Source organism: Periplaneta americana, chromosome 5 (genome assembly GCF_040183065.1).
Source record: "Periplaneta americana isolate PAMFEO1 chromosome 5, P.americana_PAMFEO1_priV1, whole genome shotgun sequence".
Taxonomy (NCBI): Eukaryota; Metazoa; Arthropoda; class Insecta; order Blattodea; family Blattidae; genus Periplaneta; species Periplaneta americana.
The window spans coordinates 164,167,415-164,744,130 of NC_091121.1; the positions used below are offsets into that span (position 1 = coordinate 164,167,415).

Genomic DNA, 576,716 nt, shown 5'->3' on the forward strand with positions numbered 1-576,716 from the left:
TTTACTTAACTTTCAGCTGAATATTTGTCCACTAAACTTCACTGAAAATGATGTTCATGCACAAAACTTAAATTCACACTAACAATAACTGAAACAAACACTCAGTATCCGGTGTGTCCACCTCTGGCCATAATTACAGCCGCCATTCTCTCAGGCATGGTTTCGATTAAGGTTATGATGTCTCTCTGGTCGATATTGTCCCATTCTTCTTTGAGTGCCGCCCGCAAATCACCTAAGGTCTCCGGAACAGGATTACGATCTCGGATACGTCTACCCAACCTAGCCCAGAGATGTTCTATAGGGTTTAGGTCTGGACTCCGAGCTGGCCAGTTGAGACGAACAATCTCCAGTGCATCAAGATACTGTGATACGCAGCGCGCTGCATGTGGAAGAGCATTGTCATGCATGAATATGAAATCATCTCCAATAAATGGAGCAAAGGGCACGACGTGATCGACGAGAATCTCGTTGATGTAGCGGTGAGCGTTGAGACTACCATTCTCGACAATCACCAATTCCGTTCGGGCCTCCATGGAGATGCTGCCCCACACCATCACGGAACCTCTACCGAATGGCGTCCTTGCAGACAATGTGAACTCTGCGTACTGCTCTCCAGATCATCTCCAGACTCTTCTTCTACCATCTGGGGATTTCAGGGAGAACCTGGACTCATTAGAGAACAGCACACTGCTCCACTGCTGCATAGTCCATTGGGCCTGCTGACGAGCGAACTGAAGACGGTCGGCTCGGTGCTGTCTGGTCAGATCTGGTCCCGTAGCAGTTGTCGAGATAGAAGATTTTATTCTCCAAGGCGTCGTCGAACAGTCCCCTCGCTCATATTAACACCCCGCACATGTTGTAGTCGATTCCGAGCTTCAACTGCTGTGGTATGGCGGTTTCTTAGAACCTGGCTGACGAGAAATCGGTCATCTCGGGCTGGTCTTCCTTTTTCTGCCAGATCCAGGTGTTCTGGAGTAACTCTGTGTTTCCCGGAATTGTTTCACAGCCACTTGCACTGTGGTGTTGGTGTGCCTATGGTAGCAGCGGGGTAACGGAGGCTGCGTCTGTCATCAATGAGAGCGACAGCTCTGGCAACGTCTTGGGGTGAGAGAGGCATTGTCTGAACTAAACGTACTGACGAAATGCCAGACAAACCATTTTCGACAGTTATTGATTTTCAGAAAGGAAAGGAAGCAATAAAGCAATAAAAACTCTTCAATTTTCTATGATGACCTACCCCACATGTTCACCACAGAAACACACTCTTTCGTTGTTTGGCGATAAACCGAAAATGAATTGGTGTGAAAGGCGTGAATTTACATGCCAAAAGTTCATAAAAGTGTACTTTTTAAATTTAGTACGATAACAGTTATGTTATTTCTGAGATTACTTCGTAATTTACATTTAAACTTGACTTTTAGTATTTTTTTCAAGTGATCGTTTTTTTTGGCGGTCAGTGTATTTAATAATTTTATTTTGATTTTTATATTTATTTTGAGAGAGATAGGTACTTTATTGCTTGGACATAATATTCAGATATATATATATATATATATATATATATATATATAGAGAGAGAGAGAGAGAGAGAGAGAGATTTTATTTCATTTTATTTAGTTTTAGTTAATCATTATATTTCATTTCGATTATTTATATTGATTTAATTATTTACTTATTTATTTTATTTTAATTTCAATTTATTTTTATTTACATATTTTATTTTGATTTATTTTTTTATTTTAATTTATTTTGATTTGATTTATTTTAATTTAATTTTGACATATTTTGAATTGATTTATTTTAATTTTATTTTGATTTGATTTGATTTATTTTTATTTTCTTTGATTTGGATTTATTTCTATTTATTTCAATTTGATTTATTTTATTTTTATTTTGTTTTGATTTGATTTTTTTTAATTCTATTTTGACTTATTTTTATTTTATTTTGATTTGATTTATTTTGATTAAATTTATTTTTATTTTATTTTTATTGACTTTTATTTATTTTTATTTTGATTGATTTTGATTTATTAATTTATTTTATATTGATTTAATTATTTACTTATTTATTTTTTTACTTTATTTCGATTTATTTTGTTTTATTTTGATTTATATATTTTGATTTGATTTATTTCTATTTTTCTATTTATTTTGATTCATTTTTATTTTATTTTGATTTGATTTAATTTTATTTTATTATGATTTATTTTGATCTCTTTATTTTATTTTAATTTTATTAATTTTTTTATTTTGATTAATTGTGATTTGATTGATTTTTCTTTTATTTTGATTTGATTTATTTTTATTTATTTTTATTAGATTTATTTTTTTTTTATTTTATTGTGATTTACGTATATTTTATTTTGATATATTTTGATTTGATTTGATTTATTTTTATTTGTTTTTATTTTATCTTGATGTATTTTAAGATTTTATTTGCTTTTATTTTATTTTGATTTAGGTTCACTTTTTATTGAATTCTATTCTATTTTGATTTTTTATTTGTATTTTATTGATTTCTCATTCACTTTTATTTTATTTAAATTTTTCATTTATTATATTTTAATTTATTTCGATTTTTTATTTGTTTTTTATTTATTTTGATATTTTATTTATTTTTTATTTTGATTTTTTATTTATTTTTTTATTTTGATTTTTTATTTCATTTTAATTTATTTTGTTTTTTATTTATTTTTGTTTTATTTTGATTTGATTTATTTTTATTTATTTATTTCTTTATTTATTTATTTGCTTATATATATATATATATATTATATTTATTTATAGAGAGAGAGAGAGAGAGGGAGGGAGAGCGAGAGGGGCAGGGAGGTGGAGGGGGAGAGGGAGATGGAGAGAGAGAGGGGGAGGGGGAGAGAGAGATTTTTTATTTCTATTGATTTAATTATTTACTTATATATTTTATTTTAATTTCGATTTATTTTGATTTACATATTTTATTTATTTATATTGATTTAATTATTTACTTATTTATTTTATTTTAATTTCGATTTATTTTGGTTTATTTTCGTGTATTTTGCTTTGATTTATTTTTGTTTTATTTTGATTTGATTTATTTTTATTTCTATTTGATTCATTTTAATTGTATTTTGATTTATTTTCATTTTTATTTTGATTTGATTTATTTTTATTTTGTTTTGATTTGATTTATTTTTATTTATTTCGATTTGATTCGGTTTTATTTATTTTTATTCTATTTTGATTTGATTTGTTTTTATTATTATATTTTGATTTATTAATTTATTTTGTATTGATTTAATTATTTACCTATTCATTTTTTAATTTTATTTCGATTCATTTTAATTTATTTCATTTTGATTTATTTCGATTTATTTGTTTTATTTTGATTTGATTTATTTTTATTTTTTTTGTATATTTCGATTCATTTTTATTTTATTTTGATTTGATTTCTTTTTATTATATTCTGTTTATTTTTATTTTGATTTGATTTATTTTTTTTATTTTGATTTATTGGGATTTGATTTATTTTTATTTTATTTTTGTTTTCTTATTTTATTGTGATTTATTTATTATATTTTATTTTTGTTTCTATTTTATTTTTATATATTTTGATTTTTTATTTGTTTATATTATATTTTGATTTAGATTGACTTTTTATTTATTTTTATTCTATTTTGATTTATTTTATTTTGATTTTTTATTTATTTTTATATCATTTGTATTTTATTGATTTCTCTTTTATTTTTATTTTATTTTGATTTTTTGTTTCTTATTTTGGTTTTTTATTTATCTTAATTTTTTATATATTTTTATTTTATTTTATGTTGAATTTTTATTTATTTGTATTTTATTTTGATGTTTTATTTATTTTTATTTTATTTCGATTTTTTATTTATTTTGATTTTTTATTTATTTTTATTTTATCATGATTTGATTTATTTTTATTTATTTATTTATTTATTTACTTACTTGCTTACTTACTTTACTACTGAACATCTGTCGTCTAGCTACCAATATAATGATTGTACATTTGATGTTGTCCATTATTCCTGAAGTGAAATATTATAGGCTATAGGAAAGAAACGGAAAATTGGTAATTTTGACATAATTCACACATCACTCAGAAGATGAATGAAACATTGCTATTTTTTAAATCATTGTCATATTTCGTAAAATTGTGTTATTATAATTTTACTAGTTGAATAGTAACTGCTTAAAATAATGGAATGAAATTAAGCACTATAAAAACCTGCCAGATTTCTCGCTGTCGGCTGACAATAGTAGCCCTATATTTTCCGGCTTTAAAAATTTTAAATTTACCAGGATCAGCCTGAAATCTACTGAGTTGGCTACACTGAATGTATTGTTAAAATCGAGTGCTCATAGTTCGCGGGCGTAATTGTTCGCAGTTTTGTCGCTAATGGCATAAGCACAGCAGCGAGAGAGAGGGGGGGAGAGAGAGGGAGATGGGGGAGGGAGAGGGAGAGAGACGAAGAGAAAACGACGAGAATATGACGATGAGACGACTACGAGACGAAGATACGACGATGAGATGAAGAAGAGACGAGGCGACGGCGAAGATGACGAGAAACAGACAACGAAGAGACATCGACAATGAACAGACCATGACGACGAAGTGACGATCAGAAGACGTCGTGAGAAGATGACGAAGAGACTACATTGAGACGATGAAGAAATAGGGTGACCAGACGTCCTCTTTTATCAGGACATGTTCTCCTTTCTAGGCCTTTGTCTGGGGTCCGGGCGGATTTTAAATGAATCAATAAATGTCCTCCTTTTCGTAACTTGTATGCCTGATATTTTGAAATTATCTGATTTGACGCCTTTTTCAAGTAACTTGGCTGTAAGTGGCAGCACTCTTTGCCAACGTTCATAAGTTCATAATAACCCTCTTTGCTCCTCCTTGTTATGATCGTTGCTCACAGGTACATAGTAAATCGAGAGATCGAGGTGCGAATCTAAATAATCATTTTCTGTCCTCAATAATAATTATAGTTCCCTTGACTTTCATATGTAGCTAACTCTAAAATTATTATTGTTTTCATAATAATTTGTAATAGATATTAACGTACTTTTAAGTATGATATAAGCCCAAATCTAAGTACATATTTTCTATCCTCTTTTTCGAACAAAGTCCTCCTTTTTGAAGCTCTGTATACTCTTTTTTTATCGATGTGAATCTGATGACCCTGAAGCTGAAAGTTTGAATGGTTTGCATTAAATTTATATTACTACGATGAAAAGAAAAGTGCAAGTAATTTATAATAAGCCTGATAGAGATTTTGCCTGTCTCTGGTACTGACGGTAGTTGTGAGTGGAATAAAATGGCACCAAAACGGATATCCGTCGCATGGAAATTCTTTCATTTAGTTGAAGATAATAATAAAGTCGTACGCTGTAAACTTTGTGGGCCATCTAAGGCTGATGGAACTTCGAATTTGTTAGACCATTTGAAGCGACCGCACAATCGAGAACTTGATGAAAGTGCCGACAAAAACAATTACGTAAAACATTTGATACGACTTATTTTTAAATTGTTTTAGTGCTAGACCCTATTGTTCCCAAAGGTCCACAGTATAGAAAAAGTCTTGAAATTTCTCTAAAAAGTAATTTTCGAGGCAATATAAAACATATGGAATATTTAAAAGACAACTTGAGTTACATTTTACCGAGTTTCAGAATTAAACTAAAGAAACGTGTAGTAATAATATAATTACAATTATCCTTAAGTTGATACCCACTTATATTTTTTATTACAAGGAGAAGAGTGGCTCGTTTTAGAAGAGGCAGTTCAAATATTGACACCCTTTAACACAATAATCACAATCCTGTCCGGTGAAGTATCTGAATAAATTATGTTGGACAGTAAACTTTAACCCATTGATATCACACTTTTCTTTTGTTCTATTCTGAATCTCCCTTAATATATTTTGCGTTAAACTAAACCAATTAGAATAATAATTGACAAAAACTGTTTGTGAATAAATGAGTGTTTCCAGGAGAACTACAGTATAAATGTTTACATTAGCTACTGAAAAACTTTACTTCTGCGTTAGTTTTGCAGTTAGATTTCATTTTCATTTTGTTGGTAGTTTTAACCGATAAGCAAAAATACAATAGGTTTGTAATGAATGGGGCCGTCTATTGCTTATCTTACAATGTAGTATTAATATGTTACATTTTATTGATGAACGTTTTCGGCATTTTTATGCCATCTTCAGATCTTAAAAGTTATCTTTATACATGCTTAATATTATGCCACAATGGTTAAATGAAATACATAACTAACAAACAGCAAAATCATAATTACACTATTTTTAAGGCGAACTTGTGATTACTGGGTCCACAATCAGCTGTTGATTGTACAATGTCACTTCATAATATGTTACAACACAAAACACTAGTTGAATGGAACAGATTAAAACAGATCTATAAGACATTAACATTAAACATTAGCAGATAAACACTTCATAAAATTCAAAGACGAATATCGTTATCGTCATTCACTTTGTTTACATGTTCTGATAAAACAAATATGGTGAATTGTGTTGCAAAGTTTTCTGGCGTTAACAATCAAATTGGAGTACAATGATGTTAATATTGGGTATCAGCTTGCTATGGACATATGTTAACAGTTACTACATTGTCAGATAAGCAATAGAGGCCCCATTCATTACAAACCTATTGTTAGATTTAATGTTATTAATATGATCAGTGACATAAAACTAGTACCCCTTTCCACATATACTATGAATTTCAAAACTAGACAAAAAAATCTTTCAGCAACGTAGCACTTTAAGCAAAACAATAAAAAAAAAGAACTGAAGAAAGAGAGAGAGAGAGAGAGATAAACATGAAAGAGAAAGCAAACAACAACAAATTACAACTTATTTTAAAAGATACGCGGACATCAACGGACTCGAATCACTACCTGATCCGATTAAAGGAATGCTCAGCGGAAAGTGTATGTCTGCGCCACAGCACATATACAACCTGCGAGGCATCAATCGGAGGTAACCGGAGGTCTCCGAATGAAAGCTCGCAAACAACCGCTCCGGAGAAAAACCTAATCATAAGCAGCACTACCCAAAATTGAAGATATGTGGTAATTTCTTATAGAGCAATTAAATATGAGACAGATCTCACAACTTTGCAAATATGATTGATACAGAGTGACACATTTCTTTCATTAATTGTTTCAAAACGAATTGTGCTAGCGACAACTTATTATACCTAAAATGTAGAGGAATTTTGGGAGATTATTTACCTCTATAGCAAATGTTGTCCGGCGTTGTCAAATCCGGAGATCTCGGTGGCCACAGGTTCCTGGAAATTATTCGGTCGTCACATAACCGGACAAATGGAACCATGCTTCATCTGTGAACCATGTGATGGACAATATGGCAGGATTTTGCACAATGAACGTCTGAAACCAACGACAATAATTCAATCTTTTATCCTTATCTGGTTCCTGTAGCTGATGAACAACCGTAACCCTATATGGCTTTAGGCTCTCTGACACATTGAGTAGGTGTACCCTGTCTCCTGCGACAAATGTCTTACTGATTTTTTGGGTGACTGCTCCAGTCGTGCTCTTACGTCAACAACAACCGTGGGAAGCCTAGATGAACGATGCTTGCCCTTTTCACTCACCAGAGATCCAGTTGTTTCCAATTTGTTTACCAGTCCCAGTATTGTGTTTCTTTTGGGAGGATTACGAACACCAAATTCTCCCTGGTATGCCCTTTGAGTAGCTGTAATTGAATTCGTAATCCAGCATTGCTTCACAAGGAAGAGTCGTTGATTTAATGTGTACTGCATTTTCACGTTGACACAAAATGTCGAAAACAGCTGCCAACGATAGGAATAAAACATAAACATCTGCGCATCTAGTGACAAGGAATCGAAAGTCTAGAACATTCTGCTTAATTTGGTGCTAAAATTGGGTCACTGAATGAATTTCCAACGGAATAATTAAAGAAAGAAATGTGTCAGTTCTATATAAATCACTCTGTATAACATGGATGGATTAGAAGGATAGGAAGAAAAAAGTCTTATGATAGACAAGTCAACGGTCAGATTTAGTTTATTCTTGTTACTATTATTATTATTGTCAATAATAATAATAATATGAAGTATACAGTTCAAGAAATAGTTATGCAAGTAAATGACATTTGTTATATTATGAAACATTCTGCTATGTTCATCACACATTCTTCAGTTCTTGGACTTCTGGGGGAGAAATTGTATTTGAAGATGTCACTTGAACTTACTTAATAATTTGTATTTTAAGCAAAATACTGCACTAGAAGAAAAAATTAAAACTGGCAAAATTTTAAATCTGCCATTAGAAAATTTCTTTTACATCTAATCTTGGAAAGCTTTGGATATACACAAAGATGAATGCAAGCCACTCGAATCACAGCCTACATTGGACAGGAGAATAAAGTAAATTGTATCTCGTTATGTTGATGGAATCTTACATATTAAAACTAACATGGAAAGGCCATACAATTTGGCTAACTGCTGTTTTCTCACAATTTCCTACGTATGGATACATCTGAACATGCCAACACCCACGCAATCTGTACAACACTGTGTAAGATGTAGTCAGTTTCATACCTTCATAGGCCATTCTCGTACCTTTATCAATGCTTTCATCACTCCAAAGTGTTAAAAGGAATAAAGATCACATTTCTCAATGTAGGCCTACTAACTTCGATATATTTAAATGTGACATGGAATTAATGAGATTTTTCGTTGTTTTTCAAGACAATGTTGTACCATGGATTACCAATGTTACACATTACTTAAGACTATATAAAGGTTACTATAATCCTTTCGCTGTAAGAAAAATCCTAACCTAAACAATAGCATGTGACTGAAGTGTGGCTTCATTGGCCACTGTTTGGCGCCATAGATTCTCAGTACATGATCCCGCCTACTGTTTTACACTCTGTTTCATGTTAAACATTTTCCGTTACTCGTCAAGTAGGCCTAACTTCACTACTATGCATTTGTTTGCTTAGGAAACATTTACTTTATAATTACCGTAATTAAAACTCACATAACTTATTATATACATTTAAGACTATTTGTTTTACTCCGCTTTTGAGAGGTTTTCCACTCTTATGTTTAATAACAACACACACCGAGGATGCAGAAGCCATACTTCAGTACCACGTGCTTATGTGAACAACTACGAGCTCAAGTGACGCCAGCTTGTCACAAGAACAGACTACCTCGGTATTACTGTTGGTATTCATCCGCGTTCATAGTACATAACAAAATATAAAAATAGCTTTTCTTTTACATATTGTTTTACATATGAGTGAAGTTATATGTTTCATCGTATTTAACAACTAGAATTTAATTTTTTATTTTCAAATAATACAAGATGATAGTTTCCAAATATGGACTATATTTTCCTGCGTCGTGTGAGTGTTTCGACTGTGAGCCAATCACGAGTATAACAGCCACGTGCTTGTGTTTACAGTAGGATTTTTCTTACGGCGAAAAGAGTATATTATGTACCTTATTTCACTAAGGATTTTCAGAAAAGGCGAAAAACGAAATGAAATTGATTGCGGACCATTGCCTTATGAACACGAAAAAAACTGTTAACCATGAAGACGATTGTCCACATTATCTGGGCAGCTGTTCATGAAAATAACATTATTGTAAATTCTGAAGTTGGAATTCCACATTTGCCTTTAGTGCTCCAAGACTTTCGACTTATACAAACGGATGCTCGTAAACTGTTGGAAGTTTAACTTACAGCTTTTGTGATCTGAAAGAGAAGCCTTTTCTTATTAAGAATCCGAAAATAGCAAAAATGGACATCTGCCCTTAGTCAAATAAGGTACGGTATTATATCACAAAACATGTAATAATGACTTTTTAAGTGAACAAAATAAATTCCAAAAACCAGAACATTTTCAGGAAAAAAAGAAGGAGAAAATCTCTTTTATATTGTTTTCAGAACTAATTCAAAATATTTTTCTTAAATTATACAATAAAAATTCCACAAACTATTACATTCAAGTTCATTTTGTCTCTTTCTCTGCAATATATGTTTTTCACTCAGTATGTAGGCAATGACTTTAACACTGTTTATTTAAGTACTGCAGTCAAATAGGACAAAATTTACTCTTCGTAAGAATACTGTACACTGTGAATATAATAGAAGTAATCTCAAGACAATAAAAAAATCTAATTTCGTGTAACAAAATGATAAATAAATATAATAAATTTTAACCAGTTGGATTATTGATAAAGGGCTTCTGTAATTAAAAGTAACACCATCTAATAATACTTCAAAATGCCAATCAAAATGTAACACAGTATCTAACTCATGATTATAAAATGTGTCTCACTTTGTACATTTAATGTGCATGTATCTTTTTAAACGTGTGGCTTGTATTTTTAAACTGAATCTTGGTGAACAAGTAAAACTGATAACGTGTTCCAATTAAAATGACACATTTATGCAACATTCATTGATAATATTAACAATATGCATTTCAAACTCATCAATTACTGAAATTATTACAATTTTAACTTCTAATACATTTATTTTCGCTTCCAAATACTGTATTTTGAAACTTGAGGTTCTCTTTATGTAAGAAAAAAAAAACCATGTTACATAAGAAAATGCAATATAACAATTCGTAACAAACAAACATTAAAGAAGAACTTACTGTTCACCAAACAAGACAGAATAATACAACAAAAACTTGAGGCACAGTAAGATTCCAAATACAATATTAATGTTTACTGTGATAAATGTCATGTTAAGGAAATCCAATAAACGTCACAATTATTTACTCTTTAACGAAGTTTAAGAAAAAACATGTTTCTCTCATTAAGCCTAAAATTTTACAAATATTTAAAAGAGGTGGCTACATAATGCACAGATGCCCCCCCCCCACCTCCTACGAAAAAAAAAAAATACTAAGCCAATTATATGAACTTCTGTAATATTTGTCTTTACATAATTATGTACATATTTTACTGCCATATCATTTTGTATAACTCTGTAAATCCATTTAATGTCATATTTTTCTATTTGTAAATTACACGTATAATTTTTATGAATAAAGACTATTCATTCAAGATATACACTTTTAATAATTCCTCTGCTAGTTTAACGCTATAGAGAATATAGAATTCTACATGCTGAGATGAAATGCACAGCTTATCTTTTGCAATAACAGAAACGCTGGAAGAATGTGTAACATACATAACACCAGAAATATTCACCATCTTGTAGTTTCAAAATTAAAGAAAAATTTACAAAGTTGCAAAGTCATTTTAAATGAACAGTAAATCATAATCATTTTATAATGATCTTCTTACAACAATCTTCATAAAGCAATGAAAGTTGCAAGATATATTGCACATAAAGTCAGTTTACATTATTGACTGTATAATGGAAACTCAGGGAATGCTGGAGTTAGATGTAAGATATTAGGAGCTTTCTTTCCAATTCATTTAATTTTGGAAACCTAACATCATAAAAAAAAAAAGGACGTAACAGAATTTGATTATGCATGAACTATATTAAAAAAATGGTTGCATGTGTTGTTGAAAGTATATTCTGTAAGTACTCTTATGAAAAATATTATCAAAGGGAAATATCAATGAAAGTATAACATTATTATGAAGTATATTGATACAATAGACGAGAAAAACTTCATGTGGAAATTTTACGTAAGAAAACAAGAATTAATGTTAGTGAATAAGTTAATCTTCTATTATGTTATTATTTTAAATCATTTTATTTTTAATACTGATTATTCGTATTAAGTCTTTCATCATTTTTTCCACACATGCACTGTTTATAACGTTATTTTTACCTTAATTTTTCAAGAAGCAAGCCTATTACAGTAACAGTGAGGATACCACTTCTACGCAGAACTCAAGAACTTCTAACAGAGACGTCAAAAGGGAAGAAATGACAGAACGATCCAAAGCATCATGGACTGAAATTGTAACAATCTACAGGGTCTAAGAATGAATGTATGATGATGGTGATTTACTTTCTCGTGTCTTTTTAATACTTATGTCTTACATTAGTTCCACCCTACTTGAAAACTTGAAAAGCAACTTTATGTAAAAATTTACTTCAAAATCAAACTAAAGAAAATTTTTAGACTATGTAAACATGGTACAGTGGATATATCACAGCTCTTTAGTGATAGCAATAAGATGGCATGTTCAGACATATGAAAACCTAAACCACAGAAACTAAAAGTTATCTAACCTGAAAACAATACTTTAGTTCAAGCAATGATGCAAATGGTCACAGATTTTAATAAGATTTTTAATACGACCACAGCCATCACTGTAGCAATACTCCTTCCTTTCTGGCGGAACCAAGTATAATTATCATACTAACAGCTAGTTTGTTAACAGTTCAACATAAAGCTCCAATCTTATAATAGTAACACTCCTTCCTTCTCTCATTATACTAAATACAACAGTTAATTAACATTGATTGGACTGTTATTTCTAAATCCTGACACATGAAGATTGTGCTTGTGAAATATTAACAAGGCTTAGAAAGATAAACCAAGATCTCTGCATAAGGAATAAAGAAGACAAGGAATTTAAAGTTTTAACAAAGCTTTCCAACAATCTCATGTTTTGCACATAATACTCCCTCTTACAAAATCAATTTAAGTTCAAAGTCTCTGTTGGCTAGCAACCACTTTTCCACCTTTAAAAAATTCTCTCAAAATTTGCTACGAAGATTTCAGAGCCATCCATCTTAGAATGAAAGCATGGCACGATTTTCTTTTTTGTGGCAGTCATGTTCACAAAAATGCACGAGGAAGCATAAAGTTAAGACCTCTTTAACAAAAGATGTTTGGTTCTGAAATCATCATGTTCTCATTGGTGCAAGAATTGTCATTGTCAGTCTATGGTATCATTTTGCTTTTAATATAATTTTATTACATTATTATATACGAGTTGTTTTGAGGTCCATGAATCTACCTGCGAGCAGACATCAACGCGCTTCGCACTGATCGATAAATCACACAGCACGTTGTGGTGGCTTCCTTCAACACAGTGACATGATGCCAATAGAAAGGCAAACTTGAGAGATGGGAGTTAGTCTTCAGTTGCAATAGATACTGGAATTGATGTGGTAAATGTTGGTGTTTCAAGTTCCTCATGTTTCTTCATCTTCATTCCCTGTAACAGACACAACATTTTTAATGCTCATACCAGGGGCGGTTATTCAGTTCACCTATTTATGTGTAAAACGCAGCGGCAGATTTTCAGGGGAGGCAAGGGAGGCCGTGCCTCCCCTAATATTTTACCAGAACACAATATGGCAGTAATAATTGCAGCTGAATTAAGATCACAGACAAGTTACAGCAAATGACAAAAATTTTTCCTTTTATATTAATTGGATACTTTAAAGTAGAAAGGTGCAAAGTGCCAAAATCATAGAAAACGAAATTATTATGCAGAAAAGTGCAATGTGCCTAGGAGGATGATGTATGAAAGATGCTACATCCACTTGTATTTCTTAAGCGAGATATTTAGATGTTACGTTGCCAGCACCGTGCAGTTTCAGATGGCAAGCGCCCTCTTGAGCTGCATCATAGAATGCAATGGATCTTCAACAGTTTGTGCCCAAACTTACACACAGTGAAATGTTTTACAGATGTCAGCTTTCACGTTATAACTTTGGAGTTTGTGCATGTGATACAATGCAGTCTTATATGTGTATGTGAGATGAAAGCATCGCAAGTAGAGGTGCCGATGAGATTGCCTCATGTGTACTAAATCTGATGAATATGGACATAACAAACAAGAAGAATCTGATAACTGTGCAGCTGAAAACAAAAATCGTATAATGGTTTTCGTGTGTCTCTTTTTAGTTGCCATTGGTTTATTTGAGCACATAGAACAACGTTTCCTTCTCAGCGGCTACAGTTTCTTGCAATGCGATTCTGATTTCGCTTTGATTGAAAAACGACAGAAAGCGACAAAAGCCTTCATTCCTAGTGACCTGCTTAAAATCGTACAAGATTCTAAAGTTGTAAAACCATTTCAAACTGTTTCAATGCTAGAGTCATATTTTCTTAATATGCAAGATGTTGCTGATCAACTAATTTCCATCAAGAACTTGAATATTTCTAAGGCATGTTGCATTCAGTATGATGTTAGTAAAGCAGGTAGTGTTTCTGTGAAATAGTCCCATGATAATGAAGCAGTGCATACCATTAAAGTGCTTAAAAAGGAAAAAGGAAAAAAAAAAAAAAAAGGAAAAAAAAAACCATGAAAGATGTGCAGTCAGCATTGTTTCAAGTTAAAGCATAAAATAGGGAAATTACTAAAGAAAAGAAGGGGGATCTACTAGCAATGACTCCCTATCTTCCAAATGAGGAGCATAAGGAGTTCTACAGGCAGATCTGTGAATAAAAATTGCTCCAGAATAGGAAAAATAGGTATTGGACTTTGCACCATTCTACTGCAACTGTAGGCCTACCCGTTACTTAACCCTTTTCACAATCTGTGTTATATAATTAAATATGGAGAAATAATGTATTTACATACCACTATTATTAATGAGTAAACACTGTACTATTGCTGTTTTCTATCAGTAAAAAAAACATGACACAAATATGTGTACAATTATTCTTATAACTACATTTTTTTATCTTATCTCCAATGTTTCATTTTGGCACTTTGCATCCTTCTACTTTAAAGTATCCAATTTTACTATTCACTGCGACTGAGAAGTAAGTTACGTAAAGTCGACCACATTCAGTTGGTGATGCCTGCTCACTATACTGTAGCATCGATTGTAGATAGTACAAATAATTCGTACTGAAAAATAACAGATAGCGCTGTAACCTGTACGGTCGACATCTAGCGGCCTGCAGTGTCTATGCGAGAGCGGGAGAGAGGAGTCGGGTACATGACGCTACTCCCCTGTAACCATGACAACAACAGTTCAACCAATAAGATAGTTGGTTAGAAGAGTATTTAAACTTGACTAGAACGCGCAAGGGGAGCCGATTTGGAGACTTCCTACCCACCGCTGACAACACTGTACTGCTTATAGTCACAGCTGGTTTCGGCTGTATTGGGAAGTTCTCTCTCTTTCTCTCTTCGTAGTTTTAGACAACTGAGTCATGTGTTGTTAGTTTTCTTTCCCTGCGTAAAAGTTTTCATTTATTTCTCTTGTTTGCGGGTGTTCTTTTTATTTTATTCTTTTGTGTTACGAGATGTATTTACTTATACAGTATTTTAAATATATCGAGAGTTTAGAAACAAATGCAGATTTGTCTCTAGCTTTTCTAGTAGCAGCTATTCAGTATGTTGTGACCTATTTGATCGGTTTGCGAAGAAAGAGGAACGTCCAGTTAATTTGCTGTAAAATTATACTATGTAATAATAATGAGCAAGACCCGGATTCTTAGGTTCGAATCAATTTTGTTGCTCTCTTGTTACTCTCGAAATATTGCTTTCCTTGTTCGTTTTATGTAGCAAAGAGTAACATTCTTAAATTCAATATGACCTAAAAAGACCTAATTCGTAGGTTAGGACTTAGAGTGTCCTAAAGAGAGGCAATCTTTACCAAGCCGTTGTAATAATATTAAGAGTATGTTGTTTATTTTTATTTTTTCCTGTAAAATCATATAACTTCCTAACATAAGATTTAAAATCCTGAAACATAAATTGGAAAACCTAATTTTAATTTCTTAAAATCTATAAATTTTGCACTTGGTAATGAGGTACGTCACAGACCTTATATTTTTATATTCTCATCATTCACGTCTTGGCCTCCTCAACTTTCAAACCCACCGTCCGCTACTGGTAAAACGCAATTTTATCTCATATTAATAATTGATTCTAGTTATTACCGATACCGTATTTCTAAAATAAAAGAAGTTTTTTTCTGTCGTTCTGAACAGTGTTTAGTTGAATAAATAGTACCTGTAACCGTCCGCTGACTAGAATAATGTCAACAGTTATGAGTGCCAAGCGGTGTCTATCAGAACTTACAATACTGTAGAGGTGAAATTATTTGGGTTCCCATTCTCATACAGCACTTGGTTTCTATGGTAACGTGACGTCACGCACTAAAGAAAGATTGTATGAGTAAAGTGCGTTTCTGAGTCTTTCAGTTATGGAGAACTGTCAGACTTGTAGGTGGAGTAACCAGTTTGCAGATCTAACAGTACTAATAATAGAGAAGGGTTGAGGATGGTCTCCAAGGCCGGGGGCTATTGTTCAAGGGCTGTGAAATTTTACAGTATGTACTACCCGACTGGAGAATAGTATTCTCATTCTCTGTGTCTTAGCATCCACCCCTGCAGTGGTAAATTATCTGGCTCTATCCTATTTTATTAGGAATACACCACACATACATTAACAAAGTTTAAAAGTTGTTTTCCACGGCATGTATGATTTCTTCTCATGAGCTCACCAGTTTTGTTCGAGCTCTTGTATTTGAAAGTTTAACGCACGCGTTAATGTACACATGTAGTTTAATACTGTGTACGTATATATTAACTTATTTACAGTCTTACTAATAAACCGTGTATAGTTTTTATACGAGACTTATCCAGAGTTGAGACAGAAAACGTTACTAATAAACCGTGAATAAGCTATGGGCGTATAAACAGGCTGTAACTATACAATGGGAATTGCTTTGCAGTAGTTATATACACGAAACCCCTTGTTTAAGCGTTATGTATATAGCGAAAAAATGGCCGCCCCTCTAACAGCTGTTTGTATCGACTGTCATTTTATGATGATGGTTACCTTGTAACCACAGAAGAACAAACCAAAGATCATAGAATTATTAGAATAATATTGCTGTAGCTTGTACTCTTTGACCAAAATGTAGTGTGGTAATCGATTAGAGCCAGTTGTACTATCGATATTTAACACGCCACACTAGAGCGCTCTACCGGATGCAGTAGAGAACCTCAGATATTCTATTACCTTTCGTAACGAAGTAATGACGAAACTATGACGTAGTTGTGTAACAGTTATACTGTTATACACGACGTATGTAGTGATTATTAGTAAGGAATTTACACACGACTTATAAATGAGCTACTCATTGTATAAGTGTAAGACAGTTAAACGTCTGTATATAGAGTTTTTATTAGTAAGACCGTTAATGTATTTAGAGTATATTAATGATAAGTGTATATTGTGTATTAATCCTACATCTAAGTATATATTATATGTTTAATCACTATAGCTATTATACAAATACGAGTACTTAGGTAGCAGTACATAGAAAATGTTGATAAATGAATGCGAAATATTTATCCCGAAAATGACACAGTTTGTAATTTATTAGAAAATGTCGTTTTGTAGACTTAAATATGAGGATAAAAAGATTATTTAAATTCTTGACGATTTACAGTTCCATTTGTTCTTTGTTTTAAGAACTGCTAAGAAAATAGAGAAATTGTATAAAATAACTTTAAAAATTCTTCCGATGAAAGAAGCTTATCTGTTTGAAAATATTGAAAATTTCACTCGAAATGCTACATCACAGGAGTGACTCAGACATTTTATGAAGACATCATCGACAGTTTGCTGCTTTAAAATATAAGAGGACTCACTTGGTATGCAAGAAATTGGGTGAGTCCTGAAATAAATTAGTTCCTGTTTGCATGTGTTCTAGAACTATTAAAATTGTATGTAGTTTACGAATACCAGGCCTACTCATTATATTGGTAAAACTGTTCATGCACTTGTTTATGTGAACAGCACTTCACCTATTTTCTTGATGGCTAGCTGCTACTGGCTTATACCTAATTTCAAGGGATTTGACTGAATGGTATTCAAAGAAGGCAATTCTAGGAGTTTGTGTAAAACGCAATTATTTAAAAAGTTTAGCAGAATCTTTAAGTTATTTATCTTTATTAAACCTCTATTCCGCCAACATTCTCGATGCCATATCTCTACCGTATGTGCACTGAGAACAAATCTAATAAGTGCTGCGAATAGAATTCCTCGAAATCTATCTGCAGTATAAAGGACAACCCTCTGCCACCAGGCATATCGACGGTAGAGGCTGGCAAAGTTTAAAAAAAAATGTTCATTTCGACTCTCCAAAACATACTTTTCTCTACACAAGGAGAACTAAGGTGCTCAGAACCCGCCCTTCTCATTGTAGCATCACCGCATGTTTACTAATAACCACCAATAAAATCGAGCATATCTATCTAAACTTATTTTTTGCCTACCAAAAATGTTCAGGTCTCCAATCTCTGGAATTAATGACGATATCGAGGAACGGGATGCAGTTTTCTATTCCCCATTGGCCTACTTCGGACAAGACAGCATCAAAATGGGAATCGCGAACACAAGCTCACTTTAGAAAAAAAAAAAAAAACCAATGACTATTCCGAAAACAGTCTAGCCGCCAGACCTCCGCAGTACTTGTAGAGAGAACAAAGCTGATAAGTGCAATGAATAGACCTCCTCGAACTCTATCTGCAGCATAAAGGGCAATTCTCTATCCCCAGGCATATGGAAGGTAGAGGCCGGCAGAGTTTAAAAAAATGGTCATTTTGGACTTACAAAACAGAATTTTCCCTACACAAGGAGAACGAACTGGCTCAGAGGCCCGCCCTTTTAACTGTAGCATCCCCGCATCCTCACTAATAATCACCGCTAAAATCCGGCAAATCCGTCGCACTTTTTTCTAGCCCTATTTTTTGGGAACCTAAAATATTGCAGTCTCTAATTCCGGAAATAATGGCCATACCGAGGAACGGGATGCGGCCCTGTATTCCCCCTTGACTTACTTCTTACACGATAGCATCAAAATGGGAATTGCGTACACTAACCGATTTTCGAGATAAAAAGAGGAAGGGTTTAAACCACTACTCCACCGACATTCTTGCAGTACGTGTAGTGAGAAGAAAGCCGACGAGTGCGTTGAATACAGCTTCTCGAACTCTATCTTTGGTGAAAAGGACAACTGTCTATCCCCAGGCATATGGAAGGCAGAGGCCGGCAAAGTTTAAAAAAATGGTCATTTTGGCCTTACAAAACAGAATTTTCTCTACATGAGGACAACGAAGCGGCTCAAAGGTCCGCCCTTTTAACTATAGCATCCCAGCATCTTCACTAATAATCACCGCTAAAATCCGGCAAATCCGTCGCACTTTTTTCCAGACTTATTTTTGGGCACCTAAAATATTGCAGTCTCTAATTCCGGAAATAATGGCCATGACGAGGAACGGGATGCGGCCCTGTATTCCCCCTTGACTTACTTCTTACACAATAACATCAAAATGGGAATTGCGAACACTAACTGCTTTTCGAGAAAAAAAAGGGAAAGGGTTAAACCACTACTCTGCCTATATTCTTGCCGCCATAATTCAGCAGTACGTGTAGTGAGAAGAAAGCCGATGAGTGCGTTCAATAGAGCTCCTCGAACTCTACCTTTGGTGTAAAGGACAACTCTCTATCCCTGAGCGTTTGGACGGGAGAGGCCGGCAAAATAAAAATAAAAATAAAAAAAAAAAGGGCATTTTGACCTTCCACAACTTATGTTTCTCTACACAAGGAGAACGAAGCGGTTCAGAGGCCCGCCCTTTTAACTGTAGCATCACTAATAATCACCGCTAAAATCCGGCAAATCCGTCGCACTTCTTTCTAGCATTATTTTTTAGGAACCTGAAATATTGCAGTTTCTAATTCCAGAAATAATGCCATACCGAGGAACGGGATGCGGTCCTGTATTCCCGCTTGACTTACTGCTTAGAAGATAGCATCAAAATGGGAATCGCGAACACTCATTTTCCAGAAAATCTGCCGACATTCTTGCCGCCATAACTTCGCAGTACGTATAGTGAGAAGAAAGCCGATGAGTGCGTTGAATAGAGCTCCTCGAACTCTATCTTTGGTGTGAAGGAAAACTCTCTATCCCCGTGCGTTTGGACGGGAGAGGCCGGGAAAGTTTAAAAAAATGGGCATTTTGACCTTCCAAAACAGAAGTTCTCTACACTAGGAGAACGAAGCAGCCCTGTATTCCCCCTTGACTTACTTCTTACACGATAGCATAAAAATGGGAATCGCGAACACTAACTGATTTTCGAGAAAAAAAAAAAAGGGGGAAGGGTTTAAACCACTACTCCCCCGACATTCTTGCCGCCATAACTCAGCAGTACGTGTAGTGAGAAGAAAGCCGATGAGTGCGTTGAATACAGCTTCTCGAACTCTATCTTTGATTTAAAGGACAACTCTGTATCCCCATGCGATTGGACGGGAGAGTAGGCAAAATTTGAAAAAAATGGGCATTTTGACCTTCCAAAATAGAAGTTTCTCTACACAAGGAGAACGAAGCGGCTCAGAGGTCCGCCCTTTTAACTGTAGCATTCCCGCATCTTCACTAATAATCACCGCTAAAATCCGGCAAATCAGACGCACTTTCTTCTAGCCTTATTTTTTGGGTAGACTACCTAAAATATTGCAGTCTCTAATTCCGGAAATAATGGCCATATCGAGGGACGGGATGTGGCCCTGCATTCCCCCTTGACTTGCTTCTTACACGATAGCATCAAAATGGCATTCGCGAACACTAACTGATTTTCGAGAAAAAAAGGGGAAGGGTTTTAAAACACTACTCTGCCGACATTCTTGCCGCCATAACTCAGCAGTACGTGTACTGAGAAGAAAGCCGATGATTGTGTTGAATAGAGCTCTTCGAACTCCATCTTTGATGTAAAGGACAACTCTATATCCCCGTGCGTTTGGACGCGAGAGGCCGGAAAAATTAAAAAAAAAAAAATGGGCATTTTGACCTTCCAAAACAGAAGTCTCTCTACACAAGGAGAACGAAGCGGTTCAGAGGCCCGGCCTTTTAACTGTAGCATCCCCGCATCTTTACCAATAATCACCGCTAAAATAAGGCAAATCCGTCGCACTTTTTTCTAGCCTTATTTTTTGGGTATCTAAAATATTCCAGTCTCTAATTCCGGAAATAATGGCCATACCGACGAACGGGATGCGGCCCTGTATTCCCGCTTGACTTCTTACACGATAGCATCAAAATGGGAATCGCGAACACTAACTGATTTTCGAGAAAAAAGAGGGGAAGGGTTTAAACCACTACTCTGCCGACATCCTTGCCGCTATAACTCCGCAGTACGTGTAGTGAAAAGAAACCCGATGAGTGTGTTGAATAGAGCTCCTCCAACTCTATCTTTGGTGTAAAGGACACCTCTCTATCCCCGTGCGTTTGGACGGGACAGGCCGGCTAAATTAAAAAAAAAATGAGCATTTTGACCTTCCAAAACAGAAGTTTCTCTACACAAGGAGAACGAGGCGGCTCAGAGGCTCGCCCTTCTAAATGTAGCATCCCCGCATCTTCACTAATGATCACCGCTAAAATCCGGCAAATCCGTCGCACTTTTTTCTAACCTTATTTTTTGGGTACCTAAAATATTGGAGTCTCTAATTCCGGAAATAATGGCCTGCGAGGAACAGGATGCGGCCCTGTATTCCCCCTTGACTTACATCCTACACGATAGCATCAAAATTGGAATCGCGAACACTAACTGATTTTCGAGAAAAAAAAAAGGCCAGTACTCTGCTGACAGTCTTGCCGCCATAACTCAGCAGTACGTGTAGTGAGAAGAAAGCCAATGGGTGCGTTGAATACAGCTCATCGAACTCTATCTTTGGTGTAAAGAACAACTCTCTATCCCCGTGCGTTTGGACGCGAGAGGCTGGCATATTTTCAAAAAATGGGCATTTTGACCTTCCAAAATAGGAGTTTTTCTACACAAGGAGAACGAAGCGGCTCAGAGGTCCGCCCTTTTAACCGTAGCATCCCCGCATCTTCACTAATAAACACCGCTAAAATCCGGCAAATCCGTCGCACTTTTTTCTAGCCTTATTTTTTGGGTACCTAAAATATTGCAGGATCTAATTCCGGAAATAATGGCCATACCGAGGAACGGGATGCGGCCCTGTATTCCTGCTTGACTTACTTCTTACACAATAGCATCAAAATGGGAATAGCGAACACTAACTGATTTTAGAGAAAAAAAGGGGAAACCACTACTCTGCCGACATTCTTGCCGCCATAACTCAGCAGTACGTGTAGTGAGCAGAAAGTCAATGAGTGCGTTGAATAGAGCTCCTCGAACTCTACCTTTGGTGTAAAGGACAACTCTCTATCCCTGAGCGTTTGGACGGGAGAGGCCGGCAAAATAAAAAAAAAAAAAAAAAAAAAAAAGGGCATTTTGACCTTCCACAACTTATGTTTCTCTACACAAGGAGAACGAAGCGGTTCAGAGGCCCGCCCTTTTAACTGTAGCATCACTAATAATCACCGCTAAAATCCGGCAAATCCGTCGCACTTCTTTCTAGCATTATTTTTTAGGAACCTGAAATATTGCAGTTTCTAATTCCAGAAATAATGCCATACCGAGGAACGGGATGCGGTCCTGTATTCCCGCTTGACTTACTGCTTAGAAGATAGCATCAAAATGGGAATCGCGAACACTCATTTTCCAGAAAATCTGCCGACATTCTTGCCGCCATAACTTCGCAGTACGTATAGTGAGAAGAAAGCCGATGAGTGCGTTGAATAGAGCTCCTCGAACTCTATCTTTGGTGTGAAGGAAAACTCTCTATCCCCGTGCGTTTGGACGGGAGAGGCCGGGAAAGTTTAAAAAAATGGGCATTTTGACCTTCCAAAACAGAAGTTCTCTACACTAGGAGAACGAAGCAGCCCTGTATTCCCCCTTGACTTACTTCTTACACGATAGCATAAAAATGGGAATCGCGAACACTAACTGATTTTCGAGGAAAAAAAAAAGGGGGAAGGGTTTAAACCACTACTCCCCCGACATTCTTGCCGCCATAACTCAGCAGTACGTGTAGTGAGAAGAAAGCGATGAGTGCGTTGAATACAGCTTCTCGAACTCTATCTTTGATTTAAAGGACAACTCTGTATCCCCATGCGATTGGACGGGAGAGTAGGCAAAATTTGAAAAAAATGGGCATTTTGACCTTCCAAAATAGAAGTTTCTCTACACAAGGAGAACGAAGCGGCTCAGAGGTCCGCCCTTTTAACTGTAGCATTCCCGCATCTTCACTAATAATCACCGCTAAAATCCGGCAAATCAGACGCACTTTCTTCTAGCCTTATTTTTTGGGTAGACTACCTAAAATATTGCAGTCTCTAATTCCGGAAATAATGGCCATATCGAGGGACGGGATGTGGCCCTGCATTCCCCCTTGACTTGCTTCTTACACGATAGCATCAAAATGGCATTCGCGAACACTAACTGATTTTCGAGAAAAAAAGGGGAAGGGTTTTAAAACACTACTCTGCCGACATTCTTGCCGCCATAACTCAGCAGTACGTGTACTGAGAAGAAAGCCGATGATTGTGTTGAATAGAGCTCTTCGAACTCCATCTTTGATGTAAAGGACAACTCTATATCCCCGTGCGTTTGGACGCGAGAGGCCGGAAAAATTAAAAAAAAAAAATGGGCATTTTGACCTTCCAAAACAGAAGTCTCTCTACACAAGGAGAACGAAGCGGTTCAGAGGCCCGCCCTTTTAACTGTAGCATCCCCGCATCTTTACCAATAATCACCGCTAAAATAAGGCAAATCCGTCGCACTTTTTTCTAGCCTTATTTTTTGGGTATCTAAAATATTCCAGTCTCTAATTCCGGAAATAATGGCCATACCGACGAACGGGATGCGGCCCTGTATTCCCGCTTGACTTCTTACACGATAGCATCAAAATGGGAATCGCGAACACTAACTGATTTTCGAGAAAAAAGAGGGGAAGGGTTTAAACCACTACTCTGCCGACATCCTTGCCGCTATAACTCCGCAGTACGTGTAGTGAAAAGAAACCCGATGAGTGTGTTGAATAGAGCTCCTCCAACTCTATCTTTGGTGTAAAGGACACCTCTCTATCCCCGTGCGTTTGGACGGGACAGGCCGGCTAAATTAAAAAAAAAATGAGCATTTTGACCTTCCAAAACAGAAGTTTCTCTACACAAGGAGAACGAGGCGGCTCAGAGGCTCGCCCTTCTAAATGTAGCATCCCCGCATCTTCACTAATGATCACCGCTAAAATCCGGCAAATCCATCGCACTTTTTTCTAACCTTATTTTTTGGGTACCTAAAATATTGGAGTCTCTAATTCCGGAAATAATGGCCTGCGAGGAACAGGATGCGGCCCTGTATTCCCCCTTGACTTACATCCTACACGATAGCATCAAAATTGGAATCGCGAACACTAACTGATTTTCGAGAAAAAAAAAAGGCCAGTACTCTGCTGACAGTCTTGCCGCCATAACTCAGCAGTACGTGTAGTGAGAAGAAAGCCAATGGGTGCGTTGAATACAGCTCATCGAACTCTATCTTTGGTGTAAAGAACAACTCTCTATCCCCGTGCGTTTGGACGCGAGAGGCTGGCATATTTTCAAAAAATGGGCATTTTGACCTTCCAAAATAGGAGTTTTTCTACACAAGGAGAACGAAGCGGCTCAGAGGTCCGCCCTTTTAACCGTAGCATCCCCGCATCTTCACTAATAAACACCGCTAAAATCCGGCAAATCCGTCGCACTTTTTTCTAGCCTTATTTTTTGGGTACCTAAAATATTGCAGGATCTAATTCCGGAAATAATGGCCATACCGAGGAACGGGATGCGGCCCTGTATTCCTGCTTGACTTACTTCTTACACAATAGCATCAAAATGGGAATAGCGAACACTAACTGATTTTAGAGAAAAAAAGGGGAAACCACTACTCTGCCGACATTCTTGCCGCCATAACTCAGCAGTACGTGTAGTGAGCAGAAAGTCAATGAGTGCGTTGAATAGAGCTCCTCGAACTCTACCTTTGGTGTAAAGGACAACTCTCTATCCCTGAGCGTTTGGACGGGAGAGGCCGGCAAAATAAAAAAAAAAAAAAAAAAAGGGCATTTTGACCTTCCACAACTTATGTTTCTCTACACAAGGAGAACGAAGCGGTTCAGAGGCCCGCCCTTTTAACTGTAGCATCACTAATAATCACCGCTAAAATCCGGCAAATCCGTCGCACTTCTTTCTAGCATTATTTTTTAGGAACCTGAAATATTGCAGTTTCTAATTCCAGAAATAATGCCATACCGAGGAACGGGATGCGGTCCTGTATTCCCGCTTGACTTACTGCTTAGAAGATAGCATCAAAATGGGAATCGCGAACACTCATTTTCCAGAAAATCTGCCGACATTCTTGCCGCCATAACTTCGCAGTACGTATAGTGAGAAGAAAGCCGATGAGTGCGTTGAATAGAGCTCCTCGAACTCTATCTTTGGTGTGAAGGAAAACTCTCTATCCCCGTGCGTTTGGACGGGAGAGGCCGGGAAAGTTTAAAAAAATGGGCATTTTGACCTTCCAAAACAGAAGTTCTCTACACTAGGAGAACGAAGCAGCCCTGTATTCCCCCTTGACTTACTTCTTACACGATAGCATAAAAATGGGAATCGCGAACACTAACTGATTTTCGAGGAAAAAAAAAAGGGGGAAGGGTTTAAACCACTACTCCCCCGACATTCTTGCCGCCATAACTCAGCAGTACGTGTAGTGAGAAGAAAGCGATGAGTGCGTTGAATACAGCTTCTCGAACTCTATCTTTGATTTAAAGGACAACTCTGTATCCCCATGCGATTGGACGGGAGAGTAGGCAAAATTTGAAAAAAATGGGCATTTTGACCTTCCAAAATAGAAGTTTCTCTACACAAGGAGAACGAAGCGGCTCAGAGGTCCGCCCTTTTAACTGTAGCATTCCCGCATCTTCACTAATAATCACCGCTAAAATCCGGCAAATCAGACGCACTTTCTTCTAGCCTTATTTTTTGGGTAGACTACCTAAAATATTGCAGTCTCTAATTCCGGAAATAATGGCCATATCGAGGGACGGGATGTGGCCCTGCATTCCCCCTTGACTTGCTTCTTACACGATAGCATCAAAATGGCATTCGCGAACACTAACTGATTTTCGAGAAAAAAAGGGGAAGGGTTTTAAAACACTACTCTGCCGACATTCTTGCCGCCATAACTCAGCAGTACGTGTACTGAGAAGAAAGCCGATGATTGTGTTGAATAGAGCTCTTCGAACTCCATCTTTGATGTAAAGGACAACTCTATATCCCCGTGCGTTTGGACGCGAGAGGCCGGAAAAATTAAAAAAAAAAAAAATGGGCATTTTGACCTTCCAAAACAGAAGTCTCTCTACACAAGGAGAACGAAGCGGTTCAGAGGCCCGCCCTTTTAACTGTAGCATCCCCGCATCTTTACCAATAATCACCGCTAAAATAAGGCAAATCCGTCGCACTTTTTTCTAGCCTTATTTTTTGGGTATCTAAAATATTCCAGTCTCTAATTCCGGAAATAATGGCCATACCGACGAACGGGATGCGGCCCTGTATTCCCGCTTGACTTCTTACACGATAGCATCAAAATGGGAATCGCGAACACTAACTGATTTTCGAGAAAAAAGAGGGGAAGGGTTTAAACCACTACTCTGCCGACATCCTTGCCGCTATAACTCCGCAGTACGTGTAGTGAAAAGAAACCCGATGAGTGTGTTGAATAGAGCTCCTCCAACTCTATCTTTGGTGTAAAGGACACCTCTCTATCCCCGTGCGTTTGGACGGGACAGGCCGGCTAAATTAAAAAAAAAATGAGCATTTTGACCTTCCAAAACAGAAGTTTCTCTACACAAGGAGAACGAGGCGGCTCAGAGGCTCGCCCTTCTAAATGTAGCATCCCCGCATCTTCACTAATGATCACCGCTAAAATCCGGCAAATCCGTCGCACTTTTTTCTAACCTTATTTTTTGGGTACCTAAAATATTGGAGTCTCTAATTCCGGAAATAATGGCCTGCGAGGAACAGGATGCGGCCCTGTATTCCCCCTTGACTTACATCCTACACGATAGCATCAAAATTGGAATCGCGAACACTAACTGATTTTCGAGAAAAAAAAAAGGCCAGTACTCTGCTGACAGTCTTGCCGCCATAACTCAGCAGTACGTGTAGTGAGAAGAAAGCCAATGGGTGCGTTGAATACAGCTCATCGAACTCTATCTTTGGTGTAAAGAACAACTCTCTATCCCCGTGCGTTTGGACGCGAGAGGCTGGCATATTTTCAAAAAATGGGCATTTTGACCTTCCAAAATAGGAGTTTTTCTACACAAGGAGAACGAAGCGGCTCAGAGGTCCGCCCTTTTAACCGTAGCATCCCCGCATCTTCACTAATAAACACCGCTAAAATCCGGCAAATCCGTCGCACTTTTTTCTAGCCTTATTTTTTGGGTACCTAAAATATTGCAGGATCTAATTCCGGAAATAATGGCCATACCGAGGAACGGGATGCGGCCCTGTATTCCTGCTTGACTTACTTCTTACACAATAGCATCAAAATGGGAATAGCGAACACTAACTGATTTTAGAGAAAAAAAGGGGAAACCACTACTCTGCCGACATTCTTGCCGCCATAACTCAGCAGTACGTGTAGTGAGCAGAAAGTCAATGAGTGCGTTGAATAGAGCTCCTCGAACTCTATCTTTGGTGTAAAGGACAACTCTCTATCCCCGTGCGTTTGGACGCGAGAGGCCGGCAAAATTAAAAAAAATGGGCATTTAGACCTTCCAAAACAGAAGTTTCTCTGCACAAGGAGAACAAAGCGGCTCATGCGGTCCTGTATTCCCCCTTGACTTACTTCTTATACGATAGTGTCAAAATGGGAATCCCAAACATAAGCTGGTTTTCAAGAAAAAAATGGGATGGGTTTAAACCACTATTCCGCCAAAATTCTAGCCACCATAACTCGTAGTACGTGTAGTGAGAACAGAGCTGAAAAGTGCAATGAATAGAGCTCCTCGAACTGTATCTGCAGCATATAGGGCAACTCTCTGTCCTCAGGCATATGGGCAGTAGAGGCCAGCAAAGTTTCATAAAATGGTCATTTTGGCCTTCCAAAACAGAATTTTCTCTACACAAGAAGAACCAAGCGGCTCGGAGACCCGCCCTTTTAACTGTAGCATCCCTGCATGTTCACTAATAATCACAACTAAAATCCAGCAAATCCGTCGCACTTTTTTCAGTGTTATTTTCTTGGTACCATAAGTTAGGGTTAATTCCGATATAGTATTATAATACCGATTACTTTGCTTTTTCTTTAAAAGATTGTAGCTCTTGTTGTATTATATCGTGAGGTATGTCGGAGAAAACTTTTTTTACGAAGCTCATAATGCGGCTGATATGAACCACCTTCGTGAAGGTTTGCAGCTGTATTAATTAAGCTTCATTTTCCTTTGATGATGCCAAGTCGTTTTCTGCTTGATATAATATCCTTGTGTAACTTCAGTTCTACTGCTTCACTGGAAGGTTTTGTGACGTAGGTGAGAGTTAAAATGTGTTGTATAATTAGTTACTCATATTATTCGTAAGTTGGATAATAATTAGACCATACCTACTTGAAATTAAAACACTTAATATAGGAAATGGAAAAGTTCAAGGGTAACACCAATCATGGGTGCACCTATACAAAAAAAAATCGGGACCATCACGGAGATGTGGTAGATACAATCCAGTTCACTTGGATAATCCTGTCTATTATGCAATATTACTCCTGCTCTTCCAGCCAAGTTAAACGACACAATAATCCCTTTTGCTTCCTGTGTTAAAAACCTTGGAGTCTACTTTGATACGCATTTAAACTGGAATAACCATGTAAACCATATTACCAAAAAAAAATACTTTCCATACTAAATTCCTTAAACAGCATTCGAAAATTTCTTCCGCTATCACTCAAGAAAATACTAGTGGAAACACTAGTAATGCCCCACTTCGATTACTGTGATTTTCTACTGACTGACCTCAATGTCAATCAGTCACAAAAATTACAACGTGTTCATAATTCTTGTGTTCGCTTTGTCTGCGATGTCCGTCGCGCTGACCACATTACCCCATCCTTCCAAACTCTAAACTAGCTACGGATCAACGAACGTAGAAATTTTCATTCTCTTGTTCTCCTTTTCCAAGTCCTTCACACTTCTACACCTACCTACCTTGCCTCCCGTTTCAGTTACCTGTCATCATATCATAATCTCTTTACATGCACGCAGAATAGCCGCATACTAGCCATACCAACACATAAGACATCATCGTATTCATCATCATACACAATCTCGCTCTCGCGCTTGTGGAATACCCTACCCAGTGACATCAGAGACTGTCGGAATTTAGTAGCGTTCAAAAGCAAGCTTATTAAGGATTTTCTTACTGCGTAGAGTAGGTTTAATTCGTACTTAATCAATAAAAGAAATGCTTCTCTCTTCTTAGCTTTTACAATAAACTGTCTAGCTTTTATTAATCAGTTAATCTTTTAGTACTTTGATTTTTATTGTCTCTGTAAATTTAATATTAATTGTATTCTTAATATTGTAGTTGTAATCCCCTGGTAGAGGGGAAGAGAAGGTCTGATGGCCTTAGCTCTACCAGGTTAAATAAACAAATAAATAAATCTATACTAATAATAAATCTGTAGCCGAAATTTTTCTAGCAATTTTCGATTTTCCAAAAATAATTGGTCCTAACATATATAATTAACCACCCTGAAACCGAAAATCGCTTTTTTGAAATTTTTGTTTGTATGTCTGTCTGTCTGTATGTTTGTTACCTTTTCACGCAATAATGGCTGAACGGATTTCCACGAAAATTTGAATATGAATTAAGTTCGTTGTAACTTAGATTTTAGGCTATATGGCATTCAAAATACATTATTTAAAAGGGGGGTTATAAGGGGGCCTGAATTAAATAAATCGAAATATCTCGCTTATTATTTATTTTTGTGAAAAATGTTACATAACAAAAGTTTCTTTAAACATAATTTGCGATAAGTTTTATTCCCTGAAAAATTTTGATAGGACTGTTATTTAATGAGATAAATGAGTTTTAAAATTAAAATAACTGCCATCTAAGGCCGTGTGATGAATTAAAAAACAAATGACTTCGTCTATAAGGGGCCTTCGACAGCAACAATCGAAAGCTATGAAAGATAGCCTACAGAGAATGTTTCTGTGTTTGTACGAAGTAATATCGGAAGCTAAATTAACTGATTTGTATAATTAATTATTATTTCACCATTGGAAAGTGTAGTTTCTCTAGATGGACATAATGCTATAATGTTATTACAGTAACTTCTGATATAATATAATATAATATAATATAATATAATATGTAGGCCTAATATTATATAATATAATTTAAGTTATTTGAAGGGTTCACAATCATAGTGGGCCAAGCGCCATTTACTGAATACATAGAAAACAAGGGTTAAAATTAAGTTATTACCATAATTCAATGGAAACCTATAACAAGTAAAATAAAATATACACATTAAATCTAAATGATGTCAATCTTCATTAAACTATGGTTGCATGTAATAAAAATTAAGAAACAGGTTAAAGGAATTGTCATTGCACCAAATGAGTGTCTCTGGACCAATATGATCGCATTTTAATTATTTGGATGCAATTTAAATTAAGTGACATATTAAACGATTTATCCTTCTATCAAACACGAATGTTCCCTGGATCAAACGTCCTATTTTAATTATGTAATTACTTTATATTTATTTTTAACGGGTGCAGCGGAGCGCACGGGTACGGCTAGTAATAAATAAAGATGATAATGCCAGCAAAATGAGTCCATGATCCAGTACCGAAAGTTACCCAGCATTTGATCTCAATGGGTTGAGGGAAAACCCCGGAAAAAACCTCAACCAGGTAACTTGTCGCAACCAGGATTTGAACCCGAGTTTGCTTGTTTCACAGTGAGGCATGCTAACCATTACTCCACAGTGGTGAATCCTGAAATTATTACGAAAAGAACGAACTTTCCCAGTATGTGTGAGAATTAATAAGATTTCACTATATATTAATTACAAACAACACACAGGACTGATACTGATTAGTATTGTTAGTGGGTGGAGTACTGACCCCCACCTGCTGCAGCTTGTAATGGTTGATGATGTCTTGGTCAGCTGGGCAGCTCTGGGTAAAGGCATCCAGTTGATACATGTGGTACATGTAACGCCAAAGGTGCTGCAGTTCCACAGGGATATCAAAGTCTAGGAAGTATTTTCCTGTTCAAAAAACAAAAACAAACAATATATTTCTCTTTAAAAACAAATTAACAAATATACATTACTAAAAAGTTCAATGGATTTCAAGATTCCTTCTTTTTGTGATAACTCGACATAAATATATAATTAAAAATATTATATGCAAAAGAAAACTAACTTCAAGTATCTGTAAATTAGCATCATTACCATCACATCATCATTACAATCACTGGGAGGGGGAATTAGGTGAGTCAGCTTAAGATTTATTTAGTCTTACACTTTCCAATGAACTGTTTTCAGAACATGGAAGGAGTGATTGTAGGAGGAAGAAGAATAAGTGCATAAGATTTACTGATAATATGGCGTTGTTAGCAGAAGAGGAGACGATAGTAAGGAATATGCTACTGGAGATAAATGACAGCTGTGAGCAGTATGGGATGAAGATAAATGCAAATAAGACGAAGACCATGGTCGTAGGAAGAAATATAAAGAAAGTAAACTTGAGAATTCTAAATGAGGCACTAGAGTAAGTGGACAGCTTCAAATACTTGGGGTGTCCTGTAAGCAGTAACATGAGCTGCTGCCAGGAAGTCAAAAGGAGGACAGCAATTGCCAAGGAATCAATCAATCTTCTTAATGTATTCAGCTGTTTGCCTACAACATAAAGTCCACTATAGTCCATTGTAGTCTATTCAGTTGTTGTTTTTCAAGAGAAATGAGCGGTATTTTGATCAGTGTTCATTACAGATGCCTGTTGCTAGTAGCCAGAGTTGGGGTGTAGTCAATATATACTGCAGGGCTGTGTCTTCTGCAACTGGTACTGATGATTTTAATTTACTTGTTTTGTGGTTTATGGATGGACAGTATAGAAGAATGTGTTCCAGATCTTCATCATGATTATTACACCACAGACAAGTAGGATTATCAGAAATGTGAAATCGGTGTAGGTACAATTGAGTGACAATGTGACCTGTTCTGGCTCTTGTTAAAAATGTTTGAACATGTCTGGGCAAGTTTTTGTACATTTCCAGGTCATTTGGTTTCTTTTGTACAGACTGTAAAATTTTTCCTTTGTCAGAAGAGAGTCAATTGTTGATCCATAGGTTTGTAAAATGAGACTTTACTGAAGCAAAAGCACTGGATAGAGATATCACTTGAAGAGGTGTTGGTTGCAAATATGTTGCCTGTTTTGCAGTATTATCGACTGTCTCGTTTCCAGGTATACCACAATGACTAGGTATCCATTGAAATGTTATTTCCTTTTGGAGTTCTTTTAGTTTACATAGTTGTTTCTGAATTGGAATAATTCTATGTGCATATTGATAATGATTAGGGCAAGGCAATTAATGATTTTGCATTTTTTTCTTATGAAGGTTTAAACATTGCTAGCATATATGGAAATGTATGACATTAAAAACCGGGTTAAATAAAAGCAATTCGTTAGGGCATTTTTTTGCATTTTCTTAACTTTTCTACGGATATGTCATTTTTTAGCAATTTTTAGGTCATTTTGAGCATTTTTTACACTTTTCAGGAAGGCTGTGACATTATTTGTATTTGATTTGAGATTTTTATTATAATTCAGTATTTTCCTTGCCAATACAATTTCTTGGAATTAAGTAGATGTTTGCTAGCTTCTACCCCTATTTTTCAAGGTATGTGCATAATGAATTTGCCCACTTCTAGGAATTTTATTCAAATTCTTAGAGCGTATGCTAGCTTGTACCCCTATTTTTCAAGGCATAATGAACTTGCCCACTTCTAGGAATTTACCCACACTCCCACAGAGATTCTTTTCTCCAGGTAAACTGGCATTGTTATGCTGTTAATTGAGGTGGTCAGTTGTTTCTAGTCTTCTGTGTGACATTAGTGGAACAGCTACAAATAGTGGATAAAGTGGTGAATGATTTGAGCCGTGCATGTGGTAAACTGGGCGATGCAGTGTCAATGAAAATGAAAAACTGTCTAAGCAAGAACAGGGGGTACACAACATTGTGTTCAATTGGCAGAGCTTTGTCTGGTGAAAATTTTTCTCTTTCTGACTGAGTTAAATCCAGGAGATATTGCTTGCTTTCAATTTGCTCCAATTGTTTCCGTTGAAGTAGAGAGAAGCTTTTCCATTTATAAGTCGGTACTAGCAGACAATAGACAATCATTTTTGTTTGAAAATCTCCGCCAAGTTTTGATTGTTAACTGCAATTCAAAATTGTTGTAAAAGTGCACTTGAAATGAATTTTCTGCAATATAAGGTACTGTAACATGTATTTTTTTTAATTTTATGTAGTTCAGTAATCAAGTGAGTACTTAACGTAATTAAAAGTATTTTCATTGGCAATGCTTTACTTTTTATTGGTCATTTTTTTGTTTTTTTTAGGTCATTTTTTGTATTTTTTAGGTCATAAATGCATTTTTTATTTTGCATTTTTTACCAATTTATAGGTCATTAAATGCCTTGCCCTAATAATGATATTAATATTGATATTGATGTTTATTTGTCAATCAACTTTACAATTCACAGTTATGGTGGACCTTCACCTATGTGCATATAGGTTTGGTACATATTTAATTATATTAAATACAGCCCCCTTGGAGTCGGTAAGTATGCAAATAGATTTTTCAGAAATTTGAGTATATATTTATCTTACCTGTAGATGATGGAGCAGCCTTTCTCTCTAAACTTTATGATTAGGAACCGGATTTATATGTAATTACATATTATACTGCTTTCAACTTTCAACCTAACTGCATATAAATAAGAAATCTTTGCAAATCTTGTAATTATCATTAATATATTAAAATTTGATACTACATATTTTTACATATTTACCCCACATTACATATTATGGCTTGGTATTACATAAATATACATATTTAGGGGTTTTATTCATTTTTACTTCTCTAAAAGGAAAAAAAAAAAAACTTCTGCTGGGAAAGTTTACAATTTGAAATACACTGATTTAAAAAGCCTTTATACCTACCCAAGAAAGGATATATTTCGGGACGAAACATAATGTCCTTAGTTCCAGAAAGTAATAGAGGCACTCACCCTATACCGCCCACTGTAAATATGAGTGAACAAAATGGCAACCTTTCTCATACAACTACCTTATATTGTAAAAATCACACAGAAAGTAGCGTTGGCTTCTTGCGGTGGAGTGGGACGAAGACGACATGATTTGTCTCGAACTATAATGGTTCTGCACACGTCTTAACAAGATATTCCCATGCAATTTGCAACCTTTCCCACCCTCTTCCTAATCCTTCCAGGGAAAACCCGTGTCAAGTCTGACATGAGCTACAATAAAATAGCCGACTTTTGAAAAGAAGCTGGAGTAAAGGAACAAACTGGAAAGATGTTGAAAGATTAAAATAAATAGCTTTCAGGTTATTGCTTGACCTCTTTACTTTAAATTCAGTAGACCTATACGGAAATGGGATTTTCCGAGCAATTAGAAAGTATGGTTCTCGGCTGGAATAATCCTACCCTTCTGAATGAGACAGGAATGTCACTTTTCAAACAACAATGCCTATAGTTTGAGGTTTTAGTAGGTACTGTTTCTTATAGGAAGCAGCTAAAATGCATGTGTCCCACATCTCCTCTTAATTTTTCCTAATCCAGTAAAGCTAAACAGTGTTTGCAGTACTGTTGTGTCATTCATTTCACTCAGTTCTCTAGTTTTAGTACTTACAGTATAAAGCGCAAGAGAGTTTATCTATTGCTTTTAACGAAATAAAATGGCCCCTGTATCTTCAACCCTAACGACAAAAATAAAATCCTGGATTGTGATGGATGAAGCTTTCACTACAGATGGAAAAATAGTAATGTGTCAAGTGTGCAGTAAAAAAGTCGGGTGCTCTATGAAATCACAACTGGACAGTTTTACCTATCTTATACCTGCCAGATATTGATATTAAATATTTTGATGATTTTACATATTTTGGTACATATTCAGCTTATTTTTCTTACATAAATAAGTACATATTTCACACCATGATAGTACATAAAAATCCGGTCCCTATTTATGACTGATAGAGATGATATTCTTTACCTCTCGATCAGTAACACTTCTATTTTTCCCCGTCTTCTTACACTTGAACTCAAACTCTCTTAAAATACTCTTTAAACTAGTGCCCCACCAAATCAATGATGGGCGGTTTCACGTAGAATGGGTAATAAACCTCGAAATTGTAGGAGAAATGTTGTGCAAAAGATAGAATTCGTGAATTGTTCGTCACATCACGCATATCATAGTCATCACTCATCAATATCAGTAATGGTCTTTTGCCATCGACATTTCTTTTCTGATGCACTCATTGATGTTCCTTCAGCTCCATGTTATTTTTGTTCAGGCAAATTCCTCTTCACCGTTGTTAGAGACCTTGTTTGCCTCTGCTACTCTCTGCATCTTATTTTTTACTACTATGCTTATTTCCTCATAAAATTGTATACATTTGCGAACGACCTCTCTTGATCATCCTCTTTTAGTAGGTTTACTATATTTTAGTTTAAAAAGTATTGGTGGCATCTCGCCTACAGATCAATTTCTGAATAATTTCAAGGGAAAAATTGTTCCGGGGCCAGGCATCGAACCCAGGACCGTTGGTTTAACGTACCAATGCTCTACCAACTGAGCTACCCAGGAACTCTACCCGACACCGATCCAATTTTTCCCTCTATATCCACAGACCTCAAAGTGGGCTGACAACCATCAAGCAACCAACTTCGAGTGCACACTAACTCCGTGTGACTTAAATTGTGGTTTTCTGTAAACGAACAGTGACGTGTAGTATGCAAATCAAGATTTTCAGGTATAACTCCCTGCAAAGTTGATTTGAATAATTTCGAGGGAAAAATTGTTCCGGGGCCGGGTAGCTCAGTTGGTAGAGCGTTGGTACGTTAAACCAAAGGTCCCAGGTTCGATGCCCAGCCCTGGAACAATTATTCCCTAGAAATTATTCAAATCAACTTTGCAGGGAGTTATACCTGAAAATCTTGATTTGCAGATCAATTTCTTCTCAGCAACTGAGCATACTTTCCTTTAGTGTCGTTGCTCCTCTCCCATCTACCTCAGCCCATTGCTTGACCCACCCCTGCAGAGGACCAACATCATAAAGGCTCGCTTGCTAACTTTCTCTTTCCTCACAAGTGTCAAAAAGGTCTGCGACACTTATAAGCAGTTATTAGTGCACTACAGAAAATGCATGCATCTTCATAGTGTATCCAGCCATTTGCTGACAACACGTGTTTCACTATGAATTTCCTCCTCTTACAAATGATGGGTAAAAAGCACGATGCTGGTTGTGTATTTCAGCAGCCACATTCCAAAGATGAGGTGTATTCGATATGTACTGGAGAGAATTGTCCAAGGTTACAGGGATTGCAGATTTTAGATTAGTTCTATGGATGTTTGTGACAGGGCAGTTTAAGAGGATATGATCCAAATCTTCTTCGTTATTGTTGCACCAGCAACAACCACTAGAGTCAACAAGATTAAAGCGGTGAAGATATTTCTGAGTGATAATATGGCCTGTCCTGGCTCTTGCTAAAAACGTTTGTATGTGTCTGGGAATGTTGCAGAACATTTGTAAATCATTAGTTTCTTTTGAATGTTTTAAAGTACTTTGCCTTTATCAGAAGAAAGCCATAATTCGACCCATAAATTTGTTAAATGAGAATTAACTGCAGAATATGCGTTGGTTAAAGAAGTTGTTTGCATAGGTTTGGGCCCCAAAGATGTTGCCTGTTAAGCAATATCTACAATCTCATTTCCAGTAATGCCGCCATGACTAGGTATCCGTTGGAATACTATTTATTTTTGAAGATTTAGTTTATTTAATATTTTCTGCACAGAGATTGTAATTTGTGCGTAGGAAGTTGGAGTATATTTCATGATATTTAGAATAGCTCCCATCGAGTCACTGAAAATGCATACAAGTACAGTAGAACTTGGTTATAACGACATCCAAGGGACCTTAAACATTATGTTGTTATAAACGAGTGTCGTAGTAACCGAGATTAACATTTTCAATCTAGTTTGGTGGAAAATGAAAAATAAACTTAATTAGACTTATTTTAGATTTATGTATTGACTTTTAAGCCTACAATGAACAAAAATAAAATACACGTAGGTCTAGAATTATAAATACAATATTCTGTATTAAAACAGTTTGTTCAGTACTCACCAAACTACTTTACTTAGAAGTGAAGTAATCAGTCATTTTACTCTGTTGTCTTCTACTTGCCCAATACACACTTTCTAGGGCTAAATTACGTTCTATGTTCATAATTTCAGTTGCAATTTCACTGCCCCCTTCCCTAGCTTCATAGAACATGTTCATAATTCTAATGACTTCTAAAGTGTCACTTACTTATTTTAGTGGGTATACTGCGTTAAAATTCGTGCACTTAGTGAAAACTTCCTGTCGAAACTGATCTAATACCGCATGAATTCGGACAGGTTACAATGGGGTGGGGAATCCGTCTGCATTCCAGAGGTCTATGACAGAAGGAGACAGTAAAGAATTTGTCAGATTTCAACAAAATATTTCTTAAAATACTTTGGTTCTTAGAAAATCTTATTTCAAACTGAGGTTGAAAATGACGTTATATGCGAGGTAGACGCATAGGCGTTTGTCGTATTAAGCAAGGTAGGAAAGCATGTCTTATGGGGAATTAGTTGGGACTACAAAATATTTGACGTTATAGGCGAGGTGTCGCACAAAACGAGGTCACTATAACCAAGTTCTACTGTATATCAGATAAGGAAGAGACATGTAAATGAGCTGCCTCTATGGCCAGTAGTTCTGTTTCGAGACTAGAGGGAGATGAACATGATATATAATATCTCTCATTATAGAATAAACACGCACCTTCATCTCAAACAGCAGAAATAACTAAAATGCTCTCTCAATTATTATCACTCAATAAAAGAATTGTATTCCAATGGATACCATCCCACTGTGGAATCCTGGGAAACGAGAATGCGGATGCTTTAGCAAAGAAGGGCAGCACTGCTACTTACAGACCTGTTACTAAATCTACGTATTACTCTGTGAAGAGATGTATTAAATCTACATACTTAGACTTCAACAAACAAAATTTGATAACACATTCTCAAGGGAAAAAATGGAACTCTCTGCATCAAAATCCACAGTTAATTCCCGATTTACCACGAAAATCGTCTGTAGCTGCATTTAGATTGGCAACAGGCCATGATTGTTTGGCCAAACACCTGCATAGAATTGGAATATATCAGTCCCCTAACTGCCCATTGTGCAACTCAAACCAAGAAATGGATTCGGAACACCTCAAAATCTGTGCTTCAGTGGCTAGTCATGATAATATCTTTGAAAAATATTGGAGTGCAAGAGGTCAAATGACTTTATTGTCAAATGTCTGGCATTAGAAAACAACAACATATCTCTCAATATATTTTGGGATAAAATACCCTGCGCTGGAAAGTCCATCATCAGGGTTCCGTGACCCATCAGTATAGATATGAAGAAAATTTTCATATTTGTTACAGATTAGTTCCGTGGCACTAGTTTTTAAAACATGTTGTTGTTGTTGTTGTTGTTTTCTAATGCCAGGCGTTTGACAGAAAGTCATAGATTTTAAAACATGTGGTGCATCATTCTTAGTATAATCACCAGCGATATTAATAAAACATTTTGGCCTTTTCCACATCCATGGTGGAGTTTCATTGACAACTAAAGTTTGTTCCAGTGTTAAACAAGTTACATTTAAAGGAACATCTTCCATTTGTCTATTATAAAACTTGCTGAAGTTGTGATCCATTATTTGAAAAAACATCTTGACAAAGACTGAAGCTTAAGTTGATAGTACAGATAGTACGGAAAATAGTACCCATGGATTATTTGGAACAGTTCTGCTCCCTTTAGTTCGGATAAATGGAGTTCTATTGTAATAATTTGAAGACAACCTGTGAATGTCGTTGACACAAATATATTTACTTGTAACAATAAAAGGAAACATTTGCCAAGGGCAATTATGAAATGGGAAGTAGACAACAGAAGAAAAGACAGATCACTGAACATAAAAATTATGAAAGATGGGGTGCAATATAATATACAAAACCTTGGAATCCAGGAAAGTGACAATGCAGAAAGAGAACTCTGGAGAAGCAAAATACAGCAGAAAATTTTCTTTCCTAATTAATTATATTTTTTAATATTTTGTAATGTATTTTTCAACTGACGGAAACATTAGCATTGAGAAAACTCCTAATAAATAACAAAATATTTGAGATTCTTCGGTGCAGCTGAGTCCACCTTGCTGATCGCTGTCATCATCATCACTGCCAACATCATAATTGAGAACATTATTGACCTACAAAGGGGAAGGAACTACCCACCTTATTCCATTCTCCTGGCTTAGTTGCCTCATGAGTGATGCCTAATCGGTGTCACTTCTGAGATTCAAACCTTTCTTCGAACAGTTGACTAAACAATAACAACTGACCTATGTTAATTTAAGATCATTACAGTTCATGAATCACGTAATCACAGAATACAGTACTGGTATAAAAAATTTAACAGATTTCTCCTATTCTGAAATTAAGTAAATGACAGGACAGGAAAGAACTAAGAACTCTGTTATCTCAGTCACCTCAAATAGATGACAATATTGAGCTGGGCTCATTACCTCACAATAGTCTTAAGTGAATATAGAATAATTCACCATTTTCTCCCTCTCTTAAGGAGGAGGAGAAGTGTTCTGATACATATACTGAACAGAGTTCCTTAATAATAGTACAATTGGTAATGATGGTGACAATATAGAAGCAACAGAAATTCTCACCAATAATGCAATTAATTAAAAATAACAAGTGAGTCGCCTAGAATAAAACCACACTTTATCCAAAAATCTGATTTGTCAGAAAATACGAAAAACTAGTGCAGTGACTCCAAATGGTGATTTCACTACTAAAGTTAAGGCAAATAAATTCTAGTGGACTCCAAACGAGCAGTTTATCACATTCCTTGCAAAATTCTGCACTGAAACATATTTTAATCCCAGGTTTCATAATTTAAAGAAAGTGTAGTTTGATTCTAGATGACTCAAGCATTATTTTAAAATTAATATGCATCTGATGTTTCCAAGTAACATACTGCAATAATTTGAGTATAAGTAATTGCGTATATAGAAATATTTCATCCTAAGGTGTTGAATTGTATTTCGTAATAATATTGCATGTTGAAAAATGGAAAGTTAAATCTTACCTCCTTTGACATTCTATATCATAAATACTTGATTTCACCAGCAATCTATTTTTAAAGGCATTGTGTTATACAAGTGTAAATACTGTGTGACACAGAAGTCAGTTGACAAATGGGAAGCATTACTAAATGTAAAATTGAAATAAGTATTGTACAAAGTAACATAACGGCATATTATTATTATTATTATTATTATTATTATTAAATATCCGTTCAAAAGAACCCTAATTTACCAAGCGGTATGCTAGGGTTTTAGTTTGGTTATACGTTATACTATGTATATATACTACTTATTTTATTCACACAGATAATGGTGAAAAATTATATCTACAGTATTTTAAATATAAAGTTTAACAAATCTATAAATTGTCTGTAGCAGCACGGTTTTTTAATCACTTCACATAGTGGAGTCCTGTACTCAGTGTTACAGTCCAGGAGATAGATGTGTCTTTAGTTGAAACCACTTAACTTCAATAATGGGACAGTCAAACAGAAGGTGTTTCACACCATGAAGGTCTTCGCGGCAGGAACAAGTAGATTTGATGTCTTCTGGAATGTTGAATATGTAGAAGTAATTTCCAAATTTCCCATGTCCAGAAAGAAACTGCGTTGTTACGAAAGTAGGTTTGAAATGATGACTTTTGAGTCGGAAATAGATTTTTGGGAAATAGGTGTCTCTTGTTAGTGATCCGGTTGTGCTTGTCGTTCATCTATTATTCCAGTTTTGATGAGTCTGTTGTCTTATTTGTTTCTTGATATATGATATTGGTTGTAAAGTGAAGGTCGGAGTTTCTCTGCTGGAGGCTGCTGCTTTCGCTAGCTCATCAGCTCTTTCATTTCCTCTTACACCATTGTGTCCACGGACCCAAGTGAGGCATATGTGCTGTGCGTACTTTTGAAGTAATTTCCTTGCCTCTATCGCTAATAGGTGACGGTTGTACTTGTCAGCGATGCAGTGAAGGGCAGCTGGGGAGTCACTAAATATGCGCGCTTTGCTTTCGTTCTTAATGCACCATTTCATAGCTTCATCAATTGCTAGAAGTTCTGCCCGAAAAACTGTGCAATAAGGAGACAGTTTTATCTTGGTGCAAAATATTTCATTATCACTGTGATAAGCAACAAATGCGCAGCCTACTTGTTCTTCCAGTTGTTTACTTTTGTGTCGTGATCCATCTGTATACATGTGGTAGTCGTGTGTTGAGGAACAGGTGAGGAGGAGTTGTCCTTTGATGGAATGCGTGGGTGGCCCACTGCTATGTGATCCGCTAACTGTTCAATATTGTGGTTGTTGAATGCTGTAGTGGACTTTTTTTCGATTTTTCTTTAAGTCAGATAATTGAGCTCTGTAGATTCCAGTAAGATTTAATCATAATGGCAGGTTACCTCCAAGATGTCTGTAATCTGAGTGACCTTTTTCCATTTGTACCACTAGAATTCTCCATCTTTCATCCCAAATCCACTAATAACAGGCAGCATTCAATAGATGTGATGTGAAGAGGACGTCCAGCCCTAAAAGGTCAGTGCACTATATGGCTCGAGAAAGTGGTATCGGTATTCTGTTTGCAGAATACTGAAATCTGTAAGTTTTTACCACTACAAATTACAGCATTTACACACAATGCAAGAAGAGGATCAACTCAACAGGCAAACACATTGCACAACTGGATCACGCAATGTTTACCTACTGATCAATCCTTTCTTCAGCATGCTCTGTTCAGTGACAGACGCTTATTCTTTCTGGACAGGCATGCTCATACACAAAATGCACGATACTGGTACAAAGGAAACCCAAGATGGATGCGTGAAGCTAACAACCATGGTGCTCCAAAACTTATGATGTGGGGTGGAATACAGTAAAACCCCGATAAGATGCTGTTCAAGGGACCGGGTGTAAAATGTGTATTAACCGGAACCGCGTATTACGCGGGTATACTAATTTTGACTTATATACAGTATCTATTAGCATTTTTTTTATTGAAATACATGACTCATGAAAGGTAATACAGTATTACTCCATTATGTAATTTCTGTACTGTACATCAAAGACATTTACAATATGTACTGTACTTAATTTTTTCGGAAAAAAAACCATTCATAGTTGCTTGCCGTGTGCGTGTTCTCAAAGTCCTCATGTTTATCACACTTCAGTTTCTGCGATTACATCCTCCCGACGTCGCAGCTGTAGTGATAGAGTCGCGATTTTTTATTATGGTTCTTAATGTCGATGATGCGATTCCTAATGCATCAGAGAGTTGTTTCTGAGTAAGAGTACTGTTCTCATCATACTTTCGTAAGATTTCCAATTTCTCCGACATAGAAAGGGCTTTTTGTTTAACACTCACTGAAATCACATTCACAGACACTTCAATACACAAAAGGACAACAAACTGCCCAGCAAAAATTTCCAGAATTTATTTCGGCCGAGTGAGGAATGCTGTTTGAGAGAGAGGTTAGCAAGAGGGTGAGGTATTGTAACTGTATGTAGGCTTTAACCACGCAGATGAGTCGAATAAGAGAGCATAACAAGAGGGTGGAGTATACTAAGGCATGAAGCATGAAGGTTTAAATGCGCAGGTAAAGGGTCGAATACCAATACTTTTCAGGTTAATGGCACCAGTGAGTTCAATGACCAAGATGTTTCATTGCTGTTACAGTACATTGCTGAAAATTACATGTAAAATATTCCACAAAAACAGCGTATTATGCAGGACTTGAGCGCAACAAACGGGGTATTTTATAAAGGCATTATATATGAAATGTGCAGGGACCGGACAAAAAAAAGCGTATTACACAGGATAGCGTAATAAGCAGGCGCGTCTTATCGAGGTTTTACTGTATTAAGTGATATGGTTGTGGGACCATATTTTTTTGGCAGAAAAGTAAACCAACAAAGCACTATAATGGAGTTCCTGTATGATCTTCCACTGAACAAATGGATAAGAATATGGTTTCAACAAGATGGGGCCACAGTCCATTATGTTCTAAGGTGGGGCCACAGTACATTATGTTCTGACAGTTTGCCAGAAATAAAATAAGACCAACTGGTGTGCACTGGGTTGAACGAGATGGTCACCACACCTCACACTTCTTGATTTCTTTCTATGGGGATTTGTGAAACAGCACGTTTTTCAGACAGAGCCTACAACTATAAATGACTTGAAACAAAGGATCACTCATGTTATACAACACATCTCACCTGCAACACCTTTAAGCATGACAGAAGAATTTCAGGATCGAGTGAGGCACTGTCTTCAAGTAAATGGAGCACATTTGAAAAATTTGTGCTAGTGAACATAATGTATACAATTATATTTCCAATTACAGTAACATTCCAGATTTGTCAACTGACTTCTGTGTCATACAGAATTCCTGACAATGAACTATAGAAATGCTGCAGTAAGGTATTATGGATTAATATGATCACCTGCCACTCTGATATGCTGGAGGCGTGGCATCAACTCGCAGTCAAAGCAACACATGGTATCTCCTGTAAGGAAGCGTGTGCCCTTTCGTCCCAAATGTTCGTTGATCTTGCGCAAATGCGACATCAGACTGTTAGTTTTGCTATCATCTTTCTTCAACAGCATAAGTTTCAGTTTCTGTAAAGCAAAAAACACACTCTAAGATATAGTGAACAACGGGGAAATAATTATTAAATTAATGGCTCAAGGAAATTAAATGAGGTTACAAATACTTATTTTAAAATCAATAAGTGTTAAGATTATCTCTTATGCTGGTTTTGTTTCGAAATGTGAATATCTGACTTCGTGCATTACAATATCTCCTCCATCGATCTAGTTGGCTCAGACAGTAACATTTGAAACCTACAGGTTGAAGGTTCAAACCCCACGGATGGCCAATCTGAATGGGGTTTTTCATTAGTTTCCCTCAGATAAAAAGGCAAATGCTGGATTGGAAATTTACATACCATGATTCATCACATCTCAATCACTAAAATATCATAAGCATTAATCAAAATCTAAAATCAGTTACACGAACACAAACCATCTACAAGAGAGTCCTGATTATCCAGACTATTCTTTCTCAATAGCAATGGCCCGCTCATGGAATTCGCTGCCTCTGGAAATCAGGGGTAGTCTTAGTCCTCAGTTGTTTAAAATTAGGTTTAGAAATATTTTAAATGCAAAGAATTAGTTTTTTAGGTATAATTTTAATTTATTATTATTATTACTATTATTATTTTACACAGTCATTACTTTATTTTTCCATTAACACTTATGTCTAGGTAATTGTCATTGTCTCAATGTAACACGTGCTGTGCTGATCATACTAATTCTACTATTCCTTTAGTTGTAAGGTTATATTCATATGTATTAATTTTTTTTAAGTTAATACTGTATACTAGAATGTATTTTCCTGTTTGTGATTATGTATTCAGTCTCTTTTTTATTATATATTTTTTATTATTGTTATTTTAAAGTTAATACTGATTATGTATATGTATTCAATCTCTCTTTTTTACTTAATTATGTTTATTATTATTTTTAAGTTAATATTTGTATACCGGTATGTATTTTTCTGTATGTGATTTGATCCTGGTTGAGTGGAAGAGAAGGCCTGATGGCCTTAACTCTGCCAGGGAAAATAAAACTATTATTATTATATAGGCCGAGGGCAATCAGGATAAGAAAAAATCCAGATAAAATGGAGAGTGAGAACTCTACAATCCTGTAATATTAAAGGGACAAAGATCGGACTCAGTAATGTAGAAAGACGTTACTCACATGTAAATAATAAACAAACATTCATAATACAATACAGTATGTAACTGGCTTCAACAACTTTGTTACTGTTCAGTACTGTATATAAGTACACTACTGTAATTAAAAAAAAAAAGCAATCCGGGTAATATGGAAGGCCGGATAATCGAAGTACAGATAATCAGGACTCTACTGTATAACACACGACAACAGAAACAGGAACTAGTAATGGGGTGTGACTTTCAGATTCATGATTTTGTCGCTGTAACAGATTTGTCACTGGTTCTGACTGTGATTATAGTTCCAAAATCACTCATTACTGATTTCTATAAAAGCTCAAATAATCGAATGTTATGGAATAGGACAGGACACATCACTTGTCACCAGTTAAAAGTGATGGTTTGGGTCTCAAAACGAAGATTTGTGCGTGGTACATTACTGGATGCATCAAGCCTTTTGATTGCAATATTCGGATTCATTCCGGTTTTGTTCCAAAATGTATTCTCCTTGCACAGAAAAGTAATTATAATCCTTAATTTTTTTTAAATGACCACAAATTGAAGACTTGAACCTAACAAGCTGGGACTTGCAGCAAAAATCAATCAATCAATCTTCTTAATGTATCCGGCTGTTTGCTGACAACATAAAGTTCACTATAGTCCACTGTAGTCTATTCAGTTGTTGTTTTTCACGAGAAATGAGGAGTATTTTGATTGGTGTTCATTATAGATGCCTGTTTCTAGTAGCCAGAGGTGGGGTGTAGTCAATATATACTGCAGGGCTGTGTCTTCTGCAACTGGTACTGATGATTTTAATTTACTTGTTTTGTGGTTTATGGATGGACAGTATAGAAGAATGTGTTCCAGATCTTTATCATGATTATTACACCACAGACAAGTAGGATTATCAGAAATGTGAAATCGGTGTAGGTACAATTGAGTGACAATGTGACCTGTTCTGGTTCTTGTTAAAAATGTTTGAACATGTCTGGGCAAGTTTTTGTACATTTCCAGGTCATTTGGTTTCTTTTGTACAGACTGTAAAATTTTCCTTTGTCAGAAGAGAGGCAATTGGTGATCCATAGGTTTGTAAAATGAGACTTTACTGAAGCAAAAGCATTGGATAGAGATGTCACTTGAAGAGATCTTGGTTGCAAATATGTTGCCTGTTTTGCAATATTATCGACTTTCTCGTTTCCAGGCATACCACAATGACTAGGTATCCATTAAAATGTTATTTCTTTTGGAGTTCTTTTAGTTTACTTAGTTGTTTCTGAATTGGAATAATTCTATGTGCATATAGGTTTGGTACATTAAATATAGCCCCCTTGGAGTCGTTAAGTGTGCAAATAGATTTTTCAGAAATTTGAGTAACACACTGAAGACCAACATCAATAGCTAGCAATTCAGTGTCAAGACTGGAGGAGGATGAACATGGTATGAAATAACTTTCTTGATATTTTGGAATGTAATACCCTGCTCCTGATGTCCCATTATTAGGATTTAGAGATTCATCTTTATAAATTGCATAAATAAATCCATCTTGCAGCAACAAGAAACTTCTACATTATGACTGCTGATATAACCGTTTGAAAGTGATATGTATTGCCTGCCATCATCTTTAATGAACGACTCTGTGAATGTCAAGACATTGCAACACTCTCAATTGCCAAGAATCATCCAAACACAAAAATCACACTGTGACAAAATCACTATTATCTATCACGGCGATTTTTCCGGAGCTGTGATGGAAAATGCTGTCACACCCCACCTCTAACAGGAACTCAACAGTAGCAATGGCCTTTTGATATACCTGAAGATCCTACTCACGTTATGACAACAGATGTTAAAGTGTGTGTAAATAAACTTAACAAAACAAGAATATTTTCTCAATTACCTGTTACCTACTTCAACCCTCAAAGATTGATGATGATGATGATGATGATGTTGATGATGATGATATTAGGCAAAATAATTTAATAATCATTGAGCTTCAAAACTGTGAAATGCATTGCGGGTCTCTGCAAATTACCATTTCTCACTTTTAGTTCTGCTCTAATTTCTAGTGAGTACCAATCTTGCTATCCTGAAAAATAAAACTGTACTGCATTGTAGAGAATAGTGAAATGTGGAGTAAAATAATACAATGAACAGTAATTAAAATATAAACATTACTCTCAATTAAGAACGTGGGTTGAAGAAATTTGAAAAAATTTTTCCCGCTTCTGTTTTGCAAAATACTGCATTTGTAAATCGTTCTCAATTCTTCTTCAACAAACCATCAGCTTTCTTTTTATCAGTCTCGATTTGTTTTATTGCATTAACTTCATATTTCACACTTAAAACTTTTCTCTATTTTACACCTTGCTCCATTTTACTGTATGTAATACCTGCTTGCAAACTGAATGTCCGATGTTACAGTCTGTACTGGATTACAGAATGGTACACAATTTGTCCCGCTATTGCTTGTAAAGGGGTGCTGACACAACAGAAGGAAGAGTTTGGTCTACTTTACAATTTCTTTTCTTAGAATTCCAACTCTTCGTCCGTAAAATTTTTGTGTCACAGGAAATAAAAATAGTATATGTCACTAATGACATTACTAGCTACATGCAAATTCCTTCAACTGTCTCTGTTTAATATATGAGGAACATTATTTCTAAAGAATTTACACTATTACTAGATGTCACTATAAACGAGTTGGTTATCTAATAAATTATGTTTTCCACAATTCTTTACAACTCTTAATATTCTACTTCTTTTATTTTTCCAATCAACTTTTATCTAGCAGTTTCGTGCTGTAGTGTACTCTGTAAGTTTAAAAGTTACTAGAATGTGTATCTGTTGTCTGTCTCTCAAAGGCAGAGATTTGGTTATTAATATACATAAATATTTCCTCGCACAACCTCTTTGTCTTTCTTAGGCCCGGTGTCTTCAACCTTTGTTAAAATGCACCTAACATAGTGTTAATTAACTGGTAGTTAAAAGTATGAATTGCTGTTAAAAATATTGCGTTTTTTTCAACTTTACATTTCACATTTTAACATTCTGTTTGTTAACTCTCTGTTAGGACCAGAGATTCTAGAGTTTAACCATAACCTATAACCAAGTATAGGCTCACTTCTGTTTTCTGAACCCTGACAATTGCGATTCTCACTTGTTTCCGTTGTTTGATTCAGAGAGGATAGATGTCTTTCTATTCTCTCAGGTTTGATTTCTGCTTCTTTCCTCGTTTGTATCACAATAGTGTGGAGCAGCGTATTGGTATTGCTGTTATGAAATGGAAAACACTGGAACAAAAAGAAATCGTGGGACTAATTTCTCTTTGTTCGAAAGAAACCTTCTGCTGGACATTATTTCGAAGTATAAACCAATTAATGAGAATAAACAAATAAACGGATCTACGAGTATGCTGAAAGTGAAAAGTGAGACTTGGCAGAAAATAGCCTATACCTTTGTATGAACTTCTGGTCTGTCAAATCACAGAAATCATCCCCTCTGTTTATGTATTCATGGATATCATTTTCTAAATAATCCAGATATGTAAGTTCAGCATCAAACGCATCAGCCATATTGGATACTTCTATGCTAACAGAGAGTTAAATGATTTAACTGCATGAAATTGGGCAGTTAAATTAACATAGGTTTTAACAGCCTGTTGCTACTAACAGTAGTTGAAGAAATGCTTCAACTGTTAAGTTTACAGTTAAAATGGAATAACACACTGTTATAATTTAACAAAGGTTGAAGAAACCGGGCCTTAGCTAAATACTTTCTTATCTGAAACAAATGTATCTTAAATGTTCAGTTATTAGTTTACTAATAAATTATGTTCTCTACAATTCTTAATATTCTATTTATTTTATTTTTCCAACCAACTTTTATCTAGCAGTGTAGTATATTTTGCTGTTACTGGTGAATTTATGGCGATAATACATTTTCTTTACCTACTTCTCAATTCTGACTCTTAACTAGTCTCTGTAGATTACAAGGGACCTTATTACAACTTACGCTGTACAGGTTCTCAACAAGAGTGGCGACTTCCTTATCTTGAACGAAAAGATTGTGACCACCTGGAACATTCTTCATTATGTGCCGTTCAATCTTCTCATTTTCCAGCACTGCAAGTCCATTGTCAATGAGAATAGGTGGAGGTGTTGCTTCAAAGTTGGTCCTGAAACACAAATTTTAGAAGAAGTAATTGACAGTTATATGAAAGTTCACAAAATCTTAAATTAATAGATATTAAACAAGAATCAGTAAATGTTCATAGAACCTGTTCAAAGCACCCTTAAAATTATTTTCGATGGCATCACTAAGAATTTTCTCATCCACCTTTCTTTCTATTATTCATTTTTCTAATATAAAATGATTTTATTCATTAGAATCAAATAACAAGGCATAACATAAATAACATTTATGCTCGACCATGCCGAAATGTAGTAATTATACACCTCGTAGCAGACCTTTAATGCATGACATTAAAGTACACCTACTCATTAAAGGTCAGGTCTTTCGGCCAATGACTCAGGTTACAAATGTCCAGCCAATGACAGGTCAGCTTTCTACCGTTATAAAACCGCAAGTATCGATTATTCTCGGATATGCAATCGAAAGAGAATTAGCGAAAAGTCACGGAGGCTGGAAATCCAATACTGTCGCAGAAGGTTATGTTCTGTTACTATAATAATTAGTGTTAATTGTAAATAATATTCAAATAAATTCAATTTGTCATCTCGTTTTCCAATGTCTAATTTTATTGCAATGTTATCTCTGTAGGTTCTTATGGCCTAGCAAGGTCAATGTGGATATCTGTTCCTCGGAAAAAATCAATACTTCCGCGTCTGCGCACATCTCACAACATACGGGACATTGCTCCAGGTCAGATACAATAAAATTAATAATAAGTTAGAAATATGGTCGAGCATAAAAAGTCGTATGAAACTCGCCTATAATGGTAATTAAGAAGCTCGTATGAAAATTATGAAACGAGCGCTAACGCTCGTTTCATAAATATCCATACTCACTTCTTAATTACCTTCATTATAGGCTCGTTGAATAATGTACTATTTTCACACAATTATTTGAAGTTGCATTTACCATATTAAGTACTACAACTAGAAAATAAGCAATAAGCAATGAACAATTTCAAACAATTCATCATCATCATCATCATCAGCAGCAGCAGCAGCAGCAGCAGCATCATCATCATCATGGATTAAGCCTTATAAGGCTCATTCCGGTCTCATTTTTTTAAACACTGTTGAGCCCATCTTGTTTTCGGTCTACCAACTTTTCTTCTACCTGTTCGGTTATAGTTCATCATCAGTTTTGGTATGCGGTCTGCTTCCATTCTTTGTATATGTTGTTTTCAATCGTTTCTAAATTGTTTTATTCTGTCTATTAATTTAAAAATGCTTAGTTCCCCCCTTATATCTTCACTTCTTTTCCTATCCAGTAAGGTGTAACCTACAACAGATCTCAGAAATTTCATCTCTGCTGCTTCTATTCTTTCTTCTTTTTTAGTCAGGATCCAAAATTCAGACCCATAAAGCAACATTGGCACTGCCATTACCTTATAAAATTTAATTTTCGTTTCTTTTCTAATACTTTTTAGGGATCTATTAATGACACCGCATACATAGCTGAATTTATTAATCTTAATTTGAATATCTTCATTCTTCATATAAGAAATGTTGCACCCAAGCCAATTGAAACAATTTATCTATTCAATAATTATACCTTCCAAGACAATTTTGGCTCTTAATGTATCTGCTCCTCTAAATGCTATAACTTTTGTTTTGGTAATTGAAATATTTAAGCTAAAACGTTTACTTATATTATTTAATTGGAATAGAGCCCTCTGTGCCCCGTTTTCAGACCTGGATATTAAAACTTGGTCGTCCGCAAAGAGAAATGTATCTAAGAATATATTTAACTTTAATGCACAAAATCGCCTATAGGCCTACTCTATACACATGAGATGGTACCGGCATCACGAATTGAACTTATGTCTCCAGGATACCAGTCAAGACATGTTATGTTAATTCTATGGCATAAAACAACTCTACACGTTCATTCTGGAAAATACTACTGGAGAAAATAAAATGGCTTTATATTTGTTACCTTAATGACAATCGAATGGACTTAGAAATAAGCCTATCTAATACCTACCTCAAAAGAACATAATATTATATTGCTAAATACAGTATAGCGTTTTGGATGTGAAAAGATCAAGAGTATTCCTACGAAAGTATAAGAACGCACAGAATTCAATTATACGAGTAGCATTATATCTATAATTGTTGCTAGGCAACGAAGAACCATTATACATATTTCATTACTTAATGAAAAGGCTACACTAACATCAACAAACAATAAGGGACAAAACATTGAAGTACTTGGCCTGTATCAAAGGATCTGAAATTCTGTGAACAAACTGTAGAATTAGCATTTTTTCTCTTCCCATCACACAGAGTTCTGTAAAATAATAATAATAATAATAATAATAATAATAATAATAATAATAATAATAATAATAATAATATCACCAACAACAATAAAGCATATCATGTAAAAATTACACTATTTTCATTTGAATTTTCAGCCTTTCAAGAAGATCATGACAAAGTACATGAATATCTTGGGAAAAAAAAAAAAAAAAAAGAAATGTTGTAGTTTTGATTTTAAGTTCATTTTATTATTCGTGTTTATGAAGGGGGGGGGGCTGAATGGTTAATTGAAAAAATCGGATAATCTGTACCATAAAAATGTTCCGTAAATTTAATGAATAATATTTACACTTTGGTAAATTCCTGTATGGCCTTCTATTTAACATGCTAGGTAGTGGATCAAAGTTCACAAATTTAAGTCTCATTGTCAACGATTGCGTTTTTAAGGGGCAAGGAAACTCCTTGTAATGGCTGCCTGTGGATAGATATGAATAGTAGAGGTCTCGTGTTGCAGATTTACATACTTTACACACTCTAAACTCATATCCTGTAGCGACATGAGCCACAGTTCCTCTTTCCCCAAACCACTTAATTATTTACAATTTTTTTCCCCAATACTTAGCCCAAGAAGATTTCTTTTGACACCCATAGAAGCCTTTTATATAGAAGTTATACAGTACGGCAATTCGATCAGTAGACCATACTGTGTAAGGGTAAAGGCTTGTAATAACACTCTAGAAAAAATAATATATACAATGTACAGTAGGCTACTTCTTATATTTCTGTAGTAAAAAAAGTGAGAGAAAGACAGACGGATAGCCTAATCCACCAATCGGTTAATAGGGTGACGGATAATCTGAGTTCTACTGTAATTAAGATTCATTCATTCATTCATAGTGCTCTGTCCAAGAGCTGGTCTTTCACTGCAAACCTAGCATTCTCCAGTCTTTTCTATTTTCTGCCTTCCTCTTAGTCTTCACATAATATGATCCATATATCTTCTTCTGTCCCGAACTCTTCTCCCATTCACCATTCCTTCCAGTGCTTCCTTCAGTAGGCAGTTTCTTCTCAGCCAGTGAGCCAGCTAATTTCTCTTTCTCTTCCTGATCAGTTTCAGCATTATTGTTTCTTCACGCACTCTTTCCAATACAGCTTTGTTTCTTATTCTGTCTGTCCATTTCACATGCTCCATTCTTCTTCATATCCAAATTTCAAATGCTTCTAGTCGCTTCTCTTCACTTCGCCTTAATGTTCATGCTTCTGCCCCATATAATGCTACAATCCAAACAAAGAACTTCATTAGTCTCTTCCTTAGTTCTTTTTTCAGATGCCCGCATAAGATGCTCCTTTTTCTATTAAAAGCTTCCTTTGCCATTGCTATTCCCCTTTTGACTTTCTGGCAGCAGCTCATATTATTGCTTATAGTACACCCCAAGTATCTGAAGCTGTCCAAATGCTCTACTGCCTCATTTAGAATTCACAAGTTCAGCTTCTTTACTTTTCTTCCTATCACCATGATCTTCGTCTTGTTTGTATTTATCTTCATCCCATACTGCTCACAGCTGTCATTTATCTTCAGTAGCATATCAGTTAATATCATCTCCTCTTCTGCTAACAACCCCATATTATCATGCATGTTACATATTATCCTATAAATAGGGGTAATCTTGGCCATAAACAACAAATATCAACCCTATTTGTAACTTAAAATAATAAATATTTAACAAACGAAGAAAAAAATATTAACTTTAAAAATATGTGCAGTGCATATGATACTTTTTTTTTTGTCTAATTTATTCCAGTTTATAATATTGAAAACAGTTCATTTCAGAGGAAATGGCGAGGAAGTACGCCATGCAATATATTACCCTATACGGTCTTGCAAGGAGCATCTGCGAACCTCTGGAAAAAGACCTAAGGAAGAGATTAGTGAAGTGCTTTGTTTGGAGTGTGGCATTGTATGGAGCAGAGACACAGACATAACGGCGAAGTGAAGAGAAGCGAATAGAAGTATTTTAAATATAGATATGGAGAAGAATGAAACATGTCAAGTGAACAGACAATAATAAATGAAGTTGTGTTGGAAAGAGTGGGTGAAGAAAGAATGATGCTGAAACTGATAAGGAAGAGGAAAGGGAATTGGTTAGGTCACTGGTTAAGAAGAAATTGCCTACTGAAGAACGCACTGGAAGGAATGGTGAACGAGAGAAGAGTTCGGAGCAGAAGAAGATATCAGATGACAGACGATGTTAAGATAAGGTGAAGTTTTATTAATGTACTGCCAGCATAGGAAATTAAAAACAAACACTGAAAATATCTTAGTTTTGTAGTGTGGAGTAGTAGAAACTCGATTTGATCACTGGGAGAGCTGTGGTCCCACCCAACCAGTCTTAGATTCCTTACTTGTATAGGAAAATCGTCGTACTTGAAGGAAGAAGGCGTTGTGACGTTATTTGAGGTGGAGTGGGAGAATGATTGCAGTGTCGCCAACTGTGGTAACCATTCATATTATCTTATATACCTAACAAAACCTAACCTAACCTAACTTGCTACACACCTATTGTAACATTCCTAACGTTTAGCACACCTGTTGTAACATTCCTCACAGTTTCATTTCGTTTGCCGATATTGGCATCCCTGCTACGCCTATAGCCTGCCGTCTGCTGGAACTCAAGAGTCATCTAGTGGAAGTGAAGTGAAACTGCGACTCTGTTAATTACGTTTCCGAAGTTGTTTCTGTGTTATCTGCAAGAATTATTGTGTCACTGTAGTGATAATTGCATTTATATTGTACAATAAAAATTGAAATGTGTCGTGGCTGAGATAAAAGTGTTCTAAATTGATTTCCAGCGCCACAATCCCAGTGATAAACGTGTGAATATTCGTTAAGAGTCCGTTGGAAGTGGCAGTAGAGTAATAAAACTTGACCTAAGATAATATATGGATCATATGCGGAGACAAAGAAGAAGTCAGAAAATAGGAGGGACTGCAGAAAGCTGGGTTTGCAGTAAAAGACCTGCCCTTGGGCAGAACATTATGAATGAAAGAATGAAGGTCTTGCCTAAAAACTCTTGACCCCCTTGTGAAGCAGAAATTGTAAGGACGCCTCTGGAAACAATATAATATATTCATAGCAATCTAACAATGCTATCTCCAAGAGGAAGCTAATAGCGCAATTTCATATTCAGCTTGTAGAACTGTAATCAGGTTCTTTTATCTAGCTTACTTTGTTCACTTCACTTTGAAGAGACTGTTTCAAAATCCACTTACCTGAAATCAGGAGGTGGCTTTTGCATGTCGACTGTTGTCACTTTGAGGCTGATGGTTTTAAGTTCAGCCAGCAGGTACAAATCCATGAAGTATTCCTGGCAGAATAAACATGCTCCTTTTCTACGTCCATCGATTGTGGAAGCCTGAAACAAAACAATGAAAATCTGTTAATGACCAATCCAATATAAATAGCATCAACAATTTAAGGGGAGAGGATGGTATTTTTTTTTTTGTGAAAAAATGAGTAAATTTTCAAAAAAAAAAAATACTCTTTGATATGTGTGGAATGCATTGCATAACATTTCGTCAGTATTTGTGCCCTTATCGGATGTTGAGACGCCATTTTTAAACTTCCTGCACTATGGATTTTTAAATCACTCGCCCCCCTTTTATCGGTTTACGGTAACTTCATTTTTTTGCTACATTGCCAGACAAAGATGGATATAATTTCTGAACTATTAAAGATACATGCATGAAATTTAGAACACATATTCTTTAGACTATTAGGAAACTTTTCTCTGTAACAGAATTTTGTTAATTCATTTCATTTTAAAACTATGTCCGTTTTATGCAAGAAAGGAATTCAGAAAAGTGTTATTAAAGATGGATATAATTTCTGAACTATTAAAGATACATACATGAAATTTAGAACACATATTCTTTAGACTATTAGGAAACTTTTCTCTGTAACAGAATTTTGTTAATTCATTTCATTTTAAAACTACGTCCGTTTGTTTGCAAGAAAGGAATTCAGAAAAGTGTTATTACATTTTAATTGTTTATTTTACAAACGTAGGGACTATTATCAAAATTATGTTACAGACAGTTTGTAGAGCATGCTTTTGCAAGTACATTGCAAAAAACGGGATGAATCTACCTTTAAAATGGTTTAGATATATCGGTTTTAGTACACTACTGCATTGGGTATATTTTTTTCATATCTGGACCCCCAAATATATATATATATATATATATATATATATATATATATATATATATATATATATATATATATTTTTTTTTTTTTTTTTTTTTTTTTCAAAATATTTATTTTTGGTTGAGTTGCTACAGGTATGAGCTCTCTATATACAAAAAATTAATATTTTACACTAAATAGGAAAATGTTTTAAAAAATACCGTCCTCTCCCCTTAAATTAACATGTATTATTTCATGCATTGTTTCAAACAAAACTTCGCTCTTCCATCTCCTCCACGAATTACTCACTAACTTCCGTAGAAATATGTATGGGGGAAAAAAAACACACACACATGTACAAGTGTGATATCACATGAAAATAAACTTGGAATATCATATTCTAAGAAAGGAAAGGTGAGAAACCAAGAACTTCTTGAAGCCGGAACGGTCCAACAAGGCCCAACAATGATGATGAAGGAGAGGAGGGGGAAAGATGGGAACAATTTTCTTTGTTTTCCTCCTTCCTCTTAGTCTTTGTATATGATCCATGTAACTTAATGTTGTCAATCACTTGATTTCTTCTGCCTCGAACTTTTCTCCAATTCTCCAATTCCATTTAGTGCACCTTTCAATAGACAGTTGATTTTTTCCCTTTTGGGTGAATCTTTCCTTACGTCTCAGCCACTAATAAATAAATAAGAAATACCTTGAAAGTAGTATATAATAATTGATGTGATCACTGGGAGAGCTGTAAGTCTACCCAATCCGCCCTAAATACGTACCTTACTTATATACGAAAATCGTCGTGCGCGAACAAAGAATACCGCCATATTTCTTTAATGTAACAATGGGTTTCAGTGTTGCCAACATAGTAATAATAAACACACCTAATCAAACCTAACCTAACCTTTCTCATAATACTACCCACCTAATCAAACCTAACCTAACCTGTCACATAATACACATCTAATCAAACCTAATCTAACCTGTCACATAATATCATTTCGTTTTCATGTATTGTCGGCTCTGCCAATCGTGTCGGTTTCCATCTAGTGGAAGTGGATCGTACTAATACTACTAATTTGAAGAGGAAGCAATGGCGACATTCATAATAATTACATTTTACATGTTTCGTGATATACTAAATGTGTTAATGTAGTAATAATTCTCTATATATGATACAATAAGATTTTAAATGTGTTGTGGTTGTGATAAAAGTATTGAAAATTGGTTTATGGCGCCACATTGGCAGTGGTAAAAGTGTGCAATATTCGTTCAGTGGTTGGTGGATGCTCTAGATTGACAATTTTTTTATTTTATTGGGTTATTTTACGACCCTGTATCAACATTTAGGTTATTTAGCGTCTGAATGAAATGAAGGTGATAATGCCGGTGAAATATGGTTGTGAAACTTGGACTCTCACTCTGAGAGAGGAACATAGGTTCAGGGTGTTTGAGAATAAGGTGCTTAGGAAAATATTTGGGGCTAAGCGGGATGAAGTTACAGGAGAATGGAGAAAGTTACACAACACAGAACTGCACGCATTGTATTCTTCACCTGACATAATTAGGAACATAAAATCGAGACGTTTGAGATGGGCAGGGCATGTAGCACGTATGGGCGAATCCAGAAATGCATATAGAGTGTTAGTTGGGAGACCGGAGGGAAAAAGACCTTTAGGGAGGCCGAGACGTAGATGGGAGGATAATATTAAAATGGATTTGAGGGAGGTGGGATATGATGATAGAGACTGGATTAATCTTGCACAGGATAGGGACCGCTGGCGGGCTTATGTGAGGGCGGCAATGAACCTTCGGGTTCCTTAAAAGCCATTTGTAAGTAAGTAAGTAATGCCGGTGAAATGAGTCCAGGGTCCAGCACCGAAAGTTACCCAGCATTTGCTCGTATTGGGTTGAGGGAAAAACCCCGGAAAAAAACCTCAACCAGGTAACTTGCCCCGACAGGGATTCGAACCCGGGACACGTGGTTTCGCGGCCAGCCGCACTGACCGTTACTCTACAGGTGTGGACTAGCTTGACTAATAAAACTCAATTTCTGGAATAAACTAAGAAAAATGACGGGACTGAATAAATCATGCGCAGATGAAGATCTTCCAGTTATAGCCAAGAAGGATGAGAGATGCTATAACCTTACCAAAATTGCTCTCATGTGACATAAGTTCACACTCTGGCGAATCTTTCCTTCCTTTGTCCCCCAAGCATTGCCAATGCGAACGAAATACGCAGCAGTACTTCGTTGTGCATTTATTAAAATGAAATCGCAATTAGCAACACGTAAGCAAACTACTACAGACACAATGACGTCCATAACATACATAAAGATGGGAACGATATTTCGGATTTTACGAAATACCGATATTTTCGTTTCGATATATCGTTATCGAAATTTTGATTCAATATTTCGTATAATATATCGGTTTTCTTATAAATTTATTCTTAGTAACTCTTGTGTTCACAATGAAAATGGTACAGACTTTATTTCTTCTGATTGCAAAACATTTTAACGACAATTATTACTTTGTATGACGATCACCATTCTTTTTAATATTCTTCAGCCTATTTGGGATGGAACGGACCCAACTTTTCACAGTATGAAGGTTCAATATTGTTCCATTCTATTTGCAAAGCATTCTTAAGGTCATTCCTGTTGGATATATTATGTTTCCGGACATTCTCTTTCAGCAAATTTCACAAATTTTCAATTATATTTATGCCTGGAGACTATGGAGAGGTGTCCAGTAGATAAGGGCAATTATAGAACTGCCACATAGGCCTACGTACTTTGTGCGAGATGGTGCGTATTTGCTTGGTTTCCGCACAAAACCAATCCGCGGAAAGTGGGCAATTATAGAACTGCCACATATGTACTTTGTGCGAGATCGTGCGTATTTGCTTGGTTTCCGCACAAAAGCAATCCGCGGAAAGTCTAAAATTCCATATTCAGTATTCCCAACCGAACACACATAACAATTTCCCTATTCTTACCGCTTAAGTGACATATTGATTTTACTGCTTTAGGCTTTTAACATATTATTTTTAGAGACGTTCAATATAGTAATAATTATAAATTGGAAACTTACCACTGCAATTTCACCTAAATTGCACTGTTCATTATTGTTTTTAAATATTTGCAAACATTAAGTAAACTCTACATCTCCACTGTAGTTACTGCATTCGTGATGCAAGTAACATTAAGGAAGCCGTGAAAAAATCAACAAGATTCCAGACTCATCCAAAGAGTTTGTAATACTATATATACATATTACAAACTCTTTGGACTCATCATAGACTGGGGGGGGGGGGGAAGACATATGTATATCACGGCCTGCTGGAGTATAGTAAACACAGAAAACATCTATGCTGTGAAAGTTCATGTTAACTTCACAATAAAACGTTAACTGGATCTGCGTTTACAAGCTTAATGTAATGTATATGAGGAAGTAAAACAACCTTCCAAGTGCATTTTAAAGAGGATACAACCATCCTTGCAGACTATGCGTAGTTCCGCTTGGCCGCTACCTTCATGCTGCTGTGGCTGCAAGATTTGTGACAATGAAGTAATAACTAAATGCTAGGCAGACGTTGCAGCAATTCTAAGCTGAAAGTACCGCTAATTTGTCATGATGTAACACGAAAGGATAACCTCCTCGACATTACCCTGTAGGTAATATCTAGGAGATTTATCCCCAGGCGAAAAAATAATCAATATAGTAGGTGTTATTGCGATACAAGCATGGTAAGTGTATTATAACAGAATCGAGGGAAAAGTTACAGAAGCCGAGACGAAGTCGAGTCTTCCTTATTTCCGAGATTCTGTTACGCACTTAATACATGTATTGCATACTATTTTATGACCGATTTTAATTAAAAAATAAATTATTAGTAATCATTTTTAATTTAAATAAACAGTTTGCTTTGGACGCTCAAGGCTTCTAAACTTCTCATAGGTTGCATTAGTATCGAGCTTGGTGGTAAGGGATCGACGGGGAAAGGAGAGCGATTCTGACGTCACAAGATAGCTGAGAGCGCCAAAGCTCAAATGCTTCAAAGCAGTATCTCGTGTTTTTTCTTGTTTATGTTGTTTTGAATGCATTGTGACAGGTCAAAGGTGTGCTGTTGCGGTATGAAACAATTCTAACAATAGAAATAAAGAGTTGTCTTTCTTTACCATTCCTAAAGATTTAGGAATTAGAAAAAAATGGGTAACTGCGTGCAAAAGACAGAATAAATTCAATCCTGATATATACAAGCAGAGTATGCTCTGATCACTTTAAAGATGACTATTTTGTTCCTGATTTTCGAACAGCTTTAATGAAAATAAAGCCGAAACGACCGAGAATGTTAAAGCCTACAGGTAAGTTTAAATAAATCACATAGGCCTATATAAGTAGCCTACATTAATACCAGCTTTGCATAATAATAATAATTATGGTTAGGTTCATCTATGTTAACCTTCAAATTATTTTCTTTCTTTTGTAATTTCTGCTGGCTCGTACATAACTTACAGTTAACAAAATAATCATGCTACTTATACTAACAGTCGCATACCGAAGGGGTGGAGGTTTAGCGACTGATACCAGTGATGCTTTTTCACTATAATTCTCGTTATATTGATTTTATATTAACGATTTATGACATTTTGTCCTTATGGCATATTCAGCCTCATAAAAGTCTCCAGTGACAATTCATTATTGAGTTATAATGGTTACTGTAAATGAACGTGTGGCTGACATTTCATTGCCGATACATGCTCCTTTTTCCAAACTTTAGAATGAGATATTAAAAAGCATTCAATGTTAGAATTTTTATAAGCACAAGACTGGAAACTGGCATACGAAAACGGATGGCAGACACTGAGAGCATACGAATTGTTAAGAAATACAGAAAAATAATGCAGTGGTAAGTGTAAGTGCAGTTTTTATATACACGGTATAAATACTTTCAACGTATTTTATATTATACCATGATACGTACACAACTGATTTATACCCATTGCAATGTTTTTATTTCTGGCGGTCTGAGTGTCCTGGTTTCGAGCACGCAATCGCACACATCCTTGAAACAGATTCTTCCATGTGTCATCTACCGGGAAATGGTATGAAATAATGGAAATTGGACAGGATGCTGTTCATGCCTTACATCAGCGGTCATCAGCATAGTGCACCCTCGGGCTAGCGTCTCTTACCCGCGGATAAGAGGCGTGCATCCATGGCTGCTGGCGAGTTTGCTTTCTACCTCTCCCTTCTGTACAAGTGTATATTCCGATACACTTCTTACCCTTTACCCATTTCAGCGAATGCTGACGACCACTGCCTTATAATAAAAAAAAAACGGGAGAATCCCGAGAAAACTCCCAATTGCGACTTGTTCGCCGCAAGTATCGCTATGGATTTTTGAAATGAAAAATCCAGGCCTCATCGATACTCGAGTGTTTTTTTTTTTTGTGTGTCCACCGACAGAAAAATGCGTAGAGATATTGCGAACTTTCGTTATTCCAACACAATGAAGTACACGAGTAATATGCGTTACAAGAGCGGTATGTTGAAGTTTTCATGTTCGAGGAAAAGTTTGAAAAAGCGAAACGTAGTTGAGCTTTTTTAATTTTCGAGAATTGAAAGAAAACATACCGCTCGTGTATCGTACATTATTTTGTGCGAAGATCGTTTATTACATACCTGAAAGAGGAATTTCTAATCAGTTGCAATGACATCTCCATCTTGGTTTCTGTTCAATGACGGAAAATTTGCAAAACAAAAATATCTATCTTCAACATTGTTGCTTTAAAATGTTTTCTGTGTTTACTATACTCCAGCAGGCCGTGATATACGTCTGTCTTTTTTCCCCCAGTCTATAAATGCGAACTTAAAACAAACAGCTTCCTTAATGTTGCATGCATCACGAAATGCAGTAACTTTAGTGGAGTTGTAGAGTTTACTTAATTTTTGCAAATATTTAAAAACAATAATTAACAGTGCAATTTAGGTGAAATGGCAGTGGTAAGTTTCCAATTTATAATTATTACTATATTGAACGTCTCTAAAATAATACGTTAAAAGCCTAAAGCAGTAAAATCAATATGTCACTTAAGCGGTAAGAAGAGGGAAATTGTTATGTGTGTTCGGTTGGGAATACTGAATGTGGAATTTTAGACTTACCGCGGGTTGGTTTTGTGCGGAAACCAAGCAAATACGCACGATCTCGCACAAAATAAATTACCCGTCTCAGCGGTGTGCGCTGTGGCGTAATGGCAGCTTATATGGATACAAACTTGGCAATCAGAGTGCGATTTCGGGTGAGCGAAGTGGATCTTTAATTTTGCATCATTCTGTGTTACTCCAGCAGACACTCCTGTACTTGGAGTGTGTGGCATACATGACTCATCATTAGAGCTGGGACGAAACGGGTCTAACGAGGTCCAATCCTTGAAAGCAGGTAATTGTTGTGATTATGATGGCGGTACTGTTATAAAAATAAGTGTCGGGAGCTAGCGACCACAGAAGCGTGGAACATGCGCAACTCTGCTATCACGTTCAAAATGTGGAATTTGCATGAAACTTCGTATTTTAATTCACTGAATAACCCTAAGTTAATATTACATTTAAATAACGAAAATGATACAAAGAAAATCAATAATTCACTGAATAACCCTAAGTTAATACTGCATTTAAATAACGAAACTGATGCAAAAATAATCACTAATTCACTGAATAACCCCAAATTAATACTGCAGTTAAATAACGAAAGTGATAAAAGGAAAATCAATAATTCACTGAAAACCCCAAGTTAATGCATTTAAATAACGAAACTGATACAAAGATAAAATCAATAATTCACTGAAGAAGTTAATACTACATTTAAATAACGAAACTGATGCAAAGAAAATCAATAATTCACTGAATAACTCCCAGTTAATACTGAATTTAAATAACGAAACTGATAAAAGGAAAATCAATAATTCACTAAAAACCCCAACTTACTGTAATGCATTTAAATAACGAAACTGATACAAAGATAATCAATAATCCACTAATCAATAATATTGCATTTAAATAACGAAACTGGTGCAAAGAAAATCAGCAATTCATTGAATAACCTCCAGTTAATACTGCATTTAAATAACGAAATGATAAAAGTAAAATCAATAACTCACTGAATAACCCCAAGTTAATACTGTAATGCATTTAAATAACGAAACTGATACAAAGATGATCAATAATTCACTTGAATCACCCCAAGTTAATATTGCATTTAAATAACAAAACTGGTGCAAAGAAAATCAATAATTCATTGAATAACCCCAAGTTAATACTGCATTTAAATAACGAAATGATAAAAGGAAAATCAATAACTCACTGAATAACCCCAAGTTAATGCTGTAATGCATTTACATAACGAAACTAATACAAAGATAATAATTCACTGAATAACCCCAAGTTAATGCCGGTACTGAATTTAAATAACTAAAGTGATAAAAGGAAAATCAATAATTCACTGAAAACCCCAAGTTAATACTGTATAATGCATTTAAATAACGAAACTGGTGCAAAGATAATCAATAATTCACTGAAAACTCCAAGTTAATACTGCATTTAAATAACGAAAGTGATAAAAGGAAGATCAATAATTCACTGAAAACCCGAAGTTAATACTATATAATGCATTTAAATAACGAAACTGGTGCAAAGATAATCAATAATGCACTGAAAACTCCAAGTTAATACTGTATAATGCATTTAAATAACGAAACTGGTCCAAAGATAATCAATAATTCACTGAATAACCCCATTTAATACTACATTTAAATAACGAAAGTGATAAAAGGAAAATTAATAATTCACTGAAAACCCCAAGTTAATAGTATAATGCATTTAAATAACGAAACTGGTGCAAAGAAAATCAATAATTCACTGAATAACACCAAATTAATACTGCATTTAAATAACGAAAGTGATAAATGGAAAGTCAATAATTCACTGAAAACCCCAAGTTAATACTGTAATGCATTTAAATACATTATATTATATGTTACAATTATCATCAAAATAAATAAATAAAATAAGAAAAAATAACGAAACTGGTGCAAAGAAAATCAATAATTCACTGAATAACCCCAGTTAATACTGCATTTAAATAACGAAATGATAAAAGTAAAATCAATAATTCACTGAATAACTCCAAGTTAATTCGGAATATGTATGATAAGAACTTTGTGTTAAATTTTAACGTACCTTGTTAACACAAGAAAGTTCTTATCATACATATTCCGCAGTGATACAGTGTTAAAAGTTGTGTAATTAAGATGTCCAAGCTAATGCTACATTTAAATAACAAAACTGATGCAAAGAAAATCGAACACAAACTAACACAACTTTTGCTACAAAAATGTGTGCAACGATTCGTGTGAGACAAGCTGTAACAATGTGTAGCATGCAACAAAATGTCATACCGGTACTTCAGTTTATATCACCCTTGGCTTACTGTAGTATCACAGTCTAGTATATACAGTCGCGAAGCTCAATACGTAGTAAATATGCTAACATTAGATAGTTGCTCACCACTAGGATTGCTAATATCGCCTCATTACAGGCAATGCAAAATAGAACCGTCACAATCTATTGTTTCTAGCACCCTCAAAACTCAAGCTTCGTGACTGTATATACTAGTATCGATATTAAACCTGCAACATCTTCGTTCCAAGACCAACGAGTCTACCCTCGACTATTCCCCGAGCTTGGTTAGCACAATTCACTCCGTGGCTGAAAAAGTAGCAATCGATAGGGCGGATTTACGGAAATGTATGGTTCCAAGACTGTAATAAACACACGGACAATACAGCACGATATCCCCCACTTACTCATCTCCGATTTATTTTCTTTCCTTTTTTTGCCATTCTCTCTTCTTTCTTTGTTTTACGTATATTATTTATTTATTTATTTATTTATTTATTTATTTATTTATTTATTTATTTATTTATTCAATTATTTTATATTTCCATTAATAGGCCTACGGTCTTCTTTAACTTACTTATTTAACGACGCTGTATCAACTACGAGATTATTTAGCGTCGATGTGATGGTGATAGTGAGATGAGGCCGAGGATTCGCCATAGATTACCTAACATTCGCCTTAAGGTTGGGGAAAACTTCGGAAAAAACATAACCAGGTAATCAGCCCAAGCGGGAAACGAACCCGCGCCCGAGTGTAACTCCGGATCAGCAGGCAAGCGCATTAGACGACTGAACTATGCCGGTGGCAATAAGGTCATCCTCACCCCATTTGCTTGCTTCTCTCTTTCTTCATTAATGAATTTACATATTCAGTGGTTTTCAACTCAATCGTTTTAATTATTTTTGGGGGGTTTCTTTCATATTCTTTTTTATTTCATTCACACTTTCTTCCTCCACTTCTTTTATATATACTTACTTACTTACTGGCTTTTAAGGAACCCGGAGGTTCATTGCCGCCCTCATACAAGCCCGCCATTGGTCCCTATCCTGAGCAAGATTAATCCATTCTCTATCATCATATCCCACCTCCCTCAAATCTATTTTAATATTATCTTCCCATCTACGTCTCGGCCTCCCTAAAGGTATTTTTCCCTCCGGCCTCCCAACTAACACTCTATATGCATTTCTGGATTCGCCCATACGTGCCACATGCCCTGCCCATCTCAAACGTCTGGATTTAATGTTCCTAATTATGTCAGGTGAAGAATACAATGCGTGCAGTTCTGTGTTGCGTAACTTTCTCCATTCTCCTGTAACTTCATCCCTTTTAGCCCCAAATATTTTCCTAAGCACCTTATTCTCAAACACCCTTAACCTATGTTCCTCTCTCAAAGTGAGAGTCCATAAAGAACAACCGGTAATATAACTGTTTTATAAATTCTAACTTTCAGATTTTTGGACAGCAGACTGGATGATAAAAGCTTCTCAACCGAATAAAAACAGGCATTTCCCATATTTATTCTGTGTTTAATTTCCTCCCGAGTATCATTTATAATTGTTACTGTTGCTCCAAGATATTTGAACTTCTCCACCTCTTCAAAAGATAAATTTTCAATTTTTATATTTCCATTTCGTACAATATTCTCGTCACGAGACATAATCATATACTTTGTCTTTTCGGGATTTACTGCCAAACCTATCTCTTTACTTGCTTCCAGTAAAATTCCCGTGTTTTCCCTAATCGTTTGTGGATTTTCTCCTAACATATTCATGTCATCCGCATAGACAAGCAGCTGATGTAACCCGTTCAATTCCAAACCCTCTCTGTTATCCTGGACATTCCTAATGGCATACTATAGAGGAAAGTTAAAAAGTAAAGGTGATAGTGCATCTCCTTGCTTTAGCCCACAGTGAATTGGAAACGCATCTGACATATATATATATATATATATATATATATTTTTTTTTTTTTCTCCTGACACTCCTCTATCCTCAATGATGAAACAGATAATGAACATATTTCCGACATCAAATATTAGATGTTATCGTGGCGTAATTAGCTTAACTCATTAAGTTTTGAATTAAACAAGTGCAATGTAAAAAATAAACGATTCTCTAGAGGCAAATACAATCTATGCAAATCTGTAAATTTTGAGATACTTTCCTAGGAAAGAGGTTTCACAAAACTTTTTTATATTTCCATGTAGCGTATTTCTACTCGTATAATAGGTTAATTAAAATCACATGATATCTTCCGGGCTTCTCTTATCATAATCACAGCTCTGCAACAAGTTCATCGTCCTACTTTCACTTTTATATACATTTATATATAAATATTACCCATTAATTAGCAGTCTACCTAATAACATCACTATTATTCTGCAAGTCAATGAAATGGTTATAACAGTCATGATTATAAAACAGTGCAATAATCTTTTTAAGTGAGAGTGTGGAGGTTAGACTAGTTCAGAGCACAGCATTAACTTTCTCACAGTTTTCCCTTTCCGAGATTCTTTCAGAACAATGAAAATGAATGCATGTACAATACAAAGCATTTTCTTGAAATATGGTATACAAATATAACATCTTCTGCTTAAGGAAGTACAGGATGTTAAAAAAGTCACGTGGCCAGTTTCTCCAAGAAATGTTTAATTTGGCTTAACTAGTTAAATTAACAGCCTGTTTATTTTTAACGTTTGGTTAATGTATTTTCCATTTCTTAAACATCATTTTGTTTAAAACAACCAACACTTAACTATAACAGTCGTTAATATTATTTTAACCACTCAATAGCAATGATTTTGCACATATAAGGCAATTTTTTATTGGCTGATATTATTCTTTAAATTCTGTATTGTAGAGTATGTCATGAAACACGTATAAAATCATAACCTGGTATTATACAGTAGGCCATGATCGATAAAAAAGAAGACAAAGGAAAGTTGTAGGTGACTATTATTGAATAATAATGTTATTAAGAAGTAGGTTATAGCACTTACTATAATAATACCGGACAGCTAGCAGTTTTACGTGCGAACGACGATGGTGCTGCTATCTACCTGCCGGGATGGAGATACTCGCGAAACAAGCTGTAATCAACTGCAATGTATATCGTTGCTGGGCTAGTTAATTTGTTAATAATTTTATGAATTAGTACTAGTGTTAAAATGTCAGGGTGTATATGTGCTGTTTATAATTGTGACAATTGCAGCATTACAAATTGCTCCAAATCGTACTTTCGATTTCCGACAGTTCATAAAACGTACCTAAGTCAACAACATTCTTTAGTAGGCCTAATTCCTTCGTCTTTGTATTGATATAAAAATACAAATTAGTTTTTTTTTATTTAGACCTAATAAATAAATAGAAGTTAAAATGTATTGGATTTCAAGGTTTTATCAAATTAAGCTTTATTGTTGTCCACATGCCTTTACTAATTATTACAAGCATCAGATTACTATCAATTTTATCTTTGCAGTTGTCAGCAATGCGTATATAAAACATTACTGTAAATTCATTTCTAATATCGGATTGATTTTGTCTCGGTAAACCAAAGAAAAAATATGTAACAATTAATTACGGAAAGTAATATGAAGTATGCAATATTTCTCATAATATGCAGCTTTGATATAAGATAATTTTACATTAAATATTATTAAACATTTCTTAAGTGTTTCATATATAATTCCACATTAGTAATTCACGTTCTAAACAACAGTTCGAATCTCGCTATGTTAATATTTGTATATGTGGACGTAATTCCATCCCTCTGCGCTAGATGTTAGATCCGCGATTTTTCGCACTCACGCCAATGCTGCTAGTATATAGCTGTCCGGTATAGTACTAATGCTAACATATGACTTCTCAAAGAAGGAATTTTTGCTGAAACCTTTTTAATGTAATGCTCACTGTGTATTTTGAAACACTATTGACAATGACTACAGTTGGTTGAAAAGAGCCAGTATCATAGAATCAAGAATAAGTAGTAGATGTTGAATTGGAGTAAGTGGTCTATTTCTGGTTGTAGGATATTCAAATCTGGTTTAAATTTCTTGTGAAATTTTGAGGCCTACTTGCTTTGAAAATCTATATTGTCATTGAGTATCATGCATAGTATATAAATCATCATTCCTAGTTTTCTTGCCACGTTGAGATCCTACATTTTCTAAATATTCAATATATAATATCTCAGCATCAAAATAAGCAGCCAATATGATGATCAGTTCACTTTTGAAGAATATCTCCCCTATATTAGCTTTCAAAAGTATCTTTAAAATGTTATATTATCAGTCATCCACGAAACATTCCTTAAACAGAGACATAAAATATTATTTTCACATAAACAATTCATTAAATGGCGATCTTATTCGTGTTAATTGTGTAAGCATGTGCGGCTTACAGCTGTTTCGGTGCTTCTTCACACCATCCTCAGAGCCTACTATATCTCGGCATCATCTTGAACTTCGCTTCGAACTTCGCGAAGCACCGAAACAGCTATAAGCCGCACATGCTTACACAATTAACACGAGTAAGATCGCCATTTAATCAATTATTTATATTCAAGTGTTAAAAGTAGTGTACGAAAGATTCAACATGGATTATTTTCACAACTTCTGTTTGAACAGCTGTGGTGTCATCCGCCATATTTAACTATCTGTCAAATGAGTTAACTGCCTGAAATCCTACATTTAAAGTTAACAAACACTTAAGTATCAAATATGTGTAGGTTTATTACAGTCAAATTACTTATCAATAGTATTCACGTTGAACTATTACAATGCTACATGAAATGGTATATAAAAGGTTTTGACAAACGTTTTCGCCATAACCATGGCATCTTCAGGTCATATTAAAAGAGAACAAAGTAACACATGATGAACACTTAAAAATATTCAGGTTAAAACAATCGTTAAAAGTTTAAAAACTGGTGTGATAGGCAGTTAGAATATATGCCATAAATTTTTTTTACATGTAGCATGAAATTAACACCATTATGGCATATGTTCTAACTGCCTATCACACCAGTTTTTAAACTTTTAACGATTGTTTTAACCTGAATATTTTTAAGTGTTCATCATGTGTTACTGTGTTCTCTTTTAATACGACCTGAAGATGCCATGGTTATGGCGAAAACGTTTGTCAAAACCTTTTATATACCATTTCATGTAGTACTGTAATGGTTCAACGTGTGTACTATTGATAAGTAATTTGACTGTAATAAACCTACACATATTTGATACTTATATTATACTTATCGGACCCAACATGCCTTTAAAATTAACAAACACTTATCTGTTAAGCCAAACTAGTGTTGAAGACATGAAATAACTATATTTAACAAAATGTTTAGAGTTTAACATTCGTTAAATGTTCTAACAATACTTAGAGAAACCGGCCAACAGTGCAGTTGTTTAACAAGTGAAGCAGCTAAGTGAGAAGAAATGCTTAGTAGCACTGTCTGGAAGAGTGGAACTGTGAAGTCCCTTCAGGTGCGGTCCTAGCCTTCTCACTTGCCTCCACCCTCTACCCTTCATTAAATCTTTGGGGAAAAAACCCAATGGAAAATTCAGTTCAGATGGGTGAAAGCCCGTGTAGGAATTACAGACAACGAGTTGGCGGACAAATCGGCAAAAGCAGCTGCTGAAGATGGAGAATTATGATGAAATCCCCAAATCGACAAGTAAACCTAAGATACAGGAAACAGCAGTGGCGGTTTCTCGGGGGAGGGAAGGGAGGAACGTCCTCCTCACGTTTTTTTTTTCTTTTGAAAGTAAATACGAAATGAAATATATGCCTTGAAAGTCGAGGAAGATTCGATAATTTTTAAGTTCACAACTTTAAGAAAACCCGGTTAATCGAGTTTTAAACGATGCGCACTCATGTGCTGCTAGAAAACTGTGAGAAAGATGCGAGATTGTTTGTGTGGAGGAAAGTCAATCCATTCCTCCTTTACTTCAGTTAACACACATACAGTCTTACTAATAAACCGTGTATAGCTTTTATACTAGACTTATGCAGAGTTGAGACAGAAAACTTTACTAATAAACCATGCAGAAGCGATGGACGTATAAACAGCCTGTAACTATACAATGGGAATTGCTTTGTAGTAGTTATATACACGAAACCCCTTGTTTAAGCGTTGTATATAGAGAAAAAATGGCCGCCCCTCTAACAGCTGTTCGTATCGACTGTCATTCTATGATGATGGTTGCCTAGTAACCAAAGAAGAACAAACCAAAGAGCACAGAATAATATTACTGTAGCTTGTACTCTTTGACCAAAATATAGTATGATAATCGATTAGAGCCAGTTGTACTATCGATACTTAACACGCCACACTAGAGCGCTCTACCGGATGCAATAGAGAACCTCAGATATTCTATTATCTTTCGTAACGAAATAATGACGAAACTATGACGTAGCTGTGTAACAGTTGTACTGTTATACGCGACGTATGTAGTGATTATTAGTAAGGAATTTACACACGACGTATAAATAAGCTACTCATTGTATAAGTATAAGACAGTTAAACATCTGTATATAGAGTTTTTATTAGTAAGACCGATAGACAACAGCGCACTAGAGGCCAGAGAAAGAAGCAGAGTTTCAAAGCAAGTAAATGAACGGAGAGGGAGGAGATCCTCCTCTGAATCAGCGCATGGGCGGGAAATAGAAACCGACTGATTGTGCAGCAAAGCTCGCTACCGCTGCCATCTAACGACGCTGTATTCAACCAGACTATAACACATCTAGGAGGAGGCACAATAAATACAGTTTTAACGCAAAGCTATGAAATACACCATATAAACTTTTTAAAAATTATAAATCAAAATATATTATTCATTGCACTTTATATAACCTACTATTCATGGTTTGAAACGTCGAGGATATCTGAAAGTTGAAGTTGGATTTATGTAAAACAAAGAGGAAGTAGTTCTACGTTAGTATCGCAGATCTTTTTGGCCCCTGAAATTCACTTCCATTCACTGTCTACTAGACAGGACAACAGTCAAGTTGTCAGTTTTATATAAATATATTTGAAATTGAAAGTACTCCAAACTACATTATTTTAACGTAAGAAAAATTAATCGGCCACCGGCAGCTTTGAACAATAATGGTAGTATGACTTTACAAGATCTGACAATCTTCAAAAGAATGTGATACTGAACTTGTAAAATGTACATGACAACACAGACCACGTGGTGGGTGTAGTGTTCTCGTTTTCCTAACAGATTATTTCCCATTTCCCACTTCAGTAAAACGGTTCCGGTTACGTGTTAGTAACTAGTCTCTCCCAACACGTGTGATGCTGTAGTGTGCGCGAAAAATGCTGTGAGGTTGTGGATTTTCTTGTAATTGTTAATTTGTTCTATTATTCAACAATGAATGGAAATGAAAACATACTATATTTTGGACAAATTAGGAAATTCAGTTTGCAAGAACAGATTATTGCTATACAAAAGGGAAGGCCAACCCTAACACTACCTGGTCCTGCATGTAGGCTAACAGGGTATCATCAGTGGCAGAACAAGTGGAGTAGTACAAACAAAGGGGCTCTTTCCAAATCCTTCTTCTTTCAATCAAAGAAAGACTGAAGATAAAACCACCCCTTACACCGGAATTCACAGCAATCATCTCGGGCCATGGAAAAACCAAAGCTTACTTACACAGATTCCACTTCATAGAAGATCCAGATGTATATGCAATAACATCCGGCAAACTGTAAACCACCTAATCTATGAATGTCGGGACACATGACAGCAGAGATCAGTTTTAATAGCAGATATACATAAAAATGGAGGAACTTGGCCAGTTACCAACCAACAGCTAATAAGATTTCATTTGAGAGCATTCTGTAAATATGATACAACAAACTGTAAATATAGAATATACAAAAACAGAAGGTAAAATAGATACAAAATTCAGATAGTAGATTAGAAAGTACAGTTAGATTCTAAACGGTTATTTTACTACTGAAGTTAAAGCAAAAAAAGGGCAGTTTGATTCCAACTGAGCAGTTCACCATATTTCCTGCTAACCATTAACTTGGCAAAGCTTCATTTCTCACACTAGTTTATTAAACCTTGTCGGACCGTAAAGAAAACAACTATCGCAATGTTCATATTTTATATGTTGTACAATATTATAGTAATGTGAATTTTTAACAATTTTCCTATCAATTTTTTTCTATTGTTCTATTAAAATTATGGTTTGCCTATTAACCTGTTGTATCCTATAGGATACTTTGTCAATTTAAGGGTTAAATTCTGCAATGAAACATATCTTAACCCTATTTTTTTATAATTTTGGAGAAAGTTCAGTTTGATTCTAGACGACTCAACTATAAAATTCTATTTCCCTCGTCTGAATCAGAATTTGTTGTGAATGTGGGCTTTCACAATACTAATAATTACATAGGTTATGTCAACTGACATGCAGTAGGGCTACATTTTCTTCCCTAGCATATGATCAGGCAGAGTTAGGTACCTTTAACTATTTCATTACTTCTCACAAGCAAACATTCTGATGGGGGCAGATAAAAAAAAAGTTAAATTTTTTCTTCCACCATTTTAATAATGTCAAAAGAAGTGCTTACACAAATTTTGATCACTCGACCGCAATTATGAGGCAGTCCAAAAAGTGATATTTCCTGAGCCGTTTACAGAAAAAAACACAATTGCATGGAAAGATTTTTTGAAACATATACAGCAACTGTTGCGTTATTTTGTCAACATATTCCTCACTGGAATTGAGACATTTATCACAGTAAGGGATCAATTTTTGTATCCTTGTGTCGTAGAAGTCAGCCGCCTGGGATCGGAATCAACGTTTGACAGCCGTCTGCACCTCTCTGTCGATCCCATTATATGACAAATGTCTCAATTCCGGTAGGGAATATGTTGAAAAATAGCTCAACAATTGCTGTGTCCGATCCAATAATTTTTTTCAATGAAATTGTGTATTCTTTCTGTTAACGCCCCCTGGTGAAATTTTCTTACGGCCCTCGTAATTGCGGTCAAGTGCCAAAATTTATATAGGCCTAAGCACTTCTTTTGACATTATTACATGGTGAAAGAAAAAAAAAACCTTTTTTTTATCTGCCCCCATCAGAATGTTTGCTTGTCAGTTTGAGTGTACACTGTGTTCTTAATTATTGACAAACTGAATTATGTATTAAAAATGCTATTACTGCTGTGTAATTTAATAGTGCTGACAAAGAGATATAATCTCTGTGCACTGACAGTCTTACTAATAAACCGTGTATAGTTTTTATATGAGACTTATGCAGAGTTGAGACAGAAAACGTTACTAATAAACCGTGAATAAGCTATGGATGTATAAATAGACTGTAACTATACAATGGGAATTGCTTTGCAGTAGTTATATACACGAAACCCCTTGTTTAAGCGTTGTATATAGGGAAAAAATAGCCGCCCCTCTAACAGCTGTTCGTATCGACTGTCATTTTATGATGATGTTTACCTTGTAACCACAGAAGAACAAACCAAAGATCATAGAATTATTAGAATAATATTGCTGTAGCTTGTACTCTTTGACCAAAATGTAGTGTGGTAATCGATTAGAGCCAGTTGTACTATCGATATTTAACACGCCACACTATAGCGCTCTACCGGATGCAGTAGAGAATCTCAGATATTCTATTACTTTTCGTAACGAAGTAATGACGAAACTATGACGTAACTGTGTAACAGTTATACAGGGACATCATTTTATTTTTACTAACATTTTTAATATTAACCTGTCTATACCTTTAGAGAACCGGAAACACCGCTTGCTCCCCCTCCAAGACTGGAGTTCGATGATACTGGCGTAAAACACAAATCACTCTACTAGGTATAGGAAGGAAGAAAAGTAGTTCATCCATTTACGTAAACTAGGAAATATCGCGATTTTGAGTTTGATAATTTTCATTAGGTTTTTCTTTAATGAAAGTACAGTACTGTATTAAGAATAAGTGTTTTTACTCACGAAGTGAGTTATCCATGCGAACGTATTCATTATGCGGTGTATATTATACTGTCTACAGCACATTAGCGTACAATATAGAGAAAGAAGTTACATTGAAAAATAATCATAATAAGAATATTAAACACAATTTTGAAAATGGTGGCCGTTCATTTTGATACAGGCTTCAGTTCTTTTGTGCATATTATCGCACTATAGACTATTGCATCTAATTCCAATTGCCAGTTTCGTCCTTCGTACTAGTAACTCATGTTGAAATAATTCTATACCTACTCTACGTACTGTTAATTCAATCTTCACTTCTGCCCGACCCGAAAATATAAAATTACTCAGACATGCTATGTACTGTCCGTCCAAGTGGTTATGCCGCATGATTGAAAAAAGGGAGGAAATCACGTGACAGTTAATTACTTAAGTTAAATTAAACAGCTGTATAATATTACGTAAACGCCCAATTCCTAAGAGAAATTAATGTTTTCAGAAAAGAGCTAAGACAGCCCAGCTTTTACAGAGGGGCGAGCAGAAGCAGGTGGGGCAAATCGGGATGCGACGTAGGCAAACGGACAGTACCTGTGCGAAAATATGATTCAATATTGAAAGCTCTTTCGTCACTGGAAAACGCGAACATATTTCTGGAACGTACTATACTCAGTAACTCAGTACTGCTTACTATCTGCTGTCTTGGCTCTGTGTGGAGTTGGAGTAGAAGGGGTGGGAATGGGATTGAAGTACATTCAAAAACTCAGGTACAATAAAAATTGAAGTAAAAATAAAATTATGTCCCTGTACTATTATACACGACGTATGTAGTGATTATTAGTAAGGAATTTACACAGACTTATAAACGAGCTACCCATTGTATAAGTATAAGACAGTTAAACGTCTGTATATAGAGTTTTTATTAGTAAGACCGCCAGTATATAAATCGTATCAGATGAATGCATGGCCATAGAATCGAAACGGAAACCAATGGCAAAATAATGCTATACAGCACAACGATCAATATATCTATACAGCAGAATCTTCAGCAAACGTCCTTACATTGACACTGATGCAGTAGAACATTCTACTATCTGTACGTCAACTATTCTAATTCAAGACTGGAATTTCCACTGTGAAGTGTAATAATACACGTAAACAGCAAAGCAGCCACTTCCTCGCGGAAGGCTGTAGTTTCAGATGCAGAACTGATTTAACTATAGATACAATCTTAAGAACAAAGCCGTGACCTCCAAGACACAGGATGCAGGTAGTTCCGGAGAAGCGAACGTTGGCAGATTCATTGGAATTCTAGGAAGACGGTCGCCACTAAACCGGACACAGAGCAAGGAAAGGAAGTACAAAGCTAAGGTTTCTTTTATCGCTTCCACTCATCACCATAAAGTGTGTTACAACTTGCAGTCAACACTACATATGGCTACAAGAACATCAACATAGGTGTAAAGGCTGTCGACTGATAATTTTCCTCTCTGTATGGTAAACAGTCGCAAAGATAAAACCATTTCCCCACGTTTTACATCTTACTGCTCATGGCTTATTTATCTACAGTAATCTCACTAAAGGTTTTGATTTATCTAGAGAAAATCATAACTCGAGTGGGATTTAGTTGACTATTGTAATAAAGACTGGAAGAAATGAAGAACTCTAATACAATAAAATATTGACTCACAAAAATACTACACTGTCTTGAAATTGTGCAGGCCTCCTACAATAGTAATATACGTTACAAGAGCGGTATGTTGACGTTTTCATGTTCGAGGAGAAGATTGAAAAAGCGAAACGTAGTTGAGCTTTTTTAATTTCCGAGAACATGAAAACAAACATACCGCTCGTGTATCGTACATTATTCTGTGCGAAGATCGTTTATTACATACCTGAAAGAGGAATTTCTAATTAGTTGCAATGAAATATCCATCTTGGTTTCTGTTTAATGACGGCAACTTTGGAATACCAAAATATCTATCTTCAACATTGTTGCTATGAAATGTTTTCTGTGTTTACTATACTCCAGCAGGCCGTGATATGTCTGTCTTTTTTTTTCCCCCCAGTCTATAAATGCGAACTTAAAACAAACAGTAAGGTTATGTAATGATTTATTTTTCATTTTAATATTTTAACAATATTATTTATATAACATATTGCAGTAATAACATTGGCATCTGGAATCATCTTGATTTTTTCACGGCTTCCTTAATGTTACTTGCATTACAAATGCAGTAACTTTTGTGGTGTTGTAGACTTTACTTAATTTTTGCAAATATTTAAAAATAATTAACAGTGCATTTAGGTTAAATTGCAGTGGTAAGTTTCCAATTTACAATTATTACTATGTTAAACGTCTCTAAAAATAATATGTTATAAGCCTAAAGCAGTAAAATGAATGTCGCGCTTAAGCGGTAAGAAGAGGGAAATTGTTATGTGTGTTACGTTGGGAATACTGAATGTGGTATTTCACACTTACCGCGTATTGGTTTTGTGCGGAAAGCAAGCAAATACGCACGATCTCGCACAAAAGATCTTTCCGGTTTCGAACACTTATGTAATTTACGTTCTGTGAATCTGAGTTGCTTGTAAATAGCACCAATGGGAAAAGGAACTCAAAAAGTTTAGTTAGTGGGGTTTAAAAAGGGCGCGTCATTCTATAAAAATCTCAGAACTGCATTTGTACAATTAAAATCATGCCCAAGAGCGTCACGTAGAGTAGGCCGAATTCCATATTGCCGACGGACACGGTCATATTTTCTACAATGCAATAAAAAATGTTCCACCGTAAGTGGAAAACACGGCATATATCACACTCCGGCTGAGGCTCGCCACGTAGGAGATCAAAAAGTTTAGTTGTGACAACATTGTTTTCCTAGTTGGTAACACTGCCTCATAATAAGGCATATAAACACATTTGTTCATCGTTGAGGCGAAATGGACTGATATAGTGGACAGAAAAGCTTTTTGTGTGCTTGATTTTCATGTGAACCAGTGCAACTCCATTAACGAACAAAGTCTGATGCAGATCCAACCAGTGGGCCTACAATCCGTAAATGATACATTGATTTTAAGGCTAGATTCTTCGCAAGCAGTTGCGATTTCATCCGTATCGACTACAGTTGCTGCAAGCCCTACAACCAGAGGACAAAGTGCTACGAAGAAATTTCTGCATAAGCATGCAGACTTTAATTGTAAACGATGATGAATTTATTCGTTCCGTGATGTTTTCTGACGAAGCCACTTTTCATCTTCCTGGTATGGTGAACAGACATAACCTCAGAATCTGGGGGTCGAAAAATCCACGTATCTACGTGAAACTTGACTATAGGCTTGATAAACTTTTTGAGTTTCTCTTTCCATTGGTACTATTTCCATGCACCTCAGATTCACAGAATGTAAATTACATGTGTTCGAAACCGGAAAGGTCTTTTGTAGGAGCCCTGTATATTACGGTACAAGGTTTGGAAGGGCTTTCTACAAAATGGCTCTGCTCGTTTTTCAACTTCCGAGATTTTGTAATGCACTTCACAAACGTGTATTGTACAACATTTTTTGCACAGTCATATGTTTAAAATTGCAAATACAATACATTTTGCATTGAAAATTTAGATCAATATTATTCCAAAGCCTTCGCAAAACTGCAATATAATGGTAACTAAGTAACAATAAGTGCACTGTAATAGTGCTATTTCAGTATTGTTTTATGTTATGAAGAATGGTTTTCCTAGCAACAAGTTTGTGTGTGGGAATTCTAACCTTAAAGATCTAACAACAACAGCTGTCAATACAACAAAACACGACCGTGCAAAAATGTATTACTGCACCATCTCATCATTATAAATACTCCGCTAGATGGCAGTAGTGTGTTATGTTTAGATGTTCTCGTGTTACCAGTTGTACCAACTACACAACCTTCATTGAACTCTATGGACGATTACTAGTCAAGAAGGATTTGTTAATTGTATTTTTTTTAACACCAGCGCTCCGTGTGAGTCTAGTATACTATATAACTTCTTTGGTCACGACCAGAGTCCTGCATTGGTGTTAAATCGCTCGCTTGAACTCGGTCGAATGTCGCCCCCTCGAGCGAGATAAGATCGGTCGTGATACGCTCGTAATAAATAGAAGCACAGTACAAGGTCATATCATCGACATGTCTTATCTTGTATGGAAGGCGACAGATAAGACACACATATGTTTTGCTCACACGGTAAAAATAAGGCTTTATTTTCTGCGTTTATGACAAACGTTTAATGGAACAATCTAATGGAACGTATGAAAACAGTAACATGAAGTTATAAATAAAATACTATGAAAAACTTCGATATACAGTTATTATTGCTAATTAATAATTATTCAATATTTTATTTACCACATATATAATATGATAGGTCCTTACATAGTGTTCCGTCTATATAGTGCGATAATGTAGAAAGGTTTTACAAAATATTATTGATATAGCAGTAGATTAATAACAATGTCAGTACAAAGATAACGTCACAGAAAATATAATAAAACGAATAATCATGTTGCACAACTGTTACAGACGCAAAGATTGATACACTAATTATTAGAGTTTATTATTATTATTATTATTATTATTATTATTATTATTATTACTAGAAAACTTGATACGATTCTTGCAATATCGTGACTGTGTTCTCCGTTTATAATAATTACATTCACATCCAATAACATCTATCAGATGTGGCAAAAACAAAATCACTCCTGTGTGGAAAAAGAAAAACATTTACCTACAACATTTATATTACCGGTACATTTTAAAGCAAGTTTTGTAGTTGTACTATGGAGAGGTTAGTTAAACACTGCAAAGTTTTGAAATGATAAACATCTATGATGTTACTACACAGTTCATCACTGTAACAAGAACGAATGCCTAACGCTCGGCTTATACCGTTCGAGGATTTATCGCTCGTGACAATTTTACCCATCATGCATGTGCGCTACCTATCGGATTATGCTATGAACTACTTGGCGCTCGAGCGAAAACGTCTGAAGCAGGCCTCTGGTCACGACTATACAGTATACTTGGAGTCATAAATCATATGCGTATTTCTCCGTTACAAGAAATAAGATTATATCGTATGTTGGCTACCACTGTTCTTGTTCACGACCGCATTACCACAGACGTCCGGCAGATTGTTAATCAAACAGAATTTCCCTACGGGTTCGAAGACATTCCTGTCTACTAAAATTTATAGTCACTAAAATAACATCATTTCAGTATCTAAACGCTGCGCTGTGAGCGAAAATAGACTATTATTCGGAAATACGAGAGAATGAAACGCGCAATTTAATGCTACAGTTAACTCAAAATTATCACGTTTGCGTTCTTCTACATTTAATGTAGCAATCAATTTGAAATATTGTGATGTGCACGTCTATCAGGTATGCTGAGCTGTATTTTACTCGAAGATGACTGATAAAGAATAATTTAATCAACCGTAACGGTATCACCAAAACTGCTTACAGTGAACGAGTTCAACCCCTTGACGGAAAAGGGCGTGGAGGAATAAAACTGGCAGCCTGGAAACAAGAAAATGGGCGTTACAATGTCTGTAATACCAACGTTACGAAGAACAGAAAGTGTACTGAGTACACCTGACGAGTTTAACAAAATTCAAGCTCACTTCCGTCTATCAAACACTCAAGAGGGTATTGATACTGTTTTGCAAGAATGAGATTTTAGCACAGTCTAGTACATGCCTGCACAAGGTTTGCGCTCTCCGAGCCGGCTCACAGCTCATGAGCGGAATGCATATATTAGCTGCGTTCTGTATAAGGGTGGACTGAAAGAAGGGGTGATCTCGTACAAAATATACACAAAAGGAAATACAGTACTAGTAAGAGTGTTTATGAAATGAATTCCCGTTCAGTGTTTGCAAAACTATCCTGAACTATTATTAATTAATAAAGAAATATTTATTTTACAGAAATTCTATAGCTACTTAAATGTACAATATCATTTTGTTATATTTTTATTTATCAGTACATGAAAACGAGGTTTTATGCTGTTGGCAGCTGAAAGGAACAGTAGCTTACTGATCGTAATGAAACATCAGTTACAGATGTTCGATGTCTGCCTTTATTAAAGTTGATTATAGAAAACAGTTTCTCACAAATATAAATGTTGAGCCAAACATAGCAATCATTTTCACAGCCAGCCTGTGTAGTTGTGGATATTATTGCTAATGTTTAGTCTTGTAAAAGTCAACCAGGCTAGTAGTATTATTCAAACGATCTCTAGCCCTTAGGTCACATTGAAGATCAATAAGTTCGAGCTGTAAATCGTTAAATGTTACGTTCCGTCTTTTAGATTCCTCCATACTGTACTGTAGCAGTAGGTAAGCAACGTGAAACAGTTACTGAGAATAGGCCTACACACTGAACTCCACTAGATAAATGAGTGGTCGTTTCCCTCTCCTCTACCTATAGCAAGTCTATGTCATTCTGACGTATCTTTCTCTCCGTTTCGGCGAGCGGTAAACACAGCTCTCCCGCTCCGAAGGAGCGCGCGCTCGTTGAGCGCTGTTTGTGCAGGTATGGTCTAGTATATACAGTCACGAAGCTCAATACGTAGTAAATATGCAAACATTAGATAATTGCTCACCACTAGGATCGCTAATATCGCCTCATTGCAGGCAATGCAAAATAGTACCACAGTCTAGTATATACAGTCACAAAGCTCAATATGTAGTAAATATGCAAACATTAGCCAGTTGCTCACCACTAGGATCGCTAATATCGCCCCATTACAGGCAATCCAAAATAGTACCGTCACAGTCTATTGTTTCTAGCACCCTCAAAACTCAAGCTTCGTGACTGTATACAGTAGACTGTGATAGTACTGTGACAGTCTATTGTTTTTAGCACCCTCAAAACTCAGGCTTCGTGACTGTATATAGTAGACTGTGATTTTAGCTTTTCAACTTCGTTACTCTCCAAAGACCGGATTTATATGCAAATACACATGAAAGTGGTTTTATTTAAAAGTTGTGCCGCATGGAAAAGAGAAACTAGGAGAGTTATTTACTTCAGAGTCTTTTGTTTGAAGTTGACAATGATGAAGTGGGAAAATCCTTACAGTCTTACTAATGCACCGTGTATACTTTTTATACGAGACTTATGCAGAGTTGAGACAGAAAACTTTACTAATAAACCATGCATAAGCAATGGATGTATAAACAGGCTGTAACTATACAATGGGAATTGCTTTGTAGTAGTTATATACACGAAACTCCTTGTTTAAGCGTTGTATATAGAGAAAAAATGGCCGTCTCTCTAACAGCTGTTCGTATCGACTCCCTCTAACAGCTGTTCGTATCGACTATCATTTTATAATTTATTTTATTTATTTATTTATTTAATAATAACATATACATAAAAACGTTACATTAAAATACCCCGAAAGAGCAAAGCTCGTGTTCGGGGACAGTTCCGTTACATAGATACACATACTTTGTAGACAAAATACTTAAGAAAAAAGCTCACATAAAGATTGTAATAAAATTAGTAAATAATAATACTAATAATAACTGAGTGAAAAAAGAGACGATGTTTAGATTGATGGATTAATATTAAATTATTATTAGTAGTATAATTAGTGCAGGTCATGTTGAGATAGTAACCAAGATAAAATAGAAAAATACACTTAGGATAGAAATAAACTTGTTTTACAATACATGGTACATAATATATATACAGGGAAGTCTGTCATATAAATTTTTTAATTCTGGATCTGAAAATTTCATTGCTTAAAGAATAATGATGGTTGCCTTGTAACCACAGAAGTACAAACCAAAGAGCACAGAATAATTAGAATAATATTGCTGTAACTTGTACTCTTTGACCAAAATATAGTGTGGTAATCGATTAGAGCCAGTTGTACTATCGATACTTAACACGCCACACTACAGCGCTCTACCGGATGCAATAGTAAACCTCAAATATTCTATATTATCTTTCGTAACGAAGTAATGACGAAACTATGACGTAGGTGTGTAAAAATTTAATTAATTTAGAAATCTTCTCACTATTCGTGAGCTGCCACAAGAGACAAAGAGTATTTAACCATATAAATGTTTACAAGTTCAGTGAACCATTAATTTTGTTTTGACAATAAAATTCCTACAAGTACATAGCTGCAAATACATTTTGTGATTGGTGGAAATATACCTAGTTTTAGAGAGGCAAATGTTACAAAAAAAGTAAAGAATGCTAATGAACTTGGTTTCATTTCGAATATAGGTGATGCTTCAGGAGAGCAATTGATCCTTTCAATGCAGCTAAAGTTGCAATCGGAATAGTAGATGTAGGTATTCCAAGCCTCTTAAACACATCATTCATGAAGAGAGTAGCTGTACCTCGTGCTCCAACCAGAAGTCCGATTACTGCAAGCTCTTCTACCTGGTACTTTTGGAGGTAATATGGAATGGTAGGATTGTAGATTTTTTTCCCCTTATCCACTTCTGCTGGCTGTTCCTCATTCGTTTCGAAACGCACAGTGGCATCAATTATGAATCCAGATCTTGTAGATTCCTTGAAAGCTATTATATCTATGCGCCGTGTACTGCCAGTGACGGAGAGACCATATACTTTTTCAAAGGTGTTGTAATCTGCATCTTTAAGGGAAGTGGCTATAATTGATCGTACTTGGTGGTGTCTAGCGTTTCGCAGACCTTCGCCGTGCGGACAGGATCCCAGGATGTGTGCAAGAGTTTCAACCTCGTTGTGGCAATGCCTACAACGATTGTCCTGAGATCTTCCCGGCACAGCACGTACTGCAGCAACATTTCCAACCATTTTAATGCCATCGCGTCATTCGCTGTTGGGGAGTCCTTCTTGTTTACAAATCCATTTGTTGGCACTAGGATATTGTTTAAATAAAACTACGCCTTTCCCTTTCTGTGGATGACGACACCAAATATCAAATACTGTTAAATACGACGTATGTAGTGATTATTAGTAAGGAATTTACACACGACTTATAAACGAGCTACTCATTGTATAAGACAGTTAAACTTCTGTATATAGAGTTTTTAATTAGTAAGACCGTTAGAGTACTAGTGGAACATAGGTTCAGGGTGTTTGAGAATAAGGTGCTTAGAAAAATATTTGGGGCTAAGCGGGATGAAGTTACAGGAGAATGGAGAAAGTTACACAACATAGAACTGCACGCATTGTATTCTTCACCTGACATAATTAGGAACATTAAATCCAGACGTTTGAGATGGGCAGGGCATGTAGCACGTATGGGCGAATCCAGAAATGCATATAGAGTGTTAGTTGGGAGGCCGGAGGGAAAAAGACCTTTAGGGAGGCCGAGACGTAGATGGGAGGATAATATTAAAATGGATTTGAGGGAGGTGGGGTATGATGATAGAGACTGGATTAATCTTGCACAGGATAGGGACCGTTGGCGGGCTTATGTGAGGGCGGCAATGAACCTTCGGGTTCCTTAAAAGCCATTTGTAAGTAAGTAAGTAAGTTAGAGTACTAGTACCATCAAAAACATGGCATAATTACGGTATTGTTCGCCATAATGTTAAAGCTCACACGTAAAATTTTAATGTGCCTTTAGCAAACAGTAAAATTACTCTTGCGGCTGAGAGTTATGGAATCCTTGACCTGGGCAACCCTGACCTACAACACTAGGTCGAAGAATTCGCTGTGTATGGAAACTAAAACGTTAACTGGAGTATGAGGACACTTGGATGGCTTCTTGTCAATAACCTCCAACTGGCAGCGATTTCCCCTTCCTTAAGGCTTTTCCTTTCTGTGCATCCAAATGCTTAAATTCCTGTAATAAACAAACCAGTATTCTAGTAAAATGAAGACGAGACGTAGAATTATAACTCTGGAAGAAACAGGTTGTTAAACGGTTACCTCCGCTGAAAAAGTACTCAACACAGATTAACTAAACGCACCAAGTTTAGGCTCCACATAAGGAAATAATACTCGTTTATGTATGTATTTATTAACACTACAATTGGGTACACACGCGGTGGCAGTGATATATATAGATTGTGACAGATTTATTGATATTAGTTCACAAAAGTACAAACTTAATAATTAAAAAAAATTATCTATATACAAAAGTAGTTATACATAATAAATATACACTTTCCCAAACTAATTAATGTATCGCAAATCTCAGTAATTAATTGTTCAAACTTGCACTTACGTCTAATTTTAGTGGATGTTTAAACCAATCGTGATAACTATTAAAACTTTAAAACTTATTTATCTGCCCCTTTTCACAATTTTCTACCATGAACATTTTTAAATTAATTTTTCTCCCTTTTTTTTCCCCCCCCCCTTTTTTTTTTACTTTAAACATCTAAATTTATTCTATAACTTTCATATTTATGTTTAATTATAGGTTCACTTATGCCTATTAACTAATTCTTCCATATCATCAAATTGCATCCAGATATACACACAATAATAATCAACATAAAACACGAAATATTTATTCAATTATTTATTTATCCGTCAAAATCTCGTATCAGAACGTGTTGTCCCTTTGGTGCCAGTTAGAAAGGTTTCTACTGCACTGCCATTCAAAAACCGAACACCAGAAGAAGTTGTGAATTGAATTAGTGTCCACCACTGTGCAGTAACGGTTAGCGCGTCTAACCGTGAAACGAGCAGGCCCGGGTTCAAATCCTGGTTGGGACAAATTACCTGGTTGAGGTGTCCAGCCACGAAGTTTGAACCTGGGACCTCCCGAATGCGAATCTCAAATTTTACCATTACATTAGGCCTACACATATAAAATATGGTGTATATTGTCTGCTCTAATCTTCTTGAACAACGAATATAGAAGAAGTAAAATTACTGTTAAGTCAGAGACTTGCGACTTAGAATATCTACAACTGACATTTTCCTTTCTATGCATTCAAATGCTGACATTTTGCAGAGTGCACGTCTGCCCTACAACTAGAGAGTCGATTTTTTTTCTCTGAACGGAATTTCAATGACAAAACTGGTATTGGAGAGTTAGAAAAAATTTTTAAGGGATAATCTCGTTTCCCACATCATTTTTTCACCAATTCCCTATCATTATATACTGCTTATTATGCCTATTTTAATAGTATTTTAAAGTAAGAGATTATTTTGTGAGGTATCGATAAGGTGTTTAAGTTCCAAAAAAAGGGCAATAAGAATAATCACTAATTCTTCAAATAATGAACAATGTTGACCACTCTTCTCAAATGAAAAATATTAGCAGTCACTTGTTTGTACTTTACATTTTAGGTGTATTATTATTTGTAAAGTATAATTTTAATAAGTTCATTATAAGGTAAGATATTCACAATTATGACAATAGGCAACACAAAAAGATACATTTGTCCATGACAAGATTGTCTAAAACAAAAGAGAATTTTTTGATGATGGCAATGAAAGTCTGAAATAAACTTCCTCATTTTTATTTTTAGTTTTAACAGAAACTTGTTTAAAAAAAAGAGTATCTAAATGGTTGATAAGTAGGTTTTATTATAATCATAATGAATTCAATTGTGACGTCATAAATATTTAATTTGAATGTTAGGTATTTTTTTGTTATGTAATATGTGTCCATACACTGTAAATTAAAATAAATAAATAAATTACATATTATCGCAATCCAATGAGAAAGTGTATGGCCACCTCAAGTAACTGAAACACTTTATTTGAAAACAGATTAAGAAACGAAAATTACACAATAATTCACTTAATGCAAATTCACTTACACAAGAAATGTAATACTGTACATATAAATATGATTATATAGTTCGTATAATAATTACTGATAATGTTTAGAGTTAAAGAGTGAAGAACAATTTAATAACCCCCTCCCCCGAAATAAGAGTCTAAGTCAGGGGTCGTCAGCACAGAGCACGCTGGGGCTAGTCTCTCTTACCCGCGGAAAACGCCTTTCTAACAAAGAATCACTCATGAGGCAACTAAGGCAAGAGATAATGGGGTATGGTGGCCAGTTCATTTCCCCCTCCACTGCATACATCGATGATTAGTAACATATTACACTAATCAGATTAAGATGTACTACGAAACAACTGTTCTTCTGACACACATCGACAAGTGAGATATACAGTACTGCCTGATAATAGATGTAGGTTATGAGCCAGAATCTCAGTAAGAAGTAAAATGCACGAGTCTTATACCGCATATCTACCGAAGTTTTGAACTCGTCTTGGCGCCTGAATATACGCCAGTTACCCCTCCCCTGGGAGCATCTCTATCGATCCTCAACTCGACCACATTTTTCAATGTCATATGGCGGAGAAGCTTACATTTAATTTAATCTTACGAGCACAAATAACAGAAAGAAAATATTTGGTGTATATAAACTTGGTTATTTAACGATGCTATATCAACTACTAGGTTATTTAGCGTCGATGGGATTGGTGGTAGCGAGATGAGGCCAAAGATTCGCCATATATTACCTGACATTCGCCTTACGGTTGAGGAAACCCTCGGAAAAAACCCAACCAGCTAATCATTCCTAGCGGGAATCGAAACCATGCCCGAATCGGCAGACAAGCGCCTAAGTCAATCGACTTACGCCGGTGGTTAACTGCTATCTTACAATGTGATTAAACAAGTACCGTTACTGGAAACATTCGATAGGCTAATCTATGCTATAAATAAATGCTTAATCGTAAAACTGTTACCCAGCCGTTAAAAACGTGCAAACTGATAAATATACTAAAACAATCAACCCGATTCTACGCTATTACATTAATCTGATGATTGTCTAAACAAGTTCTTTATTCTGTAACTGGAAAAAAGAAAATATATTTACGAAGCACATTTTGTTATTCCAACATCTAAAGGAACTTAGCAGACATATGAAAGCGTGGACCCTATTATGCACCCGACAGTATATAAATTATAATGGCAATCCAATATGGATGTATTATCACTAAGGAGCGGATTTCTATGTAATTAAATATTATTTTTGCGTGTAATAAAACACAATTAACAAAGTTAAAAATTCCGAACATGAAGTTTCAAGTTTAAAACCCGAAATTTATTTCATATAAAAACACATATTTTCACAAAAAATTTATGTAAATACATATTTTCAGGAAATCTATTATAAACACATAAATCTTGGAGTTTTTTACTTAAATAATTTTTTACAAGAAGTTTTAAACATTTTAAAACTAAATCAATTATGTTACTCAGAAGTACGTTATCTTTTTAAGAATTCTCGGTTGCTTCGTGTTTCTAAGCGCTGTGTGGTGATACATTTTCGTAATAGTATCGCCTCAAGTTCTGAAAACTGGTAGGCAGCATATCAGTGTTATTATTACAGAATAAATTAACATGGACAAGGAGGAGAGATCTTGCAACACATAATTAGGAATGTTTGTTGCTGAAGATGATTTCATTCCACGCTTTGTTTGTGAAACACAACAGATAAGAGCTCGGGTATGAACATTATTTAATTTAAACAAATCTCTCGCCTCTCGCTCATATCCATCAAGTAAGGCAATACGTCTTGTTGTGATTCCCTGTTATCGGGCTTCGTCAATCGATATCCTTCAAGATATACTCAAAGATGGTATTTAAAAAACGATTTGGCTTTCCTATTATCAAATCTAAGCTTTTTGTGTGACACCATAAAAAAAACTCGAAACATCCAAAAACCTGTTGTCTGAAACCGGGAGGTGCTATCAGGTTCAGAAGTACAAGTACTAAGGGACAAATTCCAGAATGTGTTTGGGAAAAACAGTGGATATAAAAAAATGTGTAAAGTTGCTCAAGTATTGGAGGGTGTGCCTGTAGGTGAAACTGACGGTGTTTGTGTTTGTGACATTCCTCTTTTTAAATATGCACGTCTGACGTCCTGCGAGATAATCGGCAAGCATTTGTGATGGAGAATTTGGAGATGACCTTTGTTGTTCACTGCAATTCTCGGCCAACTACTAGCACTCAAGTGTGGTTGGTAAGTACCTAGTAACATTTTTTTTTTTTTTCCCAAGCTAAGTAAGGTATTTTTGTCATATTTAAAAAATATATATATATTTTTTATTTTAGCAAATATTTTTGTACTTTTTAGCACATACAAAATAAATATATTTAAATTTTTTAGCACGTAAAAATCCGCTCCCTAATTATCACGGTCTAGTCAGTATATAGTCACGAAGCGCGAGTTGTTGAGCGTACTAGGAACGATACTGTGCCAGTATTATTTCGCATTGTCTGCGATGAGGCAATAGTAGCGATCCTAGTGGTTAGCAACTATCTATGGATGCATATTCCGTACGTATTGAGCTTGAGACCGTGGCATTATTTCTAAATTTCAAACTATGCTATATATTGTTTTTTTTAATTATATGAAAACCATTTTTAAGGTTACCACGTTAATTTACCTTCCAGATACTGCAGGAGATTTCAATAATATTCTCCAGTTATTGTTCTTCTCTTTAACAGATAGTCAATTACAACCATCCCCTTAGAATCACAGAATACGTACGCCATAACTTTCCTAGCCGATTGAACAGTTTTTCCTTACTTTGGAGGAGGAGAATCATTATGCTTCCATTGTTTCGACTGTTTTGTATCTGGTATGTACTATGTGGATTTAGGTTTCATCAAACCGCCTCAAAAATCGGTGTAATTTTCTAGAATCGAACCAAACAATCCCTCGAAATTTGACATCGAACTTATTTTTGTTACGATGTTAGCAAACGCGGAACCCACTTTGCGAAGACTTTTGACATGACCGATGTGGCGCACCCGTTCAGTTGATATATGCATAACCTCGCTAATTTCCCGCACTTTCAGTCGACGGTCATTCACCACTACATCGTGGATTTTTTCTACGATTTCTTCACTTGTTACTGTGCATCCACTACGGGGGTCGTCTTCCAAAACCTCTCGACAATGTTTAAATAGTGCCGCCCATTTTTTCATAATTGAAAATGCTAGAGCGGATTCCTCCAGTGTAGCATCCAAGTCTGCTTTAATTTCTATTGGACTCGTTCCCTTTCTTATGAAATATTTAATGACAGCATGAAGCTCAATATTTTCCATGTTTACCAATCTGTTCAGCGCACTACATCAAAATTAAACTACACAAACGTAGCCAACAGAAAATTATGATTTTTCGTGCTTGAACTAATGTAAAATGGCCGCTAACAATGGCAGCATGTTGACACGTTTTCAATGCCATCTATACATCAGGCCACGAACTTTTCAAACGCACCCCGTATACAACTCATTTCAGTATTTTAAAAAATATAATACCATCTAAACACATAGAAGGGTACACAGGAAAAAGGAGCTCCTCAACATTTTATAAATTTTAGCAAAAAGAGTTTTTTTTATCATTGTAATGAGTCTATTCTTTGCCTGTATGGGAAGATTGCAGATGCGATGTATTTCTCACAAGGAACCCCTTCTTCCTAGTTTGCTTTGATCAAATGAAAGGCCTCATGATAATGTCCAGATGGTGCCAGTATCGTAATATCTGGAAAAAAAAAAATGCAATGAGCCCCTTTTTTTCCGTGTACTCTTCCCTGAAAAGTTTGTTAACGAACTAATACCGAATTATATTTTGAATACGAATTCGGATTTGGACCGTCCACAACGTTATGTGGATTGACTAGAAAACCTGAAATTATTGCGTTCGCCGTTAATAGTTTTGGAAATAGCTCCTACTTTCAGTTTCAGATAATTATACGCTTAGCTGACCATGAAACTACTACTATATTGTTTCACGATGCATAACTGTTTCCAACGTTATATATTGTCTGGTTGCTGCCCCATGCAGGTACGTTTTAACGTCGAACAAAGGAAATGTGTAACAATAAACCATAACCGAAATATTGAAGTTAACTAGAATGAATAAGATATTTCTGACATGAAATCTGGTTTCGCATATTTTGTCATGATATTATTGTTATTATTGTTATTACTATTATTATTATTAGTATTATTATTACTATTATTATTATTATTATTATTGTCGTGGTGGCTGTGGTGAAGGAGGCTATCTGGATTTATATTTAAATATATACCCGATGTAACATACTGAAACATATAAAACTGTAAGAAAATCTCGCATTAACTGGTATTTTTACTTGATTATTTAGTTGCGCTGTATCAACTACTAGGTCAGGGATGCAAAACTGTATTACAATTGAAGCACACGCCCCTTTATTTTAATCCTAGCGTCATTGTAAGGTAGGGGGAGAAGAGAAGAGAGAACAGTGTGGTTGCCAAACGTCACAGAAACGTCATTGAAGGCTCCGGCTTTGTGGATGAATGGAGAAACGAACTCTTTCTCCATGCTTCCACCCCTCTCTTCTCCAGTTCTGCAACCCTGTACTAGGTTATTTAGCGTCGATGGAATTGGTGACAGCATGGTACGAGTATTTGGCGAGATGAGGCCGAGAATTTGTCATAGATTACCTGACATTACCCTTATGGTTGAAGAAAACCTCGGAAAACCCCTACCAGGTAATCAGCCTAAGCGGGAATCGAACCCACGCCCGAAAGCAACTCTGGATCAGCAGGTAAACACCTGAGCTACGGCGGTGGCTAGTAATTGATAATGATGTTTTGGCTGATTTTAATATGACTACGCACATAGATATTTTCCTTTACAATATCCTCTTTTACAAGAAAATAATTCTTACTGATATTTTCCTCTCGTTTAGATGTCACATTTATTAATAGACAATGCTTTTATTGCTAGAACAAAAAGACAAGTTCATTACTTTATGCCTATGTAAATTTTATAATTCTATTATTCCTTGTTTCTGAAACTGACGGGAGACAGTACGGTCTTGTGACGTAGATAGAATATTCACGAAGCTTGAGTTGTGAGGGTGCTAGGAACAATAGACTGTGCCGGTACTATTTCGCATTGTCTGTGATGAGGCGATATTAGCGATCCTAGTGGTTAGCAAATATCTATGGATGCATATTTACTACGTATTGAGCTTCGAGACTGTATATATTAGACTGTGGTAACTCCTACGAAAATTTCAGACAGATTTTATTACACAGCCTACTGCAACAGATTAAAAAATTGTGATCTGAACAATGCATATCCTATTGTAAATATACTAATCGTAATAACATATTAAATGGTATACATACTAGGTTCAAAAAGTTCCCGGAATTTGCTAGTATCATAGAAACAACGTACCTTAAACACTATTCTACAGCATTCCCTTCAAAATAGTTGCCTTCCGCAACAACACACTTTTGCCAACGCGTGTAGAGTTCCTGGAAGCAGGCCTGGAAGCCATTTTGTAAAACCCGTCTTAGTGCTCTCGTCGCGTTTGCGATAACCTCTTCAGCATTGAATCTCCGTCCTTTCAGATGACTTTTCAGACGGGGAAACAGAAAGTAATCAGGTGGTGAGAGATCAGGAGAGTATGGTGGGTGATCCAAAGCAGTTATGTTGTGTCTGGCAAGAAAATTCTTTACAATAATTGCGCGATGAGCAGGTGCATTGTCATGCATAAGGAACCAGTTGTTTTCTACCCACTTTTCTGGACGTTTCCTTCTCACTGCGTCCCGGAGGCGACGGAGGATTTCTACGTACAATTCTTTCGTTACAGTACGACCTTGTGGAATGAACTCATGGTGGATGAGACCCTGAGAGTCGAAGAAAACTTCCAACATAACTTTGCCTTTGGAAGTGTCCCTAGGAAATTTTTGCTTCCGAAGAGATGTTTTCGATTTCCACTCAGATGACTGTCGTTTAGGGACTGGGTCGTACAAGTAGCACCAAGTTTCATCACCAGCAATAATTTTGTTTAAGAAATCACCATCTTCATCAGCCATACTGATCATGTTCCTAGCAAAAGTCATTCTTGTTTCTTTCTGTTCTGCCGACAACATTTTCGGAACTAACTTCTGAGACACGTAATGCCTGTTGTGATGCTTGTGAAGAACATTGTGTACACTTCCGACTGATATTCCGACCTCTGCTGCTATCTCTTTTATGGTTTTACGTCGGTCGTCCCTCACAACATTACGCACACGCTGAGCGATTGCTTCATTTGTTGCAGTTGTTGGTCGGCCGCTGCGTACGTCATCTTTGATGCTATCGCGGCCACCAGAAAAGCGTTTATGCCAGGCATGCACGAGTTTTTTTCATTGCTACTTCGCCATATGCTTCTTCCAACAATCTTAATGTCTCTGCAGGAGTTTTGTGTAACAAAACACAGAACTTGATGTTTGTACGTTGCACTGTGGACATAATTACAAAATGCGACGAACAAACAAAACACTATGATAAACAATTGCCTACAACTCAAAACCAACAATCGCCATTATCAACAAACTTTAAGGAAATGACATCATGAATGTTACCAACAAAACAAATGTATAATATCCCTTGTTATATATCAATACGAAAAATGGTAGTAAAATTCCGGGAACTTTTTGAACCCAGTAGTATATCAGTAAATATTTGTGCACCTTCGCATGCATTTTTAGTAGACCTATAACTCTATGTTTCTGCGCATATACGTATGAGCGTTCTAATGACAATCGTCAAGTAGTACGTAATTAATGAATTAGTTGTCAAGATAATGTAACACTAATTTCATTTTTATTTAACAACGACATTGCAAACTGGTTTTACGTAAAAACAATACGATTTGAGAAAGGCAGGAAGAAGTCGTTTACGTTGAGAAATATATAAATAAAGGATTTGGCCGTTCTCTCCGGTCTTACTGAAATTCCCAACATAAATCAAATTCATATTACATAAAGCACTGACTTCAAACACGCCTACAACCACACAAAATTAAGAAAATACAGTATGTTTCCGAAAGTATTTGTCGATATTGGTAATAGCTATTAGGAAAGCAACACCTTCTATACTGCCATAACAAGTTCAGCAGATATTCTAATTCAGTTCCAATCTAATAATCGAATTCAACATCATCACCATCATCCCCTTTCACGTATTAGAGCCAGTGGTCTGTTTCGGTCTCTATTCAACTCACTGTTGCTCCAAGATGGCATAGAGAGTCCATTTTCAAAATACATTATGGGCCTCTATAATCCATATCACTTGGGCAAAGTTAGTCTGAGATAACCAGTGTAGTATACAAAAAACGTAATAAAAAATTGTATTCTCTCCATTTCGAAGAAAGCTATGACTACGAGCCAATGCTTCTTGCACCACTTTAGATTTTTACCTCTTGAGTACATTTCTCTCAAACTTGGGTGAATTCCAAATATTCGTCTATTTAATACCTATACTACTTTATATTCCTGCCTAGTCAAAAACCCAGATAGAACTGATATTTAACCCTTGCGGTGAATTTCGGTGAAGTCTGGAGGAACCAATTAGTCAAATCCACTCTCCTCACCTCCACGCTGGGGTTCCCTGCGATCTATTAAGATGCGAAAGAGAGAGTGGTGTGCGGAAAGTAACGGGAAGCTGCCGCATTTATCCTTCCCAAGAAAAACTGCAAACATAGCATGATGAGTCTTTCCACGGTAAAAGATTCCGGACGTACACTATCCCCCTATTCGGATGTCCGGAGGGGGATGCTGGGAAAAGACACATTCTGAAGCAACCCATCAGAGAGAAGAAAAGAAGATTGGAACGTGGAATGTGAGAACTCTTTGGCAAGCAGGTAAGTTGGAAAACTTGAAAAAAGAAATGAGAAGAGACAGAGTGGATGTGATGGGAATATCAGAAATGAGGTGGGGAAAAAAAGTGGTGAGTTGGTGAGTGATGAATTTAAGTCGTTTTATTCAAGACATGGACATTACGACGGAATTAAGAGAAACGAATAGAGCATTTGAAATGTAGATATGGAGAAGAATGGAGCGTGTAAAGTGGACAGAATAAGAAATGAAACTATGTTGGAAAGAGTGGGTGAAGAAAGAATGATGCTGAAACTGATCAGAGAGAGAAACAGGCTGAGAAGAAACTGCCTACTGAAGGATGCACTGGAAGGAATGGTGAACGGGAGAAGAATTCGGGGCAGAAGAAGATATCAGATGATAGACAACATTAAGATACATGGATCATATGCGGAGACTAAGAAGAAAGCAGAAAATAGGACAGATTGGAGAATGCTGGGTTTGCAGTGAAAGACCTGCCAATGGGCAGAACACACGTATATATGTAGTCTAATCAATGAATGAACGAATAATATAGGCCTATCATGGTGATGAATTTATGAGAGTGCCTGTAATATTCAGTTGAAGGGTAACCACGTCTGCATCTAATGCATTTTATATACCACAATATTACTTCAAAACCGCAAGCTTCTGTCTGGATGAATCACTGACTTCCAATTTGGACCACCAAGTCAATTACATAACTTAAAAGGAAACATATCCCCACAAACCTCGCGGACATGTTTAATTTATGTAAAATTATTTTCATTTTACAATTGAAATTCAAATGACTTGAGAACGACTACAGGAAGACGCATTGCGACGGAGACATTATCTGCAAACGAAATTTTAACAGGATTTCCTTCACAAAAAGAAACACACTAGCCGTTCAAGACTTTGAGACCGTGACCCATTTCCCACACATAAATATACAAGCTCATACCAAAAGATAAGACTGTATTCTCTGCATTTTGGTGCAGTGTCCTACAGATGGACGTAAAAAAAATACACGATGAATCCTGGGAAAATGCCAACAAGGTCACTTGATTGTAGACAATGAGACAGAAGACTTCACATAGAAGATAAAATGGTTAGTCAAGGGAGAGTTTAGGCGCCAGTAACTCATCTTTCCTACAAGTTTTTAATTCAAACCTTGATGATGATGATGATGATGATGATGATGATGATGATGGTGATTATATTATTATTATTCCGAAGACAGGTCTGAACCTCAAGTGATACTAACAAGGCACCACTTCTGAGGCAACTAGGCCAGGAAATCATGAGCTAGGATGGCCAGTTCCTTTTCCCCTCCATTTCATACATCGCCGACGAGCTACATATTACACTAATCAGACTATGATATATTTCGTCACAGCACTTCTTTACATGTAATGGTGTACCTCACATTTCTGTATCCGGTGGCACCATTAACATATTATTACAATAACACATTATTTGCAGTACACGTCTACACAAATACTCCCAATTTTATTACACTATATACCTTTTTTGTTATTTGGTCGAACTCCCCTTCAGTATGTCTCCTACATTTCATTTGCTATTCTCTATTTGTTCCTTAATCCTAATAAATCTAATATTCTATACTACTTTCACACCCCCTTTATCCTCTAACTACTATTCACTAAAATCTCAATTTCAATTTATCTCTATAAATTATCATATTGAATTATTTGTCCTATTTGTTCTTTGACCTTTTCTCCTATCTTTCTCTTATATTCATTTACAGTTCCAACGTTCAAATGTTAGTACTAGTTTTATGCTGTCACTTGTTCACTTCTTTTAACCCTTTCTCACTATTTTCTCTCATTCCTATTTGCGATCACTTTCACTTTCTCACTATTATGCTTACACCTAATCCTTTGTCACTATTCTCACTTCCTATAAATAGCCTACTTATATTTTATTCTACACATCTGCTTATATACTTTCTCTCTCCCTTATACTTCTCGATCTTTTCCAGTTTCACTTTACTTGCACTTTTTGATCACATCCACATTTTTTTAAACGTATCAAATATCTCTGCTATATCCTCAGCTGTCGCTGAATAATATTAGAATATGTCGAGCACTGTGTGATAAGCATTCAGTGAAGAAGAAAAAAAATGTTTTTAATTCTAAGTGGAGAGAATTAGAAGAATGAATGGAAACTCGATCACAATGCCTTACAGTCCAGATCTGGGCCTCCAACTATCATGTTGTATGAATTTATAAAGATTTCAACGAAGGCGTCCGACAGGAAGATTCCCGCTGCCTGCAGGATGAAGTTTAAAAGCATGGGCCTGCATCTTCTGAACCACCGGCGGCGTACCTCAGTCAACACTCGGCAGAGGCGCTTGCCTTCTGATCCGGAACTGCGCTCGGACGCGGATTCGATTTCCGCTTAGGCTCATTACCTGGTTGGGTTTTTTCCGAAGTTTTCCCCAATAGAAAAGCGAACATGGCTTCACCTCGCCAAATATCATCTCGCAATCACCAATTCCATCGATGCTAAATAGCCTAGTAGTTGATACAGCGTCGTTAAATAACCAACTAAAAAATGAGAACTTCTGATAAGACGGCAAAAGCATGTGTTGAGAAAGACGATTTTCTTTTTGTAAGAGTGCAAGATGTTTTTCTTAAAACGTGTATATTTCTTATGCTTCTGAGTATGACTTTTGGTACGACCCTCAAAATATGAAATCTTGCTAGCCAGAAAACTCCATTTTGTACGGAGGTACCACTTTCTAATATTCCTCTCACACTATCGACACTTGTGAAGAAGTTTCGTGTTAAATGAACACCAGTCAACTGGTATCGGTCATTCTAGCGACAGCACGTGGCCCTGAACTAATAATCACAAAAAAAAAAAAACCGCAAAATGCATAAAAAATACGACTATGAACAGACTTCTCTGAATACAGATATGTTACAACTGAGCAAAAGTTCATAGTTACACATAATTCGAGGCAGTGTTGCCAACAGTTGTTCGTACAATCCCGCTAGATGGCTTTCGAAAACCCGTGATTTTCTAACAAATATCTCTAGATTTTAATGTATATAATAATAATAATAATAATAATAATAATAATAATAATAATAATAATAATAATAACAATAACGGTCAAGATAGAGCATCCACCCGCCAATGTAACGAATATTGCACACTTTTATCATTGTCAATGTGGCGCTATAAAGCAATTTTGAACACATACACAACATACTTAAATTCTTATTGCACGATAAATGTTACCTACAGTTAAAACCCAAAATTCGACAAAACTAGTTTTAAAATATATATAGATAGAAAGCGAATTTTCGTAAGATCTAGAATCAATGACAGGTCAGGTTTGGTTTGTTTAGTTTTTTTTTTTAGGCTTTTACCAAACAAAAATCTAAACAAATCAAACCTAACCTGACACTGATTCTAGATCGTACGAAAACTCACTTTCTATCTTTATTTGCTTAAACCAGTTTTTACTAGTTGAAACTGGTTTTAACGGATTTCGGGTTTTAACGGTAACATACAGTATTTAATATTGAATTATCACTACATTAACACATCCATTATTTCACAAAACACACACTGAACGAATTAAATGTAATTATGAAAGCCGCTTATAATGCTAACATGAATTTCATTTCAGAAACTTTAAAAATTAAAAACCGCTAGTATTCCCGCTAAGCGGAATAATACAATTTTATCCGCGAGACGGTTATCCAAAAAAAAAGCTAGATTTAGCGGGAAAACCGCTGAATAGGCAACACTGATTCGAGGCTAATGAATAAGAAGATGTAACAACACTGCATGAAGTAGGCTGGCGCCACACTTCGTGACGGCAAAAGAGTTCTTCATACATGCTTCATTTGCTAACAAGCATCCCATTACATGATGCCACACAATAGTTCTTGAACCTAACATTAAAATACCTGATCTGCTTTCCCTATCTCTATGAAACTTAAAAGACAATTCTTTTTGGTATATTAAATCAAACCGGTATATTTATATTAGTGATATATACCACTTAACAATTAACAATCAGGGAGGCAAGTTACAGGAGCACATATAATGACATTCCTTTACGTAAGCTCTGACGTTATAAATGGAACGTGTTTTTGTGTTTCTGTAAAGGTTACACTAGGGATTGCATGCGTAATACGAAGCTACAGAAGGCTGCAAGTTGTTTTACCATCACAATACCAAACAACTTCAACACATAGGCAGCTTTCAAAAGACGTGAACTTGATATCAGGACCTAACCAGTTTAAAAGTTAAACAATGGGTTCACTTCTTTTAGGATGACACTTGAATAAAAGCATTTAACATACTTATAAATAGAGACCAGATTTTTAGGCTCGCAAGGTTATTCAATTAGGTAAATAGGTTTTTAGGTTGGTCCAAACTGTGAAATGGTTCGCAAAAACTGCCTGATTGTTAAAAATGTACGCTTACAGTCAATTTTAAATAACAAACATTTAAATAATGTAAAACGTACCAAAAAATAAATCTTTTTGAGCCATATTCATAGATATTCTTAGCGTGGATGATCAGCGAACTAACGTTTTTCGTATTCATAAACCAGTGTTAGCGATATGATATGATATATGATATGATATGATATGATATATGATATGATATGATATTTTATTTTTATATTATTGGGTTATTTTACGACGCTTTATCAACATCTTTGTTATTTAGCGTCTGAATGAGATGAAAGTGATAATGCCGGTGAAATGAGTCCGGGGTCCAGCACCGAAAATTACCTAGCATTTGCTCATATTGGGTTGAGGGAAAATCCCGGAAAAAACCTCAACCAGGCAACTTGCCCCCCCCGGGAATCGAACCCGGGCCACCTGGTTTCGCGGCCAGACGCGCTGACCGTTACTCCACAGGTGTGGACTAACTATTATTAAACCTAACATTTTATATAATATAATTTCAATTTACATTCAGATAACTACAGAAATTTCAGTTTTGAGTATGTAAAAAGGTACAGCATACCACTAAAAATCTTCAACCTTGGGCAAGAAATTATATTAAAAATTTACCAATAAACCTCAGGAAAGAAAATAACGAGAGGGGGAGAAAAAACTAAATTTCACTAATACATTTCTTAATTACAGTATTCTACCAAATACTTTCCAAGATTCCCAATCGTGAAGTTTTTCCTGTTGTATCTCGAAACACATTTGAAGCCCTAAAATGTTCTTACGACCGCACATAACGTCATAGGTGCAAAATTCATTGCTGCCACTGCAGCAAGTCCCCAAGGTAACTGACAATAATTAACACTTTCCCCCTGAAAATTGGAGCACACGTTTTATTTTTTCAAACCCTAGATTCTCCTGCAGTATTTCTTCTACTGGCATGTCAGATCTTCGATCAGTGGAAATTTCAAGACAGTCCCAATCACTGCCCTTGAGAGGGTGAAGCCTTTGAAGTACGGCTCGCTATACAAAGAAAGACGGAATTCCCTGTTAACCATTTTATCCAAAACAACAGAAGATGGGGGGGGGGAGACCACAGCTGGGTCGCTTTCCCCAGTGCAGAAGAGGATAAAAATTATAAGATGTATTGAAATTTCTAAATATATTTATATAAAACGCAGAAAATAATAGGAAAATACATACTTAGGTTCTTTTAGTTCTTAAGGTCCAATTTAGGCTTTTTTAAGGTTCAACAGAATTTACACATATAACAATTATGACCATAATTCCAAAAATTATCCAAGAAATAATGAGTTTATTAGTAAAGAAAAAAATAGGTATAAACCTGCAAATTCGATCCCTACTTATAAATTACACACATATATTTCTTCTTCTACACCTCACAGAGGTACACTCGCCTCTCTTGTTGGTTTTCCAATATACACTAGACAGACATCTGCAAGTGGAGGGTTTCCTTAGTGGTCAGCAAGGTAATGAAAGATACTACTTAAGACAATAAAAGACCAATATACGAAGAGAAATAATACTCATCCCACTCTTCATTTCCTACCTGCAACCGAATCTGATCTGCTAAATTTGCAGTAGTACCAGTCCAATGTATGTGAATTGGATACAACCAGAATTAACTAAAAATGCATGAACTGTACATAAACCTAATTAAGGAGTATAACTTTCTTACGAGGTTATATACGAGTACTTCAATAGTAAACGGGAAATTCTGCTAAATTCATCCAAGCGTCCCTATTTTAGGAGTGACGCACCGTAACTGTATATTTTTGCAAGAGTAAATTTACCCTCGGTGCACTTTGAAGGCCATCTATACTTCGTTTCATAATGTCTGACTGGAGAAGTAAACATTGCCGGAAGAGGAGGAGAGAAGTATAATTGCTATTCAACCAATAGCAGAGATCTCATTCCATTCTTTATTTGAAGTTGGGCGATCTGAAGCGTTTTAACCCCGCCCAACTTCTAGTCAACATCGATAAGGTTGGATTCATTTTTGTTGAAATTTTGTCAATAAAAGATGCCACTAATTCATTTCTTTTATTTTCTAATTTCAATGTCCACAATATTCTGAATCTTGAATCACATTTAATTTTCAAAACTCCCCAGCTCACTAATTTAGGAACAAAACATGAAATTTAAACTCCTATGAAGCTCTTTTACTGATATGTACACTTCAGATTCTTTTCCTAAAACTCATCTTGGCGTCTAATAATGCTTATAAACCATAGCCTATATTTTTTAAACAACCTGATTTTCTTTGGAAATATAAAAAATTCGATTTCCTATATCATGTTTGAGGATTAGGCTATAGTGTGTTTTGAATTTAGACGACTCATAATATGTAGGTACAGATCGATTATTTAGTCCTGACAGCTCAGCAACGCGAAAGAGGGGATGTAATAGTAGTGGGGAGAGTTCCGAAGTAGAGATAAGGGCGAGCGGTTGGTAAAGGAATGCAGTACAGCTTAACTGTACTGGAAACAAAACGCTATACCACATGCGCGACATCCGATCGCTCTGACGGCAGGCGACAGACTAACCTGAACATCCCTTGGCGTAACTTAATGGGCTCGCCTGACCAAGGCGCACATTGCCGGCGACTGCCATGACTAAATAACCGTACTGTATATAAGTCCTTGACTCAGGGCTCAGCGCCGGAAAAGCTCAATACGAACTTTATTCAGAAAGAATGATCTTAAACTTTCATACTGTTGAGAATTTCCTGTAGTTACATAAGACCTACTTCGCTGTCACAATAAAAATCGCCTTAGGGGTAAATGACAACGGAAAAGAAATTACATATCGGTACTTAATAAATTATATAAATTGTGCGTAAAATGTGTCACTGATTCCTACTAAGATACTATCGTTTATACGGAACAGGAGAGAACATACCCTTAATAGGGTCCATAATAGTTGATCTCGGACTAGAAAGAACCATTATTTCGTACGCAATCTTTGCCATTAAAAATGGTAAATTACGTACGCTCAACTGTTGCGAACAGAAGAGTAGCTCAATTTCTTCCCACATGTGGTCAGCAGGATCTGATCGGTCTACGGCCTGGAGCACTATTCAGATGTGTGGTTTTCTGAGATCACCTTGTTACGTACGAAATGAACCTGTACCTCCTGCTCTGATCTGGGCGCATGACCGGTTCAAGACGCCCACTCGGGACTACAAAAATAATCCTCATTTTATAATGGTTTGAGACCGTGACCGATAAGGAGCTGCAATGTTTAGCTTAAAGGAACAGTCGCCAAATTTGGAAATGCTTAAATCTTTAACAAAGCCACATCGCCAGTTGTTTCAGATACTTTTCTCTCATAGCGGTAACATACAGTAGTATCACAAAGATCTATGTAAACACGTGCTGAAATACCAACAAAAATCATATCAACATCATCAATCTTCAAGGAATGGGAATGTTGAACTGTCCCGTCCTTTTTCTTATTTGCGGGATATCATATTCGTAATTCGTATCAGGAATCTCTGATCATGTGGTCAGCATGGCGTAACAGGGCAAATAATATAAGAGCAGCGTTGCCACACTAGCAACACTAAAATCCACCCACGTAACCAAATTACACACAAGACTTTAGAAAACATTTTTGCGCACTATAATCATACATACATACATACGTGTTCTGCCCAAGGGTTGGTCTTTCACTGCAAATCCAGCATTCTCCAATCTGTCATATTTCTGCTTTCTCTTAGTCTACGCATCTAATCCACATACCTTAATGTCGTCTATTATCTGATATCTTCTGCCCAGAACTCTTCTCCCGTTCACCATTCCTTCCAGTGCATCCTTCAGTAGGCAGTTTCTTCTCAGCCAGTGACCCAACCAATTCCTTTTTCTCTTTCTGATTACTTTCAGCATCGTTCTTTCTTCACCCACTCTTTCCAACATAGCTTTATTTCTTATCCTGTCTGTCCACTTCATACGCTCCATCTTTCTCCAAGCCACCGGTGTAGCTCTGTCAGTTAAGGCGCTTGTCTGCCGATCTGAAGTTGCGCTTGGGCGCGGGTACGATTCCCGCTTGGGCTGATTACTTTGTTGGGTTTTTTCAGAGGTTTTCCCCAACCGTAAGACAAATGTCAGGTAATCTATGGCGAATCCTCGGCCTCGTCTCGCTATCACCAATCCCATCGACGCTAAATAACCTCGTACTTGATACGTCGTTAAATAACCAATAAAAAAAATCTTTCTCCATATCCACATTTCAAATGCGTCTATTCGTTTATCTTCATTTCCTCGTAATGTTCATGTTTCTGCCCCAAACAATGCCACACTTTACACAAAGCACTTCACTAGTCTCTTCCTTAGTTCTTTTTTCAGAGGTCCGCAGAAGATGGTCCTTTTTCTATTAAAAGCTTCTTTTGCCATTGTTATCAATATATAATGTTAATTAATTACATAGCTTTCTGCATCCAACACTGATCTAGTGTCCTTCCGGTATTCACACTTTTATTAACGCTACAGTACTTTCAGAAATAGACCTATCTTCCATTGCATTTAGAGTGAAGGTTGATAATATTGTGACAGTTCTTTTTGAGAATTTATTACAATTTTATTGAGCGAGAGAAGGACCGGTTTTGTACAGAAACTCGTCCACGAGCGTTCCTTATTACGTTGACGCAAGTAACCGATCTTCTTCTCGCTCGGTAAAATTATAATAAATTCTCAAAAATAACTATCACAATATTACTCATATTACAGTATTACCAACCTTTACCCAGTGTTTCAACTTATGTATGCATTGCGCATATATTATATATTATTTAGGCCTACTTACTTACTGGCTTTTAAGGAACCCGGAGGTTCATTGCCGCCCTCACATAAGCCCGCCATTGGTCCCTATCCTGAGCAAGATTAATTCAGTCTCTACCATCATATCTCACCTCCCTTAAATCCATTTTAATATTACCTTCCTACCTACGTCTCGGCCTCCCCAAAGGTCTTTTTCCCTCCGGCCTCCCAACTAACACTCTATATGCATTTCTGGATTCGCCCATACGTGCTACATGTCCTGCCCATCTCAAACGTCTGGATTTTATGTTCCTAATTATGTCAGGTGAAGAATACAATACGTGTAGTTCTGCGTTGTGTAACTTTCTCCATTCTCCTGTAATTTCTTCCCTCTTAGCCCCAAATATTTCCCTAAGAACCTTATTCTCAAACACCCTTAATCTCTGTTCCTCTCTCAAAGTGAGAGTCCAAGTTTCACAGCCATACAGAACAAATTATATATTATTTACCTACTATTTTTTTATATTCAGTATTATTTGATTAAATGCGGTGTATATTAAGCAATTTAATCCCAGATAATAGAAAATATATTTGTTACGGGTAATAAATGGAGCAGATTACAGAGACAGGGAAAACCAAACAAGTGACTGGGCTTCTTGTTACTTTCTCTCCCACCCTCTTAACATGACCTGTAGCGGTAAAAATTTGTTCTCTAAGCCGACACCAAAGGGACTTGGTTTGGCTTAGAGAAGTTGGTTTGGTTGGCTACCAGATCGATCGATTGGGAATTTCCAGGACCGCTAGTGCGAAAGATTCGATTTCTAAGGTGAGGTAAATTGTAAAGCAAAACTGAAGTTTCTAAGTGTGCGAGAAATTACCGCCAAATTTTGTCCAGTATTCGCTTATTCACGCAAAGTTTTCTTCCCCTTCCCAAATGTAAAGTAAGTTGGATGTTTTACACGACTTCCCAAGGAAACTTTACTTCTAAGGACAGTTCTTATAAGGACTTTTAACGTGAACCCACGAATCTAGCATCTAGAGCAGCGTTGTCAGACACAGCCTAAACGGAGCGGAGCGCTCCACTATTAACTCGTTGCGTGCTCCGGTGCTTCCACAGACATAAGCAAGTTCACGCTCCGACTGGACGTCTCTAGCACCACAACCGGTTTCGGAGCTTACAACTCTGACGCTACTGCTCTAGAGGTAAATATGACAAGCACTCTATCAACGTAGAACTTTAAAAGTGAACATTAACATAGAATTACAATCATGAGTAACTCTTACTTATCGGCATCTTCAATTTCTCATCTTAACAATGAACGTCGTGTGACTGGAGCACTATTAATAGAATTTAAACAAGTCTCACTAATGAAATTTCAGTACAACCATTTCTTCTATTGGCCATAATCTCATTCACTCGCGTTAAAAAATTAACTTACACTGACTAGTGTCCAGGTAAAGTTCACTTAGCTCCAAAATGTCATAATACTTCTGTAGCTCTGGTGGAACGCAAAGTTAAACATATACTCTATTTTTTTTTTTTTCATGGAGTGCAGTTTCATAGAAAGGACTTTGCCGACAGACCTTCTACTACCCCCTACTAATTGGTTGTCATAAATAAATGTCTTCCTTACTATGACGGAAATCTTGTCTTCTCTTGTTAGTAACCAATCACAACCCTCGTTCAGAAGAATTGACAGGTGCCCGTCAAATCCACGTGGAGGCAGAGTTGCCGCATCTTTTCCGAATTCCAAGAATCCCGTCAGTTTCACTGCATAATTTCGAAGGTCATCAGGATTGTGACAACTGTGCAATGTTGGGACGAGGGGACAGAATGGAATTGTCAGAGTTGTTTGTGTAGGAAGTCATAAATCTGTAAGTGGGTGTTCAAAGGAGCCACCGAACTGCACTCCTTGAAATAAAATAAGGTATACCTGTGATACGTAAGATAAAATGACGCCAATAAAAAAGTAACTAAAGTCTGTGTGATGTATCTTGTCTTACTTCGTCTGTATTGTTATGGCAATGGAGGAGTGGAGCGGTGCCGTCCATCAATCCAGTGGCGGAAGGGACCAGTTGATACATTCTGTAGCGCAAAATAAAATTAAAAAATATCTCTCTTTGTACTGTGTAGTTCCGTCACTGAGCTTATCTTTCAAGAAATTGAGTTCCGGCAGCCTGTACAATAACAAGGTTTTGAAAGGAATTCTGAAAATTTACAACCCTCCTATAATCTCTACCCTCATTTGAAGGGACTTGGTTTTATTGCTACTGAGACAAGATAAATCTTACCAGGTATAGTTTGTTGCGTGAGAGTGTTATTTATACACGATACGACATTACGTGCGATCCTCTACTTAAAGACTGCTGGACGAAAACCTCAACCGTGGCAGAGTTCAACCAGAAAACAAGCATGATCATATAACTTCACGTTAATAGCAGGCCACCAGATAGAATACCAAAACATTTGTCTTTTCCATGATAATTCAAAGTCCCAGTATGAAGTTACGAATCTCGTTTAATTATGAATTCTTTTATATCTGATATGATGTATTCACTACAGCTGAAAGCTAATATAAATAAAGCTGAAACATCTATACGTTATAAAATAATTATTATTAATTACCCACAAAGAGTTCTCATTAATTACTCACTGTTTCTTGTGGTTTCGGGATATTCACTTTACTATTATGAACGTAGACAGATGTATACATAATGTAAATATTCTTTCTTGCTAGTCATCCTAATCAATGCATTAGCTGTTTGTGCAGTAATCCATCAATAAGGAGACGTGCAAAAAATAATAAAAAAAAAGGCTTTTGATTAAGTGAACAGTCATTACTCATTACAATTTAATTCTTCATTTTCCAGGCACTCAGCCCGTTTTCCAGCTTCGTCCTAAACCAACAGCGTTCACAAATGGAGGTATACTCCCAGATCACGTGGTCAGCATGGTGAAGACCATATTCTAACCTGAAGACAAAAACTTTATTTCCTGCCGGGAATTGAACATAGGTCCGCTGTTTTCATAGTTAGAACATTTCAATGACAACTTGATTTCAAACCCAAGCAATACTGAGAACGTTAATTTAAAAACGAGATACAGTAATTCATTTTCTCAGTTATGATCAAACAGCGGATTTTCGGTACCAACACAGCGACAAGACGTCATGTCCCTTGGCACACGGAAGGAGCGTAGCAATGAGTTAAATCAACTCCCTGCAACTGACGTACACATGAATTCAGTATCGGGACCGAAAATCCGCTGTCTGGTTATGATTCCCTGGTGACGAGCTTCCGTGCCTCAAACCTGAGTCGTCTGGAATCACCACCATTGTCATCTGCCAATCTTGGAATATACCACGAGAAGACGCTTATCGTGGCAGACGGACAAGCCAGCACCAGACAATACACAAGGAAAGGTACCGTATTTTCTGACAAGAAAGTCAGAAGTGAGTCTGTGATGTTGGTGAATAAAGAGGAAACTCTGGAGGGCCACAAAATAAAAACTCCTATAATCTTCGTTTGAGCATGGTCATAGGAAAAAAAAAATACAGAAGATAAACTTGCGAATTCTAAATGAGGCAGTAGAGCAAGTGGACAGCTTCAAATTCCTGGGGTGTACTATAAGCAGTAACATGAACTGCTGCCAGGAAGTCAAAAAAAGGATAGCAATGGCCAAGGAACCTTTAATAGAAAAAGGAGCCTCTTCTGCGGACCTCTGAAAAAGGAAGAGACTAATGAAGTGCTTGTATGGAGTGTGGTATTGTATGGGGCAGAAATACTGACATTACGACGAACTGAAGAGAAGCATTTAAATGTGGATATGGAGAAGAATGGAACGTGTGAAGTGGACAGATAGAATAAGAAATGAAGCTGCATTGGAAAGAGTGAAGAAAGAATGATGCTGAAACGGATCAGGAAGAGGAATTGGTTGGGTCACTAGCTGATAAGAAACTGCCTAGTGAAGGATGCACTGAAAGGAATGGTGAGCGGGAGAAGAGTTCGGGGCAGAAGAAGATATCAGATCATAAATGGCATTAATATATATGGATCATATGAGGTAACGAAGAGGAAGGCAGAAAATAGGAAAGATTGGAGAAAGCTGGGTTTCCAGTGAAAGACCTCACACTAAATGAACATGCAGAACACTAAATGAAAATGAAATGAAATCTTCGTTTCGTCTACCACGAATGCCATGACCGCCGGAGTCGGGGAATGAACCCAGGACTCGATTGAGTCATCAAGGCTTCATTTTGTCAGATAAACACCTACTTATCCGCTGGTTCCGAAGTAACAGTCCAACACACTTGTCAAAATAAGACTTTTAATCTCTCAAACTCGACTAATCACTGTACACCCACATTGAACAACAGCGTGCACCAACTTTTAAATTTATTTCTACAGGAACTCAGTCTTAATATTATGTTTCACTTATGAAAAAATTACTTCTCAAAAATTAACTGATTAAATATTTATTTATTTACTTAATCACTTTATTTATTTACTTATTTACTTAATCACTTTATTTATTTATTTATTTATTTATTTATTTATTTATTTATTTATTTATTTATTTATTTATTTATTTATTTATTTATTTATTTCACAGAGAGGCTATACGAAGCCTGAAATCTCGTATTGCATGTAATATTGCGAATTCTCAAATTAATCTTGCATTTAATTACTCCACATCGTCAAAATAACGAAACGAACTTTCAAATGTAACGCGCACGAAGACAAAGTCGGCATGTAAATACTGTGTATCTAAACTTCAGACGCCGAGAAAAGAGTTCTTCGATCTCTCTCACATGCCGGAAGTCGCATACAAAATGGTGTTGCTATACCGACACAATCTATAATTAAATATTAATGAATATTCAATGTAACTGCTTTCCAAACGGACCAATGCCTGTCACTTCAATATAAATGATAGTGCTTGAACATCTATATCTGAACTACGTACGTATAGTATGTTCACGATTTGCATTCGTCGTACAATCTACAGAAGAGTTAGTGGGCACAAGTGTCTTAGAGGAAAAGAGATAGAGATGGCCTCAAGAAGAGACTAATTAATTATTATTCATTCAACTGCAGTAGACTCCAGGTAATGCCGATACTTATGAATTTAACATTCCTTTTCAACTAAACAAAGTCCGAGAAGAGACGGTAAGATAATACTGAGATGATGGAATGATGGGATGAAAACTGTAGGGGTAACCAAAGTTTCACAAGATTTGTCGGTCATCGAATCTCGTAATCCCTTTTGTGTAATATAGATGGACCCAAGTAGGATATTAAAATCGGCCACTTAAATATGTTTTTATTTTTCTTTTTTAATAATCAATCACCTACAAAGCAAGCTTAACATTCAATTAACAAGCTCAGAAATGAAAAGAAGCCATTTGTTAAACCAATTTTACGTCTATAAAATAGTAGTTCATTCTGCTTCTATCGTCGTCCATAAGAGCGTCACGACATGAAGAAGTTTTACTTACCCGATTGAGGATTGGCCACTGTTGTCTGACACATGGCCATCTCCTACGTGGCGATCCTCAGCCGGAGTGTGATATATGCCGTGTTCAACTTACGGTGGAACATTTTTTATTGCATTGCATAAAATATGACCGTGTCCGTCGACAGTATGGAATTCGGCACACTCTACGTGACGCTCTTGGAAATTATTTTAATTGTACAAATGCAGTTCTGAAATTTGTATCGAATACAGAACTTGACAGGGTGATTTAGTTTTTTATTGACCCGTTTTACTTATCCTCCCGACCCTTTACATCCGGCGGTTACATTCGTTGTTTTATATATGTTTTTAACACACCTGACAATTCGGACCTTTTATATCGGAGTATTTTATAAATCCACCAGATACTTTGTTTTTGGTGGCATGTTTTATTATTTTATTGTTTTTTTAAATCTAGTTAGGGTCTGAGAACTGCTCATTTTTATGATTTTTATACATCTCCTTGTTGAAACTGCATTTGTGTATAGGTCTCGCAAGCAGGGAATACCGACGGAAGGAATTCGAATGAAACACTGCGATAAGGAGGAGAGGGTGACAGGAAAGGTCACGAGATAGCTTGAATGACATTGAAGAGTACAGTCGGAAGATAAATGACATCGATAGAATCAGTCTTGCGCAGTGTTGCCAACTGGACGGAAATTCCGTCGAAATTGACGGAATTTCAACGTAGTGGACGGGAAAAAAATGGCTTTGACGAGTGACGGATTTTCTGGCGGGAATTACGATTTTCATCGTCTTTTGACATTTTTAGCTGCTGTCATTTTTAATTCTTTCATTTTTGGGAGATTTTACTTTTTATTTGAAGAGTCCTGCCTGTTCCGTACTATGTTTAAGAATGTCCTGTTTCAAATTTGCTCGTAACCAAGTCAATGTTGACGAATAATTATTTTAATCAAGAATTAGTAAGTATGTTGTGTTAAAGTTGCTTGTATATATATTGGGTATTATTATTATTATTTTTTTTTAATTTTGACGGATTCTGACGGATTTCCAGATGTTATACTGACGGGGACACAATTTATGTGTTGGCAACACTGGTCTTGCGTTGTGATAGTTACATTACGACTTTAGTTTGTTCCATTGCATGTGAATACGTGTCTTGTATCGCACGGTATTATTATTTCATTCGTAAACATATGTTGCACATTTAATTAGCTTCGAATTATTCTCATGCTACATTCTTTATTTCCACAGCGATGTCCTCATCTGTTCATCTTTTTGGATGAGGTAGTACTTCCATCGGCCCGTACCTCTCGCCTCCTCGGCGAACAGACAGCAACGCCACCATTGCTTTTCGGTAATCGTTCCTTGCGCGATACCTCGCTTTAACAGTGACAACGCTTTTTTGTTCTTTTTAGCATTCTGATTATTGTATTGTGTTTGTTTTGTAAAGAATTTTAGATAAGGGCGCAAATGGCCATAGTAGCTGACGCGCCCTTTTTAAACCCCATTAACTGCTTCTATCGTACTATCAACAATGAGTAGCAAAATCAGATTTCATGAGCCAGTTATAACGACTCGGAGGAGTACCATGCTAACCACATGTTGCTCTCCATACTGGTTGGATGATCTTTGTTGAGGCATGTGGCGTGAGACCAGCTTGGCTCTCTATGAACTTACAAATTATTACGATTAATTTTCGAATTGATAAAAACAAAAGTTAACTGCCAAACAAAAGCATTACAGATACAATTTAAACTTTCCGCCAGAGTGGGATTAATTATTAACATCCTGGGTTCGATCCCCGGCATCTCCAATACCATTTTCTGAGTCATGTATTTATATTGTTAATTCCGAAGTACCTCAAGGTTCAAATCTTGGCTCACTATTATACTTGATTTATATTAATGATTTACCTAAAGTAACTAAATATTCAAAATGTTTACATTATGCTGATGAGCTAAAGATATTAAAATTAATACAAAATATGTCCGATTTAGAATTTCTGCAACAATGTTATCAATAGCTTTTAAATAATGTGATAAATTTTAATATAAAAAAATGTTATATGACTTAAAGGACTACATCTTATTTAAGAGGTAATTATACAATGAATAAAGAACCATTACAACGAATATAGGTGTTGTGTAAAAGATCTCATTGTAACTATTAATCATAATTTGACTTTCCATAATAACATATTTAATATAACAAATAATGTTTTCAAAAATCTGGCATTTATTATTAGAAACTCAAAAAATTTTCAAAACATTTAACTTTGACACTCCCTTTTAATTGCCATGTTTGCGCTAAATTAAAATATGCCTCAGTAATTTGGTCTCCCACTTGTAAATCACATAGGCCTAGTAACCAAACTGAAACAAAAAATCAAAAACGATTCTCAAGATCTTTATTAAAAAAAATTACATTCGGCCTTCCATAACAAAATTTCGTACAACAGTCTACTTGCTGAATTTAACTTAATGTCTCTTGCCAGTCATAGATTACTTGCTGAGCAACTTTTATTGTATAAAATATTCAACAGTCTACTGGATAATAGCGAAATATCATCACAAATCCAGCTTAACGCTAGAACATCACATTTAAGAAATCGTCAATTGTTATATTATAAAAAACCAAACACTTCAGCACATAAAAAATCATCAATGTAAAAAATGTGTTGGAAATTCAATGAAATATGTAAAACATGGGATCTAGATTTCAGAATTACTTACATGAAATATAAACATTTTCTTATTAATATACTGAAGGTAGTTGATTTTAAACAGTACTATCTATTTGTTACTCTGTAATTATCATTTATATCTACATTTTACATCTTTTGGTTATATCTGTATTTATCTATTTTTCATTTATTTTTTATTTTGTATTTTTCACTTACGTCTACATGTATGTCTTTTATTTACGTACTATGTATTTGCCTTTTTTTTTTTCATTTTTCATTTGTATTTACACCTGTATCTTAAAAAATTGTTTTAAATTATGGTTTATTTAACGATGCTCGCAACTGCAGAGGTTATATCAGCGTCGCCGGTGTGCCGTAATTTTGTCCCGCAGGAGTTTTTTTACATGCCAGTAAATCTACTGACATTAGCCTGTCGGATTTAAACACACTTAAATGCCATCGACCTGGGCCGAGATCGAATCCGCAACCTCGAGCATAGAAGGCCAGCGCTACCTATATAATGTATTTGTATCAGTTTTTAACTATTTTTTCATGTTACCTACATTTTTATGTTCTAAGCAAATATTTGTACTGTCTATTGAAAGGGGCTTTGTCCTGTTGTACACATAAATAAATAAATAAATAGATAAATAAATAAATAAATAATTTAAATTATCAATGAAAAATGCATATATCCTTTCCTTGCCTGAGAAAATCCTCAATACACTGAAAACAAGATTCAGTAAAATGCTTAATGTAATGTTGCAATTTAGTTTTACACTACTGTAATGTGACGTTTCAAGACTTTATGGTTGTTGGATTCTTAACTGTTTTGTGTTTGTCAGTTCCAGCTGCTGTCACTAATTATACCATGTGACCACTCAGTTAATACAATACGGGAAGCATGCATAACTTTTAATAGAGGCAATGGTCGGTAAATATTTACGAACTCTTAATTCTTAATTATCACAAATTAAAAAATTGTCACTACAGACGAGAACAAAATTAGTAATTCGGATGGGAGAGGAAATGGTGCCACTTGCTTTCTATTTTGCGTCTTGTACATACTTGAATGCCACAAAATCAATGAAAAATGCTACTGCCGCCATCTTTATCGACACACTGAAAACATACAAACTTCTTCCGTATACATAAAAATTATTTCGTAAATGAGTTCATTGAGTAAGCACTTTCGATATATATGTTTTCAACTGTGTTCCATATAAATCAATACCAGATTTTTTTTTTCGTCATTATCATTACCATCTTCTTCCCTTTCTTCGGTTTTCAAAACCCAGTTTCTTATTTTTAAGGTACATGTGGAACATTAGTGATCAAGAATCAACATAACTTCACATTTCCCTCTAAGACAACATAAGGCGTAATTCTGATAATGGACAATTGAAGGGTTCAGAGCCATGGCGGGCCAAGCGCCATATATTAAAAATAAGGGTTAAAATTAAGTGAATACCATAATTCAATGAAACATATAGCAAGTAATATAAGGTATGCACATTAAAACTAAATTATGTGTTAATCTTCATTAAACTGTGGTATTCACTTAACTTCAACTCTTGCTTTCTCTGTTTTTAATAAATGGCGCTTGGCCCACTGTGGCTCTGAACCTTTCAGTTATCAATGACGTGGATGGAATTCGAATTCATGGATTTATCTTTAATCCAACGTTAAAACTGCTCAACCTACACTCCGTGTCAGACCAGCAAGTTACTGTGCATTTGGAATAGGGAACTATTTCGCTCATTTAACAATAGCTCTTGGAAGAAATATTTAAAGGACCTTTGTATTTTGCAACTCAGCAGGTATAGAATTGTAAGCTTAAAACCACCACCGCGGTTTGGTTGACAGTTACCGCTTGTCGCTGGGCTCGTGCAAACGTATTATTATCCTGTTTGAAAGTTTCGATTGCCAATCTATTCGCTGTTGTAGTTTGTGTAAATATTGCGTGTTTTTTTTTTATACAAATAGTTTTAAGTATAGTTTAGTTTAGTTCATCTTCAAATAGCTGTGTAAGAATAAGTCAGTGTAGTGCTTTCAATTAGTTTGTTCTTTCTTGTCGTACTGAAACAATGGAGAAGTCGCCAGAATGCTTAAAAAAATTGCGAACCCGGAAAAGAATATTGAGTTCCGATGAAAGAACTATGGTTTTAAACGTGTAATTTGTACTTTCGTACTGCCTTTTTATTCAATGTAACTGAAGCTCCTAAACATGCGGCGTTAATCACAAACATTTTCTTACGAACTAGTGCTAACAATAAGATAGGAGTTTAAATTGAAGGGGAAACTTTCAACACCCCTGAAAAAAGCCCAGGCATTCAAAAGACGAGAATGCAGAAATATGACTCAATGACTCAGACTGCATTAAGGCGTCTTACTGTATGCATTCATTTTACAGGAAAAACATACTGCCAATTTAGAAGTCACTCCTCTTCCTAATTTGTGGTGTTACACTAATTTTATTCTTTAATTCAATTCAATTAGTTAAATTGTGTGCGTAATGTAAAAGAAAACATATTTTTATAATGGCTAGTATACACAAGGAGCCAGTAAGCTCTACCGTACTTCCCTTCCCCCACACCCCTGGACAATTACTATTACTGTCTTCACGCTACGAGTTGGCGCGGAGAGTAGATAGGCGGGACGGGGGAACTTTACGCTACACTCTGACCTGAAAACTTCGTCCACTTACTTGGCTACACGGGAACGGAGTCAGACATAAAAGATTTCACATCTTCGGTGCTGTCGCTATGACTATCATTATCACAGTTTTCAAAATTTCTGGAGTATGATCTGTCCATGATAATCGTCTGTTTATGTTCCAGCCGTGTATATTAATTCGAATCTCTCAACAAAGCCATTAGCCCCACCGCCCCCATCCTGATGAACAACAATGAGTGTTCTGGACACATTTACGGTAGTCAAAACTCCCGTAACATTTTTATCGTGCCAGAACTTGGGAAACGTTAAATTGGTAGGCCCATCTATCCGCATTTCGTCCAGATACAAAATCGGTTTTTCCACTTTCCTAAGCTTTCATATTTGCTGTAGATATCTTCACGTATTCTAATTTACAGTGTTTTCCTCAACTTTTTTTTTGCTGCACACTTCTTCCACCTGAAGTCCTTTTTCTTCAGTATTCGTCTTAATGTTGTCTTTCATTTCAAATCAATTTTCTCTTGTAAAAGAGTAGACGTTTGTTGCAGCTTGGTAATATTTTTTTACTTGTTATTTAACGACACTGTAATAACTACTAGCTTCTTCAGTGTCGATTGAATTGATGGTGGCGAGATGGTATTTGGCGAAATGAAACCAAGGATTCGCCATAGATTACCTGACATTCGCCTTCCGCTTGGGAATACCTCGGAAAAAACCCAACCAGGTAGTCAGCGCAAACGGGAATCGAACTCACTCCCGAGCACAACTGCAGATCAGCAGGCAAACGCACCACCTCCTGAGCTACGCCGGTGGCCTTCTTTCTTTTTCAAATAAAAATTCTCAATATATTTTTTGTCAATCTCCGTCGAAGTCATCTACATTTGCGTTTCGGTAGTCTGGACGTTTACATTTTTTTTTTCTCCCTCAGGTGTCGACAACGCACTTTCTTCTGTGCAGTGTTTCATTTCATTCCTTATACGCTGTATTGTTCTTGTGGATAGATTAGAGTACTTTTCTACCTTTGCTGTAGGTTTCGTAAGAGGAATGCAGAGGCACTGTTGTTCTTTTTCTTCATCACAGAATTATTTTGCACTTCTAATAATATTCCTTTCTTCGCTATAGATTATCAATCCTTGTTTCCTCTTTGTCGAAATATTTACAATAAACAAAAACTGCTATAAACCTAAATAACAATATGCAATAACATAAATTCTATTAATATATTATTATCAACACTATTAACACGAAACGCAAAAAATAACTAAAGCAATACAAGATTTGTGGTATACTGAAAACAATTGTCTTATTGAAACTAATAAAACACTACAGTAAAAACCCCACTATTATTTTCACAAAGTCGCAAAGATTCATAGACACGTGCATTAGATGTTTGTGAAACAGGAATATTGCAGTGAACAGCGCGGTGCGCATGCGCGACTGTTTCCCCTCCGCCCCATCTAAGTACTTCAGCCGCCTTCTCCTGGCGTGACAACACTGTTTGGCTGTGGTGTGGTGTGAGGGTTTGTTATTACCAGGGAAAGGATTTATATGTAAATACATATTTACTTATAAAGCTAATATAATTTATATTTTGCATTATCTTTATGTTTCACAATGTGTAGGGTTGAAAAATCCTACTTTTATTTTCCATATTTTTCCATATTTTAGAGTTTAGTACATATTTTCGTTAATTTCCATATATTTTCCATATTTCATATAAAACAGTCCATATTATATTAGGTTTAACAATAAAACAAAACAAAATTCCATTAACTTTTAAAAATACATTTCAACAATAGAGATTTAAACACATGTTCAGTAATCCCTTTAACATCAGAGTTATTTGAAAATTAGCAGTCCTATCAACAATGGGAAAGTAAGTTACAAAACTGTATTAATTTAATTTAAAATTTTTAACAGACTTCAGTTGTGCAGCTCAACAGTTAAATGCCAGTCAGAGTACACATAGGTTCAGTTTTGTAAATCATACTATAAAGACGGTAAATATGCCAAAAGTACGTCATTCAGTCAATTTAAAATCAAAACTAACAAGTTACATTTCAGAATTTAAAGAAGATGGTTTATCAACTGACAATAAAATATTATTTTGTAATTTGTGTCAGTGTGCAGTATCATCTACACAAAAGTTCCTGGTGCAACAACACATTACAACTAGTAAACATCAGGCCAACAAACAACTAAATTCCAAGCAGAGACAATTGTTTTTAACACAACCAACAACATCGAATGTAAGATCTGAGTTTAACATCGACCTGTGCCGTTCTCTCATCTCTGCTGATATTCCTCTCTACAAACTAAAGAATAAGGTCTTCAGGGAATTCCTTGAAAAATATACTCAACATACAATCCCGGATGAGTCAACACTTAGGAAGACGTATGCTCCATCCATCTACGATGAGACAATACAGAAGATAAGAGATGAAATTAAAGATAGTTCAATTTGGGTTTCCATTGATGAGACTCCCGACAAAGAAGGTAGACTTGTTGGTAATGTAGTTATCGGTTTGTTAAGTGAACAATATTCTGAACGAATTCTTTTACATTGTGATGTTCTAGAAAAGTGCAATAACAAAACTATAGTTAAACTGTTCAACGAAGCTATGGGTATCCTGTGGCCAAAGGGTATTATGTACGATAATGTGTTATTCTTTATTAGCGATGCTGCCCCTTATATGGTCAAAGCTGGACAAGCATTATCTGTTGTATATCCTAAATTGACTCATTTTACTTGTGTGGCGCATGCATTTCATCGTGTGGCAGAAGTGGTCAGAGACAATTTCCCTAAAGTAGATTTGTTGATTTCATCAGTGAAAAAAGTATTTCTCAAAGCTCCCAGTAGAGTTAACGTGTTGAAAGAAATGTACCCTGAAATTCCATTGCCACCAAAGCCAATTTTAACTAGATGGGGTACATGGCTAGAAGCAGTTGAATATTATGCCGAACATATAGACTCTATTAACAATGTTCTCCTTGCATTGGACTCTGAAGATGCAGTCTCAATTGATACTGCGAAAACAGTTACCTGTGACATAAGTGTGAAGAATGACTTAGCTCACATTCAGCATACATTTTCATGCATCATAAAAACGCTCAAAAGTCTCCAAAATAGGCACCTTTCACTATCTGAAAGTTTTGAAATTATAAATAGTACTGTGGAACAACTGAATCGTGGTAGAGGTAAAGTTGCAGATGCAGTAAGAGCTAAGGTGGACACTGTACTTTCAAAAAACCCTGGATATGAAGAACTACAAAAGGTTGTTGCTGTGATGAGTGGTGAATCAACAGTGAAGATTAACTTGGACTTATCCCCAGCAGACATTGTGAAATTGAATTATGTACCAGTTACTTCTTGTGACGTCGAACGCTCTTTTAGTCAGTATAAATCTATCCTCAGAGACAATAGAAGAAGATTCACTTTTCAGCACTTGAAAGAAATGTTTGTAACCTATTGTTATGGTAACAGACAATAAAAATTGTGTTTTGTTGAAACTACATTGGAAGATAAGGTACGTCCATTATATTTTTTGTTTAGTTTGATTAAAATGTACCAATATTTAACGTACATAGTCATTTTTTTATAATTTTAAGTCCATATTTAATTCCATATTTTGGTAAAAATCCATATTTAATTCCATATTTTGGTAAAAATAACTACATATATATTTACATATTTCATATATTTTTAGTCCATATAAATCCGTTCCCTGGTTATTACCATAAAGTCTGCAGTAACTTGCTGGTCTGACACGGAGTATAGCCGCTGCGTACATCGTAACCGACATGGAACTTTTATTCCAGTCTTGTCAGTCAGCACTACAATGTAAATAATCTCTAGCATGCAGTGAAAGGTAAAAGTACTCCCAAGGATAGCGGGAGATTAAGGCGCCCATCTTTTCTAGACAATCGGCATTTGTAGCTTTAGGGATGTACTCCCAAGGAATACCCCTGGTATTCATTTCTGTTACAGAATGAGGGCCATAATGCGGTCGGAAGGATTAGATCAATGGATGAAACCCCTCCCCATTGGGAATCGAACCTGCGACCTTCCAGACTGCAGCGCAATGCGATAGCCGCGACGTCATCACGCGCCTAATACGAAGCAGGGACTTGGAATGCGAACAGACATATGAACTAAGAACAGTTTGAGAGAGATGGAAGATAAAAGAAACGCTAAGGCCCAATTGTATAAAACTCCCTGACTAAAGATCAACTTTGATCGAAGATCGAAAAGTGAACCGAGTTCAGACACTTCTTCTATTGTATAAAACTTTTCTGCGATCAAATTACCTTGGTTAAAATGCAATCTAAGTTCACGTGAAAAGGATTTGGCAACATCGCATAAACAGGTGATATACGTGATACGCGGACAGGTTTGTTCAGTGTTGCCAATCTAGCGACTTTAACTCTTTTTCAACAACAATTTCTTTTAACTTTTATATTGCTTAAATAGGGACTTAAGTGACCTTTTTAGCACCCCATAGTAACAAAATTTAATCTTTCTTTGTTGATAATGAGAAATCTAGCGACTTTACAACTAATTTTTGGCGACTTTCCGTACACTCTGTTGGAGACACTGGTTTTTTGTGCAATGTAAATAATGGCGGACAATAAGAAGAAGGTTGACTGTTCTCCGAGTTGTTATCATGTTACGGTGTTTGATACTGCTAAACATAATAAAGCTTTATAAAACAACAATTTTCCTTTAGTAATACAGTTAATTGAACATTTATGAATGTACCTATCATATCCATTAATAATTAATGATTGTTATAAACATAATATAATTATAGGTTATGTTGTTTGATACTGCTGAACATGATAGAGCCTTATAAAATATAAGATTGTTTGTGTATTAAGGCAAGAAATCGAAAGAAATATATATAAATGTACCTATCATATCTATTAATATTAATAATAATGGATATTTTATTTGCACAATCTGTCACTCGTATATTTCAAACAGAAAAGAAATAACTGAACTTGGATCATCTAACTTAATCGGAGAAATTTCTTCAGTCAAAGTTGACTTTAGTTTGAGACAAATTAATCTCAGATTAGACTTTATACAACACAAAATTCCAAGTTCAGCTGAAACAAGGATCAATTTAACCTCTGATCTAAGATTAAATGGTTTATACAATCGGGCCTAAGCAAAATAAACAAGCCTAATTTACTGAAATGGCACTCCGAAGAACTGTACTGTTCATAATTATGGCAGAGGCTAACAAACGGACTACATTTGTGACTAGTTTAGTCAACTGTCTGAAGAAGGTCTGAACCTAAGTAATACCAATAAGAAATCACTCACAAGGTAATGGGGTAGGATGACCAGTTCCTGCTCCCCTATAAAAATTAACACAATCCAAAGCCTTTGTTTTGTGTCAATGACCCAGCTAGTAATCTGACACGGTTTCACAATGAGATGCACTCGATTTTAGAATACCTATTCTAATCACATGGAATCGGGTAAGCTTTAATTATATTTCTGACATCGTAAAGAAAGGTAATTGACTCAGACATGACTGTACTTAACAGTTTAATTTTAAGGTTAGTTCTGAATATGTCCATGACTGTATGCGCACCGTTTGACACGTAAATTGGTTGCTGTACAGAGACTAAGTCCCACCTCGGAATAGCTCGGGAATCATCGTGTGTGCTGTGTTTACACGCGTGCGTTTTACATAGATTCGAAACCCGGTATTTGTAACGAGAAGAAAGAGCTCTTTCGCTAAGCCATAAAGGCTTCGTAGGGAATATGTAATTTCGTGACATACAGATACATCGCTTACCACGACTCGACTTCATTCTCGGGCTCCGGAGCTTAATATTTCCCTGTATGAATCTCGCGTTAACCTGAACGACACTTAGGCCTATATTACACTATCAAATTTCTGTGTCGCAGAATATGATAACATTTTTGATCAAATATATATGATCAAATGTAAGATTTTGAGTATATTACACTACTGTATGTCAAAGCTTTTATGATATCTTTCATCACAGTTCTAATAATGGACCCACAACAGTTCTATGTCTGTTGCAACTGTAAATGCAGTAATGGTTATTGCATTAATACTATAGAAGAAATCAAAGAAAAAACGTACTTCGTCGGCTTAAGAATGTAAACCTGTTAACTAACAAAAAGAACATTTTACCTGGGAAACATAAAACTGAGTATAAATAAACTCTGAAACTTTAGGACCAAATCCAAAGTACAGGTGGTAAGGTTTCAGAGTTAATTTATACTCACTTTTTGGTTTGTCTTTTTTTAGTAGGTTATTTTCGACGCTTTATCAACATTTTAGATTATTTAGCGTCTGAATGAGATGAAGGTGATAATGCCGGTGAAATGAGTCCGAGATCCAGCACCGATAGCTACCCAGCATTTGCTCATATTGGGTTGAGGGAAAACCCCGGAAAAAACCTCAACCAGGTAACTTGCCTCGAACGGGAATCGAACCCGGGCCACCTGGTTTCGCAGCCAGACGCGCTAACCGTTACTCCACAGGTGTGGACAGTTTTTCGGTTTCCCTTGTAAAATTTCCTTTTTGTTAGCAGGTTTGGACTCTAAATCGACGATTTGGGTTAGATATTGGGGTAGGGAGAAAAGATACAAAAGGAATCCACCAAACTTTACTGAAAGAACTTCAATGTGAAGATGTGAAATCCTATATATACTAAGTATTTAATAATGGATGAAGAAACATTTCATGCGACTCATAATGTGATATTAAAAGTTTTGTGGTTTTCACAGACCATGTGTACTTATGTCCCCCACTTTCTTTCTTCTCAGTCAGAGATTTTAACAAAGGTACGATGATGACCATAACTTTTATCACAGAACTATGTCACAGCTAGATGTGATTAAAGATGCTATATTATACTGTACAAATTTTATTAAACTTCTGTGACACATTTATTTATTTATTATTATGCTAATAATTGTAACATAAAATATACAGAGAAACTTTAGCTCGCCCCTGAAAGAGTAGAACTCGTGCTCAGGGCCGGATTCATGAATTGAAATTAATAATTATACAATACAATTTGTCTTATGTCTACTATGCAATTATAGTATATAAATTTAAATTTACAATTTTTCAATTTTTATAAAATCCATACATAACTTTTTAAATTTAATACTAGAACTATTCGAATTGACAAGATTAGGATATTTAAATATAAATTTGTTATATATTCTTGGGCCTAAATTACTACTATGATTAAATACTGTAACAGTGTTGCATTTTGGTTCAAACAATCTTAAAGAATTCATACCTTTTGTTTCATAACTATGAGAATACAATTCAAAATTATTTCGATTTTTATGTATGAATTTTATTAATACAATATAATAAATTTGTCTTACGTTAAGTACATTAAAGTCTAGAAACAAATTTTGAGATGGAAAATCAATAGGTTTATGAAGACATATTTTAATTATTTTCTTTTGTAATAAATAAAGTGGATTAAAATTGGATTTAAATGAGCTACCCCATCCTATAATTCCATACATAATTACCGATTGAAATAAAGTTAAATATATTTTACGTAATAAACTGATTGACACGTAATTCCTCAATAAAACAAAATAATATACTATTTTACGTAATTTATTACAAAGGTAATTAATGCGTTGGTCCCATTTTAAATGATTATCGAAAATTATACCTAAATACTTAACTTCAGAGAACTCTTTAATAATTGGACATTTACACTATATAAGACAACAATCAGAATTATGTAATTTAATACTTAATATAGATGCAGGAGGTTTGTTACATTTTTCAGATAATGAGAATGGAATAATTATGGTTTTATTTTCGTTGATAGAAAGATAATTTATGTCAAACCATAACTTCAATTTATGTCAAAACATAAATTTGATAGTGTAATATAGGACTTAGATAAATTTACGCTACAGGAGAGCGACCATTTTCCGTGTCAAAGGGTGTACGTGTGGTATGAAATGTATAATTTACAGTGAAATCCGGATACCGTAATGTGAACAACATAATGCAATGAGAAAATAACAAACAGTATGTGTATTTCATATAACAAATTCCTTTGCAGGAGATCGCACCACGGTTTTTGAAAACAGAATAATCGGAACACATCCTTCTCACCACCTCTGCACCATGTAGTTTGTATTACCTCCCAGAATTTCAGAGATGCGAAGTGAACATCAAACACAGTGTCAAATAATTCTGAAATATGTGAAATAATTGATGCGAGAACAGCAGAATGTAACTAATAACAGTAGTTGATGATCCTTTTCTAGTCCAAAAACAATTCTAAGATTGTGATCTCCGTAGAGTTAATAAATTTTATGTTCAATCGAATTTGTTTTCAAAGATACTGTATACAACGAAACAGTTTGCCTAACACAGTCGCTTCTTTAATCTTAACCTCCTTTCAGTGTTTGTTTTCATTCTCAGGATGTGTGCCCACCATGTCTCGCGATGTAAACAAATGCCACTCATCTGTCACTTCTTCTTTTTTTGTGGTACGAATTTGTAACTCATCAGAAAACGGATTTGCAAAGGATGTAATTCTTGCGCAATACAGAGCAAGCGTTAGGTTTTAGAATGTTATGGAAACAGTTGTAAACCGGATCTGAATCACGATACTTCTCTACCACGTCCTGTGCCGTAGGCATCGGTCAGTGGCGGCTCACAACATGCTAGAGAAATACCGAACATACCCCGCGGGAATGGTACTGCTAATAACAGAACATGAGAATTTTAAAATAATGGACAACTGCTGACAGCGTTGCGTGTTTGCAAGTATCGAAACTTGTCTTACACCTGGAAGCCAATCTAAATCCGTGAACTAGACAGAGCACTGTACAGCTAATACCACATGTCAGTAAATGACATCATCAACAAACCCACGCGTTTGTGAACATTCCCCGTATTACATGAATTATATGAGTAATCATGTCTTATAATCCCAGTCACCTGTTACGATAATAATTACGTATGTTATTTATGGACACACCGTTTCCTATTTACTTAGGGTACTTACTTACGGCTTTTAAGGAACCCGGAGGTTCATTGCCGCCCTCACATACGCCCGCCATCCGTCCCTATCTTGAGCAAGATTAATCCAGTCCCTACCATCATATCCCACCTCTCTCAAATCCATTTTAATATTATCCTCCCAACTACGTCTCGGACTCCCCAAAGGTCTTATTCCCTCCGGCCTCCCAACTAACACTCTATATCCATTTCTGGATTCGCCCATACGTGCTGCATGCCTTGCCTATCTCAAACGTCTGGATTTAATGTTCCTAATTATGTCAGGTGAAGAATACAATGCGTGCACTTCTGGGTTGTGTAACCTCCATTCTCCTATAATTTCATCCCTCGCATCCTCAAATATTTTCCTAAGAACCTTATTCTCAAACAGGAATGTCTGTTCCTCTCTCAAAGTGAGAGTCCAAGTTTCACAACCATACAGAACAACCGGTAATATAACTGTTTTACAAATTCTAACTTCAGATTTTTTTGACAATAGACTAGATGACAAAAGCTTCTCAACCGAATAATAACAGGCATTTCCCATATTTATTCTGCGTTTAATTTCTCCCGAGTGTCATTTATATTTGTTACTGTTGCTCCAAGATATTTGAATTTTTCCACCTCTACAAAGGATAAATTTCCAATTTTTATAGTTCCATTTCGTACAATATTCTGGTCACGAGACATAATCATATACTTTGTCTTTTCGGGATTTACTTCCAAACCTATAGCTTTAATTGCTTCAAATAGAATTTCCTTGTTTTCTCTAATCGTGTGTGGATTTTCTCCTAACATATTCACATCATCCGCATAGACAAGAAGCTGATGTAACCCGTTCAATTCCAAACCCTCTCTGTTATCTTGAACTTTCGTAATGGCATATTCTACAGCGAAGTTAAAAAGTAAAGGTGATAGTGCATCTCCTTGCTTTAGCCCGCAGTGAATTGGACCCTTATACTCCCATTTTCTCCAATATCTGTCGAATACAAATTATCTGATCAATAGTCGATCTATTACGCCTAAAACCACAGTGATGATCCCCAATAATGACAAAAGTTGGTGCTTGCCTGGAAGCTAAATTTGCTAGAAAAATAGCATCAACCTCCTCCTTTCGATTGCCCAACATAAACGACAAAAGTGTCATTCTAGGTGATGAAATTGTCAACCTTTTACCATCTCCTGTTATTTTTAAAATGTGGAGAATTCACTTTCTCTACTTCATTTACTTCGAACAACATTGGCTGAATATGGTTAGAGTCGCTCTAGTCAGTCTTGTTTCTGTTGCTTTGAAAAAGTAAAAATCTGCATTTTGAATGAATGTTTTCTTTATTTACACTTTCCCTGGGCATTTCCTAATGATTTTATGACTAAAAGGATGTGGGTGTTCCACTTACCTCGAGTCTGGGGCAAGTGAACAACTAAAAATTGAATGAATTTTGAGAAGAGATCATTCCATCCATCGTTCTCAAAATTACATCTTTCTTTCAGCATACTTGAATGGGTCATTACACAAAATTTCGAGAAATTTCTTTGAAAATAGTAGGATTAATAATAGGTTAAAGTTACACTAATGAATTTAGGGATTCCACTTACCCCGGTGTACCTTACACTCTTCATTTTAGTTCCTACTTATATAATTCCATTATTCAAATTAATACAATGAAAGTATATATCAGGCATTAAAAATCTCTACTATAACAAAATATTATTGAATCCCCCCCCCCCCAAATAAGGATTTAACCCAACTTGTGAAAACACAACGTTATCCTTTAGATGTTTGTTGCGTCAGTCGGTCCATTAATCTCATGAAGACATTTTAAATCTAACGTTCCGAAAGTGAAATCTGGTCGAAATCGGTTCACTCATTTAGATTTACTGAGAAACGTCAAGCAAGCGCGCGCGGACAAAGATGATCATCACCTAGAATTTATTTATATATATATATATATATATATATATATATATATATAAGTTATATTACCGGTTCTTCTGTATAGCTGTGAAACTTGGACTCTCACTCTGAGAGAGGAACATAGGTTAAGGGTGTTTGAGAATAAGGGCCTTAGGAAAATATTTGAGGCTAAGCGGGATGAAGTTACAGGAGAATGGAGAAAGTTACACAACACAGAACTGCACGCATTGTATTGTTCACCTGACATAATTAGGAACATTAAATCCAGACGTTTGAGATGGGCAGGGCATGTAGTACGTATGGGCGAATCCAGAAATGCATATAGAGTGTTAGTTGGGAGACCGGAAGGAAAAAGACCTTTAGGGAGGCCGAGACGTAGATGGGAGGATAATATTAAAATGGATTTGAGGGAGGTGGGGTATGATGATAGAGACTGGATTAATCTTGCAAAGGATAGGGACCGCTGGCGGGCTTATGTGAGGGCGGCAATGAACCTTCGGGTTCCTTGAAGGCCATTTGTATGTAAGTAAGTAAGTAAGTATATATATATATATATATATATATATATATATATATATTAGAAACAGATTGAATAAAAGAAGGTATTGTACTCGCCAAACTTAGACGACCCCAGGAAAGAAGTCAAAGAAGTCGTATCAACATACTCTCGATGTCTATGTTATGCAGTTGGCAGTCCGATAACTGAATTGCTTTATAACAGCGTTGCCAACATAGACGGCCTCAGCTCGAGTAGAGAGGTCAACTTATCTTGCCGCAAGAGACAACTACTAACTTCTGTTTAAAAAAAAAACATTGTACTTGCCTCAGGCCAGCGACTGGACTAATTCAGAGTCATAATATGACAACGCTGCACAAATAACAGGCATGCACCGTATGATTTATTATGTTTTGGGTAAGGCACGAGACAGCATAGTGGTGTGAGGTCGTCTAAGCTTGGCGAGAACAATAATTTCCTTGAGTATAATAAAATGAAACCCTCATCGCAGAAGCCAACTCATTATCTACTATTAGGAAACATTTCACTCGTTTAAATACACTACACGAATAACTAGGCTTATAGTTTTACAAGTCTCTGAAAAATTTGTTCTCGTCAGAGCGTAATGGAGTGACCAAACCTGAATAATTATCACAATATATTTTAAGAAAATGTCTCTCTAATTATACACAGAAACTCTAGACCTCAAGGAGACAATAACCGGTACCGAACCTCTTCTCCGACAATGATCTGTACTTTCTGTAGAACCGACTTACAGTAACGTTAACCTCAACACAATTTCCTTTCACTATTCCCAGTTTGTGGAACACAGTACTGCCAACATAATTCAATCACAGCATTCATCGAACATCTCTAAGAACGTGGCCTATTAATAACTATCATTAAGTACTGAACATATCACGAACAAAATAACTACCAATCAAAATTCAATTTCCGAATCGTGTACGTAAAAACGCAAATGGAGAGATCAATCGAAAAATAAATTTTCTTTATGATCACTTAAAATCGCTGAACCACAAGCGTTCAACGTGACACAGGGATCAAAAATTTTATTTAAAAAAATGGAAACTGTATTTCTACTTTCAAATTCTATTATTATGGAATGTGAAATGAATTCAAAATAATGACGCACATTTGTGTGAAAGTAACGGCTGGTTTCGTCACACTTTGCTTAATTTTTTTTTATTTTTTATTTTATTGGGTTATTTTACGACGCTGTATCAACATCTAGGTTATTTAGCGTCTGAATGAAATGAAGGTGATAATGCCGGTGAAATGAGTCCGGGGTCCAGCACCGAAAGTTACCCAGCATTTTCTCCTATTGGGTTGAGGGAAAACCCCGGAAAAAACCTCAACCAGGTAACTTGCCCCGACCGGGATTCGAACCCGGGCCACCTGGTTTCGCGGCCATACGCGCTGACCGTTACTCCATAGGTGTGGACTTGCTTAATAAGCACCATATTTTTTCCAACACAAAAAAAAAAGTTAAAATAAATTACAAATCGTCAATTTGACGATTTACGATTCTTTAGTTGATATACAGAATATTGAGGTCATGCATTTACGCAGAAGCGAAGATTATAATTACAGAACATGCAAGAAAATGTCAAAATTATTCCACGTTTTTTTTATTTACGTATAAAGTGTGATAGGATAGAAAGTTTATTTCCATGTAACATACTAAATATCCAAATGGGGAACAAGGAGCATATGCTTCAATCCGAACACTTCCTTATTCCATAAAATAATAAGTTTATATTTTAATTACTTCAGTGAGGCATATGAGAACTGATGTGACGTAGTAGGCACAGTCATCTACAGAGCGTTCAGGTCGGCTACCGTCCAGAAACACGCGTATTAGACATGCCTACGTTCATGGATCGATTCAGGACATGCCGCGCCATGCGACGCTCAAGGCACCAGCAAATATGTTTTTTAATTTGTTATTTTACAACGCTTTATCAACTGCTATAGTTAACTAGTATCTGAATGAGATGATAATGCCAGAGAAGTGAGTCCAGAGTCCAGCGCCGAAAGTTACTCAGCATTTCCTTCTAGGGTTGAGGGAAAACCTCGGAAAAACCTCAACCAATAACTTGTCCCAACCAGGATTTGAACCCGTGCCCGCTCGTTTCACGGTCCGATATGCTGAAGTTACTTCACAGCGATGGACTAGTAGATACGTGTTTAGTTAGCTTATACGTCAGTTGATTTCCAGTTTACATTCTGTTAACAACTCTCTCTCAAAGTGCAAGTGTATGTTCATTAACGAAATACTATAATATTATTAAAACGACCACAGACTTCATGAATGTTAGCTATTAGAACGTTGAGGAGATGACAGTTCTTTCATTATTGTAAAAAATATATGTCTATAGCAATTTTAACCACACATGAGTCTCAAATACTCCTAGGTTTTGATCGGTGATACTGGCGGCATGATAGCAGTATAGAAAAAGCCACTCTTGCTCTCACCAGTTCCTCGCTAACTCCAACAATGACGTAATATTCGAACTACTGAGTAACCACAGTGTGGATAGTTTACGAAACAGCACAATGACTCATATGTTTAAAAAAAAAAAACAAGAAGAGAATTCTGTGAGCCGCGCGATATATTGGAGTATCAATCAAGCTTGTTTATAACACGGAAATGCGTTAAAGCGCTGATTGCTTTGAAGAATCCTCACAGTTGTGTTTCAAGTAATGCAATATTAACAAGACCAGGGTTGGGAAACTCGTATTGTAAACAGAGCAGTAAGCATGAGTACCACTGTAGCGAGAGAAGCTAAGTTCTCTGAGATAGCTGTTTCCCGTCCCTGAACAAGACAGACAGACAAACAGACATTTTTAATTTTAATTACTAACAAATACAATGAATAAGTAAACGAACGATCATGACTGCACATTTCGAAGAAAAAAAATACTTGGTCATTTAACGACGCTATATCAGCTACGAGATTATTTAGCGTCGATGGAATTGGTGATAGCGAGATATTTGGCGAGATGATGCCGAGAATTCGCCATAGATTACCTGACATTTGCCTTACGGTTGGGTCCACACCTGTGGAGTAACGGTTAGCGCGTCTGGCCGCGAAACCAGGTGGACCTGGTTCGATTCCCGGTCGGGGCAAGTTATCTGGTTGAGGTTTTTTTCCGGGGTTTTCCCTCAACCCAAGATGAGCAAATGCTGGGTAACTTTCGGTGCTGGACTCCGGACTCATTTCACCGGCATTATCACCTTCATCTCATTCAGACGCTAAATAACCTAAGGTGTTGATAAAGCGTCGTAAAATAACCTACTTACGGTTGGGAAAAACCCGAGCCCGAGCGCAACTCCGAATGGGCAGGCAAGCGCCTTAATCGACCGAGCTACGCCGGTGGCTGAAAATCATGTTATTTTTTATTTATTCAATCTTCAACTTGGTGAGGTTGCCAAAGACAAGGAATGTTAAAGAGTAACATTTAAGATGACATTAAAAATGTCTTACAAGAAATTTGTTTACAATAAACTAAAATTTACAGTAGATAATATTTCACATAATGAAAATTTGCTGTAAAATAAAAAAAATACAGATAAAAAAATAGAATGAGAAAATTCAATTTGAATTGAAATACAAGTATCGCCGTAAAATCTGCAGAGAACCCTTTAAGGCTATCATAGAAATTTCCTTAATTGTTGTTGTTGGGACTCCAAATTTATGACAGAATGACATCGAATTGTTTTGTTATAGTTCCTCCAGCGCCCACCATTAATCCGATGACTTCTTTATCCCTGAGTTTATATGAAGTTTTGTAATAACGGATAGTTGGTTCATAAATTGTCCTTTTCTCTAGATTAACCTCCTCGGGTTGATTTTGATGCGTCTCGAATCTGATGGTCGGATCCAGAATATAACCTTTTGTCTCTCCAGGTTTAAATGTTATAATATCAATATGTCGATGACTCCCAGTATCCGCTATTCCATGGACTTCTTCATAGGTAGTATAGCCATTGGACTTAAGGCATGTTGCGATTACAGACCTGATCTTGTGAAGTCTGCTGTTACGAAGAGTTTCGCCAAATGGGCATGAACTCAAGACATGAGCCAAAGTTTCAATCTCACTGTATTATCCGATAACAAATCCATAGCAGACCCGTGTTGATTCTGGCAGAGAATTGTATTGCAGATTGACATCTCTCGGAAAGAATTAAGTGTATGACCCCGTGCCGTATTCATTATTTTGTCATGAGTTTTGATTGGAACTTTTCCCTTTTCGGATAACAAAAAAGTTATAAGCTGCGAGAGCTACAGAGGTGCACATAGGGGAACATGGAGCATCTTTAAGCACTACAGCATGAACAGGGTTTTTGTGCACCAGTGATGGAAAGAGTTGCGTGCCAACTGTGCTGCCCGGCTAAGCTGAATTCACCATCATATCACGCATTCCTTTCCGGCAATCCAACCCATACGTCTGGTGTCTGGTGTTAGTCTGCCGTACTTACAGGTTCCACTGTGGCACCCCAAAAAAAATCTCAACTCATCGTCGATGTAGCGTAAACCAGCCTCCTATGGCGCACCCTGGGCAACGACCCTGTCAGTAAATTGGTATACACGATTGACTTCATATGAGTGAACTATAAACAGTCAAGTACCCGCCATTAGACGAGAAAAATCTTTCATTGACAGTATGTGGTAGTGAAACCTGGATTCTGACAGAAGACAAACTTCTGCAAGCAAAGGAGATGGTGTTTAAGAGCTGATTACGACTCAAACGCTTCTCCTCCCTCAGCAGTGTGTCAGATTCATCAGCAATGCTCACAAATTTGACCACATTACACCCTCGTTCAAATCTTTATCCTGGCTGCAACTTAGTAACCGTAGAACACTTCATTCGCTCTCTCTTCTGTTTCGAGTTCTCCACACTTCTACTCCAAATTATCTTCGTTCTCGGTTTAACTACTTATCCTCCAATCACAATCTAAACACCAGGTCACAGGAGAGCCAAATCCTAGCAATTCCTGCCCATAGAACAACCCACTATTCATCCTCTTTTACTGTCTCAGTCCCCCGCGAATGGAATTCTCTACCTCAGAAGATTAGGGGCTGCCAGACAATAACCACTTTCAAGAAAAGAGTAAACGATTTCTTACGGGCGCAGTCAAATTGAAGTTATAATTGTGATCGAGTTTAATAATTTAATTTAATTTAGGTATGACTATCATTACTATTACTATTATTATTATTATTATTATTATTATTATTATTATTATTACATAATTATTTCATTGGTGTTGTGAAGATGAAAAGAATTGTCATTGTATTATAGTATTGTATTGCTTTGAATTGTATTGTATTGTATTGTATTGTATTGTATTGTATTAATTATGTTATATTCATAGCATTGTAGTAATTTTCAATCATACTGGTTGAGTGGAAGAGAAGGCCGAATGGCCTTAACTCTGCCAGTTAAAATAAACCATTATTATTATTATTATTATTATTATTATTATTATTATTATTATTATTATTATTATTAAACCTCACAGGTACGAAGTTTATTAAATATAACATGACATAAACACAAGAATAGGCATTAAATATTGACAGTACAGTATGGATTAACAAAGGACAGTAAAACTTCGGTATCTTACAGCTATAATCCGCTAGACATAAGACATTTAGAAAAGCCCAAAGGAGATGGAGAGATAAAATGGAAATGTAAGAATCCGAGAGAATACTATAGGCATCCAACAATGAAAACTCGGTGCGCAGAAACCAGCGGGCGTGACTGCCTTGCGCAGATGACGTATGCTCCTGTTTCCAGCATGCTCTCAAACCTACTGCAGGGGAGTAAGAGGGGTATAGCATGCGCGCCGCGAGGAGTCCGAGCTGAGTTTTGTTTGTAGGATACCTATAGTATTAATTTTACTTCCGAATATGTATTATTTAGCTTTCGCGTGTTAAATAGTATAGTACATGGTTAACTAGTTTCAGCCTGTTATGGGTCATCTTCAGGACTGGTTCGTGCTGGTCTTGGCGCCTTTTGTTTGCGTTTCATTTGGGGGTGTGTTTGTGTAGTGTAATGTGGAGTCAAAGAGTGCGTGTGTTCTGAAATTTAGTTGTGTGTTGAGAATTTCATTTGGATGTGTCTTAATGTGTCTATAAATTACTAATTGTTCTAGTGTGTTTAGTTTCTGGTTTTTTAGTTCAATATGTAGAATTTCCATGTCTGTGTTTATGTCGCTGTAGGTGTGGTTAGCATTTGTGATGTGTTCTGCACATGTGGAAGTGTTTTGTAATTTTGTTATGGCTGTGATGTGTTCTTTGTAACGTGTTTGAAATGAAATGCCTGTCTGTCTTATGTAGAAGTTGTTGCAGGTGTTGCATTTGAGTTTGTATAAGCCTGTGTGGTTGAATTTGTTTGTTTGTGTGTATATTAATTTTACTTTTAATTCAAAATGTTTTTAATTCTTTGATGGCAAGACATGCAAAGAAAGATTGTGCGAATTGTTCAGAACTTTTATTGTTCTCAAAACAAGTCAGTAGACCAGCGTTCTCTCAGAATGCATTCTCCGTCCACATGAATTGCACATATGCACCATTCTGAGAACAAAGCCAATTAAAGTACATTATTCACACGTTACCACTCTTAACTGGTTCCACGATAGGGCACAGCGGCTATTGCTTCATCTCAAAAGCATTTTAAAAGAAGACGAGACTCAGCTTAGTCAATATTTCAGCGACAGCCCTGATAAAAGGCAAGTGACACTAAATCTAGAGCAGAAATTCCAAATCTAAATTCCGTAGAAATTCTGTTTACACATTAACAGTCCACATAAATAAACCTCTGTGATTTGAACTGCAAATATATTATATTATAAAAGGTAAAGGTACCCCGTAACATGCCATGAAGGCACTTGGGGGGCATGGAAGTAGAGCCCCATGCTTTCCATGACCTCGACACTAGAATGAGGTGGTGTGGTCGGCACCACGCTCTGACCGCCTTTTACCCCCGGGAAAGACCCGGTACTCAATTTTATAGGAGGCTGAGTGAACCTCGGGGCCGTTCTGAAAGTTTGGCAACGAGAAAAAATCCTGTCACCACCTGGGATCGGACCCCCTTTCAGTCCGTAGCCAGCTGCTCTACCAACTGAGCTACCCGGCCGCCCATACATTATATTATATTATATTATATTATATTATATTATATTATATTATATTATATTATATTATATTCAGTGAGAGTCGAATTCAAATGGTAAAACACTGTACCTTATTCACATCTGTAGCAGTTTTTATTGTTGTTTAGCAAAAATTAAGAAATAAAAGGCGATCGTGGCAGACGCCATAACTCGAAAATCGCAGTCGGTAAAGAGGCAGTGATTTGCTTAATGGCTTACGTCTAATTGAATCAGATGTCAAATATCAGCAACAGAGTACGAAATTTTTCTACGCAAAGTAGGCTCAAAATTTTGCAAAAAAAAAAAAAATACAAAATTTCGAGAATTCCTGTTCATGAAAGACTAACAATCACGCTTCGATTTCTGACAGCAGGAGACCCGCACATAATTTTTATATTTCTTTATTCAAAGTGTCAAAACATTTGATTTCGAGAACTGTATCAATTCTTTGTTTCGGAGAGAATTTATCATTTATCCAAAACAAATAATATATCGTAGGGCTTCTGCGAAAACCCTGTAACTCCAATTTTGCTGAAAATGGAGTTACTGTTATCTTAATATGTAAAAATGTTATGCTCCATCGTCTGCGAAAACCCACTTACTCCTGTGAGGTATAGTTTTTCTCAACAACTCCAAAACTTCAACTCCGTTTTTTCTCAAAACTTAGAAAAATGGAGTTACAGGGTTTTCGCAGAAACCCCACGATATTATGTTTGTACGTACTTTATAACCTCCCCTTTTCGTTTACTTCGTCGATTTCTGTCTTTCCCTCCGCAAAGATGTTAATAATTAATCAATTTTCTTTTTTATTTCAGTTTCCTACAGTAAGTAATGATTAGAGAACAACAGATAAAAAGGAGCATCTTCTGCAGACCTCTGCAAAAAGAACTACAGAAGAGATTAGTGAAGTGCTTTGTGAATAGTGTAGCATTGTATGGGGCAGAAACATGGACATTACGACGAAGTGAAGAGAAGCGACTATACCTGTTTTTTTTTTTTTAAGATGAGACATGACATTAGCGTTGCGATAGGAAAAACAACTGAATGTTACATAGCATGGCAGGCCTGTTGCTATGGTAACAACGTTTGAGTCGCCAAAGTTACATTTCCCACGTGGTGAGTGTTCAAGAGCTCTCTTGACGATATTTTTGTTGTGAAAATAATGTTAGCATTGATACGTTTCGTTTTTCAATCTCTCTTGTTTTTATATCGTTTTCTTACCGTATTTTAGACAGTATTCGTAAAATTCGCGATCGAAATGTCGGCATAAACTTATTATTTCTGCAAAAATGAGCAAAATGGTATTATACTTTTTTGTTCGTTATATTTCAAGGAATCACATCCTACAATTAATGTACTACCTTACCTTCCACCCTGTATTTTATTTGTTAAATGTCTGAATATACAAATAACAAATACAAATACCCGTTTTCAGGAGTGAAATAAGCTGGTATTTTTTTCTCGAGAATACAAAGATTCCGCAGCGAGGAAAGAAAGCATTTGCACCTAAACAGTAACAAAATGATATGGTGTAGCACACGCCTCTGTTAGAAGGAAATTAACTGCACGCAAGAAAACTCCGATAGCTCCAGAGAATTCGCTGCGCGAAATTATTGTATATATTCACTGTTGACCTTGCACATACGTATATCGACAGAGTGGTCAGAGAAATGTATTTCTATCGACGTGTCCATTCGTCGCCACGTATGACGAAAGTTGTGTTATAAAATAACACTGCTGTCTACGTAAATAATGTATAAAAAGAGAACAAATGCTGAAAGGTAATTAACCTTTTCAAATGCGGAAGTTATGAGAATGGCAACATTCATAGGGGCCTTTCGAATAAGCTGTTGCACCAATCGTCACGTTTTATTAGCCTTTTATTGTTCACGTAATACAGTATATGCAGCCACTCAAACATGATCTCTTGAGGCCTGAAATATTTTCAAGTCCATTTGGTGGGAAGTTCGGTTAACAAGGTAACGGATTTAGAGTAATTCCGTTGTGTCAGCAATGCTACCTTGTTTACTAGAACGTAAGTCGACTATCATTGCTGAAAAAATTAGCATGGTCTATAATGCGATAAATAAAGAAATATAAAGCAAGATATTTAAGGTACGATACTAACTATAATAAAAAAATACCTCGAAAATTCTTAAGACAATATCACACACATACTATATCATAATTATTTTTAACCTGGAAAGGATTCTAGTAATTATTACTGTATTTAAATGAAGGATAAAAACCTTACCTCAGATTAAGGTTCTGGTTGATATGTTTGTATATCTATCATCAGACAATAGGCTATATCTCACTTGATGATATGTGTCAGAGGAACAATTACACTGGTCAACAGTCAATTTGCGCCAGACATAACACTAATAAATTCTTATTAATTTCGACTTCCTGAACTCAAAAATAAGAAGCAAAATTTTCCATCAGTTCGGGTTTTCGAGATGCACAATATAATTCATTTTATATGCATTTTATCAAAAAAAAAATTACCGTATTTCGTGTGTAACTATTTTGTTTTACAAATGTGACGACCCATTATGCTAAAACAATATTAGTATAAGTAGGCCACCATGTCAGAAACACTTGTAGAAAAGGAAAAACTTTATTGTCCTTTTACGAGTCTATTTGGAGGGGGTGAAACAGGTTCGCGGTATGAATTCGCTTGAGTTTATCTGATTTTACTTTTTTTTTTTAATTTTTATTTTATTGGGTTATTTTACGACGCTGTATTAACATCTAGATTATTTAGCGTCTGAATGATATGAAGATGATAATGCCGGTGAAATGAGTCCGGGGTCCAACACCGAAAGTTACCCAGCATTTGCTCGTATTGGGTTGAGGAAAAACCCCGGAAAAAAACCTCAACCAGATAACTTGCCCCGACCGGGATTCGAACCCGGGCCACCTAATTTCGCGGCCAGACGCGCTGACCGTTACTCCACAGGTGTGGACCTGATTTTACTTGAGATGTGCATTTTTTTCATTGTGAGCTTTAATGACATTACTGGAGTTTATATTTTGCAATAGACCACTTTGCCAAAACGGCTTCTAGAAGCGGAAATTGTTTTATTGCCAGTTGCAAACATAAAGGTTAATTCACAAAATTAATCGGCACATATGAAGCTTATTCCAAATGTAATCAAACCGTGAAACAAAAACAAAACACGACAGCGCGAAAACCTTGTATACGTAATATTTCATTGAATTACAAGTACGTGCTTCCAGTGCAGGACGTTGAAAGTCATTTTTATGTAATTTTACACAGTTTCGTTAGTTTATATAGCATACAAAATAAGTACTGCTTTATGTGTGGTATGTTAGCATCTGATAAGTTTGTTCTCCCTATCACGATAGTAAGATTTTAAAAACTCTACTTCCCACTTCATTGCACCTGGTCGTATGTGAACCGCGCCTCTAGATGACCCTGAAAGATGCGCAAGCCTATAGAACGCACCACTCACTGTAACTGCACATCTGGTTAGACTCCTTTTGATAAGACTGCGTAGGCGCGAAGCCTGGTTCACAATGCTGTACGTCCCAGAATAGAATGTAACTGCGCTCAAAATGATTTCTAGAATAAATTCCTTAAATATCTTCGTGAATCCTGCTGTATAATTATGACTTAGGCCCCTAATGGTAAACAGAATTGGAACGACACAAAACAGATTACTGGGAAATTAACAGGTAAAATACACCAATTCTAAAAGTATTGATGAAACTATATGTTGGTAGTCCTTTGCAAGGTCTAGGAATGACAGCATCTTTAGCATAACCGCAAATGTTTCAAGTGCCTGAAGCGAAGAGACCAGAGATTGTAATGTTTACAATACAAACACACCCCGGCAAACACAAGATGCTGTATGAGCAAATGGATGAGACAGCGTTTTAGAGTGGGAGAATATCACAAAAAAAATCTCCAAGACTTCATAAATAGGATTTGCGTCATAAGAAAGCACACATGGCCGGTTATATATACAAGATGCTCCTGGAAGAGGCTGGAGGGAATGCGTCAGTCCACCAAGCTACACTATCAGCGACTTAAAAAGATATCTGTTTAATGCCTGTAGCAAGGCGTGACGTGAAACGCCATTATAAAGATTGAGATAGAGGAAGAAAATAACAGACATGGAATAAAAATACAAAACCTTACCACAGATCGCACTAGCAACTCTTGACAGCAGTGGCGGCCGCTGATCATGTTGCAGCGTTGCACAACGACCAAGTTTTTCCCGCACATTAAAATTTTGTTTATATTAAATAACTAAACAGATTTTAAGTTTCCTTCTCGTCCAATTTAAATATACAGGGTGTTTCAAAAATACGGGGCATAATTTCAGGTATGTATTTCCCACATGTAGACAATCAAAATAGTTCATTACAACAAGTGTCCGGAAAAGCTTTATTTCCGAGTTATGGCCTTCACAACATTGAAATTCACCGGAACGATTTTCTTTCCGTAACTCGTTGCCGTCAAAGGAGACATTAAGAGGGCACTCTGACAGTTCATTCCGAGGCGAAGGTTACATTCAGTGTTGTGTAGGTACTTGGATCGAAGGTTTCCTGATCGATGGATAGGTAGAGGTGGCCCAATTGCTTGGCCTCCACGCTCACCTGATCTGAACCCTCTCGATTTCTACTTGTGAGGCCATTTAAAATCATTGGTTTATTCGTCTCCGGTGCCTGATTTGGAATCCCTTCGGAATCGAATTGTGGCATGTTCTGAGGACATACGCAATACTCCTGGATTTTGGGATCGTGTTCGCAGGTCAATGAGACATCGATGTGAGGTCTGTATTCAAGCAGGAGGTGGACATTTTGAACATCTTCTGTAATGACAACGACCTGCGGAAAGAAAAACGTTCCGGTGAATTTCAATGTTGTGAAGGCCATAACTCGGAAATGAAGCATTTCCGGACACATGCTGTAATGAACTATTTTGATTGTCTACATGTGGGAAATACATACCTGAAATTATGCCCCGTATTTTTAAACACCCTGTATATACTTTTTTATTTATGTATCATTCAAGAATTCGAGTATAAAATAATCAGAATTTATAAAATTCATCAAATTGTGAATACTTCAGAAGTGGTCGTTGCGCGGCTCAAGCAACAGCCAGATTCGTGTAGCGGCTGGTATTGAAGGTAGGCTCAGCTCAGAGTTCCCTATCCCAGCAGTTAACACAGCTGGTCGCGGCAAAGCTCTTGCAACAACCGGAAGCAAATAGTTCTTGTATTTGCCCGTAGATTGCAGAAGTGACTATTCCGAACGGACACAGTCGCTGGATGAATAGTGACTTGAGACGAAATTTTCAGATTTTTTCCGAGTCTTCGTTTCTTACGTGGTTTCTCACTTCCTGACTTCCTGTTTTCTGACCAACGTGTAGCTAGGTGAGCACGTGGTCCAGTCATTTTATAATCGTGTGAAATCCACTTAATCCTCTCTTAAATATTTAGTTTTTGTTGGAATTTATATAGTTTTATGTGAATTGTGCTGCATAATACAATTTTTTTTATTGGATGTTATATTTTCGTCAAGTATGTGACAGAGGTACATAGGCATATAACGTTATGAATTTTGTAAGTTGTTTAAAAAACAGGAACTTCTCTGGATTTTAATGAGTTTTATGTGAAATGTTGTAGTTATCACAATTTTTATAGTGCATTGTGAAGTGATGTTTTCTTCAAGTTTGTGATATATATGCGTTTACCATTACGAATTCTGTAAATAGTTTACAAAACAAGAACTTCTCTGTACTTTCTGACGAAGAAAAATAAAAAAAATTAAAGAACTTGGTAGACCATTGCCTGATCTAAATATTGTCCAGACAGTTACTACGGGGAAGAGACAGTTCAAGGGAATTTTTAGAAAGGAAATTTACAATAATCATGACTGGCTTTGTGGTTGTGAAGAGAAAAACGCACTGTTTTGTTTTCCGTGTATTTTGTTTCATGGGGAACAGTCGTGGACAAGAACGGGCATTACTGATATTAATCATTTAAGTACCAGCATTGGATTAAAATGTTCATGACCATGTATTGATAAAGGTAACTAAATCTACCCCACTCAACACAGAAAGTGCAACACCTAGACCCAAACTTCACCGGCCGCCACTGCTTGACAGGATCCTGAAGAGAGCGATTCCTCTTCACTCCACACCATTCAATAGCATAGGAAACGCCAACACTCCTGTGAACTGCATCGCATGGCCTAGGAACTCTCAGGTTAACGGCCTGAATCTCACTGAATATGATGTAGTGTTGTAACAACTTGGCAAGAAAGTGAGAAGAGTTTACACGGAGTAGTTATTTGGAAATCACACAATTTTACACCTGCAAATTTAAGTTCCACTACACTAAACACGCTAACAGCTATGCTGTAGTTATCTTCTAAAATACATATTCGCTGACAAAGCTCCAACAACTTGCACAAGTCAAAATATCACACACTCGGCATTAAATAACTAGGCCTATAGATCTACAAAAATAAGACTGGGATTTATTTATTAATTATACTCCAACAGAAAACTTTATGCCATATAAGCTTTTCGTCTATGATTGCCATCAAAACAAAAACGAGAAGGCTGCTTGAAATTGAAAAATCTTCTTCTTCTTCTTCTTCTTCTTCTTCTTCTTCTTCCATGGCGCTACATCTCATGGCTGAGACCCAGCCTCCTCAAGAATCTTCCTCCACCCTTGTCTGTCCATCGATACGGTCCACCAGTTTCGAATTCCCAGACTTTTAGCATCTCCAGTGTGCATCAAATAAAAAATTCAGATTTGAGTAGCTACGTCCTCAAAAACAAGCACATTTATCATATTAGAAATTAAAAAAAAAAACTAGCGGAAACACTAGTAATGCCCCACTTCGATTATTGTGATTTTCTACTGACTGATCTCAATGTCAACCAGACGCAAAGATTACAACGTCTTCATCTTGTGTTCGCTTCGTTTGCGATGTCCGTCGCGCTGACCACATTACCCCATCCTTCCAAACTCTAAACTGGCTACGGCTTAAGGAATGTAGAAATTTTCATTCTCTTGTTCTCCTTTTCCAAGTCTTTCACATCTCTACACCTACCTACCTTGCCTCCCGTTTCAGTTACCTGTCACCATATCATAATCTCTTCACATGCACGCAAAATAGCCGCATACTAGCCATACCAACACATAATACATCATCGTATTCATCATCATACACAATCTCGCTCTCGCGCTTGTGGAATATCTTACCCAATGACATCAGAGACTGTTGGAATTTAATAGCGTTCAAAAGCAAACTTATTAAGCATTTTCTTACTGCGTAGAGTAGATTTAATTTTTAATTAGTTAATAAAAAAATTTTCTCTCTTAACTTTTACAATAAACTGTCTAGCCTTTATTATTCATTTAATTTTCAGTACTTTGATTTTTATTGTATTTGTAAATGTAATATTAATTGTAATTATAATTGTAATTGTATTCTTAATATTGTAGTTGTAATCCCCTGGTAGAGGGGAAGAGAAGGCCTGATAGCCTTATCTCTACCAGGTTAAATAAATAAATACATTTTTTTACTTTTGAATCATTGAAAGGCGCTCTTTCGCTTTATTTTGTAAATCATCTAGCGACCCCTTCAGCTCTTCACATGACTCCCCAGGAGGTCGCGACCCACATTTTGGGAAGCACTAAGGTAGATTATTATTATTATTATTATTATTATTATTATTATTATTATTATTATTAATGTAGGCTACTACCATCAATACGAATAATATTTTCTTTTCCTCCCCCCAAAATGTCAATACCGCTATCGTTTATTCATCCATTCTAAGTGCATACCTTCTCTACTTACGTTAGCATAAAGGCTGGTTCACAATCAACCGCGAACGGAAACGACAACGAGAGCAAGAACGGAAATATTGTTAAAATAAATGTATTTAAATGTGAGTATTCACAATACGTAATTGTGAATGCTCACATTTAAATACATTTATTTTAACATTATTTCCGATCTCGTTGTCGTTTCCGTTCCCGGTTTATTGTGAACCAGCCTTAAGGGAAAATACGTCTACGAGTACTGTACATCAATTTGTGGAACAAAATTAACGGTAAAAATATCCTGTCTGTAGTTTTAAATGGTGTGTTTATACTACAGTGGTTAGGAAGTGAAACAAGTCTTAAACAAGGGCAAATATTTCCTTTCTACGTGGGAAGTGGCGAACTTGTGAACGTGGCGTGCAGTCATTCTGATCACGTTAGCAGCTGAAAAATGTAAAAACAGATAAGCTTCAGTCATAGAAAACAGTCTGGTGAAAAGGAACGGGAAATGGAAACGGAATAAGGGTAAATAAAACGCTGGCCCTTCACAATAGAATACATTAACTTTTTGCAATGTTCTTTACCACTTATATCTCTAAACTAGGGACAAGCAAGTGTAAGCAATGTAGTAGAAAGTAGAGACAACGTATGCTTAGGGTTCAAAATGTCTCAAAAACTAGCAAGAACGATGGAATGCCTTGAATAAATTAATGGCAAACAATTATCTCCACGGATTACGCTATACGAAAGACGGAATAACGGAATTAAAGTTTAATTAGGGTTAAAATTGTTTCGGTAATTAAGCCAATGTAATTACATGCAGCTGAAGTCTCGATATTTTACTAGTTATCTCGTCATTTAACACAAAGACGCCCTTTCACATGAAACACACAAAAAAAAAACTCATTTAACACCAACAAAAGATTTGAGATCTCAAGGGGAAATCCAATGACTCGCTTCAAACAAGAAAAAAAATTGCGTAAGAGTTCATACAGAAGAGGGAACGAGTTCAAAGAAAGTGTAGTCGACACCTATTTAAAAAGTAACTACCATGACACAGATTATATACTCATGTTAATTTTCAAGCATTAAAAGTACAAAAGTGATTGTGGAAGGTTTCAGTAGTAATCAATTAAATATTATCTTCCGAACGCTTTAATGTACACCTGTAAAAGTTTTCTTTTCCACTTCAAGGTGGATAGGAAGTGCATGAAGATTTTGAAACAAAAATACTTCGAGATAGATACTCTAGACAGCCAACGTTATAATGAATTATAAATATGTCCTGTTTTTCCATATAACTATGCCGTATTTAATACAAAAGAGCCATTCCATGCTGTGTATAAAAGAACATTAGTTTATTTGAATAGACTATATCATGTTCACAACGGGCAAAACATTATATTTGTTCCATGTTGCAATCGGTTATTCAGCGACGCTATGAACAACTGCGTGTTTAGACAGCCATGGAAATTCAATTGGCACAACACTAGCTTACTATGATCGCGGAACCGGGCTCGAATTCCGGCGATAGCTAAGTCTTATTTCTGGTGAAAAAAACCACGATTCCCCAGGAATTTATTCGGGGTTTTCCCTCCATCATTCCATTGTCACTTTCTATTTCAGTACTCATCATCATTTCAATAGGAACCTACCTATTCAACCAAAACGTTGAGGAGTTATTGTGATGCGTCTAAAACATCAGCCCAGGCCTGGGCGTTATTACCTCGATTGAATCACTGCAGACTACCCTTTAACACCCCACTTCACCTTCCCCGGCAGAGACGGTTATGTTTCGGACCGATACTACTACACAGGTGTGTGCAGTTTTAAGTTGTGCAAATAGTAATATACGTTACAAGAGCGGTATGTTGACGTTTTCATGGTCGAGGAAAAGATTGAAAAAGCGAAACGTAGTTGAGCTTTTTTAATTTCCGAGAACATGAAAACAAACATACCCCTCGTGTATCGTACATTCTTTAGTGCGAAGATCGTTTATTACATACCTGAAAGACGAATTTCTAATTAGTTGCAATGAAATCTCCATCTTGGTTTCTGTTTAATGACGGCAACTTCGGAAAACCAAAATATCTTTCTTCAACATTGTTGCTATAAAATGTTTTCTGTGTTTACTATACTCCAGCAGGCCGTGATATACGTCTGTCTTTTTTTCCCCCCAGTCTATAAATGCGAACTTAAAACAAACGGTAAGGTTATGTAATGATTTATTTTTCATTTTAATATTTTAACAATATTATTTATACAACATATTGCGGTAATAACATCGGCATCTTGAATCTTGTTGATTTTTTTCACGACTTCCTTAATGTTACTTGTATCAGGAACGCAATAAGTTTCGTGGAGTAGTAGACTTTATTTAATTTTAGCTAATATTTAAAAACAATAATTAACATTGCAATTTAGGTAAAATTGCAGTGGTAAGTTTCCAATTTATAATTATTACTATGTTAAACGTCTCTAAAAATAATATGTTAAAAGCCTAAAGCAGTAAAATGAATGTCGCGCTTAAACGGTAAGAAGAGGGAAATTGTTATGTGTGTTACGTTGGGAATACTGAATGTGGTATTTCACACTTACCGCGTATTGGTTCTGTGCGGGAAAACAAGCAAATATGCAGGATCTCGCACAAAAGTTATATATATATATATATATATATATATATATATATATATATATATATATATATATATACCCAATAAGTAATTTCCAACATTTCTCAAGAATAAACTTGTCGAGTATTTCAGAATAATCTCCGCGAGTATTTCAGGACAATCTTCGAAGATGTTACACATGTAATGAAGCGGAAGAAGGGCACTTTCAACATATCGATAGCTGAAAACCAGACTGTTCTAAGTCCAACTCTTTATAATAAAGAAATTTGTGTTTCATTGTGTTCCAGTTCTTGTCTGCATATATGAATCGAACAAAATGTAAATATTCCTCTCCATAAGGTTGCCATGAAGCTATTCCAAATTGTTTCATGAAGCATTGAATGTCAGGAGCTTAAAATAGCTCTCCGCTCTCCTGAAAAAAAAAAAAAAAAAAATAGTAAAATGGACTTGGGACAGTCTGGTTTTGGGCCATCGATATCTTGTGACATAACATTTTTCCTCGCTAACATGTTTTAGTTACTGAAGTTACTACAGTATAAACGGCGGCAGATTGAAGGCCCATTCACAATGAAAATTAAATATAACCGTAACATAAACACAGGAGTTTGCGGCCAGGCTACCAAATGGGATCATTCACAATGATTCACATAAACACTGACATAAACATTACCGTAAGACGTTAACATGGAAGTTTGCAAACTCCAAACTTTCACGCTTATGCTTACGTGATTTGCAAACAGAACACAATCGTGGAGCGCTGAAGTATACGACAGAATATGATGGTATTCTTTAAAACTTTTTTCCTATTTGGTGTAAAATAAATTTTTTGTATGTAGAGAGCTCATAGCTGTGGCAACTCATCCAAATAAAAATATTTTGAAAAAAAAAAATTATTTGGGGGCCCAAATTTGAAAATAATATACCCAACGCAGGATTGTACTAAAACCGACATATCTAAACCGTTTTTAAAGATAGATTCAAACAGTTTTTTGCAATGTATTTGCAAAAGCATATTCTACAAACTGTCTGTAACAGAATTCTTAAATTAGTTCCTACGTTTGTAAAATAAACAATTAAAATTTAATAACAATTTTCTGATTTCCTTTCTTGCAAACAAACGGACGTATTTTTAAAATGAAATCAATTAACAAAATTCTGTTACAGAGAAAGGTCTCCGAATAGTCTAAAGAATGTGTGTTCTAAATTTCATGCATGTATCTTTAGTAGTTCAGAAATTATATCCATTTTTGTCCGGCAATGTAGCAAAAAAATGAAGTTACTGGAAACCGATAAAAGCGGGCGTGTGATTTAAAAATCCATAGCGCAGGAAGTTTAAAATGACGTCTCAACATCCGATAAGGGCACAAATACCCACAAAATGTTATGCAATGCATTCCACACATATCAAAGAGTATTTTAAAGAAAAAAATATTTTTTGAAAATCTAATTTACCGGAAACAACAATAAAAGTGGGCGAGTGATTTAAAAATCCATAACGCAGTAAGTTTAAAAATGGCGACTCAACCTCCGATAAGGGCACAAATACCCACAAAATGTTATGCTATGCATTCCACACATATCACAGGGTATTTTAAAGAATTTTTTTTTTTATTTTACTCATTTTTTCACCAAAAATACCATCCTCTCCCCTTAAGTTGACGCTTACGTTATGTTTAATTTCCATTGTGAATGGGCCTTAACTGTATGACGTGTTAACAGAAAATTTCGCCGAGCTTGGTGTGTGAGGCAAGCGTCATAGCTATATGAAGGGTATATATACAATATACGTAAACTCTTGACTAAGACATAATGTCAATTGCCACTTTTACACGTGTTCCATAACGATGAATATAGCATGCATTTTGCGGAAAAATCCAGGCTCTACTTATCAACTACAGCATAAAACGTAAAATCAGAAAGTATCTGCTATTCACATGGTCCAGTGAATTTTTATTCTGCACACACACACACACACACACACACACACACACACACACACACACACACACACACACACACACACACACACACACACACACACACACATTAAGTACATGTAAAAGAACTAAGCAAGGCCGCTATTGAGAACGAGCAGACAAGAGCGGAAAGAGAAAATCCGCGACAAGAGGAACGGCAAACAGGAAAAGTACACATCTGTTCAATGAGCACAGCTAAAAGAAGCAGTAAAAGTTTCGGGGCTCCGTAAAAATCTACGGTGATTCATAACACTCAAACCAATACCCAAACAACTTTTACTCTGATCATAACGCGAAACCTATAGAAAATGAGTCGCGGTCTCAGTAAGCAGAGTATGAACGCAATGAATGGTGTGCTCGGTGGACCCTATATTCAACATTCGAGGCGTTTTTTTTTTTTTTCAAAAGAATTCATTTTTACTTGCTAGAATGTAATCTCAAACCCATAAAAACAAATATGCTCGGAATTTGTTTCAAAGTATGATATCCGCATATTATAAAACCTAGCTGTGTAGCCACCCATACATGATTACTCTTACAGTAGCGAGAAACATCTTCACACTCCTCACATTACAACTGTATACGAATTACAATTTAATTAAACGTTCACGCTTATATTATACAGGGACATCATTTTGTTTTTACTAACATTTTTAATATTAAACTGGCTATACCTTTAGAGAACCGGAATAGTAATATGCGTTACAAGAGCGGTATGTTGTAGTTTTCATGTTCGAGGAAAATATTGAAAAAGCGGAACGTAGTTGAGCATTTTTAATTTCCGAGAATTGAAAGAAAACATACCGCTCGTGTATCGTACATTATTTTGTGCGAAGATCGTTTATTACATACCTAAAAGAGGAATTTCTAATTAGTGGCAATGAAATCTCCATCTTGGTTTCTGTTCAATGACGGAAAATTTGCAAAACAAAAATATCTATCTTCAACATTGTTGCTTTAAAATGTTTTCTGTGTTTACTATACTCCAGCAGGCCGTGATATACGTCTGTCTTTTTTTTTCCCGCAGTCTATAAATGCGAACTTAAAACAAACGGTAAAGTTATGTAATGATTTATTTTTCATTTTAATATTTTAACAATATTATTTATATAACATATTGCAGTAATAACATCGGCAAGTTTGTTGATTTTTTCACGGCTTCCTTAATGTTATTTGCATCACGTATGCAGTAACGTTAGTGGAGTTGTAGAGTTTACTTAATTTTTGCAAATATTTAAAAACAATAATTAACAGTGCAATTTAGGTGAAATTGCAGTGGTAAGTTTCCAATTTATAATTATTACTATATTGAACGTCTCTAAAATAATATGTTAAAGCCTAAAGCAGTAAAATCAATATGTTACTTAAGCGGTAAGAAGAGAGAAATTGTTATGTGTGTTAGGTTGGGAATACTGAATGTGGAATTTTAGACTTACCGCGGATTGGTTTTGTGAGGAAACCAAGCAAATACGCACGATCTCGCACAATCACAGTTTGCTATCCCCTTCCACGACTGTAGTTCGATGATACTGGCGTAAAACACAAACAGATCACTCTATTAGGTATAGGAGGGAAGAAAAGTAGTTCATCTCTTTATGTAAACTAGGAAATATCGCAATTTTGGGTTTGATAATTTTCATTAGGTTTTTGTTTAATCAAAATATAGTACAGTATTAACAATAAGTGTTTTTACTCACGAACTGAGCTATCCATTCGGACATATTCATTATGCAGTGTATATTATACTGTCTGCAGCACATTAGCGTACAATATAGAGAAAAAAAATTAAATTGAAAAATAAACATAATATGAATATTTAAACACATTTTTTAAAATGGTGGCCGTTCATATCGATACAGGCTTCAGTTCTTCTGTGCATATTATCGCACTATAGACTACTGCATCTAATTCCAATTGCCAGTTAAGTCCTTCGTACTAGTGACTCATGTTGAAATAATTCTGCACCTACTCTATAAAAGAGTACCTTACGTACTGTAAATTCAATCTTCACTTCTGCCCGACCCGCACAGATAAAATTACTCAGACATGCTATCTACTGTCCGTCCAAGTGGTTATGCCGCAGGATCGTAGAAAGGGGGAAATCACGTGACATTTCATTACTTAACGAGGCCCTTTTATTTAAGTTATTTTAAACAGTTATATAATATTACGTAAACGTCCAATTCCTAACAGAAATTAATGTTTTCAGAAAAGAGCTAAGACAGAGGGGCGAACAGAAGCAGGTGGGGAAAATCGGGATGCGACGTAGGCAAACGGACTGTGCGAAAATATGATTCAATATTGAAAGCTCTTTCGTCACTGGAAAACGCGAACATATTTCTGGAACGTACTATACTCACTAACTCACTACTGCTTACTATATGCGGCCTTGGTTCTGTATGGAGGGCAGTTGGAACTTCATTAGTAGAAGGGGTGGGAGTGAAATACATTCAAAAACTCAAGTACAATAAAAATTAAAGTAAAAATAAAAATGTCCCTGTATAAAAATCAGATTTCGGACCACTCACATATTTCCGTAAATGTACGTATTTATACAGTAACAAACAACTTTAGATCCTATCGGCGGAGGCAGGATAGACTAATACGCTTGAACATTTTGCCAAAAACATCCATGCACAGAAACAACTCTCAGAAATCCATGCTGATGAGGGGTTTAATATTTAATTTGACGATGTCACCAATCCAATCGCACTATCTCTGGTATTGAGGTGTGAAAGTAATATTAGAAATTAATTTTATTGGTCATATTCTTATAAAAATAATTTATAGACAGAACGTAAAAAACACTTGAAAATAATGCAAACGATAAATACAATCTATGCAAATCTGGCTTTCAGGTAGTACCTCCCTGTAAAGCAGGTTAGAATAATTTCAAGGAAAAATTGTTCCGGGGCCGGAATTTGTGTGCACTCAAAGTTGGGTTCTGGCGTCTTGTCAGCCCATTTGAGTTGTGTGGATATAATGGAAGAATTGTGACAGTGTCGGTATAGTTCCTGGGGTAGCTCAGTCGGTAGAGCATTCGTGCGCTAAGCGAAGGGTCCCGGTATCGATACCCGGCCCCGGAACAATTTTTCCTTGAAATTATTCAGCTGTTAATATACACAGGGTGGAAGTCAAATGACCTTGCAGATTGAAAGGGACGATAAAGTACACTGAAATGAATAGAAAACCTGTATTACGTTTTGTGATTAAATGCACGGTTAATTATAAAATTATGTTGAAAGTTTCAGCAGTCCGGCAACTTCGCCGCTAACACACACTTCTCGTGATACAGATGTAAGAGATCAACGAACTCGGTAAGTCGGTGTGTCTCGCTAGATGAGCTGTTCTCTGGCGCTATGTTGCAACCAACTCGCAACGCGCAGCGGCTTGTATTTAGGTTTTTTTTTTTTTTAAGAAAACTGTCCACAATATTGAAATAAATGTGGCAAACACTGGAGAAGGGACCTTCTATCAGTACCTAACAGACCAAGAAGATTGGCAGTTGTGCATTTCAGCCTTGCAACTGGACATGCTTGGCACAGCATCTCCACCGTTTCAGTATTTATCAAAATCCAACATGTACCCTTTGTGACCTTCAAGAAGCGATGAATAGGGATCATCTCCAACGCTGCCCAGCTCTAAAATCACCGAGAGAATGTGCCAGATACTGGGAAGCGAGAAGCCTCATGCCTCTGTTTAGTTCTTAGTTTTTAGTTCTTTAAGGTTTTTGTTTAGTTCCTTTATTAGATTAAAATTTAAGTTGTATCAAGTTATATTGTTGTAATCTTGAGATTATTTTCTGTTCAAAGATAAGTTATCTATGTGCCTGTCATTCGAATAAATAAATAAATATTGAAATACGCCACAGGGATAAATTATTCTTTATTAGTTTTCCTATCGATATGAACAAAAATCACGATCCTACTCACAATAGTTACCGAATAAGAGGTTATTAAACATGAGAGGAAACTTTTTTTTTTTCTGAAAAAAAAAAACAATTAACATTCCACCAATATGATATTATAGTTTTTCGTTACATACAACATTAGCTATTCGCTCTGAAAATCTGCAGGGTTATTTCACTTCCACTCTGTATATATCAAAACTTCAGGGAAACATTCCTCACATGTAGAGATTTAAAATATGTTAAGAGGGTTATCCCAGAAATAATGCACAAACTTACTTCATTGGCACGCATTTTATTTTTTCAATCCAGTTACATCAAGATCGCTCAAAATAGTTCCCTTGGAGTGTTACTACTGCTTTCCAACGTCGCAGTGGCTTTTGGAAGCCGCTTAATTCTCCTTTGAAATTCAGGTCTCAGATGCGTTGGGTCACAGCTGTATTCAGGTCGTTTAACAATGCAAAAAGTTGACCCGGAAGTGCATTTTTCATTTTCTGGGAAAGATCGTAGTCAGGTGGATTCATGTCCGAACCTAGGCTGGCTGAGGGAGTGTTCCTCACTTGTAATCGGTAATACGGCATTCATTGGCTCGGCGATTTGCTGTCTTCCATTATTGTAAAAAAGCAGCACATCAGACTCCAATAGCTGTAGTCGATTCTGGCGAATTTTTGGGCGCAGTTTCCTGCGAACTAAATCTGCACAAGTCATCCGTCTGTCTTCTTCCAAAAGATTGACAACAATTACCTCCGTAGTGAAGTCTGATGATGATTTTAGTCTTCCAGTGCGTTGGTTGTCTTCTGTAGCACAGACACGTCCAGACCATCGGGAAATGATACTACAGTCTACTGTAGAGTCACCACACACTTCTTTCGAATCAATTCATAAATTTCCGGCGGCGTACGTCCACGCAAAGTCTCTATTTCAATGAATGAACTTTGATCTCAGACAGTGACGTGACCTGACTGACTTTCGTCGTTCATTTCAATCGCTTATACGCAAAAGTTTTTAAGTAATTTAATTGAAGTTCCACAGAATTGTTCGGAAAACCCCTCACTACTAACCCAATAAATAACTAGAACTTTAAAAAACAAGGCAAGGAAGGAAACAATGTTGAAGTTTTATAAGACAATGGCAGTACCAGCGGGTTTATATGGAGCAGAATCGTGGGTTCTCACCAATAGAGATAAAAGTAGAATTCAAGCTTCAGAAATGCGGTTCCTTCGCTCAGTGATGGGTGTAACAAGGAGGGACAGAATAAGAAACGAATAAATCAGGCAATCACTGAATATCTACAACTTAAACAACAAAATTGTAAAATATAGACAGAATTGGACATCCCATGTAGAACGAATGAATGATGAAAGACTGCCTAAATTAATCTTCGGGTATCAACCTAAAGGCTTCCGTAGCATTGGTAGACCAAGAAAACGATGGCAAGACCAAGAATAAGCAATATGTATGAAGTTCGCAACAGGTCGAGAGGCCTAAAGCGTGATGATGATGATGATGATGATGATGATGATGATGATGATGATGATGATGATGATGATGATGATGATGATAACCACGTACGTCCATGGATATGGCAGCGCATGCGCAGTGTGCATTACTTCTGGGATTACCCTCGTATAAGTAGGGATGTGATTATTTTGTATTAACGACATACGCGATGTGTTAACTTAATTTTATGAATGGAAAATGCACATCCCTTAATGAAAGTCCAAAATTAAGTGAAATATATCCGAGAATTTTAGCGAAATTTACATAAATTCACGAAATTACTTCATACTCATGATATTTTCAAGAAATAAACAGGTTTCATGGAGAATTCGCACAAAAATGACCCTTTCTTCTAAATAAAAAGTGAAAACTTGCTTCGTTATAAAATATAAACACTTCTACACATTTTCAGCATCAAGGAGCAGACAACTGTCTTCATGAGATCAAGAAGGCAGTGCTCTCACCCCCTCACAGTCGAATGAAATTTAATTATGAATTAAATTATCTATGTAAATAATTTTCTGTTAGTGTCAATAGGGCTGTTTCAATAATAATATAAAAAAAGTTACTTCATTATCTTTTTAAGTTTCTTAAGGGTGCGAAATATGCGCCAGATTGCTTGTTTCTTACGGAAATTTCACCGAAATAAGCCATTTTAATCACCGAAATCAGAGTAAAATAATCACTCCTACTGTACTTATAAGAACTACTACTGTATTTCCTTGTTGGAGCTCATTTTTACAACTCTACTTATATTGTATGATATGCAAGCTAGATAATGTGGAATGCTGCCAGAGTTGTCGTGTAACAACCCCACACAAGAAGTCTGAGTTATTCTGCTCTATTCTTTATGAATTCTTTAAAGATTGTTTGAACCAAAATGCAACACTGCTACAGTATTTAATCATAGTAGACCTAGTGATTTAGGCCCAAGAATATATAACAAATTTATATTTAAATATTCTAATCTTGTCAATTCTAATAGTTCTAGTATTAAATTTAAAAAGTTATGTATGGATTTTATAAATAAGAAAAATTGTAAATTTTAATTTGTATATTCTTACTGCGTACTAGACATATTGTGTTATATACTTCTTGATTTTCAATTCAGAAATCCGTTCCTGAGTACAAACGAGTTCTGCTCTTTCAGGGGTGAGCTAAAGTTTTTTCTGTTTATATTATATTTTGCTACAATTATTAGACTAGCAAAATAAATAAATTTTAATATCTCCATTCTTCAGATAGAGGGGTTCCTTTGGGCCTATTTGAGCTTTTTCGACGTGCCATCAGATAGACATAGCGCGATTTTCATACCATATATGTCTGCATGATTACAAATCCACGCAATGGCAACGGTCAAATTAATATCCAAGCTTCAAAAGGAATTCGAATTCATTATACCACATAATGTCAAAGATGCGTCTTAGTTGCGTACACCACGGCTGAATTTTCCATATTCTAACCGCAGAAAACTCGCCTAAGTGACTGGACAACGCAGGACTTCCAACATTCTTAATGCAGTACGCAATACTTGTAACAAGAATTACAGTTCTGCTTAAAGTGAAGTATGAGAATTATGTCTTTTCCAGAATTCGACTTATCTCACTTTTACGCGAATACATTGTTATATATTTCCTCCAGACCGCATTGTCGATAATTTGTTAATCTGTCATGTGGTTGATACCAGTTGCCGACAAATAGCCTGGCTTTCAGCACTTTCGACAGAGAATGTCGCGGCAAATTAACCTTTGGCTTCTGATACTGATGTGATGAGTTCAAAGAATCCGTCAATTATTTAGCTTTCTAGGAAGATCATGCGTGTTGCTTCAAGAAACTGCAAATTACAAATGCAACGACATTACTAGAGTTCCGGATAAAAAGACGGTATCGAGTAGATTATCCATCTATTCATAGTAGAAACAGAAGTTACTAAGAATCTGTAAATCATTATTGTGCAAAAGACATTTTCCAGCAATTACGTTTATCGACGATAAAAGAGGAATTTGCCAGAAATGTATTATCTCCCGCACAATTTCTTCAATTTTAATGATTTGAGCTGATTCAGAAGTCTACAGGTCAATTCCATAAAAATTCCCCAATTATATGATTTGAGCTGTTCCAAAAGTCTACACATCAGTTCCATAACGTTCCCCAATTTTAATGCTTTGAGCTTTTGCAGAAGTCTACACGTCGGTGTCACAAATGTTCCCCAATTTTAATGATTGGAGCTGTTCCAGAAATCTACAGGTCAGTGCCATAAATATTCCCCAATTTTAATTATTTGAGCTGTTCCAGAAGTCTACACGTCAGTTCCACAAATGTTCCCCAATTTTTAAGATTTGAGCTATTCCAGAAGTCTACACGTCAATTCTATAAATGTTCTCCAATTTTAATGATTTGAGCTGTTCCAGAAGTCTACACATCAGTTCCATAAATGTTCCCCAATTTTAATGATTTGAGCTGTTCCAGAAGTCTACACATCAGTTCCATAAATGTTCCCCAATTTTAATGATTTGAGCTGTTCCAGAAGTCTACACATCAGTTCCATAAATGTTCCCCAATTTTAATGATTTGAGCTGTTCCAGGAGTCTACACATCAGTTCCATAAATGTTCCCCAATTTTAATGATTTGAGTTGTTCCAGAAGTCTATACGTCACTTCCACAAATGTTCCCCAATTTTAAAGATTTGAGCTATTCCAGAAGTCTACACGTCAGTGCTATAAATGTTCCTCAATTTTAATGATTTGAGCTGTTCCAGACGTCTACAGGTCAGTTCCGTAAGAGTTCCTCAATTTTAATGATTTGAGCTGTTCCTGAAGTCTACAAGTCAGTTCCACATATGTTCCCCAATTTTAATTACTTGAGCTGTTCCTGAAATCCACAGGTCAGTTCCATATATGTTCCCAAATTTTAATGATCTGAGCTGTTCCAAAAGTCTACAGGTCAGTTCCATAAATGTTCCCCAATTTTAATGATTTGAGCTGTTCCAGAAGTCTACAACTCAGTTCCATAAATAATTAATCTCAGATCAGGCAATGAAAATAACCTACAGTAAAGATGAACCGAGATTTTTTGATGCATAAACACTAACTTAAGACTATTTTTTGGTACTGTATTGATCTAAGACCAAATCTAACAGGCGATTTTTCTCGGTTCAAAATGGTTGAACTTAGTTTAGAAGAATCATAATAATTCTTTATCAAAATGAAGGAAAAAAAACTGTTCCTGCAAGTAAAATGGCGAGTGAACTTTATTTTAATCGTATTCAGAGAAAAGTCTCTTAATATGTTGTGTGCAGACTTCACTGAACAACAAGAATTTTGCTCCGACTCAAAACAATTTTCGCTTATGGTTTAGTGTGCGCTGAATCCGAAAATGCATATCTTTTCTTCGTATCACGTAAGGTTTTTAAGATATACTCTGAGTTCACTTTTCGATAAGAGTTCTTCAGGGAAACATCTGGCGCGGGTTGGGGGTTGTAAACCAAAACAAAAGCTAAAGCATTTTATGAGTTTATGACCTATTTCTGATTTCTTATGGTTTTTGGTATGTTCTTTTGTACTTCTAATAAATAAACAGACGGAACTCCTGCGCACTTCAGTCTTGCGGCAAGGCAACAGCAGACGGAAACATTTAAAGTTTGGTTATCAAGGTCCCGTCCTATGGCAGGAGTGTGGAGATACATTGAGCAATGGCATGAGAGGGGGAACGGTGATTCATATTCTTTTCGGACGCAGATTTAACTTAGTAGTACTTACAAACATGTGTCCAACAGCTTAGGAGGAGATGTCACTGTAAATAGACAGAGGGAATACCCGAAACAATTTCTTGTCTATCAGGAATGTTGACGCATATTTCTACGAAAATCTTGAAAGAGACTTCGCTTCGGAGCATCACTTTGTACAAGGAAATAAAAGTGACGCCGATGTAAGAAATAATACAGATAAAGACAAGGAATCTGCGTTCCATCGTCACTTATCGACACTCAGGTTTAAATAACTTAAAGAGATAACAGAGTCGAAGATAATTCACAGATGCCCAACAAACGTCTCAGAAGAAATAAATTGTGTTAACGTGTTGTGTTCCCGTTTTTTATAAATGAGATAAGCCAGACTTAAAGCGCCAGTTGTTTATGAAAACCTGACAGAAAACCACAGTCCTGTTTCCGCGTTCATGAAATGAAAGCTTACTTTAATACGTGACACTTTACATTACACACACAGTTTCATACCTTCCTTCAAACTTATATACCAACTCACCATTACGCTAAATTCAATGGAAGGCTTTTATCTCGGAACCAAAGTAGGTATGAGATAATTTAGTAGATGGCCGATTTCTACAAACTCAGGAAATAGTCATGGATAAACTATCTCAAGGTTAAAATTTATCTAATGATAACTTTTTGTGTTTCTACAAACGAACAAGCTAAATTTATGAAAATGTTGAGTTTAATAATAATTTGTGTATATGTGATTCAATTGGAATAGGGCATAAACTTACAAGTCAAATTGTTACTTTTTTTCCTGTATTTTTGTTTATTGCAAGCAAAAATTGCATACAATAACAAAGATTTTACAATAGTATCGTAATACTCGTACACGAATATTCTTCAAAATTCGAAATTGATTACCAATCTCACTGTCAAATAGACCACATATTACAAATTATTGTATAAATACAATGTAACTGGATCACACCCGAAAAAGTAAGATGCACTTATTAATGTAACTGGAATAAAATATGTAAGCAATAAGAATCACGCTAATCACAGCCTTTTGAATTCAATAAAACCGTTCAATTTCAAGTACTATGTACTATCCGCGTGTATATGATACCAAATTATCACACATGTACGATCCAGATCGTACGGTTGGCAACACTGGTTAAGGGTAGATTTCCCCCCCCCTCCTATTTCTCTGGTACAAGCATCAGACCGTTGCAATCACGAGGAGTGTGGAGATGCATTGATCCAACGAAGCAGGACACAAAGCTTATGTTTACAAACGCACGAATGTCGATTGTTATTTGATGATGAACATTGGTATAGAGCACTTGCTTGACGATCACTGCCCTTTACCGATTCCGTAACAATACCACGACGTCAATGTCTTGTACCGTCAACTAACAAAGGCAATGTTTAAAAATCAGGAAGAGGAAATTGGTTGGGTCACTGGCTGAGAAGAAACTGCTTAATGAAGATGCACTGGAAGGAATGGTGACCGGGAGAAGAGTTCGGCGCAGAAGAAGATAAATGATAGACGACATTAAGATATATAGATTATATGAGCCAAAGAGGAAGGCAGAAAATAGGCAGGATTGGAGAATGCTAGGTTTGCAGTGAAAGACCTGCCCTTGGACAGAACAATGAATTAATTAATTAATTAATTAAAAATGAGCAAGAAGATGATCCTGATACCGGGATAAACTGCATTTCGTGTATTGTTACTTCTGTAAGGACAGAAAAAAAATAAGTGAATTTTCTAAAAATAAATAAATAAATAAAAATAAAAAATAAAGAAAATGCTGACTCCATATACATCGAATCATAAGTGAAAGATTGTTGTTGTTGTTGTTATTATTATTATTATTATTATTATTATTATTATTATTATTATTATTATTATTATTATTATGAGTGAAAGATTATCAGTACCAATGTGAAACTTACGTAGGTTGTAATGTAAAATTAGGTTCGCTTATTAATTAGGTAACGGTATTTTATGCATTATTATTCACTTATTAATTAGGTTATTTTATGTATTATTATTATTATTAATTGTAATTACTGTGTATAATTGTATTGTTTATCTAATTGTATTGTGTAGGCCTACTGTAATTTTATTGTGTATTGTTTATACTGCGTGTACCACTGCCACCGGGTGCTTGCCCACTTGCAGTGTAAATAAATACATACACATACTGACCTTCAAACATGAGCTGAGACTAATACCACAGTCTAGTATAATATATACAGTCACGAAGCTTGAGTTGTGAGGGTGCTAAGAACAATAGACTGTAGCGGTACTATTCCGCATTGTCTGTAATGAGGCGATATTAGCGATCCTAGTGGTTAGCAACTATCTATGGATACATATTTACTACGTATTGAGCTTCGTGATTGTATATACCAGGCAGTCCTAATACCTACAAAATCATCGACACAATGTAGGCCTATATATATATATATATATATAGGACGTGCGATCATTGTATTCCAAGACTAGACTTGTAAAAAGAAAATAACTTGCCTGATCTAAATTTTGCCACCATCCCCTTCAAAGCATTCTTTGCGCAGCAATACACCGATCCCAGAGCTTCTGCCATGCTTGGGACGCTCCATGGAAATCGCGTTTTGCAGCATCTGCGATTCCCGTTGGATCTCTTCCATGCTGTAGAAACGGCGAATCGTCTTCATCTTGGGCAGTAAGTCACATGAGGCCAAATCCTGCCAGTACGTGAGAAGAGGAACGACTATCGTCTTTGTACGTACGCAAAACTGGCACGTTGCGAACGCTATGTGAGCAGAAGCATCGTCATGGTGGATCACCGAATTGCTCTCAGTCCACAGTCCAGGTCATTTGCGCCGTATTTTCTCCATGAGACACCTCAAAACACTGCGGTATACATGTTGACGATATCGTCAATTTTCCTTGATGACAATGCGACAATCATGAACAAGTTCACAATTTGTCGTATTTTGTCCGTTTTTTTAGGGTTATTTAGTGGAGGGTCGTCCTGGCCTCTCGTCGTCTTCCACTCTTGAATGCCACTTGAAACACCTTTGTCCCACTCAGTGCTTCTTCACTGCCGTAGGCTTTCTGCAGCATTTCTAAGGACTTCGTTGCTGATTTATGCAGTTTCACGCAGATGCTGGCTCTCTGCTCAAGTTTGATATCCATCTTGAAATCGCGATGCTTGCATGCACGTGTTTCGTAATGTTCGTCCATTAATCAGTGTTATAAACGAACGGAAAATTTAGATGGAAAAATGGCGACCGGCAATTTTGCATGGTGCCCTCTCATTTAAGAACAGGATTCTTTTACGAAACAAGATCAGCAACAGCAATATATGATGTATATGAGGAAATAAAGGAGATAACAAAAGAGATTGGACTCGAAATTAATATGGATAAAACAGAATTTATGAACATGTCAAAAAATAGGATAAGAACGGAAGAAAATAAGATGGTTTCTATTGGCTCAGAGCAATTTAAGGAATGTAATGAGTTTAAATACTTGGGTTCAGTGGTTACATGGGACAATGATTGCAGTAAAGATATAAAAGCTAGAAATTCAGCAGGGAATAGATGTTATTATGCCTTAGGCAAAGTCATGAGAACTAAGCAGGCAAAATTACTAATATACCAAGCAATAATTAAACCCATTGTGGTTTTTGGGTGTAAATCATGGACCATGACTGAACAGCAACAACAACTTATAAGATGGGAAAGGAAAATTCTAAGAAAGATTTATGGTCCTGTCAAAGAACAAATTAACTGGAGAATCCGTAGTAACTTGGAATTAGAACAAGTATATAAGGAACCTAATATAGTAACTTCGATAAAAATTAGAAGACTTGAATGGGTAGGTCACTTAATTAGAATGGAGGACGAAAGAATGGCGAAGATGATCTACACTGGAACAATGGAGGGAAAGAGAGATAGGATTCGTCCCAGATTGAGATGGTTAGACTGCAATGAGGAAGATTTGAGGGAAGTGGGAACAAGGAGATGGAGGAAGAGGGCAGAGGACAGAAGTGATTGGGCTATTCTTTTAAGGGAGGCTTTTGCTAAACTATAAGAACTGTACGCCAAAAGAAGAAGAAGATTCTTTTACGAATCAAACATCTGCGATACGAAACCGACGGTTTTTGGCTTCTTTCGGATGTGCCATTGTCGGAGGGGTTCGGAAGTGCGAACATCGAATTAAATATCTAACGAGTAAGCCACTACATCAACAAGAACGACAAAAGATTAAATTAATCAAGATATCCAACTATGCTTCTGCAATTGAAATGTCAATTTAAAAATCTTCTTAATCTGTCTTCATGTACCGTGGACCGTTGAGAGATCACCATTTCTTCCAGTTCTTCACTAAGTCACACTTCGCCCATTTAATGACACAACCCCTTTGGTGTAAAGCTTCCTTACACCTTCCTCCCATGTTTTAAAGGGTCGTCCTCAGTGTCGTAATTTAAAAAATCATTAAATATAAAATTAATATCTTACCTATGACACCAATACACCGTGGCTCAAGAACATAAGTCATTCCATGACTGCTTGCTTACCTGTAACAAAACGAAGTCAAAATAAGAATTACAGCAAATCATAAATTAACATTTCCTCCAAAAATGCATATCGATCATAGACCAAAGCATATGAATACAAAGTAGAAAATATATTCTTTGTTAAGAGGAATAAGTAAGAGTTTGCAACTCAATGTTATAGAATCTGAATACTGTAAAATAAAATTCTCATACTGGCGCTTTAGGCCTAGTTGGTACAGTGATGGCTAACAAGTAAACATTCTGATCGGGGCAGATAAAAAGTTATTTTTTTCTTCCACCATGTTAATAACATCAAAAGAAGTGCTTATACAAATTTTGACCACTAGACCGCAATTACGAGGACAGTAAAAAATAAGTTCGCCAGGGCCCATTAACAGAAAGAAAACACAATTTCATTGGAAAAATTTATTGGAACAGACACAGCAATTGTGGAGCTATTTTTCAACATATTCCCCACCGGAATCGAGATATTTATCATATCATGGGATCGACAGAGATGCAGACGGCTGTCAAACGGTGGTCCCGATCCCAAGTGGCTGACTTCTACGATACAAGGATACAAAAACTGATCCCATGGTATAACAAATGTCTCAATTATAGTGGGGGATATGTTGACAAATAGCGCGACAATTGCTGTATCTGTTTCAATAAATCTTTCCATGAAACTGTGCCTTTTCTCTGTAAACGGCCCCAGGGAAAACCAATTTCTGGACGTCCTCGTAATTGCGGTCGAGTGACCAAAATTTGTATAAGCACTTCTTTTGTCATTATTAACATGATGGAAGAAAAACAAAAACTTTATCTGCCCCTATCAAAATGTTTGCTTGTAAGTTTTGCGGATGAAGAGACCGCTGTTCGATTCTCGGCATTTCCCGCTTCGGACTAAGCGTCCACAGGTTAGTTTTTCGAGAACAAAGGTTTCTAGCCCATTTACCGTCCCGTTTTCTATTGATTCATATTATGTTAAAATCTCTGGTTAGTATTTTTCTAATTCTTTTCCCCTATAATATAAATAATTACGAGTACCATGGTAACGTATTACCACCTGGTTCACGACACATATGGAATAATAAATATCGTACAGTTTGATCGAGGTGAGGTCAGGTGAGATGAGGTGAGGTAGGAGGCAAGAGAACCAGCTTTGTTTCTTATTTGTAGTAAACGTCACTGATTCTAATTTGCTTCAGACGAATGGTCGCGAATCTCTACATTTTCAATTCAACTCGTGTTAACAGTATTCGTCACTCACCCGTACGTTAGTTGATGTCTCATCAAACTAAAGTTTACGTAAACATAAACTTACTTACTTACTGACTGACTGTTAAGGAACCCGGAGGTTCTTTGCCGCCCTCAAATAAGCCCGCCATTGGTCCCTATCCTGAGCAAGATTAATCCAGTCTCTACCATCATATCCCACCTCCCTCAAATCCATTTTAATATTATCTTCCCATCTACGTCTCGGTCTTCCAAAAGGTCTTTTTCCCTCCGGCCTCCCAACTCATCTACATATGGAGTTAATCTTCTCAAAAGGATATTCGACAAAATTTTGTACGACGTCAACAAAAGTGATATTCCTTGAAAGTTACTACAGTTAGTCTTGTCCCCCTTCTTAAAAACAGGTACGATTATGGACTCCTTCCATTGTTCTGGTACAATTTTCTTTTCCAAAATTGCAAGTACAAGTTTATAAATTTCGCTAGATAATGCGTTTCCACCCTCTTGTATTAATTCTGCTGGAATTAGATCAATACCTTGTACTTTTTCAAATTTTTATCGCAATTTCGAATTCAGAAAGTGTGGGTTCCGGTATAAATGGCTCAGCAGTTTGTATTTGAATTTCGTCCCGATCATTTCTATTTGGCCTATGTATATTTAGTAGTTGCCCAAAATAGGTTTTCCATCTATTCAGGATACGTAAAAATGAACAACGTCCAAAATTCACACAAAGGAAAAAAGTTCTGACAAAAAATTACGTTAAAGGAAAGATTGACGTTCACCATCAAAGTAAAATTATTTATTCCTTCCTAATAATAAAAAAATTGTTAGTCTATACTTTCACCTGACAGAAAAAGTTGTCAACCAGAAAGTTTTACCTCAGTCTGCACAAATTTTCTACATACTTCTTCAGTACACTTTACATATTGAACAGCTCGCCTTTTCAGTGAAATCTAAAAATAGGGTACTAAGCGATCTATTTCCAGTGCAATTTAATGTTTTGATGCAATTTACGTCCGCCGGAGAAAACCATTTCATTTGTGCGGAAGTGGCATGACCTCTCAACAATAACGAAAGCCTCAATAGTGACATCAAACACAAAAGGGTGGCTAACGAGAACAGTGATTCAACTATTTATCTTGACAAACGTGGAATTAATTAAGCACTACATCAGCGATAAGAAAATTTCGTGCATATTTTCACCATGAATTATGTCTTGCAATATATCTCCACTCCAGTCCTAGTTCAGGTTTTATATAAGATACTCGCAAATTGCACGCATTCGTAAGGAGAAGGTACTCTTTATGCACCAGTCGCTTTTTCACGGCGTCGATGGCACCGATATTGAGTTAAGTCTACTTGGAATGTCGATAAATTAAATCCCTCCTTCCAGTCTATAACTGAATACGCGATTCTACAATTCGTACCAGTCCCTCTCTCCAATGTTCAAATCACGTAGGAGTAAATCGTGAAAACTATTAGGCCTACATAACATAAACTGGAAATTAGTTGGAATCATCAGCACTTAAAAAAAAAATTCGGACGACATATTCGTAATAATTTTCTGCAGGCTCACGAAAAAATTATAGTCTATTATGAGTATCAGCAACATATCCTTGTCTTCTCACAAAATCTCAATCTTCGAAAAAATTTCAAGGTTCGTGAAGTCTCCTTTATACTCTGCACAAACATTAATTTATATGGATATATTCAATTTCACGAAGCAAAGAGAGGCTTAAGTAAATAAAGCACAGAATTCACAACTTATCTACAGTAATCTCACTACACTTTGATTTATCTAGAGAAAATCAGAACTCGAATGGGATTTAATTGGCTATTACACGATTAGAAGAAAGTATATGAAGATTAGAAGAAATAAAGTACTCTAATACAATAAAATATTGACTTATTAAAATACTAAACTCTCTTGAAAATGTATTATTGTACCATCTCATCATTACAAATATTCCGCTAGATGGCAATAGTGTGTTATGATCAGCAAGGTCCGTCGATAAGTCAGGTCGTCGCACGCTGCCCTATTTGCGCCAACTCTTAGGTTTGTTTACATTGCGCTATGATTGGGTTATGGGAGGAATTTGTGTTTAAATTTATGTATCTCATAAAATAAGTTTCCAAAACAGATATTTCGATAACTTTCGGGAACGTTCTGCTTGACAACAGCAACCGATGGCACAAAGATGGCGGACATTAGTGGAATGGGATGAGAGGACCTGACTAAGAGCTGTTCAACTGCGACATCTAGCGACCTTGATGATCAGCTGTTTTCTTGTTATCAGTTGTGCCAACTATACAATCTTAATTGTACTCTATGGATGATTACTAGCCTAGATCATACGGGTTACTAATCAAGAAGGCTTTGTTGTTTCAGTTTAATTTTTATTAAAACAGTTGCATTCCACTTCAATTATCAATTATATTACAAAATCTCTGACATCTGACTATCCATAATCTCATACAGCAAAAGCAATATCATAATCCTAATAATATAAAAAAGGATAAACGATAGAAAAGTTTTAATTAAGGATAATGAAATAAACATGAATCACTTTAAAAGGTACAGTAATTGAAAGTCCGATGTTGGCAAACAAAGAAAAATTCTAGTGAGGTGATAAAAACAAATGCTACGAAGGTGACAAAAATTGTAAGGTAAGCAGCCATAATTGGCTTAAACACGCCGTTACGTACCGTTTTGTTGGTCAAAAGCAGTATGACATAGTAAAAGTGTAATAGTCTTCTATAATACAAGGAGTGCTGTTAGTTTTTCGGTAACTTCATTGAGCTTAGTGAATTTTTTTTTTTATTGGGTTATTTTACGACGCTGTATCAACATCTAGGTTATTTAGCGTCTGAATGAAATGAAGGTGATAATGCCGGTGAAATGAGTCCGGGGTCCAGCACCGAAAGTTACCCAGCATTTGCTCGTATTGGGTTGAGGGAAAACCCCGGAAAAAACCTCAACCAGGTAACTTGCCCCGACCGGGATTCGAACCCGGGCCACCTGGTTTCGCGGCCAGACGCGCTGACCTTTACTCCACAGGTGTGGACGAGCTTAGTGAATGTTTGTTGTCATGATAATTATTTCGAGACCAGCGGTAGAGAAATAATTACCCAGTAACAATAAACGTAAGTTTACAAAGCAAAATTAAATTAACAAAATCACCTGAGGACAACTATTATCACGAATTGTATTCAGCAAGATAAACTCAATGCGAACAACTGCTATAAAACATCCAGAAAAACAGTCGAATCGAAGCAGAGATGATAGGAATAAAAGGCTCTTTGAAATAAAAACAACTGAACATTTGAGGTTATACCAATACTTTCATTTGAACTGCTTATCTGTAATTTCGAACACGTATTAATTAAAAACATACTCCCTCCGTTCCAAAATATGGTATAGTAACAAACAAAATTAAGTTTGATTATTGCTCATGCGTGAACGAAATGTTACGCGGTGTGGTATTCTGTTCAGTAGCGAAGGGACTATCAGACAGTGCAGTTGTGAATGTTTGTAATCTTCTGTAGTGCATCAAACTATAATATTTAAATAGTTCATTATGAAAATAAATCAAATGGACAACTGCTGTGGTGTTTTTGCTGCAGAAAATGTAACACCAACCCAGTCAATTTTGAACAGAACACCTAAGATCCAACAGTCGTACAAAAGCGGGATATAATTTATTGCAGTTTTTATGTTAATTTGTCTCTCCCAAAACAATGTTTGTTTTTTATTTCTTTTATTAATTTCACATCACACAGAATGAAATATACCTATTTTTTATATTTCTCTTACATCGATTTATCATACAAATAAGTATCTAGATGATGTATTAAAGTTACATTATATTACTAAGAACTTTAACAAATATATACCATATTTTGGAACAGAATTAATTACATGTTTCTATACCATATTTTGGAACAGAATTAATTACATGTTTCTATATCGGGCTATTCCATCTCAAATGACCGAAATATAGAGAAAATTTACCTTGCAATTTTTAAATACAATGAAACCTTTTCTGTCCGTAGACAACTGTGATACAATGCTTTGTGCAAAGTTTGAGGCATCAGAACTTCATAGTGTTTAAATTAAAAATATTTAAATTTATCGTAATTTCATAAAATTAGCAAATTTAAACTGTTGTGGCTCCGAAACCCTTTCACCCAATGATCAAAATCATGGTTCATTTTGATGCTGAAAAGTTAAAGTTTATATTGACATGTAAACAGTTTTTCTTACTTTTTATGGAAATGGAGAAATTTAGATTTTTCTTCATTAAGATGCCTTTGCCCATGAAAAAATATTTTTAAAATATATGGTTAGATTCCGCATTGAAAGTAGAAATAAACACATTTTTCACTGGTGCACCGTTGATAAGAAAGTATTGAAAATATCAAATAAAGAAAATAAATAGTACGCGCGTGAACTAACCAGCTGACTGTGAGGCGGGATCTAGCCGAGGGAAGCAAGGCCAGGAGACAAACATGTGATGTTTCGTCTAGTAGCGCAAAGCTGGGCTAGCTTCATCACAGGTTTTCATAAACACAGGAGTAAAATGATGCCCAACGCTCGCTTATCTTCAACTCTCGGCCAGTGCGAGCGGTACTGCGCCGTTCAAGTTCAGGTGTATGAAAATAATTTATTTAATAGCCTCGAAACTTAATGCCGTGACACTAAGCAAACAATGCCGAATTCCTTTTAATAATGCAAGTTTTTTTCTCAATATTTTTTTTTTACATTTTTACAAATGATCAAAAAGCCTAAAAGTAAGTAAAATCAGATTATCTGTCTCTCTGTACACAATAAATATAAGGATTACTTCTTATCATAACCTACCAAATGTCAGCTTCAAAATGAGCTCTCGTTCAGTGTTTTGCAGTAAATGGTTCCAGAGTTCTGAGCGCTGAAAGAGCTTGTTTTTATAAAATACGCTAAATTTGTCGCTCAACAATACGAAAACCGTTTGACTTTCTATAGTATATTTTTGCAAATGCACTCTCCTCAGCATCTTCTATAAATAGGGAAAAAAAATTAGGGTATAAAAATGCGAGGTTTTTTACTGATCGATTTCATATGGAATAGCCCATCATATTTTTCAACAATTAATTACATCTTTCTATACCATATTTTGGAACAGAATTAATTATATCTCCATGTATGGTGGGTCCCTATCACCACGGCATGGCGCGTCCTCAGGTTGCGGATAGAGGAGACGGCCTCCAGATATGGAGGGTAGCTGCGAATATATTGAATAAGTAGTCGTGGACAGCCGATAAGGGGTGGTCCTCCAGCTTGGGGGTTGGGCGAAGGGCTAACAACCCATCACCGTAAAAAACTGCTTCTTACGAATCCCTACAATAAGCCTCGGAATAGGACTGATTCTCTCGCACGACCACAGCAAAGGAACAAGGTTTTGAGATTTGGCACTTGGAACGTAACTAGTCTTTATAGAACAGGAGGGGTAACATTAGTAGCAAAAGAACTAGCTAGATATAGAATAGACTTTGTGGGAGTACAAGAGGTTAGGTTAGATGGGAATGGCATATCACAAATAGGAGATTACTTGTTGTATTATGGGGAAGGAACAATAATCACCAATTAGGAACAGGATTCTTTGTTCATAAAAGAATAAAATCAGCAGTAAAAAAGGTCGAATTTATCAGTGACAGGTTATCATATTTAGTACTTAAGGGTAGATGGTGCGACATCATAGTTATAAATGCTCACGCCCCTACAGAAGAGAAAGACGACCATATAAAGAATAGCTTCTATGAGGAATTGGAACATACTTTTGATCAGTTCCCTAGATATCACATGAAACTTTTATTGGGGGATTTCAACGCTAAAGTAGGACGGGAGGATATTTTTAGACCAACTATTGGAAAAGAGAGCCTACACGCAATTAGTAGTGACAATGGAGTTAGATTAGTCAACTTTGCCACATCGAAAAATTTAATTGTCAACAGTACAACATTCCCCCATAAGGATATACATAAATATACTTGGACTTCTCCAGATGGATTGGCACACAACCAAATAGATCACATCTTGATAGATAAACAGAGACATACTAGTTTAGTAGATATTCGAACTTTCAGGGGTGCGGACTAATTCTGACCATTATTTGGTGATTGGAGAATTAAGAGAAAGATTATCAATAGCCAAGCGAGTAGAGCAACAAGTTAATATTACTAAATTCAATATTTTGAAATTAAAGAACGAGGAAGCTAAGCAAAATTATCAAGTCGAAATTTCGAATAGGTTTGCCACTTTAGAAAGTTCCGACGAAGTTGAGAAAAAATTAGATGTTAACAGCGTGTGGGAAAATATCAGAGATAGTATCAAAATTGCAGCTGAGCAGAGCATAGGTTATTATGAAACTAAGAAAAAGAAACCGTGGTTTGATGAAGATTGTTGCATGGTAGTAGAAAGAAAGAAACAGGCAAAATTGAAATTCTTCCAGGATTCAGTTGAGGAGAAGAGATAATTATTTCAATGAAAGACGGGAAGCAAGTCATACACTTAGGAATAAAAAGAGAGGTTACTTGAAGGAAAAACTGAATGAGGTAGAAACAAATAGTAAGAATAAAAACATTCGAGATTCATATAAGGGTATAAAGGAATTTAAGAACGGATATCAGCCAAGGGTAAACGTGATCAAGGATGAGAATGGTGACTTGCTTGCAGACTCTCCATCAATCCTAAACAGATGGAAAAACTATTTTGCGCAACAACTAAATGCACATAGGCCAAATAGAAATGATCGGGACGAAATTGAAATACAAACTGCTGACCCATTTATACCCGAACCCACGCTTTCAGAAGTCGAAATTGCGATAGAAAATCTGAAAAAGTACAAGTCTCCAGGTATCGATCAAATTCCAGCAGAATTAATACAAGAGGGTGGAAGTGCATTATATAGCGAAATTTATAAACTTGTACTTGCTATTTGGGAAAAGGAAATTGTACCAGAACAATGGAAGGAGTCCATAATTGTACCTATTTTTAAAAAGGGGGACAAAACCAACTGTGGTAACTTTCGAGGAATATCACTTTTGTTGACGTCGTACAAAATTTTATCCAATATTCTTTTGAGAAGATTAACTCCGTACGTAGATGAAATTATTGGGGATCATCAGTGCGGTTTTCGGCGTAATAGATAAACTATTAATCAGATTTTTTGTATTCGACAGATAATGGAGAAAAAATGGGAGTAAAAGGGTACAGTACATCAGTTATTCATAGATTTCAAAAAGGCATATGACTCGGTTAAGAGGGAAGTATTATATATTCTTATTGAATTTGGTATTCCCAAGAAATTAGTTCGATTAATTAAAATGTGTCTCAGTGAAACATACAGCAGAGTCCGTATAGGTCAGTTTCTATCTGATCCTTTTCCAATTCACTGCGGGCTAAAGCAAGGAGATGCACTATCACCTTTACTTTTTAACTTCGCTCTAGAATATGCCATTAGGAAAGTTCAGGATAACAGGCAGGGTTTCGAATTGAACAGGTTACATCAGCTTCTTGTCTATGCAGATGACGTGAATATGTTAGGAGAAAAATACACAAACGGTTAGGGAAAACACGGAAATTTTACTTGAAGCAAGTAAAGCGATCGGTTTGGAAGTAAATCCCGAAAAGACAAAGTATATGATTATGTCTCGTGACCAGAATATTGTACGAAATGGAAATATAAAAATTGGAGATTTATCCTTCGAAGAGGTGGAAAAATTCAAATATCTTGGAGCAACAGTAACAAATATAAATGACACTCGGGAGGAAATTAAACGCAGAGTAAATATGGGAAATGCGTGTTATTATTCGGTTGAGAAGCTCTTATCATCCAGTCTGCTGTCCAAAAATCTGATAGTTAGAATTTATAAAACAGTTATATTACCGGTTCTTCTGTATGGTTGTGAAACTTGGACTCTCACTCTGAGAGAGGAACATAGGTTAAGGGTGTTTGAGAATAAGGTGCTTAGGAAAATATTTGGGGCTAAGCGGGATGAAGTTACAGGAGAATGGAGAAAGTTACACAACACAGAACTGCACGCATTGTATTCTTCACCTGACATAATTAGGACCTTAAAATCCAGACGTTTGAGATGGGCAGGGCATGTAGTATGTATGGGCGAATCCAGAAATGCATATAGAGTCTTAGTTGGGAGACCGGAGGGAAAAAGACCTTTAGGGAGGCCGAGACGTAGATGGGAGGATAATATTACAATTGATTTGAGGGAGGTGGGGTATGATGATAGAGACTGGATTAATCTTGCACAGGACAGGGACCGATGGCGGGCTTATGTGAGGGCGGCAATGAACCTTCGGGTTCCTTAAAAGCCATTTGTACGTAAGTAAGTAAATTAATTATATATTTCTATACCATATTATAGAAAAGAATTAATTACATCTTTCTATACCATATTTTGGAACAGAGGGAGTAAGTACTACATAGCGTTTTACTGTACATTGGGCATACATTTTTTCTTGCGATACATCGTTACTGGTCTCACAAAATGATGCGTGATAGGACAAACAGGTTGCAGCTTTGTAGAACAAGCTCCAGACTGAAATCTCGTAGTTTCGAAAGAAGGTAAAATCTTTCAGCAGACTACGACACACTTTTGCAGACGACTGTATCCGAGCATAGCGATGCAGTGAAAGTTGCTTTGCCAGAGACTAGAATCTCTTGATACTGATGACTAGGAAGACAGCTAGGTCACCGCAGAAAAGAGGCAGCAGCATTCTAGTCCATTGTTTATCATCAACAATCGCTGCGGAAGTGTGCCTATCACTCAAGTCTCTTTTAACACTTCTTTCATTCATTGCAATTTTTTCTCACCAGGTGAACGGAGAAGTAATGCTTAAAAATGGAGTTATAAGGCAGAAGACCTGTATGTGAAGTTGTATGATGAAACTTAACAGAAATCAAATTTCAAGAATTCTCTCAAAAAAGTAATTTAAAAATCCACTGCGAAAACTGCATCATCACTATTTCAAAATACTATCCTTATTTTATGAAAATCTATGTTCCTTTAATTTTATTCATTACGAAAGCATTTGCTAGTAACGGTCACATCTTTCGAATTATTGTTTCCTGTCCTCTTAACAACAGGAATATCTTGTATCAGTACTTATGAACAACGAGCCTACTTCCTTACAAATGGCCTTTAAGGAACCCGGAGGTTCACTGCCGCCTTCACATAGCCCGTCATCGGTCCCTATCCTGAGCAAGATCAGCCTAATCCATTCTCTACCATCATATCCAACCTCCCTCAAATCCATGTTTATATTATTCTCCCATCTACGTCTCGGCCTCCCCAAAGATCTTCTTCCCTCAAGTTTTTCAGCTAAAACTAAATTCATTTCTGGATTTACTCATACGTGCTACATGCCCAGCACATCTCAAACGTCTGGATTCAATGTTCCTAATTATGTTAGGTGAAGAATACAATACGTGTACTTCTGCGTTGTGTAACTTTCGCCATTCTCCTATAACTTAATCCCTCTTAGCTCCAAATATTTTCTTAAGCATCTTATTATCAAACACCCTTAACCTATGTTCCTCTCTCAGAGTGAGAGTCCAAGTTTCACAACCATACAGAAGAACCGGTATACTTGGCTCGGAAACATGACGGCCTCTCTTCTTGGAATTGGTAATCCCTCATAAACCCCCATCCTCTACTCAACCCCTAGCCGCGTGGCAGAAATACAATAGATCCCAGCATTGCCAAATGTAGTAGTCATTGCCTCTACCTGTTGGCTTTCACCCATTCTCAGTGTCTTTTTCGACGTGTTGTTTTATACCGTTGTGCGCTTCAATATGTCTAATTTATTCCGGCCATAATTAATGAGTGTAGGAGCAGATGATCCGCAGCCAGGCCTCCTGATACACCTGAAGATCCAGGACCATCACGACAAGAACAACAAATAACACCGTCGAGAAAACAGAATATCTTATTTGCAGAGGAGCGTAGCTAAGAAAACAAAGTGTTAAAATTGTGTCTAACGTTAGAAATTCTATCTATCGAAAGTTTAGGCAGTTTAATAAGTATAAATCTTAATCACTTAACATCGGACGCAACCGGCGGAGTTGGATATATGGGCATAGACATTAAGAATTACGGTTCACCAACTAAAGAGAAAATAAACAAATTAAAACATAATTCGGTAAGATAGACGATTTTATACGTGATTTACTTCGCCGAACAGTATGTGAACAGTACGCGAAAGAGATATCGCCAACAGCAACACCGTCCTTAGCAACCTAAATAATGACATTATTCACAGCAGTGCTTAAAAGTTTTCTAACTTACAGCAGTGAATTAAATGTTTTTAAATCACTCTACATGACAACCAACATATTAGCAATAGTAAAATGAATATATATGAACTTCTTCGCCAACAACACAGTACAAAGAAAAGCCCTGCAATTTAAAATTAAATTTACATACCAGTAATGAATAAAATATTGTATAGCACACTAGAGTAAACAGACTTTATGCGTTCGTGGAAATTATCACCCAAGGCGAAGCTGATAAGTCTAACTTTACTCTTTTGTACTATAAATTATATAACTATTCAATGATCACAGTTTCAGAAAATTTTACCAGCGCAACATTCTTAATTAAGTATAAAATTCTGGAACTTCAATAACATGAGAATTTAACACTTATTATATAGAAGTCTGCATTTTTTGTTTATTTAGGCAAAACAAGTTAGTGAAAATATAAATATAAAGTGTTTTTAAAATATGTTTGTTCATTTTTATACCAATTTTGTTTTAGTAATTATAAATTAAGGTATATTTACAAAGATAATATAGTCTTTCTGAAAATCGCGGTTTCACGGAACACAGTTTGAAAAACGTTCGCAAATCACAATGACTTCAAGAATTGGCAACTCGGCTAAGGGTTTATCCCTTGCGCGTGCCTGCAGTTAACTGGTGAAGGGGATGAGGGAAGGTCGTCATGTTTTCGTGCGAAGTATAATATAACTAATTATAACTTTCAGTTTTTTTGAGAGCAGACTGGATGACAAAAGTTTTTGTACCGAATAATAACAGGCATTTCCGATATTGATTCTGCGTTTTATTCCCTCCCGAGTGTAATTTATGTGTATTAGTGTTGCTTAAGATACTTGAATTTTTCCATCTTTTAAACGATAAATTTCCAATTTTTATATTTACATTTCGTACTATGTTCTGGTCACGAGACATAAACACATACTTTGTCTTTTCGGGATTTACTTCCAAACCAATCTCCTTACTTGCTTCAAGTAAAATTCCCGTGTTTTCTCCAATAGTTTGTGGATTTTCTCCTAACATATTCACGTCATCCGCATAAACAAGTGGCTGATGTAACCCGTTCAATTCCAAACCCTCTCTCAGTTTTCCTGAACTTTTCTAATGGCATATTCTAGAGCAAAGTTGAAAAGTAAAGATGATAGTGCATCTCTTGCGGAGACTAAGAGAAAGGCAGAAAATGGGAAAGACTGGAAAATCCTGGGTTTGCAGTGAAAGACCTGTCCTTGGGCAGAACAAACAACATGAGTGAATGAAGTAATTTAAATCATTATTTATAAGCAGGATTCTAAGTCAATAACACTAGTTATAATACATTACTGACGGACTGGAAGGTCCCGTGTTCAGGATTTTTCTCGTCAAAACTTCCAGAACGGTTCCGGTTTTCATTCACCTTCCTGTCGAGTACCGGGTCTTCCCAGGGGATAAAAGGTGGTAGGAGCTGGTTCCGACACAACCTCTTTCTAGTGTTGAAGACATGACAGCATATAGCTCTATGTAGGTACAGTACGATTATTTAGTTCTGACAGTCGCCGACAATGTGCGCATGGATCAGACGAATCCATTAAGTTATACCAATGGGTGTTCGGGTTAGTCAGTCGCTTGCATTCAGAGCGATCATATGTCACGCGTGCGGTAGAGCGGTGTGTTTCCAGTACAGTTAAGCTGTACTGCATTACCGCACGTTCCGATCTCTACTCCGGAGCTCTCCCCACTACTCTTATTATTTCACCCCTTTCGTGTCGCTGAGCTGTCTGGATTAAATAAGCGGTCTGTACATCCACGCCTCCATACATCTTCATGTTCTCTAAACGGGATGTCTTACTTTCACAAGCAGAATGCTAAGTCAGGGATACTATTTCGAACATATTTCTGACATTCTCAAATAAAAAATGACGTTATATTTGCCGGCCTGAAGACCGTAGTATTTAGGCGCAATACTACAACGGCAAAGGTCCGAGGTCGATTTCCAATAAGATCACTGGTTTTCTTAATTGATTTCCTAATCCTTCCGGCTGCGTTATGGTATTAGGATTGACTCACAAATGAGTACAATCAATTTTTTTCTTTGTGGTAAAGGCAATAAGAAAGTAGGAACTGTATCCCAACTGCTAATAATGCCGATTGTCTCCGAAGGTGGGTGCATTAATTCTCGCTATCATGTGGATAACTTCACTTTCTATTTGTCTTTTTAGGTGGAAACTCGATATCCAGCTAAACTCTTAACACCGAAGCCCAGCTAGTGTCCGTGTAATGTAAGGTAGGGAACCCCTACATCTCAAAAAAGAGTCAACGTTGACATTCCTTTAATGCACACAAATTTGCATTAACACGGAAATTTTATTTGAAACAGTAAAGCGATAGATTTGGAACTAAATCCCGAAAAGACAAAGTATATGATTATGTCTCGTGACCAGAATATTGTACGAAATGGAACTATAAAAATTGGAGATTTATGCTTCGATGAGATGGAACAATTCAAATATCTTGGAGCAACAGTAACAAATATAAATGATACTCGGGAGGAAATTAAAAGCAGAATAAATATGGGAAATGCGTATTATTATTCGGTTGAGAAGCTTTTGTCATCTAGTCTGCTGTCAAAAAATCTTAAATTTAGAATTTATAAAACAGTTATATTACAGGTTGTTCTGTGTGGTTGCGAAACTTGGACTCTTACTTTGAGAGAGGAACAGAGATTAAGGGTGTTTGAGAATAAGGTTCTTAGGAAAATATTTGGGGCTAAGAGGGATGCAGTTACAGGAGAATGGAGAAAGTTACACAACGCAGAACTTCACACATTGTATTCTTTACCTGACATAATTAGGAACATTAAATCCAGACGTTTGAGATGGGCAGGGCATGTAGCACGTATGGGCGAATCCAGAAATGCATATAGAGTGTTAGTTGGGAGGCCGGAGGAAAAAGACCTTTGGGGAGGCCGAGACGTAGATGGGAGTATAATATTAACATGGATTTGAGGGAGATTGGATATGATGATAGAGACTGGATTAATCTGGCACAGGATAGGAACCAATGGCGGGGTTATGTGAGGGCGGCAATGAACCTTCGGGTTCCTTATAAGCCATTTGTAAGTAAGTACATGTGAAATTACTGTCAATAAATAAATTTCGAAACTATCCCTAAAAACTGTCCTATTTTAGTTACGTAGTTACATGCTGAGAAATCTAGTTCTGATGTGCGCTTCTCTTGAACTAACTTCATATTTTGCCCAAGTCCATACAACATGGGAAAAGATTATTCTTGCGAGGTAAATAAGGAATACTACATAAATTATGATCATCCTAAATCGTGAAAGGTCACGGCGATTCGACTTCAGAGTCACGCTAGATCACTTTGTATTTACGGTACCAAGCATAGTACGATGCAAATCGATTTCACCACATTCTAAAGATATTCGAAAAACATTCGACTTGTTCATGTACCTTGAAGGTTGTGAACCAACAAACGTAACGTGGCAAACTCCAACCGAACAAACATACAAATCTGTGTTAATATCTTATCTTAAAAGAATACGCAAATCCATTCCGGTTTCAATCCCGGTCATGAAAACAAGCATGCTATTACTTTATCGAAATCAATCAACAAAAAAATCAGTGAGGTTGTGCTTTTAGTACCTCCCTCATGCAAAAAACACTGCTATAGAAAAGTACCGTATAAAAATATGTCTTAATAAGCCTCTTGATTATCTCTCAGAACTGTTCTATTCTGAATTTAAAGTATCTGAAATCCATTAAATTTATAACAAAGGCTTATTGAATTTCGTACATAAAACAGAGATATATTTAAATTTTACTTACTTACTGGCTTTTAAGGAACCCGGAGGTTCATTGCCGCCCTATCCTTAGCAAGATTAATCCAGTCCCTACCATCATATCCCACCTCCCTCAAATCCATTTTAATATTATCTTCCCATCTACGTCTCGGCCTCCCCAAAGGTCTTCTTCCATCCGGCCTCCCAACTAACATTCTATATGCATTTCTGGATTCGCCCATACGTGCTACATGCCCTGCCCATCTCAAACGTCTGGATTTAATGTTCCTAATTATGTCAGGTGAAGGATACAATGCGTGCAGCTCTGCGTTGTGTAACTTTCTCCATTCTCCTGTAACTTCATCCCTCTTAGCCCCAAATATTTTCCTAAGAACCTTATTCTCAAACACGCTCAATCTCTGTTCCTCTCTCAAAGTGAGAGTCCAAGTTTCACAGCCATACAGAACAACCGGTAATATAACTGTTTTATAAATTTTAACTTTCAGATTTTTTGACAGCTGACTAGATGATAAAAGTTTCTCAACCGAATAATAACACGCATTTCCCATATTTATTCTGCGTTTAATTTCCTCCCGAGTGTCATTTATATTTGTTACTGTTGCTCCAAGATATTTGAATGTTTCCCCTTCTTCGAAGGATAAATGTCCTACTTTCATAGTTCCATTTCGTACAATATTCTGATCACGAGACATAATCATATACTTTGTCTTTTCGGGATTTACTTCCAACCCTATCGCTTTACTTGCTTCAAGTAGAATTTCCACGTTTTCCCTAAATATATTTAAATTGTATACACAAATATAAAACTAAACGATCACACAAAGTATGCTTGACAGAACCTAAATGTACCACAACTTTAGCTTATTATCACAGTAGCAACTCCGATCAAAAGCTCTACAACAAGGTAATAGCTAAATTCCCAAACATTCAATTTGCTAATGCTTATTTTTAAAAATCAATTAAAAAAAATTGTTTAGGGAGAAAATATAAAAGTTCCAATTATTGTAAATTGTGTTTTTCTTTTCCTCTTTTTACTTTTTTATTCTATTAACTAATAAAATAGGTACCGTCATTTCCCATAACTATTGTCCTGGAACACAACTATGGTCCACGATACAACCATTCAAATTTTATACTCCATAACGTAGCACCTCATTTATCTACATTTTTGCTGTACTGTAGTTTGAAGTCAAGTCACTGCAGCTATCTACGAACGGTCGGTATATGTTACTTCTACAATGTTCTTTGAATGGTTGTATCGTGGACCATAGCTGTGTTCCAGGATCATACTTATGGGAAATGACGGTACCTATTTTTTTTTTTTTCCCCGAGTTTTGTGGAATTCCCCTTGAGCACGAATATGTACGGGGCCAGATACAAAATTCAGGTAGCCCAAATTTCGTTTCTGTGACTGTACTCTGGGAGTGCTAGAGTGATTTTTTATATAATTTAATTTACAAAACTTATCACCAGAATGGCCTGCCTAAAATGACAAAGTATACCTAACAAAATGTAATAATATTAAATAATAAAAGAAGTACTTAAACATGAATTTAGGGTGCATAATATAACAAAAGTAAAGTATAAATAAACAATAAGTAGCCTTTGTTCTAGCAATAGATATTATTATTATTATTATTATTATTTACTTTTTTTTTTTAATAATTCAGAAGCAATGAGACCTTGAAATAGACCGCTATCTGACAATTTACTTCCACACCGATCGCCTCTTACTGCTGTACGAAATGAAAACTGGAAGTTAAACACACAATAATTAATATATACAGAACCAACAGAAAAAAAGATTTCTTCGCTATGTAGTAGGTTACGCAGTGCTTTATTATAAGCTAAATACCAAAATTAGGAAAACATCACCGATATAATTACACCATAGAGGAATAACTGCAATGAACACTTGTAATTTATGCTCTGTGGTAGGCCTACAGTCGCTTAATGGATGTTCACTAAAAAATTAACTGTAGGGGAGACTGTTTTGTACCTTTAAACACTTTTCACATTTTATTTTTTTTAATTTTGGGAAATGAAATATTTTTAAATGAAAAAATGCTTGAAATAATTATTGAAGATTCCTTTACAACTTCCTGTATGTATTTTCCTGCTTTACAGATCTATTAAGGATGGAAAAAATAAAATGAAGGGATATGTAATGTGTTCAAAGGTACAACAGGATCATGTACCTTGGGACACATCCTCTTGTAAGTTGGAACACATGGAATATCGATGGGAATATAATTATAAAAACTGGCAATCATATTTAAAATGTATTTGCCATCATAAACCTGAGTAGGCTTCTCTGATTGACTTTTTATTTCCTGGAGGAGCCATAACTGCTTCAACAGCTTTCTTCAAGGCATCCGGATCAATTGGGGGCCTCTTAACTCCAGACTTATTTCGTGACATGATCTTAAAATAAAATAAAAACAAAAACCGATAGCATCGTGTAGTTTGAAACATGTTGCATGGTACAAGATGTTTTGTGTTCAAAGGTACAAGAGGGTGCACTTTTAAACAAATATGTCACCCAAAACTAGAGATTCAAATAAATCATGGATTTTAAAATATGTTATTACTTACCAGATGATAGGGAACACATCGTACTTGAAAGATATTAACAAATACGATCTAGTTTTGTGTTAGAAAACATATATCAATGAACGAAATGTTTACTTTTGGTACTAAAAAAACTTCTTTTGTCCACGGAACGCACATTTTGCAATAAATCAAACTGAAATTACGACCTGAGCTACTTAACGGCTTTCTCTACAATCTACTTCAGTTTGAGTCTTCTAGGTGGAAACAAACATTAAAAAACAAAAACTGTTCAAAGGTACACTGTGCTAAAGGTACAACAGTCTCCCCTAAGTATACAACACATAGCAGTATTCATAGTTAGCGGTTAATTTAAGGACTACCAAATAATCATATTCACCAAAATACTTAGTAAATATGTATACTCTTCAGTGGGTATGTATAATATAGCTAGTTAGCTACTATGGAAGTATGATAATTATTGCAATTATTTTTAATATATCTATCCTACATTGTCCCAACATGTGCGGATTTGTTTTATCTTCTAGAACAGCGTTTCTCAAACTATGGTCCGCGGACCATCTGTGGTCCTCGAGATCTGCCCTTGTGGTCCTTCAAAACAGACACAAGAAAAAATAAAATTCAAATGAACTGCGTATCACACTATAACTGAAAATCTCAGAATTTGTAAATGACACATGGCAATCGCCTTTCACTTTTTCTCCCAGTACTGACATTTTATGAAATTTATTTACCCTACCCGTCTATCGACTTCCCACTCTACTCTCACCAAAAAAAAAAAAAAAAAAAAGAGAGGGCTTTAAAGCACTATGAACGTGGTGTTTCTCGCTATCTTTTCCCTGCACATCTGGCGATGTGCCTGTAACCCAGATAGGGACTACCCGAATTCATAACAGGACCGAAGTACCGAACCTTTTCATGTATTTATGACTTTCTTAATAGTTTTCACATTGAAATGGTCACGTACTGTACGTCGTACACCAATAATAGAACATGCAAAATTGCATCTCTACTTCTTAAAATCGGATGTTTCTGCATTAATTTTTTTATTTCTCTTTTTGCAGATGACGATATAAGAAATTTTCATCTATTAACATTAACTTAATTAGTTAATACTAATATAAAATTAATTGAATCAAATTAATTTTAATTAATTATTTCTATATTAAAATGTAAGTATATTGATATTAAAATATGCTACATAAATGATAAATTTGCTTTCGAAGGGAACAAGAGTAAGGTGGTCCACGGAACTGTTCTGACTTAAAAAAAAGTGGTACCCACTTCAGAATAGTTTCAGAACGCTGTTCTAGAAAATTACCAGAACGTTCTTTAAAACTAAGAATACCGGATAAAATACGTAGAGTAAACCGGGTAAAGAACGTAACACTCAGAAAAATTCATTACATTGCATCAAATTGTCACAGAATTTGCCCAAATTGAAATTCTAATATACCTACAAGACGCATGAAAAAAATTGTAACATATCGTAAATAGTAAAGCTTGTTTTATAAAGGAGAGAAAATACTTTCGTCAGTTACAAAAATCTGTCTCTTTCAACATCACCAGCAACTAATCAAATGAATGAGTTGGCATGTTGACTTTACAAAGTATTAAAGACTCTCAGAAGAATACGACAGATATACGGTTTGCAGGTAAAAACTTTGACATGTACAATCAAGCCAACAAGAATATCGCCTTCTCAGACTTAAATCTCCCGTAGCATGTGTCCGTATCACTTACGAAATTTCTCATTACATAACTTCTATCTGTGGAGTTCCACGTCAGAAGAGCGAAAATACAAACACTTGAGTAACTCTTAAACGAAGTGAGGAAAAAATGATGGTACATAAGCAAAGAGGAGTTTATACTCCAGAGGAGAAGTGGTAAACCTTGACCTATAATGCTAAATATACGAGTCACACATTTACGGCTTTAAATGGTGTTTCCACTGCAGTTATAAACGAGAGTAAGCATTTCCCTTGTCAAAAATACCTGCATATGATAAAATCACTCTATTAGTCCATTTCCCTTCAAAATTTAAGGTCGACAAAGTGGTCATTATTATTATCCATTAATAATAATTAAAAAAAAAACGAAATTTAGTGGCTTCTATAATGAGCCGAATACTGACCTACATATCTTATTTTTACTCAACTGATTCAAGGAAAACGACCGAAATGACAAAATAAACAGCTCAGTTTTGTATTATCTATTACGAAATTACACATCAAAGATGAGTCACATTAAAAAAAATATCTTGAAATGTCATGTACTTTTTTTGTTATATTTACTTACTTACGTACTTATGGTTATTAGAGAACAAGGAGGTTCACTGTCGCCCTCACATAAGCCCGCCATCAGTCCCTATCCTCAGAAAGTAATCCAGTCCCTAGCATCATGTCCCACCTCTCTCAAATCCATTTTAATATCCTCCCATCTACGTCTTGGCATTCCCAAAGGTCTTTTTTCCTCCGGCCTCCCAACTAACACTCTATATGCATTTCTGGATTCGCCCACACATACTAAATGCCATGCCCATCTCAAACGTCTGGATTTAATGTTCCTAATTATGTCAGGTGAAGAATACAGTGCCTGCAGTTCTGCGTTGTGTAACTTTCTCCATTCTCATCTCTCTTAGCCCCATATATTTTCCTAAGCTCCTTATTCTCAAACACCCTTAACTTCTGTTCCTCTCACAAACTGAGAGTCCAAGTTTCACAACCATACAGAACAACCGGTAATATAACTGTTTTATAAATTCTAACTCTTAGCTTTCTTGAGAGCAAACTGATGAAAAAAGTTTCTCAACCGAATAATAACAGACATTTCCCATATTTATTCTGCGTTTAATTTCCTCCCGTGTTATTTATATTTGTTACTGCTGTTTCAAAATATTTCAATTTTTTCACATCTTCAAAGGATAAAGTTCCAGTTTTTATATAATCCATTTCGTACTATGTTTTGGTCACGAGACATAACCATACTTTGTCTTCTCGGAATGTACTTCCAAAAATATATCTTTACTTGCTTCAAGTAAAATTCCCGTGTTTTCCCTAATAGTTTGTGCATTTTTCTCCTAACAAATTCACGTCATCCGAATAGACAAGCAGCTGATGTAACCCGTTCAATTCCAAACCCTCTCTGCTATCCTGGACTTTACTAATGGTTTTTTTTTATTAAATACAAAATGTAAAAATTAAAATAACATCGATATAATATAAAGTTTTGTCAAGATCATCCTTCATATTTTTGGATAAGGGCTCAGTCATTGGATAAAAACAAGAATTTTACGAATTCACTTTCTTTGCGTGACACATTAGGCCTATTTCCATCTACTGTAAATTCTATCCCCGAGATACAAAACACACAATAACGAAGGACGACATTCTGAACAGACGACATGCTTTCAACGCCTGTTGCAACTCTCATCAAGAGGCAAAGTTGCAGAGATCCAATATGACTCATACTGCGATAACAACTGTTTCCTTTATACGAAATACTGTATCTATAAACGAAGTGTGTGACTTTATACGCTTATAAATAAAGACCGTTTTCTTAGTCCAACAACACTGGAATGAGTTCAAGTGGGCACGGGATACATATTACGTCACGTACACTTCAGAAGACACCCTGCTCACGAAGACAAGTACCGGTAACGCGCACTACAGTCAAACAGTTTATTTCCGCACAGACAATGATGCAATACTACAGAAGTTTCGGAAGTTGCGAACATGGATGCAGGATATTTTTAAGTTATTCATTCAGAATTGTAACTTAATAGTGGCCTATTATATACAAGTAACTTTTGGTTAAGCGGCTAGCGGAGTGGTAGAGGGCTGGCCTTGCATTCGGGAGGTCCGAGGTTCGATCCCAGGGGCCGGTAATCCTAACTGAGGTTTTTCATGGTTTCCTCAGTTATTTCCAGGAAAATGCCGGGATTGTACCTCTTGAAAGTCCGGCCATGGACGGCGATCCTTCCCTTAATCCTTTCATATGTATGAGTGAATGCTGTGTAATGTCTTAAATGTTTGTGTTGTATCGGAGGTGGCCCTGGCACTGAGCTGATCCCTCATCCGGGGAGGCCCTCCATGTCCTTGTGTAGTCAAAAAAGTATGTATGTGATCCAATAGATTGATTCCTCTCCCGACTGGTCGCGGCCCTGTAAGGCCCGTGTGGCGTGGGTCGTGTAAATGCACCTAAAAGGGAGAGGTTAAACTATGGGAAAGAAGAAGAAGAACTTTTGGTTAGTTATATAATTCTAATTATGTTTTATTTAACGACGCTCGCAAGTGCTGAGGTTATATCAGCGTCGCCGGTGTGCCGAAATTTCGTCGCGCAGGAGTCATTTTTGCATGCCAGTATATATGCTGACATGAGCCTGTCGCATTTAAGCACACTTAAAAGCCATCAACCTGGGCCGGGATCGAACCCGCAATCTCGGGCACAGAAGGCCAGCACTATAACGACTACGTCACCCAGGTCGAAAATATATATCTTTTTTTTTATTTTAATACACATAATCGGCATGCTCCGTTACTCGTTGGTAGCACTACATGTCTTTCTAAACATTTTACAATCATTATTAAATACTTAGCCTAGCATAACATGTCCTTTCATTATCTATATATGATTCAGTTTCTCAAAGTCTATTGAATTTACAAATTGTATGAAACTGTTTCTATAGTTCTTTATTAACCTATTTTTCGACACTGGCCAGTTTTCCCGTTTTAGAACACTATTCACTAGTTTCTCTCTTTCACTCGATATCACGTGGCATTCGTAGAGGATGTGATCTACTGTCTGGTTCCCTCTGTTGCAGGGGCACATTGGAGAATGTACTATCTTGAAGCGGTGGAGATATGATCTTGTTTTGCCGTGTCCTGTGACTATTGGTGTGGGCCTGATGTTTGTTTTTAACCTGTCATTGATGATTTGGAAGAACTGCTTCGTTTCTGCTCCTTTTGTTGCTTGGTTCCATTGCAGTTGCCACTTTTCTATGCTCTCTACTTTTATGCGGTGTATTATTTCCTTTCTCGGTATCTTCGTGTATATAATTTGTAGATTGTCTTGTTTTGCTGCCTCCTTAGCGAGTTCGTCTGCCAATTCATTTCCGTAGATCCCTATGTAAGCCTTCACCCATTTTATGTGAATCGTCCATCTATCGTCTTCAAGCTGTTTGTATTTTTGTTTAATGTCGTCTATTATTACATTTCGGTTCTGGTTGTTTTTTAAGAAAGCGAGAGAGAGTAATCAAAAAGTGTAAAGAGTTATTGCATCTGAATTTATAAATAATATTCATTTTATTCACCCTTGTTTCTTTATCACTGCTGATTGATTATTATTCACTGCTTTGACAAGGGAATATTCTAAAATAGAACAGCCCATTCATCCCCTGTGTTATAGTCACAGAGTCACGCATGTTGCATTCATTCTAGGGACACAAAACTGGAATCCGAAAGTCTCTATTCAGAATGTTCATGCTCTATAAATTTGTAATGTGATAAGTATTACTGGGTCAACTTGCTGCTGTAAGTGTCCAAAGGTGATGGTTTTGTAAATTGGAAGATCTATAATTTTCTGTGACCAAGAAAATTAATCTGTTAAACTGAAAATCACTGTATGATTATAAAAAAAAAAATAGAATTGCTCCGTCACAATTCTGCGTCACACTGACAACAAGAAACAACGATGTAATAAAGTATTTTTTTATAGTAAATAGAATAGATACCACAACTGCAGCATTCGTGCAGCGTAAAGAAAAGGATATTCACATCATAGTACGTAATGTTGACAGTGTGATTATTATACTGCCCCGAGTTGCTGATTCTTTGATATTAAGGACAATGTGTTTCAGTTTCCCCCCCTCCGTGATGTCTAACGCTATGATATACCAATATGAAGTATAACATTCCTAGTTTGTAACTTCAGAGCACAAGAATTGCCATTTTATGGATAGTGTGGTTTTCTTAACGCGTGGACGATCACGAAAAGTTGACATAACGTAGCTCAACAAAAAACTGTAGGTGTTTGAGATTTTTCTGTGTGTATTATCGACTCTTGAACCCGGAACTGTCCATAATTTTATAAAGGCTGCGGTATCCAGTAGTTCTCGTTTGTACAAGTACCGTTTGAAAAAAAAAAATAGTATTATTTTCCATCTTCGATGATGATGACGATCACCATTATCATCATCATCTCCTTATCTTACAAACTCTCTACAGTGTGCTTATTTTATTTTTATTTTATTGGGTTATTTTACGACGCTGTATCAACATCTAGGTTATTTAGCGTCTGAATGATATGAAAGTGATAATGCCGGTGAAATGAGTCCGGGGTCCAACACCGAAAGTTACCCAGCATTTGCTCGTATTGGGTTGAGGGAAAACCCCGAAAAAAACCTCAACCAGGTAACTTGCCCCTACCGGGATTCGAACCCGGGCCACCTGGTTTCGCAGCAGACGCGCTGACCGTTACTCCACAGGTGTGGACCAGTGTGTTTATGTCAAGAAAGAAATTACTCCAGCATTTTCTCTTCTATCTAAATTTCTCTTTGTTTTAGATAGTCCTATGTCATTTCCTTGAGCTTCAACTGCTCTCGTCATCCTCGACACTTGTGTCTCATTCTTTTCTCATTAACCTGTCTGCTATTGGTTGTATTTTACATATCTCACATGCGGGTTTCTCGCGTGGTCTCTGCAGGTCTAATTAGCACTTTTCCTCAGTTCATTCATATGTAGTATTTCCTTCAACTTTCATCTTAAATTTGCGTTGTCAGCTTATGTCAATATCATTTCAATATCGTCCTATACAGAGTGTTAATGAGCAACTCTACAGTATTTTCACTGAATATAAAGTAGAGGGATCTACAAAAGCAACTTTTGTTACGGTACCCATGGATCAAATTCATTTTTTAACGCTGTATCAACTACTTAGTTATTTAGCGTTGATGGGATTGGTGATAGCAGGAGGGTATCTGGCGCGAGAGCAGGCCAGAGGATTCGACATACATTGGAATGGAATGGAATTTTCGGGAGGGAGGCACTATGATCCAGCAGCGACCTTTTATGATCTATTGCGCTAACCATCAAGCTAGGCGCATTCCCAAACCCATACCAGTTTCAGCATCATTCTTTCTTCATCCGCTCTTTCCAACACAGCTTCTTTTCTTACTCTGTCCATTTCACACGCTCCATCCTTCTCCATATCCACATTTCAAATGCTTCTATTCGTTTCTCATCACTTCGTCGTAATGTCCATGTTTCTGTCCCATACAATGCTACACTTCACAAAAGCACGTCACTAGTATTTTCCTTAGTTCTTTCTCCAGAGATCCGCAGAAGATGCTCCTTTTTCTATTAAAAGCTTCCTTTGCCATTGCTATCTTCCTTTCGACTTCCTGGCAGCAGCTCATGTTACTGTTTATAGTACACCACAAGTATTTGAATCTGTCCATTTGCTCTACTGCCTCATTTAGAATTCGCAAGTTTACCTTCTTTACTTTTCTTCCTATGACCATGGTCTTCGTCTTGTTTACATTTATCTTCATCCCATACTGTTCACAGCTGTCATTTAGCTCCCGTAGCATATCCCTTAGTATCATTTCCTCTTCTGCTAATAAAACCATATCATCAGCAAATCTTATGCATTTTATTCTTCTGCCTTCTATTATCACTCCTCCCATGCTCTGAAAACAGTTTTTCTTTAAATCCTCCAAGTAGATATTGAAAAGAGTAGACGATAAAGGGCATCCTTGACGTACTCCTCTCCTTATTTCATTTCCTTCCGACATTTCTTCTTCTATCCTGTCTTTGACTCGTTTCATATAAATATTACTGAATAGTCTTCTCTTTCCAATCCACACCTATTTTCTTTAGGATCCCCATCAGTTTATTCCAATTCTAAGAATGTATTACATAAAATGTGGATAGACTATGTTCATAGTCGTAACTTGTACTATTATTTCATTTTGAAGCTCCCAACATAAAATTTGATAATCTTAAATGTTGATGATTCGTGAAGATAATCAGAAATTAATTACAGTCAATGAAAAAATATAATATAATATAATAATATTAATAATAATAATAATAATAATAATAATAATAATAATAATAATAATAATAATAATGTTTTATTTTAGCAAATGCATGAACTTCCTGACCCTAGTTATTACACCTTCGTGCTAATTAATAAGAGCTTAGTTCTGTTAGTTTAACTCCTGCATCGTACGAGGGTTAATAATTTGATCCTGTTGTAGAATTTATACAGAAAATGTATTTTTGTTGAATTCTTACGAATTGAGTTTACTCCAAACACCACCAGAGAGCGAAAAATGAGGGAAGCTGAGTTTGTATTAGGGCAAGCGGTCACAAGACGTGGGCACCATAACTGGCCATAGTCCTACTCTGAGGCCATCGCCCTTTTAGAGCGCTTAATTTTGTACATCTCAGTGTTCTCAGCGTATGTACCTAATAATGCAGGGTAAAGGTTGGTAATACTGTGACACGAGTAATGCTGTGATAGTCCTTTATGAGAATTTATTACAATTTTACTGAGCGAGAGAAGGGCCGGTTTTGTGCAGAAACTTGTCCACGAACATTCCCTTAATACGTTGACGCAAAAAACTATCTTCCTCTCGCTCAGTAAAATTGTAATAAATTCTCAAAAAGAACTATTACAATATTACCAACCTTTACCCTATATCAATGGTGCTGAACAGTAACCTCGTATATCGAAAAATTCAATTCTACAGGAAAGTGAAAAAACATATGAACATCTTGAAAACTAAAAAATAACTGACATAAAAGGATATTTAAATCCTTTCTTGTGTAGGTATTTTATATCCATGCATTGACCTAAGATGTGTTTGCAGAAGATTCGAGAAAATTTCTATGATCAGAATCAAGTGAAATCTTATTTGGTTCATATTTTTTTACATACAAGGTCGTTGATCAAAATCATCGACATATGAAAAGTGTTGCTGACATTTTTATTGTCTCTCTAATGGACATGAAAACATCAGTTATTCGGTCTGATGTGAGAATAATACATCGGTCTGCATTTGAGTTATTAAACTTCCGTATCTGAATTCTGGAGCTAGAATACGTCCGTAAATAAATTTAAATGACGTGTAAATCAATTTTCTTTCGTAGATATTTTTGCAAAATAGTGACGCACTTCATATAATTATCGATTTAAATGAAATCGTCGGCTTAGAGTGTAAACCTGCGAACTGCCAAAAAGAAAATTTTACAAGTGAAGCAAAAAACTGAGTTTAAATAATCCTGAAACTTTAGGACTAAATCCAAAGTACGGGTACAAATGCCATCTGTACTTTGGATTTGGCCCTAAAGTTTCAGAGTTAAATTAAACTTAAGTTTTTTGCTTCCCTTGTAAAATTTTCTTTTTGGCGTTTTGCAAGTTTACACTCTAAGCCGACGAAATAAGTAAATTCTAGCATGGAAATCTGAAAATAAAAAAATAGAATAGGCCTACAAAAAATATTAGAACACTGAGAAAAGAAGAACCCTAAAAAATTTGGCTTTGTTCGCCATAAATACAATTCCGCCATCGCCTGGATTTGAACTCATATCCGCGGCCGTAGTAAGTCAGCGGTCTGCCAACTGACCTACTAAGGCAGGTATGGGGGCACGTCATCGTACTGGTACCTACTCAGTTTGTATAAATGTAAATGCATAAACTGTGGAGTTATTGCAGCAAAAGCTTCAATGTTCCAGAAAATCTGTCAAAACTCAAAGTGAACCACAAATTCCTTTTATCCTTTTGGGAAATTAAACCGGAGTGTTCACCATAAGAAAGCAATGTATGTACAGATACGGAATTAAAACTTGGATAGAGTCTTCATGGGAGTCTATGTAGGCAACAATTTCGCACAACTGTCCACAAGTAGCATATATAAAGGGGCACTTGTTTACTGCACATGCGCAATGAGTTGTAAGCGAAACTTCTACAATAAGGAAACTCCAAATTATATTTCCGTATCTGTACAAGCCATTAAACTAACATTGAACATACACGCAACAGCAGCAAAATTAAATTAATGTTACTGAAAGAGACCTAATAAGATTATGTAAAGACATTTTGAGGGATCTGTCACGATGGCATAAGAATGCTGTGAATAGTTCCGGAAAATACACTATCTACCAAAAAGTAATTGGGCACTGTTTTTGCCCCTTTAGAACCTCGTGTTACGACCTCTTGTTTCTATAACAGCAGCCACCCTGTCGGCATGCTCTCCACTAGTTTGTGTAGGATATCCACAGGAATGCGTCGCAACATGCACTCAGTTGGATAACGGAAGTTGGCCGCATCTCCCGAGACCTCAATCGCCGGTCCAATTTGTCCCAAAGGTGCTCAATGGGATTGAGATCAGGACTCTGTGCAGGCCAGTCCAACCGGTGAACATTATTGTCTGCATACCAATGCATAGTAGCCGCCGAAACATGGGGCCAACTTCCATTCTCCAACTGAGTGCCATGTTGCACGAGGAATGGCGACGCATTCCAGTGGATATCCTACACAAACTAGTGGAGAGCATGCTTGACAGGGTGGCTGCTATTATAGCAATAAGAGGTGGTACCACGAGGTTCTAAAGGGGCAAAAACAGTGTTCAATTACTTTTTGGTAGGTAGTGTATATATCCACGTAAAGCACTGATAAAATCCGTCCTTCCGGTTCTTTTTTATATTTTATTTTACGATTCTTTATCAAGTACTATGGTCATCTAGCGTCTGAATGAAATGAAGGTGATGCCGTCGAAATGAGACCAGGGTCCAACACCGAAAGTTACCCAGAGTTTGCTCTTAATGGGTTGAGGGAAAAACTACGGGAGAAAAAACCTCAACCAGGTAACTTCTCCCAACCAGGATTTGAACTCGAGTCCGCTCGTTCCACGGTCAGGCATGCTGACCGTTACTCCACAGCAGTGGACCTTCCGGTTCCAAAATTATTTCTGTCGTTATAGTGGAAAACGGTTTACTGAATTATTGTTCAAATTCTTGGCTTTGCTTACATTTTCGTGACGCTGCCAACGAAATAAAGGGAATAATTCGCTCAATAGTTTAGGAGAAATCGCTGTATACTGAACTTTATATCAGGGATGATGAAAACGTGATTTCCGCAAAATTCCGGGAATCGGTTCCTTTCATCGACATAATATTGTCTCTCTATATTTCGTGTAGCCTAATAAGAAAGTTAAGAGGAGTCATAAATTAGTTCAATACGGAAGTGGAATCTGCAAGAAATGGACATTCTCATTCACTTTAGTATGCAGCCCAAGCATGATGGCAACGCTTGCTGCATTCTCATAAAATTCCAAACAAAACATGCGATCAGCATGCGGATATTTTACACAGGATCGATTAGGGACAACTCAACACGCTAAGGAAAAATGTTAATTTTGGGACCAATTTATACTAATTTTATTCTATTTTCCTCCCTAACATGTATGAATTTATATTTCTTTACATTTCACACATCTGGTGCGAATATGACACTTTATATCACTGCATTAAAAAAAAAACTGGCCTACTAAATTGATGCCGAAGTGTCGACTTATCCCATAATGGGGAAACATAGGACATACTTTAAAATCCAACATTTAAAACACAAATTTTGCTCTTGACGTATACTCGTAAATAATTTATAATACACTCGCGTAGCCTCTTGAGCGGGCATATGACAGACCTTGAGCTTTCCGTAAACTTAAATTCGGATGCCTCTCTCGAAATGAATACACCCAATCTTATCCGGCCAATGATCTTTCTTTATTAAATTTGTTTTTCAGCTTATTCCTGTCAGCAAACTTAAATGTCAGTTCTCTTACGTTATAGTTAAACCACATAGCCTTTAGAATCAAAGCGAAGGACATGTCGAACTACTGATCTTCCATATTTGTATCAAGAATTGTGCCTTTTTCTATTTGTCCGATCCCACTTAAAATTAAAATATATAATTTAATTAAGATTGGTTCAATGGAACATGAATAGTTTCATACATGCAGACACACACACACACACACACACACAGAAAAACAGATAAACGGACAAAGTGGCACTAAAATGCTCTATGAAGGATTGCAAACTCTCCTAAGATAAAACGACAAAACTTTTGATAGAGACAGCCCCCTCCCCAAGTCATCTAAGAAGGACCATAAGCGAAATCAGGAAGAACTCGACAATTGTCTTCCCAAAACAGTGTCGAAATTTCCCCGAGATACAGTTTCATTCGAAAGATGACATCACATCCGAAACAAAGGTGATTGTTTGAGGGTAATCGCTCTTGCGCCTTTACTAACCTGTAAAATGTATACGGGCTATTCCATATGAAATCGATCAGTAAAACACCTCGCATTTTTTATGCTCTAATTTTTTCCCTATTTATACAAAGTGCTGAGAAGAGTGCATTTTCAAAAATATATTATCGAAAGTCAAACGGTTTTCGTATTGTTGAGCGACAAATTTAGCGTATTTTATAAAAACAAGCCTCTTTCAGCGCTCAGAACTCTGGAACCATTTACTGCAGAACATTGAACGGGAGCTCATTTTGAAGCTGACATTTGGTAGGTTATGTTAAGAAGTAATCCTTATTTTTATTGTACACAGAGAGACAGATAATCTGATTTTACTTACTTTTAGGCTTTTTGCCAATTTGTAAAAATGTAAAAAAATATTGAGAAAAACCTTTCATTATTAAGAGGGATTCGGCATTGTTTGCTTAGTGGTATGGCAGTAAGTTTCGAGGATATTAAATAGATTATTTTCACACACCTGGACTTGAACGGCGCACTAACGCACGCACTGGCCGAGAGCTGAAGATAAGCGAGCGTTCAGCATCATTTTAGTCCTGTGTTTATGAAAACTTGTGATAAAGCTAGCCCAGCTATGCGCTACTAGACGAAACATCACGTGTTTGTCTCCTGACCTTGCTTGTCTCGGCTAGCTCCCGTCTCACAGTCAGCTGGTTAGTTCACGCGCGTACTATTTATTTTCTTTATTTGATATTTTCAATGCTTTCTTATCAACATACCATCAGTAAAAAATATGTGTTTATTTGTACTTTCAATGCGGAATCTAACTTATATTTTTTAAATATTTTTTCGGTGGCAAAGCCGTCTTAATGAGGAAAAATCTAAATTTCTCCATTTCCATAAAAAATAAGAAAATCTGTTTATATGTCAATATAAACTTTAATTTCTCAGCATCAAAATAAACCATGATTTTTACCATTGGATGAAAGGGTTTCGGAGCTACAACAGTTTAAAGTTGCAAATTTTATGAAAATACGATAAAGTTAAATATTTCTAATTTAAACACTATGAAGTCCTGATGCCTCAAACTTTGCACAAAGCATTGTATCACAGTTCTCTACGTACAAAAAAAAAAGTTTCACTGTATTTAGAAATTGTAAGGTCAATTTTCTCTATACTTCGGTCGATTTGAGATGGAATAGCTCATATATACTAATTTATGTATCTACTAATATCACGCACATCCATTCAAAGTACAATAAACTAAAAATAGTATATTATATATAGACCTACATACACTATCTACCAAAAAGTAACTGGGCACTGTTTTTGCCCCTTTAGAACCTCGTGGTACCACCTCTTGTTGCTATAACAGCAGCCACCCTGTCAGGCATGCTCTCCACTAGTTTGTGTAGGATATCCACTGGAATGCGTCGCCATTCCTCTTGCAACATGGCACTCAGTTGGACAATGGAAGTTGACCCATGTTTCGGCGCCTACTATGCAGTGCAATGCAGACAATAATGTTCACCGGTTGGACTGGCCTGCACAGTCCTGATCTCAATCCCACTGAGCACCTTTGAGACGAATTGGACTGACGATTGAGGTCTCGGGAGATACGGCCAACTTCCATTGTCCAAATGAGTGCCATGTTGCAAGAGGAATGGCGACGCATTCCAGTGGATATCCTACACAAGCTAGTGGAGAACATGCCTGACATGGTGGCTGCTGTTATAGCAACAAGAGGTGGTACCACGAGGTTCTAAAGGGGCAAAAACAGTGCCAAATTACTTTTTGGTAGATAGTGTATATTTAATGCAGAAAAAAGTGCAATTCACAGTTACTGTATTTATTGCCTTCTGTGAACGTAAAATACAAGTAGAACCCACGAGATTCACTTGCAGAAAGATTACATTCACAGTCAACACAGATTTAATGTAGTTCGGACTTTTTTCACTAGGAACAATGCTCGCAATGGCCACTATTCTTAAAAGTGTCGATATCTCCCAAAACGACCCTATTGAATTTTGTTTCAAATCTGTTACGATAAAATAGTACCTCAAAACCTACGTATGTGTAATCGTGTGCTCATGTTATTCATTTCCTGGTTCCAGAAGTGCTTTCATATCACTTGCAGTCAAAACTATTCCGATTTTCCCACAAGAGTTTCCGGTTTGATGAGAATCTTCCTACTCGCAAAGCATGACGTAGAAATAAACATGTCACTGACGTATACGAATGTATTCCAAGTATGCTTGTTCAGAGGATGCTAAATTCCATCGTAATATCGTCTGATAACTAGCACTTTCATTACATCTGAACAGAAATCTATTTTATAACAACATGTTGTAACTCAAATCCATGACGGACTACAAAAGTAATGCTTATGTAATGCAAACTGCATAAAACTTCAGTAATCACACATCCGACGCCTATAGTCTCATTTCTTCATACGTACGTATATAAAGCAATCGGCTTCATTCAGAGGACGGAAGATTGAAGCAAATATCATCCTATATGTGAAAGTTCACTTCCTTAACTACAGTCTCACGATGTAGTGCTGGGATTCAGGAAATAATATTTTGCAATACCTGTGAGAATCCCTATAACAACTTTTATATTGGATTGTAACTACTACAAACTAACACACGCAACTCGAGTTCTACATCTAAAACTAATCCAACAGCATAACTGCTTATTCCTATTGCAATATAACATATCTATCATAGACTTATTCAAACATGTAACACTAAGTACAGTGACACATTTCACTGAAAGTGAAGTGATATAACTTTGCAGATTGAAGAGGGGACAATAGAATGCCATTCAAATAAAACCATTATGCATTTTGTAATTAGGTACATGGTTAATTAGAAAATTGGGCTGTAAGTCTGTGTAGTTTGTTAAAAGTGCATCGCCAGCTCACCTAGGAAAATACATACGCACTCGGTCTAAATACAGTAATAACATTCCGTCCCTTATGCAGCAGGGTTGCCACTAATGACAGGAAATAATGACGTGTTAATCTTTTTATTTAATTTGTAAGAAAACCATCCATTTCATTTAAAAACTACAAAGAGATAAATTGTTGCTTATCAGTTTCTCTAATGATAAACATAAAAATCAGTATCGTACGAATAGTACTTATTGAGTAAAACAGTATTAACATTTAGGGGAAAATTATTTTTTCCGAGAAAAGTGTTCATTTCGAACAGATATGGTAGCCTATTTGAATTTTTTTGTTGTACTCTATCCAAGGAATAAGCTTCTGAAATCTACACACTTCCAGTGCATACACACACATAATCCGTACCGCTACATCCCATGAAGGGCCAAGACCGACCAGCTGGCTGCTGGCCTCACATACCGAAGCAGAGGTGGACGATCATCCAACCAGAATGACGGTATCTGTGGTTAGTACAATGAGCCCCCCAGCCGTTATAGCTGGTTTGCGTAACCGGATTTCGCTACCTATCGTAGCTCCCCAAGTGCATCACGATGGTGGGTGGGCACCGGTCCCATACACTGGCCGAAATTTCATGAGAAAATGTCTTCCCCCATGAGGACTCGTACCAGCGCGCGTTCCGTAACGCGAGTCCTAGGCTGGATGCCTTAGACCACGACGCCTCACACACACACACACACACATATTATCATCATCATCATCATCCTCATCCTTGCATGTATTGGGGCCCATTACGGTCTCTTGCCAACGCTTGAACGGTCTGCCCAAGGATCTCTTGCCCACAGGATGGTAATTTAAAATTTGGCGTGGAATTCTAGAACGAGGCATTCTGATGACATGTGATCTCCAGTTTTGTCTGTATTTCTGTAGGTATTCCGTAATCGGTTCAATCTGCAGTTCTTTCATAATGTCAAAATTTCTAATGTGATCCATTCTCGTGTATCCCGCTGTACGACGCATAAATCTCATTTCTGCCGCCGTTAATCTTTGTGAATCAATATTAAGAGTCGCCCAAGCTTCACTACCAAAACAGAGTATAGGTCTGGCCAATGTTTTATAAATTCTGGTGCGCTTGTGTTTTTGTACTAAGGTTGATTTGGATATCTGATTAATTAGCCCCATTGCTCTGTTGAATTTAATAATTTTCTCATTCAAATCTTTTTCTTCTTCATATGAAATTTGGTAACCGATATAACTAAAATTTTTAACTTCTTCAATGATCTTATTATTGATGCAAATTTTGCTACGGACTGGTTCCTTTCCTAAAGAAAAAAGAAAAAGAAAAAAAAAAACATCACTTTAGATTTGTGAGTTGAAATTTCCATATTGAAACTTTCTGCCATTTGATTAAAGTTGTAAACCAAACGTTGTAAATTACACATATATATCTCCACTCACAACTATACGATACGACTACAACCTCATTTCTTTCCTCAGTATTCATGTTTCTGTTTCCTCATTTTCAGAAAGAAAATCACGCGTCACAAATTGGTTTCGAAGAAGTAAAAAAAAATTCATGTTTCTAATAAAAGAAAAATCGTAGCTGGTTAATAATAATGTAGCCTATAGTATTTAAAAAGTGTCCCAGGAGACATGCGGAATATGGTATGTAATATTTCGAGTTTCCAAGCGTTATTTAAGAACAACGTGAATCAAATTAAATCATGTCAATAAAACTAACTTTACAAAACAATTGTAAAATACATTGGCTTTTTTTTTAACCACTCCGACTAGTCCCGTCTCGTCACTGTTACTCCGCTCCAGAAACTGTCAGTTATAAACGTAGTAAAATTAAAATACAGTCAACGCTGGATATAATGAACTCGGTTATAGCCAACATTCGGCTATAGTGAACCTAACTCGTTGGTCCCGACCCGCATACATTAAAAAGTACATTAATATTTACGTTTATAGTGAACCCTCGCTTCACTTATAGTGAACCTTAAAAATTGAAGTTACAAGAGTTATATCCTGACAAATTCTTATTTGAAGTCAGACCTTCTTGTATAAAATTGAAAGAATGTGTTTTTAAGAATGTGTTGAGAAAAAATTTTCTTACTCCTTTAGTCAAAGGACAAAGGTAGGATTAGTGATTCCTAGACATTGAGCTATACTGTAAATCCAGACAACGCGTGACGACCTTCCCGCACTCCACTGTCGAAGGGTTGCCATTCTGTTCTCAGGCACATTACTCTTACTGTTTCTAATCCTTCACCGTCAAAGGGTTGCCTTCTGTTCTCAGAAACACTTCCATTATGATGGATAGCAACGAAACAACGGAAAATGAAATTGCCTTCTTTTATTAAAAGGTGATGGACATTATGTCCAGATATATAAACGAAGGTAAGCCAATGGCTTTCAAACTTCGTCAACGCATTCACAGTTTTCATTAAGTGACCCTGGAAATTCCAAGGCTGAGTCACACCATAACAACGTTTGTCATTTCTACCTGATCAGTCTGTTTCTAGTGTTCGAACAGTGAATGTATTGCATAAAAATGTCGAAGCGTGAAGTGTTTTCTTTGGAAGATAAGGCGAATATTATAAGTGACATTGAACTGGTCTTTCGCAAGCGGACGTGGGTCGACAGCATAGTTTAAGTAAACCAACTGTGAGTAACAGTAAACAGTGTAATCCATTCCACAAAAATGAAATATTTTAATTACTGTATAGTATTTTATTTTCTTATTCACAATTTCATTCATTCCTGCCATTTAAGATTAGGGGAAAGACACTTCGGATTTAGTGAACCTCGGATATAGTGAAGGAAATATGCAAGTCCGCAGAGGTTCACTATATCCAGAGTTGACTGTATATAAAATGAGCCACTAATTGCAGGTTTTACTGTCAAGGACATACGAATGCATAAACAGCCTACTGCAAATAGCACCGTCTTTGAAAAAAATGGGTAAATTTTTTTATTGGTCGGTTCATCTGTAGTTGCTGAATGGAGGTGATTATAGCTATGAGGTTTGCAAAGCTGCGTCCACCCTATCACTGTAATCCCAAGGAACGCAGCTCCATTCAACAGTTACAGACGAACCCACCAATAACAAAATTTCCTTCAGACCTTAGAAACTGCTAGGACATTCACAATTTTTTTTTTTTTACAAATACATGGCCTTTACTAAATTGAAGACTGATATATCCTACATTATCCAGCAACAGTTAAGAATCGTGGTCCAATTAGTTACTCATTCATTTTCAATTTTAATACTGAAAATGTTGTTCCAAAAAATTATAAATTCTCTATAAGGACTAACAGCCTAGATCATATATACCCAGATTGCTCTGCGTTATAGGCTTTGACGGTAACAACTTTTGTCAGATTTACTATGCTGCCATCTAGTTGTTACATAAGGAGTCACGTTATAACTCCCATTTGAATTGCATTAGCGACTGTACTGCCATCTCATGTTCGTTTACGGCGGACGGGTGGCGATCCTGGCGGTTGTTTTCTTCAAAGTGCAACCGATTTTAATATAGGAATGAGCAATCTATATGTGATCTGGGCTAACAGTCACCATATAAATACCGAAATTGCACTAAAAATTAGTCTTTCCTATTGTTAATCAACAGTTAAAAACATTGTTAGTTTTTCTAATTTATGGGCAAGGCAGCATTTAGTAAGAATTATAAGGTGTCGCTAAACTTTCTGGCAGCACTGTATGCCATCCCCTCATAGAATTACTGTAAAACTATAACGAACAAGACGTTAATGTTAAACATAATTGTGGCGTTCATTTACTACGGAATGCATGTTTTACATGAAGGTACCGAGACGCGATCTCTGCAGAAGTGCATCAATACAAGGTTTCGTTACGTCACGATTGCGTCATGTTTCAAGGCAAGAAGTATGTTATATGCTCGCTTATGTATTGTAGCGTGCAGAAAACACGCTGTTAACGAAGCCAAGGTAAATTCACAATCAGCAGCAGCATCATCGTAAGAAAGAACCGTACAACTGCAGAAGAAACAGGCGTCACAATTACAAAGGTCTCGTCCTCGTAAATAGAAATAAAACAAAACTGTCTGTCATCAACACCCAACAGGCCTTTCAAAAGGATCCGGCAACGACTACCGCTACAAGTTGATCTAGTTCAGCCACTCCTAACACGGCCGACTGTGTAATACGTTATTTTCATGGCCAGCGCAATTCTGGAGCTTTAAAATAATGTTTTATACACTTAACCGCATACACCAAAAAGCTTTCAAGTAATTTAACTAAGAGGGGTGTTGGGAGTAGGAAAGTTACGAAATATGCTGGAGGGTATTATCTATACATCCCTTAAAAGTCAGTTTACCCTGTGCAGTGAGAAAGGATGAAAGAAATCGAATTGCATTTCCCACTCATCAAAAGCTTCACCAAAACGACAAAACTTTTGTCAATTTTTGTCAAAAGAAATGAAAAATCGAAACTTATTTCTCTACACCAGCCGTGGCGAGAATGCGACTCGCGAGACATTGTGGCTCGCAGTGAGAGCTATGCATTTCTCTTGCTTCTAACCTCCCCCAACCCCCACTCTCTCACTCACTGGAGTCAAACTCCGTTCCATTTGTATTTGTCTCTAACCTGCGAGTGGCATATATCTCTCTCGAAACCATGTATCTCTACAAAAACGAAAGTTTCAAATAGGATGGGAGGACGCATTTTTTTGCTGTCAATATGATGAGAATATTAAATGTATGATTTGTTCATGAGTTTTACGAGGAAAACGGTTGTATAACATAAAACGGCATTATACTACATGTTACTCATGAAACATTAAAAGTTAGGTGTTAATAATAATAATGATGTCATCTATGTACGTTGAACCTTTTTCAGCAGATGTACGAATAATGCGGTTATCTCTTCAATTTGAACTCACTGATTTACTATGTAATGTCAAATGAAAGCTAGATGTTTACTTGACAAATGTTGAACTTTCAAATCTTTGCCAAAAAATAAATATCCGAAGCTTCGTTCTTTCGCTTGCTCTGTTGAAGCCATGTTCGCTACAACTTACGTTTGTGAAAAATTATTTTCAACAATGAAAATAGTAAAAACCAAATTTAGATCACGACTGAGAGACAAATACCTTCGTGATCAACTACGACTGGCAGTAAGTGACATAATTCCTGATTTTAAAACTTTGTCACAGAGACATTCTGAAGACAGTTAATTTTAGATTGTGATATTGTTAATTTCTTTCTTCGTTACACGTATTAAACATGTTTGTAGCCTTGTACTGTATAAAATTATATTTAAGCGCTTGAAGTAAGGAAAATGAAAATCCGTTAATGTCAGACAGTTGCTTCACTTCCCCTTCGTGTGTCCGCCTCCCTCCATATGTGCTATGCACGTTGCAGGTTACACAGTGGCTCGGCGCACAACTACATTTTCGCCACGGCTGCTCTACACAACAGACTTATCTTTTCAAATTCCTTGAACCCTGTTGAAAGACTAAAGCTGCTGAAATTGCATAGCCTATAAATTTGCATCGTAGGCCTACCGGTTAGTTTTATTATAATTTGACAAATTTCAACTTCTTTACTAATCGCTACTATTTCATTCCCGTTTGCAGTATTGGCTGCAAATTCGACAGTCCATGTTCCGTTCCAAGTAGAGAAATGGATTTACCTCCCTCCTCCATACATCGTGTGTTCCTGTCTTGTATGGGACTCTGTCTTAAGAAGCGGTCTTGCGCCATGTTAACACACGAGGGGGAAAATCCCGCTGTGTACTGTGTGAACGAACATGCGTTTAGCCGAATCGGTTAAATATTGAACTACACAGAGTAAACCGTAAGTAATGGCATTAATTTCAGAGGGGTATTCGAGATATTTCAAACAAAAGACTTCAATACAATTCTGGTAGCTTTTGCTTTCTTTTTTGAGACATAAATTGTTTTATGCTCGACCATGCCGAAATGTAGTAATTATACACCTGGTAGCAGACCTTTAATGCATGTCATTAAAGTACACCTACTCATTAAAGGTCAGGTCTTTCAGCCAATGACGACTCAGGTTACAACTGTTCAGCCAATGACAGGTCAGCTTTCTACCGTTATAAAACCGCAAGTATCGATTATTCTCGGATATGCAATCGAAAGAGAATTAGCGAAAAGTCACGGAGGCTGGAAATCCAAGACTGTCGCAGAAGGTTATGTTCTGTTACTATAATAATTAGCGTTAATTGTAAATAATATTCAAATAAATTCAATTTGTCATCTCGTTTTTCAATGTCTAATTTAATTTCAGTGTTATCTCTGTAGGTTCTTATGGCCTAGCAAGGTCAATGTGGACATCTGTTCCTCGGAAAAAATCAATACTTTCGCGTCTGCGCACATCTCACAACATACGGGACATTGGTCAAGGTCAGATACAAAGAAAATTAATAATATCAAGTTAGAAATATGGTCGAGCATAAAAAAAGTCGTATGAAACTCGCCTATAATGGTAATTAAGAAGCTCGTATGAATATCCATACTCGCTTCTTAATTACCTTCATTATAGGCTCGTTGTATAATGTACTATTATATGAAACATTTCATAGCATGTTTTGGGAAAGCCATTGATTTAATTCCAAATATGCTCAGTCAATTATGATAATAAGCAGGGGGCGGATGTTGATGAAAAGTCATCATCTTATTTTTCACATTAGGATGATGCCTATTAATATAGAAATCCTTTCTATGTTAATAGCAACGTAAAAAAATAATTTCTTATATTGAAATTTTTTACGTTTTTGAACTAATAGGTCATGTTTATATTTTTTTTTCGGCATTTTTTGGTCATTTTTAATACTTTGAAGAACTTTCAGATCATTTAGAATGGATTTTACTTTCTCCTTTACCGATAGGTGTTAAATTATTTTCAAAGCAAATAGGTCAGTAGTAATTACCTACTAAACAAGTGAACGACAGTGAAGTTTGAGTTTTATAGTTTGGAACAGATTCTAAAGTCCATCCCTCATTCCACTGAAGGCTTCACAACAGCTTAGTTTAACTAAGGGCTTTGACCGACCACCCGATTGAAACACATTGTAAATCCTCATTATAATCTATAGTTTTCCCTTAAAACCTTCATCTTGTTGCATGTTCTTTTCCTTTATCTTAACCAAATTCCAGGAAGTTGCCTCCTCTTTCCGAGATTTGCAGGGCAGTCATTGAAACGAGGTGACTAATTTTTAAGAAGTTGTGGTGCGAGTACGGTGAATAATATTTAAATGCTATTTTCTTTTAATTTTGTCATTTTTCCATTAGTTTAAGAGCATTTTAATGATCATTTTAAGTAGATTTTAGGTCATCAACATCCGCCCCCTAATAAGTGATTGAAAGAATTTTAGTTTTGTCCTTAAAACGTGCAGAAATTTGATCCGAACAAATGTAATTTTTCGTTCTCAATACGAATTTTAAAATGTTACGTATGTTCGCATTAAATTTCTGCAAATCTAAAGGACAAAGCTAAAATACTTTCAATCACTTATCATAATACACTCCTCTCTTAAATTGAATGGGCATATTGGGAATTAAATCAATGGCTTTCCCAAACACGCTATGAAATGTTTCATATAAAACAATTTTTATCTCGAAAAGAAAGCAAAAACGAGCAAAATTGCATTAAACTTTTTTTGTTTACTTACGGTTCACCCTGTATAAACGTCTTACATAATTCTTGACAATAAAGAGCGCATGTATCATCAGATCTGCCAACCTACGACATGAAAAGCGGAAGATGGCAATTTTAGAGGATATATCCATCATAATAATAATAATAATAATAATAATAATAATAATAATAATAATAATAATAATAATAATAATAATAACAATAGCAGCAGCAGCAGCAATGGGATAAAAACGTAATACTAAATACGTAAGTTACGCGATGGCCTAAATTCCGCAGATAATCGTGTCAATGCCGGTGAGCGGAAGTAGTGGGCTAATTGCAGGTGACTTGCGTATTATGCAATGAAAGTTTGTAGAAATGTAATTTTAGCACAAACTGATGACAAACCTACAACAGTGACCCTTGCTTCCGATACGGCTCGTCCCTTGGCCACACTATATGACCGACGATGGTCGCAATGACCGTGACGGTAACAATTGTAAAATAAATTATTAAATTATGTTTTATTTAACGACGCTCGCAACCGCCGAGGTTAAATCAGCGTCTCAGGTGTGCCGGAATTTTGTACCGCAGTTCTTTTACATGTCAGTAAATGTACTGATATGAGTCTGTCGCATTTAAACACACCTAGCTCTACAGTAGTCGCTGTAACTATCACAGAGTAGTCGCTGCGGTCAGACACTCCTCAAGCATATAAAAGGGCTTAAATTTATTTACAATCATGAAGACATTACGGACAAACATTTTGTTTAGAAAATATATATATTTAAAAAAAATTATGTGCGAAATCAACCAATCATTAGTCATAATTATGTGAGCGATAACAGACAAGACGCTTCGTATGTTATTGCTCACACCCATGAAGCCGGAACATTTTGCACGTATCTCTGAGTTTCGTCTTTGTTGCAGCAACATGGGTGAAAGATAAGAGAAAAATATGCATACATTGCAAATTGACCTATACTAATTAGTAACCAATAGGAACGATAGTAACTGCTGCAGTTTCAACTATCGTTACAGGTCAATGCGGACTCTCGCTCCTAAACCATTAATAAATGATAAACAAATACGAGTTTAGAGCTTAAAATTTGTGTCAATAATGAAACGTCGATTGTTGAAAGCTTTGCAAATTAGGAAAAAAAAAACTGGAATGACAGGTACGCGGGAAAACCATACTAATAGTTTTCAGTGAAAAGACAGTCCGTGCGCGACCACTGGAAGGTTAAATGCCATCGACCTGGCCCGGAATCGAACCCGCAACCTCGGGCACAGGTCAGTACTCTACCGTCTGCGCCACCCAGGCCGACAGTAACAGTTGAGTTGATGGTTGTAGTGATAGTCGTGACTGTGATCTTCACGATAGAGTTTGTGAAGGCGATATTGATAAGAATGAATGATTCCTAATATTATTTATTTGCAAAGATTTTATTGAAGTTTATCGGATGGTCAAGTATAAACTAGGCTTTATACACTCTTATTGCAAAACAGTAAGACAGAGACAGTGAGAATAAAGATATGAATATGTGAACACCTACTATTTTAAGACACAAACATGTGTCACACACAAGGAGAAAGAGGAAAGTTTCAGATTTAAATAGGTGAACACTTGTTATTTTAAGATAATAGACATGTGAGTGCCTGGCGACATTTTAAGATATAAATCAGAGAGAGAGAGAGCTACTGTCTATATTGGTCACATTACACAAGTTGATTTACAGTGGCTCCCTTTAATATTCGGTTCGTGATTAATTTTACAGTATTTTGCTATTGATGTTTTGTTCTGCGTTGAAGTGAACCTGCATTTCGTTGCAGATAGAACATTTAAACACTTTGTACATAATGTTAAAAAAATTTACATCGAAAGTTTAATATTTACGATGTAATAACAAATAATCGCTAAGTAACATCAAAGTTCACCCTCTTTAATATTCGGTTTTGATTTATTTTCTTCCAATCTAAGGCACGTTTTCTGCTGACAGTATTGTAGGGTTCAGTAGCGAACGTGCAATCATTCTGTCTACACGTTGTGCACAGCTCAGGCGAGGTGGAGTACAAGTCGTAAAATGGGTCGCAAAGGAAACAACACAACTTTTGACCAGCGACAACTTGTGATCTATCATCACGAAAAATGGCTAAAATACACAGAAATAGCCAAAATATTATGTGTGAGTAAGAGTACAGTTGGGGATATAGTAAGAAGATACAAAAACGAAGACAGAATCGAGTCCATACCACAAAAAGGGCAGCCAAAAAAATTAATTGAACGTGAAGAACGCTCCATTCTGAAGAAAATAAAAGAAAATCCTCGACTAAGTGCAACGAAACTTGCAGCATGTGTTCGTGAGGAGTTTGGCAAGCAGGTAGGTGCCGAAACAATTCGAAGAGTTTTGAGGAAAAAGGGGTTTAATGGGAGAGTATGTAGGAAAAAACCTTACATAAATGAAATAAATAAAAGGAGGCGGCTTCAGTTCGCAAGGGAACATGTCCATAAAGAGGAAAACTGGTGGGACGATGTGATATTTGCTGATGAAAGTAAATTTAACGTCTTTGGGTCGGATGGACAACAGTACGTGTGGCGTAAGAAAAATGAAGAACTCGAAAAAAAGAATCTGTTGCCAACAGTGAAACATGGTGGGGGCAACGTCATGGTATGGGGTTGTATGTCTGCAGGTGGGGTTGGTGAACTTGTTTTTATAGAAAAAAGGATGGATCAGCATGTGTATTTGGACATTATGAGAAACAATTTAAAACGAAGTGCAGAGAGTCTAGAGATTAAAGATAGTTTCAAGTACTATCAGGACAATGATCCTAAACACACAGCTGAAAAAGTGCGTTTATGGCTTCTATACAACTATCCAAAGGTAATCCGAACCCCAGCACAATCACCGGATTTAAATCCGATTGAGAATTTATGGGAGGAACTTAATCGAAAGATCAGACAAACTCCTATCACTTCAAAGACAGAACTGAAACGGAGATTAACGGAAGAATGGAGCATGCCAAGGCGTTTGAGGGCTGTTTTGAGGCAAAAGGGGTATTCAACAAAATATTGAATTGAACAAACCGAATATTAATGAGGCACTATGTTCTATCAGAATAATGTAATAATGTTTATAATTTTTATTTATTTAACAGAGGAGATTTTTTTTTCATTTTGTTGTAAATCTATGTGATTTAACAGAGAGTATACTTTTGCTTTTATTATAGTGCACATTTTTATTTTCATTAAATTTTTTGAAAATAATTAGTGTATTTATTTTAATCTTACATGCCAGTCAAACCGAATATTAATGGGAGCCACTGTATATGCACTGTTGTTGATGTGGTTGTTTCTACGCTTATAATTATCTACACCCCATCTGTACACAATGGCTTCAATGCAAGAGGACTTCCGTCCGTTCCCTTCGTTGGTGAAGGGGATCGTAATAGTTTTAATAATAAAGGTTTAAATATAATTTCAGTAACCCTATCTTCATCCTCCCACTTCTGAAATTTGCGGGCACTGGTTATATCTGGTGATGATATAGGCTAGTCATCAACATCCTGCTCTAAATTAGATTTGTGAACTTAATTGCATATTATTCAGTAAAATTTCTGTACATGGGCTATTCCATATGAAATCGATCAGTAAAAAACCTGGGATTTTTTATACTCTAATTTTTTCACTATTTATACAAGGTGCTGAGGAGAGTGCATTTTCAAAACTATACTAACGAAAGTCAAACTGTTTTCGTACTATTGAGCGACAAATTTAGCGTATTTGAGAAAAACAAGCCTCTTTCAGCGCTCAGAACTCTGGAACCATTTACTGCAGAACATTGAACGGGAGCTCATTTTGAAGCTGACATTTAGTAGGTTATGATAAGAAGTAATACTTATTTTTATTGTATACAGAGAGACAGATAATCTGATTTTACTTACTTTTAGGCTTTTTGCCCATTTGTAAAAATGTAACAAATATTGAGAAAAAACCTTGCATTATTAAGAGGGATTCGGCATTGTTTGCTTAGTGGCTCGGCAATAAGTTTCGAGGGTATTAAATAAATTATTTTCACACTCCTAGACTTGAACGGCGCAGTAACCCACACACTGGCCGAGAGCTGAAGATAAGCGAGTGTTGGGCGTCATTTTACTCCTGTGTTTATGAAAACTTGGGATAAAGCTAGCCCAGTCATGACTGCTAGACGACACATCACGTGTTTGTCTCCTGGCCTTGCTTGTCTCGACTACCTACAGTCAGCTGGTTAGTTCACGCGCGTACTATTTATTTTCTTTATTTGATATTTTCAATACTTTCTTATCAACGGTGCACCAGTAAAAAATATATGTTTATTTGTACTTTCAATGCGGAATCTAACCATATATTTTACAAATATTTTTTCGTGGCCAAAGGCGTCTTAATGAAGAAAAATCTAAATTTTTCCATTTCCATACAAAGTAAGAAAAACTGTTTACATTCAATATAAACTATAATTTCTCAGCATCAAAATATACCATGATTTTGATCATTGGGTGAAAGGGTTTCGGAGCCATAACAGTTTAAATTTGCTAATTTTATGAAAATACGATAAATTTAAATATTTTTAATTTAAACACTATGAAGTTCTGATGCCTCAAACTTTGCACAAAGCATTGTATCACAGTTGTCAACGGACAGAAAACGTTTCATTGTATTTAAAAATTTCAAGGTCAATTTTCTCTATATTTCGGTCGATTTGAGATGGAATAGCCCGTATATGTTATGCTATCTCAGCTTTTGTTTGCCATATTCATCCGGACTTCACATATAACAAGACTGCAAGAGTTTCAATTCATAGAGGAAAAATTTCCCCTCAAAGATGAGCACTCTAATGGTACGTACTGGGACAAAATTGAAGTTGTCTATAGGTAATGACTAATTACGCCAGGAAAGAATAAATGAAAGTAAAAAGAAGTGATGCCTAATTAATACAGTGTTTTTCAAAACTGAATTTACGACTTTAGAAGCCTGTATGTGCCATTTTAAAGGACAATACATCAAGTTTCTAACAAGCAGTTATTTTGGTTCGATGTGACTCCAGTTTGTGATATGACAGATATCCAACCTATAGACAATTTCTTACCACACACGAGTCAGTAGATCAGGAGTTCCTTCTACAACTGTAGCATTAATTCAATTTCTCAGCTCAGCGAGATGGGAAGGTAAAGGAGGAAAAAAACACTATATTTGACGAACCCCCACAGGAAAAAACCGAGGGGGTCAGATCTGGTGAGCGAGATGGCCATAGAGTTGACCCTACACGACCAATGCAACGACCTGGGAAAAGTCTATCAAGTAGCTCACGAACCTAGAAGCGGCAATGAGGTAGTGCCCCCACCTTGCTGGTAGTGAATGCGTCCAATCTTGGTCACGTTTGACAATCTGCGGAATGAGGAAATTTTCGAGCATATCTTGATACACAATACCGTCTATGGTGAATTTCGTACTACAGCACTACACGAGTCAAACTTGACGCATTGTCCTTTAAAATGACATCTGAAACGATTCTGTAAAATATGTGGATAAATTTCTATCAGCTTCTAAACTTTTAAAGTTCTTCTTGAAACAACCTGTACATCATGTTATAGTTTTATATGAACATAAAGTAATGAACGATATTTTAGTGAATATGTAAACAAATTATTTGTCTACGATTCAACGGTTTTTTGTTCTATTTTGATTACACATTGCAATTCGTTTAAATGCTGTACTAAAGACTGCTGTCGTCATTTAACTCGTTACTATTTTGCAGTATGCAGTACAGGTCTGTCTGCACGGGCCGAATTTATAAGTAAAATTAATAAAATTTACAGCTTTTCTCTCCTTTTTTTTCTTTTCGTTTCAATAAATTGTTGCATAGTTATATCTTAATGCTAACTGTATCTTACAACGAGTGTTTCTTGAACGCAGAGTAGCCACACACTACTTATTTACGATCTTCTTCTAGATTTGATAATTTATTATATTCTTTTGTATCGCAATCCCTTCGTATCTCAACTGTATACAGATGTATCAACCTCCCACGTACCTGCATAGTTTTCTTCTTGTTTATTATAGCTGGTTAATAAATTATTGTCAGATTCCTAAAGCTTATAATAATGCTGGGATGTTGATTTCTTTATCTAATCGGATGTCTTATCTATGGATAGTTGTTGTCCGAACATGACGTTTTGGTACACAAAATTATATTCATTTCAGTATTTCATAAAATCAATCTTAGTTTTGCTTTTTTTTTTTTTAAGTAGGAATATCTAAAGTTACTGCTAACTTTTCGACTTTTCGGATGTGTTAACGGTGAGATTACATTTCCATTTAGTTTCAAAATTCATAACTGTTATGGAGAAATATGAAGTCAAATACCTAAGAAAATAAACTTTCGAAGATCACAAAAGTTTGGTAATCCAGTGCGGTGCAGAAGTGGGCAATGGCTTAACGACAGAATGCACAGAAAGAAACTGTTTTAGACTCGTTCATAATGCACTTTAGTCCATAGAAATATAAATAAATATGAGAAAAAACGTAAATTAATACAAACAGATCAAATCAACTGCTTGACACAGGACAATAAGAATATAAACAGTAATTCAATATGCAGGATGGTTCTTAATGGTCATGCAAAAATTAAACAGGAAGAAGGGGTGCGTAACTGAGGCAGTGAACCCAGGATCTGGACTTGAGGAGGAATGGCCTTGAATTTGAATTTAGAACCTTAAGGGTGATAAACCTATAGTGATTCTGTACTTTACACAAATTGTTTTAATAATAATAACAATAGCAATAATAATAATAATAATAATAACAATAATTCTGTAAGATCACCAGAATCACCATGGTTTCTCACCCTTCAGGCTCCAAGCTCATATCAAGCCCATATTTCTTAACCTGGCCCCAAATTCTGAATTCTCAATCTCAAAATTCTCAGTAGGATACCTTTTCCTTTTTCATTTTGTGTGTGTGCGTGCGTGCGTATCAGAGAGAGAGAGAGAATCCGAGGAAACACATTTCCAAACCCAGTCCTCGGTAAACATTTGGTATGGTATGCCTGGAAACCGATTTATCGGACCTGTTGACTTTCCAAACACCTTGACAGTTCAACATTATCTAAATTTCCTGCAGGCAGAGTTACCATTGCTATTGGAGGACGTTATTCTTCTTATCAGACAAGACATGTAGCTGTAGCAAGATTGTGCATCACCACACTTTGGCAGCAGGTGTGTGACTGCATTTTAAAATCAAGTTTCCACATCGTTGGATTGGTCAAGGACGTCCAGTGGTTTGGCCACCAAGTTTACCAGATGTCTTTATTAAATTACTTGTTTTGGGGGCACATGAAATCAGTTGTGTATGCTGCTCGGTCGAACACAACTGTCGAACTTCTCGAGAGAAAAATGAAGTGCGGTGAAGGCTTGAGAAATGAAGGCAATGATGTAATGAGAGCGATAAATTCTCTCTTGCAGATAGAGCTCAAAGATGCCTGGACAACCATGGTAGTCATTTCGAACCTCAAATGTAACAATTCAGAATGTGTATTCCACAAAACAAAATTGTAAGTCAATCACAAGTAATTAAAATTATTAATGTAGAATTGTGTTTTCTGCAGATACAGATCTCGTATTATATCTCTGCCGGTCAGTGGCCGTTAAATTTCAAGTGGCTTACCTTACAACGTGGGCGTCAGCGTATTGAAAAGCAATATAACTTTCCTCCCATCTCCTTGCCTCCCCACCGGAAATGTGACGTTGCACAAACGCAGAGATATAATACGAGATGTGTACCGTTGCCGTTAGGAAAGTTCAGGATAAAAGAGAGGGTTTGGAATTGAACGGGTTAAATCAGCTTCTTGTCTATGCGGATGACGTGAATATGTTAGGAGAAAATCCACAAACGATTAGGGAAAACACGGGAAATTTTACTGGAAGCAAGTAAACAAATAGGTTTGGAAGTAAATCCCGAAAAGACAAAGTATATGATTATGTCTCGTGACGAGAATATGGTACGAAATGGAAATATAAAAATTGGAAATTTATCCTTTGAAGAGGTGGAAAAATTAAAATACCTGAGAGCAACAGTAACAAATACAGTATATACTCGGGAGGAAATTAAACGCAGAATAAATATGGGAAATGCCTGTTATTATTCGGTTGAGAAGCTTTTATCATCCAGTCTGCTGTCAAAAAATCTGAAAGTTAGAATTTATAAAACAGTTATATTACCGGTTGTTCTTTATGGTTGTGAAACTTGGACTCTCACTTTGAGAGAGGAACATAGGTTAAGGGTGTTTGGGAATAAGGTGCTTAGGAAAATATTTGGAGCTAAAAGGGATAAAGTTACAGGAGAATGGAGAAAGTTACACAACGCAGAACTGCACGCATTGTATTCTTCACCTGACATAATTAGGAACATTAAATCCAGACGTTTGACATGGGCAGGACATGTAGCACGTTTGGGCGAATCCAGAAATGCATATAGAGTGTTAGTTGGGACGCCGGAGGGAAAAATACCTGTGGGGAGGCCGAGACGTAGATGGCAAGATAATATTAAAATGGATTTGAGGGAGGTGGGATATGATGATAGAGACTGGATTAATCTTGCTCAGGATAGGGACCTATGGCGGGCTTATGTGAGGGCGGCAATGAACCTTCGGGTTTCTTAAAAGCCAGTAAGTAAGTACCGTTGCAATTCGGACCCATGTTGAAAATAATCCCAGGAACAAGTAGGTAAACTATGGACATTCCGCTGAGGGACACCCTGTATACTAAGAAGGCATGCATAGGTCAATCACTGCGATGAACAATTCACTAAATTTTCAAGACATAACAGGATAAAGAAACTGTCCTTACTATTACTGCTGAACTGGCTAGTTACAGTCACGGGTTCAAACCAAGTCTAGGACATGTTTTCAACGTGTCGTCCTATGTTGCCTTAGGTGACAGTTTTGCAGTGTTAATCTTACATCACAGGAGTCCACGATTTTGTCTAAGTGAAAAAATGCACCAAATATGGACTTCGAGTAAAGCCAGTTAGGGGTATGAAAAATCTTTCGACAGATGTAGGTGAACTTTGATTGTCTATGCTATATGTATATTACGAGTAGCGTCTGAGAGCAAGTGGATCCAGGTTAGAAATCCGGTCGGGCCATGTAGGATCGGTGCATGGCCTGCAGTAGGTCAGCTTTTCTCCCATTTCTCGTCAATCGTATTACCAATATTTCCTGTTTTCACCAATATTCAGCATACACGACGAACAAAGTAGCTACTTCACGAGATATTTACGAAATAAATTAGACAGGTATTTTCGCGACGCGGTCCACTTACCTAAGGAACTATTTTGGGCCACAGCATTATTTAAACGGAAGTGTATATTAGGACATGAATAAAAAGCCGTACAAATCGGTCACGCTTAATCTGGTCACGCGGCCATCAGGATAGACGTGAAGTTGGCTGTGTATCAGTTCCACACGCCTCTCACTGAATATAAATTCATGGGAATGCAGGGATATGTAACAATGGCCACGTGAGACGAATTTTACCAAAAGCCTCATTTACATTTATTAACTTTGACATAAATGCCAAATAAGTATATTCAGAGTTGTTTTGCTCCTCTGTTAACTTCATAGAACGATGCAATCTATACTAATAATAAATCCGTAGCCAAAATTTTTCTGGTAATTTTCGATTTTCCAAAAATAATTGGCATGCAAAATACTTTATTTAAAGGGGGGGGGGGGTTATAAGGGGGCCTGAATTAAATCGAAATATCTCGCTTATTATTGATTTTCATGAAAAATATTACATAACAAAAGTTTCTTCAAAAATAATTTCCGATAAGTTTTATTCTATACAAAATGTTGGTAGGGCTGATATTTAATGAGATAAATGAGTTTTAAAATTACAATAGCGGCATCTAAGACGCTGTACTGAAATAAAAACGAATGACTTCGTCTTTAAGGGGCCTTGGACAACAACAAACGAAAGCTATTAAACATAGCCTAAGAGAATGTTTCTGTGTTTGTATGAAGTAATATCGGAAGCTAATTAATTGTTTAATTCTTATTATTTCACCATTGAAAAGTGTAGTTTCTCTAGATGGACATAATTCTACAATGTTATTACAGTAACTTCTGAAACATATAGCAAGTAATAAAGTATACACATTAAAACTAAATGATATGTCAATCTTCATTAAACTATGGTTGGATGTATATAACAATTAAGAAACATGTTAGAGGAATTGTCATTGCACCAAATGATTGCTCTCTGGACCAAAATGACAGCATTTTAATTATTTAAATACAATTTAAATTAAGTAACATATTAAACGATTTATCCTTCTATCAAATACGAATGTTCCCTGGATCAAACGTCCTATTTTAATTATGTAATTACTTTATATTTATTTCTAATAGGTGCAGCGGAGCGCACGGGTACGGCTAGTTTTGTAATAAACTGCAATAAATGACACAAATGTCCTTATACTTATACAATTAACAACCTTTTAAGAAACAAAACAAGAAATACACACAACTGTAAGTTCAATAAGGCCATGACTCACTTCAGTTTTGTTGCGTTTCTGTAAATCGTAAACGACGCATAGTCTGCAATTTTACCAATCTAGTTAGACAAAAATCAAATTTTGAATCGTTTAGTCAGGCATAAATTCATGTTCTTTAACATTTGCAGAATATTATGAAGAATAGCTTTTACTGTTTTATCAACAATAATCTCACTAGGGGTTTTGATTTATCTAGAGAAAATCAAAACTCGACTGGGATTTCATTGACTATTACACGGTTAGAAGAAAGTATATAGAGATCAGAAGTAACAAAGTACTCCAATACAATAAAATATTAATTGACTTACGAAAATACAACTGTCTTCAAATGTATTATTGTACCATAACAACATTACGCTAGATGGCAGTAGTGTTTTATGATTATGTTTTCTTGTTATCAGTTGTGCCAACTATGGAATCTTCATTGAACTCTGTGGACGGTTACTAGTCAAGAAGGCTTCGTTGATTCAGTTTCATTTTAATTAAAACATCTGCATTCCACTTCAATCATCCGGATCCCAGTAATCAACGTCACTTGACAGATGATTTTCAATAAATCTTAGTATTAAACAATCTCCGATACGTGACTATCCATAATATCATATAGCAGAAGCTATAACAAACATAACCTAAATAATATAAACAAGTGTTAGGAAAGTTTTAATTAGGGATGATTAAATAAAAAATAAAGATGAGTAATTTTAAAAGAAACAATTATTGAAAGTACAATTTTCAAATTTGAATGTTTTAGTAGTTGTTGGTTCAGTTGATGTTATATTGGACGTGTGCGTAAAAGAATTGAACTCGTTGATGTACATGGTGTATCCCTCAACTTATTCAGAATTTCCGAATGGTGCTCTTCATAAATGACTAGTGATCTTTATTAATTCTTGTTCTTGAATGTCAATGCGCGTCATATTTGAAAGTGCTGTGCATCGACTGGAGTGGTTTGTAATTTTCTGTTTGTTGACGTCCAGACTAGTGCAGTTTGAAATGTTGGCACACAAAGAAACAAATGCTAGGGTAGTGATAAAAATAAACAAATGCTAGGGACGCGATAAAATTAAACAAATGCTAGGGACGCGATAAAATTGCGCGATAAGCAGCCATGATTGGTTGAAAGATTTCCTTTCGTACCGTTTTATTGGTCAAAAGTAGTGTGACGTAGTAAAAGTGTAATAGTCAGTAGCAAGCTATTTTTAGAAGGATATGAAGAATGAGTTCTTTTTAACATTTCTCGCTCTGGTTCAGTCGTAGACAAAGAGGCTTACTATGTAGATGAAAAAATGACAACTGTTGGTGATTTATTGTGTTCTGAAACATGGAGTGTGTTCAGATACGTACAGTCTTACTAATTTAAGTTCAATTTCAAGTTTGTAATGTATTTTTCTTCTTACAGTAGGGCTGAAATATTACAATCGAAAGAGAACTTTTTTTTTAAAGTTCTCCAAATATAATATTGATATTGATATATTTATTTCTACAGCTCTTATTTGGTAATGGGTCGCCACCACATCTCTGTATTCGTGCTCCCCATTACCTTCTAATTACAATAAACTTTCATTGATGTGTGCAGTCATCTTATTTTACCTTTGTTACCTCTATTACTATAATACATACTCTCAGTTTGCTTTCTAACCTCTCACCTTAAAATTTTCTCTTCTTTCTAATGAACACCTCACCACTTTTATTGTTTACTTATATTTGAAGTACTTCCTATCGTCTAAAATTTCCCTAATTTTGAACTAACTTTTACTAACACTATTTAATCATACTCATTCACTTTCATATCTAATTTACAATCAGTTCTACCTCTCCTCACTTCAGTTATCACTCTTATCCCTTATTTCTCCATTAGACACTGAATCACATGTTTCCAAATATAATATAAGTTTTAATATTGCCGGTCATTTCCGGTTGTAACAATTCTTTTACCACTTAACACAGCATAATTTAGTGTTTCCAAGCCTTGTTTCAAAGTTTGCGCGTTCTTGCGTATTTGTCAGTAATTTCAGTGGTGGGCACACGGCAACGCGGCGGCAACTGTTACATGAAAAACTACCCCTAGTTCCTCTTACATAAACGTAATCAGTGTTTCTACAAAAAAAATATATATATATACATATACATATGTGCTAACTGTAACGCCTATACATAATTTAATAGAAATCCGAATGAATAGAGGTTATTAATCTTGTCTAAAACTACTCCCTATAAAGAGGTACTTCCTCTTACACAAACATCAGTAGGGCTAGGATTTTGATGAAATTGCATCTTCTTTCTAGTAAGCCAGAAACATTGCTGCTTTAGTATTTATATGTTATGTGATAAACTGAGTGTTTTAAAACATATTTGTTACGACATTTTTTTTTGCATTTTTTGCCTCTTACAACTCATAAGAGCATTTCTTGCTGTATTCGGTCATTTTTGGGGTATTTTCGTTTAATTTAGCCATAAATCCCCATTATTAATGTAAAATATTTATTTCCTTCAATATTTTGTCAATTAATACCCATTATTTTGTATATTACTTTAATCGTTTTTCTACATAAATATAGTAATTTTAATGTAGTACACCCCCATGTAATGGATCAGTCCAACCACCCCTTCAATATAGACTCTTCTATACCTGCTAGTTCTGGATAAGAGTGGCCTTGTGGTGGGCTACATGGAACTACATCAGGTAAAATAATTAAAGTGTACTACTTAGAAAAAGTATGTAAAATTAAATAAATTGAATGTTGGTACTAGAATTTAATTTAATTACTAGTCTAAATATTACTATTCCTACTAAGCCAATTATGTATGATCAATTTTTAGGGAATTTTTAAGGGCATTTTTGAAAGATTTTTAGGTCATAAAGGCATTGTTTTTAGGACATTTTTTTCATGATTTATAGGTCATCAAATTCCTAGCCCTAGTAATCAGAGTTCGTACACAAAAAAATATGTGCTACCTATGAGGTCTATACAACGTTTCATAACAATTCGTTAGAATGCAGAGAAGTTATTAATTTTGTTCAGCTAGATTTGCGTTTTTGCACACTGTGCGATGCGCGAGGGGAGGGTGGTAGTGGTGAGGGGGTGGTGGTGGTGGTGGTGGTAGTGGTAAATAATAATAATAATAATAATAATAATAATAATAATAATAATAATAAAAGCCGTAAATCCCCAGTGGGGCAAGGCCTCCTGCTTGGGCAGGGGTGGCTCAGGTCTTGACCATCAGAAGGGCCGACCTGATGGTCTACTTACATTCCTAGTTCTTTGTCCACAATTTCACTAGCACTGGTTGTTGCTCCCGCTCAAAGTTGGTTCACTGCGTCCTTCCACCGTGTTCTTTGTCGTCCTATTCTGGTCCACAGTCCTCCTAGCTGCAACTTGAACTCGTCCCCCCATCTGGTTCTCGGTCGTCCACGGTTTCTCCAGCCAATTCTTGGATCCCACAGTGTCGCCATGTGTGCCCATCTGGTAGGATGCATTCGTACCACGTGTCCTCCCCAGCGCCATTTCATCCTATTAGCGAGTGTGACCACGTCCTCTACGCCGCTTCGTCGCCGTACTTCTTCGTTTCTGATTCTGTCCTTCAGGCTTATTCCGAGTATTTTCCTTTTCATTCTTCTTTGGCATCTTCCTAATTTTAATGCCCGTTTCTTGGTGAATGACCAGGATTGCGCCCCATATAGAAGTACAGGTGCAATGCAGCTGTTGAAGATCTGCCTCTTGTTCTGCAATTTCTGGCTCTTGTCCATTAGGATGAAGGGCAGACCCCAAAACTTTCTCCATGCCGACGCTATTCGTCTATCAATTTCTTTATCCATGCTGTTCTGAAATGATATGGTCTGGCCAAGGTAAATGTATTGCGTGACAAATTCGATGTTCGCATTGTTGACGATCATCTGCCCTTCTGCGTCATTTGTCAGTACTTTGGTTTTGCTGGTGTTGAGTGGTAAAACTGTTACGCAAAGTACATAACATCATATTTGGAACAGAAGAGGAAACTTATTCTATGTGGACAACTCAAGTATGTTCGGCATTCTAATTTATAAAGAATGTTCAGCATTTTAATATAAAAAATCTCTAACTCCAGATCCACACATGAACCACACGCGTTGTTGCAGCAGCCTGCTCAGTACAGTATGCCGCTGCCGACATATCCCCCCTGATGTCCTTAAGCAACAACGTATGGGTCCAAGTATTCCAGATGTCTGCACTCAGGATTATCACAGTGCAGTAAACGGGTCGAAGTGTTGGATACAGACTCAATGAAAAGGATAGATGCGGTCCCACTCTTTATCGAGGGCAATGCATTCACGAACGGTGTTCCGAGACACTCGATGAGCCGGTTTTGAAACACGCCCACTTACGTAAAGATATAGGGACGCACATGTGCAACAGTTCCTTCTTACTTACAGATTAGCCTTCAATGTGAACATGGCACCACAATAAGGCAATTTGTACGAAATTATTTTGGGACAATTTGAATGCCATATTTCGAGTTTTAAATTAATATCTACAATTTAACTTTTGTTTCTAAAGCCTAAATTAAACTCTTCCTCAAATCAACTTTCTCTTTCAATTCGCACTACTAGAAGATAACAGTTCAACCTTTACTTTAAACCTAACATGATTATATCTCGTGACCAAAACATAGTACGAAATGGAAATATAAAAATTCGAAATTTATCCTTTGAAAAGGTGAAAAAATTCAATTACCTTGGAGCAACAGTATCAAATTAAGTTACACTCGAGAGGAAATTAAATGCACAATAAATATAGGTAATGTCTGCTGCTATTATTCGGTTGAGAAGCTTTTGTCATCCAGTCTGCTTTAAAAGAATGAAAGTTATAATTTATAAAACAATTATATTACCGGTTGTCCTTTTTGATTGTGAAACTTGGACTCTCACTTTGAGAGAGGTACAGAGGCTAAGTGTTTTTGAGAATAAGGTGCTTAGGAACATATTTAGGGCTAAAAGGGATGAAGTTACAGGAGAATGAAGAAAGTTACACAACGCAGAAATGCACGCATTGTATTCTTCACCTAACATAATTAGAAACATTAAATCCAGAAGTTTGAGATGGGCAGAGCATGTAGCACGTATGATGAATCCAGAAATGAGTGTTAGTTGGAAGACCTGAGGGGTAAAGACCTTTGGGGAGGCCGAGACTAGATGGGAGGAAAATATTAAAATGGATTTGAAGGAGGTGAGATACGATGGTTGGGGCTGGATTAATCCTGCTCGTGATAGGGACCGATGGCGGGCTTATGTGAGGGCGGCAATGAACCTCCGAGAAAGTAACGTATCACTCCGACGTTAAACTTTTCCCATTGATTTTGAAATGTATAAGGAAATATATTAAGTTTTGCTGTTTCAGACAACTAAAATAAAAGGTATTCTTTGATGTCGTCCTCCATGTATAAGCAATGTCTGCTGAACCAGCAAGAGGTCTTCTTTCATATTCAAGATCAGAGTCAATTCATCCGATGCAGCCCGCAATGCACTCCCGCACAGATAGGCTTCACCCAAATGCGTCGATTTACTCCACAGATTCCAGAAACGAGAGTGTAGAGACGAGATTACCACGAGCATTTCAGTCCCAAGGAGTTCATTGTGAAACCCAGGACATCTAACACAGGGTCATTATTGTCTCGCAAATGTTAGCAACCTTTATAAAATCTTCAGTTGCTATAAAAAAATTATATGTACCATTTTTTTTTTTCATATATGTGCAACAGAGAACGCTGCTGTCGCAGAAACTGCGGAGAGACCAGTGAAATGGAAACTTGGACGAAAAATCTGGAGCTCCACAGTTCGGTTATTCTACCTGTCGAAAATCTACGACACGAGACCAGTGACCTTTATTTGCTTTCTGGCGAAAACTATGCTAGGATATTGTCGGAACTGGACACAAATCTTGGACTGAATAGGCTAGTATGCCCAATAAAGAGGGAGATGACAGTCTCACGGATTAAGACTAAGAAGTCTAAAGTGAGTTTGGTGGGCGGATTATTTTTTCTGCAGTAATAAAAGAACATATTATGACGTGGATTTGTTTCGGAAATACCTTGTATCAATACAATAAGAAAGTAAAGGAAGTTTCCTCACAGGTAGTGTGCAAGGTATGGCAAGAATATCGCTGACGTAGGTATGACACACTGACTCCCACAGAACAACACGGCCAGCATCCCATAAAAAAAAAAAAGAAACAAACGAGCTTGGCACGTAATGCACTTCAGAAATCCATACTCCAAGGTGAATCATCTGTAAAAGACGACATAATAATGCTGGCTTCAGAAACTCATTCTGTTTTTAAGGTTGATCAGCCTAAAGCACGCAGATCGAATTAGAAAGTGACAGCAACGAATGGTAGTCATTAATTTCAGTATGGTCACCGTCACTGTCATCACCACTACCTACCATGACTAAAATTTACAATCAAGTACTGAGCAACATACTATGTACCGTACATCCATTCCATGTCTTCAATAAAAATATTATTACTCTTCCCAATTTCAAGATATTAACACTCGCTCAGCCATACAATACTTTGGTCTGACTCATGATCTTTCTCAAATTTACAATCAAGTACTGAGCACCACACTATGTACTGTACATCCATTCAATACCTCCAATAAAAATATTATTACTCTTCTCAATTTCAAGATATTAACACTCGCTCAGTCATACAATACTTTGGTCTGACTCACTTTCACGAAAATCGTCTCTCTTTCAAGACATTCAATCTTTTGCACAAATTAAGCAATGTTTACGTTTCATTTCCCTTGGAACATAATACGCCCCATGCGACAGATGCATTTTTCTTATATCCAATGAAAAGTGTGATAAATTCACGAATAAACAATGAATTCTTCTGAACAATATAAAATTAGGGGGCTTGTTCATGAGATAGTGTCCAAAATATTTAACATAACCTAAAAATGTTTTTATAATCAAACTTACAAGTAATTTAACTTGAAGGATATAGACTAATATTTGTGGTGGAATGTATTCATGAAATGCAAAATGATTTTCAAGAATTTTCAACTGGTTTGTAAAATTTTAAACCATAATTTGAAAGAAAAAACCGCAGTCACACCACTGACGTCACAGCACTGACACTTTTGGTAGGTAATTCTGTTCCAATTCTTGTGTATTTTCAAAAAGTAATTATTTAGTGACGTAGAGGAAGAAACAAAGTTTAATTCCATATGAATTTAGTTTTATTATAATCCAATCGTTTAAGAGAACAATAAAATACAAGCATGTTCTATGTTTAAATGTTCCAGATTTTGTTACACCACTGACATGTACACAAACTCTTATTCAATGGATATAATGTAATACTGACTTTGTAGAACATAAAAGTTATGTACAGTAGTGGCAAAAAACCGGACCGACCCTTGTAGCTGATTTCAGAGCCTTGTTCACTCCAGAGCACGACAGACTGGTAACTAAAACTTTCGAGGTTCGAATCCTGCCAGGGAAGGAAACATTTTTTTGTTCCTTATTCAAATTTATTCCCAATACTTTTCGATTGCTGGTAAAATTCATGTTCTAGGAATAATAAGTTAATTAAGTAGTAAAATATCGCTGCAATCGAAAAGTATTGGGAATAAATTTACATAAGGAACCAAAAAAAGTTTCCTTCCCAGGCAGGATTCGAACCACGAAAGTCTTAGTTACCAGTCTATCGTGCTCTGGAATGAACAAGGCTCTGAAATCAGCTACAAGGGTCGGTCCGGTTTTTTTGCCACTAATGTACAATAAAACAAAGAGTACTACCGTATAATTCATAATACGAAACAAAGCTTCATTAGAACAATTATTTTGTTGAACATTACTTAAAATGTCCCACCACCGGCGATGGATAAGTCTAAGGCCCGGTTGCAGAAACGCAAATCAAATCAGTCCCTGATCGCCAGTCAGTTAATGTTTGATTTATTTGATTGTTCATTGCGTTGCACAAACATGAATCTCCAATCAACTTGTTCCGATTTACTAATTGCTGATTTGAGAAAGAAATGCATTTGACAACAGCGCTATTTAGCAACCACAGCCAATATGATGCTCTTTAAAAGTCGCAAAACGAATGCATAAAGTGGGCGGTGACTAGAAAAACAAGTGAATGCTTTGCTGTTTTGTTTTGTTGCTTTTTGTAGAAAGGAAAGAGGCGGATTCTATTTGTATATAGACTACAAAATAGTGAAAAAATGAAGCAAACAAAAAAAAAACGTGAGGGGGCTTCTGTTGTGGGATTTGCTAGGGAAGTCGACAAGAAATTGGAATAGCTCAAAACAATTCCATTTCCCATCTCTCTGTTTACAAACTGAGCTCGTAACCTACTCATTAAAAATATTGTGTTATCATGTGTAGAACCCTGCCAACGGGCTAGAACATTCCAGAATTTCAATGATGGTGTAGACTACATATTGCCTGTATATTCACAGAAAAGAAACCTTTTCTATTTCGATACAGTTCGGCATCATTTCAACCAGGTGACTGAATGGGGATGTGAGCAGTCTACACAACCAACTACTCTTGAAAATCCTGATATGGCTGAAAATTCTCTCTGGATTTTTAATTGTTTCCTGTCTGAGTTTGGGGACTTTACGAGATCCTGCGATAACAAAACATTTCCATACGTAACATTCCTAACTACTCGGCAAATAGTAGATTTGTGGACCTCAACAAGATCACCCAAGACTGCCTGAAAAATTCCAACGGCATAAAATGTCAGCGTTATTAGAACTTCGTTCATAGAAGAAAGTGGAAGGTTTAGATTTGTCTGTCTGCATATATTTGTTTCAATTTTTGAAAGTAACAAAACACACGAATCCTTACTTAACCTGTCATTATACACAAAAACAATTCATGTCTGTTACGGAAATGCCTTCTTCTTCATAATATTTTTTTATTCTAAAATTTCTTCATCAGAAGAATCCATTATGTCGAAAACAGTATTGTTACGCTATAACTATTTACTATATAAATTACAGTAACTGCACTATAAAGAGAATAACATAAATACTTGATGAATTATCAGTCACTTAACCAGCAAAAATCTGTTGATTAAATCTGATGGAAGGCTGATCTCCGATCGAATACTGAGGCCCGGTTGCAGAAACACCGATCAAAATATGATTGACGATTAAGGAGGGATTGATTGGCCATCAGTTCTATTTCTGTTGCAGAAAGAACAATCAGTATTTGATCGGAGATCAGTCTTCCATCAGATTTGATCAACAGATTTTTGCTGGTTAAGTGACTGATCATTCATCAAGTATTTATGTTGTTCTCTTTATAATGCAGTTACTGTAATTTATATAGTAAATAGTTATAGCGTAACAATATTGTTTTCGACATAATGGATTCTTCTGATGAAGAAATTTTAGAATTAAAAAAAATATATATTATTAAGAAGAAGGCATTTCCGTGATAGACATGAATTGTTTTTATGTATAATGACAGAGAATTTGAGCAAAAGATTTAGGTTAATTAAGGATTCGTTGTTTTGTTACTTTAAAAAAATTAAACAAATATATGCAGACAGACAAATCGAAACCTTCCACTTTCTTCTATGAACTAAGTTCTAACAATACTGAGATTTTATGCTGTTGGAATTTTTTAGGCAGTCTTGGGTGATCTTGTTGGGGTCCACAAATCAACTATTTGCACTAGTCAGGAATATTACGAGTAGGTTACGAGCTCAATTTGTAAACAGAGAGATGGGAAATGGAATTATTTTGGGTTATGGAGGCTATGCATGTTCCAATTTCTTGTCGACTCCTCTAGCAAATCCCACAACAGAAGCCCCCTCAAATTTTCTTTTTTGTTTGCTTAATTTTTTTCACTATATTGTAGTCTATATACAAATAGAATCCTTTCCTTTCTACAAAAAGCAACAAAATAGCAAAACATTCACTTGTTTTCCTAGTCACCGCCCACTTGATGCATTCGTTTCACGACTTTTAAAGAGCATCAAATTGGCTGTGGTTGCTAAATAGCGCTGTTGTCAAATGCATTTCTTTCTCAAATCAGCAATTAGTACATCGGAACAAGTTGATTGGAGATTCACGTTTGTGCAACGCAATGAACAATCAAATAAATCAGACATCAACTGATTGGCGATCAGGGTCTGGTTAGATTTGCGTTTCTGCAACCGGGCCTGAGTGTTCTTTCTGCAACATAAATAGAACTGATGGCCAATCAAACCCTCCTTGATCGCCAATCATATTTTGATCGGTGTAAGACTATCTCTCTTCATTATGAAAGAAAACTTTCCCGCTGGAAGTACATCTCCAAAATTCTTCACAAAAGCTACAGCGCATTTGACGTCTTTATTCTATGCAGAAAATCTTTAAAAGCATAATAAAATCCCGCATGACTGGGGGCAAACAGTGAAACGCATTTCCTTATAACAAGCATAGTGACAATCTGAACAGAAAGTTGCCTGTTCACCGACTATTAAGCTGTAACATTACGGCACAAGGAAGAAACTACACACCGCAATTACACTCACATCGGTGAAATTTCTTACGGTGTTTAATTAAACATATGTGGAAAAAGTATTACAGGTTTAATGCAATATGCCTCAAGGCGATGGTGAGTTCTACCACTTTACTTTAATTTACTATTAACGAAGATGGCGCAAAAGATAATTACACCAAGATGTACGTACAGTAGTCACTGAGGAACACATTTCTTCAAGAAGGCCGTGTTCTACATTACCACTAATATGTTACTTCATAAGAAAGCCACCGGCATAACTCAGGCGGTAGTGCGTTTGCCTGCCGATCCGGAGTTGCGCTCGGGTGTCGGTTCGATTCCCGTTTGGGATGAAAACCTATCTCGCGATGACATATGGACAGTTTCAATTAGCACTACGATGTGACAACTTATTCCTTATACATTTACGATTTACTAATAAAAACTCTATATATAGACGTTATACTTATACAATGGGTAGCTTATTTATACGTCGTGTGTAAATTCCTTACTAATAATCACTACATACGTCGTGTATAACAGTATAACTGTTACACAGCTACGTCATATAGTTTCGTCATTGCTTCGATACGAAAGGTAATAGAATATCTGAGATTCTCTATTGCATCCGGTAGAGTGTTCTATTGTGCCGTATTAAATATCGATAGTACAACTGGCTCTGATCGATTACCACACTATATTTTGGTCAATTTTTTTTTTATTTTAGTAGGTTATTTTACGACGCTTTATCAACGGCTTTGGTTATTTAGCGTCTGAATGAGATGAAGGTGATAATGCCGGTGAAATGAGTCCGGGGTCCAACACCATAGGTTACCCAGCATTTGCTCATATTGCGTTGAGGGAAAACCCCGAAAAAAACCTCAACCAGGTAACTTGTCCCGACCGGGAATCGAACCCGGGCCACCTGGTTTCGCGGCTAGACGTGCTAACCGTTACTCCACAGGCGTGGACATTTTGGTCAAAGAGTACAAGCTACAGCAATATTATTCTTATTATTCTGTGCTCTTTAGTTTGTTTTTTTGTGATTACAAGGCAACCGTCGTCATAAAATGACAGTCGATAAGAACAGCTGTTAGAGAGACGGCCATTTTTTCTCTATATACAACGCTTAAACAAGGGGTTTCGTGTATATAACTACCGCAAAGCAATTCCCATTGTATAGTTACAGACTGTTTATACATCCATCGCTTATGCATGGTTTATCAGTAACGTTTTCTGTCTCAACTCTGCATAAGTTTCGTATAAAAACGCGATTTATTAGTAAGGCCGTTAGTGCAGTATGTAATATTGTATTCATTCCACCAAACACCCCAAGCCCTTCCTTCTATCATCAGCAAGTTAGATCAAGGATTTTTTTCTACGATTTGTTTACTTGTTGCCGTTACTGGACGTTCACTGCGGAGGGGTCGTTTTCCACATACTCTCGACCATATGCCGCCCATTTTTCCACAGTCGAAAACGCTGGAGCAAATAGGTTGTCTTTTGACGGGCAGCGCCTTAGGTTTACCGGTTAGTTGTTTTCTCTAAGGCCTGAGCCACGCGCAGGATACAATACGTGGATTTTCCTTGTTAATTGTTTGTAGGTTACTAATTCTAAGTTGGCGACAATTCTGTTGACACTTTACATCGTCAATACCCATTAGTAAGTTGTATGAATTATATTGAATAAGACGTATTTTAAACAGTAGATATAGAAAGAACAAATAATTTTCCTCGCTGAAACTTATCTACTAGCCCAGATCACATATGTAACCAGATAGGTCATCGCTATGTTAAATTCGTTTGCACTTTGAAGAGAACAACCGCCAGGATCGCCACCCGTCCGCCGTAAACGAACACGAGATGGCAGTACAGTCGCTAATGCAATTCAAATGGGAATTATGACGTGACTCCTTATGTAACAACTAGATGGCAGCTTAGTAAACCTGACAAAAGTTGTTAACGTCAAAACCTATAGGGCCGACCTATCTATCTATATATGCTATGACATAAGCCGCATACTGGAGCAGTTGATAGAGTACAAGCTGCATTTGATGCACAGTTGAAGAAACAAACATATCGATGGAACCTATTATTTTATTATAAAATGCTTAACACGATATTTCAGGGTACATCACATTACGGAAAGCAGGTTTGTATATCGTGTGAATATCGAATAGGTAGCAGAAAAAGTAACATTCACGATATTATGAGAGAGTCATAATTACTTGACTATTAAACCAGAAACCATGTGTGGAAATAACGACAATCCATTACACTGATACACATTTAGCTTGTACATATTACGACTATAAAATACTTGGAAGTATGCGGAACGTGAAGAAAACTTCCACATCTGTTCGCAACTAATATAATCAGTCAACATCAAATGACGAAGAGGAAAATTATGCAATGAGAAGGTAGAGATTGTAATTCGATAAAATGTGTGGTATTCACATTACTGTGCCGGTATTTCTTCACGGATAGCAAGGGAAAGGGAAAAACTAGTCACTAGAGACAAGAACTTAACATTAAACAAAGGAGATAGCATGTCCCACAAGAGATTGCACTGCGCCTCTCCCATGTCTTTTCCAGGTATACACACAATGACGTGGAAAAGATGGGTGAATCATGTAACACCATGCGCCTTTTATACACTGAACAGGAGAAAACTCTCCCTTCACTTTCCTACGAAATGACTGAACTGAACAAAACTGGAGGGTTTAAAAATAAAAGGTTACGCATAACGTAAGAGGAAACTACACGTAATAGGGGAGGAAAAATTGGGGTGTAGTCGGAGTAAAGTGTTTCAGCTATCGGAACTCCAAGAATCCGGAAGCAGCAACATGGTTAGGGAAAGCGAACGTGTGTAGGTCATCAACCCTCGGGCAAAGTTACAAGGGAGAAATATTATACCCAACAAAAATAAAACAAGTGCAGGGTAAGCAAGATAAATTTTTGGTACTAAACGATGTAGAAGTTTTCAATTGACAGAAGTCAGTACAAAATTGAATGGCTGCCTAGAATAACGTTGTAAGTCAGTTTTTACAGTTTGTCAGGAAATTAAAAATATGTTTATTCCATACTAACATTGTTAAATATTACAAAATATGACAGTATTAGGTCTGTATTAATACTTCAATAAGTATTCACACCATTTATATATATATGTATTGTCTTCATCTTCTAAATATCACAACTTTTTGAACATTTACAGTAGAAAAACGAGTCATAAAAAGAATAAGTAACAGCGAACAGGCAAAACATCAAAATTCAAAATGGAAAGAATCATTTAAAGATCCAAAACTAATTCCTGATCTACCTCGAAAATCTGCCGTGGCCATGTTTAGATTGATTACTGGTCATGATTGCCACAGTAAACACCTCCATCGTATTGGAGTAGCTACTGAATTCACCTAAATGCTTACTGTGCACCACAGAAGAGGACATGGAGATGGAGCACCTGGCTAATTGTGAAACTCTTAGGACATTTGTGGACCTTCCATCAAAATATTGGGAAGCAAGAAGGATGATGACTTCATTTTTAAATCCAAAGCATTAGAGACAGACAGACAGACACACACACACACAGCAGAAAAACGTTGCATGTCAATCCAGAAGAACAACGTTGTAAAGCAAAAAAACTTAAATACTATCCATGTTTGCGGTAGATTCTTTATGGTTGTCATATTTGAGTGCATTAAATAATAATAATAATAATAATAATAATAATAATAATAATAATAATAGACAAATTTATATCATAAGAACTTGAAACAAATTACACAACTTAGATCAAATGTTTAGGCATACAATATCAATATTACACAGACAAGAATTATTTTTTTCTTTTATTCTCTTATTAGGCCATGGTAGAATTCAGAGTAACCATGACCTTATTACCTTTAACTTTTCTCCTTTAGCACTCTATAGGCCTACATTGACATACAACATTATTCTACTCACCAGTTCAGGTCGTTTCACAGCTGGTTTAATGTCACCTTTCTTCGAAGTATATTCTTTCCCCCTGATCCTTTAGCGTATTACGTAAATTTTCCTTCCATTGCATGATATTAATCTTACGTCTTCTCTTTATATTTACGGTTTTTTTTTTGAGACCATGTGTCACGCTACAAGTATGTTTGTCCGCCATTTTATTTGCGTTACAACGTTATTCAGCTCAGCAACACAATCAAAATACTACAGCTCTCGAAGTAGTGTGAATATCAGCAAGACGATGACAGCACATGTTGCAAGATGTGCGATACAACATTTTTTAGCCGAAAACCCAGTTTGGCCAAAAACGGACTTAAAACGTTATTCTAAGCAGCCGTTCAATTAAGTAAAACAAAACGGTTCTTTTGCCTACATTATTTTGAGTGTTCGTTGCTTTAGATCAATGCTTTCCAAACGTTTTTATATGGCGATATTCTAGCAAACTATAAAAATTTAGTGCGTCACTTTATCCCTCAAATGAAAGTATTCCACACATTAATAGGCTACTTGTACACCCTTCAAAATGAATAAAATTAATACATATATTGTCAGTATTGTTAAAATATTATATCAGACAAAAGAAACATTTACACAAGTTCTAAATTGAGGAAAACAATCACACCCTTGGTTTTAATTTTTTTGTGGCTCACATGTGCTTGGCGAATCTTACTAATGTATTTTATGTTTGGACGAATATGGGATAAATTCACTCGCATTTCTACATCCAGCATTTTTAAACTGCCACGTTTCACTGTTTTGATACTGGTCATCACAGAAAATCTTGTTTCACAATAGCAAGATGCGGAAAATCATCTTCAAGTGAAATCCAGAATCTGTTCAAATCATCTCTTTGGTGTTTTAACTTCAAATTCCTATCATTTTAATGTCTGTCAATTCTTCTTCCTCTTCTGCTAAGGAAAGTCCACTAACTTCAGATGACAAAATGTATTTTTTATTCAGTCATAAGCATTTGTGTTCAGATCTGGGAAGCAACTGTCGAATTTATCTGTGAGTAATGTCAGATAGTTGTAAACTGGATAATTTATTTCGTTCTTCGAATCATAGTGAGATGTATTTGGGAATATTTCATAGCTGCCTTCTTTCACTTCCCGAGACCAAATTGCTAACTTGTCTCGTAAGGCAGATATTTTGTCGGTTAGAGTTAAGATAGTCTCATCCTTATCTTCTAGACTAGACTTATACCTGTATACTACAACTATACGCACATATATGCGTCCGTCAAGGACACTCGTCTCATTGACATCCGGACATTATCCCAAATGCATTGCCTGCATTGTTGGAAGTTGTACACTTGCTGTTCGTGAAAGTATGTACTTCATGCATGATGGTGCTCCCCCACATATCAGATTTCGTGTACGTAGACATCTTGATGCACGTTACTCTGGCCGATGGATATGGCGAGGTGAACCGATTGCTAGGCCCCCACGCTCACCAGATTTCAACCCACTGGACTTCTACCTGTGGGGACACATGACGGCGCTTGTGTATTCGAGCCCTGTGAATGATGTAGAAGCTCTTCGTCAACGAATTCCGGAACGCTGTCAGACGATACGAGCTACATATGCCAGGCATTATGTCAATGAGACTACGAGCTGTGGCCTATATTCAAGCAGGAGGAGGACATTTTGAACAGTTTCTGTAAGCAATTGTATACACACTGCATCATTAATATTAAACTAATTTCAAGAAACATATCCATACCATTCAAACAGATGTATCTCCACATCTATTGAAAGTTGGACACACGCTACATGAATTTTTTACTCAGAATAGTCCATACTATCAACCCCTAGAATATTTACTGTTACTCCTTAATCACCCTGTATGTTAAGTTGTTTCAACATTAGACTCGACTCGTGAAACTTTGTCGAATGATGTCAGAATCAGGTTGATCTTCACCTTTGACATCACAGGACAAGAAAGAGACAAGGACAAACGCATGATATATGATGGACTCAAACCTCCGACCATCAATACAAGCATTTAATTATGTAATTTTATCTCAGCGGCATACAGAAATCTTCCAGAATTAATCAGCTTTTTAATCTCCTTTTTCTTCAGGCGACCTAAATTGTTCTGATGTACTCAGGCCTATTATTCAGGAGATGGAACAAGCAATATAGAAGCATTTATAAACTTAGATAGACTGGTTTAATAGCATTCAAAACCTCAAGAGTCGTAGAGAAGCTACCAAGATATGTACACCTGGCTCAAAAATAGGTACCGTCAAATCATTGAATTAATACCTTAGTGGGAGGTTTTGAGTTAGATATGTACTAGTGGCTTGTGCAGCAAATGCTGCAAACTAAGTTCATTAGACGTTCAAATAAACATTTTTCAGATTTATTTTCAATGAAGAATACCAGACATTCTGAAAGTTATTTGCTTCCATAACAATGAAAGATGCTCTCCCTCGAGCCAACACTGAAGAGAACCACGCATATAAATATCTACACCACACCGCCATTAAATATATGAAAAAGACCCAACTCCACTTGATTAATAACTATAAAAATATTTGATTCTTAATAATATTATTATCTCACGTAAGTTTTATAGCTTTCAGTAACATATACTATATAGCCGCCACTCAGTAAAATATAGAAATCAAAATCTAATTTAAGTTATTCTCTACATCTACTTATATAACCCCAAAACGTTTCACTTTCATATCATCAATATAGCATTAATATGTATAATTAATGAAAAATAGTCACATCATAGCATTAACTACAATAATATTTCATTTCTAATGGTAATAATGTCATCAAACCACCTCAAGTTTTGTAGTTTTTAATATCCAATACACAGATGTACCCAGAAAATTACACACCACAGAATCGAACCTATAAAATATTTTTAGTAAGATAATTTTTTAATAACCAATTTAATTTGAGCTCTAAAAATGTCAGCATTCTTGCAGATCATGGCCTTCGTGTAATATTGTTTACTGTAGTATGTGTTTTGTTTTTCTGAAATGCAACATGGCCGACTTGATGCTCGCTTCGATTCTTCTTTACAAAAAAGCGAAGGGAATATCAAGTCGGCCGTGAATGCTATTAGCTAGTTCTCAAAACTGACGACAGATGGATTTTGGAAAATAGGAAAATAATGTTTAAAAATTGACATTTCACTGAAAACTACTATTTTTCCGAAAAACTTTGAGTTCCAAGCTTCAAAATGAGGGGTCATTTATTAAAATCCGTTCAGCCGTTTACCCGTAATTTCCATTACCAGTTCAAATTATATATATATATATATATATATATATATATATATATATATATATATAGATTTTTTGCACACATCAGTAAGCTACGTGTAATGTCAAGCGGTGGTGCCACATTTTCGTTTAAAGACTATCCCTAGTTACAATTATTTCTATACCGACATCATTAAATTGATTTCTGACTTTGAATTAAAATTGAAATTAAAATTACCAACCTTTTTTGTCGTCATCAATTCGAGACATTACAACGTTGTTATGCACTCTACGCGGAGTTGATATCGGCCCGTCAATTAAAAATGACCAACGCGGCATTATTTTGTACAGACACTATATTTCAAGTTGAAGAGACAAATTTTAAATAACTATGATCATCACAAAGCAGCGTATTATTTTCACACATTTATAAAACTAAAGTACTAAATACAAGAATATAAAATACCAATGATTCTTTGGTTAACTGTTTAAGGTTCATTCTTTCTGGGTAAATGATTTTTCAGTTTCTTTATTTTCTCGGGTACTATGAAGAGATAGAAGAATCCAAAAAGGATAGCTGCCCTTGAAAAAGGGGTACCGAGCGGTAATAGCACCTAAATTAATAATAGATCAACAATATTCTATTTTTAATTTAATTTATATTTTATTTGATTTTTATTTATTTTGGGGGTGGGGGCAGCTATCCTCGACAGGAATAATTTATTTTTCATATATAGAACTGCACAATTAACAAGGAATGAAATTTCGTATGAATTCTCCACTGGATATCTATTTGCTCTTCACATTACTACAGACAGAAGATACTTCATAGTTTTCCGAATAATGACAAAACTAAAGCTTCTAGATCAGGCCTGCACAAGGTTTGCGCTCTCCGAGCCGGCTCACAGCTCATGAGCGGAATGCAGACATTAGCTGCGCTCTGTATAAGGGTGGACTGAAAGAAGAGGTGATCTCGTACAAAATATACACAAAAGGGAGTACTATTACGGGTGTTTATGAAATGAATTCCCGTTCAGTGTTTGCAAAACTATCTTGGACTATTATTAATTAATAAAGAAATATTTATTTTACAGAAATAATAGAAATTCTATAGCTACTTAAATGTACAATATCATTTTGTTATATTTTTATTTGTCTGTACATCAAAACGGGGTTTTTATGCTGTTGGCAACTGAAAGGAACAGTAGCCTAGTGTTCGTAATGAAACATCAGTTACAGATGTTCGATGTCTGCCTTATTAAAGTTGATTATAGAAAACAGTTGCTCACAAATATAAATGTTGAGCCAAACATAGCAATCATTTTCACACCCAGCCTGTGCAGTCGTGAATATTATTGCTAATGTTTAGTCTTGTAAAACTCAACCAGGCTAGTAGTAGTATTCAAAGGATGTTTAGCCCGTAGGTCACATTGAAGATCAATAAGTTCGAGCTGAAAGTCGTTAAATGTTATGTTCCGTCTTTTAAATTCCTCCATACTGTACTGTAGCAGTAGGTAAGCAACGTGAAACAGTTACTGAGAATAGGCCTACACACTGCACTCCACTAGATAACTGAGTGGTCGTTTCCATCTCCTCTACCTATAGCAAGTCTATGTCATTCTGATGTATCTTCCTCTCCGTTTCGGCGAGCGGTAAACACAGCTCTCCCGCCCCGTAGGAGTCCGCGCGCTCGTTGAGCGCTGTTTGTGCAGGTATGTTCTAGATTCTACTGTCCTTCAGTTTTTTTCCTGTTATTATTCTATATAATTTTCAAGTTTACATCGTTCATTACATGAAACAACACAACCCAAGTAACTGAAATGCTTCACTGTTCGCTTATTTTATTTTAATCATTATTTTTCTTCATCTTTCATCTGGAAATTCCGTCATATTTTCGTATGACATGTTAAATTGATACTTTTTACATACAGTATTTTACCCAGTTTACAATAGCTTATTAAAATTCAATTTCAGATTTCGCTACAATTTTAATACTGGCAGTATACAAAACAGTGTTAATACTCTACTCTTCCACACACATTCAAGTATTGTACAATTTCGTCTATACATAAGCTATAACAAACTGTTTCTTACTACAGTAATTAGACATACGATGTTCCGGTACTCTTAAATTCCTGAAATAATCCAAAATTACTTTTGGGTATGGGAGCACAATATTATAAGTTTTATTGTTATTAAACAGTATACCTATTTAAATTATTATATTACTTCTAGACACTGTCTAGTAGACAGCAGCAGCAATGACATGAAGTCTGTGCTACAGACAGTACAAACTGCTGTTCACCAAGCGTGAATGAATTACGGCTTACGACTTCGATGTTACGGAATACCTACCACCTTCTGTCACGTTCCAGCACAGAAAAACATGACGTCGTCTTCAGAGCCTTCGCAACAGGTGACATACGACCTTATAAGTGAAAGGATACAAAGAATCAAGTGTTGTCGAAAAGAAGATGCACGCCAAGTTTCTCCATCGCATTAATATGCACGAACACACTGCGTTGTAACATTAAAGTTCTTTACTGAACGTACCTTACAAACTACGTAAGACTATTCACACACGAGAAATTTAAATGGAAACATTGAAACAATTACGGAATGAGAATGGCAGAGACCATAGATGGTAGGGAAAAAACTGTTCAAAGGGTGTCTTGTAGATCACATATCTCCCAAGATAGATCAGGGTTCTATTGTCGCCTGTTTCCGAAAAATCAACTGATTGTCACCGATAAGCAATTTCATGTTGATATTTATTAATATTAGAGGAGAAAAAATCGCTCGGCGCACAGTGGTCCAAAATCCATATTTAGGACAAAAGTAGAAAACTGACATGTAAAAACTATATAACTGAGTAACACTGACTTGATGATCTTAATCAGCGGAGGTGGCTGCAGAGCGAGATAAGAGGCCGGTAAAGCCTCGTTCACACTTTTCAAGTAACTTGAATTCAAGTCACTTGAAAAGACGAACTTGAAAAGTGTGAACAATGTTTCAAGTTGACTTGAAATCAATTAACGGCTTGAATTCAAGTTTCAAGTGAAGTTGGATCCCTTTCTACTTTTTACTTGACTTGAAAGGACACTTGAAAAGCGTGAACGTCACTTGATAAATTGAATTCAAGGAGAAAAGAGCGGGAATTTAAATTAGCAGCTGTTTTAAGAGCGTTAAATTAACAGCTGATTGTTTTTCAGTTCTACTGGGAACGTAAAAATAATAGGAAACATCAGTAAGTGAAATAATGACTAAATATTTGAGTTTCTGAAGTTGTATAAAATTCACGAAGGCCTGCGGACTATAGAAACTCCAAAGTTTCGTAATAGAAATGCAAAGGAAGCTGCAAAGAAAGGAAGAGTTCATTGAAGACTTGAACAGCACAGATTTAACGTGGACACAGATGAGATAGCCTAAGAAAAATAATAAAAAAAAACCATTAAACTGTAGATAGAAAAGAAGTGAGGAAGATAAGAGGGATTAAGAAGAGAAGAGCGTTGCTTGAAGGGATGACATTTATCGCCGAAACTGGCAGGGTTCAGTGTGGTTGATAGATTTTTGTGGGGGAACTGTAACAGCTTCAAGATAATCATTTTCAATTATGGTAAATCAGACTCGCTTATATTTCATTACATTTGCGATAAGAATTATTAAATTTGCTTGAAGATTTCGCTTATTCTATTTGTAATAGTCAGTGGCCGTGTATTTCTCTTACTAATCTAATTCCTAACCCATACTGAACAACGCGTTTTCCATTTCTTCAATATATTTATCATTTCCCTGGCACGGACACTTGCTACTATAGAAATTCCTAATTGCACAACATCCATGGACGCCATTTTATCCTACTTGAAAACAAAATAACTTGAATATGTCTGAACGGCGACTTGAATTCAGGTACCTGAAATCACGTGACTTGAATTCAAGTTACTTGAAAAATGTGAACGAGGCTTAACATGTCACATTTCGCCACCAGCATTCTTACTTAGCAAGTGCCGCGAGTCTGCCGTTTTCTTTGTGCTGTAACTCTGTTGTAAGTGGTCGATTCCATTCATATTTGGCATCAACATGTCAAGTACTTCTTTAGGTATATAACACTGTTTGTTTGTGTTACACTTAATGTTATTATGGCATGTCAAATTAGATGAATGGACACGGGACAAAATATAAATATAAGCATTGAGTGCAGACTTGCTAAGGTAGTGAAAAAAAAAAAAACCTTTATTCCGTCCCAAAATGATTTTCTTCCACTTCGAGTATTTAACTCTATTTTAAATGAAGTCTTAAGGTGCGCAGATTTGGGGATGTAATAAATTAGCGTACTGTTAGGAGAAAAGTTACTAATTTTGTCTAATTCCGCCCCCATATAAGGGGTAGTTGTTCCCCTTATGTCAACGTAATGAGAGCTTGTATACAAAACATGTATGCTACCCGTAACTACTGTGTTAAATGTTATAAAAATATGTTAGATAGGAGAAAAGTTACTAATTTTGTCTAATTGCGCCCCCTATAAGGAGTAGTTCCCCCTATACCAACGTGATCAGAGCTTGTATATAAAACATATATGCTACCTGTAACTACTGTGTAAAATTTCATAAAATACTGTTAGATAGGGGAAAAGTTACTAATTTTGTCTAATTGCGCCCCCTATAAGGAGTAGTTCCCCCTATACCAACGTGATCAGAGCTTGTATATAAAACATATATGCTACCTGTAACTACTGTGTAAAATTTCATAAAATACTGTTAGATAGGGGAAAAGTTACTAATTTTGTCTAATTGCGCTCCCACATAACGGGTAGTTCCCCTTATGCCAACGCAATGAGAGCTTGTATACAAAACATATATGCTACCCGTAACTACTGTGTAAAATTTCATAAAAATCTGTCAGAAATTAGAAAAGTTACTAATTTTGTCTAATTGCGTCCCCTTTAAGGGGTAGTTCCTCCTATACCAACGTAATCAGAGCTTGTATATAAAACACATATGCTATCTGTAACTACTGTGTAAAATTTCATAAAACATTGTTAGATAAAGGAAAAGTTACTAATTTTGTCCAATTGCGTCCCCATATAGGGAGTAGTTCCCCTTATACCAACGTGACGAGAGCTAATATACAAAACACATATGCTACCTGTAACTACTGTGTAAAATTTCATAAAAATCTGTTAGGTAACAGAAAAGTTATTAGTTTGTCCCGCTAAATTTGCATTCTGGACCACTATGCGGCGCTGGGGATCAAACCCGGGTCCTTTATTCTACGTACCAAGCGCTTTAATCATTGAGCTACGCAGAAGTTCAATCCACAGCACCGGATCGAATCCCTCTCCTCCAGTGTTTTTTCTCTCCTCTAATATTGTTACCGTAACATACATATTCTGTAGGACCAAAAAATTAATCTTTACGTAGAATTTCATGTTGATTTATTTCTTCCATTCGTAAAAATATTTTTTACCAAATTTTATAAAAACAAAAACTGCAACACCAATCTGACTAAGAGGGCACTATGCATACATTTTCAAAAATACTGGAAAGCTAATAAATTCTATTACATTATTGGTCCGAAAATAAGCCGCACTCTTTATCAAAATTTCAACTGTGAAAATTGAAGGTGCGGCTTATATTGGCGACTCTGGCTTTGTGAAATTTCATCGTATCGTAATCTGTTTAAAAATGAGTTAATAATGAAGTCGGCAATAACGAAAGTGACGATAGTGAATAGGGCAATGAAAATGTGTTAAGTTCATATCAACACTATGCCTGTATACTCTATGTTAAGAAGAAAGTTTACTAGTTACTACCGAAATTAAAGATCGACACCGTGCCTAACAAGAACAGTGCTGGAGGGAAATCCTAGGGAAGGTATATTATTTTCCAAATACAAAATAGGTAGGTATTGTTGTTTAGTCAACTGTCCGAAGACAGGTTTGAACCTCATAAGTAACACCAATAAGGCATCACTCATGAGGCAACTAGGCCAGGAGATAATGCGGTAAGATGGTAAGTTCCTTTCCCCCACCAATGCATACATCGCCGATTAGCTAAATATTTCACTAATCGAACTTGAAATGCATACAAACAATTATTGCTCATCCTCTGAGACATATGTCAAGTGAGATGTACTGACTGATAGTATATACGTACTCACAAATGGCTTTTAAGGAACCCGAAGGTTCATTGCCGCCCTCACATAAGCCCGCCATCGGTCCCTATCATGTGCAAGATTAATCCAATCTCTATCATCATATCCCACCTCCCTCAAATCCATTTTAATATTATCCTCCCATCTACGTCTCGGCCTCCCTAAAGGTCTTTTTCCCTCCGGTCTCCCATCTAACACTCTATATGCATTTCTGGATTCGCTCATACGTGCTACATGCCCTGCCCATCTCAAACGTCTGGATTTAATGTTCCTAATTATGTCAGGTGAAGAATACAATGCGTGCAGTTCTTCTTTGTTTAACTTTCTCCATTCTCCTGTAATTTCATCCCGCTTAGCCCCAAATATTTTCCTAAGCACCTTATTCTCAAACACCCTTAACCTATGTTCCTCTCTCAGAATGAGAGTCCAAGTTTCACAACCATACAGAAGAACCGGTAATATAGGTAACTGTTTTATAAATTCTAACTTTCAGATTTTTGAACAGCAGACTGGATGATAAGAGCTTCTCAACCGAATAATAACAGGCATTTCCCATATTTATTCTGCGTTTAATTTCCTCCCGAGTGTCATTTATATTTGTTACTGTTGCTCCAAGATATTTGAATTTTTCCACCTCTTCGAAAGATAAATCTCCAATTTTTATATTTCCATTTCGTACAATATTCTGGTGTCCACACCTGTGGAGTAACGGTCAGCGCGTCTGGCTGCGAAACCAGGTGGCCCGGGTTCGAATCCCGGTCGGGGCAAGTTACCTGGTTGAGGTTTTTTCCGGGGTTTTCCCTCAACCCAATATGAGCAAATGCTGGGTAATTTTCGGTGCTGGATCCCGGACTCATTTCACCGGCATTATCACCTTCATATCATTCAGACGCTAAATAACCTAGATGTTGATACAGCGTCGTAAAATAACCCAATAAAATAAAAAAAAAATACAATATTCTGGTCACGAGACATAATCATATACTTTGTCTTTTCGGGAGACATATATATATGTGTATATATATATATATATATATATATATATATATATATATATATATATATATCAGCCAGAACCTCAATCAGAGGTATATAGGTAAGTATAGGCCTATAGAATAAAATTGCTACAGGTCATTTTTGTTCCCTCAATCTCCTTGATTACTGTCCTTTTTCTTTACCCACCCTCTAATTTTAATGGTGCGGCTTATATCCGAGTGCGGCTTATTTTCGGGGCTATATGATAATTCAGTAATAATGGAAAGGCACCCAGGAGAAACAGGACATTATACAGAATAAAAAGAACTTCATAATTAGCGCAGAAACGCCAATACACATTATTACTACCATTGTCATTACGCGTTGGAAACAAGGATTTTAAATATCTGACGGACAGGTGGAATGATCTACAACAGTGGTATTCAATCTATAATACGTGTAACATCAGGTATACGGGGGATTATCTCAAGCAGTACGCATCCACCGACTACGTAAAAATGCTGACATTTATTCTATTACGCCAGTTGATAATTTATTATTACAGTTTACTCGTTTTATTTCACAATATCAGCTCTTGTTTTTCCTTGCTTCAATAAAATAAAATTATGGTTTATTTAACGACGCTCGCAACTGCAGAGCTTATATCAGCGTCGCCGGTGTGCGTGTGCCGGAATTTTGTCCCGCAGGAGTTCTTTTACATGCCAGTAAATCTACTGACATGAGCCTGTCGCATTTAAACACAATTAAATACTGTCGACTTCGGCCGGGATCGAACCCGCAACCTCGGTCACAGAAGGACAGCGCTATACTAACTAAGCTACCGAGGGCGACTACTTCAATAACAGTTTAGATAAGTCATTATTATTATTATTATTATTATTATTATTATATCAACTATTGTATGTATAATAATAATAATAATATTATTATTATTATTATTATTATTATTATTATTATTACATCAACTATTGTATGTATAATAATAATAATAATAATAATAATAATAATAATAATAATATGTTTTGCGTACAACAGCAAACAGTATTTTATTTCTTATATACCGGTAATTGCAATGCAGTTTGTGGGTACGAAGGTAAAAAAAATGTATTTTAGGGATATGCCAGCAAAAGAGATTGAATATCAATAATCTACAATGACCACTCCTTGATGAGGATTATGATTACTATTATGATCATTACTGTCGCTCTTGTTCCTGGCGCACAACGCTATGCTATCCCACATTACGGGAATTTCGTCAATGTAAATAATATAATACGAGTAGATAGATAGTTGATAGCCGTCCCAACTAGGGTTTAATAATCGGCCTCCTAATCAATAATTCTAAATGAATATTTGTATTTAATTCCATTTTTTTCTTTAATAGAAACCCTAGTTAGGTAGGCTCTATATATATTAGTCCACACCTGTGGAGTAACGGTTAGCGCGTTTGGCCGCGAAACCAGGTGGCCCGGGTTCGATTCCCGGTCGGGGCAAGTTATCTATTTGAGGTTTTTCAGGGGTTTTCCCTCAACCCAATATGAGCAAATGCTGGGTAACTTTCGGTGTTGGACCCCGGACTCATTTCACCGACATTATCACCGTCATCTCATTCAGACGCTAAATAACCTAAGCTGTTGATAAAGCGTCGTAAAATAGCCGATTAAAAAATATATATACAGACCCTGCTTCGAAAAAAATATATATTACAACACTACAGCTAGTCGACTACATTTCAATGTGTAAATAAATAAACAATATATGTATATACATATATTATATATAATTAAACATATTATGCATTAACCTTGATTTAATAATAACCTATGTATTATCTACGCTCTACAGTTATATATAATTATAGCCTACATGTTATTCAATGACCTTGATTTATTAATAACCTACACACTATCGACTACTGTACATACTGCACTGCATTAAACAGCCATCACATGTATTCCTGCTGCTATAATAAACTATAAGGAATTTCTTCTATCTCTGTAGAAAACATTTTTGCTTTATTAATATTATGTTGACATCTTTCTCTTTACCACACATCTGCGTTTTGGCATCTATCTTAATTATTCTAATTAGATATCTGTTGAGCAGCATGGTCTACATAAGTCAAGTCTACTTCTTCATTCAATTTTTCGAACATAGTCTGTCATTGTATATGAGCAATATTACGAAACCATCTAAATGCATTTTAATCTTTGGCCGTTAAGGTTGTACCTTCTACTCAGTGCATTTCATAAGCTCTCTTTTCAAGTGACTATTACACTCTTACTACGTCACACTACTTTTGACCAATAAAACGGTACGAAAGGACGTATTTCAACCAATCATGGCTGCTTATCGCACAATTTTATCGCGTCCCTAGCATTTGTTTAATTTTATCGCGTCCCTAGCATTTGTTTCTTTGTTTGCCAACATTTGAAACTGCGCTGGTCTGGACGTCAAAAAAAAATATATATATATATATATATATATATATATATATATATATATATATAATTACAAACCACTCCAGTCGATGCACAGCAGTTTCAAATATGACTCGCATTCGCATTCAAGAACAAGAATTAATAAAAATCACTGATCATACCTATGCATCTTCTGAAATCCGATTTACAAATAAATGAAGAGCACCATTCGGAAATCCTGAATAAGTTGAATACATCATGTAGGCCTAAATCAACGAGTTCCACTTCTATTACGCACACGTCCAATATAACATCAATTGAACCACCAACCACATTCAAATTTGAAAATTGTACATTCAATAATTATTCCTTTTAAAATTATTCATTCGGAAATTCTGAATAAGTTGAATACACCATGTAGGCCTAAATCAACGAGTTCCACTTCTATTACGCACACGTCCAATATAACATCAATTGAACCACCAACCACATTCAAATTTGAAAATTGTACATTCAATAATTATTCCTTTTAAAATTATTCATGTTTATTTTTTATGTCATCGTCGTTAATTAAAACTTTTCTAACACTTGTGTATATTAGTTAGGTTATGTTATAGTTTCTGCTATATGATATTATGGATAGTCACGTATCAGAGATTGTTTAATATTAAGATTTATTGAAAATCATCTGTCAAGTGACGTTGATTACTGGGATTCGGATAATTGAAGTTGCATTTTAATAAAAATGAAACTGAATCAACAAAGCCTCTTGACTAGTAACATTGCCATTGTGTATAATTGATAGAGAACTTTCTCGACGAGAAGGCATCAAGAGGACTTATAATATAGGCCTCTTGGAAGGCATTGCTCACTACTGCCATCTAGCATGCACCTAGCGTAATATTTGTAATGTTGAGATGGTACAATAATACATTTGAAGACAGTTGTAGGCCTATTTTCGTAAGTCAATTAATATTTTATTGTATTGGAGTACTTCGTTACTTCTAATCTTTATATACTTTCTTCTAATCGTGTAATAGTCAATTAAATCCCACTCGAGTTTTGATTTTCTCTAGATAAATCAAAACGTCTAGTGAGATTACTGTTGATAAAAGTATTCAGAACTTCCTAACTTACACAAACTTACTGGTACATTTTTATAGAAAACTACAAAAAGTTATCATGTAATCAGCGACGTAACTACCAATTAAGGATTGTATTAATTAACAGCGATTCCCCTCCTACATAAAAATTGTATAAACGTTGAATTACAAGGTGTTGTGACTTCGTCCTCTTTAAACCAAGTTTTTAAAAACACTTTTTGTATGTAACACGAGAGAACCAGCGTTCCCTCATTACGTATTAGAGATAACGCTAGAAATAAATGACCATGAACCTACAACCGATGAATAATATCCATGCTGGTTTCTTCACGACTCACTGACATACTTTCCCCCACGATGACGAGTACAGGCAGCAACGGAATGCTGTACACTATACGTCCATACTCACGTTGAAGCTTTATGCACGGTGTTGGAAGTATCGGAAAGCTAAAAATCGCTACACAACACCATCGCTAATGTAGTAGTTACAGTAACTCATCAAAATATGATGTTGATTAGATCTGTGCGCCACAAACGTGTACGTTTTCACAGTCAAGACTATTCAAAACTTTATTTTACACTAACAAATAATTACAATAAGCCTATAATTCTTCAGTATTGAGCTCCTTGCAGTCAAATTAAGTACTACTAGACTTATATGTAATTAAGGTGATGGGTGAAATTTTGGTTATGTTCAGTCAAAAATGGCATTTTCTTGTAAAAAAAAAATGAATCAGCAATCTTTTATTCCTATGTTGAGCAAGTTTCAATGCTTTGCGGAGTTCGAAATGATAAAAATTACGCAATATATAAATGGCTGCACCTTTGAACTTCAATTTCATGCAAATTTTACAAGCTGTTCTCTCATACTTTTTCTTTCAGCACATTTCGTCAGGTTAGAAGTGTAAATGCTCTTAAAATTTTGATGCTAGGAACATGAAATTTTTACTGCATGTCCTATACACTGTAGTTAACAAAATAGGGCATGGGTTTTATGGTTAAATTAACTTTTTTTAATAAAAAGTTAAATATTTATAGTGGCAATGGGAAATTTCTATTTTTAGGTATGCAATTATTATAAAAAAAGTTTCCCCCTTTTTGTACTAATGATAAGTTATAGGAAAACTAATGCGTGATGTTTTTCTAAATATGTCACTGGTCTTGCAAAGAAAAAAAAAAGTCAAACATTTTACTGAAAACTTGAACGACATACAAGGTGAGTCAGGAGGAAAGGTACATGATGTGAGTGATAATATTGGTGATACTGAACAAAAGAGTTTCTATGAACTTATGCCCTGTTCTTAACAATATCTAACATACAACTCAGAACTCACATGCGGACCCAACAAAAACGACATTACGTTGAGGTATTGTCTTTATTGGCCATTTCAATGCGCAATGGGCGCTGGATCGGTCGTGGTGGAGTCATTTCTTGACCACCGAAGTCACCCGACCTTATTCCATTAAATTACTGTGTATGGGGCTGGCTTAAGAGCGAAGTTTACAATCGCAAAGCGGAAACAAGGGAGGAACATTTCTCTCGAATTTTACATGCTTGTGCTGTAGTAAATAAATGTCCGAATCAACTCAGATGAGCAACACAGCAACTCTTTACAAGAGCTGCAAAGTGCATTAAAGTTGACTTTTTGAACATGTTCTGTAAGAAAAGTACACAATTAAACAGAACATAAGGTAACAATGTTTTAATTTACTATCACCTGCACTTTTCCCGTTCCTCATTGTTCCGATTTTCTCCAAAACCGTTAAGAACAGGGTATATGTTCATATAAACGTTTTTGTTCAGAATCACCAATATTATCACCCCTCAAACCATGTACCTTTCCTCCTGACTCACCTTATATTTCATTTTGAAATATGCAAATTTTTTAAAATATTTTTGTTAATAATTCATAAGTTAATTGACTCATAGAAATGAAACTTCACACCGTCATTATCTATCACATCGTGATGTCATTATGTATACAAAAATTCAAGGGCTTAGCTTAAAAATGTAGAAAATAGAAATTTCACTCATCATCCCCATCAATTAAGCAAATCCTTGCACAATTTCCTGTGAAATCAGCTCACATTTCACAAATCCTGGGGAATATTTCTGTATTTCACTGTTAACGTTTTTGTATATCCTCAATCGAACATTTGGACCTGAGTTGTACGTTGTCATCCTGATTTAAATGGCTTATACAGTAGAAATGGACTAACTAAACCCCGAAAGAAAATTTTCACTTTATATCTGACTTTTCCCTTTTATTACTGATAAGTAGTTTCCTACCCTGCATCTTGTAAAATTGTTTCGGACTTTGAAAAATAGGAAGCTGACTGTTTTTAAACTGAGACTGACTTTTCCCTTTTATTACTGATAAGTAGTTTCCTACCCTGCATCTTGTAAAATTGTTTCGGACTTTGAAAAATAGGAAGCCGACGGTTTTTAAACTGAGACTGACTTTTCCCTTTTATTACTGATAAAGTTTCCTACCCTGCATCTTGTAAAATTGTTTTGGACTTTGAAAAATAGGAAGCTGACGGTTTTTAAACTGAGACTGACTTTTCCCTTTTATTACTGATAAGTAGTTTCCTACCCTGCATCTTGTAAAATTGTTTCGGACTTTGAAAAATAGGAAGTTGACGGTTTTTAAACTGAGACTGACTTTTCCCTTTTATTACTGATAAGTAGTTTCCTACCCTGCATCTTGTAAAATTGTTTCGGACTTTGAAAAATAGGAAGCTGACGGTTTTTAAACTGAGACTGAATTTTCCCTTTTATTACTGATAAGTAGTTTCCTACCCTGCATCTTGTAAAATTGTTTCGGACTTTGAAAAATGGGAAGCTGACGGTTTTTAAACTGAGACTGACTTTTCCCTTTTATTACTGATAAAGTTTCCTACCCCTGCATCTTGTAAAATTGTTTCGGACTTTGAAAAATGGGAAGCTGACGGTTTTTAAACTGAGACTGACTTTTCCCTTTTATTACTGATAAGTAGTTTCCCACCCTGCATCTTGTAAAATTGTTTCGGACTTTGAAAAATAGGAAGCTGACGGTTTTAAACTGAGACTGACTTTTCCCTTTTATTACTGATAAGTAGTTTCCTACCCTGCATCTTGTAAAATTGTTTCGGACTTTGAAAAGTACGAAGCTGACGGTTTTTAAACTGAGACTGACTTTTCCCTTTTATTACTGATAAGTAGTTTCCTACCCTGCATCTTGTAAAATTGTTTCGGACTTTGAAAAATAGGAAGCTGACGGTTTTTAAACTGAGACTGACTTTTCCCTTTTATTACTGATAAGTAGTTTCCTACCCTGCATCTTGTAAAATTGTTTCGGACTTTGAAAAACAGGAAGCTGACGGTTTTTAAACTGAGACTGACTTTTCCCTTTTATTACTGATAAGTAGTTTCCTACCCTGCATCTTGTAAAATTGTTTCGGACTTTGAAAAATACGAAGTTGACGGTTTTTAAACTGAGACTGACTTTTCCCTTTTATTACTGATAAGTAGTTTCCTACCCTCACGGTTTTTAAGGTTTTTAAATGAAATTATGGTGGTTATACAATGATTAGATATATTTGGAAAAAAAAAACTATAACACTGTAGGTATACAAACATAGCTGAAAGAATCTTAACTAAGAATTCCACTAACAAATTAAACTATAAACATTTTCGGTGCATGGAAATTATGTAAGATTAATAAGACAATCACATGCGAACGTTTCTGAGCCAATGAACGAGCTCGTCGACGGTACAGTGACCAATGAGAATCGAATTACAATGATAGTTAAAAGCACGGTGCTCAAAATTAATAAGTGATAATTTTTTTCCTCTTATGTTCATTTGCTTAATTTGTATCCTATTTGCTTTGATGTAGCAGCAATCAAGCAATTACGTGAGACTCCAGTCTCAACATGCAACAATAATTATAATAATTGCACATTACTGTAAGTAAAAATGTTTGCAATAAAATTAAACATGTTGAAAATTATAGATAAGCAATGATAAGAGAGTTCAAAATAAAGTGTTGCTGTAACCTCAAATGCTCAGCTGTTCTTATTGCTAGGAGTATTTTATTTTTATCATCTCTGCTTCGATTTGACTGTTTTTCTGGGTCTTATTATTATAACCTCGAATGTTTAGTTGTTTAAAATTACAGTTGTTGGCATTGGGATTACCTTGCAGAATACAATTCTGTGATAAAAGTTATTCTCAGGTAATTTAATTTCGCTTTTTAAACTCATGTTTACTGTAATTAGATAATTATTTCTCGACTTCCGGTCCCTAAATAATCATCATGACAACATACATTTGTTAAGCTCAATTAAATTACCGAAAAACTATCAGCACTCGTTGTATTATAGAAGATAATCGATATAGAGAACTTTCAATAAACCGTCAATTTTGTTCACGTTCCAGGAATTCAAATTAGGAATTCACTTAAAAATGAGGAACTTCATCTGCCTGCTTCAAAAGAATATGCACTCAATATTCATGTGCAAAATATTCGCTTCAATAATACATTTCAAGGACCATTGTGTTTTTTTTAGCCTATTTAAGTTCACATGAATTGGTTTCTTACAGAAATGAACTATACTGTAACACGATGATGATGATGCAAAACTTCTACAAAATAAACCGGACGATGTCCTACACAACGAATTAGAAAGAACAGTCATTTCCATCGATATTATTCACTCACCAGACCATAACACCAACAAAGAAGTTGAAAAGATACCTACAATAGGCACACTGACCTTTCAGGTGAATACAAAGACATACAAGCACGAATCTGCGGAAGTCGTTCCTACATTCGTAACAATAACTGAGACTAATAAAATATTTAGTTGAAAGATGCTGATGTTGATTCCTGCAAAATATTACAGAAGGCACAGACACTTTCAGAACCATTCACAAAGCGTTGAACGTACCAGTCTATAATGATAATGATGATGATAATGATGATTATGATAATAATAATAACAACAACAATAATAATTTATTGCTAGAACAAAGATGTTGCATATCTTTTTACATATACGGTAATAATCATTCTAGCAGCCTCAGAAAGAGTACATACTCGTGCGCAGAGGGCATTACACAAAATTTAAAGACATTTTATTAATTAATTAATATAATAAGTAAAACGAGAAAAAGAAAAACAAAGATATTGCAGGAATTGAAACTATTTTATATTTTCTCCCTGAACAATAATTTTTAATCAATTTTTTAAATAAGAAGCATTAGCAAAATGAATGTTTGGTAATTTAACTGCTATCTTATTATAGAGCCTTTGACCGAAGTAGCTACAGTCATCTGATGACTGAAAGCAAGTAATGGTCTCTTAAACCAAATTATAGTAATTTAGCAATTACTTCTGATGAGAAAATTAATAAATAATTGATGGGATATAAATATTATTGGTAGTAATATTAAACCTTTAGTGTATAAATAATAGTAACAGATCCAATATCAATAGTTGGAGATAAGCTTCTATGGAAGAATGCTAAAAAAAAATGAATTATAAGCTACAGTTGTGGTACATTTAGGTTCTGTTAGGTATATGTTGTCTGATCTTTTAGTTTTATATTTATGTGAATACAATTTAAATATATTTCGGTTTTTATGAACGAAATTCAATACGATATTTTTATTAATTTGATGGATATCAAATACTTTAAATTCAGAATATAACAGTTTTGAAGGATAATCAAGAGGCTTATTAAGATGTATGTATTATATATATATATATATATATATATATATATATATAATTATTTTCTGTAGCAGTGTTATTGACATGAGGGAGGTACTGAAAGCACAAACCCATCCTATAATATAGGGTGACCAAACGTCCTCTTTTATCCGGGCACGTCCTCCTTTTTAGACCTCTGTCCGGGATCAGGGCGGATTTTTAAAAAATCAAGAAATGTCCTCCTTTTCGTAACTTGTATGCCTGATATTTTGAAATTATCTGATTTGGCGCCTTTTTCAAGTAACTTGCCTGTAGGTGGCAGCAGCATCGACGAAATATACTCTTGGCCAACGATCATAATAACTCTCTTTCCTCCTCCTCCTCGTTATGATCGTTGCTCACAGATAGCTTAGTAAATCGAGAAATCTAGGTGCGAATGTAAATCGAAATAGATATTTTCTGTCCGCTTTAATAATTCTAGTTCCCTTGACTTTCATATGTAGCTAACTGTAAAATTATTATCATTAAGTTTTTTCATAATTATTTTGTAATAAAACAGATATTAACATAGCTACATATTAACATAGCGAGATATTAACATAGCCTAAATCTGTACTGTAAATATTTTGTAATAAAATAGATATTGACGTAATTTAAGTATAAGCCTAAATCTAGGTATACATATTTTGTCCTCTTTTGCCGAACAATGTCCTTCTTTTTGAAGCTTTGTGTCCTGTTTATTTATCGATCTGAAACTAGTTACCCTACCTATAAATACTATACTGTAATCCATGTTAGATATCACTAACATCTTGAATGACGAATAAAATACATCCAGAAAACCACCACCACCACAATAATAATAATAATAATAATAATAATAATAATAATAATAATAATAATAATAATAATAACAACAACAACAATAAACACCAGACTATTTTGGTAGAATATACTCCACCTATTTTTAAACCAAATAAAAAAAACTATCAGTCGTGGAAATAAAGTTCTAAAAGCACATTTCGAATGTGATCTTCCACAGGTTATCCCCATGAGTCTCATTACATCATTTACACAATTGTATTACGGTAGTGTTAAACTGAACCAAATCAACCTTCTTATTTTAATTACAATACGCTTTCTGTCTGTCTGTCTGCTTCCAGTTTGTATGCTGCACTTCACTACCATGTTCCCAATGTAAGCCAAAATGACAGTTCGAAGTTAAAACTGATTTTAAAACACACAGTAGTATTGTATGACTTGTCAGATAAGAGTTTCAACATATTTCCATTCATATATTATATTTCCGCGTATAAAACTCGTCAAAGCTCGATACAAATCACTTAGCCTACATTGATTTAATTATGACTTCCTATCTCTCTATTTTCATTGTAGCTTACTTAATTATTTTTTTTCCCTTTTGTCTTCATTTCTCAACTAATTTCTTTTTTTTTACATTGCTTTTTTTATTTCTCTTATTTTATCCCCGTCCCTTTTACATCCTTTATTTTTCATTCCACTTCAGGATTATGCTAAACGCCATATTCCTTCACAGATGGCGAGAGAGCGGAACGGCTTCGAAGAGCATAATGTCTATGTTTGAACGTCAAAAATATTACATTTCTCTCTTGAAATCCCTGTCTTTATACCACAGAGCTAGAGCGTGAAGCTGTCCATTCATCTCCGAGTGCATAGGTGAAGCCTTCTACACACCTTCAAGGTGTGTTACTAGCATTCAAAAGCTTCGTAACAATGTTAAATATCGATTTATTTATTAACTAAATCGAATATCATAGACCATGCTATCTTCACATCCTTCTGTCATATTTGTCCCTACCTGTAAGAAACTTTGGCGAGAAAACTGCCAATCTTGCCTGGCATTCTAATTCAAGAACAGAATTCTTCCACGAGTCGAAAATCTGAGACTCTCTTTCTCTCTTTATTTATTTCTTTATTGATTTCTCCATTTATTTATATCTTTATTTACTTATTTATTTATTTATTTACTTATTTATTTATTTGCTTATTTATTTATTTACTTACTTAGCTACTCATTTATTTATTTACTTATTTATTTAGTTACTTAGCTACTCAGTTACTTACTCCTTTATTTATTTATTTATTTATTTATTTACATATTTATTTAGTTACTTACTCAGCTACTCAGTTACTTACTCATTTATTTATTTGTTTATTTATTTATTTCCTTATTTACTTAGTTACTTACTCAGCTACTCAGTTACTCATTTATTTATTTATTTATTAATTATTTATTTATTTACTTAGTTACTTAGCTACTCAGTTACTCATTTATTTATTTATTTACTTAGTTACTTAGCTACTCAATTACTTACGCTTTTATTTATTTGTTTATTTATTTATTTACTTATTTACTTAGTTACTTACTCAGCTACTCAGTTACTTACTCATTTATTTATTTGTTTATTTATTAATTATTTATTTATTTATTTACTTAGTTACTTAGCTACTCAGTTACTCATTTATTTATTTATTTATTTACTTAGTTACTTAGCTACTCAGTTACTTACTTCTTTATTTATTTATTTACTTAGTTACTTACTCAGCTACTCAGTTACTTACTCATTTATTTGTTTATTTATTCACTTATTTATTTATTTACTTAGTTACTTAGCTACTCAGTTACTTACTCTTTTATTTATTTATTTATTTATTTATTTACTTAGCTACTCAGTTACTTACTCATTTAATTATTTATTTAATTTACTTGTTTACTTATTTATTTATTTATTTATTTACTTATTTATTTATTTTCCGAAAAAAAAAAAAGATATGTACTTGTAGGCCTCAAAAGCTATCGAGTCTCAACCAACGATCGTCTGTTCCAAAGAGAAACATGACAACCACTAGACCACCGTGAATGTCAGCTGGACATCATCACATCCAACTCTGGCTCTGTAGTTTCGGTGCTGGTTTAATAATAACTGAACAGAAAATGGACTTACCCATGGCACGCCTGTACTTCGATTTAAGGAAACAATTCATACTTCACATACGCTTACCTGTAACAGAAAGACAAACGACTGAAAACTACAATTTCAAGTAATTACATATCAAGATATCAAATTTTCTTCAACTGTGCACTGGGAGCATTGTGTCTACTTCTTTAAAATCTTATATCTAACAAACAAATTCAGCACCCATTCTAAGAACCGACTTTTCTACTTTCTTAATTTCAAGACCATACTGTTTCATGTCACACTCTGCAGGGAAATTACCCCAGAAAATGACCGGAGTCCTTACAATCTTTCCGTTCTTTTATACGCTGCAAATCTACGACATAATTTCAGCTTTTCTCCCTTCCGAAGAAACACACAGTAAGTGCCATCGTCCTGAAAAACTCGTTAACTGGGTTTGAACTAGATAACCTCTACTCAATAGCATAGTAACCACATACATCCATGATTATAACTATGCAAATTTTAATTAGAAAAAAACGTATATACAGAATGAACCACAAATAATGTCGTTAATTTCAAGGGGTTATTATTTGAGATGTTACAAACAAAAATGTTTAATATTGTACAATTTTGCTCGTTTTTGCTTCCTTTTCGAAAAAGAAAAATATTTTATATGAAACATTTCACAGCGTATTTTTGGAAAGTTACTGAATTAATTCCAATATGGTCAGTCAATTTAAGAGAGCAATGTATTATGAATATAATTGAAAGAATTTCAGTTTTGTCCTTTAATTGAGCAGAAATTTGATCCGAACAAATGTACTTTCCAGTGCTGTCATGGTAATTTTTTCTCTTGGCAATACGCCCTAACCTTTGTTTTCTCCCTTGAAATATATTTTACTCTCCTCTCTCTATTTCTCCGACTGTTATTTAATGATTTGTTCAATATTAATGAAGTAAAGAAATTGTTTTGCTTTACATTTTAATTGTACAACAAGTCTGATTTAAAGAATGCACCATGTAGCCCCACAGTAGATGCACACTTGTCTTGATGAATCTTGGAGTGTGTACTTGCAGCACTTCTTGTTTTTCAACCATTATTTTATATAATTCTGGATTCCAGTGCTGCAGAGGTGGACAATTTTTGTTTATGAACGTCATAAAATAAATACATTAGGAATAGCAAAAGATGATCTAAGATCTGTACAGTTCTCTGCGTACAAAACTTAGCACCCATATGCCGTATGGCTCCGTACAGACGAAATTTTCTTTTTCCCCATATGATTAATTAAAAAGAATTGTAGGTTCCCATACGATGTATGTCCCCATATGGCCTCCATGACAGCACTGTAATTTCCCGTTCTGAAAAGGATTTTATGCTCGACCATGCCGAAATGTAGTAATTATACACTGGTAGTAGCCCTTTAATGCACCTCATTAAAGTACACCCATTCATTAAAGTTCAGGTATTCAGCCAATGACAAGTCACCTTTGTACCGTTATAAAACCGCAAGTATCGATTATTCTCGGATATGCAATCGAAAGACAATTAGCGAAAAGTCACGGAGGCTGGAAATCCAATACTGTCGCAGAAGGTTATGTTCTGTTACTATAATAATTAGCGTTAATTGTAAATAATATTCAAATATATTCAATATGTCATCTCGTTTTTCAATTCTAAATCAATTTCCAGGTTACATCAGACTAATGTTAATCTCATTCTCTATCAAGATCAATGACATTCGGCCTCGGAAAAAATCAATACTTTCGAGTCTGCGCACATCTCACAATTCAGGTCAGTTCGCACATAACCATAACATGACCTAATTTTGAATAATTTCAAATTAGAAATATGGTCGAGCATAAAAAGTCGTATGAAACTTGCCTATAATGGTAATTAAGACGCTCGTACGAAAATTATGAAACTCGCTTGCGCTCGTTTCATAAACAATCATACTTGCGTCTTAATCACTACCATTATAGGCTCATTGCATAATGTACTATTAAAATGTTACATTTGTTAGGGTCAAATTTCTGCACATATAAAAAACTAAAATACGTTCAATAATTTATTACCATAATACCATGTCCCCTTAAATGAGCATATTGGGGACTAAATAAAGAGCTTTCCCGAAACAGCTACGAGTATGAAATGTTTCATACAAAACAATGTTTATCTCGAAAAGGATAAAAACGAGTATAATTGTATTAAACTTTTTTGTCTTTGAAACATCTAAAAAATAACCCTCCTGAAATTAATGACATTATTTACAGTTCATTCTGTATATATTTATGAACTATTTGCTACAATCGTAAAGTAGCTTTCTAGAATGTACCAGTGAAATGCCAATTTCATTCGGAGTAATGAGGATACAGAATTCCTTTATATTCGAGGAAATAAGATTGATAACGTGAAAGCAATTACCTACAATACAGCCGGGAGAAATTAATTACTAGTTCAATTAAACCAGTCGTTCTACATTGAAATATCCAATCCAATTTAAATATGTTCCAGCTATTAAAATTACATGTACCTTGAAATGGCTTTTTTATTTAAAGATTCTAGCTACATACATAATATATAGAGGCCCTATATATTACACACATTATATACCGGTACACTGTATAATGCAACTGGCCGTTTCTACCACAGGACAAATAATACTTACTACAGGTAAACTTGGTTACAGCGTCTTCGAAGGGACTAAAGAAATGATGTATCAATAAATGAGTGCCGCTATAAGAAAAATAAAAAGAGTAAATAAAATTCAAATTATAAATACATTCACAATATTACGTATTTTGTTCACTACTATAATTTAATTTGCAATTTTATACAGAATGCCTAAGGAGGAATGTAAAATACTTCAGGATAATGTAGTTTGAGTTAATCTACAACAATTTAATCTTATATTGTTGAATGTACTTAGAACGTTAATGTTTTAAGACTCTAAACCGTTGCTAAGGGCCGTATTCACAAACGAGACTTTGAATGAAGACTTCCAAAAGTCGACTTTCGCAGTAAAGTTTAACTCTGTTAAAAGTCCTATTCATAGACAATAGTAGTGAAACTTTGACTTTGGTAAGTCGAGATTTGATGAACTTGTTCTATTGTTGGCAATCAAAATCACTGCTTTCTAAACGATTTAGAGAGAGAGAGAGAGAGAGAGAGAGAGAGAAATAACTCGTTGAATAGAGTAGGCATTGCCACAATCAAAGCCATCTTTTGAGTCACAAATCAATGAAACAATTGAGCATCGGTACATGTTAAGCGATTGTTAACCGTTCTTGCAGCTTTACATAAGAATAATAAAATTATTCGAGGGCTTAGTGTGAAAATAAGTACAAAAATTGACATTTTTAGGTCTTTACACCAATCGATAATAATTTGTTCTTCTACTTGGCCACACATAATTGTAACTCAGTTCGAACAGTCTTGTATATAACATAATTCGTAACTACAAAACATGATGGTAGACTTCATATCAAATAGTATTGTCTGTTAAGAATTTTCTTGTGAATAAAACATCGATTGTAGTTACATTAGTTTCACATTAAGCTCTCAAATTATTTCACTGTAAAATAACTTTATTCTGAAGATATAGAAGATAAGAAGATGCCACCAATGACAGACTATGAGAGAGACATAGGCCTATTATCCTGCTGACAGTTGGCATAGTTATTCCCTGCATGTCTGTAGAAACTACTTAAAATTATTTGAAATCAACATGCAGAAAACATTATTATAACGACAGCAGGATTATAAATTAACTGCATATCCAACTGTATAGAATTAAATAGTCAAAATCAATATTAAGCTATCAATCCTTACTGGTATCTGTAGCGTAAAATCGCGGTGAAATAAACAGTATTATTTATTGGTGGAACAAATAATCATTTTTGATTATTCATCACTGAAAGTTAAAACATGACGAAGAAATTTAATACTGTCTGTTTATCAAATCTCTACCTTTATTTGAATTTATAACCTACAATAATACGCTAAGGAACATGAGAAGCTTTAATAATCTCCTGGATATCCTCAATATTCTCGGCAAATTCAACAATTTTCCAAATATCAGCCATTTTCCTTATGTCCACGAACGAAATTCAAAAGTCTAGATTTTCGGCGACTTCGAAGTAAAGTCACCATTGAAGTTTACTTTCGTCAAAGTGTCGACTGTGAATAGGAAAATGGTGACTATGTACTTTCCAATGTCAACTTTGGTCCAAAGTCTCGTCTATGAATACGACCATTAGTGTCGCTATAAACGAATTGGTTATTAAAATGTGTCGCGGTAAAAATAATAAATCACATTGTTCAATACAAATAAGAACATCACTTCTTAATGACCGTCGCTGTAGCCGAGGGGTCGCACTAACCGTCACGTCGTCTCTATAACCAAGTTCAACTGTATTCTTATTGTCAATGGCGTTCAGAAGTATATTATGTGACAAATATACGAAAAACAGGAAGTACATCTTCATGAAGGCCAAACAAAACTACTCGTGTAATTATTTCATAATGGAATAAAAACTGTGATGTGCTGTGTTCTTCAGCAAAATAAAAGACTAAGAATATCAAACCGGAAAACATGTTTTCCTTAGCGGCCTGTACGTTACGTAACCAAAGGTTACACAACTTCAAAAGTACACAACGGTACGCCTATGTTGAGAAGCATTATCTGGCTTTGTGGAATGACATGACAACACATACTTCAGTATTGTCTAAAAAGTGAGTCGTGTCCAATCATTTACCTTAAAATATTCTACAGGGACATCATTTTATTTTTAGTAACATTTTTAATATTAACCTGGCTACACCTTTATAGAACCGGAAACACAGTTTGCTACTCCCTTCCACGACTGTAGTTCGATGATACTGGCGTAAAACACAGACAAATCACTCTACTAGGTATAGGAGGGAAGAAAAGCAGTTCATCCATTTACGTAAACTAGGAAATATCGCGATTTTGAGTTCGATAATTTTCATTACATTTTTGTTTAATCAAGATACAGTACTGTATTAAGAATAAATGTTTTTACTCACGAACTGAGTTATCCATGCGAACGTATTCATTATGCAGTGTATATTATACTGTCTACAGCATATTAGCATACAATATAGAGAAAGAAGTTAAATTGAAAAATAATCATAATATGAATATTTAAACACATTTTTGAAAATGGTGACCGTTCATTTCGATACAGGCTTCAGTTCTTTTGTGCATATTATCGCACTATAGACTATTGCATCTAATTCCAATTGCCAGGTTCGTACTTCGTATCAGTAACTCATGTTGAAATAATTCTGTATATACCGACTCTATAAAAGAGTACCTTACAAACTGTTAATTCAATCTTCTCCTCTGCCCGGCCCGCACAGATAACATTATTCAGACATACTATCTACCGTCCGTCCAAGTGGTTATGCCGCAGGATCGTAGAAAGGGGAGAAATCACGTGACAGGCCCTTTTAGTTAAGTTATTTTAAACAGTTGTATAATATTACGTAAAGTCCAATTCCTAACAGAAATTAATGTTTTCAGAAAAGAGCTAAGACAACCAGCTTTTACAGAGGGGAGAGCAGAAGCAGGTGGGGGAAATCGGGATGCGACGTAGGCAAACGGACAGTACCTGTACGAAAATATGATTCAATATTGAAAGCTCTTTCGTCACTGGAAAACGCGAACATATATTTGGAACGTACTATACTCATTAACTCAGTACTGTTTATTATATGCGGCCTTGGTTCTGTGTGGAGGATAGTTGGAACTTCATTAGGAGAAGGGGTGGGAGTGAAGTACATTAAAAAACTCAGGTACAATAAAAATTGAAGTAAAAATAAAATGATGTCCCTGTACAATCTGGTTTACCTGCATATAAAGCTCACTTCTAACACTTCAGATACCATCAACTCCGAAACAGTTCTTTATTACAATACATGGTGTTCAGTAATTCACATTATGTTTTTAAAAAATCTTTGACGATAGGAAAATCCCCTTGAAAATGTGTCATTTTCAAAAGCGAGTACACTGAATTAAACTCAACCTATCCCTTACTTCCCGGGACTTTCCACCTATTTTCGGTTAAGAAGTACGTAGGACATCTAATAAGCAAACGTTCTGATTGGAGCAGATAAAAAAGTTAAATTTTTTTCTTCCACCACGTTAATAATGTCAAAAGATCTACTTATACAAATTTTGGCCACTCGACCGCAATTACTATGGCCGTAAAAAATAAGTTCGCCACATAGCAATTGTTGAGCTATTTTTCAACATATTTTCCATTGGAATTGAGACATTTCCCATATCATGGAATCGACAGAGAGAGGTGCAGACGCAGTCAAACGCTCGTTCCGATCTGAGGAGGCTGACTTCTACGACACAAAAATTGATCCTATGTCTGAATTCTAGTGGGGGACATGTTGACAAATAGCGCAACAATTGCTGTATCTGTTTCAATAAATATTTCTATGCAATTGTGCTTTTTTTTTTTTTTTCTAAAAATGGCTCCAGGGAAAATCACTTTCTGGACGGCCTCGTAATTGCGGTCGAGTGGCCAAAATTTGCATAAGCACTTCTTTTGACTTTATTAGCATGGAAGAATTAACTTTTTTTATCTGCCCCCATCAGAACGTTTGCTTGTAAGTGAATTTCCCTTCAAGGAACGGTATTCGGATTTACTTCGCCCTAAAGAGAGTATAATGCCACAGTAATTAGTAATTATGTATAAATTATTTAAACACACTGGATACAATATGAGGAACAAAATTTCAAAACCTAACATGTCCATTTTCAGGAAATACACTCCAGATGCCAAAAACTTACATCTCTGCAATGTACTCGTACAATATATTTTCTGTGGTGAAATATTAAAGCCTTTTCCACCCTCCTCTATACAGAGTGTAACAAGATCTCACTGACAAATTTTTAGGAATGATAGGTCATACGGAGAGGATAATTTTTTGCTGAGGAACGCATGCTCGATGACACGTCCATCATGAGTTATGCGTCCTTTCAGAAGCGTATTCCTCATTGCGAATCTTGAGTAAGTGTGTGCCTTAAGTCCTTATCATCTCTGTTATACTACTGTAATTTGTTATTGGTCAGTGTGGTGTCTCTTCAGTCCGTCCTATCGTCCAACAAATCCAACACAACTCTGTGATGCTTGACACTGACAGAGTTGGATAATGAATGCTGCAGAAGTGTCAAAAATACATTTAGGTACTCCATAGGCAATGTAATTTTAACAGCTGTCGTAAATTATCAGAACATGCATGGGAAATTTAATTTCACTTCTGTAAAAAAAATTACCGGAGATCTAACTTTTCCAATACATACAGTAGCTCCTTAAGGACATATCATCGAGCATAGGCTAGGTTTCTTAACAGGAAATGATCCTTTCTGTATGACCTATCATTCCTCAGAGTTTGTCGGATTGATCCTGTTACACCCTGTAGATTCATCAAATTTTATCAAAGAAACAAATTCGTTTATTACAGAGACGCATATTTGTAGCATTTTCTGAAAAATGACACGTCAGGTTTTGAAAGTTTGCTCCTCATATATTAAGATTAAGTCGTCCGTTTCAGGACCTTCTTTCTAGAAACAGTTCTTTTTTCTACAAAGACTGCCAAAAATTATTGGACATTTCAAAAAAACAAGCATGTGGCCCACATTAGGCAGAGTGCTACCCGTAATTTAAAAGAAAAAACTTCGACTGGATCTCAAGAGTTTTACAAGGAATGTGTATGTAGACTACACATGGCCTCCTTCAACTCAACAAATTCCACTACAGAAAATCTCATTTAAGAAACCGTGTTAGTTCAATTAATGAAGGAAATTGCTCTGCGCTACATTTAATTTCCAGCAGAAGCAAGAATATTTTCCTCGCTCTGATGCACAGAGGCCATCAAAATGGATTACTAATTATGGGTCTGCAGTTCGTATTAATCAACTCCTTATTTACAATTAACAAACTTGCGTTATATTCAGATTACTTGACATATTTCCTCATATGATTTAAGATTTTAAAAGTACATAACATATCTTAAGAATGAAGGCATAACCATTAAATATTTCTCAATAACAATCCTAAGAAGAAGAAAAAAAAAGATTTGGCAGATCCTTGAAATTGTTGACAGACGAAATCCAGTTGGAGAAGGAAGCAGACTACAAGGTCTATACTCGCAAGTACATAGTGATGACAAGAACTTTACATCTCTAACGTCTGCCTTATCCCAGAACTCGGAGTCGTACATAAAGAGAATGCCGGTAGCAATCAGTGCGCGTTAAATTCTATTATGTACATGTTCGAAAATCGAAGTCGTCTTACGAATGTTGTACCAGGAAATAAGACTACATCTTTGACTCTTACTTCTCAGTTCTCTGCCATTACATTCATCTAGGTCTAAAAGGAATAACAAAGCTAACCATCACTTAACGAGTTTCTAATGAACGCAAAACAATCGTTCAATAAACGCAAACACGTACTTTTGAATAGTACGGCTTTTTAATGGCAAATAATATGCATTTATAAATAAAATAATTACAGAAGTTTCATCAACGAACGTATTTCAGACAAAAAATAGGCTGAAAGGGAGAACATTTTTAATAATAATAATAATAATAATAATAATAATAATAATAATAATAATAATAATAATAATAACAGTGACTGATCACTCAAAAATGATTATAAACAAATTTGCAATGCTCAAATATCCTCCTACGTCCAAATTTTTCTTTTCTACTTCTCTTCATTTTCCCAGTCTCCTTTTTCTAAATTGTAAAAACTTTTTTTTTTTGTATTTTTACTCATTTTTTTTTCCATCATGTAACCCGTGGTCTTCCCTTCTTATCCTTTCATATAGATGTTCCAATATCTGTTTCGGTATTGTTGTTCTCCATCCTCTGAACATGGTCATTAGAGATGAACAAAACTAACTGCCGCTCTCGCTCGCTGCATTCCCTGCATTTGTCTTTCGAGTCTCGGCTCGTCATTCTCGCTGCGCTTCGAGTCTCGCTCGTCATTCTCGAAATAGCATTTGGTCGGCGTGGAAAGATTTCGTAACTTTGAATAACATAGCGTCATAGCCTATATCATTGAAATAAATAACATAAATGTTTAAATGATACAAAAAGACAAAACAGGACAGTATCTTAGTTATCAAAATGTTCTGGTTCTATTATGTGATATTACCTATGGTTATATAATAAAAAAAAAACAATTCTCAAATAAATTTGCATTACTAAGAAACGTAAATATGACATTAATATCTTCTACTAGAGATTTCACACGATCTTAAACATATGAAAAGAAAATTCCTAGCCCTTTAATAAGGGCCTAGTAATTAAATAAAGACTGGGGAACGGATTATTATACAATGGAAAGTAAAGATGTTTCAGATAGGCTACCTGATTGTTTATACACAATACAGTTGCCAAAGTAGATAAAAGTTCAGTCAAGTATAAACAACTCCTGACTTCCGGACTACGGGAGTCTCGGAAGACTCACAAGCAGTCTTTACGTCAAGGACTCGACGTAATACAACATTGTCGTGCGGGTTTTCAGCTTTGCGGGCGCTGTTAATCTCGTTTTCTCGATCGTTGTTCATCTCTAATGGCCATACTAATTTATCTGTTTACTATATAGTTAATTATATAATTCTGATAATCCATCCTTCTAATATCTTATTTTATATAATTTTGAACATCGAGTACAACTGGGGAAGTTCATTTCTGTAGATTACACACAAAAATTAACATGTCATAACATTAACCGAATCTACAGTCTGATTACTGTGATATGTAGCTTAGCTAATCGGTGATGTAATCAATTGAGGGGAAAGGGAACTTGTCACCCGGCCCCATTATCTCCTGGCCTAGTTGCCTCATGAGTGATGCCTTGTTGGTATCACTTGTGAGATTCAGACCTGTCTTCGGACAGTTGACTACAACAAAATTAGGTCGACCTGGTTGACGAGTTGGTATAGCGCTGGCCTTCTATGCCCAAGGTTGCGGGTTCGATCCCGGGCCAGGTCGATGGCATTTAAGTGTGCTTAAATGCGACAGGTTCATGTCAGTAGATTTACTGGCATGTAAAAGAACTCCTGCGGGACAAACTTCCGGCACATCCGGTGACGCTGATATAACCTCTGCAGTTGCGAGCGTCGTTAAATAAAACATAACATTTTTAACAACAAAATTAACCGAGGAGGGGGGCGACAAAAGGCTAATTGGGATTTCCCGATCTCTGATCGGGTAAGAAACTCTGATAGAACTGATGTTTAACCTTGCAGTGAATTTTAGTGAAGTCCGAAGGGCCTAACTAATCAAATTCACTCTTCTCACCTCCACGCTGGAGCCTCCTTTGATCTTTTAAGACGCGAAAGAGGGAGTGGTGTGCGGAAAGCAACGGGAAGGTACCGAATTTATCTTTCCAAAGAAAAACTGCATGGAGATGAATGGAGCGTATGAAATGGTGAGACAGAATAAAAATTGAAGATGTTGGAAAGAGTGGGTTAAGAAAGAATGATGCTGAAATTGATCAGGAAGAGAAAAATGAATTGGTTGGATCACTGCTGAGAAGAAACTGCAAGGAATGGTAAACAGGACAAGAGTTCGAGGCAGAAGAAGATATCAGATGATAGACGACATTAATATTTATGGATCATATACGGAGACAAAGAGGAAGGCAGAATATAGCAAAGATTGGAGGATGCTGGGTTTATAGTGAAAGACTTGCAGAAAACTATGAATGAATATTAACCGTTAAACGAGATTTCATAACAAATCACGCCAATCTCTGCCCTGCAACTACAAAATAAAGAAGGAAACGTAATAAAGTGTTCGATGAGAGGACAAGAGACATCTGTGTGAAGATGGCAGCCAATTATTACGCAAAAAGGCGGAAAACTAGTTGCCATATTTGTACAACCACCGTAACACTGCTCATTTCATTGCGAAAGGCTCATACCCACCCACTGAAAAGTATGGGTATGACGCATACATGTACAGCTGACACAAACTCGAAGAATAAAACTGACCACACCTCTTTCAACATTATGGCAAACACTACGATCCGTACTTCAATAGGATTGCGTTCGAAGAACAATGAAACCCGAAATTAACGCCTATTAGAATTCCAGCTGGAGTGATACGCGTATATGGAAATGTGAGCTAGTGATCAGATAGACGACGACAGTCATGGTTGAGAAATAGTTTAATTAACGGCAATTTTGTGAACTACAATGGATATCAAGAAATGAGTCATAATATGGCGATAATAGAATAATGATGGAATAAGAAAAACAGATGGAAACCTACATAATAGACCGTCCCTTCAAAATTAGGTTTTTAAGATTTGCTAAGCTTCGCATCTCGGTCCCTTATGATTATGTGTGGCTCAAATATGAACGGAGATACAATTCGGACATTCGGTTTTCTTATGCTGTACTTTGTGTGTTATAGTTACGCAAAAGGTTGTATTACATAATAAGAATTTATTATTTATTACTCTATCTCTGCATAGCTAAAAAGCAACAAGTATGAAGTTTCTCAAGCCATGGTTCAAACGTAACTCTTAACTACACAAGCTATATGCAATTTGATTAAGATTTCCAGCAGAGAATTACAGTAGTAGGCCTACATATACCTCTCTTACACTATAAATTTGAGTGTCTCCCTAGTTAAGTTGTTTTAAGTGGTGGCCAGGTGTCAAACAAGACTGTACACGTTTAACCCTAGCATATCAACGGGAGGTACCAAAATTTATACTGGGTGTTCATTTCAAAGTGTGTCATGAAGTCACTGTTGATGAGTCAGCGATTTGAAGCGAGTTTCAGCTTTATGTCAGAGAAGTTGCCATTAATCAAGGCGTTCAATCTGAACTTGAGAACGTGTACGGTATAACTTTAACGTCGTAGCAACAGATGGCGGTCTGTAGCTACCATAACCTCTTTCGAACTGTGTTTTGCGCGGGCAAGTCTTACATCGGTTGCGTACGGCAACATTCCACAATACAAATCAGATGCTCCGTGTCCATGTTGACCGTCCAAGTTAATGTCAACAAAAATACGTAAGTAATCGTCTTAACCCTTTCCACATATCCCGACAGTAAGAAAAAACTCACCTCAGCACATGTTTCGAAACAGTTCACATTCCTGCCACTACCGGCGTTACCGTACGTATCGGTAAGTACTCTTCTGAATGAACGCCGTACTTACTAGGCAACTTCTCTGGCACATATGTAATACGCCTCTGCGGAAGTGTAGGAAGATTGAATTCTCTAGGCTCATCGGCTAGCCACATAACGGCATACAGCGAGCCATGACACACTTTGAACTGAACACCCAGTATTCCAAGTACGTAACCGATACATTAAAAATACGAAAATATTATTTATTGGCAGTTATGAATTCTTCTACCTTATTGTTATTGTTTAATCGTTTTCACGGATAGTTTTACTAAAATACGAAAATATCCCCCCTTGTTGAAGTAATTGTTCGAACATATACAATGGCATTTCATTTTTTTCTCTTATTATAGTACAAACTATCTGATTACAAATGTTAAAAAATCGTTCAAAATTAAGCATTTTTATAGTAAACCTGTAGTCTGTTCAGTATATGAGGACGGGTGTGAAGAAAGTGATGCGTAACATTTTTCAGACTCTTATGTTGAAGTAATTGTTCAAAAATACACAATGAGATTTTAATTTTTCTTTTTTATTATAGTACATATTATTTGTTGATAAATGTAAAAAAATGTTCAAAATTAAACATTTTTGTAGTAAAACTGTGGTCTGTTCAGTATGTGAGGATGAGTGCGAAGAAAGTGATGCGTAACATTTTCCAGACTGTTATGTGAAGTAGACCTAATTGTTCGAAAATACACAATGAGACTTCAATTTTTCTTTTTTATTATAGTACATGCTATTTGCTGATAAGAAATGTAAAAAAAAAAAATTGTTCAAAATTAAACATTTTTCTAGTGGTCACAAAGCTGTAAGCTGTACCTAACCCCTTAAGAAATAACATGGGTACTTGAGAAGAGGAGTTAAATCTTCATCCTCAGTGTATGCCTATTGTCTCGTGACATGCGAAATGACCTTGTGAACTGAATGAGATTTCCCTGCTAAATGAGCAGATGGCTACTCAATTTCTCGATAATTTTTTATTCAAGTTTAATTTCGTAAACTTACGGTTAGTATGGACAGCTTTTTTATCTGCTGTGAAAATCTAACAATGTACGGAATTTGAGAGGAAGTATCGACGAGAGTTCACTAACAGTTCCCTTATAAGAAATATTTTGGCGAGGCTGAGTCAATTCAGCTATCAAAGCATTAACAATAAGCAGACCTAATCCTAACAGTATAGACGTATTTCTTCTCTCCACAAAATTTACGTCAAGTTCAATATAATATGGGGGAAAATCTACATGTTCTTTTCAGTAAATTTTCTCTATACTTTTCATAAATAGAAATGGCATTATGGTACAAGACAAACTAAGGTGCTGTAACTATACAATCCATCTTTGATGTAATTAATTATTCTCCTTGTCTGACTGAAACATAGACCGTCCTCTATTCTACAAAACTCCTTCAACGGCAAAATATTCTCTTACTCGCTTTCACGAAATATGATATCCAACTGTAAGTTTTATTTTTCTTTTATGGCGAACACACTGAAGAATGGAAGACCTCTTTTCAGGCAAGTTCGAGTCTCGGACCTGCTAAACAAGATATTGCCATATGACAAGTGATACCTGTAATATAATTTCAAGAGCTCTTACTAACATCTCTTGAACATATTCAGTAGGCGGCTGGCTCCGGTTGGCATGTTATGATTCTTCAATAGGCAGGTGCAAGAAATTCTTTCTGCTAGGTTAACACTTACAATATATCGAGATTTCGCAAAATTGTAAGCATATACACTAAGTAATTAAGCAAACTCATAACCTAGAAAGGTCAAAATAATCTCATAATGGATCGTAAAAATGAATTTGTGAACTGGCTGCTTTCTCAGTTTTTCTTCGGCCACTTGCACAATCGGTGCCACTCAAGTGTTACTTTGCCGAGTATCAAAGCGATAAGAATATCTGGATGTTTAAATCGTTAAGTAGGACTATACGAGTAGAAAATCATTAATTAATACTTTATAGAAGACAGCGAAGTAAAAAATATACAGGGTCTTTCCGAGGTGGTGTTACAAACTTTCAGGGATGATGGCGAAGGGCACATGTATCAATTTGAGATAAGGAACCCACTTTAAATGCCTAGCATGGATAATTTAAATTTTTTCTCAAATTAATTTTTTTCTCCTTTCTATATATTCAAAACATAAAGGCTTCTACAATTCTCAAGCTATCAAGCTGAAATTTTTTCTGCATGTTCTATAAAGTATGGTTAACAAGTCAGAGCATAAGATTTTTAATATGTTAATTATTTTTTAAGTTAAAAAATATCTGTAACAACAGATACTGGAAAATTAAAAAAATAACTTTTGACAATTTTTTTCTCTATTCCAAGGATAATAATAATAATCTGTGGCGCTACAGCCCGTGAAGGGTCTAGACCGACCAGCCGGCTGCTGGCCTCACGCCCACATGCCGAAGCAGAGGTGGACGACCATCCAACCAGAATTGAGGTATCGTGTGGTTAGCACGATGATTCTCCCAGCCGTTATAGCTGCTTTCGCAACCGGATTTCGCTACCTATCGAACCTCCCCAAGTGCATTACGATGCTGGGTGGACACCGGTCCCATACACTGGCCGAAATTTCATGAGAAAATTTCTTCCCCCCCGTGAGAACTCGAACCAGAGCGCATTTCGTAACGCGAGTCCTAGGCAGGATGCCTTAGACCACGACGCGGGACCTATTCCAAGGATATATTTTTAAAATATGGGTGCTTAGTGCTTTTCTAGGTACAGCAAAGATTTAGAAGGTTATTTTATGACGCTTTATCAACATCTAAGGTTATTTAGCGTCTGAACGAGATGAAGGTTTAATGCCGGTGAAATGAGTCCGGGGTCCAGCACCGATAGTTACCCAGCATTTGCTTGTATTGGTTTACGGGAAAACCCCGGAAAAACCTGAACCAGGTAACATGCCCCAACCGGGAATCGAACCCGGGCCACCTGGATTCGCGGCCAGACGCGCTAGCCGTTACTCCACAGGTGTGGACTACATCAAAGATATTGTATTTTTTTCTAGACCATAAACTTAAAATTTGCACGAGTAGATATATTTTGAAAATATGCCTCAATTTTTTTTAGAAAAGGGGTCTCAGTTCCCCATGAATGGAATTCTCTGCCTCATAAGATTAGGAGCTGCCAGACAATAACCACTTTCACGAAAAGGCTAAACGATTTCTTACGGGCTCAGTCAAATTGAAGTTACAAATTGTGATCGAGTTTAATAATTTAATTTAATTTGGGTATGACTATCATTATTATTATTATTATTATTATTTTATTGGTGTTGTGAAGATGAAAAGAATTGTCATTGTATTATATTAATTATGTATTGTATTGTATTAATTATGTTATATTCATAGCATTGTAGTAATTTTCTATCATACTGGTCGAGTGGAAGAGAAGGCCGAATGGCCTTAACTCTGGCAGTTAAAATAAACCATTATTATTATTATTATTATTATTATTATTATTATTATTATTATTACTACTACTACTACTACTCAGAAAATATCTGGGTGACATACATGAAATTTTGTTGCATGCGTATGTATCATATATGGAATGTGTGTGCAAAAAAAAAAAAACCAGAAGTTAGAAATTTCACCCATCTCTTCCCTTAAAGTGCCATAAATCTACAACCAGACCTCCCAGCTATACCGTACTTCTCTCCCGGAGGAAGCCATGTTAACAATTTTATCGCTGTTTCAAATCCATAGCCTTTGGCAGGGTTTAAACTCTACAAACCTTGGACCCAACAGCTATATGGGACCTAATCAAGTTTTGCATGGAAGATCTATTACACCAAATAAAGGCTATTCTTTGCAACTTTATTCTGAGTACGCGTAATCGATAACAAGAAACTGGAAACAAACAAATTGCCGTTGTATGTGCTTTTTTTGCGTTGTCTCTGAAAACGTAACCTGTGCACTTATCCAAATCAAAACATCGTAATTTCAATAATTCCAAATATTTCCTTATCATGGCGGTAACACGCCAATACAAAGGGGGAGGGGGCGAAAAAAGGTTGGTTTCATCGTCCATCAGTTCTTATTTACATAACTAATATCAAAGAACACAATGGTTTATTTTATCTCTACCCAGATTATCAAGTATATCCCTGATAACACAGTCAAAGTAGGCCTATATGATACGGTGTGGAACACACTGCTCTCATACCACTACGTTTCCAACCAAAGGCTACAGATGGGGAGCACCTTGTAAAGAACACCCCAAAGCCCTTACATATCTACACTTTATTTTCGAATAATACATGTAGGCCCAATTGTATAAAACTCCCTGACTAAAGATCAACTTTGATCGAAGATCGAAAAGTGAACCGAGTTCAGACACTTCTTCTATTGTATAAAACTTTTCTGCGATCAAATTACCTTGGTTAAAATGCAATCTAAGTTCACGTGAAAACGATCTGGCAACATCGCATAAAAGGTGAAATACGTGATGCGCGGACAGGTTTGTTCAGTGTTGCCAATCTAGCGACTTTAACTCTTTTTCAACAACAATTTCTTTTAACTTTTATATTGCTTAAATAGGGATTTAGTGACCTTTTTAGCACCCCATAGTGACAAAATTTAATCTTTCTTTGTTGATAATGAGAAATCTAGCGACTTTACAACTAATTTTTGGCGACTTTCCGTACACTCTGTTGGAGACACTGGTTTGTTGTGCAATGTAAATAATGGCGGACAATAAGAAGAAGGTTGACTGTTCTCCGAGTTGTTATCATGTTATGGTGTTTGATACTGCTAAACATAATAAAGCTTTATAAAACAATTTTCGTTTAGTAATACAGTTAATTGAAAATTTATGAATGTACCTATCATATCCATTAATAATTAATGGTTATTATAAACATAATATAATTATAGGTTATGTTATTTGATACTGCTGAACACGATAGAGCCTTATAAAATATAAGATTGTTTGTGTATTAAGGCAAGAAATTGAAAGAAATATATATAAATGTACCTATCATATCTATTAAAATTAATAATAATGGATATTTTATTTGCACAATCTGTCACTCGTATATTTCAAACAGAAAAGAAATAACTGAACTTGGATCATCTAACTTAATCGGAGAAATTTCTTCAGTCAAAGTTGACTTTAGTTTGAGACAAATTAATCTCAGATTAGACTTTATACAACACAAAATTCCAAGTTCAGCTGAAACAAGGATCAATTTAACCTCTGATCTAAGATTAAATGGTTTATACAATCGGGCCGTAGTCTCATTTTCTTCAGGACAACAAACTGAATGCGGGAGCAGGTACAACCGGTCAAGGTCTATCCTTCAAGGAGATCTTGGGTTGGAAGAAACTGGAAAACTAGTACTACACCGTACTTCGTGCTGTTACGTAAAAAAGAGCCTCAGGATTAGTTGCAGCAGTCTCTTCCAGACAATCAAAATAACTTTGGCGTTACGTCACCTTGGGAAGCTCTAACGTTATTCCATGAATTACCCATTTATAGGCGCGTGCGTACTCCTCGGATCTACTGCTGAGACTCGAATGCAAGTCATCTCATTTGAGAGGGCATTCCCAGAGAAACAGATTACCACGATTCAACTGAGTATCGTAATAAGGTAGAAATTCACATAGTCAGCAAATGAATTTCCTTGTTCGTTTTACTACCAATTCAGCGCTTTCGTTAACGCCAAGAGTATAACATCTTAAAACTTGTCACGGGAACCATCAATCATTACTTAACAAGCCATAATCTGACAAAGATCCACAAAAATAGAAACAAAAAAATCTTTACTAGGACTAACAACACAGACAATGAAAACGCTTAAGGAGTAAATGTGCCAACATTTATTTACAATGTTAAAGTGATAGAAATTAAGTGCCAAGCATTAATTATTAAGGGGAGAGGATGGTATTTATTTTTTTAAATTTTTCCTATTTGGTATAAAATATTAATTTTTTGTATGTAGAGAGCTCATAGCTGTAGCAACTCAACCAAAAATAAATATTTTGAAAAAAAAAATTATTTGGGGGTCCATATTTGAAAAAAAAAAACACCCAATGCAGGATTTTACTAAAAACCGATACTATATCTAAACCATTTTTGAAGGTAGATTCATCCAGTTTTTTGCAATGCACTTGCAAAAGCATGCTCTACAAACTGTCTGTAACAGAATTTTTATATTAGTCCCCACGTTTGTAAAATAAACAATTAAAATTGAATAACATTTTTCTGAATATCTTTCTTGCAAAGAAACGGACGTACTTTTGAAATGAAATCAATTAACAAAATTCTGTAACAGAGAAGATTTTCCTAATAGTCTAAAGAATGTGTGTTCTAAATTTCATGCATGTATCTTTAATAGTTCAGAAGTTATATCCATTTTTGTCTGGCAATGTAGCAAAAACATGAAGTTACCGTAAACCGATAAAAGGGGGGGCGAGTGATTTAAAAATCCATAGCGCAGGAAGTTTAAAAATGGCGTCTCAACATCCGATAAGGGCACAAATACGCACGAAATGTTATGCAATGCATTCCACACATATCACAGAGTATTTTAAAGAAAACTTTTTTTTGAAAGTTTACTCATTTTTCACCAAAAAAAAAAATACCATCCTCCCCCCTTAAAGATCAAAAAGAAAAAAAAAAAAAAAAAGGTAACTTAATCAAATGTACTTCGTTCTCAGTTGATATAGGAACATGAAGTGATCAAAACAGGAATGGAAACATCTTAAAGAAACTTTGGGTAATGAAAGTCTACAAAAAAAAATGATAGCCTACGATATCAGAAATACAGGGTGCGGCAGTGGATATGACGATTTTTATAGCCATGTTGTGGGACACTCAGGACGAATTAAAATAAAACATATACTGAAAGTAATCTAGTACAATGCAATTTATTAATGTCTGATTACTTTTTAAAAACTACATTTCGTAAGTAGCCTCCACGGCAACGAATACAGTCCTGCAATCTGCTATGAAAGTTCTGCATAACTCGCCCCAACAAAACAGGTTCGATGGCACTAATTTCGTTCCTTATGTTTTGTTTCAGCTGGAATGATGGTGTGACGCTTACTGAGATACACCCTACTTCTGAGGTAACCCCATAGTAAGTAATCAGCGCACACTGCTCATGGTTCAATGAAATGTCTGCTAAACATGTCTCCAGGACGAATAATTTCACGATTTGGAGACATTGCCTAGCCGCCAAGATCTCCTGACCCGGCTGCAGCAGATTACTTCCTATCGGGTTATCTCAAAGGTATGGTGTATCGCAACAAGCCTTGCACCATCATTCAACTGAAACAAAACTGTTTTGTTGGGGCGAGTTATGCAGAACTTTCATGGCAGATTGCAGGAATGTATTCGTTTCCGTGGAGGCTACTTACGAAATGTAGTTTTTAAAAAGTGATCAGACATTAATAAATTGCATTGTACTAGATTACTTCCAATATATGTGTTTTCTTTTAATTCGTCCTGAGTGTCAGGGCTATAAAAACCGTCATATCTCACTGCCGCACCCTATATATGGGTACAACATTGAATAGCATGATAAAGTGACAGTATATCCAAGATCAGGTTACATTATAAACAGTAGGGACATATATAATTGGGCAAACCTCCAAGAGTATATTAGTAACTAAGGAAGGGTTAAGACTCATGCCTTGATATTATAAACATCATCGTCGTCATCATTTTCTGTATAGGAAATATTTTGCGATTACATACTTTGTTCTTCAACCGAATTTGTGACAAGTACTGTATAATTTTATGATGTACAGCAACTTGAAAATTCAATTCAGTGCAAGATTGAGTTTATAATGGCGTTTAAATTAACATCAAAGAAACCAGGCAAGAATCCGAGTTAAATGTACAGAATATTTATGTGACCACAAAATGTCTTCTCCACATCGATTTCAAGTTCCTCTAAAGTAGAACAATAGTAATGTTGCGGCAAAGTTACAAAATGCTATACAGCAGGCGTTCTCAACTTGATGTTCCCGAGCACCATGGCACTCTGGTGCTCTCGTCATGAGAGTAAAAATATGCTCGCGACCACGAACGCTCCTGAGGACTTTTTTTGAATTCAAAATTTGTTGTAGCAGATGGAACAGCGCTCCTATCCATTCATTATAATATAGTATTTTAGCGACCTGGTAGGCCTTCTCGTATTTTATGACGTATAATCGCTTTCAATTCTATGTGACCTTAATCAGAAAAATCAAGATTATTCAAGAGAATGGATCTCCTGTCGTCCTTAGCGCTGAAATATTTGTTTTTAAAAGGAGAAATTCATAGCCTTTGGAGAGCAGAAGATACAAAAAGGACACATGTTCCTTTCCTAAGTCAGTACAATTTTACACGTGTTATGACTAATGCAGTTGTTGGTTATCGGTACTACCGACCCCACAAAAAAAAAAAATACTGCGGTTAGATGTGATAATTTGCATACGATAATTCTGCATTGTCCTATAAGGCTCTGACTGGTTGCAACTGAACGGATTCTTACACATCATTAATGAACGATCGGTGAGTCACTTTCTGAAATATGACAATTTTATTAGATGCCGCCACGTGCATAGACTGTACGCAAGATATCAAGACTATTAGCGACAAACAACTGATGCCTACCTCGCCGAGCGTTAAATTCGGTAGTGCCAATATTACCCCTCGTACGAGGTCAATAAACCACCATTAGAAAACCTTGTTAAGAAATTCATAAAAAAAAACTGTAAGAACTTGTTAGTGCCAATTCAATGCTGGATACTATGACATAGTTCGACATTAAGAGAGACTTGGGTAGTATCGGACATTGGGTAATATCGGACAGTGATGTTTTTTCGTCTACCACCAGATGGTAGTACAGTGATGTTTCTTTCATTTACCACCAGATGGTAGTAGCAGTATTCAGATGTCGCATACAGAAACGTAACCATGTCACTTAGGTACAATCATCTGGTGGTAGATGAAAGAAACATTACTGTCCGATATTACCCGATGTCCGATACTACCCAACTCTCCCCCTAATATCGTAAGAGTTGCTGTTGTGACATCGTTAGGTTCTCTTACAAGTTAACCCCGAGGGATAGGCAATCATGTGTTCACCACAAATCTATATCTATACTAATAATAAATCTGTAACCAAAAATTATTGGTGTTAACATGTATAATTAACCATCCTGAAACCGAAAATCGCATTTTTGAAATTTTTGTTTGTATGTCTGTCTGTCTGGATGTTTGTTATCTTTTCACGCGATAATGGCTGGACGGATTTCGATGAAAATTGGAATATAAATTAAGTCCGTTGTAACTTAGATTTTAGGCTATATTGTATTCAAAATACGTTATTTAAAAGGGGGGTTATAAGGGGGCCTGAATTAAATAAATCGAAATATCTCGCTTATCATTGCTTTTTGTGAAAAAATATTACATAACAAAAGTTTCTTTAAAAATGATTTTCGATAAGTTTTATTGTGCAAAATTTTGATAGGACTGATATTTAAGGATATATTAAAAGACCTTTTACAATAACAATACAATACATTCTCACCGCCGCCTCAGATTATAGCGTTGTTGTTCCTGCAGTAACTCCTATGTGCAAAATATAAAATTTTTGAGTAGGAAGAAAATACACATTTATTCATTCCATGGCAATGGTACATAGGAGATCGTGAATTCTTACATTTTCGAAAGAAAGAAATATAATTACATATCACTGTTTATGCTGTATCACTATTTAAGTTATTTGAAGGGTTCAGAACCATATTGGGTCAAGCGCCATTTACTGAAGACGTAGAAAACAAGGTTTAAAATTAAGTTATTACCATAATTCAATGGAAACATATAGCAAGTAATACAAAGTAGCCTATACACATTAAAACTAAAAGATATGTCAATCTTCATTAAACTATGGTTCCATGTAATAACAAATAAGAAACATATTACAGGAATTTTCATTGCACCAAATGAGTGGTCTCTGGATCAAAATGATCGCATTTTAATTTTTTTAATACAATTTAAATTAAGTAACATATTAAACTATTTATTCTTCTAACAAACACCAATGTTCCCTGGATCAAATGTGCTATTTTAATTATGTAATTACTTTATATTTATTTCTTACGGGTGCAGCGGAGCGCACGGGTACGGCTAGTAATAATATAAACTTTGACCATTTACGTTATTTTATGTATGATGGTGAATGGTGAAACAATGGAATGATGGTTTGGGCAACGAAAATACTCCGACCAAAACGTCTACAATAACATCTTTATCGCCCACAAAATCCACATGGGCTCGACGGGATAAGATTTTTTTTTTTATATTGTATAATACATTCTCTGCATTCACGTTTAATTTTGGTTTACTGATTTTAAAGAACCGGTGTTAATTTTTACACATCGTAAAAATTCATGTCTTCATAATGGTACTTTCATCTACAGTTTATTTTTAAGCCATCATTTAAAACACATACATAAATGAAATAATTTATTACACCACCAAAGAGAAGATGAACTTGTGTTATTTCTTATTTTACGCATGAGGTATTTTTTTTATTTCGAAATGTAAGATAACAGACTTCGGTATAATGGACGCTGAAAAAGTGCATTTCCGTAAAAAATCGCGAAAATTATTTTTGAAACATCACAATAAATTTCTCTTGTATTTCGTATAACGGAAAGGTACAAACATTAACGGCATCATAATTCTTTTAAGTATACGTTCACCTCCTAAAGAATGTAAAATGTTATGTTTTATTTAACGAAGCTCGCAACTGCCGAGATTATATCAGCGTCGCCGGATGTGCCGGAATTTTGTCCCACAGGAGTTCTTTCACATGCCAGTAAATCTACTGACATGAGCCTGTCGCATTTAAGCACACTTAAATGCCATCGACCTGGCCCGGGATCGAACCCGCAACCTTGGGCATAGAAGGCCAGCTAAAGAATGTATAAAAAAAAGTCCTCCAAATCAAAGTTAGGGCACAAGTAAATGCATGTAAGAGGGAGGTAGGAGAAAGAGACGAAAACGAGAAGGGAGGGAGACCGTGGGGAGAAAGAGAAACAGACTTTCTTAATCTTAATTTTCTTATCTCAACATACATATCCTTTCTGAAAATCTATAGCTTCAAGAGGGATAATTCTCTAACAATGGCGTAAACAAAATAGGAAATATGGGCGCTCCACTAGCAAGTATTCAAGGTCTGTAAACTCGCTGAGATTGCAGGGACTCCACCTAACTTTCTAATAGATGAGAACTGCTTACCAATGAAGATTTCGTAAGAATTCGATGTGCGACCTATACCAAATCCAGAAATGATCACGTTAAGCATTCTAGTCTTACAGAAGTATAACACAGAGAAATATATGTTTTTTTTTTTTATTATTTAATAGCGGATTTTAAGCTGCGGTGGTTATCCAGCATTGATGGGATAATATAATTTAGCAATGCTAAATTGAGAATGTGGAGGAAATGAAAGTGGTTAATGGATATCTGCCCCACTATTTTTCTGTCCAAAGGCGTTTCAATATTCTCTGACCACAAACAGTAATTGAAATTTAAGACGTGTGTGGTGGTGAATATGTGGAGATCTTCCGTACGAAGGGTACGTATAATAGAAGCTACTAAAAATATCTATAATACTTCGGCAATAACAAACGCAATATAAAAGTTCGTTGCTAGACTACAACCATAAAATATACTTCCGTGAAGTTCAGACGATCACAAATGACAACTGGTATTTGGCTTGGCTTTCCGAGGGCCGAACCTAGGACGAATTCTTGCTGTTGGTCGGAATTGACCCTTTTTTCTTCCTAAAATATATCCGAAGATTGTCCAAGTCTGATACGTGACCTGGCTGGCATTCGTGAATCCGATGCTGACAGGGGGGTCATCATGCCAGTCAGCTCCCATCTTCAGGCAGTATTTGATAAGCTCCAAGACCTGGATCCTTTCTATATCAGCATGGAAATCCATACTAACATCCCCCCCCCTCAGACTTCACCTCAGTCTATTTTTAATTAACTATTGCAAACGGATGAAAGAAAAGGTGGAGATATTAGTGGAATGATAGAGAGGAAACAAGACTACCCCGAGAAAACCTCGCCACAACGCCTGCTTTGTTCACAAAAAAATTCCATCACGACCTGGCCGAGGATCGAACGCGAACCACCTCGATGGAAGTGCAGCGCGCTAACGCTTGAGCTACAGACGTGGCATTCCGTTGATACACTTACGGCAAAATACAGGGACATCATTTTATTTTTACTTCCAATTTTTATTGTACCTGAGTTTTTTAATGTACTTCACTCCCACCCCTTCTGCTAATGAAGTTCAACCGTCCTCCACACAGATCCAAGACCGCATATAGTCATAGTAGCCTTACGGTCATAGTAAACAGTACGTTCCAAAAATATGTTCGCGTTTTCCAGTGACGAAAGAGCTTTCAATATTGAATCATTTTCGCACTGGTACTATCGTCCATTTGCCTACGTCATATCCCGGTCTCCCCCTAACTTTTATTCGCCAGCTAGTAGCTGGGTTGTCGTCTTAGCTCTTTTGTGAGAACATTAATTTGTTAGGAATTGGACGTCTACGTAATATTATGCAACTGTTTAAAACAACTTAATAAAAGGGCCTCGTTAAGTAATTAACTGTCACGTGATTTCCTCCCTTTCTACGACCCTACGACATAACCACTGGGATGGACAGTAGGTAGTATGTCTGAGTAATTTTATATTTTCGGATCGGGCAGAAGTGAAGATTGAATTTACAGTACGTAAGGTACTCTTTTATAGAGTAGGTACAGAATTATTTCAACATGAGTTACTAGTTATGATGGACGAAACTGGTAATTGGGATTAGGTACAATAACCTATAGTGCGATGATATGCACATTAGAACTGAAGCCTGTATCGAAATGAACGGCCACCATTTTCAAAAATGTGTTTAAATATCCATATTATGATTATTTTTCAATTTAACTTCATTCTCTATATTGTATGCTAATGTGCTGTAGACAGTATAATATACATTGCATAATGAATGCGTCCACATGGACAGCTCAGTTCATGAGTAAAAACACTCACTGTTAATACTATACTATATTTTGATTAAAAAAAACCTAATGAAAATTATCAAACTCAAAAGCGCGATATTTTCTAGTTTACGTAAATGGATCAACTACTTTTCTTCCCTCCTATACCTAGTAAAGTGATTTGTTTGTATATTACGCCAGTATCATCGAACTCCAGTCATGGAAGGGGGCTAGCAAACGGCGTTGATACAAAGGTATAGCCAGGTTAATATTAAAAATGTTAGTAAAAATAAAATGATGTCCCTGTATAACTAGGAGTAGACGGGATAACCTTCTCTCCCTCCCTTTATTTTACATGAAGACAAAGATACAGCCAATCTTAGAAACGATGTGGATTCCGTATTCATTAACAGCAATGGAGAGGGTCCAAATACGTATCTCTTCTTAAAATACAGGCAGGGTGTCCCAAAATCATCTTTACAACTTTGACGGCTAATAACTTGGAAACGGAAAGACATCGAAAGATGCGTTTTTTCCACTATGTTCAGACACACTTGAAATTTTGATAGCCACTTACAAAATTTCAATGTGTGCTCCATTCGCAACACACGGGATATCAAGGCGGTACACCACTTCCGCTCAGGTCCGGCCTAGCATTTCCGCATTAAGCTGTGCGATCGCATTGGTTAGGCACGAAGGTCCTGCAGGACCCTCACTGGGATCCTGTAGAGCACATTTTTCACAAACCCCATAAAAATACAGGGGGGTGTAATGTCTGCAGATCTTCGGGGCCAAGGGATAGACCCTCTTCTGCCAATCCAGCGACCAGGAAATGTGTGGTCCAAAGCCTTCCTAACGTTCAAGGCCCAATAAGAAGGATCACCATCCTGCTGAATCATGTCAGGTTGAAGGTGTTCAACCTGACGTGATTCAGCAGGATGGTGATCCTCTTGCCCTTGTGGGCAAAGTGTTCCAACATGTCCAGGTAAACAGCTGAGGTTACTGAGGACAATGCAAAGAAAAAGAGGCCCACCACATGGTGTTGAATCATGCGATCGCACAGGTTAATGCGGAAATGCTGAGCCAGACCGAGACGAAAGTGGAGTACCGCCTTGATATCCTGCGTATTACGAATGGAGCACAAATTGAAGTTTTGTAAGTGGCTACCAAAACTTCAAGTGTGTCTGAACATAGTGCAAAAGAACGCACCTTTCTATCACTTTCCGTTTCCTAGTAGCCATCAAAATTGTGAACATAATTTTGGGATACCTAATAACTAATTACATAAAACCCTGATTCTGATTATGTTTCTTGATTTGCATCTGTAACAATCACGAATGTCACACTCTGGTACTTTCTTCCTACATTATGGTGCTCAAATTCAGTTTCTTCAATTTCTGTAATGTAATTTGGGCCAATGCAATGGAGCTCGTCTATGTGAACGGGAATAGTGAATCACTTTCACCATACCGCAGATACTATTCAACTGTACATGCTCCTTTCCCCCTTTGTGAAAAGAGAGAGTGAGAAAGGAGAGAGAGGGAGAGAATGTTTGTGTCAATTAAGGCACATTCCTTAAATATCAGATATCTCCTCTTTGCCACTCTGACACTCGCTAATATTTTATAGAATTAGATACACCGTTACGCTAAAGCTTCTAGTTTTCCATCCTGGACATTATGGTGGAAAAAAAAAATGAGATATTAATCCTGGTGTAATGTACATCTATCTTCCACTGTCCATCATAAGTAAAATCGCAGGGATGGGCAACTCGTGCTCACGAAGTGCTAGAAAAAACTTTGACAGAAAGAAAGACAGACGAAGCCAACTGCAGCAGTTACTAGTTAGGCTACAGAATCAGTTCACTGCCACGGTACGCTGTCGTGGCTCATGCAGGTGGTCATGATATCTACGCCATGATTTGTATTTCAGAATGACGCATGGTAAAATAATTATAGTACCGGTAGTTTTAAACAGACTACATAAACACATTTTCAAGCTTTGTAAACTATAATACGTTATTATTCAGAAGGCCTACTGGAAACGAAGTGGACAACCTTGTCAAGATACAACAAATATAAATGCAGGGCTTATTTATTATTACACTATTTGTTATTATTTTCCTTATTTGAAACAAAGAATGTGAGAGTTCATAAAGTATGAAAAAGTATCTGTTTTCAGAAAGGTAGGCTATTAGTTTACATTCCTAAATAATTCAAATTGAAAGAAGTAATATTACTGTTTTACATATCACGGAAAATGAAAAACTTACTCCTGAACTATTCTTCATACGTTTAGAGAGTTGAAACGTCTCTGTAGCATTAAAATTTGATTCAAGTTTGGAAGCGCAATGTGGAAGCAAATGTGGCTACCGGACAGGAGGCAAATAGCGCAGATTTGGAAATTATGATTTAGGCAGAATTGCGAACAGTTCGATTCCTGATTTCGCCGAAACTCTCAGTAGCGTGCTGCTCTGTAGATTTATCAATTCAATCTGCAAAATTTCAGGAGTTCCCATCGGCTGCAAACCAACCTCTATCTTCCTTCTTAACAAAAAATGTACTTTTTTCCCTACTTGTCACTAAAGAAGGGAAACGGTTTGATCGGATTATACTGTTTCACACTCGTAACGAGCCGCCACTTACTGCAGACGCGAGCGAACCGCAAGACCCGCGTACAGACACAGACATACATACCTGACTGAGGTTGTGTTGACACTTTGAGAGCACGAGTTGCCCACCCATGGTAATATGTATTGATGACAACGTGATACAGTGGTACACAATTCCGGCTATTACTTCCATATGGAGCGCTCGACTCGATGTATCCTTCGCTTTGGAATGAGAACGAGTTAAAAACGAGAATGAGTTAAAACTAGCTTTCCCCAAACACTTACTTACATTAAATTACATTCAATTTACATTTGACTACACATTCCTTTACAGATTTTGTTCAAAATGGAGGCCCTGTTTCTCGATACACAATTCACAACGATGGCGAGTATAACTCACGAATTTCACCGATTTTCACGAATGACAGTTCGATCATTTGTCGAAAGTGATGCAGATTCCACGGTTTCTGAGCAAAAACATCATTTTTCAGGATACCCCAAAGCGAAAAATCACATGGCATCAGGTCGCATGATCTGGGTGGCCATTCTGTTGTGCCACGACGGCCAATCCATTGCTGGTTCAAGAAGTCCCTCACTCCTACACCAAAGTGAGGTGGTACTCCATCCTGGTGTCATCAACTACATATAAAGGCTATTCCATCTCAAATCGACCGAAATATAGAGAAAATTGACATTGCAATTTTTAAATACAATGAAACTTTTTCTGTCTGTAGACAACTGTGATATATTGCTTTGTGCAAAGTTTGAGGCATCAGAACTTAATAGTGTTTAAATTAATAATATTTAAATTTATCGTATGTTCATAAAATTAGCAACTTTAAACTGTTGTGGCTCCGAAACCCTTTCACCCAATGATCAAAATCATGGTATATTTTGATGCTGAGAAATTGTAGTTTATATTGACATGTAAACAGTTTTCCTTACTTTTTATGGAAATGGAGAAATTTAGATTTTTCTTCATTAAGAAGCCTTTGGCCACGAAAAAATATTTTTAAAATATATGGTTAGATTCCGCATTGAAAGTACAAATAAACATATTTTTTACTGGTGCACCGTTGATAAGAAAGTATTGAAAATATCAAATAAAGAAAATAAATTGTACGCGCGTGAACTAACCAGCCGACTGTGAGACGGGAGGTAGTCGAGACAAGCAAGGCTAGGAGACAAACACGTGATGTGTCGTCTAGCAGTCATGGCTGGGCTAGCTTTATCACAAGTTTTCATAAACACAGGAGTACAATGACGCCCAATGCTCGCTTATCTTCAGCTCTCGGCCAGTGCGTTCGGTACTGCGCCGTTCAAGTCTAGGCGTGTGAAAATAATTTATTTAATACCCTCGAAACTTATTGCCGAGCCACTAAGCAAACAATGCCGAATCCCTCTTAATAATGCAAGGTTTTTTCTCAATATTTTTTTACATTTTTACAAATGGCCAAAAAGCCTAAAAGCAAGTAAAATCAGATTATCTGTCCCTCTGTGTACAATAAAAATAAGGGTTACTTCTTAACATAACCTACCAAATGCCAGCTTCAAAATAAGCTCTCGTTCAATGTTCTGCAGTAAATGGTTCCAGAGTTCTGAGCACTGAAAGAGGCTTGCTTTTATAAAATACGCTAAATTTGTCGCTCTATAATACGAAAACCGTTTGTCTTTCGATAGTATATTTTTGAAAATGCACTCTCCTCAGCACCTTGTATAAGTAGCGAAAAAATTAGAGTATAAAAAAATGCGATGTTTTTTACTGATCGATTTCATATGGAATAGCCCATAAGCAAAATGAGGGATGTTTTCAAGACATGGCATACGAAAACAGTTGACGCATTAACATGGTTGTCAACCCATCACTTATTACACCAACTATTCGTTTGTTCAAGCTATGACATCTGTTAGGCCTATATGTGTATGTGTATAAGTATGAAACTAAGAACGAATATTGGGGAAAGCGACTTTTGACCCACCTTGTGCACGCTATATTTCTTCCGAAATAGGTAACAATTGATCAAAATTCTCTGTAAAATTCAAGTTTCTTCTATCACTGTCCCGTAAATAACAAAATTAGCGATTAACAACTTATTTATCAGCGAGCAGGCCTAAATAGTATGATAAACATCAAAGAACTGTGACGTCACAAAATACGTTGCAATACTCCTGCCAGTTATCTACATTGTAAACGGAAACTTGGTATTGTTTTCACAACGTTACAGATTCAACTTAATTCTACAGATATCGTGACACATTGGTCATGATGATGACATGCCTAAAAAAAGAAACTAAACAGATAAGTCAGATACGTGCCTGTAGTGAATGACCCTGCGATATAGAGATAGCGAGTAAAAGTCCAGCTTGTAATACCCCAGCTATCCGAATTATTTTAAAGCTCACTATGAATTTGATATCTTACCAGCAGACCATTTTATACCGCACAACTTCTTTGTAAACCTTACAAATATAGAGCGTACTAATTTTACTGGAAATAAAAATGAAATAAACTAGGTTTCAGTTCCCTTATACGCCTGCTGTGAAAGGCATGAGTGAAGGGATTTTTATCAACTCTCAAACTCTGCATACTTCGCATAAATACAGATGTAAAGAATAAGTGGAAGTATGCGCCGTTTTTACACAGTGAATCAACATTTTACAGTAACATGACTAATTAACTGCAATAACTACTAATTATACGCATGTTGCTGCTATCTCTTGATATAGAACGATCATTTGTCTTGTACATGTCAAAATGATAAGGATTAAATTTCTACGGCTGTGAAGTTATACGAAATCCACGCGCAGGAGATATATACAATTTAAAGCGAGATTAACGTATCGGACTCAAATCAAATAATCTAAAAACGCAAAGTTATGCTAGTGCAATTGATATATGGCCCGGAGTTCAATTCCCGGCAGAGACGAAGAGCTTTCATTTCATTTTATTCAATACACATAGGATTAAGCTGCCTTCAAATTAGTGCGTAATTTAATTCAATGTCGGAAATCGAATCTCCATACTTCAATTTCAATATCTCCAAAATAGTATTGCCTTTAAAAACCACACACACAACTGGTTATGTCACGTATATAGTATAGTAACAACTCCAAATATAAAGTAAATGAATAAGCTCAGAATTTTTAGAAACTAAAAAACTCAAATTAGATTATTTCCCTGTGTGTTTTAGAAATATGATTTTTAATGTCGTTTAGATTTCATAACTCCTTCGGCATATAATTGTGACCCAATGCACGAAAAGGGACCTAAAGTCATAAAAAGACATTTTACAGGAGAACAAAATAATGAATTTGCGGTGTAAAAACTGAATTTCTATGTTTTGACATCTTGCGCCACCTGTAGGCTTTTTACATACTAAACTAGGACGTAGTTTTATACAGTGCTTCTTAAATACCTAAATCTTTCTTATAGTTGCTAAGGAAACAAATGAAAACTTTAATTGCATTTTCCTCGAAAAGGACATATTATATCAACATTCAATAAGTAATATATTAAAAACTATAGCACCTAGAACCATGAATTTTTAAATGCTCAAAAAAAAAAAAATATATATATATAAATAAAAATAAAAATCCGACTTTAGATCCTATTTCCTGCAACTAGTTGCTTAACACGTTGTGTTGGCGTAGGATCTTTAAATAACTTCACATTTTTATAATGTAATTAAAATATTGTGATCTAGCTGTAACAATAAAACACATGACATCACACAACGTGAAAGCATTTTGAAGGAATTGCAACACACATCCCAACGTTTCACATATTAATTTACTAACAAAAAAAAATCACGACGATAACTTTCCTTATTAATTCACAGTGCATTTCTTTAAAAAAACAAACAGAAAATAAAAAGCTTAAAAGGGTTCAATTCATATTATAGATCCTAAGGCTCAAATTAAAACTCCTTAGCTTCCACAAAATTCTCGTTAAGTTATGTAGTCTGTCGCACTCTTACCGAAAATGCCTTAAGCACAGGCCTATGTCATTTATTTCTTAATATTCTTCCTTCTTCACATTTTAAATAAAATTCTACATTCGCCTATCTAATCCTTGCCTAAAGTGATTATTAAAAGGATTTATAACAATTTGTTTAACAATTTAGGACCTAACATTCTATGTAAATGTGCTAAGTGCCAAAAACAACTTTCTGAGATAATAATGAAAAACACTGTGAAAACACGGTCTTTTGGCTCAGGAATGAGTCACTTACAGTTGAGCTAAGACAAAGACAATTTACTATGATATTCTCATATGAATCTTCCCCAGAGTGAATAAAATGAAATTTGAAAAAAACCGGCACTTAGCACATTTAGAATGTTAGGTCTTCAATGTTATAATAAGCATGTGAAATGCAAACTGAAACTTTCTAGAACGCACATCACATCCACATAAGACTTACATATTATACTAGGGAGGATCGGAAAGTAACGCACAATTTCTTTATGGTATACTATTTTGGTTAGGACGTTCAAAGTTGGCGGATAGTTAGTTTGAATCTTACGCTACAGGCAGCAATGGCTCGATTAGGTGTCACCCTGGCGGAACGAGCGGTAACTACCAAGTAAAGATGGAACGTGTGCTAGCATTGCCTACTTGTGAAGAACAGCGAGGTATAGTCCGTTTTTTCTGAGCAAAACAAAAAACGACCGAGTGAAATCCACAGGGAAATGTTGGAGGTGTACGGTGCTGATTGTCTGAACCTTAGCAACATCTCCAGGTAGTGCAGGTTCTTCGAAGAGGGCCGAGTAAATCTTATCGACGAAGTACGTTCCGGCCGACCAGTGACCGCTGCAACTCTACCCAATGTCAGAGGCATTGATGCGGCAGTCACCCACCCTACAGCCCAGACCTCGCAGCGTCTGAGTTTCACCTCTTTTTATTTATTTATTTATTTATTTATTTATTTATTTATTTATTCATTTATTCTGGTGTAGTTAAGGCCATTAGGCCTTCTCTTCCACACCACCAGAAATACAATGGACCAATGAAAAAATTCCTAAAAGGCCAACGCGTCGGTTCGGATGAAGAAGTGAAATCAGTCGTGCGCAATGGTTATACACCCAGAAAACGGAGTTTTATGAATGAGGTGTGCCGAATCTGGTGTCACAATGGGAGAAATGTGTCGAGAGACTTGGTTCCTGTGTTGAAAAATAGATAAAACCTGTACCTTTTTCCTGCATTATTTCGTTTTGCTTACCTATTAAATACTTTGCCACAAAAAGTTGTTCTGCATTACTTTTCGATCCTCGTACTTTCAAATTGAGGTTACTGTCGACAATCCCACAGATTACGGACTGGAAGCGCCCGGTTTCAATCCCTGGTGAATGTGCGATTCCTCACAGACTAATTCCCAAAACGGCTTCGGGGTTCATTCAGCTTCTACAAATTTAATACCGGGTCTTTCCCAAGATAAAAGACGGTCGGAAAATGCTGCAGATCGCATCATCTCTTGACAGCCAGACTATGGGAACTCCATTACTACTCCTTGCGCCTCAATAGCATAACATTACATATTCGTGCGCTTACTGGAAAAACTTGGCAAGTCTCACTGCTTTCCTATATGAAGAGTCCACTGCAAGAATGATGGATGTCATTTGGAATACATTTTTCAGGAGAAGCAATTGAAAGTTTGAAATGTTTAGTGCTCAAAGCTTAACTGTGATTTTCCGATCATTACTGGACAATGACTATCAGTGTTAATGCCATATAACTCTCTATGTACATTCTATATGTCTTAAGCTATGCACTGACAGTCTTGGTTCATTTTCGACAAGAAAGTGATATCCATCATTCTTGCAGTGGACTCTTCATGTAGTTACCAACTTTTTCCAGTAAGCCCACGATATTATGTGGACACTTACTTACTTACTGGCTTTTAAGGGACCCGGAGGTTCACTGCCGCCCTCACATAAGCCCGCCATTGGTCCCTATCCTGAGCAAGATTAATTCAGTCTCTACCATCATATCCCACCTCCCTCAAATCCATTTCAATATTATCTTCCCATCTACGTCTCGGCCTCCCTAAAGGTCTTTTCCCCTCTGGCCTCCCAACTAACACTCTATATGCATTTCTGGATTCGCCCATACGTGCTACATGCCTTGCCCATCTCAAACGTCTGGATTTAATGTTCCTAATTATGTCAGGTGAAGGATACAATGCGTGCAGTTCTGCGTTGTGTAACTTTCTCCATGCTCCTGTAACTTCATCCCTCTTAGCCCCAAATATTTTCCTAAGAACCTTATTCTCAAAAACCCTCAAACTCCGTTCTGTCTCAAAGTGAGAGTCCAAGTTTCACAGCCATACAGAACAACCGGTAATATAACTGTTTTATAAATTCTAACTTTCAGATTTTTTGACAGCAGACTAGATGACAAAAGCTTCTCAACTGAATAATAACAGGCATTTCCCATATTTATTCTGCGTTTAATTTCCTCCCGAGTGTCATTTATATTTGTTACTGTTGCTCCAAGATATCTGAATTTTTCCACCTCTTCGAAGGATAAATCTCCAACTTTTATAGTTCCATTTCGTACAATATTCTATAGCTGAAGCTTACAAGTCCGTACAGATTACATATTATTTAAGCATTGTTCTATTCCCTTTCAAACTCAAGTCGATTGTGTCAGTAACTTATCGACAGAACAGTAAATAAGTCAGCCATGCGGGACAGAACATTACAGTCATGTCTTCACGTATTCAGGACGAGTGAAAGAGCGACAAACCAACGGATTCTTACAAAATACTTCGCAGCAAGCGACAATTGCAACAGCTGTCTCGTCATGAGTCGAAGAAGAAAATGATAGCAAGCACTAAGCCATGCTCCGCCTAGAGATAAAGCGTTATCAAGATAGGTTAATCCGCGTGAGCACTGAGCATTTATCACTCGTGACACTAGCACTTCTGTACAGAAACAACAGTTGCCACAGACCAATTAAATATCACATACATACAGAATTTAAGTATTTAAATTCGACATTCTTATGGCTTATGCATATTTACGTCTTCTATTTTGTCTTAGGAATATAATTTTATTTATGTTAACATATTATTATTATTATTATTATTATTATTATTATTATTATTATTATGTATATCCTTTTCATCCTTTCGGCCTTAACTACGTTAGAATAAAGCATTATTATTATTATTATTATTATTATTATTATTATTCATCCTTTCGGCCTTAACTACGTTAGAATAAAGCATTATTATTATTATTATTATTATTATTATCATCATCATCATTAGTAGTAGTAGTACAAACATACATACATTATATATAAAGAGTGTTAAAAAAGGGGGTATAATCATCACAATGAGAAAGAAAAAAAGTATAATAAACGAGAGTTTTTACAAAAACATACTTTAAAATTCGTTTGTTGTTGACGGGTTAATACTCGTAGAACACATATTCAATCCCGTAGATTAACTGGTTCTCAGCATCAGAGTTTCTTAGCAAACCAATTATGCGTCTTGCTGGAGAAAGTGCCATACCATCAAAGACTACAAAATAAATGTGGTTTATTCATGACGGAGCACCAGCTCATTTTCATAACAGAGTCAGACGACATCTAACGCGGGTATTTAATCTTCGAAGGATTGGCCTGCTCGTTCCCCAGATATTAAGACCACACTTTTGGTTATGGGGACACTTATGGACTTACAAGCAAACATTCTGATGGTGGCAGATAAAGTTAAATTTTTTTCTTCCACCATGTTAATGTCAAAAGAAGTGCTTATACCAAATTTTGGCTACTCGATCGCAATTACGAGGCCGTCCAGAAAGTGATTTTTCCTGGAGCCGTTTACAGAAAAAAGCATAATTGCATGGAAAGATTTACTGTAACAAATACAGGAATTTTGCGCTATCTGTCAACATATCCTCCACTAGAATTGAGACATTTGTCATACCATGGGATCAATTTTTCTATACTTGTGTTGTAGAAGTCAGCCGCCTGGGATTGGAACCAACATTTGATAGCCGTCTGCACCTGTCGATTCCATGATATGACAAATGTCGCAATTCCGATGGGGAATATGTTGAAATATAGCTCAGCAAATGAAATTGTGCTTTCTTTCTGTTAACGGCCCTTGGCGAACTTATTTTTTACGGCCCTCGTAATTGCGGTCGAGTGGCCAAAATTTGTATAAGCACTTCTTTTGACATCATTAACATGGTGAAAGAAAAAAAAAATAACTTTTTTATCCGCCCCCATCAGAATGTTTCCTTGTTAATGTATGCAACATCCATTGAAGATGTTCAAACGCTATAGGAAAGTGTCTTCAAGGCCTGTCAGCACATCAGAGACTAACCAGGGGCGGCTGAAAGGCTGCGTGGTTCCCTAAGACGTCGAGCAGGAGTGCTATAAAGAATGGAAAGTCACATCGAGCATTGCAATGAACAAGTAACTTCTAATGTCTCGGAAGATAATAATTTCAGGAAACATGTTTATTAGACTTTTTTAATTTGTAATGGTGAGTTCTACCACTCCTTAAAAAATCAGACCCTCTTCATACATCCTATATGTTTAGACATTATGTAATAGCTACATTGCGGATTTATATGCAAATAAAATTCTGAAAATATGTTAAATTGATATGATTTCACAAAATACCTGATACGTATATGATTTTACATGTGTGTGATGTAACCCACAACTAATACATATCTGTCTATATATCTATAGAAGGTTTTTATACATCTGGCAGAGTTCACGCTAATCTCACATTTGGACTTCCTTTTAACCTCACTAGACGGAGACATGAACAAATTTCGTGGGATTAACATGAAGCCGAACCTCTATCTACAACATGACATTACGTTCAGCGCGGTCAAACATCCGTGCCCTAGGCGAGTTTCGAATCCAGGTTAGCCGAAGTTACACCGTAGCTGGCTTTTATAAATGCATATTTCTATGTAAAATATTTGTATACGTATTTCCTTATGTTTACAATAAAATATCGTATTTTATACAAGTACCTCTTTCTTCAAAATACTGTACTTTGTTTTACAGTAATGGTTACTCAAAGAATAATTCTGGATTAAGTTAACATAGCCTATTTATAAATTGCTGTAGGCTAAGTATTTATTTAGTTATATTTTATTTTATTTATTTATTATATATATTTTATATTTTATTTTGTACATAAACATATAAAGATCTTCATTGCATTTAACTGTTTGCGGTTTCCTGTAACATATGATTTATAATAATGCATGTGATTAGGAAAATCTATCAGTATTATACCAAATTAGTTTTATTTGATAACATTGCTGTATATTGTAAATGAAAACTCACCTCTCACTATCTCCCGGTATTTTGAAAAACCATTTTATCGGGTGGTTACTCCTCCATTTCCGTAATCGGGATACTCGCATTTAATACGTGCAGACATTGCAATGTAACAGACATAAAGAATTCTATTTCGGAAAACGTATTATGTGTCTTTCTCGTGTTAAATTTTACATTACTTCGTTAACATGTTTCAGCCTGTTATCGACCATCTTTAGAACTGGTTGTTGCTGGTCTTGGCGCCATTTGTTTGTGTTTCCTGTGGGGGTGTATTTGTGTAGTGTAATGTGGAGTCAGAGTGTGTGTGTTCTGAAATTGAGTTTTGTGTTGAGAATTTCATTTGGATGTGCTTTTGTGTGTCTGTATATTTCGTATTTTTCTATAATTCTATAACTAAAATTCAAAATATCTTCATTGAACTATATTTCCAGGAGTAACAACTTAAACCAAGAGCACGCAAGTTAATTCTCCATTTCCCGGAGTCTAAATTTAGTGGGGGAATGTTGGTAAGAAAGTATGTTAGCGCTCTCAGTGGAGGCTGCTTAGAGTTAAAAACGATTAACAGGAAAAATATTGGACTGAACCTTCTCTCCTATTATAGCCCTCTTAGTCTATACTGAATTTATCAAGAACGTTTCAGGTTTTAGATATCTTACGATTCTTGTACTTCTAAGGGTACGTACACGTTGGAGCAACGATAAACGATAAAAGAAACGATCTAGCGACGCTTTGGTATTATCAAAGAATCAAGTGTTCATATCGGAGCAACGAGGACGCGGGAAGCGAACATTTTGATTTATCAGTAGAAGATATTCTATGCATTCACTTAATGAAAGAAGATATATAGGAAATATCAGCTGCTAAGTTCAAGGTTAATATAACTTAAATACGTACAAAATTAAACCAGTTTCTCATCCCAAAGATAGTATAACTTCGTTGTGTTGTAATTGGTTCTTGTGATCACATAACATATGACCAATAAATACACAACTGATCAATTTGTCAGTATCTACAATAATTAATTTAATATGCCGAAATAATAATAAATCGATTAATATTCGGATATATTGATAACCACCGGTAATTATACAGATTAATATTATCTTAATCAGAGATCATATAAACGACAAGAGCGAAGAAAATGGTACTTTTCTTTTTCGTCGCTTTTATCGTGTATCTTCGCTTTTATCGTTACTCCAATAAGCACACCTCAATGACAATGCATGCTTCAATTCTCTCTGATATAGCATCGCTGCTTCCTTTATCGTTTATCGTCGCTCCAACGTGTACGTACCCTTACAAGTTCAAGGCTAGTAGAAATACTTCGCCCAGCAAAACTCTTGGACTATACTGTACTAGAATGAAATATTTTACAATAAAAAATGATCACAGATGCTGCATGTTCCGGTATGCTCAACCCAGCGTGGTGGTTTTGTCTTGCTCACTCCGGTACGTCCCGTCTTCATGAATACAATGGCACGCCACGTAACGCACCAACAAGACAGCTACAAAACCTGACCGTGTAATAAAATTACAAGCGGAACACAAAACGAAATAAATTAATAGCATGTTAGTTTGTAAATACGACGAGCTCTCAGAGAACAGGTCGAGATCATAGTTGACAGTCGAAAGTTACCTGACTCAACATCTCGCAACCAAGAATTTCCGCCGTTTTTCTGAATTCTGGGAAAGTAATTTAGACTGATCGATCCTTGCGATTATTCCGCTCAATTTTACAAAATGGCCGCTCCAGTCTTGTGCCATATTTCGTAGTATGGTCTGCATACAGGCACGTACTGAATAGCCTCTATAATTCTGTGTTTCAACACCAACATGTGGGTGTAATTCCAAGAACTGGTTGGAGAAAACAGAACACGAATTTTTGACACCTAATCGTCAGGTACACATCTAACTGGAACCCGTAACTAGCTTCCAAGTTCATGATAAAAGGATGATAAAAATGTTAACACATGTTTCAACCATATTTTCAACCATTTCATATTGGCAACACTGGAATAAACATGACCAAAGATTCTCAATAATACCATCATATTATACAGTCGTGGCCAAAAGTTTAGAGCACCCCCTTGAAAAAGGCAATTTTACTCAGTATATCATGTCACAACCTTAAATAATTATATGATTTTAGTATAGCTGAAAAGAATAGTCTTTTTTTATGTATGATATGTACAAATCAAAAGTCATGTGTCATGGAATGGGCAGGATTGTACATTTTTATTTTTTCTATAAAACACAAATCCAATACTATAAAAATTTCTGTGAATTGTAATTTGCACTTCTAATAATTAATATTAATTTCCAATGTTCCTAAAATGTAAAGAGACAATTTAAAAAAAGAAATTTTAATTAATTGTCGCCAGTTTTTCAAACAACACACAAATTAACACAATTTTCTAATTAAAAAATAAAGAGTTAAAAGTCTTCTTTTTATTAATAACACAATGTTTCTCTCCGAAATCCACTTAGAACTTTGTAGGACCACCTTTTTGCATTGTAACAGCATGTATTCTCTTTGGCATTGAGTTTATTAAATTCTATTATATAAGCCTTTCTCAGGGTTGTCCAACATGCTGCTAATTGCAATTTCAATTCTTGAAGATTTCTTACGTTCTTTTTGTGTACTTCCTTCCCTAGAACCGCCCAGATATTCTCAATGAGGTTCAAATCTGGACTCCTAGCAGGCCAAGACAGTAGGGGTATAGCATTCTCGGTGAACCATGCCTTGGTTTTTCGAGAAGTGTGACAGGCAGCATTATCTTGCTGATATAACCAAAGCTTTCTTGGATAACAACTTATTCTGACGAACACAACTAATCAACTGAAGCTCTCAAATATTTTACAAGTACCTTTCATCCATCTATATTTACAATACACACAAGCAGCTTGAAGAAACATGTAAACAAAATATCTTCCACCCAAACTACAGCCATCCAACCCTAATAAAAGGAACCACTCCTAACAATAACAGTTTATGACAGGCAATAAATCACAGTTGTCACTCTATGGCTTGAAGAAAACATAAGAAACCTCTTATTTTTCTTGATATTACAATTGATCCATCTTTAAACTATTTCGTAACCATATTTTCGTTACTTTTGAAATTAATTTATATTATTGAGAAATTCATTTTATCTGAAAAATGTAAAAATTAAAAAAACACAAAAATATTTTTAAAACAATCATTTTTGAAAATAAAAAATTAAAACTTCACACATTTTCAGCTGGAACCAGTATATTTTCAGTACTAATAAATATTCAGGAAATACTTTCCATATAAATATTATATTTAAAAAAGTATCAATTTTTGAAGGGGTGCTCTAAACTTTTGGCCACGACTGTAGACCTATGAATGATCGCTGATTGTGAACAAATTATAAGGATATAGTATCTGTGAAAACTGGTAATTGTATTAAGACAAAAGGTGGAGTATTTCATAAAATACATACTTTATTTTTGTTTTTCAACTTTGTTTGTAAGTCCAATAGTATAAGAAATATGAGGAACGAAAGATTTAACTAAAAATATCACCGATACCATAGTGGAACCCTTTTTATAAAGCTTCTATACTCGATACTAAAACTTCAAAAATGAAAACACAACAAAATATTAATATAGGAATAGGCTACTTCAAAAGAGAATTCATTCACTGATTAATTTTACAACTCTTTATAGTGTTAACCCTTAAATTGACAACGTATCCTATAGGATAAATCAGTTAATAGGCTATATGCTACAGTTTTAATAGAATAGAAAAAAAAACGGTAGGAAAATTAAAATTTCACAATACTATAATACTGTACAACACACAAAACATGGACAATGCGATAGTTGTTTTCTTTACAGTCCGACAAGGTTTAATAAACTAGTGTGAGAAATAAAGTTTTGCATGTAAGAAATTGCTTAAATTCAATAATTTCTTTCCTACATGCTACAATTATCCAAAGAAATTGCATCCAGCCTCACAGCACTCAATATCACCGAATCAGCTAATATTTTAGGCAAATACGGTATTGTAGATACGCGAAAAGTACGGCAAGTATTAAGAGAAAAAGCGTTTGAGAACTGGAGCCAGAAAAAACATAAAGGTAAAGGCATGCTCTTATACCAAAATATACCCCAGCCAATAAGTGGATCCGGAATCACAACGGTCTTTCCTATAGTGAATGGAGGGAAGCGATCAAGATGAATGCGAACTTATCAGCTGTGCGTAGTGTACATGGCAGGTCTTCGGGCAGTAACCTCTGTCGACGTTGTGACAGTGAGGTTGAAACCCTTGCCCATATCCTGGGGGCCTGCCCACACGAAGAACTTGTACGAAATACGCGGCATCATACAGTAAGATCTATAATAGCAACTGCCTTAAGGAACAAAGATTATTCAGTATATGAAGAAGTACACGGCATATCCAGTTAGGCCAGTAATCGAAGAATCGACATAATTGCATTTAAACCTCCCTCTCTTGAAGGTTACATCATAGACCCTATTGTGAGATTCGAATCGCATGAACATCAGCCAGAAGAAGTACACGAGAAAAAAGGAATATATATGAACCTTCCATTGCGTATATAATTTTTATTGTGTATATAATATTGTATTGTGTATTGTAATTTTATTGTGTATTGCTTATATTGTGTATACCACTGCCACCGGGTGCTTGCCCACTTTCAGTGTAAATAAATACATACATCAATTTTTATAAGGACAAATACCATCTGGAATCCATCGTCATTACGGGACTAATGATAGGAGCCAGTGGGACCATACCGCGGTTCCTAGTCGACTTCTGTAAATCTTTTGACCTGCATAAAGATATTTTAACAGATCTAACAATTGCAACACTCAAATGATCAATAGCTATTTTCAGGCATCATACATATGGACCATGACTTTAATTCGCATCTTCTTGACGTTACTTCGTTTATTATCATGTTTCAATCTAATTCAAATTGTTATTTTTCACTATAACAACAATGTATCACTAAGCCTCAAGGTATTTACTCTATTTTTTGTATCATGGTACTCTTTGTTAATGGCAACCTGTTGTGGTTACAGGAATAAATAAATAAATAAATAAATAAATAAATAAATAAATAAATAAGGGTTAATATGAGAAAATTACCTGGCTCACTAGTTTCGAAGTGACGTTCATTTTTCAAAGTCTAGCCTAGGCTTTAGAAAATGAATAGCATCACTTCAAAACTAGTCCTAGGCTTTGGAAAATGAAGAACATCACTTCGAAACTAGTCAGACAGGTGATTTCCTCATATTAACACAGTAGAGAGTTATAAAGTTAATCAGTGATTACGTAAGTGTTAAAAGTGTATAGAGAACAATGAAATGAATTCAATGGAATTTTTATTTTACCAACAGCATGGTTTTCCTTTATATGTGACAAAAAGGGCCTCAATAATGTCAATACAATATTCTACAAATCACAACAATAAATGTTCCACAATATTAAATGCATTTTATTACACTAAAGGTTTTTGTTCAGGGAAACGAGCATTATTACTCTTTGCGAATACAGTCTGTTTCTTTTTTAGTCATGTACGCTATTAGTCCAGCTGTACTGAAATTCTTTCTTAAGAAAACTGTGGCTGGTGATGTACACAAATAATGAACAGCTGTTCTTCGTAACTTGGGGAAACAGGCAAATGCGTTGGCATCAGGAGGAAGCAGTCCTCGTGTAGATATGCATTTAATTGTCATTCTGCTTAATATTTCCATGAAGGACCGCAGTACAAGTGTAGTTTCGTGGACCCGTTCACTGATAATGCCTGGAGACCACATCTGTTTTAGATGTCATGTAATAAGCAAGGCACTGTAGATTTGTGTAGTTAAACTGTACAGAATAACAACTTCATTAGTCCAAAGAAATTTGAAAATTATAATCCAAAGACAATACTATAATAATCGGAGTTTACTAGTTCGGTCCGGAGCCAAGAAGTAAACAATACTAGTTCGGTCCCGGGTCAATAAGTTAACAGTACTAGTTCAGTCCCGGATCGAAAATGGAGCAGTAATGATTGAAAATCAACATTTTCCTTTCCATTCTATGCAGGCTTAGGACTGTCGTAGGTAGACTTCGTGGAATTGCCACGAGAATCGTAAGATTTACTATGCATGCAGTATAGACTGTATGAGAAGGGGCGTGGAAAGGATAGAGTATGCCTCTAATGTAAACACTGAGCAGTATACTCCGGTTACAATAAAACCTGTATCCTGCATTCAAGAAATATAATGAATGATCATTGAAGTAGGAAATGTCTAAACATGTAAATACACAATTTTGTAGTGAGATATATTAACTCTTAAAATTTAATGTAATATACTCGCATCATCCTTGAATATGTGCTTTGCAGATAAGAGTTACGTACATTTTGAGCGACTGCAAAGTGAACCTCCTCCGATGGTCACTCAAACAGTTTTTATATTGGGAAAATGTACGTTCAACATCACACGATGTAATAGGTGCATATTTGAACGGAAAATCACTACTTTTAAGAACACCAACTTCAGACGTCTTGTCGTGACCTGATGGTACATCATTTATAATACGAAGTTGTGAATAGGCAGAATTTTTAGCAATAATGTTTCTCAACTTACATTTCACTTTTTCTGAAATTAGTAAATTGTTATTTTGGATAACGGTTTGTGATACTTTATACACTATATTAAAGGCTTCTGAGAGTTGTATTTTAGACGATACTAACAGGGTGATGCTTTTGGACACGATTTTAAAATTAGAATCAATGAACAGAATATCTTCCAAGGCAATGATTTTACAGCTGCAACAGCGGAACTGTCTGTGCTATCCAATGCATAAATTACGTCCATTATTTTGCCGTAATATTCTGCATAATAATTAACAGCATCCAACCACGTTTTCCAATGGGTCAAGACTGGCTGCGGGGGTAAGGGTATTCCAGGGGCAATTGTTTAGAACAGCAACACTCTCATTGTAGCATGTTTGATTGAATTCTTGTCTGCACTAAACAAATGTTAAACTTTGACTATTCCAACCACAGTAATGCAAAAACAAGTACTTACATAGGTATACATTAGCTGTAGCTGCTCTATCTATTTGGACCGGTCACAACTCTTAACATGAACTGCTTATACTACGAGACCGGGCGGTCGCTCACCTCTTCTATACTACCGTACATCGGCAACCTGATTGCATGCTGCGTGTGGCAATTCAACGAAGTCTAGTCGTAAGGCAAGAACGGATAAATTCGTGACTCGAGACAGCAAACTACAAAATTGCCTACTCCTTCCTTAAGGTATGGTTAAAAATGTTGATTTTATCGTGTACATTGCAGAGTATGAACCTTAGTCAAAACTTTTTAAACTTCAGGGTAGTCAGTGATACTAAGAGCTATGTTTTGGGACAAATTTGTAGGACAGTGTTTTTATATATTGGAGTCTGTTTATTGATTTAGATGCAAATTCTGCCATTTTGTCACAAATATAGTTCTTTCTTTAATCGGTCTGAGCTTCTTTTTTTGCTGTACTTCTAATTTCTATGTAAGTGTCAATTTGAATTCGTTTTAGAACGTCTATTAATTGAAAGATGTTAGATGATTCACAACTGTTTGTCGTTCTTTCTGTCGTAGCTACCAATTCAAAGAATTTTTACCAGTGACTGAAATGATAGTTAGGTACGACCGTGCCTAATTATGAAAACAAGTTCGAACAATTTTTTTTTTTCATTTCATTTATTATATTCCATAGATCTTACATTAGCAATGAAGTTTTAAGATGTGGAACAAGTCATAATTTTTAAAAGATTACAATTACAACTTTTTAGAATTTTTACAATTTTGCAATTTTCTACAATTCTTTTACAATTTTTTGGTGAGATGAGGTGAGGCCCGAGGATTCGCCAAAAGATTACCTGGCATTTGCCTTATGGTTGGGAAAAACCTCGGAAAAACCAGATAATCAGACCAAACGGAGTTGAAATGAAGTGAGGCTGAGGATTCGCCATAGACCATCCGGCATCACGGGGAAAACCTCGGAAGAAACCAATCAATGAGACCAAACGGGGGATCCATCCAAAGCCCGAAAGCAGCTCCGGATCAGCAGGCCAGCGAGTCTGCCGACTGAGCTACATCGATGGCTCTACTAAAAATATACAGTACATAGCCAATCAGATTATTAAATTTACAAACCCAAAGGATTATTCGTCAGTTCAGCTATAAAATATAATACATAGCAAGTAAGCTAATTAAATTTAAAGGCATAAACAATTCAATCAGTTGAGATATACAAAAATTGATAATACATATCGTGCAAATTACTTCAAATTACAAGCATAAACAATTCATACCACTACCAACATCAAACCACGCCAGTATCGATATCATACCAACATAAAAAGTAGAATTGGATACGACAGCTAGTCGGTCAGCGCGTCTGGCCGCGAAACCAGGTGGCCCGGGTTCGATTCCCGGTCGGGGCAAGTTACCTGGTTGAGGTTTTTTCCGGGTTTTTCCCTCAACCCAATATGAGCAAATGCTGGGTAACTTTCGGTGCTGGACCCCGGACTCATTTCACCGGCATTATCACCTTCATCTCATTCAGACGCTAAATAACCTAAGATGCTGATAAAGCGTCGTAAAATAACCTACTAAAAAAACGACAGCTAGTTCATAATATATACTTTGATAAATATACAACTTGTCTATACTTGCATAGTTCGGACCGAATTAGTACTGTACCTTTCTGAACCCCGGACCGAATTAGTACTGTATAATTCAAGCGTATATCTGATGGGACCGAACTAGTATGCACCCGCTGTAACTTGAAACTTAACTGGCTCTTCTATAAATACAGTAAAACATGGCCTATCAGGTTTTTCCCCTATGCTCTTCAATTCTTAATAACTTTAGGTTTGTTATCAGATTTAATTTTTTTTCTGAGGAATATCGTAACTTGCTCATTTTAATTACACATCTAAGGCTACTCACATATCTTACGACATAACCGGAACCTTTTCTAAGGACCGGTGGCAATAATAGAATTTTTAAAATATGTCTGAATTCCTCTTACACATAACTATTTAGAGATTTACCAAGATAGAAGCAATCTTCAAGACGTTGTGAATTCTTAAGCAATGCAAAAAAAAAAGATCCAATCTACACATCCTCTTTACCACCCTCTAGATCCAAGAGACTAATTGAGGTAATAAAATTAGTTTTGTTTCGTTGTATGTCTGATCATGTGCACTGCCTCCTTTCTGCGACTTACAAAGCATCTGTGTGACAAACCTTTTTTCAAAGACTGTACAGAAGTTCGTATGGTTTCTGCAGCTAAAAAAAAGGAGAGACAAAGACGGTCGGATAATCCACCAATCGGTTGATAGTGTGACGTATATCACTGTATATCATCCCTAATATTTCCTTTCATTTAAAGTATACTGGTTCGAAAATCGTTTTACCTTGATATGGTTAGTATCCCAAAATTTAAATGAATAGGTCTAGAATAACATTTTATAATTTAATTTCATATCAAAATCTTAACTCTTATGAATTGGTTGGATTTCGTGGAACACATTTCTATACTGAATACTTTCAAAATGATCCTTAGAATTAATATCCTTGTTCGTAAATTATCCTCCGAATTGTATTATATATCCTATCAACAACGTCTATTAATACAATAAAAACTGTAACAAGGATACACTGAAATTCCTTCAGTCTGTGTTCCGTTCCATTTTGAAACTATTTCACTCAAGTAAACATTAATAGTGTATGTGATACTACCTCCGTTCCAAAACGGTATAGTAACAAACAAAACTAGTTTGATTATTGCGCATGCGCGCACGAACTGTTTCGCGGTGTGGTATTCTGTTCAGTAGTGAAGGGACTATCAGGCAGTGCAGTTGTGAATGTTTCTAATCTCCTGTAGTATAACATTTATTACTATAATATTTACTATAATATTTACAGAGTTCATTATGAACAGAAATCAAATGGGCAAATGGCAATTTTGAACAGAACATCTAAGGGTAAACAGTCGTACAAAAACGGGTTGTAATTTATGGCAATTTTATGTTAATTGGTCTCCCTCAAAACAATGTATGTTTTTTTCTTTCATTAAATGTTATGTTTTATTTAACAATGCTCGCAACTGCAGAGGTTATATCAGCGTCGCCGGATGTGCCAGAATTTTGTCCCGCAGGAGTTCTTTTACATGCCAGTAAATCTACTGACATGAGCCTGTCGCATTTAAGCACACTTGCCAACCAGATCGACTTTTTCTTTTATTAATATGACATCACATAGAATGAAATGTACCTAATTTGTATGTTTTTATTCTGTTAATTTATCAAATAAATAAGTACCTAGAAGATGTATTAAAGTTACATTATATTACTGAGAACTTAAACAAATGTATACCATATTTTGGAACAGAATTACATCTTTCTATACCATATTCTGGAACAGAACTAATTACATCTTTTTATACCATATTTTGGAACAGAACTAATTACATCTTTCTATACCATATTTTGGAACAGAACTAATTACATCTTTCTATACCATATTTTGGAACAGAACTAATTACATCTTTCTATACCATATTTTGGAACAGAACTAATTACATCTTTCTATACCATATTTTGGAACACAACTAATTACATCTTTCTATACAATATTTTGGAACAGAACTAATTACATCTTTTTATACCATATTTTGGAACAGAACTAATTACATCTTTCTATACCATATTTTGGAACAGAACTAATTACATCTTTCTATACCATATTTTGGAACAGAACTAATTACATCTTTCTATACCATATTTTGGAACACAACTAATTACATCTTTCTATACAATATTTTGGAACAGAACTAATTACATCTTTTTATACCATATTTTGGAACAGAACTAATTACATCTTTCTATACCATATTTTGGAACAGAACTAATTACATCTTTCTATACCATATTTTGGAACAGAACTAATTACATCTTTCTATACCATATTTTGGAACAGAACTAATTACATCTTTCTATATCATATTTTGGAACAGAACTAATTACATCTTTCTATACCATATTTTGGAACAGAACTAATTACATCTTTCTATACCATATTTTGGAACAGAACTAATTACATCTTTCTATACCATATTTTGGAACACAACTAATTACATCTTTCTATACAATATTTTGGAACAGAACTAATTACATCTTTTTATACCATATTTTGGAACAGAACTAATTACATCTTTCTATACCATATTTTCGAACAGAACTAATTACATCTTTCTATACCATATTTTGGAACAGAACTAATTACAACTTTCTATACCATTTTCTGGAACTGAACTAATTACATCTTCCTATACCATATTTTGGAACAGAACTAATTACATCTTTCTATACCATATTTTGGAACAGAACTAATTACATCTTTCTATACCATATTTTGGAATAGAAGTAATTACATCTTTCTATACCATATTTTGGAACTGAACTAATTACATCTTTCTATACCATATTTTGGAACTGAACTAATTACATCTTTCTATACCATATTTTGGAATAGAACTAATTACATCTTTCCATACCATATTTTGGAACAGAACTAATTACATCTTTCTATACCATATTTTGGAACAGAACTAATTACATCTTTCTATACCATATTTTGGAACAGAACTAATTACATCTTTCTATACCATATTTTGGAACAGAACTAATTACATCTTTCTTACCATATTTTGGAACAGAACTAATTACAACTTTCTATGCCATTTTCTGGAACTGAACTAATTACATCTTCCTATACCATATTTTGGAACAGAACTAATTACATCTTTCTATACCATATTTTGGAATAGAACTAATTACATCTTTCTATACCATATTTTGGAACTGAACTAATTACATCTTTCTATACCATATTTTGGAACAGAACTAATTACATCTTTCTATACCATATTTTGGAACAGAACTAATTACATCTTTCTATACCATATTTTGGAACAGAACTAATTACATCTTTCTATACCATATTTTGGAACTGAACTAATTACATCTTTCTATACCATTTTCTGGAACAGAGGGAGTAGGCCTACTTGGTAAACAACCTTTCCGTCTTCTCTCAATTTGCTACAGGTATGACTATTTTATATCTGCACTATTTTATAATCAAATCTCCTCTTCATAGTAAACAAGTTACGGCCATCGGAATGTTACCAAACATTTTGCATGTTAACAACCTCGTACACAGTAGGTGGAGGTGAAAAAAAGTAAAACGCTTACATTACGTAACATTGTAACAGTTAGATATGGACATTAAAGACAAATTAGTTACTGGAAGAAAGAGAGCTGTTTGTTAACCCGGAAAAACAACAAAGATGATCTCGAGTGCGCTGATGCGAAACTTCCGGTCCACATGCCAGATAAAATTATCCCAACAAAAGCCGTGCACTTAAACTATGGACTGACACATGAACAGGTCAGTTACTATAAGCTCATGTCACTATTTTGACCTCTGCACGACAAAACAGCAACTGCAAAATCAAGACGCAAGACCTCTTAACATTTCTCAACTGTCTGAGTAAAGGAATCGGGTAAGAACATCACTGTTGTACCTGATGGTGTAGAGTTTGAGTGTTTAAACTCTAAATCTAGACAAAAATACACGATTGTCCTCCAAATATTATATAATCTTATCATTAAAACTGGTGAATTCCCTAAATTCTGGAAAGTAACCAAAATATGTCCTATTTTTAAATCTGGTGATATTAAAAAAATCGAAAACTACAGGCCTGTAGCAGTAGTATCAGCTCCCGCTAAAATTTTCGAGCAAATAGTGTACGTTAAAATCTTCAATCATGTTAAAAGTTATTTATCTAATCTCCAACATGGGTTTATACCGAATAGGTCGACTACAACAAATCTACTTAATTCTGTGCAGTTGATTTCAAACAGCCTGGATAGCAGAACTCAAGTTGATGCAATCTATACAGATTTTTCAAAAGCTTTCGACAAACTAGATCATGACATATTACTGTATAAACTATAAGAATTTGGCTTCTCTAACCATCTGCTAAAACTTACCTGTTCATACCTATCAAACGGAGAACAATAAGTTTCATTCCGACAGGTCAATTCAAAACAATTTAATGTAAACTCGGGTGTCCCACAGGGGTCTAATTTAGGTCCTCTCTTCTTCTTACTATTCATCAATGATCTACCAGAACATATACAACTTTGCAATTGCTTATTATACGCAGATGATGTTAAATTATTTAAAGAAATTACAAATGAATCTGATTCAGCTGAGCTATAACAAGATATTAGGTGGAGCATTGTTAACAAACTCAACTTTAATATTACACATTACCTTCACTCGTAATACTAACTCTCTGGATTACACATATAGCATAAATAACACAAAATTAGAAAGGGTCACTTCAGTAAATGATTTAGGAGTGGTAATCTCTCATGACCTATCCTTTGTAACACATATAAAAGCAATTGCGAATAGAGCCTTCAAACTGGTAGGTTTCATCTACAGAAACTCAAAAGATTTCAGGAATGTTGAAACTGTCTTAAAAATATATAATAGTTTAATACGAAGTAAATTAGAGTAAATTATAATTTTGTAATTTTCTACAATTTTTTAACAATTTTTAACGATATTTTGTGTATTTTGTGATATCAGGTTAGGTTAGGTGGGTTCGTAATTAGACTTCCTGACATGTTAAGGTAATGCAATTAAGTATCATAACAGAGTCAGTCATTGTAAATACTTGTATCAAATTTCAGACGGATAGCTCAAAAATTATGGGATCAGTGATTAATTAATATAACAGTGTACGTCTCCCCATAAAGACCTCTCCGCAGTTTAAGAAGTTTATTAACACAATTTTGACCAACACTAACTGTCTTGCCAATTAGACGGGCCAGGGCACAAGAAGTAAATAATTATATCCCTCGGCCATATTTGGTGTACCTACATCAACGCAATTAGTTAAACTGGTTTATTACTACTGGTTCAAATGACTGAAGGATCTCGACACAAAAAGCTACGTCCAAGTGAATCAGACATTGTTTTCCATGTAATTTCTACTCAGCCAGGAAAACAACAGGAAGCTTGCGGCTTGGGGTCGTACCTATTCCTGTCTGCTACCGAATAATCGGTGAACTAGAGCACATCTGCATTGTGACACTGTCACTTGCATTTTCTTCTGAAGCTTTTTCAACAGTTTCGAGGACAGTGGAGAGTCATGCTGAGCAGAGAAACAGCGCGCTTTACACGTCCTGACAACGCAAGTCGGGTAATTTATCGCTTAAGAAAGCTAACTATAAACCACTTCAAGGTTTATAACCTCTACGTGTGCAGTTAATCCCTAGTGCCCTAAATGGCGCGGCTTACATCTCTCCGAGAAATCTCAGATGAAAGAGGCGGAGGAGAGAGTTTCTCGAATTTGAATGTCCTAATTATAGTACCATCGATTAGCTGGGGGGAAAGGAACTGGCCACCCTACCGCATTATCTCCTGACCTAGTTGCCTCATATATCACTTGTGAGGTTCAGACCTGTCTTCGGACAGTTGATTAGCTAGACCTTCAAGACTGTAAATCGCGTAGGAACTACTTCTGTGAAGACAGAATAAGTCAACCACAAACTAAATAGAAGGCGCATGGATCTGTCTGGGCTTCATTTTATATCCAATGTGAAGTCATTTATCTCTTGCGGGGGTTAGAATGCATAGAATATAAATATCATAAGGATGAGATGTAGAAAGTACAAACCAGATGTCACCACCACCGATCATTATTCGCTACTTACAGTCAAAAGTGAAGGCAAATTCTCCATAGCATTCCTTCTACCTCTGACATGGTCAAATTACGAACTTCAACAAATTTCAATGCAGCGTTTAGCAAGTCATCCAGAAGTCAGTTCCAACTTTAAAGCGTTATAGGTATTTTAGAAGTACAGTATATTGAGATATAAAAAAATCACTTTGGGTAAATAATGGAATTTGTTTTTTTTTTAACAAAACATTGGGAATATGTCCACCATAGTCTTGCTCAACAACTATACCTTTCTCACACACCACGCACAGCATTAAACAAAGTCTTGAAATATTCATACTTCTTGCAAGACTGCAGCTTTCAGTCATTGCAGAATTGTTGGGTACGCCTCACAACCAGAAGTCGACCAAAATGAGATGTAGAGATCGTGTAGATTAATGAAAAGTGCTTACTGATGATAAGATCTCGAAAGGTCCGTGTAATTGTTTTGCAGGGATATAGATGTGGGGCAGTGCGCCATCTTGCATGAAAATTATGTTTTCCAGATCGTAATTTCTTGGTCTGGGGAGGGGGGGGGGTAACTTCTGTGGTATACTGTAGTAGTGTTCCCCGTTTACTGCGGCAAATGCCGGGTAATATTTTGGCGAATCCTCGGACCTCATCTCATCTCACTACATCTCGCCAAAATGTAAAAAAAATTGTACAAAATTGTAAAAATTGTAGAAAATTACTAAATTGTAAAACTATAAAAATTTTTAAAAATTGTAATTGTAATATTGTAAAATGTTGACATGTTCCACATCTTAAAGCTTCATTGCTCATGTAAGATCTATGGAATAAAATGAATGAATGAATGAATGAATGAATGAATGAATGAATGAATGAATGAATGAATGAATGAGTCGCTATTATTCCACTGTATTCTTCAAAAAATATTGACCAATGATTTATTGCGAAGTGAAGCCATGGACTTTCAAATCATTAAAGACTATACGATGAAAGAGTAATGGAAAGGAGAAAAATTCTCTCCGGCACCGGGATTTGAACCCGGGTTTTCACCTCTACGTGCTGATGCTTTATCCACTAAGCCACACCGGATACCCATCCCGGTGTCGGACAGAATCGTCTCAGTTTAAGTTCCAACTCTTGGGTTCCCTCTAGTGGCCGCCCTCTGCAGTACGTCATAGATATCTATGAACTGAAGTCCACACACATGTGCTGAGGTGCACTCATTATGAGTGACTAGTTGGCCGGGATCCGACGGAATAAGCGCCGTCCTACGTTCATAGACATCTATGACGTAGTGCAGAGGGCGGCCACTAGAGGGAACCCAAACTTAAACTGAGACGATTCTGCCCGACACCGGGATGGGTATCCGGTGTGGCTTAGTGGATAAAGCATCAGCACGTAGAGCTGAAAACCCGGGTTCAAATCCCGGTGCCGGAGAGAATTTTTCGCCGTTCCATTACTCTTTCATCGTATGATGACGCAGAATATTTGCATGGAAATATCATATGTACTTCGGTACATTAAAATTATATATATATATATATATTAAAGACTATGTTGAATTAAACCATGGGGGCCATTTTCAGACCAAATTCAATTACGTGTGGTAACTCCATAAAGAAATCATTATGCTTCACCTGTCTAGAAAGTGTCGTCCAACCAATAATCAAAAAGTTGAATCTTTGCTACAACAAATAAAGCAAAATCATATATTTCTGCTTCTCACTTTATTCCAGTGCGAAGACTGGTTTTAGTTTATATGGATAAAGTCTAAGATTTTTTTTCTTAGAATTCTCCAAACTGTGTAATAACACATTTGAAGAGCCTGGACACCTAAGACTACCACTAACTACAATTTATTTCTATTTATTTAATGCAAAAAGTAACAAATGAAAAACCGCAGTTTCTCCAACACAGTGATGTCTTTCTACGACAAATAATATATCATATTTATAACGCTTTAATATTTAAAGTGACTTTAAAATGGCTAGAGAGTTTTCGCACCCCCGTCTCCCGCTATACGGTTAACGCTATGCTGACGTCAGTAGTGACGTATGTTCACGTTCGTAAAACTTCGGAAAGAATATTTGTACGGTATTTCCCGCTTCTTTAGCATTTATCATGCCGTAGCTTCTATGATAGTCAATCAATCGCGTTGCATTTTTTTTATTTGATAGCTCAATGTCTAAGGAAGACATAGAAAAAAAATTCGAAATGAAAATCCTGTTTGAGAAGTGAGAAAAAAAATACCAACTTCGATGTGATCTGTTCAGAATAGACATTTACACCTTCAAAAGTTTATAAGCGGTAAACTTTTTTGTTTCTCACGTTAGATGGTGGGTCAAAGCGAGAGAAATATTGAGAAAGAATGGAAATTACTTTGAAAAGTAGTTGCTACTCAAAATCTTTACTAGTTATCGAGTTACGGCGAGTTAAACAAAGGAGCGTTTTTGTCAACCTTTTTATCAGTTGGAATCTCAACGGAAAATACTTTCCTGGGCCTTCTTGTAGTTCGGCCTGAATAATTTATCCATTTTGAGCTGGTCTAAGTAGATGAACATCATCCACAGTGGTAAATCTCAAACAAAATACCATGTTTTAACACCGAATTAGGACTACGGTAAATTTGGGTCACGTCGGTGTTATCCGCCTAGAGACAGCGGGTTCTGATATTGAAATAACGTGAGGTGAATGGTTCCGATTGGCTCCATCAATGACGTCAACATAGTGTTAGACGTTTATCGGTCGCCGAGGGTGCGAAAACTCTATTATACGTAATTTACTTTTATTAATCTGTAAATTTTTTCTCGTATAAAATACATTCTTTCTTCCTTCCATACTTTCTTTACTGCCTCGATCTACTTCTATATTTGGCTCTTTTCTCGAGTCTCACCCAACACAACATAAACACGACTCCCGTGACGTAGAGTAGGCACCACTAGAATATCACATTGACAATTACTAACATTTATGTTTTAGACAGAATTCGAACCCACGATCCTGGATCCCACGAAATCTTAACAGATACGCTTTAACCACTGTGTGCACAATGGCCGATCTACTACTGCTTAATTAAAATAGTAATTCGTCCAACATTCGCACAGGATACTTCCAAATAAGGAGTTCCGACTGGAGTGTTGGTGCATAGCGTAGCCAAGACAAACTCGAGCGCATAGAAATTCCAAGCGTGGCGCCAATTCATTCTGTTTGCATCATGGGCTGGTTCCTGTACCTTCCAGCGGATGTCACGCCCTGCTTATGCATACACTATAAAGTCCTCAAGAGATACAAGTTGTATGAATTCACTAATGCTCTTCTTAACTGTACTAGATAACATTCACTCTGTTATATATAGACTACATCAGTGGTTCCCAACCAGTGTGCCGCAAGATCGGCCAGGAGTGTCACGAGATATTTTCGGGGAAATTGTCATTGCGATTTTATTCTACATCATCGATTCATTTGAGCCCACTCAAACTCCTATAAAATTAATACCTGGCTTTTTATCTTGAAATTAATAAAGAACGAAGTCATTACCCTATATTATATTACTATGATTATTACAATTAAATAACTAAGAGCAAAATCATTTAAAACTGAACAAATATTTAATCAACACATTAAAAGTAAACAGTAAGTAAAATATTTTAATTAAATAGGTCTATTCTATTTTTAACTGTATTAGTAAGCCTATGTTTTATCCAGGTGTTATATCTTTCAATAAATGAGTGAAACCAGTAATGTAAGAATTTATTTGAACTTAAATTAAAAAGGATAGTTTTTTCTGAAATTTTTTGGGGCGAGGGAAAGTCTACAGGATGCCTCGTGATTTTTAATGCATCACAAGGGTGCCGTGTGTCGAAAAAGGTTGGAAACTACTGGACCCTGTTTCACGAAAGTACAGAGTATAAATTACAGGCACACAATTGTACAAGTTGTTAGAAAGGAACATATATATTCTGTTTCACTAAAGTACAGGTAAACGCTTGTAAGTGCAAGGGAATTTGTACAAAGTCAGAGGCGTTATTTCTACAATTGCACAGGCATTTCTTCAAAAGAGTACAAGTTAGTACATTATACTTGTTGGGTGCCATTACAATTCTACCTACCTTCGGAGGTAGGTTAATTTATGTACAAGTGATTGTAAAGTGAATATTTTATACAGTGTAACACGTCTGATATTATTCCGAGGAAGAAGAAAATCACAATGTGATCGTTCGTCTACGTAGAACATTTAAAGCGCGAACAAATGTGTATTTTGATAATGTCTACGAGTTCAATGAGAGATTTCGAATGACTACAGTTAAACTGGCACTGGCTTGAAAGATGACTTCAATTGTGCACCTTCTTGTGCAATTGTATTTTTCATTAAACAAATGTACTAATACTTAGTGAAACGCATGTTGCACAAGTCTTGTCAAAACGGAAGACCGCACTTGTACAATTATTGTAACTTGTAACTTGTTCTTTCGTGAAACAGAGTCCAGGAGTACATGATTATGTACAGTACCAGAAAAAAAGTAATAGGCTGCTTGAATATTTCAAATCCCAGATACAAGATACTATGCACAGATAAACAAGCTATCGCAAAGTTATTGAATTTCGTTATATTTCGAGTGTTGTCGTAACCCGTTATGAAAAGCACTTGAAAAGATGAAGAGAAAATGAATTTGCTGTAAATAATAGATGAATACATATATCGATATTTGGATCTTCGTGAGGATACTGACATGCCGCACAGAAGTGAAATCTTCCGTCTCATCTCAGTAGCTCAGATGGCTCACACAACTGCGTGTCAAGCGAAGGGGAGCGGGTTCGAACCTCAGCTCAGTGGAATTTTATAGTCTTTGGACAAATGTTTGAGTACGTTCAACAAAAAGTGGAATAATTACTGTCCAACTTTCATCAGTTATTATTATGTTTGACCTGGCCTATGTATGTATGTATGTATGTATGTATGTATGTATGTATGTACTTTTTTTTCTCTAAACCTGCATTTCAAGAATATTCCGATCGTAAACAAATCTGACCAGCCTAAGTTAGTGTCCACTCGTACTTGCTAATAATGCATCCACTTCTCGTCCCTGGCTGCTGTTTCCTGCTGGGACCAGGTGTCAACTCAGGAAAAGATACTGGTGTTTCGCAAGGTCTAATTGCATGTAACATTTTTCTGGGAAAGTTAGAGAACAATTCAACCACTCACTGTTCTTAGCTAAAACTTTCCTAAGAATTCGGTTACTTTCCGTTCACTTTTTAAATACTCTATATAAATTATCTTTAATATTCCCTACAATGTCATATCATCAGTACAGTTCACGATATCGACGGTATCCGGGTAAAAGGGCTTATCACACAAAAGAAAATTATTTCAGAAACAGTCATAATTAAATTTTAGCGCATTATTATTAGTTACTTTATATGAAAGAATGTAAACACAATTGTCAAAAAACATATCTTTACGTTTTGTAATTAAATTTTAATTGCACTAATTACAGCAAAAATAGTCACATTTAAAAAATGAGGGTTAAGCCCTTTTACCTAAACATCATCGATATATAATTTCTTCAGTATGTAGTCAAGAACTTCTTTCCTTTCAGAAAAACCACTTTGTTCCCGCCACACATGTAATAAGCTCCTTCTGCGTAATTTGAGACCCTAACCTAAAAACAAATACCGATATATATCCGAAAGTGGTGAAAATATGCAGTTGATTTTCTACCGTTAACCCTCGTAACATGTACGTCAAGGTCAAGCCTATTAACCACAGAATTTGGGCAATAGTTATTCAATTTTTTTTGTTAAACAAACTGAAACATCGGAAACAAGACTGTAAAACTCCATTTAACGTTATTCAGGAAATAAAACAACTTACTGGGACGAGGCTCGAACCCGCTCCCTTTCACATGGCAGGCAGACAGCTCATACTGAGACGAGATAAAAAGGCCACGCAAGACCGGCAGCGTGTCCTGCTCGAGAACTTCGTGTGAATCGCGTTATGAATGACCTGCAAGAGTCGGCCCACTACTTTTTTCTGGTACTGTACATGATATGAAGTGTAATTTTTAGAGGATTAAAACTAAATTATATCCAATAAACCACAATATATATCGTAGGCGATAACTAAAAGCACATCTTATGAGTATAAATAAAATTAAATGTCAAAGGATTACTTGTTCTACAAACGCACATCCTTGTTGCAAGGTTAAGTAATGTCCTGGGTATGATTTTGTATTATTCAACAAGAAAGTGGGTGCAGTATTGCTATGACGGAATAACAAATAATGAGTCACAAGGTTGGCTTTGTACCTTACAACACAATCTGCTAAAAATACAATCCTCGTCGCAAAAGTGGGCTACACACAGTATTTCTTTTTGGGAAACAAATTTTCCCACGTACTAAATAATTTAATTCCTCCGCCGGGTGAGAATACTTTAACTTGGGCTATTGCGCATGCAAAAAAAAAAGTGCGCCAATTTCTGAATACAAATATCTCCATTTCAAACTACTCATTGCAGAAAAACCAGTCATCTACTGAAAGAAAGACGGCAAGCGATATATCCTGTCTCACGTTACACTGACAAAGTCGTCCCTGCCTGTCAAGTTAGTTTCCTTCAAGACATAGTTAAGTCAGCAGTCAGTGGCGTGTATTTCAATATTTAATCTATTTTAATGAGCAACTCTTATCCACCCATGGACAAAATGTAACATGGAATGTTTGAGAACAGCTGTGAGGAATAACAATGTTACATTGTGAATTGAGAAACTTGAAATAAAAACATCACTGCTACACACCAAAGGCTTAAATCACCTTTATCACTTTCTTAGTGATGTACGTTGAGGCCTTTCTGGCCACACAAAATAAGTACGTTATTCATTATTAAGGTCAAAAGTTCATAACCTTTGGATTCCATATTCGTCAGTAAGTTTATTTCATAAATTGTCGTGCTGTTCCACAGGAAGTTGCTCCTTCGGAGCGGGAGAGCCGTGTTTACCGCTCGCCGAAACGGAGAGGAAGATACGTCAGAATGACATAGACTTGCTATAGGTAGAGGAGAGTAAAACGACCACTCAGCTATCTAGTGGAGTGCAGTGTGTAGGCCTATTCTCAGTAACTGTTTCACATTGCTTACCTACTGCTATAGTACAGTATGGAGGAATCTAAAAGACGGAACATAACATTTAACATTTAACGATTTACAGCTCGAACTTATTGATCTTCAATGTGACCTAAGGGCTAAAGATCGTTTGAATAATAATACTAGTCTGGTTGAGTTTCACAAGACTAAACATTAGCAATAATATCCACGACTACACAGGCTGGCTGTGAAAATGATTGCTATGTTTGGCTCAACATTTATATTTGTGAGCAACTGTTTTCTATAATCAACTTTAATAAAGGTAGATATCGAACTTCTGTAACTGATGTTTCATTACGATCAGTAGGCTACTGTTCCTTTCAGCTGCCAACAGCATAAAACCTCGTTTTCATGTACTGATAAAAACATAACAAAATGATATTGTACATTTAAGTAGCTATAGAATTTGTATTATTTCTGTAAAATAAATATTTCTTTATTAATTAATAATAGTCCAAGATAGTTTTGCAAAAAAGGAACGGGAATTCATTTCACAAACACTCGTAATAGTACTTCCTTCTTCCAGTCCACCCTTATATACAGCACAGCTAATATCTGCATTCCGCTCATGAGCTGTGAGCCGGCTCGGAGAGCGCAAACCTTGTGCAGGCCTGGCCTAGACCGTTCATGCAAAATGTTTTTGTGCTCCGCAATGTAATCCCGAGTTGAAGATTTCGAATTCATCTCTGATTGCGTGACGTTTCGCCTCTCAAAATATATACTTACTTACTGGCTTTTAAGGAACCAGCAGGTTCATTGCCACCCTCACATAAGCCCGTCATCGGTCCCTATCCTGAGCAAGATTAATCCAGTCCCTTGCATCATATCCCACCTCCCTCAAATCCATTTTAATATTATCCTCCCATCTACGTCTCGGCCTCCCCAAAGGTCTTTTTTCCTCCGGCCTCTATATGCATTTCTAGACTCGCACATCTCAAACGTCTGGATTTAATGTTCCTAATTATGTCAGGTGAAGAATACAATGCGTGGAGTTTTGCGTTGTGTAACTTTCTCCATTCTCCTGCAATTTCATCCCTTTAGCCCCAAATATTTTCCTAAAAACTTTATTCTCAAATACCCTTAATCTCTGTTCCTCTCTCAAAGTGAGAGTCCCTCAGAATATATCCACCAGTTTTCAATTAAGAGCTTTCTCTTTATTATTTTATTCCGGAGTTTGTTACATGTCTATTAGGTCGACTTTTCGCGGTCATAAGTTAGTATTGACGCGGGCAACAATTTACAAATTTCTAATTTTGTGTCTTTTATGGATTTGTTAATGTTCAATAAATTATTCCACACATTTCTTTAAATCCACTTCTTTGATACAAAATATGCCATTGTCCTAGGATTTCAATAGCTAATCCAATCTGTTTCTTTATTACTATCATTGGACATTCATAGTTTTCTGCCCAATGGCAGATCCTTCACTGCAAACCCAGCTTTCTCCAATCTTCAATATTCTCAATCATCCTCACAGTCTACACATACGAACCATACAATTATATTAATGTCGTCTATCATCTGATATCTTTTTCTGCCCCGAACTTTTCTCCCGTTCACAATTTTTCTTCTAGTGCATCCTTCAGTAGGCAGTTTCTTATTAGCCACTGACTCAGCCAATTTGTTTTCTTCCTGACCAGTTTCAGCATTATTCTTTCTCTACCCACTCTTTCTAGCACAGCTTAATTTCTTATTTTGACTGTCCAGTTCACACGCTGCGTTCTTCTCCATATCCACATTTCAAGTGCTTTTAATCGCTTCTCTTCACTTCGTCGTAATGTCCATGTTTCTGTCCCATACAATGCCACACTCCACACACAGCACTTCACTAGTATCTTAGTTATTTTTCCAAAGATCCGCATCAAATACGCCTTTTCTTATTAAAAACTTCCTTTGCCATTGCTATCTAGAGGTGGGGTGAGACAGCGTTTTTGCCGTCACAACTCCCGAACTGTAACAGCTCCGGAAAAATCGCTGTGACAGATAATAGCGATTTTGTAACAGTGTGATTTTTGTGTTCGGATGACTTGGCGAATACGAATGTTTCTTATCACTAACCGACAGAAGTTAATGTTCATTGCTCTTCTGCGAATTGAAATGATATACCGGTGTCATGTCTTATATCAACAATAATGATTAGCGCGGTGAGTATACTAATAACAATACACGTTCTGAGTTGCGTCATCGTGATGTATGGGCGCGTATATTCGCCGAAGGTTTACGATGATTAAGTGAATCATTCGTGGAAGAATCAGCGGTCACCGGCGTAGCTCTGTCGGCTAAGGCGCTTGCCTACCGATCCGGAGTTGCGTTCGGGCACGGGTTCAATTCCCGCTTGGATTTTTTCCGAGGTTTTCCCCAACCGTAAGGCAAATGTCAGGTAATCTATGGCGAATCCTCGGCCTCATCTCGCCAAATACCATCTCGCGATCACCAATCCCATCGACGCTAAATAACCTCGTAGTTGATACAGCGTCGTTAAATAACCAAGTAAAAAAAAAAAAAGAAGAATCAGCGAGTTCATTGTAGCTCGAGTATCAAGGAGTTGCCGAAGTTAACCTTTTGAACGAGACGAAAATTAATTAGAACCCAGTTATGTTGCCTTCAAGTTAATCTTCTGGCTTGCAGATGTCTGGACTTTGCAGCTGTCACATATACATAATACCAGTCGCCATTTTTATGAATCACATCCGTCGGAGAGAACGATTTCTCGGAGATGTGATTTTGGAACTGTAGTCACAGTCGGAACCAGTGACAAACCTGTCACAGCGACAAAATCACACCCCACCACTAGTTTCTACAGTAAACAGCATATACGAACCACAAGTTATTAATGTATGTAGACCAATTAGGCAAACACATTACACACTAAACTTCACAGTCAAACTTTTTTTAAATTGTAGTTACGTGTTTGCAAATCCAAAAATTTGTGATCTGCATGAAGATCTTATTTTCTTCTTTGATCGTACTAATTTACTAAAAAATAGGGTTATTTATATTATACTAATTAATTTATATAAAATACAGCCAAAATAGTCAAAATTAATAATCATCATAAAACAAATTATTTCAAATACCTGGTCTATAAACAAACAGGTAATAATTAATTTGTTCAGTTCTATACAATGTTGCAGTTTGTCTCGCATCTTCACACATGCAATACACACGTACGCACGCGTGGTAGTATGCCCGCACCCTACTCTAACCTGTTTCTTGTTGTTATTTAATTGAGATGGAGGAACACGCCGTCGTCGCTTCAACTGAAAGACGCTCATGAGGAATGTCAAAGTAGAACTGCGGCCGAAGTATACAACACAACGGTTAAAGAGCAATTTTTACGTCGCTTACATCAGAATCTCATCTAGGAATGGACGATTTTATCCTGCCAAAGTAGTTTCCATCCTATTTTATCTTACACGCCTGATACCTTGCCAACTCCATACAATTAAAGTACGGTCGAATGTCCTTATGTTATGTTTAAAAAATAAATAATTTGTATATTACCAAACTCAGACGATTCGGAAGACATATGAAGATATTATAATTAACGGAACTAAAAATAAGGAAAATAATCTACGCAAATGGTCAAATAAAACAATATGTAGTCTCGACATATATTATTCGGTTGAGAAACTTTTGCAATCCAGTCTGTTCCCAAAAAAAAAAAGCTTGAAGTTAGAATTTATAAAAGTTATATTACCGGTTGTTCTGTATGGTTGTGAAACTTGGACTCTGATTTTGAGAGAGGAACAGAAGTTAAGGGTGTTCGATAATAAGGTGCTTAGGAAAATATTTGAGACTAAGAGGAATGAAGTTACAGGAGAATGAAGAAAGTTACACAACGCAGAACTGAACGCATTTTATTCTTCACCTGACATAATTAGAAACATTAAATCGATATGTTTGAGATGGGCAGGGCATGTAGCTCGTATGGGCGAATCGAGAAATGTATATAGAGTGTTAGTTGGGAGACCGGAGGGAAAAAGATCTTTGGGGAGGCCGAGACGTAGATGGGAGGATAATATTAAAATGGATTTGAGGGAGGTGGGATATAATGGTAGAGACTGAAGGATAGGGACCGATGGCGGGCTTCTGTGAGGGCAGCAATGAACTTCCGGGTTCCTTAAAAGACATAAGTAAACATAAGTCTCGACATTATGAAATTTCGTTTTCTGAGATGCAATATGAAATATAAGACACGAATATACTGAATATTTAGTGTATGGAGCTTCAAATATGTGATATTCCGAAAAAAGTTGACTCCACTGCAAGCTAATCTTTCATATATCAATACCATTAGCTTCAATCGAATCAAAGTACATACCTACTTTTTCTTATTCATGGGATATTACACTGCATTCGATTCACACGATCAATGTAGGCCACACTCAACATCTCAAAGCAATCTCCACTTCGCTACATCAGAGCATCTCTCTCATTTCCAATTTTGGTAAAACAAATTAAGTTGGCCAAGAAGTTGCGCTGATAACGCTACTCTGCTATCTTAAGTTTCGCGTCCTTTTTTGGTATCCGTAACACTCACGAAAGCATTACGAATCCGATTATGAATGAAAGAGCTGGCAACACTGCAACGAAAGATTACTACAATGATGACGACACCCAGTACAACCGTGTGGCGGTGACACGTTTAACTTTCTTCCTTCCTTGCTTCGTAGAACGATAACGATAGAAGTTGTTACCAATAACTATAAGGTCGGTAGACACATTTCATAAAATCATCTACGTATGACCATGACCCCAATATTACGACTCTATTCCCTAAAGAATTATTATTATTATTATTATTATTATTATTATTATTATTATTATTATTATTATTATTAATGCTGTTATTCCGGGAGCTCATTATTTCTGAAAAATTGTAATAATATAGCTAACAGCAAGAAAAATCAAAACTTTTTTCAGTATTATATTCAAATCATATAAAGATTTTTCCTTTCGGGCTCTGGCTGATATGTACAGTAGTGGCAAAAAAACCGGACCGACTCTTGTAGCTGATTTCAGAGCCTTGTTCACTCCAGAGCGTGACAGACTGGTAACTCAGACTTTCGTGGTTCGAATCCTGTCTGGGAAGGAAACTTTTTTTCCCATGTTGAATCTTTCGTACACTACTTTTAACACTTGAATATAAATAATTGATTAAATGGCGATCTTACTCCTGTTAATTATGTAAGCATGTGCGGCTTACAGCTGTTTCGGTGCTATTCGACACCATCCTCACAGCCTACATGCTTACATAATTAACACGAGTAAGATCGCCATTTAATGAGTTATTTAACTTTTTTTGTTCCTTATTTAAATTTATTCCCAATACTTTTCGATTGCAGCGATATTTTACCAGAACATGAATTTTACCAGCTTATTTTCTAATGGATTTCGAAATGGGCTACGTCAGCAGTCGAAACTACAACAATTTCAATAATTACTCGCTATGTTGTGAATGCGGGCGTGGCATGCGCAGTGGTTCATTTCGGGGACTTTGATTATTCCTCGGTCCGTTTTTTTTTTGCCACTACTGTACATCTATTATCATGCAGTACATCTCACTTTATATGTATTAGAGGAAGTACAATTGTTTGTATACATCTGAAGTCTGATTAGTGTAATATGTAGCTAGTCGACGGTGTATGCAATGGAGGGAGAAAGGAACTGGCCACCCTACCACCATTATATTCTGGCCTAGTTACCTCATAAGTGGCGCCTTCTTGGTATCACTTGTGAAGTTCAGACCTGCCTTCGAACAGTGAAGCAGTAATTAGGAGAGGGAGAGACCGATTTATTAGCGAAGTGATATCTCCATATTTTTATTACATGTATTCGCGGGGATGTTCTGGCGACTTCGTTAGAATTAGCTTCCTCACACAGGTGTTTCGTCACTTGTCAGCATCGGACAGATTTAGGGCCACGTTGAGCGGGGTTTCATAGAGACTCGATGAAGCATAAAGCCGGAGTTAGACTGGACCCGTGGGAAAGATACTGCCAAGCTTGGGTTTTCCAAAGAACGGGTATTCTTGTGAGATATACAAACTAATTTGAGGTTATGGGAAATCCAAAGTTTAAATTTAGAGATGACATATTTCGCGCCCAATAAGAAGAGATCTTGGTCCAGCTTATGAGGTCACTTTGGACCAATAGGGAATAGATTTTAGGCCAGTTAGTGACGTAGTTTTTAACCAATAGGATAGTTAGTTTTAGCGTAGGATAGGTTTTTATAAATAAGGGTGACGGGGAGCGGAGATGACGACGACTATTCCGCCGCGGAGCGGAGATCATCAAGACGACTACGATTCCGCCGCGGAGCGGAGATCATAAAAACGAGTTCGCATCGTGTCGGCGGCCCTACATACAGGGCACAATAACTACTTCGTTTGGTATCAAGACGACTACTATTCCGCTTCGGAGCGGAGATCATCAAAACGACTTTACATCGTGTCGGCGGCCCTACATACAGGGCAGAATAACTACTTCGTTTGGTGTCGACAGGATTACTATTTCGCTTCGTGTCATAGTGTACTGGACAGAGTATTGAATTTGTAGTATCGGATAGAGCTTATTCAGAGCCGCCATAGAGTCAATACAGAAGTGCGACCAACGATTGAATTATAAGTCAGCCGGAAATACATACTCTAGGGTTTACCAAGTGGATACGACAATAAACTTATCGTTTTGAAGTTTACGCTGCCTTTTATTTAAGTAGCCGGCTTGGTATTATTCCCGACATCACCCTATACCACAACAGTACCTCGGCTACCCTGAGTGAATCTCACGCAACATCGAGACGCACCCACCCTCAAATGGCGCCCAACGAGTGGTCACAATAACCACTCACCCACAAATGGCGTCCAACGTGGGAACTCAATAACGGCAAACACCCACAAATGGCGCTTTCCAACGTGGGGCTCGAAGGAAGACAGCTGTTCCAGTGACCGGCCCCGGGTGCGAACACAGCACCAAACCACGAGGAGGACCGGACGGAGCAGTTCAGCCCTGCATAGCCGAGGAACGACGCTGGAAGGCGGGAAGAGAACCAAGCCATCGCGACATCACGACAACACTAGAGAAGACAACACGGGGACCACCAGAGAAGGCGACTCGGAGAGGCTGTGGCAAGTATGAATAGAAGACGTATAAATGTGTATATATGTATATGATATTTTGGGGGAATAATTATAAAGTGTATATGTTTCAATTTCTGGTGTGATATTTTGGGTATATGTATGTATTTTTCTTTTGTGTGTGATATTTTGGGGGAAAGAGTGAAATAAGTGTATTGCGTGATTTGTTGGAAGTGAGTAGAGTGCAAATACAGGCCTAGTTAGATTATTATTGGGAAAGCGAGCGTCGGATAGATGACAGAGTAGCATATAGATGATACTACGTAGCCATAGGAGTAAGGTAGTTAGGAAAATACGAGAAAGACGAGGAAATAGAAACAAGGGAACCATGGAGCAAAGGAAGGACGAGGAAATTATGGAAATTAGGGAGGAGGTCGAGAATAACGCAGGACAAGAAATAGAGGGAGAGCGAACGGTGGAAAAGCAACAGAGTAAATACCGCGGCAAAGGAGAAATGACGCTAGAGCAGTTGTGGGAGCAGATGAGACACTTCATGGAAAATAATTCAAGGGAAAGTAGAGAACAAATAAAACAAATGGAAACTAAATTAGACAACAATTCAAGGGAAAGTAAAGAACAAATAAGGCAAATGGAAAATAAATTAGACAACAATTCAAGGGAAAGTAGAGAACAAATAAAACAAATGGAAAATAGATTGGGGGAAAGTTCGAGAGAGATTAGAGATCATATTGCAAAATTAGCGGAGAGAGGAAACAAGATGGAGGACAAAATAGAGAAGCTAGAGGGGAAATTAGCCGAGAATGGGATCGGAATGGAGAACCAATTGAAGATAGCTATGGATAGGATGTCAGAAAGTATGAAGGATTTAGAAGTTAGAGTTAGAGATAGCGCTACTAGAGAGAATAGCGATCTAAAATCAGCTGTTGAGGAAACGATAGTGGAAAAGGTTCGGGAAATTCAGAATTCGGTGGAAGAGAAAATAGGTGAGATGGATCAGGAAGTGGACGGTCTCAAGCGAGCCATAAAGAATAAAGAAAGGGCGGATAACGAATGTTTGGAAGAATTAAGAAGTAAACTAAACTCAATAAACGACGTACTAAATGGGGGTAGTCCCGCAAATTTAAGCGGACATAGCAGCTCGGACCGTGCAGTTTCTAGACAAGAGGGCACAAGTGGGAGCCCGGCATCAGGTAGCAACATAAATGTAAGACATGTTAACAATAGTGTTGGTGAGGAATGTCAGACCTCACGGGATGATGTGCGTAGTGAGTTGATAAATGTAAACGACAAGGCATATTTAGGCCGTCCCCAGTACCCCACTCACATTTTGAATGAGATTGGTTACCCTATTTTTGATGAGGTTGAATTTTCAAACCCACATAACTACATAAGTGAGCTAGAAACGTACTTTAGAGTAAGAGGGGTGCCGGATGACTTAAAAATGACTGTCGTACGAAAGAGCCTAAAGAGCCGACCACTCAACTGGGCGCTAGTGGCCCTAGGGGATAATGTCACTTATGAGGAATTCAGAGAAAAATTTTCGGAGAGATACTGGGGACAAAGACAACAACAAAGAATTAGGAAGGAAATTAATCAGAGCAGGTTCGACGCGGGAAGAGGCGTCTCTATGATAGACTATTTTCTTGAAATTGTTAAGAAAGGGAAAAGCCTCAATCCACCAATACCGGATTCAGAGCTGATCCAAACTGTGATTTCGCAGTATCCCGAGAACATAAGATATAATCTGATCGTAGCAGGGCCCCGAGACTTCGGGGAAACAATAGATTTATTGACTGCGCTGGATGGTTCGGACGCCACGCACTATGAATGTAGTGGACAGGCAGATTATGAACATGGCAAAGGAAAGGGTTCAAGCCCCACCGACCAGAAAGCGGGGAAGGGGGCAAGTACGGCCTTTTCATCCCCAAGGACAGGAGCCCAAAATCAGAGTAACTGGGGTGGTGACAGGAGCCCCAACAATGCACATAGTCGGTACCATAATGGCCATAACGGAGGGAAAAGTCCCAACAGGGAGAGAAGGAGTGACCCGCCCTTTGGGGGTCCTTACAATAATAGTAGGAATAACCAGAGTAGTCATAACCGGATGAGGAACGATCGAGGAGGTGTTGGTCCCGTGCGTAGGGTTAACCACATACGATGGTACACGGGAAGACAAGAAAATGGAAATAATAGGCTTAGAACCCAACCACACTGGCTTAGGAACAGAAATTACAGACAGGGATTCTGGCAGCCTAATTTTAGCAGGGGACCGCAAAATCGAGGTGATTGGAGGAGACAGGAGCAGGAGAGAGATAGGCGAGGCGTCCTACAAGAAATGGCCTCACAAGGGTGCAATAGGCCACCTACACAGTGTAACGTGGGACAAAGCAGGAATAGAGACATGAACGGACGTCAGCAAAGTCCGGTCAGAATGAATATGGGCCGGGAGCCTATAAATTGTAGAAATAGAGACGAGATAGCAGTGGAACCGACTGCATCATACTCGGGAAACTGCTAGACAGAAGTCTCAAGGGTTCGGAGATTTCTGTAGCTGAGTGCAGCAAGCCACTATCAAAAGAATCCACCAACGCGGTAAGCGTAAAGAGACAGAGCGAGATTACTAACCCAGAGTTAGAAAATAATGGGACTTATGTATTGCCTTATATAGATGCTAAAATATTTGGGACAAAGTGTTGTGTGTTGTTGGACTCGGGCTCCACAAATAATGTATGCAGCTTGGAATTTTTTCAAAAGGTTAGGGATTCAGGAATAAAACTGCAAACGTTACCGATATGTTCACTGTACTGTGCAGGCGCCCTAAGTAAGAAGAAGGAAAAGGTAAAATATCAAGTATGGTTCGAATTAGAGTGCGGAGAAGTGAAATTAAATGCTATTTTTCTTGTGATACAAAGGTTGACTACCGACATCATTATTGGAGTAGAAAGCTTTTATGAATGGCACGCGCTACCAGATTTCAGGGAAAACAGACTAGGGGTTACGGCAGGTAACGGCAGTGTAGGCCATGTCCCATTCAGTAGCAATAGCGCTAGATCGGAGTTAGATGAAAGAACCGCAGGAGAGATTGAATTACAGGAAGAGTTATTTTTTGTAGAGCACCTCAAAATTTGTAAGAATGTAATTATAGAGGTTAATCCTTGGGAAGGTAACGAGGTAACTAGGGGAGTGTGTCAAGTAGGCTGCGGTGAATGCGAGTTGTGTATCGGCGAATTAGTCCAGGCGAGACAATTAGGACGTAATCTCGTTAGCGGTAGGGCCAGATATTGTAATGAGATTTCGCCGGGCGATCTTAGACAGGTAGACGCGTATAACAATAGGAAGACAGGTACTTTCGAAATGGTGAGAGATAAAGTTAACCAGGCACACGGCCTGAGTGAGTGTGAAAGAAAACGCCTAATGGATGTTGTAGGTAGCCATTTAAATGTCTTTTCAGACGCGCCGGGTCGGTGTAGAGTGTATACACACAAAATTAAGGTGGTAGGAATGGAGGAATTTCGGCATAAATGTAGACCCATCCCCCTATCTTTAAGGGATCAGGCAGACGAAGTCATAAATGATATGTTAAAAGACGGAGTTATAGAAGTATCGGACTCGCCTTACGTAAATGCATTGTGCTGGGTTAGGAAGCCCAATGGAAGCTTAAGAGTAACGATCGATGCCCGACACGTTAACTCGTTTTCAGTTAAAGATAATTTCAGGACGGAGTCAGTGGACACTTTGTTAGGCCGTATCAGTGACTGTTCTATATTCACTAGTTTGGACTTGACCAGTTCGTATTGGCAGATTCCGCTGGACGAGGACTCGAGAAAATTCACAGCGTTCCTACATAACGGGAAAGTTTATCAGTATACCCGATGCCCATTCGGCATCGCGAGTTCTGGATCTGCGCTACTAAGAGCACTTGACATAATTTTTGGTGATTCGACGAAAGGTTTTCTGGCACAGTACATTGACGATTTTCTTATATATGGCAATAATGTTGATAGGCATATTAGAGATATTGATTTTGTACTTACTAAATTGAGAGAGGCTGGTATGACAGTCAAGCTGGGGAAAACAGCCTTTTTTAAAGTTGAGACAGTTTTCCTGGGTTACGTAATTTCGTCTGACGGAATTAGACCGGACCAAGAGAGAATTCAGAGCATTTCGAGGATCCCGCCGCCGCGGAACCGGAAACAGGTTCGTAGATATCTAGGTATCCTACAATACCAGAATCGGTTTCTCGTCAATTATGCTAAGCATGTAGCCCCACTCAGAGCACTGTTGAAGAAGGATACACCCTTCAGGTGGGGGTCGGCAGAGCAGGAAGCATTCGATCGAACGAAACTGCTTTTTGCCGACTCAATTCTGTTGGAAAGGCCTAACGACAGCCTACCTTTTCAGATTTATACTGATGCGTCTTCATATGGATATGGAGCAATTCTATGTCAGACAGATGAAGATAATAAGCGACATGTGATTGCCACAGCTTCTAGGGGACTGTCGCGTACCGAAAGCAACGCATCAATTACGGAACTAGAGATTTCTGCTGTGTACTTCGCACTACAGAAGTTCCGTCAGTATATCTTTAATAGGCAGATCATCATATTTACTGACCAGGTAAGCCTAGCGTTTCTGAGTAGATGCAAATTGACGAACTCTAGAATATCTAGATATGTGCACGAAATTTTGGCTCATGATGTGACGATTAGACATATTCCGGGGGCAGACAATATCTTTGGTGATTGTCTCTCTCGTTTGAATTCCAAATCGGGGCTACCGGAAACTATCACCGCCCCCGCGTACGAAATTGCCGTGATGAAAATTGATTCCACGAGGAATGGAGCTCTGACGGGAAAATTTCGGAAAATTGCAGATTTGCAGCAGGAGGATTCCACGATAAGGGCCTTAATGGACAAAGCTAGAGAAATCTCACAGGTGAAAGACGAAGTGTATGGATTGCGCTCTGGTATCTTGTATAAATTGCATGGTAGGGATATCCAGAAGTGGAAGATATACATACCTGCGAGTATGGAGAATGAACTTATAAACAACTTTCACCTATCTATGTGTCACTCTGGGAGTGATAGGATCATTTTAACTATGTCAGAATCATTTTATATTAAGCAACTGTCAAAGAAGGTTAGAAGGGTAATATCTCGTTGCGAGGTCTGCCAGAGGGCGAAACCTCTAAATGTAAGGTATGACAATGTACCACAGGTCATTATCAGGGGTAAAAAGAATGAACTTGTAGCAGTGGACGAACACGGTCCAATGCCCACATCGTCCTTCGGACACAGGTACATATTTGTTACGTACGATGTCTTCACAAAATTTGTAAAGATTTACCCTTTAAGAAATATCTCTAGTAAGTTGTGTGCTGACAAGCTGGTTAGAGATTACATACCGACTTACGGTCCGGTAACAGCGGTGCTCAGTGACAATGTGTCGGTACATAAATCGAAAGTGTTTTGCAAAAGGCTGGAAGATGCGGGCGTGAAACTATACAATTGCTCCGCATACTTTCCCAGCGGTAATCCCTGCGAAAGAGCGCTTAGGGATATATCATTGTACCTCCGTATTCTGTGTCACCGAAACCATAAGGACTGGTTTAGGCAATGTGAGGTGATTGAGAGAGTCATGAACCACTCTATCAATCCAACGACCGGAATAGCTCCGATCAAACTTATGTTAGGGATCGATCCCGATCCCATGATAAAGAGTTTGCCGCAGGCAATACAGGAGGGTGAGCCTCCTAGTGATGAACTACTGTGTAAACTAGCTTTCGACCGAATCAGGAAAAAGGCTGAGTATAGACTCGGTAAAGTTAAAAGATATCGCCACAAATGGGAGCCCTCACCCGGCGATTTGGTATTGCTAAGGGACGTGAAGTTATCTTCCGCCCTTAGAGGACGTTACTCACGCATGGAGCTACTGTACAAAGGGCCCTACGAAATTAGAAGTAGATATGGAGACCATACTTTCGAATTGGTAGAAAGGGGAAAAAGTAAACCTGTTGGAAGGTACCACAAGCAACTCTTGCGGCCTTTCAAACAGGAGAGGCTAGGAGGCAGGAATGAGAAAGAGTAGGATGGTTAGTCTCACGCGTACAGCTAGGTGAACCTGTACAGGGCGGCTGGTACAACCAAGCACGCAGAGTGTGTAACTGATCAATTAATAAATAAATGTAAATATGTGAATGAATGGTATTGTACATATGTAAATGTGGATATAAATTGTACATTGTTGTGCTTATTGTGTGAGAGTTGTGTACATAGAAAGGCTTGTGAAGATATATGTAATATTTATTGTAATTGTTTGTAGTGACATTATAATCTCACTGTATTGTAAATAATGTGTTACCGGCTGATATCGCGTGGGGGAACTATGAGGCTAGTTATAGGCAGAAAGCGGGGACATCTCATAACATTGGAAACTCTTTCGGGAATTTCCAATGGTTATGTAGATGGGCATTTTGAAGCAGTAATTAGGAGAGGGAGAGACCGATTTATTAGCGAAGTGATATCTCCATATTTTTATTACATGTATTCGCGGGGATGTTCTGGCGACTTCGTTAGAATTAGCTTCCTCACACAGGTGTTTCGTCACTTGTCAGCATCGGACAGATTTAGGGCCACGTTGAGCGGGGTTTCATAGAGACTCGATGAAGCATAAAGCCGGAGTTAGACTGGACCCGTGGGAAAGATACTGCCAAGCTTGGGTTTTCCAAAGAACGGGTATTCTTGTGAGATATACAAACTAATTTGAGGTTATGGGAAATCCAAAGTTTAAATTTAGAGATGACATATTTCGCGCCCAATAAGAAGAGATCTTGGTCCAGCTTATGAGGTCACTTTGGACCAATAGGGAATAGATTTTAGGCCAGTTAGTGACGTAGTTTTTAACCAATAGGATAGTTAGTTTTAGCGTAGGATAGGTTTTTATAAATAAGGGTGACGGGGAGCGGAGATGACGACGACTATTCCGCCGCGGAGCGGAGATCATCAAGACGACTACGATTCCGCCGCGGAGCGGAGATCATAAAAACGAGTTCGCATCGTGTCGGCGGCCCTACATACAGGGCACAATAACTACTTCGTTTGGTATCAAGACGACTACTATTCCGCTTCGGAGCGGAGATCATCAAAACGACTTTACATCGTGTCGGCGGCCCTACATACAGGGCAGAATAACTACTTCGTTTGGTGTCGACAGGATTACTATTTCGCTTCGTGTCATAGTGTACTGGACAGAGTATTGAATTTGTAGTATCGGATAGAGCTTATTCAGAGCCGCCATAGAGTCAATACAGAAGTGCGACCAACGATTGAATTATAAGTCAGCCGGAAATACATACTCTAGGGTTTACCAAGTGGATACGACAATAAACTTATCGTTTTGAAGTTTACGCTGCCTTTTATTTAAGTAGCCGGCTTGGTATTATTCCCGACATCACCCTATACCACAACAGTACCTCGGCTACCCTGAGTGAATCTCACGCAACATCGAGACGCACCCACCCTCAAATGGCGCCCAACGAGTGGTCACAATAACCACTCACCCACAAATGGCGTCCAACGTGGGAACTCAATAACGGCATACACCCACAACAGTTAACTAAATAACAACAGCAACAATAACAACAAAGATTTATATTAATTGGAAGTGAAAGAACTTTAAAAATACAATAGTTTGAGCAAATGAAACAGTGGTTTGGAATAACATTTTAGTTGCATTCAAAAGATAATGCTAATTTAATTTTAAAAAGAACAAATGAATTACAATTCTGTTTAATCTGCAGCATCAGGGGCAAAATGGGCCAATTTAATAGGCAAATAATTCACATGGACCCTTTGGTCCACTGTCTTTATTCTTGCGAGCAATTTAAATCTAGACTGGCATATTTTATAAGCAATGAGTAGGAATGTAAGCTCGAACATCAAACCTATGAAGTTAACTAAGTTGCGTGTTATACAAGTCATGTTATTTACATCAACTCGGGTGTAGAGGGACTTGTACAGAACACTGCTAAGCTCGAATCAAAACATTTCCCGGTATAGTCAGGTGATTAAAACAAATAGAGTATAATACACATTTAGGAAAGCGACTTACCTCATTCTTTTCTTTGTAGCAAATGGTGACACATTTTAAACAAAAATATGTGTACTGTATGTGTCACTAATTTTGTTGCAATGTACAACTGTGTATGTACAGTAATGGCAAAAAAACCGGACCGACCTTTCTAGCTGATTTCAGAGCCTTGTTCACTCCAGAGCACGATAGACTGGTAACTAAGACTTTCGTGGTTCGAATCCTGCCTGGGCAGGAAACTTTTTTTTGTTCTTTATTCAAATTTATTCCCAATACTTTTCGATTGCAGCGATATTTTACTACTCAATTAACTTATTATTCCCAGAACATGAATTTTACCAGCAATCGAAAAGTATTGGGAATAAATTTGAATAAGGAACAAAAAAAAGTTTCCTTCCCAGGCAGGATTCGAACCACGAAAGTCTTAGTTACCAGTCTATCGTGCTCTGGAGTGAACAAGGTTCTGAAATCAGCTACAAGGGTCGGTCCGGCTTTTTTGACACTACTGTACATTCGTAAATTGTCAAATATAAACCTGTTTCGATTGTCACTCGAACAAGAGAATGTTCTTTCAACATCACACAACTTTATTGGTGCGAATTTGAAATAGTTTATATTTATTATAATGTTATGTATTATCTTGTGCATATTTAATTCACATTGCACTTCACAGTGTTTCGAATATGCAGGATTTTGTTTTTCCCAACACCTTTCAGTTTCAATTTACCCTTTTATTCTTATTACGAACAGTTGATCGTATAGACTTTAAACGTATTTCATAACACGAGGGTTAAGTTACAATATTGAGAAATCCTATGGTCAAAATTCTTTAAGTGATACTTAATTCAATATGATATTAAATGAAAGTCAATATTACAGTTGTATGATCATATATATAAAAATCATTAAAAAGTTAAAGATTTTTATAAATGTGATCATGCAACTGTAATATTGACCTTTATTTATTATCACGAGGGTAAGTATTGTGTACGCATGGTTGTTGCATTCGACAATTTTATAGACGTATACTTTTATTTATTTATTTATTTAAATCCACCACCAACAGAAGCAGGCTTCCAATTACAGGTGGCTTACACGGATATATACACAAAATACATAACAAGAAAAAAAACACAACAAACAACACAAACGAAAGAAAGAAAATACATAACGGTAATAGATGCTAGAATATAATATTGCAGTTAATATAGTGCCAAATGTCAATATAATGATGCAAAATTATCTAATGTGTTTAATGTTCGATGTGTCTTTTGGAGTCATAATGTCTTTGTAAATTACGACGCTTATTAACTTTTATGACTATCTTGCACACTTTGTTTGCACCATAACATATTTTCGTCTTTGACTGAAAAATAGTCATCTCCGAACTCCTTTACAAGGACAAGCAAGTTTGCAGATTTTATTGGCTACATTTTAATTTCACAGTACCTTCACTAAAGTTACACAACCCAGAACTGCACGCATTGTATTCTTCACCTGACATAATTAGGAACTTAAAATCCAGACGTTTGAGATGGGCAGGGCATGTAGCACGTATGGGCGAATCCAGAAATGCATATAGAGTGTTAGTTGGGAGACCGGAGGGAAAAAGACCTTTAGGGAGGCCGAGACGTAGATGGGAGGATAATATTAAAATGGATTTGAGGGAGGTGGGGTATGATGATAGAGACTGGATTAATCTTGCACAGGATAGGGACAGATGGCGGGCTTATGTGAGAGCGGCAATGAACCTTCGGGTTCCTTAAAAGCCATTTGTAAGTAAGTACCTTCACTAGATTAGTACAACTGAACTCCTTACGAAAGGTTTATCTTTTAAACAGAAAATGGGATGCTGTGTCGAAACAACCTATTAGAATGCAATAAACAAAACATACCCCGCACTAAATAAACTTCGAATGAGCTCCCTTCACGCGACCTTTTTTCATTTTGCATACGAACCTGAAAGTATATCAGTAAAGTAAACGTCATCCTAAACCTAATGTTCCTTAAACCTGTGGCAATGTTTCTGTGTCCAGACTTCGTTCCCTAGTAATGAGACACTTTGGTCATGTATTATCCATATAAAAAGATAAATCCTACTGTTCTAATAAATCACACATTAGTAGTAACTTCAAAAACAAGCACAAGAGCGCTTTTAAACTAGATGCAGTTGTCTTTAAAGTAGCAATGCGAAAACATTATTGTCGCAAAACTACTGCTTCAAAAGTTACAATCCAAGAGCATGTGCAACAACTTCATGCCGTCTTGTAACCTAATTCAGTGGTGAAGCTAAAGGAATGCCAAGAAACAAGGCATCTTTACGAGTCATATATTTCACAACCTTCAGACGCTTTCACTAAGCTCCTTCATTTCTGATAGATAAAGTGTTGTATTAACCTAAAAATGTAACCAGTTCCACTGCCCAAAAAACGGATATAACATTATGAACATTACATTTTGAATCTCGAAAAATATTTAATTTATGCCTGTAATGTTAGCATAAATATATTAAGTTACTTTAATGTTTTCTACCAATATTTTTACGTCATCACCACACTGGTTTTGTAAGTAAATTCCGTAAAGGTAAACCATAACTGATTAGAGATTCGAGTATTGTTGACAAATAAAGTAAATGCAATGAAATAAACTAAATTTCGGACACGTTTAAACACATTTCCCTCGACTTATAATCTTGCAAGTTAGTTTAAACGAGTAGTATGTATAAATTTATTACTGTGTGTGCGTGTATAAAAACAAATGACAGCCAACGTCTAGCATGTTTGTATTTTCCCAACAAATCCTACAATTTGGTATGTTTTATTAAGATATTGGCGACCAAGCAATTGCTACGTGTTGGAAGGTCCCGGGATCAATGCTGCATGGTGGCAAGATGTTTTCGTTACCGAAACTTCTAGAACTGCCCAGGAGTCCACTCACCCTGTCAAATTGAGTGACGGTCTTTTTTGGAGAGTACAATGTGGTCGAAACATGGTCCCGACCACACAAGTTGAAATTCTAAATGCAGCTAGCTCTACCTCTATGCCCCCATGTGCCTTCATGGAGTCGAAAGGGGATATCTCAACCTAATATAAAAATACCGCGCTTTACAGTGGCAAGGTGAAACGTAATTTCAGGGGTTTTATTTCAAACAAAAAAGTTTAATACAATTTTGCTCGTTTTTGGTTCCTTTTCGAGATAAAAATTATTTTATATGAAACATTTCTCAGAGTGTTTTGGCAAAGCCATTGATTTAATCCCCAATATGCTCAATCAATTTAAGAGAGCAGTGATTGAAAGAATTTTAGTTTTGTCCCTTAAATGTGCAGAATCTCAGCTCTAAACTTCCTTGCAATGACGAGCGATCGCGTACATTTTGTTTCTCCTCCCATTTCCCCCCCCCTTTCATTGTTATTGTACTGGGAATGCTGTGGAATATTAATGGAATGGAGATCAGAAGGAATAACGTTGATGCCTACCGTGGGAAACGGGAGATCCCCGGAAAAAAAAAAAAAGGTAGAGTATCCACCAGCCACTGAACGAATATTGCACACTTCTCCCACTGCCAATGTGGCGCTATAAACCAATTTTCAATACTTTTATAACAGCCACAACACATTTCAATTCTACACTACGCTAACTACATTAACATATGTAATATATCACAAAACATACACTGAACGAACTAAATGTAATTATTACCAAAGTCGACATATTATCTTCCTGGCATTACGATCCACTTCCACTAGATGGCTACCGACACGAATAGCAGGGTTGGCAATACATGCAAACGAAATTACAGTGAAACCTCTCATTTACGGACATCGAAGGGACGTAACAATCTGTCCGCATCTGGGAGGTGTCCTTTATTGGGAGGGAGGCTCCCCAAACTAACAGTAAATTTATAATTAGCTATGCATTATGTATCCCTTCACGCTTTAAATGAAATGTATTACTGTACTTTAATTCTAAATACAGTATACAGTACTACAGTAAATTCTTTGCAACTCCGAACTAGAGTAGATAAGACCGAAAAAGGAAAATACAGTATTGTGCCATGCAATTTTATTCTAGGTCTACAGTTATGCGGTACTGTAATTTATACTTTTCAACTTAACCTTTACGTTCAGGTGCCATGTCTCTCGAAACAGAACAACTGATTGAAGTGAAGAGAATAATCCTACTAACCCCATCATGTGTCGAATAAAATATTACGATCGCGGAAACCTTGGACCCATCAGACAGGTTAAATTTTATGATTTTGTTTATCCACCCGCTTCCAGCTAACAAGGGGTAGTCGGCTGGGCTAGTGGTAGCCTACGAGACCCTTATGTTATGTTTCATGTTAAGGAATTTCTGTACAGTTCTCAAAACTAAAGTTTCCATTTTTGTAACACATTTTGTCTTGAAACCCAAGTTCTGTCCGCAGTCAGGAGGTAAAGCAAGCTTTAGGACTGTGAAACACCTGTCCGTGCCCGTGTCTGACAGTGTCCGTAAACGAGAGTTTAATTTATCATTATTTCTATATTATTTCAGTTGGGACATAAAAATCTGTCCGTATATGAGGAGTGTCCGTATCTTGAGGGTGTCCGTAAGGAGAGGTTTCCCTGTATATTAAACGTGAGGAATGTTACTAGATGAGTAGTATTGTGTGTTAGGTTAGGTTAGGTGTGTATTATGTGACAGGTTAGATTTGATTAGATGTGTAGTATTATGTGAGAGGTTAGGTTAGATTAGGTGTGTAGTATTATTATGTTGGTGACACTGAAACCCATTGTCACATTAGCGAAATATGGCCGTATTTTTCATTCACGCACGACGATTTCCGTATATAAGTAAGGTACGTATTTAGGGTGGGTTGGGCATATAGCTCTCCCAGTGATTACATCAACTTCTATTAATCAATACTATAAATCCAAGATATTTTAGCAAGTTTCTATAGTGCCTCGGACTTAAGTAACCTTCACCATCCGTCACAAGTGTCACTATGGATTTTCAATGAAAAATATCAGGCCTGACCGGCACTCTAACCCAGGCGACAGGCTGGTGATCTAGAGTGATTGATTAGATTCATTAGACTGATGAATAATGAAAAAATATATTACATTGTTCCTACTTTTATATACCAGAACGACAATCGGGTGTTAGTCCCAGCAATGGTAGCTATAGAGTACGTGAAAGAATTGTAAGGGAATAATGCGGAGACGGGTTTTGAGAATTATTGAGAGAACTTTTTTTTTGTGCCATAAATTTAGTATGGCACATGACCCACGTTTATTTCTCTCCTGCAGGCATATGTCAGGCTTTCCTTTCTCCGTCGAAACATTTTCAGGTCAATGGCTAGTCACATACACGGCGCATGTCAAATGCCAGAGGGTGTTACAGTGTTATTTTAAGACCGGGTACTTAAGAAACAGATATATGATGGATAGAAGGAATGGCCGCAGAACTAACGTTGAATATTCGAGAAAACTTATCACATCTGTATATTATAAATAGGGACCGGATTTTTATGTAATTACATATTATATTCCTTTCAAACCTAACCGTATATAAATAACAAATCTTTGCGAATCTTGTAACTACCATTAATATAATCGAATTTTATACTACATATTTTTACATATTTACCCCACATTAGGCTACATATTATGGCTTGGTATTACATAAATCTACATATTTAGGGGGGTTTATTCATTTTTACTTCTCTAAAAGGAAAAAAAAATTAACTTCTGTTAGGAAAGTTTACACAGATTTTTACCTACTCAAGAAAAGATATATTTCGGCACGAAACATAACGTCCTTAGTTCCAGGCAGACAACAGTTTGTAAATGCCTATAGTTTGAGGTTTTAGTATATACTTTGTTTCTTACAGGGAGCAGCTAAAATGCATGTGTCCCACATCTCCTCTTATTTTCTCCTAATCCAGTAAAGCGAAACAGTGCTTGCAGTACTGTTGTGTCATTCAGTTCACTCAGTTTTAGTACTTACAGTATAAAGTGCAAGTGAGTTTATCTACTGCTTTTAACTAACTAAAATGGCCTCTGTATCTTCAATACTAACGACAAAAATAAAATCATGGATTGCGATGGACGAAGGTTTCACTACAGATGGAAAAATTGCAATGTGTCAAGTATGCGGTAAAAAAGTCGGGTGCTCTATGAAATAACAACTGGAAAGTCTTACCTATCCTATACCTGCCAGATACTTGCTTACTTACTTACTGGCGTTTAAGGAACCCGGAGGTTCATTGCCGCCCTCACATAAGCCCGCCATCGGTCCCTATTCTGAGCAAGATTAATCCAGTCTCTATCATCATATCCCACCTCCCTTAAATCCATTTTTATATTATCTTCCCATCTACGTCTCGGCCTCCCCAAAGGTCTTTTTCCCTCTGGCCTCCCAACTAACACTCTATGTGCATTTCTGGATTCGCCCATACGTGCTACATGCCCTGCCCCAAACGTCTGGATTTAATGTTCCTAATTATGCTAGGAGAAGAATACGATGCGTGCAGTTCTGTGTTGTGTAACTTTCTCCATTCTCCTTTAACTTCATCCCTCTTAGCCCCAAATATTTTCCTAAGAACCTTATTCTCAAACACCCTTAACCTATGTTCCTCTCTCAAAGTGAGAGTCCAAGTTTCACAACCATAAAGAACAACCGGTAATATAACTGTTTTATAAATTCTAACTTTCATATTTTTTGACAGCAGACTGGATGATAAAAGCTTCTCAACCGATTAATAACAGGCATTTCCCATATTTATTCTGTGTTTAATTTCCTCCCGAGTATCATTTATATTTGTTACTGTTGCTCCAAGATGTTTGAACTTCTCCACCTCTTCGAAAGATAAATTCCCAATTTTTATATTTCCATTTCGTACAATATTCTGGTCACGAGACATAATTATTTACTTTGTCTTTTCATGATTTACTTCCAAACCTATCTCTTTACTTGCTTCCAGTAAAATTCCCGTGTTTTCCCTAATCGTTTGTGGATTTTCCCCTAACATATTCACGTCATCCGCATAGACAAGCAGCTGATGTAACCCGTTCAATTCCAAACCCTCTCTGTTATTCTGGACTTATCTTATGGCATACTCTAGAGCAAAGTTAAAAAGTAAAGGTGATAGTGAATCTCCTTGCTTTAGCCCACAGTGAATTGGAAATGCATCTGACAGAAACTGACCTGTACGAACTCTGCTGTACGTTTCACTGAGACACATTTTAAATAATCGAACTAGCTTCTTGGGAATACCAAGAATATCATATAAAACTTCTATCTTAACCGAGTCATATGCCTTTTTGAAATTTATGCATAACTGATGCACTGTACCCTTATACTCCCATTTTTTCTCCATTATCTGTCGAATACAAAAAATCTGATCAATAGTCGATCTATTACGCCTAAAACCACACTGATGATCCCCAATAATTTCATCTACATATGGAGTTAATCTTCTCAGAAGGATATTCGACAAAATTTTGTACGACGTCAACAAAAGTGATATTCCTCGAAAGTCACTACAGTTAGTCTTGTCCCCCTTCTTAAAAATAGGTACGATTATGGAATCCTTCCATTGTTCTGGTACAATTTCCTTTTCCCAAATTGCAAGTACAAGTTTATAAATTTCGCTAGATAATGCCCTTCCACCCTCTTGTATTAATTCTGCTGGAATTTGATCAATACCTGGAGACTTGTACTTTTTCAGATTTTCTATCGCAATTTTGACTTCAGAAAGTGTGGGTTCCGGTATAAATGGCTCAGCAGTTTGTAGGGTAAACCATACAGTTATTGGCCACTTAAGGAAAGTTTTATGTTTGAAAGTCGAGGATTTCAATGCATTATATTGTAAGAAGGAACTGTTTGTGCATCTGTAATTGTCAATTATTTCTTTATTCAAATCACTGTTACACAAATGGATTCAATAATACTGTATGATACTAGTGGCCAAATAATATTAATATGTATGAAATTATAGTTATTGGCCACTTCTTGACAGTTATTGGCCACTGACTGTATAGTTATTGGCCACTTCACAATTGTCAACTGTAACAGACATTTATTTTTGTTTTGGTTGCAAATATTATTTTGAACTCTTGCTATTATTTCTATTAGTTATTTACATATGCATTGCACTGCCGTAACACCAGTTTTATGTAAAATATAAATCCACATGTCTCTTTGCTCTGTAGGCCCTTATTTATATGTTGCTAGTTTATCAAGTTCTTCAAGGAAATCATCATCGTTTGAACTACCCTTAAGGTCCATACTGTTATGTGAATCTTCTTCTTTATAAAAATGAGTGACATAGGGAGATATCACCATCTTTTTCAGGAATATGTTGTCTGTGTTTACGTGAAATATAATTTACATAAAATACTTTTTTACAATCTTCACATCAAATTTTACTGAAAGCTTCTTGCAAATGTCACAAATTGGACTTCATTCGTTTTGCAATTCTCTAAAAAGTGTTCGATTTGCCATTTGTGTTTCCTCTTTTCCTTCTTGCGCAACTTCACGTTTTCTCTATCTCTTTTCTTTTCTTGGACGACTTTCTGTTCGCGCTTCTTTCTGTGCATATCCTGGTAGCTCAGTGATATTATCGAAAATGGCAATCTTTCTATATCATGTTTTCCTTCTCTTTTAGGTGTCTCTGGCCAAACCAGAGACTTTCCAATTGCTGTGTTCTTGACTCTTTTGAGCATGGAAGCTATTTTCTTACTTATGTTCTTTTTACTTCTATCAACTACGAGGTTATTTAGCGTCGATGGGATTGGTGATAGCGAGATGATATTTGGCGAGATAAGGCCAAGGATTCCCCATGGATTACCTGACATTTCCCTTACAGCTGAGGAAAACCTCGGAAAAAACCCAACCAGAAATCGAACCCGTGCCCGAACGCAATTCCAAATCGGCAGGCAAGCGCCTTAAATGACCGAGATACGCCGATGGCTCTCACTTACATTTATGTTACCACAACCAGAATGTTAACAACTACAACCTGCATTCACACTTGTTGATGTGCAATGGGGAGTCGGCCACTGGCGTAGTTCAGTCGACTGAGGCACTTGCCCGCCGATCCAGACTTGTGCCCTGGCATGGGTTCGTTCCTGCTTGAGATGATCATTTGAGTTTTTCCGAGATTTTCCCCAACTGTAAGGAGAATGTGAGGTAAACTATGGCGAATCCTGGGTCTCATCTCATCAAATACCATCGCGCTATCACCAATCGCATCGACGCAGAATAACCTAGTAGTTGATACAGCGTTGTTAAATAGCCAACAAAAAATACAAAATATACAAAATTGTCATGGAAAGTCAGATTCCGGGGTTCATCTCTTGCATTTTATAATAGGTGTAATTGTCAATATTGTCAGCCAAAACTTCTTATTGAGTACAGGGTTGTTTCTGATCTCTGATAACGAATTCGAATGACTTCATGTGCGTCAGGAATCACACCGACAGCTGAATTGCAGCGAGAGGTGACAAACCAGTAGTAAGTGATTTCATAATCAGAGTGCACAGTGTATCACAGTAGCAATTCCCAAGAAAAGTTAACCTTTCTGGGAGGTGTACATAACAACTCTTTCCAATGCCAAGTACAGTTACATGAAAATCATAGGAGTCTGCAAAAACGTGGTTTTATTATTTCTAAGAAAGACATCTTATGTGTACTTAATAAGACTGGCAAAGCTCGGATGGGATTAATTCCAGAGTGGAAAAATCAAGCAAATCCACCCCCCCCCCGTCACAAGTCGTCGCTCCGCACGAGATGATACAAATTAATTCCATTCGAACTTTACCAATCTTATTAAGTATACAGAAGGTGCCTTTCTAGGACATAACGAAATCTCGTTTATTACAAACTTCTTTTATTTTCACTTCAGTGTACTTGGCACCGGAAAGAGTTGTTATGTATCCCTCCCAAAAATGTTCGATTTTCTTGGGAATTTTTGCTGTGAGTCGCCGTGCACTCTGAGTATGAGATAAATCACTACTGGTCTGTCACTTCGCGCCACAGTTCAGCTGTCGTGTGACTCCTGATGCACATGATGTCATTCAAATTCGTTTCAGAGATCGGAAACATCCCCGTAGATTTGACTGCATCCAGTGTTCGATATGAAATGACATTTTCAGAACATTCATTATCAATTTCCTCCTAAGCTATAAGATTCAAATCACCTTTCCGTTTTAGCATTCTTTATTTTGATATTTAGGGTTGCGTTAGGAACACCATACTTTTTAGCAATGACTCTAAGTGAAGTCCTGTGAGTTTCCAATTCTTCCAATGTTACCTTCATCGCCTTTGGCTTATAGTCAGCCCATTTTGGAATCTTAAAAATAATCTAACCAGGGTATAAAATAAACAAGAATAGTTATTGGCCACCCATTAAAACAGTTACTGGCCACGTGGCTAATAACTATGCACACGCTTAATGGACTCAAAATAAAAATCCTAGTGAAATAGTGGCATTTAATAAGTTAAATGAAGGAAAATAATTGATTTTTAAAATTATTTTAAAATTACAGTTATTGGCCGGGGTGGCCAATAACTGAAAAATGAGTTATAATTAAACAGTTATTAGCCAGTAAATTTTGAAAATTTAGGGATTGTTTTTCATTACGTTTTATAAGTGTAAAGTGAAAATAGAGATGTACTTACCTCATAATTGGAATAATAATGAATACCAATTAAAAGGAACAGTAATTATAACGACTCAACCACAACACAGTTCTTAAGAATTTCACAAGAAACCAAAGCCTGGGAACGTGTGTTTTGCAAAAACATCTTTTTCATCACACAGTGCTATCTGTTGTTGAAAATTAAAGTAACTACCAAATAAGAAAACATGCTGCTACCATCTGGCAAAATATTAATTAATTATTTGCACATCCTGTCTTATAATGACACATCAAATTTCAAGTGGCCAATAACTGTAAGGTGGCCAATAACTGTATGGTTTACCCTATTTGAATTTCGTCCCAATCATTTCTATTTGGCCTATGTATATTCCTATACCTGTCAGATATTGATATTAAATATTTTCATGATTTTACATATTTTGGTACATATTCAGCTTATTTCTCTTACATGGGTGTGAAATATGTACATATTTCACACCTTGATATTACATAAAAATAATTATAAATTTCAAAAGAATTTGAACCCGGGTCTCCGGCATGAAAAGCACACTACTCTAACCGTCCAGCTTACAATGCAACATTCGCCATCGTCTTTTGTCAGGTTTCAAACCACCAATCCCCGAGTCCAGAGACAAGCGTGGCAACCGCAGATGCTAATTTCTCCGCCTCGCCTACAATGAAGTTACTTGAAAAATTTATCACAACTGCTTTCTCTCGTCACAACTGAATAGTTTTCGCTTCTGATACAGCGTTAGCGGTCAGATCCATTAATCATGCTACAGAAGTTGGCCGAACGCCACTGAGTCCAGACCACCTACCGTAAGCAACGTGTGTGATGTGCAAGGTGTTTTCTACGACTGCAATGTGGGTCAGCGGGACAGCGCCCTCCGGGTCTCGGCCAGCCATTCAAATGAACCCCCGCCCCAGAAGTCTCCGACAAGAACAATGATCGCGAAAAATTGCGAAACCTGGCACTATGAGTTACGAGTATGAAATCGGCCTACAAGGACTTGCACTAGGATTTGTCCTGCACGCCTACACATTCGCACTAACCGGTCTCTCCATAAACAGGCTAAAGCAGTACAAGGGCATGGACAGAAGATACGGTACAGATGAGTGTATTGGGGAAAGGGAGTTCATACAGGAACACAACCTTGAATGCAAGCAAATATGTGTTGCATAAGATTATTTGTATCCAGTTCATACTTCTATTCCTACTGTCCCACTAAAGGTAAGCGTTCACTACATCGTATCGCACTCATCGGACGAATTGCACGGATCGGAAAAAGACAACCTTTGCTGTAATTCTTACGTAACCGCGTTCACTACATCGTATCGCACGCATCGCCTCTCGGCAAATCCGTCCACGTTTCTCGGATGAGCAACTTTTCCGATGCGTGCGATCATGGCCTCCTTTAATAAGTCAATTTTAATTTCTCAGCTGTTACTAATATATATTTTTCTTTAATGTACCGAAGTACATATGGTATTTCCATGCAGATATTCTGCGTCATCATACGATGAAAGAGTAATGGAACGGAGAAAAATTCTCTCCGGCGCCGGGATTTGAACCCGGGTTTTCAGCTCTACGTGCTGATGCTTTATCCACTAAGCAACACCGGATACCACCCCGGCGTCGGACAGAATCGTCTCAGATTAAGCTCCAACTCTTGGGTTCCCTCTAGTGGCCGCCCTCTGCACTACGTCATAGATGTCTAAGAACATAGGACCGAAGTCCACACATGTGCTAAGGTGCACTCGTTATGAGTGACTAGTTGGCCGGGATCCGACGGAATAAGCGCCGTCCTAAATCACGAAGTGATTTACGCATATATATATTGAAGTACATATGATATTTCCATGCAAATATATAATATAATGTATATGATATGCGTAAATCACATCGTGATTTAAGACGGCGCTTATTCCGTCGGATCCCGGCCAACTAGTCACTCATAACGAGTGCACCTAAGCACATGTGTGGACTTCGGTCCTACGTTCATAGACATCTATGACGTAGTGCAGAGGGCGGCCACTAGAGGGAACCCAAGAGTTGGAGCTTAATCTGAGACGATTCTGTCGACGCCGGGGTGGTATCCGGTGTGGCTTAGTGGATAAAGCATCAGCACGTACAGCTGAAAACCCGGGTTCAAATCCCGGCGCCGGAGAGAATTTTTCTCCGTTCCATTACTCTTTCATCGTATGTTACTATTATGTTGTGCCTTGTTCAGTATCGCGACAAAATGGCAGACGGAAAACTTATTTCGCTTGTAGAAAATTGCGAAGAATTATATAATTTGAGGCGTTCCCATTACAGTAATCAAGTCGTTTCTTGCATATATATATATATATATATATATATATATATATATATATATATATATATATGTAACCAATATTTCTTTCGTTTCTTCCTTTTCAATTAAGACGTATGAAGCTATTACAAATTCTTATTCGCTAACAGTCATAATTAATAGACCTAACCTCAACTCCTTTGTTTTCACCAATGTCAATATCGTACGACGTCATGTTTCAAACAGCTGATAGGGGAATCCGATGAGGCGATGAGATGGAGCCGTTACAGTGAACGCACTGCACTTAAAATATCCGTTGCGTGCGATTCGTACGAGGAGTGCGATACGATGTAGTGAACGCTTACCTTAACGCGATAGCCAACACTGAATACATTCTGAAATAAATGTACAATTTCTAAGTAAACAGATGAGTAGTAGATCCTATTAGTAATTACCTACTGAATAACAGTGAAGTTTGAATTTTATAGTTTAGAATTTATGTTTGGAAGGGGGGAAACTTTCACAGTTTCCTGGACAATAGGACGTTGTGTCCCCAATGTTGTTCGGAAGGGATGTACTCCAGTAGACAGTATCTTTAACACAAAGATTGCAAGAATGCACGCTGCGTCCACAATTTGTTTTGTAATTTACACTCCCTATCTGGAAGGTCTGGTAACAAAAGTGAAGAGCGGAAGGTGAAGGAGACAGAGAATGAAGGCACTGACATGGACCACTCCTGATTGAAACACATTGTAAACCCTCATTAAAATGTACAGTTTTCCCTTAAAACTTTCATTTTGTTGCATGCTATTTTCCTTTATCTTAGTCAAATTCCAGGAAGCAGTCTCTTCTCTCCGACATTTGCAGGGCAGTGAATGAAACAAGGTGACTCATTTTTAAGAAGTTGTGGTGCGAGTACTGTGAATAATATTTGTCATTTTCTTTTAATTTTATGTAATTTTTCCATTAGTTTAAGGGCATTTTAATGATCATTTTAAGTAGAGTTTTACGTCATCAACATCCGCCCCCTAGACATAATCGTCTACGTAGCATCTTGATAGTAGTACCATACCATATATAACATTAAATGGGATTACTGTTGAATACAGTGAAACAGTTAAAAACCGTGGCATTTTTATAGTTAGCAATTTAAATTGGAACACTCAGATAACACACACTTTCAAAAAAATATTTTCTCTACTTCACTCCTTGTTTCATGTGAAAGAATTTCTACCACTTAGTCTAAAAAAAGGGAATCTTATACAGACGCTTGTAATGCCAAATTTTGATTATTGCGATGCCTTACTACCTAATGTAAGTTCACTCTTAGCTGAGAGACTACAATATGTTCATAATGTGTGCATACGATTCATCTTCAATACTCGTAAATTTGACCATATAACACCTTTCCTCCAGTTACTTTCATGGATGCGTCTGAAGGAACGAAGAACAATACATTCACTGTCTTTTCTATTTAGAATCATGCATTCTACTCCGAATTATCTGCTATGGTGCTTTCAATTTCTTACAACTCTTTGAAACCGGCAACAAGCACTTCTTTCTATCCCCCAGCACAGAACGTCTTTATACTCATCGTCCTACACTGTAGAAATACCTCACCTCTGGAATTCGTTACCTAATGACGTCAGGGACTGCCGGACTTTATCACAATTCAAAATTAAATTGGAAAATTTTGTTTTTTTCATGGTTTTTAGGTACAGGACTCATACAAAAGACATTTCCAGTTTCGAACTTAATGAAATTTACGTTTTATGAATCTGATGTGCATGAAAATAACCCCAATGAAAAGAGAAACCAGTTGTGGCAACAATGTTTTCCTAGTTGGTAACACTGCCTCATAATAGCACATATAAACAAATTTGTTCATTGCTGAGGCGAAATGGCAGCTATAGAGCACAGAAAAGCTTTAATGTGTGCTTGATTTTCATGTGACCCAATAGGTAATTAACGTGCAACGGCATTACCGAACAAAGTTTGGTGCAGATCCACCCAGTGGGGCCTACAATCAGTAAATGGTGCACTGATTTTAAGGCAAGATTCTTCGGAAGCAGTTGCGATTTCACCCGTATCGACTACAGTTGCTGCAAGCCCTAAAACCAGAGGACAAAGTGCTACAAAGAAATTTCTGCATAAGTATGCAGACTTTAATATTGTAAACGATGATGAATTTATTCGTTTTGTGGTGTTTTCTGACGAAACCACTTTTCATCTTTCTGGTAAGATGAACAAACATCACCTCAAAATCTGGAGGTCGGAAAATCCGCGTACCTACGTGGAACTTGACTATAGGTTTGATGTGTGCTGTGTTACCAAGTGGGGACACACTGAACATCTTTAAAGTAAGGAACTAAACTTTTTGAGTTTCTCTTTCCATTGGTACAGTACTAGTTTCATGAGCTGCAGACCAGCGTAGAGAATTGACTGAAATCACACACATATATATAGTAGCTGTCACTCGCATGAGTCTTATCAACTATTACGTCATTCATCAAATTCCTGCAATACCTCTGAGGGATCATCGAACAGTGGAAGTTGTGGAAACTGTCGTGTTTGAAATTCTATAGTCATTATTACACGAAAACCTACATAAATTTAAACGAGAAAATTGTCTAAGAATCTATTATGTTCACGAAAATCTTGAAGCTTACATTTACTATCAATAGCACTGCAATACTTGTTCATGATACATTCACACATCGTTGTGTAAAATGATGTCAAAATTGGGGCAAGTAGATATATGACAATACATGCATACATCAGCCCAAGCGGGAATCGAACCCACGCCCCAGCGCAACTCCGGATCAGAAGGTAAGTGCCTGTCAACTGAGCTACGCCAGTGGCTTGCATGCATACTTACGTATGTATACACTCACATATTCTGGCATTAAAAGTTTAATTTTGCATGTATGTATGTAATGGAAAACACGAAGTTCACTGTCGAGGTTGACAGAGGCCCTCGGGTTGCCGTACCTGTCAATACATAAAAACCATATATGGCCTTACGGACAATGTTAATGAATAGTGTGAACATGACGCTCAACAGTTACCAAGAACTCATGATCCACCTAATATAATTTATTCACCGACCGTATTAAAGATTTCTCCTTTCTACACTTGGATACTAGATACTACGGCGCATAAATTACATACGAGACTTAAGACGTAAGGATCTGAGGTGTGGTATGCTAATTTTATTTTGAAGTTAATTATATAATAGTCTAACGTCAACATCTCTTGTTTTCATCGAGGCAAACACTATGCCATGTTTTTCACATTTAACAGTAAGACCATCAATAAACATACGAGAGTAATCGTTTTACAGCAAATTTATCAAGCAGTAATTTATAATAATAATAATAATAATAATAATAATAATAATAATAATAATAATAATAATAATGGTTTATTTTAACTGGCAGAGTTAAGGCCATTCGGCCTTCTCTTCCACTCAACCAGTATGATAGAAAATTACTACAATGCTATGAATATAACATAATTAATATAATACAATGACAATTCTTTTCATCTTCACAACACCAATAAAATAATTATGTAATAATAATAATAATAATAATAACAGTAATAGTAATGATAGTCATACCTAAATTAAATTAAATTATTAAACTCGATCACAATTATAACTTCAATTTGACTGCGCCCGTAAGAAATCGTTTAGCCTTTTCTTGAAAGTGGTTATTGTCTAGCAGCCCCTATCTTCTGAGGTAGAGAATTCCATTCACGGGGGACTGAGACAGTAAAGGAGGATGAATAGTGGGATGTTCTGTGGGCAGGAATTGCTAGGATTTGGCTCTCCTGTGACCTGGTGTTTAGATTGTGATTGGAGGATAAGTAGTTAAACCGGGAACGAAGATACTTTGGAAATATAGAAAAAAAAAAATCTAAAATAGGGTTATGTAGGTAAATGTCTTTTATGAACGACGGCATTCACTAGTAATTTTATTTTCCGTTTAATGTTCATTGAAAATTTGACTTTTTTTTTTTTTCGAATATAGTACAGTAGAACCTCTATTATCCGTGGTAATGAGGGGGTGGGCTGAACAGTTAATCGAAAAATCGGATAATCCGTACCATAAAATATTTTCGTAAATTTAGTGAATAATATTTACACTTTCGTAATTCCCTTCTTGGTTTTGCCGGTGTTGCGTTTAATATGCCAGATAGGGGATCAGAAGTTCACTAATTTAAGTCTGATTATCAACGACGGGTTTTTAAGGGATAAGGAAACTCGTTGTAATGGCTGTCTGTGGAAAGATATCAGTATCTGAGTTCTCGTGTTGTAGATTTACGAACTTTCTACACTCCAATCTCGTATTCTGATGCGAGATGAGCCACGGTTTATCTTTCCCCAAAACACTCAATTATTTACACTTTTTTTTTCCGATTTTTAGCACAATGAGTGTTCGTTTGATACCCGTAGAAAATATTTCATATAGCTAGAAGTTATACAGTACGACAATTCGAACAATAGGCCATGCAAGGGAAAAGGGTTGTAATAAGACTCTCTAGAGAAAAAAAAAAATAACGTGTTATAATACAATGTGCAATACTTCATATATTTCTGCAGCAAAAAAAAAAAAAAAGCGAGAGAAAGACAGACGGCTAATCCAGCAATCGGTTAATAGGGTGACGGATAATCGGGGTTCTACTGTAGTTACACCACATACATACTGTAAATCGATGTCTTCCGTCATCTTTCAAAGACAGGCGCCGCTAGTCTGGTATCGTCTTTACTCTTGTGAGAATTTTGAATCAATAACAAACATTCATGACCGTATGGTTATGACGAAAGACCGCCTTAACACACCATGTTCCCGAAATAGGAAGATAAATCATCACTTCCCGAAAAGAAATCGAATCTTGGTCGGCTGCAATTTCCTGAAATTCAAATACAGGGAATCACGGAATGACAACTGTCCAATAAATTGAAATATGATTTGCACCACAAGTAGTTGATGGGACGTAAATCACCAAAAATGTCAGCTAATAAAATGTGGAACAACAAAGTTTTTTTTTTTTTCTGAAAGCCTAGAAGTAACTTGTCAATAAGTTTATTACGCACAATATACTTAACTTTATTATGTATGGAATTATAGGATGGGGTAGCTTATTTAAATCCAATTTTAATTCACTTTATTTATTACAGAAGAAAATAATTAAAATATGTCTTCATAAACCTACTGATTTTCCATCTCAAAAATTGTTTTTGGACTTTAATGTCTTAAAATAAGACAAATTTATTATATTACTAAAATTCATACATAAAAATCGAAATAATTTTGAATTGTATTCTGATAGTTATGAAACAAAAGGTATGAATTTTTAAGATTGCAGTAAATAAAATGGCAATAAGGTGAGATTCCATAAGACGTAGGGCAGCAGAATGTGCTACAATGAATGAAAATCACAATGAGCATCATGTTGATGAAAAAGGACTCGTATCTCGGAAGATATCATTCTCAGTACCCATGTTCATTAGGTTTTTTGTCTTGTTTTCATTTAAACTAACCCACTCAGAAAATTCAATGCTCACACTTTAATGAAAATCTTCTTCAGCATATCTTATGATGCTGATGAACAAGTACAGACCCTCTGTACCCATATCTCGAAAGATATTAATTTAGGACTCATTTTTATTAGGTTTTTTATGAATACTACCACCCCTCAAAATATATGTACCGGTATCCAATACCTACCTACCACTTCACTTGCGTGATTCGTTTCCGCATATTTCGGATAGATGGCAGGACTGTGACCCATTTTCAAGTTGCACACCACTTCAACAGGCCATGCTGTGCATGATGTGTATCTGTGGAGAGTTATGTCGTGTACTGGGGTGAGTGTAAATGTTCGTGAAGTGTAGTGTAGGGAATGGGTGAGAATAATGACGAAGATGAAGAAGGGAGAAAGGGAAACCCAGTGCCAGCACGTAGCCTACTCCTGTCGAATATCACCAATGAAGCCGCCAGACTTATGATTCCTGTTCGATGGACGAATCACTATCAACAGTGACATATGCCTTCTCATATGCATTGCGGAGAGGTTTCGGATTTAACCCAGGCAATCTAGTGATTAGAAGTTGTGCACCGTCACTTCTCCTAGTCTCAAGGTAGAAATTTTACACGTAAATCTTTGATCCCGCTGGGAATCGAACCAGGCTGGCTAGTCTGGAGGACCAGAGCTAACTCGACAGATTCACCCCACAAAATATTGAATGCCCTTTTTAACACCCTGTATATCTCTGCGTAAGAGAGGTGGTATTATGTATGTAATGTAAGTAATGTAACACTGACTAAGCTATATTACAACATAAGGTAGGTATTCATTTTTTATTCTTAATGCACAAGATAACACTGTTCACGTGAATTAGTGACCTCATGAATATATAGCTAGTCACATATTTTAAGAGATAACCGCAGTAAATCCCTAAGCGTTTGTATTTCTTACGTGAAAAGTCTGCGGTCACAATTTCCTGAAATTCAAGTACAGGACGTCAAAGAATGTAAACTGTCTAATAAATGGAAATATGACCAGCTTGTTCTAAATTATTTTCCAACACCACATTGGGCCTATTCTATGATCTTTTTCTCTATTCGTCCATTAAACTTTCACAATCACATTGCACATGGTTCTCAAACATAAGTGTTGATGATAATAATAATAATTAACTCTGCAAATGAACAATAAACACCAAATAACTTAAATTGGATCTCATCTGCTGCTGCAATTACCAAAGACATTCTTAAATTTACAATCCCTTTCCAATAAGATGCAATGGTTTCAGTTGTTACACATCCCAGACTATGTAGAAAATACCACTGCCTGATATCCTAGATCAGACCTGCAGAACTGTAGCTCCTCAGAGCGAATTCTTTCCTCCCCTTTCTTATCCCACCCACCTTTTCTACCTGTGCGGTCATGGCGTTCTAGTTACGCTCGGCTGAATCAACATTCATTCTCGCGGCGGAAGTCGATCATCTCCAATAGAAGTGGAGTGAGGCTGACATATTTCCCCTACTTGCGAGTTCTCCAGGCCTGTCCTAGATCATAGTATAATGTTGTATATGATCTAGGCTGATATCTCCCATTCAGGAATCATTGAAAATACACTACATGCACGAAATAAGATTTCAAGTCTGTGCAATTTATGTCTCCTATCATAACCAGCGAATACGAAACTTACGCATAGGCTAATTTATTAAGGTGTCAGATGATGTTATGGAATACAAATTCATAGATTCATAATCGAAAGATGATGCCGACCCACTCAGAAAAACAAGACAGTGTATTGCAGTACATTCATTTAGCATTCGAAGATTGCTGAAATGTTAAAAATGTTATGTTTTATTTAACGACGCTCGCAAATGCAGAGGTTATATCAGCGTCGCCGGATGTGCCGGAATTTTGTCCCGCAGGAGTTCTTTTACATGCCAGTAAATCTGTTGTTAGCAAACGAATTCTTCAAAAGTGACTTTGATTCATCGGCTGAAGAATTTCAGTGAAGTGACTATCATTTAAAAATTAGCTCAAGCTTACGCCTCTAAATGCACAACATATTATCCTATAGACCAGTGGTATTCAATCTTTTTTTGCTAGCGCACCTCAAAAATACATTTTTTTTTACCTTGGTAACTCCAAATTGCATTGAAATTATATAAGAAATAACAAAAGACTAACTTATGATTGATGTTGTATGCAAAATGTGTTGTTATTGTTATTATTATTATTATTATTATTATTATTATTATTATTATTATTATTATTAAGTTACTACACATACAGTAGTTATTGATGCATTAATACCAGTAATCAATTCATATGTAAAATGTTATTAAAGCCAGGAAAACAAGAGTTGATATTATAAAAAAAATGTAAACTGCAGTAAGTTAACTATCAACAAGTTATAATAAAATAACTATCCAGTATTGCAGAAATCTTGAGACCCTTGTGCCACAAGCAATGCAAAAAATGTTACGCTTACAAATGTAAAAAAAAAAAAAAAAAAAAAAACATATACACACTGCAAACTGTAGTCATATTAGCAAGACCTCTATACATTAAGCTAAACTACCATATGCCTATAGTCGCAAATTTAACTGCACTGAATACCTTACTTACTTACAAATGACTTTTAAGGAACCTAGAGTTTCATTGCCACCCTCACATAAGCCCACCATCAGTCCCTATCCTCAGCAAGATTAATCCAGTCTCTACCACCATATCTCACTTTCCTCAAATCCATTTTTATATTGAATAATTTCAAGAGAAAAATTCTTCCGGTACCGGGTATTGACCCCGGGACCTATGGTTGAACGTACCAGTGCTCTACCGACTGAGCTACCCACGAACTCCATCCGACACAGTCTCAATTTTTCCCCTCATATCCACACAACTCGAGTGGGCTGACAAGATGCCACCAAGTGCACACAAACTCTGTGACTTGGAATTGTGGTTTTCTGTTAACGTATCTCCAATAACGTATTATGCAAGTCTAGTTTTCAGGTAAAGCTCCCTGTGAAGCAGACTTGAATAATTTCAAGGGAAAAATTGTTCTGGGGCCAGGTATCTACCACAGGACCTCTGATTGACTGTACCAGCTCTCTACTGACTGAGCTACCCAGGAACTCCACCTGACGCTGTATCAATTTCTCCTCTTATATCCACACAACTCGAGTGAGCTGACGATACGCCAGAGACCCACATTGAGTACACACAAACTCTGTGTGACTTGGAATTGTGGTTTTCCATTAACAAATCTCCAATAACATATAAATTATGCAAGTCTAGTTTTCAGGTAAAGCTCCCTATGAAACAAACTTGAATAATTTCAAGGGAAAAATTGTTCCGAGGCCGGGTATCGATCCCGCCACTTCTGGTTGAATGTACCAGCGCTCTACCAACTAAACTACCCGGGAACTCCACCTGACACCATTTCAAGTTTTCCCCTTATATCCACACAACTCGAGTGGGCTGCCCAGATGCAAGAGACCCCCATCGAGTGCACACGAGCACTGGTATGTTCAACCAGAGGTCCCGGGATCGATACCCAGCCTGGAACAATTTTTCCCTTGAAATTATTCAAGTCTGCTTCACCGGGAGCTTTACCTGAAAACTAGACTTGCATAATATATACATTACTAGAGGTACAGTAACAGAAAACCACAATTCCAAGCCACACAGAGTTTGTGTGATATAAAGTTTACCATCATCATAAAAAAAACTGTCATCCATATGCATCAGTTCCTCTGCAGTCACAGAACAAATCTGTTCACATGTTTTCTTCAAATTCTTCCAGCATGTAAGAATTAGTTTCTTACATTTTATTTTTAGTGTTCCCCAAAAATAAGTCACACGGTGTTAGATCTGGGGAAAGAGCAGTCCATAATTCGCTTGCTAATAATTATTAAGCCAAATAAACTACCTAATATTATTAATATGAATAATAAAACAGGATGCAAGTCTTAATCTGGCAAAGCGCCGTGAGTTCACAGATGCAAGCAGAGGTGGCAGCAGGGGAGATCTACCACTGATCGGACAGCAAACACCAGGAATGTTTGCTGGAACTCAATGTACATCTTTGAAAACTAATAACTAGACCTCGGATTTTAGGTAAAAACCTATTTTGTTCCTCATGATATATACAAAAGAAAAGTTGTACATATACGAATTATGGAAATACCTAATTTCACGTTAGAAACTATTTTTACCTAATTTTACATTTTCCAATTTCTACAGTTGGTAATATGAAAACGCTGTGTAATTCTGTATGCCAGTCATGTTTTGAAACTGGGGGAGGATGCAGTGAGCATTACTTCAGCTAAAAAACTTCTGCAGGACCCAACAATTGCCCGGGATATTGCATTCATCAAATCACATTATGTATTTCTGGTCCCCATTATTAATGCTCTAGAGTCTTCAGGCAAACCGGTCTACACGCAACTGGGATCGATAGAAGACGTGACAGAAAAAATCAACTTGGTTCCTGGTTATGTCGGTGAAAAAGTTTCTGAAAAACTCAAATCAGTGCTTCACACCTGAACATGAATGTGCTGTTCCCTTGCATCTAATACCAACATTTAAATATGCTCTGGTGTCATCATTTGATGTGGAAAGCTCATTTTCGGCATATAAGATGGTGTTATCTGAGAAGCGATGCATTTTATCAATGGAAAACTTAGAAAAGGTGTTAGTTGTTTACTCTGGCTCTAATTATGGACATGTACAATGAAATAATGTCAAATGTTTCGGCTAATTTGTAATGGGAAATGAAATAATGTCATTTTTTGTTCACCTATTTTTGTAATTTTAGAATCTATTTTGATTTGTGATAGAACTATTTTAGGTACCTAATTTAAGATTTTTAGGACCTAAAAGTCCGAGGTCTACTAATAACTGATGAAGAATGGACTAAAGAGATTCTAGCAACTCAGTCGTGAACATCTGAAGCAATACTTTAACGTGTTTCAGTCAAAATTATCAGAGCATATCATATCCTATTTCAATAATAAAAGGACAAATGAAAGAAATTAAACCACCTTCGGTGACAATAACTTCGACAAGCTCTGCAGATTCTACATAAAGAGGAGGAAACTATAATATCTTGTGTAGATAGAATTTACTAACTTACAAATGACTTTTAAGGAACCCGCAGGTTCATTGGCGCCCTCACATAAGCCAGCCATCGGTCCCTATAATGTGCAAGATTAATCCAGTCTCTATCATCATATCCTACCTCCCTCAAATCCATTTTAATATTATCCTCCCATCTACATCTCGGCCTCCCCAAAGATCTTTTTCCCTCCAGTCTCCCAACTAACATTCTATATGCATTTCTGGTTTTGCCCATACATGCTACATGCCCTGCCCATCTCAAACATCTGGATTTAATGTTCCTAATTATGTCAGGTGAAGAATACAATGCGTGCAGTTCTGTGTTGTATAACTTTCTCCGTTCTCCTATAACTTCATCCCTCTTAGCCCCAAATATTTTCCTAAGCACCTTATTCTCAAACACCAGATGCAGATGGAATAACTTGGAAAAATGGGATATTTTGAAAGTCGAATACCATATGTGCTGAAAAATTTCATTCATATTTGAGCTACGCATTCTGACTTCAGCTGTCACTATCAGGTGTAAATTTACTTTGGTAATACAATACCAAATTTGATACCATAATAGGCCCTAACACCTGTGGAGTAACGGTCAGCGCGTCCGGCCGCGAAACCAGGTGGCCCGGGTTCGAATCCCAGTCGGGGCAAGTTACCTGGTTGAGGTTTTTTCCAGGGTTTTCCCTCAACCCAATATGAGCAAATTCTGGGTAACTTTCGGTGCTGGACCCCAGACTCATTTCACCGGCATTACCACCTTCATTTCATTCAGACGCTAAATAACCTAGATGTTGATACAGCATCGTAAAATAACCCAATAAAATAGGCCCTAATATAGAATATTACTATGATGTACCGAAGTAAATATGATATTTCCATGTAAGAATTCTGCATTACCATAAGATAAGTTAAGTGTAAGAAATCACAAGGTGAATCAAGATGACAACATGTTCCATCGGACCCCGACCACTTGGTCACTCGTAATGAGTGCACATCTGTACACAGTGTTGGACATTGTGCCACTGTCACATATTCTGTGACACAGTACATGAGGGTAGACCCCAAAGGGGAACAGAAAGGTAGAACTTGAACTGAGAAGGATTCAATCCAGCATCAGAATTTGAATCTGGTGTGGCTTAATGGATCAAGAGTCAGCACATAGAACTGAAAACCCGGGTTCGAATCCCGGTGCCAGAGAAAATTTTTCTCTGTTCTACCCATTCTTCACCTAGGCTATTACAGAAGTATGTGACAACAAAACAATCCAAATTCAGTGAAAATGTCTAAATTTAGCTTAGTGTAGTGCATTAAATACCAATACAAATTTCGGCCGCATGTGGTTAACACGACTAGGGTTGCCAACCCTCCCGTATTTCCCAGGATCTCCCGTATTTGCCCCTAATTTTTAACAGTCTCCTAGCTCCCGTATTATTCTTCTCTTCAAGCATTTTCCTCCCTTATTTTTGCATAATGTAAAAATGTTTATTCTAAACATTTTATTTTGCCGTGAATGATTATTTATATGATAAGTTTTGTTGTTCAAGAGATGCATTAAAATGTGCTGTCTTTATAGAACACAATGGTTGCTAAGAATGGGGTTTACTGTTAACCCGTTTAAAATCAAACAGTGTTACTTACATACTTACAAATGGCTTTTAAGGAACCTGCAGATTCACTGCCGCCCTCACATAAGCCTGCCATCTGTCCCTATCCTGTGCAAGATTAATCCAGTCTCTATTATCATATCCCACCTCCTTCAAATCCATTTTAATATTATCTTCCCATCTACGTCTCGGCCTCCCCAGAGGTCTTTTTCCCTCCAGTCTCCCAACTAACACTCTATATGCATTTCTGGTTTTGCCCATACGTGCTACATGCCCTGCCCATCTCATACGTCTGGATTTAATGTTCCTAATTATGTCAAGTGAAGAATACAATGTATGCAGTGTATGGATTTATAACAAGCAGTTTTTTTTACGGTGATGGGTTGTTAGCCCTTCGCCCAACCCCCAAGTTGGAGGACCACCCCTTATCGGCTGTCCACGACTGCTTATTCAATATATTCGCAGCTACCCTCCATATCTGGAGGCCGTCTCCTCTATCCGCAACCTGAGGACGTGCCATGCCGTGGTGACAGGGACCCACAATACATGGACCAAGTAGTAATGCTCATACAAAGAGGGTGTTTCATCTATGAACAATAATTTGACAGATGTTGGAAACATGAACACGACACATTTAATCAAATCAGAGCTGCAAACTGCTGTAGGCCAACTAACTTATTACGCGAGACTAAATTTGTCTCAAAATACTCTTAATTTAAGCCTAGCTGCGGAAGTGTAGAATAAAGTTGTTTTTAAATTGTTTTTGGCGACTAAATCGAATAATTTGTCTATTTTATATGTGAAATTTTGCCGATTCTTTAGTCTCCCGTATTTCCTTCAAAAAAAAAAAAAAAAGTTGGCAACCCTAAACACGAGCCACTACTATCATAACAAACAAGGCAAAAACAAATTACAACCAAAAACACATAGGCCTGCAATAGCTCTTCATAAATACGGCATTATAGTAATGTAATACTGAATCTGGCTCTTTGTAGTATTGTACCCGTAGGCCTACTGTCACACTAATCCCTTCAAGATTACATCCAAACATTCTGAGCATTGTTCTAGTGTTCATTTACTAAACATAGGCCACTTATTTAAGCAATGACTTCCATACAGTTACATACTATTCCCACTTAGGCTAATTCAAATTAACTTTCATGTAATTTAATGTCAGATTTTCAACAACACAGTAAATCAAACAAGAAATAACTCATGTCAGCATCATATTCTTATTGTTACTGTGACAATATTAACAATATTAGAGTCAGAACACCTATAACTATATAAATTATTTATCAATCAGGATTTCTTTGAGGAAGTCAGCAAACTAAATAAAAAGCAACCATTCAACTAACCCACTAATCTTGTCACATAACTCGGCTTCATGTCACTTAGCTAGCACCTCATTTAACCCATCTAACACATAAATAAACTTATAAATCAGACGTCAGTCACGTTTGTGTTGTGGGGCGATATCAAAGATTGGCCCAAAAAGGGACAAAAATAAAATTCAATCAATGAAATACTACATTTTCAACTGTGGCAACACCAATTCTATGCTCTGCAGAAAAAATGCAACTTAAAAAAACAGTAGCCTAACTTAGACTCTTCATACACACGGAAAGTTTCTGCTAAATGAAACATTGAAGATAACGGAAGTAGGCTTATTTTATACGGTTTTGACAAGCGTATCACGTAACCCTGTCATAATACCACTTTCATTTTAATATTTATTGTAAATCCAGACATGATTCTTTCATTCTCTACAGCACTTCATATGCAAAACTTTGTGAACAGTTTGATCGACAAACGAACTTACATCTAACCTTTCACAACAGCATTGGGGACCGGCAATTTTATGTCCCGCACATCCACAGAAAGGTTTTTAATACGTCTGAACTAACATGAAAATTTAAATGCATTGTAAACGTCTTATTCTTGACGCATTTCATACACCTTTGTAGAACGAACTGTCTACTCAGCCATTTTACGCGCCCAACCGTTGATAGACGCAACAAAGTCTTCATGGAGAAACGCCCATGCACTCGACAAAGTTTTTTGACACGTACCTTAATAATAAGCTCGATTTCCGGAACTTCTCCTCCATTTGTCCCATTCTGGATCGATTCATCTGCCATGCTGAATTAGATAATTAAGATTTAACACAACTAATACACCACTCCAAACACACAGCACGTTACAACCTGTCGTTCTCCGGCTGGAAACTTGGGGAAACTTGGAACTCTGGAACATGCGCAAATCGTACTGCGCAACACGTCCAAAGACTATAGTTCAAAGACAGCACACTACACATAATTGTCTGGTTCTGTTACGTCATGGTATTCTTACCAAAGACCTTCAAACACGAAAAGCAACTTTTATAAAACTAAATTATTTACATGAGGAAATTATAAAGCACGTACCTGCCCATCAGCAGAATTTAGCATAATATTTATGATATAGATTCACAAAATGCACAACAACTCATGAAGAAATAAATGTATAAAAGTGTACTGCGAGATTTCAATTTAAACAAAGAAACAGTTTTGTCTTAAAAAGGTACAATTAAAAAATAAGAATTCAATTCTTAAAATAAAATGATGAAGTCCAATATTATACTGATTGAAATTAGTAAACAATTTATATTAATTACGTATTTTTCCATAAAATTTACATATTAGTTTTGTTAGTGCTTTTAACAAAAGATGATTTACATTCCTCATTTTAATTAGAGTCCTTTACAGATCTCTAATTTGTATTTATTATTAATTATTCAACCTTTATCTGTTTCATTTTTCAATTAACTTACAACTAAGACTTAAAGATTATTATGACACATCTGTGTTTTCCATTTTTTGTTTATATGTTGAAGATACTGCATATAAATTTTCTATTTCTCCGATTTTTATTATTGCATCACAGCTATGGAATATACAATAGCGCCTTTACAGTATTCTTCGAAATATTTTTCACCCCTCTTTTCCTATAGACTTTCTATGGTACTTGAGTTTCTGCATTTTATTTTGTGTCATTCCCTGGATTATCATCAATTCCTGTTCCTGGTGCTATTTCTGGAGATTCTGATTCTTCGTTGGTAAGTTCATTAGTACCTGAAATACTTCTTTGTAGAATTTCATTAACGTCTTTAGAAGCTTCTGATAACACACTGGTATCCGAAAATAAAGCATTTGCCACCTCTAACGCACTTCTGTTTGTCAGTACAACATCTGTCAATGATGGATGTACCAATTTTACAGCTTTAGTGATTAAATCATTTACAAGTTGGTCCACAATATATTCCTCTGGACAGCATTCACTTATTACATTTTCCAGTAACTCTTCGATAATTCTCTTCCTAATATCTCCTGAAGGACATAAATTCTTAGTTGCCACTTCTATTATTTCGTTAACAACTTGTCTTCTTATGCCAGCGATCTTGGCTAATACCTCTGGTGGTTCATCAGTATCGTAATTTAAATAACTTCTCACCATTCTCATTGCATCATTTAGGATCATATTCACTAACCGCTTTGCAGTTTCTGTTACTTTAATTGTATTGGTAATTAATTCTTTCACAGTCGCTTTTGCAGTTAACACCGAACTACTTAGTGAAGTGTCAGATGAAGATTCCTTAGGAAGACAAACAGGGAGGCTTTCTTCACTGAAAAGCTTCTCGATGTAATACTCTGTAATTTCTGTTTCTTCTGACAATGAGGCAACAGCAGCATCCTTCTCATGACTTCTTGGAGTTAAGAAATCACTTGGAGTTCTATAAGCAAAATTTGGATCCCAGTCTAATGAACACATACCACTAAAATATCGTTCTTCATCCAAGAGCGAAGGAACATCCCTTATATCAATTACATCGTCCTGAGCCCTTAATATTACTCTGGTAATTAATTCTTCAATAATTGCATTTATGAATTGATTTAAGCCAACTTTTACAATTAATTCCTTAGTCATTGTCTTTGGAAATTCTCCTAAGATAATTGATGTTCCATCTAGTGAAGATGATGGTCGCGGTAATACATCTGCCAACATTCCATCTTCTTCTCCTTTCCCTTTTGTAGACATAATTGATCTCAATGCAGCTTGAATTTCCTTCTCTTCTAATGTTATCATGCCACACTTCGAAATTGTTATGCACTGTTTCGGTGTCTCATAATAAGTTTCTATTGCCTCAATGGAATTTAACACTTCTACACCTTCTACCAGTTGCCTAGATGAGGAAAAAGTGAAGTTATACATATAGTTAGAGAAACAGACACTTTATTAATTATTAATTAAAATTGTCTGCTAGACATCCCAAGTGACCATAAAGGATCCAGAAAATATATTAGAAAAATTCCACTTTAAAAACTACCTATATATACGCTAGTATCTAGGTTAAAATAATTGAAGAAAACAATAAAAAAAACTCTAAGTAGAATATAAATGATTATTCAACAGAGACAAGAAATCTTACACAAATTTTAACAATGGTTTCGTTTGAAATTACCAAAAGAAAGCAAAAAAATTATTTGTGAAATTGAATTCGCATTCTTGCTAACTCTGTACAAAGAATTTGTGCTGATGAGATCAGATGAACAACTGCCTTTCTGTTCAAATTATTGACAATTGAATCGGTCGGAGCTAAAAGGAATTAAGTCAAAACATACAGTTTTTCGGTTATGGCAACAATTTGAACAATAGAAGTCATGCGCATCGAATGGTGGAAGAAGGAACTAAGTCAGACTTTTAAATGTTCTTTGGTCTTCTATAACATAAAAATATACATATTTGTGGAATGTTTTTTTGCTTCTCCTGAAAAGTTGTGAAAAGTGACTTAGTTCCTTTTAGCTCTGATTGATTCAATTGATTCTGATTGTATATTTTCCTGCTTTGGTGGATGGGCATGATCGCCTTCTTTCAAAACATTTTTCCGAATACATGACCAATAATCTTGATAGTTTTTTAGTATCTCTTTTATGGTATATGAAATCATGCAATAGTAATTTCTTCCCATTTCTCGATGACACAAGAATTTCGGATCTTTCTATTTTGTTATCCAAAATAGAATTTGTGTATATATAGTTACAACCAATAAAGAAGAAAATAATATAAGAACTTGTAACTATAGTCACTTACTTACCTACTTATGGCTTTTAGAGAGCCTGGAGATTCATTGCTGCCCTCATATAAGCCCACCATCGGTCCCTTTCCTGAACAAGACTAATCCAGTCTCTACAATCATATCTCACCTCCCTCAAATCAATTTTAATATTATCCTCCCATCTACGTCTCGGCCTTCTCAAAGGTCTTGTCCTCCGGCCTCCCAACTATTTATAACACTCTATAAGGGCAAACCACAGATTCATACCTATCGTAATCGAAAGTATTTCAACAAATGGCTTTATTAACTGAATCAAGATACCGCGGCCCTTCAAAATTAATCAGTGGGCAGGTCATATTTCATATTAAAACACAAGAAAAGATGTTTTTGATAAACATGCGAGAATAATAACTATTTTGCCTAGTTCCTTTTAAAATTTTAACAAAAATTTAATAAAACAAATACAAAAATCACTAATTTCATCATTTTTGTTAAAACTTTAAAAGGAACTAGACAAAATAGTTATTATTCTTGCATGTTTATCAAAAACATCTTTATTTTATTCTTAACAATAGCAACAGTTTTTATAGGTTACCGGTATGTTCTCTCCTGGGGGCAAATATTATTTTGAGGAGCAACTGTAATTACAAACCTGCTACTCCCTTCCATTGGTGATTCCCGAGTATTATAGAAGGATTAAGATAAAACAGTTTCATCTTACTACCAGTACTTGATTTAAACACCCCTGTGCTGCATCAGGTTTTACGCCAAGGTTTGGAATTGTTCATGAGTGTAAAACATCCGCTGCTGGGTTACGATAATCCGAATAAATGTATTTATGGGTAATACTGTTCGATTATCAACGTCTAATAGTCGAAATATAGAAGGTTCATTTCATCTTGAGGAATTATATATGAGTCAAATTCCACTTTTGCAAAATCTGAATATTCATTTCTGGGTTCGCCTATATGTGCTACATGCCCTACCCATCTCAAACGTTTAGATTTAATGTTCCTAATTATGTCAGGTGAAGAATACAATCCGTCCAGTTCTGCGTTGTGTAACTTTCTCCATTCTCCTGTAATTTCATCCCTCCTAGTCCCAATATTTTCCTAAGCAACTTATTCTCAAACACCCTTAACCTCTGTTCCTCTCCCAAAGTGAGAGTTCAAGTTTCTCAACATACAGAACAACCGGTAATAATTATGATTGTTTTATAAATTTTAACTATTTGTAACTATAGTTACAACCAATAAAGAAGAAAACAATTGAAGAAAGGAAACGAGACTATTAGGAAAAATTGCTACCGGTATTGAAAGTAATTGTTATTAGGAAAAATGGGTATTGGTTAAAATGTTTTGGAAAAAATTCGAAATGGGAAAAATTAAATGTGAGAAAAGAGGATTAGAAACAGTGAATTGGGAAGAGTATGGAGGAATGATGTGTGTGCGCAGTTTTTTTTTTTTCTTCAGTAGCATCTGCATGAGAGAGACTCTGGGACGCTATTCTCCTTGTAAAAATAATTTTAAATAGGCTACTTTTGTTTTCTCTGTTACAATGGACTGGTCGAGCTTCTCAACTACACTACTAAACATAATGTCGCTATGATAATGGATACCACCTTTATTCTCCACTACTAACAACTACTAACACTAGAGTCGACGGCAATTCGGAAGGCGGTAGTCTGCTAGCGTTTGGGTCGAGAGAGACAGATAGAGAGAGCAAGGCAGCGTACAACATTGCCACATCGTACTTCACGAGCACGTGCAATACAAATAGCGCAGGAGAGAATTTAAATGATCAAAAGACAATAATGACCTTAGACGTTGATTACTGTAAGCATGACACCAAACAAAAACTCTTTCCTTCACTAACAATATTCTTTGCACGGTTCTCAATCCCACCCACCATATGCTTCTGCAGTCGTTTCTTGCACATTGGCAATGTTGCAGTCAGCATCAAGATGGCCGGCAGGGTTCTGCTCGTCAACGTTTTTAAAATAATGATACACCTTAAACACTAATTTCCGCGCCTGCCTGTGCAATACTTGTCTTTTTACAGTCTCTTCTTCCATTTATTTATCTTACACACACACACACACACACACACACATACACACACACACACACACACACACACACACACACAGTAAATGTTAGTTTTACTTATTCAATGTATTGAAACACTCACACGTGAACAAACGAACTCGGGAAGTACTAGTTACACTGATTCCAATTGGTTTTACTGTACAAGCTTGTGACATCACATACCAGAACTGCTACGGTGCATATAGCAGCTGACCGCCTTCCAAACTGCCGTCTAATCTAGGCGCATGCCTTGAAGGAATCTGAGAATCTACTCACATTGAATATGAAGTGCCAATTCAAATGATTATAGTTTCTTTGAGAGTGAGTATGTATGTACTGTATGTAGAGTATTCGTATGTGGCTATGAATTCATCAATTAAAATAAGCACAATAAGTGTATATCACTATGCATGATTTGCCATTTCAATATTTCAACAATTTTAATTGTACATCTTGATTACACAACTTTTAACACTGTGTCACTTCGGAATATGTATGATAAGACTTTCTTGTGTTAAATTTTAATGTACCTTGTTAACATGTTTCGACCTATTTTGGGTCATCTTCAGAAGTGGTCGTTGTTGGTCTTGACGCCTCTTGTTTTCTGTGTGGGTGCGTTCGTAGTGTAGAGCCAACGATATTCTCAACACACAACTCAATTTCAAAACACATACACTCTTTGACTCTACACTAAGAACACACCCACACAGGAAACAAGAGGCTCCAAGACCAACAACGACCAGTTCTGAAGATCCCCCAAAATAGGTCGAAACATGTTAACAAGGTACGTTAAAATTTAACACAAGAAATTCTTATCATACATATTCCGAAATTTTAATTGACAATTTGATTCTTCATGATATCCCTTTATAACTGAATTTCACAAGCCACAATAGATTATCTTACCCAAAAGCTACATAATAGTAATCCATCCAAGGCATGGCCTGCAATGTAATGAAAAACTGTGATGCATTAGAATGTTTCCCATCATTGGCCATTGACAGAACACCACGTCTGTCATGTCTAATACAGTAACCTTCATCAGGAAATGTGGGGGACAGGATAGCTACGCCTCCACCTCCAGTCTTGTTTTCAATATCTGCGAGGATAAAAAATATACACACAAACAAATTAACAAAATACACCCAAAACTACCGTACACTACACACTAGAAACAGAAAACAACAAATCCATAAATTTCTTAGATACCACAATAACAGAAACAGACATAAACATATGTTCAAAACATACAGGAAACACACTTGCACTGTAACACACATACACAACACCTCCAATCACCTCACACTACACAAACACACAGATTCAGATTCATGATACACAGACTCGTCAACTTTCCTATTAGCCAACAAGATTTTAACGAAGAAATACACACTATCAAATACATGGATACAACCCCAACATTAAAGACAACTAAACATAAACAAGAAAACGCAAAACAAACACAAGAACAAAACAAATACATCACACTAACATACAGAAAGAAGAACACATACCGGTACAAGATCGCATCACAGTCTACTATATACAGTCACGAAGCTCGAGTTTTGAGGTTGCTAGAAACAATAGACTGTGCCGGTACTATTTCGCATTGTCTGTAATGAGGTGATATTAGCGATCCTAGTGGTGAGCAACTATCTATGTATGCATATTTACTACGTATTGAGCTTCGTGACTGTATATACTAGACTGTGATTGCATCATCTTTCAAGAAACTAACATACAGAACACAAAACACACTAAAAAACATCTTAACACACAGACAAGACACACAAATAAATACAACTTAACGGTGTATACAAACTATCATGCAATAGTTGCAACGACTTCTACATTGGACAGACTGGAAGATCATTTAAAAAGGTTAGAAGGAACATATTATTACAGCCATAACCAAACTACACAACAATTCAACCTACGCAGAACACATCACAAATTCCAATCACAACTACAGCAACATAGACACTGACATGAAAATACTACACATCCAGTCAAAAAACCAGAAACTTGACACTGTAGAACAATATGAAATTTACAAACATACAAAAACACACTCCCAGCACACCCTGAACACTCAACTCAATTTAAAAACACACACCTTTTTCGACACAATCATCATCACACCCCACCACAACAGGAAGCCAGAAGATAGCGTGGGATTTTCACTAGGCTTCGGATAATGAAGAATATCACTTCAAAACTAGTCAGTCAGGTAAAATTCCTCATATTAACACAGTAAAGATGTTACAATGTTAATTACCGCAGTAAATATATATATATATATATATATCACAAACGACATGACACACCTATAATTATAGGTATAATTTTTATTTATTATTATTATTATTATTATTATTATTATTATTATTATTATCATTATTATTATCATTATTATTATTATTATTATTATTATTATTATTATTATTATTATTATTATTATTATTATTATTTTACACAGTCATTACTTTATTTTTCCATTAACACTAATTGTCATTGTCTCAATGTAACACGTGCTGTGCTGATCATACTAATTGAGGACCGTTTTTGCAAAACTTGTTAACTGAAAAAACTAAATTTTACAGGAGAGACAAAACACTGTAGTAAGCAAAATTTTGCTGTAACTCTCACATAGCAGAAAGCAAGTTTTGGAAAAGCGATCACACTTTGATACACTACAGTGAAGAGAAATAATAAAATTTTACTAAGACGCCTATAACATCATGTAGAGGCCTGCCTTTTATTAACGAATCCATCAAAATATCAATTTTTACCAATTTTGCAGTTAGCAAGTTTTGCAAAAATGGTCCTCAATTGTACTATTCCTTTAGTTGTGAGATTATATTCATATGTATTAATTATTAATTCTTCTTTTTTTTTTTTTTTTTTTTTTTTTTTTAGTTAATACTGTATACTAGAATGTATTTTCCTGTTTGTGATTATGTATTCAGTCTCTTTTTTTATTATATGCCTATATTTTATTAGTGTTATTTTAACATTAATACTGATTGTGTATATGTATTCAATCTCTCTTTTTTACTTAATTATGTTTATTATTTTGTTAATATTTGTAAACCGGTATGTATTTTTCTGTATGTGATTTGATCCTGGTTGAGTGGAAGAGAAGGCCTGATGGCCTTAACTCTGCCAGAGAAAATAAAACTATTATTATTATTATTAACAAATTTTCATCTCTGTATGCTTACCACCACCCTGTATCCAACATGTTTTCACAATGCGATGGATTTGTGAGCCTTTGTAACTTAACTTAATTCCATTATTTTCCCCCATTTCTCCAGTACATAAGGAACGGAAATTTTCACATGTTTCTGGCAGCAGGTCAGAATAAAGCTGAAATGAGAAGTTTATTTGAAGCTTCTTTATTGTATTACTTAAAGGCAGTCATAGGCAGACTATGGAATGCTATCAAACAGCCATTTAATTCTTTCATTTCATTTATTACATTTCATAGATCTTACATCAGCATTGCAGCTTTTGTGATGCTGAACAAATAAAAGATTATAAAAATATACAATAGGCCTACATAACAACATATTAAGTAATAGATTAATTTAATTTACAAGAATAAACATAAATTCATTAGTTATTAGTTGTGTAGAAGGTACGAATAAGGAGAAGTGTCATTATTTCTGTTTTAAACTTTTCCTTCTGAACCTTCAAGCTTCAAGATAATTAAATAGTTCACTGAAAACTTCAAAATATGAATAATGAACTGAGATTAACCCAGGACCTCTAGTTCTATGCACTGGGTGCTCTACTGCTGAGCTACCCGAGATTCAATTTATAACTCTTTTTTTTTTTTTTTTTGGGTTTGAAATGAATGGGGCCTTTTAATGGTTATCTTACAATGCAGTATTTATATGTTGCATTTTATTGATGAACGTTTTCGGCATATTTATGCCATCTTCATATCTTAAAAGTTGTCGTAAATACATACTTAATATTATGCCACTTTGGTTAAATGCAATGCATATCTAACAAACAACGAAATCATAATTACACTATTTGTAAGGCTAACTTGTGATTACTGTGTCCACAATCAGCTGTTGATTGTACAATGTCACTTCTTAATATGTTAAAACACAAAACACTAGTTAAATGAAATAAATTAAAACAGATCTATAAAACATTAACATTAAAAACGTTAACAGATGACACTTGATATAATTCTTATAAGATGGATGTCGTGTATGTCGCAGTGGCGTATACTGGTTAAAGGGTTTGGGCTACCGCTGACCCTATTATTACACAAAATATATCTAACAATTACTTTAATTTTAATTACTATGGTAAAACTAATAATACAAAATTATTACATTATGTTATATTATAAACTTTTTCTTTTGTAATTTCCTTGGGCTACCGCCGGTAGCCCGCAAAATATGCCCCTGGTATGTCGTTCATTTTGTTTACATGTTCTGATAAAACAAGTTAAACACAATTGGATTGTTGTGTTGTGTGGTGGATTGTTTCGCTGTATCAAGTGTTGCAAAGTTTTTTGGCGTTAGCAATCAAATTGTAGTACAATGATGTTAATATTAGATAACAGCTTGACATGGACGTATGTTAACAGTTTTTCGAGAAGTGACGAAGTTCATCAATAAAATGTAACATATAAATACTACATTGTAAGATAAGCATTAGACCGCCCCATTCATTTCAAACCCATCAATCTTTCACCTTTGGTTTTTACACTTTGTGGCCTTATATTATATTAATATGTCGTCATACAAGGAGCACACTTATATGAGTGTCTTGTGAGGCCGGGACTCCACAGTTTATATCAGTATAAGTTAATTTGACTTAATCAGCAATATTTTATATTAAATTAAATTTAAAAGATGTTTGCTGATGATGTGATTCTCCAAAGTTCACACACATATATATATATATATATATATATATATATATATATATATATATATATTTTTAAATTGCGAGGCAACGTACTTTGCCAATAGTGTTCCGGTTTGAGAAAGCAATATTATGAAAAGCCTACTTTTTACATTCTTTGATATGAACTTTATTTGTATTTTGAGCATAACATGTCTTGCATATGGACTATTCATATCTTTAAGTAATCAGTATTCTTAATTATATGTCCCAAGAATCTTTTATATTTTCGGTATTAAAAAAGTTACTTGTACCTGAAAAATTAAGGTTCCAACATATGTGTCATCTATTTTAATGTCCATGTAGCAATAAACCCTCTGAAACATAGGAATAAGAAAATATTTTATCATTAATCGATGAACTAGTGGACTTACTCGTGTTAAATATGTAATATTTGTCAGGCTTACAGCTGTTTCAGTGCTTCACGCACCATCATCAGAGCCTACTAGATCGCGGCGTCATCTCGAACTTCTCTGCCTGTTAGGAGGGCGTGTTTTATTGTTGGAAGGTGTTGGAGTGTGGAGTCGAATAGTGTGTGTGTACTGAAATTGATCTGTGTGTTGAGGATTTGATCGGGGTGTGTTTTAGTGTGTTTGTATATTTCGTATTGTTCTAGTGTGTTGAGTTTTTGGTTCTTGGGTTGTGTGTGTAGGATTTCCATGTCCGTATTTATGTTATTGTATGTATGGTTAGTATTGGTTATGTGATCAGCGTATGTAGATGTATTGTGTCCTCTGGTTATAGCTTTAATATGTTCTTTGTAGCGTGTTTGGAATGTTCTGCCTGTCTGTCCTATGTAGAACTTGTCGCAACTATTACATGTGAGTTTGTATACACCTGTGTGGTCGTATTTATTTGTTTGTGTTTTTTGTGTGTTGAGATGTCTTTGTAATGTGTTTTCTGTTCTGTATGTTATGTTCTATTTCTGTTTTCTGAATGAAGAAGCGATCTTATGTGTGCTTTTGTTTTCATTTGTTAGTGTGATGTATTTCTTGTGTTCTTGTGTTTGTGTTGTGTTTTGTGTATTTTTGTGTTTGTTAAGTTTTTGTTTTGTCTTCCTTATGATGTTGTCTATTATGTTTGGATTGTAACTGTTTTCTTGTGCTATGTATTTGATTGTGTTCACTTCTTCATTGTAGTGCTGTTGGCTCATGGGTATGTTGAGTAATCTGTGTACCATTGTCCTGAATGCAGCATGTTTGTGTTGTATGGGGTGGTTAGATGTGTTGTGTATGTGTGTGGTGGTGGTGGTTGGTTTTCTGTATATTTTGAAGGTGTGTTTGTTGTCGATTTTTGTTATGGTGATGTCTAGGAAATTTATGGAATTGTTGTTTTCAAGTTCTAGTGTGTATTGAAGTTTTGGGTGTAATTTGTTTATGTATTGGTGTAGTTTGTGTATTTGTCTTTTGTTTCCTTTGTATAGTATGAGTATATCGTCTACATATCTGTGCCAGTATATTATGTTGTCTGCATACTTGTTGTGGTCATTGTTGAGTATGTATGTTTGTTCTATGTTTTTATCAGATTAAAAAATAAAATTAAGTACCAATACCTGCATGTCTTGCAATAAAAGTAATATAAATGCAGATCAATGGTAGCTTGAAATAATATGGTACTGCAAGAGAAAATTAATATTAGATAACACTGACCTACCTACTCATTTATAATATGTTTGAACATCACTAAGCAAAACTCAAATTGAAGTTACATTTGCATTCATTAAATTTAAATTTTGTTTCTTTACAACAAAGTTTGTTAGTTTAATGCTTAGTGAGGCACGCTAAATTTTGTAACACAAATGGTCACATGCCACCTTTAACATATGTATCAAAAATTTTGTTACAGCTTACCCAAGCTTACATGAGACTTGGAAATAGCGAACTGTATTTAGATAACCTAAATGCAATATTTATTGAGCAAGAAGAAATGATCAATGTACTGTACGAATATGAGAAACAAAGTTGCAACTTCTAGTTCTGATTTTTTCATTCAGCGGTATATTCGTCCAGTTTTCATTTTATATTTACCTAAAATAAAGTCACTGTCAGCATGTAATAAATTATTCGAACAAATCACTTCATCAGAAATATTGTTTTATATGTCTGTGTCATGGTCAAGTTCTATCAAAACATCTTCCCCTCCCATTTCATCTCTACTAATTTTATATTCGTCATTTACTTCATTGACTTCGTAGAGACTCTGAATTTAAATGATAATATAAATCATATGCTTTCTGAAGTCGAAATTGCGATAGAAAATCTGGAAAATTATAAGTCTTCAGGTATCGATCAAATTCCAGCAGAATTAATACAAGCGGGTGGAAGCGCATTATCTAACGAAATTTATAAGCTTGTACTTGCTATTTGGGAAAAGGAAATTGTACCAGAACAATGGAAGGAGTCCATAATCGTACCTATCTTTAAGAAGGGGGACAAGACTATCTGTAGTAACTTTCGAGGAATATCACTTTTGTTGACGTCGTACAAAATTTTGTCCAATATTGTTTTGAGAAGACTAACTCCATATGTAGATGAAATTATTGGGGATCATCAGTGTGGTTTTAGGCGTAATAGATCAACTATTGACCAGGTATTTTGTATTCGACAGATAATGGAGAAAAAATGGGAGTATAAGGGTACAGTGCATCAGTTATTCATAGATTTCAAAAAGGCATATGACTCGGTTAAGAGAGAAGTTTTATATGATATTCTTATTGAATTTGGTATTCCGAAGAAACTAGTTCGATTAATTAAAATGTGTCTCAGTGAAACGTACAGCAGAGTTCGTATAGGTCGGTTTCTGTCAGATGCATTTCCAATTCACTGTGGGCTAAAGCAAGGAGATACACTATCACCTTTACTTTTTAACTTTGCTCTAGAGTATGCCATTAGGAAAGTTCAGGATAACAGAGAGGGTTTGGAATTGAACGGGTTACATCAGCTGCTTGTCTATGCGGATGACGTGAATATGTTAGGAGAAAATCCACAAATGATAAAGGAAAACACGGAATTTTACTGGAAGCAAGTAAAGAGATAGGTTTGGAAGTAAATCCCGAAAAGACAAAGTATATGATTATGACTCGTGACGAGAATATTGTACGAAATGGAAATATAAAAATTGGAAATTTATCTTTCGAAGAGGTGGAGAAGTTCAAATATCTTGAAGCAACAGTAACAAATATAAATGATACTCGGGAGGAAATTAAACACAGAATAAATATGGGAAATGCGTGTTATTATTCCGTTGAGAAGCTTTTATCATCCAGTCTGCTGTCAAAAAATCTGAAAGTTAGAATTTACAAAAAAACAGTTATATTACCAGTTGTTCTTTACGGTTGTGAAACTTGGACTCTCACTTTGAGAGAGGAACATAGGTTAAGGGTGTTTGAGAATAAGGTGCTTAGGAAAATATTTGGGGCTAAGAAGGATGACGTTAAAGGAGAATGGAGAAAGTTACACAACACAGAATTGCACGCATTGTAGTCTTCACCTGACATAATTAGGAACATTAAATCCAGACGTTTGAGATGGGCAGGGCATGTAGCACGTATGGGCGAATTCAGAAATGCATATAGAGTGTTAGTTGGGAAGCCGGAGGGAAAAAGACCTTTAGGGAGACCGAGACGTAGATGGGAAGATAATATTAAAATGGATTTGAGAGAGGTGGGATATGATGATAGAGACTGGATTAATCTTGCTCAGGATAGGGGCCAATGGCGGGCTTATGTGAGGGCGGCAATGAACCTCCAGGTTCCTTAAAAGCAAGTAAGTAAATATAAATTATATGAGTTCAAAACAGGTTTAACATGAAGCATTATTCAGAAATTGATTTAACTTAAAATCTTTGTTAGTAAACCAAAAATATTGAATAGAACTGCAACACAATTTAGTATTGATGTGATCGTTAACTTTTTATATAGGCCTACAATATTTTTCATAGAATTTACTGTAACTTACCTTTGACTTTTTTAAAAAATTCACATATTCTAAGTAAAGTGTCTTTCTATAGAAGATATCTGCAGTTGGAAGATAAAATTTATATTCATCCAGTAGTTCGTCCAGGAAATCTTCATCACTTCCAATAAATGAATTATTAACGTATATAGCTACAGGACGCATTAATGCCCATAACTGTCCTCCATAGAGCTAATAATAAAGAACAATAAATACGAAAAATAAGTTCATTGTAATAATGACTACACACATACTGTTATGTGTTGTAGACGTGCTGGAGAAATGGTTATGCACTCGCCAGAAACTACACTAGCAATGGGCCATGAGTCACCCACCATTTTCTCGCCTCACGTCATAATAATGTCTCTGAGATATATGACACTTTTGAATATTATTAATTACTCTCATTTATGTAGTAGAAAATTTAGAACTGTGAAGTCATTACTATTTACTTGTATTTAATTGAACCGATTATTTTTGAAAGGGCACATGTCCACTTTTGTCAATTTTACAGGAGAAGCAAAAAACTGTTTATTTTGCTAATGGTACTTTGTAGTGTAATAAGATATTTTTTATTCGACGACAAAGGTGCAAAGTTACATTTACATACATTTTAAAAGAAAACCTACAAAATAAACCAAACCCTTTAACTCTATTAAATATGGAATATAATCTAAATTTAACAGAAGAAATACTGAAATCAGAAGTAGACACTGAAATACTAAAACAATTGTCTTTAGAGACAATTAATATTAGATACCTTCCACAAAACTGGCTTCATTTATACACTGACGGATCCTTGATCTCCAGAGAACAAGGTGCCGGTGCAGGTGTTACGTGCTGTCTCTTCTCACTTTATAGATCTCTTGGGTATGGAACAACAAGTTTTGATGGAGAAATCATTGCAATAAGTGAAAGTCTCAGGAATCTTCTATGCCACATCAGTAAATTTAAAAATGCAGTTATATTGTCAGACTCCAAAGCAGCTATTCTATCAATAGTCTCTAAACACACACCTTCATCTCAAACAGCAGAAATAACTAAAATGCTCTCTCAATTAATATCACTCAATAAAAGAATTGTATTCCAATGGACACCATCCCATTGTGGAATCCTGGGAAACGAGAATGCGGATGCTTTAGCAAAGAAGGGCAGCACTGCTACTTACAGACCTGTTACTAAATCTACGTATTACTCTGTGAAAAGATTTATTAAATCTACATGCTTAGACTTCAACAAACAAAATTTGATAACACAATCCCATGGGAAAAAATGGAACTCTCTGCATCAAAATCCACAGTTAATTTCCGATTTACCACGAAAATCGTCTGTAGCTGCATTTAGATTGGCAACAGGCCATGATTGTTTGGCCAAACACCAAACACCTAACTGTCCATTGTGCAACTCAAACCAAGAAATGGATTCGGAACACCTCAAAATCTGTGCTTCAGTGGCTGGTCATGATAATATCTTTGAAAAATATTGGAATGCAAGAGGTCAAATGACTTTATTGTCAAACGCCTGGCATTAGAAAACAACAACAACATTTACATACATAACTAATGGCAACATCACTAAAACTTAACTGTAAAAACATAATATTTATGATGAACTTGTGCCCTTTTAATAATAAACAGTAAGTAAAACATAATGAAATGAATTTTTATGTCCTTAAATGTGTTTGAATTATTATTGACTAACAAATATTTAAGAATTTAACTGTTAAGTACATTATTTTGCTAAGGCAATATCTCTTATTTCTGAAATAAAGCGTTTTAAAAGCATAAAAGCTCTTAAGTTTCTTCATTAAACGCTTCCTCTAAAGTTTTCAGTCATCTTCATTGTTTTTCCTTCTATCGGCCACTGGAGAATTTCTTCATAAAATTGAAGATATTCAGAAAGTACATACTGCATAACTTTGCTGACATCTTCAACTTTCTTCTTACGTATTGAAACTTTTCCATAATGTGATTTACTTTCAACTAATTTCAACTAATTAGGAGACATCCCATTAGTTCTCTGCAGTAACTTGAATGTGTGTATCATTATTTCATCAATATATTCATATGCAACCATTATAACTGGGGACTTAGCATCAAAAACCATCACTGAATATTGTAAAATTTGAAAGTATATTTTCTGATCTTTTGGCACTCGTTTTTCTAATGATTCAACTGCGCGCCATTTTGTAACCGTTGTAAACAAAGAATGGAATCATTAGATTTTATATTGTACATCATGCAAAGAATGATGGGAAAATAAGAAAGTTTGTCACTGATAGGTCACATGTCCTGGACACGTGCCCTTTCAATAATAAACGGAAACTTCTTTATATATATAAATCCCACAAGGATAGCTGCCCTTCAGTAAGGGTTGCCAAAAGACACAGCATATACTAAATAAATAAAATAAAAATAAACATTTGCGTTATCACTATTTACGATTTTTATTTTCAAATGGAAGCTACCCTAGGGGAAGTACATTTATTCAATAATTATTACATTCGGTAGAGTGCACATACTTGTGCCTTTTCTTCAGTGAACGGTGAGCTACACTAAGAAGAATATGAAGGTGGTCATAACTCAATTTGTCAAAAAGGTGGACATGTGACCTTTCAATAATAATCGATTCAATTATTCATGAACAATTTAATTGAGCCCAATTATGTCATACCCAGAAATCTGAAGAAGAAGAAAAAAAAGCCAGTTAGACGAATAAGATTGCTAATAAGAAAAACAAAGTTATATTTAACATAATTCATCAAAGTCAGAAAGTAACATGTGAGTCCAAGCTTGAAAGCCTTGTTTTAAAAATATGAAGCCGAGTAAAATTAGAGGCGCAATTAGGTCAGTATTATGAGCTCATTGTGCTACTTCCAAATTGAACAGCCAAGAGAATAGGCCGGTTGTAGCAAATCTACTGCACAGGAATCCTAATTTCATTTCCTTTTTGCAGGAAGTCATGCCGTGGATTTTTATTACCATTGATATTGGCCAGATTTGAACCTGCGACAATTGGATCCAATGACAAGCATGGCAACCATTTTTAAAAGATGTAAATTGTTATAAATAATTGATTAAATGGCGATCTTACTCGTGTTAATTATGTAAGCATGAGTGGCTTACAGCTGTTTCGGTGTTACTTGACACCATCCTCAGAGCCTACTAGATCTCGGCGCTATCTCAACTTCGCTGCCTGTTGTGTGGGTGCGTTCGTGTGATGAAGAGTTGTGTCAAATAGTGTGTGTGTTCTGAAATTGATCTGTGTGTTGAGAATTTGATTAGGATGTGTTTTAGTGTGTCTGTATATTTCATATTGTTCTAGTGTGTTGAGTTTTTTATTTTTGGGTTGTATATGTAGGATTTCCATGTCTGTATTTATGTTATTGTATGTGTGGTCAGCGAATTAATCAATTATTTATATTCAAGTGTTAAAAGTAGTGTACGAAAGATTCAACATGGATAAATTGTTATAATCGTAAGTACAACTGTATTTGCTTTTTTTTTTTTTATTGATATTTCAGTAAAAAAAAAATAAGACAAACATCTAATGTGATCTCTAAAATTTACTATATTTACATTTTTGCAAGAAACTACTGTTAACAAAATGAAACGTACCAGTACCGTAATGTGTTACTACAGATAATTAAGATGCGTAATATATTATCAGAAATTAAAGTAAACACATACCCTTCTTTGGGTTAAAATGTACTCATCCCAATCAAACTCCAACATTCCTCGTATCTCCGGCAAATTAAACCTTTGTGGGAAGTGGTTGTGTAGCTTCTAGAATATTACACATCAGTTTTAAAAATCACAGCAACTAAGAGAGCTTAATTTGTGAATTATGAAAGCTTTACATTAAAATAAACAGTGGTACTTGAAAGAACACATAATTATAATTTTATAAAGCACACATATTAACATTAAATTTGTCAAATTTATTGCAGAAAAATAAAATATTATTAATTATTAAATATCCGTGCAAAAGAACCTTATTTACCAAGCGGTATGCTAGGGTTTTATTTTCGTTATACAGTATACTACGTATATATACTACTTATTTTATGTAAACAGATAATGATGAAAAATAGCTCTACAGTCTTTTAAAGATGAAGTTTAACAAATCTATAAATTCTCTGTAGCTACAGGGTTTTTTGATCACTTCACATAGTGGAGTCCTGTACTCGGTGTTACAGTCCAGGAGATGTGTAAATAGAATAGAATAGAACAGTGTAAATTTCATGTAACGAAATGTAATTTGTAGGTCTACATACTGCAATAAATAGCTGTGACACGAATTTACCAAGATTTGAAATTTGCGTATCTCCAATACATATACCAACACTAATGTGTAAATGAAATTTTCGCAATTGGTATATTCAATTTGTACATGACAGCCATTTAGGCCCACAACTTGTGATTTTTAGTGATGAGGTGTGGTTTTACTTGCACGAACGAGTTAACACTCAAAATAATCGGTACTGGTCAGTAGATAAACTACAACTTATTCATGAAAGTCCATTACATTATCTCAGGTCAATATGGTGTGCATTAAGTGCAAAATGAATAATTGGGCCTATTTTCTTTTCATGGAACAATTAAAGCTGATCAATACAAAATCCTACTTTTGGATCAATTTTTTCAATTAACCGAAGAAGGACGAATGTATGGTGTGTTTCAGCAAGACGGAGCTCTAGCCCATACAGCTCTAACTTCACTGCATGCAATTTCTGATGTGTTCGATGAGAGGGTGATTAGTGTAGGGTTGTGGCCTGTTCGATCCCCAGACTTAAGGCCCTGCGATTTTTACTTATGAGGCAGTTTAAAAGACAGGGTCTATAAATCAAATCCACAACATTGGATGAATTGCAGAACAACATACAAGAAATAGCCAACATTTGGGAAGTTGAACTGCAATGTGAGAACCAAAATGTGTTTAGACACTACAATGCCTGTCTCACAGCAACTGGAGAATATTTTCAAAATCGTCTTTGAAAAATATAAGCTTGTTTTCTACACTTCACCAGTCGCGTGGTGTATGGGATTGTGTGCAGCTATGCTGTGTATTGCCACTTCGACTTTAATGGTAGAACCCCGTGAATGCGAACTAATTGAAGCCGTGATTGTGACCTATTTGGTTTAGAAAAATTTCGAGTTATCCGAAATCATTACTGGAACATGGGTATGTTCTTGAGGAGCTAGTGTAATACGCGATTTATTTTTGTGAAGATTCACATCACTCATCACTAAAGTCAGAGAAAACCAACTGCTTTTATAATGTCGAAGGGCAGGTGATGAGTTGATGTTTGTAATGAACTTACCTTTAGGTAACCAAAGAACAATGAAAACTGTTTTTTTTTTAAATAATATTGACAAACTCTTTTTTTCTCATGATTACTATAATTTCGTTTCTTAAAGACAGTGGTGGATTTTAATTTCTTAACCCTCCAGTGGTCGCGTGGATCACAATAGTGATCCATTACTTAATTTATCATTGGTGATCCGAGATGGCAGATTTATTGTATTTTTCATCTGGGAACCTTTCGTTCTTATATTTCGATGGCTGAGAACCAGACTGTTCTAAGTCCAACTTTTTATAAGAAAGAAATCTGTGTTTCATTGTGTTCCAGTTCTTGTCTGCATATATGAATCGAACAAAATTGTAAATATTCCTCTCCATAAGGTTGCTGTGAAGCTATTCCAAATTGTTTCATGAAGCTTTGAATGTCAGGAGCTTAAAATAGCTCTCCTGAAAAAAAAAAAATAGTAAAATGGACTTGGAACAGTCTGGTTCTGGGCCATCGATTTGTCTATCCTCTCAGCTAGTTGTTGTAATTGAAAAATGTTAAGGAAGTGTTTTCTTGGCGCGTAATTAAGTTGGTGCATTCTTGGATCACGATTATGCTGCGCAGCAGATGTTCCCAGTCTCTAAATTTATGTTTTTACAGCATTTATTTTTTTGGAATATATTTATTTTTTAAAATAATATATAATTGGACAAACAATTGCTTTGTGAATTTTAAGGAATGAATATAATCAGACTCTGTTAATGTGTAATCATTAATAATTAACCAGAAATTATGTGTAAAAAATAACTTAGAATATGAATCACAACTGTGATCCACGAGACCGTAATGTTGCATTTGAGCAAGCGACTAATGGAGCATAGTAAACCATTTTTCGTTCGAAATTATTGTATTTTTTCTTCTTTAGGCCTACTTATTTTAAGTTTAGAAATTTGAGAACTTTTTTCATAATATGGATTATCTGAAATGTCAGATTACTGAAGTTCTACAAGATTTAAGTACTGAAAATAAAATTTCATTTTTTCCACGTTTTCGGATAAAAGCATGTTTTACAGTTATATTATTGAAGAAATGAAATATTTCATGTACAATCTTATTTATAACTTAATCATATTATTACGAATATCATGTTTTCCTGTAACAGAACTGTGTAGTTCTGATATTTCTTCGTCAATAAAGGCGTTGTCTGATATAACATTACAGTGAAAAATAAGTTCATAATTACCTGTGAAATATTCTTATTTTTCATATATTTAGGCCAATATTACTTATTATTTATTACCGTTAGCCTATTTTTGAATATGGTATGGATTTAAGAGTTTTGCCTTTTTAGAATTTTGTATGATTATTATTTTAGTATTATTTTACGTTGGGTGTTAAGTTCATATCCCTTCCTTTCTATAGCTTTGAATATTTTCCATACAATAGGGGGAGGAGTATGTGGCAATAGTGAAGCTGATTTTTAATACGGAAATGACAGAATAAGATCACTGTGTTAGCAATTTCGTCTTGAAGTTTTTAAACTATCATTGAAGTTCATTGCTGTAATTTCCATTTCGATTAGTGAATGTTAAAGGAATTTCAACACTAAGAACGGTACAGTATTTTCACTCCAACAAGATATTCAATGAAAATTGAAACAATGACAACTGTGGTCTTTATATCCAATGTAGAATCGCCATTGCTCCAATTTTATTCCGAGAGATATGTTCAGTCCTGGATGTTGAAAGGACGATGATTAGCAGATGAAATGTGTACAAAGATAACAGTGAAACTTGAGACTAGTTACTAACATTGAATGGAATTCATTATAAACTATCAGGTATTTACGTTTATCTAGCGTTTTTAACAACATTTTTATGAAACAATATCAGTTCTCTTTTTGTAATTATCTACCTCGCGCCTTGTACCAAAATGTATTATGTTTCATGTCAATCTGGTGATGGAAAAACTGTTCCATTTCGTCAAATCTTTCAATTCAAGCGTTGCTCTTGGCAGAAATTACAAGTACAGATTCAGAATTCACTAAGTAATTAATTTGTGTTTTATCCTACAAAACTCTACACCCTTGTTTGCAATTTTAGTACCTGTGCACATAGCTTAGCTCTATGAAATGGAGTCTTTGTAATTAGTCCAACTATTTTAATTTTGTTTACTCCAGGTAGAAATGGAGCCATATTCAAATTTATTTCTAATATGCTGTATCTATGGAAACAAGACAACAGACAATACTTAAAATTGAAGGGGTGAGAATGAGATAGTCTAAAGCTACACTTTTGCCAAAAACGGTTTTTGTGCGAGTTCATTTCTTTTATTTTAGTAGGTTATTTTACGATGCTTTATCAATATCTTTGGTTATTTAGCGTCTGAATGAGATGAAGGTGATAATGCCTGTGAAATGAGTCCGGGGTCCAGCACCGAAAGTTACCCAGCATTTGCTCATATTGGGTTGAGGGAAAACCCCGGAAAAAATCTCAACCACGTAACTTGCCCCAACCGGGAATCGAACCCAGGCCACCTGGTTTCGCGGCCAGACGCGCTGACCATTACTCCACAGGTGTGGACTTCATTTCTTACACATGTTACACAACAAATAACAGAAATACAAGCTGAAGAAATTATGATACTGTACCTAATAGCTTTGGACTCTAAACTTTCAATACCGGTATGCTCTCCTGTAAAGTTTTGTTTTTGTGGCTTAGGACTGTACCATTCTCATCCCGTCAATTATTTATGCCTGTAATCAAATTTCTCAATTTTGGAACAAAGAAAATTAGCATTAAAATGTTAATTATTATGAGCAAATGACATTTACTTTTAAAATAATTTAAAAGAAAGGTCTCTCCGAAACTTCACGATTTATGTTAGCATTCCGAACTCGTAACCATTTTGTCTACTGTGCTTACAACAATTGACTACCTCAACTTCCTTTGTACACACATTTCAAGTAACAATAATATACAGATGATTGCGAAGTTACCCTATTCCTAATATTTCTTAAATAATTATTGGTAATATTATTAAATTTACTTAAGTTACAAATTAAATGTCAAATGTGTGTGTGTGTGTGTGTGTGTGTTTACCATCAGGCTGTACACCAATGGCGTAGCGTCAATGTAAGCTAAAAAGCTTAGCTTCCCCAGTTAATAATAATTTCACAATAAACCTGCAGTTTATGGAGAAAATTATTTATTAATTTTAATAGAATTTATATTTACGCGTTAAATATTGTGATGCGGCAGCTCAGGATGATTTGTGATGCAGCAGTAAACAAGAAGCCTGCACACACCAGCTTCCAAGCAGACTGGTTTCTTCTGTGTAATCCACCCCGCAGATTTCCATCCCTTTCTAAGCTACCCTAGTCGCAAGGCTCGCAAAGAAGCTAGCTTTAACATTTAAAATAAGTAGTTTCCGAGTTATCCCTTTTCGTCAGTTGTGTTCAGTTGAAGTGTTAGTGTGCATTGTGGCTGATATAATAAATAATTAGCGAAATAACAGTTCCTGACACTAATTTACTTGAATTTTTTTAGGACAATTGTATTATCAAAACTGACTTACGAACAAAAGTGTGATTTAAAAAACAAATGACCAACTCCCTTGCTGTCAATGAAGGACACAACCAAAAGACAGATGCATACTTACGTAATGATACTAATATTGTGATTTCTCTAAGTATGACAGGGAGTGAGCTAATGTTATACGTATACGTGTCTATTTGTTAAGAGATATGTGTAAACTGTGAAATCATATTTTATTACGTATCATTTGAGGTCATGCCTTATTGGTGTTACTTACAATGTTCCAACCAATCTTCGACTGCTGACTTGACATTGACTGCTATTTATTTTAAGACTGTATTTTTGTAATACGTTTTCTCATATTGCATGAAAGACAACTTGAGTTAGCTTCCCCTACTCAAAATTTCTTGCTACGCCACTGTTGTACACACAAATTCAAATGCTTCCAAGTCCTTCTTGACATCTTTAGGAGCATGGCCGGTGTCCACTGTTTAGAATGTGTCGTCCACTGCATGGAAGCAATATTTTATATCATATTACTATCCCAGAATTTTCCTGAAGGAAATGACAGAAAATCACGAAAATCTGATATAGGGTTCCAGTTGAGTAATAGACAATGATTTTGCATACAAAACAATACATGTGCACTGTCTCACATTATAAACAAAGTTCACAGCTGTGGAGTAAAGGTTAACAGGCATGGGTTGGAATCCTGGTTGGGGAAAGTTACATGGTTCGGATTTGTTCCAAGATTTTCTCTCAACCAATTGAAGCGAAATGCTGGGCAATTTTCGGCATTGGACTCAGACTCATTTCGCTATCATTAATTCACATATGATCATCATCCATACCATAGCCCGGGTTAAATTCACAGCACGACCGTTTGGCTACAAGTATCATTCATAGAACAGGAGTGGTGAGCATAATAAGCCTCAGGCTGCAGTATAAGCCTTCAGGTCCTTCCTCCATAAGAAAGAAAAAAAAAAAAGTATTATGGCGAACCTCAGAGTCATCAACGCCAGCTCGTGTGTGTAGTTACGGGCATGTCCTATCCTTCCGAACACGTCATAGCAGCACTGTTACACTGGTAAGCGAGTAGGAGGGGGAATCAAGCCTTGATGGGAGCAGCAAGTCCCAAGATATTCACTTGGGATCTAGACTTATACTAGGAAGGTACTTAGTGGAATGACTCCTCCTCTCATTTATTGTTTGGTATAATGAATAATTGTAAATACTGTACAGAATTATGTTTTCTAGTTCTCAGAAGCCAGTATTATAATTTCTAGCTTCTGTTATTGAGCACAGTTGTGCATGAATTCTAGAAGGTTCTGTGCTGGATTGATTATCATTATAGTCCTCGTTAGTTTCGATTGATTTTACTTATTTATTATTATTAATTGATGAACTAGTGGACTTACTCGTGTTAAATATGTAATATTTGTCAGGCTTACAGCTGTTTCAGTGCATCACGCACCATCATCAGAGCCTACTAGATCGCGGTGTCATCTCGAACTTCTCTGCCTGTTAGGAAGGTGTGTTTTGTTGTTGGAATATGTTGGATTGTGTGGAGTCGAATAGTGTGTGTGTACTGAAATTGATCTGTGTGTTGAGGATTTGATCGGGGTGTGTTTTAGTGTGTTTGTATATTTCGTATTGTTCTAGTGTGTTGAGTTTTTGGTTCTTGGGTTGTGTGTGTAGGATTTCCATGTCCGTATTTATGTTATTGTATGTATGGTTGGCATTGGTTATGTGATCGGCGTATGTAGATGAGTTGTGTCCTCTGGTTATAGCTTTAATGTGTTCTTTGTAGCGAGTTTGGAATGATCTGCCTGTCTGTCCTATGTAGAACTTGTCGCAACTATTACATGTGAGTTTGTATACACCTGTGTGGTCGTATTTATTTGTTTGTGTTTTTTGTGTGTTGAGATGTCTTTGTAGTGTGTTTTCTGTTCTGTATGTTATGTTGTATTTCTGTTTTCTGAATGAAGATGCGATCTTATGTGTGCTTTTGTTTTCATATGTTAGTGTGATGTATTTCTTGTATTCTTGTGTTTGTGTTGTGTTTTGTGTATTTATGTGTTTGTTAAGTTTTTGTTTTGTTTTCCTTATGATGTTGTCTATTATATTTGGATTGTATCCGTTTTCTTGTGCTATGTATTTGATTGTGTTCACTTCTTCATTGTAGTGTTGTTGGTTCATGGGCATGTTGAGTAATCTGTGTACCACTGTCCTAAATGCAGCATGTTTGTGTTGTATGGGGTGGTTAGATGTGTTGTGTATGTGTGTGGTGGTGGTGGTTGGTTTTCTGTATATTTTGAAGATGTGTTTGTTGTCTATTTTTGTTATGGTGATGTCTAGGAAATTTATGGAGTTGTTGTTTTCAAGTTCTAGTGTGTATTGAAGTTTTGGGTGTAATTTGTTTATGTATTGGTGTAGTTTGTGTATTTGTGTGTCAGTACACACACACTATTCGACTCCACAATCCAACACATTCCAACAATAAAACACACCCTCCTAACAGGCAGAGAAGTTTGAGATGACACCGCGATCTAGGTTCTGATGATGGTGCATGATGCACTGAAACAGCTGTAAGCCGGACAAATATTACATATTTAACACGAGTAAGTCCACTAGTTCATCAATTAATTATATTCAAGTGTTAAAAGTGGTGTACGCAAGATTCAAAATGTATTTATTATTCATTTAACTTAGGGTGACCAGACGTCCCATTTTTAACGGGACTGTCCCTTTTTTCAGCTTCTTGTCCCCTGTCCCGAGAGAAGTATACTCGGGACACCAAATGTCCCGTTTTTTTAAATTGCATCCCATTTCCCTAAATTATTGTTAAAATTTGTCTTTTATTTTATTTAATAATCACGTAAAACATTGATTAATTCTATGTTGTTTTCATCAGATGTCACTGTAATGAGTTCAATAAAGGCCATGTTAATGGCTGCGTTCAGCCGGGACAGCGCTAATTCAGCTATTCATTTTTGCTGAGTTACAGCAGATGTGAGGTCCTGAATGACCATCGCAAAATATCCGCTGTGTTTATAAACAAACACGCTGCTATTGTTCTGTCTACTCCGGAATATATGATACCATTGGTTGTTGCCTACCTCCTCCACTTTCGCTGGCTAGCAGCAGGCTTGCAGCGAAAAAAATTTTGCTACGAAAAATGGTGCCCACTATTTCAGCGCTGTCAGCCAGCAAGGCGTTCGATGCTGTCGCTATTTCAGCGCTGTCCCGGCTGAACGCAGCCAATGACAAAATGTCATTTCAAAAATATGTCTAACATGGACTTCTATAGTTTCCTGAAGGAAAGGCCAACACTTCTAGAGCAAATTCACTCATCAAAGAAATATGATGCTGTCACTGATCTTCATGGAGAATGTTAAAATAATTAAAAGTTAATATGAGACAAAAAATTTTGTTATGAAACAAGTTCAGAATACAGTGACATGGATACAATGTAAGATCCAATTAACCTGAAGTATTTTTAAACAGCTGTTAACCTAGTTGCAATATAAACAATTGTTAACAATAACTTACGCCAAATATCCATGCTACTCTTTTATGTACTTGCATAATTATTATAGCCTAGTTATTGTAAACAGTGTAGTATTTATTACCGGTACTTTAAAATAAAGGCGGCCGGGTAGCTCAGTTGGTAGAGCAGCTGGCTACGGACTGGAAGGTCCGGGGTTCGATCCCGGCTGGTGACAGGATTTTTTCTCGTTGCCAAACTTTCAGAACGGCCCTGAGGTTCACTCAGCCGCCTATAAAATTGAGTACCGGGTTTTTCCCGGGGGTAAAAGGCGGTCAGAGCGTGGTGCTGACCACACCACCTCATTCTAGTGCCGAGGTCATGGAAAGCATGGGGCTCTACCTCCATGCCCCCCAAGTGCCTTCATGGCATGTTACGGGGATACCTTTACCTTTTTTACTTTAAAATAAATAAAACTGGACCTTATTGCTCACTGAAATTATATAAACACAAGTAATAATGAATGTTTGGATAAAATATTAATTTATGTCAACTTTAATAAGTATCCCGTTCTTTTATTTTAGAAATCTGGCCACCCTAATTTAACCCTTAAATTGGCAAAACTTCATTTCTCACACTAGTTTATTAAAACTTGTCGGTCTCTAAAGAAAACAACTATCGCAATGTCCATATGTTATATGATGTAAATATTATAGTATTGTGAAATTTTATTTTTCTATTGTTCTATTAAAATTATAGCATATAGCCTATTAACCAGTTATATCCTATAGGATACCGTACTTTGTCAATTTAAGGGTTAACTATTGTACCAGTATATTATATTTATTTTCATGTGTATTTATTATTCAATTATCTAGTAACATATCCAGATTTGATTTGTCTTGTCATTTCCACTGTGACATATTGATCAAATCCTCATTCACCTTTAAAATCTGATGACGCAGACGTAACCCAATATGCATTGAGGCGCAAGTATTGTCTCATAAGTGATATCTCATAACCTTTATAATACCGGTATGTTTTGCGAAGTTATTACCAATCATTGATTACAGAAATAAAGAACAGTAACTCAAATATAATTTAGATGTAATGAAACAACAGTTCAATATAACACAAATTATTTATTTAGCATAAAAGTATCATCCATGGAACTTCATGTACACTTCTCTTTTCGATTGAGCTGAATGTAGTAACTGCAGATTGATATGTTTATTAATACATACCATAAACATGTACTTAAACTTTAAGAAGCAGTAACAATTAAAAACGGCAAATTTTTAATGCAAATACACAAATCATAAACAAATATTTCATGAAGAAAATCTTACTGATCAATTATTCAAGACTTGCTCAACATATTTACTCATTTCTTTAAGAGTTATCATGATAGCTTTATAGGTAACTCGTATCAGAGTACATTAAAATCGGAATAACTATAGTTAAATACAAGGAATTAAACAATTTTTCGTAATAAAACATAACAGATATTCAACAAATATGCTACATATATGAAATAATGCCACTCTCTTATACCAGTACTTATTATTTACCACATACAGTGTGGAAGGAAACTTATTACCAGGCTTCGAGACTTTGGACCCAATACAGCAGTTCAGTGGAAAATCCGCATAACAGCGTACTGAGTATAGTGGTAATGCGTACAGTGAATGGGGGTAGTACTGTAGAATGAATGCCAACAAATACGCAAAGAAAAACTCTCTGGATTTGAAGGTTCTGACGAATAATTTGGTTTTCATACAAACTGTGTCTGAAACTATTACACGGTTAGAAAACTCAGAGCAAGAGATGCCGGAAGTCCTCAAATTAATTTAGAAAATGATGCAGAGAATTAATGAGACATCAAGTACACCAGTTACTCAACGTGTAAAACAGAAGTAGAAATCAATTTTATGTAAAAATAACGGATATGGAACATTGTGTAACATAAACAGCAAATTAGTGGACATAGAGTCACCCGAGAATAAAGGACTGTCTCTTAGAGACTGCAATGATGTTAGGTTTTTTCGTTTTGCTCCTATCACGTCATGCGACGTAGAGCGCAGCTTTCTACAGTAGGCCTACAAACTTTGGCAGATAACTGAAAAAGATTTATGTTGAGACACTGAAAATGTATCTTGTAGTAGGTACATTGCAATTCGGTACTGTAACTGCACTTTCTAAAGACGACCAATAGGATAAATGAAGAAATTAAAATTGCTACATGCTTATTTCCACCATTAACACTGTGTATAATTAAACACAAATGCTTATAAAAGACAGGAGAATAAATGCTTTTCACATTCTTTTGACATTATCATCGTGTTATGCATATTTACTTTCAGAACGTACATATATGTGTGTTTCCCCATACTACCGTACTCTACTCTAAATAGCAACGTTATTACCTCAACACATCTCTATCTACCTGCAGCGAGTCAACAGCCTATAGTGCATGCACGGTAAACTTGTTGTATCGGGTCCAAAGTCTCGAAGCCTGCTTATTACATTAAATCACAGAGGTAACAGAGCAAGTCAATGCGAAAAGTTTTGTCAAATAAGTTTTTTCATATGTACAATAGTTTTGAGAATACGAAATATAACGTGTTTGCAACACTGCAATGCTCCTTGTGGTCATTACTCCACAGTGGGGATGAGAGTAACTGCAATCATCCACTCCGCAAAACTTGCGATAGGAGAATGTAAACAAAAACGTCTCATCAAATACATTTCGATCAAATTACTGTACAATCGTGACACTTAACATTAATGTAAACTTAATTTCTTTTATAAATTAATTTATTTTTAATTTCTTCAAAGATAATAAATTAAATAGGGATTGGGTTACAGAATGTGTATTCATAATAATGTTATTTTGGGTTTACATCAAATGTAAAGGAATCTTTAATGGAAATAGTTTTGTTTTATAAGAATGTACATTCTTTACTATTTTGTAATTACTGTATGTAAAAAGCAAAAAAATTAACAGATACTGTGAATGTTAAATAAGTTTCATGGTACTACATTTAGAGTTAAAGAGGTTATAGTGTAATAAAAACCAAACAATTTGCGTAGGTAATTAATTAATTCAATACGTAACGTTTTCATCTACAGTAATTCTATCGAAATGTATCTGAAGACAGCCAGCCTCGGTGATGCAAACAGTAGAGGCAAGGAATGTATCTACCGCTTGTGGGTTCGAGTCCTGCCTTGGGCATGGGTATTGTGTTCGTATTAGTTTAAGAAAAAAAAAACATAAAAAAGGAAAACAAAGAAAAAACCTTTGAGAAAACGGCCATTGCTGGTAAAATTAAAGGAAAAAAAAAAACACACACAAAAAGAGACGTTTTTGTTTACATTCTCCTCTTACAAGTCTTGGGGGAGTGGATAATTGCAGTTACACTCACCCCCACAGCGGATCAATGACCTCAAGGAGCATTGTAGTTTTGCAACACATTACATTTAATATTGCCAAAACTATTGGACGGATCAAAAAGCTTATCTGACAAAACTTGTTAGCATTGACTTCATCTATTACCACTGTGGATTAATGTAACAGGTTCCCTTCTACCCTGTATAATATAAAGTTTATCCAAGCCTTTGTACATCATTTACAGTAGCTTAAATTGCGTACGTACTGGCCTACAAGCAAAGAAACAATTAATACATATTACTTGTCTCGCCTTCGAAAGTTTAAGTCCTAACGCAAAGTTCACTTATATTTGTTTTCAATATTTATCACAAACTTTCCAAATTGTTATTGGCACATTCTTGCAAACACTAAGAGAACTATGAAATAAAGACTGATCACGATTTTTTTATTGCTACAGTTTTCCTCAGAAATAAGAACTCAATGTTCAATAGTTAATTGAGTCCAGAAAATATTATGTCCTACTTGCTGTGTGCAGGGGCTACAAGTGAATCAGTTGGTTTTGCCTTCAGTGCAATGAAAGGAATGTCAGTCTACAGATGTCATGCCATGAGATGGCTGAGAAATATTTTAGGCAAAGAGAGGGGGAAGCTGTGGCACATGCGCACAGTATTGTTAATCGCAGTATTCCACTGTCCTCCCCCTATCCCAACCCATCTAGAATATTTCTCTGGCATCTCGTGGTGCGACAACAGTACGAGGGGATAAGTATGCTCCCTTGAAATTTTGACTATCTTGTCTAAATAAATGTCGGATGTGTTCCTCATCCTTTTAAAGACAAAATTTTGTCTCTTGTAGGCAAATTTATATTCAGATATGTAAAAAAAAAACCACTCTTTCACAGTAATTCTCAGGCACTGCTTCTATCATGTCTTTTAATATTCACAGTAAAGCTGAGACAAGAGCACTGAAAGAAGTGGGGGGGATGAAGATATTTTGGGATAGAACCCCGATTATCCGTCACCCTATTAACCGATTTTCGGATTATCCGACTTCTTTTCCTAGCTTTTTTTTTTTGCTGCAGAAAAAATATGAAGTACTGTACAATATGTTTGTAGGTAGTTTTCCAAAAGTACTTTTACTCTTACACAGTACATACGTACGTAGTAGGAATGCTTTGCTGTCGGCAATAGAAATAGTTACTTATAAAATAATCACTTCCTGCTTTCAAAGAAATTACCCCAAGAACTTTCACAAACCCGTGTACCATTCAGACCTTATTCTTATTATTTGAGTGGTCGTAAATATAACTTCTATGCAAAATATTTTCCACAGTCTTCAAAAGAAAACGTATTGTTTTAACTATCGAAAAAATTACAATATTTGAGAGGATTGAGAAAGGAGAAACTGTGGTTAATGTTGCTTCAAAGCACGCGAGTACAACTGAAAGCGATTTAATAATAATAAAAAAAAGGATAAGGTGTATAAAATATGTAAATCTCCAACATGAGACTTCTATTATTCTTGTATTTCCACAGACAATCAACCAACAACCTTTGGTTTTCAGAAGCTGTAATTGACAACCGAACTTTTAGTGAACTCTTGATCCACTACAAAGCACGTTAAACACAAAACCATCAAGGAAATCACAAAATTGTAGACCAAAGTATTAAGCACCTAGTTTATTAATAGTACATTATGCAACGAGCCTATAATGATAGTAATTAAGAAGCGAGTATGGATGTTTATGAAACGAGTGCAAGCGAGTTTCATAATTTTCATACGAGCTTCTTAATTACCATTATAGGCGACTTTTTATGCTCGACCATATTTCTAACTTGAAATTATTCAGATGTATACATTTTATTTGTATCTGACAAGATCGGAAGTGACCTTGTTCTAGGTCGTGAATTGTGAGATGTGCGCAGATGCGAAAGTATTGATTTTTTCTGAGGAACAATAATGTCATTGACCTTGATGTAATCCCGTTAAACTTGATACAACCTTGATTATTGAATTCGACATTGAAAAACGAGATGACAAATTGAATTTATTTGACTATTATTTACAATTAACGCTAATTATTATAATAACAGAACATAACCTTCTGCGACAGTATTGGCTTTCCAGCCTCCGTGACTTTTCGCTAATTCTCTTTCGATTGCATATCCGAGAATAATCGATACTTGCGGTTTTATAACGGTACAAAGCTGTCGTGTCATTGGCTGAACACCTGTAAGTTGAGTTGTCATTGGCTGAACACCTGTACTTTAATGAGTAGGTGTACTTTAATGACATGCATTAAAGGACTGCTACCAGGTGTATAATTACTACATTTCGGCATGGTCGAGCATAAAATCTTTTATGATATGGATTATCCAATTTTTTCGATTAACCGTTCAGTCCACCCCCTTCATTACCACGGATAATACAGGTTCTACTGTAATAGGTATAAATGAAGCTAAGTAGCCATAAAAATCATGATCAGGTTTTTACAGAAGACACCTCATAATTCAAAATTGTTTGTACAAACTACGAGCAGTAACTAAATCCTGTACATAATATTACAGAATCACAGTGTACAATGTTGAGGTCAGTAAAATGGCATACAGAAAATAACATTTTTCTGCAAATATTCCACTAACTTAATGATTTAGTATTACATTAATTAACCACAGTTTTAATTGACATTAAATAGACTCTATCCTAGACTACAATGTAGGCTACCTACATATACACTGCTGTATTGGATCCATTGTCCTTCTAAATAAACTTAAGAGACATAGAATATATACAACTTTCTAGAGTTAAAACGTTAAAAGTGTTACAATTTTTAAAAAAGGTAATGTACTTTTATGACAGATGAGCCCCATTTCAACACTGGTGTGGTGTAATCTTCAGTGTCCTTCGAAATACTGCTGCTCCAGCGTTTGCTTTCGTCAGTATGTACAGTAGTGGCAAAAGAAACCGGACCGACCCTTGTAGCTGATTTCAGAGCCTTGTTCACTCCAGAGCACGGTAGACTGGTAACTAAGATTTTCGTGGTTCGAATCCTGCCTGGGAAGGAAACCTTTTTTTGTTCCTTATTCAAATTTATTCCCAAAACTTTTCGATTGCAGCGATATTTTACTACTTAATTAACTTATTATTCCCAGAACATGACTTTTACCAGCTTATTTTCTAATGGCTTTCGAAATGGGCTACGTCAGCAGTCGAAACTACAACAATTTCAATAGATTACTCGCTATCTTGTGAATGCGGGCGTGGCATGCGCAGTGGCTCATTTCGGGGACTTTGATTATTCCGTCGGTCCTGTTTTTTTGCCACTGCTGTACTTAATACACATACATTATTCGATCTCATAATACACGACAAACAACTATTCCCACCATAAGAGCAACACACTCCCAACTCCACATCCACCACTGACGAAAGCAAATGCCGGAAATCAAGACCAGCTGGAGCAGCAGTAGTTCGAAGGACACTGAAGATGACACCACACCAGGGGCGGCTCTACAATAAGAACTGAGAGCTGCAGAACCGCCATTTATATGGACCTTAAAAAATTAAAAATGTAAAACGTGCTTTTATGTAATCTAGTTCATTGTTTCATTTATTTTTCCAATTCATTCTACTTCGATTCGAGATTTTACTGTCTGTAGGAGACTTGAACTGCTCGAGAATTTTAGCTGTGCTGTACTTTTCGGATCTGTGATCGGCAGCTCCTGAAGCTCAACGTAGGGTAGTTGGCAGCAGAAAACTGGTTTTCTTCATCGTCCCATAAGACTGCATTAGAGCTGCAACCGAAGCAGCTCTCTCCGAATATACAAAAGAACCGCCAACACCCTCATCTCTTTATGACCTGCGTTAGAACACATAGGCTTCTGGACTACTGTATATCATTACAGTTCCAGTGTGTTATAGTACTGTGGGTGGTGTGATGTGATTAGTCAGTGTGTCTAAGGAAATATTTTATATTAAAAATGAATGAAATGAAAACCTAATCGACCAACCCTTTTCGAAGTTAAAAGAGAAATTGCATGTTAACTTAAGAAATTAGGACGTCCTACACAAAATTTAAATATTGAAATTTCTGGGAAAAGTCGAGGAAATTATGTAGCCTTCTAGTCATTTTAATACCGAAATGTGTAATGGAAACGATTGGTTTTTTGCTGCGCTCATGAAAACACTTTCTTCCCCACCCGTGTATTCTGTTTAGAGGAGAAAATACATGGACAAACACCGGAGTGAAGGATTTAGTTAATTTAACTTAAAAAACTACAAAAGCTTGTGTGGCACATCTCCACTACGTGACTAGTTGTACCAGGTGGGAGAGGTGTAGCGCACGGATGGAGTACAATTTCGGGTGCATAGTCAACTTCGAGAAGGGGCTGTAATTACACGCGTTATCCAATTTAGATGCAATAAACAGCATGTGTTTGCTAAATACACTATTTTTCATGCAGAACTGCCAATCTTTGTAACCGTGGGCTGCTACTGCACCACACCGGTGTTGAAATGGGGCCCATCTGTCATAAAGGTACATTACCTTTTTTAAAAATTTTAACACTTCTAACGTTTTAACTCTAAAAAGTTTTATAGCTTTAATCAAGTGTTAAAGTGAACAAGAAAAAACAATGACACAGAATATCTTCAAAATCTGCAACCCTATATGGATGTTTAGTTTTAACATCTTAACTAAAAGTACATTCATATAGTACATTGGTTAAATTTCAAGAAATTACCAGTAGGTACAATTCTGAATACTTAAATACAAAGCACATATTACACATTGCCCTTCTGAGGGAAAAGAAAAAAAGTAATTTTATCTACATAGAAAACGTGCTATGTATACAATGAAATAATATACCTTTCTTCATTATCCTAGTTTGTACTGCCCTTATATTACACTCTTAAAACCACGGAAATTCTTACTAGTACAATGAAATCTCTCTAACCTGGACACGTATGGTTCAATAAAAAATTATCCAACCTACTGGGGTGCCCAAGGTAGAGGGAAGTAAAAATTTTTAGCATGCAATGGAAAGGAAATTACTTTGCATAATGATAAAGAACTGCAGTATTCAAACACGTCGTCATTTAGTTTGACATTAACAGTTTTGCGAACTCTTTTTCTTTCCCCAATGCAATTTTATATATATATATATTTATTTATTTAACCTGGTAGAGATAAGGCCATCAGGCTTTCTCTTCCCCTCTACCAGGGGATTACAACTACAATATTAAGAATACAATTACAATTATAATTACAATTAATATTAAATTTACAAATACAATAAAATCAAAGTACTAAAAGATTAACTGATTAATAAAAGCTAGACAGTTTATTGTAAAAGTTAAGAAGAGAGAAGCATTTCCTTTATTGATTAAGTAAAAATTAAACCTACTCTACGCATTAAGAAAATGCTTAATAAGCTTGCTTTTGAACGCTACTTAATTCCGACAGTCTCTGATGTCACTGGGTAGGGTATTCCACAAGCGCGAGAGCGAGCTTGTGTATGATGATGAATACGATGATGTCTTATGTGTTGGTATGGCTAATATGCGGCTATTTTGCGTGCGTGTGAAGAGATTATGATATGATGACAGGTAACTGAAACGGGAAGCAAGGTAGGTAGGTAGGTGCATAAGTGTGAAGGACTTGGAAAAGGAGAACAAGAGAATGAAAATTTCTACGTTCGTTAAGCCGTAGCCAGTTTAGAGTTTGGAAGGATGGGGTAATTTGGTCAGCGCGACAGACATCGCAGACGAAGCGAACACAAGAATTATGAACACGTTGTAATTTTTGCGACTGGTTGACATTGAGGTCAATCAGTAGAAAATCACAATAATCGAAGTGGGGCATTACTAGTGTTTTTCCACTAGTATTTTCTTGAGTGATAGCGAAAGGAATTTTCGAATGCTGTTTAAGGAATGTAGTATGGAAAGCACTTTTTTGGTAATATGGGTTACTTGGTTATTCCAGTTTAATGTTCCCATGCATTTAATATTGAGGTCCTATTTTTGCTAATGTCTGAAACTGTTGAATTAGAAATTCCAAACTCTTCTGCAATATTCCTACAAGTAACACCATAATGCAAACGATCAATAACTTCCTTTCTACCTTCCAATGGTTAATTCCACCAACTTATGTTTACTCATATTGAGGCACTATACAAACTGCACAATCTGACTCTCACAGGTATAAACCTCAAGAGAGACTGATTTTACACTGCAGGCCTACTGAAATAATTTCGCATCTTAAAGTTTACCAGAGGCGATTTCTCAGGGCATGCTATGCTTGCTGCGCAAGCCCAATATTTTCGTAGAATGTGTATTTCTCAAAATAGGATTACGTACATTAAAATTTATTTTGATATTTGGAATATTGTATAGGCGTAATACCATCTGCAGGTTGCACACCAAAAGTATCGCAATGCTTGCTCGTTTCTTGGAACTACAGGAAAGACGTAGAAACAGCGAGAATATGATGTGCGTGCAAGTGCCTTCCTCCTTAGGCGCACGTGCTTCTGTATGTGTTGTTTGAAGCTCTGATCCGAGAGCTACACCAACGACTATTTAACGTTACACAGACCAGTATTGACAGCGGGAATGTGCTGTGATTTGCGAGTGCAATGTAATTGTATGAGCGGAATGCATATGTTAGCTGCTGCATGTATTATTAGTTCTTAAACATTAATTTGAAGTGTTGCAATGAGTTCGGAATTGTGTGTTATTGAAACCTTATTATTAAATCCATTTTCCCGAAGGACTATTCAAGAGAAGACAGACATTATAGAGAATATGGCGCTCGTTCAGTGCAGCTCAATACAACAATGTGCATTGGTTGGCAGGGTCGAAAAAACTAAATAAACTGTTTTGTTGGCCATGTTTGTTATATCATATCAAACTTCTACATCTCATAAGCGAATATGATCCATGATCATAATGATTTCATAATTATAAAATAAGTTATTTATGTGGGTCTGATTATTTTTATCAATTATGAATTATTATATCCTCCCATCTTCCCCTATGAATAAAAGATCAAGCCTAACTTTCGTGACTAGCATTCGCCCCTGAAGTTTACTATTATGAAAATAATGCCCCTTCACTCCGTACTCAAATTTAGCCACAGTACAGTTACAAAGAGGACAAAATGGGTAATTCCAGGAATATAGAAAGAGGTTCACAGTTCCTGTACTGTACAAAGAAAACTCCCTCTCATTCCGCTGTGCTAATGGCCCTTGCAAAACACAAGAGTTCAATGAAACAACTCTAAACAGCAGAAATACATTATAGAATAAGTGAATCATCCAAAACAGAACTATAAGGGGTGTCCAGCTTCCAGGATTGAGGGGTGTTCAACGTAGAGAATATATTGGACATGTAAAAGCATAGAAATTTGTCCAGTTCCAAAAAAATACAGTAAAACCCCGATAAGACGCTGTTCAAGGGACCGGGTGTAAACTGCATATTAACCGGGACCGTGTATTAGGCGGGTATACTAATTTTGACTTATATAAAGTATCTATTAGCATTTTTCTTTATTGAAATACATGATCCATGAAAGGTAATACAGTATTATTTCATTATGTAATTACTGTACTGTACGTCAAAGACATTTACAATATGTACTGGATTACACACCAAGATAGTAACAAAAGGCTTACAATGAGGTATAATCCTATTTATTATTTCAGAAGTATTCTTCTTCATTTCATTTTTCTGAGCATTTTTCCATAGAAGTTTATCTCAAACTATTGATATTGGCTCCTTATGACCACCTATAGGAATTTATCCTTTCAATCCACTACAAATTCCACTCCTAAATACAGCCATTTCGGAAAAAAAGTCATTTATAGTTGTTTGCCGTGTGCATGTTCTCCAAGTCTTCATGTTTACCACACTTCAGTTTCCTGCGATTACATCCTCCTGACGACGTCGCAGCTGTAGTGATTGAGTCGCGATTTTTTATTATCGTTCTTAATATCGATGATGGGATTCCTAATGAATCAGAGAGTTGTTTCTGAGTAAGAGTACTGTTCTCATCGTACTTTCGTAAGATTTCCAATTTTTCCGACACAAAGCGCTTTTCGTTTAACACTCATTGTAATCACATTCACAGACACTTCAATACACTAAAGGACAACAAATTGCCCAGCAAAAATTTCCAGAATTTTATTACGGCCGAGTGAGGAATACTGTTTGAGAGAGAGGGTTAGCAAGAGGATGAGATATTGTAACTGTATGTAGGCTTTAAGAGCGCAGGTAAAGAGTCGAATGGAGATTTATCCTTCGAAGAGGTGGAAAAATTCAAATATCTTGGAGCAACAGTAACAAATATAAATGACACCCGGGAGGAAATTAAACGCAGACTAAATATGGGAAATGCCTGTTATTATTCGGTTGAGAAGCTTTTGTCATCTAGTCTTCTGTCAAAAAGTCTGATAGTTAGAATTTATAAAACAGTTATATTACTGGTTGTTCTGTATGGTTGTGAAACTTGGACTCTCACTTTGAGAGAGGAACAGAGATTAAGGGTGTTTGAGTGTTTGAGAATAAGGTTTTTAGAAAAATATTTGGGGCTACGAGGGATGAAGTTACAGGAGAATGGAGAAAGTTACACAACGCAGAGCTGCAAGCATTGTATACTTCATCTGACATAATTAGGAACATAAAATCCAGACGTTTGAGATGGGCAGGACATGTAGCATGTATGGGCGAATCCAGAAATGCATATCGAGTGTTAGTTGGGAGGCTGGAGGGAAAAAGACCTTTGGGGAGGCCGAGACGTAGATGGGAAGATAATATTAAAATGGATTTGAGGGAGGTGGAATATGATGGTAGAGACTGGATTAATCTTGCTCAGTATAGGGACCAATGGCGGGCTTATGTGAGGGCGGCAATGAACCTCCGGGTTCCTTAAAAGCCAGTAAGTAAGTAAGTAAGTAAGTAAGTAGGTAAAGAGTCGAATAAGAGAGCGTAACAAGAGGGTGGGGTATACTAAGGTATGAAGTATGAAGGTTTAAATGTGCAGGTAAAGGATCGAATACCAATAATTTTCAGGTTAATGGCACCAGTGAGTTCAGTGACCAAGATGTTTCATTGGTGTTACAGTACATTGCTGAAAATTACATCGAAAATATTCCACAAAATCAGCGTATTATGCGGGACTTGAGTGCAACAAACGGGGTATTTTATAAAGGTGTTATATATCAAATGTGCAGGGACCAGACAAAAAAAGCGTATTACACGGGATAGCGTAATAAGCGGGCGCGTCTTACCGAGGTTTTACTGTATGTCCAATATAATGAGGTCTCTAACATGCTGGGGTGTCCAAATACAGAGACTTCACTGTAATAGTGCATGATTAAAAAAGTGGAACTATAACCATTAAATCATTATGGACACACAATGTAAATGAAAATGGAGAAAATTCAATAGTTATGGTAATTCCACGTTTTTTATTTTTATTATCCATAAATTAATTGTTACTATAGACATTAAAACGATCGCCACCTATAGAGATATACTATTTGAATTATTATATTCATGAGAGTTACAGCGAAAAGTGAAGATAGAATAATACACAAAATAAGAAATGAATAGTTACTTAATTTAATCAAACATTTCCTTCATCCATAATGAGACTAAATGTGGATCAAATCTATAGGAATATATAATTTTCACTATCGGTATACATTTTTTTGGGGTACATTATTTTCCATCTTGAGCTTAATATGTTTAATGGTTTCGTTATAATTTTAGTATTATTTATTCCTACCATTAATATTTCAGTATAGTACTAGTATAGAAAACTTTTTACGCATACAGATAATAGGTAGGCGACCATATGCTAAAAATTTATAATCCATCTTGATATACAGTGTTGGCTACATAACATAATCTGCTAACTTCTAGCAATAAATTTTCAACACAGACTTAAGTGAACTATATTGTACTTATTTACATTCCATCGTACTCGTACATCGCTTCACAGCTAGAATATGGAATATGTCAAAAAAATCTTAATAGTACTATAATAGTACATTATGCAACGATCCTATAATGGTAGTAATTAAGATACGAGTATGTTTATGAAACGAGCACAAGCGAGTTTCATAATTTTCATACGAGCGTCTTAATTACCATTATAGGCAAGTTTCATACGACTTTTTATGCTCGACCATATTTCTAACTTGAAATCATTCATAAGTATTCATGTTATTCTTATCTGACTGGGGAGCGGAACTGACCCTGTGCAATATCTCGTAAATTGTGAGATGTGCGCAGAAGCGAAAGTATTTATTTTTTCCGAGAAAGAAATGTCATTGACCTTGACATAATCTAGAGAGTAAAATAAACATTAATCTTGATATAACCTTGAAATTGATTTAAACATTAAAAAACGAGATGACAAATTGAATTTATTTGAATATTATTTACAATTAACGCTAATTATTATAGTAACAGAACATAACCTTCTGCGACAGTATTGGATTTCCAGCCTCCGTAACGTTTCACTAGTTGTCTTTCGATTGCATATCCGAGAATAATCGATACTTGCGCTTTCATATTGCTACAATGGTGTTTTCTGATTGGTGGAACACCTGAACTTTAATGAATAGGTGTACTTTAATGAGGTCCATTAAAGGGCTGCTACCAGGTGTATAATTACTACATTTCGGCATGGTCGAGCATAAAGTCTTAATTATCACTGATTAACTTAATTGTCAAAGTCTAGTTGAAATATATACAGAAGAGTTTTACAATATAGTCTTCTAGTACAACACAAAGGTTTAGTATCAATACTTAATACAAGACAGAAATATTCATGAAGCATTGTTGAATATCATAAATTCACCTACAGAATAGAAGGCGTGAGAAATTAGGTACTTCTTTAATTTGATCCTAAATAATCTCATGTTTTGAGTTTGATTTTTTATATCTATGACTATAGGAACGTTATTAAAAATTTTTATTGACATATAACGCACTCCTTTTTGGTACATGATAGACTTGCCAATGGAATATTTTTTTAACGTGAATTTATGCTATGAACTGTTGAATTTTGAATCCAACAATGACTAACAATTTCTGATATCAGTCAATTTTTAAGCAACATTACTGCCAACAAAACGAAGTCCCCTATCCTAGTTCTCAGTGAACTTCCTTATATAGTATTAAAAATATGTAGTGAGAGTCCATTTACTGGACAAATACTATCATGGCCTACCCAGACACTCTCTTGTGCCCATCCAACATCATGATGAATTTGGGGAATTACAATGGGTGGTAAAATCTGGTTATGAAAACCAGCTATAACACTTGGGGGGATAATCATACTAATCATATGATGCCTCTGTTCTGGTTGATCTCTGCTGAGGCATACGGACGTGAAGTCAGCAGCTGGCTCATTGGTATTGGCTCTTCATGGGCTGTCGTGCCATGGACCTAACTTATTTTAATACAGAATCAACACATTTTCTAGTATACCGGTAATATAAACACAAGCTTCTAATTAATAATTTCAAGGGAAAAATTGTTCTAGGGCCGGGTATCGAACCCGGGACCTTTTGCTGAGTGCACCAATGCTCTACCGATTGAACTACCCAGGAACTATACCAGATTCCGGCTCAATTATTTCTCTTATATCCACATACCTCAAGTGGGTTGACAGAACGTCAGAACCCAGCATTGAGTGCACACTTTCTGTGTAACTTAAATTTGTGGTTTTCTATTAACGAACAATACCGTGTATTATACAAATCTGGTTTTCAGATATAGCTCCCTGTAAAGCTGACTTGAATAATTTCAAGGGAAAAATTGTTCCAGGGCTGGATATCGAACCCGGGACCTTTGGCTAAGCATGCCAATGCTCTATCGACTGAGCTACCCAGGAACTTTACCACACCCCGGTTCAAATTATTCCCTTTATATCCACATACCTCAAGTGGGTTACAAAATGTCAGAGTCCAGCATTGAGTGCACACTTTCTGTGTGACTTAAATTTGTAGTTTTCTGTTATTGAACAGTACCATGTATTATACAAATCTGGCTTTCAGGTATGGCTTCCAGTAAAGTTGACTTGAATAATTTCAAGGGAAAAATTGTTCCAGAGCCAGGTATCAAACCCGGGACCTTTGGCTAGTGTACCAATGCTCTACCGATTGAGCTACCCAGGAACTATACCAGACCCCAGTTCAATTATTCCCATTATATCCACATACCTCAAGTGGGTTGACAAAATGTCAGAGTCCAGCATTGAGTGCATACTTTCTGTGTCACTTAAATTTGCGGTTTCCTATTAACTAACAGTACCGTGTATTATACAAATCTGGCGTGTTCAGGCGAAGGCCCTGGAACAATTTTTCCTTTGAGATTATTCAAGTCAGCTATACGTGAAAGCCAGATTTGTGCAAGCTTCCAATGTTTATACAGGTCATATCAATGTATTTTAACCATTTTTATGCAGTCCAAAATAATAGTGAAACAAGCTACCTTTCTTCTGTATAGTTTGTTAAAATTAAACTATTTAATCGATCAAATAATCACAAAATAAGTACTGGTAACGAAACATTTTAACTAATAACACAGCCAAATATAAACAGTGAGAAAAATAGACAAAATTGTTCATTATTAACTCATGTTTAAAATATAAACATATTTTTAATCTAAACTAAAGGGCTCCAATTAACAGAACCAATTCTGCTAAGGTTCCTCACAATCTCAGCATCACAGCCATCTAGTCCAAGATCCTTCAAGACATCGCTTCCAGGTGACTGTCGTGAACGAGACTTCTCGGGAACTGGCTTCATTTTTATTAACGTCAGGTACATGAATATCTTTTCATTCAAAGATGCTGCTATGGTTTGTAAGAAAAGTAAAAGACTTTGGTCACTTGGCATGTATCGTGCTGTTCGTTCAAGTGAACTTAATATTTGACCAGAATAAGCTGGCCCAAACAACTGCTTGCTGGTAACATCTAGTATGGTAACAGAATTCTGAAACAAAAAACATGACATAACACAACATCTATGCAGCTTAAAAAATATATAAATGTTAAACTTTTCCATTATTTATAACCACCCACCACCCCCAACCTATCCATACACCAAACACCATCATCGATGTTGTCCTCTTTTGCATAATAATAATAATAATAATAATAATAATAATAATAATAATAATAATAATAATAATAATATATTATTCCATGTTGAATCTTTCGTACACTATTTTTAACACTTGAATATAAATAATTGATTAAATGGCGATCTTACTTGTGTTAATTGTGTAAGCATGTGCAGCTTACAGCTGTTTCGGTGCTTCTTCACACCATCCTCAGAGCCTACTAGATCTCTGCGCCATCTCGAACTTCGCTGCCTGTTGTGTGGGTGCATTCGATTGTTGAAAAGTGTTGAAATGTGGTGTCAAATAGTGTGTGTGTTGAGAAATTGATCAGGGTGTGTTTTAGTGTTTTGTATATTTCATATTGTTCTAGTGTGTTGAGTTTTTGGTTTTTGGGTTGTATGTGTAGGATTTCCATGTCTGTATTTATGTTAGTGTATATGTGGTTAGCATTAGCATTCCAAACTCGATACAAAGAACACATTAAAGCAATAACCAGAGGACACAATACATCTACATATGCCGAACACATAACTAATGCTAACTACACATACAATAACATAAATACAGACATGGAAATCCTACACATACAACCCAAAAACCAAAAACTCAACACACTAGAACAATATGAAATATACAGACACACTAAAACATACCCTGATCAAATTCTCAACACATAGATCAATTTCAGAACACACACACTATTTGACACCACATTTCAACACCATGGCATGATTGTGACTATAATAGTATTTAATTCATTAATATGTCACATCAACGGACGTATATACGTCATCCAAACATCGTAAGATGAAGATTACATTTGTAAAGTTTCTTTCCACCCATAAGCAGTGCTGACTATGTAAGATCAGACGCTATGGACAGTACTCTATAACAGAGTCGCCAGTATGAAAGGATAATTCCGAGCCTTTGGCGTGAGACGAACTCGATAGCTCAGTGGTAGAGCGCCTGACCGGAGACCAGGAAGTCGCAGGTTCGATTCCCGCTCAAGGTTGTAAAATTTTTCTTTCATACCATGGCATGATTGTGATTATAATAGTATTTAATTCATTAATATGTCACATCAACGGACGTATATACGTCATCCAAACATCGTAAGATGAAGATTACATTTGTAAAGTTTCTTTCCACCCATAAGCAGTGCTGAATAGATCAGATGCTATGGACAGTACTCTATAACAGAGTCGCCAGTATGAAAGGATAATTCCGAGCCTTTGGCGTGAGACGAACTCGATAGCTCAGTGGTAGAGCGCCTGACCGCGGAACAGGAAGTCGCAGGTTCGATTTCCGCTCGAGGTTGTGAAATTTTTCTTTCATACCATGGCATGATTGTGACTATAACAGTATTTAATTCACTTTTCAACAATCGAACGCACCCACACAACAGGCAGCGAAGTTCGAGATGACGCCGAGATCTAGTAGGCTCTGAGGATGGTGTGAAGAAGCACTGAAACAGCTGTAAGCCGCACATGCTTACACAATTAACACGAGTAAGATCGCCATTTAATCAATTATTTAAATTTATTATTACTATATCACTATTATGATTATTATCTGTATTTGATAGAAACAGAGGAAAAAAATAATTAATATATTCATATTTACACGCGAAAATACTATTACCAGCTCTACCCAGCATCCTTAAGAGAATAATGAAAATAACAGATAATATAATACGAACACACTAACTGCAAATAACATTATTATACCGTATTATAACCTTAAGCAAGTTATAAAATAAAAAATTATCTTAAAATACCTTATCTTTAGAGCTGATCATGTCATGCACAGATAGTCTCTCTGGGACACAGACACCAATCATGTGATATGAAGAAATATGTGATGGTACCAAGATACCACGGTGCCAACTAAAAATGAAAAATCAAAGATATGCAATCACAAATATACTTTTAAAACTAATTTTATTACAATTCTAAATGTGGCACATCATCTACATGAAAGCTGATTTGCTAAAATAGAGAACCAACATACCCTATTCATTTTATTCTTGTTACTGACGTGTGAACAAATGTAAAACATATAAACTGTATAATATTCTAATGACTCTTTAGTCTACTGCAGCCATTTTCAACCGCTGTGCTGCAATTGATCCACTGGTGTGCCACGAGAAAATACAAATTGTGAAGGTTGTCATAGGAAAAATTGTTCTTCCTCTAACACATATCGTCAAGTGAGATGTACTGCCTGATAATAGATGTATATATCAGTCAGAACCTCAATTAGGGGTATATTATTTTCTATTGGCTAACATTGATTAAAAATACTTTGTGGTTGCACTTGGCAAGACTGTCATGATGTGGGATAAGCTGTGACTTACACTTAAGACAATACAGGACGTCATCTCAACAATGAATCAATAATTATATCCTAAACTGGACACGAACCCATAACTATGGAGTCGGTACGTCCCTTAGTCATTGTATACACAGTGGCCAGCTGTGCTCCAATTGGTCCACTGGTGTGCCACGAGCAAATACAAATTGTGAAGGTTGTCATAGGAAAAATTGTTCTTCCTCTGACACATATCGTCAAGTGAGATGTACTGCCTGATAATAGATGTATATATCAGTCAGAACCTCAATTAGGGGTATATTATTTTCTATTGGCTAACAATGATTAAAAATACTTTGTGGTTGCACTTGGCAAGACTGTCATGATGTGGGATAAGCTGTGACTTACACTTAAGACAATACAGGACGTCATCTCAACAATGAATCAATAAGCATATCCTAAACTGGGCACGAACCCACAACTATGGAGTCGGTACATCCCTTAGTCATTGTATACACAGTGGCCAGCTGTGCTGCAATTGGTCCACTGGTGTGCCACGAGAAAATACAAATTGTGAAGGTTGTCATAAAAAAAATTGTTCTTCCTCTGACACATATCGTCAAGTGAGATGTACTGCCTGATAATAGATGTATATATCAGTCAGAACCTCAATTAGGGGTATATTATTTTCTATTGGCTAACATTGATTAAAAATACTTTGTGGTTGCACTTGGCAAGACTGTCATGATGTGGGATAAGCTGTGACTTACACTTAAGACAATACAGGACGTCATCTCAACAATGAATCAATAATTATATCCTAAACTGGACACGAACCCACAACTATGGAGTCGGTACGTCCCTTAGTCATTGTATACACAGTGGCCAGCAAGAGATTGTACTTACCTTAGTATATTCACTTCTTGATCTGGCATCACCGGCACGTAAGGTGATAAGATGTTCATGATATGAGCGGCTTTGTGCTCAGAGCTTTCGTCCCCCACAAACACTACAGTTCGGCCAATAAGTAATGAATACAATACGTGGTGAGCGGCTTTATCGTATGTCTTGAAGAATTTCAGAATTCCAAAGCCTAGGAAAAATAGAAAAATAAAAACAGTTTACACACACAAGAATGCATTGCAATATATGCACATTTTAAGTATGTATTGCATGAACATGATTCGAGCTCAAGAATGCATTTTATCTTTGATTATGTTAAGGGGAGGCAGAGGTGAATATTTCAAAATCCACAAAATTTATCCGATTTGTTTGATATTGATCATGGATACTAAGAATGTTACTAGTAATGGACATACCAAGTTTCAACTTTCTAAGTACAATAGTTCTGTAAATATTAATAATTTTATAAAACTCTATATCGTTTGATATAAAATGCTCCATGCACCATATTGTAAGAAATTTTCAATATTTCTTTTTATTTATGTTCAGAGAAGGTATATAAATAATGGTAAGTATTAGTTTTTTATGGGAATAATATAGTAATACAGTTATCTTGGTTTTAATTTCATACTTTTAAAAGGCACAAAATCAAAAACTAACATCGGAATATGAAAATAAAGATAATAAAAATGGAAAAAACCAAATTTTCATTTTTTCTCCAGTTTTGTTCGAAAATTTCACCTCTGCCTCCCCTTAATACTACTCACATAATAAAGCCTGTAAAATATTTCAGCATCAAGATACATACAACAGTGAATATCATGAAGATGACATAGAAGCCTACTGTACTTTTTCATCCATTTTTGAATCCTGCATACACTACTTTTAACACTTGAATATAATTAATTGATAAACTAGTGGACTTTCTCGTGTTAATTATGTAAGATTTGTCCGGCTTACATAATTAACACGAGTAAGTCCACTAGTTTATCAATTAAGTACTTTTTCATTATACAGTATGTCCACAGAAACATTCCGTGGTTATAAACTGCTATAATTTTGTAACTATGCATCATCATCATCATCATCATTACGTGTTACACCCTAGTAGTAGTAGTAGCAGTAGTAGTAGTAGTAATAATAATAATAATAATAATAATAACTGTAATAATAATAGTAATAACTGTAATAATAATAGTAATAACTGTAATAATAATAGTAGTAACTGTAATAATAATAATAATAATAATAATAATAATAATAATAATAATAATAATAATAACAACATATTACCAGTTGATTGACAATAATGGAGATAATTACTACAGTTGTCTGAACACTATTTATTGATAAAATAAATAAAATAATAAAAGTGGTTAGAAACCATACATGTTTCGGGGGCTATGCTCCCCCATCTTCAGTGGTTGTACCACGACTGCAACAAGAGAATGGAATGTATAAAGATCTTGAATATGCTACAAAATTACAAAATTTATAAAATACTAAGTCTGAAACAATATCGTTAAAAAGTAAAATGTTCTAATGTATTGAATTGAAATTTTATTATAAACTTCATAATAAATTTTGAGAATAGTTATTAAACATTATTAAATGATATCTTATAGAAGAAATATATATATATATATAATTCAATTCTGATGATACAATATATAATCTTAAGTAATACTAATGGTGACGCAAGTATAATGTTAAAATGTCATATTATTATAGAATGTCAATGACAAGATGTGAATGTTATTCATTCCAAGATATTTAGAACTAAAGATTAATCATCAATGAAGTTAAAAACATATGTTAAGAATTTTTAAAAAGTTTCAAAATTAGAACTTATGTTCTTATACTATAAATACAATCAGAATACTTTAGAAGAATGGACACTACTACAATTAGGATGCTGAACTCACCTACGGTGTAGATGTTCTACCGCGTTTCGTATCTTAAAGAGGACTGACCAAGAGGCCTTCATATATCAAGCCCTCTTGGGACTGACTATGCTGAAGAGCAAGAAAGAATACGTAACCAATACTACGTTGATCTTTTTATGTTCGGACCGGAAGTGATGTAGAGGTCAAATAGGATATTATTATCATAAATAGCTTTGTCGTTTAAATTATGAAGGTTAATAAGCTTATCTTTATAAATTTCTATTGATTCCAATATATTTAATAATTTGCCTTTTCTGTTGGTGTGTAGAACTTCCATATCAGAATTAATGTTAGTGAAAAAATGTTGACTGTTAAAAACATGTTCACTAAAAGCTGAATGCGAAGCTTCATGAGATGTATTTTTGTGTTCTTTATATCTTATGTTAAAGAACAGCATCCTAATTGTAGTAGTGTCCATTCTTCTAAAGTATTCTGATTGTATTTATAGTATAAGAACATAAGTTCTAATTTTGAAACTTTTTAAAAATTCTTAACATATGTTTTTAACTTCATTCATGATTAATCTTTAATTCTAAATATCTTGGAATGAATAACATTCACATCTTGTCATTGACATTCTATAATAATATGACATTTTAACATTATACTTGCGTCACCATTAGTATTACTTAAGATTATATATTGTATCATCAGAATTGAATTATATATATTTCTTCTATAAGATATCATTTAATAATGTTTAATAACTATTCTCAAAATTTATTATGAAGTTTATAATAAAATTTCAATTCAATACATTAGAACATTTTACTTTTTAACGATATTGTTTCAGACTTAGTATTTTATAAATTTTATAATTTCGTAGCATATTCAAGATCTTTATACATTCCATTCTCTTGTTGCAGTCGTGGTACAACAACTGAAGATGGGGGAGCATAGCCCCCGAAACATGTATGGTTTCTAACCACTTTTATTATTTTATTTATTTTATCAATAAATAGTGTTCAGACAACTGTAGTAATTATCTCCATTATTGTCAATCTTCACTTATGAACACTGTTGTATTTTGACCTTTTAAGTATATTACCAGTTGTTCTGTATGGTTGTGAAACTTGGACTCTCACTTTGAGAGAGGAACGGAGGCTAAGGGTGTTTGAGAATAAGGTGCCTAGGAAAATATTTGGGGCTAAGAGGGATGAAGTTATAGGAGAATGGAGAAAGTTACACAACGTAGAACGGCACACATTGTATTTTTCACCTTATATAATTAGAAATATTAAATCGTTTGGGATGGGCAGGGCATGTAGCACATATGGGCGAATCCAGAAATGTATATAGTGTTAGTTGGGAGGCCGGAGGGAAAAAGACCTTTGGGGAGGCCGAGACGTAGATGGAAGGATAATATATGCACATTTTAAGTATGTAAATTAAACACAAATTTAACACAAGAAAGTTCATATCATACATATTCCGAAGATAAAAATGGATTTGAGGGAGGTGGATTATGATGGTAGAGACTGGATTAATCTTGCTCAGGATAGGGACCGATAGCAGGCTTATGTGAGGGCGGCAATAAATCTCCAGGTTCCTTAAAAGCCATTTGTAAGAAGTATTCTGTACAATTCTGTCGTCAGAAACTCGGCATTTACTTAGATGAAAATTTAAATTGGGAATGCCAAATAAAGGAAATATCCAAGAGAGTATGCTATACCATGCATTCTCTTAACCCATTCAGAAACTTCCACCTGCTAAAATTAAAACAGACTTTAGTGCAAACCCTCTTATTAGCACTGTTTGACTATTACGACATAATACTTACAGATTTAACAACTAAACTTTCGAACAAACTGCAGCGTGTGTACAATATGTGTGAAATTCATCAGCAATGATCGCATATTACACGCTTGTTCAAATATTTATCCTGGCTGCGACTCAATAACCATAGAACACTTCAATTGCTCTCTCTTCTGTTTCGAGTTCTCCACATTTCTACGTCAAATTATCTATGTTCCCAGTTTAACTACTTATCCACCAATCACAATCTAAATATCAGATCACAAGAGAGCCAAATCCTAGTAATTCCTCCTCATAGAACATCCCACTATTCATCCTCTTCTACTGTCTCAGTCCCCCCGTGAATGGAATTCTCTACCTCAGAAGATTAGGGGCTGCCAGACAATAACAACTTTCAGGAACAGGCTAAACGATTTCTTACTGATGCAGTCAAATTGAATTTATAATTATAATCATGATTGAGTTTAATAATTTCATTATATTTAGGTATGGCTACGATTATTATTATATAACGTTATTGGTGTGTTGGGAAGATAAAAGGAATTGCGATTGTATGATATTAATTATGTATTGTGTATTGTTTTTATTGTATTATGTTAATTGTATTTTGTTTATAGTAATGTAGTAATTTTGTATTATATTGGTTGAGTGGATGAGAAGGCTGAATGGCCTTAACTCTGGCAGTTAAAATAAACCATTATCATCATCATCATATCCGTCATGTATTAGACCCTACAGGATCTGTTACGGTCTCATGCCAGCGCTGTCGTGGTCTTCCCAATTTCCTCTTTCCTCTTGGTACATAATTAAGAATCTGTATAGGCCATCTAGTGCAATCCATCCTTTCGACATGTTTTTTCCACTGAAGTCGATATTGTTGAACAAAATTAACTATAGGATCCATTTTGAGTTCCTGCAATATGTCGACATTTTTACGGTGTTCCAGCAAAGAGCATCCCGCTGTTCGTCTCATGAACCTCATTTCAGCTGTCACCAGCCTTTGCTCATCAGCTTTTCTGATTGTCCATGCCTCGCTACCGTAAGTGAGGACCGGTCGAGCTAGTGTTTTATATACCTTTAGCCTTGTATGTTTCTGAACATGGGATGATTTGAAGACGGTGTTAATTACACCAGTGATTTTTATAAATTTAGATATTTTGTTCGACGTATCTTCATCAGTGATGTAAGAGAGGTTATAACCTAAATAGTTAAATGAATTAACACGTTCAATTAAAGTATTATTTATCATGATCTTACTTGGAATTGGGTTCTCTCCCGAAAATGCCATGACTTTTGTTTTCTCTTTTGAGATTTCCATATTGAAATCAGAGGCGATTATTTGCAAATTATAAATGGCTCTTTGTAAAGCATCCTCTGTTTTAGTGATAATAACCTGATCGTCGGCAAACATTAGTGTATCGAGAACTGTGTTTCGATTAATTTGAATTCCAGCATGATGACTTTGCCTCCAAATGTATAAAATATGGTTCATATATATAATAAACAACAGAGGGGAAAGACCACACCCTTGTCTAACACCTGGGTTTATGGAAGTCCAGCTAGTAGTTCCGCGTTCAGTTCTTATGGCAATTTCATTTTGTTGATATAAATTATAAATGGAGAGAATGATTTGGTTTGGCACATTATCATAGCATAAAATCTCTAAAAGTTTATTTCTATCAACTCTATCAAAAGCTTTTATGAAATCAATAAAAGCTAAGTGGGTTGTAATATTAAATTCTCTGTGCTTTTCAATTAAAATCTTCATGGTGAAATAGCTGTCACAACATGATCTTCCTTTTCGGAATCCATTCTGTTCTTCAGTGATTTTGTCTTCGTAAAGATGTGATAGTTTATTTTTGATTATGGCTGTATAGATCTTATATCCAGAATTGAGAAGACTTATACCCCTGTAATTTTCACATAGTTTTTTGTTTCCTTTTTTATAAATGGGTACTACAATGGCTTTTTGCCAACTTTCTGGGGGGTTTAATTCTGCCCATATATTGTTTAAGAAATATAAAAATCGATAGGTAAATTCTTCTCCAGCGTATTTAAAAAGCTCGAAATTTAAATTATCTTCGCCTGGGGCTTTCCCGTTTTTTAAACGTTTATATACTTTAATGAGTTTATCATAAGTAATAATATCTGTTGTGTTGTTGTTGGAATTCTTTAATGTAAGAGAGATGTTTTTATGAAACCATATATTTTTAAAGTAAGCAAGTAGAGAGTCGTTAGGAATAGGGTTTATAACAACATTTTCTTTTATCTCCGAATTTATTTTCTTTAAAATTTTGAAAGTTTTGGGTCTTGGTAATATTAAATCTCTTTCTAATCTTGAGACGAAATCACTCCATTCCTCTAGGTGTCGCTTATTATTATTATTGTTATTATTATTATATTATTATTATTATTATTATTATCTTGTCTCAGCCCCTGATAGAACCAGGTTCCATTCGTATGTGAGTAGCCTGATAAACCCTAGGGGCCCTGAGTTCCAAGCCCTACGCATATCAGTGTCGGAAACCCGTACTATTCCCAAGACTTCATCCCAGCCTATTTTTATTATTGCAGATGATAGTGAAATGAAAGAGAGGTGGAAGAGTGTAAGTGGAATGACGGAGGGAAATGGGAGTACCCCGAGAAAAACTCTCTACAACGTCTGCTTTGTCCACCACAAATTACATTATGACCTGGCTGGGGATCGATCCTGGGCTACCTGGATGGAAGATCAGCTCGTGAGGACTTGAGCCACAGAAGCGGCTGAGGTTTGAGAATGCATTCTAATAAAATGGGAATGCTGGGATAGGATTTGGATATTCTGGGAATAGGCTTGATAAAACTGGCAAGACAATTTCACTCATCTATAACAAACCTGTCTTATGGCAACTCCAGACACAGTGAGACTTCTTCTCTTCGGAATTCTCTGGACTAGCTCTCCAGTTATCCTCTGTCACACTACTGGTTTCTGAGATATCCAAAAAGCTCTCATTGCTTGAATTGTCATTGCTGTTGAAGTCTGGATGACTCAGAGTAAGACCAGGTATCACTTCTTCAGCTTTATTTATTTCGTCTTCTCCTTCGCCTCCTGATATCCTTGCACCAGCCAGTATTTCACTGAGTGACTCGGGTACCGAATGATAACTACTAGCCACCTCATTGCCACCCGACATCTGAAAATAGATGATAGCTTTAACAAGATTAAGAGTATAAAAAGTGGTTAATGTTGTAGGCCTAATGTTGTTATTGGAATAAATGTCTTAGTTGCATTTTTTTTTTACTCTCTTTCCAGCTAAAGACTGAAGTAAATGTAAATAAATGCACGTGGCATAATGGTTCCTGATTGGCTATAGAATGCACAACGCCTCCAAACTCATGCTTGTCATCTTCTTCCTCACATTAAAATAGTTCCTTCTTAAATAATAAAATGTATAATATACATGGAATACGAGTGAATTAAACATGCTTATAAGAACACTTTCTTACGATTTAAACAACATGTTTATATTAGTAGTTTCAGACATTGCATGTTAAATCATTGTAACATGTATTATGGCAACACGCATGCGTAATAGGCATTAAATCCCTCCCAAGGTGACTTGCAGCTTCACAGAGCACATCAGCATAGCTGGTATAACACAGTGCGAGATTCAGTGTTGCCAACCTCAAATAAATTTCTGTAGAATTAAAGAAATTCTCCTCTCTTCAAAGAATAACATTTAAACACGAATCTACAGAAAAAGAAAATCCACTATTCCCAGTAGAGAAATAATAAATATTAACCCTCTGTGAGCATTTTACGGGTTAGTTCAATGAATGTGTTGAAATGTTGTCTGCAATATATCAGTCGGTGGCTGCCCTGCGTGCTCACTTGTTGAAAATAATGCGCCCTGGTGGCTGTTTTGGTAGCTAGTTTGTGATTGCGGAGTAATACATTTCGGTTTTTTTTACGTCTACTTCAATCTTTAGTTGGAAATAGTTTACTCCTATTTATTTATGACTGACTTGTCTTTTTATCTAAAGAGATTAGTCTTGCCTGTTAGATTTTCTTTAAGTGCTTCGTTTGGTTCTGAAATTTATAAGGTTAAAAATAAATAGATGAAGGATGAGTGGAATGGAGAAAAATTCTCTCCGGCACCGTTCCACTCATCCTTCATCATATGATGAGGTAGAATTTCTGCATGGAAATATCATATGTACTTCAATACATCGTAATAATATATTATATGCGAAAAATAATCTAAATCTAAATCTAAACTTAGTAATTTAAGACAGCGCTTATTCCGTCGGATCCCGGCCACTTAGTCACTCATAACGAGTGCACCTCTGCACATGTGTGGACACTGTGCCACTGTCATACATCTATGATGCAGTGCATGAGAGTAGGCCAAGGGGTGGAACTTAAACTGAGAGAATTCGATCCGACATCGGGATGGGAATCCGGTGTGGCTTGGTGGATAGAACGTTAGCACATAGAGCTGAAAACCTGGGTTCAAATTCTGGTGCCAGAGAGTTTTTTCTCCGTTCCACTCATCCTTCATCATATGATGACGCAGAATTTCTGCACGGAAATATCATATGTACTTCGGTACATCGTAATAATAGAATAAATAGATTTCTTTCATCTATTAAGTTTCATTTTAACTGACTTGCCTGAGAAATCCCTCATATTATCAGGATCTGGATTTATTATATAAAAACTACTAAGAAATGTTTGAAAAATATCTTTTAAATACCGGTATTGATATATTACGGGAAGTGCAAATTCATATATGGTACTTTCAGAAAAGCAGGCAGTGACGTCATCTGAAGAAGAAGAACGAGTGATGCGAAATGGAATTCAGCAGACCCAGCAGACTCAGCTGAATATGACCTCAGTGCAATTGAGGGAAAAATAGTGGCAGCAAACTGGGGTCCATTCCGAAAAGAGTGAAGAAACTAAGAACTAAATCGAGGCTGTCGAAAAGTAGAGTGATAGAGATAGAAATAGAGCAGGAAGCAGTGATGAAGAAAGAGGGGAAAACAAGGGGAAAAGTGAGTACGACTTAAGGAAATGATATGAAGGGAAAATAAATCGATAGAAAAGGAAATTAAGACCTAAAATAAAGTGGAAATATGATAAAGTTAGCAGTGAGGTCTAAATGTGCAAATAGATAGAGATGTAAAGTGAGGGGAAATGTACCATAGAGGATGGGAGTACAGAGTTATAAGTATAATAACACAGTTTAGTATATACAGTTGCGAAGCTCAATACTTACTAAATATGCAAACATAGACAGTTCAAATATGCATCCATAGATAGTTGCTAGCCACCAGGATCGCTACTATCGCCTCATCACAGACTCTTTCCCTAGCAGACGATAAAATGTATTGTACTTTCGATATCGTGTTCTTTTGAAAAATTAACACCTTCCTTCCACTATTGAAATACAAAATATATAAGGTTTATATATTATTTTCATAAAGTATATATTATATTTTATAAACTCACCTTCCTGGATCTTTCGGAAGGATAACTCTGATCTCTTTTTCTTAGAATTTATAGTGCTACAAACGTCTCCTTGTCCTATATTATTACTCAAATTATTGTATTTTAGTCATTTACAGGTTATTACAACCAATAACGAACATTTCACAGTTTACACAACTTTTCACAACAATGCGAAATACGGCACAGTCAATGCCTTTTCGATCTAGACCAGGCCGTAATATATGTTTGGGTTTTCTATTTCAGTGTATGGAGCACAGTTATATTATAACTTTATTGCGTATCATAGCTAAGTTTTATTTAGTGTAATGTGTCCAGAAGTTCCCTTTACTTCTTGTTGCATAATATGTTGCAGAAATAATTACAAAACTGTGTTATTTTAATGTGAAGAGAATTTTACATGTTAACATAATTTTTTCGCATCAACATTTTGAGTTTAGAATGGAAGCTATTTTGAGGTTTAATAAAAAAGAATTTATATTGTGATTTTAATATAGCACATCTACCTTCCTTGATAAAGACAGAAAATTTATCATAAATTTTATTTATGAAATTAGTGTACGTACGAGTGTTACTTCGTCTCTTAGGTAGTAGATAAATAGGCCTACAATAATTCAATACTCAATTGCAGTATTAAAATACAGAAAAATTGAATGTGCGGTGTATCATACATGACATTATGCTTAATTATAATGTATAACTGCGAATTTAGGAATATAAGATATAGTAAACATAACCTATAATATTTCCATATGAATGGCAGGGCATTGGAGACCACTAAAATTAGACAGAAAGGGGCAACTGGGACAGTAAACATAACCTATAATATTTCCATAGGAATGGCAGGGCATTGGAGACCACTAAAATTAGACAGAAAGGGGCAACTGGGACAGTAAACATAACCTATAATTTCAACATATCGTGCGGTGCAACTGAAAATTATTGAATCGTGCATAAATGAATGTAGAATAATTTCGCAATATTTAATCGAAATAAAGGCAGGTAGGTCTATTACACATACGAACAACGTAATTTTCACACCAAAAATAATATTACACCTTAACTCGCAAGGAATTATATCTGAAGTGTCCCTTAATCATTATTTTAAATTTTATTAATGCAATTATAGGCCTACTACATTTTAGAGAAATATATGTTACTCTTTATGCATTCCAATTAATTTATATGGTTGAAACGCCGCCCTTCATAATCGGGTTAAGCGAGTCACATGGTCTGCCTTATGGCCTGTATTAGATCACGATGGCAGTGACGCAGTCTATTGTTCCTAGTACACACAGCGCTCCAAGCGGATAGCAACTATCGCGAGAAATGCAAAAAATCACCCCAAGCTTCGCGACAGTATATACTAGACTGTGATAATAATTTGGGGAGTAAGGTAGTGGGAGAGTAGTAAGGTAGTGGAAGAAATGTAATAATAAATTAAAACAATTAATAACGTAATGACTTGTACGAGAGGTATTGTAAAAATGGGGAGACGACACTGTAACACTAATTGTGAAGTGCTGCCTCACCAAAAAGGTATTGCTTAATGACAAATATATTCATTCATTCATTCATATGGGGAAGTGCAACAGGAGTCAGTGGCATCTTATTGCTCTGCCTATTGGAACACCTGTCAAGGATAAAATGTGCTCCAGCTGATAAATGTATGATATATGCAAAGACTCAGATGCAGTGTAGAACAAGAAGCACCTCGAGAAGTGCAAAGGACTTGAAAGTGACAACACTGCTGAAATCTACTCCAAAGCTAGAGGAAAAATGATGCAAATCTCCTAATCCCCATGCAATTGGAGAGCAACAATAACAGCATTATTATTATTATTATTATTATTATTATTATTGTTACTATTGTTATTATTGTTATTATTATTATTATTATTATTATTATTATTATTATTATTATTATTAATATTAAGAATATGCCACTAGAAAAGTCCAGGAAAACTGACAGGGTTTGCAACTGAACAAGTTACATCAGCTGCTTGTTTATGCGGTTGGCGTGAATATATTAGGAGAAAATCCACAAACTATTAGGGAAAACACGGGAATTTTACTTGAAGCAAAGCAATGAATTTAAATACTATTATAGTCACAATCATGCCATGGTATGAAAGAAAAATTACACAACCTTGAGCGGGAATCGAACCTGCGACTTCCTGTTCTCCGGTCAGGCGCTCTACCACTGAGCTATCGAGTTCGTCTCACGCCAAAGGCTTGGCAAATAAGGGGATGGGTTTGGAAGTAAATATCGAAAAAACAAAGTATATGATTAAGTGTCGTGACCAGAACACAGCACAAAATGGAAATATAAAAATTGAAAATTTATCCTTTAAAAAGGTGGAAAAATTCAAATACCCTGGCGCAACAATAACAAATATAAATGAACTCGGGAGGAAATTAAAGGCACAATAAATGGGAACTGCCTGCTTTTATTCGGTTGAGAAACTTTTCCATTTAGTCTGCTTTCAAACAAATTATACGAGTGGGATCCAGGAAATAACGACCGTTCGCGCATACCTGCCACGCAGCTGACTCCCCTTCCTTGTTTGAAGGTCAACTGGCTTCCTTAACATGTGTTCTCATAATGTTGTGAGTACTGGTTGCAACAAGTCGCCATTGTGCATTTTGTGTTACTTCAAAATGAACGACGTGATTGATAATCCCGCCGACTGTGAGGCGAGGAGTGTGATTCGATTTTTGAATGTCCGACATTTGAAACCTGCAGAAATTTACCGGCAATTGAAAGAAGTGTATGGTGACACTGTAATAAATGAAAGAAATGTGAGAAAATGGTGCGAAATGTTCAACAATGGGCGAACAAATGTCCACGATGAAACTCGACCCGGACGCCCATCACTCATCACAGAAGACCTGAAGACTAAAGTGAACGACAGAATCTTGCAAGACAGGCGCACATCACTCGACGAATTGCATATTGCCTTTCCTGACATTTCTCGTTCTTTGCTTGGTGAAATTGTGTCGCAACATCTTGGCTACCACAAAATCTGTGCCCGCCCGCACACTGCTGCTTCAACTCGAGAATTGCTGGATCAATTCGGTTGGGAAATCTTTGATCATCCGCCCTATAGTCCAGACCTTGCTCCTAGCGATTTTCACCTTTTCACTAAGCTGAAAGACTTTCTGGGTGGTACGCGTTTTGGAAGTGATGAAGAGTTGAAGAAGACAGTGAACACCTGGCTTAATGAACTGGCGGCAGAGGAGTATAACACGGGAATTCTAAAGCTAGTGAACAGATACGACAAATGTTTAAATGTAGGTGGTGATTATGTAGAGAAGTAAAGGAAGCTTCAGTTATGTAACAGACTTTGTTTTTTCAAATAAATATATATTTTTTTAATTATTACAACAAAACGGTCGTTATTTCCTGGATCCCCCTCGTAGTTAGAATTTATGAAACAGTTATATTACTGGTTATTCTGTACGGTTGTGGAACTTAAACTCTCACTTTGAGAGAGAAACAAAGATTAAGGATGTTTGAGAATAACGTGCTTTGGAAAATATTTGGGGCTAAGCAAGATGAAGTTACAAGAGAATGGAAAAAGTTACACAACGCAGAACTGCACGCTTTGTATTCTTTACCCAACATAATTAGGAACATTAAATCCACGTGTTTGAGATGGGTAGGGCATGTAGCATGTATGGGTGAATCCAGAAATGCATATAGAGTGTTAGTTGAGAGACCTTTGGGGATGTCGAGACGTAGATAGGAGGTGGGATATGATGGTAGGGAATGGGTGAATCTTGCTCAGGATAGGGACCGATTGCGGGCTTACGTGAGGGTGTCAATGAACCTCTGGGTTCTCTATAAGCTGTAAGTAAGTAAATAAGCATTATTGTTATTATTGTTGTTTGTTGTTGTTATTCCATCATTCTTACTGTTATTGTGTCTTATAGGCTACAGTAATAGGTAGCTTATTTTCTTTAAGGATACAGATTTTCAGTCATTACACATCTGTCATGTATTTTCAAAGTGGTATAAAAGAGTAAATATTCCAATATTATACATATAAAACATACCAGTACTATCTAAGTATGATATTTATGCAAGAATTTGAAATACGATAAAATTTTGGATATTAGGTAGAGAAGAGAAAGAGAGGAGTATGGAGAGAAAAAGAGAGGTGGAACCATCCTCACCTCTGGAAAAGTAAAAAACCACATATTGACATAAAAAGAATTACCAGTACTTACGATATTAGCTTCAAGAATATCTACAGTATTCTGAATATTGTTGCTACTGCTAGAATCACCATGATGAAATGACGATTTGGTGACTGACTGCTCTGGAAGTTCAGCTAGATAGTGTATTAACTGAAGGTACTCTGAGTCATTAACAGCTTCTTCTACATTATCCCTCATGGTGCTCTGTATTAAAAAAAAATTAACGCAAATAGTTACAGAGAGAGTAAATACTACCTACATTGTTGCTTAGTCAACTGTCCGAAGACAGATCTGAATCTCACAAGTGATACCAACAAGGCACCACTTATGAGGCAACTAGGCCAGGAGATAATGGAGTAGAGTGGCCAGTTCCTTTCCCCCTCCATTGCATACATCGCCAACTAGCTACATATTACACTAGTCAGACTTCAGATGCATACAAACGATTATTCTTCCTCTGACACATATCGTCAAGTGAGATGTACTATAACCTACTATAATTATAATATTCCATAACAGTTCTCGTTGGGACACTTTAGATAGAACTGAAACAAGACATTCTAAATTCACTAATCATGTTAAGGAATTGAAAGTTGTAATACAAAGGTTTCTTAGATATCTAAAGATACGGTATGCACAATTTAAATGTTTCAACAATTATAATTCTCTATAAAATATTCTCTAATATAAAGAGTTATTAAAAAAATCAGGAAATATTTGAAGACCCCCTAACTTTGTTAAGAAGTTTATAGAAAAAGAATGATACAATTTCATTCATAAAATTATACAGTTATTTCAATTGGAAAATCGTTTCATAATGTTAACTTAATGGTACAAGGTATCCCTTTATAATAGAAGTCATGACGTTTTAGTTGGCATAGTAATATATTTACGACATTAATACAATAATCGTGGCTAACGAGAAAGACAAGTTATGACATGACGTCACATTCTTAGTCATAAATTGAACAATTTTATATATAAATGCACGTTTAATATGAGTTTAATATAGCAATTCGTTGTTTTTTAGAACTTCGAACATGCATTTATATTAGAAGAGGTCACGATGGCCATGTTTAATCACCGCCTCAATCACCAATATCATAAACATTAATCAAAACCTATGATCAGTTGCATAAACATAAGCCATCTACAACCACAATAGAAACAGGAACTCAACAATAGTGAAAAAGGCCTACTGGTATACCCACAGATTTTTTTTTGTAGGTTATTTTACGACGCATTATCAAGATCTTGGTTATTTAGCGTCTGAATGAGATGAAGGTGATAATGCTGGTGAAATGAGTCCGGGGTCCAGCACCGAAAGTTACCCAGTATTTGCTCATATTGGGTTGAGGGAAAACCCGGAAAAAACCTCAACCAGGTAACTTGCCCTGACCGGGAATTGAACCCGGGCCACCTGGTTTCGTGGCCAGACACGCTAACCGTTACTCCACAGGTGTGAACACAGATTTTAAGCCTGTGTTGTTTTGAGAATATGTCAAAGTTCAGAGTTATTTTGTTTCCTCTACGTATATAGGATATAAATTAAATATTTTGCGATGAATAATGATTTATCTAGAAATCTATAATCACTGAGCATTTTGACTATGCTTATTTATTTACAGAGTTTTAAATTGTATATTGAATACAAAATAAAATAAAAGTAACAATAATTCTAAAGTAATAAGATAAATAAAATACGCTCAGTAAATTTTTTAGGCACAGCATAGCTTTTAATATGCCAAGTATCCCTCAGATGCATTGCACCTGAGTCTAACAGTAGGTATTGGTATATTGTTAAGGAATATACAGTAATGCTTACAGCTTGAAACACAATAGGAAATAGTTAACGGTTCTACTTTTATATCTTATAGGTCTGCAGCTTTTGTAAAGGTCTTAATGTGTGAAAGTGCTTCGTGTAGTTCTTGCAGAGTGATGGATTATTTTTCCATATTTGTTATTTTTAATACATCTAAAGTGTATCTGCAATAACCAGTGCTGTCATGGAGGCCATACAGGGCCATACATCGTATGGGAACCTACAGTTTTTTTAATTAATAGTATGGGATAAAGAAAATTTTTGGGTGCCTAAGTTTTGTACGTGGAGATCTGTACAGATCTTAGATCATTTCTTGCTGTTCCTAATGTATTTTGTTTGATGTTCATAAACAAAAATTGTCCACCTCTGCAGCAACTGGAATCCAAAATTATATAAAATAATGGTTGAAAAACAAGAAGTGCTGCAAATACACACTCCAAGATTCATCAAGACAAGTGTGGGGCTACATGGTGTATTCTTTAAATCAAGCTTGTTGTACAATTAAAATGTAAAGCAAAACAATTTCTTTACTTCTTCCTTGATATTAAAAAAAATCAGTCTGAGAGATAGAGAGAGGAGAGTAAAATATATTTCAAGGGAGAAAACGAGTGGGGCATATGGCCAAGAGAAAAATTACCATGACAGCACTGGTAATATAGTAATTAAATTACTACTGTAGGCCTACATAAAATTTTACTATTAATATTCTGCAGACATTCATATGATATTGTTTTTCCTTAATATTCCTTGTTGACGTTGAAAGGCTTGAGTATCTGGCATGAAAAGCTGACGGTCTAGCCAATGGCCAATGGTTCGCCTTTGGCATTTTACTCTATATTAAATTCTGAACTAACATGTCTTCAAATTTGTAGTGTTATTCTACTCTTTTATAATATGTAGCACAATTAAAATACATAATGAAAGAATCAAACAGAAACTAATTCTTAACAGAATTAGCATAAGTTTAAACTCACGTGTTCTTCTTCAATAGTAACTTTACTGCAGTTTTGCTTGAGACGGCATTCTCGATAAATGCGGAGCAAAACCAGTAAATTCCATATAGCAGCAGATAAGCCCCAAGGACTAAGTGCCAACACTCCTTTCAGGCAATTTCCACTCGTCCCCATTACATTATGATGAGAATTATTATGAAGTGCAGAAAGAATTATGTCAGCTTTATCTGCCCTTGCAAATCCACTCTTCCAATAACCAAGCATCGCATCGCTTTTTCCAGCATCTGCCTAAGAATAAAAATTCAATTTTGATTCACGATATGAATAAACTATATGATGAAAAATTTAGCTCAAATCTGCATTAAATTATTCAACAATCGTATTTAAAAATTAAGTCTTCTTGACGCATTTCTTTCCACTAAAAATGATAACTTTTTTCCTAATCATTTTTAACCAAATTTTAAGAGCATGTTAACTATGTAAAGGAGTAACAAAATCCAAATTTTGAATTCCCAAATGTTTTTGGCTTTTGATTTTTCTATTTTTTTTTTAGAAATATTTTCATATTCAAGTTTTTAGTAGATCTCAATTTTTAAGCTTCTTTTGTTTTGGTTACATTCACAAGACGCAGAGAAGCATGCATTCATTGTCAAAAATCTTTTTGAAAATTTGAAAATGTTATTTTTTCTATAATTCATGAAAAAAAAAATTAATAAAATAAACTAGCAGCATTTCTTACAAAATAAATGCATAGAAACATGCAGCTACTTGCAGTAAAAATTTCATCCTGATTGATTAATATTTGGCATAAAAAAAGCTGGTATTGAATCAAGATAAGTAAACTTACAGAAAAATGAATTTGAAAGTAAAACGAATATTTATGTAACACATACCTATTAAAATTCTCCTACACTACATTCATCTAATAAATTCAGGAAGCCAACTTTAGAATAAAAAGTTACTAGATTTGTAATAAGAAATTGTAAAAAAACAATTTTTTGATGACAAAATAATTCTGACAGTTCTTTAAATTCCATGTCTCCTTACAGCCTTAATTAAAGAAAAATTAAACATATTTGTATTCAGAATTGAACTAAATCCATTTGTGGTATCAAAATACACATTCTAAAGAAATTATTCAACAGTCCATAGCATAAATACACGTCAAAAAATGACTTTGATACTCTATCAGCAAGTCTATAGCATTATCAAAAAGGGGTACGTTACATGGCAGTTTTTAATAGTCTCCCTATGGATATAAAAAATCAAACTCAAAACGTAAGATTATTTAGAGCCAAATTAAAGAAGTACATAATTTCTAGGTGAATTTATGATATTCAACAATGCTTCATGAATATTTCTGTCTTGTATTAAGTATTTTTTACTAAACCTTTGTCTTGTACCGGTACTAGTAGACTATGTTGTAAAACAATACTGTATATATTTCAACTAGACTGTGACTATAATTAAGACTTTATAGTACTATTAAGATTATTTTTGACATGTTCCCATTGTAGCTGTGAAGTGATGTACAAATACAATGGAATGTAAATAAATACAATACAATATAAAAGTGAGAAAATAAATTTTCCAAATTAAGACAATTATTATGGTGCTTTAATAATTTTGTAGAAAAAGATAAGGAGCGAAAGAATGTGGTGAAAAATTTAAATAAAACATTTTCTGTGTTGTAGCAGTAAATATTAACATTAGACACTCACTTTTTAGTTAATTCATTTTCTAGTTAATGTGTTATACTCACTTTTAATAAAGGTCCCAAAGCATGTAAAATGTGTGTATAATCTGTATACTGCTGCACCAATTGGTCCATATTGGTACGGTCCAAGATATGCTGCTCTTCATCTGATAAAACTGCTCCATCGTCCACCTTCTACAACAGAAAGATAAAAATATCGTTGAAGTTCTGTAATAATATGTTTAAGGAAGAAATGTGACAATAATCATGAAGTGTCTCGGACTTTTAACTGTAAGGCCTGGTCCACAATAAACTGGGAACGAAAACGACAACGAGAACAGAAAAAATTGTTAAAATACCTATATTTAAATGTGAGCATTCACAATTATCGACAAGCTTGCTGGAGCCGTTGAACAGAAATGTAAAAGTTGTTGTTGTTTTCTAATGCCAGGCGTTTGACAATAAAGTCATTTGACCTCTTGCACTCCAATATTTTTCAAAGATATTATCATGGCCAGCCACTGAAGCACAGATTTTGAGATGTTCCGAATCCATTTCTTGGTTTGAGTTGCACAATGGACAGTTAGGGACTGAAATATTCCAATTCTATGCAGGTGTTTGGCCAAACAATCATGGCCTGTTGCCAATCTAAATGCAGCTACAGACGATTTTCGTGGTAAATCGGGAATTAACTGTGGATTTTGATGCAGAGAGTTCCATTTTTTTCCTTGAGATTGTGTTATCAAATTTTGTTTGTTGAAGTCTAAGTATGTAGTTTTATATAAATCTTTTCACAGAGTAATACGTAGATTTAGTAACAGGTCTGTAAGTAGCAGTGCTGCCCTTCTTTGCTAAAGCATCCGCATTCTCGTTTCCCAGGATTCCACAATGGGATGGTATCCATTGGAATACAATTCTTTTATTGAGTGATATTAATTGAGAGAGCATTTTAGTTATTTCTACTGTTTGAGATGAAAGTGTGTGTTTAGAGACTATTCATAGAATAGCTGCTTTGGAGTCTGACAATATAACTGCATTCTTAAATTTATTGATGTGGCATAGAAGATTCCTGAGACTTTCACTTATTGCAATGATTTCTCCATCAAAACTTGTTATTCCATACCCAAGAGATCTATAAAGTGAGAAGAGACAGCACATAACACCTGCTCCGGCACCTTGTTCTCTGGAGATCAAGGTACAAAATCAACTAAACATTTTACAATGGAATGCTGGTGGTATAACATCAGCCAAGAAATGTAAAAGTTGGCGAAGTTTAACTTTATCGTTCTTGTTTCCAATCATAGCCTATTAGATTCATTGTGTCATCATCAAGCTATATATGTCGTTGTATATTTTTAGCAAGGAGGTTCGTGACATAATTTCTTCCTCATGAATCGTTTCTAATTAACTCAGAAATTCAGTAGAATTACTTTCAATATATGCTTCCAGTTTTTATAAAATGAAACAACTATTATTTTCGTTCATACAGGCAGTATCGTCTATTAATAAGCCAACAGGTGATGGACAATAATATGTTTATAAGACAGACACCCCGAAGTTTATTATCAAATGCCATTTAACTTCGGAAAACGTATTATTTTGTCTTTCTTGTGTTAAATTTTATATTACCTTGTTAACATGTTTCAGCCTGCTATTGGCCATCATCAGAACTGGTTGTCGCTGGTCTTGGCGCCTTTTTCTTTTGTGTCCTGTGGGGGTGTGTTTGTGTAGTGTAATGTGGAGTCAAAGAGTGTGTGTGTTCTGAAATTGAGTTGTGTGTTGAGAATTTCATTTGGATGTGTTTTTGTGTGTCTGTATATTTCGTATTGTTCTAGTGTGTTTAGTTTCTGGCTTTTTGGTTGGATGTGTAGAATTTCCATGTCTGTGTTGATGTATCTGTAGGTGTGGTTAGCATTTAGTCATTTAACATCTAAAAAACCAATTAAAAAATAAAATAAAAAGTAAATTTACTCCACCGAGAGGCGAACTCACAGCCTATGAAACGGAAAGCAGACATTTATCTCTATACTATAAACATCTATTAAGGTAGACTATATTGTAGACGAACGACTTGCAGTGAGCAAACATCACACGAATGCCTTCAAGTACAGTTCGTACAACACTTCTGTTCAAATATTTTTCTCAATCGAAATGTGGTTATGCATTGCATATATCTACCTGCTTCGATTTGTATAAATTTCAACAAATTATCTAGTGTAGAAGTTTAATAAAAATATTTAGGAATATGTATTATATGACTTTCTTGTGTTAAATTCTATCGTACCTGGTTTACATGTTTCGACCTTTTATGGGTCATCCTCAGAACTGGTCGTTGTTGGTCTTGGTGCCTCTTGTTTTATTTCCTGTGAGGGTGTGTTCGTGTGGTGTAATGTAGAGTCAAAGAGTGTGTGTGTTCTGAAATTGAGTTGTGTGTTCAGAACTTCATTGGGGTGTCTGTATATTTCATATTGTTCTAGTGTGTTTAGTTTCTGGTTTTTTGGTTGGATGTGTAGTATTTCCATGTCTGTGTTGATGTCTCTGTAGGTGTGGTTAGCATTTGTGATGTGTTCTGCATATGTGGAGGTGTTTTGTAATTTTGTTATGGCTGTGATGTGTTCTTTGTAACGTGTTTGAAATGATCTGCCTGTCTGTCCTATGTAGAAGTGGTTGCAGGTGTTACATTTGAGTTTATATACGCCTGTGTGGTTGTATTTGTTTCTTTGTGTTACAAAGAACACATCACAACCATAACAAAATTACAAAACACCTCCACATATGCAGAACACATCACAAATGCCAACCACACCTACAGAGACATCAACACAGACATGGAAATACTACACATCCAACCAAAAAACCAGAAACTAAACACACTAGAACAATATGAAATATACAGACACACGAAAACACACCCCAATGAAATTCTCAACACACAACTCAATTTCAGAACACACACTCTTTCACTCTACATTACACCACACGAACACACCCTCACAGGAAACAAAACAAGAGGTGCCAAGACCAACAACGACCAGTTCTGAGGATGACCCATAAAAGGTCGAAACATGTAAACCACGTACGATAGAATTTAACACAAGAAAGTCATATAATACATATTCCGAAGTGATACAGTGTTCAAGTTGTGTAATCAACATGTATAATTAAAAATATTTAATATTTCCAGCTGTCTAACACTTTCACTATACTGAATTTTTTGGTAAGTTTCATAGGCCTAACTATTTAGGCAGGTAAATTATTTAGCGAAATTTATAAACTTGTACTTGCAATTTGGGAAAAGGAAATTGTACCAGAACAATGGAAGGAGTCCATAATCGTACCTATTTTTAAGAAGGGGGACAAGACTAACTGTAGTAACTTTCGAGGAATATCACTTTTGTTGAAATCGTATAAAATTTTGTCGAATATCCTTTTGAGAAGATTAACTCCATATGTAGATGAAATTATTGGGGATCATCAGTGTGGTTTTAGGCGTAATAGATCGACTATTGATCAGATTCTTTGTATTCGGCAGATATTGGAGAAAAAATGGGAGTATAAGGGTACAGTACATCAGTTATTCATAGATTTCAAAAAGGCGTATGACTCGGTTAAGAGAGAAGTTTTATATGATAATCTTATTGAATTTGGTATTCGATTAATTAAAATGTGTCTTAGTGAAACTTACAGCAGAGTCCGTATAGGCCAGTTTCTATCTGATGCTTTTCCAATTCACTGCGGGCTGAAGCAGGGAGATGCATTGTCACCTCTACTTTTTAACTTTGCTCTAGAATATGCCATTAGGAAAGTTCAGGATAACACAGAGGGTTTGGAATTGAATGGGTTACATCAGCTTCTTGTCTATGCGGATGACGTGAATATGTTAGGAGAAAATCCACAAACGATTAGGGAAAACACGGAAATTCTACTTGAAGCAAGTAAAGTGATAGGGTTGGAAGTAAATCCCGAAAAGACAAAGTATATGATTATGTCTCGTGACCAGAATATTGTACGAAATGGAAATATAAAAATTGGAGATTTATCCTTCGAAGAGATGGAAAAATTCAAATATCTTGGAGCAACAGTAACAAATATAAATGACACTCAGGAGGAAATTAAACGCAGAATACATATGGGAAATGCCTGTTATTATTCGGTTGAGAAGCTTTTGTCATCTAGTCTGCTGTCAAAAAATCTGAAAGTTAGAATTTATAAAACAGTTATATTACCGGTTGTTCTATATGGTTGTGAAGCTTGGACTCTCACTTTGAGAGAGGAACAGAGATTAAGGGTGTTTGAGAATAAGGTTCTTAGGAAAATATTTGGGGCTAAGAGGGATGAAGTTACAGGAGAATGGAGAAAGTTAGACAACGCAGAGCTGCACACATTGTATTCTTCACCTGACTTAATTAGGAACATTAAATCCAGACGCTTGAGATGGGCAGGGCATGTAGCACTTATGGGCGAATCCAGAAATGCATATAGAATGTTGGTTGGGAGGCCGGCGGGAAAAAGATCTTTGGGGAGGCCGAGACGTAGATGGGAAGATAATATTAAAATGGATTTGAGGGAGGTGGGATATGATGATAGAGACTGGATTAATCTTGCTCAGGATAGGGATCAATGGCGGGCTTATGTGAGGGCGGCAATGAACCTCCGGGTTCCTTAAATGCCAATAAGTAAGTAAGTAAGTAAATTATTTAAAATGTATTTTATGGTAACATTACTATTATGAATGTCCACATACAAACCATTATTATAGTGAAAATATTGTACGTAGGTAACTCGAATGTCTTAGGTGAAATATGTGTTATATGTTTATCCATACTTACTAAATTAAAAATTACAATTAATCTAAAAAGTTTACCTTTTTCCAGTATAAATATTCATTTTGTGTTTCCTTTATACAGCATAGAATAGAAGAAATTTCTTCTCTGAACCAAAGTCTGTTATCATGTTTTACCACTTGGCTTATCTGAAAACAAATTATGAACAGGTAATTTGAAACACAAATTTCACATTGTTCCTCCAATAATTAACACCTTACTTAAGTCACTTTGCTGTGATGGGATCATAAAGAGAGGTCTCAGTTTGTTTTTTAATACTCGTATAACAAAAAGTGTTTTCTTCTGTTTAAAATACGGTACAAGCACATTTTACTTTAGAAAATATTTTGAACTTGACTCTGAAAATTTATGTTATTTATATAAAAGCCTTTCTTCCCAATTAGGGCATATTCTAAACTTCTTTTTGGTAACAAATCTGCATCCATCCTTTACACATGTCCAAACGATTGTAATTGTCTACACTAGATGGCATTTTGGAAGGCGGTCAGCTGCTATATGCGCCGTAGCATTTCTGGTATGTGATATCACAAGCTGTACAGTAGAACCAATCGGAATCAGTCTATAACAAGTGCTTCCCGAGTTCGTTTGTTCACGTGTACATTGAATAAGTAAAACTAACATTTACTGTGTGTGTGTGTGTGTGCAAGATAAATAAATGGAAGAAGAGACTGTAAAAAAAAAAAAGAGTATTACACAGGCAGGCGTGCAAAACAGTGTTTAAGGTGTATAATTATTTTAAAAACGTTGACGAGCAGAACACTACTGGCCATCTTGATGCTGGCTGCAACGTTTCCAACGTGCAAGAAACAACTGCAGAAGCATGTGGTGTAGGATTGAGAATCTTGCAAAGAATATTCTCAGTAAAGGAAAGGGGGTTTGTTTGGTGTCATGCTTACAGTAATCAACGGTTAAGGTCATTATTGTCTTTTGATAATTTAAATTCTCTCCTGCGCTATTTGTATTGCACGTGCGCGTGAAGTACGATGTGGCAATGTTGTACGCTGCCTTGCTCTCTCTATCTGTCTCTCTCGACGCAAATGCTAGCAAACTACCACCTTCCGAATTGCCGTCGACTCTAGTTTCCACAAACTGTATGATGTAATTTTAAAGTTATTCTTTTTTGTTGTATAATTTCTAATTCTATGCAATTTAGAGCACTGTGTTGAATTCATTTCCATTCGCTGTAATTTTGATTTTAAATTTGCACTCATATTCTATGTTTCTGCACATTAAGTTATTTATTTATTTATTTATTTATTTAACCTGGTAGAGATAAGGCCATCAGGCCTTCTCTTCCCCTCTACCAGGGGATTACAACTACAATATAAAGAATACAATTATAATTATAATTACAATCAATATTGAATTTACAAATACAATAAAAATCAAAGTACTAAAAGAATTAACAGACTAATAAAAGCTAGACAGTTCATTGTAAAAATTAAGAAGAGAGAAATTTTTTTTATTAACTAAGTAAAAATTAAACCTACTCTATGCAGTAAGAAAATGATTAATAAGTTTGCTTTTGAACGCTACTAAATTCCGACAGTCTCTGATGTCACTGGGTAGGGTATTCCACAAGCGCGAAAGAGAGATAGTGTATGATGATGAATACGATGAAGTCTTATGTGTTGGTATGGCTAGTATGAGGCTATTTTGTGTGCGTGTGAAGAGATTATGATATGATGACAGGTAACTGAAACGGGAGGCAAGGTAGGTAGGTGTAGAGGTGTGAAGGACTTGGAAAAGGAGAACAAGAGAATGAAAATTTCTACGTTCGTTAAGCCGTAGCCAGTTTATAGTTATTAAACTTCTCATTACGTTACTTTAAAATCGTTTCCTTCTTTTGTAATTTCAACTCCCAAATACTGTATTTAGAGTTATCTATATCGTAAATGTTAATACACCCTTTGGCATGTTCTAATATTAGTTTTTGACGACTCTTACCAAATACTGATTTTTTATAAATATTTATTATTGTAATCCACGTTTTTCGCAATCTTCCATTAATTTTCTTGACCTATATTCGATATATTCACAGGTTTTAGCCAGTAATATCTTATCATCTGCGAATTTTAATGTGTATGTTATGTTGTCATTACTGCCATGAAATTTTAAAAACTTGCTGAACGTGAATTAAAACAAAATCTAGAAAAGAAACAGCAACATTGTCGTAAGTCTTTTGTTACTTGAAATCCATTTGAGAGTTTTCTATTATAACTTTCGAAGCTGAATTTTTATTCAAAATTCTTTTATAACCCTTATTATAATTTTATTAATATTAACATTCTCTGAAACTTTCCATAAGTTTCTTTTAAATTAATAAAAATTAAATGTAGAGGTATCGGTAAATTAAAAGCCATCTGGATTAAATAATCTACTTCAAACAAAAAATGTGATCTACCAGTCCTGAATCCAGCCTATTCTATTTTCTTAAATCCACATATGAAGGTCTTTTTTTTTTACCTCATTAATCTAATCTATTTTAGTTACAATAGTGCTGGAGTGTTTTCATTGATTCGATTCAATATTATTTTAATGATTGATTTAACATTTTTCTTTTATTTATTTCTGATTTAATATTATTTATAATTTGAGCAAATGCTGGGTAACTTTCGGTGCTGGACCCCGGACTCATTTCACCGGCATTATCACCTTCATATCATTCAGATGCTAAATAACCTGAGATGTTGATACAGCGTCGTAAAATAACCTACTTTAAAAAAATAATATTTATGCCTAGTTTGGTTGCTGATTTTTTTACCATAACATGAAGAAGATTATTGCTTAGTAATATCTAAAATATAATGTACTAGCTTAAATTACCCGGCGTTGCCCGGGTTTTAAATTTTGGTCTATTTCTAAATAAACTGTTTGTTAGACTTAACGGAGATCTCGGCAAGGGAACTATATAAAACCAAAACGAACCATATTTACTTACGTTTTCTCCTCCCTAGTGACGAATATTAAAGAAAGTGCCACTAATATCCAGAGAAACTAACTGATCGAAATACTTCCATCTCACCTATGAATAGAGTTTTAACAACATGCTACAGGGATATTTAAGATATTTAACATTGTGATTGATGATAATATTTATCGTACCATGGCATTATGCATTATTAAGCCTTTCTGCCCACAATATATTTAATTTCCTTCAAGGCCAAACTACAATCTGTAACGGATGGATTCTATCAAATACATGGATTTCAGGGTGTTTTGCATTAACGGAGACTATACTCATCAGAATTCACTCTCCTGGAAAAGGCAATGTAGAACACTACCACAACAGAAAATCATATTTTTCTATAAACGGCCAAGTCATTAGGACCATAACTTATTAATAAGAGACGTGTTAACAGTAACAGTAAAATAGGCTCTATATTATTATTATTATTATTGCAGTATTAAAAAAAAATCTCTCTCTCTCTCTCTCCCTCTCTCCCCCTCCCCCCTCCCCCTCTCTCCCTCTCCCCCTCTCCCTCTCCCTCTCTCTCTCTCTATATATATATATATATATATATATATATATATTAAGATTACTATTATCTTATTTTAAACATTAAAAAGAAATTGTTTGTTAAATACTGAAGTTTTCACATCCTCTTTATCTTCAATTCAATATTAAACACAATGTTTATATAATAATAGTATTTACCTGTAAGAATTCTTTTCTAAGCATAGGGAACATATCTGATAGCTTATATTGGTCTGCAGAGACATATGCAAGGCAAAGGGGCCTTACAAATCCTCTTGCTACAGGATCATGCAGAGTCAAGTAATGTACATACACGTGCAAGCCAGGGATGATGGACATCTGCAACACCTGTGCGTCTTCACAGAATACAGACTGGCTGTTTTAACAGAAAATCAATGCTAATTAAATCAGCAATAATTTATTATATCATTGAAACAAAGACATTTTTCATACAACAATCAAAACAACAGTGTAACATAGTTCAGAAATCTAATTAAACAGCAACATATTATGGCTAAAAAAATCATTTTTATGTAAACAATTATTATAACATAACGGAATTAATAGTAAAAGGTAGAACAAGATCAGTTCTTCAAAACAATCTTCCTCAAGATTAAATTAATCCTACATCAAATGTAAGATATGATGGAATAAGTCAAAAGTTACACAAAAATACGGTATACAACACACAAAAAACAGATTTATTCAATTTACAAGCATAAACAATCATCAGCTGAGTAGAAGATAATATGAGCATGCAGAAATTCTGCTAATTCTGTTCTGAATATTTTCTCTTGGTTCTTCGAAGCTTTAAGATAATAAAGCCAGTGCGTTGAAGATCGTAAAGCAGATTAAATGAAAACAAGATGCATAATGAGATTACATGAACAAAGTCATCATTTACGGTGATTTATTAGGAGAGCAAGATCCTTTGTATCATATTGTATTGTATTTATTATTTACATTCCATGGTATTTGTAGGCTATATCGCTTCATATGGAACATGTCAAACAAATCTTAATGGTACTATAGGCTGCTATTCATAGACATTTCGCTAGCCCGCGCTACGAGCGTGCTAAACTAGCCCGATTATCGAGTGATTACTTGTATAGGATTCATATCATATCATATCGCTAACACTGGTTTATGAATACGAAAAACGTTAGTTCGTTGATCCTCCACTGGAAGGCCGCACTAAGAATGTCTATGAATATGGCCCATAAAGTCTTAATTATAGTCACAGTCTAGTTGAAATATATACAGAAGAGTTTCACAATACAGTCTACTAGTACAACACAAAGATTTAGTATCAATACTGGATACAAGACAGAAATATTCATGATGCATTGTTGAATGCCTTTAATTTGGCAATATAGTCCACTAGTACAACACAAAGGTTTAGTATCAATACTTAATACAAGACAGAAATATTCATGAAGCGTTGTTGAATGTCTTTAATTTGGCCCTAAGTAATCTTATGTTTCGAGTTTGATTTTTTATATCCATAGGGAGGCTATTAAAAATTTTTACTACCATATAACACAGTCCCTTTTTATAATACGATAAACTTGCTGATGGAGTATAAAAGTAATTTTTTTACGTGTATTTATGCTATGAACTGTTGAATCAGTTACAAATTAAGAGCCAAGAGACATTATTTCAGTTATTCTGTGATTGACATATTATTTAGTTTTAATGTGTATACTTTATATTACTTGCTATATATTCCATTGAATTATGGTAATAACTTCATTTTAATCTTGTTTTCTATGGTTTTACTAAATGCTGCTTGGCCCACTATGGTTCTGAACCCTTCATTTAAAACATTTAAAAATATTACACAGTTTTCACACACCTTGGGTTTGCCTGATAGTCAAGAGACATGATTCTCATGATGAAGTTATTTATATCAATGCCTGTACTATCTTCTGCATGTGGCGGAATGGTCAAGAGCGGAATTGGACCAGTTATTTCAGAGAACTCCGCAAAAATTATGAAGTCCTGCCGAGTACAGGGACATGGATCCTGTAAAAATAATAGACTATGTATATGCCAATAAATATGTTCCATAACATTAATGATTCTATTCAATGTTTAAGGGGATGCGCTACTGAAAAATGACAGTTTTTGAAAAAATGTCATGTTTTTTTTTATTTTACTCTTCATATGCTAAATTCCAATGCTCCATTACCACAACCTGTGTTTTAGCTATAATATGCACTATAAAAAACATAGAAAACTCTTGTTTTAGATTCCAAAAAACGGTTTCCAAAAATAAACGTGCTATTTTCAAATTTTATTTTTAAAAGAGTTATTTCTTGACTTAGATCATTGAAATTTTTCTGATTAATTCATAATCATGATCATAATATGCTGTTAAAATTTCAATACATTATCTCTTAAAATGTAGAAATTAGAAAATTCAATAGCGCATCCCCTTAAGATTGGACAGAAACACTATAATGTACGGTACATAATTCTATATGTACATAGGCCTAATGCTCAGAATTTAACAATAAAGGCATTATCTTCCTTCCTTTACAATATTTAATAATAATAGTTGGATGCATCTTCAAGACTGAAAAGATCTGATGTATTCAATGTCCATATATAACTCTTCAGAACACTACGGACTTGAGTGGTAACTTAGGAATAATTTTAGGGTTGCTGATAATTAATTTCCATGTTGAATTTTTATTCTCAAGCATTATTTTCCTACAATAATTAATCTTGACCTTTCTCAGCATAATATTTTAATTTATTCATAAGATAACTTTGCAGAAAACCATAATTAAATAAAATTAATGCTTTTCAGACGAGGAAAAGTATGTAAAACTAAAACTAAAACTAAAAGTAAAACTAGTAACATGCAAAATATAAATAAGTTCCGAAACAAGAGACAACTCTGTCATTCAGATGAGGTTTAGATTGGAATTTTTAATCAACTAATGAAATACAGAAAACATGAAAGTTGTTTCCATATTCGTCTTCAGGTAAAATGGAGATGAGGAATAGAAGGTCATTACAAATGGAGAAACTTCCAATATAAACGGTTCTTGAATAAGCTACTATTGCTTTCTCTCTTACTTAAACTCACTCACAGCAGTCCTACAGTTATTAGAATATATAAAAGTCACATTAAAGTCTAAATAACATATTCAGTGTTAAGTACTGTTTCACATGCCCTTAAGGGTACTTACTGGGTAGAGCTGTTAACAGTATTTTCGCGTATAAATATGAATATATAAATTATTTTTTTCCTCTGTTTCTATCAAACACAGACTAATGGCCTTTGCATCGTGGTGAGTTGTGAGCTGGCCACAGAAACAAATTATCTTTCATTGTTTTAATACAGGAATGACAGAAAGAAAGAGTATTGAAAAAAATTATTGTCATAAATTCAGGAACCGTTTACTCAGAAACTACCTAAGATAAGGACTTAAATTGTATATGCTAATGTAAACTATATAGTCCTTTAAAATCAATGTATTACTATTTTTAAATATTTAATTCAAGTAGTGAAAATGTGGAGAGACATGTCATATTTTTATATGACAAAATAAAAGTATGGGGATTTGTCAAATTAATTGTGTTTGTGTAATTGAAAAAGTACTATTTTTATTCCACTCACTTTCTTAAATAATGTGTTTTTGACATGGGGGGGGGGGAAGTTTGAAAAGTGTGAGATTAGATCTTTTTGTAACAGGTTCCTAAATGTTGACAATCGCAAATTCAATAGACTTTTCTTTCTGCCATTCCTGTATTAAGAGGTTATGTACAGCTTACAGCAGTAAAATTTTGGAAATATTCAACATTTTTTTCCTCCATTACTGTATCTTGTACAATAATGAAAATTAGTATGTGTAAAACACTATCCTTCTGCTATGTGAAAAAAATATTTTTACGATTTAGAAAAAATTATTTATATATATATATATATATATATATATATATATATATTTTCAAAATTCAGTTCACTGTGCAGTGATGAAGTGTTTCCCACATGACTAAAAAACTATCTAACATTCTGTGATGAAATTTTTTGTGTGTATTTATACATGTCATATCTACAATATGATGCAAGATCATTTTTCTAAAAACGACAGATTGTCTGATAAAAAATAAATTCATTTAAAAAATGGTCAAATATCAGTATTTTCTTCTAACACAAAATAAAAAATATGTTATTTATTAAGGAATGTAGTTCAAAGAGCATGATATTGTAAACATGAGTTTTAACAATGAAATAAAATAGAGAGAACATGAAAACGTTAACAAGTTTATGAGTTATGAGGAAAATGCTTCATCACTGCACAGTAAACTGCCGCCATTTTGAATTAATATATATATATATATATATATATATATATATTTTTTTTTTAATCGTACAAATATATATATTTTTTCATATAGCAGAACAGTGTTTTACACATACCAATTTTTATTATTGTACAAGATACAGTAATGGGGGAAAAAAAGTTGAATATTTCCAAAAATGTTACTGCTTGAGCTGTATCTAACCCCTTATGCTAGTAACACGCAAAATATAAATAAGTTCCGAAACAAGAGACAACTCTGTCATTCAGATGAGATTTAGATTAGAATTTTTAATCAACTAATGAAATACAGAAAACATGAAAGTTGTTTCCATATTCGTCTTCAGGTAAAATGGAGACGTGGAATACAAGGTCATTACAAATGGAGAAACCTCCAATATAAACGGTTCTTGAATAAGCTACTATTGCTTTCTCTCTTACTTAAACTCAATCACAGCAGTTATTAGAATATATAAAAGTCACATTAAAGTCTAAATAACATATTCAGTGTTAAGTACTGTTTCACATGCCCTTAAGGGTACTTACTGGGTAGAGCTGTTAACAGTATTTTCGCGTATAAATATGAATATATAAATTACTTTTTTCCTCTGTTTCTATCAAACACAAACTAATGGCCTTTGCATCGTGGTGAGTTGTGAGCTGGCCACAGAAACAAATTATCTTTCATTGTTTTAATACAGGAATGACAGAAAGAAAGAGTATTGAAAAAAATTATTGTCATAAATTCAGGAACCATTCACTCAGAAACTACTTAAGATAAAGGGCTGAAATTTTGTATGCTAATGTAAACTATGTATTTCTTCAAAATGAATAGACTACTATTTTAAAATATTTAATTGAAGTAGTGAAAATGTGGAGAGACATTCATATTTTTATATGACAAAATAGAAGTATGGGCATTTGTTACGTTATGCTTGTGTAATTGAAAAATTACTATTTTTATTCCACTCACTTTCTCAAATAATGTGTTTTTTACATGGGGGGGAAAGTTTGAAACGTGTGAGATTAGAACTTTTTGTAATAGGTGTTCCTAAATGTTGACAATCGCAAATTCAATAGACTTTTCTTTCTGCCATTCCTGTATTAAGAGGTTATGTACAGCTTACAGCAGTATATTTTTGGAAATATTCAACATTTTTTTCCTCCATTACTGTATCTTGTACAATAATGAAAATTAGTATGTGTAAAACACTATCCTTCTGCTATGTGAAAAAAATATTTTTACGATTTAGAAAAAATTATTTATATATATTTTTTTTTCAAAATTCAGTTCACTGTGCAGTGATGAAGCATTTCCCACATAACTAAAAAACTATCTAACATTCTGTGATGAAATTTTTTGTGTGTATACATGTCATAACTACAATATGATGCAAGATCATTTTTCTAAAAATGACAGATTGTCTGATAAAAAATGGTCAAATATCAGTATTTTCTTCTAACACAAAATAAAAAATATATTATTTATTAAGGAATGTAGTTCAAAGAGCATGATATTGTAAACATGAGTTTTAACAATGAAATAAAAGAGAGAGAACATGAAAAAGTTAACAAGTTTATGAGTTATGAGGGAAACGCTTCATCGCTGCACAGTGAACTGCCACCATTTTGAATTTTAAAAAAATATATGTAAATAATTTTTTTTAAATCGTAAAAATATTTTTTTTTCATATAGCAGAACAGTGTTTTACACATACCAATTTTCATTATTGTACAAGATACAGTAATGGTGAAAAAAAATGTTGAATATTTATAAAAATTTTACTGCCGTAAGCTGTACCTAACACCTTAAAACAATGAAAGATAATTTGTTTCTGTGGCCAGCTCACAACTCACCAACATTTGTTTATCATACGGTACAAAGGATATTAGTCTGTGTTTGAGAGGAACAGAGGAAAAAAATAATTTATATATTCATATTTACAAGCGAAAATACTTTTACCAGCTCTACCCAGTATCCTTAAGTGTGACATTTACTAGAACTATATTTCACTTAATTTCATTTCATATCTATTTTCTGTTGAGTAGAGGTTTCAATGTGAGCTGTGTTGAAAAATTCATTTTTATTACTGTACCTGAGGTCTCAAGTTATTCCAGGGTTCTGCAGTAATTGATATTGTTTTCTCATCATATGAGGACGAGGCAGATTCTTTGGAAAGAGCTTTGTATCCAAAAACTGCCGCATCCGCAAATATTGCAGCCATTTCACAGCCTATTTACGCCAGAAGCTGAAATGAAGCAATAAACATAATAAGAAATACACAAACACTTAGTGTTACTCTTGCAGCGTATGTAACAATTCATAATTCTCTTAACAAAGGAAGCATTCGGATTGGTAATTATAGCCTATGCTTTAAATGAAGGAAAGCAAATACCCAAATGTAAACATTTATTTATTTAAGGAATTATTTACGAAACTCGAAAGAGAGAAGAATAAAAAAAAATGTATATTTAAAAATAACTGTAAAGAAGAAAATATGCTTAGCTAAACTCGAAAATTAATTTTACAATGAATAAATGACATTTCATTTTGTTTCAATTTCGAAAACAAGAACATATACATCTTTAAACCGTATAGTCAAATACATATTTTATAACTAACGTGTTTGTTTAGTTTATCGGTATTAAATGTCGTATAAGTAATGTTTATTTATCTAAAATCGCACTCATGGAAATATACCCAGGAGAATCATTGTTAGAGAAATCGTTAAAAATCTAGTTATGGATTTTTCCTACAGACAAAAGCTACATGAAAAATACCGGTCTGTTGTTAACTAATCCTAAATTCTTGGCAATAAAGCCATTAACTCTCTTGCACTTCAATATTAATTCTCACAGAGTGGATTTAGAGGAAAGGGCTGGGCATATCTGAGGATAATTATGATCCAGTTCTTCCTGAAGATTACATAATGAAGAAAGTACTGAAGAAATAATTCCAATTTTTTTTCAAGTGCTCTGACAAACAGTCATGTTCTATGAGTAATCGAACGGATGGAACTTCACTTTTCCTTGGATACTCAGGAAATACACAATATTACCAGAGTCTAATATATACAGTCACGAAGCTCAATACATAGTAAATATGCATCCATAGATAGTTGCTAACCACTAGGATCGCTAATATCGCCTCATTACAGACAATGCGAAATAGTACCGGCACAGTCTATTGTTCCTAGCACCCTCACAACTCAAGCTTCGTGACTGTATATTACTATATTACGATACCCCAGCATATACCACAGACAACTGAATTATGCATTGTTTATATTAAACAAAAGGTGAATCTGCTAATAACAGTGAAATCAGGATACCTAAAAATATAATAATTATTTTCTAAATTTAGTGCTCAATTGTCGTACGTAGACACATACGCGCATGTACTGAATCTGGCACTGAATTTCGAAACTAAAACTAATTATATTTTCATCTATTCTCATTTTCAGTGTTGCCAACAGTTGTTCGTATAATCCCGATAGATGGCTTTCGAAAACCCGCGATTTTCTAATAAATATCCCTAGATTTTAATCTATACTTATTATTCAGTAATAATAATAATAATAATAATAATAATAATAATAATAATAATAATAATAATGGTCAAGATAGAGGATCCACCCGCCAATGTAACGACATTCGTCCGCCAATGTAACGAATATTGCACACTTTTATCATTCCCAATGAGCGCTATAAAGTAATTGTGAACACTTTTATCACAGACACAACATATTTAAATTCTTATTGTACTATATATGTTACCGTTAAAACCCAAAATCCGACAAAACCAGTTTCAACTAGTAAAAACTAGTTAAAAAAATATATAGCTAGAAAGCGAATTTTCGTAAGATCTATAATCAGTGACAGGTTAGGTTTGGTTTGTTTAGTTTTTTTTTTTTTTTAGGCTTTTACCAAACAAAAACCTAAACAAACCAAACCTAACCTGACATTGATTCTAGATCATACGAAAACTCACTTTCTATCTATCTTTATTTGTTTAAACTAGTTTTTACTAGTTGAAACCGGTTTTTACGGATTTCGGGTTTTAACGGTAACATATATAATATGGAATTATCACTACATTAACATATCCATTATTTTACAAAACACACACTGAACGAATTAAATGTAATTATGAAAGCCGCTTATAATGCTAATATGAATTTCATTTCAGAAACTTTAAAGATTAAAAACCGCTAGTATTCCCGCTAAGCGGGATAATATAATTTTACCCGCGAGACGGTTATCCAAAAAAGCTAGATTTAGCGGGAAAACAGCTGAATTGGCAACACTGCTCATTTTCACTGTTACTAGAATCTTCAGTTTCACAGAGAAGTTAAAAATAAATTGACAATCGATTTTATATATTGCAACATTTACTTACATACTTTCTAAGTTACACTAAAAAATAAACATGTTTATAAAATAATTTTGTGTTATATAAGTTATATTATATCCGTTTAATTTTTATTGAATTTGTAACAATTCGATTAACAATATGAACTTTACTTTGTCAAAAAACAACGTGAATTAAAATTATTTTTACTTAAAATTATATGAAGTGGACAGGGACAGAATACGTAAGCTATATTGGCACGTTAAAAATACGAGTACCATTACTCCTGCTACACAATTTAATTTCGGTAATAAAATTACGCCATCTATGCTTGCCTTTAGGCCTAAGGTTTCTCTTCAGATTAAATAATACATTTACTACCGTGTTAAATAGGTCACTCATATGTCGAATCCACGAATTATAACGTGAAACACAGCATGTGTTTCATCTTGGATATGAGTTTTATAACGTTAGTTATAGACTCGACACAGGAAAGCATATAGCACAAAGGCATACGAGAACATACTACATATATTGTAGGCTATATTATAAAGAGAATAAAGAATCCTGGTACCAGAATTCTATTTATAACAACCTGACTGTATGAATAAATAATTCAGGAAGTTTGCGGCTTCCCTATTGGGCACCTAGATGAGAGACTGCCAAACGTCAAAGCCGAAACAAACGAATACACACACTACCGATAACAATTTGGTATGTTTGTGGTGTCCGGGATATAATAACAACCTCACATTGTCATTCTATCTACATACTCTATTCCCTGTTACAAAGTGTACGGCGAGGTGGGGAGAAAACACCCACGCAAGTTGTAAGGCTTCTGCCTCCGATTTGCCTATCTTCCAAATCCAAAAGCACGCATGCGTATCGAGAAGCCGGGGGTCACCACCAGAGACGACCAAATCGAGCGAACCCCTGTCAGTTCGCAGCCCGGCTAACACCTTGCGAGCGCACACACTCTCTCTACCTGCCCGACTACTTGTAAACTCAGGTAACTGTCATATTTTTAATTAACAGCTTCATATCAGATAAACCTCTCAAAAAAAGCTTTCAGCAGCATGCAATAACTAACTACTTTTCATATGCTCTTAAATTTTAATTTATTTTTACGAATACGAACTTGCTTGACGGTTGTCAGCCCACTTTGAGGTCTGTGGTTATAGAGGGAAAAATTGGATCGGTGTCGGTTAGAGTTCCCGGGTAGCTCAGTGGTAAACCAAAGGTCCCGGGTTCGATACCCGGCTCCGGAACAATTTTTCCCTCGAAATTATTCAAATCAACTTTACAGGGAGTTATACCTGAAATCTTGATTTGCATAATACACGTCACTGTTCGTTAACAGAAAACCACAATTTAAGTCACACGGAGTTAGTGTGCACTCGAAGTTGGTTGCTTGACGGTTGTCAGCCCACTTTGAGGTCTGTGGATATAGAGGGAAAAATTGGATCGGTGTCGGTTAGAGTTCCCGGGTAGCTCAGTGGTAAACCAAAGGTCCCGGGTTCGATACCCTGCTCCGGAACAATTTTTCCCTCGAAATTATTCAAATCAACTTTACAGGGAGTTACACCTGAAATCTTGATTTGCACGAACATGAAGTTTCGTGAAATATATTACGTATGTATATAACATAATTCATGTCATTCGAAAAAGTTTGCTTAGCTATTTTTTCACTATAAGCTATATGCATGAGTATTTATTGAATTAATAAAGGTCTTATTAGTAACAATGATAAATAATTTGCAATAATAAATAATATAAAATCATTAACTATTTAGAGTTTTACGCTGATATTTTATTTCAGTACAGGGACGTCGCTAGGGGGGTGCGAAAGGGTGCGGAAGCACCCCATAAAAATCGGAGCACCCCTTTCTGCACCCCAAAGGGCAATTTATTAACAAAATACTAGGCATAAATTATTTTGAAGAACAAAAACAAACAATTTCTTGGATGTGTAAAAACTACGTCCCTTAGTGTATCGTAATGGATGTGATGAGCAATAATAATAATAATAATAATAATAATAATAATAATAATAATAATAATAAACAGATGTATAGTATGCGCGCAAGTTCATGAGAGAACGTTTTGGATTTTTTATGTACCACATTTTTACAGCTCGCACCCCATTTTTAAATCTCGCACCCCATCCGCACCCCCCTTGCTCTGATCCTGCCGACGTCACTGTTTCAGTATAATACTATGTAGGGACTCAATTATTTCTTGTTCTGATTTCAAGATTTCCCTGTCAATTATTAGTTATAAATTAAACTAAGGTAAAAAAATGTGTAAATTAAAAATATAAAATGTTAGAATAGGCCTACATATAATGGAGTGCAAATCGGAATGTCTTTAACATAATTCCATTCATAAACAAGATAAAATTCTATTAATTTCTCGCGTTTCTTAAAATTATTGCATTGGAAGAAAACGTACTTGAATGCATCTTTAGCAAAATAATTTTATTAATAAATTTATTATTACTATTATACTGTTACTATTATTGTCATTGCTATTAATATTATTATTCTTCAATTGCGCTCTTTTATAACTGGCGTTGCTGTTAAAAAGTTTAACATCCACCACAATGTTTAACAACATATTAACGCAATCGTTTGATACAAAATTTAAGAAACATGACGATCATCATCATTAGACCACGGAACTTTATGCACTAAAAACTTGAAAAATATGCCTGCAAGTACGCAGTAAAAACTGTTGAAATATACACTAAAAATTGAATCATATGCCGTAAAAAATAAATTTAAAGGTTTGATACGATACATTTATTTATTTTATTAGGTTATTTTACGACGCTTTACCAACATCTTAAGTTATTTAGCGTCTGAATGAGATGAAGGTGGTAATGCCGGTGAAATGAGTCCGGGGTCCAGCATCGAAAGTTACCCAGCATTTGCTCATATTGGGTTGAGGGAAAACCCTGAAGAAAACCTCAACCATGTAACTTGCCCCGACCGGGAATCGAACCCGGGCCACTTGGTTTCACGGCCAGACGCGCTAGCCGTTACTCCACAGATGTGGACTAATACGATATAAATGAAAATAATTTAAAGCAATAAGTGTTAAGAAGCCATATTGCACAGGAGACGATTTTCCCACCGGTATAAAAAAAATTGTCTTCAGAAACCCATTTCTTCAATAAATCTTCTCTGCTACTTTTTTCATTCGGCATGTCGACGGTTAAACTTCTAAGCAGAGCGATCCTGTACTGGTTCTTTGCTTGACTGTGCAGTAAAACTTGTTGAAATTAAAATTTACACTCCACGAGACTTCATTGTCGCAGGTGTTTAATACATTCAGTTTTGTTTCTATGAAATCAAACCGCACTAGCAGCATTGTCTTCGCAGCAGTTCTAGGATCTCAACAATACGTGACTTTATTGTAATGGGTGTCTAAATACATTCATTTTTGGTTCTACGAAATGAGAGTAAAAGATGGCATCTACGCTACGCATATTTTCGCCCAGACTCTTGAAAAATGACACATTACACTTACACAGCTAGTACGTATGTACAATAGTGGCAAAAAACCCGGACCGACCCTTGTAGCTGATTTCAGAGCCTTGTTCACTCCAGAGCACGATAGACTGGTAACTAAAACTTCCGTGGTTCGAATCCTGCCTGGGAAGGAAACTTTTTTTTTTTGTTCCTTATTCAAATTTATTCCCAATACTTTTCGATTGCAGCGATATTTTACTACTGACGAAATAAAAGACGCAATAACTAAAATTAATTACGATCTCGACTCAATTTGGACATGGACACGGAAATTCCGACTTAAACTAAACCCAGAAAAATCACAGTCAATCATTGTGAGCCATTCACGTTTGTTAAACACTATTACCATACCAAATTTGTCCCCGATTAAAATATACGGCACCCAAATTCCGTTCAGTGAATCGGTAAAGAATCTAGGTATTTATATGGATAAAAGTTTAAATTGGAACATTCAATTTGCAGAAACCTGCAAAAAAGTATTCTCATTAATCCACTCGTTTAGGCGATTGAAGAATTTTCTATCCTTTTCTATGAAAAAAAAATGTTAGTGCAAACACTGGTGATGCCCCACTTCGATTACTGTGATATTCTGTTTACTGACCTAAGCGTTACTTCGGCGCAGAGACTACAACGTGTTCATAATATGTGCGTCCGTTTCGCCTGAAATATTCGCCGGGCTGATCACGTAACACTATTCCTCGAAATGTTGTCCTGGCTCCGTCTAGAAGATCGTAGGAAAATCCACTATCTTTCCCTTCTCGTTCACATATTGCATTTCTCCACTCCTGTCTATCTTGCGTCTCGTTTTCAAAATTTATCCACCCATCATAACATAGACACACGGTCACAACACTCTTCAATATTATCCATTCCCTCCCACCGAACATCCTCGCATTCATCTTCTTTCACTGTGGCTGTTCCTCGGCTTTGGAATTCCCTACCGAGTAATGTCAGGGACTGTCAGACATCAAACCAATTTAAGAATAGACTAACGAAATATTTGTCTAACAATTCTTGTTAACAATAATAGCTCTTTTAGGTTTCTCAATGTTTAATGGTAATCTAATATCACAGAATAAATATTTAAATTATTATTATTATTATTATTATTATTATTATTATCAGTATTTCTTACCAATGTTTATTATTGTCACACTAACATTAGGCTTACTTATCCAACTTTCATTATTTACTTCATGTTGTTTTATGGTCTAGATATTAATGTAATAACTATGTAAGCAATTGTATTCAATTAGAATTAGTCTGGCTGGGCGGAAGAGAAGGTCTACTGGCCTTAGCTCTGCCAGATTAAATAAACAAATAATTATTAAATTATTAATTAAGTTATTATTCCCAGAATATGAATTTTTACCAGTTATCGAAAAGTATTGGGAATAAATTTGAATACGGAACAAAAAAAGTTTCCTTCCCAGGCAGAATTCGAACCACGAAAGTCTTAGTTACCAGTCTATCGCGCTCTGGAGTAAACAAGGCTCTGAAATCAGCTACAAGGGTCGGTCCGGTTTTTTTGCCACTACTGTACACAGAGCAGCAGCTAGCGACATGTTTAAGTAGGTACCCATTGTCGTCGCAGCAATTTCATGTCCTGAACAGTAATTAAATAATTTTACTTCTGACATAATTTTTATATTTCTTGGAAGTTATTCTTATTTTTATCAGAGAGAAATTTTGAAATTAGATAGGCTAATAAATCGGGCAAAAGAAGAAAAAGATGTCAATATATCGTCGTTGTTCCTGCAATAACTCCTATGTAGGAAGAATTAACACATTTATTCATCCTATGGCAGCCGTACGTAGGAGACTGAATTCTTACATTTTCGAAACAAAGAAATATAATTACATATAGGAGATTTTATTATTTGCTGTATCACTATTTAAGTTATTTAATAGAGCAAAAATCTGAAAATCAATAAATGTCGCATAGAAGTTATTGCAGGAACAACGACGATATGCATTTAAATATGCAAATTAAAAATATATATGCATTTAAAAGGAAAAACCCTCGTAATATGCAAAATAAAGTTGGCTTCATTCGAATGTAAAAACCATGATCGGCAAAGATCCACTTTTGCTTTTTCATGTCAAATCAATAAACACATGCAATTGCATGAAGTTCTGCGGTCTAATCATCACAATCACTATTAACTTATGGGAGATCATTATCACGCGCCGTAGCGTCATGACCTAACGCATCATGCCTAGAACTCGCGTAACGGAATGCGCGCTGGTTGATCCTCATGGGGATGTAATTTCCTCAAGAAATTTCGGCCAGTGCATGGTACCAGAGCCCATCCAGCATCATGAAGACTTTAGAAAGCTACGATACTTACGGAAAACCGGTTACGAAAACCAGTTATAAACGTCTGGAAAGATTACCGAGCTAATCACATAGTAGACATACTTCCATTCTGGTTGGATGATCGTTTATCTCTGATGAATCATGTGAACGAAGGCCAGCAGCAGGCTTGTCGGTCTTGGCCCTTCATGGGCTATCGCGCCACGGATTTAATTCAAAGGTGATCATTAATTTGCTGAGTTCAGGAAACCAGTACTAAGAATGTATATGTATTAGGAGTTGAAACATTTGCACGGAAATATAAAACTTCTTCTCACAAATTCTGAGCTCATTTTACTTTTGGTCTTCAGCCATACTGTAACCCTAACTTAGAAGGTTCGTTATTCGAGGAAGGAAGCGTTTCCTACAGCAGTACTAACCAACTTGCTAATAATCACAAGCACTATAGGACTATTCGATTCAAGTTTCGGCATTTTAAAGATGAAATATAAAGGTTATTAATTTGCTTGACGTCATACAAAATTGCGTCCAATATTTTTTTGAGAAGATTAGCTCCATATGTGTAGATTAAATTATTGGGGATCATCAATGTGGTTTTAGGTGTAACAGATCGACTATTGATCAGATTTTTTGTATTCGACAGATATTGACGTAAAAATAGGAGTATAAGGGGTCACAGTACATCAGTTATTCATAAATTTAAAAAAGACATATGACTCAGTTACGAGAGAAGTATTATATAATATCGTTATTGAATTTGGTATTCCCAAGACACTAGGTTCGATTAATTCAAATGTGTCTAAGTGAAACGTATAGCAGAGTCCGTATAGGCCAGCTTCCGTCTGACGCTTTCCCAATTTACTGTGGGCAAAAGCAAGGAGATGCACTATCACCTTTACTTCTTAACTTTGTTCTAGAATATGCTATTAGGAAAGTCCAGGAAAACAGACAGGGTTTGGAATTTAACGGGTTATATCAGCTGCTTGTTTACGTGGATGACGTGAATGAAAATTCATAAACTATTAGGGAAAACACGGGAATTTTACTTGAAGCAAATAAAGAGATAGGTTTGAAAGTAAATCCCGAAAAAACAGAGTATATGATTACGTCTCGTGACCAGAACATAGCATGAAATGGAAAAATATAAATTGAAAATTTATTCTTTGAAGAAGTGGAGAAATTAAAATATCTTGGAGCAACAGTAACAAATATAAATTACACTTGAGAGGAAATTAAACGCAGAATAAATATGGGAAAATGCCTGTTATTATTCGGTTGAGAAGTTTTTGTCATCCAGTCTGCTCTAAAAAAAAAAAAACTGAAAGTTAGAATTTATAAAACAGTTATATTAACAGTTATTCTGTATGGTTGTGAAACCTTGACTCTTTCTTTGGGAGAGGAACAGAGGTGAAGGGTGTTAGAGAGTAAGGTGCTTTGGAAAATATTTGGGGCTAAGAGGTTTGAAGTTACAGGAGAATGGAGAAAGTTACACAACACAGAACTGCACGCATTGTATTCTTCACCTAACATAATCAGATATACAATAAATCCAGACGTTTGAGATGGGCAGGGCATGTAGCACGTATGGGTGAATCCAGAAATGCATATAGAGTGTTAGTTGGGAGATCTGCGGGAATAAGATCTCTGTAGAGGCCGAGACGTAGATGGAAGGATAATGGAGGGAGAAAAGATATGATGGTAGGGATTGGATTAATCTTGCTCAGGATAGGGACCGATGGCAGGCTTATGTGAGGGCGGCAATGAACCTTCGGGTTCTGTAAAAGCCATTTATAAATACGAGTAAGCAAGTAAACTAATTTACTTGCAATATCGTGTTCCCAGTTATGATCAATATAATTATTACGTTGTCTCGTCTTACATTTAAGCGGCTGATAAGAAATTATCACTATAGAAAGATTAGCACAGAGCGTGATTAAAATTGATAATCTGAGAACATTTAATATTTTAAGCCAGAGAGTTTAGAACGGCATCCGTCACCTTGACTCTGTGGTTAGCGCATGAGCTTCTCCTTGAGGTTTTATGGTTCGATTCCTGATGTGGGCAATGAAAGAGATTTATCTCCTGTTCGCGGGGCTGTCTGTCCCTTTCATGTGTTGTGTTATCTGAGCGGTGGCCACGTACCGCGTTGACCACATGACCAGGGAGGTCCGCAAGTATTGGTCCACTCTATATACGTCCCCCTACACAGCACTGGATTGTAAGTCGGTATGAAAGGAGGCGGTAAAGAAAACCGTTTAGAACAGCTTAATCTAAAATAACGAGTGTACGCCTGGAAACAGGTTTTATTTAGTACGGCGCAGTTCGAAAAGATGCATCGGCAAGTAACAGCCGACTTAGCGGCGATTCGGCGAATCAGCTTTCGGTAACAAAATCTCGCGAATTACACTTTATAATACAAATGTAATTTAATGGTTTATCCTATAATAAGTGGCGGCTCGTGGGTATTGAATTAAGGGGAGCTGCATACAAAAATAAACCAAGCAACTTACTTTATTTAAAGATTAGTTCCATGCACCTTATCTTGTAAGTTGTGTTTAAATGAGACAGGCTCATGTTAGTAGATTTACTGGCATTTAAAAGAATCCTGCAGGACAAAATTCCGGCACACCGGCGACGCTGATATAACCCCTGCATTTGCGAGTGTCGTTAAATAAACCATAATTTAATTTTTATATGCAGATTTGAACCTTAGAAATATCTAACTGGCAATGTTGTAGTTGGTTTCAATAAATGAAAAAAGTAACTGAGCCAGAAATTGAATTCAGGATCTTCAAGAGTACGCACCAGGGTGCTTGCCTCATATATTGTGACGTTAGATGTTTCAGATTCCATTATGGTTTGAAAACATTCTAGCAATGGCTCCTTCTTCTCATGAACAACATTTACTGTTCTTATTTTAAATCCATCTTGTTGTCCCAGCTGATGGAATTGTCTTTGAAACACATTAATCTAATACAGACTGTGTGGAGATCGAAAGAAGAAAGCAGGGATACTAGATAAATTAGCAAAAAATATGCGAGCTTTGTAGGCTATTTTGTTTAGCGGCTATTTCCATTATGAGATTCAACTGATGGGCACTTAATTTCACATTTATCCTCAATTTGTAAGGTACTGAACTGAATAGACTGTAAATATTGTACAGAATTAAACATTGTCGCACTTGTTATACTCACAACATTAAAGAAAATGTATTTAAAACTGCGCGCTACTGACAAACTGCTGCAAATTTTGCAGCGCTTGGAAACTCTGGATTCACGGCAAGGGGTAGCAGGTAGGAGGGGTAAAACTAACGCGCAAAGCATCCGAGACGAGACTGGCAGCTCCAGGGGAGGAAGTGGCTTCACCCTATAGTCCTTGTCTCTGGTTTTGCTCTGGCAGCACCAGCGGAGAAAGTGACTTCACTAACGATCGCGTGCATGTCATTGAGAGCGAAATTTTTTTAAAAATTCGAGCCGCTAAATAGAAACTGTATAATAAATTTATTTCACAACATAAAACGAGACAAGAGCCACAAACGTCTGGGGGTGCTGCAGCTCCGCAGCCCCTCTTCGAAAGCCGCCCCTGCTTATAATAAGTGCTGGAACTGTCGACAATCCTCTGTAATGCATATTTTACATAGTCTGAAAAGATTTATAGACATATTAGTCTCTATTGTTAGAATTGAACCCTAGAAAAATGGGTCGTTTCTGAGGCTTTAGTTTTTTACAAAAATAGTTTTACATATACGGTACGCCAAAAAACAGCTTGTCTCCTTTTTAATATAGCACTGGAGAAAGTCATGAGGGATTCACGTATTAATACTAGGGTAACTATTTTCTGTAAGTCGATTCAGGTGCTAGCTTGCGCTGACGACTTAGATATCATAAGAAGAAGTCAGGCTGCCTTTATTAAGCTGGAAAAGGCAGCAAGAAGGATGCATTTACAAATTAATGAAGAAAAAACAAAGTATAGGCCTATGCCAGTCACGAGAGCTAATATAAATGGACCCCCTTACCTGGAAATAGGCTCTTTTAAATTTGAAACTTATCTATCTTGGCTCTGAAATTAACAACAAAAATGTTAGTTCTGAAATAAAAAAAACGAATATTATCTGCCAATAGATGCTTTTATGATCTCAGAAGACATATATTAAATCTCAAATTATATTTAGTAATACAAAAATTATGATGTATAAAACTCTTATAAGGTCTGTACTATCTTACGCATCTGAGACTTGGCCATTGTCGAAGTCAGATGCGACATTATTATGTACATTTGAAAGAAAGATTCTTAGGCAAATCTTTGGACCAGTTAGAGAAAACGGAACATGGAGAAGAAGATATAATTTCGAACTGTACAGATTATATAATGAGTCGGACATTGTTAAATTCATAAAAATAAGAAGATTGGATTGGGCCGAGCATGTTGTGAGAATGCAAGATGATAGGGTTGCGAAGAGAGTTTTTAAATTTATTCCGATGGAAAGAAGGAAGGTTGGGAGACCGAGATTGAGATGGGAAGACTGTGTGATGGATGACATCAAGACTTTGGGTGTTAGAAATTGGAGAAGTTTGGCATTGGATAGAGAGGAATGGCGAAAACTTCTGAAGAAGGCCAGGGCCCATGAAGGGCTGTCGTGCCATTGATGATGATGATGATTTATACCAAAAACAAATTTTGCGGTATGAGGAACGCTGAAAATGTGTAATCCGCTGAAATATCTACAGAGATATCTTGTAGCATTGCGATAATTTATTATAAAACGTAAAGTAAATATATCGAATGCTTTTGTAGGGGATACGGATACGAACCAATCCAATCGATAGCTTGTGAGCATTATTTATGATTTCAGTGATCAGTAGGGAGAAGAACGCGTCTCCAGAAGTGTGTGATAGCGATGGCCGGGGTGGCGGCAACTTGTGCCCTGGTCACTCTTCTGGTGGCCGCAGTGGTCGCCCTACCTAACACCCTGCTAGAGGACACCAAGCAGGTGGTCTTGGAGTCAGAGCCTATCATCTCCAAAGGTAAGAAGAAACTAGCTTTTCCCTTTTTTGCACGTTTTGTTTTTTTTTAAACGCATGTACTCACATTTTAGATTGCTGTGTCATTAACACCATCAACATTTTACAGTATAATGGACGTACTCCTGGAAAAAAAGTTTCGTTCAGTATCGTGCTGCTCGAAAACTGGCATGAGCAAGCTGCAGTCTGCTTAGCGGTGATTCAGCGAGCCAGTTTTCGGTAATAAAATGTCGCGTCTTGTTACAGATGCAATTTATTGCCTTACCACCAGTGCCACACTCCTTATTTTCTCTCTTGAAATATATTCTACTCTCTATCTCTCCGACTGCCATTTAATGGCTTTTTTAATATTAAAGATAAAGTAAAGAAATTGTTTTGCTTTACATTTTAATTGTACAACAAGTTTGATTTAAAGAATACACCAGCGAATAGGGATTATAAAGAATGGATACTGAGCGAATTTTCCTGCGTTTTGTTTCTCTGTGCGCCGACGTTTAGTTCCACTTTCAAGCGCTAGAGGTTAGTGTAATCGAGTTTACGCTAAGATAATAATTGAGTATAGAGTTGAGACATAGGATCCAAACATCGCCTACCTTATTGCATAATCCAGTAACGCTTTGCTTCAAATAAATTCAAGTTAACAGCTTTTCCTTATTTCTCAGTGGAAAACTAGTTGTAATAATATTTTTTTCATATTTCAGATATAATAAATTATATTATAAAATAATATAATACATTATAAAATTAAGTATCGAATTCGTTTAATATTTGTATACATTATAATATAGGTATATGGATTTACTTCTCATAAGACTTTTGTTTTTCCATTTTCAGTGCTATCAAATCATTACATATTTTAATTGTTGTTGAGGTCAACGTCTCAACTCTCATTATAAAGGAACTCTAGAGTCTACAAATTACAGTTAATGACGGATTTATTATTTTATGGATCCAATTTACTTTATTTGAGTACATAATGTACCTAGATGTATTAATTATATGTTATATTTCCGTTGTGTCGACTGCTAGCTGGTGTCATGTCAGCGCCAACTCTAGGGAGAAAGCAGAATCTCACGCTCTAGCTGGCTTGAAGGTCATTGAAATCAGTCCGGTTACATCAAAGGTACCGACGCGAAGTGTCCATACTTAATTACCTATACGCTGAATACACTATGTAGCCCCACCGTAGATGCACACTTGTCTCGATGAATCTTGGAGTGTGTATTTGCAGCACTTCTTGCTTTTCAACCAGTATTTTATATTATTCTGGATTCCAGTGCTGCAGAGGTAGACGAATTTTGTTTATGAACATCAAACAAAATACAGGGTGAATCAAAAATCTGGAACCATATAAATATCTTCCATATGCTTGAGGGCTAGAATCGAATGTGTCACTGGTAGAGCATTTGGTCTTACAAATACTGGTAACACCAATAGTAACCGAAAATCAAGTATATGGAAGATATCTATATGGTTCCAGACTTTTGATTCACTCTGTACATTAGGAACAAAAAGAGATTACTAAGATTTGTACAGACCTCCGCGTACAAAACTTAGCATATGCCGTATGGCTCCGTACAGACAAAATTTTCTTTTCGGTTCCCCATACGATTAATGGCCTCCATTACAGCACTGCTAATCACTTACCTTATAATAAGTGCTGGAATAGTAATATGCGTTACAAGAGCGGTATGTTGAAGTTTTCATGTTCGAGGAAAAGTTTGAAAAAGCGAAACGTAGTTGAGCTTTTTTAATTTCCGAGAATTGAAAGAAAACATACCGCTCGTGTATCGTACATTATTTTGTGCGAAGATCGTTTATTACATACCTGAAAAAAGAATTTCTAATTAGTTCCAATGAAATCTCCATCTTGGTTTCTGTTCAATGACGGCAAATTTGCAAAACAAAAATATCTATCTTCAACATTGTTGCTTTAAAATGTTTTCTGTGTTTACTATACTCCAGCAGGCAGTGATATACTTCTGTTTCCCCCCCCCCCAGTCTATGATGAGTCTGGAATCTTGTTGATTTTTTCACGGCTTCCTTACGGTTACTTGCATCACGAATGCAGTAACTTTAGTGGAGTTGTAGAGTTTACTTGATTTTTGCAAATATTTAAAAACAATAATTAACAGTGCAATTTAGGTGAAATTGCAGTGGTAAGTTTCCAATTTATAATTATTACTATATTGAACGTCTCTAAAAATAATATGTTAAAAGCCTAAAGCAGTAAGATCAATATGTCACTTAAGCGGTAAGAAGAGGGAAATTGTTATGTGTGTTAGGTTGGGAATACTGAATATGGAATTTTAGACTTTCCGCGGATTGGTTTTGTGAGGAAACCAAGCAAATACGCACGATCTCGCACAAAGGTAATATAAACATGCCGACTGAGTTTTAGAGAATGTCCTATGACCTTAACTCTGCCAGGTTAAATAAAACTATTATTATTATTATTATTATTATTATTATTATTATTATTATTATTATTATTATTATTATTATTATAATATAATTATTATTAAAGTCTGGATTTTCATGTACTATCATAACTTAAAACATGCTTCATTCATCTATACTAATAATAATTTTTTTTACTTTTTTTATTTAACTAGGTTATTTTACGACGCTTTATCAACAGCTTAGGTTATTTAGCGTCTGAATGAGATGAAGGTGATAATGCCGGTGAAATGAGTCCGGGGTCCAGCACCGAAAGTTACCCAGCATTTGCTCATATTGGGCTGTGGGAAAACCCCGGAAAAAACCTCAACCAGGTAACTTGCCCCGACCGGGAATCGAACCCGGGCCACCTGGTTTCGCGGCCAGACGTGCTAGCCGTTACTCCACAGGTGTGGACACTAATAATAAATCTGTAGCCGAAATTTTTCTGGTAATTTTCGATTTTCCAAAAATAATTGGTCCTAACATATATAATTAACCACCCTGAAACCGAAAATCGCTTTTTTGAAATTTTTGTTTGTCTGTCTGTCTGTCTGTATGTTTGTTACCTTTTCACGCGATAATGGCTGAACCGATTTCGATGAAAATTGGAATATAAATTAAGTTCGTTGTAACTTAGATTATAGGCTATATGGCATTCAAAATACGTTATTTAAAAGGGGGGGGGTTATAAGGGGGCCTGAATTAAATAAAACGAAATAACTCGCTTATTATTGATTTTTGTGAAATATGTTACATAACAAAAGTTTCTTTAAAAATGATTTCTGGTAAGTTTTATTCTCTGAAAAAGTTTGATAGGACTGATATTTAATGAGATAAATGAGTTTTAAAATTAAAATAACTGCCATCTAAGGCGGTGTATTGAAATAAAAAACAAATGACTTCGTCTATAAGGGGCCTTGGACACAACAATCGAAAGCTATGAAACATAGCCTAAAGACAATGTTTCTGTGTTTGTATGAAGTAATATATCGGAAGCTAAATTAACCGATTTGTATAATTAATTATTATTTCATCATTGGAAAGTGTAGTTTCTCTGGATGGACATAATGCTATAATGTTATTAGAGTAACTTTTGAGTGAATTGAGGACAGGTAAGATTAAAATAGCTTCTTATGCACAGAAAATTTGATAGGTTATTCTGTATATTCATTTCCTGTATTTCTTAAAACAATGTTTATGAACATATTCATTTTTATCTCGGAGAATTAACGAACAACGAGAGTGTATTGATTTAGTATGCAGTAATAGTACGTTAGCTTAGCAATCCATTATTGTATAATTCAGATTTTAACTATGCTCAATTGAATCGTGTTAAAATACATAAAAAATATATATATGCAATAAATGCAATGCAAAAAAGTTGGGTAATGAGCCAAGCAGATTATGTTGCGCTGTTGTAAAAGTTGTTCCTCCTGAGATTCAAGAGCTTCCAGAACAAATTGAGAACTTTCTAATTCGAGTACATCCATTATCAACACACTTTTTACATAATATAATATAATATAATATAATATAATATAATATAATATAATATAATATAATATAATATAATAATAAATCTGGAGCAAAAATTTTTCTGTTAATTTTCGCTTTTCCAAAAATAATTGGTAATAACAATTAAGAAACATGTTAAAGGAATTGTCATTGAACCAAATGAGTGGCTCTGGATCAAAATGATCGCATTTTAATATTTTAAATACAATTTAAATTAAGTACGTAACATATTAAACGATTTATCTTTCTATCAAACACGAATGTTCCCTGGATCAAATGTCCTATTTTAATTATGTAATTACCTTATATTTATTTCTAACGGGTGTAGCGGAGCGCACGGGTACGGCTAGTGCATCATATGATGAAACACGCATAATGAAGCGAAGAAACAGTAAAAATATCTACCATCAAAATTGAGTTTTAGGTGGAAGTTATTGTACAATTTCTTCCTGTGGAAGATAATCTCGCGTTGCGAGAGTCATCTTGGCCGATTTTTACCGTAAACACGAATTAAGTAATGTAAGAAACTAATTTGGATATAAATTTTGTAACTGTTTGAAAATTTTTTTAAAATGTTTATAGTTTGAAACTTACGTAATGGTGAGGATTGAGGAATTTGCTGTGTGCTTTGTCTAGGCTCGGCTGTAACTGAATTCTCGTGTCGTGTTCACATGGTACGTTTACATGCTAGTGTACGTCATTGACGTCAGTGATGGGGTGGGGGGTTGTATGTGTGGGTTCAAGTGGGGTTAATTTGAATAAGTTGTATAGTGGGTTCGATGAATTACTAATTTGTTCATTAAAAATTGGGGTACCTTGGTTAAATGTTTTTGCGATAAAATATTCCTCAGGAGTATCAAAAATATTATTATTGTTTATGACTTTTACTATTTGTAGTGTGTCCTTAATATTTGTGAGTTCGTGACCTTTTTCTATGAGGTGCGTGGCAAATGTTGATTTATTATGGTTGTATTTGAAATCAAATCAGCAATGTGTTCGTTATAACTTCCATAATGTAACAAGCTACAGTCACGACATTTGTTAATTTTAATTGAACATTTTAGCTTTTAACCATATTTATTCTGTATACAATTTATATATTGTTTATTGATTTTTAACCAATCATGAATTTATTGTGACCACATTTATGTGTTATTGTGGATCTGAAGATGGCAACATATTGTCGAAAACGTTAATTTTTATTGGGTTATTTTACGACGCTGTATCAACATCTAGGTAATTTAGCGTCTGAATGAAATGAAGGTGATAATGCCGGTGAAATGAGTCCGGGGTCCAGCATCGAAAGGTACCCAGCATTTGCTCGTATTGGGTTGAGGAAACCTCAACCAGGTAACTTGCCCCGACCGGGATTCGAACCGGGGCCACCTGGTTTCGCGGCCAGACGCGCCGACCGTTACTCCACAGGTGTGGGCCCGAAAACGTTAATCCTTGACCTTTAAATGTATTATAATATTTAAACAACTATATTGTATTTTGATAAGCATATAGACGGTTTCCACATAATATATTTATAAATTCTCTTCCAAGTTATTGACTTCGATTTCAAAATCTACTAATGTTCGTTGCTGTGTACCAAAGACTCGATCTCTTCGTCCTCGGACCCAGAACAGTGGACCACAACGTGACGTTTCCTTCGTAATGTGATAAAAGTTTCTAAACAAATTTCAACTCTAGTTAAGAAAATATTAACCTTTGTTAACAATTTATAGATTATTTAATTTCGTATGTTTTTTAAAATTTAATAACAATTTTTAAATGGAATTTATTTTGATTCTTTCGTGATAGTTTAGAGGTAAATGCCTTATCGTCTATAAAATCTTTTTATCTTGATAATTTACATAACATTACTTTAAATTATTTTAATTGCAGTCTATCATGCATATGAGAATAAAAATGTAGACTGTGTTCGAAATTCGAACTTATTACAGTACAAAATACGAGTAAATAATGAATTTAATCGCAAGTGTTAATGTAAAAAGGCGATAGTGTTTTGTTACGAGTTAAATTATTTGATTACCTGTTATACAACAAAGATCTTCATGGTAAGCCTGGATGACAGACAACCCCCACAAGCTTTGACCTCCGCGTAGCTAGCCAGGAGTTCGTACAGAAAACAAATAGTCTGAAAGTCCTAACTAACCAAGACAGATGGTATTATTTTATGTCTAACAAATAACTTCGAAGACTGAGAATTTGTTTACATAATGTGGTTCAGTTAACTTGGAGCAACAGTAAGAAATATAAATGACACTCAGGAGGAAATTAAAAGCAGAATAAATATGGGAAATGCCTGTTATTATTCGATTGAGAAACTTTTGTCATCCAGTCTGCTCTCAAAAAGACTGAAAGTTAGAATATATAAAACAGTTATATTACTGGTTGTTCTGTATGGTTGTGAAACTTGGACTCTCACTTTGAGAGAGGAACAAAGGTTAAGATTGTTTGAGAATAAGATGCTTAGGAAAATATTTGGAGCTAAGTGGGATGAAGTTACAGGAGAATGGAGAAAGTTACACAACCCAGAACCTGTCACATTGTATTCTTCACCTAACATAATTAGGAACATTAAATCCAGACGTTTGAGATGGGCAGGGCATGTACCACGTATGGGCGAATTCAGAAATGCATATAGAGTATTAGTTAGGAGGCCGGAAGGGAAAAGACTTTTGGGGAGGCCGAGACGTAGATGGAAGGATAATATTAAAATGGATTTGAGGGAGGTGGGGTATGATTGTAGAGACTGGATTAATCTTGCTCAGGATAGGGACCGATGGCGGGCTTATATGAGGGCGGCAATGAACCTCCGGGTTCCTTAAAACCCGTAAGTAAGTAAGTAAGTAAGTAAGTAAATGAGGTTCAGTATACTACGCCATATTACCTCTAAAAATATTTGCACGTATACTGTTAACACTCTGTACATATTATTCAGAGAATCAGGGAGGAATATTATATAATTTAGGGAATGGTAGTATGGACTATTATGGTTAAAAAAAAGTTCAATTTTCAATAGGTGTATGTTTGAATGTTACGCATAACAAGCGTTAGAAGCGAAAGACTATTCCTCCCGAATCATCCTATATTTACAAGAGTAATTTTGAGACTATCTTTGGAATAACATGATGCCGCTCCGCTGTGAAAGGCACTAGTATTCTATAAAAAAAATCTACCCATTTCACTCTGTCAAAGGCTTTCACCTGTTCGCCTGAAGCACCTAATCTATTTTTGCAGACCTGGTGCCAGAATGACATACAGTGAGATTCTCACAAGTGAGGCGTAATGATTACATTCAAAACTTATTTACATGATATCAACATATTTCAAAGTTCAATGTAGGCCTACTTTTCCGAAGTGTTGCTCTTATGAGGTCGTCTTGCCATTCTTTTAATGAGGGCAGTATTATTCATAACGTGAGCGATCAATTCGTCCCTTGTTTTTTTAACACTTCACCTTTCATTCACCCCTACAAAGAAAACTCGACTGGAGTACAGTCTGGGGACCTTAGTGGTCAAGGCAGTGACCACTGCGGCCAATCCATTGTTCGGGAAATGTGAGATTTAGATGATGTGTCAACTGATGGCTAAAATGTACAGAGGCTCCGTCTTGCTGGAAGAACATGCCCATCCTTGTGGTCAAGAATACTACACACAGCTGTTTCTGTGCTATGTACAGTACTGCCTTCAGACGATCTCAGAAGAGCTACACGTACTATTCCTTTGTACGTAGTCAATAGCATGTAGTCATTTGTTGTTCCTTCACACCATTTGTTAAGGTTTATTGTGTTGTATCTAAACAGCTATATCTACGTATCCATTAAAATTGGTCGCTTGCTTATATGAACTTTTTTTACTAAGAATAGTCCAGATTACCAAGTCCTAAAATACTTACTGTTCCTCCTGAATCATCCTATACATACACTTATACACACACACGAGTTATTTTAAGGTTATCTTTGTGAATAACATGATGGCTCTCCATTTTGAAAGATATTAATATTTATATAAAAACATCTATCAATTTCATTCTGTCAAAGGCTTTCATCTGTTCGTCTGAAGTCTCTACTCTATTTTTGCAGACCTGGTATTAGAATGACATACAGTGAGATTCTCTCAACGTGAATTCAGTATAAAACTGAGTATTCACCCAAGACCATATAAAACATTATAGTAGCAGTAATAGGTTTTTGCCTGGCAGAGTTAAAGCCATGAGGCCTTCTCTTCCACTCAATCAGGTTTCAATAATATACATGAAATACAAAATTAGATTACAAAACAACACAAAAGAAGATACCTTAGAAATTACATAAAATATAGTAGAAAATTACAAATAGTCAAGATCAGTTACATAATATATAAAGCAAAGTAGAAAATTACACATAATCGAAATCAGTCACATAACATAAGGGAAAAAAAAATCTCTCTCTCTCCCCCTCCCCCTCCCCCCCTCTCTCTCTCTTTATAAGACCTAAAATGCTTGATACTGACAAAGGAAAGTTTACCATGTACTAAGTCAGTGATTCCCAAACTTTTTCAAGGTGAGACCAACTTTTGGGCAAGATATTTTTTCGACCCCCTCCCCCAATGCCGTACCGGCACATAATTCCATTCAAAAAACACAAATCCCTGTAAAATCGAAAACGACTTTTACTCAAAACCGATAAATGCAAAATGAGAAATCGGCATATGCAAAACTATTTTACAATAAATTATCTTTAGCTTCTTAGACTGACCTTCCTTACTGATATATTTATCGAACACTTAAAACACTTTGAATAATAGTTTGCAAGTTCAAGATGTTGACATAATAACAGCCAGAGATATAATCGAGTAATTTATAAGGAAGCTTGGATTTTGGTCCACATCACTTGACAAAAATAAATGGAAAATTTGTGTTAGGCTACAACAAATACTGAGTTTGTTTTTGCGTGCATACAGTTTTGAACAGTTTGAAATAATAGTTTTTTATACATATTTTCCGAAAGAAACTCAAAACAAAATAAATACAACAGTCATAGATGGATACTGAATTTGTTTTTAGACAATTGCATTCAACTAGCTGAAATTCAGTATTAAGAAAAGACTCACTGAAATATGTACCTACTGATGGAATATTCAAACTATACTTTTTTCGCAGAGCTTTGATCAGTTTTTAATCAAAATAATGTAAGAATACCTCGAGATTAAAAGAGGTTTTTGAATTTTTTTATAGCATTTGCAAACTCGTATTCATGCAAATTAAATTTCTCGCCATAATTGTCATCGTAATAGAAGCGAAGAATCTTTAAAATTGAAAACGATACCAGTGTGTGTGTGTGTGTGTGTGTGTGTGTGTGTGTGTGTGTGTGTGTGTGTGTGTGTGTGTGTATCGAATATAGAGTTTGAGAAGCTACCATCTCAAAAACAGGCATAGTTATCGCATTAATTAGGTTTTTACACAGCCACCAAAACATTCTTTTTATTTTTATGTTCAAGATTGTTTATGTTTCTAAGTACAAAATAAATGTGCTATCAATAAGGCGTTTTTTTTTTATTTTGTAAACCATGTAGCGACCAACCTCTGCTCTTCACACGACCCCCCAGGGGGTCGTGAGCCACACTTTGGGAACCACTATACTAAGCGATATTCCAACACACAATCGCATATCGTCAAAACTGCGTCTTACCACAGTCTACTATATACAGTCACGAAGCTTGAGTTTTGAGGGTGCTAGAAACAATAGACTGTGACGGTATTATTTTGCATTGCCTGTAATGAGGCGATATTAATGATCCTAGTGGTGAGCAACTATCTAATGTTTGCATATTTACTACGTATTGAGCTTCGCGACTGTATATACTAGACTGTGGTCTTACCCTGACATTTACATATTCTATGCATTTCTCTTTGCAGTAGTAGTCTGCTATCGCTGTTCATAAATTAGGATCTTGCAACTGGCTTTTTTATAACCTTACGACTGGGGTGTTCCACGTTAAAAGTCTCAGCTGGGTTTGTTGTAGATGAAAATGGACTTGAAGCAACGTAAAATATTACATCGTATTAAGTCCTTTCGGGATCAGTTCCATAGGATTATACCGCGAACATTTTTCTCGGAGAAATGATCGCAACTGGCACTGCAACCTGGGGTAATGGGAAAAGGAAGGTCATTATTTTTGCAGGGCAAAAAAGAATAGAACTTCCGACTTTCTATGGCTACAGCGGAAAGACACGAGCATACTGTGGCGTTAATTTTTGCGAAAGCAGAAATCCTGCACTTCGTTCGGGATCTAATAGGCCTACTTCATTTTTATTCGATAGATACCGTACACGCTAGAAATACCACTGCACACATCATCTCTTTATTCTTCATCTTTCACTGTTGCTACTTCTCGTCACTGGAATTCTCTGCCGCCTGAAGTCAAGGGCTGCCGAACTTTAATTTCCTTTAAATGTAAATTAGAAAAATATCTTATGAGTTGTCAGACCTAACGCGTTGCAAATATTTAATGGAATGTGTTCCACTGTATTTATTTTTATTTTTTTTTGTTTCTTATTTTTATTATCTAAATCGTGTTTATCACTTAACGCAAATATGTATCCCACTGTGTTTTTTTATTATTAATCTATTTTTGTGTACATTTTATTCAATTGTTGGTTTCTGGTTTAATTATTATGTAAATCCTACTTAATTGTAACCTAATACTAATAATATGTATACCAATGTGTTTATTTTTATTTTTACTGTGTACAATTTTTTATTGAATTATCGGCTTCTGTTTTTATGTGATTCGTATTTGATTCTAACAACATTAATATGTATTCCACTACGTTTATTTTTATTTTATGAGGTAAATTTTATGTAACGACCTCTTTTGATCTCATTATGTACCTAATTACCAGGGAACGGATTTATATGGACTAAAAATATATGAAATATGTAAATATATATGTAGTTATTTTTACCAAAATATGGAATTAAATATGGATTTTTACCAAAATATGGAATTAAATATGGACTTAAAATTATAAAAAAATGACTATGTACGTTAAATATTGGTACATTTTAATCAAACTAAACAAAAAATATAATGGACGTACCTTATCTTCCAATGTAGTTTCAACAAAACACAATTTTTATTGTCTGTTACCATAACAATAGGTTACAAACATTTCTTTCAAGTGCTGAAAAGTGAATCTTCTTCTATTGTCTCTGAGGATAGATTTATACTGACTAAAAGAGCGTTCGACGTCACAAGAAGTAACTGGTACATAATTCAATTTCACAATGTCTGCTGGGGATAAGTCCAAGTTAATCTTCACTGTTGATTCACCACTCATCACAGCAACAACCTTTTGTAGTTCTTCATATCCAGGGTTTTTTGAAAGTACAGTGTCCACCTTAGCTCTTACTGCATCTGCAACTTTACCTCTACCACGATTCAGTTGTTCCACAGTACTATTTATAATTTCAAAACTTTCAGATAGTGAAAGGTGCCTATTTTGGAGACTTTTGAGCGTTTTTATGATGCATGAAAATGTATGCTGAATGTGAGCTAAGTCATTCTTCACACTTATGTCACAGGTAACTGTTTTCGCAGTATCAATTGAGACTGCATCTTCAGAGTCCAATGCAAGGAGAACATTGTTAATAGAGTCTATATGTTCGGCATAATATTCAACTGCTTCTAGCCATGTACCCCATCTAGTTAAAATTGGCTTTGGTGGCAATGGAATTTCAGGGTACATTTCTTTCAACACGTTAACTCTACTGGGAGCTTTGAGAAATACTTTTTTCACTGATGAAATCAACAAATCTACTTTAGGGAAATTGTCTCTGACCACTTCTGCCACACGATGAAATGCATGCGCCACACAAGTAAAATGAGTCAATTTAGGATATACAACAGATAATGCTTGTCCAGCTTTGACCATATAAGGGGCAGCATCGCTAATAAAGAATAACACATTATCGTACATAATACCCTTTGGCCACAGGATACCCATAGCTTCGTTGAACAGTTTAACTATAGTTTTGTTATTGCACTTTTCTAGAACATCACAATGTAAAAGAATTCGTTCAGAATATTGTTCACTTAACAAACCGATAACTACATTACCAACAAGTCTACCTTCTTTGTCGGGAGTCTCATCAATGGAAACCCAAATTGAACTATCTTTAATTTCATCTCTTATCTTCTGTATTGTCTCATCGTAGATGGATGGAGCATACGTCTTCCTAAGTGTTGACTCATCCGGGATTGTATGTTGAGTATATTTTTCAAGGAATTCCCTGAAGACCTTATTCTTTAGTTTGTAGAGAGGAATATCAGCAGAGATGAGAGAACGGCACAGGTCGATGTTAAACTCAGATCTTACATTCGATGTTGTTGGTTGTGTTAAAAACAATTGTCTCTGCTTGGAATTTAGTTGTTTGTTGGCCTGATGTTTACTAGTTGTAATGTGTTGTTGCACCAGGAACTTTTGTGTAGATGATACTGCACACTGACACAAATTACAAAATAATATTTTATTGTCAGTTGATAAACCATCTTCTTTAAATTCTGAAATGTAACTTGTTAGTTTTGATTTTAAATTGACTGAATGACGTACTTTTGGCATATTTACCGTCTTTATAGTATGATTTACAAAACTGAACCTATGTGTACTCTGACTGGCATTTAACTGTTGAGCTGCACAACTGAAGTCTGTTAAAAATTTTAAATTAAATTAATACAGTTTTGTAACTTACTTTCCCATTGTTGATAGGACTGCTAATTTTCAAATAACTCTGATGTTAAAGGGATTATTGAACATGTGTTTAAATCTCTATTGTTGAAATGTATTTTTAAAAGTTAATGGAATTTTGTTTTGTTTTATTGTTAAACCTAATATAATATGGACTGTTTTATATGAAATATGGAAAATATATGGAAATTAACGAAAATATGTACTAAACTCTAAAATATGGAAAAATATGGAAAATAAAAGTAGGATTTTTCAACCCTACACATTGTGAAACATAAAGATAATGCAAAATATAAATTATATTAGCTTTATAAGTAAATATGTATTTACATATAAATCCTTTCCCTGCTAATTACTTAATTCCGATCCAGTTTTATGTTCAACTGTGTATGCAAGTTTTAATCCTGGTTCAGTGTAAGAGAAGGCCTTACGGCCTTAACTCTGCCAGGTTAAATAAAGCCATTATTATTATTATTATTGTTATTATTATTATTATTATTATTATTATTATTATTATTATTATTATTATTTTGTCTCTATAAGTGCCTATTTTTGGCGCTTAAAATACAGTTTTAGTGCCTAAATATCCGAGGTTTAGTTATTACGTGATACAACGTGGCCATGTGAATGAAATCAAGCCTCAATGAGAAAGTAATGAAAATTCAATTAGACCGTCTCTGCTTATCTGTATTACAATTATAATTTATTGATGTCTTACATTAACGTTTTAGGTACCTCAGTGTACCTTCTTCAGATGTATTTATGATACTAAATTTAAACCTGGCCAATAGGTACATATATTGTGGTCTTGGATAGTGTGTGTGTGTGAATATACATACTATACCCATACATATTTACAGTGGTTATATAAAACCATAAAACACTTATATACTATCGCTATGTTAAAACAACCAATTAAGATCAATTTTAAAAACATGTGGTCATTGTTCTATGACGTTATCTAAAATACTTAACACTGTGAATTTTATGAATGTTTATCGTTGGGGCAACTAGTCGTTACCTACTTGATGTAGATTAATTGCACTGTAATGTTGGGTATAAATAAATCTTGAAGATTCTTTGCATTGTTTGTTCGATGATAAACACACATTTAATATTAGAGCACTTGAAATTTAAAACATTCGTGACGTACACTTTGATGGAAGTTTTGTATGTGAGTTGACTAAATCACTTCTTATGTTTTAACTTACAATTTCATTTGCTTGTTGTTTATCACTCCCCGGACTCCAGTCAAGCCTTGCTTTCTGCGAACAATTTAAAGTAAGCTATAAAGTTTATTAATGTCAGTTGATGGACTGTGAATGGTAGATGATAAAACTTACGTTGTAATACAGATAAGCATAGACGGTCTAATTGAATTTTCATTACTTTATTAGTCAGCTTATCGGAACAATCAATACAAGATGAAACTATTCAATGAGAAAGAAAATCGATCTGAAATCAATTTAAGCGTTATTAACGTTTTCTGACATCGAATACAGCGGTGAAGACTACTGCTGTATAATGAATTAATACATGCGGAACGTTTCACGTCGTATTTTCAGCAGGATGACGCTACAACTCATACTGCTAGCTAATGTATCCATGACCGAATTGCGCCGAGCATTCGCAGAGGGCAACAGCGGCAATAGCATGGGAATCTTTTACCGGTGCTGATCGGCTGACGTGATTTACATCACGATTTGGCTGAGATTTTTTATAGTCCGGAAAGAAAAACTCTAGGAAGAAAATTGACATAGGGTACCAAAAGTCACTTGTCAGAATAATTTATACTGAAAGCGTATATTTCCATGAAAGTTTCGATATACTTTTTGCATTATCATAGACCTACTACTTTATACTTCGTAAAATATTTAAAACTGCACTCTCAAGAAGAAAGCACGCATTGTCTAGTATTGCAAGTAATCTATTTACAAGAATTTTACACATTTTGTTACATCTATATAGTCTTGGAATGCATATTCTGCCTGAAACTTCACCGATTCCTGACTACATTACTGGTAAGGGAATGGAGGTTTTGTAAATGCCACTGTCTCTCTTCATGTCATAGTTTGATTTCGTTCACCTTCATAAATCGTGATGAGCTAAAAAGTAGGTTCTAATCTCTTTTAAACAATTGTATTAGCTTAATGCTGTGAAATATGTATTTTAAATTTTATAATTAGTTATGCCAGCAATATTGTTAGTATTTCATGGAATAGAAATGTGTTTCGTATAGCCATTAAGTTCAGATTACCTTACAAGATAATAACTCACAAGCACAGATACAGTACAGAGTGTCTGAACCTGGCGTGACAATGTTCTATCCGCAAATACCAACAGGTTAACGACCTGAGTCACGAGAAAAGAAGAGAGTCTTAGAAGGTATAATTAAAAAAAATATATATGTCTTGAGTGGCGCATACTTTATCATTAGGTATGCATATCTTGAAAAAATTAAAAACAATCACTATATTAAGTAAATATGTCACACTACCCGCGGTCACATTCTTACAAAAGTTTTTCTTTTTTCGAAATCTTTAATGTCTACTGCCTAAATTCTCTATTTATTTTCCGGCTTCTTAGAGACGTTTACAATGTACAATAACAATTCCCATCCCATCCGAAAAATCTTCAAAGATAAGTATGCTGTGATACTTTAAACATCTTAATAAACTGCGGACCCGGGTTCGATTCCCGGCGATAGCAGTGTCGTATTCGTGGTGGACAAAGTCATGGTTTCTGAGGGATTCTTCCGTTTTCTTCTCCAACAATCCATCGCTACTCTGCATTTCAATATTCCTAATAATAATTTGAATAGTATACACCTTAAATCCTGCGCCGTAATATAGTATTGTGATTTGCGTACAGATGGCATTCGGGAGAACGGAAAGACACTCTTGTAGCATCTTAAGACGTGCAGGCCGAATCAACAGATGGTACCGACCAGCTCAGTCATGATATACAAGGTGAACCGTAACTAATGTCGTTAATTTCAGTTTAATACAATTTTGTTCGTTTTTGCTTTTCTTTCGAGATAAAAATTGTTTTATATGAAACATTTCATAGCGTGTTCTGGGAAAGCCATTGATTTAATTTCCTACATGCTCAGTCAATTTAAGAGAGCAGTGCATTATTATAACTAGGGAGCGGATGTTGATGAAAAGTCATTTCTTATTTTTCACATTAGGACGATGCCTATTAATATAGAAATCCTTTCTATGTTAATATCAAAGTAAAAAATAATTTCTTATATTGCATGTTTTGACGTTTTTTAACTAACAGGTCATTTTTATATTTTTTCGGCACTTTTTGGTAATTCTTAATACTTTGACGAACTTTTAGATCATTTGGAATGCATTTCACTTTCTTCTTTACCGATAGGTCTGTTAAATTATTTTCTAACCAAATAGGTCAGCAGTAATTCCTATTCAATAAGTGAATAACAGTGAAGTTTGAGTTTTATAGTTTGGAACAGGCTCTAAAGTCCATCCCTCATTCCACTGAAGGATTCACTTCATACAACGGAAGTAATATAAAATGCTTGACAACAGCTTAGTTTAAGTGAGGGGCTTTGACCACTATTGTTCTTTTGACGGAACGAGGGTATCTTTATAATTTATGTTTGGAAGGGGGGAAACTTTCACCGTGTCTTGGACAGGACGTTGTGTCCTGAACGTGGTTCGGAAAGGATGTCTACTGTAGTAGATATTATTATTATTTTTTACACAAAGATTGCAAGAATGCACGCTGCGCCCACAATTTGTTTTGCCATTCACACTCCCTCATCTGGAAGATCTGGTAACAAAAATGAAGCGTGGAAGGAGGAGGAGTCAGAGAGTGAAGGCAATGACATGGACCACCCCTGATTGAAACACATTGTAAATCCTCATTAAAATCTATAGTTTTCTCTTAAAACCTTCATTTTGTTGCATGCTCTTTTCCTTTATCTTAGCCAAATTCCAGGAAGCTTCCTCCTCTCTCCGAGATTTGCAGGGCAGTCACTGAAACAAGGTGACTAATTTTTAAGAAGTTGTGGTGCGAGTACGGTGAAGAATATTTAAATGTCATTTTTCCATTAGTTACAGGGCATTTTAATGATCATTTTAAGTAAATTTTTAGGTCATCAACATCCGCCCCCTAATGATAATACATTATTGACATAATTTTAGTTTTGTCCTTTAAATGTGCAGAAATGTGATCTGAACAAATGTAACTTTTCGTTCTGTAAGTATTACATTTAACAATTAATATTTGAGGAGAAAAATTCGCTCCGGCGCCGGGTCCTTGGTTCTACGTACCAAGCGCTCTGACCACTGAGCTACGCCGAATTCAATCCACAGCACCGGATCGAACTCTCCTCCTTCAATGTTTCCCTTTGTGGCCTGACTCCAAGTTAGGCATATATGTTGACGTTTTATGTCCAAGTCAACTGCCATTATACAAGGAGCGCACTCAACTGAGTGACTTATTTGGCCGGGATTCCGCAGTTCCGAATTTTTCTCCTCAAATATTAATTGTCAATATTACAGATATTATTCTGTGGGACAATTTAATAAAGTCTTTAATATTAAGTATTACATTTGTTCTCATCAGAGTTATGTCCCTTAGTCACTCCAGTAGGGTTGGCAGACCTCCTAATTACAGGAAATTACGATACGTGTAATAGTAATATACGTTACAAGAGCGATATGTTGACGTTTTCATGGTCGAGGAAAAGATTGAAAAAGCGAAACGTAGTTGAGCTTTTTTAATTTCCGAGAACATGAAAACAAACATACCGCTCGTGTATCGTACATTATTTCGTGCGAAGATCGTTTATTACATACCTGAAAGACGAATTTCTAATTAGTTGCAATGAAATCTCCATCTTGGTTTCTGTTTAATGACGGCAACTTCGGAAAACCAAAATATCTTTCTTCAACATTGTTGCTATAAAATGTTTTCTGTGTTTACTATGCTCCAGCAGGCCGTGATATACGTCTGTCTTCCCCTCCCCCTCCCAGTCTATAAATGTGAACTTAAAACAAACGGTAATGTTATGTAATGATTTATTTTTCATTTTAATATTTTAACAATATTATTTATATAACATATTGCAGTAATAACATCGGCATTTGGAATCTTGTTCATTTTTTCACGGCTTCCTTAATGTTACTTGCAATAAGTTTCGTGGAGTAGTAGCCTTTACTTGATTTTTGCAAATATTTAAAAACAATAATTAACATTGCAATTTAGGTGAAATTGCAGTGGTAAATTTCCAATTTATAATTATTACTATGTTAAACGTCTCTAAAAATAATATGTTAAGAGCCTAAAGCAGTAAAATGAATGTCGCGCTTAAGCGGTAAGAAGAGGGTAATTGTTATGTGTGTTACGTTGGGAATACTGAATGTGGTATTTCACAATTACCGCGTATTGGTTCTGTGCGGAAAACAAGCAAATACGCACGATCTCGCACAAATATGTTTATTTCATTTGCAATAAAATCGTCCATTTTATTTAAAAACTGCAAAGTGATAAATCATTTCATATCAGTTTATCTAATTATGAGTAAAATCAGAATCGTGCCGATAGTTCTTATCCGGTAAAACAGTGTTAACATTTAGGGGAAAATTATTTATTTTTTTCTGAGAGAAGGATTCATTTGATTCTAATATGGTATTCGAAATCTTTATTGTACTCTAACCAAGGCATAAACTGTTAAAATCTGCAGTTATATTACTTCCATCCTGTATAACATTTCACTGTGGTGTGTACATAAAATTTGCTTCTCCTCTCACTCCATTTGCTTGAAGTGAGGCGAATCCCAATTTATTTCAAACATTGTTGAAATCTGTTCAAGGGTTCTAAGAGTTTGTAATTTCGGTAAAATATGGAACTGCATTTATATTACCACTGCCACTTCTTCATGTAGTAAACCGGAGAAAGCGATAATTTCTTTATGAAGCCACAATTCACTCACGAAACATTAAATTTCAATTATGTGCGAAGTTATCGCTGTGTAAATTTGCTTTGACACGGGTTGAGTTTAATTAATGCCTCAATTTCACTACGAGTTGTGTAACAGTCGGAGAAAATTGTACTTGTTCCTTGAACGCAATAAAATCTAGAATACGAATTTCACTGAAGTTCATTCAAGCATAAAGATACTGCTACTTACACGCGAAATCACAATTTAGCAGTTCATTCTAATAACAATCTCTAGGTCCTAAAGAACTGCATCAGTCGATTTGTCTACCTGTTATTTACAACATAGCTTTATACGGATTATTCTGGTTTTGTTCTGTTTTAATAAATTTGTGAAATGTGACCAAGAAAATAATGAAAACAATATATCAATAACAACCATAGTGTTCAACGTTGCACTTCTAAGTTTACAATCCGGCACTGCACATTAAATACTGTGGTAAGGGGAAGCGTACCCATACGCCTTTCATTCCTTCCATTTGAGTGCTGAGAGTGTTATGTTCTGTTGAAGTATTCGGAATGTTTGCCTTTGTATGAAATAGATGACGGTAATAAGCCATAACATATTTTATGCAGTAAAACTTTGCCCTTCAATTATTTATTATTATTATAATTATGTGAACATATTATAGGACCACCAACTTCTTATTACCGACTGGAGATGACGTCGTTGCTGTCGCTACAAACAGGAAACATGCTAGGAGCTCTGTAGTTCGGGATCTTGCCGTCGGTAATCGGAACTTGGCTGGCCTATAGGAGAAAATCCACAAACTATTAGGGAAAAGACAAAGTATATGATTATATCTCGTGACCAGAACATCGTACGAAATGAAAAATTAAAATTGAAAATTTATCCTCTGAAGAGGAAGAAAAATTCAAATATCTTGGAGCAACAGTAACAAATATAAATAATGCTCGGGAGGAACTTAAATGCAGAATAAATATGGGAAATGTCTATTATTATTCGGTTGAGAAGCTTTTGTCATCTAGTCTGCTTTAAAAAAAAAACAAAGTTTGAATTTATAAAACAGTTTTATTACCGGTTATTCTGTATCGTTGTGAAACTTTGACTACCGGTTGTTGTACTATATAGTTGTGAAACTTTGACTATCACTTTGAGAGAGGAACAAAGGCTAAGAGTGTTTGAGAATAAGGTGCTTAGGAAAATATTTGGGGCTAAGAGGGATGAAGTTACAGAAGAATAGGGAAAATTACATAACGCAGAACTGCATGCATTGTATTCTTCACCTAACATAGGCCTAATTAGGAACATTAAATCCAGACGCTTGAGATGGGCAGGGCATGTAGCACGTATGGGCGAATCCAGAAATGCATATAGAATGTTAGTTGGAGGACCTGTGGGGAAATATATTTCTTAGTGTTCATGTTTTTATTAAAATGTCGAAGATAGGAAATAGCACGGCACCGACTTAGGAGTATGTATTTTAAGTACGTTATACATTTCAAAATGGTATTCTGTTCTTGGAATTCGTACTAATCATTTCACGTGATCAAACAAAATACATTTTTTGGGTTAGGTCTCGTGAATCGTAAACTGTTTAGACAAAGAAATGCAGTTCATATTGTTAGACAAAATACATTTTAATATTAGATCATACTAATATAGGCTACTAATTACCAACATAATGTGCGAGAAGCCCAGGAGGAAAATATACTTTCAAAAATTATTGAATCATTTAGAAAACATCTCCCAACATAAAGATGAGTTGTGGTAAATAAGCAAGACATTGTTATTGCTAATACTATATTATTATTATTATTATTATTATTATTATTTCAGTACATGGGATTGTGACTTTACCCTCTTTGGTGATACCTGGTATTAGTTGGTAACATTGAACAGACGGCCAAATTAGTCTTTTAGGAACTATACTCCGGGTCAGCTTACTTCATACGCTAAGGATGAAACCTAACCATCTTTCCCCCATTACTACATATGGTAGTGGATTGAGGTGATTTTCTAGCTTACAAGTTGAATTTTCATTTGCCAACTTCGTTTCGAATTTCGATATTGACAAATGCTACAAATGGTAGTGATTTTGTAACTGTTATGTTGGCAGCTGAGACAGATGTTTTCGGTACTGGAGTTCCATGGAATTGAAATTGTACTAGATTTCTGAGCAGGTTACTGGAAACTAGTTGGTAACATTGAACAGACTGCCAAATTAGTCTTTTAGGAACTATACTCCGGGTCAGCTTACTTCATACGCTAAGGATGAAACCTAACCATCTTTCCCCCATTACTACATATGGTAGTGGATTGAGGTGATTTTCTAGCTTACAAGTTGAATTTTCATTTGCCAACTTCGTTTCGAATTTCGATATTGACAAATGCTACAAATGGTAGTGATTTTGTAACTGTTATGTTGGCAGCTGAGACAGATGTTTTCGGTATTGGAGTTCCATGGAATTGAAATTGTACTAGATTTCTGAGCAGGTTACTGGAAACTAGTGAAATTTGAACATACTAATAATTAATTAATATCAGTATTAATATTAATACATAATAGTTATTTTATGTGTTGCGTTGTGGTTACAATTCAATATAGTCAGATAAGTGTAAATAAATATAGACCTAACATATGATACTTGGGTGTGATAATGCAGCTGGGTAATCGATAGAAATACCATTTCACATTTTAATTAATTTCTTTCGTGTTTAGATTTTTATTACAATAATGTCAAAGAGAGGAAAGAGCATGGCAGCGACTCCACCAAGAAAGTGTAAAGCGTGCTGCGAGAGTGGGGATAACTTTCCCTATTGGCGTTCTGTTCTTTCAGATTTAACCGAAAGAAGATTAATGGAGAAGGAATTATGCTGACGGAGACAGCAATTATAATTAGAATAGCAAAATTATTAGGAGTAAGTATTCTTAAGCATACATTTCATGGTGATATTCGGTTTTCGGAGTTAGTAGCTACTAATATCATCATGTGGTGAAACAAAATATATTTTTAGGTTAGGTCTCGCCAATCAATTGTTCAGTCAAAGCAATGAATTTCATATTGCCACACAAAATACCTAACATGGTGATTCCTTTCTCGTATAGTTTGCCTATGAAAATATGCTACAAATTATTGAACTATTTACAATAATCTTCCAACATAATAGTACATTATGCAACGAGCCTATAATGATAGTAATTAAGACGCAAGTATGGATGTTTATGAAACGAGCGCAAGCGAATTTCATAATATTCATACGAGAGTCTTAATTACCATTATAGGCAAGTTTCATACGACTTTTTATGCTCGACCATATTTCTAACTTTAAATTATTCAGATGTATACATTTTATTTGTATCTGACAAGATCGGAAGTGACCTTGTTCTAGGTCGTGAATTGTGAGATGTACGCAGACGCGAAATTATTGATTTTTCCGAGAAACAATAATGTCATTGACCTTAATGTAATCCCGTTAAACTTGATATAACCTTGATTATTGAATTCGACATTGAAAAACGAGATGACAAATTGAATTTATTTGAATATTATTTACAACTAACGCTAATTATTATAGTAACAGAACATAACCTTCTGCGAGAGTATTGGATTTCCAGCCTCCGTGACTTTTCGCTAATTCTCTTTCGATTGCATATCCGAGAATAATCGATAATTGCGGTTTTATAACGGTACAAAGCTGACTTGTCATTGGCTGAACACCTGTAAGCTGAGTTGTCATTGACTGAACACCTGTACTTTAATGACATGCATTAAAGGACTGCTACCAGGTGTATAATTACTACATTTCGGCATGGTCGAGCATAAAGGTAAGTACGGTAAGTAAATACGTCAGTATGTAGGATCGTGATTTTACTTCATAATGGTGAGATCTGGTAACAGTTGGCAACACTGACAAGACGGCAATATTTGTTGTTTAGGGACTATTCTTACGTGACCCTTACTATAACCTACTCTTATGTGATCCTCATTATACTGAAATCCATAGTAAACTGAGAACGGTGTTCTATCGACAGCTAAAATGTATAACAATATCATTTTTATCGTACAAAATATTTGAACGAAAGAGTTAATAGATAGAAAATAATTACTAGCAACATTTCTTCAATGCTTCCTTTATCAAAATAGCCTACTTACCTCTTGGGTAGTGCCAAGAGTTTCGTGACAGCTAGTACGTCACTTTTATCACGCTAGTTTAATTTGGGAGACAAAATGTTGTTTTAGCCACTCTAGTTAAAGGTCAACATGTAGGTAGATGAAATGTAATTATAATGAAATATAAGCACATAATCAGGGTGTAGAGTTGGCTATGAAGCAGCAATATTTGTCACATAAGCACGGAAACGCATGTGCTACAGAAAACAACTAGCTACAAGTTCTATATTTGCAAAGCACTTTGCGGGATTCTAGAACAAACATCAATTAATTACCTAAAACTGTGGACGACTTTAATTACAGCAACGGAACATAAAAGTATATATTTTGGCGTGTAATTTCCCTCTTTTTGTATTTTTGTCTCTTTTCTGCACATTTCTATGCTCGGCTCTACGCGGTACGTGCTACGTCGCTCGTTAAGGATTCAGCTAATTACCTTAAGAATATAAACGTTTTTAGTACAGTCTGAATCCATAAATATTCAGCGAAAAACTCTCTCTCATATAAATCCAATTACGAAGTAAATAAAACAAAATTTAAAAAGAGAGAACCAAATATAAGCCATTAAATTCTGTATCAAAACAGATGTGCCTCCTAGTTGCACATAATACGTAGATTTCTAAGGACATAATATCCTCTACTTACCGAAATCCTCATCAATATTTTACGCCAAGTTGCACTATTACGCTGCTCTGTATTAATATCCGTATTTGCGAAATAACTAATAACAAGATTAAGCGATTCCGTCAGGATCCCACACATCTGAATTTAACTGGAAATATACATCATAGCTTTCACCCGCTTTCATTTGTTTCATACTGAGGATGTTATACAGGGACATCATTTTATTTTTACATCAATTTTTATTGTACCTTACTTTTTGAATGTACTTCACTCCCACCTCTTCTACTAATGAAGTTTCAACTCCACACAACCAAGACCGCAGATAGTAAGCAGTACTGAGTTAGTGAGTATAGTACGTTCCAGAAATATGTTCGCGTTTTCCACTGACGAAAGAGCTTTCAATTTTGAATCATATTTTCGCACAGGTACTGTCGTCCTTTTGCCTACGTCGCATCCCGGTTTCCCCCACCTGCTTCTGCTCGCCCCTCTGTAATAGCTGGGCTGTCGTAGCTCTGTTCTGAAAACATTAATTTCTGTTAGGAATTGGACGTTTACGTAATATTATACAGCTGTTTAATTTAACTTAAATAAAAGGGCCTCGTTAAGTAATTAACTGTCACGTGATTTCCCCCCCCCCTTTCTACAATCCTGCGCCATAACCACTTGGAAAGACAGTAGATAGCATGTCTGAGTAATTTTATATCTGTGCGGGTCGGGCAGAAGTGAAGATTGAATTTACAGTACGTAGAGTAGGTACAGAATTATTTCAACATGAGTTACTAGTACGAAGGACGAAACTGGCAATTGGAATTAGATGCAATAATCTATAGTGCGATAATATGCACAAAAGAACTGAAGCCTGTATCGAAATGAACGACCACCATTTTCAAAATTGTGTTTAAATATTAATATTATGATTATTTTTCAAATTAACTTCTTTCTCTATATTGTACGCTAATGTGCTGTAGACAGTATAATATACACTGCATAATGAATAGGTTCGCATGGATAACTCAGTTCGTGAGTAAAAACACTTATTCTTAATACAGTACTGTACTTTGATTAAACAAAAACCTAATGAAGATAATCAAACTCAAAATCGCGATATTTCCTAGTTTACGTAAATGGATGAACTACTTTTCTTCCTTCCTATACCTAATAGAGTGATTTGTTTATGTTTTACGCCAGTATCATCGAACTCCAGTCGTGGAAGGGGATAGCAAACTGTGTTTCCGGTTCTCTAAAGGTATAGACAGGTTAATATTAAAAATGTTAGTAAAAATAAAATTATGTCCCTGTATAAATACAGGAGATCTTTGCTCAGTGACACAACTATCACTGTAGGCTTAGTCAAACAGAACTATTCTGGGTTTAACCTTAACCAAACAGTAACAGGCTTATGTCGATTGTATACGAGTAAAGATTCTTATCATTCTTAACAAGTTTACACTTTGTATCTGTTCTGAGCACTTTCAACTTATTTTCATGAATCAACTGTGGACGAATATCATCTCCGTAAGTACAGTAGCTTCACACTACTTTAGCATTTAAAAATTATTTGGCATTCAGTATAAGTAAATTAAAACATTTTATATCTCATTGCATCCAATAATAGTAAAATTAAAACAATACATATCTCCGAGTCTCTATGACGAGTCCTCGGCATCAACCCCTTTGATTTGATTACTCCCCTTTGATTTGATTACCTAGTTGGGTTTTTCCGAGGTTTTCCCCAACTAAAAGGCAAATGCCAGGTAATATTTTGGCGAATCCTCGGACCTCACCTCATCTCACTACATCTCGCCAAAATATTGTAAAAAATTGCACAAAATTGTAAAAACTGTGGAAAATTACTAGATTATAAAACTGTAAAAATGTGTAAAAATTGTAATTGTAATATTGTAAAATTTTGACTTGTTCCACATCTTAAAGCTTCATTGCTCATGTAAGGTCTATGGAATAAAATAAATGAATGAATGAATATCAAGGAAAAATTGTTCCGGGGCAGAGTATCGATCCCGGGACCCTTCGCTTAGCGCGCGAACGCTCTACCGACTGAGCTACCCCAGGAACTATACATGACGCCGTCACAATTTTTCCTTTATATCCACACAACTCAAATGAGGTGACAAGACGCCAGAACTCAATTATGAGTGCACACAAATGCTGTGTGACTTAAATTGTGGCTTTCTGAAATTATTCAAACCTGCTTTACAGGGAGCTACTACCTGAAAGCCTGATTTGTATAATACACATCTCGTTTCAGACCTTTTACACATCCTAACGTCCAGCAAAAAAACATTATGACCAAGTTACTATTCATCCGTAATTATCACTGCTGGACATCTAATTACACTAGTGGCTTGTGCAGCAAATACTGCTGCAAACTATGTTCGTTAGAAGTTCAAATAAAAATTGTTCAGATTTATTTTCAATGAAGAATACTTCTCTTTTCGATAGTTATTTGCTTCCATAATAATGAAACATACTCCCTCTGAATGGATTTTTTTAGGCCAAATACTTTTTCTTGAACCTATCCAACTTCAGTTTTTGAGCTTCAACGCGAAAACGCAAGTATCAATGTCAGGACGATAGCAGTAGCTATTTCGGGTCATTGTGGATTGTAGGCAAAAGTTAAAAAAATGTCAGGTTTTCTAAGCTTTCGAATAATAGCATTTTCGTATAGCTGCTGCATGTAGAACTTGAAATGTAGAGCGTAAAATCATTTTATTCTTCTAAGAGATCTTGCTGAAATGACCTGGAGACTACAAAATTTTCTAGGCCTCTTATTTTATCAGTAAGTAATACCTTTTTATCTTTCCTTAGGAACTGTAATTTTTGCGCTCTCTCGAGCCAATACTGAAGGCAATGACACATATCAAGATCTACACTACACCGCCATTAAGTATATGAAAAAGACCCAACCCCACTGGGTTAATAAGTATAAAATTATTTGATTTTTAATAACAATATTATTATCTTAAGTTTTGTAGTTATATATAGCAGCCACTCAGTAAATTATAGAAATGAAGATTTAAATTAAGATATTCTCTACATTTACTTACATAACCTCAAAACGTTTCACTTTCATGCCATCAATATAGCATTAATATTATGTATAATTAATGAAAAATAGACGCATCATGACATTAACTATAATAATATTTAATTTCTAGGTTATTTGTAAGAAGTCGTCGCTGAACGATTCACATCGTTTATAGTTCACTTCTAGGGTATTGTTACACAACAAGATGGATGCACTGAACGATTCACATAATTTATAGTTCACTTCTGTGAACGATTCCATTGTCTATTGTTACACAACACACTAAACCTGGAGTAATTTAAGCTTATTAATCAAATAAATAATTCTACTTACTGTTTTTTATATGCTCGCCTGTATGTAATTTCTATTTTATACATATTTCATTGTTATTTTCCATCCGAAGATCATTAAGAACGATGAATATTACTTAATATCTCCTATCTTTCTTCAAATAGTGTTTATATGCCATGTTAATTTTCATTTGTTTTCATAAGTTAACAATGATGCACATTGGGAGCAACTTATAAGAAATTATTTTCCTACACAATCCACGCTATATTCACGTTGTTTTGGAATTATTAATCGAAGATGGTTTGCTTATTGTTTGTTACATGCACATTTATATGTAATTTCTATTCCATACGGTTTTTTTTCTATCCCCCGATCATTAAGAATGGTGAATATTGTTCATGCTTGTTTCTTGTATTTCTTAAAATAATGTTATGTGGCATGTTAGTTTTTATTTGTCGTTATTTACGTAAAAATGATGCGCCAAAAAATAAAAAATAATAATAATTTCGTACTCACTCCACATCCCATGTATTCACATTTGTTTTTCAGTGATTTATTAAAGAATGTACCGGTATTTAAAAGACTAATAATTTAGAAACATGTTACATAAATCATCCTTGTGCCATAAGAGAATGCTCCCTGGACCAAATTATCGTATTTTGCAGTGGTCGTCAGTACTCGCTGAAATGGGTAATAATATAATATAATTGTTTTGCACGTAGCAAGCGGGGTATTGGGGCTGCAAGCCCTGATGATGATCCTACGTGTAGCACATGATGTAAAAAGCGGGGTATCGGGGCTACAAGTCTCGATGATGATCCGACGTGTAGCACATGATGTAAAAAGCAGGGTATCGGGGCTCCAAGCCCCGATGATGATCCGATGTGTAGCACATGATGTAAAAAGCGGGGTATCGGGGCTGCAAGCCCCGATGATGATCCGACGTGTAACACATGACGTAGAAAGCGGGATATCGGGGCTGCAAGCCCCGATGATGATCCGACATGTAGCACATGATGAAAAAAGCTTGCAGCCCCGATGATGATCTGACGTGTAGCACATGATGAAAAAAGCGGGGTATCGGGGCTGCAAGCCCCGATGATGATCCGACATGTAGCACATGATGAAAAAAGCGGGGTATCGGGGCTGCAAGCCCCGATGATGATCTGACTTGTAGCACATGATGAAAAAAGCGGGGTGCCGGGGCTGCAAGCTCCGATGATGATCCAACATGTAGCACATGATGAAAAAAGCGGGGTATCGGGGCTGCAAGCCCCGATGATGATCTGACTTGTAGCACATGATGAAAAAAAGCGGAATGTCGGGCACTTAAAAGTGCCTTTTCGAAAGCATGGTGATGCGCATTTGACAAACGCAGTGTACGTACTTTCTAATAATCCCTTTTTATTTTTCGTTATTTACGTAAAAATGATGCGCCAAAAAATAATAATAATTTCGTACTCACTCCACTTCCTATATTTACATTTGTTTTTCAGTGATTTATTAAAGAATGTACCGGTATTTAAAAGACTAATAATTTAGAAACATATTACATAAATCATCCTTGTGCCAAAAGACAATGCTTCCTGGACCAAATTATCGTATTTTGCAGTGGTCGTCAGTGCTCGCTGAAATGGGTAATAATATAATATAATTATGTTGTACGTAGCAAGATCGATTATTCAATTGATAGGATATTTTATGAGGTTGTCATGACTGAGATATCTATTGTCAATTGCTTTTATTTGTCAGAAGGCCTTGACTGACGGGTATATAAGGACCGGCGCTCTTAGAGGTGGAGGTCGGGGTTTGGGATGGCTCACAAGTAACAAGGGAGAGAGACAGCTAGTATTTTAAAGATTTATATCGTTCACTAGATGAGTTGATTCAACTAACCTGGAAATAATGTGAATCGTTCAGCGACGACTTCTTGTAAATAACCAATTTCTAATGGTAATAATGTCATCAAACCACTTCAAGTTTCTTAGATTTGAATATCCAATACACAGCTGTACTCAGAAAATTATACACTGCAGAATCAGTTTTTAATAACAAATTGAATTGAGCTCTAAATATGTCGGCAATCCTGCAGGTCATGGCCTTCGTGTAATAGCCTATTGTTTATTGTTTATTGTAGTTTGTGTTTTGTTCTGAAATTCAATCGAGTCGGACGTGATTCAATAACATTAGTTCTCAAAACTGACAACAGATGGATTTTGGAAAATAGGAAAATTATGTAGGAAAATTGACATTTCACTGAAAACTACTACTTTTCCGAAAAACTTTGGGTTCCAAGCTTCAAAATGAGGGGCCATTTATTAAAATCCGTTCAGCCGTTTTCCCGTAATTTCCATTACCAGTTCAAATTATATATATAGATATTTCTAAATCTTTTATTTGATAATTGATAGTATTTGTCAACATATCACAGATGTAATTTTAACATACAGTATAATATTAATAATAATTCACCTTTTAATGTTTCATGAGTGCCATGTAGTATAATGCCGTTTTATGTTATACAACCGTTTCCTCGTAATACTTGTGAACAAATCATACATTTAATATTCTCATCATATTGGCAGCAAAAAATGCGTCCTCCCATCCTACTTCAAACTTTCGTTTTTGTAGAGGTACAAGGTTTCGAGAGAGACATTGCGACGATATGCCACTCACAGGTCAGAGACAAATACAAATGGAACGGAGATTGACGAAAGGGGGTGAGAGAGTGGGGGTTGGGGGAGGTAGAAAGCAAGAGAAATGCATAGCTATTATTGCGAGCCACAATGTGCTCACGAGTCACATTTTCGTCACGGCTGGCTTATAGCCCTGATCTTGCTACTTCAGATACCATTCGTTCCGATCCATGGCTAATTTTTTACGGGGAACAAACTTCCAGAACTTCGAGGAAGTCAAAGTCGGTATGTGCGAATCCTTCGCGTAAAAAAATAAGGAATGGTAACGTCATGCAATCACGGTTCTGGCTAAAAGTTGTATCAAGAGCACAGAAACAAATGGCCTTTGCTTTGAAGGCTAAATATATTCTGTATTACGGTTTAAATAGTTATAGGCTAAAACAGTATTACTTAAGAGACAGAATTTGTAATTTTGCTTTAAGAGATTCAATGCCAGCAAATTCTGGTAGTAGGCCTACCTGTGTTTCCTATATTTGCCTATACAGCGCTATGATATTAAAATATATATATTTTTTTTGTTCTTAAAGCATTCCTTCATTTAGTGTTCTGCCCAAGGGCAGGTCTTTCACTGCAAACCCAGCTTTCTCCAAGTTTTCCTATTTTCTGCCTTCCTCTTTGTCTCCTCATATGATCCATATATCTTAATGTCGTCTATCATCTGATATCTTCTTCTGCCCCGAACTATTCTTCCGTTCACCATTCCTTCCACTGCATCCTTCAGTAGGCAGTTTCTTCTCAGTCAGTGATCCAACCAATTCCTTTTCCTCTTCCTGACCACTTTCAGCATCATTCTTTCTTCACCACCCTTTCCAACACAGCTTCATTTCTTATTATCTGTCCACTTCACACGTTCCATTCTTCTCCATATCCACATTTCAAATTAGTCTCTATTCGCTTCTCTTCACTTCGCCGTAATGCCCACGTTTCCGCCCCATACAATGCCATACTCCATACAAAGCACTTCACTAGTCTCTTCCTTATTTTTTCAAGAGGTCCGCAGAAGATGTTCTTTTTGTGTATTAAAAGCTTCCTTTGCCATTGCTATCCTCCTTTTGACTTCCTGGCAGCAGCTCATGTTACTGCTTATAGTACACCCTAAGTATCTGAAGCTGTCGACCTGCTCTACTGCTTCATTTAAAATTCTCAAGTTTACCTTCTTTATTTTTCTTCCTACGACCATAGTCTTCGTCTTATTTGCATTTATCTTCATCTCAAACTGTTCACAGCTGTCATTTAGCTCATGTAGCACATCCCTTAGTATCATCTCCTCTTCTGCTAACAACGCCATATCATCAGCAAATCTTATGCATTTTATTCTTCTGCTTCCTACTATCACTCCTCCCATGTTCTGAAAACAGTTCTTCACTAAATCCTCCAAGTATATGTTAAACAGGGTAGGTGATAAAAGGCAACATGACGTACTCCTCTCCCTACTTCACTTCCTTCTGACATTTCTTCTCCTATCCAGACTTCGACTCGTTGTTTCATATAAAGATTACTGAACAGTCTTCCCTCTTTCCAATCTGCACCAATTTTCTTTAGGATCCCCATCAGTTTATTCCAATCCACTCTGTCAAAAGCCTTTTCTAGGTCCACAAATACCACATACACTTCTTTATTCTTCTCTAGGTATCTTTCGCGGATTGTTTGTAGCAGTCCAATTGCATCTCTCGTACTTTTTTCCGTCCTGAAGCCAAACTGCTCTTCTTCGAACTGTTCTTCCATCTTGGAATATAAATGTCGAGTCAGTATTCGCAAGAGAATCTTCGCCGAGTGCGATATCAGGCTGATAGTTCTGAACTCGTCATCTTAAAATTCACATTTCAGAAACAGAAATCAGTTCACCGCTGTGGAGTAACTGTTAGCATGCCTGATCGAGAAACGAGCTAGCTCGGGTTCAAACCCTGATTGGGACAAATTACTGGTTGAGGTTTTTCTGGGGTTTTCCCTCAACCCATTAAGAGCGAATGCTGGGTAATTTTCGGAACTGGACTTTGGACTCATTTCACCGGCATTATCACCTTCAGCCCCACCCATACGCTAGATCGCCTTAGCAGTTTATAAAGCGTCGTAAAATAACCAATTAAAAATAAATAGAAATCACACTAAAAAGTTTTTTTTTTTATTCAATGCAGTGGCACTTGACTAGAGTCACTGGCCGTACAATGGCGATAAAAACTAAAAGGAAAGAAAACGAAATAAAGTGAACAATGTCCAAGTGAAACTGTGAAGGAGTAGATGTCAGCACTGCTGCATTCTGTCTCTGGCCTCCCAGTACCTATCCACAAAGCCGACAGATGAAAGAGCTGGACAAGTCTTAATGTGGTTTGAATCCATGGTGTCGGAACATCCACAGAGCATGCAGTGGGGGCTGGATAATACACCCAGGCGGTGGAGGTGATTAGCCAGACAGTCGTGACCGACTGCGGTGCGGAACGTCGCAACAGCTTCTCTTCTGGGCCATTCGGGGAGAGTGGAGTTTAGTGCGTCCTTCCAGTGTTTATCTTTAATTTGTTCCTCCAAACTCTTATGGAAACATTGTCTCACTCGACTGCTTATATTTGTAGATGCTCTATGGAATGGCAGCATGTTAGAATATGAAAGGGGGATAGTTGTTCCTTTCTTTGCCAGAAAGTCTGCTGCTTCATTCCCGGCAATACCGCAGTGAGAAGGTATCCATTGCAGATGTACAATTTTATTTAGTTTCTTGATGTCTTCTCTGCATTGTTGAATGTCATCATTAGCTGGTTGTAGTAAGTAGTTTCCAATTGCAGATATCGCTGCTTTTGAGTCACTGAGGAGGACAATGTTTGGAAATGGGAAGGACCTGTACAACAGTTGTTTCACAGCAGTACATAAGGCTCTTACTTCTCCATCAAAAGGTGTATGGTTGTTGCCTAGAGTGAGATAGGTAGAAAACAGTTGGCAATGAATTCCGGCTCCAGTGGGCCCGTGTTTTTCTATTTGGGAGTCGGCAGTAAAAAGTAAGGTCTTGTATTTCTTTACTAAAACTGTCCTCAGTAAAATGACTGTTGAACCTAATGGTCAATATTTAAAAAGGCTTATTCGCAGAATACATGTCAAATACACGCAAATGATACGAGGTTCGGTTCTAGAGAAGTCACTGCCTTGTCTTTCGTGGTGTAATGTAAGTAGATGACCCAATTCACAGGACTCTGGCTAGAAGAGTGACAAGATTGCACGCATACCGCTTGGTTAAGACAGCGCGGTTTCTCTGGAAGGTGAACCTTAATTTCATTTCCTAACCATCTTGCGTTAGCGCTTTTCCACCACAAAAATAATTTATATGTAAATAATTGACAAGACTGCGTGAAGCGGAGCAGATTTAACGACGTAGTCACGACGCACTCAACGATGCGTAGTATAAGATTATGAAGAGGATGAGTTTTTAAACGTATATTTATAAAAAGCACCACAACACAATTCTCATTAAGTGCCGTTAGGAAAACCATTTCCTGCAGAAAGCTTTCGCTTATTCTACAGATCCTCCATATGATTTCAAACAGAGACACAATAGGGTTCCATAACGGAAATAGCTGTATTTGGTGGTATGCAATATACAATAGACCCAATAACATTATGATGACACATACTTCCTTATTATAGATTCACGTGTTTCGAAATAATTCAGTTTTCATGCTGCCAATCTCATTCTCGTTTATAGTACATAATTCAAAATACGTACATAAAAGACATTTTCTATAATCCCAAAAATAAGGACTATAACTTGTACGGCTTAAGAAGAATTATGCCATTAATTTTGGATAAATTAGTCATTCTTAAAGTATTGTATAATTTAGCAATTAGAAACAGCGCAGCCATTTTAAATTTAATAAAATCAAGATGTAAAAATATAAGACAAAATGACTTTAGCAGTATTAATGAAATGCGATCACTAATATTTTTAATGATTATAAAAAAGTATGGAGACGGAGTGAATATATTAATAATATGAAGATCAAAAAAAGATTTTGACTAGCTTGGTTCAGACTTGGGATTTGGAGGTTAAGAAATAAAAGAGGAAATTTCCCTCAAGGTATATGCCCTTTATGCGGAAAAAGAGAAGATGGCATTCATATTATGCTAGAATGTGATTTTACTAAAGAAATTCGAGAAAAATTAATAAAGAAAAAAATCTTATTAATGAATAAAGAAATTTCAGTTAAAAACTAATGAATAATAATAATAATAACAATAATAATAATAATTTACAAAAACAAATAGGTCTTTATCTTTTTTACTTAAAAATAAAAGAAATGTAATAATTAATGAAAAATCGGTAATAAATGAGTAAATCTTAGATAAGAAAGATTGATAATCATAAGATTTAGTAAGAAATAAGTATAAAAATGTTTTATATACTTAATATGTATGATTATGCTTGTTCTGTGTTATAGATATGGAATTGTACGAACTGTATAAATATTGCTGTTATGAAAGAGGAATGGAAGAAAATAGCATAATGAATGATTTATACTGGTTGCACATTGCAGAGTTAAACGAGAAATACAACTTAAGTAAATAAATAAATATTAAGGTTTACAATAAACTAGAGTGGTTGAATCTTGCACTAAAACTAGACGTAAGTGCAGGATAGGACAACATAAATTAAATATTTAAATTATAGAAATTGCGTTATAAAATTGTATATTTATTGCGTGAAATTACTAATTGTGTGTGTATTAGTTTTAATTATTCAGTGTATGTAATGTGAACTACTTATTATAAATTGCATGTATGTATGTCATAAAGTATTGTAATAATGTACAATAATGTTATACATTATTACTACGAAAATAGATCTCTAAAAGTTATACGTAAACATTAAACGATTTTTGTGGTTCATTATAAGATAACCGAGGAGTAAAACAAGGCTGTCCACTATTCCCAGGTTTGTTCTTTATTTACACAGACGGTACCATACACAGATGAAAGAAAATGTTGCATAAATATTTTCAAATAATAATATTATTAGTTAAGACATTCGCAGGTGATCAGCTATATAGAGTGTTTAAAAAAAGTGTCGCATATTTTTACAGGAGGTAGCACTGGTCGAAACTAAGAAAAAAGTTCCTATAAACATATGTCCGGAAACAATTATTTGTTGAGATATGGCCATGCGATATTGTGGCCTACGATACCCACCTATCTGTTATGTAGACACTACATAAGGTGCTCTATGTGGTTACCATGCATTGTTACACAGGCTTCAGCCCTTCTCTGTGAATCACGAACTCTTGCGACCACACCTGTCTGTTGTCGAATTTGCTCACATGCATTGGATACACGCTCCTGTAACGTTTATATGTTGTCGATGGGTGTGGCATTCACTAATGTCTTTAAATGTCCCCATAGCCAGAAATCCAGAGGATTTAGGTCAGGTCACCCGGGAGGTCATGCTACTGGACCTCCTCGACCAATCCATCGCACATTAAATCTCCGGGTTACGTACTGTCGCACGAGGCATAGAAAATGGTGTGATGCCCTGTCATGCATAAACAGAAACACAGTCTATACCTCTGAATACTATACGTACTCACTAACACAAGTAAAATGATAGACTCGTAGTATCCTGGACCTTTGTTTACTACTATATTCTCTGTTTACTTCTGTTGATGTAACATGTACCACTGTTTTGTGTTTTTAGGACGAATGACGATCATAGGCCACCATAGAGCATGGCCCATATTTCTACAGATATTTGTTTCCGGACACCTATTTATAGGAACTTTTTTTCTAGTTTCGACCTGTGCTACCTCTTATAAAAATAAAACACTTTGTATTTGCTGCCTCATAGGATGATCTCCAGATTGCAACTTTATTGTTGCTTTATAACTAGTAGATAGGATAAGGAAGTAATACTGTGGTGTTTGGGTAACGGGAGTTTGGAGATAAATGAAAATTAAACTTCGGACCCTTATTGCAAATAATTTTCTACACAAATAAAACACATCAACTGCTAGTATTTTTTATTTTTGCACACTCATTTGTATAATTTAACTTGTGTTCATCTGGGGAACAAAATTCCATCTGCACAATAAAATGACATCCCCCTTCACCCGAACACCACAGAATAGGCCTATAATTTGAAAATTTCACAATAATAAAAATCTATTACATTCCAAGGCAAAAACCATGTAAGAGAGCCGTCGGCAAATTTGTACTCAAGATGACATCACTGGACGCAGCCCGCAATACATAAGATGTAATATCAATCGAGGAGCACACCGTTCGGATCCCAGTGGCGGACTCTCAACACAAGCATTTGATGTAGAATACACAATATTGATTTATAGATGGACAGATTATATTTTATATCACCTTTATTTTTACTGTGCTACAATAATCTAAAAAAATACATCATAAATTACCACTCGTAAATTTTCGTCTGCTAGTCACGATCTTTGTTTATATATTACAAGTTTTCGTTCAGAAAGCAAGTGTTCCGAAGTATATTGAATATAGACTCAAACATAGCAGTTATGTAGTGTAGCGGGAGGCGACCTATGATGGGACTACACATATTTTCTATGGAGAGCATTTTAAATAAATCTAAGCCAGTCTGGTGTGTTATACAATGGCAACGTTTTATGTCCTCATTTATTTCCAGCTCTCTTAATAGCATGTAACTCCAATTAGTAGACTATTTTAAAATCGTATTTCGAGTCCCGTATGTTACTCAGATACAAGTTGCTTTATGTTCAGATTCAGTGTATAGGCTATATTTTCTTCATGCTTGGATAACTCCTCTCCTGTTGTATTTCCTTTAAGTGCAATAACATCGAGCAAATATTCTTATACAGAGACATCCTTTGTAACTTCGAGGGTGAACATTACCAATTCTATTTATCAATATCTGTGTTTCTACCTGAAGCGAGAGATTAGACCACAGTCTGATGCATCTTTCATTCCGTTCAGCTAGTGTTCCAATATCCCTTATCCTCCTTTGTGTTGCCCGTGTGAATAATTTCACACTGTTAAAAGCATGAGATTATTCGGGACAAATAATGTTAGCAACTTTATTTAGACATGTTTTAATGAACTCTCTTTCATTAAAGTACTTCAATGATTTTGCGATTTCCATAGCAATAACATAACTTGCATGGAGTCCCCTTTGGCTCATAGCCTATCTTGTTTCATAATATTTTAGTACTGGGACTATTATTTGAATTTAGTTTTTTTTTTAATGTTTTAAGTGCTTCGACCCTTCCAGCCCAAGGCAAAGAAAATTATTTTTATCAATGTTTTCTACTTATAGCCTACATTTCCGTTTACTTACTTGGATATGTTCATGCTTATCTATGACTTCGTGATAATTATGACATGTGTCGTAATGACGCTCGATGTTTGATTTATAAGTTCCTATTAGGATTGTAGAACCAAGAAGCGACTACATTATCACCATATGCATAAAACATACGTTCCTCCCATTCTTCCTTAAACACAAATTTCCGAACAGACGTTGAAGATTTTGAGAAAGACGTAATCTGAATTTAATCAGATAACCCGCCACTGATAGATGCCTGTGTACTGGAGTTGTAGGGGAGTTGTACGGAAGGAGGGGATGAAGCAAAGACAGTTTACTGAGCTGCCCCTGCGACGTCACTATTGCTAGCGATCATGATGACATTTTTGCCGATCCCTGATGTAAGATGTAAAATACAACCTAATCATAGAATTTAAAAAAAATATGCAGAACTAAGAGAAGAAAAAAAGAAAAAAGATACAAAGATAATACGAACTACTCCATTAAAATTTTATAATGACATCACTTTCTTTACCTTAAGTATTATCGCGTAGCCTTCAGGGCAAAGAAAACCGAGAGGCCTTTGAATTCTCCCGCGCCAATCACAGTGTTCTCGAAGGGTCAAAGCTTAAAGCTGTGGTATGTTAGCGCAAAGACGACCGACAGGCCTACCGCGCCCATCGCAATTTTTTTTAGGGATCAAAATAATTACTGGATGTTGCCGGGCAATTTCTTTTCATCTGTCGCCCATGATACCGATCCAATTTTGACTCGGCGTCGTGGCAAATCTAAAATTAGGTTGAAATACAGTACGCTTATAACAAAATGTTGACAAAGAGTAGGATACATTTTTATGCTAGACGTACAAAACCCTCAACAGATAAAAATTCAAAAGACTTAATCTTACCTAAAAAGAACTGGCGTTTCTGTGCTTGCATTTCTCGTGTAATAGCTAGTTGAAATTAGCGAGTTTCGTGGAAACAATGCTATGAATCATCTGTTCTGTTTTATAAATGCACCCATATGGCGACTCGTTGAAGCATGTATGATACGATGTAGCCATCTAAGTTTTAATAAAACTCTGTCATGAAAAATGTAAAAGTACTTCATGCGGCACTGTAAACATTATGATAAGGCAATCGATTGAAGTATTGGCATTCTACTGCGCCACGTCCTAAGCTACACAGTTTTCACATCAACGAACATTTTGTTTCAATGGTTTTGGTTTTTTAATTCCAATTATTAACACCTGTATGTATAAGGATTCCCGTTTTCACACAGATATTCTGTTACACTACATAATTAATGTATCCATATTACACTAAGTGATTAGTGATTACTGTCAAGTTATCTCACCTTACTTATTCAACTCCAAATTCCTCTTCATCACAATTTAAGTTACCTTTTAACTCAACATGCCTCCTTCAACTCCAAATATTTCTTCAACACCACATCCCTTTTAACTCAACAGACCTCCCTAAGGGCGCTGGGAAGTGTTCTGAATGTTTTTTTCATGTTAACATGTAACATTTCAAAATTAGAATTTCGGCTAAGATTATGAAAATTTTACCACTTGTTCATCAGCAATGTCTTGTTAAATGTGTCTAAAAGTTAAAAATTTAGTGTAACTAACGTATCTCTGATTACTTACTTACAAATGGCTTTTACGGAACCTGCAGGTTCATTGCCGCCCTCACATAAGCCCGCCATCGGTCTTTATCCTGTGCAAGATTAATCCAGTCTCTATCATCATATCCCACCTCCCTCAAATCCATTTTAATATTATCCTTCCATCTACGTCTAGGCCTCCCTTCCCTCCGGCCTCCCAACTAACACTCTATATGCATTTCTGGATTCGCCCATACGTGCTACATGCCCTGCCAATCTCAAACGTGTATTGTGGGTCCCTATGACCACGGCATGGCGCGTCCTCAGGTTGCGGATAAAGACAGCCTCCAGATATAGAGGATAGCTGCGAAAATATTGAATAAGCAGTCGTGGACAGCCGATAAGGGGTGGTCCTCCAGCTTGGGGGTTGGGCGAAGGGCTAACAACCCATCACCGTAAATAACAGCTCGTTACGAAACCATACAATAAGTCTCGGAATGGGACTGATTCTTCTGTTCAACATCATATCCCTTTTAATTCCACACCCCTCTTCAACATCATGTTTTTGCAACTCCAAATCCCTATTCAATAAAAAAAACACCCTTTATCTTGAAATTCCTCTTCAACCTGAAATCCGTCAACTTAAACCTAATTTTTAACTCCGTCTTAAACTGCAGTTCCATTTTCAACCCCATAATCAAATTCAATTTCAACTTATATCTCTTTTCCCAGCTTTTCATTAATGATTTAGGATCAGTAGTCTGACCACACTCCGACCAATATTGATCACTTCTTTGTTTCGAAAGTCCAATGGTTAAGTATACTTTGGATTATACTATGCTTTACTTTTTTTCAGAAGCCGTGTTTATTATTGAAATTCAGAAATAGCCTACACATTCACGATTTTCCATAGATTAGATAGCTTTTATAAATCGTAATGTTTCATATTCTGTCACAGAGGTCTCTGCAGAGACAGTTGTGATTAGTGAGTGGAACAAGAGGCCCTTTAAGTTCGATCTTCCCATATGTTACGACATCACATGCAGAAACAAGTTCGGAGTGATACTATTAATCATAACTTGGACTGCAATATTCACTTTCAATTTCCGATCCTGGTAGCGTAATATATTATATTTTCTATTTGGAAACGTCAAAACCCTTCCAATGAAAATAACTAATTCCTTACGCATATACAGACATACCAGCGCATGGACATTATGAAGTACGAAACAAATTTCCAAGACTCGGAAATCAAATGAGTACCTCAGTGAAAAAACGGCAGATCCCAACTCAAAGCAATTGTGAGGTAATTGCAGTTAAAGTTTATTGTAAATTACTACTGATGTATAGGACATACATGTATCAAACCTGGTTTATAGGAAAGAAGACAGATGTATAAATACGACTGCAAATCGGTAGTGCCATAGTTATAAATATAGTGTATCAGTATTTATTCAAAACTGAAGATAGCATTACAGGCATATATATGACTACTCAAACTCAGTCTCATCATCAATAAATTCGATGTGTTCACCCGTACTTGTGTCATTTACAGTCTTAAAATTCCTGTAAAAGTCATGAGGAATAGGAGGAATCAGTGGTAAGAGTTTCATTAGGTCGTCATACTTGGACAGCTTGACGCAGTGGCCACTTGGGTACCTGAGGTTGAAAGTGATCACTGTGCTTGCTTGTCGACTCCTTCTTTTTGTGTTTACTTTTATCCACTCATCTTGATGGCCATACGTAGGCCTATACCTGAGTCCAATAATCTCAGGTTCATCTTTACACAGTGACGTTCATACAAATTAAACATTTCCTGAATAGAGTGGACACTTGGGATGTACGTCTTATTTGGGGTTCTTGATCTGCTGTATTGTGATTGGTACTTTGGAAATGACCGTAGTAATAATAATAATAGGCGTAATAATAATAATAATAATAATAATAATAATAATAATAATAATAATAATAGGCGTATCTCGTACTATTCGCAGTCTCCGTACTGTCACACAAAATATTGACAACAGGGCTTTCTGGCACACAGAAACTCGTCGATTGTTAATAGGAACACAGTAATTGTAAGTCCAGTTTCTTTGCGAATAATCTGGATTCATTCTGTATTTTTTATAAACCTTCCTCTTCATACATTTTTCAATAAGGCAAAAAGGTAGGTCTTCTGTCTGTTGTAGTCCCCCATATCATAGAACTCCATAAAGAGCGTGTCTTTTTGGGTGGTAAGGCTACTGTATTGGCATACCGACTCGGGCATTCGACAACACGAGACCAAATTCACCCTAAACTTTTTTAACACGTGCTTGTGCGATGCATTTATATATTCCTCCCCTCTATGTTTACATATTTTGCGTTTATTCTTTATCCAATCCTGGGAAGTTCTTGATCGTTTTCTAGCTTTCACAGCAGCAACTTAGCCACTCCACTCGTAACGGACGCCATTCTGAGACTGGTTGGGATATGCCGATCTTCAACTAGGCTAGAGCGCGGCAGGAAGTTTTGCAGAAACAAAGAATACAGATTACAGCCAAACGACATATCCCAACACAACAACTCGTTTCTCAACATGTTAATATATCATAGCAGTGTACAATTCTAGTGAAACATGCATTTTGACGGCGGGTTGGGATCTGCCGTTTTTCCACTGAGGTACTCAAATTAAAGCATAATATGTATAATATAATATTCATATGAATTTCACTCCTAGTCTTTAACTAGGACAATACAATTAATACACAATAATTACAAAATACACAATCATTACAATTAATAATAATAATAATAATAATAATAATAATAATAATAATAATAATACATAAAATAACCTAATTAATAAGTTAACCTAATTTTCCATTTCAACCTACATATGTATAAGCCCTCCATAAGTTTCACATTAGTACTGATAATCTTTCACTTCACTCTCATCTCACTCACTATACTGGCACTACGACACATTTCACTGACACTTTAGAACACATTTCATTGACACTATACATTTCACTAACACTACAGAACACATTTCATTGACACTATAAATTATCACTGATCAAAACTATTCACAGTCACTGTAAACCATAACTCCACTGACTCACCATGCTTCACTGATACAATAGTTCAAATAAGACAAACAATTACACCCTTATTGTTCCGTAGAATCATACTTATAAACAACATTATGTCTATGATTATGGAATAAAATGCATAGATAAAAATCTTTTGTAATGTATGGGTACCGGTAATGTCTTATGGCGTGAAAACAGTTCTTTCTATATAAAATAATCAATAACTGATACAGAAATCAAATTGTATCTATTATTAGGGCTATTTCGTGACTAAAGTAAAAATGTAAATAATATATCCCTAAAATTCACTCACAAAATGTTAATAATCGTATATTTATGAATATTTAACCTATTCAGACATTGTGAAGTTTAAATACTCGTAGATGAATATCGATTACTGCAATAAAGAAATTGAAGGTTATTCAGTAATGCCAATTGAGAAAAGTGAAATACAGGTTTAAAAATGTTAATTACATGTACTGCGCTTTTCTCTTGTTATTATAACAGACACAGCCTACGTTTTCATTATCTGCTAAAATCATAATTTAATTTAAACATTTTATAGTATAATTACAAATAACCTGATTAATACATTAATTAAACGAACAATGTTGTTATGAAGGAATGTCATTTTCTTTAGATACAATGGACATGGAATTAGAAGATGAAGATGTAGATGTGGACATAGGATTTCGCATTTTATTTAGTGCAATGGATTCATGCTCATCGATTTACGTGGAAACAGTAGGCGACACTGACTAAACAAAAGAACGACCATGCGATAAATTGATAATGATAAATCGAGCTGCAGAAACGATCGCGATGTATGACTGTGATTGGTTAGAATTCAAAATTTCATTACACTTCACTGGCCGAAAATAGAATGACGTCATATAAACGAAATAGTCCAAGAAATTTTCAGACTTAATTTCAACACACTGTAATAGCGTCACACAGTTACAGTCACGTTAAATCGCTCTGCAACGTATTTTCCCTCGAGCTATACGATGTGAAATCGAAGTAACACTATAGTTTGACAGCTTCCATTTACTGACTTGTATATGTGCTGTCAGGAGAACTTGATACGTCGCTTTCAACGAAAGCTGCAGCGTATCTAATTCTAGGCAGTCTTAACTCCTACAGCCCCCAAGTCTGGATAAGCTGCTGGTTTATTTCCTTTCGACTCTGCCTAAAGCATGAAAACAGACTACAGAAGTAGATTTTTATCTCGCCCAAGCGGCAAAGCGCAGCCTAACTGAATAATGGTTTGTTTTATCAGAAAACTCTATTACTAACACACAAGTTACAGTGAATATTGGTTCATATATCCACAGACTATTCTACTACTCTTCAATATAGCCAAACTAGCGATTAGACCTCCTACACACACGTTCTCAGAAAGATCAATACCATTTTATATTTTAATTATATTATTATTGAATTTTTACTTAGGCCTAATTATAGAGAGTGTAGAAAAGATATCTGTACCTATAATTTGGGGTAATAGGTGGGACTAAACAGGCATGAATCGAAAGTAATTTTTTACGAAGTTATATGCCGTAAAGTTGGGCATATCGCACTCCCAGTAAATATTGTCGTATGTCGAAAATCAATTACTTTCGTACAATATTTCCTACGTTATTTTGCTATGTGAAGGTATGAAATTCTAATAATAAAATAGTAAATTATCAAAGGTTTTGGTATCTACTCTTATTGCTATTATCATTGTTATTATTATTATTATTATTATTATTATTATTATTATTATTATTATTATTAATATAATCTATGCTGGAAATATGGTTACATACCGAAACAACGGAAAATGGCAAAAAATACATCCGACATTTAAAAAAAGGCGACAAATAACTGTACAAATTACAGAGGGATCTGCATATTAAATACATGCTATAAAATGCACCTATGCTTCAATAACCAAAAATAACAGAATGCCTAATTTTAATATTATCCTTTCACCTACATCTCGGTCTCCCCAAAGGTCTTTTTTCCCCTCAGGTCTTCCAACTAACACTCTATATGCATTTCTGGATTCACCCATACGTGCTACATGCCCTGCCTATCTCAAACATCTGGATTTAGTGTTCCTAATTATGTCAGATGAAGAATACAATGCGTGCGTTGGGTAACTTTCTCCATTCTATTGTAACTTCATCCCTCTAAACTCCAAATATTTTCCTAAGCACCTTATTCTCGAACATACTTAACTTCTGTTCCTCTCTCAAAGTGAGAGTCCAAGTTTCACAACCATACAGAACAACCGGTAATATAACTGTTTTATAAATACTAACTTTCAGGTTTTTTGAAAGCAGACTAGATTACAAAAGCTTCTCAACCGTATTTTCCGTATTTATTCTGCGCTTAATTTCCTCTCGAGTGTAAAGTACGTAGGCCTACTGTATAATAATTTATCAACAGTAATCTCACTAGACGTTTTGATTTATCTAGAGAAAATCAAAACTCCAGTGGGATTTAATTGACTATTACACGATTAGAAGAAAGTATATAAAGATTAGAAGTAACGAAGTACTCCAATACAATAAAATATTAATTGACTTACGAAAATACAACTGTCTTCAATTGTATTATTGTACCATCTCAACATTACAAATATTACGCTAGATGCATGCTAGATGGCAGTAGTGTCTTTATACAGACATTGTAATGATTACTATTCAATAAATCTTAATATTAAACAATCTCTGATACGTGACTATCCATAATATCATATAGCAGAAGTTCTTTTTATCCTCTCAGAGCAGAAGCTATAATATAACCTAACTAATATACACAAGTGTTAGAAAAGTTTTAATTAACGACGATGACATAAAAAATAAACACGAATAATTTTAAAAGGAATAATTATTGAATGTACAATTTTCAAATTTGAATGTGGTTGGTGGTTCAATTGAAGTTATATTGGACCTGTGCGTAATAGAAGTGGAACTCGTTGATTTAGGCCTACATGGTGTATTCAACTTATTCAGAATTTCCGAATGAATAATTTTAAAAGGAATAATTATTGAATGTACAATTTTCAAATTTTAATGTGGTTGGTGGTTCAATTGAAGTTATATTGGACCTGTGCGTAATAGAAGTGGAACTCGTTGATTTAGGCCTACATGGTGTATTCAACTTATTCAGAATTTCCGAATGAATAATTTTAAAAGGAATAATTATTGAATGTACAATTTTCAAATTTTAATGTGGTTGGTGGTTCAATTGAAGTTATATTGGACCTGTGCGTAATAGAAGTGGAACTCGTTGATTTAGGCCTACATGGTGTATTCAACTTATTCAGAATTTCCGAATGAATAATTTTAAAAGGAATAATTATTGAATGTACAATTTTCAAATTTTAATGTGGTTGGTGGTTCAATTGATGTTATATTGGACGTGTGCGTAATAGAAGTGGAACTCGTTGATTTAGGCCTACATGGTGTATTCAACTTATTCAGGATTTCTGAATGGTGCTCTTCATTTATTTGTAAATCGGATTTCAGAAGATGCATAGGTATGATCAGTGATTTTTATTAATTCTTGTTCTTGAATGCCAATGCGAGTCATATTTGAAACTGCTGTGCATCGACTAGAGTGGTTTGTAATTATATATATATATATATATATATATTTTTTTTTTTTTTTGACGTCCAGACCAGCGCAGTTTCAAATGTTGGCAAACAAAGAAACAAATGCTAGGGACGCGATAAAATTAAACAAATGCTACGGACGCGATAAAATTATGCGATAAGCAGCCATGATTGGTTGAAATACGTCCTTTCGTACCGTTTTATTGGTCAAAAGTAGTATGACGTAGTAAGAGTGTAATAGTCAACAGTAATCTCACTAGAGGTTTTGATTTCTCTAGAAGAAACCAAAACGCGAGTGGGATTTAATTGAATATTACACGATTAGAAGAAATAAAGCACACTAATACACTAAAATACCTGCCACATTTAAGCTAGATGAGGTAGTGAATGACTATAATAATGTGCTAGGAAATGAAAAAACTGATGTCATGCCATAACGTTTATCAAAAGGCAAGAGCATGGGAGTCTGCTCAGACAAATACCTACAGGAATGCAGAACGTAATATTGATATTATACTATTACTAGTGGCTTGTGCAGCAAATACTGCTGCAAACTAAGTTCATTAGACGTTCAAATAAAAATTTTTCAGATTTATTTTCAATGAAGAATACTTGTCTTTTTGATAGTTATTTGCTTCCATAATTATGAAACATACTCCCTCTGAATGGATTTTTTAGGCCAAATACTTTTTCTTGAACCTATCCAACTTCAGTTTTTGAGTTTCAACGCGAAAACGCAAGTATCAATGTCAGGACGATAGCAGTAGCTATTTCAGGTCATTGTGGATTGTAGGCGAAAGTTAAAAAAATGTCAGGTTTGCTAAGCTTTCGAACAATAGCATTTTCGTATAGCTGCTGCATGTAGTACTTGAAATGTAGACGGTAAAATCATTTTATCCTACTAAGAGATCTTGCTGAAATGATCTGGAGACTACAAAAATTTCTAGGCATCATATTTTATCAGTAAGTAATACCTTTTTATCTTTCCTTAGGAACTGTAATTTTTGCGCTCTCTCGAGCCAATACTGAAGACAATGACACATATCAATATCTACACTACACCGCCATTATATATATGAAAAAGACCCAACCGCACTGGGTTAATAAGTATAAAAATATTTGATTTTTAATAACAATATTATTATCTTACTTAAGTTTTGTAGTTATATATAGCAGCCACTCAGTAAATTATAGAAATTAAGATCTAAATTAAGATATTCTCTACATTTACTTACATAAACACAAAACGTTTCACTTTCATGTCATCAATATAGCATCAATATTATGTACAATTAATGAAAAATAGACGCATCATGATATTAACTATAATAATATTTAATTTCTAATGGTAATAATGTCATCAAACCACCTCAGGTTTCGTAGATTTGAATATCCAATACACAGCTGTACTCAGAAAATTATACACTGCATAATCAGTTTTTAATAACAAATTGAATTGAGCTCTAAATATGTCGGCAATCCTGCAGGTCATGGCCTTCGTATAATAGCCTATTGTTTATTGTAGTGTGTGTTTTGTTCTGAAATTCAATCAAGTCGGCCGTGAATGAAATTAATTAGTTCTCAAAACTGACGAAAGATGGATTTTGGAAAATAGGAAAATGATGTAGGAAAATTGACATTTCACTGAAAACTACTACTTTTCCGAAAAACTTTGGGTTCCAAGCTTCAAAATGAGGGGTCATTTATTAAAATCCGTTCAGCCGTTTTCCCGTAATTTCCATTACCAGTTCAAATTATATATATAGAAGATGTACAATATTGCGTTATGAATTTGTTTAAAATTTAGTTTTAATTATTTAAAAAAAATAGTATTTCTTTACAATGATGCTAAGATGCAGTATTTTTACCTGTCTCTCATGTGTTTTAAATCATCAATGATTAATTCCAGTACGCTTAAAACAGTGTACATTTTTAGTCTGTCTAGCCAGAAATTCTTCGTTGTCATACTCATTCAATACATCAGCCTATTATGCCTTATTTTCTTTTGTTGTTATGGTCTCAAGAATACAGTATATTATATAGTAATTCACAATCAGTGTCAGAGATTCATGTCTAATGATGTTGTCATCTTATAATTTATTCTCTAGATAACAATTTAACAGCGATAGAAAGCATGGGATAACTTATTCGGAAGATATCCTCCGAATAATGCACTATACAGAGTTTGTAGTTTGTACGAAAAATTTCTCGCGTAACAGTGTAACTAACTTTATCATGACTTTATCCCGTGTTCGTACAATCTATACTAATAATAAATCTGTAGCCAAAATTTTTCTGGTAATTTTCGATTTTCCAAAAATAATTGATGTTAATATGTATAATTAACCATCCTGAAACCGAAATTCGCTTTTTTGAAATTTTTGTTTGTATGTCTGTCTGTCTGTCTGTCTGGATGTTTGTTACCTTTTCACGCGATAATGGCTGAACCGATTTATATGAAAATTGGAATATAAATTAAGTTCGTTGTAACTTAGATTTTAGGCTATATGTCATTCAAAATACTTTATTTAAAGGAAGGTTATAAGGAGGCCTGAATTAAATAAATCGAAATATCTCGATTATTATTGATTTTCATGAAAAATATTACATAACAAACGTTTCTTTAAAAATAATTTCCCATAAGTTTTATTCTATACAAAATTTTGATAGGACTAATATTTAATGAGATAAATGAGTTTTAAAATTACAATAACAACGTCATCTAAGGCGCTGTACTGAAATAAAAACAAATGACTTCGTCTATAAGGGGCCTTGGACAACAATCGAAAGCTATTGAACATAGCCTAAGACAATGTTTCTTTATTGGATGAAGTAATATCGGAAGCTAATTAATTGCTTAATTATTTCACCATTGGAAAGTGTAGTTTCTCTAGATGGACATAATTCTACAATGTTATTACAGTAACTTCTGAAACATATAGCAAGTAATATAAAGTATACACATTAAAATTAAATGATATGTCAATCTTCATTAAACTATGGTTGCATGTAATAACAATTAAGAAACATGTTAAAGGAATTGTCATTGCACCAAATGATTGCTCTCTGGACCAAAATGACCGCATATTAATTATTTAAATACAATTTAAATTAAGTAACATATTAAACTACCACCTTCACTTTTTAACTTCGCTCTAGAATATGCCATTAGGAAAGTTCAGGATAACAGGCAGGGTTTGGAATTGAACGGGTTACATCAGCTTCTTGTCTATGCGGATGACGTGAATATGTTAAAAGAAAAATACACAAACGATTAGGGAAAACACCGAAATTTTACTTGAAGCAAGTAAAGCGATCGGTTTGGAAGTAAATCCCGAAAAGACAAAGTATATGATTATGTCTCGTGACCAGAATATTGTACGAAATGGAAATATAAAAATTGGAGATTTATCCTTCGAAGAGGTGGAAAAATTCAAATATCTTGGAGCAACAGTAACAAATATAAATGACACTCGGGAGGAAATTAAACGCAGAATAAATATGGGAAATGCGTGTTATTATTCGGTTGAGAAGCTTTTATCATCCAGTCTGCTGTCCAAAAATCTGAAAGTTAGAATTTATAAAACAGTTATATTACCGGTTCTTCTGTATGGCTGTGAAACTTGGACTCTCACTCTGGGAGAGGAACATAGGTTAAGGGTGTTTGAGAATAAGGTGCTTAGGAAAATATTTGGGGCTAAGCGGGATGAAGTTACAGGAAAATGGAGAAAGTTACACAACTCAGAACTGCACGCATTGTATTGTTCACCTGACATAATTAGGAACATTAAATCCAGATGTTTGATATGGGCAGGGCATGTAGCACGTATGGGCGAACCCAGAAATGCATATAGAGTGTTAGTTGGGAGACCGGAGGGAAAAAGACCTTTAGGGAGGCCGAGACGTAGATGGGAGGATAATATTAAAGTGGATTTGAGGGAGGTGGGGTATGATGATAGAGACTGGATTAATCTTGCACAGGATAGGGACCGCTGGCGGGCTTATGTGAGGGCGGCAATGAACCTTTGGGTTCCTTAAAAGCCATTTGTAAGTAAGTAAGTATTAAACGATTTATCCTTCTATCAAACACGAATGTTCCCTGGATCAAATGTCCTATTTTAATTATGTAATTACTTTATATTTATTTCTAACAGGTGCAGCGGAGCGCACGGGTACGGCTAGTAATATAATAAGAACGTATAAAAAGACTTGTGTAAGCCTATCACAAAAGTGGAAATGTTTGAATTTGCAATTACTTGGGGGAATTAAAGTTTCGTGACAGGATACGAGAGTTGTTTCAAGTTCTAAGAAAACAAGTCTAGTAAATCGAAAGCTATCAGGCTGTCAAAAGAACTGAGAAGAACTCTTACGGCCACAGCTCTCGTTTTTCATTAAACGAAGTGAGTCATGACTATCAAAGAAATGTTTCCCGCAGCCACTCAGTGGCTCATTCAATTAGCGATATGCCAGACTTGTCAATTACAGAAAGAGTGAGCAACCTGGAAAGAAATCTTTCCTCCAGAGTCGCCATCAATTTCTTTCACATGAAGTAGGATTTGTAACAAATTGATTTATAGTGCACTCAGGAAGCTCTTGAGGGGATTCTAAACGTACACACAATCCAATTCTGACTGCAAGATCCATTTGAAGTTTTATTTCATTCAGAACTATTTTTATGTATATTGAATTTTTCTTAGAAATTGAAATCAAGATATTCTTTTGAACGTACGGTAACAAAGAACGATTGAAGAGTTGTCAAGTTTTGTAAGTTAAAGCAAATCTACGGTTCAGCAATCAAGAGAGTTCGTCGATATTTAAACTTTTCAAAATTCAAAAGTGAATGTATCTCAAAGTAAAAAGAAAAAACGAGTCCTTTGACTATTACTGCCTCCAGACTGAAAATAAAAAAAATCTATAGGAAAGTTACGCTCATTTTTTTCTTAGGAAAAAGTAGACCATCTTGCAGACAAATTGTTATCGACATTTAGACAGAAATGTTTGAGTACACAAGCGCATTCAATATGAAAATATAAATTAAGTTTCTATCTATATTTTCCCTAAGAAATGAAGATATCTTGCTGACAAAACGTCTTCCAGTATGACGCAAATTATAGTGTGATCGGCTACAAATGCAGGTAATATAAGGTTTGATTTCCGAATTAAAGACAGCATAATCAAAGAGTTCTGAAATGTATAGACATCTAAAGTTTGGCTGCGTTATAAAATGAATGGGACAAATGGAACCTCGGAGGAAAAATACTTACGTGGTTAGACACATTCAAACCATTTCAGTTTATTAATAAAGTATTTCCAAGTGTCTCCACAGAAAAAGCTAGAATAGTATGAAACTAACAACTACTAACTATTAGGTCAGGCCTGCAGAACTCATAAGTAGGGGAAATACGACGTCAGCCTCACTCCACTTCTATTGGAGATGACCGACTTTACGTACAGTTGTTGACATTCTTTGCATGTGGAAAGGTCTATCAGTGGCGGCACTGTAATTTAAAAAAAATATTCTAATAAAGTCATTGTATTTATAATGCGTTATGTCGTTTCAAGGTTTACGATTATGCCAGGTTTTCTGTCGGTAGATTCTTATAGATTTCTTTGCACCTAGCTGGCTCTAGATTTTCCAAAACTTTCCTCCTATCATCACCTACGAAAACATAAATTTGTAGCATTTAAGTAATGAACCTTGAAAATTAATATATAATTAAGTCGCTATTCATTTCAATACAAAATGAACACAACTAGTGATGCCCTTAATTTAACAGTAGGCTAATATAAATAAATAATCAATATACAACAGATAGGTTTGGAAGTAAATCCCGAAAAGACAAAGTATATGATTATGTCTCGCGACCAGAATATTGTATGAAACGGAAATATAAAAATTGTAAATTTATCTTTTGAAGAGGTTGAAAAATTCAAATAACTTGGAGCAACAGTAACAAATATAAATGACACTCTGGAGGAAATTAAACGCAGAATAAATATGGGAAATGCCTATTATTCGGTTGAGAAGCTTCTATCATCCAGTCTGTTCTCAAAAAAGCTGAAAGTTAGAATTTGTAAAACAGTTATATTACCGGTTGTTCTGTATGGTTGTGAAACTTGGACTCTCACTTTGAGAGAGGAACAGAGGTTAAGGGTGTCTGAGAATAAGGTTCTTAGGAAAATATTTGGGGCTAAGAGGGATGAAGTTATATGAGAATGGAGAAAGTTACACAACGCAGAACTGCACGCATTGTAGTCTTCATCTGACATAACAATTAGGAACATTAAATCCAGACGTTTGAGATGGGAAGGGCACGTAGCACGTATGGGCGAATCCAGAAATGCATATAGTGTTAGTTGAGAGGCCGGAGGAAAAAGACCTTTGGGGAGGCCGAAATGTAGATGGGAGGATAATATAAAAATGGATTTAAGGGAGGCAGGATATGATGGTAGAGACTGGATTACTCTGCTCAGGATAGGGACAGGTGGCGGGCTTATATGAGGGCGGCAATAAACCTCTGGGTTGCTTACAAGCCATAAGTAAGTAATCAATATACAATTCGTAATAATGAACTTACCCGAAAGCTTGTCTGTTCCATAATTTTTAATATGGACTTTATTTAAATGTAGTTTAATATTGAAATGACGAGTAGAAATAAATTGGATGGGACACAGTAAACAGACAATTCTTTAGTATTCTTCAACAACAAAATAATCATATTCCGGTTTCTTTTGGAAGTAGTATTTCTTCACGGGTTTAGATTTTACCATGTTTCAGTTTTCTTCAAACTGCAGTGTACCTGCCGCCGCTAGGATGAATGTTGATACAGCTGTGCGCAACTAGAACGCCATGACCACACTGGTAGAAAAGGAGGGAGGGGGTAAAAAGGCAGTCGCTCTGAGGAGCTACAGTTCTGCAGGTCTGTACTAGGTTATTTAATGTCGGTGGGGTTAGTGATAGTGAGGTGGTATTTGGCGAGATGAGGCCGAGAATTCACATAGATTACCTGACATTTGTCTTACGGTTTGGGAAAACCTCGGGAAAACCCAATCAGGTAGTCAGCCCAAACGGGAATCAAACCCACGCCCAAGCGCAACTTCGAATCAGCAGGCAAGCGATTCAGCCGCCGACTGAGCTAAGGGGCATTGCTTGTCTCGTCCCAGAATCGACCAACTCGTCCCGACGTAATTTTCGGTGCGTTAATGCAATAGTCCAACTCGTCCCCACCTAATTCTCGGCCCGTTAATCATATAACGCAACTCGTCTCGGGTGTGTAAAAAGAGGTCAACCAGGTAAAGACAAAATATTCCCTCCCACTTTGTGCAGACTTGGAAGTGGGCAACCATTTTGCAGGTTAGTGTGGTTAAAAATTCCGTCTTTCATGAGTAAAATAGTGCCCATTTTATAAAAAATGCCATCAAATAATCAAATTACTTAAAAATAAATCTCGAAATATATACTGTATTAACTTTCACGTATTAAAATTAGGTGTATCTTGTTGTTGACTAGTTTTAACCTGTTGTAGGGTATCTTCAAAACTGGTTATTACTGGTTTTTCTCGTCTTCTGATTGTGTTTCCTGTGGGGGTATGTTTGTGTAGTGTAATGTGTGTAATGTGTAATGTGTGTGTCTTTTGAAATTGAGTTGTGTGTTGAGAATATCATGAGGGTGTGTTTTTATGTGTCTGTATATTTCGTATTGTTCTAGTGTGTTTAGTTTCTGGTTTTTGGTTAAATGTGTAGAAAAATCCGCAACACACAAACAAAATCCGCATTTAACGTACGTACTTCGCTATTAGATCAGATACTCAAATTCAGGTCCGCGGACTATATCCATTCTGAGAATTTAAAATGTCATATTAAATGCCAACAAGACGAGCACCATGGTCATAAGGAGAAAAATAAAGAAGGTAAACTTACGACTTCTAAATGAGGCAGTAGAGCAAATGGACAGCTCCAAATACTTGGGGTGTACTATAAGCAGTAACATGAGTTGCTGCCAGGAAGTCAAAAGGAGAATTGCATTAGAAAAAGAAGCATTTAATACAAAAACGCATCTTCTGCGGACCTCTGGAAAAAGAACTAAGGAAGAGACTAGCTAGCTAGCGAGTACAAAGTAAAATTATAAAACAAAAATATTTCTAGCCACTACCGTAAGAGCCAGGCTCGTGTATGGTGTGGTCTTAGCCAATAATATAATATAAAGTTCACAAAGACAGTTTACTAAATAAGTAAATAACTTAATTCAAACCAATAAATAACACACAAGAGCAAAAAAAAAGTAGAAGAAAGAGAGAAAAACACATTTAATATAAATTGACAATCAAACAGAAGCCAGTGATAGTCAATAAAAACATGAATATAGTCGACAGAAATAAAAGGTAAAAAAAGACACACGTTTGTTAATATTATATATCATCAATAATTTTATAAATTTCCTTTTTAAAAGCTTCAATTTTAAAACTTCAAATTTGGAAAATGGTTTGTAATTTTATTATAAAGTCTTAGACCGAAACTAGCACCATGTTTAAGAGGTACACTTGTATGACATTTAGGCTCAATTAATGGGAAAGTTGACTTTTGTCTTCGAGTACGATATTCATGTCGATTAGATTTATGTTTTATTTGATTTATGTGGTAGTAAGTTAGTAAAAAGTAAAGTATGGGGTAGAAACATAGACATCACGACGAAGTGAAGAGAAGCGACTAGAAGCGTTTGAAATGTGGATATAGAGAAGAATGGAACGTGTGGAGTGGACAGACAGAATAAGAAATGAAGCTGTGTTGGAAAGAGTGAGTGAAGAAAGAATTATGCTGAAACTGATCACGAAGAGGAAAAGGAACTGGCTAGATCACTGGTTGAGAAGAAACTGTCTTCTGAAGGATGCATTAGAAGGGATGGTGAACGGGAGATGAGTTCGGAGCAGAAGAAGATAACTTATCAGATGATTAGGGACCGGATTTTTTATGTAATTACATATTATATTCCCTTCAACTTATAAACGTATATAAATAACAAATATTTGCGAATCTTGTAATTACCATTAATATATTAAAATTTGATACTATATATTTTTACATATTTACCCCACATTACATATTATGGCTTGGTATTACATAAATATACATATTTAGGGGTTTTATTCATTTTTACTTCTCTAAAAGGGGGGAAAAAACTTCTGCTGGGGAAGTTTACAATTTGAAATACACAGATTTAAAAAGTATTTTTACCTACCCAAGAAAGGATATATTTCGGGACGAGACATAACGTCCTTAATTCCAGAAAGTAATAGAGGCACTCACCCCATACCGCCCACTGTAAATATGAGTGAACAAAAGGCAACCTTTCTCATACAACTACCTTGTATTGTAAAAATCACTCAGAAAGTAGCTTGCCTTCATGCGGTGGAGTGGGACAAGGACGACATGATTTGTCTAGAACTATAATAATTGTTCTGCACACGTCTTAATAAGCCGATCCCATGCAATTTACAACCTTACACACCCTCTTCCTAATCCTTCTAGGGAAAACCCGTGTCAAGTCTGACATGAGCCACAATAAAGTAGCCGACTTTTCAAAAGAAGAAGCTGGAATAAAGAAACAAACTGGAAAGATGTTGAAAGATTAAAATAAATATAGCTTTTCAGGTTATGCTTGACCTCTTTACTTTAAATTTAGTATATCTATACGGAAATGGGATTTTCCGAGCAATTAGAAAGTATGGTTCTCGGCTGGAATAATCCTACCCTTCTAAATGAGACAGGAATGTCACTTTTCAAACAACAGTTTGTAAATGCCTATAGTTTGAGGTTTTAGAAGGTACTTTGTTTCTTACAGGGAGCAGCTAAAATGCATGTGTCCCACATCTCCTATTTTCTCCTAATCCAGTAAAGCGAAACAGTGCTTGCAGTACTGTTGTGTCATTCATTTCACTCAGTTCTCTAGTTTTAGTATTTACAGTATAAAGTGCAAGTGAGTTTATCTACTGCTTTTAACTAAATAAAATGGCCCCTGTATCTTCAACCCTAACGACAAAAATAAAATCATGGATTGCGATGGACGAAGCTTTCACTACAGATGAAAAAATAGTAATGTGTCAAGTGTGCGGTAAAAAAGTCGGGTGCTCTATGAAATCACAACTGAAGAGTCTTATCTATCATATACCTGCCAGATATTGATATTAAATATTTTCATGATTTTACATATTTTGGTACATATTCAGCTTATTTTTCTTACATAAATATGTACGTATTTCATGCCTTGATATTACATAAAAATCCCGTCCCTACTTATCAGATGATGGACGACATTAAGATATAAGTTATGTATCATATTGCGGAGACTAGGAGGAAAGCAGAAAATAGGAAATACTGAAAAATGTTGGGTCCTTGGGCAGAACACTGTGAATGAACATTAAAGGATTAATAGACTGTAACACAGCCGCGGCGAAAATGCGACTCACGAGCACATTGTGGCTCGCAGTGCTTTTCTCTCGCTTCCTACCTACAACCCCCACCCTCTCACTCACTGGAGTCAAACTCCGTTCCACTTGTATTTGTCTCGGACCTGCGAGTGGCGTATCGTCGCAATATCTCTCTCGAAACCATGTACCTCTATAAAAAAACGAAAGTTTCAAGTAGGATGGGAGGATGCATTCTTTTGCTTACAATATGATGAAAATATTAAATGTATGGTTTGTTCACAAATATTACTAGGAAAACGGTTGTATAACATAAAACGGCATTATAAGTTACTACATGTTACTGATGAAACATTAAAAGGTTAAGTATTATTATTATTATTATTATTATTATTATTATTATTATTATTATTATCATCATCATCTCTGTACGTCGATTCTTTTACAGCAGATGTACGAATAATGCGGTTAGATTTTCAATTTAAACTCACAGATTTACAATGTGACGTTAAATGGAAGCTAGATGTAAGGACTTGACACATATTGAACTTTTCAAATCTTTGGAAAAAAATAAATATTTGAAGCTTCGTTCTTTCGCTTGCTCTGTTGAAGCCATGTTCGCTGTAACTTACGTTTGTGAAAAATTATTTTCAACAATGAAAATAGTAAAAATCAAATTTAGATCACGACTGACAGACAAATACCTTCGTGATCAACTACGATTGGCTGTAAGTGACATAATTCCTGATTTTGAAACTTTGTCGCAGAGACATTCTGAAGAAAGTTAATTTTAGGTTGTGATAATGTGTTCCAATGTTTTCTTGTTCATTTCTTTCTTCGTTACACATCCTAAACATTAACTTCCCCTTCGGTTGTCTGCCTCCCTCCATAGGTGGCTCGGCGCACCATGGCCTTTTCGCCACGGCTGCTGTAACATAACAACCATACCGTCACTTGGTGCAGTATACAGAATTCTCTAAACACCCAGTGGGCACCGTGGAGGACGAATCCCTTCATTAATGGAGTAGGTAGGCTAATATATGCTAGTACATGTTCCACCATTCAGGAAACACGTCTAAGTAATGAGCGCAGTGGGACCCTCGCTCCGCCTTCCTCCGATGGGAATCGCTGCTAATTAGAGCTATGTACCAAGACACCCTTCATTTGTTCGCCGTGTGAAAATACGAGCAGAGTCGCATTTGAAGACAGAATACATATTATTACGATGATTTTAATTATGGATAGGGCATCAAATGTTTCGTTCTACCATAAAATGTGGGTTCGATTACCGCTTGGGCTGATTACCCGGTTGGGTTTTTTTTCCGAAATCCTCCCCAACTTGACCTCATCTCGCCAAATAGCATCTCGACGTCACCAATTTCATCAATGCTAAATAATAATAGAAAAAGTTGCTAGAACAAAGGCAGTAATTTTTTATTAGATAAAAAAATCTTTCTAGCACCCTCAGAAACATTACATAGGCTACTCGTACTTAGGAGACATCCCACAAAATTTTAAGATATGTATTTAATTAATTAACAGAATAAAAAGTAAAAAGAGAAAAAGAAAAACACAGATATTGCAATAATTGAAACTATATTTCCTCTCTAAACAATAATTATTAAATTGATTTTTTAAAATAAGAAGCATTAGGAAATGGAATGTTCGGGAATTTAGCTGTTATCTTGTAAACTTAACAGATATAGCACCAAGAGAACAAGATTAAAAACTTTAAGTTATATGACGATTAACTACCCGACAAGATAGATTTTAACATTTCTTCCATCCCACCCTTGAGTCATGACTTGCCTATCTACCAGTTTTGAACATGAAGGTTACAAATTTTATGAAACTATCAATAGTTCCGGTTTATTCTGTGACACGTACTCACAGGCACATACGCAACTTAAATGTTCCTGGCAATGTTGTGAGGAAGTTCATTTCTGTGATCCATAATTTTATTCTTTCTTTAGCGTTTTAAATAAACTTTATTAACGGAATTAAAATTGTTAATGCTGTTATTCCACAGAATTTATTTCAAGGCAATGATGTTTCCAGTTCCGACTTTCCTATATTTAATTTGCTTGTGAGCATATATTGTCGCTTTAAAGTTAAAAATTGTTCTCCCGACTCCAAGTGAAAAAAATAACGAACCTATTAGACAACGATTAACTCCCCTACTAGACAAGTTCTGTTATTTATTCCACAACCCTGATATGTACGTACTAGAGATGAACAACGATCGAGAAAGCGAAACTAAAAGCGCCCGAAAAGCCGAAAACCCGCATGACAATGTTCTATTACGTCGCGACCTTGACGTAAAGACTGGTTGTGAGTGTTCCGAGACTCGAGCTTGATCAGTCCCGAAGTCTCCAAGTCAAGCAGCCTTGAATCATCACAGTTGTTTATACCTGACTGAACATTTATCTACTTTGACAACTGTTATATATGTATAAAAAATCAAGTAGCCTATTTGAAACATCATCTCTACCTTTCAGTGTATAATAATATCCATTCCCCAGTCTTTATTTAATTACTAGACCCTTATTAAAAGGCTAGGAATTTTCTTTTCATATGCTTAAGATCAAGTGTGCAATCTCAAGTAAAAAAGATAATAATGTTATGTTTTATGTTTCTTAGAAATGCAACTATCTATGGACGCATATTCCCTACGTATTGAGCTTCGTGACTGTATATACTAGACTGTGGTAATATATAATAGAACCAGAATATTTTGATAACTAAGATACTGTTCTGTTTTGTGTTTTTGTCTCATTTAAACATTTATAATCTTATTTATTTCAATGATGTATGTTATTCAAAGTTACGAAATCTTTCCACGTCGACCAAATGCTATGTCGAGAATGATAAGCGAGACTTGAAGCGCACGAGAATGTCGAGACGAGACGAGACTCGAAAGACAAATGCAACGAACACAGCGAACGAAAACGGCAGTTGGTTTTGTTCATCTCTAGTACGTACAGTCATGACGCATACTTGAGTATCTACCAGCTTTAACTTGAAGGTTACAAGATCGATAGTCTGTTCACGTACACACAAGCACATATGCAATAAAATACATTGCAGTGTTATGCTTCCGAGTTATTGCAGAAAAGCAACTAAAACGTTCAGCACGAGTTCGCAATTAAAAACTGTCAAATAATTGATTCCTGAGACGGATATCTTTACAATCAATTTGTAATTAAGTATAACACAAAAACTCAGAATCTGCAAAGCTATTTTTAAAGGTCACACAATATACAGCATATGTGAATGTGCATACATACGGGCTATTCCATCTCAAATCGACCGAAATATAGAGAAAATTGACCTTGCAATTTTTAAATACAATGGAACTTCTGTCCGTAGACAACTATGATACAATGCTTTGTGCAAAGTTTGAGGCATCAGAACTTCATAGTGTTTAAATTAAAAATATTTTAATTTACCGTATTTTCATAAAATTAGCAACTTTAAACTGTAGTGGCTCCGAAACCCTTTCACCCAATGATCAAAATCATGGTTTATTTTGATGCTGAAAAGTTAAAGTTTATATTGACATGTAAACCGTTTTTCTTACTTTTTATGGAAATGGAGAAATTTAGATTTTGCTTAATTAAGACACCTTTGCCCACGAAAAAAAAAAATATTTTAAAAATATATGGTTAGATTCCGCATTGAAAGTACAAATAAACACGTATTTTTTTTACTGGTGCAATGTTAATAAGACAGTATTGAAAAATCAAATAAACAAAATAAATAGTACGCGCGTGAACTAACCAGCTGACTGTGAGCGGGAGCTAGCCTAGGCAAGCAAGGCCAGGAGACATAAACACGTGATGTTTCGTCTAGTAGCGCATAGCTGGGCTAGCTTTATCACAGCTTTCCATAAACACAGGAGTAAAATGACGCTCAACGCTCGCTTATCTTCATCTCTCGGCCAGTGCATGCTGTATTGTGCCTTTCAAGTCTAGGCGTGTGAAAATAATTTATTTAATACCCTCGAAACTTATTACCGTGACACTAAGCAAACAATGCCGAATCCCTCTTAATAATGCAAGGTTTTTTCTCAATATTTTTTTACATTTTTACAAATGGGCAAAAAGCCTAAAAGTAAGTAAAATCAGATTATGTCTCTCTGTATATAATAAAAATAAGGATTACTTCTTATCATAACCTATCAAATGTCAGCTTCAAAATGAGCTCCCGTTTAATGTTCTGCAGTAAATGGTTACAGAGTTCTGAGCGCTGAAAGAGGCTTGTTTTTCTGAAATACGCTAAATTTGTCGCTCAACAATACGAAAACCGTTTGACTTTCGATAGTATATTTTTGCAAATGAACTGTCCTCAGCACCTTGTATAAATAGGGAAAAAATTAGAGTATAAAAAATGCGAGGTTTTTTACTGATCGATTTCATATGGAATAGCCCATACATACATACACACATACATACACACATACATACATACATACATACATACATACATACATACATACATACATACATACATACATGGTGGAAGGTGTTAAATGACGATCCTTTTTAAGGAACGAATTTTTGGCATAGGCCCTCTACCATTTTGTATCTTTGCGCTTAAACTTTCTAGAAATAATTATTTCACATGGCAATTTCTGAACCCATTATATTTTTAATATACCGGTAATTTAGAATTACACATCTTATAAACGTCTTTACATTACAGTTCTCAGTTCCAATAAATATTCTGCCTATTTCTGTTACGTTTACGGTTTAAGAGTACATAAGAGTACTTCAATATTTTAAATTATTAATAAATCACTTTATCCATAAGAGTACTTCAATATTTTAAATTATTAATAAATCACTTTATGTCTGGCAACGCTATTACCACAATGTACACGCATGCTTCACCCAAAGGCCTGAATATTGCGGGGCGTAGAGCGTTTTGCGGAGTGAAGCGTACAGCAGGCATTGTTTGTTTACACCTTTCTCCCTCAAGGCTGAGGAAAGGAGGAGTGTTTCAATGTGTTGGAAAGTGCTACTGAATTTACTGCGATGTTGCAATTCTCTCTAAAAACAAAGTCGATTTCCCACAAAAAATAAAGAAATAACGCAAAATGGTAAATAAAGATTCTATTCCTTTTATATTAAGGGTATACTCTGTGACATTAGTGTCACACCTTTCATCTTCCGAAAAAAAAAAAGGCTGCAATATTTAGAGAGGAGGTAGTATGCATCAAAACAAGAAATGGAACTCCTACAAACATTGGTCCTAAAATTATCTTCTGAGAAATGAGCAAATCTTTATCATTTCTCTAAGAGCAGCATATCTTCTACTGTGAGCTTTTTGGCATGAAACAAATGAGGGAACAGAATACAACCGTTTGTCACTATGTATTACACAACAAACCTTTGTTTGTGTTTGTATTAAGAAGATCCAGAAATGCTGCTGCAGAAGGAGTCCGCTGTTGACATGGCAGGGGACTACATTTGAAATATATTTTTATTTTATTTTAGTAGGTTATTTTACGATGCTTTATCAACATCTAAGGTTATTTAGCGTCTGAATGAGATGAAGATGATAATGCCGGTGAAATGAGTACGGGTCCAGCACCGAAAGTTACCCAGCATTTGCTTGTATTGGGTTGAGGGAAAACCCCAGAAAAAAACCTCAACCAGGTAACTTGCCCCGACCGGGAATCGAACCCGGGCAACCTGGTTTCGCGGCCAGACGCGCTAACCGTTACTCCACAGGTGTGGACTTTGAAATATATCTGTGTTATTTAAGTAAAGGGAGATAAGTCATAAAAATGAGTTGTGAGGCAAATAAAAATTCCAAATAATTTTCTACACAAATAAAACACATCAGAAGCAAGTATTCTTTTCATTTTTGCACATCCACTTGTCCAATTTAACTTGTGTGCTCATATAGGGAACAAAACTGCATCTGCACAAAAAAATGACAACCCACTTTACCCGAACACCACAGATATAATTTCAAAAGTAACATAAATGTAGTGTGAAATAGTAACTATGTTGCCATTACTTTTCGAGTGCCTTGGTATTTTGTTTATAAATAATATTTTTGCACTTCACACAGAGGAGTAAAGCTGAGGAATGGAGTGGAATTTCTGGAGGGTGCACTATGACCAGTACGGCGACCTTAAGATCTATTGCGCTATTTACAAATACACACCAGCTGACTACACTAAGGTTCGCTGCGTACCTAGGTTTCGAGAAGGCAACCCCACTCGTCCCTAGGTCAGTCCTCTCCGTGCATCGTCAACCGGTGCTCGGGGAATGCTATGGAATGATAACGAAATGGAGAAACGTTGACGAAATGTACAGGGACATCATTTTATTTTTACTAACATTTTTAATATTACCCTGGCTATACCTTTGGATTAATGATTGAGACCCGGAAACACCGTTTGCTACCTCCTTCCATGACTGGAGTTCGATGATACTGGCGTAAAATACAAACAGATCACTTTACTAAGTACAGGAGGGAAGAAAAGTAGTTCATTTACGTAAAGTAGGAAATATCGTGATTTTGAGTGTGATAATTTTCATTAGGTTCTGTTTAATCAAAATGCAGTACAGTATTAACAGTAAGTGTTTTTACTCACGAACCGAGTTATCCATGCGAACGTACTCATTATGCAGTGTATATTATACTGTCTACAGCACATTGGCGTACAATATAGAGAATGAAGTTAAAATGAAAAATAATCATAATATGGATATTTAAACACATTTTTGAAAATGGTGGCCGTTCATTTCGATACAGGCTTCAGTTCTTTTGTGCCTATTATCGCACTATAAACTATTGCATCTAATTCCAATTACCAGTTTCGTCTTTTATACTTAGTAACTCATGTTGAAATAATTCTGTACCTACTCTATAAAAGAGTACCTTACGTACTGTAAATTCAATCTTCATTTCTGCCCGAGCCGCACAGATAAAATTACTCAGACATGCTATCTACTGTCCGTCCAAGTGGTTATGTCGCAGGATCGTAGAAAGGGGGGGGGGGAATCACGTGGTAGTTAATTACTTAGCGAGGCCCTTTTATTTGAGTTATTTTAAACAGCTGCATGATATTACGTAGACGTCCAATTAATTCCTAACAGAAATTAATGTTTTCAGAAAAGAGCTAAGAAAGCCCAGCCACTAGTCTTTACAGTGGAGCGAGCAGAAGCAGGTGGGGGAAATCGGGATGCGACGTAGGCAAACGGACGACAATACCTGTGCGAAAATATGATTCAATATTGGGAATTTTCGTCACTGGAAAACGCGAACATATTTCTGAAACGTAGGCTACTATAATCACTAACTCAGTACTGCAGCCTTGGATCTGTGTGGAGGACAGTTGGAACTTCGTTAGTAGAAGGGGTGGGAGTGAAGTGCATTCAAAAACTCAGGTACAATAAAAGTTGAAGTAAAAATAAAATGATGTCCCTGTATATGCCTAATATGGGGAAACGGGAGAACACAGAGAAAAACCACAACTGCGACCTTGTCCGTCACAAGTGTCACCACGGATTTTTCAATGAAAAACTCCAGAGTTGAACCCAGACTGCCTGAAGGTCTGACCGCTCAGCTACTGCAGGGGTGAAAAGTTGGGTTATATATGCATTTCAGTTTAAACTGACACTCGCAAATTGAAGCAAATTATGAAGGGTTAAAGAACGAGCGAGTAAGAGTGCATTGCTGTGTACACAATTAACTAGCGAACATATTACGAACCAAGCTTACTTAATACGACAGCAGAGTAGATTCTATCCAACCCTCAACTCGATGAAATATTCAACGAATACATAAATGTTTCAGGAGAAAGCGTAGCGCGCTGGAAGCCAAACATTCATGTTTTATACATGCCTTTGATAGGAAGAACTGAGTTACGGCTGGTCTATACTTCCGAGCCCGCTAATTTGAAGCTATGAATTAGCCAGACCCTCGAAGAATGTATAAACATGTAACTTTACTTTGAAATGGAAATGAGAGCTTGTAAGAGATAAAGAGAGGGTTACCCACCATCGCAGATGTTCAGCATGGGTAGGACAGTGAGATGGCATCCGATCTGTAAAGTTTCAAAAGTGATAATTACTGAAAATACGTGTATCAATACAGTAATTGGTTGCTAACTTCTCCAGATATGGTACAATACGATGTTCTGAGACTCTATTAGACTAGCAGCGTAAAAATTTTCATTTTTTTGTGCTCCAGCATTATAAACAATATTTGTGCGAGATCGTGCGTATTTGCTTGGTTTCCGCACAAAACCAATCCGCGGAAAGTCTAAAATTCCACATTCAGTATTCCCAACCGAACACACATAACAATTTCCCTCTTCTTACCGCTTAAGCATCATATTCATTTTACTGCTTTAGGCTTTTAACATATTATTTTTAAAGACGTTCAACATAGTAATAATTATAAATTGGAAACTTACCACTGCAATTTCACATAAATTGCACTGTTAATTATTGTTTTTAAATATTTGCAAAAATTAAGTAAACTCTACAACTCCACTAAAGTTACTGCATTCGTGATGCAAGTACCATTAAGGAAGGCGTGAAAAAATCAACAACATTCCAGATGCCGATGTTATTACTGCAATATGTTATATATATAATATTGTTAAAATATTAAAATGAAAAATAAATCATTACATAACCTTACCGTTTGTTTTAAGTTCGCATTTATAGACTGGGGGGGAAAAAAAGGCAGACGTATATCACGGCCTGCTGGAGTATAGTAAACACAGAAAACATTTTAAAGCAACAATGTTGAAGATAGATATTTTTGTTTTGCAAATTTGCCGTCATTGAACAGAAACCAAGATGGAGATTTCATTGCAACTAATTAGAAATTCCTCTTTCAGGTATGTAATAAACGATCTTCGCTCAAAATAATGTACGATACACGAGCGGTATGTTTTCTTTCAATTCTCAGAAATTAAAAAAGCTCAACTACGTTTCGATTTTTCAAACTTTTCCTCGAACATGAAAACTTCAACATACCGTTCTTGTAACGCATATTACTATTATCCATGACTGGTATCTAAACTGCTCTTTATTTCATCGTCCTTAGCATCCTAAACAATGTCTTTATTCATAGCACTGAATTAAAAATTGTGTTGACTATTTCGTTTATATGCCGTCATTCCATTTTCGGCCAATGAAGTGTAATGAAATTTCGAATTTTAACCAATCACAGTCATACATCGCGATAATTTTTGCAGCTCGATTTATCACTATCAAATTTATTTTTTGTTTGGTCAGTGTCGCCAACTATTTCCACGTAAATCGATGAGCATGAATCCATTGTACTAAATAAAGTGCGATGTAATTATACTATAAAATATTTAAATTAAAGTATGATTTCAGCATATAATGAAAACATATTTCTGTTATAATAACAAGAGAAAAGCGCGCTTTTGAGACTTAGTCTACTCAAAAAATTTGAATTACACCTAGTAACAGTAGGCCTATATGTTTGTAATAACGATATATCGTAACACTTGGTTTCACTCCGATCCTTTCATACATTAAATTTACTTTTGGCAGTCATACCAGGATGGAGAGTTCATTTCACGGCTTGTGGCAGAAGTCTCTAAAGGCAAGGCTACGATCTTGACTCGCAAGCTTGAGAGGGGAGCGGGGAGCGAGTATCGATTCGCTGCAACTCAGTACGAAACGCGGATAGTTTCATCTTTACAATAATACGTTGCGCTTTATTGGGGCTCTGTGAATGAGCTGCATTGTTGAGTGTTAGTTTAATAAAAATGCATGCGTGTGTGTGTTACATGTTAATTATGTGTAAAATGGCTCATACTGAGAGAAAACTGAGATAATTATTTGTAAAATAAAAAGAGAAACCATTTTCAAGTTGGACATATGAAACAAGTTGTGCTTACAAAGATAGGAGATCGAAAACACATTTACATATTACAATAGCTTATGGGGGAAGACAAAGTAGAACTTTTCAATGTCATGGTATAAGAAATATTCTTGGCTAACAAGGTGCTCTGAGACAAATAGGTTATATTATTATACCTGTATTCTGTTTGGGGGTGAAAATGACTGGTCATCATTTTCTTGTGGGGTCTGTGTCACAAAAAAAAATTGATAGATAAGCAGAGAAACATCTGCTCTATAGAAAGATATAAGGTAAGCAGATTGTTTCAGTCTACATCTTAGCTTTGCTACTGTCTACAACCCACGACGGTCGTTTCCACGCTAGAAGTAGGCCTATAAATCGTTCGATAGAGGAATAAAACACTTTTATCGTTGTATATAAAATGGCTAGTCTCGTTATTTATGACAGTCTTTAAGTCTTACACCAGAAAAAGGCGAAGGAGATTTTTAAAATACTAAAATCGTAAAGAAGAGCGTAGATTAAGACTATATTTTACTCAATACGGAGGCATCTGTTTATTACATTATTAAAATGTGGTTGTTTACACGATTTCTTTACTGCTGTACACTAAATGTATTCGTAGTCTCACAACTGTAGACGCGTTGTTTCCACCCTGCAGGCTGAAAAGGTTTATGGTTCTAAGGGGCCACATGAGAAATACTGTTTACGAGACCCCCGTCAAGTGGAAACCCTGATCACATATAATATCAGAATGGCCATTCCCATGTTATGAAATGACAACATATGAAAGAGAACAACCACCAAGATCGCCACTGTCAAAAATGAAGTTTTTCGTAACGACCGCTAGATAGAAGTACTACAGTTGCAAGCTATTACTCCATGTAATTCCATCAGGGTTATAGCACAGTCTAGTATATACAGTCACGAAGCTTGAGTTTTGAGGATGCTAGGAACAATAGACTGTGCAGATATTATTTCGCTTTGTCTGTAATGAAGCAATAGTAGCGATCCTAGCGGTTAGCAACTATCTATGGATGCATATTTATTACGTATTGAGCTTCGTGACTGTATATACTAGACTGTGGTTGTAGCGTGTTTTCTTCTCCAGTCGCTAGATGGCAGCATAGTGAAATTTGTAAAAGTTGTTGTCTTGAAAGGCCATTAGGTTGATCGATCTTGTGACCAGGGGGTAGAAGTTAGTGTTGTGCATTTCATGCCCTATGTTCGGTTAAAAATTTGTCGAACGTGACAAGAACCGAAGTCTGCTTTGAAGAAGCGGATCTCTCTCGCTCGCTCGGTCTTGCCCCTTGTATGATCTGTGCCCTTTAAGTTCGCTGGCCTCTCCTACACTCCTCTCCCAACCCTTCATGCTTTTAGCTGGGTAAGGATTTTAGAACAAATCTTGTGAAATGTTATTTAGATTAAGGACAGGTAATTTTTATTACAATAGTAATATGTGTTACAAGAGCGGTATGTTGACGTTTTCATGTTCGAGGAAAAGATTGAAAAAGCGAAACGTAGTTGAGCTTTTTTTATTTCCGAGAACATGAAAACAAACATACCGCTCTTGTATCGTACATTATTTTGTGCGAAGATCGTTTATTACATACCTGAAAGACGAATTTCTAATTAGTTGCAATGAAATCTCCATGTTGGTTTCTCTTTAATGACGGCAACTTCGGAAAACCAAAATATCTTTCTTCAACATTGCTGTTATAAAATGTTTTCTGTGTTTATTATACTCCAGCAGGCCGTGATATACGTCTGTCTTTTTTTTTCCCCCCAGTCTATAAATGCGAACTTAAAACAAACGGTAAGGTTATGTAATGATTTATTTTTCATTTTAATATTTTAACAATATTATTTATATAACATATTGCAGTAATAACATCGGCATCTGGAATGTTGTTGATTTTTTCACGGCTTCCTTAATGTTACTTGTATCAGGAATGCAATAAGTTTCGTGGAGTAGTAGACTTTACTTAATTTTTGCAATTATTTAAAAAACAATAATTAACATTGCAATTTAGGTGAAATTGCAGTGGTAAGTTTCCAATGTATAATTATTACTATTTAGATTTAGATTTATTTATTTAACCTGGTAGAGATAAGGCCGTCAGGCCTTCTCTGCCCCTCTACCAGGGGATTACAACTATAACATGAACAATAAGATTACAATTAATATTAAATTTACAATTACAATTACAATAAAAATTAAAGTACGACAAGAATACCTGATTAATGAAAGCTAGACATTTTATCATAGAAGTTAAGAACAAAGAATATTTTTGTATTTACTAAATTACAAATTAAACCTACAATAACAAAATTCTATAGTGATGAAATTACCGGATATTGAGATATTTTGTGGTAGATTAAAAGAACTATTTACAAGAAACCATGTCTGAACGAGTCTCAATTACTGACCAAGTGCCTAGTAAGTTTGCGTTTGAATTGAATTTTATTTCGACAGTCCCTGATGCTAGCAGGTAGCGAGTTCCAGAGTCTTGGCAGGGCTATTGTGAAAGAGGATGAGTATGAGGAGGTGCGATGGGATGGTATTGTTAGTATTGTTTCATGGCGAGAGCGTGTGTTCAGATTGTGGTGGGAAGAAAGGTAAGTGAAGCGAGACGACAGGTACGAAGGAATAGAAGAGTTCAAGATTTCGAAGAGAAAGAGAAGTGAATGTAAATTTCTTTTTTTATCTAGTTTAAGCCAACCTATTGCTTCCAGGGATGGGGTAATATGATCATATTTACGAACATTGCTTACAAAACGTACACACAAATTATGAGCACGTTGAAGTTTCATTTTGTTGTCGCTGGAAAGGTCAGTCAGTAAAATGTCAGCATAGTCAAAATAGGGAAATACAAGGGTCTGCACAAGGGACTTTTTTAAGCAAGAGGGAAGATGAACATTTATCCTTTTTAGCACATGAATAATAGAATATACTTTTCTGCAGGTTTCTGTGATTTGCATGTCCCAGTTGAGATTATTATCCATGTGAATGCCAAGATTTTTTACCGAAGAACTGAAAGGGATATGCACTGTACTTACTTTAACGGGGGAAATGTCGAGGTGCTTTACAGCGTCGGTTTGCCGTTTGTGTCCTAATATGATTGCTTGTGTCTTTCCAGGATTGATATTAAGATGGAATGTCTTTGTCCATGTCACAATCGAGTCAATGTCTTCGTTCAATTTATCTATAGCGTCATTTATTCGATCTAAGCGGGAAGAGATGTAGCATTGAAGGTCGTCAGCATACAAGTGATAGTTACAATGCCTTACATGAGATGTAATTACTATATTGAACGTCTCTAAAAATAATATGTTAAAAGCCTAAAGCAGTAAAATGAATGTCGCGCTTAAGCGGTAAGAAGAGGGAAATTGTTATCTGTGTTACGTTGGGAATACTGAATGTGGTATTTCACACTTACCGTGTATTGATTCTGTGCGGAAAACAAGCAAATACGCACGATCTCGCACACAAGTATTATTAAACTTCGACAGAAATGTATGTACACATAGGTACATCACATTATGTTTTTAAAATACATGACAGTTGTTACTATATCGGTGACCGAAAGAAAATATCTGTAATTACACTCTTCACATAATATTCAAATAAATCACAGTTGCTCCGTAACAATATTTGTGCGAGATCGTGCGTATTTGCTTGGTTTCCGCACAAAACCAATTCGCGGAAAGTCTAAAATTCCACATTCAGTATTCCCAACCGAACACACATAACAATTTCCCTCTTCTTACCGCTTAAGCGTCATATTCATTTTACTGCTTTAGGCTTTTAACATATTATTTTTAAAGACGTTCAACATAGTAATAATTATAAATTGGAAACTTACCACTGCAATTTCACCTAAATTGCAATGTTAATTATTGTTTTTAAATATTTTCAAAAATTAAGTAAACTCTACTACTCCACTAAAGTTATTGCATTCGTGATGCAAATAACATTAAGGAAGCCGTGAAAAAATCAACAACATTCCAGATGCCGATGTTATTACTGCAATATATTATATAAATAATATTGTTAAAATATTAAAATGAAAAATAAATCATTACATAACCTTACCGTTTGTTTTAAGTTCGCATTTATAGACTGGGGCAAAAAAAAGACAGACGTATATCACGGCCTGCTGGAGTATAGTAAACACAGAAAACATTTTATAGTAACAATGTTGAAGAAAGATATTTTGGTTTTCCGAAGTTGCCGTCATTAAAGAGAAACCAACATGGAGATTTCATTGCAACTAATTAGAAATTCGTCTTTCAGGTATGTAATAAACGATCTTCGCACAAAATAATGTACGATACACGAGCGGTATGTTTTGTTTTCATGTTCTCGGAAATTAAAAAAGCTCAACTACGTTTCGCTTTTTCAATCTTTTCCTCGAAAATGAAAACATCAACATACCGCTCTTGTAACGCATATTACTATTGTATGACTATAGATGATGGAAGTATTACAGGCACTATGTTCGATTCAAGTTAGTCGAATATGACGAAGTTCGACATTCGAAGTTCGTATTCATGTTTTAGTATAATTTAATTACCGATAGCAATGAAATTATTTTGTTTCTTAATAGGCTGTTTTTAATTTCGGATACCCGTAGGCCTATATTTCCCGCCGGTCGTGGATAAGGCACGCTGCATGAAAGTCATGATCGTGATTGGTACATGAATATTTTTGTTCGTTGCCAATGTGATGATGTAGATCAGTGATGTCAAAGCAAGCACATTTTTCTGACCTTGACGTCGTGCGCGGGCATCAAGCGCTAGGAATGGAAGGAGCAAGAATTACCGTATTTATATGAATAAGGAGCCTGTTGGATTAAGAAAACAGTGGTGTACAAACATCAAACGGAAAGTGAAATTTTATGTCGTTATTTTATATGGCTATTTACTGTTTGATATTATCTATATTGTCTGTAAAACAAAGTACTAACACCAGTTTCTTAATATTGCAGTTAATAACATAATAAAGATGTAAAAGGAATATTCACATAAATTTCATAGTAGTAAAACTATACTATATTAAGTGAATGAAACATCATTCATAAAGAAAGTGATATCCCAAAGAAAAATTAAGTATGACATCGTAAGTTGGAATTGATATTGATGGTATCTTTAGCCTTATAAAAGTAATCAATAAACTAATCAAAACAATATTACAGTACAAAGCAAAGTTACCTAGGTATATGTGTCAACTGTAACTAATATTACATAACAAAACCCTTATCGCATTATGCTTTTAAGGTGATATTGGTACGCAACATTTTCCATCATTAAGAATATTAAATTATTTTATCGAAATCTGCTGAAGCTATAGAACTAACGTTTTTACAACACATGGGCACACATATATTTGTTTATGATGTAACAATAGTTCCTTTGTTAATTCATTTTCTTACAAACATTTTCCATGCGAATATTTTCAAAATTTTCAATACGTATATTCAGTAATACATATTATATTTACGAAAAGACTGTTTCAATACCTGTAAGGCCACTAAATAAACATATCCGAAAATTTCACCTTTCTGTAAAATGTTGAGAAAATACTGCTTTTGAATAGAAAGGAACCTCGTGAAAATGGAGCATTAAAATTGAAACTTAAATTCTTATAATGCACTTATACTTTTCAGACAAATCTAAAAATTAACATGGATATAGTTTTAATAAGTTCTCTTCCATTTATCCATTGAATCAGTGCTGGCCATCCCTGTATACAGTTCGACCAAGCGGCATATACTACCTCTCTCTTCTGTCTCTTTCCTTTCCGCTGTAAAGCGCTCAGGCTCTCCTGAGATCTAAAGCGCGCGCTTGCCCATATGGGTATCAGTTGACATGACTGATGTAGATGGAGGTCCGCCATCGTCGTGCTGACCCCACGCCACCAAGTTCATAATTATAATCTATGATTGCATACAGTAGATATATCCATTTATCTGTTGTTGCGTTAGATCTGAATTACTGGCGAAACATAATTTTTCTGAATATTCATTGAAATAACAATTTTCAGCACAACCAGAGCCTTCTTCAGTTACAAGCCGGGGCCATACGTCGGCAACACAGTAATTAACTGTCACCCGGAGGCTGACCATACAGTACACGTGTTTGTGCTAATGCCGATTTCCAATGTAAATTAATGTTACAATATAAGTGTGTGTCGATGGAATTACGTTTGCGTTCGTACCAAACGTTAATTGTTGATGTATTATAAACTAAATGCGTGTTGGTGATAAAAAACAAGACAATAAATGAAAATAAAATGGTTGCAGTCTTTGGGAATTTTTACGGTTACGGATGGCAAAGTAATTGACTATTCTATTAAATATTGTATAACCACATTTTTATAAACATAAAATTTACTCTGTCACACGTTAAAAGTGTTAAAATTGTTAAAAAGGTATTTTAACACTTTTAACGTGTGACAGAGTAAATTTTATGTTTTTAACAAAGTGTTAACGAGAACTTTAATCAATGACACATTTTTATATTCTTATTTGTGGTTTGTGTGTATCAGAATTCTAGTCAAATTGTTGGGTCTCGCCTGCTATATCAATAAAGTTACGCCGTTGGTTTTTAAAGTCATTGTAAACAGCTGTTTTGTGATCCCATAAATGTTGCAGTTTTGTTGAAGATTCGGAATGCCTGCTATACTATCTATAATTTGTAGATGTATATAATCACTTTGTTGGTTTGGTCAATGTTACTTATGTCCCGCCCACTATAGAGACATAGGCCAATTTTACACATATTTAGTATAACTTGTTGCTTCTTTGACAGGTTAGGTTTGGTTAGTTTAGGTTTTTGTTATAGCCTACCTTGCATATACGATTATAGCGCAACATTGGCAGTGATAAAAGTGAAATATTCGTTCAGTAGGCGTTGGATACTCTACATTCACCCACTTGGTATTTACAGGATTTAAAGTCCACTGAGTTTACGCTAATTGATACATACATGTACTTAATAGATAATGTTGCGTTTTGTTACGTATTATGTTGAAGGGATGTGTTTTCATTTTTTCATAGATTGTTTTACTCGACTTAACTGTATTTACATCCTCATACTTTTATTATAATAGAAATGTCAATAGTTTCTTCTGTTTACATTTTATTTTAGGCCTATTTGCATAATTCACATTCTTAGCTTGTTTTCTGTAGTTATATTTATTTAAAATTATATTTTAAAAAGTTTATAACAAATAATTTAGGATAACAGTATTGTTATGGTAACTGGCCAGGTTCAAATTAAAACTGGCTTCCTGGACATAGGCCTATGAAATATTTATAGAAAAGCACGACATAATCACATGAAATTAAAATGCATATGATATCCTACACCTTTCATGTCAGAGGTGAAACAACATTAAGCGGCAAAACATTGTCAATTTACTAGCCACATAATGGTTAATTGATTGGAATAGGGTATTGCGAAAGTACGTCATTATTTTATTTATTTTTGGTACAAGTAACATTTCTTTAAGTATTTATTTATTTTCCCTTGTACCATCATTAAAAAACAAGTATGTTTTTTTTTTTTAAATTATAAGTGTAGTTGCTACGACACATAGGCACACAGCACTTTCTAGGCATCTGAAATATTTGTAGAAAAACACGATAGATAATCGCAGAAGATAATATTAAAATATATCCTAAACCTTTCACAGATGAAACACCATTAAGTCGCAAAACATTGTCAATTTGCTAGCCACAAATTTGTTAACTGAATGAAAACTTAAGAATACTGCGTAGGAACTTACGTCTTTATTGCATTATTGATTTTATTATTTTCGGTGCAAGGAATATCTTTTTTATTTATTTATTTACCTTCGTACTATCAATAAAAACATGTTTTTTTTGTAATTATTTTTAAGTGGCAGCCTTTGTATGTAAGTAGCCTACTTACGCCGTATTCTGAAGTATAGCTAATTGATTGCAATAAAACACTATTTTCGAACCCGTAATAATTTACATCACTATCTGAATCTTGAGCTTACCTTTGTGCATGAAGTAATATTGAAAAAATACGCGTTACGTATAACAAAAGCAATGAGCAAACACAATATCACTCTAAAATCTCCCGCCTCCACTCTGCGTTGCCAAACCTACCCATGCTCCGGCTTGTAACTAAAGAAGGCTCTGGCACAACTGATAGCATAATTCCAAACTGACCATTTGGCAACACAGGAGCGACGAAACCTATGACTCATTTTCAACTACAAAGCATGTATGATATCGCTGAATATTTTAAAGGTTGGCGCATACCGAAATGAGATACGAACACACATGAGCGTGACTTTGTTAGTTGATCGTGTTTCGAAACGACCAGACTGCAGGGAACTTGTACGCATGTTGTCCGTACTTGAAGGTCGGAAGGTTAATTGTCTGTGGTCCCCAAGCTGTTCGTGTAATTGCGCTAATCAATAGCTGCGGGTGTTACGCGGAGATTATTCGTCGAGGAGGGAAGACAAGCCGCTGCCATTAATTATTGCCAGAATCAACAGACGGGCACAATTACTCTCCTTGACCAACCCACATGTCAAACGGCAGTGTTTGCAGTACCGTACTGCTACCTCAATTTGTAACTCAAACAAATTATGTTATTAGTTCAATTTCTAATGAAAATATTGTCATGAAAGGACACACGCTTTTCATACAGTTTCTATACACTGTGTCCCAAAAGTGATGTGTGTGTATTTATTCACACTGCAGTGGGTATATACCCGGTGGCAGTGGTAACTAATTACACTCAATAATGACAATAATAAACTTATTAATTAAAAATACAATTAATAATAAAACTAATAATTAATACTAACAATAATTAATACTAATAATAATAATAATAATAATAATAATAATAATAATAATAACAACAACAGGGAATATACTAAATTAAATGAAACGATCACTTAAAATAACATTTGAAATAAATCTAATTTGTATCTTAAAACTAAGATCGAACTAAAACCCACGAGTATGATATGTTCATATCTGCACAAGTACCTTTCAAATTACACTCATTTCGCTGTCAACTCACTCACTGCAATGGAACTACGACACATTTCACTGATTCTATCCTGATTTCACTAACACTTCAAAAACATTTCACTGTTCAAATACTATGCACTGCCACTATAAACTATAAAGCTTCACTGACAGGAACACGTTTCACTTACACAGCACACTTCGCTGACACGACATACTTCCTCACTGATACAACACATTTCACTGACACAACATAATTCTTCACTGATACAACACTTCAATAACAACATATCATTTACACCCTTTAAGTACTGTGTATAATTACCGTCTATTAGTAAGGTCCTTAAGCCTATTTTTAAATACATTTTTGGTTGTTGGTAAAGCCTTTAGTAAGGTGGGGGTTTCAGAGGATTATATTTTTCTAATGATTAGAGATAGGAATATTGGTGCCAGAAGAAAATAAATCTCTCAAAGTTTTTCGTCTGTAAATTTGAGGCACTGAAGGAAACCAAACCTCGGTAAGAATGTATGCATGTATTTATTCACACTGCAAATAGGTAAATACCCGGTGGCAGCATGTTTTGCTATTAGATCTATGCAAAAGATAGTAAATATCAATACCTTAAAAACAATATACTTTGCATACTTTCACTCAGTAATGAGTTTTGGAATAATATTCTGGGGAAATTCCACAGATAGTAATAGTAACTTATATTCCTATTACAAAAAAGAGTAATTAGAATAATACTAGGTGCCAAATCTAGGGAATCTTGTAGGACTATTTTCAAAAAACTACAAATAATGCCCATGGCTTGTCAGTATATCTTTTCATTAATAATCTTTCTCTTAAGTAATCGTGAAAACTTTGTAACTAATTCAACAGTTCATAGCATAAATACACGTCAAAAAATGACTTTCATACTCCATCGGCAAGTCTATCATGCTATCAAAAAGGAGTGCGTTATATGGCAGTAAAAATTTTTAATAGCCTCCCTATGGATATAAAAAATGAAACTCAAAACATAAGATTATTTAGGGCCAAATTAAAGAAGTACCTAATTTCTCACGCCTTCTATTCTGTAGGTGAATTCATGACATTCAATAACACTTCATGAAATTGATACTAAAACTTTGTGTTGTACTAGTAGACTATATTGTAAATCTCTTCTGTATATATTTGATGTACACTGTGACTATAAATTAAGACTTTATAACAGTATTAAGTTTTTGACTTGTTCCATATTCTAGCTGTGAAGCAATGTATGAATACCATGGAATGTTAATAAATACAATACAATACAATACAATACAACTAATAACTAGAGATCGGAAGTTTAGGAAAATGCCTATTTTGTTTGAATGTACGTATTTTAAGGCTGTTAATTTATATACACGAATCACGAAAAATCAAATGTTGTGGTGAAGTTTTATATTGCCTATATTTGCCTTTTTTTTTTTTTTTTTTTTTTTTAGTCTGTGGCTTTTTTGTTTTTATTTGTTCTTTTTTCCCCTTTTCTGTATAGGCATATATAGTTAACAGCACTCATTATTAATTTTTTGCCTGAAACTGAAAAAAAACTGATAGTTCTTATAGTATACAAAGATATCGGACATCCTATTGTGATGGAATTCTTAAGAACCTCTACCTAACTAGTCCAATCGTCCATACCGACCAGTCACCGTCTTGAGTTCAGGTAACGGTTTACTTTATTATCTACCCTTCTCCTGCATAACAGACGACGTATCTGCTTGAAGCACACAGTCTAGGATTATTTTTGTATTTAGAGAGAAATTACCCCCTGGGCCTATTGTTACAAGGTGGGAACATGGTTGAGAGCAGTAAAATACTATCGGTCTTACTAATAAAAACTCTATATACAGACGTTTAACTGTCTTATACCTATACAATGAGTAGCTCGTTTATAAGTCGTGTGTAAATTCCTTACTAATAATCACTACATACGTCGTGTATAACAGTATAACTGTTACACAGCTACATCATAGTTTCGTCATTACTTCGTTACGAAAGGTAATAGAATATCTGAGGTTCTCTATTGCATCTGGTAGAGCGCTCTAGTGTGGCGTGTTAAATATCGATAGTACTCTAATCGATTACCATACATTTTGGTCAAAGAGTACAAGCTACAGCAATATTATTCTAATAATTCTATGATCTTTGGTTTGTTCTTCTGTAGTTACAAGGTAACCATCATCATAAAATGACAGTCGATACGAACAGCTGTTAGAGGGGCGGCCATTTTTTCGCTATATACAACGCTTAAACAAGGGGTTTCGTGTATATAACTACTGCAAAGCAATTCCCATTGTATAGTTACAGCCTGTTTATACGTCCATAGCTTATTCACGGTTTATTAGTAAAGTTTTCTGTCTCAACTCTGCATAAGTCTCGTATAAAAACTATACACGGTTTATTAGTAAGACTGTATGCGAATAACTTTGAACAAATAGCACTAATTGTTTAGTAATTTTCAGAGAATTGTTCTCTGTCAATCAAAGAAGCTCAGTGTGTGTTTCAAGAAAAAGGACTTACAGAAGACTTAGCATATATCGATGCACATTTCACTTTTGTAGCAGATAGGCCTACCATTTAACAAATGGAATGCAGCAGTCTATCATTTTGTGAATCCATGTCCCTGTTTTTGAATGCAAAGAACAGATTATGTGTAGCTCCTGGCAAGTATGCTGCGGATATTGCAGATTCTCACCAAAATTTGCGAAGAAACTCTTAATTCTGTCTCTCTAGTCTCGCGAAGTTATCACTAATTTAGTATTTTTAAAACATGAAATAAGTATTTTGCTTTACGCGAAAAAAAAGATAAAATCGACTCTCTATGTAAGTAAACATTCTTCGACTAACCAAGACCAAAAGACTACACAGACAGATGGACAAACGGGTCAACTTACGTCAAAAATCAATTTTTGGCGATATACTCGTAGATGTTGAAAACGTACATTTATATTTAACTAGGTACATGCGATGTAATGTCCACTCGTTTTTATTTTACACTTCCTGAGAACTAAAAGATTTAATTTATGATGGCATATTTTCCTTGCGATTTAGTCGTAATAGATCAACTATTGATCAGATATTTTGTATTCGACAGATAATGGAGAAAAAATGGGAGTATACGGGTACAGTGCATCAGTTATTCATGGATTTCAAAAAGGCATATGACTCGGTTAAGACAGAAGTTTTATATGATATTCTTATAGAATTTGTTATTCCCTAGACACTAGTTCGATTAATTAAAATGTGTCTCAGTGAAACGTACAGCAGAGTCCATATACGTCAGTTTCTGTCAGATGCGTTTCCATTCACTGTGGGCTAAAGCAAGGAGATGCACTATCACCTTTACTTTTTAACTTTGCTCTAGAGTATGCCATTAGGAAAGTCCAGGATAACAGAGAGGGTTTGTAATTGAACGGGTTACATCAGCTGCTTGTCTATGCCGATAACGTGAATATGTTAGGAGAAAATCCATAAACGATTAGGGAAAATACGGGAATTTTACTTGAAGCAAGTAAAGAAATAGGTTTGGAAGTAAATCCCGAAAAGACAAAGTATATGATTATGTCTCGTGACTAGAATATTGTACGAAATGGAAATATAAAAATTGGAAATTTATCCTTTGAAGACGTGGAAAAATTCAAATACCTGGTAGCAACAGTAACAAATATAAATGATATCGGGAGGAAATTAGACACATAATAAATATGGGAAATGCCTGTTATTATTCGGTTGAGAAGCTTTTATCATCCAGTCTGTTGTCAAAAAATCTGAAAGTTAGAATTTATAAAATAGTTATATTACCGGTTGCTCTATATGGTTGTGAAACTTGGACTCTCACTTTGAGAGAGGAACATAGATTAAGGGTGTTTGAGAATAAGGTGCTTAGGAAAATATTTGGGGCTAAGAGGGATGAAGTTACAGGAGAATGGAGAAAGTTACACAACACAGAATTGCACGCATTGTATTGTTCACCTGACATAATTAGGAACATTAAATCCAGACGTTTGAGATGGGCAGGGCATGTAGCACGTATGGGCGAATCCAGAAATGCATATAGAGTCTTAGTTGGGAGGCTGGAGGGAAAAAGACCTTTGGGAAGGCCGAGACATCGATGGGAAGATACTATTAAAATGGATTTGAGGGAGGTGGGATATGATAGAGACTGGATTCATCTTGCTCAGGATAGGGACCAATGGCGGGTTTATGTGAGGGCGGCAATGAACCTCCGGGTTCCTTAAAAGCCAGTAAGTAAGTAAGTAAGTAAGTAAGTAAGTAAGTAAGTAAGTAAGTAAGTAAGTAAGTAAGTAAGTAAGTAACTAAGTAAGTAAGTATTTTCCTTGCGATTAGATTTTTGTAACGTTTTATTACTTTGTTTAATGCTCAATTAATTTAAATTTCATTTCAATGTTTAATTACGTAATAGACACTCAAAATGATGAGAGTAGGGCCTATGTGAAATACTTTCAATAGGTGCATTTGTTCAAGCGTACGTGGGTTGATTTCTATTGTAGAGAATGCGACAGGGTGAATGATTAATTGTTACAGCTTTCATGCTTTTTTTTATTTGACCTAGTTTTGTGTAGGTCTACTTGTTGATTTTTGTTGCATATTCGTATGTGGAGCTTGCACTTGGCACTAGTATTTAACGCAATTGCTACATCCACCACTTGCACATATCTGTTGGTTTTATTTATTATCATATCAATCCTAACGATACAACAAGTTTTGTTTTATATGCTAGTATTACGCAATTCCCAGAATATCTGAAGTATTGTGCTTGTAACAAAGTAAATAATTAATTTTATTACTGAGATTACGTTTCAAAGCCAGTTTTATGTTATGTTTTATTCAACGACGCTCGCAATTGCCGAAGTTATTTCAGCGACGCCGGTGTGCCGGAATTTTGTCCCGCAGGAGTTCTTTTACATGCCAGTAAATCTACTGACATGAGCCTGTCGCATTTAAGCACACTTAAATGCCATCGACCTGGCCCGGAGTCGAACCCGCAACCTCTGGCTTACAAGACCAGCTCTATACCAACTGCGCCAACCAGTCAAAGCCAGTTACCCGTGTAGAATCTTAGCTGTATTATTATAAACTATAACTTGGTACCGAAACTATTAAGTTGTGTCAGCTTGGATTATATTTCTACCGAATGAAGAGTAGTAACGCAGCTCTAAATGTCAACGAACCATCATAACAAACATGTACAGTCGAGTGATAACCATATTTGTTCCAATGGTCCATGGCCATAGAACAAGAAACACAATAAGGACATAATATAGAAAGACACTAATTTTGAATTAGAACCTTCGTAATTTTCAATCTAAAATAATTTTCGCATATGTATAAAAAAACTGTCTCCGTAGTCTGTTGGTCAGCATGCTGGCTCCCAGATCTGGAGGTACCGGGTTCGATTCCCGGGTACGGCTCTCGGTGAATTTTTCTTGAAGAAGAAAAATTACCTGGGTGTCTAGAGTCTGGAAATTTGTATGAATTTGAGTGTGATTGTGAGTGTGCCGGGTTAATATTAATTAGCCAATCTTCAAAAATATAAAATACAATATATCAGGACTGTCGCTGGGCAGTAACCTGAACACACGTTTCAGCGTCACATTGTTGACAAGTAACTCCATCTGTTAGCACAACCGTAATGCACTAATAGATGCTATAGAGTTAAGAACGGAAAATATACATACTTTTATACATAGACATATATCTCTATGTATAAAAGTAACAAACCAAATATATTATAATGATATGTCTCTAAACTTTTTACAATAATTAATAATATATGTCTTCATTTATCAAAAGAAAAACTTCTCCTATGTTCAGAAAAACTATTCGTATGCGGAAAATATTAGTTCTATCTTAGATCATACATGTAACAGATAGGTCATCGCTATGTTAAAATCGTTTGCACTTTGAAGAGAACAACCGCCAGGATCGCCACCCGTCCACCGTAAACGAACACGAGATGGCAGTACAGTCGCTAATGCAATTCAAATGGGAATTATGACGTGACTCCTTATGTAACAACTAGACGGCAGCGTAGTAAACCTGACAAAAGATGTTAACTTCAAAACCTATAAGGCCGACCTATCTATCTATATATGATCTAGGGTTCTACGTAGCAAGACATGACTGGAGTAAGTCTGAAATATGATACAGTATTTCTTACTATATTACCAAGTAAACAATGGTTTTGTGAATTTAATAGTGCATCTCGTATATGGCACATCAGACTAAAACCACAATTCTTTTCAAGGACATTCATTCGATTTTTGTGAAAATAAATTAGTACTCTATGTTTATATATTTGCTTAATTTTTAGTACTTGGAATTCAGAATAAATGAATTGTGTCGGATAATCAAGTGGTTTATGCAGACAAATTTTGATGATACGTTTTTGTAGTAATATTAATGGAGTTAGGATAGTCTTTGTCATTCCACCCCATCCTATTATTCCGTATTGAATGACTGACTGAAACAAGGCTAGATAAACAACACGGAGAACATAGATAGGCATATATGCACGAAGGGTTACAAAGTTGTGAATTGTTTTCCGTAACCTATTACATAAATATGTTACATGTTTATTCCATCTTAAATGTTGATCAATGATAACACCTAAGTATTTTACTTGCGTGGATTCACACCTATTCTTTAAAGTTCAGGTTTTCGAGGGAAACGTCACGGAGGCTGGAAATCCAATACTGTCGCAGAAGGTTATGTTCTATTACTATAATAATTAGCGTTAATTGTAAATAATATTCAAATAAATTCAATTTGTCATCTCGTTTTTCAATTCTAAATCAATTTCCAGGTTATACATTCTCTGCATTACATCAAGGTCAATGACATTATTGTTCCTCGGAAAAAATCAATACTTTCGCAGAAAAAGTCGTATGAAACTTGCCTATAATGGTAATTAAGACGCTCGTACGAAAATTATGAAACTCGCTTGCGCTCGTTTCATAAACAAACATACTTGCGTCTTAATTACTATCTTTATAGGCTCGTTGCATAATGTACTATTTCTTTTCCTTCGTCAATCCTGATTCCGGAAGCTAAAATAAAGGACATAAAAATCGAAAAACTGAGGTATCCACTCAAAATCATTAAAACATGCATTTGAACTGAATGTAATGTATATTATATGCATGATTAAGCTAAAAATATGCATTATGCTTGTTTTTATCCTCAAAAAGGCCAAAACATGCAAATATGCACGGAAAAAAGTAAACATATTTGGAACCAGAAAGTAATGAAATGGATAAGTACAAAGTTTGATGTCCTATGTTCCTATAAAACATGCATTTGCATGGAATTCTCGTCTCTACTTATGAACTAGGTTGCATTAAAAACATTATAGTAGACCTTCGACGGCACAACTCGAAAACAAACTCTTTGATTGTCAACAGAAAAATGTATTTGTGCACTAGGCTAACAGTTTTGTGAAATTCGATAACATTCTCTGGATCTTACCTCGGAAACACATCCTATTTCGTTTTTCTTGCAGTAGTTGGACGAAAACAATCGCGGTCTCGTCTGAAAACAAAAATAAACACATAATCAATATTACGATATTAGTACAAACCTTGTAACCTCTATCAGAGGAAGTAAAAAATAATAATAATAATAATATTATTATTATTATTATTTATTGTATAGAGTCTAACGTTAGTAAGCCATTATTTCCATCCAGGTGACAGACCTTGTAATTCTTGGTATGGCGACGTCATCAAAGCCATGCAGAAAAGACGTTTAGAAGAAGGTCTGTGGCAAGATAAAAGATTATGGAACAGAGAAACAGGAATTCAAGGAAACTGCTGAAAAGTGGAAAACAAGTAAAAATAAAATGAAAATAAATAAGTTTAGTTACAAACGCATTTCTGAAATTGATACCACGATATGGTGCGGCTTGTATAATTTTATTAAACGGAAGTTTAAGTAGATACGGGTCTGACATTAAAACTGAAAACTTTCTCATTTATGTATTCATGAACTGTACAGAAAGAATCAATAGTAACAAGAAGTTCTCCAATCGATAACCGACGGCGCAAGAGCGACCACCACTTAAAAAAAAATAGACACTAGCAATTCTATAACAGGTCTTCAAATATACATGTTTAATTAATTTCAGTTAATGTTCTTGGCCTATAAGTAAGTAAATAAAATTAGTTCCAGAGTCATTTCCAAATTCTGAATATGTTACTACATAAGTCATCGATTAAAAACTGACAATTTTAGTTAAAAGTAGTTCATGAACAAAAACACTTTTGTTTGGTCAACTGTCCGAAGACAGGTTTAAGCCTCAGAAGTGACACCAATAGGCACCACTTATGAAACAACTAAATCAAGAGATAATGGGGTAGAGTGGCCGGTTACTTTTCCCTTCCATTGCATACATCGCTGGCTACGTAGTTACATATTACCAGTACACTAATCAGACTTCAGACGTATATAAACATTCTTCCTCTGACACATATCATCAAGTGAGATGTAATGCCTGATAATATAATGTACTGTACATATCAGGACTGACAAAAACATTAGGCTATTAGGGAAAAATTATGGCCAGATTCCAGAAGTTAATTTCAATTATGAAAAAGTGCTGCAATTGAAAGATTGAAAATAATAATAATAATAATAATAATAATAATAATAATAATAATAATAATAATAATAATAATAACAGTAACAGCAGTAACAACAATAAGAAGATTATAAGGATTATCAAAAATTGAAACACTTCAATTGTATCACCGAATAATAATAATGACAATATTGTGATAACAAGCTCGTTGAAAATCTGCTCAAGAATACAATTGTTATTGAAGCAGACACTTAGGCACGTCTCAATAATAACCCAATAAGTTCGAATCGAAACAGGCCAAAAATATGATGATGATGATGATGATGATGACGATGATGATGATGTTGAGAAAAATGGTGATGACGATGAGAAAATGGTGATGATGATGATGATGATGATAAAAATAGTGATGATGATAATGATGATTATAATAGTAATAATTATTTATTTATTTTATTTATTTATTTAGAATATTACCGTGCAAAACAACAGCACAAGGCCAATTAAAGTTTAGCACAAGATACAAAACAAAACAAAACAGAAGAAATGATGATGAGAATGAATGATAGAAATGGCAGTGATATGGAATACAATCAATATAATAGTCATCAATAATCTTTGACCAAATGCAACAAAATAAATAGCAATATCTGACAATAATAACAAGTAAGGATATATCATGATAAACTCAAAAAGTATATACTACACATTAAATGGATCCATGCTTAATCCATGCAAATTAGCATATTTTATACATATGCTGACCGGAGAGAGAGATTTTGAATTTATATTATAAAAAATGTTATGAAATCTTAAACCCTTAGCAGGAATACGAAGACTGATATTGCTTATGAATGATTCACAATCAATATCACCCTTAATGACTTTACAAAAAAAAAAATAATCAAGATCTTGACGTCTGGCAAATAAACTGTAGCAGTTAAAATATTTACAGTTAATCTCATATTTATAGTCATAGGAATTTGGTAAAAATCTATAAGAACACAAGGAAATAAATTTTCTTTGAATATTCTCCAATTTAGCCGAGTCAGTGGAAGTAATGGAGTTCCATACAACAGATGCATATTCAAGCTTGGATCTAACCAATTTATAGTATAAAATGAATAGACACATCGGAGTAGAAAAAGAATAAGTTATAGATCTAATATTAGACCAAGCATTCTTAATGAATGGGTATAAATATATTGTACATTATCATGGAAATATAATTTTGAATCAAGTATGACACCAAGATCTCTAATACTATTTTTCTTAGATATTATGACATTACTAAGAGAATAATTAAATTTTAGGGAAGTAGTTTTCCGTGAGAAGGAAATCACAAAAGTTTTGGATAGATTAATTTTCATTCCATTTTCAACAGACCATAGCGAAATTGAATTAATGTCATTTTGTAGAATTTGACAATCAGCCAAAATAATAATAATAATAATAATAATAATAATAATAATAATAATAATAATAATAACAACAACAACAACAACAACAACAATAATAATAATAATAATAATAATAATAATAATAATAATAAAGCAATGTAAAAACGATGGTGATATGAAAAATATCAGTCGAGAATAACGATTTTACGGAGAACCTTATTTTCTGGTTGCACTGCTGAAATTTTAATCAAAATCCTTGGCGTTATGACACCTACACGCTTATTGAACAAACTGCAGATTTAAATAACTAGATTGTAGAGGTGTGGACGTAGATTGCCGGGCGGAACTTGGAGAATCCCTAAGCACTTCAGCCCAAAGAAGCTTTTTGCGCACTCGTGATGCTATGAGATGCGTGACGACTGTGCTGACCGGCTAAGCCGGATTCAACATACGCTAAACTACGCATTCCTCTCCAACCTTCAAATTCCTACCGTACCTTTGGCGTCGATCCTCCGTATTTCACATTTGAGTCGTCATATTTCCGTCAGCAAGCAAGAACCTTTGGGGGAGGGGGGTTTATGTGCCTTTTATACAAATTTATAAGCCGTCTAGATCCCACTACCACGCCATCTAGCAATCTTTGGGCAAATCGCGAAGAACACTCGCCACGGTAGACGGCCGATTCGACGTCAAGCACATAAGAAATGCTCTATTTTTCGAGACGGAGAAAATAAACGAGAGAACTCCGAGAAAAACCTTCAAAACATTGGCTGTGTCCACCAAAAATACATCTCCGTGATCGCCGAGATTTGAAGTCGGGTTCGTGGTCGTCGTTAAGGGAAGGTTCAAGACTGAAACGACTAAAAATGACATTTTTCACTTTCAGTTCAATTAAATTTGCCGCCCTTTTTTTCTGAATCAGCATATACAGTATGTAGTTTATTAAAGTTGTTATTTACGCACTTTACAAGGTATGTTTTGAAGCGTGTTAGACTACATAGCACCAACAATAAAATTAGCTTTATATCTGCATTTCTCGAAACATTTTTCAATCTTCAAAATTCCTTTTCTCAGAAACTACAAATCAAATTTGTTTCAAATTTTGCATAGACGCTTATTATACTGTATTACACCAAGTAACGAACAATCATATTTATACGTCTTAAGACTCATTCATAATGCATGGTAAGTAATTTTTATTGAAAATTTTGAACATTACAAATAATTTGTTTACAAGATAATGAAGATACGAGGTTCTACGTATGTTCCTTAGATTGTAACATGTCGCTCCTAACATGTGTGAAAAAATACTCACACTTCTACCTATGATAGTCTTTTGAGAAAAGGTACACTAAAACCAATGTTTTGAATTGCCGAAACATACATACTGTAAGTTCACAGAACTCATCAATATTAAACAATCTTCCAATCAGAATAAAATTCAAATGACATATATAGGGGGGGGGGAAGTGAAATAATCTTGCAGACTGAAAGGGATGATGGAGTACACTTATAGCAACAGAAAATGTATATTACGTTTCGTGATTAAATGCACGGTTAATTAGAAAATTAAGTTGGAAGTTTCAGTAGTCTGGCAACATCGTCGCTAACATACATAGTCGTCTTTCTGCTCGTAATAAAAATGTTTGGGTGCTATTCATAGACATTTCGCTAGCCCGCGCTACGACCGTGCTAAACTAGCCCCGGCTATCGACTGATTACTTGTACAGGAATCATATCATATCATATCATATCATATCATATCATATCATATCATATCATATCATATCATATCATATCATATCATATCATATCATATCTTATCGCTAACACTCGTTTATGAATACGAAAAACGTTAGTTCGCTGATCATCCACAGGAATCCCGCGCTAAGAATGTCTATGAATATGGCCCTAAGAGATCAACGAACTCAGGTCTGTCTCTGTACGCAAGCCTCCCTCTCTCGCTACGACATTGCAATCTGCTCGCGTCGTTCAGTGGCTTGAAATTAGTGGTCCACGCTATGGAAATACGCCAGAGAGATAAATGATTCTTTATTAGATTGTCTATCAATGTGAATAAAAGTCACGATCCTAGTCGCAATAGTTATCGAATAAGAGGATGTTAAACATTTCGAAAAAAAAATAGTTTTCTCAGAAAAAAAAATATTAACTTTTCACCCATACGGTATTCACTTTTTTATTACACAAAACATGAGCTATTCGCTCTGAAAATCTGCTGCGTTATTTCACTTCCACCTGTATACAGAGTTTTGGAAAATTTGGTTATTATTGGTTCAGCAGTTTCCGAGATAAAACAAATTAAATGGTAATCTGTTAGTTTTGTTCACTTCAGTCTTCAACCTCCCCTTAAGTCAGCAACCTGCTAACTGAGCTATCAAAGCGGCCTAATGAGACTCTAACATCATGCCTCAGAAACAACTTTTAATCTATCCACGAATTATTTATAAATAAGGTAAAGATCAAGACTGTACGAAGTAACGGCTGTTCATTTCATTTAGTGGCCAAAGCCGAATGGGACCCAGTTGTTCTCTTTAGCAGAAAACATTATATAGGCTATGTCACATCTCTCAGTAATTGTTACATATATCGACTAATTATATCCTGTTGCCGCAGGTAGGTTTGTGTTTAATTCATGCTTCAAACTCACTGTACTGTGCATCTGAAGCACTTCATACAACTCATCATCTAGATTGTGTACTGTGTGTGGAGATTGGCATGTTATATATTTATGCACCACTTGGTTCACATTACAGCACTGTACAACTGTTATTATGTTCAGTAACAGCATTCCCTTTGTCAAAGGAATCATATCAATATTCCGTTTCGACAGACGATGCGACATTTATGCCTTTAACAACGAAAAAGTGTTTATCTCTTCAAATGAAATTCAGTCATTATAAAAAATTAATGTAATATTTTAAATACTCTATATATCCGTCAAAAATAGTTCGATTAATTAAAATGAATCTCAGTGAAACGTACAGCAGAGTCCGTAGAGGCCAGTTTCTGTCGGATGTTTTTTCAATTCACTACGGGCTAAAGCAAGGTGATGCACTATCACCTTTACTTTTTAACTTCGCTCTAGAATACGCCATTAGGAAAGTTCAGGATAAAAGAGAGGGTTAGCAATTGAACGGGTTACATCAGCTGCTTGTCTATACGGATGACGTGAATATATTAGGAGGAAATTCACTCACTATTATGGAAAACACGGGAATTTTACTTGAAGTAAGTAAGAAGATAGGTTTAGAAGTAAATCCCGAAAAGACTAAGTATATGATTATGTCTCGTGACCAGGACATAGTACGAAATGAAAATATAAACATTGGAAATTTATCCCTTGAAGGGGTGAAAAAATTCAAATACCTTGAAGCAACATTAACAAATATAAATGACACTCGAGAGGAAATTAAAAATAGAATAAATATGGGAAATGCCTGTTATTATTCGGTTGAGAAGCTTTTGTCATCTTATCTGCTTAAAAAAAACTGAAAGTTAGAATTTATAAAACAGTTATATTACAGATTGTTCTGTATGGTTGTGAAACTTGGACTCTCACTTTGAGAATGGAACAGAGGTTAAGGGTGTTCGAGAATAAGTTTCTTAGGAAAATATTTGGAGCTAAGACGGATGAAGTTACAGGATAATGGAGAAAGTTACACAACGCAGAACTGCACGTATTATATTCTTCAGCTGACATAATTATGAACATTAAATCCAGACGTCTGAGATGGGCAGGTCATATAGCACGTTTGAGTGAATCCAGAAATGCATATAGAATGTTAGTTGGGAGACATAAGGAAAATAGATCTTTGGGGAAACCGAGACGTAGATGGAAGGATAATATTAAAATGATGGTAGGATTGGATTAATCTTGCTGAGAATAGGGACCGATGGCGGGCTTATGTGAGAGCGACTATGAACATCCGTGTTCTCTAAAAGCCATTAGTAATTAAGTATATGTCCATCGCTTTGACTGACCTGCACAGTGATGAAGAAAGTTATACGGTAAGTACCTCAGAAAACTTCTATTTTCCTTCCAGAAGTTCATGATTCTTTCATAAATCACAATAATCTTTATCACTGGTACCACTGATGGAAAATTTAGTAACACTCATAAGATGAATATTTTACAAGGAAGAAACCATGAAAAATACCTGTAGACGCTGTTGATACCTGTGTCGTCACATAGAGGTATGATACGAGATTATGTAAAGAAACATCAGAGCAGACCGATAATTTTTGTATAAAGTTTCTATCAGACAGTCTATATCGAGTTTAAAATCGAAGAGAACTGCGTTCGATTCGGGAATTTTCTATACGATTTGTGGTGAAGAAAGAGATAGAAGAGCAGGTTTTCACAAAGTACTTCAATTTCTACCGTAAATCTCAATCCACCATCACCATCATTACAGCCTACAGGATTCTACTGATAAAATAGGACATTAATAATGACATATATTCCTAACATTTACATAATTTTGATTAAAATTGGGTCTCTCACATATAAGTTGCTAGAAGGACTTGTACTACCAACACCTACTGCATATCCGCTTCTGAAGCCAGCTTCAAAACTTTCTGCTGTAATTAATTTCCGCTTTCTCCGTCCGTAAGTGAACAACAAGTTCAGAGGAAGCTCTAGAAATGTTTATAGTTTGAGAAAATGTTATCCCTGATAGCGATACCTTATACGGCTGTAGTATGCTATTAAATTCTCTGCAGTTGCACAAAAATTACCTTTACTTTCACTGTATCTCAGATAAATAAAAATACGAATACAAAAGAAGTAATAATGGCAATATGAAAAAAGAATGTAAACAAAACCATTCGAATATTTAAGAGAGAGAAAATAGAGAGACCCCAGAGAAGGAACACATTTATATGAATTATTGATTAACTAGACGTTTCGTCCACACCTGGGAGTAACGGTTAGCGCGTCTAGCCGCGAAACCAGGTGGCCCGGGTTCGATTCCCGGTCGGGGCAAGTTACCTGGTTGAGGTTTTTCCGGGGTTTTCCCTCAACCCAACATGAGCAAATGCTGGGTAACTTTCGGTGTTGGACCCCGGACTCATTTCACCGGCATTATCACCTTCATCTCATTCAAACGCTAAATAACCTAAGATGATAAAGCGTCGTAAAATAACCTACTAAAATAAAAACTAGACGTTTCAAAAGACCACCTGAACGTTAAAAATTGGAAATGTTTACTTGCTGTCTGCAAATTCAATCTAGCTAAGGCAATTCTTTTATACTACTGGTTGTTCATTCCAAAATGTGTCATGACGTCACTGTTGTGAGTCAGCGATTTGAAGCGAGTTTCAGCTTATGTGTCAGAGAAGTTGCCTATTATTCAAGGCGTTCAATCTGAACTTGAGAACGTGTACTGTATAACTTGAAAGTCGTAGCATCAGATGGCGGCCTGTACGGTCTGTGTGCTACCATAATCTCTTTCGAACTGTATTTTGCGCGGCCAAGTCGTACCCAGGGTATTTGTTATCATCGGTTGCGTACCGCAACATTCCACAACACAAATCAAATGCTCCGTGTCCATGTTGACCGTCGAAGTTAATGTCAACAAATACGGAAGTAATCGTCTTAACCCTCTCCCCATATCCCGACAGTAAGAAAAAAACTCACCTCAGTACGTATTTCCAAACAGTTCACATTCCTGCCACTACCGGCGTTACCGTACGTATCGGCACGTACTCTTCAGAGTGAACGCCGTACTTGCCAGTCAACTTCTCTGGCACATGGGTAATACGCCTCTGTGGAAATGTAGGAAGATTGAATTCTCTAGGCTCATCGACTAGCCACATGACGGCATACAGCGAATCATGACACACTTTGAACTGAACACGCAGTATAAGCGTAAGCAAATCAAGACACGAATAGAATAGACCTCGCTGTGGAAGCGCTGTGTACTTTATTGCCGGTATATTATTATTACTACTACTATTATTATTATTACGCTCTCCGCGCTCTCCAATAACTTATTCCATCAATATTGTATGTAACCTAAAATACCGTGCTGCATACTGCACCGAGTCTCTCTTTGCTGCTGACGTCACTGTTTAGTTTCAAAACAAGCCATGTCTATTCCTTTCCTGACCCAGTTATAGACATTTAAAACTAGTGTTGCCAGGTGTAGGATAAAATCCCTATCGTAGAAATACTTTAATCCTGGTAGGGATTGAGGGACTTTTTTTTTGTAAAACTGGCCAAATTGTATTTATTTTATCCCTTGTTAATATTCATAACAATTCTCATTTAAGCATTTTAATTAATTTCAAATTTACAGTTCTAGGAATCTGAAATACACTTCGATCTCTGCTTACACACATAATCTGTGATTACTTCAGCCATACTCACATACCAAAACAAGTTCTTTTATGAGGAAGGAACTTCCCGTTGCTTTCTACTCGTATTAGGAATGAAGTAATTCCAGATTACATTTTTTCACTTCGATTTCTGTTGTTGCATCACTGCAATGCATATATCAAGGGTTTGTCTGTGTCAGTTCAACTTTTCCTGTGAAGTACAGGGAATATCTTTTAACTGTTCCGGAGAGCTGCCGCTTCCCGCTCCCAGGCGACCTTGTGACTAACACGCTGATGACGCAGTTCCCGGTTGGCGGTCTCAGTGCTAGACTGGCTGCCGTATTCTAATGCTCTTTAGTTTCTGAGCTGTGCTTGATTACGTGTGTTTGAAGTTATTGATTAGTGTGTGAAGTGTTTAGTTTCAATGTCATTTTCATTACGTGAGCGTGTGTATATTTATAATATTTACATAAAATACAGAAAATCTTGTGCGAAAGAGCGACGCAAGTTCTGACAGAAATTTCCAAACAGATCCGTATCTTTTGTAAAGACAATAAAAAACCTAACTAAAAATTCAAAGAAACAGGTTCAATAAATAATCATAAAAAACTACATAAAGCTGAAATGGAGTCAATCGGTGCTGCTGAACTTGTGAAAGTTAATAATAATTTTATAGTAAGGTGTCAGCAATGTGTAGCAGTCAATATGGGACATTTTGAGCATAAAATATGAGCTGGGTAAGTACAAATAACTGTACACTGCTTGCCTATCAGGCGAACAGCGGGTGCATGCATAGCGGGAGACAATCGCTCTACGGCCGCGACCGGGAAATTCCAACTCTCTGGGCAGTTAAAAGATATTCCCTGTACATGTGATTAAAATAATGTTCTCTAGTCATGGTAAATTCACTTTTTCCGGCGACGAATCGGTTCCATCTGCTCCTAAGAAGAAAAGGAAATTCTGGTGAATTAGCAAAATTGAAAAATCGTGGCGTGGCCAGACATTTCGAGAGTCCTTGTTATCGGAACCAGATTTTAAAATAAAGGCTATATGTAAAGCATGTGAAAATGAACGTGTAGCCGGGAAAAGTGACCTGAATACACGGTTTATCAAAAGTTAAAAAAAAAAAAAAAATACAGCACAAATTGAACGTGTTTAAGACATAAGCACATCATTTTAAAATATACATGAACAAAATGCACAGGTTGAAAAGTTGAATATAATCGTTGTTTTAATTCAATGGACAACTTTGTAGAAATCAATCAGAGCACTCTTCCAAGTAGCAAAATTGTGTAAAATCTAACACTAAAAAGATCTTGTTGAAGAGGTTTAATTGGAACTGAGGAGAATTTTGAACACATATGGTAAAACATGTTCATTTTTTTTTAACATTGAACAAATTTATATATAAATGCACATTTGTACATGATTTTGATGACAATAAATATAAGTACATATACATTAGAATATTGAAAAGTTACAGTGCTAGTTGTCTGTTTTCTGACCTTATATTATCTTATCGATCACTATTTCAAAGTGATTTGAAGCACTATATCATAAACAATTTTCACCCCAGTGTTCCTAATAATAAACACAAGACACTGACAACCTGTAGTGTCGCTGTAATGTTACAAACAACTGTAAAGAACAAACTTCGGTATGCGTGAGAATGCGGCACAGTAATGATTCAGCTGTTTTATTATTATTTATTAGTTGAATCACAGTTTATTTACAATTGCTTATGTTATATAAAAAAACTTTTGTAGGAATTCTTTGCGTGAAGTAGGAATATTATATATACACTGTATGTGTGTTGGTTACAATGATTCTTTGAAGATAGATTCAAACCTAGCTGAATGGTGCTTCAAACTCAAGCGAATTTTGGACTCATCTACAACCTTCCTGCGTTCTTTTCCGTTTTACAGATATTGGTTTAGGTTCATCTCTTATTTTAGATGTGGAGGCAAGCACATCAACTTCTCAAGAGTAGAATTATAGATTAAATGATTTTATGCTCGACCATGCCGAAATGTAGTAATTATACACCTGGTAGCAGCCCTTTAATGGACCTCATTAAAGTACACCTATTCATTAAAGTTCAGGTGTTCCACCAATCAGAAAATACCATTGTAGCAATATGAAAGCACAAGTATCGATTATTCTCGGATATACAATCAAAAGACAACTAGCGAAACGTCACTGAGGCTGGAAATCCAACACTGTCGCAGAAGGTTATGTTGAAGAATTGATCCAAAATAAAACTGAAATCTCAAATACAATATTAAACTCAGTGGAAAAAAACAACACACAAATTAACATCAATTCACCGTCATCTTCCAGCCTTTCACAAAGCACATTCCCGCAAATTCATTTCACCAATTGCACAATAAATCACCTATATTTGAAATAAAGTCAGTTCTGTTACTATAATAATTAGCGTTAATTGTAAATAATATTCAAATAAATTCAATTTGTCGTCTCGTTTTTCAATGTCTAATCCAATTTCAAGGTTATATCAAGATTAATATTTATTTTACTCTCTATATTATATCAAGGTCAATGTCGACATGCGTTTCTCGGAAAAAATCAATACTTTCGCGTCTGCGCACATCTCACAATTTACGAGGTATTGCACAAGGTCAGTTCCGCTCCTCAGTCAGATAAGAATAACATGAATACTTATGAATAATTTCAAGTTAGAAATATGGTCGAGCATAAAAAGTCGTATGAAACTTGCCTATAATGGTAATTAAGACGCTCGTATGAAAATTATGAAACTCGCTTGCGCTCGTTTTATAAACATTCTCGCATCTTAATTACTACCATTATAGGCTCGTTGCATAATGTATTATTAAAAATTTTCATTGCATTTATTTTTACATATTTTTCACATTTCAAAGCTTAATTGCGCATTCATTTAAAAGGATTTTTATCAGCATGAACTTCCTAACCCTACGGATTATCAATACATAATCGCTGTTTGCTGCCACTCAGCCATCAACACACCTGTCGTTACTCAAGAGGCAAACGATTGCGGATATCTGATTTACTGAGACAAGCCGTTTTTGCATTCAGTACGGGCGGGAATCGCGTCCCTTGTTCGGGCGATAGATCAATCCCGGACGAAATCAATTCCAGGAGGGAATAGCATTGGTCTATGTGCAATCATCCGAAGCAGTTAATCTTGTGCCGTCCATCTCCTGGAATTCTATACTCCTGCGTGGGAGCACCGACACTAGTGAAGGAACATTCATTTCAAACATCCTTTGTTCGAAAGCAGCTTCCGTTATCACTTCATATTTCTCGCACAGTGCTTCCCCCTGATTTCTAATGTAGAACCCACCTACTACTGCAGACAATTCGCATTCGCGAATTGATTTAATTTAAAAACCAAATGTCGCAGGGTACAGTCACCAAAGCTTCATATTCAATGCTGGCTCACTGACAGACGTATTTGACTGGTTGAAGTATGACAGTTATATTCTATGAGAAATTTTAAGTTAAGCAAATTCCAAACATTCATCACAAAATGCAATCTCATGACTGAACTTCATCGTGTTTCACAAATCATACGAAAGTGGCCAAATTTTTCATAGAGTAGGGAGTTAGTCTGTATTTCTCAGGTCATTTCAAACACCAAAAGATCATATTAGGAAGTTTAAATGTAGAAAACTCTGGACATATTGCAGAAACTAAAACTGGATCCCATAGTTAATTTTGTTCAACAATATCGACTTCAGTGGAAAAAACATGTCGAAAGGATGGATCGCACTAGATGGCCTAAACAGATTCTTACTTATGTACCACGAGGAAAGAGGAAATTGGGAAGACAACGCAAGCGCTGACATGAGACCGTAACAGATCCTGTAGGGTCTAATACGTGACGGATATGATGATGATGATGAAATGTAGAAAACAAAGAACGGACGTGGCAACATTTTCCTTTGTTAACCGCACAATAGTAGACTGGAACAGCTTACCTGCGGCAATCTTCCAGAGTGGTCCTCTCAAAATCAATACATTTAAGGAAAGATTAAGAAGATTAGACTGAAAATGTAATTGTAGGTGCAGTGTAATTATCTAAGTTGTGTCATGTAATTAATTAAGTTGATGTGTAATTAAATTGATTCGTAATTAATTAAGGTGATATGTAATTACTTAAATTGGTAATAGTTGGGTGAAATAAAAGTACTTATAAGTTAGGTTTACTTTTGCTTATTATAGGCGTTATTATAGAATAGTTTTTATTTATAGTCCTAGGTTAATTTCATCTATTTTTTTATAGTTAGAAATAAATTTAGGTTTATTTTATTGCATTTTATTTATTTTTTTATTGCTGTAATTATTGTATAATTGTAATGGTATTATTGTATATTATATATCACTGTCACCGGGTGTATACCCAATTGTAATGTTACATACATACATACATACATACATACATACATACATACATACATACATACATACATACATACATACTGTCGGTGACTCAGGAGAAGACAAGAGCGGACTGAGGAGGAAGGGATGTGAACAGATAACGTACAACACGTCCAATATTTGTATTTTATACTGCAGTAAGTGGAAACATTAGGTCTCCTTCTGTTCAACTTAGCTTTAATTTTCATACGCATTGTTACTCATGTTTCCTGTACGAGTAATAACCTGGCTACTGGGATGCATATCTGAGCGATGTTTATAATAATCAGCAGCGATAGTCAAGAAGGTCACATTCTTTCCGCTCGTATTCTCCTGAGTAACGGACAGTACATACATACTGTCGGTGACTCAGGAGAAGACGAGAGCGGACTGAGGAGGAAGGGATTTGAACAGATAACGTACGACAACACGTCCAATATTTGTATTTTATACTGCAGTAAATGGAAACATTAGGTCTCCTTCCGTTAACTTAGCTTTAATTTCCATACGCATTGTTACTCATGTTTTCTGCACGAGTAATACTGGGATGCTTATCTCAGCGAAGTTTATAATAATCAACAGCGATAGTCAAGAAGGTCACATTCTTTCCGCTCGTCTTCTCCTGAGTAACGGACAGTACATACATACATACATACATACATACATACATACATACATACATACATACATACATACATACATATATTTTCAAACAGCTTAAAGAGCTCAATATTAATCTAAAGTGTCGGCGACATATGTATATCGAAAAATGATAACTGCGTTTAGAGATGAGCTTAAACGATATTTTCAAGTATCTGTGACAACTGTCACTGTGACAATTAAATATCTGTGACTTTTATCGGTGATTTTGTCACACCGATATTTTATATCGATACGTAAGCACAATATGCATGAATTACACCGATATTTTGTCACACCGATAAAAAATTAACAGGAAATATTAAATATATACACACCACACATCAGTGATTTATATGGGAAAATCCAACAAATAATTTATGTACATGTACCATTAACAAATCAATACTTACCTAACTGAACAGTAACATGTCAAAAGTTAACCTCATGTACCAAGAGATAGATATTGAAGATATTATAGATATTATAGATATTGAAGCAGTTGATCATTTTTAAATGTAGTTGGGTATGGAGAAATTGAGGTTATATGATTATCCTAATCGTTTTAAAAATTGATCCTTTTTATTGCATATAATATAATGGATAAATTATTTTAAGTCGTACATTAATATTATAATATTGAGTCATAGAATAAAAATTAATGAAACATAAGTATTCGAAAAAACAATGGAAAATAATTACAAAACAAAACAGTTGTTCAGACAGGATTTTGCACAAGATTAAGTACTGCTAACCAATGGTGTTATTATTTAAATCGTGTAATAACTACGTCATTTATAATAAGATGGAGAAACTACCGCCAGATTGCTGTTATTGTATCATGCGCACGCGCAAACCTACGACGTAGAGGAGAAAATATCAGTCACAGAGTACTGAATACGGAGCAGATTTCGATAGCGATATTTTGTCACAGATATTTCGCGTCATCAGTCACAGGTTTATCTGTGACAAAAAAATACCTGTGACTATTTCGTTTATATGACGTCATTCCATTTTCGACCAATGAAGTGTAATGAAATTTTGAATTCCAACCAATCACAGTCACACTTTGCGATAATTTTTGCAGCTAGATTTATTGCTATCAATTTATCGCATGGTCGTTGTTTTGTTTAGTCACTGTCGCTAATTGTTCCCCCGTAAATCGATGATCATGAATACATTAAGATGTAACTACACGGTTAAACTTTTCTTTCAACTTTAAAGCAATGAATGCAAGATTAATATTTAATATTAATTAATATATTTACGCAGTGAAGACGACGTTCAAAACGGCGCACCATGCAGACACAAAATCTTCATGCATCTTAATTTAACGTACGTTTTAAACTTGATTTTCTCAATATTCTTCCCACATTGCATGCATACGCGATTGGAATATTGAACTGTGTTGATGCAGCTTTAGTTCCGTTACACGCTACAGCGAGAATGCGTTTGTCGAGCTATAAAAAATGCTTTCCTGTAGCACGTAGTAACGGTCGAAATAAGGCACAGCTGACACTGGTCCTGCTCCCACAGGTAACCTAACCTATAATCGTAGCCTCTAAAATACATCTTCATCTTCTAATTCCATGTCCATTGTAGGCTATCTGAAAAAATTACATTCCTTCATTCAGATTAGATAACTGCGTTTTCAACAATTCTTCATTTAATTAATGTATTAATCAGGTTATTGTAATTATATTATAACATTTTAAATTAAATCATGATTTCAGCAGATAATTAAAATGTATTTATGTTATAATAATAAGAGAAAAGTGCAGTACATGTAATTAATATTGTTAAACCTGTATTTCGCTTTTCGCAATTGGCATTACTGAATAATAACATCGAATTTCTTTATTGCAATAATCGATATTAATCTATTTCAACTTCACAATGTCTGAATAGGTTAAGTATTCGTAAATATACAATTATTAACATTTTGTGATCGAATTTTAGGGATATATTATTTACATTTTTATTTTATTCACGAAATAGTCCTAATAAATGCCACTCGAGGTCTGAGATTTCCCAGATAAATCCACTCGCTTCGCTCGTGGATTTATCGGCAGATCTCAGACCTCTCGTGGCATTACTACAGACAAAATATCGGTTTGTGAAATATCGGCCATCTCTAACTGCGTTACGGAGAAATATTCATTATGTCCTCGAACAAAGGCGGCAAACGTATATTAAAAATTCTCTGACTATTGAGTGGTCAGAAATTCTCATCGGCACTTTGAAGAAAACAAATTACAAGCATGAAGCATAAGCCCACGGTCTTTCTTATTAGCCTATACTACTTATAAAGAAACAAAATTTCAATAACGCTTCACCAATTCTCTACATTTCATGCGTATCCTAATTTCAAAACCTTTGTCCAATAGCAACTATTTTCAGCGCAAGTAGGTTGTCATCCATTAATTCATTCCTAGTGTCCCAAGGTCAGGTCTTTACTGAAAACTCAGCATTCTCCAATCTTTCCTATTATCCGCCTTCCTCTTGTTCTCCTCATATGATCCATACCTAGGTATCTTAATGTTGTCTATCATCACCATCTGACATCTTCTTCTGCCCCGAACGTTTCTCTCTTTCATCATTCCTTCCAGTGCATCCTTAAACAGACAGTTTCTTCTATCGGCCGAGCAAATTTATTTTTCTCTTCCTGATCAGTTTCAGCATTAGTCTTTTTTCACCCACTCTTTCGAGCACAGCTTCATTTTTTATAATGTCAGTCCATTTCACACGCTCCATTCTTCTCCATATCCATATTTCAAATGCTTCTAGTCGTTTCTCTTCACTTCGTCGTAATGTCCATGTTTCTGCCTCATACAATGCCACACTCCACCTAAAGCACTTCACTAATCTCTTTCTTAGATCTTTTTCCAGAGGTCCAAGAGAAGATGCTCCTTTTTCTATTAAAACTTCCTTTGCCATTACCACAAATTGTGGTGTGTTGCAAGTAGTAAAAGTTGGTTATCAATAACATAGGAACAATTTAATTTGTGAAAGTTTTTTAACCAAAACCACAATTCTTTTAATTAACCTGGCACTGTTTTAAACCGCTTAATTGATCCATCAAAACTTGTTGTTCCATATCCAAGAGATCTATAAAGTGAGAAGAGACAGCACGTAACACCTGCACCTGCACCTTGTTCCCTGGAGATCAAGGATCAACTAGTGTTAAAAGTAGGCCTACTTTTCGCACGCTATCATAGAACAGTCAATTTTAACATGCATGCCCAGCGTTAAAAGATTTACTTTCAGAAATGGCTGTCTAAAACCATTTTTTTCGGTACCAGGATGCTGAAAACATATAATACCACAAAAAAATCTCGTAAAATATACTTGCGGCACCACAATAATGTCTTTAAATACCTCGTATAATGTGGCAGTACAAAGAGACACTTTTCCATCATCTGAATTGGAAAATTAATTGGGGCAAAGAGAGAGGGGAAGAAGAGAAGGGAAGGCCGAACTACAAACCATGCAATTACATGTTTTTGTTCAATTTTATGAAGTTTCCTCAGCACAAAAAAAATACACATATCGACAAAAGCTGTATTTCCCTGTCCAGACAACCATTTGTTTCTGATCCCATGTAAATGATCACAAACAGTTACACGTTTGGAACTTCATACTGCGTGAAATTTAGTTGTAGTTGACACAATATACCTCAGGGTTAACTCTAATCAACATCTGATGCATAAATTTATTTCAGGATGTTGAATTAGCGTTGAAACATTGAAGTGCTTCCAATTAAAATTACATTAATTCAATCATAGTGATAGATTATATATGATTAAAAGTAAGCTTTTCTAAAAATCTATAACAACGGGTTTCATTCCAGAACAGATAATAGAACAGCTTTTCATGGTTACACGTGTGCGCCGGTGCCAATGAGCTCAATTATTAATTTAAACAAGCTTACTATACAGAATTCCTCAATAAAATTCAGAAGACTGTATGATTCAGAAAACTGTTTAGAGGAGTAATAATTAACTAATCAATTATTGTTTTTAATGTCACGTAATAAAATAACAAGACCCTTTTTTCCCCATCGTATAACGTATAAGAAAAGAATTTTGTCTTTTGCCTTCTCTTGATGTTTTGATGCATAAAATTCTATCTAAACCAATATACTCGTAAGAATCCATATGGTTGTGAAGAAAACTATGCTCGATGTAAGAGAGAAAAGATAGGGATGATCAATGGAATAATACAGACAGGATTTTTCCTTACCCACTGGGAACTCGTTCTCCCATCCAGCGGACGAAAACTCTGTGGTTCCCGCCTAGATCACATATACCCAGATAGGTCGGTCTTATAGGCTTTGAGGTTAACAACTTTTGTCAGGTTTACTACGCTGCCATCTAGTAGTTACATAAGGAGTCACGTCATAATTCCCATTTGGATTGCATTAGCGACTGTACTGCCATCTCGTGTTCGTTTACGGCGGACGGATGGCGATCCTGGCGGTCGTTCTCTTCAAAGTGCTGCCAATTTTAACATAGCGATGAGTTATCTGTTACATATATGATCAAGGGTTCCCGTCTGTATGTGTGGGCGCGCGTGCGTATGTATACAGTGCTGGTCCAGTAGTCCTCGAATATCTCTTTGAATATATGACGACAATACAACTGTCCTACTCCAATGAAATCTCACTCACGACCGACTGCAGGAGGGAAAAGCGCCGCGCTTTCATGGAGCGGAATGCCAACGATTGCATGGGGCTTGGACCGCCGACCGGCCGAGCATTGTTTTGAGAATTTTAAACTGTGTGTATGGGTGTATATACAGGGAGTTTCAAAAATACGGGGCATAATTTCAGGTATGTATTTTCCACATGTAGACAATCAAAATAGTTCATTACAACATGTGTCCGGAAATGCTTTATTTCCGAGTTATGGCCTTCACAACATTGAAATTCACCGGAACGTTTTTCTTTCCGCAGGTCGTTGCCGTCAAAGGAGACATTAAGAGGGCACTCTGACAGTTCATTCCAAGGCGAAGGTTACATTCAGTGTTGTGTAGGCGTTAGACTGTGCGACATGTATTCAAAACAAGAGCTGGCAGAGATACACTTCATGTACGGTAAGGCGGACGGCAATGCTGCGCTGGCTCGTCGTTTGTACCAGGAGAGGTACCCACAGCGACAATGTCCAGATCGGAAGACATTTGTACGTCTCCATTACCGTCTGTGCGAGTATGGAAAATTTAACTCTCCTGGTTTGGGAAGGGGACGACCAAGATCTACAACTCCAGAAGTACAGGAGGAGATTGTGGAGGCTGTGAACATGACTCCTTCTATCAGCACACGAAGGGTAGCGTTGCAAGTCAATGTTCCTCATACGACTGTCTGGAGACTGTTGAAAGAGTATCAATTGTATTCTTATCATTTGCAACGTGTACAGGCCCTGTCACCAGCAGATTACCCTGCACGAGTTAGGTTCTGTCAGTGGTTCTTGCAGCAGTGTGGTGTAAATCTGAACTTTCCTGCCTTAGTATTATTTACAGATGAAGCACAGTTCACACGAGATGGCATAACAAATTTCCACAATCAGCATGTATGGGCGTATGAAAACCCACGTGCAACTGTTCCATCTCATCACCAGGTGCGGTTCTCCCTCAACATGTGGGCCGGTATCATTGGTGATCGATTAGTTGGACCCCATGTACTTGTAAACAGACTTACGGGGCAGGCGTACACAAACTTCCTGGAAAACACCATACCTCATGTTTTAGAAGACACTCCACTGATCAATCGTCAACACATTCACTTCTTGCATGATGGCGCTCCTGCACACTTCAGTCGTACGGCTCGCCGGTACTTGGATCGAAGGTTTCCTGATCAATGGATAGGTAGAGGTGGCCCAATTGCTTGGCCTCCACGCTCACCTGTTCTGAACCCTCTCGATTTCTACTTGTGGGGCCATTTAAAATCATTGGTTTATTCGTCTCCGATGCCTGATTTGGAATCCCTTCGGAATCGAATTGTGGCATGTTCTGAAGATATACGCAATACTCCTGGAATTTGGGATCGTGTTCGCAGGTCAATGAGACATCGATGTGAGGTCTGTATTCAAGCAGGAGGTGGACATTTTGAACATCTTCTGTAATGACAACGACCTGCGGAAAGAAAAACTTTCCGGTGAATTTCAATGTTGTGAAGGCCATAACTCGGAAATGAAGCATTTCCGGACACATGTTGTAATGAACTGTTTTGATTGTCTATATGTGGGAAATACATACCTGAAATTATGCCTCATATTTTGTAAACACCCTGTATACATATTATATATTATAGGCTATAGGGCAAGTGAAGGTATTAACATTATTAATTCAAAAAATGTGTTACAACTGACCAGAAATACGTACAATAATATTAATCTTTTAGATATTAATCATTTGTAGCCTCTCCTATGGAATGTACATTTCAAAAGTTGTAATTGTGACAAGGTTTTACAACAACACAAGTAAATAAAAGTAGGACGCATACTGGAGTTATTATCAGCAGATACAATGAAGCTGACACAATATGAAAGTTGTGAAACATATTGAAAAGGTTGTTTTGACAGTTCTGCAGTGCAGATGTTTTTAAATGGATATGGTGCATTGTGGATTTTAAACTCATTTCAAGAGCGGTATTCACCTGTTCGTTAAGAGTTCTGACTTTATTGTGAAACTTTCGTTTAACTTAGCATGCAGGCTTTCACGGCCGGTGTCTAGTTGAAACAGAGCTTCCGGGCTAAGATGCCGTGGTCTACTGGTGCTGACGTTACCAGACGTTTCGCCTACTTCTACGGCAGACATCTTCAGTGGTTAGGTATCCTCGGTCGAAGTCTTCTGCTCGGGATACCTGTAGTAACTGTAGTAACTAACCACTGAAGATGTCTGCCGTAGAAGTAGACGAAACGTCTGGTAACGTCAGCACCAGTAGACCACGGCATCTTAGCCCGGAAGCTCTGTTTCGTTTAACTTTTTGTACATTTGACAGTTTGTATGTTTAATATAAACTTCACATTATACTTCTGCGTTCTATAGTCTAATATGTATAAGCGACCGAAACACTCAATTTTACCATTTGTTAGCAAAAAGTCATGTAGTGATTCTCGCGAGGTTAATGAAAATTTCACATTGACAAATGTTTCTTCGCAGCCGGAGCGTGACGATGCTGTTGCGTACGTTCATCCAGGAACTAGTTTCACATCCCCCTGTGAAAACTCAGCTGACGATAATAACAATGATGATAATAATAATAATAATAATAATAATAATAATAATAATAATAATAATATACAACATTTTAAATACAGATAATGTAAATTGTAAACAGTTCTAATAATGATCCCCCTTGACAAAATTCAGCGTACGCCACTGAGTCTAAGACAGTTAGACGTCTGTATAAAATTTGAAAGTCATATTGAGGTTAAGATTTCAGACAGGTTGAAAGTATATATAATAATGAATTGTTTTATAATTCCAGTCAACAACTTATCTATTAATACTATGTGCAGAGGTGCACTCATTACGAGTGACTAAGTGGCCGGGATCCGACGGGATGAGCGCCGTCTTGAATTACTAAGTGATTAATTCAATTCAATTCCATTTATTAAGCCATTAAACATACAGTGATAGGCTTCGTCACAATACAGAAGGGAGGAAAAAAAAAAACATACATTTGAAAATACACATAATTGAAAACAGTAAAGTTTAATTAGAATGAAAACACAAAACATTTTGAAACTCTAAATTTAATGAAAAGACTTCACTCTTAATGTAATAATTGTAACTAAATGTAAATAACTTTATTTATTAAAAAACAATTTCGTATGAATTTATGTTAAGAAACTCATCTACAGAGTAGAAAGGATTAATTAAAAGCCAATTATAAAATATAGCTTTGAAACTATTGGTTGGTAACTTATAATATTGACTGGGAAGCTTGTTATATAATTTCATCCCCATGACAGAAAAATTTGTACTAGTTTTATGTAATCTACAGTTTGGGATATTAATTTGTTCACTATTTCTAATTTCATGATCATGTATATTGGCTATTAATGAGTAATTGTCTATATTTTGTCGAGTGTAAGGGGCTAGGTCGTATATATATATATATATATATATATATATATATATATATAAATTTATGACAGTTAATATCCGTGATTGTTTGAAAAGAGGTCGACAATGTTCAAAATAGTTTGATTGACATAGAATTCTAATGGCTTTCTTTTGCAAAATCAATACACTCCCAATTTTGCTACCATTTCCCCAGAAAATTAAGGCATACCTAATTATCGACTTACGCATATCATATCATTCTGATGTACCGAAGTACATATGATATTTCCGTGCAGGAATTCTGCGTTATATGATGAAGATGGATAGAAAAAAAAGAAAAATTCTCTCCGGTACATAATGCGTTGGACATTGTGCCACTGTCACATATTCAGTGACACAGTACATAGAGTAGGCCACCAAAGGGAAAACTGAGAGGTAGAACTTAAACTGATGGGATTCGATCCGGCATTGGAACTAGAATCCGGTGTGGCTTAGTGGATAGAGCGTCAACACGTAGAGCTGAAAACCCGGGTTTGGGTCCCGGGTGCCGGAGAGAATTTTTCTCTGTTCTATCCATACATCATATGATAACGCAGAATTCCTGGACGAAAATATCATATGTACTTCGGTACATGATAATAATATTTTAGGACAGCGTTTCTCAAACTATGGTCCGCGGACCACCTGTGGCCCTCGAGGTCTGCCGTTATAGTCCTTCAAAAAAGACAGAAGAAAAAATAAAATTCGAACGAATTGCGTATCACACTATAGCTTAAAATCTCAGCGTTTGAAAATGATACATGGCAATCGAATTTCACTTCTTCTCCCAGTACTGACATTTTATGAAATTTATTACCCTACCCGTCTATCGACTTCCCACTCTACTCTCAGCAACAAAAGAGGGATTTAAAGCACTATACACGTGGTATTTCTCGACATCTTTTCCCTGCACATCTGGCGCCGCGCCTGTAACCAAGCCAGGGACCACCCAAATCCATAACACAGGACCAAAGTACCGAACCTTAATTCAGTTTTAAAATATAAGTACACTGGTATTAAAATATGCTAACAAAATGATAAATTTGCTTTCGAAGGAAACAAGAGTAAGGTGGTCCGCGAAACTGTTCTGACTTTAAAAAGTGGTCCCCACTTCAAAAAAGTTTGAGAAACGCTGTTTTGGGACAATCCTACATTTAATTAAATGGGGGAGTCACCATACTCATTGAGGGGGACTTCATTGGGCATCTACACAACCAACAGTAAACTAGAGATTTCATTAGCCATTAGCGTGAAGCCTGTACTTTGTTATTTTATCTTCAACATCTAATTTGAAACCCACCAGTTGTAACACTAATCCTTCAACACTGTCACGTGGATATTTCGCAACTCAGCAATGCCCGACAACGTGGAGTCGGAGGTGTAGCAGCAGATTAGAAAACTAAGCTCTTCATTTCAGCTAGATAATTGGATCCCAAGTGGAGTACACCCGTAAGCAACAAGTAGCAGGTGGCTAGAGGGAGGGTGACGACATATAAATCAATAGAACACGAGGTGAAAGGATTGGTCGGTAGCCGTCGCCTGGACCTCCCCGGTTACAAAAGGTACACCTGGAAACGTCTTGCTCGCTAGCCAGCCATCGATCAAAGCCAAGAGCAAAGAGGTCACGAGTGTACAGTCTCTCGTATAACGCTAACACAGCCTGCCTGTTTGTCACCTTGCGCGCAACGGGAGTGGTCCCCGCGATACGCACGTTGAGCGATGTTGCATAGACATCAGCATGCCGAACCTTCTCCTTTAAGTCAATCTAGTAAAGCAATATTTCCAAGAAATTTAATTCACACGCAATCTTTTGAAGTGTCTCGGGCAAAGACATTTTTAAGTTAGGCCTATATTTCGTTCAAATACGAATTACAGTATTATTATTATTATTATTATTATTATTATTATTATTATTATTACTATTATTATTAGCCGTACCCGTGCGCTCCGCTGCACCCGTTAGAAATAAATATAAAGTAATTACATAATTAAAATAGGACATTTGATCCATGGAACATTCGTGTTTGATAGAAGGATAAATCGTTTATTATGTTACTTAATTTAAATTGAATTAAAAATTAAAATGCGATCATTTTGATCCAGAGACCACTCATTTGGTCATAAAAATTAGTTTAGGAAATACAGGAAACGAATATACAGAATAGCCTATCAAGTTTTCTGTGCATACGAATCTATTTTAATCTTACCTGTCCTCGATTCACTCAGAAGTTACTGTGATAACATTATAGCATTATGTCCATCTAGAGAAACTGCACTTTCCAATGGTGAAGTAATAATTAATTATACAAATCGGTTAATTTAGCTTCCGATATTACTTCATACAAACACAGAAACATTCTCTGTAGGCTATCTTTCATAGCTTTCGATTGTTGCTGTCCAAGGCCCCTTATAGACGAAGTCATTTGTTTTTTAATTCATTACACGGCCTTAGATGGCAGTTATTTTAATTTTAAAACTCATTTATCTCATTAAATATAATAATTTTTAATAATTTATTTATTTAATCTGGCAGAGCTATCAGATATCAGTCCTAACAAAATTTTTCAAGGAATAAAACTTATCGGACATTATTTTTAAAGAAACTTTTGTTATGTAACATTTTTCACAAAAATCAATAATAAGCGAGATATTTCGATTTATTTAATTCAGGCCTCCTTATAACCCCCCTTTTAAATAATGTATTTTGAATGCCATTAACCTGAAATCTAAGTTACAACGAACTTAATTTATATTCCAATTTTCATCGAAATCCGTTCAGCCATTATCGCGTGAAAAGGTAACAAACAGACAGACAGACAGACAGACAGACATACAAACAAAAATTTCAAAAAAGCGATTTTCTGTTTCAGGGTGGTTAATTATATATGTTAGGACCAATTATTTTTGGAAAATCGAAAATTACCAGAAAAATTTCGGCTACAGATTTATTATTAGTATAGATTATAATTATTTAGGGCTAAGATTTTATGCCCTAAATCGTCAAAATATGCACTTATGACATAAAAATTCCAGAAATATACTATGTAATAGAAAAAATATTCCGAAACTTGAAACAACTATTATAATTCTGTAGTGCTCGGGAAAAATGGCACAAGTCAAAAATGTTAATTTTACATGAAAAGGAAAAAAAAAAAAAAAAAAAAAAAAAAAACTGTCTTCACACTGGTTTGTGTAGATTTGATTTTCTTCTGCATGAATTATTGTAATGGGAGAAATACTTAGCCTATGTCTCTTTTCCCAAGCGAGCAGATGTTCCGTAAGTCGTCAGTAAATTAATCAAAAAATGTTTGTGGAAACTGACTTATGCCACTTCACCCAAGCATTGCAGAATTGATAATTACGAGGAACTATCAGTAAAGTAAAAATTGAAGTAGCGACCTACAGTTTTTAACGAGACACCGAAGCTATCACTGCTAGATGGCAGTATTATCCATTTGTCAACACAAGCAAAACAAAAAAACAGCAGGTGCAAGATGGCAACACTTTTGCACGACTTGATTTGATTCGAGAATTGATGCAAGCTTTATCTCGAGCTGGTAATGATGCATATAAGACTGAAGAACTATAAGAATAAGTGATAACACTGAACAACAAACTTTTACTTATTGTCTTGCTCCGAAATAAAAATACGTGAATTTTATTAATATGAATGCCCTAAATCTGAATTTTAAATCCATACTGCCCTATCACGTACCATTTTCCGGGGAAAATGAATTCATTTTTTTTAATGAAAAAACTTCTCGCTTTTTATTTTTCACTGATATTGATAAAATTACAACAGACTAGAGATTCAAAATGCCTCATAATATTTGAAAAATGTGTACTGGATACAAGAATGGTGTTACATACTCTAAAACACAACAACAATAAAACTATTTCATGTGTATAATTAAAATGTGTCTTAGTGAAACTTACAGCAGAGTCCGTATAGGCCAGTTTCTATCTGATGATTTTCCAATTCACTGCCGGCTAAAGCAGGGAGATGCACTATCACCTTTACTTTTTAACTTCGCTCTAGAATATGCTATTAGGAAAGTTCAGGATAACACAGAGGGTTTAGAATTGAACGGTTATATCAGCTTATTGTCTATGCGGATGACATGAATATGTTAGGAGAAAATCCTCAAACGATTAGGGAAAACGCGGAAATTCTACTTGAAGCAAGTAAAGAGATAGGATTGGAAGTAAATCCCGAAAGGACTAAGTATATGATTATGTCTCATGGTCAGAATATTGTACGAAATGGACTATAAAAGTTGGAGATTTATCCTTCGAAGAGGTGGAAAAATTCAAATATCTTGGAGCAACAGTAACAAATATAAATGTCACTCGGGAGGAAATTAAACGCAGAATAAATATGGGAAATGCCTGTTATTATTCGGTTGAGAAGCTTTTATCATCTAGTCTGCTATCAAAAAATCTGAAAGTTAGAATTTATAAAACAGTTATATTACCGGTTGTTCTGTATGGCTGTGAAACTTGGACTCTCACTTTGAGAGAGGAACAGAGATTGAGGGTTTTTGAGAATAAGGTGCTTAGGAAAATATTTGGGGCTAAAAGGGATGAAGTTACAGGAGAATGGAAAGTTACACAACGCAGAGCTGCACGCATTGTATCCTTCACCTGACATAATTAGGAACATTAAATCCAGACGTTTGAGATGGGCAGGGCATGTAGCACGTATGGGCGAATCCAGAAATGCATATAGAGTGTTAGTTGGGAGGCCAGAGGGGAAAAGACCTTTGGGGAGGCCGAGACGTAGATGGGAAGATAATATTAAAATGGATTTGAGGGAGGTGGGATATGATGATAGAGAATGGATTAATCTTGCTCAGGATAGGGATCAATGGCGGGCTTATGTGAGGGCGGCAATGAACCTCCGGGTTCCTTAAAAGCCAGTAAGTAAGTGTATAATGAGAAAAATCTCGGAATTTGAATTTACCATTTAAGAGGATTTTCTGAATGACTTCCGTTTATAACTAGACCCGGAGCTATCTTTTACAAGGAACCAACAATAGTCTGTAAGCATGCTGGATTATGATCTTCCTTTATATCGCCTTTCCATTTCAGATATTTCTTGATGAAATCTTTTTGCATGCTCGTCGCTTACTGCTCCAAGGTTAGGAGGAAAGAAATCCAAATGAGAATGTAAAAAGTGTATTTTGAGAGACATACCTACGTACGCACTTAACGTGGTTTCCACAAATTCGATGCAGTTGTCTGCCCTAGAATTTCCAAGGAAATTTGAGCAAACATCTTTGAAAGCGCGCCATGCCATTTTTCTGTAATGGAAAGTTTTTCCTCAAACAAAGAATCAGCCATAATTTTGCGAATTTGTGGACCGATGAAAATGCCCGCTTTTAATTTGCCTTCACTCAAACTGGTAACCTTTTCTTTTAAATACTGAAAACCACACCCTTATCTGTTCACTGCGTAGACCTCACTTTGCACTGTTATGAAATTTACAGAATAGAAGGGATCAATATCGGTTTATTTATTAGAAGTACAAAAGAGCATGCCAACAACCATAAGCAACCGGAAGTAGGTAATAAACTCATAAAATGCATTACCTTTTGTTTTGGTTTACAACCCCCAATCCACACCAGATGTTTTCTGCAAGAGCGCTTAATCGAAAAGTGAAATCATAGTATATATTAAAAACCTTACGTAATACGAAGAAAAGAGATGCATTTTCGGATTTAGCGCACACCAAACCATAGGGGACACATTGTTTTAAGTCGGAGCAAAATTCTTGTTGTTCAGTGTAATTTGAAAATATACAGAATGTTTAAAAAATACGGGGCACAATTTCAGGTATGTACATTCCCACATGTAGTCAATCAAAATAGTTCATTACAACATGTGTCCGGAAATGCTTTATTTCCGAGTTATGGCCTTCACAACATTGAAATTCACCGGAACCATACCTCATGTTTTAGAAGACACTCCACTGATCAATCGTCAACACATTCACTTCTTGCATGATGGCGCTCCTGCACACTTCAGTCGTATACGGCTCGCCGGTACTTGGATCGAAGGTTTCCTGATCGATGGATAGGTAGAGGTGGCCCAATTGCTTGGCCTCCACGCTCACCTGATCTGAACCCTCTCGATTTATACTTGTGGGGCCATTTAAAATCATTGGTTTATTCGTCTGCGGTGCCTGATTTGGAATCCCTTCGGAATCGAATTGTGGCATGTTCTGAGGACATACGCAGTACTCCTGGAGTTTGGGATCGTGTTCGCAGGTCAATGAGACATCGATGTGAGGTCTATATTCAAGCAGGAGGTGGACATTTTGAACATCTTCTGTAATGACAACGACCTGCGGAAAGAAAAACGTTCCGGTGAATTCCAATGTTGTGAAAGCCATAACTCGGAAATGAAGCATTTCCTGACACATGTTGTAATGAACTATTTTGATTGTCTACATGTGAGAAATACATACCTGAAATTATGCCCCGTATTTTTGAAATAGCCTGTATAACACTGAAGAGATAGAAAAGCATATATGTTTTTGAATAAGTGATATTTCCATTACTAGAAATAGTAATGACGGCTAAATCGCCATGAGTAAGAATAGAGATGTATCAAGGTTTTAAAAGCACAGTATATAAAAAAATTGTACAAAATGGAAACAGTATTATTGCAAAATTACACTATATAACAAGGAAGGCTCACCAAGCGATAATGGATTTTCACAATTATTGTTCTCCCATACGTTCCACTTGAAATAAGAAACTATCCTATAAATTTCTACATCCGGAGAAGGCTTAAGATTTTTTTTAAATCGCTTTACACACTCATATAAGTCTCATCGTGAAGAACAAAATGTTTATTGTCCCAAATGTTCATGCATTGCTCTCAAAATCAGGGAAGGTTATGAAAACTCACCTCTTCAAGTTGTTTCAAGAAGTATACTTTCCACCTGTCAGTGATCATAGCACTCTTTTGGTAAACTCGTGGAACAGTTACCGAAGTAGATAGGCTATAGGAAGAATAAGGTAAAACGGTGGAAGTATTAACAATTACAAACCACACAACTCTTATTGTTCAGCCTCTACGTATGAGCTGTATTATTAGGAACCTATCTATTGGATCAGTTACCAAGAGCTATTTTACAAACAGGAAGAAATTAAACAATATTAAGGGGAATGACACGAATATGTGGAAAAGAAAAAAGAAAGCTGTATTTCTAAAAAGTCAGTATCATGTAAGTCCAAAAGATGCAGAGATAGAGGAAGATAAAATACTCTTGTGTGACACGAAAAGCTTGCTTTGGAGCCGAAACAGGCCGATCCTGAAATGGATGATGCTGATGATTTCAAAACATATGCTACCACAAATGTTAATAAAAGAAGATCCACCAGCTGGATTTGTAGTCGGAAACGTTACACATGGACACAGAAAAGGATATAGGTTGTATTTCATTAAGCACATAAAATCCCCAAAACGTTGGTGTGGCGCAATTCAATTTGTTTAAGCACAGTATTAATCGTTTCCCTCGCGGCAATGCACACGAATCATAGGTCTGATCTACATTATTTGCATTATATTGCACAGGAGGTTCAGTCCGCTCTAAAACCAACAGGCGTTTTCATTTTAACCTAGGATACTGCCAGCCTCTCCAACCCTTCGGTTAAATAAGTTCACATTTACATTTCATCACGAAAACGTAAAAGGATGACGTCAAGAAGATATATAAAAATGATCACAAAAGATCAAAGTAAAATTTTCCGATAGCCGCTCTATGAGCACTACCACAGTCTCTTTTTCTAGTTAAGGTGAAATGAGGATGAGAGCTGGTTAACTCTCAATTTAACCCAACCTTGAAAGCAAACATAAAGAGCATAGTACAGTAATTTTGATATCATCAAGTTTGGCTTTAGTCTTAGTGCAAAGCATCATGTGTTCAAAGCCGTAAGGGACGATGAATTACTCCGTATCTACATGAAAAAGTCTTCCTTCGGTACGAGAGTAAAACTAGGTATGTCACACTAATACTGTAAGATCTATACTAATAATAAATCTGTAGCCGAAATTTTTTTGGTAATTTTCGATTTTCCAAAAATTATTGGTCCTAACATATGTAATTAACCACCCTGAAACCGAAAATCGCTTTTTTGAAATTTTTGTTTGTATGTATGTCTGTATGTCTGTCTGTCTGTATGTATGTTTGTTACCTTTTCACGCGATAATGGATGAATGGATTTCGATGAAAATTGGAATATAAATTATGTTCGTTGTAACATAGATTTTAGGCTATATGGCATTCAAAGTACATTATTTAAAAGGGGGGTTATAAGGGGGCCTGAATTAAATAAATCGAAATATCTCGCTTATTATTGACTTTTGTGAAAAATGTTACATAACAAAGGTTTCTTTAAAAACAATTTTCGATAAGTTTTATTCCTTGAAAAATTTTGATAGGACTGATATTTAATGAGATAAATGAGTTTTAAAATTAAAATAATTGCCATCTAAGGCCGTATATTGAAATAAAAAACAAATGACTTCGTCTATAAGGGGCCTTGGACAGTAACAATCGAAAGCTATGAAAGATAGCCTACAGAGAATGTTTCTGTGTTTGTATGAAGTAATATCGGAAGCTAAATTAACCGATTTGTATAATTAATTATTATTTCACCATTGGAAAGTGTAGTTTCTCTAGATGGACATAATGCTATAATGTTATTGCAATAACTTCTGATATAATATAATATAATATAATATAATATAATATAATATAATATAATATAATATAATATAATATAATATAATATATGTAATGTAATATTATATAATATAATTTAAGTTATTTGAAGGGTTCAGAACCATAGTGGGCCAAGCGCCATTTACTGAATACGTAGAAAACAAGGGTTAAAATTAAGTTATTACTATAATTCAATGGAAACCTATAACAAGTAAAATAAAGTATACACATTAAATCTAAATGATGTCAATCTTCATTAAACTATGGTTGCATGTAATACAAATTAGAAACATGTTAAACGAATTGTCATTGCACCAATGAGTGGTCTCTGGACCAAAATGATCGCATTTTAATTATTTGGATGCAATTTAAATTAAGTAACATTATTAAACGATTTATCCTTCTATCAAACACGAATGTTGCCTGGATCAAATGTCCTATTTTAATTATGTAATTACTTTATATTTATTTCTAATGGGTGCAGCGGAGCGCACGGGTACGGCTAGTATAAAAATAATCTCTTATCCGTCCCGCGCCGTGGCGTCGCGGTCTAAGGCATCCCGCCTAGGTCTCGCGTTACGGAATGCGCGCTGGTTCGAGTCCTCATGGGGGAAGAAATTTTCTCATGAAATTTCGGCCAGTGTATGGGACCGGTGCCCACCCAGCATCGTGATGCACTTGGGGAGCTACGACAGGTAGCGAAATCCGGTTGCAAATGCCAGCTATAACGGCTGGGGGGATCGTCGTGCTAACCACACGATACCTCCATTCTGGTTGGATGATCGTCCACCTCTGCTTCGGCATGTGGGCGTGAGGCCAGCAGCCGGCTGGTCGGTCTAGGCCCTTCACGGGCTGTAGCGCCACGGATTATTTATAATCTCTTATCCACGTCACGCATTTCGTAAATCCCGCTGAATATCAGCAGATCATATTAGGAAGTTTAAATGTAGAAGACAAAGAACGGACGTGGAAAAATTTTCCTTTGTTAACCGCACAATAGTAGACTGGAACAGCTTACCTGCGGCAATCTATCAGGGTGGTCCTCTCGAAATCAATACATTTAAGGAAAGGTTGAGAAGATTAGACTGAAAATGTAATTGTAGGTGCAGTGTAATTATCTAAGTTGTGTCATGTAATTAATTAAGTTGATATGTAACTAATTAAGATGATATTCATTTAGATGATATGTAAATAAATTAAGGTTATATGCAATTAATTAAGATGATATGTAATTAAGTTGATTTGTAATTAATTAAGGTGATGTGTAATTACTTAAATTAGTAATAGTTGGATGAAATACAAGTACTTGTAAGTTAGGTTTACTTTTGCTTATTGTTAGGCGATATTATAGAATAGTTTCTATTTATAGTCCTAGGCTTATTGCATCTATTTATTTATAGTTAGAAATAAATTTAGGTTTATTTTATTTTATTTATTTTATTTTTCTTTTATTGCTGTAATTATTGTATAATTGTAATGGTATTATTGTATATTATATATCACTGCCACCGGGTGTATACCCAATTGTAGTGTTAATAAATACATACATACATATTTCATATATTTCATTTCATTACCCGTTATTCTGCTTTCGTCTTTCTTCCTCAATGTCCATTTCTTTTTGCCATAACAAAATACAGGTCTCGCCAAGGTCTTGTATAGGCGAATTCTAGTATGCCTTTGTACTAGGAAAGGTTTCATAATGTTGTTAATTATTCCCATTGTTTTGGGGTATTTAGAAATTTTCTGTGAAATGTCTACTTCATCGAAAAAAGATAATCTGTATCCGAGATACGTAAAATAATTTACTCTTTCTAATATTTTTGAATCTAAACATATTTTGCTAGGCACAGGGTATTTTCCGCAGAAGACCATAATTTTAGAAAACATATATGTGCGTTAAATCAAGGTTCCACTGTCAATGTTATCACTGAAAATGGAATTGGAATTTTACTGTAGCTTCATTAAGAACACTATTACGTAAAGTTATTTCAATTAAATAGCAACAGCTCTGATTTTAAAGTGAATGTTTTCAATTAAGATGTTAATTAATCATTACCGGTACGTTTCTATTTTTAAAAGAGAACCATTTAATTTAAAATTGTTAAATAATGACGTCTCGCGACGCGGAAAATTACAAATACAGTACATCGTAGAGACCTAAAGACCTTATCAGCATCGATCTGTGATTCTCTACAACCATACCAATATGCAGCATTATCCAAAAACTTTAAATAACGCGTATACACCATCGTGTTGGTTGTAACTTCGGAATAAAAGGTTGCAGCTAGCTTTGATCTATCATGAAAAAAGCTCTAAAATACCAAAATCTATTATAGTTATCACAGTTTTTAATGCGATATATTTTATTTAAGATGCGAACATAACAGGCAAGTCAATTACAATGTTCACATATAACAAAGATATTAATTATTAAATACAAAAATTACACTCTCTCTCTTTCTCTCTCAAGGTGACAAAAACAATCTAATGAAATAAATACAAGAAACATAAAAAATATATATGAACAACAAAGTCAAAACAAAGTAAATACAAATCTTAAAACGAAGTTAAAATGAATGTAATAATAATGTTAATACAATAATAATCCTAATACGATGATAATCTTAATACAACGATAATCTCAATACAAAACAACAAAACGTAATATAAGCTATATCATTTTCAGAAATTTATTACAAGCGTATTTTTAATTGTTTAAGACTCATATAAAATATATCTATTTCTCCTAAGCTATGCAATCTATTACAAGTGCGAAGAACTCTATAAATGGGACAATAATAGTATGAATTTGTATTTACTTTTGGGATAAAAAATATATTTGTAAGAAGCATTGTATGGGATATAATAAGAAATATTATCGTGTATACTAATATCATCTATTTTACTATTTATGAATTTATATAAAAACAGTAAAGCACTGCAATCTCTTCTATGTGATAAGGTTAAAACTTAATCATAAAATTGTATGTTTCATATTGTGGATAATAGTTAAAACTTTTAAAATACAGATATTTTAGAAATTTGTTTTACAATTGAATCGCAACAGGAACTTATAACCAGATAAACGGAATAGGTACACTGACGCTCAAAGATACCTGACCCTACTAATAACGGCCATACAACAATAAAGATAGTAGGGAAATAAAATTCCATTTTTCTGTTGGGAATAGAATGTGGCTCGGCTGTATTTGTACCTAGAAACGCCACCATTTTACAACCGCTAATAAATCAATAAAATCGATATTTGTACGTTCTCTGTAATTGCTTATGCATTATGAATTTATAAATTCCTGGACTCACTAAGTTTTTCCAATTTTCCATTTCGCAGTAAACAAAAAAGCAATGTTTTAATTAGTCCATGTCCATTAACCGTGCACATTAATTACCCTAGTCCCTAAAGCCCTAGGCATGAAACAGTTCACGGCGACTAACTAGTATAAATGGAATACTCTCGCCAACTAAAATTCCTGCCAATCAATTATAATGCAGTTAGGTTAACCAGTAAGCTGATTTGAATGTCCTAATACCTTTTGGATGTACAGCACTCAGAATCGTAAACTGTGAATACACAAACCATATTCAATTTTCATGTAAGCTCTGCCATGAATAATTAATTTATAGTTCGCTTAACTACAATTGTATGATGTTGTTTTACCTCAAATTTTGCTTTTTTTTTATTTGTTTGTTTTTTTTTTTTTTTTTGCAACATGTTGGCTGTCGTTTTAATCTGTTAGTTTTATAAGTAATACGGCATGTCAGCAATTACTGAAAAAAACCCCCGTCAGTTGCCCGATAGCCCATGGAGGGCCAAAATCTACCAACCAAAGCTGGCCTCAGCAGATGTGAACAACCATCCAACGGGTACTGTTTGATTGGCATGCTGGCCCAGCCGTTACAACTGGCTTGCGAAATCGATTTCGCTACTCACTATAGCTCTCCAAATTCATCACGATTCTGAGTGGGCACGGGTGCCAAAAAACACTGGCCGAAAACTCTTGAGAAAATTTCTTCCCCCATGAAGGCACGAAGCATCGCTCATTCCGTAACACCATTCTAAGATATGGTGCCTTATACCAGTGTTCCGCAACCTGTTTCTACTCACGACACACCCTAGACAGGCCCAGACTCAACACGGCGCACCAAAATGTTAATCCCCCCAAAAATATGTGATGCGTCTCTCCTAATATAATTACATAATGTAATCAAATTTACTACTACTACCATTATTATTATTATCATTATTATTATTGTCATTATTATTATTATTGTCATTATTATTATAAAACAAAAATCGACTCTTGGATTTATTAACAATTTATGAACTTTAATTCACTATAGAAAATACACATTTCTATTACCGGTACTAATATTAAAGTAAATAACTCTACTCATACTTTCAATGGGTTAAGTGAGATATGGTCCACTTTGCAATAGGTCCTTTCTACGAAAATGTCCAAAGTATACAAATGTCCACATAGAAAATTCGTCCATGCCATAAAAATGTCCTTACCTGAAAAGTCAGCAAGTCCTCTTCTTAAAAATTTCCACAAATAAATTCGTCCATTTCCCTAAAATGTCCAACAAGGAAAACTGCAAGGAAAGTGCCGAGAAATTTGTCATTTCAATTATGTTATAGGCTACATATTACATATTATGTAATACAAAAGCTACAGCTATTGTTAAAAAAATTATCTCATTATATATAGTGCGGTAAGTATTTTCAGTGTTATTTGCAGTTAGGTAATATACTAAAACTACAAATTACAAAACTTCCAACAATCCCATGCACTGTGAAAAGCTGAAAGAATTGATTTGGTACAGTCTTGAACGTACCATCACTGAAAATCATGTCACTGGCAGCCAAAAGTTCTAAATTTCTATCGGTGGCAAACATAAACACTCGTCCATCATTAACACCTGAATCAAAGAACATAAAGTTTTGTCCCCTCAGTGTTTTGTTGTAGGGTTCAACAATGTCAATTTCTCTTATTGATTGAGGAAGTGGAGGACGATTTAGCTTCTGCTGATAGGAAACCATGCTGATTACTGCATTTCTTTGTGGAAGACTGATAATTTCTTCGTTATGAACTCCAGCAAGTTCCTGTCTGACAACAGAGCCGGGAGGTTAGATAGTAACTCATCTCTGTTGAACAACCTTGTATGTTGGACCTTTTTGTATGGACGTTTCGTATGATGGACCTTTTCGTATGATGGGATTTATAATAAGGTGGACCACATAGATGTCGGGCTTTTTGCCTTTTTCACACCATGGACAAATTGTATGTAGGACTTCAAATGTTGGACTATTTAGTTTGTGGACATTTTTTGTGGACCCTTTGTACTTGTGGACATTTTGTTATGGACCTTATAACCTGGAAGCTTTCAATGTGATACTTGGGCCTGCTTAGGTGTACACAGGTGGCTGAGTCCTCAACCCAATACGAGCAAATGCTGGGTAACTTTCGGTGCTGGACCCCGGACTCATTTCACAGACATTATTACCTTCATATCATTCAGACGCTAAATAACCTAGATGTTGATACAGCGTCGTAAAATAACCCAATAAAATAAAAAAATAAAAATACAAATATTCCTCATGAACACAAGCAGAAATTTCCTGAATTCTCTTCTGGATATTTAGTCGAGAAAAGCGCAGTTTTTCAAAATTAATTAACAACTTTCATTGGACAAATTATTTCAGCCACCTTGATCATTACGCTTTTATAAAACTCTCCATCGTTAGAAGGCTTAAGACAGTCATGTCAACTGATGCCCATAGGAGCAAGCGCGCGATTCAGAGCTCAGGAGAGCCTGAGCGCTTTACAGCGGAAAGGAAAGAGACATACGAAAGAGGTAGTATATGCGGTTTGATCGAGCTATATACAGGGATGGCCAGCACTGATTCAATAGATAAAGGGAAAAGAACTTATTAAAACTGTATCCATGTTTATTTTTAGATTTGTCTGAGAAATATAAATGCATTATAAGAATGTAAGTTTTAATTTTAATGCTCATTGCTTTTTTTATTCAAAAGGAATATTTTCTCAACTTTTTTTATAGAAAAGTGAAACTTTCAGATACAGGCCTATTTATTTAGTAGCCTCGTAGTAGTGAAAAATGTTTTCGTAAATCTAATATACCGTAAATACGTATTACTGAAGATAGTGTATTTAAAATTTTGGAAATATTCGCATGGAGAATGTTTGTAAGGAAATGAATTAAAAAATCAACTACTGTTACATCATGAGCAAAAGATATGTGCCCATGTGTTGTAAAAATGTCAGCTCTATAGCTTCAGCAGATTTCGAGAAAATAATTTCATATTCTGATGATAGGAAGTTGCTCACCAATAACACCTTAAAAGCATAATGCGATAAGAGTTTTGTTATGGAATATTAGTTACACTTAAAACATATACGGTACCTAGGTAACTTTGCTTTGTATTGTAATATTGTTTTGAGTAGTTCATTGAGTACTTTTATAAGGCTAAAGATACCTTCAGTATCAATTTCAACTTATCATTTCACACTCGATCTCTTACTTTGGGATATCACTTTCTTTATGAATGATGTGATTCATTCACTTAGTACAGTAGGTATAGTTGTTCTAGTATGGAATGCATGTGAATATTCCTTCATAACTCTTTATTATGTTATTGACGTTTAAAACACAACTGCAATATTAAGAAATTGGTGTTAGTACTTTTTTTCTAAGACAATATAGATAATATCAAACAGAAATAAGCCATATAAAAATAACGACATAAAATTTTACGTTCCGTTTGAAGTTTGTGCACCACTGTTTTCTTAATCCAACAGGTTGCTTATTCCTCCTCCCATACCTAGCGCTTGATGCCCGCGCACGACGTCAAGGTCAGAAAAATGCGCTTGCTTTGACATCACTGGCTTAAGAGAACGAGCTATTTCGTTCGCCACTAGATAGCTGGCTTCCTTACATTTATTTATGTCATCTTTCTCTTCATGACGATGATTTAAGGCTGATTTCAGTTCTTGGAGTTTAATAGCTCGTTTCATTACTACACTAGCACGTAATATTCAATCAGTTTCTCTATAGTATTATTATTATTATTATTACAAAGTACCTTTGTAAATAGTATTGCCATATAGGCTCTAATTGTTTGTAGGTCTAAGAATATTATTACAACCTAGAGACGATACTGCGATGTATTCCAACCAACGTAATATTTATGTTCGTCCTTCAGGTGAACATAATTTTTTTTTCTTTGCTCGGCCTATATTGCTCCATCCAACTAACATGATGTGTGTATAAGGGGAGGGACTACCTTACCAGCTGCTTTGTAAACACTGTGTTATTCTGTGTGTACTTACTTTCACAGTAAACGTGCCTCAACTTCGAACTCTACTTAATACGATCGCAATCTAGAATACAGAAGTATTCTTCTTCACATTCAACATTAAAAGCCATTTCTTGATGCTGAAAACGACAGTCACACATTTACGTCCGTCACTGCTCTTTCTTTCAGAAATACGAACATAAGCGCAGCGGTGGGAGGGTTAAAATTACGGTTTAAGGGGAAATTCACCAACGGGTCGCAAATGGGCACAACTTACGGATGTATATTAATTATTATTATTATTATTATTATTATTATTATTTATTTATTCTGGTGTAGTTAGGGCCATCTGGCCTTCTCTTCCACAACACCAGGAATACAAATACAATAATAGAAATAAACAGAAAAAAATACACTTACAAAGTAAAGCTACACAAGAAATAAAGAGAGAGAGAAAAAAAAAACACTATAAACAAAGTGAAACCACACAAAAATATACACAGGTTGCAGTCACACAAACTTTAAATGAGTGATTAAGTATCATAATTAATTGTATCCTAACTAATTAACTAAAATAAAAAGAAATTTGCAATTTTAATCTAGATTAAAAAAAGAAAAAGGAAAAAAAACACAAATCAATACTTCTAGCAATACCTAAAAAACATTAACTAAGACAAAATTTCCCAATTTAATTTTGAATTGTGATAAAGTCCGGTAGTCCCTGACGTCATTAGGTAACGAATTCGAGAGGCGAGGTATTTCTATAGTATAGGAAGATGAGTATAACGACGTTCTATGATGAGGGATAGAAAGAAGTGCTTGATGTCGGTTTCGAAGAGTTGTAAGAAATTGAAAGCGCGATAACAGATAATTCGGAGTAGAAGTATGCATGATTCTAAATAGAAGAGACAGTGAATGTATTTTTCTTCGTTCTTTCAGACGCACCCATGAAAGTAACTGCAGGAAGGCGTTACATGGTCAAATTTACGAGTATAATGAATGGGAAACAGAAAAGAAGCGTTTAACGTGACTCAATCCTAAAACGACAAAATATCTCGCCTGCATGTGTTTACCTGTTCAAAGGATATAACTAGGGAACGGAATTTGGAGTAGTAAAAGCTAGCATTGGCATCTACACAGCCATTTGTTTACAACCCTTTATACCAAGTCCTCCCCTCCATGAATACTCACAGGTCTCTGCACGTCAACAACGGGTGAACGGGACAGTTGTCGCATAAGAACTTCAACATGCAGGTTTGCAGTTCAGAGTAGTGAAGTGCAGGTACAATGCCGAAAGTGAAACCAACTAACAATACAGAATTGAAAAACTATATTTGTAAAACCTCCAGATCGAGTATCAAAATTCAGGAAACAATTCCCTAAATTGTCGCTTCCCCCATGTCCAGTTCTTAAGAGCTGGGGGTCATGGTTAGAAGCTTGCAATTATTACGCACATTACCTCCAATCTGTGAAGAAAGTGGTCCAGTCTTTCGATCCCGATGATGCCGCTGCGATTCAAATATGCCAGGAACTGCTAAATGATAGAACAATAGAGAAAGAAGTCATGGATATTAAGTAAAATTTTGGATATTTACCGGATGCCATTATTCAATTAGACAAGTCAGGAGTAGAACTAGTTCAGCAAATAAATATTATGAGGACTATTGTAAATAAACTGAGTGCAGTAGAAAGTGTTGGTGGAAAATGAACAGAGTTTTGATTAAAAATGATGGGTACGTATTCTTAGTCGGATTTCAGATGTACTAACAAGGACGTGTCACAATGACGTCATTCAACATGTGAATTTAATTGACGTATCTTGTTTTAAGTACTCTCCAATTGTAGAGAGTAGAGCGAAGTTTTTCTATGTTAAAAAATTTCCTTCCTTCCAACAGAGCAAAGTTGTATTTTGAAAATTGGAATGTAATATTTACAATTTATTATAACAAGGCACAGCAGGAATAATTGTTTCATGAATAAAACAGCATTAATTGAAAATGCCATTTCGTTTGGTTCTGCATTTTTTTTCAACATTTAATGATAATGTATTAGGCTATATTGTAAACATTGTAGTATATTGCATATATTGTAAATAATGTAATATACGTTGTATACATATTATCATATTTCATGATATCGTAAATAAAGGTTTTAATTTAACACGCTCCTGACAGAAAAACATACATATTAAGAGGCGAGTTCCATAGAGAAGACAACTGTCTATCAACCATCGAGATGTCCACTGACACGCGAAGATGCAGAGGTTGATATTTAACTATGTATATTTGTAATGTTGTTTATTGGTGTCTTGTGCGTTGCCTAGAAAAGCACGTGTAGTTAAAAAAGAAATGCAGATTATGTACGTAAGTCACTATATGTCATTAAACTATTCCATTTCTTTATTCTGAAATACGTTTACAGAACGTTTCGTGTAAGTTTGTATGAAGTGAACTGTACTCGTTCATGCTCTATGACGCAGCTCGCTTGACAGTCACTCAGTTACGAATATCTATACTACGTTTCACCATTCTTTATAATACTCCAAATCCCTTTCCCTGGATATAACTCATACAATGACGAAGTATCGCCCCATTTTCTCAGGGTCATTCAATATCTTCCAGACCAGCTATTCTGTAGTAACCGACGGATAGGTCGGGGAAGTGCAGTCAATTGATCAGTACGGCTCCCTGACTTTAATCCTTTACATGAATGAATGTTGGCTATGGTGTAGTTGAGACCAATCAATGACTTGGAGATACAACGCCAATGAATTGTAAATACCTATAGGCATAACAGATGTGCGAGCAACCAGGAATTCTCGATCGAAGACGTGGTTTTCTACGAGGGGCTAAATGTTACGTATACCATAAGACATAGAACATTTGCTGAAGTACCGGGACAGTAAAACCACAGTCTGCTATACAGTCACGTAGTAAATATGCATCCATAAATAATTGCTAATCACTAGGACCGCTAATATCGCCTCATTACAGACAATGCGAAATAGTACCGGCACAGTCTATTGTTCCTAGCACTCTCACAACTCAAGCTTCGTGACTGTATATATTAGACTGTGGTAAAACCTCGTTAATTCGGACTATTTCGGGGGGTAAGTTGACCGATTAACTGAAATAACCTAAAAGAACAGTAGAAAGTGCATTAATACTCAATTTATAGCAACAAAACACGATTATGGTGTATTTAAAAGGCATAGGCCTAAATATACACTATAACAGTACAGTAAAGTGTGTAATCGATAATAATATTTGAATGTATAGTTTAATTACTTCAATGAAAATATGATGGATTTTCTTTATTTTTAATACTATAGGTGTAATATTGTAATTCCATAGTTCTAATGTATAAAAGTAAGTCTTAAAACAAGGTTATATAATTTTTCAAAACTCACCTTTTTTCCCTGTCCGGATTATCAGGGTCCGGATTAACGACGTTTTACTGTAATAACAATGAAGATTTTGTAGCACCGTAGTATTACGTTTTGGTTTTTATCTTTCTGAATCGGTTATTTAACGACGCTGCATCAACTACGAGGTTATATAATATCGTTGGGGCTGATAATAGCGATATGATATTTGGCGAAATGAAGCCGAGGATTTGCTGTGTGATTACCTAATACCTATTTGTCTTATACAGTACTTGGAAAAATTTTGTTGGACATTCTGTAAATGTTGATGAAAAGTCAAACAGTGTCGCAGTAGACTCCATTAATTTCCGCACTGGATCTTTTACAATGTAGCATGCTTGTAATGTAGGCTAATAGAACATTGGCTTTCTGATATATATTCAAGTCCGAAAATAATTATTTTTATTTATTACGAAGGATCGTCAAATGAAACCGGTCATCATCCGTATATCTTATGGCGGGCAACTTAGTATCACTGGAATTTGATTGCTGAACTGACATCTGGTGGGAACTCGCGAAAACACAGTTACAAACTCTGCTTAAACACTAGTCGTTCGTTTACTGTGCTGCAAGTGATGTTAGAGATACGTGTGTTCAGGGGCGACTTTCGAAGAGGGGCTGCGGAGCTGCAGCACCCCCCGACATTTATTATTCTTGTCTCGTTTTATGTTGTGAAATACATTTATTATACAGTCTCTATATAGCGGCTCGAATTTTTTTAAATTTCGCTCTCATTGACATGCACGCAATCGTTAATGAAGTCACTTCCTCCCCTGGTGCTGCCAGAGCGAAGCCAGAGACAAGGACTATGGGTGAAGCCACTTCCTCCCCTGGAGCTGCCAGTCTCTTCTCTGATGCTTTGCGCGTTAGTTTTACCCCTCCCCCTGGCCATGAATCCAGAGTCGCCAGGTGCTGCAAAATTTGCAACAGTTTGTCAGTAGCGCGCATTTTTAAATAAATTTTCTTTAATGTTGTGAGTATAACAAATGCAACTATGTTTAATTCTGTACAATATTTACAGTCTATTCAGTTCAGGAGAAATGTGAAATTAAGTGCCCATCAGTTGAATCTCACAATGGAAAGAGCCGCTAAACAAAATACAAAGGCTTGCATATTTTTTGCTGATTTATCCAGTATCCCTGCTTTCTTCTCTTGATCTCCACTCAGTCTGTATTAGATTAATGTGTTTCAAAGACAATTCCATCAGCTGGGGCAACAAGATGGAGTTTTAAAATAAGAACAGTAAATGTTGCTAATGAGAAGAGGGAGCCATTGCTAGAATGTTTTCAAACCATAATGGAATCTGAAACATCTAACAACATCACAGTAAATGAGGCAAGCGCCCTGGTGCGTACTCTTGAAGATCCTGAATTCAATTTCTGACTCAGTTTTTTTTTTTTTTTTTTTTTTATTGATGTATCATGCATATATATTATACAACCAACTACAACATCGCCAGTTAGATATTTCTAAGGTCCAAATCTGCATATAAAAATTAAATTATGGTTTATTTAACGACAATCGCAACTGCAGGGGTTATATCAGCGTCGCCGGTGTGCCGGAATTTTGTCTCCCAAGATTCGTTTACATGTCAGCACAGTCTACTATATACAGTCACGAAGCTTGAGTTTTGAGGGTGCTAGAAACAACAGACTGTGACGGTACTATTTTGCATTGCCCGTAATGAGGCGATATTAGCGATCCTAGTGGTGAGCAACTATCTAATGTTTGCATAGGCCTATTTACTGCGTATTGAGCTTCGCGACTGTATATACTAGACTGTGATGCCAGTAAATCTACTGACATGAGCCTTTCTCATTTAAACACACTTAAATGCCATCGACCTGGGCCGGGATCGTACCCACAACCGTCTATGCTACCGAGGCCGACTCTACATATCAAGCTTTTTTAATGTCATACAGACAATACGAAACAGTGCGCAGTTGAGCAGCGAGATCTGTGAAAATGAAAACCCTAAAAAGCGTCGTAAGGTCGAAGGGATTCAGACAAGGGTTGCGGCAGCCAAGGAAGTGTGTGACCTCATTATCACACAAGCTAACACCCGATTCCAGTTCATATTATCTTCTCTTCTGTGTCAAGAAAAATTTTAATGCTACAAAAGCTCATTTCCTGAAAATGACCTAAATGTATGCGTGAAGCTTTTTCTAATGTTCGATAAAGACAAACTAAAAACGTAACTCACTGTGTTATATCAGAGACAAGAATTCAGAAATATCAGTGACGCAGTCAAGCTCTTGCAGTTTCTTCTATCTGAGAACTTGCGGGCCTCATTTTCAGAAGTTGTGGAACTACTACGCATAGCTATCAACATACCAATGACAACTTCCGAACCAGAACGTTGCTTTTCGTGTTTGAAAAGAGTGAAATCCTATCTTAGAAATACGATGAGAGAAGAGAGACTGATCGCATTAGCTGTGTTTTTCATTGTAAAGACTATGTTAAATGACATATCGGATTTTAATAAGAAGATGATTCAAAAGTTTGCAACCTACAAGACAAGGCGCATGGAACTAATCTTTAAATAAGATCTGTTGCATGGTTTATTTTTGTATGAATTCAATACACACTAGCCGCCACTGCGTATGTTCGTCCAATATCACTAATGGAGGCAAGTAAAGAAGAACAGCGAGGTGTAGTGCGATTTTTTACTGCTGAAGGAGTAGGAGAACGGAAAATCCATCGTCGCATGTCTGCTGTTTACGGCGAATACAGCATGTCATGTTCGCATGTACTGGAATGACACAAGAGATTCCGAGAGGGACGCGTGTCATTGCAAGACGATGCTCGCCCAGGACAGGCTCATCGTGTCATCACTTCTGCTGTCATTGCTGAGGCTGATAATCTCATACGGGGAAATCGACGGATCACTGTGGAAGAACTTCGTCGTTCGGTGGGAATAAGTCACGGTCAATGCGACGCAGCACCTGCATTACCGAAAAATCTACGTGCAATGGGTTCCACAAGATATTTGAATTTTTCCACCTCTTCGAAGGATAGATCTCCAATTTTTATATTTCCATTTCGTACAATATTCTGGACACGAGACATAATCATATACTTTGTATTTTCGGGATTTACTTCCAAACCGATCGCCTTACTTGCTTCAAGTAAAATTTCCGTGTTTTCCCTAATCGTTTGTGTATTTTATCCTAACATATTCACGTCATCCGCATAGACAAGAAGCTGATGTAACCCGTTCAATTCCAAACCCTGCCTGTTATCCTGAACTTTCCTAATGGCATATTCTAGAGCGAAGTTAAAAAGTAAAGGTGATAGTGCATCTCCCTGCTTTAGCCCGCAGTGAATTGGAAAAGCATTAGATAGAAACTGATCTATACGGACTCTGCTGTATGTTTCACTGAGACACATTTTAATTAATCGAACTAGTTTCTTGGGAATACCAAATTCAATAAGAATATCATATAATAACTTACTTCCCTCTTAACCGAGTCATATGCCTTTATGAAATCTATGAATAACTGATGCACTGTACCCTTATACTCCCATTTTTTCTCTCCATTATCTGTCGAATACAGAAAATCTGATCAATAGTAGATCTATTACGCCGAAAACCGCACTGATGATCCCCAATAATTTCATCTACGTATGGAGTTAATCTTCTCAAAAGAATATTGGACAAAATTTTGTACGACGTCAACAAAAGTGATATTCCTCGAAAGTTACCACAGTTGGTTTTGTTCCCCTTTTCAAAAATAGGTACAATTATTGGAGCAACAGTAACAAATATAAATGACACTCGGGAGGAAATTAAACGCAGAATAAATATAGGAAATGCGTGTTATTATTCGGTTGAGAAGCTCTTATCATCCAGTCTGCTGTCCAAAAATCTGAAAGTTAGAATTTATAAAACAGTTATATTACCGGTTCTTCAATATGGTTGTGAAACTTGGACTCTCACTCTGAGAGAGGAACTTAGGTTAAGGGTGTTTGAGAATAAGGTGCTTAGAAAAATATTTGGGGCTAAGCGGAATGAAGTTACAGGAGAATGGAGAAAGTTACACAACACAGAACTGCACGCATTGTATTCTTCACCTGACATAATTAGGAACATTAACCCTAATCTGCCTGGTTTTCTGACATGTGGCGAATTTTTGTAATTTCTTCAACATTTGTTCAAAGCCAAATAACTTCAAAATATTATTTTCCTAACAAGGACTGGAATGTCAGTGAGTAAACTAAACAGTGAGAAATTGTAAAAATAATCATTGTTGCCAACACAGCAACTGGAAAGTACTATATGTACCTGTGGTACCATACGGTACCGCTAGGCAGATTCGGGTTAAATCCAGACGTTTGAGATGGGCAGGGCATGTAGCACGTATGGGCGAATCCAGAAATGCATATAGAGTGTTAGTTGGGAGGCCGGAGGGAAAAAGACCTTTAGGGAGGCCGAGACGTAGATGGGAGGATAATATTAAAATGGATTTGAGGGAGGTGGGGTATGATGATAGAGACTGGATTAATCTTGCACAGGATAGGGACCGCTGGCTGGCTGGCTTATGTGAGGGCGGCAATGAACCTTCGGGTTCCTTAAAAGCCATTTGTAAAGTAAAGTAAAGTAAAATGGGTTCCACATCAGTTGACGGAGAAACAAAAAACAAATAGAATGGCTGCTTCACTGGGTCACTCGCAACGATACCACGAGGAAGAGTATGCATTTCTATCCTGTATTGTCACTGGGGACGAATCGTGGTGTTACCATTTTGAACCGGAGAGCAAACGGCAGAGCCAACAATGGAAACACATGGATTCTCCCCCACCGAAAAAGTCCAAAGCAATACACACAAGTTCCGGTAAAGTCATGTTAACATTCTTCTTCGATTCTAGGGGTTCTCTGCTTGTTGAATTTCTCGAGCATGGGGCCACAATCAATGCACAGCGTTATGAAGGAATTTTACAGAAAATGAGGCGCGCCATTAAGTCAAAACGTCTTGGAATGTTATCGAACGGCGCTATCCTTCTTCATGATAATGCCCGCCCACATATTGCCAACTCCGTGAGGAATACGATTCATAGATTTGGTTGAGAAACAGCCCAGATCTCTCCCCATGCGATTTTCACATTTTTGGAGAGTTGAAGAAATACATTCGTGGACTTAGTTTTGCATCGGACAAAAACGTGTGTGACTGGGTAAATAACTGGTTCGACAAACAGCACACAAACTTTTTCAAGAATGGGACTGATCGTCTCGCAGTGGGATAAACGTATAAACAGTTCTGGAGATTACTTTTGAGGTAATAAATGTTCTATTATACGTTTTGGCATCTGACGCGTTTTCATTTGACTGCCTCTCATAGATTCCGTTAGTTGAACAGATATGAACTTGAGTTCTTACGTTTATTTTTTGCCTGTAGTTTTTTACCGTCTACAAAATAACATTGGTCTTACGAAGCGTATATTTTAATTGAGCATTTCCATTATACAGGGACATCATTTTATTTTTACTAACATTTTTAATATTAACCTGACTATACCTTTGAATTAACGGATCGAGAGCCGGAAACACCGTTTGGTACACCCTTCCACGACTGGAGTTCGATGATACTGGCGTAAAATACAAACAAATCACTTTACCAGGGACAGGTGGGAAGAAAAGTAGTTCATCCATTTACGTAAACTAGGAAATATCACGCTTTTGACTTTGATAATTTTCATTAGGTTTTCCTTTAATCAAAATACAGTACTGTATTAACAATGAGTGTTTTTATTCACGAACTGAGCTATCCATGCGGACGTATTCATTATGCAGTGTATATTATACTGTCTACAGGACATTAGCGTACACTATAGAGAATGAAGTTAAATTGAAAAATAATCATAATATGGATATTTAAACACATTTGTGAAAATGGTGGCCGTTCATTTCGATACAGGCTTCAGTTCTAATGGCCATATTATCGCACTATAGACTATTGTACGTAATTCCAATTACCAGTTTCGTACTTCGTATCAGTAACTTATGTTAACATAATTCTGTACCTACTCTATAAAAGAGTATCTTAAGTACTGTAAATTCAATCTTCATTTCTGTCCGATCCTAAAAGATAAAATTACTCAGACATGCTATCTACTGTCCGTCCAAGTGGTTATGTCGCAGGATCGTAGAAAGGGAGGAAATCACGTGGCAGTTAATTACTTAACGAGGACCTTTTATTTAAGTTATTTTAAACAATTGTATGGGTATAATATTACGTAGACGTCCAATTCCTAACAGAAATTAATGTTCTAAGAAAAGAGCTAAGACAGCCCAGCCACTAGCCTTTACAGAAAGGCGAATAGAAGCAGGTGGGGGAAACCGGGATGCGACGTAGCATCCTGTAGGACGACAGTACCTGTGCGAAAATGATTCAATATTGAAAGCTCTTTCGTCACTGGAAAACGCCAACATATTTTTGGAACGTACTGTTTACTCTGAACGTAAAGCTACTATGACTGTATACGCGGTCTTGGATCTGTGTGGAGGACGGTTGAACTTCATTAGTAGAAGGGGTGGGAGTGAAGTACATTCAAAAACTCAGGTACAATAAAAATTGAAGTAAAAATAAAATGATGTCCCTGTATAAGACTGTCTTATTTGCTGTACGGAGAAGCTATTTTTCCGAAAATAACTGAATAATATATAATTAAAATACAGCGTGTAAAAGTATGGAATATTATTCGTAACTTAAACATTTTTAAATCTACTATTGAATATTACATACAAAAGTTGTTAGAAACAAACCAAGTTTTCATTTTTTAAATGGCTCTATATTAATTGTTACATGTTTCCTATTTGTATTCAATTTTATGAAAACATAAACATTTCATTCACGTCATTAAATATTCCTTTAAATAATAATATTTTTTCTTGACGCTCTTAAAACCTTACACAAAATATATAAACGTATAGGGTTATTATAAAGTAACTAGCATAGGCCAAGTTGAAACAATACAATTTTTAAACAAATTGAGTAATAAAAATGATCCAAGCGGCTATGGAATGTGTTAAAAACGAGATTTAGTTATTCTGTACTAAAACCGATGCTTCCATTGTCATGAACAACAATAAGCTTTGAAAAATAGAAGTTTGATAGCCATCTAGCTTGTTTATATTTTCCAAGTTTGAGAAAATGATTTAATCTTGTTAGAAAATTGGTTTACTGCAATCGTTTCGGTGCACTATTGTGTGCAATTTTCCCGATCTAGGTCATCTAGGTGAACAAAAATCAAATTTCGACTTGTTTAGTGAGACATAGGTGAATATAAATTCATGTGCTTTAATACTTGGAGAATGTTGTGAAGGATGGCTTTTACTGTTATATCAGCAGCAAGCAATTTTCAAAAGGGTGGGATCAATGAGTTCTTTCTACACAAAAAATATATGCTACCTGTAACTTCTGTACAAAGTTTCATAACAATCTGTTATAGTAGGAGAGAAGTTTTGTGTAAATGAACCCCGTAAAAAGGGGTAGGCCTAGTTCCTATTATAGAACCGAAAATAAAGTTCCCATAAAAAAGAATTCCTGCCTGTAACTTCCGCACAATATTTCATAAAAATCTGTTATACAGAAGTGAAGTTATCACTTTTGTCTAAAACCACCCTCTATAAAAAGATAGTTCCTCTTACACAAACGTAATTAATGTTTCTACACAAAAAAATATAGCCTATGCCATCTGTAATTCCTGTACAAATTTTGTAAAACTCTCTTATATATGAGAGAAATTATTAATTTTGTCTAAATATACCCCCAATGAAGGGGTGGTTTTTCTTAAACAAGTGTAATCAGAGTTTGTACACAGAAATATATGCTACCTGTAACTGAATGTTTACTTGTAATGATCTTAAGTCCTTTTATATTACACATTCGATGAATTTCTACACGTTAGTTTTTATATGTTAATTTCTTTTCTATTTATTTTTATATAACATTATCTGATGGTAGTGATATACTATAACTTGTAATGCGTCAATAATAATAATAATAATAATAATAATAATAACATTGACATTATCATTGTTAACATTACCGATGTCTGAATTTGAATAGTTTTGCAATTGGATACCTCCTTCGAAAAATAGTGTAACGTCAAATTAATTAAAAATGTGACTTCGGTGGAAAGAGTAATAGCTAAATAAATTTGTATCCTTGGTTAATCAAATGGTTTTGCTAGTAAATATGGGCCTCACGAAATAAGCTATGACCCTGAAATTATTTTCTTTTCTCCTGAAACGTGTATTATATATTTGTTGGTTACACTCTTATATGAGGGAGGTCTTCAATTAACGACAGAAGACGAGAACATGATGAAAACTTATGACGTGGTATTGTTATAACAAGTTACAACGCCATGTACTACCAAGACATCCATTTCTCAAGTTGAGTCGATCGAACAAAGCTGCATGGGCTCACCTTTTATACTTTATAGTATGATTTATCTAAATATCTTAAAATGAAAAAATACAAAAATTAAAAAAAAAATGAAATTTTAAGAGAAAATATTTAAATACTATGAAATTAAAACATCACAAACGCACAACACCAAAACGAGATTTGGCCATTTTTCATTACAGTGAAGAGAGCACAAGAGGTGATGATGTTCGGAAACCAGCAGAATCGCCCCTCAACTGAAAACAAACTTTACCCCTCTGCACACAAGCGAGGTAAGGCTACTTTTTGGCTCTTAAAACATACAAGAAGCATGTAAATATGGTCAGTGTCTATTATTATTATTATTATTATTATTATTATTATTATTATTATTATTATTATTATTATTATTTACATTCACGTTTTATGTTGTTCAGTTACCTGTCCGAAGACAAGTTGAAACTTGAGTGACACCAATAAGGCGTCATTTATGAAGCAATTAAGACAGGAGATAATGGATTGGGTGGTGGCTAGTTCCTTTCCCACTCTATCGCATACATCGCTGACTAGTAACTTAATTCAGTAATAAGACACGATGTATACAGAGTGAATAAAAAGTATGGAAGAATGCTTGTAACTTTCTTATTTCTAATTTTATGAAGAAACTATTTATACAAAAGTTGTAGGGTGTCAAAGAAGGAATATTTTGAACACAGTTTCAAATACTATGCTTTTCATTTATAAAATATGTGCCAATGAGATTGTTTTTTGTTTTTTTTTTAATGGCACCATGTACTTCTTTCCCCATTTTTGGATTCTTCAGGTCTCAGTACGTACAAAATCACATTTTGTTTTGCCATTTATAAACTATTGTTTTGTAAAAATTACCTCTTTTGATGACAATGTATGTGCATTGAAAAAAGGGAAATTTTAATGCTTCTGTACATCAATTTGAGGAAGCTTTGGATTAAACAATTGCAGACAAAAGCTAATATAAACAAGTGAATAAAGCTAATAAAAATAATTGAATAACAATATTAATATTATTTAAATTTATAATTTAAAAAAGACACATTATAGGGTATGCACCGTTAAAATTTAACTGCAATAGTAATCCTGGATTTTAAACCAAAAAAAACTATTAAAACTAAAATTAGCATTGTTGTGTCGTATCGATAAACGTGGGTTTTCTCCTAGTGCTAATAAAATATCAAGAGTTGTTTTCACAATCTATAATTTGTTTTTGCCTTCTAAACTTTGGCTTATTTTAACACTTCCAGTTTCATTGAACTTTCTTAAAATTTTATATACCGTAGAGTGAGTAATGTTCCTTTCTGGGTGCATTTCATTAAATAAGACACAAATCTCTTCTTGGTACCTCCTTCTATCACCATAGCCGATCATCATTAATAGGTCTATTTCAATTCGTTGTTTTTCTGTAAGATTTGCCATGATTACTATCAGGAAGATATTGGAATGAAATAACTATTGTTATTCCAGTGTTTTATTAGCTTTATTCACTTGTTTCTATTAGCATTTGTCTGCAATTGTTTAATCCAAACCTCCTCAAATTGATGTACAGAAGCATGAAAATTTCCATTGTTCAGTGCACATACATTGCCATCAAAAGAGGTAATTTTTACAAAACAATAGTGTATAAATGACAAAACAAAATATGATTTTGTACGTACTAAGACCTGAAGAATCCAAAAATGGGGAAAGAAGTACATGGTGCCATTAAAAAAAAAACAGTCTCATTGGCACAATCTTTATTAAATGAAAAGCATAGTATTTGAAAATATGTTCAAAATGTTCCTTCTTCGATGCCCTGCAACTTTTGTATAAATAGTTTCTTAAAAAAATTAGAACTAAGAAAGTTATAAGCATTGTTACATACTCTTTACTCACCGTGTATAAACAATTGTTCTTTCTCTGACACATATCGTCAAGTACCTTAGATGTACTGCCTGATAATAGAAGTAGGCTACATATCAGCTAGAACCTCAGCCAGAGGTATTCATTCTTTATAAGGGCTCAATACAATGGTCTGTGTGAATACATTGTAGAGAAACCGCAACTCGGCTGCCCAGCTGTCGGTCGAGCCGCTATCAAAGAGCGTGTCTGGGGTGATAAACTTCGCAGCATCAGTAACTCGACACACCACAAACTACAGTATTAATGCACATTATTACTAAATATACACAGTTAAAACATGATTTAATCACCCAAATTAAGAAAGGAGATGCTGAAATTGTCTGCTTTCTTGTTCCAAACACGTCACATTTGTTCAGGAAGCGACGCACCATTCGCTGCATTTGTCATTGGAAAATAGTGGCGAAGTTTTCCCGGATGTTATTTTTCAGTTCTTAACAGAGTGCATGAATTAGTTTTGTGTACTCTGTCTTTTATGAGCTCCCAGAGTTAAAAGCTAGACTGGAATAAGTAGGGGGATCAACAACAAGTAATCTACACAATCTGCAAAAACTAAAAACAGTAATCCGGGAAAACATCGTCTCCATTTCTCAACGAGAACTGCAGCGAATCATGCGTTACTTTTAAACATGTGTGACAAATATTAGGAAGAAGAAGACAAATAGTTTCAGCACTTCCTTTCTTAATTTCGGTGAGTAAATCATGCTTCAATTGCTTATATTTAGTAGTATTTTATATTAATAACTTGTGGCGTGTCGAATCAACGATACAGCGTTGCGTATCACCGACAACACGCTCTCTGCATATCCAGAACTTGAGAGCGTCTCGACCTAAAGTCAGGTTGCCGCGTTGCAGTTTCCCTACATTTTATTCAGCCAACACAATCCGATACTCAGGCATGATTAAATATTTTTGCACGCTTGTGCGTCATGTCTGGAAGAAGAATTAAATAACAGCACATTGAATGGAAGATGAAATGCAATATTCAATTCTGTGACAGAGACAAGGTCCGCCGTTGTGGATATGCAAGAAACCAGCCTATCTTCAATTTTTTTTACAAACTTCCACAATGACGAAAAACTGCAGGGTTCAATATCCCACTTCATTTACCCTCCAATGGTCGCACACTCATACGCAAGTTAATATTTTTACATGTAATTGTACTTTAACTTTTTCTCGTTAATAATTAATTATTACACATTAACACAGTATAACTGTATTCATTTTTATTTATTCACAAAACAATTATTGTTTCTCCAAATACATTATAATAAATGCTGTAAAAATATCAATTTAGAGGCTAAGAAAGTTTCGACCGAGCACAATCGTGATTCAAGAATGCACCAACTTAATTACGCGTCACAAAAATTTTTACTTAACACTTGTCAATTACAACGACAAACTGAGGAGCTAAAGAAAAATACAAAGGAAAGGTACCCAGATGACAGCTGCGGTAAATGCTGAAATCTCGGATCATCAATCAAAAAGAAAGTACGCGACCACTGTAGGGTTTAGATTTAGAGTCTTACCAGTGCGCTGGAATACTATTACATTCACATTCACCACACACGGTTACTCAAGAATAGCTCGAATTGCTCTTTCTTTATTCATTTGCCATAGCAACAATAATTATATTATTGAAACAGAAGTTTTTTATAAAGTACCGCAATAGTATTAATTTCCGCGATTTTGTAATGCACTTCACAAACGTGTATTATACATTTTTTGCACGACCATATTTCTATTTTAGTAGGTTATTTTACGACCCTTTATCAACGTCTAGGTTATTTAGCGTCTGAATGAGCTGAAGGTCATAATGTCGGTGAAAAGAGTCCGGAGTCCAGCACCGAAACTTACCCAGCATTTGCTCACACTGGGTTGAGGGAAAACCCCGGAAAAAACCTCAACCAGGTAACTTTCCCCGACCGGGAATCGAATCCAGGCCACCCGGTTTCGCGGCCAGATGCGCTAACCGTTACTCCACAGGTGTGGACTACCATATTTTTAAAATTGCAAATATAATACATTGTATTGAAAATTAAGAGCAATATTATGTCAAAGTCTTAGCAAAACTGCACTGTAATGGTAACTAAGTACAATAAGTGCACTATAATGGGTCTATTTCAGTATAGTTTTATGTTATGAAGTAGGCCTGTAGTTTTTCTAGCAACAAGTTTCTGTGTGGGAAATGTAACTTTCAATTCCCAACAACAATAACTGTAAATACAGCAAAAAACACGATCGTGCAAAAAAATAATCTTTCCCGACTTTTGAATACCGATACATGTAACATTATTATTATTATTATTATTATTATTATTATTATTATTATTATTATTATTATTCGTTCCCAAATTTAACTAAAATTTTTGTAAAACTGAGATGCCAATACAGTAAAACCCCGATTATCCGTCATCCTATTAACCGATCAGCGGATTATCCGACTCCATCGCTTTTTTTCTGCAGAAAACAATATGAAATATGACCTACTGCACAATGTTGACATCTTTTGTTTTTTTAGAGACAGGGTTATTACAAGCCTTTACCGTATGTAATATAAATTCTGCTGCTGCCAGAAACAGAAATAGTTATTTGTGGAAGGGTTGTTTTTTCCAGCTTCTAAAATAGTCACTACCTTCTTTCAAAGAAATAACCCCAAGAACTTCCAGACAATTGCTAATCCTTGCACCATTCATATCCTTCCACGGATATCAAAAGAAAATCTGTTGTGTCAATTATTGAAAAAAAAAAAAAAAAAA

The 576,716-nt window shown here is 35.6% G+C and overlaps 3 protein-coding genes across 9 annotated transcripts in view; 1 reads left to right on the forward strand and 2 right to left on the reverse strand.

Annotated features, from left to right (window-relative positions):
* Positions 1-8,070: 8,070 nt before the first annotated feature.
* On the reverse strand, positions 8,071-348,696 carry Clic (chloride intracellular channel protein 5). Of its 2 annotated transcripts, none has more exons than XM_069826752.1 (6): positions 348,515-348,696; positions 54,831-54,973; positions 49,120-49,282; positions 43,813-43,987; positions 31,030-31,169; positions 8,071-13,200 (listed from the first exon to the last, which is right to left on the reverse strand). In XM_069826752.1, exons 1-6 carry the CDS (start codon positions 348,581-348,583, stop codon positions 13,117-13,119), a joined length of 774 nt encoding a protein of 257 aa, XP_069682853.1. In that variant the 5' UTR covers positions 348,584-348,696; the 3' UTR covers positions 8,071-13,116. The 2 variants fall into 2 exon arrangements, with proteins under 2 accessions (XP_069682853.1, XP_069682852.1); XM_069826751.1 differs by having other exon boundaries at positions 31,024-31,169.
* A 27,248-nt stretch (positions 348,697-375,944) lies between these two features.
* Positions 375,945-576,716, reverse strand: part of LOC138700260 (uncharacterized) — a 280,196-nt gene continuing 79,424 nt past the window's right edge. Inside the window, exons 2-13 of one of the 2 annotated variants that reach the window (XM_069826755.1) lie at positions 522,125-522,187; positions 427,158-427,310; positions 422,601-422,770; positions 420,926-421,121; positions 417,288-417,395; positions 412,490-412,618; positions 410,749-411,015; positions 407,983-408,156; positions 401,137-401,434; positions 394,564-394,750; positions 393,125-393,233; positions 375,945-391,217 (exon numbers count right to left, since the gene is read on the reverse strand). In XM_069826755.1, coding sequence (XP_069682856.1) covers positions 390,888-391,217; positions 393,125-393,233; positions 394,564-394,750; positions 401,137-401,434; positions 407,983-408,156; positions 410,749-411,015; positions 412,490-412,618; positions 417,288-417,395; positions 420,926-421,121; positions 422,601-422,770; positions 427,158-427,286 — 2,097 coding nt within the window. In that variant the 5' untranslated portion in view covers positions 427,287-427,310; positions 522,125-522,187 and the 3' untranslated portion in view covers positions 375,945-390,887. Of the gene's footprint in view, positions 391,218-393,124; positions 393,234-394,563; positions 394,751-401,136; positions 401,435-407,982; positions 408,157-410,748; positions 411,016-412,489; positions 412,619-417,287; positions 417,396-420,925; positions 421,122-422,600; positions 422,771-427,157; positions 427,311-444,834; positions 444,892-522,124; positions 522,188-576,716 lie in introns of those variants that run through there. The other variant, XM_069826756.1, reaches the window with a different exon arrangement.
* LOC138700263 (prohormone-2-like) overlaps positions 430,267-576,716 on the forward strand; it is a 180,795-nt gene continuing 34,345 nt past the window's right edge. For 4 of the 5 annotated variants that reach the window (XR_011332316.1, XM_069826759.1, XM_069826760.1 and 1 more), the window contains exons 1-3: positions 430,267-430,421; positions 440,115-440,286; positions 572,229-572,318. Coding sequence is in view for 4 of the 5 variants with exons in the window: in XM_069826759.1 (XP_069682860.1) it covers positions 440,160-440,286; positions 572,229-572,318 (217 nt within the window). In the remaining variant the exon portion in view is untranslated. The remainder of the gene's footprint in view (positions 430,422-440,114; positions 440,287-572,228; positions 572,319-576,716) is intronic. The other variant, XM_069826761.1, reaches the window with a different exon arrangement.

Coding starts and splice junctions, on each gene's coding strand:
- Clic (XM_069826751.1), bottom strand. CDS start 348,583: ATGGCAGATGAATCGATCCAGAATGGGACAAATGGAGGAGAAGTTCCG. Junction 49,283..54,830: donor AAGCCACCTCCTGATTTCAG/GTAAGTGGATTT, acceptor TTTGTGTTTCAG/GACCAACTTTGAAGCAACAC. Junction 13,201..31,023: donor ACAAGCTGCAGCAGGTGGGG/GTCAGTACTCCA, acceptor TGTCTGTTACAG/GGAATGAAGATGAAGAAACA.